At 50.8% G+C, this 541,063-nt stretch overlaps 39 protein-coding genes and 2 long non-coding RNA genes across 82 annotated transcripts in view; 28 read left to right on the forward strand and 13 right to left on the reverse strand.

The window, feature by feature from the left end:
* Window positions 1-10,582: 10,582 nt before the first annotated feature.
* CCDC174 (coiled-coil domain containing 174) lies at window positions 10,583-24,605 on the forward strand. Of its 2 annotated transcripts, XM_048957666.1 has the most exons (11): window positions 10,583-10,702; window positions 11,193-11,297; window positions 12,109-12,209; window positions 13,750-13,808; window positions 15,014-15,194; window positions 16,449-16,544; window positions 17,766-17,902; window positions 18,244-18,338; window positions 18,540-18,687; window positions 20,012-20,149; window positions 20,452-24,605. In XM_048957666.1, exons 1-11 carry the CDS (start codon window positions 10,661-10,663, stop codon window positions 21,321-21,323), a joined length of 1,974 nt encoding a protein of 657 aa, XP_048813623.1. In that variant the 5' UTR covers window positions 10,583-10,660; the 3' UTR covers window positions 21,324-24,605. The 2 variants fall into 2 exon arrangements, with proteins under 2 accessions (XP_048813623.1, XP_048813624.1); XM_048957667.1 differs by lacking the exons at window positions 10,583-10,702; window positions 11,193-11,297; window positions 12,109-12,209 and adding an exon at window positions 13,090-13,221 and having other exon boundaries at window positions 20,452-24,603.
* A 1,218-nt stretch (window positions 24,606-25,823) lies between these two features.
* Window positions 25,824-29,436, reverse strand: LOC125698823 (uncharacterized). Its single transcript, XR_007379346.1, has 4 exons — window positions 29,329-29,436; window positions 29,199-29,254; window positions 27,848-27,935; window positions 25,824-25,994 (listed from the first exon to the last, which is right to left on the reverse strand). It is a non-coding gene; the product is annotated as an uncharacterized LOC125698823 (long non-coding RNA).
* Window positions 29,417-34,101, forward strand: CCDC51 (coiled-coil domain containing 51). The gene is made up of 5 exons (XM_048957635.1): window positions 29,417-29,529; window positions 30,462-30,703; window positions 30,827-31,173; window positions 31,500-31,664; window positions 33,229-34,101. Exons 3-5 carry the CDS (start codon window positions 30,856-30,858, stop codon window positions 34,003-34,005), a joined length of 1,260 nt encoding a protein of 419 aa, XP_048813592.1. The 5' UTR covers window positions 29,417-29,529; window positions 30,462-30,703; window positions 30,827-30,855; the 3' UTR covers window positions 34,006-34,101.
* An 11,121-nt stretch (window positions 34,102-45,222) lies between these two features.
* On the forward strand, window positions 45,223-107,449 carry PLXNB1 (plexin B1). The gene is made up of 37 exons (XM_048957034.1): window positions 45,223-45,365; window positions 72,111-73,254; window positions 76,945-77,127; window positions 77,291-77,419; window positions 78,720-78,820; window positions 79,495-79,627; window positions 80,292-80,448; window positions 83,168-83,276; window positions 83,365-83,473; window positions 83,614-84,471; window positions 84,861-84,986; window positions 85,762-85,884; window positions 86,735-86,828; window positions 87,088-87,254; window positions 88,282-88,433; window positions 90,296-90,401; window positions 91,902-92,038; window positions 92,259-92,435; window positions 92,637-92,805; window positions 93,844-94,086; window positions 94,550-94,726; window positions 95,027-95,175; window positions 95,299-95,399; window positions 96,199-96,416; window positions 96,613-96,791; window positions 97,520-97,586; window positions 98,154-98,300; window positions 98,770-98,947; window positions 99,488-99,591; window positions 100,180-100,264; window positions 100,462-100,628; window positions 101,565-101,725; window positions 101,977-102,124; window positions 102,800-102,864; window positions 102,947-103,022; window positions 103,377-103,451; window positions 103,786-107,449. The coding sequence occupies exons 1-37, from the start codon at window positions 45,238-45,240 to the stop codon at window positions 103,888-103,890; spliced, it is 6,747 nt and encodes a 2,248-aa protein (XP_048812991.1). The 5' UTR covers window positions 45,223-45,237; the 3' UTR covers window positions 103,891-107,449.
* Window positions 107,450-108,925: 1,476 nt separating this feature from the next.
* On the forward strand, window positions 108,926-120,893 carry LOC125698570 (SRSF protein kinase 3-like). Of its 2 annotated transcripts, XM_048957036.1 has the most exons (12): window positions 108,926-109,020; window positions 111,372-111,436; window positions 111,586-111,694; window positions 111,813-111,900; window positions 113,973-114,059; window positions 114,307-114,414; window positions 116,397-116,559; window positions 117,650-117,735; window positions 118,160-118,267; window positions 118,724-118,793; window positions 118,879-118,971; window positions 120,223-120,893. In XM_048957036.1, the coding sequence occupies exons 2-12, from the start codon at window positions 111,391-111,393 to the stop codon at window positions 120,408-120,410; spliced, it is 1,146 nt and encodes a 381-aa protein (XP_048812993.1). In that variant the 5' UTR covers window positions 108,926-109,020; window positions 111,372-111,390; the 3' UTR covers window positions 120,411-120,893. The 2 variants fall into 2 exon arrangements, with proteins under 2 accessions (XP_048812993.1, XP_048812992.1); XM_048957035.1 differs by lacking the exon at window positions 108,926-109,020 and having other exon boundaries at window positions 109,350-111,436.
* An 846-nt stretch (window positions 120,894-121,739) lies between these two features.
* Window positions 121,740-183,256, forward strand: SETD5 (SET domain containing 5). 3 transcript variants are annotated; one of them, XM_048957081.1, is made up of 24 exons: window positions 121,740-121,890; window positions 143,342-143,516; window positions 147,078-147,183; window positions 148,003-148,214; window positions 148,536-148,594; window positions 148,966-149,153; window positions 150,135-150,173; window positions 151,696-151,938; window positions 156,599-156,747; window positions 157,034-157,151; window positions 157,575-157,684; window positions 157,971-158,217; window positions 158,421-158,501; window positions 161,473-161,742; window positions 162,502-162,822; window positions 164,224-164,466; window positions 167,702-167,831; window positions 168,889-169,142; window positions 170,776-170,832; window positions 172,314-172,760; window positions 174,396-174,682; window positions 177,691-177,824; window positions 180,716-180,789; window positions 180,967-183,256. In XM_048957081.1, exons 2-24 carry the CDS (start codon window positions 143,446-143,448, stop codon window positions 181,564-181,566), a joined length of 4,440 nt encoding a protein of 1,479 aa, XP_048813038.1. In that variant the 5' UTR covers window positions 121,740-121,890; window positions 143,342-143,445; the 3' UTR covers window positions 181,567-183,256. The 3 variants fall into 3 exon arrangements, with proteins under 3 accessions (XP_048813038.1, XP_048813039.1, XP_048813040.1); XM_048957082.1 differs by lacking the exon at window positions 147,078-147,183 and having other exon boundaries at window positions 180,967-183,255; XM_048957083.1 differs by lacking the exons at window positions 121,740-121,890; window positions 143,342-143,516 and adding an exon at window positions 145,947-146,060 and having other exon boundaries at window positions 180,967-183,255.
* A 634-nt stretch (window positions 183,257-183,890) lies between these two features.
* LHFPL4 (LHFPL tetraspan subfamily member 4) lies at window positions 183,891-190,962 on the reverse strand. The gene is made up of 4 exons (XM_048957212.1): window positions 190,404-190,962; window positions 185,827-186,063; window positions 185,597-185,613; window positions 183,891-185,399 (listed from the first exon to the last, which is right to left on the reverse strand). Exons 1-4 carry the CDS (start codon window positions 190,807-190,809, stop codon window positions 185,391-185,393), a joined length of 669 nt encoding a protein of 222 aa, XP_048813169.1. The 5' UTR covers window positions 190,810-190,962; the 3' UTR covers window positions 183,891-185,390.
* Window positions 190,963-191,545: 583 nt separating this feature from the next.
* MTMR14 (myotubularin related protein 14) lies at window positions 191,546-221,632 on the forward strand. 4 transcript variants are annotated; one of them, XM_048957102.1, is made up of 19 exons: window positions 191,546-191,708; window positions 191,789-191,934; window positions 196,251-196,359; window positions 197,390-197,465; window positions 198,174-198,234; window positions 198,677-198,799; window positions 199,400-199,437; window positions 201,781-201,851; window positions 201,961-202,035; window positions 204,320-204,386; window positions 205,396-205,481; window positions 205,901-205,977; window positions 206,079-206,115; window positions 206,729-206,799; window positions 207,396-207,445; window positions 207,666-207,804; window positions 210,285-210,461; window positions 218,249-218,404; window positions 220,976-221,632. In XM_048957102.1, exons 1-19 carry the CDS (start codon window positions 191,586-191,588, stop codon window positions 221,151-221,153), a joined length of 1,860 nt encoding a protein of 619 aa, XP_048813059.1. In that variant the 5' UTR covers window positions 191,546-191,585; the 3' UTR covers window positions 221,154-221,632. The 4 variants fall into 4 exon arrangements, with proteins under 4 accessions (XP_048813059.1, XP_048813058.1, XP_048813060.1 ...); XM_048957101.1 differs by lacking the exon at window positions 199,400-199,437 and adding an exon at window positions 199,326-199,399 and having other exon boundaries at window positions 220,976-221,630; XM_048957103.1 differs by lacking the exons at window positions 199,400-199,437; window positions 218,249-218,404 and adding an exon at window positions 199,326-199,399 and having other exon boundaries at window positions 220,976-221,629.
* Window positions 221,633-221,721: 89 nt separating this feature from the next.
* CPNE9 (copine family member 9) lies at window positions 221,722-227,618 on the forward strand. Of its 2 annotated transcripts, XM_048957100.1 has the most exons (20): window positions 221,722-221,835; window positions 222,753-222,793; window positions 222,867-222,913; window positions 223,121-223,224; window positions 223,430-223,469; window positions 223,995-224,071; window positions 224,274-224,337; window positions 224,411-224,514; window positions 224,583-224,687; window positions 225,137-225,178; window positions 225,259-225,334; window positions 225,410-225,463; window positions 225,537-225,598; window positions 225,782-225,828; window positions 225,897-226,078; window positions 226,205-226,332; window positions 226,426-226,528; window positions 226,624-226,681; window positions 226,756-226,829; window positions 226,945-227,190. In XM_048957100.1, the coding sequence occupies exons 1-20, from the start codon at window positions 221,759-221,761 to the stop codon at window positions 227,095-227,097; spliced, it is 1,638 nt and encodes a 545-aa protein (XP_048813057.1). In that variant the 5' UTR covers window positions 221,722-221,758; the 3' UTR covers window positions 227,098-227,190. The 2 variants fall into 2 exon arrangements, with proteins under 2 accessions (XP_048813057.1, XP_048813056.1); XM_048957099.1 differs by having other exon boundaries at window positions 226,756-227,618.
* On the forward strand, window positions 227,486-238,328 carry BRPF1 (bromodomain and PHD finger containing 1). 2 transcript variants are annotated; one of them, XM_048957097.1, is made up of 13 exons: window positions 227,486-228,190; window positions 229,348-230,307; window positions 231,959-232,115; window positions 233,213-233,344; window positions 233,724-233,870; window positions 234,701-235,013; window positions 235,566-235,880; window positions 236,464-236,751; window positions 236,837-236,984; window positions 237,350-237,486; window positions 237,579-237,697; window positions 237,873-238,027; window positions 238,135-238,328. In XM_048957097.1, the coding sequence occupies exons 1-13, from the start codon at window positions 227,571-227,573 to the stop codon at window positions 238,316-238,318; spliced, it is 3,675 nt and encodes a 1,224-aa protein (XP_048813054.1). In that variant the 5' UTR covers window positions 227,486-227,570; the 3' UTR covers window positions 238,319-238,328. The 2 variants fall into 2 exon arrangements, with proteins under 2 accessions (XP_048813054.1, XP_048813055.1); XM_048957098.1 differs by having other exon boundaries at window positions 233,724-233,852.
* Window positions 238,329-238,620: 292 nt separating this feature from the next.
* OGG1 (8-oxoguanine DNA glycosylase) lies at window positions 238,621-240,504 on the forward strand. Of its 5 annotated transcripts, none has more exons than XM_048957108.1 (8): window positions 238,621-238,685; window positions 238,885-239,090; window positions 239,171-239,403; window positions 239,471-239,650; window positions 239,718-239,896; window positions 239,960-240,101; window positions 240,179-240,228; window positions 240,311-240,498. In XM_048957108.1, the coding sequence occupies exons 2-8, from the start codon at window positions 238,981-238,983 to the stop codon at window positions 240,404-240,406; spliced, it is 990 nt and encodes a 329-aa protein (XP_048813065.1). In that variant the 5' UTR covers window positions 238,621-238,685; window positions 238,885-238,980; the 3' UTR covers window positions 240,407-240,498. The 5 variants fall into 5 exon arrangements, with proteins under 5 accessions (XP_048813065.1, XP_048813067.1, XP_048813066.1 ...); XM_048957110.1 differs by having other exon boundaries at window positions 238,638-238,685; window positions 238,921-239,090; XM_048957109.1 differs by having other exon boundaries at window positions 238,667-238,721.
* A 72-nt stretch (window positions 240,505-240,576) lies between these two features.
* Window positions 240,577-243,790, reverse strand: CAMK1 (calcium/calmodulin dependent protein kinase I). 2 transcript variants are annotated; one of them, XM_048957106.1, is made up of 12 exons: window positions 243,720-243,790; window positions 243,250-243,361; window positions 242,536-242,667; window positions 242,270-242,344; window positions 242,051-242,189; window positions 241,853-241,979; window positions 241,694-241,769; window positions 241,501-241,613; window positions 241,347-241,425; window positions 241,180-241,267; window positions 240,975-241,107; window positions 240,577-240,881 (listed from the first exon to the last, which is right to left on the reverse strand). In XM_048957106.1, exons 2-12 carry the CDS (start codon window positions 243,333-243,335, stop codon window positions 240,826-240,828), a joined length of 1,104 nt encoding a protein of 367 aa, XP_048813063.1. In that variant the 5' UTR covers window positions 243,336-243,361; window positions 243,720-243,790; the 3' UTR covers window positions 240,577-240,825. The 2 variants fall into 2 exon arrangements, with proteins under 2 accessions (XP_048813063.1, XP_048813064.1); XM_048957107.1 differs by lacking the exon at window positions 242,536-242,667.
* Window positions 243,791-244,131: 341 nt separating this feature from the next.
* On the reverse strand, window positions 244,132-246,743 carry TADA3 (transcriptional adaptor 3). The gene is made up of 8 exons (XM_048957288.1): window positions 246,441-246,743; window positions 246,109-246,359; window positions 245,875-245,980; window positions 245,544-245,685; window positions 245,316-245,419; window positions 245,116-245,225; window positions 244,819-245,004; window positions 244,132-244,750 (listed from the first exon to the last, which is right to left on the reverse strand). Exons 1-8 carry the CDS (start codon window positions 246,645-246,647, stop codon window positions 244,558-244,560), a joined length of 1,299 nt encoding a protein of 432 aa, XP_048813245.1. The 5' UTR covers window positions 246,648-246,743; the 3' UTR covers window positions 244,132-244,557.
* Window positions 246,744-247,013: 270 nt separating this feature from the next.
* On the forward strand, window positions 247,014-248,970 carry ARPC4 (actin related protein 2/3 complex subunit 4). The gene is made up of 6 exons (XM_048957434.1): window positions 247,014-247,248; window positions 247,499-247,617; window positions 247,914-248,025; window positions 248,113-248,208; window positions 248,330-248,500; window positions 248,755-248,970. Exons 1-6 carry the CDS (start codon window positions 247,246-247,248, stop codon window positions 248,758-248,760), a joined length of 507 nt encoding a protein of 168 aa, XP_048813391.1. The 5' UTR covers window positions 247,014-247,245; the 3' UTR covers window positions 248,761-248,970.
* Window positions 248,971-249,142: 172 nt separating this feature from the next.
* TTLL3 (tubulin tyrosine ligase like 3) lies at window positions 249,143-252,789 on the forward strand. Its single transcript, XM_048957428.1, has 11 exons — window positions 249,143-249,520; window positions 249,626-249,696; window positions 249,798-250,064; window positions 250,174-250,302; window positions 250,373-250,487; window positions 250,577-250,684; window positions 250,755-250,917; window positions 250,982-251,130; window positions 251,198-251,432; window positions 251,679-252,114; window positions 252,198-252,789. Exons 1-11 carry the CDS (start codon window positions 249,454-249,456, stop codon window positions 252,549-252,551), a joined length of 2,094 nt encoding a protein of 697 aa, XP_048813385.1. The 5' UTR covers window positions 249,143-249,453; the 3' UTR covers window positions 252,552-252,789.
* Window positions 252,790-252,804: 15 nt separating this feature from the next.
* Window positions 252,805-254,735, reverse strand: RPUSD3 (RNA pseudouridine synthase D3). The gene is made up of 9 exons (XM_048957430.1): window positions 254,531-254,735; window positions 254,111-254,178; window positions 253,986-254,030; window positions 253,823-253,919; window positions 253,646-253,753; window positions 253,492-253,576; window positions 253,291-253,417; window positions 253,072-253,214; window positions 252,805-253,002 (listed from the first exon to the last, which is right to left on the reverse strand). Exons 1-9 carry the CDS (start codon window positions 254,593-254,595, stop codon window positions 252,823-252,825), a joined length of 918 nt encoding a protein of 305 aa, XP_048813387.1. The 5' UTR covers window positions 254,596-254,735; the 3' UTR covers window positions 252,805-252,822.
* JAGN1 (jagunal homolog 1) lies at window positions 254,646-255,843 on the forward strand. 3 transcript variants are annotated; one of them, XM_048957432.1, is made up of 3 exons: window positions 254,646-254,759; window positions 254,951-255,045; window positions 255,250-255,843. In XM_048957432.1, the coding sequence occupies exons 2-3, from the start codon at window positions 254,957-254,959 to the stop codon at window positions 255,710-255,712; spliced, it is 552 nt and encodes a 183-aa protein (XP_048813389.1). In that variant the 5' UTR covers window positions 254,646-254,759; window positions 254,951-254,956; the 3' UTR covers window positions 255,713-255,843. The 3 variants fall into 3 exon arrangements, with proteins under 3 accessions (XP_048813389.1, XP_048813388.1, XP_048813390.1); XM_048957431.1 differs by having other exon boundaries at window positions 254,664-254,767; XM_048957433.1 differs by having other exon boundaries at window positions 254,757-254,801.
* Window positions 255,844-255,929: 86 nt separating this feature from the next.
* On the forward strand, window positions 255,930-259,640 carry IL17RE (interleukin 17 receptor E). Its single transcript, XM_048957426.1, is given in 17 exon segments — window positions 255,930-256,002; window positions 256,004-256,118; window positions 256,210-256,225; window positions 256,500-256,655; window positions 256,747-256,844; window positions 256,914-257,037; window positions 257,104-257,243; window positions 257,318-257,386; window positions 257,477-257,543; window positions 257,614-257,795; window positions 257,898-257,945; window positions 258,021-258,066; window positions 258,147-258,295; window positions 258,367-258,435; window positions 258,527-258,578; window positions 258,651-258,752; window positions 258,901-259,640. Coding segments are annotated over 17 exon segments (2,127 nt in total). The 5' UTR covers window positions 255,930-255,937; the 3' UTR covers window positions 259,530-259,640.
* IL17RC (interleukin 17 receptor C) lies at window positions 259,533-263,499 on the forward strand (the record flags this gene model as incomplete). The annotated part of the gene is given in 20 exon segments (XM_048957427.1): window positions 259,533-259,761; window positions 259,764-259,892; window positions 259,895-259,987; window positions 259,990-260,228; window positions 260,297-260,318; window positions 260,394-260,689; window positions 260,769-260,880; window positions 260,949-260,993; window positions 261,097-261,236; window positions 261,363-261,422; window positions 261,555-261,609; window positions 261,691-261,875; window positions 261,947-261,997; window positions 262,074-262,244; window positions 262,309-262,392; window positions 262,470-262,527; window positions 262,596-262,691; window positions 262,764-262,802; window positions 262,894-263,024; window positions 263,026-263,499. Coding segments are annotated over 20 exon segments (2,691 nt in total), but the record flags the coding sequence as incomplete, so codon positions are not given.
* A 158-nt stretch (window positions 263,500-263,657) lies between these two features.
* Window positions 263,658-266,596, forward strand: CRELD1 (cysteine rich with EGF like domains 1). The gene is made up of 10 exons (XM_048957429.1): window positions 263,658-263,870; window positions 264,377-264,459; window positions 264,527-264,637; window positions 264,713-264,804; window positions 264,882-265,058; window positions 265,150-265,245; window positions 265,328-265,411; window positions 265,516-265,611; window positions 265,689-265,832; window positions 265,899-266,596. The coding sequence occupies exons 1-10, from the start codon at window positions 263,673-263,675 to the stop codon at window positions 266,117-266,119; spliced, it is 1,302 nt and encodes a 433-aa protein (XP_048813386.1). The 5' UTR covers window positions 263,658-263,672; the 3' UTR covers window positions 266,120-266,596.
* A 153-nt stretch (window positions 266,597-266,749) lies between these two features.
* On the reverse strand, window positions 266,750-270,898 carry PRRT3 (proline rich transmembrane protein 3). Of its 4 annotated transcripts, none has more exons than XM_048957423.1 (4): window positions 270,805-270,898; window positions 268,951-269,883; window positions 268,737-268,877; window positions 266,750-268,450 (listed from the first exon to the last, which is right to left on the reverse strand). In XM_048957423.1, exons 2-4 carry the CDS (start codon window positions 269,861-269,863, stop codon window positions 266,769-266,771), a joined length of 2,736 nt encoding a protein of 911 aa, XP_048813380.1. In that variant the 5' UTR covers window positions 269,864-269,883; window positions 270,805-270,898; the 3' UTR covers window positions 266,750-266,768. The 4 variants fall into 4 exon arrangements, with proteins under 4 accessions (XP_048813380.1, XP_048813381.1, XP_048813379.1 ...); XM_048957424.1 differs by lacking the exon at window positions 270,805-270,898 and adding an exon at window positions 270,597-270,699; XM_048957422.1 differs by lacking the exon at window positions 270,805-270,898 and adding an exon at window positions 270,321-270,393.
* A 586-nt stretch (window positions 270,899-271,484) lies between these two features.
* IHO1 (interactor of HORMAD1 1) lies at window positions 271,485-291,527 on the reverse strand. 3 transcript variants are annotated; one of them, XM_048957622.1, is made up of 7 exons: window positions 290,161-291,527; window positions 283,405-283,561; window positions 282,009-282,166; window positions 280,226-280,274; window positions 279,497-279,584; window positions 274,286-274,389; window positions 271,485-273,784 (listed from the first exon to the last, which is right to left on the reverse strand). In XM_048957622.1, the coding sequence occupies exons 1-7, from the start codon at window positions 290,214-290,216 to the stop codon at window positions 272,543-272,545; spliced, it is 1,854 nt and encodes a 617-aa protein (XP_048813579.1). In that variant the 5' UTR covers window positions 290,217-291,527; the 3' UTR covers window positions 271,485-272,542. The 3 variants fall into 3 exon arrangements, with proteins under 3 accessions (XP_048813579.1, XP_048813576.1, XP_048813575.1); XM_048957619.1 differs by lacking the exon at window positions 283,405-283,561 and having other exon boundaries at window positions 286,527-291,527; XM_048957618.1 differs by lacking the exons at window positions 283,405-283,561; window positions 290,161-291,527 and having other exon boundaries at window positions 280,226-282,123.
* A 167-nt stretch (window positions 291,528-291,694) lies between these two features.
* KLHDC8B (kelch domain containing 8B) lies at window positions 291,695-301,223 on the reverse strand. 2 transcript variants are annotated; one of them, XM_048957623.1, is made up of 6 exons: window positions 296,553-297,413; window positions 295,629-296,106; window positions 295,104-295,268; window positions 294,732-294,956; window positions 294,555-294,656; window positions 291,695-294,176 (listed from the first exon to the last, which is right to left on the reverse strand). In XM_048957623.1, exons 2-6 carry the CDS (start codon window positions 296,002-296,004, stop codon window positions 293,980-293,982), a joined length of 1,065 nt encoding a protein of 354 aa, XP_048813580.1. In that variant the 5' UTR covers window positions 296,005-296,106; window positions 296,553-297,413; the 3' UTR covers window positions 291,695-293,979. The 2 variants fall into 2 exon arrangements, 1 of the variants encoding a protein (XP_048813580.1); XR_007379339.1 differs by lacking the exons at window positions 291,695-294,176; window positions 294,555-294,656; window positions 294,732-294,956; window positions 295,104-295,268 and adding exons at window positions 299,205-299,337; window positions 299,749-299,909; window positions 300,405-300,790; window positions 300,953-301,223 and having other exon boundaries at window positions 295,997-296,106; window positions 296,553-297,628.
* Window positions 301,224-301,304: 81 nt separating this feature from the next.
* On the forward strand, window positions 301,305-309,159 carry CCDC71 (coiled-coil domain containing 71). 2 transcript variants are annotated; one of them, XM_048957138.1, is made up of 2 exons: window positions 301,305-301,401; window positions 303,790-309,159. In XM_048957138.1, exon 2 carries the CDS (start codon window positions 303,842-303,844, stop codon window positions 305,036-305,038), a length of 1,197 nt encoding a protein of 398 aa, XP_048813095.1. In that variant the 5' UTR covers window positions 301,305-301,401; window positions 303,790-303,841; the 3' UTR covers window positions 305,039-309,159. The 2 variants fall into 2 exon arrangements, with proteins under 2 accessions (XP_048813095.1, XP_048813096.1); XM_048957139.1 differs by having other exon boundaries at window positions 301,311-301,401; window positions 303,798-309,159.
* A 94-nt stretch (window positions 309,160-309,253) lies between these two features.
* LOC125698605 (laminin subunit beta-2-like) lies at window positions 309,254-325,044 on the forward strand. 6 transcript variants are annotated; one of them, XM_048957141.1, is made up of 37 exons: window positions 309,254-310,686; window positions 310,871-310,963; window positions 311,742-311,831; window positions 313,452-313,501; window positions 313,984-314,159; window positions 314,239-314,362; window positions 314,438-314,511; window positions 314,600-314,788; window positions 314,859-314,922; window positions 315,000-315,202; window positions 315,271-315,391; window positions 315,508-315,696; window positions 315,776-315,955; window positions 316,833-316,945; window positions 317,062-317,141; window positions 317,373-317,529; window positions 317,675-317,827; window positions 317,905-318,063; window positions 318,133-318,254; window positions 318,822-318,942; window positions 319,223-319,415; window positions 319,594-319,737; window positions 319,878-320,109; window positions 320,447-320,610; window positions 320,692-320,916; window positions 321,007-321,221; window positions 321,297-321,393; window positions 321,868-322,243; window positions 322,315-322,499; window positions 322,811-323,040; window positions 323,169-323,372; window positions 323,520-323,664; window positions 323,748-323,955; window positions 324,029-324,170; window positions 324,339-324,515; window positions 324,587-324,743; window positions 324,818-325,044. In XM_048957141.1, exons 4-37 carry the CDS (start codon window positions 313,471-313,473, stop codon window positions 324,949-324,951), a joined length of 5,484 nt encoding a protein of 1,827 aa, XP_048813098.1. In that variant the 5' UTR covers window positions 309,254-310,686; window positions 310,871-310,963; window positions 311,742-311,831; window positions 313,452-313,470; the 3' UTR covers window positions 324,952-325,044. The 6 variants fall into 6 exon arrangements, with proteins under 6 accessions (XP_048813098.1, XP_048813101.1, XP_048813099.1 ...); XM_048957144.1 differs by lacking the exons at window positions 309,254-310,686; window positions 310,871-310,963 and adding an exon at window positions 312,096-312,256 and having other exon boundaries at window positions 311,493-311,831; XM_048957142.1 differs by lacking the exons at window positions 309,254-310,686; window positions 310,871-310,963 and having other exon boundaries at window positions 311,493-312,256.
* A 156-nt stretch (window positions 325,045-325,200) lies between these two features.
* Window positions 325,201-334,277, forward strand: LOC125698606 (laminin subunit beta-2-like). The gene is made up of 32 exons (XM_048957147.1): window positions 325,201-325,388; window positions 325,549-325,724; window positions 325,796-325,931; window positions 326,050-326,123; window positions 326,224-326,412; window positions 326,486-326,549; window positions 327,053-327,255; window positions 327,350-327,470; window positions 327,587-327,775; window positions 327,872-328,051; window positions 328,119-328,231; window positions 328,307-328,386; window positions 328,464-328,599; window positions 328,769-328,924; window positions 329,012-329,139; window positions 329,216-329,333; window positions 329,417-329,609; window positions 329,677-329,820; window positions 329,910-330,141; window positions 330,220-330,383; window positions 330,458-330,682; window positions 331,115-331,329; window positions 331,410-331,506; window positions 331,572-331,944; window positions 332,022-332,206; window positions 332,283-332,524; window positions 332,589-332,792; window positions 332,863-333,007; window positions 333,093-333,300; window positions 333,373-333,514; window positions 333,601-333,937; window positions 334,019-334,277. Exons 1-32 carry the CDS (start codon window positions 325,316-325,318, stop codon window positions 334,153-334,155), a joined length of 5,379 nt encoding a protein of 1,792 aa, XP_048813104.1. The 5' UTR covers window positions 325,201-325,315; the 3' UTR covers window positions 334,156-334,277.
* A 381-nt stretch (window positions 334,278-334,658) lies between these two features.
* USP19 (ubiquitin specific peptidase 19) lies at window positions 334,659-354,039 on the forward strand. Of its 10 annotated transcripts, none has more exons than XM_048957472.1 (27): window positions 334,659-334,853; window positions 337,583-337,827; window positions 339,438-339,494; window positions 340,602-340,730; window positions 341,294-341,427; window positions 341,883-342,290; window positions 342,372-342,654; window positions 342,768-342,924; window positions 343,027-343,098; window positions 343,572-343,687; window positions 344,012-344,190; window positions 344,484-344,685; window positions 344,766-344,899; window positions 345,051-345,209; window positions 345,310-345,420; window positions 345,588-345,698; window positions 345,848-345,949; window positions 346,285-346,425; window positions 346,688-346,806; window positions 347,043-347,180; window positions 347,292-347,656; window positions 348,329-348,439; window positions 348,928-349,144; window positions 349,433-349,585; window positions 349,672-349,835; window positions 349,908-350,086; window positions 351,643-353,829. In XM_048957472.1, exons 2-27 carry the CDS (start codon window positions 337,719-337,721, stop codon window positions 351,874-351,876), a joined length of 4,284 nt encoding a protein of 1,427 aa, XP_048813429.1. In that variant the 5' UTR covers window positions 334,659-334,853; window positions 337,583-337,718; the 3' UTR covers window positions 351,877-353,829. The 10 variants fall into 10 exon arrangements, with proteins under 10 accessions (XP_048813429.1, XP_048813431.1, XP_048813433.1 ...); XM_048957474.1 differs by lacking the exon at window positions 351,643-353,829 and adding an exon at window positions 353,854-354,039 and having other exon boundaries at window positions 334,660-334,853; window positions 343,976-344,190; XM_048957476.1 differs by lacking the exon at window positions 351,643-353,829 and adding an exon at window positions 353,854-354,039 and having other exon boundaries at window positions 334,660-334,853; window positions 343,982-344,190.
* A 948-nt stretch (window positions 354,040-354,987) lies between these two features.
* On the forward strand, window positions 354,988-359,849 carry SLC6A8 (solute carrier family 6 member 8). The gene is made up of 14 exons (XM_048957670.1): window positions 354,988-355,050; window positions 355,398-355,598; window positions 355,825-355,956; window positions 356,250-356,523; window positions 356,596-356,728; window positions 356,879-357,013; window positions 357,094-357,197; window positions 357,277-357,401; window positions 357,473-357,585; window positions 357,653-357,790; window positions 358,209-358,311; window positions 358,385-358,485; window positions 358,689-358,859; window positions 359,325-359,849. The coding sequence occupies exons 2-14, from the start codon at window positions 355,511-355,513 to the stop codon at window positions 359,454-359,456; spliced, it is 1,749 nt and encodes a 582-aa protein (XP_048813627.1). The 5' UTR covers window positions 354,988-355,050; window positions 355,398-355,510; the 3' UTR covers window positions 359,457-359,849.
* Window positions 359,850-360,791: 942 nt separating this feature from the next.
* On the forward strand, window positions 360,792-361,907 carry LOC125698923 (epidermal differentiation-specific protein-like). The gene has a single exon (XM_048957847.1). It carries the CDS (start codon window positions 360,792-360,794, stop codon window positions 361,905-361,907), a length of 1,116 nt encoding a protein of 371 aa, XP_048813804.1.
* A 691-nt stretch (window positions 361,908-362,598) lies between these two features.
* On the forward strand, window positions 362,599-367,221 carry QARS1 (glutaminyl-tRNA synthetase 1). The gene is made up of 23 exons (XM_048957189.1): window positions 362,599-362,894; window positions 363,007-363,116; window positions 363,203-363,278; window positions 363,365-363,429; window positions 363,518-363,571; window positions 363,711-363,768; window positions 363,911-363,982; window positions 364,070-364,155; window positions 364,277-364,363; window positions 364,453-364,552; window positions 364,665-364,743; window positions 364,834-364,942; window positions 365,013-365,143; window positions 365,263-365,355; window positions 365,429-365,566; window positions 365,639-365,726; window positions 365,803-365,946; window positions 366,016-366,120; window positions 366,245-366,337; window positions 366,409-366,536; window positions 366,637-366,703; window positions 366,806-366,931; window positions 367,008-367,221. Exons 1-23 carry the CDS (start codon window positions 362,615-362,617, stop codon window positions 367,056-367,058), a joined length of 2,340 nt encoding a protein of 779 aa, XP_048813146.1. The 5' UTR covers window positions 362,599-362,614; the 3' UTR covers window positions 367,059-367,221.
* A 773-nt stretch (window positions 367,222-367,994) lies between these two features.
* On the forward strand, window positions 367,995-389,811 carry QRICH1 (glutamine rich 1). 2 transcript variants are annotated; one of them, XM_048957331.1, is made up of 11 exons: window positions 367,995-368,109; window positions 368,821-368,881; window positions 372,324-372,653; window positions 379,958-380,977; window positions 383,682-383,859; window positions 384,482-384,636; window positions 385,422-385,536; window positions 386,804-386,912; window positions 387,236-387,387; window positions 388,024-388,114; window positions 388,886-389,811. In XM_048957331.1, exons 3-11 carry the CDS (start codon window positions 372,345-372,347, stop codon window positions 389,076-389,078), a joined length of 2,322 nt encoding a protein of 773 aa, XP_048813288.1. In that variant the 5' UTR covers window positions 367,995-368,109; window positions 368,821-368,881; window positions 372,324-372,344; the 3' UTR covers window positions 389,079-389,811. The 2 variants fall into 2 exon arrangements, with proteins under 2 accessions (XP_048813288.1, XP_048813287.1); XM_048957330.1 differs by lacking the exon at window positions 368,821-368,881 and having other exon boundaries at window positions 368,007-368,109.
* Window positions 389,812-394,806: 4,995 nt separating this feature from the next.
* IMPDH2 (inosine monophosphate dehydrogenase 2) lies at window positions 394,807-406,293 on the forward strand. 2 transcript variants are annotated; one of them, XM_048957581.1, is made up of 15 exons: window positions 394,807-394,950; window positions 395,033-395,081; window positions 395,152-395,253; window positions 395,604-395,678; window positions 396,152-396,358; window positions 398,310-398,397; window positions 399,314-399,513; window positions 400,210-400,300; window positions 401,120-401,215; window positions 402,559-402,630; window positions 404,789-404,932; window positions 405,132-405,276; window positions 405,359-405,502; window positions 405,850-405,933; window positions 406,033-406,293. In XM_048957581.1, the coding sequence occupies exons 1-15, from the start codon at window positions 394,853-394,855 to the stop codon at window positions 406,052-406,054; spliced, it is 1,617 nt and encodes a 538-aa protein (XP_048813538.1). In that variant the 5' UTR covers window positions 394,807-394,852; the 3' UTR covers window positions 406,055-406,293. The 2 variants fall into 2 exon arrangements, with proteins under 2 accessions (XP_048813538.1, XP_048813539.1); XM_048957582.1 differs by lacking the exon at window positions 402,559-402,630.
* Window positions 406,294-406,498: 205 nt separating this feature from the next.
* Window positions 406,499-408,809, reverse strand: NDUFAF3 (NADH:ubiquinone oxidoreductase complex assembly factor 3). Its single transcript, XM_048957583.1, has 5 exons — window positions 408,682-408,809; window positions 408,405-408,597; window positions 408,267-408,333; window positions 408,050-408,150; window positions 406,499-407,972 (listed from the first exon to the last, which is right to left on the reverse strand). Exons 1-5 carry the CDS (start codon window positions 408,735-408,737, stop codon window positions 407,853-407,855), a joined length of 537 nt encoding a protein of 178 aa, XP_048813540.1. The 5' UTR covers window positions 408,738-408,809; the 3' UTR covers window positions 406,499-407,852.
* A 2,625-nt stretch (window positions 408,810-411,434) lies between these two features.
* On the forward strand, window positions 411,435-416,238 carry DALRD3 (DALR anticodon binding domain containing 3). Its single transcript, XM_048957637.1, has 13 exons — window positions 411,435-411,729; window positions 411,804-412,093; window positions 412,166-412,440; window positions 412,659-412,717; window positions 412,797-412,919; window positions 413,278-413,348; window positions 413,652-413,710; window positions 413,881-413,963; window positions 414,341-414,464; window positions 414,568-414,626; window positions 414,725-414,838; window positions 415,027-415,095; window positions 415,242-416,238. The coding sequence occupies exons 1-13, from the start codon at window positions 411,559-411,561 to the stop codon at window positions 415,359-415,361; spliced, it is 1,617 nt and encodes a 538-aa protein (XP_048813594.1). The 5' UTR covers window positions 411,435-411,558; the 3' UTR covers window positions 415,362-416,238.
* A 16-nt stretch (window positions 416,239-416,254) lies between these two features.
* Window positions 416,255-420,148, reverse strand: WDR6 (WD repeat domain 6). The gene is made up of 6 exons (XM_048957848.1): window positions 420,082-420,148; window positions 417,638-419,993; window positions 417,365-417,460; window positions 417,129-417,245; window positions 416,837-416,955; window positions 416,255-416,760 (listed from the first exon to the last, which is right to left on the reverse strand). The coding sequence occupies exons 1-6, from the start codon at window positions 420,146-420,148 to the stop codon at window positions 416,261-416,263; spliced, it is 3,255 nt and encodes a 1,084-aa protein (XP_048813805.1). The 3' UTR covers window positions 416,255-416,260.
* Window positions 420,148-433,538, reverse strand: P4HTM (prolyl 4-hydroxylase, transmembrane). The gene is made up of 9 exons (XM_048957849.1): window positions 433,272-433,538; window positions 433,120-433,201; window positions 426,325-426,515; window positions 425,739-425,835; window positions 424,105-424,267; window positions 422,369-422,554; window positions 422,101-422,191; window positions 421,580-421,703; window positions 420,148-420,488 (listed from the first exon to the last, which is right to left on the reverse strand). The coding sequence occupies exons 1-9, from the start codon at window positions 433,536-433,538 to the stop codon at window positions 420,271-420,273; spliced, it is 1,419 nt and encodes a 472-aa protein (XP_048813806.1). The 3' UTR covers window positions 420,148-420,270.
* LOC125698829 (secreted frizzled-related protein 5-like) lies at window positions 428,327-431,749 on the forward strand. The gene is made up of 4 exons (XM_048957641.1): window positions 428,327-428,655; window positions 428,879-429,051; window positions 429,650-429,739; window positions 430,156-431,749. Exons 1-4 carry the CDS (start codon window positions 428,327-428,329, stop codon window positions 430,488-430,490), a joined length of 927 nt encoding a protein of 308 aa, XP_048813598.1. The 3' UTR covers window positions 430,491-431,749.
* A 396-nt stretch (window positions 433,539-433,934) lies between the features above and the next one.
* Window positions 433,935-465,089, reverse strand: ARIH2 (ariadne RBR E3 ubiquitin protein ligase 2). 3 transcript variants are annotated; one of them, XM_048957914.1, is made up of 15 exons: window positions 464,836-464,949; window positions 460,862-461,208; window positions 449,683-449,750; window positions 448,267-448,330; window positions 446,099-446,246; window positions 445,291-445,412; window positions 444,285-444,394; window positions 443,422-443,539; window positions 442,027-442,077; window positions 441,911-441,932; window positions 440,259-440,410; window positions 439,031-439,174; window positions 438,761-438,829; window positions 437,735-437,818; window positions 433,935-437,270 (listed from the first exon to the last, which is right to left on the reverse strand). In XM_048957914.1, the coding sequence occupies exons 2-15, from the start codon at window positions 461,108-461,110 to the stop codon at window positions 437,199-437,201; spliced, it is 1,473 nt and encodes a 490-aa protein (XP_048813871.1). In that variant the 5' UTR covers window positions 461,111-461,208; window positions 464,836-464,949; the 3' UTR covers window positions 433,935-437,198. The 3 variants fall into 3 exon arrangements, with proteins under 3 accessions (XP_048813871.1, XP_048813870.1, XP_048813872.1); XM_048957913.1 differs by lacking the exon at window positions 464,836-464,949 and adding an exon at window positions 462,520-464,429; XM_048957915.1 differs by lacking the exon at window positions 460,862-461,208 and having other exon boundaries at window positions 464,836-465,089.
* Window positions 465,090-465,166: 77 nt separating this feature from the next.
* SLC25A20 (solute carrier family 25 member 20) lies at window positions 465,167-475,973 on the forward strand. The gene is made up of 9 exons (XM_048957919.1): window positions 465,167-465,384; window positions 465,895-465,987; window positions 467,873-468,000; window positions 470,190-470,280; window positions 470,909-471,026; window positions 472,148-472,220; window positions 472,735-472,844; window positions 474,251-474,375; window positions 474,800-475,973. Exons 1-9 carry the CDS (start codon window positions 465,280-465,282, stop codon window positions 474,860-474,862), a joined length of 906 nt encoding a protein of 301 aa, XP_048813876.1. The 5' UTR covers window positions 465,167-465,279; the 3' UTR covers window positions 474,863-475,973.
* Window positions 475,855-498,768, reverse strand: LOC125698963 (uncharacterized). The gene is made up of 2 exons (XR_007379391.1): window positions 498,655-498,768; window positions 475,855-481,904 (listed from the first exon to the last, which is right to left on the reverse strand). It is a non-coding gene; the product is annotated as an uncharacterized LOC125698963 (long non-coding RNA).
* PRKAR2A (protein kinase cAMP-dependent type II regulatory subunit alpha) overlaps window positions 498,436-541,063 on the forward strand; it is a 53,633-nt gene continuing 11,005 nt past the window's right edge. Inside the window, exons 1-6 of the mRNA XM_048957916.1 lie at window positions 498,436-498,878; window positions 517,761-517,796; window positions 530,621-530,673; window positions 532,141-532,224; window positions 535,300-535,406; window positions 539,052-539,205. Coding sequence (XP_048813873.1) covers window positions 498,626-498,878; window positions 517,761-517,796; window positions 530,621-530,673; window positions 532,141-532,224; window positions 535,300-535,406; window positions 539,052-539,205 — 687 coding nt within the window. The 5' untranslated portion in view covers window positions 498,436-498,625. The remainder of the gene's footprint in view (window positions 498,879-517,760; window positions 517,797-530,620; window positions 530,674-532,140; window positions 532,225-535,299; window positions 535,407-539,051; window positions 539,206-541,063) is intronic.

Here is a 541,063-nt window from a genome sequence, read left to right on the forward strand (position 1 = left end):
TTTAATTCCCATTGCAGCTGTAGGAGGGAAAGATGAAAGCACAAAGTTTTTCAATCTCAGGAGCTGGCTGTTGAGCAAAGGCTTGGGTCTGTTGCCAAGTGTGCAAACCAGGCTTTTCAGATCAGATCTGTTTATTGTCACTCTGTTGCACGCTGTGTGTGCAGAACAGTGAGCAGACACTGATATCACACCTTTTGTGAAAGGAGGTTTCAGATATAAAGCAAATCCCATTTTCCTGAGAGGGTTAAGGAAGGACATCCAGGCTTTTTTGCCTTGACCCGTTTGTCTCTAGGCTTCTCCAGCAAATTCTCCTGGCACATGCTCCCTTATCTTGCAGGTCACAGACTTTGTCAGCCCACAGTGACAATAAATTGACTTCCTGCAGCCAGGAAAGTTAGGGAAAACCAGACAGCTTTTGCTACCAGCCCCAAAGCAGTGATTTTAGAGGGCTCCTTTACCATTTCTGAGCCAGTGAGGAAGTAGCACTTGGGAGACCCTCAGGAGCAGCATTGCTGTCCACTCCCACCAGCAGCTTGGGCAAAGATGTACTGCCACTGAGGAGCATCCTCCAAGGTCACACTGCTTTACCACGGACGTGGCATCATGAAACACTCTGGGAAAATGGGAAGTACACCTCGATGCAGCTGGGGTTTCTGCTGTTGCAAATCTACCACCTTAAGCTATGGGCTTTGCCTCCTGTATTGATTTACAGCTACTGCCTGGCAAAATTCAATATTAAGATCAAGCTAGAAATTACTTTGACCTCTGCAATCCTACAAAAACAAGATCTACTTAGGTATCTAAACTCATCTTCTCATTTCTCTCTCCCTCTTCAGCGCTTACTTTGTTAAGTAAGAGAGAAGTTCCCTTTCTCTGTCAAGGTTGGGCTGCTGTGAGTGCTGATGCAGTGCACCCTGTATCCCTGCAGCTCTGCATGGGACAGGCAGGGGACAACGGGCAGCCTATTTCCATCCCACAGTGACAGGTAAGTGGCACACAGCTACTTTAACAAAGTCTATTTTCACCTCCCAGGCACATAAAGTGGGGCTGGAGACAGAAGGATAAGTATGTCACAACACCATCAAGAGGGATTTGTTTCACTCATGGATGCTACCTATATGCAGCAGTGTCCTGTAGCCCACAGAAGCAGTGAACAGGATTGAGATCATGGAATTTAGAAGTAATCCTGTCATGCTGGAAGGTTAAAGGCAGTTTTAAAATGGATTATTTTTGTTGCTTCCACCAAAGGTTGATCAATAGCAAATTCACCTATTAATCCCACTTGGTTCTGTTTTGCCTCCAACACAGACAGTACAAACAGTTTGAGTTTGATGTCTGCTTCTTGTTAGGAACTTCAAGGCACACTTTCATACTACAGATTTCTACAGAACTACTCACGTCAAATTAGGTTTGAAGGCTGAAAGCAGGCTGTCATTCCAACTTTCCTGGGTGATTCTCATGCCTCTGAAAAGCTGAGCATCTTTCAGAGAAGCAGAGCATGTCTGTGGAATTCATTCACCCAAGAATAGACCCCATTTGTAAGCACCATGAGCGTGTGGTTACCACTGTGCTCTGTCCCTGCTGGAAGGAAACTCAGAAGGGCTTCTTGTTTCTGCCCCAGAGATGTGCTCAGAGATGAGCTCTGAAGCTGGTTCCTCGCATCTTTCCTTGCAAGTCACAGCACAAACACAAAGGAGCTCAGACCAGCCCTGCACCACTTTGCAGTCAGCCTCACTGCTCTGTCAGAAACATCAGCACTGAAACAAGACCGAGCTCTGTCCCTCCCTTAGAGGGATGCTCAGGGCCATGCAGCACTCAGCTCCACCACAGCTGCTGCACATTGATTTCCTGCCTGCTGAGGCAGGTTTCAGAAATTCAGGACCATGTTGCATGTTACTCTGCAGAGCTCCCAGCAGTTGGCACAGGGCCTGAAGTACTGCAGCTGATACAGTTCTTAACAGTATCAGTATTTGCTTGCCAATGTACAGTGTAAAGCAACAGCCATTCTGACCGCGTCTAAAGCCTGGTTTGGTTGGGCAGCTGACAGCTTCATCTGGGTTAGAGTGAAGATGCCATGAGATCTGGACTGCTCTTTAGGTGGACCGCCTGAACTCAGTCACAGCAGTGTAAGAGCCACCTTTTAAATCTGATTGAAGATGCTGCTCTTGGAAACACATTCCTTTCCCTTCCAGAACTGCCTGCAGGTTTCCCTCCTTCCCTTTTTTTGCCTCTGTTAATTTCTGCTTTGTGCATACCATCTTTTCCCCCTAAACACACACATTCAATACTGCCTCAAAGTCTTTGATTCCAGGCAGCCAGATCACAATTTGCCTCTGGCTGCACAAGGTTTCACCTGTTCCCCACTGCAGAGGTGCCTCAGGAAGGATTCACCCAGATAAACTAGAGGATCTGGATGATCTTTGAGATCCATTCCAATCCAAGCCATTCTATGATTCAATCACTTCAGAAGGAAACCAGAAGCCGTTTAAATGAGTTTGAGGTGAGCTTCAGTTGTGCTTCAGTGGCAGATGTTTTGGCACATGAGAACAGGCTCAGGCCCACCATTCATTCCTGCAACAATCTCAGGCTCCCTCCTGAGTCTTCCTTAAATCAGAACTGGCATCACACTCTCATCTATTCCATTAAAGATGCTTCAAGCTACTGCCTTTGGTACTAAACAGGGAAACACCACCTATCCATCTCTCAATCAGGACCATCCACACCGGCATTTCACAAAGACTAATATCAATGTTATCACAAGATTCAGTACTTCCCTTTTTTTCTGGTCAGTGAACAGAAGTAGTTAGAGAAGTGAACAGGAAGCAGAAAGGAATGCTACAGCTCCATTAAGGTATGTTAATAATCCTTACTGGGCCTGTGTTGCTTCCTTGTCCTTCTCATGGCAAGCCAGCCCCAGCTGTCAGTAACACATTAATGACCTCAGTGCATTGCAGGTCAGGAAAGGAGGAGAAAGACAGTTATAAATCATTGCAATTGACCTGTTAATCTTAATGGAATCACTTCATGTACCTGCAAATACATGCAGAGGGGATAGGAAAGAGGTAACGGTCACTACAGTGTTTTGCCATACGCTTTCAGAAAACAGAGCAGCTATTGGATATTCTGGCTCACCAGGTCAGGCTTAGGTGAGGTTGATAGATTTGATGATCTCAAAGGTCTTTTCCAACCTAAATGACTATGATTTCTCCCACACTAGCTAGCAAGAAAGTTAGTGCTTTGGGCAAGAAGTGGGGGGAAAAAAAGGAAAGCTGCCTTTACCTTCAAGGAGTGTAGGCCCCCTCCTCTGCTGTTTTATGAAGTACTGGCATTGCACACTTTGTACAGCTCCCTGCTGTAGATGAGGAGTTGCATGGCACTCATCAAGGCTTTAATAAAGCAATCACTGGACTTGTGCCTGATGTAATTACTCATTTTGAAATATTATTCCACTTCCCATTCCACTTGTCTATATTTGACTAATGGCAGCAGTGCCACACACATTTCTATGTTCTCTATGTGCAGACACTCAGTATTTCTTTTCCCAATTATTTCTAAAATAACATCCATAATCACTGAGCTTTCTTTTGCAATCCATACAGCAACTCGTCAGTGCCTTCTGGGCTTCTATTTTAAGTAATCTTTGTATCAGGAGCTCCAGTCTGGGGACTGGAATCTGTTTAACAACAGGACAGGAACCACTGAGGAAAAAGAAATGTGTTCCCCTTAGGAGTGAAAAGGTGTCTTAGTGTTCCTCCAAGAAGCAGCCTTTTTGGAGAATTCCTTACCTAAACAGCCTCATACTTGCAAGGGCACTGCCAGCTGTGAGTTTGACAGAGTGACAGCTGCTACACTCAAGCCACTTGCCATATAAGCACTCGTCCAATTTTTATTTCACAGAGCTGGGTAAAGCATAAGCCAAAACCCAAGGCCCACTGAGCCATGCACACTTTGAACTCACGACCTTTGAGAATCCAAAGGGAGTCCTCTTGAAATTCTGGGTTCTCCACTTGTGAAAAGTAGTGTGAGGAAACAGGACAAGTGAGACTGAAAGAATGGGGAGAGGCTGATGATTTGTTCCTCAAATGCTGGAGAGATGACAGAACTGCAGGGGGGAGACGGTCATTTATGGCAGGCTACCTCTGCAGAGTGCTCACAGTACCACAGAGAAATGAGCTATATGGCTGCAACAATAGTCTTGCACTGCCCTCTGCTGCACTGAGATCCAGCTGCCAGCAATTCACCTCTGGGACTTGCTGCTGAGAGTGAGCCATCCACAGCTCTCTTTCTTCCTTAGACACAGGTTCCTTGTACTAGGAGGATTTTGCTATATCGCCTTCTGAGCATTTCTTCAGACATACACAACCAGAAAGACAACGTGCCTCTTCCACCCTGTGTTCTGGGGGCAACTCGGGGTGACAGATGGTGAAAGAGTACTTCATTCAGATAAATTGAAGCGATAAAATGAAGAGGAATTTGAACTAGAATGAATCAAAGTCTTCAGCCGCAGCGAAAAATGCAATCCTATGATTTTAGGACATCCAGCAGCAGCTTGCCACCACCAGAATAGTAGAGAAGGAATACAGAGTAGCTTTGTTTTTTCAAAACAAACAGCCATCGCTGCCACTCAGCCACCTAGACAGGCATGTGGTTGATAACTGCCAGGTAACCAAGGCCCATAGGCTGGAAAAGAACCATGCTCAATTATGCTGATTTACATCTCTCCAGTGCATCAAGGTAGAAGTGACTGTATGCCATCTTAAGTTCAAGTGTGCAGATTTAATCATTCCCATGCATTAGGGAATCACAAGCAGAGCTACAGTCTGCTCAATTACACCAGCCTGCCTCCTGCGCAGTGCCAGGAATCAGGCCCTCCATAACCACAAAGGGTTCTGTAGGGGTGCTAGGCCCTGTAGCACGTATTCCTGCCACCATGCCAAGTTAGGATACCAGAATTTGCTGCCACGAAACCTGTTGGTTTAAAATAATTCAACTTAAACCATGGGATATAAACAGAATCATTTCACAGGCAGTGAAGGCGACATAAATATGGGTTACACTATCACCCTGACACTAAATGAACATAAATAACAGGGTTTCAACTAAGAGCTAGAAAGCAGCCTCTGCAGAAAGTTACAGCCACAGTGTACATGTGTCTGTCTACCTGCCACGATCAATAACCAGAGATTTCTTTAAGAAAAACAGAGCATGAAGCAGGTATGTGATCTCCTAAGACTCCAAGTGTTATGCTCTCATAGCGACCTTTTAACAGACACACAGCCTCAGCACTGTACAAAGCTACATCTGCTGGGCCGAGCTCAGAGTACAGGCAGGGCTGTAAGCAGAGCATGAATTACTGGCAGCATCTTCACAGAGATCTGGAACAGGGCTTTCAAAGAGAAATAGATTGTAAGGAGAAAAATCTTAAAGAAAAGGGCAGAATTATGCTCTTGGGTCTTTTTGTTTGCTTCAAATAGCTGGCCAAATGTTTTGGGGTTTCCAGCAACATCAGTGGGAAGCATTGAGCCTAATTCCTTCCTGTGAGCATCCTAGATCACAGCCTCCCCCATCACTGTCGTATTCCCCTCTTGCCTTACCTCCATCCTGCATTTTCTGCAGACAAAGAGCAAGGCTCTTCCTCCAGCTCGGCATCCCAGACCCAGCAAGAAAGAAATAAGTCCGTAGCCTCCTGAAAGGGCTTGCAGATGTGCAGCTAGAATAGAAAGCCCAGCTTCTTTATAGTGCTGTGCCTTGATAGGGCAGCAAGCTCATCTGTGCTTGCAAAGACAGGAAAACTTCAAATGAAAGCCTGATTGCAAACCATCCAGGCTGCATCTTGCTGCAGGGATGAAGCAACTTCACATGACCACAGCAAAAGAAGCAGATGGCAAGAGAAGAGTGGACAGATGAATGGGTAAAGCTCAAGGAACTGAGCAGTTCCTTAAAGGGCAAGTTTGTCTTCTATGCCAGCTGCATAGAAACTACAAATAACAAAACATTCACCACACGATTGCATTCCAATAGGTTCAGGCACCTTTTCAGGGAGTGAGCCTATCACCCTGCCCACTACCAAGTGCCTTTGGAGCTTCCTTGCTTTGTACACCACTAGTTCAGACAATTTGTATCTCTTGGTATAGGAAAGAAGAGAAACATGTTCGCCTCCTGAGCTGGCACTCAAAGTTTTTCTTATTTTTCAGATTTAAGAGCATTTACACATTCCCTGAAGAAGGAATCATCATTATGTCCATTCTCAAAGCTTGCTAAAATGTATATAAATCACCAGTCAGTAACAGCTTTCTAAATTCATTTCACTTGCAATAACTATGGCCCTCCCACATGTGCTGTAGAAAAATGGCATTAAGCCCATTTCCAATCTAAGTTGTTATCTGCTTTCAGGGAATCCCTTTTTTCTGGCTGCATCAGAAGAATTACAGTCTGTTCCCAAGTACTCAACTCCCTTTCTCGTAATACTTGAGAAGAAAAGATGTTGTTGACACTAAACACAAATGAGCACCTTATTCTATGGAACTGGCATTTTATACGAGGCTACTTTAGACATGATTTCAGTTTCTCATCATCCAGCCAGAATTGTATTCTATACCTATTTTGTAGCTTGCAAGAGAAATAAGCTAGCACAAAAGCAGGCTGCACTGCAGCTTATGACACAAGCAGCAAAGAGCAGTAGAGCTGTGTACCAGGGAGACATTACAAGCACTACTATCACCATTTCTGTCTTTGATTTTTCTGCCCAGGATCACACAAACACTTCAAGCATTTAATCAGTGCATTAAAATATTTCTCCTAACCCACAGCGCACATCTAGACTTATGAGCAGCAAAGTTTGGGTTTGTTTCATGTTCCCTCCACCTGTTCCTTTTCGCTGCACCAACTCAGCATTTCTATAACTACAGTGCTAGCATACAAAAACTTAGGTTATTATTCAGGTTTCTTGTTCCTCGTGTTCCTTGAGTTATGTTCCTTGTGTCAAGTGGCCATGAAAATGCATGAAGACGGTGTGCTAGCACCAACACATCACAAATATCCAACTGTTATTGGCCCACAACTTTATTTCATCTTAAAGCCGAGATGCAGAAAGTCAGTCAGGTTTCATCCTACCCCAGGGCCTTGATGTGCTTAGTATCTATGATAAGTAAATTTCTCCTCAGAAAAGCAAATTCCGCAGACATCAACATAATTTAGTTTTAGATTGTGGCAACCAGGCACAGACTCAGATGTGAATGATCCAAAATGTTTATTACAGGTTCTCACATCACTTCATATATTCACAAGTTTTCTTTTTTATGAAGGCAGATGGGAAAGCTAACTTTCCCATCAACAAAGTACCCACAAACACTTCCTAAGGCGTTTATCCAAGCAGATCCATGAACCGTTCCTTCTGCTTTTCTCCTCTTCTAGAGATAACACTGGTTCTCAGCCTTTCACAAGCTGTTTGTCTTGCTCCACAGTGCCTGTTCTGAATAGTCTCTCGTATTCCCACATTGGATTCCTATTTAAACCCTTTTTTTTTGTATGGAGGAGACAGCCAAAATTTCCAAGTAATTTGTTTTGAGTTTGTGCAACATCTCTCACTAATCTTGCAAGTTGCTGAGATGCCACTGTTTCATGCAAAATCGCCTTCAAACAAACTGCTGTGACCCCCCATCTTTCTCAACAACAATAAACAAGCTTTTTGTGTTGATGCAGCTTTGTGGAAGTGAACACAATTAAGCCTCGTGCTAAAATGAGCAGCATACCAATAAGAGCTGAATCAATTATTCCCCAGGAATTCAAGGCTATCAGCAGATTTAGATCAGACACAGCAGCTTACACAGCATTCACTGATTCCCTGTAAGCATCACACAACTACACTGAATCTGTATTATACACACAGTTACCCTGCTTCCTCACCTCCTTTCTTTAGGTTAAGCTGGTTTTGCTTCCCACCCTTCTCATTCCAGCTCCCCCACTCTCATTCATATTTTATTAATGCCTGTAGGCTGGATTAAAAAGAATCCCCAGATCAGCCTTCCACAAATTAGAGCCAACACCGAGCCCTTCTGAGGGAGCTATAGATGCAAAAACTTGTCAGGAAGCACAGGACTACTGAACCACCGCTCAGGAAGCGCTCTGAACGCCACCTGCCTGGATGCACACTGAGTGCCAAGTCCCACACACAGGCAAGCACAGCAGCACACAGAGCAGCCCCACGTTTCTAGCAGGCAGGTGGGAGAGCCACACTGCATGTGTCTCTGTTCCTGCCTGCTGGCCTTGCTGATGTCAACTGGGGAAGAATGGAAGGTACAGCTCCTCATCGCTTGAGCTCATCTTTTGTACAAAGCATCAGTGGCACTGATTGACTCATTCTGAGTCAGGCATGTCCAGGTAGAGCTTTACTACCCACAGAATCACTTGTTTCTTGCAAGCACAGAATCACCAGCTCTGTGTCTCATTCTACATGTGCTGCCCTTCATCTTTTAAGAGCAATTCTTTTTTCACATCCAGTCACCTAACCATTCAGTAGCACAGATTTTCCTTGCAATCCTGGCCATGCCATGAACAGAAAGGATCAGTTTTAGACAGATGCAGTCACCTCCAGAGCCCTTCTATCTTTGCATGTTCACTAAACCATCTGCATAATACCTGTGACATAGAGAGCTGCTGAAATACTGCTTAGCCATTTTGTGCAACACTCAAAGCAGGAAGAATGCTGTTCCAATGCAGCATCTAGACAGGTAAACACAAATAGCGTCAAGGAAGGAAGAAATACATCAAAGATGTTTTCCTTTTCCAAGTTTGCAAACTCACATTTTTAGCACTCGAAACAGATGGTTTTCTTGTAAGAATTGAAAAATCAGAATGGTGCAACAAGCAATGAAAAGATATGGGCAGGTCATAGAGGAAAAAAGAAGCAGCAAAGAAAGAAGGCAGCAAGGAGCTGCCTTAGAGGAGCCACAGGCTGTGCCAAGCAATAAGGGATCCCACAAGGTCTGATTCCAGACTTAAGAACAGGACAGATGACAGCGAGGTAGGAGTGGCTGCCAGAGTAGTGGCCTGAGTCAGCATTTGAATCATCTTTCCTTTCAGTCAGAAAAGACAAAGAAGCACTGAAGCACCTACAAGCTATTCAATATGACATTTCTAAAACCATTCATGTAAGATCCTAGAGCCTCAGACACTAAGCTTAGGAGGCAGTCACAGCACCCTACAAGTCAAGTTTTCAAGAAGTCAAGATGTCTTAGAATGTTTTTGCATCTGCAGTTACATGGGGAGATACAGGTCCAAGTCTGACTATCAGCTCTTCAGTTACACTTCACATTATGAGACTCCCAGGATAAAGAGGCTCTTGAGCTCCTGAAAGTACTTAACACCTACAGCATTAGCAGTCCAGAGGGATGAGCAAGCAAGTCCTATCACTGTAACATGGAGCATGAGCAACATGGAGAAGAATCCATGAACTTCAAGGGGGAAAAGATAAAAGTCAAAAATTACTAAATCAGAATCAAGCCTAGGTTGGGTTTGGGCTGTTTTTAATTCTCAGTATCGTCAGTAGGTGAGGTTTGGAAAGGCACTTCACACCTTTTGTTGGAGTGATATTTAACTAGAACAGCACAGATGTTTTCATTCCTTTGTTCTATTTATCAGCAGTGCTCATGTCTCTTCTTACACTGCAAATTAAAACAGGAATTCTTGTTGCTCTCCAGAGAAGGGTAGCTCATGTTAGATGTTGTCTCCCATCATTTCCCCTTATTTTAAGAAACCAAAAGGAATTCAACTTCACTAAAGCCACAGACAGCTTTTCTGAACTACCTCTTTAATACTCATGGGCGTACAGGTGTAACTGCTTTAGCTACCGAGTATCTGTGTCAGTAATCTGCAATTCTGTGCCAATGAACTACCCAAGCATGGGCTGGATCCGGCTTTCCAAACACAAAAGCAGCACATTTCAAAAAGCCAAAGAACTGCATGAGACATTTCTATCAGCTGTCACATTGCCAAGCAACAACATCAGCACCGTATATTTTACCACTTTATTGAAGACAAGTGAAAGGCAGCTTCCCCTTGTAACTCTGGATAATTATGATCTGAATCACTCCAAAATTAAAACATATCAGCCAATCCTTTTATCTCACAGAGAGAATAAAGCAGATAACGAGCTACCCAGGGAAAGCACAGCAGCGACTCTCCGAGACCAGCCTCCACTCATCTGAGGCTCCAGCACGCGCAGGGGGGTTTGTATTGGGGCGTTATGGACAGGGCTCAGTCCTCATCAGCTCACATCCCTCAGCACTGCCCCGCGAGAGCCAACGACAACGACCGCAATTCTGCTCAGCACAGCCTCAAGCAAGGCAGCGGTTACAAGGCTAAATCCACATCCAAGCAGCACTTCTCTCTAGCAGTCATTCACCAACTAAACCAGAACTGAAGTCACTTTTGCTATGTAACCCCCCCACAATCCTTCCTTGCGCAGCCCCATACTCAGCACCTATGCCACGGAGACTCCATCCTCCGCTTCGCCCAGCAAAGCGGCAGGGAAGTACCCATCAGCCCATACCAGCGCTGCCGTAACAGCGCCGCACTTTACGACCTCGCCGCACTTTACGGCATCGCCGCAAAGCGGGGACGGAAGCGGCCGGCGGGAGGTTGCCGGGGAGCTCGGGCCGCCATGGACCGGAGGAAGAAGCCGCTGGACGTGGCCGCCTCCTCCGTAAGCGAGCAAGCTCTGCCGCGGCTGGGAAGCAGAGAAAGGGAGCGGTAGCATCCGCAGCAGCGCCTGCGGCTCGGCTTACAAGCGGGACTCGGCGGTGCGAGGCCCGGCCGGGCAGCGCTGTGCTGGGCTCCTTGCTGGGCCCGGCGCCCGCGGTGCGCTGAGCCACGGCCGGTTAAAGGGCCCGGAGTCTCATCGTGTCGGGGTGCGCTGTGAAGTGAGGGCGCGGGAGGGAAGCGTCTGTTTGTGTGCCGGCCTGCTGCCCGCCGCTCTGCCGTGGGAAGTGAAGCCCGCGCAGCTCGGCTTACCGTGAGTGCTGCAAGCTTAGCAGTGACCTTCTCGATCAGATCGCTGCTTTTAGGGTCCACGTCTAACTGCAATTAAATGCTCGCATAGATGTTAGTAGTCGGTTATTTTACTATATAGAGGAATAATTATCTCCAGTAACTGATGGTTGGCAACGTGTTTGTTCCTTTTGCTGATAATGCAGTTGGTAGATCTCAAAGCAGAGCTCTTCCGCAAACAAGAAGAATTCAAGAAAGAAAAGCTACTGAAAGATGCAGGCATCTTTGCAAAGCCCAAACCTTCCAATAAGGTAGAAACGGTTTTCTGTTCTTATCCTTTCTCCTTAAATTAAGGCAGTTTGTACACCTTTAAATCTCAGTAAAAAAAAAAAAGTTCTATTGCCATTTGAGTTTTCACCATGAGGAAGTTTTGATTTCTGTCAGTACATTTTCAGATGTGATTTCTGTGCACAGCAGCAAACTGCTGCCCATGCCTATCAAAGTTACCTCTGAAGTTTCATTCTCTCAGGAGCCAAAGCTTTTTTTATCTACAGAGCAACATGCTGCTGCTTCACTTCAGGTTCCCTGAAGGGGGGAAGATAGTAAACTCATCCAGAACCACTGAGCTTTCTGATAAATGCTGTACTGGGTGCTCCTCTCTGTCACAGTGCATCACAGCAAACAGACAATTCTCACTCATTTTACTCACTTTACTCTTTACTGTATGTTTTCTATCTGTGCTGTGACTTCTTAGTACTAGAGTTACCGTACTTGAAGGTTGTGTTGCACTGTAAACTGAAAAGCTGTATTTTTAATCTGAAATGGATGTAGGAGAGAATATGAGCAGTTCATAACTTTGTTATTTAGTTATTCATCACTTTTTCCATAAAAACTTTGCTAGAATAGATTTTGCCTCATATGTATTTCCTTTTACTTCTCACCCTGACCTTCATTATCACACAGTACAGCATGTGTCATTTTAGGTCATACTTGCTGTGTTCTACAGCACAGCAGGTAGAATCTCAAGTCAAATGCATTTACGAGGCCGTTTAAAAACCTTACTTGATTGAGTGATGTTTATCATTTCATGATTGTTTGTTGTTACAAAATCATATCCTGCAGAAACCAAGCATCTGGACTAAACAAAACACAGGAGTCGCAAAACGAGCTGAGAAAGACATTGAGCAGAAGGCAGAAGAGGATCAAACCTTAGATCAATCAAGGTAATTCTTAAGCTCTATAAGAAAGGAACGTTTTGTAGAATTTGTTTTTCAGCAGTTAGAAAAGTACATTGAAAGTTATGTGCATTCTAGATAAGCAGCTCTCATGGGCCAAAAGGTGAGACCAGCATCAGTCCCATGCCCTATGGGAGCAGTGTATGGGCTGTAGTAAAATGCCCTTATGCTCTAGAGACATCTGCCCTTACATCATCACAACTATCTAGATGTATAAGACTGCTCAGATTTGAGTATCATTTTTAGAGGCAAAATCCAGGGCAGTGATGCTTCAAAACCAATCTCAAACCATTTCTTAGACTTAACAAAAGATGGCTCTATAAATTTGGTTTGTTTCCTAAATAGCTTGGCTGTACAATAAAGCATATGATGGAAAATACAGCAGTAGCAGTAAGGTAGCACAAGCCTAAACTGTAACAAATGAGAACAAACCCCAGTATAGTAGCAGATACTGGAAAAAACTGCTTACCTTTAGAAGGCTTTCAGTATGCAAGGATTTCCAGAGAAACAGCCTTAGCTCCACTGCCAACCCTTAAATGAGGGCTGGGAAGGGCTGGATCCTGGCTTCACCCCTTCCAGTCACTCAAGGCCATTGCATGCACCTGAGCTCCCCTGGGTTGGCCCTGCCTTCCCCCAGGTGCTCAATCAGTGCTGCAGGTCCATTACAGATGAAAACACCATTTATAATCAATGTGCTGTTTTTCTGTAAGTGGATTCTAGCTCGTCAAAATTGGTTTCTGCTGTTCCAGAAATCAGCTAAAGTTTTCAATTTAAATTTAAAAAAACATGTTTGTATGATAACTGCTGAGTCACAGCCTGAACCACTGATTGAGCACCTGGGAGAACAGGTGAAGGCAATTCAGCTGCATGACAGGAAGGGGTGGAGCCTGGCTGCACCTCTCTGAGACCTCACTGAAGGGCCCCTGTGGGGAAAGGATTTCTGGTTGGAGAGCTCTCTTTTGTAGAGTCCTTCTTGTAAGCCTGGAGTTTTAGAGATGAGGTATCTTTTCTTTTCTTTTGGAATACCCTTCTCTCTGTGGTAGTCCCTTTGCTGTTGCACTCTTGTATCACCCTTTTACTGCATTAATATTTCTGGCTGTGACACTGTTGTATTTTTCTTTTTTTTTTTTTTTTTTTTTTCCTATATCTCACACCTGTAAGTAGTCTTCTAGAATTTATCTGACCAACCATAATAGTTGTGCAGAGGTAGAATATTAGTGACTTCATGCCCATGCCTTCTCAGTATGTTACACTGAAGACTGACTCTGTAACTTCAGCTATGATTTCAATTTATTTTTCAGTATAAGCTCTGGAACAGGATATCTGTGTTTCTTCAGAAACATCGTTTAAAATTTAAAACAAAAAAGAACAACAGATATTACTCTGCTTCTAGTAGATATTTCAAGCATTCTTAGCATTACTTTCCTCATTTACCTAAACATAAATGGTTCATAAATGGTTCCAAATGGTTCCAAATGGTGTTTGGAATTGGTGAAGTTACAGGTTGGTTGGTTTGTTTGTTTCTCAGGAAGAAACTTGAAGAGAAAGCGAAGCTGTATGAGAAGATGACAAAAGGCGATTTCCCAGGTGAACAAAGCTTACCTAAAATAAGTAGTTGTGTGTGCACTGACATACAAGATAAACTTAAATAATTGCTTTTTTTGTTTTAATTTAAATTTGAATTATTTTTTATAGTGTTTCCTATTAATCAATGTAGTATATCTAAGGATAGAGATGTGAACTTGTTTCCAAAATTCACCCTAACGATTGGCCTATCATTATCTAGTGGCTTGCAGCAGTATAAATTCACTGCTCGTCTTCTTACTTAAAAGTGTTTTTTTTGGAGCTGTTATGCAAAATGATTGGCATGGGTTATTTTGCTATCAAAGAGAGAAAATCATGTAAGTACTGGAAAATGTGGAATTACTTTTTGAAGGACAGTCTGTCCTAGTAAATCACCATGAGCTTGTTTCATTCAGTCAGTCATTAAGTGGGTGGAATGTATTCTGTTTTTTCAATATAGAATCTTAGAGAAAAAAATAACGTGTTCTCCATTATGCAGTCTTAGCACTTGATTGCTATTTTTCTGTCCTGCAATCTAACTCTTGGGATTTATGAAGAGAAGAGCAGATAACAGAGCTAAAGAATCCTGATCTGGCCCTTTCTTTTTTCACGTATTCAGTCACTTGCAAGAAATACTTATTAGACCAGAATCCAGATGTCTTTGCAATTAATATCTAATGTTTCCCTTATTAGTGTCCAACTTTGCCACATGTGCCATCATCACTGTTTTCCACTTTTCAAAGAAGCACTCTAGAGCCTGGTTTCTGCTAACATAGGAAATGCTAAGCATCAAATAAGTGATGATTTAGTTTAGTGAGTGCTGTTGGTGATGGTTGGGCTGGGTGATCCTGTGGGTCTTTTCCAGCCTTAGAGATTCTATGATTCTAAGTATTTGTACTGTTGTGTAACAAACCTTAGAGCTTTGAAATAGTTAATGAGCATAGAATACTTCAATGTGGAGAGGAATATCTTTTCTGTATTTCACACATAAATAATTGCTTTTAAAAAGCATAAAAGCTGTGTTCACAAATGGAGGCTACCATTGTGGAGCCAGCTCACAGCTCCAGGTTTGTTTGACCCGAGGTGAGATGAAGGTATTCCCCAGTGGTTTGGTCAGGGGCATTGCTGGCAGCTGCGGAGGTGACTGTGCCCGTGATGTACCTATTGATTTTTGTGTTGAGTTCTGTTCTCCTTGTGGTTCTTCCCTACGAATTGATTTTCTGCCTCAGATGAAGAAACTGAAGATTTGTACCTAGTGGATTTCACTCAGAAGATCATAGACAAACAGCGAGAAGTACAGGAACTGTATCAGAACGAAGCTGCTAGAAAGACTTTAGAAAAAGAGACAGATGATGAGGAAATTGAACCAGAAATGGAAATACCACCGCCAGAGGACCCAGATGAAGAATGGTTGGTACTGCTGAGTGGGCTGCTGAGGCTTGGCAATTGCATGAGAAAAGAATTCCATTCCACAGAATGTGCAGTGACAGTTATTGGGTTTTTGTTGCTTTGGTTTTGGTTAATACTACACATAGAGAAGAGGTGGTTCTTCCTATTTCCTGTCTTAAGAGACAATACTTTGTGTTCTCACAAAGGCAACACCACAATAGAATCTACCTCCGGGATTTTGAGGAACACCAGTGAGGGAAATATACTACAAGTGAGATGTGTTGCAGTAGCTTCTCTTCTTCATAGTTCATGGAAGTTACAAAACTGGTCTGACTAAATGTTTTCTTTATCAACAAGTGAAGAATGGTTATGGAACAAAGATTTTAATTGTGATAATCAGTTAAAACAGCAATAAGCAGTATGAAAAAGAGCACTGTGCCTTTTTTAAACCACAGTAAGATTTGCAGTATAATTTTCCAGAATAAACTGCTAGGCTGGAAGGGCAGATAATGCAGAGTGCTAGTGGTGTCATACTGAGATTTGAGATGGAACCGTCAGTGATCCAACAATGAACTTAATAAAAGTACAGATCCCTTAAAGTTTGGTTTGGGGAAACTAGGTTGTCAATCCTATGCTTTCAGCTGTAATGTTAATTCTCTAATTTGGGATAATAGAAGCTGCATGATGCCAGGCAGCTTTTAGCAGCACTGAACAGTAAGTATAGCTCTTTATCAGCTTTAGTGACAACTGTAAATTAAGTGCCTGGTGCTATGAAGAGCTGCTGAGAAGCATGGTGTGTGCTTCAGAGGAACGCTTTGCTTGCATTTTACTCAGCCTTTGTTGGGCATGTTGAATGAATGCTATCAAGCTCTTCTGAATGGGCTTTAGGTTGATAACTGAAGTGTATTGTAGCATTTTCATATCTGTAAGAAGTCAATGCTGTGCTGTTATTTTCACCATAGGAAGCAAGTATTAGAACTAGTTTTATTTAGTGTAAAACTAGATGATGTTTTAACTTCTGAACGTCTCTTTACACCACCTTGTTATCAGAGCGAACAGAAGGCTCAAAGGGAGACTGAGTAAATGTCTCTGGTAAGACTGTCACGTGGCCTTTCAGAATGGGACCTTGGGAGTCTGACAGTTTCTTCTACCTTTCAGTTAAGGTGTATATAGAGAGTCTGAGAGGTGTCAGATGCTTTTTGGAAAATGTCACTGCTGCTGTTGTTTGTAAGCCTGCAAGCAATCTGTGTGAAATGTCCTTTGCTTTCATTACAGGGTTGATTATGTTGATTCCTTGGGCCGATCCAGACGCTGTATGAAGAAGGACTTGCCAAGTATACTTAAAATGGATCAGGAACTTCAAGGGAAAAGGTACTGCCCTTTCTCAATGCAGTTGTTTAATCTACTGCTTTCTCGAGGTTTGCTCTAGGCCAGCTTCTGCTGGTTTCTGCATTGTGCCTTAAGAAACAGCCAGAGAAGCAACACAGAAATTGTACATGAAAATAGTTTTATCAATGTTTCCTATTATAAATTCAGGCTGAGTTTCTATTATAAACTATGCCAAGAATTCCTTGGCAGCTGACCGTTTGAATGATGTGGCTGGTGTAGTATTTTTAAATTGCAAGAGAATAGAGGCCGTATGAAATAAAAGCGCAAGTGAAATTTGTAATAAACTGAATGAAATTCTTAATAACCTTGTTATGTAGTTTGTAGAGGAGAGTTCTAATAAGCAGATTCAGCAATCTCTCAGATACCTGATGCTTCTTTTAAAACTGTGGTCCGTGTAAGCTAATTGTGGTTTATTAGAGCTTCCAGAAAATGCCAGAGAAGTGATTCCTGGTTCCAAACAACCTGAAAACTGTTCGTAGTCATTCAGCAAATCCAACTTTGTTAGATCTCCACTGCTTTTGCTTTTGTTAACAGCACTTTAACTGGTTGTTTTTTCCTATTAAAATTATTATGGCAGCACAGAGTTGTTTTCAGAATGTAATCTAAGGGTACCTCAGCAGAGCTGCTGATGTAGATACTTTCACAGCAGCAACTTACTAGTGTTCAACATAAAAAGAGGAGTGTTCTGAAATTACAGTCTCTGGATTGATATGGATGAGCATCTATCAGCAAAGCTTGCTTTAGCTAGATGAAAAGGGAAATGCTGCTGCTTCCCTTGAGAAAACAAATATTTCCATGCTGAGTACTAATTGACTTATAGGGTAACTGACTGGCTTTGTGCTATTTCAAATGGCTTTCATCTTCTCACATCGATCTGAGATACTTCTATGTGTGGTTGCTAACATCCAAACAGATGACAGTAAGAGCGAACATGTAACACTTCATCAGCCATTCTGTCTTTGATTAGGATTTGATAAGGCCTCTGAGAAAGGATAGAACTTTAAGTGTTTTAATAACATGTTCTACCATACCTTGCCATACTCATCATTGTTTTATCTCTAAGTGGTGCCTCCTGTGATATTCTGTAGAAAATGCAGGAGTGGGTTAGACCCAATCATAACTGAATGTCACTGTTTGTTACCATGGAACCAGCAACTTTGTTCTCCCTAATTCCCCCCCACTTCTTTGTGTTTTTTTAATTAGACTGGACCCTGATGGGAACACGCTGTTATCTGAAGATATGAAAAGAGAACTTCAGAGGCAGCAGTGGGAAAAAGAAGAAGAAGAAGCCCTCCGAAAACCCATGGGGCCCATTCATTATGAGGACATTCGAGAAAACGGTATGCCTCATGCTTTGTGTACTCAGCTTCACACAGATTAACTTTGGAGAAAGCAAGGGAAAGGTGTTCTTGTTGCCCATATGGCAAACTTCACATACATGTGAACCACGTTTGTATTAACTGTTCAAATTGCTGGGACATTCTTCTAGCTCTGTTTTTCAGTAAACTATGTTTTTTTTCTCTCCTTGAGGAGGCTTCACTTCCTACATCATCTAACTAAGCCTATTTTACACATTTGAAAAAAAATAGAGAGGTGTATGTGGTCATTCAGTGCCTATATGCTGCCAGTAAACTGCATCCTCAGTAAACTGAGGATAACTTTATTGACTTTTTCTTCTCAGAGGCCAGACAGCTTGGTGTTGGTTACTTTGCCTTTTCTCGTGACCAGGATCTTAGGCATAAACAACGGGCGACACTGGATATGCTAAGAGAGCAGGTATGGGAGCATCCTGACTTGGTTGTTTGGGGTTTTTTTGTCTTATGATCAGTGATGCCTGCATTTGACTGAAAATTGTCTCCTTTTCCCTGTTGAAACGTAGTACCTGATAATATTGCTTTCAGTCCTTCAGCAGAGGAAGATACGTAGTTGATTATAGCAACACAGGAATATTAATTCATGTTTTCCTTTACTGTTAAGACACTGGATCAAAGAACTAAACGAGAACAGTTAAAAGAAAAAAGGAAGGCAGCTCTAGAATCAAGGCTGTCTAAACTTCGAGCACGGAAGGTGAAGAAGTTAAGGGAAGAAGGATTAGAAGAAGAGGCAGAAAAACTGGAGAATGGAGGTATGAATAGATGTCTTTTCAAGACCAACAGTTGCTGTTCCATCTTGTACCTGACCAATGGGTGGGCACACAACTGGTAGGCTTGGAGATTTAAGATATAGATATTATATACTCAGTATAAGCAATATAAATTAGAATATGAGAGTTCATATAACTGTGAATTACAGTCAATGCGTGTGCAGTCAGTGCGTGTACAGAGGTAAGGCTTAGTAAGATTATTATGGTGGAAAGATAAAATAAATGGCAATGCTCACCAGTGTCATAGGCTTGCAGCAACTCCACAAGGAGCGATCTCCAGAAAGAGATCCTTCCTCAGTGGCAGGCAGCCCTTAAATGGGATCTAGGAGAGGTGGGGCCAGGATCCACCCCTTCTGGTAACAGAAGTGATTTCACCTTCACTCCTGCAGCTGACTCATTGCTTGCCTAGGTGGTCAGTCAGAGGTTTGGGCTGTGATCAGCAGTTCCCATGCAGTGAAGATATAAAACTGTTCCAGAAATAGCTTCATAATGCAGGAAGAAGTGTGGGATGTCATGCATGGACTGATTCTTTTTGAAGTCATGCCTGACAGCAGGAGTTGTGCAGGTTAATGAAGCGTGGGGAAGCTGCTGAGGTTGTACTGGTTGGCTTTTAAGATAAGTGAGAATAATATTAGCAAGTTGATTTCAATATCATATACTGACTCAGAGTTTCAGTCCTGTCTGTAAGCAGAGTGTACCTCTAGCTTTCAGGATTTGAGGTGATGAATTTGAGTTCTAATCCCATCTCTGCCTTGTTCCCCTTATAACACTACTAGTCACTTGTCCTGTCTTCCACTGTAGCTAATATTTAACTTGTCAGAAGTCTAGCCAAGCCATTAACTGTGAAGCGTTCTGGAAATGATGAACAGTAGTGTGCTGCTGCAACTTCTGTTGTTCAGAAGAAAAAGAATGGAAGTGTTCCTCTCTAGGATTGCTGAAGTGGAGATACATGCTCATGTTCTTCTTTTTAACAATTTTCTAGTGTCAGTATAACACTCAGCACATTGCTTTTTGGGCTATTAGGCAACTGATTTTTTTCACCAGTCTTTTGATATGGATAGAAAACTCATGAAGTACACAGCCTCACTACCTGGCTTACCCATTAAATTCTCTGAACTAATGTGAATGAATTAAAAAATAAACTAGGGTTCATTTCATTGTTAGAATGAAATTAGCTACTGTAAGCTTTCTATACGCTAATCTAACTTGTCTCTGTATAGCATTGCTTCCTGTTCTGCCTGTGAAATTCATTTAGGAGGTTGTATCCTATCAGTAACAAAAAATGTTCTCTCCTTCTGCGAAGTAGAGGTGAAAGACACCACCAGCCCGGTACAAGCTGAGCCTGAAGTTCCAAGACCAAGCAGAAAGGTAGAGGTTGTCATCCAGGAGAGAAGAGATACGAAACCTGGTGTGCCTTATGTCCGTGAGTGGGATAAAGGCAAAGGTAAGGAAAAAAAGGGTGAACAAAATTCCTTGCTCTCTTGATGCTTTTCTCCTGACTATTTCATATTTTTTTATATTTTTTGGAGCAATGGGAGTTCTGCTCTGTTTTCCTACATTGGACAAATATGTAGTCTTACTGTATTAAAATCTTCTAATTCAGTTCTTACTGAAGTCATGTTAGCCAGCGATGTACTAGGTGAAAGTAACTTCTGGTGGCTTTAAGAACTACATCTTCTGTTTCTTTGTTTCCTCTCTTCTCGCTGAAATCAATATTTAAGCTACTGTTTTCCCTCGTTCTAACAGAGTTGATGTTTGGACAATGGTCGAAGAAGCAGGAAGAACTCAGAGATGAGCGAGATCCTGAATTTGCACCACCTTCCGATTACTTTATGGGACAAAAGAAGGACGATAGTTACAGCAGCCAGAAATTGAACAGTCCTGAAACCTCTCCTGGAAAAACAGAACCAGAAATATCAGAGGACCAAAAGAAGTTATCAGTGCAGGCCAGTACCCACAGAGCTGAAGTCGTGCCGCCATCTGTACAAGCATACAGCAACAGTGTTCAAGGTGGGCCAGGACCAGCTGAGGCCTCTGGCAGTGATGCTGAAGATGGATCAACATCGGCAGAGACTGACAGCAGTGATGAGCAGGATGGGCTGCCGTCAGCACACCCCTACATCTGTGGTGCTCAGAACATGCTGCCATCAATGCCAGCTTATGGCTACGGTGCTCATCATGTGCTGCCACCAATGCAGCCTTTTGGCTACGGCGCTCCGCATATGATGCCACCAATGCAGCCTTACGGCTATGGCACTCCACATATGATGCCACCAATGCAGCCTTATGGCTACGGCACTCCAAATGTGCCATTTTCAATGCACGCGTATGGCTATGGAACCCAGGATGCAGCTCAACCAGTGCAGGCCTGTGGCTGCAGCGCCCAGGATGCAGCTCAACCAGTGCAGGCCTGTGGTTGCAGCACTCAGGATGCAGCTCAACCAGTGCAGGCCTGTGGTTGCAGCACTCAGGATGCAGCACAACCAGTGCAGGCCTGTGACTGCAGCACCCAGGATGCACCTCCTCCAGGGCAGACATACAGTGGTGACAAACAAAATCAGGAGCCACTTTACCAAAGTTTAGATGATATGCTGTCTTATTACAGACAAGTGACTTGAACTGAGTAAAACAATAAACAAGAACTGTGATTTAAAGATCTGGAGTAGAATTACCTTCTGAGCAAGAATGTTATCTTCCTATGTCTGGGAAAAATAAGGTTCTGTAAGTAGATGAAAATTTCCTGTTCAACTAAGCTACCTTACATCACAGCTGTACTTCTACCCTGCCTGTTTTTTTTTTCCTCTTTATTAAAACTATGTACTTTTTTGTCACTGCTTAACTAGCTTAGTATGCGTTCTTATTCTTTACCACTTATGCCTGTACTTTCGGGTATAGCTTCTGCTTTGAAGCTACTACAGGTTCAGTAATATCTATAGAAACAGTATTGAAATGGCAGACCTGCTGTTGCTAAGTACAAAAAGGTTTTAAGAAATGTTACCCACTTTATTACCCAACTTCAGGGACAGAGTGCAGCATATTAGCTAGCAAGCAGGTGTGGGGAGTGCTGTCTATGGTCATAATGCCTTCTGAGTTCCTGAAGTCTGTGTCTAACTTGTAATTCTGTGAAGCAGATCAGAGTTGGAGGAGGGCACTACGGAAAATGATAAATGATGATAAGACTAAGCATAAATGCTCCACTGAATTAGAAGCCTTGACACCTGAAATTACTGTCTTGCTGGTTTAGAAAATGCTTTCTTCGTTGATCAAGAACATTCCTGCATCATTCTATTATATTTAAGGCTTTATTAATACTTGTTTCCGAAATCTGTGTATTGCAGTGATATATAAAGCAGGCTAACCCACACCAAATAAACTTACTGCAGTCTCAGTAAATGACAGTTGTATTTAGTAACCGTTTGGAACATTTGGAATTGTGAAGGCAACTTAGGTACCTCTCATTTGTATTTTAATTGCTCACAAAAAGAAAAACAAGAAAAGTTGGTTAGAACAGGCAGTTGTGTACTTTCTGTAAAGTTGAAGGGCAGCGATGCTGAAGCGGTGAAAGGACAGGGATGTTGTGCTGCTCTGGGCTGCTCCTGTGGGACCTCGGACTGTTCTGACCTGAGCAGAACGCAGTCGCTGTCCGTCAACGTTTTTAACCTCAGCTATTAAGTACTTCTATTTCTCCTTTTTCTGCCATTGCTGACATGAGGAATACCACCCCATGCAAGCACCACTGGTAGCAGTTTATAGGCACAGAATTCTACAGTCTTGTATTATTATCAGATGGCTGTGGGACTGGAGATTTACAATAAGGTGGGGCTTCTGTTTCTCTGAACAGACCTAGAGTTTAAGGAGAGCAACGCAATGCCAGCATCCACCCGAAAGGTGCAAAAAGCATAGCTGCTGCTGTCCTGAACTTAGCTGGGCAGCGTGGCGCTAGAGTTTATACTTCTTCCTTTCCTTGAAACACTTCAGGATGAATAAAGAACCTGAAAACAAATAATGACTGTATACTAATGACTAAAAGGAAGAAGCTATGAATCTGTCTTTTTGCAAATGTAATGGTACGACGCTGTTTTCTTTCCTCTTTAGTTGGGTACAGTCTCAGGTTGTCAATATCCATGCTCTAATCTTACACATTTGCTCTGAGAAATCCTGCCAGTATGTATGAATTTACTGCTAGGGTTTTGTAGTAGTGCTGCAGATCTGATGATTCTGATCCTAGAGCAATTTTTCAAATGCTGTGTCACCTCACATTGAATTCTAAGTTTGAAATAGTTGCCCTATGCTTTAGGAGCTTCTGTAAAGATAAGTTCTCATAACACAATTTCAAGCAGAAAATGGGCTTAAATTTTTTGTGCATTAATTAAGACAACAGTAGTGGAAGTTTGATGCTTGTAAGTCATTGTCTATGCAGTTCTGTTAGATGTGCACACAATTGTGGGATTGCTTGTCAGAATTAACTGCATTTGAATAGAAGTGAAGCATTTTAGGATGTTAGAGAAGTTTCATGTTGAAGACCTCACATAAATCAGTTAAGAGAGTATGACTCAGAGTAGGGTGTGATGTTCTTAGAACTGAAGTAACTCCGAAGAGTGAGCAAAACACTTTAAATTATTAGAGCAGGACTGGAGTTCATTATAGCAATCACATCCTTTAGTAGACGGCCATATAAACAACATTTCCATCTATTCTGGTACTATTTTAATCATTTGCACTCATTTCCTTCTGCCCTCTGGGCTCTGTTTTCTCTCTGCCCTTCAGACTGGGGGTAATTTTATGTACATGTGTGATTTAAGAGCTATACAGTCTTCGCATTAGTTTAACACTGAGCTGCAGCTGTGCTAAGGAATGAATGTCATTCATAAAGTAGCATTATGTAGAAACATACAATCAAAGTGCTCCTTTGTCAGCTTTATTTCCATAGCCTGATGTTAAACACAGGAGGACTCTTGGCCAGAAAGGCAGTTCAATGCCTATGTTAAACTAAAGCCTGCTGAGAACAGCTCTCACACAGCAGCGCTCTGTCACTTTGCCATTTGGTTTCCTCCCCTCTTGCCCTGGTTTCTGGGTGAAAACACTTGTGTATTCTCTCATGCTGTGAAGCATGTGTTTCTGTTCACTCTTTATTTCACTCTGGACCACCTCAGTAAATTTACCCTGATCAGCAACCTAATTCATTTCATTTAGTAATTCTTGGGTCAAACTACTGCTTACTTGATATACTATCAAGGCCCAATTCCTCTTCCCAATCTTGATGATGTCTCCCATTCCCTTTTCCTGCTCGTTTTAACCATCTCGCAGGATACCTACTTTGATGCTGAGGGAAAGCAGGTGTGCACTTGGGCTGTTTGTAAGGATCTGCTACCATACTTCAACCTATGACTGATGTAAATAACCTACCTAACCAGCTATCCTGCATAAAAAAGAATTCCACTTGTCATTTCAACCTTCTTTTCACCTAGCTCTGCTCAGAGTCATTTAGCATATTTTAGAGGTTTATGCTATCGGTACAACTGTGACTCCCCCTGGTAAGCATCTTCCTCAGTCTTGCCCCAGTTTACTGCTTCTCTCTCAAACACTTGTACCCACAACTTCACCTCCTTTTCTGCATTGTTTGTGTGCACCTCAGGTTTGCTTATCAGCAAGAGCAAACATTATGTGGTTCAAAATAAACAGATAGGTAAAATAATGTAGCCTCGTGTGAAGTAGGCTGCTAATATATAAGTTGTTTCCCAAAGCTCTTCCTCACTTTCAGAGGCATTTACAAACCCATTTTCAATTGTTTGGTGTTAACTGTGCTAGCCTTCACACTCAGAACTCATGATTTCCAGTGTTTTTGGTTCTCATGTGTCCTTTTTAGGTACAGCTAAAATAAAAAGGCTTACCTACCAGAGAGAGGGAAAGCTGTCAGCACAGAAACCAAGCAGCCCAGGGAAGGTCGTTTCCCTCATAAGCACCCAGCTTCACTTCTGTTCTTGTGCAGCAAATGTGAAGCTTCAGGGAAGCGTTCATTTCCTACAAGAGCCATTTTCACTTGTACTGGACTGAGGAATGGGAATAATAATGAAAATGGTGAAAATGATGATGTTGGTGTTGGGTTTGGACCAGCTTGTCCGTATCTTAGTGCAGGAGCAAGCGTGCTTTTGGAGCTTTGAACGTGGTACACACTGAGGGCAACCTGGATCCTCCTGCGATGCTGTGTGAGGTTACTGTGAGCTTTACAGCCTTGCTGTGCTTTCAGCTCAGGGCTGTCTGAACTAAATCCCATCTAAGTAGATAACAGACATCTCTGGCAGTGTGAAGAAGTCTCAGAACAGATGGGAATTACGCAAATACGAAATGCTTTCTCATGCTTGCACTGAGAGTTTGCAACCATATTTTCTTCATGTGTTGCAGGAAATTTTGAGCACCTTCAAACAAAATCTGAAGCAAGTTTGCTATCCTGCTAGCAGCTCTGTGCTTGCTCAGCCTTCCTGTTGCTTTGAATTTGCAGGATAGTTCATCTGTGCTTCCCAGCCTCCAACTGCACGGGATGGATTTTCATTGCCCAGCCATCAGCGTTTTGCTGCCGTGGAAGCTACTCCTGAGGTGGGCGCTGCTCTGAGGAGCCACCACGCAGCGCCCAACGGTCACCTCAGGGCGAGGCGGGAGCCGACCGGGCGGGAAAAGCCGCTACCAGCCAGCGCATGCGCAGCGCGGCACTCACGCTCAGCCCGCAGTGGTGCAGACAGCAGCCCCCTAAGGCGAGAGGAGCATTGCGCATGCGTCAGCCACCCTTCTGCAGTTGGAGGAGCCGCGCGGACGTAACCAACGCGAAGCCTCGCGCGGCGGCCGGCAGGAGGGCACCACGCATGCGCAGCATAGCGCCAAGCGAGGGTCGGTGACCGCACGATGGCGCCATCGCACCGCCAAGGCGCGCGGCTCCTGAGAGAGCTGCTGCTCCTGCAGCGCGGCTGGGCGGCGCGTAGGAACGGGCAGCGTACCGCGAGCTTTTGTTCTGGTACCTGCAGTGCCTGTTTGTCGGTATAACCCCATCTTGGACAGCTGCAACTAAACCCGAGCATCCAGATTAACCTTGTGAAAAACAAAAGCTACAGTAAAGAGAGAAAATATCAGCTCTTAACAAAAAAGTTTTATTCTGACTAAACAAAATGTACAATGCTTCCCAAGTGCTACGGGTTCTCTTCGTCTTCTGAAGGCTGCAGATCCATTGAGGAAGTGGAAGGTGTCTTATCCTGCAGCTCAGAACTACTTTTTGCCGGACTTCTTTATCCCACCGCTCGCTGCCAAAAGAAACCAAACCACCACGGCTCAGAGATCGCAGGTGACACAGCTGTGACAGCTGTGACAGCCCCACCAGGCTGCCTGTACAACCCACACCCCACTGCTGAACGGCTTCTGCATGTGGTACTGCTTGGATCTTACATGCTTTAACTTCATGTTGAAAACCACAGCCCCTCTTGGAACTAAACACACCCCCTAATTTACAAGGGCACAAAGTACTTCAGCAGTTCTTTGCTCCTCCATCAATTACTTCTTATACAACAGTCTGGTCAAATCAAATGGAAGGCTGAAGGAATAAAAGCATCAGTATTTCTACAGCAACCAGAGCCCCATTTGGGGCTGAAGCCCCAATGAAGCAAGCACTGGAATTACCAAAGCATCTGTTGTTTGCAGCCCCTATTTCTGACGACACTGAAGCAATGTGAAAGAGCACAACATATTAACGTGGCACTGAGTGCAGCACATTTTGTAAATGCTGTTTGGTATTGTTTTACAGCACGTCTCATAGCTGATCTGTGGAAAGCACAAAATGACAATAAGGGCTGATAGTCAACAGCAGACTTTGCACCGTGATAAAATGATTCTAACAGCGTTGCCTTGCTGAGGCTCTCGGACGTAGTCTACCTTCTTCAACAATGTAATCTCTGTCAGCTCTGGCAAGCACTGGACTAGAACCAGATAACTGAAATTTAACCAAATAAGAGGAAGAGCAGTAATGGCAGGACAGAGCTATCCAGATGTGCAGAGCTACTGAAGTGCCTGATAAAGTTCAAAATAGCTGGGACAGAAGGAAAGCTCGGGGAATTTTTTTGCATGTCTGTAATGCCAAAGACATTCTGTAAGTCCCACACCCAGCACATTTTTTGTAAGCAGATAAATCAGAGCAGCTAGATCCATTTGAGATAAACAGACAAGAAATACCCCAAGTCAGTGGGACTGGGTTGTACTCTGCCCCAAGAGCACAAACTCACATATGAAGTTGCAAAACGGCTGGCTAAGATTTGTAATTTATCAATACAGCCACTGTGTCAGAGGACTTTACTGTATCTTATTCTTCTATTCTGGTGATCTGCCAGCTACACTGCCAGCATAACTCCCAGGTGCAGAAAGAGCTCTGGGGTGAAACTAGAGAACCTGAGAGTCTAACTTTGATCTCTGGCAAGATAACAGTCTTAATAAAGGCAAAAATGGATAAATGTAGTCTTGTGAAAGTTAGTAAGACTTCTGTAAATGATAGGGTTGAGTGGACAGACAGTATTAACAGTATTTCCTACTACCATCATTTGAAATATAGAGCAGGCTGGGTGAACCATCACAATGCAGCCTGCAAAATTTCTTCTTTCACTTAGCATACTTTAGATTCACTTAAGCAAGTGAAACCAATCACAGGTTTTTTTGGTGAGGTTTTTTTCCCCCCCCTTCTGTCGTGAATCTCCTGCTCTTGAATTTCATCCTCTAAGATACCAAGTAATGGATTTGTTAAAATTTCACAATTGTGGCAAAGCCTGTGTTTCTCAATACACCTGGAAAGCAAAGGATGGTATGCTAAAATAAGAGCAGAAATCTCTCTGCACCATCCCACTAGAACAGCTTATCACACCTGGCATGCAGTTACACCTCCTGAAACAGAAATCACATCAGTAATTTGGATGTTAAATTGCACAGTAAAAATAATAATAATTAAAAAAATAGCCTCTCTTTGTTACTTATCATCTACAGCTGCCATCAGCCTCCCGGTGTGTGCTGAGTAACTTAAAGTTACAGATCTTTTTATGTTCGTCAAGCAAAAACATTAAACTTTTGAAGCCAGCAAGCCACTCAATTGTTCCTATCAGTATGGCACCTCACTTACTGAGGGGCCCTTTTCCAGCAGCCTTTGCTTTCATCTCCTCAAGTTTCTTTTGCTCCTCCTTCTGCTTTTGTTTAAATGCCAGATCTGTCTAAAGAAAAGAACAACAGTGTGTTAACATCTCCTGCCCCGGAAAAGTTGGAAAACAGCTGAAAGCAATGAGAAAAAAACATTATCAAAGAATCATAGAATCACAGAATCATTGAATCATAGAATGGGCTGGGTTGAAAAGGCCCACAGTGCTCATCTCGTTCCAAGCCCCTGTTATGTGCAAGTCGCCAACCAGCAGACCAGGCTGCCCAGAGCCACATCCAGCCTGGCCTTGAATGCCTACAGGGATGGGGCATCCACAGCCTCCTTGGGCAACCTGTTCCAGTGCATCACCGCCCTGTGTGAAAAACTTCCTCCTAATATTTAACGTAAACCTCCTCTGTCTCAGTTTAAAACCATTCCCCCTCGTCTATCACTATCCACCCTTGTAAACAGCCGTTCCCCCTCCTATTTATATGCTCCCTTCAAATACTGGAATTATGTTCCAACAGCAATCAAAACCTAACAGACTAAACGGATGCAAGATGGCTCAGTGCTAGTAAATAAGCAAAACTTTCCAGAACAATGACAAACAGTATTGTTTGGGGCTTTATTTATGCTGCACCACAACACAGAGATGGACCAAACTTTTACTTTGTGTGTTTGATTTTTCCAAAATTAAGAAAGTATCACCTCCTGTAGCATCATCTCACTCTGCCCTCTGAATGATGTTTGCATCAAAACCATTAATCTCCACTGCTACTGTGAATCTAGTGCAAAAACACAATAAATCTTGGACTAATTAGGACACAAGAAACAAACGTTGCTTTTACCTAAAAAAGCATAACTTAAAAATCTTTCCATACATGTCACTACTATTCATTTTAATGCATTCGTATTAATTCTGAGAAATACAATAAGACTGCTGGCAAACTGCACAGGCAAAGCAGCACTGCACATCCCTGCCAGAACATCCTCTGGAATTCAAGAGAGCTCAGAACTCTGTCTCTTACATATGTACTCTTCATAGGCAGCACCGCTAAAGGGATTATAGGAGTTTTCCTCGGCACTCAGGATTTTGACATTGCTCACCAATCCAATTCACGTTTCTCTTTTTCAATCACCGGTGCTTCACACAGCCTCTACGTTTCCCAGAACTAACAGCTTACACCTCCACTCCGAGCCCTCACGCCCGGGGATCCGCAGCAGGAGCCTCAGGTCCATCCCCAGCCCGCGATTTCCGTGCCCGCATCGCACGCACTCCGAGGTGCTGCGGGAGCTCGCTCTGAGGAAAGATGCTCGCCTCGCCCCCCCGCCGCCCTACCTCATCCAGGTCCTTCGTCTGTTTCTTCGGCTGCTTCAGCGGTTTCTTCTTGCCGCCTAAAAAGAGAGGGGGCGGTGAGAAGAGAGAAGGCGGCACAACCGACGCCTGCAGCCCCCGGGCCCGGCCTTACCCTCTCGGCCCGACATGATGCCAGCACCGTTCCGCTCCGCTCCACACCGTTTCCGTCTGACCCCACACGGCCGCCGTAGCAATTCCGCAGTAGCACTTCCGCCGCTGCCACTTCCGCTTCCGGCGCCGCTCCTCGACCCTGCGGGCAGGCACGGGGGAGGGCGTTGTGTGAGGGGTTGCCCAGAGGCTGCTGCCACGTCAGGTAGGGCCCTGCTGCCGGGCTCGTCCGCCCCAGCGGTAGTGGGGAGCGAACGTCCCGCCGTAGCGCTGTCCTTGGGGTGGGGAAGCGCGCTTTCCTCGCGCTGGCGATGTCGGGGCGCGGCGCGGTTGCGCTGCCGAGAGAATAGCGCGGCTCCGTCAGTGTGAGCGCGATGAGTCGCGTCGCCTTGGCGCGCGGTGAGGCCGTCGCGGAGCTGATGGCTGCTGTTGCTCCGTGCTGCGTATGTTTCACCGGATATAAGTGGGCCTTCAGGGTGAGGAGCCAAGTTAAAAAAGACCTCATTGCAGATGTCTTCCACTGGGGAAGCCGTTTGTGTTTGCACGCGTGTTGCCCCCAGCCGGCTAAAGTTAGCACAGGTAACCGTTGCCAAATAAAGCAGAACAACTGCAGTAGTGCTCGAGGTTTCGTGAATGCTGTGGGTTTATAATATTGTTCTGGTCAAATTCTGACCTAGCCTTACCCAAACTGTATAAAAATTCATTGAGGCTTCATCAAGCTTCAGTGAGATTTTGCCTGTTTATGCAGTTTTCAGAGGAATGTGCTAAGCAGAAAATAAAAGTTTTCCTTACACGTCACTGCTGGTGTTAAGCAGCAGCCAGTGTTGTTTCTGCAGGGTAAGCAAGGATTTTAAAATTCATTTTAAAACACAGCCATAAAGATGTATTCACTGCCTGATGTCTGTATGAACACTTGGCTCCTCCTCGTAGCTCAGTTTTGCAGGAAGGTTCCCAGAAAAACCCATGTTCAGTTTAGCACTGCTGTGTTTTCTCTCTGCCCATTATATATTTGTCTTTCTACTCTTCAGTGCTTTGGTTGTCTGTAGAGTGTGAGGTACAGGGAATGATGAAAGCCCATTTCTTTCCCTTTTCAAGGTTCTTTTTTAATGCCTCTTTCTCATTTCTTTTCTTTTCCAGAATTGTTAGCACCTGTGATATTAAATGCCAAACTCAAATGTGAAAGCTCAAAGCAAGCTGTCATATGGCGATCACACCTGTGCCGAAGCATTACATTACTCTGCAGCTACTCCTGCTGGTATCTGTGCACAGTCACTATGCAGTGAGTTAATCAAGAAGTATGGCAGAAGTACTTAATTACAGCAGAAAAGCAGGGATCTGTGGCACAGCTGTCCTTTGATGAAAACTGGAAAGTTCCCTGTGTAAGTAATGGTGTAAAACTAGCGATGGTTTATCCATCTAATTGTGTTGGTATTTTTGGCATGTGTGTTTAATTTTAAGAGGCATTTACCAACCTTAGTTTAATAACTTTTTTCTTTTTGCAGCACTTTTCTTTGGTGACTGAGTACAAGACATGGGGCCAATGAAGTATAAATCAAGTGTGTCATCAGTGTCCTGTGGGTTGCAGTATCACCATTCTTTGATAAAGCAGAGTCAGAAAATGAATGTACACTTAGTGAGGACCTACTGTGCCTCCGGACCGAAGAGGCCCGAAGCCAAATCAGCCATAGAAACTGCTGTGGGTGTTCTGAACCGGATGGCAGAAGCTGGGGCTGCTGTGGGGAAAAACTCCTTACAGAAAATATCTGCAACTGGCAGGAACTGGTGGGACAAATACGAAGAGTTCGTTGGGCTCAATGAAGTTCGGGAGGCTCAGGGAAAAGTGACGGAGGTAAATGTGGAGATAATGTAAAAAAATAAAATTGAAAATTATGATTATGCCATTAGGAGAACTGGCTGTGAGGCTGAAGAGAGCCTCCAAGGAGAACAGTGTCTTTTTTTCTGCTTTAACTGGCTGTGCAGGTACTGTGACAGAGCCCTAGCCTAGTAAGCTCAGCACACGTAGCGTATCCCCTGTGCTGTGATGAGTTGTCCCCTATATTGTGTTGAATTGTGTTACTTTTATTTTCCTCCCTGAAATCGTATGACTAACAGTTTACATCTATCTGTTAATAAATCTGTTAATAAGTCTCTAAAACAAGTAATCTCTCTTCCCAGGCTGAAAATGTCTTTATGATAGCTCGAGGGATTGTACGACAGGCTCGTGAAAATGTGGAAGCCCAGCAGGTAAAGCTGAAGGAAGTTCGGGACCGCTTGGACAGAGTCTCTCGGGATGACACCCAGTATTTAGAACTGGCTACGCTGGAACACAGATTGCTGCAGGTAATTTCCTGGTATCTGAATGCTGGCAAACACGAATTAAAAATACGTGCTTTGTTTCTGTCACCAGTGACTGGTTCTGCAGATATGCATTAGTATATAAGTCCAGTAATCTGAGTTAATTTTTGTGATAGTTGTTTTAATTGAAGCAATGTGGGGGACTTGATCTGATGTGGAAATCATGTTCATCTTACAACAGGGTAGTGCATTTGGAGACAAAAGCTGAAAAACCTAGAACGTTGTTTGAATGGTGACAGGTGCATGGAAAAAAAAATATATATACATATATATATATGGGATTCAACCAGTTAGTTTCCATATCATGAGAGAAGTGCATTTCCAGTTGTTAAGCCATCAAAGCCATTCCCGTTCACCTGGCTGCAGCCCCCACACAGTTTACTAAGGCTTTTGTCAGAGAGCAGTAAGAGCAAGGCTGCTCCATGAAGGAGAACAAGCAAGAAGATGAGGGGGACCTCAGCACAGGCAGGGGCAGTGTCCTGCACCAACAGAGTGCAGTCCTCATGCACCTTGTCAGAAGGAGCCAAGCAGGCTGGCAGTAGCAGCACAGTCATTCATAGTCCATCAGTCACAGATGAAAGCATGATAGCAGCTAAACTCCAGAAATCTGAGTGAAGCTGCAGGAAACAGGCTGGAAACTGGCACATCTATGGCAAAGCTTGGGCAAGTAATAAGTTAATAGCTATGCCTGAGCTTAAATGGATCTTCTGAATCAATAAGCAGAGCAACAGCAAAGAACTAAAAAGAGCTGTCCAAAAAACAGATCAGGTCTGTGTAGATGAGATTTCAAGAACAGAGCTCTGCATCAGTGTGGAGAAAGATAGAACTAAAGTCATCACTGTATGGTGGTACTGCTGCCTTACAAAAGAAATACATGCTCAAAAGACAGATAGTTTGGGGAATGCAGTCAATTGACAGACAGGTTCACTATCAAAAACAGTTTTTCCTTTGCTAAAAATTTTACTGCAGGAAAATAGCCATAAAGTTTCCACTGTTTTGCTGAGGTAAACTGGCCTACAGCAGGAACTGCCACACCAAAGCCAGGAGGGGCAGAAAAGGAAAACATATGTCTTTGAACAGGGGAAGAAAGAGAAGGCAGAGGAGTGAAAAGTGTATGTGATCATGAGATGAGCCTTTCCAGGACATCCTTTCCAGGACTATTTTCAGTTCCTGTTTTAAGGGAATTACAACTGAGATGGAGAAGTGGGGTGGAGGTGGTGTTTGGAGAAGTATGCAGAGCCAGAGAAAGCTTTCTTTATGGGGAGGGAAAAGCTGCCCATTTGTAGCACTTTTCTATCATCACCATGTGACAGATTATGCTTTAGACAGTCTTCAAATGTAATTCTTGATGATCTTTTCCATGTCTTAGCTTTGACTTAAAATGATGCCTCACCAATTTAAGTGGGATTAATAAAGAAAATCATACGTTTAAAAGAAAAATCTATGAAACAATTTCTGAAACAACTGATGGATGCACTTTTTTCTTTCTTTATAATCTGAAGTTACAAAATGGTGAAGTTATAAAATCAAAGTGCTGTGTTTCTTGCAGGAGGAGAAGAGGTACCGAGCTGCCTACTTAAATGCAGAAGAATCTGAGCGAGAAAAATTTTCTCTCTTCTCCGCTGCTGTAAGGGAGAGCCATGAGAAAGAGAGGACAAGAGCTGAAAAAACAAAGAACTGGTCTATTATTGGTTCTGTGCTGGGAGCTGTTATAGGTGTTCTTGGTTCCACCTATGTTAATCGAGTAAGGCTGCAGGAACTGAAAGTCTTGGTGCTTGAAGCACAGAAGGGCCCAATAAATCTGCAAGAAGCCATCAAAGAGCAGGCATCCACCTATGACTTGCAGCAGAAGGATCTCAGCGATGTCATAGCAGACCTGAAAAACATTCTGCAAACAAGGACGTCGCAGGGAATAAAAGAAGGTGTTTTATTGGCAAGAGAAGACAGGAGTGACTCCATAAAAATAGATTCTCTTTTAATTCCTCTAAAAGAACAGCTTAACTACACTAAACAAGTCAGTTCATGTCTCGGGAGTTTACAGCAGCAGTTTACCCGTCTGCAGGAAAGCATAGCACAAATCATTGCTGAGGTGCAGAGCGTTAAACTTGCGCTTCATTCTAGACCTATGGAAAGAGTAGCAGCCAGGTCATCCGGGGAGAGTAAGGGCCAGGCTGCTGCTGTGAGAGATGTGATTTTAGAGCTGTGTGATACAGAGCGGAGACTGGAATCGCAGATCAAGAGGAATTCTATGTACAGCACTGCACTGACATGTACTGTGTTTGCTGTTAGCCTGCCGGTACTCTATGTTTTACTGAAAGGGAACTGATCTCTAATAAATTGCCATCATTTACTAGATTAATCAAAGTAAACTTGCACTGTGCTTAGACTGTAACTCCAAATAAATCTGTGCTAGCATTTCTCATGCCTTCTGCTGTGTGCTTGGGAAGCTTGTCAGGGCTGGCCATCTACTGCTGTAGGCTCCGTGTTAACTCTGTGCTAAGGCTTTGAGTGGCTGTGTGGCTTTTAACTCAAGTGAAAGAGAGTCCACTGTTTCATCTGTTGATTTAATTTGCTGATTGGCTCTTCCATTGTTTAATCTCATGTATTATGCCAGCCGGTGAGCTTCATCTGGAGCTTTATTTGTGGTTTTCAGTTCAAATGATTCTTTCAATCTGTCTGATCTGTTGATCAAAGTACTTCATGTGTAATCCTTTATAATTTCATTCCTGATTTAATAATTTTGCAGTTTGTCTGTACACAAAACATGAGAAGTCATTTTACCAATCAGGTAGAGATATTTTCTCCAATGTTTTTAGGGTTGGGGTTACTTATTTTGGGTTTTTTTTTTGTTGTTGTTGGTTTTTTTTTTACTCTAGGTGCAATAGTTTTCTATGTAACAAACAGCAGGAGTGAAACAGGCAAGGAGGACTGAAGCTATTGTGGTGTAACATACAGCTTCATGTGTCTGTACAGTCAGGTGGTTCCTTTAAAATATGTTTAAATCATATGTGATTACTTTCTGGTTACAAAGCTTCCAAAAGCATTTCTGGAACTGTAGCCACGTTACTGGCAAGAGCAGAGATGTGTTAAGTGCAGTGATTAAGTTAAGTTTATTCTGCAGGTACGAGTCAACTGTCCTTTCTCCACAGGCTCCTTGACCCATCGTTCCCTAGCTGCTTTGTGCTTGCAGTAAGCAGCTTTGGGAATCACTCTCTTTATCCCCAGTAGCTTGGAGTTGTTTTTAGTCATGTCCTGTCTGGAAATGCTGCTCTACAGCAGTATTTCTATGGTGGTATTTTATGGTAACGGTGCTGTGCAAACTACTCCAAAACAGCAACTGGAAATAAGTGAGTTCCAGCTGTTTTTCTTGGAAGGGATGAAGAATGGCTGGCTGAGGAAAGACGCTGTCTAAACAGCTAACCATGAGTGTCTGCACAGCCTGACACAGTCGTTGGTATTTGTCGGTATCATTTTCTCCCTGTGATGGTAGCAGATAAACAAACCAAACTTGGAGCTCAGGTTCTTCCAGGCTTCACTTCTGTGAAACCTTAGCAAAGCACTGACAACCTGACTTTGTGCTCAAATGCCTTTGTGTGAGCATTTCAGAATGACTAAGCTGTGTTTAGTACACAGTGATATGTGAAGCCTTTTCCAGTAACCATGGGAAAAGAGCTGGAGGTTTTGATTGTAAGCTTTCAAGGCTGAAAGTTGTTTGGGACAGCGGCATCTGCTCTGAGGCACCAACATCGTTTGGTAGCAATGGGTGCTATTATGACTGAATAAACAATGTTAGGAAAGGTCTGTGCTGATTCAGTACTTAGAAGATGAAATATGCAAAGGGTGGTTTTGGGAAGGATTTCTGCTGATTCCACTTGGAGTGTAGAGTTTGTTGGGGAAGCTGTTTGATCCGAGGGCTTGAGAGCTGGGATAAAAATTCCCATTCAGCTGCATATACAGTACATATAGAAGTACGTATACAGATCAGTGCAACTTTTCAAATCTGTAATATTTCATTTTCTCATTTCACAAAGATTTCTACAGGTTATATTTCTTGCAGAAGCGCAACGAAAATCAGAGACAAGTGTGCAATGAAAGAAGAAGCGATAGCACAGCAGTTCTGTTTGTGTCTGAAATTTGAGCAGAGCTGCATGAGGCGATATGAATCAAGGTGAAAATAATGATCTCATCCTCTGTGGGGAGTTCAGAGATTCAGGAGTAGGTTGTGTGCATTACGTAAAGTGACAGCAGAATCATTACAATGAGGAGAACAGCAACTTGTAACAGCACTTGGGAGGACAGATGTGTGCTCCCTGCCTGAATCATCACTCTGTTGTGGCAACGGTGTGCAGCTCGGTGCTCTGCCACACGTGCAGCCCAGAGGCAGAAGGTGTGACTGTGCACAGCTGTACCTGGAGCTGAGGGCAGTATCCAGGACGACAGCGGAGCACGGGCTGCACACCTCGTCTGGTCGCTCCTTCGTGCTAGTTCTCCTCATGGCAGCACAGCAGTAAATACACAAGTCTGAACAAAAGCAGCCCAGCTATATGCTGAAGTATTTATTGGAGTGCTCCCACCAGTGAGGTGTGTTTGCAGTACTGGCAGTGACTTACACTGCATACAGTGACATCTCCTTGCATTTCTCCTGGTGGTTCAGGCACAGCCAGGTGAGTGGTTTGTTGCTTGTGTTCTTCTGGGCTGTTCTAGCAAAAAATAACACAAACCAAATAGCAGTGCTCTGTTCATACCTGTGGATTATTAACAGTTTACATTAGTTTTGCTTTTGGGAATGGGGTCTCTCAGCTGCAGCTTTCTTTGTGCAAGAGAATTCTGCCTGCTAAGCCCTTCAAGACTGACATTCTTGCACTCTGTGAGAGAAGTTCTCTCTGGGTAGGATGGCTCAGACAGCCGTGTTTCCCAGGTGCTCACCAGCTGAGATGGTGGTTGCAGTCCTTTTTGCAGGTGTTAATGAGGCCAAGGGCTGACCTGTGTGTCTGTAAGTCAGAGAAAGCCAGTGCAGTTTCATGTTATTTCTGCTGCTAACCAAGACAGAGAAGAGGGAACAAGTAACAGCAACAGGAAGCCTGTGAGTGGACAATGACTATAGAAAAATAAATGGCAGTTGTCTGAACTTGGCTCCTGCCAAGCTATTTTGAGTTCTTGCTGCTCCATGAGAAGCCATTCTTAAGTGCAGAGCAAACAGCCTAGCTAGTGGCTATGGAAAATACAAGGAATGAGATCACTGCTGCCTTCTAACAGTAGGTGCATTCTGAAGAGAACTTGCCATTTCTTCCACAGAGGAAAGGAATATCAAACATCACTTATGAATACATAACAAAGGCGACTATATGTGGTATCACAATCAGTGTGTGTCTGTTTATTAGTACTTATGGTTTGGATGTTCAGACATCCTGACAATCCTGGTTGGAAGCTGCAGGTGTTCCTGTTGATCTGATTGTAACTATGTTTGGCAAAGACAGTTTCTTGCATAGAATACCTTCTAAAAACAAATACTTCCTTCTGTGTGGTGCTGAGGACACAGTTATAGAGCAGTTCTGCTTACTTCAGGAGAGGACTGAGATGTGCAGTAGGAGGGAGGATTGTGTACACACGTGTGGAATCGAATAAGACCCTAAAAGTATCACATTCACAACTATTTTTCAGAGTCAAATTTGTGCGGTGCCTTCCCAACCAGTTTTGAAATCCTACACAAGGTTAATTTTTAAGGCTGCTTTGCCCACTTCTGCTATAAACCTTTAATTTTCAATGGCTGCAGCCTACGGTGGCCTTTCTGTGAGTGCCTGAAGCAGGCTGCCCATTAAAGTCTATTTGATTTGAGTTTGGGAGCAGGCCCTTCAACACGGCTGTTGCAAAGGCAGAGGTGCTTAGGTGCAGGGAATGAGGACCATAGTGCTCTTTCTGAATGTCCTGACAAACTGAAACCTTGAAAGCTGCAGGGCAGATGCAGCCAATGTTCTGCTGGTCCCTGAATTGCTGCTGGAGATGCAGTTCATGGCCAGGAGCTAGAGACAGGACTCACTCGTGATTTCCAAACCAGTTTCATCCCCTGCTCAGAGAGGAGGAAGAGCAAGAGAATCAAAAGGGGTATAAGCAGCTGCTGGTCTTGTGATTACCACAACGGTTACGTAAGAAACTCAGCTAACCTGCTTAGAAGCAGCAGCGAGCAGGGGCTTCCAGAGGGGGAGGATCCTGTGTGGATTTGAGTATATAAAAAGCCTTCTGAATAAATGGGAATCAGAAGCTGCTGAACGAACAAATTAGTGCCATGTTAGCTCTTTGTGCCGTGCCGTTCATAGCCCGACAACCGGCTTTTATGGTTGTTCTGGGAGCAGGATCGCCGTGCAGAGCGACGGGAGCTCCTTCCTGCAGAGGGAGCGCGTTCCGCTGCACCGCCTGGGATGCACCGTGGCTGCGGGGGGCCCCGAGAGGCGGAGGGCTGCAGCCCTCCAGCACGGCTCTCCGCGCCTCTTTTCCAGCGTGTTCTCCCGGCTGCGGGATGGGTTGGGTTGATGTGCTGCTTTTTAAATAAAGCTTTCCAGTGCGTGTGTTAGGGGGTGGTTTTCTTTTTTTTAGACAGACTGGAGGGGCTGCAGGTCGGGACTGGCTCTGGAGGAAAGGTAGGCAGGGGATTAGTGTCTTGAATCAGGAATGGGTTGGGGCAAAGGGAAAAAAAATAGTTTATTTTTACACTCTTAGTCACCAAAGCTGGATTTTGGTGGAAGCAGTGCAGGTTCAGCTAAAATGTCTGATTCTAAGATGATGATAAGTTGGGTGAACAAGCCCTAACCCCAACAGTGATGCAGAGCTGGGAGGGTGGCAATAGGATGGATTCCTTGGCCTGGGCGAGGAGCAGTAATGCTGTGTCCCCAGGGTGTCCCTGTGTGCAGTGAGCAGCTGGGCCTCCCTACAACCAGTCCTTCCTCTGCGGGACCGCACTCATGGACGTCATTTCTCCCTCAGAAAGCAGCAGTTTGTTGGATGGGAGTTAGAGATGGACAACACAGCGTAACAAAGAGAGTGGATGTTCAGCGACGGGACGTGGGACTGTACCAACAGCGATCCTCTGAAATGTCAGCAATGCACGTGGGAGGGAAGCCGGCCCCGGCCCTTCAGAAAACAGCTTTGTGCCTTCAGTAGCTCTGTAGCTTCTCCCCCAGCAGAGAAGCGGGAGCGATGGGGACACGAAGCGCTGAGCACGCGGCTCGTTCTGTGCCCATTTCCTCCTCCCGTGAGCTTGCTGCGTCCTCCGTGCCGCGCTCAGGGCTGGGTGCTGCCGGCACGGCCCGTCCTTTGTGTGGCCTTTCCGCACATCTGCCCGTGGCTGCAGCAGACGCGTGGCCGTCGGCCTTTGTCACCGCTCTCGGTCCACCTGCAGCGCAGCGTGCCACAGCCAGCCGTTGTGTGGGGACGAGGGCAGGCAGCGCGGCACGGCCGGCACGCCTGGGAGCACAGAGGTCGCAGTGTAAGCCAGAAAAATGGGCGCATTAACGGCGAGTCCGTGCGGAGCCGTTACCGACGGAGGGCTTTGTGCCGCCCGGCCGTTCCAGCGGGGCGACGCGTGGGGCCCGCGGTCGAAGCGTGCCACGTTTCGTTTCCGCGCCGCCATCACCACCGGCTCCGGGCCGCTCTGGGGCTGCAGGTAACGGCGCTTTTGTTACGATCCCGGCTCCCTGCGCAGCGCTTCCCAAATACCGCGCGGGGCCGTGCGGCACCCCGGCCACCTGCCGCTGCTGCGGGCCGGCTCCTCCGGGCAGCGCTGCGTGCGGTGCCGCGCGGCTCCGTGCCGCGAGAGCCGGCACAAAGGTGACGCGGCCGACGGCGGCTCCGCCGCGCGCCCCTCGCTCGGGACGACCCGCGGCCCCTCCGCACCGCTCCTCGCTCGTCTCCACCGGCTCCCGGCCCGGCCCCCTCCCGTCGGCAGCCAATGGCGGTTCGGGGCCTCCCGAGGGCTCGGCGCCGCCGGCGGGGAGGTCCCGGCCTGCGCTCGGACCCCGCGGGACGGGAGAGGGGCGCGGCCTCGGCGGGCGGCGGGCTGCGATTGGGTGGGGGCGGGGCCGGCGCTGCGCGGCTCGGTGCGGGCGGCGCGGCTCGGCGGGGAGCGGCGCGGAGCGGGGCGGCAGGTGAGGGGCGGCGCAGCCGGTGGGGGTCGCGGTGGGGGGGTGCGTCACCGGTACGGCCGTGTCCGGGCCGGGGGCGGCGCTGACGACGCGGGGCCGGGGGCGGTGGGTGGCGGCAGGTGCGGCCCGGGGGCAGCGCTTTGTCTCCGCGTGGGGGATGGGCGCGGCCCCGCGGGGACCGGATTGCGGTGGGGCCGCATGGGGACGTCCTCCGGGCGATGAAGCCCACCCCGGGTCGAGCCCGGCGCGCGGCGGCGAACCGTGGTCCTGGTGCGGTGGGAGAAGGGGCGGGGGGGACTCCGGTAGCGGACTCCCGCGGAGGGGGGCGGTAGCGGGGCGGCCCCAGAGGGAAAGGTGGGAGCGGGGCCGGGCCGGGTCGGGTCCTGGGCCGGGAGTTCCGCCCGTGTGCGGGGTGCCGGGAGCTTCCCAGCCCCGCTGGGCTATGTAGCTCGGAGGGCCAAAGCCGGCATCGCAGCTGCTGGAAGGACTCGAAGGGGCGCGGGTGACCCGGGCCCAGCAGATGCGGCGGCGGCTGGAGCGCTGAAGTCTCCGGCACCGCTCCTGGTACCGCCGTCCCGGCTCCGCCGTTAGACCCGTTTTGCTGACTTAGAGCCGCCTGAATCGCGAGCTGGGGGAGCTGAGCCGTCCGCCCCAAATCCCGCACAGCGCTTCTCCGGCACCGGTGGCACGCGGCAGGAGGCGGCTCTGTCACGGGCACCTCCGGTACGGGAAGTGTCGTGCCGTGCTGATGCTATTGGAGCTCTTCCCGTCGGAACTTTCTGCGCTCGGTGATGCCCGGCACGGCGCTGATCGCGGTGCGGTCGGTTCGGGAGTCGCCGTTTGAACGGAGGCGGCCGTGTGCTTTGTGTGTGAAATACGGGAATCGGTGAGTGCTGCGTTAATGGGGGGCGTGTGGGTGCGTGTGTGAGGTGGGCAGCCGAGCTGGGGCTGGAGGTGTTGTTGTGGGTCAGGAGAAGGTCGGAGCACTGTCCTGTGTTCTGTGAGGAATGGGTGCTTCCAGTAATGCAAACAGCACGGAGTCGTGCAAGTAGTAATGGGTCATTTTGGAGGCAGGGGTGTCTGGCAGAGCTGGGATCTGCAGGGCTGGGGCTGGGCTTGGGTGGCTGTGGGGCCAGAAAGCTCACAGATCGCAGGGCTACCTATGGAATTTTCTCTTGAAATATCTTCCAACATGTGAAAAGAGTTAGGTTAGTAATACGATTAACGATATTTAATCAGATTAAAATTACCAGCATAACTCTCTCAAGAAAGGTGAGCATGGACTGTCAGTGGCTGAGCTGTGCCCTCTGCTTGGTGCCGGGTTGAGGAGGGTCCTCCGAGTACTGTGCTGGTGGGACCCAACACACCCGCAGAAGGTCTGTGCTGTAGGATGCGGCTGCCTGCCCAGGGCTGCTGCCCAGCTCTGTGCAACAGAAAAGAACTGAAGCTGCACACTTCCCGGAGCGATGCTGGGTATGGGCACAGCATGCTTCATGCTGCAGGGTCACCTGCTGAGGGGACGTTCAGGTGGAGGTGAGGCAGCCCCAGTGCTTCCCGCTTCTCAAGCAAACCACAAGGACTACAGCTTCTCTTCCTCCCTCGTGCACCTGGACACAATAGGAGCAGAAGTGGAGCCTTCCTGTTGCTCTTTGGTGAAGGCCCGTGTTTGATGCTCATCTGTCTGTGGCTCCTTCATTACCTATTGCAGAATTACTGAATAGATTCATCTTTGGCTGCTCATCAAAGCCGTGGGGGAGCTGCTTCTACCTCGGCGGGAGCATGGCAGCTGGCTCTCGTTGTGCTGGTATTGTTTTCCTCATCCTGACATCTCAGTCATCTCTGACCTGGTGGCTGTGGTGATGTCTTTGCAGGAGGTTTGCATTGCTCTTTATCTGAGCATTGTCTCGTTTGCCCTCAGTGCTGGCAGGGAATCCTTAGAGAGCACAAGTACGTGCTTTTCGGGCTCTCCCCAGAGCCATACGGGCTTGGTGTTGGTGCTGTGCAGCCATCCCCCCCCACAGCCTGGGCTGCAGGCACCTGGCACTGCAGCATTGCTGAGGATGCACCGACCTGTGCCGACACGTGCTGTGCCACTGCCAGGAGAAGCACAGGGGTTTGCTGTGATCTCTGGATGTGCTGCTGAAGTAAGGACTTGTTTTCACTGCTAATAATTTAGATATTTTTTTAGCCAAGATTAACTAAGAGATCAGAGTGATTTTTGAGGTTACAGGAAGCAATTTAGGTCTCCATCTCGTTAACTACAAGCCGGCACTGCCTCCCGATGCTTGTGGAAAAAAGTGAAAGGAGCAGATGGTGTCAGCTTAGGTGGATTTTATTTTTGTCTTCCATTTGGCAGAAGTTAAACTCATTTTGATTCTGAATCGCTTTTAAAGTGACGATACAAGTTTCTAACCCCTTATGTCACCTCCTCAAAAAAGAAAAGGAGGAGAGAATGAAGCACAGCAGAGCTTTGTGTTGGCGTGATCTGATAGGAAGGTCTTCGAAGTCAGTCGAAAATAGGAGGTGAATCTTCAAATGGTTCAGATCTGAAGGAAATTCCCAGATACCAGACTTTAATTGCACATGAACTTTACTTGTTTGCTCACAGTATAAACACCGCGAGCGCTGCAAAGAGCGCTTCTCCTGTGCCTGGCAAGTGGGTGAGTCTCACATTGCTTTTGGCTTTGAAGTTTAACTTTGGAACGGCGCGGAGTGGGTGGGCTGAGCTCCTGCAGCCTCTGCTCTGCACCAGGGCTTCTGCTTTCAAAACCCCTTCTGCCCCATAGCAAGCCTCTGTTAGAAAATAGTGCTTGTTTCCTGAAGTGGATGGTATCGTTTTATCTTGCTGCTGCTGTCTGTTCCCATTCATCTCATGTCTGAGGTCTTTTGTCTGTGCCGGGGGCTGTAGGTGTCACGACTCAGGGTGAAGCTGTTGCAGCAGGACGCTGCTTGCTGGGTTCTGTGCTTCAGGGAGGCAGAGGAAGGCTGTGCCTGGCACTGCGGAGGGGGCTGGTTGTGTTCAGGCATCTGTGCTGCTGGAACGAGCTTTCTGGCCAAATTGCATTTAGCTCTATAAATAGAGTGGGTGTATTTGACGTCTTTCCCCACTGTAATCTTTCTGAAAATTACAGCGTTAGCAGAAGTGTGTTCAGCTTAAGGTTTCTACACATGCGTGCATCCAAAATGATTTTTGTTTTGAACACTTCCCATAGCTCTCCTGTCTTGAGCCGTATTGCACTTTGTGTAGGTGACATTGCTGCTCTGTGTTGGGTCATGCAAAGAGCCAGAGGGCACAGGTCTGTGCTCTGCTCCTGGAGAAGTGTGCTCTTGGTATCAGAATCATTTGAGTCAGAAGAGATCCTTCAAGGCTGTCTGCTTCAACCCCCCTGTAATGAACAGGGACACCACAGCTCCATCAGGTGCTCATCCAGTCTGACAGTGGGTATCTGCAAGGACGGGGCACCCACCACTCTGCACAGCCTTGTCAGTGTCTCTGTGATCCTGCTACTGCTTCCCAGTGGCTGCCCCATACCCTGCATGGCACTGCGAGGAGTCCTGGGCTGCAGTCCCCATGTGGTGCCAGCCTCTGCGAACAGCTGGCTGAGCAAGCACAGGAGGAAGCTCCCAATAGTGCTCCCGAGTGCTCTGCCCAGATGTGCATCCTTGGCACAGGAATTTGAGATGCAGAAAGGAGCTGGGATGTCAGAGATGCACTTGTATGTAGTGGCCCAGACCTCATCAGAAGTCATGTTAGCACTGAAGGTGTAGTGTTTTAGATAGCTTGGGCTTAACAGCCTTGAAGCTACTTGTTAACACTTCCAGCTTTGATTTGAGCCTTACTGTATTGCATGTGCCCCCCTGGAAGTGCTGGAGAAAGCAGATCTGTGGATTACCGTGCAGGAAGTTTTCATGTGAGGGGGTTTGGTATCTTTTGGCATTGCCCCTCTGCTGCCTTCCCCACCCCAGAGCCCTGGGCTCCTCTCACCCATAGCCAACAGATGGCCGGAGTGCCGGAGAACTGAAGCACAGAAGCAGCTCTGGGCTTCTGAATGCCACTGTCAATGTTCTGATCTCCATTTGCATGCTGTTCGGCTTCCCGCATGCAGATCGCAGCCCATTACTGATTGATTCTGCCCAACAGAATGGTAAAACGGGCGTGCGGCGGAATTAATTGTATGGGAGCGATGCGTGCCGCTGCGGGGAACAGAAGTAGGAACTGGAGGCTCTGTTTATTTGCCAGCTCTTGTTTGCTGATTACCATTCCAAGAGAAGTTGCTGAGATGAACTGTGGAAATGTTGAATACAGGGGGAGACTAATTGTGAGCTTCTATTCTGACCCATAGCTGGGATGCATCCTGGCTTGCATTTCGTATCAACCTGCAACTGTTAAGAGAGATTCAAAGCAAAGACCATGAGGACTTCTGGCTTTTGTCCTCCGCATGGGTGCAGCTTTCTTGTGGCTCCAGCTGAGTTGTGTTTTCATTGCTGGGCTTCCCAGCTGAGCTGAAGTCTCTGAATTAAGGCTTTAAAGAGTAGAAAGCATAAGCAAACTGGTAGCCACATTGCAAGCCCATGTTGTTGCAGAGCCGACCACTGAAAAGCACCCACAGCATCCTGCAGCATGGGCCACCTATAGCCCCAGCTCTTGCGGTAGATTAATGAATGCCAAACTCGTTAGCTACAGACAAATAACATCTAAATAGAGGTTACCTTTTTGAGTTTCCTGCAGGGGGGTTGCGTGGGCTGTTAATGTACAGTTTGGTACTGATGATTTTTACCACCTATTGACCTATAGGCAGATCTGTCTTCTGTTCCTCTCCAAGCTGGTCTTCTGCGTGTGAGAGATGTTGTCCCTTTGGCGTATTTTGGGCAGGAGGTTTGGAAGCTCAGGTGGGGGAAGGAGCATTGACCTTCTGACAGCTGTGAGGAAAAAAAAAGCACTACAGAACTTGCTTTCTGAGAGAGCAACACGGTTTCTTTGAAATGAAAACTCATTGTGTATGTGAGTTAATTCCCTTTGTTTTTTGTGGGATGGAAAGGTCACTTTGTATCTAAACTATGACAAAATCAATAGTCTAATCAATTTCTAAAGTAGATTTAGTGTAATGACTTCTGTTGTGTGCTGTGAGCTTTGATGTGTGAACGTGTCCCAAAAAGCCACTAGAACAGTCAATGCAGAGCATCACGGCAAATAACCTCACAGAATTTGCAGGAGAGTTTTCAGTCCCATTCACTGTGTCCACAGGGCTTTTTTTCCCCTGCCCAGTCCCAGCACGGCTTCCTCCTGCTGTTCCCACTGAAAGAATGGATCCCTGAGAGCAACAAAAGCAGTCACGCAGTTCACTTGAGCAGTCATGCATAAAGATGGGCAGACTTTTCTGCTGTGAAAACCAAAGGGCAGCCTCCCCTGCCACCAGTTTTCCATGGGTTCTGAGGAGGATGCTGAGGATCTTGCACAGGAGGACGGTGTCCCTAGCATGCACCGGGTGCTGCTGTTCCCCTGGGGCTGTCACAGCAGTGACACTAAGTGTATTGCTCTGCAAATAAAAAGGTAAGGTGCAATGATAGCCGTGCCTCGTCCCACGCAGTCAGCTCAGAGTTGCTTTATCTTGAGAGGTGTGAAGGGTTTGATACACGCATCTGTTTTCTAGTGGAACAGCAGCAGCAAGAGCTCTAGTCCTCATGGCATGGGGTGCATGGCCGATGTGCACAAAAAGCATTAATCCTTTGTGCACTTATCTTGAGTAACTGATCTCTGGTTTATGAGGGATAGTAATTGTTTTAAATGTACGCTGAGGGTTCAGTTCATTGTCGGAGCGACTGGAAAGAGCCAGGTTGGAGCACGGCAGCAGGTGGCTGCATCCATGTGATGTGCTTCTTCAGGAGTTTGGCTTGGAGCTGTGCAGCAGTGTAAATAATTCATCTGTGCCAACATCAACAGCATGCCTCGTGATTATTTAAAAAAAAAAAAGGCTGATGCCTCTGAAATGGTGGGTTCCAGGGGATGTGTCAGAAAGTGAAATATTTCTAGTGCTTGTCCTCCGTGTCAGCGCTGCGCTCTGTATTGTTCAGGACTTGTCAGGCTTCCAGAAATTAAAGTAACTGCTAGCATTGGTTCAGCAGACAGTGTGATGGCAAGTCCAAAACCATGGCTGGATGTGACAGGTCTGTTGGGATTTTCTTGCTTGAAATCCTGAATAGTATGTACGTCTTGGGCAGAATGGGAATGGGGTAGATGAGTAGTAAAGGTTTCCTTAGAGCTACTGTAGAGATGCTTCAGTGGAGTCTGAGAAAGCTCCTTGCACTCCGATAACTGACTATTAGCTGGCTGATTTAATCTTTGCAGTCTGTGATTTCTGCAGTTCCCTCCGTTATTCTGCAAAACGGGTTCAGTGAAGGAAAGGACATTTGATGCAGGCGAGACACACAGGTGTCTGTGTGCCAGAGATGCTGATTGCTGCCCAGCTGGGTTCCACCAAAGCAGTGGCTCTGGTGGTGATGTGGGTTTGGGGAAATGGCAATAAAATTGGTATGTAGGGAAGAAAGAAGTCCAAAGGTATTTGGGAGCCAAAGAAAGGTGCCTCGTGGCAGCTGACCTGACGAGACTGACCTGTTGATTGTCAAACCTATGCAGAGGTGACTTGGTTAAAGCACGCACATAATTGACTCTGAGGAACTTCTCTGCTGGATTAAAGAGAAAAAATTAATGGCTCAAGGCAGAAGGCGAATAAGAAATTAGACTGGCCTTATTGCCAGAAAGAATGATGGAGCCATCGGAGTAAACTGTTAGGATGTACACTTCTGTTTTGGCCTCCAAACAGCTCTCACCTAGTTGCACAGAACTGCTCAGAGGGTTTTGTGGCAGCGTAAGCAGAACTGTGCATTGGTGTATGTGCTCTCTGCAGAGGTTAGAGTGGTCTCACATTGAATTACGTAGCTCAGACTGGTCCTATTGCAATTGGTTTCAGTTGTTCTATGCTTTAGAAGTAACCTCAAGCCTAATGCAGCTGTTGTTCCTCACCCCTCTTTCTGAACTCCCAAGCTTTGTTTGTGTCCAAATGTTTTATGTGGTGGGACTGGTGCACCCTAGGTGGGAAGAATCTTCTTCATGACAGGAACATTAACTCCTTTATTTACATCCTCTTGATGCTTCTCGTGGTATTTCTTATGCTGTTACTGCTCTCTTTATCTTACTATTGTTGCTTTACTTAAACTTTCTACAAAAGTAGAGTTTTTATTAAGCATGTGGTATATAAACCACTGTCTAAAATGAGGAGTGGTGTTAAATTCCAACTGCTTTTAAGGAATTTCAGACCGTTTCATTAATTTCCTGTATTCAGTGCTGAAAATCCCATAGAAGAAAATGTGATAAACTTCATAGTTTAACCCATGATTGTCTCAGAATAACTAGTGATCGTTTGCAGGCCAATGGCTAATGTTCAGTTCTGTAAAGCTGGTTAAATCATTGAGGTCACGCAGCCTGAATGTTTGGGTGATGCAGGGTGGTGGATTTCCCTCAGTTTATGCCAACCATCTGTGCTGAGACTGGCTGTTAGGAGTTGTGTGTGATAGGTGTTCTGGGAATGTGGTGGGCATGGGTCGATAGTTGGAGCGGATGATCCCTTCTCCAACCTTAATGATTCTATGATAGAGGACTTGCCATGCCGAGTGTGTTCTAAGACACCTCCAAGAAAAGTAGGTTGGAAAACAGACCTGAAGTCCGTCAGTCCAATTGGCAAATCATTAACTTTGTTCTCAATAGGTTAAGTAATGTGGTACTCGTTCTGTTTGGCTTCTGATTGACTGCGTAATGGCCAACATCAGCAGTCTCTGTTGTGCACTGGACTGCAAAGTCTGCTAATTAACGCACTGGCAACATGAAGCCAGTGTTTGCACTGAAGAAATTTGCTTCTTGGGGCCATATGGTGGGTGGGAATGTCAGGATTGTGTTGTGACTCTGTGGTCGTTCATGTGTGATGCCTGGAGCTCTGGTGTTCCCTCAGACATGTAGCCAGGCTTGGGGCCGTGTGTGCTGCTTCACAGAACCTGGTAAGGCCAAAAGCAGCGCAAGGCCCAGAGCAGCAGATGGGCTCGCTTTCTCTTGACCCACTACGATAGCTTAGTTTCAGTAAATGAGATTTATTTGTAAGATATGATAGGTTTTTGCCAGTTTAAGAGCATTTGGTGCAGTCAGCTCTTTGCTTTTCTTCTGCTGTCTCAGCCCTGCCTTGGCTACTCCTTTCCTTTACTCGCCAAAAGCAACAGAAAAAGAGGTATTCAAGCAGCCCATCTAGTTGTTCGCATGCAATCTAGCAACTCTGAGTGCTGGAAGTTGGCCTGCTGTATGTCCGGTAACACTAGCCTCTGTTGTTTCCTTGTGCTTTTGAAAAATACTCTGTTTTGGTTTCTCGGTGAGAGAGATGGTTGGCGGTCAGTGTGTGCCAACCCACCTCGTTACTCTTTTTGAAAATCCTTCATCGGATCTTTTCTGTTACATGCTTTAAAAGGGGAGGAAAAAACTCGATTCCCTTCCCCCTGGAAACAGCAGTGTCCTTGTTCTGCTGAGCTGACTGCTGGCCTCACCAATCCGTGCCGTTTCCTTTGTCTTCGTTTACTTCAGAGTTCAGCTATAAGTTGTTTCAGGCTGGGCTATTTCTGTTCTGTATCTTTTGTATGATCTGTTACGTGAATATCCTAAATGCTGAAGGAACTGCTCTTCAACAGAAACAGCCTGGTCTTAAACTACCGAGCATGGCAGGAGCAAGATGGTTGTTGCCCTCCGAGTGAAGCTCTGTGTTTTTGCTCTCGTAAAACACTTTGGCAAGAACATCCCCATGCAAAAGAATTTGTAGGTCAGGGCCAGAACCAGGGCCATCTTCTGCCTCCAAGCTGGCATTTGTCAGCCACGTGCCTTCTGCTCTCCACCTTTCCCCGTTCCTCCTCAGCCCTGAACTCCCCAGCAGTTCTGCAGCCCTGTTTGCTTTAACTGGGAGGTGTTCGCCTTCCCTGCAGAACCTCCACTGCCAGCTAAACCCGGAGCAGCCATGTGGATTTATGAAGGCATGGCATGCCTCAGGAGTGCCCTTCTGAAGGAGCTGGGAGTGATGGAAGAGATCCTGCCTGATGTGGCATGTAGCATTCTCTTCATTTCTCTTCACAGAGACGCAAAGCAGGAATTCCCCGAAGCAAGGTAAGAAAAACAGCTCGCTCAGCTGACTCAGAATGCGACTCCAGTTAGGCTGCCTGGCATGGAATCAAGGAGGTGGGTGATAGACAGAATTACAAGAGTGCAATTTGAAGTGAGTTTTTGGTGGGAGATGACATTAAATTGCAGGAGCAGAGGGTTGTGTGCTTTTGGTTAGTGCTAAGAGCTGGCATTCCTGAGTTACTGACTGGGGCTCTTTTCTGCGCCTTGGCTGTGGGCCATTCGAGCGCTTTGCACTTGAAAGAAGAAAAGTTTCAATCTCTTTGGGTTTGCAGACTTCTTAGCGTTTTCAAATAGAGATATGCCAATGGATTTGTTTTTCTAATTACCTTTAATTACGTTTGTAGACAACTAAAGCTGACGAACTACAAATTAAAAAAAATCACCAACACAAGTGGCGAGCTCCGTGGAATACCTTCACCTCTCTGTGATCCCTTCCAGCCATCTGAGCACAGCCTGCATTTTCCTTTCTTGTCTGGCGCGCACACAGGCGTGTCTGAACTTTTTCTTTGATTTCTTGCAGATCTGAAACCAATCCCTCAGAAACTGCTGGGTGTTTGCACAGGGCAGGGTGGGTGGCTGGGCACTGGGGCTGACCAAATGCTGGGTAGGTGCAGAGCGGGCTGCGTTTATGGGGCATTGGTGCTGGGAAGGAATTTCCTTTCCTGGCTTAGGTAGAAAGACTGCCCAACGTACAGCTTTCTTCCTTTGCTTTAGCATTCTTTGAGGTTGTTTCCTATTTTACGAATGCATCTTTTGAGAACTGCCAGGAAAATGTCTCCCTCAAATGGAAATGGAAATTTCTGAGCTCAGAGGGATGAAAACCTTTGGGTCTGAGCTCACCGAGTGAAAAGAGGATTACCAACCAGCCATTCTTTGGCGTGCAAAGCAGTGGAGCAAAGTCTGCAGAGCCTCTCCGAAAGTTATTGGCTTTCCTCAGGAAGGGAACTTGTGAACAGAATTAAATGAGCTCAATCCCATCCCATTCCCCACTGCAAGTGGAGAGAGCAGTGCAACTTTTAATTTGGTAGGTGCTCAAACAAAATGGGGAACTTTTCAAAGCAGATATCTTGGAAACTCGTGTAGAGCCAGTGTTTCTGGAGATAAGAGAATTCATGGTTTTGTGGCTGTGTCTTGACCTGACAGAACACAGGGTAAGGGAGGCAGTGCTGTTTTCCCGGAGCTATTAGAAGAGTTCTGAAAGGAGGATGGGCTGCTGGAGCAGATGCAGATGGCACGTTTTCTTTGCATGGTGTAAAGTATGCCAACGTGTAAACTGCATCTAAACAGAAAGACACGAGACAAGGCCTGCACATCTCTTTCCTCCTAATTACTGCAGCTCAGCTGCTGCTGTCTCTTACATATCTGAAAGGTGATAATGATACTGTCTTGAATGGCAGAGCAATAGTAGGGAGACTCCCTTTTTTTTTTTCTAAGCTGTACTCTGGAACAAAGAAGTTATTCAAGAATATCCTGGGTTGTCCTAGGACATGTTTTCAAGAAGCTGGAAGGCTTCTCCTCAGTGTTCTATGAGAAATGGTGCCTGAGATTATTGGCAGTGGTTCCTTTGGGTGCAAATCCAGAAACAAGGCTTTTAGACTTCATCAGTAGCAGCACCTAAAGAGGGAAAAGATGGTCAGTTTGGAGTATCCTGGAGAAACAGGGACTTCAGGGGGGTGAGGATAATGCTGTGGTTGTGATTGCATTGCAGTGGTGAAGAAAGCTTGGAGGCAACCACAGCTCCCAGAGGGTCCCTCGAGGACAGTTCTGGATTGGGTGTCTGTCTCTGAAATCTCATCTAGCTGTGGTCTCTGGCAGTTCTGCTGGTTAGCTATTAACTTGTTCAATATCCCCTCAGCCCTGGCCCTGCCCTGTTTCACTGTATTCCTGTAAAGCTGGTTTAAGAAACAGCTTTGTCAAAGTTTCTCTTTCTGCCTCTCCTCGTGCTCTGTCAGTCTCAGGAGAACTTGCTGGCACTGGTGCCTTTGCAGTCTGGATTCTTTTGCCCTTTTGGCTCTGTCCCTTCCCCTCTGAGCAGCCCCTGGGGAGCCCCATCTTGGGGCAGGATGTGGGGTGGCTCTGCTCGGAAGCCGAGTAGCAGGGGAAAGGCAAAGCTGTGCTGAATAGCCCTGCTTTTTTTAGCTGAAGGGAGAATGTCCTTCTTCATACGCAGGCTCTTCCTGCTCATGCCCATGCATAGCCCCTTCCTGCTCACCGCATGCTGCTTTCTCTCGCTGCCTCGGGGCGGCATTCAGGTTGGAGCAGATCAGAAAGAGCAAATGGCATTAAGAGCGCTTTCTACAGTGGTGTTTGCCCTCTTTTTGCAGAGGACTCTGCTTTTTACCTGCTCAGCTACCTATTTCTGTTTCCTCTTGTAGGATGTTTCTTAGCATGCATCTTGTAACTGTGTTGGGCCATACAGCTCTTCCATTCCCTCCTGCAGCAGCCAGCTCCCTTGGCATTTTCACAAGCAGGGAATAAAAGTGGAAGCAGTGGGATGCCCGTCCATTTGTATCAGCCTGGGAAATGGTAGATTTCTCTCCAGAACCCTTTGCCTCAGGCACGTTGCCAGAAGGCATCTAGATGCTGTTCTTCAAACACGTGCAGTTCTGAAGCCAATGTGCAGGAAGCTCATGAACTGCCATCAGCTGAAGACCGGACAGTGTGACCTGCTGCCTCCTGAAAATTGGTGAACTGAAGAGCTGTGACTCCTGGATGCTCAGGAGATGTGAGCAGGCTGCAGCCCTGGCTGCACTGCAGGAGGGTCTGCTCAGAGGTGGATCTCATCTGTATTTGTAGATGTGGTGCTTAAGGATGAGGTTTATTGGGCAGTGTTGGTGGTAGGTGGATGGTTGGGCTAGATGAACATAGAAGTTTTTTTTCCAACCATAATGATTTTATGATTCTACTGTAGGAATTTATCCAAAACCTGAGTCAGAAGAATTAGAATTTGCCTAAATGTTTTGGCAAGGAAGTGATTGCCTTCTTTGCAGACCTCGTGCGCAGGTTTTCTTTCTTCAGAGCATGAGGAATGTAAGGCAAATTTGAGTTTGGAGCTGAAAGGCATGTATTTAGCAGAGGCATTGGGATGGGCTCCAGCCCTTTGGTGCTCCCAAACAACAGCGGCGATGGGCTCTCGGAGCCAGCAGCCCAGTCCCAGCTCTGGTTCGGCCTTCCACAAGTGACCTCTGTCCCTGGATGGGAGCATAAAGAGCCTCAGTGAGCTCAGGCTGAGCTGGGCTTCTGCCTGTCTGCTCTGGGGAGAGAGTAACCTCAGTGTTCCCAGCCCCTGGCTGCTCTGAGACTGCTCGCTTGGTTTAGCTGCCAAAAAAAGACATCTGAAAAGCATACATTGCTCTCCTGTGTCCTGGCTTCTGTAAAATACAGGTTACAGTTGGCTCCCGTGGACGGTGCTGGGTAACTTTGCAGAAGGGAGAACAGCACTGCTGCGGCTATCTGCACAGGGCAGTGAGGTCTTGGTTGTGCCCGGGCTCCGGAGTGCTATTCTGGGCGTTATTAACTGGATTACATTACACGTAGGGCTCTAATGGCACAGAGCTGCTCTCAGGATGTTAACTGTTTCTATTAAGCTTTGTGTTTAGAGCTGTGTGTGGCAGAGGGTGATACTGGCCGAGCGTTCCCACAGCTCAATGGTCTGTGTGTCTGTAGGGCTCAGGGAGGTTTGCGTTTGGCTTGCACACTTGCTGTTTTGTGGGTGCTGTGTGCGTTCATTGCTTTGGTGTAGCAGTTGTGTAGCTGCAGGTGCTGTAGCAGAGAGGTTTTGCATACAGAAGTGCAACAGAAACCGGTAGTGTGTCACAAGGGATAAAGCCATATGTAGTGTGTTGTTGGACAGAGTGCCTGGTAAGACGCTGTCGAATATGAGTTCTTGTGATTCCTGATAGCCCCTGAATGAGCACTGCTGAGATTTGGTTCTGTCTGGGGTGAAAGCAGCTGTGCAGATAGCAAAGGGCCTTCCTGGAGCTGTGTGGTTTTTGTTGTTTTGCTTGTGTGCTTTCAAGAGGGAAGACGGATATCCCGGCTTTTGTGGAAACAAAACCAAAACCCAAACAATCACAAAGGAAACCCTCTGATAGGTTTGGTGACCCAAGCAAACTTGGTGCCTAATTAGTGAGAAACCTAATGGTTTTCCTGGTGGGATCCATGCATCTGTGCACCATCAGAAGTGCAGAGAGAGGTCAGAGGTGGTGTGCAGCCTGGCCCTGGCAGCAGCACTCTGCCAGCAGTGCTGTACTGAGCCTGGGGCACAGGTGGTCGTGCAGCAGAGCTGTGAGCTGTGGCACTGAGACTGGGGTTGTGGTTGTGCCAGTGGGAGAACACTGCTGGCCCCGAGGTGTGGGCATGTTTACTTGTGCTGCTTTGTGTTAAAAATGGGGGTGCGCTCTGACACAGGGAGGCTGTTTGCACGGTCGAAGCCATTAAAACAGGAGGGAGTGCTGGGGGGGGTGGAGGAGGTAGAGTCAGATGGGGCTGTGAAGGGGCAGCAGTGGGAATCGGTACCAAAAATGAATTTTGCATGAGTGGGGCATGAAAGAGCAAATAGTCCTTCAGATCAGGTTCTGCTCCTGAGCCCTTCTCCACAATTTCCTACATTGCAAACAGCAGATCTCCAAGTGTGACAGTGCTGGGGGTGAGCTCCCACCCAGACACTGGGCTCCTACTGGGGAGCCGCTGTGTTGGGAGACCCGTCGGCCCCCAGTGCGGCTCTTGGAAGGCAGCAGGGCTGGGGTCCTGGGGCAGAAGGTAGGAGGAGGGCTGGGCCTGCTCTGCTCCCCCTGCCCCCCGGTGCCAGGGAGTGACAGCTTGTGGGCAGGCAGCCAAGCTGGGAAAGGAGGAGTGTGTGAGGCCTTCGGCTTTCTCATGCTTTATCAGGCTGCAAAGAATAGCTCGATATTCAGCCGGCGTTGGTGCGGGTCAGGAGAATGGAAATGCGAACTTAACTCCTGACACGCCGGGGGAAGGCCCGACTGCCAGAGCGAGGGCTGCTTCCCAGGCTTTCTGTGCACCGAGAGCCTTTGTGAGCTGTGCCACAGCTGAGCTGTGACCCGTGTCACAGGGGACACCCCCAGCAGGGGCACGTTGGCTGGGGGCAGCGGGCCAGGGACGGTCCCGGCACTGATGGAGCTGGCAGAGCGCTGCACGTCGGCACACAGGGAGTTAAGTGCTGCCAGTGGCTGAGGGTGAGCCCACCTCGGGGTGCCGAGCTCCATTCCCACGGCTGAGGCCACGGCTGGGGGAGGGCCCCTGGGGGCTGGGAAACATCACCAGGCTCCTGCGGGCCTTTGTGGGGCTGGGAGAGGGCTGAGCCGCCAGGCAGGGACTGCTGCGTTGTCACCGCTCGGCCGTGTCCCCTGGGTGAGACCCGCCTGCGGGCAGGTGGAGGTGGCCTGTGGGCACACACCCTGCCAAGGTGTCTGAGAGAAGGGAGAGCAGGGTCAGAGCACCCATCCGGCCCCTGGAAATGCTCTGAAGCCCGAGGCAGTCTGTGTGAGTGGAACCCAGCGGCAGCGTCAAGCCAAGCCCTGGGCTCAGGGTTTGATTCTGCTGGGCTGTGCTCGTGGTGTGGCCGGAGGTTGGGGTTTAGTCTGTGCCAGGCTGACTGGCCTTGCTCCCACCCTGGATCGTCTCTGGAGAAGATGAATTGCTGTAGTCCTCATACAGGCTGTGCTGGCACCAGTATCTGGAGGGCAGAAGCTCTAGGAAGTGTCTATAAGATGAAAGCTTGATTTAAAAAAAAAATAATAATTTTTTTGTGCATGGCCACAGGAGTCAGCAGCTAGCAATGAGACAATAAATACGCTGTGAACACCAAAACGTGTAGAGATTCTCTGTCTGAATCTCACTGATGGTTAACACCAGCACCCTACCAATGCTGTTAGGCAGCAGTCCTCATCCAGCTGCCTGCACACAGCCGAGCTTTGCTTGGCAGCATGCTGCAGCTCTGCGCTCTGTCCTTTCCCCCCAGCAGCAGGGATGTGGCTGACGCATGCTCTTGGTGCAGGGAAGCACAAAGAGCGGCTTGGGACCCAGGTGCAGTGAGAATGCACCAGCTCCTGCGGGGGACGGAGGGTGTGTTCCTATTGTGCGTGCTCCTGTTGGTTCTGTCAAGCTTCCCCTCATTATTCCTGCCTTGAGCTGTCTCAGCCCCAAGGCAAAGCGTCCAGAAGGCTCTGTAGGCTTTGCCCTTGAGAGACGTACGGTCCTTGGAGAATGGCTGTTCAAGAGAAGCACGGCAGTGGGCTGAATTGAGGCTGTTTCAGGCTGCACAGCTCTGAGCTAATCTCCCAGAGGCAGAGACATTACTCACCAATCAGGAATGTGTCTGTATTTTTCCTAATGAGAACAAAACATTTTATCCCTGTTCATTAGCGAGAAGTTAGGGTGTACTGTTGCCATGCCAACAGACTCCTCTCCCCTGCAGACACACTGGGGGTGTCTTCCATGCCGTGGTTGGAAGGGTGAACGGGAAGGCTCGTTCTGGCGAGAAAAAGATCCCATTGTTTTCCCAGGGCCGCCTGGACTTTGTGCAGCTGGCCAGCCCTTGCCTCCTCAGGGGGAAGGGAGCCACTGCAGGAGTCAAGTGCAACAGAGGTTCAATTTATTAGAAAAAGAGTCTTTACACTTCATGTTATGTTGTTTTTTCCAGCTTGAAGCATACTCTTCAATAAGAGAAATGAAGGTGTCTCAACGTTCCCAAGAGTCCAGATGGTAAGCAAAACGCGCCGGGGGTCAGCACTGGGACACCCAGGGACTGCTGCAGCACGCTGGGCTCCTCTGTGTTCCTCATTGGTCCTTTGTGCAGCCACTGTCGTGCCAGGCGGCTCCTTGCTGCTGCTGTGTAATGAATAAGTTCACCTGATGGGCATCACCACCTGTGGTTAGCAGGCAAGTGGGTTTACTGGGCATGTGGTCCCCTGGAGAGAGCGAGTGGCAGCATGTGAGAATGCACGCTTGTTCCTTTTATGCAAGGAGCTCCTGCCAAGGACAGAGGATGTCTCAGAAGATGTGATCTGTAGGGCTCTGGTGTAAAGACAGTTATTAACTCCAACAGTTGCCTGCCCATTTTCTTATCTTTGTCTTGGTTCTGCATCCCTCCCCATGAGCCCCTGTCCCAAGGGACTGTTGGGATGTGTGGACTGCAGCAGTGTGTGCACAGGGCTGCTGTACACCTCTGCTAGTTCTCTGCAGCTCTGGTGCTACAGTTCCACCCCTACTGCAATGTAAAGTAACTTGCAAATTAGAATTCTCTGTACAAGGTAATGAGCTTAATCTGCAGAAAGAAACAAACAACTGTGCCACTTTCTGAAGATGATCTGTGGCCAGAAGTGGGCTGGTGAGTGTGACTAAACCTGAAGACAGTCTGCTAGAGCAGGGTGATGTGCATATCTGGCTGTCAGTCACTTTGCAGCATGGTGAGGTGTTTTGTGCTGGCTGAGCTCGGTGGTGTTGACAGCTGCAGACCTTGAAGAAATGTCTCCTGAAACTGGAGTTCTCCGTTCAGACTGCATGCTGTTCAACTGCCTAGCTGTGACTCCTATTCCCATTCACCTGGCAGAGCACTCTGAGTGAAAGTGTGGAATTTGAATACTGGAATTTGAATATCACATGGAGGGTGGTACAGCAGAGGTCCAGACTGAATGAGCTGCTGGAGATCTGCAGATCTGCATGAACTTCTGGTTGGGGAGGGAAACCCTGGCACCTGGACACTAGCTGCTGGCTTAGATGAGTCACTGACTATTGCACTGAAGAGATTAGTATCACTTGAGAGCACGGGAGCCCTTCATCAGAAAGTATTTTGCTTGTTGGACTTGCAGCTGGAGCAGCAGGAGGGTTCCATAAAAACAAAAGCAGTGAACAAAGCCAGAAAGCATCCCCTAGCCCAGGCTTCTGTGTGTTTGCAGCTTGTTTGATTCCAGTTTGGTAGTGGAACTAGATTAAAGTCTTGAATGTTAAAGAGCAGGCTTTATGAAAACCTTTTTTGATCTGGAGACTCTGTGAATAAATCTCGAGTGCATACAGCACATGTGCAGGGATTGGTGAGTTGAGTTTCCTTGGCTTTTTGCTGGCTCTGGGTGGTTCAAGTAAAACCACTAAATCACAGCTGTTTGAAATATGGAAGGAGTAGTAAGTACTTGAGATGATTTGAATTCAGTCTTTTCTGAGTCTGTGCTTTTAGGGTGCATAAAATTAAAAGACCATAGAGAGGACTGCATGCTGCATATATGCGATTGTATTCTTTGAGATAGCCAGCTGATTCTGTCCAGACCCTACTGAAACAGTGCCCCAGCACAACTGCACTGGAAGAAATGGTTTTTAGTCCATTTAAGTGCAAAAGATCATGGCTGAACAAACTAACTTCTGGAATGTGAGTTACGGTTATTATCCAAGTCGCGCTCTGCCTCATTCTTGTGCAGCACGAGTAGCAGCTCGGTGTTACCTAGGAGAGCGCTGTTTGTTCCCTCCTCTGCTCTCCTTCTTTGTAAACAGCATAGGGGGTGATTTCTGCCCTACTTTGTGTCCCACCTTTTTTTTTTTTCCCTTTAGAGTAAGGATAAACATACAACTGATGTGCTGTGGGCAGAGCTAGAGCCAAGAACCTTTGCTTGTGGGGCAGGGGGCATCTTTCTCCCCGTGAGGAAACTGATGTTGCATTTCAGCTGTAGACATTCCTTTCTCATTGCTTCCCGTGCCTGGCAAGCAGTTGTGTATGCAGTGCTCTGCAGAGTGCTCAGAATAGTGATATTTTGGGTATTGGGTATTTCTAGGACACATACTTCATCTGTGGTGTCAAGCCTCTGTATAACTACCTCAGACTCCTTGTTCAGTTCAGTGAAAGACAGATCCAGATAGTTTGATCGTCTTGCATCTTGTCTCATAGTTCTGTTTCTGAGATGTCCACTGCATGCTGAGCTGCTCTTCACAGGATACACATGCTCTGTTCATTTGATTATTAATCCTTGTAATAACAAGGTTTTTGTTTCAAAAGTGTTGAGCTTCTCTGAGCATAAAAATAATGCGGGTGTACACATACACAAGTGGGATGAAGGACAAAATTCCAAACATGTTCCTACATTTTGCTTCTAAAAGCAGGTGATATCTGCACCATGTCTGTGTGAGAATAAACACTGTTGTTATGTTTCAGTGCAATTTTTGTGTAACTGCAGGGCTGGAATGGTTTGATGTCACTGAAGATGCAGGCAGCACTCCCATACTGTGTTCTAGAAGCTCAGCTCGAAGGGGAGCCATGTGCTTCACCCATCGGGTGCAGCAGAAGGGATGAGAATGGTTGGATTCTGCTTTGTTAGAGGAGCATTTGAGCTCTGTGTGCTGTTTGGTACCCACCACCTTGGCAGGAGGGTTCTCCCCTTTGGTTGGAACCAGTTGTGGGTTCTTTGGGAAGTGAACTGGTCCTTCTAGCCCCTAGTAGCCTTAAATTGTGAGGTAGGCTTATATAAAAAAAAAAATGTTGTCAGCACTAAGCACTGTAATGTTAAATAATTCATTGGCTGTCTTTTGAATTGTTTGGTTTTAATGACCTCACCTATATTTCTCTAATTCTAGAGACACTTCTACATTCCTGTAACTTAAAAAGGCTTGTTTGACTCCTAATACTGAAACTGGTGAAGGGCAGAAAAGCCAGATGTTTCAGCCTGACAGGAAAGTTTGCTTGGTAGGAGACAAGTATATGGAGAATGAGTCTTGTATCTGATAATCAAGAATGTAGGAAGCAATTAGGATGGATTGCTGCATTTGTAGAAAAAATCACAAAGGATTTTTCAGGAGTTGTGATTTAAAAACGGTGTCCAAACCCAGACAGGTTAGTGTGATTGTAGAAGAACAAGGTCCAGTAAGGATACTGTAATTTTATGTAGCATCAGGAAATCACTAAATACTGTGCCTGCAGTCAAGGGGAAAAAATAATGGATTGAAATATTCATAAAGAAGATGTAATAGAATAAAGATAGCAAACAACCTCTAGTACAAGGGATAGCCTTCGTTAGGGTAGGTGAGATGAAGAATAAGGTTGTCGTTTGTACTTCCAAAGTACTAATGCAGAGAGAATTTTTGACAAATGCACGCTGTTCTGGAGGAAGGACATCATGGAATCATAGAATGGCCTGGGTTGAAAAGGACCACAATGATCATCTAGTTTCAACCCCACTGCTGTGTGCAGGGTCGCCAACCACCAGACCAGGCTGCCCAGAGCCACATCCAGCCTGGCCTGGAATGCCAGGAGATGCAGTTGAATGCTGCATTAGAGGAGCAGCAGCTATTTTTTGCCTCTTCTGGGAGTGTTGGAGAAGCATAAGCATTGAATGGTGTAGTAGGCTGAAAAACAAATAAAGACTCAGTCCTTGATGTGTGCGGGTAGCCTGGGAAGCTCCCTGCCACAGGATGTTGTGAATGCCAAACATCTGTGTGTATTTGAGGGCACAGGGCAGTTCCACAGAAGAAGGAGCTATTGAAGATTCCTAAATGCACGGAACCCACCTCTGTCCCAAGTTCCTGAGCTGCACATCACTGCAACCAAGGAGAGTGTTCAGGGAGGCAGAGAGCTGCTGTGTGCTTACTCCATTCTTACGGCTTCAGGCCATCGCCAGAGCTGGAACAACTGCAATCTGGTTTGTCAGAACTGGGAAGGGGGAGAGAAATAAAAATAAAACTTGTAAAAACAGAAACCAGCGCAGCTTGTGGCTCGAGTTTCTGCTGCGCTGGTGGCGATGTGCCGTGTGCACCTCTGCCTTGCTGGAGGCATTGCCTGTGAGATATTACAGCCTGCAGACTGTTGACTTGGGTTTGGAGAGTATATACTGGGAAACTTGCAGCTGGGGAGAGTGGTGTGAAGGTGTGCATTCTAAGCAGGGAAGCTGACATTTTCCCTTCCCCTTTGCTGTGTGCTGTTCCTTGCTGCCCTAAGATACTGTATGTTTTCCTGAGTTACAGAGACTGTCTTACTGCTGATAGCCTGAATCTTCTTGGTGTGGATTTCCCCTCTTTAAACAGTGTTTCTTGCTTGGTAGTGTGCTGTAACTTAATTTGAACTAAAATGAGTGATGTGCAGACCTTTAAACAATTCAATCTCTTTTCCAAATGTTTTCAAACTCACATAGGCCATGGTGAGTGTAGGTTCAGACTTTTTAGAAGTTCTCAAAAAACTGATCTTATTTTAGGACTTGTCTAAACATTTAAAAATGACAGAGCTCAATTCTAGTTGCTTCACCTTTGCAAGCCTGGCCTTGCACTTGGTTTTAAATGCTTACCCAAATCTGCAGAGAATGCAGTGCAGGATGAGGTGTTTCTTTGAAGGTTTCCTTTTGCTTTCAGTAGGATGAGAGCTATGCCAACCTGACTGTCCTTTTGTCCGTAGGCTCTCTACTGTTGGATATTGTCCCATTTTTCTCTTCTTTGCTGAGTATCTTTGCTCTTGTGATCCTTGGGGAACAGCTATGGAAGGCTGGCTGGTAGCAGAATATACAGTTTAGATCTTTGGAGGCTCTTAAGACTCAAAGCTCAGCTCATGTATTTGGTGAGATTGGAGGCTGTTTGCAAAGATGCAGAAACCAACGTGCCTAAGTCCCATGTCCTGTAGCAGAAGTCACTCCATGGGCTGGCAGAGAAGCCGTGTGCTCAGATCTCCATTGTGTGTTAGAAATATGCTTTAACTTGTGGTTGGCCCTGAGGTGGTCAGGCAGTTGGACTTGATGTCCTTTGTTGGTCCCTTCCAACTGAACTATTCAATAATGCAATTTCCAGTTCATAATGATGCACATGTTAAAGAGAGCAACTTCATCTTAGATCTTTTTAATTCTTTGTTTCTTTTTGTTCTTTAACAAAAAATTGTTTGCATTTATTTGCAAATATTTTTCACTTTCTTGATGTGTCCTTTGCTGGACTACATTAAGTTTTGTTCCCTTTTGGTAGACTATTACATCATGACCATGACATGTTGCATCTAAACTCTCTGCTGTTCCTAACAAACTACTGTAAATCTGGTTTTCCTGTTTTCTGGGTGCTTTAGCCCAGGGGACATCCTGGCAAGATAGAACTCTTGAAATACCGACAGTCAGCCAGTTATACTGGCTGCAGTGCCTGCTCGTAGGAGCTTGCATTTCCAGACTAGTGTTGCAGTTTATGCAACAGACTTGTTAGTGCATCTCTGTGTCCCTAGGGTGAAGATCTGGGTTTCCCTGAAAGGCAGAGGGAAGAGCCAGTCAGTCCTGTCCAGCTAGTGGGTGTCAGACTGCGCAGGTAGGTGGATTGCAAACCAGATGGAGAACAGTCTCAACCAAAAAGTCTTTAAAATTCATGGCTGCCTTGAAGAGGTAACCGGTTCTGAACCACAGAGCTCCTAGGACAGCACCAAAAAACCTTTTTCAGCTCTGAACAGGACTGCTTACGAGAGAAAGTTAGGATGTCCTCGATTTGAATGCAGATAAGAACAGAAGCTCACATTACAAAGCCATGGTGGGTGAATTTTGTCTTGTAATTAAAATTCCTTATTCTGGATAAGGTGTGAGGACCCGTCTGCGTGACTACATGTTAACAAAGTGACTGCAGAACTCTTGCTCCAGACAGCTTATTTCTCCACCTACCAAATCCTGCAGCATCCTGGCCTTCTGCTTCTTTTGCCACTCAATTTTCTTACTGCACGCTTTCACCCCTCTAGCCTATCGACCCATAGAAGTATGAAGGAAAAGCATTGACTGATGGCCCATGGGCTGCAGTAGTCCGACCTCTATATGCAGTCTGGTGCTCTGAATTTTATTGCTGAAACGAGAGCTTCCACATCTGGACAATGGCTGGGGTGTAGGGCTGTGATGGTAGGGCAGAAGAGCACATTGCATCACTGCTGCTAGCCTTTAGCCTTCTGGTTCCTTGACCACAGACACCTTGAGAGCTCTTCAGTTCATGTACCAATGCTCTGTCTTGGGCTAAATTAGGAAATGCTGGATAGCAGAGGTCTCAGTCTGTGTAGGAAGGTGGTTGCTCGGGGCTGTTGAGACTGTGTGAAGTTGATCCTGGCTTTCAAGTCTGCATCTTGTTCACTCTTCTGCAGTGGAAGCCTGGGAACTCCTGTGTTTTCTATGTGTTATGAGCAACTTGGGAAGTTGCTCAGGCTTTTTGAACTGCTTGGTGCTCTGCTTTCTGATTTTGGCCTTACAGAAGCTTTGGTATTGAGTTGTGGAGATGGCAGAAAACATCCAGCTCAGATTGTTATCTAGCAGACCTGTGTAACCTAATTACCAGAATATTGAGCCGAATAGTTCATAGCTGACTGCTGATAGTCTCCCAGGCTTAAGTACTAATTTATGGAAGATTAATTGATTAAAGCTTCATTTCTGATAAAATGAGTTGAGTAATACGAGATAGAATGTAACCAGCTTGGTTTGAAGGCAAACCACAAGCAGATTGTGGTGGTGGTGTGGAATTCTGTTGATTTTGCTGTCTCTTCTGGGTGGGAGGAGATAAATGCGACTCGTGTGGTTGCATTGCATTAAATTTATTTGCATATTACTGACTGTATTCATGGCTGTAGCCAGAACTGCTGACGGTGTTGGAGTGATGGGGGAAGATGGTCAAACTGCTGTCGGGCTGTGTGCTCTCTGGAGAGTTACTGGAGAAGGCAGAAGAATGAATCTTATTTGAAATGAAGGAAAACTCCATGGAGAAGAATTAATCCCTCCCTGCCTCGAGTGCATTAATTCTTCATAGAGCTGTCGTGGTGCTAAACAATTTGAAGACTCCTGAGGTGCTGAGCTATGCTGCTCTGTGTTTTCAGAGTGAAAAGGTTAATTTGAAGCAGGCTGTGTTATGTAAGGACTCTGATTTGCTTCTTGACAAGGGGATGGTGGACTTCAGGATGCAGTCCTTGTGTGCTTGCTTGTGGGCTGTAATGCTGCTAGCAGGAGCTCCTTGTGCAATAGGGCCCTCTGGTCTCTCTTCCATCCTGCAGTCTTGCAGGGCTGCTGCTGGCACAGAGACCGTGGTTTTCTCTTGTGGTGTAAGTGTGGAGCCAGCATCATTTCACAGAGATGAAATCAAGGCAAGATGCTGTGTGAAATGTAATGAAGAACAGTGAAGCCTACCTGTGTTGGGTATTTGAGCTACCTGCCAGCCCAGTAAGGCAGAGGACAGGGAAAACTCTCTTAGTTGTCTGTTCCCAATTTCTCCAGAGTTCTAGAGCTGGAGTAGACTGGGAGCTGCCACTGCTTATGCAGGAAGCACCAGGAACGTGCTGGAGAGCTGCTACACGTTATCACTGTGGGTTGTCCTTCTGGAGATGGTTACCATTGGCTCTACTGAAGGCACCACAGATCCCCCACAGGAAGGAAGCAGGTTTGAAGGGCATTGAAGTTCCTTTCCTCCCTTGCAAGGTTGTCTCAAGATAAGAACCCTGGCTGTACGCAGGACAGTGTGGCTCTCGCCATGGGGTGTGGGGGGTCCCGGTGTTGGCCCCTGGGAGGCACGTGCTGTGTGGAGGTCTTGTGAATTCAGTGATGCAGCTAATGCAGGACTCCAGCTTCCCTAGCAGCACTGTGGAGCCAAAGCTGAGAGCAGGATGGATTTTGTCTGGGGCTGGGAGAGGTGCCCCTAATGACAGGGCAGGCGGTGCAGTGGGAAGGCGTGCCTTCCTGGAGGTGGAGGCCGGTAACACATGAATCACGCCTGTTTGAAGTAGTGATGAAATCCCCGGCAAAGGATTTCTGTAATACCTAGCCAAACAGTCTGGTGTGCTTCAGTTTCCTTTCTCTCTGGGCAGAACGGATGCTCCTGACCTACTTTTCCCAATAGCAGCTCTGTTAAACACTACCCAGCACTATACGTACAGCATTTGTGTTCTCTGTGTTGTTCACTCGGCTGCTGAGCAAGGAGCTTCCATCAGGCGTGTAGCAAACAGGGGAGAGCTGGTCTGGGATGGGGCTGCTTGTGCTTTAAACCCACAGCTGTGCCACTGCTGTGCAGCACAGCTCGGACCTCTGCTTGGGGCTCCCAGGCTGCAGAGGGGGATGCTCTGCTCTGCTGCTGTGCTGTGCGTTAGCTTTGTGCGGCGCTGCCGGGATTCAGCTAGATGGTATCTAAATGCTAATAGGACAGATAATGCCTCGAGAAATAGTCGATGAGGTTAGGCTTCCAGCTTCCTATTATGCGATTAAGAAGGGCTAAAGTTACATTCCTAATATTTAAAAGTAAATAAAATCTATAAATGTACCATTAAAATAGGAAGTTTAAATATAACTGTCCTCCTGAGGCAAATTGCAGAGCGCTGTCTAGCTCAGTATCCTGCCTTTGACAATAGCCAGAAGCAGATGCTTAATGAGTACTGTAAGAGATGGGGCATGTGCGATGTGATTTATTTATTTTCTCTTCTCCTCCTCTCCATTTGATGCTCCCAGCTTATGGCTGTCACCAGTTTAGGGCCCTCCTTGGCTTGGAGCTGAATCTGATTATCAGATCCTGACTACATTCATTTTTATAACCCCTTTTAACTTGTTTTTGTTTCTGGTCTCCATGGCATCCCACAGCGGTGAGCTCTACAATTTAATTGTGCACTTAAAACGTTATATAAAATATTTTTACATCCAGTGAAAATTACCCTTGAACTGACTTAGAAAAGTTTACCTTGTCAGTGCTCTGTTTTTCTGCACTGATACAAGTGGTCATCAGTTATTCCACATTTCACATCCCAGTTCTATTTGTTGTGTCTCAGATCTCTCCCGTTTTCCCTATCTTGTCCTGATTGCCTCTTTGTCCATCTGAAGTCCTGCTTTGCTCAGTCTCTCCTTATATGGAAGCTGTCCCATGCTTTTGATCATCTTTGTTGTCCTTTTTGTCATTCAGTCTCCTTTTTCAGATGTGGGAAGCAGAACCAGAACTGCCTGCAGCATTCAACAACAAAATGGTGATGTGTTTCCTTTCCTGATCACCCCGAAGGCTGTATTTCCCTTTTTTGCTTGATGCTAAATGCTGATCTGACATACCAAGTTTCCAAAGTTTTCATGAGTGATAACAGCTAATTTGGGTCCTCGTATGCTTACGTAATTAGGATATTTTGTGTTACTCTTGGTATTAATTGACATGCAAGGTACTGTGTAGTTACTTAGGAGTGCATGAGTTTGGTAACTTTTTGCAGTCTCCTCTGTATTTAATTGTGCTGAATAATTTTATTCTCAGTAAGCTCTGCCAGTTTCAGGCCTATTCCACTTTGTAGATCGTCTTATGAATATACTGAACAGCACAGGTTGCAGAATGAATTCTTGGCAGATCTCTCTGATAACCTTCCTCCCTTGGGAAACTCTTCCACTTATGATTTCCTGTCTTTTAACTACTTATTAAATCATGATAGGGACTGTAATTCCACAAAAGCTTATCTTTTTTTTTTCCAAGAGCCTTAGCTGACAGTTCTTTCAAAGTCAGTTTAATTCACATTAAACAGATTAAAAAGCTGTCTCTTGGATCTCAATTAACTGGAAATTGGAAATGTGCTCTTGGAATTTCCTGGGCACTACAAGACTTTCTCTCTGCTCCCGTATTACCCTGTATTTCAATGATTCTCTGCCTGAAGTTCTGTAAATGAGCTTACTTCTGCAGGATGATGGATTTAGATTTGCCTGGATTTGTATAGAAATGGTAGGTTTGCTCAGCAGGCTGGATCAGATGGGTAACTTTAAGTGAGCTCTGCTCTCCCAGAAGGATTCTGTCACAGCTAAATTAAGCTTATCTGGGTTTCCTGGAACTCCTCTACACATTGGGACCTAGAGAACTGGAGACTTTTTTTTTTTTAATTTAATTGCCTGGAAGAGTGTTTGAGGCTCAGCTGGTATTTGGGTGGACCCGGTGTTGGCATCTGATGTGACAGCTGGGTGGGAGAGCAAGAGGTTCTTGGGTAGGTAAATGAGCTGGGGGTTAAAGACAACATTTGCTCTGTGATAGCATGTCTGGGTCAGGCTGTGAATCTGAGTCAGGTACGTTGTTTCACTTTTTCTTCAGAAAGGCTGGAAGTGCTACAAGAGAAATTCTGTCTGAAGAAGTTCAGATCATCTACTGTATCCATCCTGAAGGCCTGAAGCTGGAATGATTGCCTGGTGCTTGTCTGCCTTCACACTTCTCCTTAGGCATTTCTTGTTGCCTGTTGCTGGAGACAGGATTTCTGTGTAGGTGGACTTCTGTCTGACTTAGAATAGCTGTCCTTATCTTCTTGCCCAAGGAGGATTAAGAAGGATTAGTTTTGGAACTGTTCATGCAAAAAGTGACTGGAAGCTTCTTTGACTGAAAGTACTGAGATGAGCAAAGTTAAATGAAATGACAAGGCAACTTACTGGGGTTAAATACCCTTGGGGAAGTGCCTGTAGGGTTAAGGTGGTAGTTTCTTTAACTTAGGAGCCCTAGGAAGAAATCCTGCTTTCACTGGGATACGTTGGTTTAGTCAGGAGCTCGGAGGCTGAGGGGAGGAATTGCTTGCTGGTGTTCTTTGGCTCGATCGCACAGCAAGCTGGAGCTGATCCTAAAGGATTCAAATCTTCAAATGCATAATGTGGGCAGAAAATTAGCCTTTTGTTGTGCTGAAATAACAGGAAGCTAATAGCTGACTTGATTTTCCGCTTTTTAAAATGCATATAGAATGTGATACTTGAGTTCTCTTTTTGTCGGTGTTTGGAAATTGGGCTCAGTGAAAAGCTTAAAATTATGCAGTGGCTATGGAGAAAACTGAACTGCAAGCAGCTTGTGATGCTTTCTGTTCCTTGTAAATGTTTATGTAGTTCAATTCACGATTTAGCTGTGTTAAACATTAACTCTTCATTAGCCACTGGTACTGGAAGTTTAAACTGTTGGCTGTAGCATATCTTAGTATGCTCAAGAGGAAAAATTGGATGTGCTTGAGGTGTTAGAGGAAATGCCTGTCCGCTCCCATCAATTAATTCTGGTATAGCTAAAATTAATACTTGGTACAGCCTACAGGGAGTAGAAGCTCTTACTCAGTTTTTCCAAGGAAACCTAACAAAAGTATCACTAAAATGTTAGTGGTATCAAAAAGTAGAGAAGATGCTGGATTGGCGCTGGCTCAGGTTGCACGGAGGTGGTGGTGCCCCATGCATGCAGACAGCCAGGGTCAGGCTGGATGGGCTCTGAGCACCTGATGGAGCTGTGGGGGTCCCTGTTCACTGCAGGGGGGTTGGAGCAGATGGTCTGTAAGTCTCATAGGACTTAATTCTGTGATACAGTGTGTGCGTAACATTGTTTTTGTACAACATCTTCCAGCCTGAGAAGTACCCATGTTCCAAGAGACAGCAGTAATTATCAAGGGTTTAGAAAACATCATTTGCTCAAGTGTTTATCTACTAATGCTGTTAATTCTGTAGCCTGGAAGTGTGCTGCCTTCTCCTGCCACTTCACATTTTCTGTTTTGTCTTTGGAGTTTGCTGGTTATTTTAACCTCAGCTTTGGTGTTGCTCACAGCTGGCCTAACAGAGCTGCCTTGTCTGCATCAGCCCTGCTCTGATGGGATGTGCTGGACAGGGGATTCTCCTCAGTGTTGATTTTATTTGGAAAACAGAGGTTTGTGTTCATCTCTGCAAGTGTTCTTAAACAGAGCAGCAGGGAACTGGCCTGGTTGTAGTAAATAAGACTCCAGAAGAGATGTATTTATTTAATGGGAATGTCATCCTCCATGGTGGAAAACAGCAGGTCTCTGTTGAGCATATGAAACTTAGAAGGGGGGCTGCAAGTCAGGGCTTTTGTGCAGAAAACACAGCGCTGGTGTTGTTGCTGACACTGCCTGACTCAGACGTGCTGGAGCCCAGGGGTCGTTGTGCAGCTCGAAGAATTATGCTTTTAATTTTTGTGTCTTGTGGGGCCTCCCCATGGGTGGATCTGTGAACAGTGCATGGGAGTTGCAGATGCAAATATCAGGGGCCCAATTTTTCCAATTCTGCTGGGATTGGTAACCAGTATGAAAGACAACTCAGAGGCTGCAGCACTGTCTGACCTCCCCTCTTTGGGAGGAGTTAGGATATCAGAGAGATAATTTGCAAGGATAGAAATAATCTTTACATATTGATATGCTGAAAAGTGCCCAAGAGAGCTCTTGTTTCTTTAATGAATGAGTCAAGTCTTTGAGAGGGATATGTGAGGTCAGAGGTAAAAATAGTGCTACAGAAGATGCTGTCTTACTCCGATTTCCAAGTAATAAAATAGTGCTGTCGCTCCCACGTTACTGTGGTTGTTCTGTGGATGCCATGTAAGTGTTCTGTGGCAGAACTGACTAATCCTGCAGTCCTTCTGTTGTGATCCAGATTAAATAAATGAAACCCAGAAGTGTAATTTGGATATTAATATTTTTCAGTGCGTTAAAGCCAATGTTCAGAGCATTGTCTGGTACATTTTCCTATGTTAGGGGAATTCATCAAAAAAAATTGAATATTTAAAAAGAATCCCTAAGCCGTGGCAGTTGCCTTCAGAATTAATTAAAGGCTACACACTTTTAGTGCAATCTGTCTGTAACAGCTGTGTTGTGCGCTAACAGCAAGCACAGGAAGCTGAACGCTTCAGTAAATCCATAAAGAGCTCAGTAGTGTAGGCTGTCATGAAACTATCAGATTTAAATGTAGGTTATCCTCCCTCTTCCTGTCCTCCCGTATCGTGATGGGCTGCACCCAAGAGCGAGAAACAGAGGCAGCGATGCTTGTGCTTGAGAAATAATTGGGAAAATTGAATCAAAAGGCACTGCTGGCCTTTTTCCTCTCCATTTTCAGGTAGGATGGGAATGCTTCTAACCACCGGTAGCCACGCACTCGGGTTTGTTTCTAATGTATATGTTTGTTCACTGAGCGGTAAATGCGAGTTCATCCGCTAATGGCTGTGCAGCAGAGAACAAAGAGCGCTGTGTTGGGCCTTCACCCATCGCGCGGTGAGGAGGGCTGGCTCACAGAGCGCACCTTATCACCCTTCCTGATGTTTGCATCTTCCCGAGCCATCAAGGCTGGATACTGGCTTTTTACCTGGAGACCTGTGGTAGGAATAGCTCTTACTAAAGCTACTTCTAGAGGGATATTGGCAAGTGAAATAATGGCTTCAGGACAGAGCTCTGACCGCAGCAGGATCTGCTTTTGCTTGTGGTCTGCTGGAACGTAGGGTGAGTTGGCTTTCCATCTCTCCTCCAGGACAGGTGCTGCAGTGTGTAAAATGCTTCCTGTGGAATGCTGGCGGTGGGTTCAGCTACAGATCAGAGCTTGGGGAGAGGCTGTGTGCTGCAGTGGTGTCATGCACTGAGCTTCAAATTCAGCTGCTGGTGGTATGGATGTTAGTTCTGTCCCAGCAGTTGTCAGCGATGATAAGTGGTGAGCAGAAGTCTTGTAACTCATAGGCATGACCTGTAGCCAGGAAACCAGCATTTCAGAATTCATGAATTCCAAAGACACATACTGGATGTACTGTATAATTGCTGGCTGGCATAGGAAGGTTGCTTTAGCTAGAAAGAAGATTACAGATTCTTGTAAGTGGTGCAGTGTGATGTCTTTGATCTGGAGGCAGCTGAGAATCACAAGACTCTCTTCTCCATGTTGGTGTGGCTCTGTTGCAATGTAGTCAAGCTCCTGCTGGTGGATGGCCATCAGTGTATTGTTTTGTTTCCAGGCATATAAAGCTTTGAAACTGAGGCAGAGATGTGCAGCCATCGTGACAGCTGCATGATGGCCGTGCAGGGGGTACCAAGCAGTCATGTGGTTCAGGAGTTCCTTGAATAAAGTATTCTCCAATAAAAACAGCGAAAGGGCATAAAAACAATTCGTGTTGCATCTTGGGTGAAATGTTAATGTGAACTGGAGGTGATCCAGTTAAGTTAGAGATCTGTCCTTCAGTCTGTATATCTGCTGGCTGAGCTTGCAGAGATCCCTCATCACTTCACAGATACAATCTCTGCTGTAATGAGGACCTCTGTCAAGCCCCAGGACTCTCTCAGCACCCTGGCAAGAGACTGCATGGCTGGCTGTGAGTGAAGCAGAGTGCATCAGCTGCACTGAAGCAGAAAGCACTAAGCATTCATTGTTGGCGTGAACTGAAGCTCCAGTGTGCACGTAGGCTAAATGTCCTGTTGGTGTGGTGTGAGTTGGTGACTGTGTGCTTGGGGAAATTGCCAGCCTGGTGCCAGAATTCCCACGTGTGGGTATTTCCTGACAGCACTGCCTGCTTACCTACAATAACCGTGTGAAGTGGAGCCTATCCAGAGCTTCACAAAGCCTATATTTAATAACGTATTGTGTTTATAATACCTTCCATCCGCTGGATTTCCCAAATAGACTAATCCTCTCAGCTGGTCTTTTGGTAGAGCAAAGATGCCTGTTTAACTGACAAAGGAGCTGGAAAGCAGATTTTCGTGGTGTTTTTTTTCCTGCAAAAGCAGTGAAACAAGATGGAACCAGCGTCTTACAGCTACTGTTTTCACCATTGTTGTTGTGTTTTCTGCATGCCATGTGCTGAAAGTTGTACAGAACTAGTGAAAGGCAGTTTGTATGGTGAGCAGTTTGTGACCTAAATCGGATAAGTCACCAAGTCCTGCTGTATGTGCTTGAAGTGCTGCAGATCTTCTACACCTCTGTGCTTTTAAGCACTTCTGAGTTAGAACTTGGAGCTTACCCTGAAGATCCCCAAGGGCTGAGGCTGTAGGAGGGAAGGGATGGGTTTTCTTAGCTTTAACTCTAGAATTAACATCACTCCTGAAGAGCTGAGTTGCCAAAATGAGCACGGCAGCCTATGGGGCAGTTCTGGAGGAGGCTGTGCACGCCTTGGCTCTGCACCCTGCAGCCCAGCTTTGTGTAGCTTTGATGCCTTGCCTTGGAGAGGGAGGTGGGGGCAGGGAGTAGATTCAGAGCTATATCACAGCCTGCTTCAAATCCTACTTCTTGTAGGTTCTGAGTATTTGATGCTGTTGTCCTTTCTTTGTGCCCAATTGGTAATCTTCACGTTGCAGGTACTTATTACTGCATTCTCTCCTTGCCGTGGAGAACAGTTGTTCCCAGCTGTGATATAGCTTGGGTGGGTTGTGGTGGGTGTTTAGAGGGATTGAATCAAGGGTACTGTGAAGAGAAACACTTCCCCAGGTCTGTGCAGTGCCCACATTGCATGGGTGACTGGGAGCTGCTGCAGGTGCTGCTCTGGAGGCCTCATCCTGGCACTGGGACAGAGCAGGCCTGCTTGTGTGGGCCGTGCTCAACAACGGCATGGGAAGGTCCCTTATGAAACATTGATGATACAGTGGTAGACCCAAAGGAGGCTGTTGATGGCCATGTGATGGAAAGAAAGAGGAAGGATTGTGGCGATTTTTTTGAAATACAAACTTCACTTTATATCAAATACAGAACAAAAGGGTTGTTAAGTTTCCTCTGAGTTGGATCCTAGCTACAGCTTATTTAAACAATGGTCCTGCAGGTTTTGTTTGTCTTGGATGGTGGTTTGTTTTACTGCGGTGTTGCTCATTAGCAACGTATGTGATGTACTGGATGTTGTTGGAATGTGGTCCTGTCCTGGAGAGCTTCCAACATAGCATCATTGGAAAGAGTTGTTCAGGAGTCTGGTTAAACGAGTCTCCTGCTTTCTGGTATTACAAGAATAGTGATTTAAGTTCAGTATTTGAAATGTATTTTGTTGCAGCGTAGGTAGGATCTTCCTCTCTGGGTTACATCCCTGAACTGATGACAGCTTTGTACTGCTCACTCAGTACGTTCAGCACCAGTCCTGGGCTTTTGAAGGGAACTCTCCCAGTACACCCCAGCAGGCTCTGGGAGAGACTTGTAGAGCATTATTCACAGTAATCCAGCTTCTCCTGAAGATGCTGTGCCTCTCATCTTGATGATCAAATAGATTCTATCGTACAGCGTCTTTCTGGATTTTGTTTGTTTGCAAGTTCTTTTCTTCTCCACAAACGCCCCATGTTGACTGTGTGTCTAGTTCTGTCCCTTCTGGTTATCCCTGTCCTCTTTGCCCACCTTTCCTAAGAGTGTTGTTGGAGGATTTTGATGTGTATTAGTCTTCATTTCTGGCTTCAGGGTGGTGATAACACCTTTTCCTCTCTTGCAGAGTGTTTACCATGCCTCTGGGAACGTTCCTCCTTCCTGTTCTCTGTTTCTTGGGAGTGGCAATTCCAAGGGGACTGCAGTATGTCACGTTCTCACGCAACGCTACAAAATTCCTCCACCTGTCCATGGACTTAGAATCAGGGACCATTTACCTGGGGGCTACCAACTTTCTCTTTCAGCTGACATCCGACCTGCTGATGGAGAACATGGTTCAAACTGGACCAGTTTTGGACAGCAAAGATTGTCTGCCCCCAGTCTCAAAGCTGGAGTGCCCTCAAGCACACCATACTGACAATCACAACAAGCTGCTTCTGGTGAACTCGGTGCAGAAGGAGCTGATTGTGTGTGGCAGCGTGCACCAGGGCATCTGTGAGAAGAGGAGCCTCACCTCCATTGACCATGTTCTCTTCCGACCAGAGAGCCCCGGTGACACTCAGTATGTTGCTGCCAATGACCCCAATATCACCACCGTGGGACTCGTAGCCTACTCGAAGGATGAGGTCCCCTTGCTGTTTGTGGGACGGGGATACACTAGCCGAGGAGTTGGAGGAGGGATTCCTCCCATTACAACCCGAAATCTCAGGGCCCACGGCAGCGATGTTCAAGCAACGGACTCTCACTCTATTTTCTCCTACGAAGAAACAGCCAAGCTGGCAGTGGGGCGGCTCTCTGAGTACAACCACCACTTCATTAAGTCCTTCACTTACCGCTCGAGCGTCTATTTCCTCTTCTACCGCCGAGACCTCAAGTCTCAGTCACGCGAGTACAAGACCTACATCTCGCGAATCTGCTTGGATGACTCTCATTATTACTCGTATGTGGAGTTACCTCTGCTCTGCCAGAGCAAAACCAATACCTACAGCCTCCTGCAAGCGGCCTACGTCACCCAGCCGGGGAAGGACCTGGCCCAGGGGCAGCTGGACACTGATGGGGAGGTGCTGTTTGCAGCCTTCTCTGCCTGGCAGGCTTCTTCAGGCAAACTGAGTGAGGAGTCTGCGCTCTGCATCTATGCCATGGAGGAGGTGGACCGCTTGACCAACTGGACGAGGGATGTGTGCTACATGAGAGATGGGAAGTCAGAAGACGGGACAGAAGTGGCGTACATTGAGTATGATGTCAGCTCCAACTGTGTCCAGCTGCCAGCAGTAAGTGGCTTTGCACCTTTGCCAGGGTAAAGAGAAATGTGCAGTACACTCTTGTGTTGCTTTGTGCTCCTGGAGTGAGCCTGTTTCCCACAGCTGTGTGATGAAATCTGCTTGGGCTAAAAGCCTCTGGGCTCACTGTTTCATTGCTACCGCAGCAAGGCAATGCTCTTGCATTCCAGCTCAGGTCTGCCTTGTTCCTGCTGCAGTGCTCTGCTTTGCATAGACAGGTTTGTGCAGTGTGTGGCAATGGGAAAGGCATCTGGTGTGACCTGGACCTGGTGCTTGTTTTGTGGCATTACCAGGCAAGCGCACTGAAGCTGCAGTTCAGGTTGCTCTTAATATCTTCACATCCTCATCTAAAGGGGTGTTCTGGGTCCTTGTTGCTTAGGTTGAGGTGTGTCTCACAACAGCTTCCAAGAAAGGGCACCCAGCAACCAAAAAAAATCGAATGCAAGAGTTAGCAAAATCCTGTCCTACTGAAGACTGCATTAGTCCTGCAGAATTTTGTACACCAGGAAGACTTTTTCCTGACCTGGCTCTTCTCCAGAGCAATAAGGAGTAAGCACACAAAACTTGAATTCTGTGGCAAAGGTATGATGGGATATTGCAGGATATAAATGTAAAGTGGAAGTTGGCTGTGACCCTGAATCCCTTTCAGTTTGTCAGCCATGCTGGCTGGTGCTGTGATAGCAGGGACAGTGACACAAACATAGAGCAGCAGCGTTCTCCTGGGGCAGGATGCAGCGTCCTGGCATGAGGTTCCATGGCTGTAAGTAACCTGTTTTCACCGAGGGCATTGCTGGTCCATAACAGAGCACAATGTCTTCTTGTCCTTCTGCAGAACGGTAACTTAGGGTAACTTCCTCTTCCCAACCTCCTGCACAGCTGTACCACAGAGCTTTGGGAATATCTGCAACTGGATGTGTGGTCCAAAACCAGTTTTGAAATTATAGTTTGTGATTTGGCAGCTGAGGCAGACTGTAGAATAGCTATGGGACAACCAAGGGGTAAAGAGCAGGCTGGGAGCAGGACAAACGTAAGGTCAGGAAGAATACACTGACTGGGCTGTGATGTCCTGCTTTCACTGACCCTTAGCTCTGTCCTGCACGTCCCCCGCAGGCCAGCATGGAAGGGATCATCATGAGTTCAGAGCAGTTTGGGGGATTTCCAGTCAGTCTGGTACGAGCAGCTTTTCTGAGCAGCACGGAGAGTCCCCTTGTCCTGTTTAGTGCAGCAGTGAAGTGGGTGCACAGGGTGGGAGCAGAAGCCAGGCTGTGCTGTGTGATTCCTGGCACGTGATCCCAGGCCCCAGCTGCGTGCTTTGGCACTGGTGGGCTGGCTGAACTGTAGCATCTTATTAACAAGTGTGTCCAATGCTATGTGAGCGTCCTAACAAACTTTATCCCTCACCATTCAGCCCGTGGTAGCGGTTGTCGTTAAGATTGCATCTAACAACACGCGGGGGGCTGTGCCAGCTCCAGCCTGCTCCATTCAGCACTAAGTGGAAGCGGCTGTCAATGAGCATTTTATGCATTTTATCAGTTTCAATGGTGGCAGCTTGTGCTTTATATGGGAATAATGCTAATTAATTTCACGTTTTTCTGCCTCCAAACCAGCACAAGGTATGCTCTTTTCCTCAGCGCTGTCTCCTTGTTTTTAGAGCAGAGGGGGAGGCCAGCATTGAGTTGTACAGCTCAGTGCCATCTCTTCTGCTGGAACAAACACTTGTTTTTTTATAAAGACTTCAGAACTAGCTCTGGTTTGCTGGAGATCTGAAAGTGTATCCACTTTCCTATTTGTCTCCAGATGCAGGAGATGGTAGATGCTGTCAGTGCCTTGATAATTGGACCTGTGAAGCAGGTTCCTGTGAGGCCGCATGTCTTCCCAGGGTGTAGTTTTCAAGATACACAGCTTTTCTTTTTGCATCAAGCTTTCCATCCTTATCATGAATCAGTACAGGTTTGCCCCGTTGTTGCTTCTCACGTGTGAAAGGTAGGAAGCAAACACCAGAATTCAGCTTTGGTCTGGGCACTCCAAACTTGCTCTGTGGCAGTACGATGCTGGGTGATTCCTGTGGAGTATTTGCTACTGCGTTGCCAAGATGCTATTCACCAAAAACAATTCACACAGCTTCTATGTAAGTTTACAAAGTGCTTATATACAATTATCATGGTCTTAATCCCATGGCACAGAACGTGTTTCAGCTCTTGCCTGTGATTAACTTGCACTGCTGACAGTCCCAGGGAGGCGATGGGCAGGCTGTGCCAGCGCTGGGAGAGCTCACACGGTCACGTTGTTCTGTAGCAGCCGACCCTCAGTGTGCAGTGAATTCCAGCATCACGTGTGGGCAGCAGCAGCGCTGGGCACAGATGGGATATACAACCATTTCTGTCTTGTATCCATTTTATTAAAGCAAACTTTGAAAAATCAGCCTCTAGTAATGAGATATTTTTGGTTCCAGCGTTTGTCTAAATTGATATAAAGCTTGCAAAAAATATCTAGAATCCCATTCTAAACAAAGGCTTCATGCCTTTGAGTGTGGACGTCTGGCAGTGGCTCACTTCCTATTAAATCTTACAGGAACTGGGGCTGTATAAATCCAGCCTTGCTGCCTGGAGCAAGGGGAACTGGGTTGGTGGGAGCTGCCCAGTAATACCTCAGTGAAAATATAGAGCTATGGAGGAGGAGGAAGATATTATCCGTGGTGATCCCATGGTGAAAATCAGCTTTTATACACTAGCATTGTTTGAAGACAAGCCTCTAATTGATTAAAAATGGTATCAAAGGATACTCTGATGTTAAACTAGGCACCAAGCGACGTGTCAAGAAGCAACAGAGAAACTGTCCTACACAGATTGTGCCATTATTTAGGGAAAAAAAATGAAGCATCTCCTTTCTACACGTACGAATAGCAAATAAGTTGGCAGCTTTTATTCTTTCCTTTAGAATTCAGCAAGTGACGCTTTGGTGGGTACTGGGAGGGATCTGGCTGGAACAGAGGGATGACTGTTTTTGCACAGTGCTGTGGAGCTAATTTTCAGAAGTCTGACAGAGCTGGGAAGAATTGCAGCAGTGTGCAGAGAGGATTTGTTTGTATTTTGTGGGTCTCCGGCTGCACGCACTGCACAGGTTTTGTGTGTAGCTCTTTGGAGCAGGCTGTGTTCCACCCTGCGTTCATGTCTGTCCTGGTTCTGGGGGCTCCACCTCAGACCTGGAATTCGTGAGTGATACAACAGAACTGTGCTAACTGTTGGACGTAATGCTGGTGACGTGGGCAGCTGATTCCATTTTGCACCAGAAGCTGGCATTTTCATCTTGGTTGTTGGTGGTTGTTTTCTGAAAAATGCATCAAGTCTTCCCCAGAGCTGTGCCATGGCAGTGTTCAGCAGGAACGCTTTTTGGAGTTGGCTCTTAAGCAGAATTTAGGTGCATTTCATTAGCAATACATCTGTTACGCTGAATAAACTCAGGTGGAATATCTGCAGGATTCTGTTAGGCTACAAACAACCGATGTACCTTAACTAATTATTAGAAGCTGTTTGCTACTCTCATCAAAAAGCCTGGAGATGCACAACTAAATTCACCTCTGTGAGAGACAGAAGAGAGGATGGGAGGTGTGGAAGGCGATGATGTTCTTTGTATCCTTTTGGTTTGGGTACTGATTTCCCTGTCCTTTTCACTCCCCCAAAGGACACCCTGTATGCGTACCCCTGTGGCTCTGACCACACTCCCAGCCCCATGGCCAGCCGGGTCCCCTTGGAAGCAGCCCCTCTCCTGGAGACAACAGAGTCCCGACTGACAGCTGTGGCAGTGAATGTGGAAGATGGCCACACCATTGCTTTTCTAGGAGACAGCAGGGGGAGACTGCATAAGGTACGGTCTGGATGCAACAAAGAGGGTAAAACTAATCAAGGACGCTCAGGTGGGGGGTGGCAGGAAAAGCAATGTCAGTTCTTCTGTAATTCCTTGGCTAGGACAGATGTCTCCCACTCCTATTCTGATACTTTGCCTGTATACTGCTGTGACTGTCTTGCAGGTGTATTTGGGAGCAATGGGAGATGCACACATCTATGCTTCTTTAGCTATCCAGTTGAACAGCATGGTGAGTGGAGACCTGCTGTTCGACCAGTTGCAGGAGCACCTCTTCGTCATGACCCAGTCAATGGTAAGAGCAATTAAATCCCTTCCACAGAAGAGCTGACGGGATTTGAGTTCCAGACAAACTGCTGAAGGGAGTGGAGGAGTCTTGAGAAATGTGGCAGAGGTTTTACCCATTCTGGTAACATTCTGGTTTTAATCCATGGCACATGTGTTTTCACAAGTTGGTCAGGCTGCCTTGTTTCAGCAGTGATCGTATGATGAGTTTTACAGATAAAAGCAAGCTGTGTAAGGAACCATGCAAGGCACCTTTCGTCTTCTTCTTCAGCCTTCTCTAATTCCTTTTGTGTCCGGTGGCAGCAGGAGAAGCAGCACTGTGATTGCTGGGGCTGCTGGGTGGAAAACTGAGCTGTGGGTATTTTATTTGAGAGGATTTGCTGAATGCTCAGATCAGCTTCTTGAGCTAGAAAGAAAAGGATCCTCCTAGCAAAATGAAAGCAACCCCTGTGTTACTCTGTCTGAAAGAAAGGGCAAACTGAAAATGAGAATGTGCTTGAAAACCACTGCTTCCCTTCATTCAAACCCTCATGTGCAGTTTGAGATGCTCAAATTTTGTAATACTTCAAAGGAGGAGCTGAAATCTGTGAGTGGAAGATGATTAGGGGAAATCTGAAGTACATCCCTATGAGTAATTGTTCTGTCAATTAAAAAAAAAATGCAAAATTCATGATATACTTAGCAAAAGTAATAGGTTGAGGATTAGAAGATGATAGTTTAAAGTGACTGACAGCACAGTAGCTGAAGTGTAGCAGCTGATTTAAAGAAAGGCGAAAGGCAGAAATCAGCAAGGATGGTCAGTTAAGGCAGGCACGTGCTGCAAGTCAGACTTACCCCAAATGCTGCAGGGTTGTGCTCCGCTTTGCTGAGAGCCGACTGCTCTACTTTCACACCAAGTGGCAGCTCTGCCAGATAGAGCTGGGCAGTGGGGCAGGTGCTTTCAGAGCCCTCCGCTGGAGCTACCACATCCAGCTTCAGCATGGTGGGCTGTCAGTACACAGCCTCTGATGACACAGTCCAGAAAAGCAAAAGAGCAAATGGCACTGTTTGTTATTTATCACTAAATAAAGTGTTCTTGCAGCTTGAAGTTAGTGTCCTTCCTTAGTATGTAAAATAGGCATCAGGCAGGCTTTGGGAATGTCTTCCTTTTTCTTCAGTTCTGTGCAGTACTAGGAATTAGCCTGAAATTTCAGTGGCATGCTACTGTTAGGTCCCATGTTAGTGGGACCTAACTAGCTAGGCAGAAGTAGCTGTAGTTCTGGGGCCTGCTTTGTGTGTGCTCTGATTTCAAAGATCTCTTTTCCTGACAGGTGCTAAAAGTTCCCATACTGGAGTGCTCCCTGCACTCAGACTGCGAGTCCTGTCTGGCGCTGGAGGATCCTTACTGTGGCTGGTGTGTCCTTCAGGGACGGTAAGATGAATCCTGCTTGGGTTTTGGAGGAATAATGCTTAGGAATTATCCCCATTTACTCTCCTCCACTGTCAGTGTCTCCATATATATGTCTAGTGTCTGGGTTTATTTTTAGCTCCTTCGTGGGATATATTTGGCCTACAAATTCATTCTGATTTACCGTTCTTCTGTCTGCACTTCTGAAGCACCTCTATAAGTCACAGTTGCACAGTATTGTCTTTCAGTTGCTTTCTGGATCTTTGGTCACTCAGTGTTCCTGTCCAGAGGACTTCAGCCAGGTTTTAGGCTGACTGCAGCTCAAACTGCCCCTCTACAAATTTCGTCACTTCTTCTGGTGTCTCTGTTGTACTTGGTGCTTTTTTACTTCTTGCTCCCCTTCTGATATTGCTTCACAAGAAATGGTTTGTCCCAGCATGTCTATCTGCTTGCTGGCTGTCTCCATGTGAAATGCCCTGGGACCTGGTTTATGGCCCTTGAAGCCGTAACTGGCAGCTGGTTACGGTTCATCCTTTGCTATGGATGGTGGTGAGAGGATGGGGCTTCATGGCTCGTTTAGCAGCTTCTCTGAGAATCTAGCAAGGGTTTCAGACAGCCAGCATGGGTCTGGGGGTTGGATGTGTGCCCTGCTAGGGCTGTGCAGATCTCTGCTAGGGCTTTCTGCTGTTTCTCTGCAGGTGCAGCCGTCGCTCGGAGTGCTTGAGGTCTGGATTGAGTGAGCAGTGGCTCTGGAGCTTCAACTCTACACAGCAGTGTCTCTCTGTCCAGTCACTAACTCCAGCCAATATCAGCCGAGAGGAAAAGAGAAATGTGAGCAATGATGATTCTCTCTGATAATCTTCAAGCATGTAGAAAGAGTCCCCTGCAAAATTGTAAGGGCCCACAAGTCTTTCTGGTGCTTTCAAGCATGTCTGCCTCACATGAGGAATTTAAGTTGGCAGTCCCAGGAAATATAATTGTTTTTCCTATAAATCTGAATGTCCTTGTCTCTTAAAGTTACTAGGTATTCTGGAGTATTTGATGGCTGCTTGAGTGAGGATCTTCCTTGGCTTGATATCTGTTATGTGCTTCTGTCTGTGAGTTCAGAGTGTTTCTGACTCTTCTGATATTCTCTAGGAAGATCTAAAAGGAGCTACCCAAATATAGGGCTTCAATCTGGCACCAGAGACCTGGCAGAAAAGCTGAAGTATGGCAGTGTTTTAAAGTCTGTTAGGGCATGACTAGAATCTGTCTTCTGCTAAAGACTTGAGCAAAGGGGGGAAATTGCCCTTTCCTTGGTGGGTGCCAAGTTCAGTGGGCGAATGGCAGGAGATGATGGGTGAAGCAGCCAGCCCAAAAAGATAGAAAAATGGATGTGTGTGTAGATAACTGCCTTATGGGGCTCTTGCTCTGAAAAAGTAGAACCAGAATATTAGATGAACTAGAAGAATGTTTTGGAGAACGGAGTATTTACTGTATGCTATTGAATTGGCAGATATTCCTGGCTATCTCAGACTTACCTTCTCTGCATGAGGAAGAATTTTACTCATGTTACTTTCAAGATTATGAAAGCTCAGCAGTTCTGACAGAGTCAGGAATCATGTGTCCTTCACCAGATCCCAACCAAACACCAGCCTTGCCAGCAGGAGCAGGTCAGTGAAATGCTTTAAATGGGGCATGATAAGCTCAGATAGCATTGTCAAGAGAAAGTACATTTTGGGTCCGAGTGCCAGGATTCGCAGCGATGGATGTGCATGGTCTGTCAGCAGGTGTTCATTTCATTCTGTCATAATGTCTGTTTGCTTGCTACTTGTGTGTCACGCACATCCTGTGCTGTTCTGGGCTGTTGCCAGATTCCAGTGCCAAATTCTGGGGGTTGGAAAGGAGCTCCCCCTTGAAGGGTTTTGTGACAATCTGAATATGATCTGAAATGCAGTCTGGTAGCTGGTTTGGCAGCATTTGTCATAAATCTGGAGAGAGCTGACTTGAACGCTGCTGCTTTTTCTTTCTTTTTCTTAGCAAGCAAAGTTTGATTATAAAATTATTAAAAAAAAAAAAAAAAAAAAAGTAAACCTTTTCAAAATCCACACATGGATGGAAGAAGAAAATACCTGTAAGAAAAGTGAAGAAGGGACCCACGGCCATTAAAAAAGATTAGAAATGAATCTGCAATGCAGCAAAACCTCAGAAAATACAGTCAGGCTGTTACTATAAACAACAATCTCTAAGTATTGCTAATTGGCCACTCCAAAGCACCTAGAAGGCTCTCTGCCTATGGCCTGTGTATTGGATGTTCCCCAGCCTGTTGGTGTGAGCTCTGATGAGCTGCTCTCTTCAGAGAACTTGTTCAGCTGAAGTAAATAAAGCAGGTGCTGGCTGGGAAGCAGTCCACACAAATCACCTAACTGCCATGTACCTGCACAGCTGTCTGGTAGGTCTGAAACCATCTCTGTGGTTGTAACATGACAGCAGAACCAAGCCAGCTCTGTTGTTCAGACACCTTGATTTTTTGGTATTTGTCTGCTGGCTTTCGTGCTGCGTGGAATAAACCAACCAGGTGTCCTTTTGAGTCAGGCACAAAGAGAGGCTTCATGCCCTGTTACTGCAGGCAAAGTGAACGGGATTGGTTTTGCCATTTAGATAGCAAACATTGACCTGAATTTAAACTGTGAAGGTCATAAAGGTAAATCCACAGTCTAGTTTTCACTGTTCTACACTTCAGATCCTTTTAGCAGCTCCTTTATAAGCCAATCTTGCTTTTACTTCAACAATTAAGTGTTTTACCTACATTATTTTCATCTTGCTTCTCTGAAGCAGCCTGCTTCTATTTTCTAACCTGAGCTTATCCGACAAGAACCATCCAGGAATCTTATCTGTGTTGTCCTTCTGCTTCTGTAGGAGCTCTTTCAGTCAATGAATTATGGCCAAGTGCTCCTAGAAGGGTTTTGCTGTGTTAACTGTGCCAACCTTCTCTTCGTATTTGTTGTTACTTAGGTTTTCTCTCTTCTTCACTGTATTTGCAGCCCTTCTTTGTGCTATTTTTATACTCTGCTAAGAGTAATTTGAAGTTGGTAATCAGAACTATACAATTTTCTAAATGAGATGTCATTAGAGCCTCGTACACTGGTATTTTCCTATTCTTACTAAAAAGCTTTTCCCAGCTTGCTGAAATATTTTCCTCTTTTCAGCTTTACTGTAGAGGTTGCATACGGCTCATCTGTCACTGCCGACGAGTTACACGTAGGTAGCAAGATCTCTTAATTTGCAAGGGCTTCCTTCCAGCACTGCCAGATGCAGTCACCTTTCTAACAGCGATAGGAGCTGGCAGCACTGCGGTGACTCCTGCCTTCAGCAGCATGTGATACCATATTTTTTCTTACTGCTGGCTTTTCGTGACACCTCATTGCCTGTTTTACTGGCATCGTGTCTCTCTTGTCACCCTGTTAGGAATCCAGTTCAAGCCTGAGGGATCCTCTGTCAGACAGGACAGCTACTTCGTTGTCTTCCAGGCTTTTGCAAATGAGTGTATTTTTATATGCAAAAACAAGTCTGAACTCTCTTAGAGGAAGGATAGGCAACCTTCTTGTTACTTATTTTTGTAACAAATTATCTTGGACAAATGGCAGCTCCTGGAGTTGGGCAGAGCATGCAATATGTTTCCATTAGTTAGAAATCTAATGTTCAGTTCTAAGGTTGAGGGCATTTGTTTGAAATGAGGTTAATTGGCATTTTTGTAACTGCCATATGCAAAACATCTCCCTCAGGTTCATGCTCTCAGAGATAGTTAGCTATGACCATTCCTGCAGTCATTTGATCTATTACAAAGCAATGATAATTCTTTTCCCAAAGAGAATCTGGCTGTCCTGAAGCTTGTAGTTAACATGAGACATAGGTTTAAAACAGATGAGTCTTTGGTCATTGCAGGTGAGTTTACAGGTCTTGTGAAGTCACTGACTCACCTCTCAGTCTGGTCATAAAAACAAAGATCTCGAGGTGATAACTGCATGTGAAGCACATGTTGGTTCCAAGGGTTGGGTTTTCCTTTGGATCACAAATGACGACAATCATCTTTGAGCCTGGAATGTCACCTCTTCACGTCACACAGAGGTGACAGTGGAGTTACAGCAAATCTAGAGCGATCTTCAGTCATCTTCCTTCCAAGGGTTGGCAAGAGCTGTCATAAACTACCCCGATAAACTTGTCCAACCTGTTCTTAGTGTCCATAGGGTAATCTAGTGATGGAGATGCTGGCAGCATGGAAGGGAATCTGTCTCCAGGTTTGACAAGTGTCTTCTGTAGAGCATGCTGTGTCTTTTAACAGTGGCACTCTGAGTGGCACCATCTCTAAGAAATTTTTATTTTCACTTTCAGATCATGTCACCATAAAGCTTGTAGTGCGTTTCCATGACATCTTCATTGCTTCTGTGGACTTCTCTTTCTATGATTGTGCTGCAGTGGCCCTGCTATGGAAATCAGCACCGTGAGCACCTGCTTTTTCTTGTCTGTGGTTCTAGGGAGGGTGGCTGCCCTGGATCAGCATAGAAACTACTTTTCTATCACTGTTCCAGGTGCCAGAAGTGTGTGAGCAGTCCCTGGGGATGCAACTGGTGCGTCCAGCAGCACCTCTGCACCCACAAAGCAGCTTGTGAAGAAGGAACCATTATCTACAATGAAAGGGTGCGTCTCCTACTCAGTCCTTTAGTGGTGAAGCTTCCTCTTCTGCACATAGCTGTGGGGACTGTATGGAGTGGTTTTGTGCTTGGGTTTTATTCTGTGTTATTACTTTTCTCTTACCCTGCCATATTGTTTTTCTTTAGGCCCAGATCCCAACTTCAAGTGTGTTCCCTTCTTCAGCAGCTCCCCTCACTAAGTCCTCTACCGTAGCCCCAACGGTGGCCGTAAAACCCATCACTCCCCCTGTGCATGCAGTATCAAGCACTGTGCCCCCCACAGAGCCCAACCACATCACATTCTCTGCTGCCTCCAATTCAATGACTGAGTCTACAGAAATCATTAGCAACCCGTACTCAACACTTTCAGCTGAAGCAGCATCTCTCCAGGCCATCACAGAACATCCCCTGCCACCACCAGCAGACAAACCTGCTGTCACTCTGCCAGGCACAGCTTCTCCTGCTGCATCTATTTTCACCAGCCCAGGCAAAAATGTGGATCATGCAGCCTTGCCAACCATAGGGCCCTCCACTGCCCAGGAGCCGTGGCACACAGAGCCACCTACCACTGTAGCAGCTTCTCCTCTGTTCACATCTTCTCCAGCAGTGACACCTTCCCCTCATGTCACCAGTTTCAGGTGGCCTCTGAGTTCTTTTCCTACCACGGAGGCCCTGACATCTGCCATCCCATCTCCCCAAACCCCTGGCCAGATGCTAGAGGACCCTTCTGCCTCTAATGACTCTCCTGCCATGCTGGGAACTGAAATACCTGCATCAGATCCTCCACCATCAGCTCCCCAAGATTCGCTGCTGGGGGAGGACACGGAGCTCCAGGACACAGAGGATTGGATGGATTTGCTGCAGGCTGAAAACGACACATCTCCCTTCTCTGCTTCTACTCTTTTATCGGGTGATGGTGATTCTTCAGAGAGGGATGTCCCTGACTTACCCAGGATCCTCCACCCTGACCTTGACTATCAGTATGATGCCCCTGGATTTTGGGAGGTAAGCTGCAGAATCTGCTTTTACAGTTTAAGCTGTACTTACTGGAAAGTTTGATGGGATTTGCTGGTCTGATGTTTCAGCATGTAGAAGTTGTGCTTTCTGAGAAAGTAGGTGACCACTGTAATGTGTGGGATGAGAAGTGGCAATCTGAAGTTCCCAGGCCTTGTAGAAATGCTGCTGATCTGAAGGTGGCAGCTGCTGTGATGTCCAGGATATTCACAGCTTTCTGCTATTCACTACTTCAGGCTTGTGCATCGCTTTCTTGTAACTCCCACAGATGTTTCTTTGTCCAGACAGGCTTTGCTTCTCTGTTGGCCTATTGTTTCTTTGATTTCCTGTATGAGAGGTGTGGAAATCTCTTTCTCTAAAGATGCTGTGTTTATTTCCAGAATGAAGAGCTTAGTTGGGGTCCTGGTGCCTGTCCCTGTGTGCAAGGAATCCAGGGATCTTCACTGTTTCCAGTCAATGTGGCGAGGAAGATAACCCTGCTTGGAAAGAACTTCCACCTTTACCAGGTAGTTAGCTGCTATTTCACATTAGCATTGAGAAACCATATCAGTGCAGAGCACTGTTTGGGCAACCAATCCACTGGACTGCTAAAAATAATTGTCGAAGAAAGTTGTGGCTCTGCTGAGGTTTTTCCTGTGTTCTAGCAAAAAAACAGCTAGAGGAGTGCCTGACTACTGTGAATAAGCAATTTTGTACTTGGGTTTCTTCCCAGGTAGGAGGGCAAGCAGAAAAAGGGAGACCACAGGTGTGCACCAACCTGCTGGGGGTCTGAAAGTATTTGCATTAAGTTGCACCTGTACTGCAGTGCAGATGGCAGTTCTTGGAATAACTTTCTGCTGAATCTCTGCTAGCTGTTTCTGTCTCCATACACAAAATACAGATCATCTGTTCTCCTTCCTTTCTGGACTGGTAATGCTGATGTGGCTATTCCTGTTGTACCTGAAGCTTCCATGGTGGGGAAAACCGGCCCTGGAAAGCTTCATTCCCAGGGTGTGCCTCTGATTAAGGGGGGGAAAAAAAAAGTTTGCTTCTTAAGATGGAATACGGCTTTGGCAGCCCTTTACAAACATGTGCTTCAGAACACAGCCCACAGACTAATTGTTGGTTTGTATGTTAAACTTGACTTCACCACTCAGAGGAGCTGAGCTAGTTGCAGATACTTATCCTCCTTTTTTTGACAAGGCATGCATAAGCAATTTGAGGAAAGGCTTATGGGAGAGAGAAGAATACACTTGGTATTTCCAAGATGCACTAATCTGTGTGCTCTGCCTTTGTTTCCAGGACCAGCAGTGGGACTATGAGTGTGTCCTGAATTTGGAAGGGAAGATGATGATGATGGATGCTTATGTGGAAGGGGATGAAGCAAACCAGTCCCTGTGTTACATCACCTGCCAGCTGAACCAGGTGAGGGACTTGTGATGGCATTTCACACTGGTACTGATTTTATTCACCTTGTTCATCCAACTGGCTGGGAGGTGAGGTTTCTGAGGAGAAAAGCACGTTTTGCTAAAATATTTGTGGAGTGTTTAACGCCATAGAGATCTTGTCTGGGGTGCTGCGTCCTGGTGGCACCGGCATTTCAGGCTGCAGAAGCATTGTGTGGTCTGAGCCACGAGATCTGTTGCTGCGTTTGACGTGGCACAGAACGGTGCTGTGTCAGTCGCTGCTCATTGCAACCTGCTGCTTCTGCTATAGCTGGAACTGCTGCTTAGCACAGTTTGCAGATCATGACTGCTGTGGCAATGGTTCTTTTGTGTGGGTTTGATGTAGGGCAAGGTTTACAGGCAGAGGTGATCTTCTTACTTTGCAACCTTGCATAGTCAAAAGAAAAGGAACAACATTAGCTTTTGAGCACACAGGCCCTGCAGACCAATTGTAATCCTACATCCCAAAATTGCAGAAGTGCCAGCTTGAACAATTTCCCGAGCAGGTGGCTTGTAATTAGAAATCAGACATTTAAGGATGCAGTTAGGAAGTTAGACAAGTATTGCCATGAGCACACGCTTGTTTGCAGTGTTCTTCCTGGTGAACCAACGTCTGTTTCTCTTTTTAGAGCTAAGTGGTGACTGAGTGAGCCAGTAAGGACGAGCCCATGCTGCCATTGCCCGAGCTAATGCTCCTTTGGCTGCATTCATAGAAGCTCCTTATAGGCTGTGCATGATGAATGCTACTTTTTTTGTTTTTTCCAACCTGTTCAGCTAGTGTGTTTGTGCCTCCATGAGGTCCTTTACCTTGATGGTTTCTGTCTTTGCAGTACAGCTACACAGCACCTCAACTGGAATTCAATGCTGTGGTGTTTGTGCAGAGGCGGCAGCACCTTCGAGTGGACAGTGCTGCAGATCTTCACGGTAGGAATGCAACACTTCTCCAAGGGGCAGCATAAGGAATGGAAGGGGAATCGAGAAATCCTCAGCTTTTTTATATGTGTAGATATTTGGAATCTGTAGTGATCCCATCTCAGGGCAACTGAAGAAAACATACAGCCTGATTTTCATCAGTTTTCACAGAGTGGAGAGGTGGAGGGGGTGCTGTGTAGGACACCAAATTGCTGAGTTATTCTATGCCTTAGGGGCTGTTTTCACATGCTTCTGGATGTTTCTCTTCCAGTGACTTTCTACAACTGCTCTGTGGGACACACTGACTGTAGCCGCTGCCAAACAGCCGACTCAAAGTACAACTGTGTGTGGTGTGGTGGTGACAAGCCCAGCTGTATCTTCAGGGGCTCCTGCAAGGAAGAGATAGAAGACTCGTGTCCAGCACCTCTCATTCACTCTGTGAGTAACCACCTACTCACTAGTATGTGGCATTGTCCAGTTGAAACCGGAAGTCTGTGAGCTCAGAGTGCAAGCAGTGTAGTTCAGTTGTATGTTGGCACATTGGAGAGTACGTTGATCCTATTCCACTGTAATTCCTTGGTGATGTGAGGATGCTAGACTTGTGCTGAGCTTTTGTTGTACTGATAGAGAACATTGGGGAATGATGTATTTGTATCTCATGTGAGCTGAAACTGATGTTCCAAAAGAAGCATAACCATTTAAAAGCTCGGAAAGGATCTGCAGATTGGATCCTCCAACTGTTCTGAGCCAGACTCTGAAACAGATTGGCCCAACTGAGCCTGGGGTAAAGGAGGGCAAACACTAATGATAGTGGCACAGTGAGGATGTGAAAGGTGAGACAGGTTACTGGGATTAATTATTTTTGTTTGTTTATTTTAAGTGTTTCTTGCTAACTGCCACATGACAGGTGTCTGTAGCCATGTGTCCCTTTGCTTGTCAGCTTGTCCTCCCTCCAGTGGCACACAACGTCCATGTGCTGCATCTTGTCTTAGTTCATCTTGGATGCTGCTCAGGGACAGAGCTTTGAAGTTTGTGCAGCATGTGATTCATTGTCTTACTGATGCTGAGGGGGTAATGGTGCTTGCTGCTTCAATACAAGTAACACGTACCAGCTTGTGCATTCCCATTCTTCAGTAGAGATGCTCTACAGAGTGGTCAGCATGTTGTTGAGGTCAGGCAGAGTAGTCCTTGCCTATAGAAGTCCACAGTGGATTAATACCCTCTGGGGAATGCTGGCAATGGTGAGGAATAGAAAAGAAGGCTCTGACCATGATACTCTTTATGATCTCTCTTCTGAGGATGCGGCCTGGTACTAGTCCTGGTTACCAGAGTGAATCCATAGCGGTGACTGGAGCAGGCAGTTGGTACTGGGGCAGTCGTGCAGGGCTCTGTGCTGTAGATCAGGTGCCAGACTGAGGAGGTCTGAGATAATGTGACATTTACACGTGCGCGGGTGTCTTTGCAGGTGTACCCCCTGTCTGGACCAGTGGAAGGTGGCACTAGAATCACCATCACTGGCTCAAACCTCGGGCAGAAACATCAAGACATTGCAGACACTGTCACTGTTGCAGGAATTCCCTGTGCCGTAGATGCTCAAGAGTATGAGATCTCTAGCAGGTAGAGTATCTGCAAACCTCCTCCCAGAGACAGGCGTTGGCTTTTCCCTTGGCTGCCGACACCAGGCTGAGATTTTGTTGCCTTTTCTGTAGCAAGTATGGAGCCTTGCCCATTCCCTAGGGAGTGCCTCTGAGTGCAGTTGCCTTCTGATTAGTTTCTCCCCAGGCAGTGACCTTGGAGCGATAACTTGGTGTACAAGGCAATGACCAAACAGTGCTGCCATGTACCCAGCACACTGCTGGGGCCTTGTGGGTTAGCATGCTCAGGGAGTCTCAGGCTCAGAGCCACTCAGTTTCATGCGTGTGTTCCTAGTCACAGCTTTATTTCAATAAAGCAAAGGATGTGGCTTTTGTAAGTGTCACTGCTAGGGAAATTTCATATTAACACATGGCAAGGATAAGAATGTGTGACTGGAGGTACAGCACAACTTGTTGCCCTCTGCTTGAGTGAGCATGTCCTTAGACTGTTATTTTTCACTTGCTGGCTAATCAACCTGCCAAAAACAAATGCAGGGAAAGGATCCTCTTAGCCTGGGACTGACAGGGGAGTCTTGTGGGCACTGTGCCACACTTCTGGTTAGCAGTGCCTAGCAGTTACACAGAACCTGTGAAAGTACTGGCTAGGAGGAGGCTGAGAAGGGGAAAGAGATGTGCTGAATCCAGCTTATGTCAGTAATAAAGGTAACTGAGTAGCTGGTGTGCCTGGTCAAGGAAGGGCTGTATAACAGGAAAATATAGTCAGGTTTGAGAGATGTGACTGAGGCAATTAGGAAACAGGGAGAAGGAGAGAAGAATATTTTCAGGGCAGGTAAGTGGGAGCCTTGGACAAGGGAGGGAAAGGAGCCAAGCAACCAGCAGGAGATGAGGAGAGAAGAGCAGAGCAATTGTGAGTAACCTCTCATCAGAGCTATCACAAGCCCATTTTTCCATCTCGTGGTATCTGTAGCACCCTTCCCCCAGGGAGTCAGGTAAGTTCCTGCTGGGAAGTGGCCTGCTATGTTGAGCAGTGTTGTCTGTGCTCTTTGTTTGTCTGGATCCATCTGCTTTCTGTTTTCATCCTAGAATTAGAGCATAATCTTCCTGGGGTAGCACTGTCTTTGTTCTGTCTGTCACCTGGCATCACAGGTGGTTGGCTTGAAACTGACTCCCTGCACTGCCTAGCTTCAAATTCCTGAGCCTTTTTGGTTGGGGGCATATAGCTGTGTATATGGAACTCACTCCTGAGCAAGGCACCGACAAAATTAATGTGTAAGGAAGCTGGCAAAAGTCTGCTGCAGAACTGAGTTTTTCTGTAGGTAAATCGGTGCCATAACATGGGACTCCTTGCTACTCTCTTTGAAGTATGACCTGATTTTTCACCATATCAGTTTCTCCCATGCCAAATTACAATGGAGGGACTGGAAAGAATGAAGGGGTGCATATCAAGGGAGCTGGCAGGTGCTAGAGGCTGCTGGCTGAAGAGCAGTGCCAGCTGGACCTCTTGTCTTGACTTTTGTTCTGCATCAGGCACAGTGCTGATGTGTGGATTGACCACTGCTAGCCCAGCGTCACTCCGGAACTCACTGTTTGGATCAGCTCTGGTCTGTAGTGGAGTTCTTTGCCTCTCTGTGCAACTGCTACAGTGAGCTTCATCCCTTCTGTCCCACTGTCAGATAGAGTGGCTCATCTGAATGGCCACCTGCTTTACCTGCCACCCCTGAACCAGCTCGTAAAGGAGTTTCTCCATGTGCAGTTGTGTGTTCTGAGCTCGTGATAAGGCTGCAAGAGAAGGGAGCTGAGGTTGCCAGGTGGTTTTAGAACATGGCACAGTGGGTACAGCTCATCTTTCCCATGCTGTGACACTGTTCTTGGATTGTCCTGCAGCATCGTGTGCGTCACCGGTGGGAGCTGGACAGAGAGATTTGGGCACATTGTGGTGGAAGTGCCTGGAGGAGGACGTGGAGTCTCCGAGCATATTTTCACCTATCAGGTAATACAGCTATCACTTCTTTGATGCCTCTCTCTGTTCTTTCAGTACTTCTGCTGTACAGGAGCGTAAGACACCCTCAGAAACTTGGTGCTGGTGTTCTTTTTTCTGATTCGCCATTTGTATTCTGGGGGGTGTTTTTTTTCCCTATTGCTAAGATGATAAGAACAGCTCTGGTGCATTGTACTGAGCTATCTTTCTGATTTGCAGATTTTTGTTTGTGACTTTGTTAGGACCTTGTTAGGGCTTGTGACTTTTTCTTAATCTGAAAACTAAGATCTTGAACAGCCTTTGCTTCTGACCTTCAGCAGCTGGCAGTGAGTCTGGAATCACTGTGCATTGCATGGATAGGTTTCCTTTATTTTTAAACACCTTTCTGATAAGTTGTTGATATCTTAAACCCAGCAACTATGGAATATTTAAGTAAGATACAATGCTCACTTTTCAACCTTGCTGTACAACTATGAATTAATTGTATGTGACTGGTTGCATGTCTCCATTACCCTTGGGAGGAGGAAAAAGAGATGCCTGAAAAGTCTTGGGCTGTTACACTTTTGGCCATATGCTTTGTGTATTGGATTATATTTGTTGTTGTTCTTCGGTTTCCTGATGACCATTTTTAGGCAAGGTGATGGGAGCTGCGTTCTGTATTGAAGATATGAGTGCAACAGCTATTTGTACTGTGTCATAAAGATTCCCTTATTATATTCAATCCATTTCCCAGGAATTGATAATGCTCGATGTGTTTTTTATTGAGATCTGTGCTTTGCAGGCAATGGAATTCTTATAGGCACTTCTTATGGGCATTAGCTATTTGAAAGCTCACACCTGGGCTGCTTTACTGTTGCTGTCTCCCAGCTCCATCTCGTTTAGTCTATCTCACTTTTCATTTATTAGTAGTGAACTACTTGTCCCAGTCTGTTGCCAGGCCCCCTGAATGTCTGTGCACCATGTCTGTGGGACTGAGTTTTTGTTGCTGTGAATAATTTTATCAAATTTCCTTTCTCCTTCCCAGGTGACCCAACAACATGTTTAACTGCACAGGTCTTAACACAGATTCTTAGGGCTCCCTGCTGGTAATCTCCTCATCTGCTAGACAAACAGACAGTTTATTTGCTACCTTATGTTTCCTATCTTGAGTTCTTAATCCAGTTACTGATCTGAACAATCCCTTTGAACTGTTGATCCTAGGGTTTGTGTGTGAGGCTTATGGCTTTGCTATTTGCAGCACTGATCTGCCTTTTGCATTTTGTGGAAAAATAAGTCCCTAGCTCACGTTTCTTGCTGGTGTGGTTGGTCCCCTCCCTCTGCTGCTACCACTCCACAGTAAAAGGAGGTGCAGGACGCTAGGCTGTGATTAGGAATCTATAGCTTGTATTTTCTGAGTGCTGGAGATCCCTGTTGCTTTCTTTCCTTGCCGTATTTTGTGAGGTCCTTGTCATTCAAGCACTCAAGTTCTCTCTTTTATTCATTTATTTTTTTTCTTTCCCTTTTTCCTTCCAGAACCCAGAGCTGAAATCCATAGTTCCAACTCAGGGCCCCAAAGCAGGAGGAACCTGCCTTACACTGCTGGGCTCAAAGCTGCTAACTGGACATCCTAATGAGATCAGTGTCCTGCTCGGAGACCTCCCTTGCCACATGTAAGATCAGACCTGCCAACGTGCTGGCTGTGCGCTGCCCCAACTTTGCCCTAGAGCCCTGCAGGGCTGTCAGCATTAGACTTAGAACCTTTCATCATTAAACTTAGGAAGATGGGGGAAGAGGTTCACAGGCTGTCGGTAAGGAGCAAGGCACTGTATTATAAAACCTGTCACTTCAGTGGCTCTATGAATCCCTTGTTCTCTTTTTTATCTCTCCAAGCCTCTCGGAGATGACAGAGGATCAGTTGGCATGCCAGACAAGTCCCAGCAATGTGTCTACAGAACTCCCAGTCACTATCAAATACGGAGACCAGGAGCGGAGGCTGGAAGGTTCCCTCTTCAGATATACTCTAGATCCCAATATCACTTTTGCAGAGCCACCCAAAAGCTTTCTCAGGTACAGAGACAGTGCTTGCACTTTCCCCAGGGCTCTGTGCTGTGGTAGGCAGGTACTGCAGCACTGCTGGCATGTTTGTTGTGTGGCACGCTGGAGTGATGCCAGGCCTGTAGGAGTGGGCATAAGCAGAGGAGTGGGAACATGGGCAAGACAGAGCTAGCAGTTAATAGGTGTGTGAGATGAGCTGCTTTTCTCTTCCAGTGGGGGGAGAGTACTCAGAGTTCATGGATACAACTTGGATGTTGTACAGAGCCCCAAGATTCGAGTTACAGTTTCTCCCTCTGAACGCCGGCGCCGAGGCCTGGGGAGATGGCGCAGAATCATCGCAGACACCGAGTGCCCCAAGGATGCTGTGTGCAGCATCCAGCAGGTAACAGGCAGAGGGATCGGTGGGGCTGTGGGTGTGTGAGGGCTGGTGTGCTGCATTGCAGGGGTGGATTTCTGTCACTGGGGCATCTGGACCCGTTGCTCTGCTTGTGTCCTACCGACTAAGTCTTGGCCAAAGCAATGTCTGCCAGGTTAAGAGCTTTCACAAACACTGACATGAATTGGATCTACTTTTGCTTAGGGATGTTCAACATTTTTCTGCTCTCCAGCTGCCTGTCTTGAGATTGTAACTGTGGAGGTATTGATCTGACCATCAAGACAGCACATCTTGCAGCAGAATTGAGAATATTTGGTAGCCAAAGTACAAGCGTTTGTATTCATAGTGCAAACAATAGAGGGCTTCCTGTACATAAACTTGGAAGTCTTGCTGAGGTATAATCATCTGACATTTCATCTGGCACTCCAAGATACATGGTGAGGATGATGCTTTTCATGTTCTTACATGTACATGAAAGCTTCTCAAACCATGAAGGATGCTTTTTTTCCATACTAATCCCTTTTGGGTTTTTATTGCACAGATCTGGAGCTCAACGTGTGCCCAGTGGACATGCACTAGTAAAAGCTGTTTCTCCAGTATTTTTTGTGACTCTGAATTCCTATGGGGGAAGGGAAAAAAAATGACTCTAGTGCTTTCACCACATGTTGAAAATGTATGTAACCCAACACAGGACACTTCTTTCACAGAAACATTCAGGTTATTAAGTCTGCCTTGTGTTGGGAGATCTTTGATCTAAAGCTGATGCTACTCCAGAATTTACTGCTGGGGGAATGGCAGAGCTAATTTCCACTGTTAAGAATTTGGTACTTGCAGCAAAACCAGTGCTCAGAAAACTGTCTTCAGAGGAACCAGGGAATTCCTCAGATCTTGTATTTTCCTCTCTACAATTAGCAGTTTCTCTGGCATTGCTCCAGATAAAAGGAGCACAGATTGGCCCCAGATTGCTCAGGGCTGGGAGGTATGGCAGAGCTGCAGGAGAAGTGTTAGTGGTTTCCCCACTGACATTTTTATCTTTGCTTTTAGTTTGAAGAACCATGTCTTGTTAACTCCTCCTACCTGATCCTGTGCAAAACTCCAGCCATTAACCTGCTACTGCGGAGTGTCCACATCAAGCTGGAATTTATTCTGGATAATCTGAGCTTTGATTTCAACTCATTGCATCCCATGCCCTTCTCTTACGAAGTCAACCCCATCCTCAAGCCGCTGAATGCTGAAGATCCTGCCAAGCCCTATCGTCACAAGCCTGGAAGTGTGATTTCTGTGGAGGTAACACAAGAAATAACATATGCTGTACAAAATTGTTGATAACCTTAGACTGTTGTAAATTGGTGTCGTGCAGCATCCAGTGTTTTAAAGCATTTGACAGGCTTGCAGCCCGTAGCAGCACATCTATTTCAGCCCCTGAGAAATGCCACCTAATAAGAAGGGAAAAGGACTGCACCAAAAAAATCCTCTTGAGCCCGTATGGATTCGTAGGGCTCATAGAAAGTTCCATACTCTTATTTTCAGTCTCAATGTAAAGTAACACTATTCATGTATGAGATACTGGTATGAAAAAAAGCCTACACCTGCCAAACCCAAAGCTGCCAACCTTTTCATGTCACCTTAGCAGTGAAAAGAAAGGGCTCCTGTCATCCTGCGGTGCTGGTCTCCATCGTCGTCTCTGGAACCACAGATAATGGAGATGGTTTTTAGTCCCATCTGATGTTCTGTTCTATTTCTGTTCCAGGGGGAAAATCTAGATCTGGCCATTTCCAAGGATGAAGTTATGGCCATGATTGGGGAAGGAATCTGTGTGGTGAAGACATTAACGAGGAACCATCTGTACTGTGAGCCTCCCTCTGAGCAGCCGGCTCCACGGCACCGCACAAAGCGGGAGGGCACTGATCTGCTCCCAGAGTTCACGGTAGGGAATCAGCAAGAAGGCACGTTTGTAGTAGATGCACAAGCAGGATGTGGTGCTAGGAGCAGTGGGACAGGGAGAAGAAAGGCAGAAGCCCTCGTGGCAAGGAGCCGTTCTTGTTCTTAACTCCACCTGTAAGTGCCAAACACTGCCTGAAAATACATGGAGCAGAATTCAGAAGTTGTGCTGTGGGACGTAGCCTTACAGGAGAGCTTTAGACCACCTGTAATCATGATGGAGAAGCCATTTCTTTGCTTTTCAGTGCTGTACCGAGCTTATATCACAGCTGTGCTTTCTTTACAGGTGCAGATGGGAAACCTGAACTTCCTCCTGGGCAGAGTGCAGTACGACACAGAAAGCCAGCTCACCTTTCCGCTGGAGGCACAGATTGGTCTGGGTGTTGGTGCATCCTTCGTGGCACTGATTGTTCTGGTCATTGTCTTCATATACAGGTGAGAGGCTGTGCACTGTATGGGAGCTCCAGTTGCCCTGGAGTCCTTGGCAGCAACACGACAGCTGGTAAAGGACAGTCCCTGGGCTAAGATCACTGGGAACCATTCTGCTGCTTATTACAGGAGGAAGAGTAAACAGGCTCTGAGGGATTACAAGAAAGTTCAAATCCAGCTGGAAAATCTAGAAACAAGTGTTCGGGACAGATGCAAAAAGGAATTCACAGGTCAGTCACAGAGCTCCTGTGTTTCTGCAGATTTGGGGAAGTTTGAAGAATCACACTGAGCCCTACTGCTTTTTTGTGGCTGCATATTTGTTTGGGTAACTCAGGACAGGCTATAGCTTACATCCTATGCCAGTGCATTGAAACGTGGCCAAATGTCTTATTTAATGTTTCTTTTTAATTCAGAGCACAGTGATCTGTAAAGACCCCTATGATTCTCCAGTTCATCCTCCAGACTCAGATGAGGAGCTAAAGGTCAGGACAGCGCACTTGGAGGGATCTGAAGGGCAGCTGGTCCAGTCTGTGTGTAGAGCAGGTTAAATTACACCCCCATACGTATCCTGAGTCTGCAAACCTTGAACTTCAGCTGCTTTCAGCTGTGAGCCCTTGTGTGGGGCATCTACAGCTCTAGAACTGTGCAGGCAGCTCAGACTGTAATCTGCAACTAATGTGGGAAGGCAGGGAGGTGCAGGAAAGTTCTAGTACTTTGTATATAGTTAATGCCTATGACCACAGATCAGTGCCAAACTGTGGCTTCCTCTTCATAAAACAGCAAACCAGCCCCTACCTGTAAAAGCGAATAATCACCAAATTCACTTTCTGGTTCCTCATGCAGTTCTCCCAGTGCCTAGTCTAGTGATAGATGTTCTAGTAATGGGACCCTAGTGTGACTCTTCTGATAGGAAACGTGCTTCATCTTCCCAGCACTCATCCTGCTGGCTCTAATTCCTGCCTAGACTCACTCTGTACTGTCACTTGTGTGATAATGGGGATAAAATCACAGGCGTTTCCTTTCTCCCAGACCTGATGACTGAGATGATGGACCTCACAAGTGACCTTGTGGGCACAGGCATCCCCTTCCTGGACTACAAGTCCTATGCAGAGCGCATTTTCTTTCCGGGCCACCGTGAGTCACCACTGCAAAGGGACCTGGACATCCCTGAGTGCCGTCGGCAAACTGTGGAGCAGGGCTTGGTCCAGCTCTCCAACCTGCTCAACAGCAAACTCTTCCTCACCAAGGTAACGTGCCTCTCTGTGCTGCAGCATGCTGTGGGATCGGGGTCGTGTTGCTGTTAACTGGTGGCAGGAAGCAGGCAGCGCTCAGTGAAGTTCATTCCTGTGCAGTCCCCTGTGCAGCACCCCTGCTTTCAAGAGCCAGTCGTTGTGGCTGCCTTGTTTGCAGTGGATTCACACACTGGTTTGTCTCTCCCACCAGTTCATCCACACTCTGGAAATCCAGCGCACTTTCTCCCCAAGAGACCGGGCCTATGTGGCATCACTGCTTACTGTGTCACTGCATGGGAAGCTGGAATACTTCACTGACATCCTCAAAACACTCCTGAATGACCTTGTGGAGCAGTACGTGGCCAAGAACCCAAAGCTGATGTTGCGGAGGTGAGCCAGGCAGATGTGAGATGTGGCCCCACCTGAGGGGACAGAGCTTTTCTGTCCAGATAGCAGACTTTGAAACTGCTGTGGGTAAGATAACATTATGGTACGAGCTGCAGTTGTAGAACCAATATGTGTCCAGGCAACACATGACAGAAATGATGGTACCCCTCACCCCAGCCAGCAGCTGGCAGGGAGGAAAAAAGATGAGAGAAGAAGCTGGCATTGCCCACCCCAGGTTCCTGTTCTTTTGCAGATGCTGCACGTTAGTTCTCTTCTTGAGTTCAAGTACTGGGACTGCCAAGTCTGCCAGTATCACTTGCTGTGTAGAGGTCCCTAGACTCACAATCGTGCCATGTTTGGAAACTAAATTGAAATATCTCCTGTGTTCAGATCCCCATTAGCCTCCTGTCCAGTGCATCCTTCTGATCTGAACAAATTTATTTTGTTTGAGACCTGCTGGAGGCTGTCCTCTCTCCCCTCCTTGTCTGTCTCACTTCAATTCTGTCATTTGGTGCCTCCTTCAGGCTGAAAAGTGCCTCAAATAAGAACTGGGATCAAAAGGATTTAACCTGAATGGTCCCTAAAGTAATTTATTCTTTCTCCCTCTTTTTTTGATCATTTATCATTGTTTAGCATTCTCTTTTCTCAGAAGGGGTGATCTTTATCTCCAGTTCCGTCCTTGCTGTGCAGTATATTCATGTGACCAACCCCATGCTCTCTGTCTTTTTCAGGACAGAAACAGTGGTAGAGAAGCTGTTAACCAACTGGATGTCCATCTGCCTGTATGCATTTGTGAGGGTGAGTTTTTTGTGCCTTTCTGGAGTAAAAGGGCTGAGAGATGAGAGACGGTCACAGCTTTGCTCTTCTCTCACTACTAGCTGAAATAATGCCAGAGACATCCTGTGTTTCAGAAGTTACTGGGGAAGACAGATGCATTAATGCCACTCCACATTTCAGGATGCCTTGTTAGATCGTGGCGAGAGCTCAGTGTAGCTCCTGTATCATCACAATGTAAGGCACACTGGCCATAGGCTGCTCTGTGTGTGGGGAGGATGCCCCTGATTTAATTACTCTCCTGGGAGAGAGTGGCGAGGAGTGTCCTTCTGATTAGCAGCATGGAGACAGAGCCGTGCCTTGGTCTTACGTGTCCAGCTGGTCCTTAGCCCCTACGTGTTCCCTGTGCTTGGAGTGGGAGCTGTTGGCAGAGACTTTCTTTGCCTGCAGTGGTAGCTGCTGTATCTCCTGGTATCCTCTGATCCACTGCTCTTCTCTCTACTTGAGAATCTGTGATTCCAGGCTGTTGGGTTCTGCTGGGGGAAACAAGGTGAATTCCTGACAGGTGAAACTCCGTCCCTTCTGTGCCAGGACTCTGTAGGGGAGCCACTTTACATGCTGTTTCGAGGAATCAAGCACCAGGTGGACAAGGGGCCTGTCGACTGGGTGACAGGGAAAGCCAAATACACCCTGAATGACAACCGCCTTCTGAGGGAGGACCTGGAGTATCGCACTCTGGTAAGCACCAAATCTTTTGTTCCCTGTGGGCCTCTGGGGTGACAAGGCTCAGAGTCTCTCCTCATCAAGACAGAAGTACGGTATCCTGCCGCTGTCTCCTGGCAGCCAGGTTTCTCCCAGCAGCATAGTGTTGTAGCTGAGTGAGAGCTCTCCTAAATGGGGCACTTTTACCCTAGCTGATAGGAGTTCCCATCTCAGTAATGTGGTGTATGAGCCACTCTCTGTGTCCGGAAATAAGGGGATAAAATCGCTGATGGCAATGGTGGAAGCCTCTCCCCAGCACAGTTAAACTGGCTTCCAGCTCTCAGAGCAAGGCCAGGAACATGGCTTTCAGTGATATGTGCCATTTTCATTTCTGAAACTTCTTCAGTGGAAGGAATAGACGTTAACTTGCTTTAATGGCAGAAGTCAAAAGTGTAGATGTGTCAGATGTGTCTGAATAGCTGTGACCTTTTCTTTTGTTCCACAGACTTTAAATGCTTTAACACAAGCAGGAGTTGCTACAGGAGGGGCAGAGGACTCCCAGGGGATTTCTGCTAAAGTGCTAGACTGTGACACCATAACACAAGTGAAGGAGAAAATCCTAGATCAGATTTATAAAGGGATGCCGTACTGTCATCGACCAGACCCAGACACCCTGGATCTTGGTGAGCAGAACTCCTTGGTGCCAAAACTTAATGAGGACATTAAAAAGTGGTTGTTTCTGCACAGCACCCACATCTGCATGAAGTTTGTCACTCTCTGCTGAGCTTGCAGAGTTCCTGACCGGTGGCCTTGTACTTTTGCTGGACCCAGCATGGCATGTCATAGGAAAGGCTATAAATGTAAGAGGCAGGGGTGGGAAAGAAGCAACTGAAGTCCAGCCCCTTCCATTTTGTGATGCTTGGGTTCTTTCCCAGATCTGGACCATGGCAGTGGCTTGAGAAAGAGGATATGGGGGGCAGGGGATGGACAGAGGATGTGTATGGGATGAGAAGACTTTTGAATGTAAAGATGCTGTAGTCCTAAGCCAGCTCTTGCTGCCAGTGGAGTCAGTGGTAACGTTTAAATAATGTCTGTCAGAGAGGATTTTCTCTTTTCTGTCTTCAAGTTCCACTAGTTCAGGCTGGAGTGCCGTAGACTTTCAGAGATGCCTCAGCTTAACTGTTGTTTTTTTCCTTCCATGTCCTGTGTTTTAATGGCTGTAGAGTGGAGATCAGGGCTGGCAGGTCATCTGATACTGTCTGATGAGGACGTGACATCTGTTGTTCAAGGAACTTGGAAACGCCTGAACACTCTTCAGCACTACAAGGTCAGAACTGACTCTACTATTGCTTCATCTGCCCTTTCCTCTTTTACACACTGTTGTACCCCATTTATGACTGTGACTGTACTGTAAAAGTAGTACAGCTTTCGTTGCAGTGGCATATTCAGATGGAGTCAGTACTGTGTCCTGAACTGTAACTTCTCAACCAGCATAGTCCTCTCCCTAGCCTGCACTGGAGACCTGGACAGGTCTGGAGCTTGAGGGCAGTGCTGCTAAGTTCATTAATGTTCCAGTCCAAGTCAGTTAGGAGTTGATAATGCACTGGTCTGTGATGTAGCTTCTAGGACTGGAAAGATGATTTTTTTTACCTACTTTGCACCAATGTGTCACACTTGTTCTAAATGTGAATGATGTTGATCCCTGAGCACTGCCATTTTCTCTGTATGTCAGTTACTCAGACTGCACAAACTAGATTCTCCCTCCATCAGGACAGACAGTGGCGATGCCCCAATATCCCTGCTCCTATTAACACTACAGTGTGTTCAGAGTTTATTTTGCTCTACAAGCACTTGCCTGTTGTGCTGATGGGAAACATGCTGTTTGTTCTGAATGTTGACATTTGCGTGTGTACAGGTGCCTGATGGAGCAACAGTAGCTCTGGTGCCACGGCTGACCAAGCATATCCATAGAGAGAATCAAGATTACATCCCAGGAGAGAGTGAGTTTGATGTCTTATTCTTATAAAATAATTTTGTAGTACCTTGGTGGGACAAGAGTTGCCATAGCCCTACCTTTATGCTGCTGTAGAAGGCCGATGGGCAATTTGAACCCTTATAAGACTGTCGAGAAATTGGAATTTTGAGCAGACAAGGTGAGAACAGTACAGAAACTGTCTTTAAATAACTGCCTGTTTAGAAACACCTATGCTGGAGGATGCAGATGAAGGTGGGATAAAACTTTGGCACCTGGTAAAACCAACAGAAGAGCCAGAGCTTCCCAAGCATCGTCGTGGAAGCTTGAGAGATCGGGAGCGAGCCAAGGCAATCCCAGAGATCTACCTGACACGTCTGCTCTCTATGAAGGTGAGAAGAGGCACAGATGGTGTTGCACTTAGGATCTTACCTTCTTTCATAGCCCCCTGAAGGACTGCAGGGACATGAGGGTATGAGGATAAGAGCCTAGCACTGCAATACCAAACTTTCATTCCTACTAATGCATTAAGTTTTGCAGAGCCTCTAGGAGAGTGAAATGTGTTTATCATCTCTGGGTCCCACAGATAAAGGTAGGTGCTTAATGCTTGGCAGTGGAGTTTTTGGTAGCATTGGCAACAGGGTTCGTAGGTCTGCTTGATTTCCACTTCATCAGTGGCCCAAAAGGTAGCATTGACCTGATTACTTCCTACAGCAAGATGATGCTAACTCCACATCAGCCATGCACAGACTCAGCTGCAATCATAAATCAGGCATAGCACCTGTTCACATTCTCCTTTTTGCTTTATTCCAGTATCACTGTTGAAAATTGACCCAGGAACTTGTGCCTTAGTCTCTGTTCTTGAGAAAGGATCAGCTTTCCACTTTCCTGCTTGCAGAAGTGCAATTCCTCAAGGGAAAGCTGAGACACTTTGCCAGGCAGTGCCTCTGTTCTGCCCACTAACTTTTTTTCTAGCTGCTGAGCAAACAAGCCTTTTCTCTTCATTCCTGTCTGGCTCAACACAGCAGCTCGGCAGTCCCCCTCCACTGCTCAGTCTCTACACTGCAGTGCCAACCCGTGGTGTTGCAGGCTCTCTCTCCTGTAGTAACTCCCCAAACTGGCTGTGAGTGGGTCTGATTGCCTTCTATGTTTTGGTTGTTCACAAACTTTAGCCTGGGGCCTCATTTCTCCACTGCTGCTTCCTGCAGTGGATGTGAGGTTGTCTCAGGATCACTGAAAGAACATTGCTGAGCAAAAAAGGGTAACCTGGCCTGGGCTCTTCACTTTCCTCTACCTGTGATGACCATGTCCTGCTTGGTTCTCCACAGGGCACTCTGCAGAAGTTTGTGGATGACTTGTTCCAGGTGATCCTCAGTACTAGCCGCCCTGTTCCTCTGGCAGTCAAATACTTCTTTGATCTGTTGGACGAGCAAGCTTTACATTATGGGATTGCAGACCCTGAGACCATCCATATCTGGAAGACAAACAGGTATGGTCTTCCTGTGGGCCGTGACAGAGGTGTTGCTGACCTTTTTGGAGCTACCTGCTTGCAAAGAGACAGCCACCTCTGCCTACTGAGGAGAAGCATAATGAGAGTGCAGGGCAGTAAAGCACAGTGTGAAAAGCTGGTTTTGCTGTGAGGGCTAATTTGGGGTATGAACAGCAGTATGTGCAGAATATCTTCAGCACAACAGCCACTTTCTGTACTGATAAGCTGTCATGCTTCCATCTTCCCTGCAGCCTCCCACTGCGGTTTTGGATCAACATCATCAAGAATCCCCAGTTTGTTTTTGATGTGCAGACATCAGATAATGTAGATGCTGTGCTCCTGGTCATTGCACAGACCTTCATGGACTCCTGTACCATTGCTGACCATAAGCTAGGGCGGGTAAGTATGGAGGTAGCAGCATATGGCTGGCACAGGCTGTGTGAGCAGTGCTGGCTCAAGAAGGCAGCAGCTCCATGTAGTCCTCCGAGAACAGCCTGCCAGGCCTGCACCTTGCTCTCATGTGCCACTAGAGCACTGGAGAGTAGCTCAGTGCAGACACCTGTGTTGAGGAGGAAAGAGTTTTGTTTAGAGCACAAGTTATCCTGGGGTGCTCTGTATTTGCAGCTTGCATCTGCTCAGGGTACAGAGCATGCGTGCTGTGCAGCAGACAGTGTGTGTCACACAATGCATCTTGAGAGTCAGGCTGGCCATTGGAAAATACTTATTTGCCACCACTGTTCTCCCTGTGCCAAGAGTAGAAAGGGCCACCAGAGATGAGCTGGATCTCTGGAGGATTTCAGATTTAGTCTGTGTGAAGCCTTGACCAATGTGATACCATGCTGGTCCACAGTACGGTAGAAGGCAGGCTGGAGATCCCCGAGGTCCTTTCACCTTCATGGTTCCTCAGTCTGTGTTACCAGAAGGGAGGCCAGTATTTGAAGTGCCTCTGCACGAAGGGCCAATGTTCCAGATCCCGGACAAATGACAGACAGCAGAATGGTGTCACCTGCTCAGGTTTGTGCACTGCGTGGCGTAGGAGCTATTTGTAACCAGTTCTTGTTTTGGATGTTCAAGGACTCTCCGATCAATAAGCTGCTCTATGCCCGGGACATTCCTCGCTACAAGCAGATGGTGGAAAGGTGAGCAGTGGGTGTGGGGAGTATAGTTTAAGAAGGATGCTAGGAGGAACGTGATGGTAATTGCCTCTGTACCACCGTGCAGGTATTATGCAGACATTCGCCAGACCATCTCTGCCAGTGACCAGGAGATGAACTCTGCCCTGGCTGAGCTGTCGCGGGTAAATAAACGTGTTTGTTTCAGAAATCATGCTAGCCATTCGTCTGTGCATCTCATAGGAAGTAGGTAATGCAAAGATGAGATATTCCAGCTGTGTGCTGTTCTACTCAGAACTACTAGTTGTTCCCAGTGGTTGCTTTGCTTCGTGGTACCACTGGGGAGAGAACACCATAGGCTTCCAGGCAAGGAGTATGTTTATTTTTTTCCTTCCCTAGGAACTGCTGGTGAATTCTCTTTCCCATTGCTTTGTGCTGGGAGTGACTCCAGTACATTTCCTTATTAGTTATGAGGACACAGAATTTGCAAGAACAATTGTTAGATGTCACAGCTTTATCTAACTTCCTCTCTTATTCAGAATTACTCAGGTGACCTCAATTCCCTGGTGGCTCTGCATGAATTGTACAAATACATCAACAAGTACTATGACCAGGTGAGTGTGTTCCCAACAGGTATGGACACAACCTTCTCCTTCTACCATCCAGTTAAAAAACAAAACAAAACAAAAACCTAAATTAATTATTAAGAGCAGCCAGATTATTACAGTGCTGCGTATTGTTTCACTGACATACATAACTTCCGTGTCATAAGTTTAATTTATTCTTGTCAATGAGGGAGGGAGGACATCATGCAAACAAGGGACCTGGCTCTAACCCAGGGGGCTGTTAGCATTTCACTGCATTTAATATTATTATGTTTAATATTATCTCCAGCCAGCAGTGCTGCATGCTGGAGAAAGGCAGCCAGTGAGCTCTGTCTTGTTGCAGATCATTACTGCTTTGGAAGAAGACCCAACAGCACAGAAGATGCAGCTTGGATATAGGCTACAACAGATTGCAGCAGCTGTGGAGAATAAAGTCACAGATTTGTGACAGGTGCAGACAGACTGTTCTCCCCTGGCTGGACAGGGACAGTGCTCGTCCTAGCTGTGTGCAGGGTGTCCTGCTGTCATTGGAACCAGACTCTCCAAGGAGCCAGCAAGTGACATGAACGGGGTTGGCCAAGGCAGTACCAAGTACAAGCGTCCTTGCATCTCAGAGAATATTTTTTTAAAGTTGTTTTTTTTTTTTTTCTTTTCAAAAAGCGAAACAAATGAATTTCAGTTTTCCTCTGACAGTCTCAGGGGACCAAGCAGCTCCTTCCTACAGTTATCAGGAGAATGTGCCAACCTTCTAAATGCTGCTGTTGAAGAACCAGGTGGCAGCACCAAGCACCGTGTCTGTGGAGCCCTTGGCCTTGCGTGAGTGCCCTTGCCCAGTGCTGGGAGGCTCCCCTACTGGCTGCTCATTTTGATGGGGATACAGGAAGCTTTCCCCTGGTCTTACAGCTGCACTGACCTTCATCTCCATCTGTATGAGTGAGCGCTCCTGCTCTGTTCCACCTGAGAAGCTTCTTTGCAGCAATGTTTTCACTGGTTCTGGATGTTGGATGTAAGAAGGAGAGGGACCAATGGCAAAGGTCCCTTGCTCCCAGTGTTCTGGTCTTACTACTTGGGTGCAACGTCTGTTTGGATGAGATACGTTCACCAGCACGCAGGCTTGCCCAGGAGCCCACTGTAAATGGGCCACCCCCCACCCTTCCCCTCAGGACAAATGTAGTGTGTGAGGAGTCAGCTGTCTGGCTGGTCCCAATCTCCACTGACCCAGCTCTGGATCTGTCAGAAGTTCAGGGGTTGTCCTGCTCTTTGGAAAAGCACAACAATGCCTTGTGCCACTTCCCCTTTCCTCTGGTATCTGGTTGTTCTGCTGCTCTGAACTGGACTTGTAAATACCCTCAGAAGGATAATGTATTTAAATGCTAAAGGAGAATGTTTAACTTTGTGGCTTTGAGACAAAGCTTTTCTTGGAGAAGCATCTCTGTGCACTTCTACTGACAAACGTCTGTCAGCACTGGAGCAAAGTTTTCTCCACTGCTTTGTCTGCAGGGATAACTTGTGGATGTCTGCATTGTAACAGCAGCTTGTTTTTCCCCACAGCTCAGTTTGATGTTTAGCTGTGTGTTTCTGTTAGACTTGCCTTACACCTCAGTTTTGCCTCCCAAACTCTCCTGTTGTGGCACACAGAAGGGTGATTTGGTGAGCTGTGAACTCAAGGGAGCCATGAAGCACAACCACGTTCCTGAAGAGCATCTGGTGTCCTGCAAACAGCAGTGACTGATGCGAGGAAAGCAAGGCCAGAGCAGGTGTGCCATTAGCCTTCAGCTGTAGCTGGGCAGCACCTCTGCTCCCTCCTGGAGAGCCGTCAGGAAGCCTCACAGCACTCTGCCCATAGTGATTGAATTCCAGTTTTAAGGGTATCCTTCACTTTCTTTTCCCCCTTTGAGTCCAAGCTGATGTCCTTCGTCTCTGAGGCAGATCAGGTCTGACTCCTCTGACACTGCTGATGGTGGTTGTGCAGGCCTTGAAGGACTAGAGCTAGATCAGGGCAGGATCACATGCCTGCCTCTCTGCGTTGCACATAGCTGCATTTCCAGGCCTGTGAATCAGCCGTGTGGCTTTGTGTGAGCACTGTGCAGTTGCAGGATGTTTTCCTGAGCAATATAACCAGCTAATGTTGGCATCTCTTCCTGCAAAGCCAATGCTTTCCCATGAGCTCTCCTCCCAGCAGAATTCCCAGGTACTTTGTGTGCTCAGAGTGCTGCTGTCCTGCTGTGCAGAGCAGCTGCTGAGCAGGCCCTGTCAAGAGCTCAGTGTCTGCCAGCCTCCTTTCCCAGAGAGCACCAGTTTGTGTGTGTCTCTCGCCTGACCGCCCCATTCCATGGAACTTGTGGGAACTTAGCTTCTCTGAAACCTCTGTCTCAACAGAACGTGGTAAAATTAGTCCCCAAAAAGCCGGGTGGAAGAAAGGACTTGGCAGTGTCTGCCAGGAGCTGTGTGCTGTAGGCTGCTGCTGTTTTGTGGGATTTCCCTCTGCTTTCCCTGAACGAGGTGGTGCAGGACTTGATTCTGGATTCCCCTCGAACAAGTAAGGGAGGCAGACTCAGGAGCTCTCCTAGGGATCCAGGTCTCTCCTGCTCTGCACTGGCAGCTCTGTGTTCTGTTGTGTCTCTTCTGCTGTTACTTGCTGCGGTCAGATGAGTTCTGTCCACACAGCCTGGCTCAGGCTGCCAGGGAAGCAGGCTCCACATCCTCTTTACTTCTCAGTAGTGCTTCTGGATGTTGGAGATTATTTACTTTCTCTGAGAATATCTGTGAAAGTTGGCTTTTATCAAAGCAATAATCAAGGCATAAGAGCAGAGCTAAACATAAGTGATTTCTTTAACATCTCAAGTTTGTCCCTATGTGGCTGACCAGGAGGCACTGCCCAGTGCAGGGGCAGTGAGTGGTGCCCAGCTCTCCCCACTGCTTGCCTTTGGAGTTGTAGGTAACAGTGTCCTGCTCACTGGGGGCATGTGCTGCAGCTCCTTGCTGGGTGCTTAGGCTTGGCCCTGTTTCTCTCCGTCCAAACCACGCTCCTGTGGTAAAAAGCATTACTACAACAGGGTTCTGTTGCATTGAAATTTGCACAAAACAGCTTTTATTATAAAATTCCCTAGTGCAGGGAAGACTTTATTTATTATTTCTCATAATTCACGTTTCTTCCAGTCTCTGCCTGGTTTCTCAGCTTGCTGGGTGCGCTGGGGATGGAAAGAGCCCCTCTGATGCTCCTGCAGGCAGCAGAATGGAGCAGTGGAGAATGTAAGTGCTGTGAGGGGATGTCACCATGTCAATCGTGTCCTCAGAAAGATGATGTTGAATGGCAGGTTTGGGGTCTGCTTTGTACTGCGGTCAGAGAAATACATTTGATTTCACCGTGGTCTGCATGAAACGCTGATAACTGATCAGTATTAAGCATCATGAGTGAGTTTGAGTGTCTCCTGTCAGTAAGGCTAGGAGTAGCCAGCACCCACACGATGGAGGTGTGAGAGTGCTTGCTTTCATCTGTTTGGTGGCAAACTGTAGGCTGTATCTGGAAGCTTTTTTCTTTAGTAGAAAAGATGGGTAATTTCTTTTTAAAGAAAACAAGAGGGCTTTTAGATCCTGCTGCCTTGGTGGAATGCCATTTCTTTTTCAGGGTATGCCCCAGTTGCAGCAAGATGCTGCTTTTTTGGTGCCTTTCTTGTCAGAATGATTGTTTTGGTTTCCAGAATACCTAGCTTGTTCCTGTAGCCCTTCCTCCTGGTCTTGTCCAGGTATTTGCCCTTTCCCAGCCAGGCAACTTGGTGTCTCTGTTACAGCACGATCTGATCTGCTTTTGTGCCCTGCCACACCTTGAGTTCTGCTCAGAGCACCTGAGGTACTGTCTTTCTCAAATTGGAATTAATAATTAATATAAAAAGCTTGAAAAAAAATCTGAATTTTGTTACATAGTGTAATAACTGTTTGTAGATACTGTTCTGAGATGTAGGAATCTTTTGGTGATATAAGAGGTTTTGTCTGTAAATAATCAGTTTAGAGTTCAAATGATTTTAATAAAGAGAATTCTTACACAATAATTCAATAAATTTTAATATACAATCTGTGTGTCACACTTGTGTTGAACAGTAATGTGATGGCCCACGCTGTGTTCACCTTCTGGGATGTGAGTGGGGACAAATCTGGTCCAGGGCAGCTACAGCTCCGGCTGTTTTTGCAGGAGTGGTGAGCGTGATGCAGACCGAGGCTTCATGCTCCATTGCTGGTGTCCACCAGGGTGAGGCAGAAAGCAGAATTTCTCTAACAACTCCTAATTCTTAAACTAATTGCAGCAGGCTCCTTTTCTTTACTAGCAGTTATAGGCGGTTTGCTTTATCGTGTGTGTGTGCACATGTGTGCGCCTACACACATAAAACACCACTGTGCTTAAGTCCTGCCTTCACCTATGTGTGTGTTCTTCCTGGCCTTTTATGGGTTACAGAGCTCTCCTCCTGTGAAGCTGAGCTCTCCCCCTTGCTGCTGCCCTGCTCCTGGCTCCTTCTCAGCCCCCTCCTACGATATTTTTAGTGCTGAAGGGGGCAGGTGAGAGGAGAGGGGCACAGGCAGGGGGGAGAAGTGAGGCCCTGGCCTGGGTTTGGCAGCAGGGCAGGATTAACCCCTTGCTCCAGGGCTGGGTCTCTGCAGGCTCTGCAAGGAAACCTGAGCTGCGCAACGCCAGGGCCCCCGGCCAGGGGAAGGCTGAGGCTGCCAAGCGCTGCTGCACGTGGGCGCTGGGGGAACGCACGGAGTGCTTTCGCTGCGTGTGGTCCCGCGCTCCGTAGCGGTGCAAAGCACTCGGTGCCGAGGCTCAGTGAGCCTGCACTCCTTTCCCATTCCTTCTGCGGGGGTGGGGGGGCACAGCTGTTAGTGCACTAAAACCTGCAAGCAGCCGAGTGAAAGTGCTGCCAGCGCATCTGTGCAGAACTGTGCTGCCTTGTCCCCGAGTCCGGAGAGCCCGTGTGACTCACGGGGTGCTGAGGCAGAGGTGCCTTGAGCGCAGGCAGTGGGGCTGTAGGGGTGTGCGAGCGTTTCCCCTCCGCCGAGCGCAGGCTGGTGAGCGCTGTGCCGTGCAGAGACGGGAGGTGGTGCCACTGCTACGAGGCTGGGCCGTGCAGCCTGCTGCCGTGCTCCGGGGAGCAGTGGGAAGCACTGCAGAGGGGAAAGGCTTTCCTATTTCCATCTCAGCAGAGTGGTGAATTTTCCTCTATAAATAGTTGCTCGGGAGACCGTGGAGCTCCAGCAGGGTGACAGACCTGCTGCCAGGGCAGCTGAGGCGGGGGACTGCACAGACAGGTGCAGTGAACGGCAGTAAAGGAAACTCATCGCAGCTGTCCTGGGTCTCCTGCTGCCCTGCAGCCAAGGTTGTTCCCAGAAACGGTGCTGAGATCTGATACCCTGCGCCCTGACACATCTACCCAGTGATGCAGAAAAGTTTGGCTGGCCCAAGGACAACCCTCCCAAGCAGTGCAGACTAAAAGGAGAGCAACACCAGCTGGTATCTCACTTTTGGGAGCTCCAGCACAAGCCAGATGATGAGAGGGGTGCCATCCCCTGCCTCCTGAGCTGCATGGTAAGTGTGCAGGGCCACAGGGGCTGAGCCCCACGTGCCTGCTTTTATGCCGTGTGTTGTGACTTGCAGGGATGCTACACTCAGCCAGGACTTACCACATCTGTGCTGGATGAAGGCACATATCACTCTGCTAAATACTCCAACTCGGGTTCAGGAGCTGGGGTGCATGGCGAGTGGTGGGCTGGCTCCTTGCACCCTTCTGTGCAGGTGAGGTGAAGCATCGCTGCTCCCTGCTTAGCTAACTGGTACCAGCATATTTTTGGGCTGAAGTTCTCTGACCTGGTCCAGGCCTGCAGCAAGTCAGTGGGTTCTGTGTGATGTAGCTTTTAATGAAAAAAAAAAAAAAAGTTTTTAATATATCAACTGACAAATAACTACAAGCATTGTTGGGTTTTTGTTGTGCTTTTTGTTTGTTATCACAAAGCTTAGAAAAGTGTGTTTCCGTCTTCTGTACCAAAGTGCAAAGCAATGCTCTTTACCTTGTACTGGATTATCCACGTCAGTGCAGTGGGCAGGAGGTGAATTCTCACACACCTCAGGAAGGACAGCAGGGCACTGTGAGCTCAAAAACTCCATCAGCCCAAGTGCTAGGGTGTGCCTGACGCTCATGGAGTCTGACTTTGGATCCTAAGCAGTAGGTCACCGTTCTTTCCCACCAAAGACTCTTATTATCACAGAAATCCGTCTAGGGAAGATGCTGAACCCTCATCTCCCATTTTTCCTTTGGTAGTGACTTAAGAAACAAAATCTTCAGGGCTTCTGCCCAGCTCTTAGAGATCAACTCCTTGTTCTAATTATGTGACAGAACCTTAGAAGACGTGACTGAAGAGGTATCTATCAGGTGGTGCAGGAGCTTGCAAGGTTATTGATGGGCTATGTCTGTGCACAAATAAGGACAATCCTGATTTCACCTCCATATCATAGCTAGGACTCCAGTAAATATTCGCTGCAGGGAGTGGCCATATGGACATGTAGCACCCTGTAGGTTCAAGCCTAAAAGAGACTGAGGTTTAAGCCCAAAAGAGTGTGTATAATTGCTGAGATTTGAGGTGCAAAGGAGAGAGATTCTGAGCTCCTTGCACGCTGCTCCATGGGGTAGGGAGAACAAAGAAACGTAAGCTCTGGCAGTTCTGCGTATCCCTGACTACACAGCCATTCCAAGCCTATTCTGAGCCTAAATTAGAATTGAGAGTTCACCTGGTGCCCAAAGACAGGCTGCAGCTGTGCTGCTGTGCTGGGATAGGAAAAGATTTTTGAGGAAGCTGTGCTTTTTCAGCACCTGTAAGATGTCACTGTCCCTGAGCAGCTCCCAGTCATGTGGCTGCTATGGGGCGTGTGACACAACATGCACCAACGCTGCCAGCACGTTACGACTATTTTTGAAAGTTCTGCACTGCGGACCAGCTCTCAGCTTTGGCAACCTGACTCTGAAGGATTTAAAGGTTGATATTTCTACTCGTGCTAATGGCCTGCTTGGGTTATTATCACCTGTCACAAACTCTGGCAACAGTTGTTCATATGAAGCTTTGGCCATTACAGCAAGTGACATTTCTGAATTACGAAATGCTGGGTTGCAGCACCCAAACTGAGGCAGCGTAAATCTGTATTTCCATTAGCAGTGTGAGGACTGGGGGCTCTATTTCAGGTGACTCGCGCTTGAGCCAACTCCACAACAGTGCTGTGGAGTAGGGGGAACAGCAGTTGGATCCGTCTGTCTGCAGTGCCTCTGTGTTTGTACCTTTTGCTGTCATAGAAACATGCTGGGGAGCAGCCTTTCCCCTCCCTCGTGGCCTCTCTGTAGGGGATCATGGGACTCTTGGTGACAAATCCCTGCTTTGGCCCCATGCTGCAGACAGATGTAGCTTCTAATCTGCACACTCCACTTAGCACCAGCCTGAGATGTGAATCTTCTGCTGCCAGTGAAAGCCCTAAGTTAGGGTACAGTGTGCCTTCTGCCCAGCCCAGTGTCACAGCCACTGGAGGGGACCCTGCAGTCTTCACCGAGCCATTGGAAGCCTGCCCAAGGCACAGGGAAACCTGAGATTTCCACCTGAGAGCCAGGAGCCCTGCCCAGCCTGCCAGCTTTCCTCTTGTGAACTTCTAAAATAATCCTTACTTCTCTGAAGTGCCAAAAACATTCCTATGTTCCTAACAGCTCAGTTCCAGGTTTGGACAAAGCGGGTGGAAAGGAACAGGGTGAGGGAGAACAGAGCTAGAAGAACAAATGGGAGCTGTGCACATCAGTGTGTGCAGCTGTTGTGCAGCTGTCTCTCTTTATGGAGTAAAATGCTGGAGATTGCACTGCACATAGTGCACAGCCTGGTTCTCCACTGCTTCTGTCCTCTCACCAGGACCTGCTGGGACACTGCCATGGAAGAGCAGGTGCAGGAGGATGTGCCAGAAGTGCAGCACCCAGGTCAGTCCTCGGACCAGAGGTGAGATCATACCAGGCTCTTCCCATGCCAGAGGAGGTCACGGGGACCCATCTGGCCGTTCCTCTGGGAGAGCTGTCCTCAGCGGTTCCTGCAGGGTAGCAGTAATGCTTCTTGGTGATGGTCCCCACAGGAGGCCACCACCCAGTGCAGGAAGGAGAGGTGTTCAACGCGCGATACCAGGCGGTGCGCGAGCTGGGCTGCGGGGCCTTTGCTACTGTCTGGCTGTGCCAGGACATGAGGTGAGGGGCTGATGCCATATGGGGCAGCAGGGAAGGATGGCCAATCTCCTGGGCAGGACTTGCCCCCTTTGTAGGCCAACCAGCATGCATCGACTTCTAGCTGTGGTTCCTTTTGTAGGAAGAAGAAGAATGTAGCTGTGAAGGTCCTGAAGAGCAGAGAAGGCTTTGCTGAGGCTGCCCAGGATGAGCTCTCTCTCCTCAAATGTGTACGTATCTTCCCAGGCTCTGTGCTTTTCTCTGTGGAGGTGGCCACTGAATTCAGGCTGAGGTATCAGTTTCATTGTCCCTTCTCCTTCCAGGTCTGTCTGAGGAGCAAGGTTGGGGAATGGAAAACGATGTCAGATAATTCATTGTCACCTTTGCTTGGCCATGACCCCTAAAAGAGGCACTTTCTCCTTCCTCCTGTAATGCTAGGACAGGTGGCTGTGTCTCACTTGTCCTGTTGGCCCATTTTTTTTCAGCTGAGACTGAATAAGTGAATCAGAGGAACTTGCAGAAACGCAGGGTGGGAAACCACCAGAACCAACAAGAAAATGTGGCAATGTTGTTCTTAACCACAGTTGGGAATGTTTTCACTATATTTGTGTACTTCCTAGCTCGGAGATCATTGCTCTATCACAGCTAAATACTGAAGCAAAAGGAAGCATCTTAAAAAAAAAATGCAGGACAAAGCAAATGTGATGTATAACCTCTCAACTCAGAAAGCTTCCTTCTGCTTTTGCTAATGGATGCAGTAATTAGGCATGTGGATCTGAGTCTCAACTAGTTGCCTTTGAAAATGGCTTGACCTGCTAGTTCTAGAAAGCTCATGGTTGTAATTCTTAGAGTTTACCTAAATGTGAAATTACATCAGCTGTATGTGAATAAAAGTCATTAAATTCTGCCTTTCAAATTACTCTGAGGCCTTTCTCCAACAGGTTTGGGAAAGGCCTGGTTCGCATCTGCACCTCTGCAGGCCGTATCCAAAGGGATATGAGCCAGACTCAGTGATGCAAGAGGAAGTAAAAAGTAAATGTAATCAAAGGGTGCTTTTCTATGCATCAGCACAATTCTACATGTAGACCAAGCCTTACCCTTAATTTATTACTAATTCTCTCAGAAAGACACGCCTTCCATTCAACAGAATAGAGCTGGTTCCCAGGGTCATTTCCATCAGCACAGTGGTCCATGCCCACAGTTCTGCCAGAGGAGGCAGTTGGGACCTCCCTGGTTCCACAGCTGCTCACTTTTGTGAGAACAAACCTCCTGGTGCTGGCACAGACAGATCTGGCAGCTGCACAAAAAGCAAACCAAAATCACCCATAATTACAGCCACGTCAGAAAGAAAAAAACAAATACATATACAATAAATACAAATATAAATATATATTTATATATTAAAAGTTGTAGGTACAGTAGCCATTGCTTTAGGTGAACCGGTGCTCTGTGGGAGCAAACTCATGGTACAGTTTGCCATGAAAATGTGTGGTGGTGGTGCAAGAGCTGGGGATACCAACAGCACCTGCGCTGGGGCAGAGGGGTGTTGCCCAGCCAGGCACCCCGTACCAGCAGCAGACATCCATGTGGGCAAGAAGACAAGCTAAGCACGAGGTGCTGCTCCCACTGAACGCCACCCTGCCTGGCCAAGAACAGTTTACAGATCAAGATTTCTTGGGCCAAGGGCGACGTGCTGAGCAGTAATTCTTAGTGGATTTATTTTCAGGAGTCCTGCCCTGCTTTCCTGCAAGCCGATGTGAGCTTCAGCACCTGAAGCACTCTGTGACAAAAACTGCTACCAATCATCCATGCACTGGGTGAAGAACCACCTTCTCTGGTTTCTTTCTGACCCTCCCAAGTACTAGGTTTATTGATGTCTCCTGATTCTTGTATGAAAGATCTGCATTCATTTCTTCCCCCACTGCTCGGTATCAGAGATCTCTGTTGCACCAAAGCCAACCCGTTTTCCCTCGACTGCTCCAGGTGCAGAACCAGCTCTGCACCCTGGTAGAACAGGCAGCCTTCAGTTGACTGCAGACAACCACAGTTGTCTGAGTTATTCAGATGCTATGAAGGTGATGCTGTCACATGGTCAGAGGAAGACAGCACACAGAAATTAACTCCATAGTAACACAGTTTGCTTGTGTTCTGGGAGTCTGGTTTGCTTGATATTGTTCTCATGAGATTTGTTATAAAATGCCAATCCTGGAAGAGAGTCTGCAGAACAGGATAAAATGGGTGCAAGATGTTCTTGTGCACATATATGTCTCTAATTGCAGTTTTCTTGGAATCTCCCCCTCAGGTAAGCAGTATGAAGAAGAAGGATCGGGCAGGAGAAAACGTCATCTGTTTATTAGATGACTTCAGAATGATTGGAGAGAACGGCTTCCATATCCTTCTGCTAATAGAACTGCAGCTCTCAATCAGCAAAGGTTGTGCTGGGGAGTCACAGGATGACACAGATCCAACTGCTGTGCTCAGACGAGGAGGATGAGCAGGGCAATAGCTAGAGCAGAGAACGTGAAGGTGGCTGGAGGAGGGGAGGCTGGCTAATGAAATGTTTGGCTGCTCTGGTGAAGGGCAAGAAGCTGGTAGCAGCACATGCTCTCTGTTGGTGAATCCATGACTCTTCCCCACATACGTGCTTGGTGTTTGAGGCGCTGGGTCCTTCTCTGCAATTTCTGATGGGTAACTATGCAGCCCAGGGATTGCCTTTGCCTTTTGTGAAAAAATCTTTACAGCAGGTGAGAGAACTGAGTTCTGCTTGGGTGAGGGCACTGTGGGAGTGCTGGCTGGGGAACTCACCATAGTCTTCATCCTGGGGTCACCTGCCGTGAATTTCTGTATGACTGCATCTGCAAAGAAAGAGACAACAGAATCAGTGCCAAAGACATACAATTTGAAGGAAAACAGTAGCTATTTATTTTGGGTGGGAGGAGAAAAAATGTCAAATGGAACCCAGAATGGGAGGTTAACATAGTCACAATAATACAGGGGCAGTGTGTGTTACTGCCTATGCCTATTAGTCTCAGAGGATTTGGAAAGGGGTCAGGACCGCTGATGTAAAGAGTCAGGGAGCTGCAGATCTGCACCAGGGGACTCAGAGTTGGCACTTACGTTTGTATCTCATTCACACCTCAGCAAATTATTGAATTTTCCAGCAGTTCAGCTGTTCACAAGATGAACAGACTGCCATAGATATGTTTCTTGTTGGAAAAAAAACAACAACACATGTATTTCTCTGTCCTGCTGCTATCATCAGAAGTTTCCTATGGTAGTGATGCCAGACTGCTAGCATTTGCCCCAGTGAGTTCAGCAGGGCTCAGGGCTGGCTTCAGCTGTTTGCCCAGTAATTCCAAGGCTGCTGAAGATCTGCCCCACAGCTGATTCCTTCCCCGAGCTTTTAAATTGCTGGTTAGGTTGGCTGGTCCTCCACCCATATTGAGGTTTTCCTGCTCAGAGCCAACACTTCCTTCATCCCCTGTAAGGATGTGGCATGCTGATCAAACAGTCTGTGAAAGCTGAGTTTCTTATGCATTGTCTGTGAACAGCGAAGGAGTAGGAAACCTGAGTCTAAGAATAATTAATATTACATTTTGCTGCCAGTGCCAAGGCTTATCAGAAGTGAATTATCAAAATGAAGATTTGCTACCTTGATTCCTATGCCCTTCTAGGGACACAGAAAGAAAACCATTTCCTCTTCCATCCTTTTCTTGGAATATCTTCTTCCTCGAAAGCAGCTCCACTAACACCTGAATAAGTTAGATGAAAACGTAGTGGCATTAATTGATACGCTCTGTTTCACACCCAAGCCCTTTGTTTGATCTCTTATCTGTGTAACTGTAATTTTATTTTTTTTTTCCTCTTTGGATCAGCATTGGGACAGCATTTACTTCTGACTTGTTCCAGTTTAGCTATTTAAATCTTTCCTTGTGTTTCACAGTTACCATTTAAGGTTGGTATTTTCCCAGGGCTGGTGTTCATCCCAGAATAGATTTTGATAATACAGAGAATATTTGCCAGTCTTTACGGCTGACCAGTGTTTTAAAAGAGCAACTTAACCTCCTAGTAGCCTTTTCACTGTTACTGATCTCTGATAGAGCGTTTCTCTTGCACGCATTGTTTATCTCTCCCCTGTGACAGCCAGGCTCTCCCTGCTCCGCCGTGAGCTGTTCTTTCCCTACATGGCTCTCCTGCAGTACCCTTAATTCCTCTCTGCATGTACTCACTCATCATCCCTGCCTCCTCCTGGCTGTGTTATGATTCACCCCTTCTCTTCGCGTGCATGATGGGACTCCCTCCTGTGCCACGTCAAACACCCTATAACTGACTCCCAACTTCCATTCCAGTGATAATGCTGGATTAACAGATAGGCTTGGTGGGCTGAAGACGTGCCAGCCACGTGAACAAAAGCTGCTTTTCAGGAGAAAATTCTGCTTTGTGATTGCAGCGCCTCTTCGTATCTCGTCCTATTTCCAACTCTCCAGGCCTGCCCATCTGTGCTGGCACCTGGGCACTCTGTGCTGTGTCCTCTGCCAGATCTCCACGCTCCGTCACTGGCTGTGCCGAGTCTGTGGGCTACGGCGCTGGCCATTCTCAGGGTGAAACCACTTGTGCCTGCTTCTACAGGAGCTCTCAGCCAACACTACTGCTCTTCAGGGTGCAACTGCTACCCCCATACGGTATCTGCCACGTTGCTAACCTCAGTGCTGTTTGGCTCACACAGGTGCTAGCAGGCCTGCACTTCCTGCATGGGCGCTGCCGGATTATCCACGCAGACATCAAACCAGAGAACGTGCTGCTGTACATTCACGACAAAAACCTCCAGAGGTTTCTGCTTGATGCTGCTGACTGTGGCCAGAGAACAGATTTGAGGCTAAAGGCACCAGGTGAGCACTGCGGGTTTTACTGCAACAACAGAGACTTAGGAGGTTACTGCCAGAAATGAAACGGCGCAGTAGGTGCAGATAGCTTTAGAGTTCACATCTCCCACAGCACTGGTACAAAACAACACAGCCAGCTCACGCTGCTGACACCTCTCCTGTCTGTTTCTACAAACCCCACATCGAGCGGCTCCAAGTTACTCAGGGCACCAACAGAAAAGTGGCCTTGCACAAAGGCGTGCGTGCAGAACAATGCAAAATCAGAGGCACGTGTCAATAAGCTGAGCACAACCTCAGAGCTAATTCTTACAGCTTTCAGGACAGGATGCTTCCCTCACTGCTTCTTTCAGCTACGGAATAGGATACATACCGACTGATTTGATCCAAAATCTGTATGACACATCTACTCTTTTATTTCCCGTATTCCTGAGGTTTGTGGGAGACTTGTATGTACTCTTTGAGGCCTTTTGAGACGTGATTTATTTTCAGAGAATGATGTGAATACATGATAAGCCATAGGGCTGGGGAGTTTCTCAAGGGATTTAGTCTCCCAGCAATGAGACTCTTCGCATTTTCTCCCATAATATTCTCCCACAAGCATTTCTCCCATGATGTTGCTGTTTTGTCCCTCAAACCCTGGGGTAAAAGACAAATGCTAAATTACTGGCAGAGTCTTTTGTTGGGAACAAAAAGGCATTATACCAGACATAAATTGACAGTTACAAAGCAGTAGAACAAAAATTACCCTTTTCCAGGGTCTGTATGTGAAAATGCTACCTTGACAGTCCTTGACAACTCTTGCCAGGCAGGCACCTTTCAGCAGGAGGTGTGTGTGGTCACACCACTCCACTGCAAGCTGCAGTTTTCCATAACATTCTCTTAGACTGACTCGTTAGCAGCCCTTCCTTTGCATTCCCTCAAAAATGAGAAGTGGTATTTTATTGGTGATGAAAAGAATCACCTGTCTAAAGCATTTTTGGATTGCTAGGTTGAAAAACTTCAAAGGCAGGTAGGTCTACAAGTACCTTCTGTGGTAAGTGATGCATACCTGTTGGTTTGGAGAAAGACCTGATTTCTCTCCCTCCTTTCCATCTAGGAGGTGACCCTGGCAATCAACTGGAAGATTCTGATTTAATGAGCATAGAAGTGAAAATTGCTGATCTGGGCAGTGCGTGCTGGACAGTGAGTCGGCTGCAAGTCTTGGTCCTGTGACTGTGTGATGCTTTGCACTTCCTTCACAGCTGGGGTGTCAGTCCTTCTACAGCTGGGCAGTTATTCTGGAGTGTGCTAAAGCAGAACGGATTCATCATTCCCAGCTTAGAGTTGGGCAGTACACTCCAGAGATATGTCAGCTTTGGATCCTTCTTCCGCTTGCAGTTAGTCTGTAAACCAGAAATTTGTGAACAAGTTCACTGTGAAATGTTGGGAGGTAAATTTAGCGTGGCGCCAGTAGGGCTGAGAATGGGTCTGATGTCTCCTGCACGCATTTACTACAAGCCTTCAGTTCTTCCTCGTGATTGCATGGACAGCTTGTGGCCACAAGCATCACTGTTGCTCATTTATTTGTTACTCGAAGCTAACCAAAGGGTGTTTGTTTCTGTTACAGTATAAGCCTTTTTCTAAGGAGATACAGACCCAGCCATACCGCGCCCTAGAAGTGCTGCTTGGATTGGACTATGGCACTCCTGCAGACATCTGGAGCACAGGCTGCCTGGTAGGGCTGGAGACAGTGCTGAGCATGCACAGAAGGTGACTGACACTGGCAGGTCCAGGGCAGCAGTCCTCAGCACCCACCTGCACACTGCATGTGGAGCACAACCTCCTTGCCATTGCTGAGTCAGAGAAGGAAAAGCAGGCTGTCTGCACTCCTTCACTTTGGACTGAAAGTATGCTGCAGATATATTCATTGTAATTAGTTTATGCTTAAGGCAGTTCACACTGCAAGTATGCTGCTAGCTCATGTATTTGACTGAAGCAGGCACACACTGGTTTCCATCCTGATGGAACTAAAGGTGCTGATTCACAGTGGTGCATCAAAGCAACGTGAATCTTTCCATGTTTCATTATCAGTTCTGTGTGATAGTACCTGTGCCAGTTCCCCTTCCCATCAGAGTTCATGAGGAAGAAAAACGCCCAGTTGGTCAGTGAATTAACGCTACTCCATTTCTAGGCATTTGAAATGGCAACGGGGGAGCGTCTGTTTAATCCTCAACCTGGGAAATATTTCTCCAGAGATGATGGTAGGACTCCATCAGTTGTATTCATTTCACTGACAGAAGCATCACTGCCTCTGTATCTAGACATGTTTTCTCTTCCTCTGTCCAGATCATGTTGCTCGCATTATTGAACTCCTGGGAAGAATCCCTCCCCAGATTGCTTTCTCCTGGAACAAGTCAACAAAGTTTTTCAGAAGGCCAGGTAAGAATTAGCCAAGGGAAGTTTACCCTGAAAATCACTGTGGATCTCTGATACACTCCTCAGCTACTACTGAAAGACATCAAAAGTAATGTTATACAGTGCAGGCTACAAGCAGGGACAGAACAGAGGTGGAGATTTCGTAAAGCGCAGTAACGCTTCCCACATGGCCACCTTTGGAATCCAGGAGCATTCCAGCAATAAATGCAAATACAGAAACCTCAAAAAGGGTCATAGTAAATATCGAGCAAGGAAAAGATTTCTATCCTTTCTCCTTTGGAGCTGGAGAGAATGGAAATAAGGACAGGAAACAGCTACATGGCAGGAAAGCTGCGAGTGTGCAACTGGCTGGATTTCACCCATTCACTAGCAGAGAACAATGATGAAGAGGAATGGGACACTCATATCCTCTCATCCTTCCACCATGGCTGCTATATTTAGTCTTCTGACCCAGCTGTAATGTCTTTCTGTTTTAATCTCCCAATTCCTTTGGCTCATTAAGCTTGAAATAGTTATATTTGACTTCAAGGCATTACATAACTCCATCATTCTGCAATTCAGTCCATCCTCCTCCTCCTCACTCATGTTAACCAGCCACACAGCCTGTCTAGGTACAATTCCTCTCATGTTGCACACTAATGCAGTGCTGTAGATCAGCAAGCACCTCCCTGCTCATTTTCAGCTCTTTGTTCATTTATTCCTTCTATGGTGCTCAAAAGATGAGTCAAAAACAGTCCTTGTTGTATATTTATTCTCCGTGAGAACCAAACTGGCCCAACCACACATGCCTAAGCTGAATCACTGCATTTACACCACTAACTCCGAGGGACGAGGCTCACTTCCTGGTCAGCAGTGTCACCCTTAATCTCATAGAGTGAGCAGGCACAAAGCAAATTAAACATGAATGGCTCGTGTCTGTTGCAACAATGCACTCTGGGTTGTGCACAGGTAGGCAGAGAGACCACAGGAATGACTTTGGTGCTGCCATCCTGGGAACACTTCATCTGTGCTTGATGTGTTCACATCTAATAAGTGCTCACCAACGAAGAGGCCCCACATGCTAACTTGTAACGGTGATTTTTGAAACACCAGAGAGCGAAGTTTAGAAGTGGGAGTGCGCATGAAGCGTAGACACGAAGATGCACACAGACCGATCTTTCAGGAGGATTTGGATGAGTTGTGTGAGGGGAGGAGCAACAGCCTATCGCTCTCGAGGGCGTAATTAACATACTGTGCTTACGCGCTCTCCAACAGGTGCTCTTCTGCGGATCTCCAGGCTCATTCCCCGCAGCCTCCACGCCATCCTGGCGGACAGACTTAAGTGGAGAAAACACGAGGTGCCTCCATTCACCAGTTTCCTGATGTCGGCGCTGCGCTACGCCCCCGAGAAGCGCGCCACGGCCGCGCAGTGCCTGCAGCACGCGTGGCTCAGCACCCCGTGACCGGGCACGCGCATCCCCGCGGGCGGAGCCCCGCAGCGGCTCGCTACGACCGGTCGGCGCCGGTCCGGTCCCGCTCTCGGGGCCGCCTCCCCACCGTCAGCGCTTTTCGCGGCCGCTCCGGCGGCCGCGGGAGTTGAGCACAAGATGGCGGCGCTGCGGGTTCACCCCCTGCGGCCATTTCCCGCCCGGGGGCGGCGGCGGGGGGACCGGCGCGACGAAAAGGGCCGGGCGGACCGCCGGCGGCTTGCACTCAGTTCGGTTCCGCAGGAGCTGGGCGCGGTGCCTCGCGAGGCTGCGCGGCCGTCATCCGCCGCGGCGGGCATTAAACAGAACGGACGATCGGTCACGAGATCCCTGCTTCTTTTCCCCCCTCACGTCGTTTCACAGGCCGCGCCGCTCCCAGGCAGACCGGCCGACCGAGGCCCCCCCGGCACTCGAGGTCCCGCCTCGGGCCCGCAGAACGGCTCCCCACCCCGCCCTCCCTCTCCCTCGGCCGCCGGGCCGCCCCTCCTCCCCCGCGGGCAGCGCCCTTTGTGTCGGGCGCGGAGCTCACTCCCCTCAGGCGACAGAGGGCCCGGTGCACCCCCCTTCCCCTCACCTCAGGAGGGCCCCAAGGGGGAGGGACGCGGCCGCCCGAGGAGAGCAGCACCACCGCCCCGCGACGCCGAGGGCCGCCCGCACCGCCCCCGGGCGGACCCCCGCACGCCCCCGCCCCTCCGCAGCGCGGACGTGCCGAGCGGCAGGCCCCGCACCCGGAGCACCGCGCGTGCGCGACGCGCCTCCCGCCTTCACCCCCCCCCCCCGCGCTCTACTCACTCCCAACCCGCGCACGCGCGGCGCCGCGCGGCTGCCGCCCAGGAATCCCGGCCGCCCGCGCCGCCCCTTCTTTCTGCCACGTGTCCCGACGCGGGACTTACCCCGCGGAGAGCTGCACCTCGGGGAGGGAGGAGCCCGGCGCGGCCGGCGCCGCCCCTCAGCACGTAGCGCGCCTCGGCCGGCAGGCACCGTCGCGGCCCGCCCGGCCGCACCGCGTCGGCGCTGGCGACGTCCCGCCCTCCCCCGCCGATTGGCGGCCCGGCGAGCCGATGGAGCGCCGCGTCCGTGAGGCGAGCGGCGGGGTGGGCGGGCGGCTTCCAATGAGAAAAGAACGCGGGAGGGGCCGGGCGTAGAGCCCGCCGATAGGAAGCAAGGGGAGGCGGGGCGATATCGGTGGCGGGCGGCCCGGCGGGGCGCGGCGCGGCGCCGTGGCAGCCAACGGGGAACGCGAGTAGGCGTGGCCGGGGCGCCCCTGGCGCCGGCGCCGGGGATCCCCGTGCGCGCAGTGCCGTTTCCGCCCGGCCTGGGGAGCAGCCGTCGTACCGCTGCCAGGGGGAGGGGCTGGCGCTGCCGCCGCGGGCTCGCTGCCGCCGGCCGCCCAGGAAACGCCGTGGCGCTCAGCCGGGCCTAGTGCCGCGCGGGGCCCGGGGAACGGGCCGGCCAGGTAGGCGTGGGCCCGCGGCGGGCGGGAGGGAGGAAGGGAGCGCACGGACGGGCGCGCGGCACCGGCAGCCCCTGGAGCGGGCCCTCGGCGGCGGTGCGGAGCTACGGGGCCGCTGCCGAAGGAGGCCCGGTGCGGCGGCGCGGCGGCGCGGACCGTCTTGGCGTGCTCGGTGCTGCGGAGCCGGCCGGCCGGGCCGCGGGGCTTCGTGGGCGGTAGCAAGCGCTGGGCCTGCCGCGCTCTCCGTCCGGCGGTTCGTCCCTCGGCTCGGGGCCGCCCGCTCGGGCGGTGCGGCGTTTTCTGCTTTCTCACGGTGCCAGCGCTCACCCTGCCGGGGCCGCGGCCGCGCGGGGGGCCCGGCGCTCGCAAGGTCACCGTCGGGCCGCCCTTGGGTGTCGCCGGGCTGCGCGGCCCCGCCGTCCTCCGCCGCCGTCGGGGGAACCGCATCCCCTCCATGGAGCGACCCCTGGGCGGACCTTTTCCCGCCTCTCGAGGGGTTCCCATCTCCGTGCCCCCGGAAAGGGCCCCGGCCCGGCCCCCGGCCATTATGTAACGGGGAGCAGCTCTGAGCCTCGCCTTTGTGCGAGATGCGGCCCCGGAGCTCGGGGCCGCCGTGTTCCAGACGGCCCCCCCCCCGCCGCGAGGCATTCTGGAACGGCTGTGCCTTAAGGCCCGAACTCAGCGAACCAATTTCCTTTTCCTTCCTTAGAAAGAGGAGATTTCCCTTTTCGCTCGTATAGGAAGCCCTGGGATTTTATTTTCCTTTCTTGATGCGGTTGACCCAGGCCGTTCCCAGCCCCGGGGTGACAGCAGCGCTCTGGGTGCCGGCTGGGAGCTGGGCAGGGCTGGTGCTCCCCAGTCCCCCATTAGCGCAGCGCCAGGGCAGGGGAGGCCTCGGGTTCTTCAGGCCTGTTCCCAGAGCCCCGAGCAGGAGCAGGAATGACAAACCCTTCGAGGTGTCTTTCGTCGTCATCCCACGTTGGGTGAAATTGCAGAATATGGGCTGTGAACCCTGGGTTACCCTCTGCAGATATTCTGATCTGTGTGAAAAGTAGGGCAGCGAGGATTGATAGGATCTTCCTGTGAACTGCGGGCTGCAGCCGCCTCGCCTCTGAACTCCGGCCTCCTTCCAGCCAGTCGCAGAGCCAGATGCTTGCCTTATTGTTTGTGTGTCTCCTTCCTCCCCTTCCACCGGCTGGGCCCCACTCGCCTTATTGACTGGAATTTCTGCTGTGCGCGGTGGGTGTGTGCGGCAGACAGCAGCCTGCGAGTGCTGAGAAGGGATTTTCCATTCACAGAGTGGGGAACAGTCAAACTAATGGCCCGGCTCAACTTTGGGGCTGGGAGTAGGCTGCAGGCAGAGGAGTTTCCCCCTGCTGCTCCCTGCAGAACACCATTTATATGCTGCTGCTTGCAGGGCTGTATGGCACAACGTGCAGCAAGCTGCCGTGCCGCGGTGAGACGTCCTCTGGTAATGGAAGGATTCCTCTCCTTGCTCGGCTTGAGTGCTTGGTGAGGGAACAGTTTGCAGGAGGCCATTTTTGACGTGACTGTATTGTGGAATCTGCCAGCTCCCATCTACACACTGTCTGCTTGAATGTAATAGCTTTTTTTTTTTTCTTTTTTTTTTTTGTTAAGGAAGAATGAGTACCTTTCTTATCTGATTAACTAACCATTTGGCACTGGCTGCTGTCTGGGAGGTGATGTGCTGCTGGGATGAAGCTCAGTATCCCAGTGCATTTGTTAAAGGTGGAGCTGCTGGTTGAGGCGTGCAGGATGTGACATGGGAACACGTTAGCGTCAGTGCCATCTTTGGGAACCACACCTCACAGGGAGCCCTGCTCCATGTCAGGTCCTGGCCTCGCTTATCAAACCCATAACGCTGTTTTCTGAAAGCAGAAATTCCAGGAGCAGAATAGTGTGAGAGAGATTGAAACGCTCTGAAATCCTCTTGGCTGACTGCAGCCATGGTGAGGGTGTGGAGCTCCAAGCAGCCCTCACACATAGAGCACCAGCTGGTCTGCAATCATGGTTCTGTGATTCCACGAATGGCATCCAGCACTGGGGCAGAGCACAGTGGGACAGCCACAGCAGGTTGGGATTTCCTGGTGGTACCAAAACCGTTTCCTTCATGGACTAAAACACAGCAAGCCATCTCCGTTGCCCCTTAGTCTTTGTTCACTGTCTCCCTGTGCGTTATAATGGGGAATTATCTGGTGCCTTGCATCCTGTTGAATAAGTGACACTGCTTTAGCAAGGCTCTGGCCTGCTTTTTACTGTCATATCCCAAGTGACTCAAAAGCAGTATTTCTGCTGGTGTTGTCTGAGATTGTATGGCCTATAGTAGCGTGGTGAAATCCCAGATATGTTTAATCCCCTTATAGAAAGAGTTCTCTGTGGTAGTCAGATCTTATTTTGAGAAGTTATAGGTCACAGTTGAGAAATCCCATCGCAAAGAGGCAGCATTGAATGAGCATCTTGGAGCTCGTGAAAAACCTTGTGCACTGCTTCTGGGCAAAAAGCATAATCCAAAGGAACGGTTCATTTAAATTTTCTAAATGCTTTGTGAAGTTTTGTGTGTTTTTTTTAAAGATTAATTCCAACATTGAGGTGCAAGGCATTCAACAGAGACCTGAGTGCACAGTGCCCAGCCGTGTGGTTCATCACCCCACTGCCTGTCCGTCCTTTCCCTCTGGGCACCCAGGCTTTTTCCAGCTAGTCTTGGATGATGTGATGAGTTAAAAATGTTTCTATCTACTTTGGCAATAGTAAACCAAACGTAATGGGCACGCAGAGTTTTGAACACTCACAGATCATTGTTCTCGTGGCAGTGTTGCCGCATTACAAATGCACATTTGTGTTCTTGCTCCGGTGCTGCTTTTGTGTGTAGTTGAGGACCCGACCAGCGAGATCTCGTGTTACGCTGCCTGCATAAAGGTTGCAGTCCGTGCTGTTTTTTATGCAAGACGTAGGAACTGTACTTTTGTCGAGAGTATTGGATGTATGCTTAAATCTATAGTGGGTGTTAAATCTCAGGTGACGCGAACCTAAGGCCGTTTGACTGAAAAATTTTGTATTTTGCAGCATCATCTTGTGCTGTTTATTTTTTACTCTGTCAAAATTAAATAAAGCCCTGCAAAACTATGCGTGTTAAAGCTGTTAGCGATTGAAGGCAGCCTTTGGCTTACGTGACTGCTAGAGGCAAGGGTTAGCACACAGCAAGTTTGCACTTACATTCTTAAATTAGAGACAGTTTTGTATAAATCTGGCTTAACCTAAACCTTTTGCTGATTTTGATCATGGAAAGAGCCTCAGACTGTAACGCAGCAAGAGTTCCACCTCTTGGAATTCTGGGAGCTGAGGTTTTTTCACTTCTGAACTCTTGGTGAAGTTCTTGGGGGCTTTTGATGGTTGTTCTTTTTTTCCCCCGAGATTTGCTGTTTTGGTGGCAGTTTCCCAGTACTGCTGCAGCCCCTGTCCCTGCTGAGCGGGCAGAGCGTGGGCTGCTCCTGGGCTCCCCACGGTGCTCTGGGGGTGGGACTTGCTGAGCTGCTGGCAGTGCAGCCCATGGCCCCCAGCGCGCCCAGAAACACCGCAGCAACTGCTCCTGCTTTAATTTTTTGCTGTAATTAGTAAAGATGCTCTTTGTCTTGGAGGATGATCCGCACGGCAAATCAGGAGGTTCTTGTTCATCAACCCCTTCCCCCGCCCAAGCTGGTGGTGAAGTATTATTTTCCTGCAACAAAAATAGCTGAAGGGATTTTTCCCTTGCTTTGACTGATGAGTCTAAACTTGAAGAGCTGGAGCCCAGAAGAAAACTGTGCAGTGGATCCCAGCCTAAACCCAGGTTTTGTTGACAAACCCTATAGGAGTGTCAGTATTGTTTAAATTGTAAATGTGACTTCTTGATCCGTGCATCTGATTGGAATGCTTAAACAGTGAAACAAACGTAAAATAATTTGGGGAAGAGACATTTTCTCAAAAGTGAGTTTTTTGTTCTCCTCCTACCCAACACACGCAAATACTTCATTGAGCAGTATGGGAGGTAATCTGCAAAGCGTAGTGATGTGCTCAGACTTCAAGGTGGAAAAATGCTGGAGGACTTGTCCCCTCTTGGAGTGGGAGCTGTGGGGAGCAGCGGGAGCGATTTCTTTTGTGGTCAGGAATCTGATAGTCCCACACTCACCCAACCTTAAGAAAAAGGGGGAATGAAGAGGGAGGGATGCAGAACAGTGGCATTGAGAAATAGTCAGGAATTTGGCTTTTAGAGTGAAGTGTAGAAGGGAACTGTTGTTTATGCTAAAGTTTAATCCGTATAAACTTGATAACATAGACAGGTCTTGCATTCCTCCCCGAGGGTCATGGAAGGGCTAAGTTTAGCGAAGGGGAGGTATCCAAAGCAGGCGGATCCGTGCAGTTTTTAAGACTGACTGTTTTTCTTATTCATCCCATTCTAAATGAGTTTTTTTCCTACTCGCAATAGGTCTTTTGAGACACAATGTGAGTTAGTTTTGAAAACAATGCTTAAGCCCTCGAAAATTTCCAAGTAATTTTAGAGTAAAAAGGTCACAGTGCTTCTGATGTGTTCATATTTAGAGAGCGATTGCGATCACAATCATATACATTGACAATGAGACACTGTCTTCTTTTGGTAGCTGCTCATTTGCTGACTCAGGCGTGTTCCTGCCGTCCTTATGGAGCCCGTGGTGCGGGGCTGGGCTTTCCTCTGCAGCCTTACTCATTTACAGGGCCTAGCTTCTCGAGTGCTGCACTGCTGGCAGAGAAGGCAGTGTGAGGTTCTGATACAGGGGATCCTCTCGTCTTGGAAGCGAGCAGTTTGAAATGCAAGCCTTTGATAGGGAAGGAGTAGGAAGGAGATCTCTTCATCAGACTTTGTAGCAGAACACATCCGTTGGTGATGATGATTCAGTAAAAAAAAAAAAATGTCGAGCTGCAGCTCAGTGTTTCAGTTAGTCAGTGTCAGATAATGCAGTCTCATGGTTGTGCATAGACTTTGTGTCATGGAAATAAGTGGCTGGTATTTTGGAGGATTGAGTTGCATGGAAATATTTGGATAAGGAAGCCATGCACGCCGGTGGTGCTCAGCCTGGAGGAGGGGAAGGAGCTTCCCTGGGAGCGAGGAATGGAGCTGCAGGGTGGTGCTGCTGGGAGGTGGGAGCAGAAGGCACGGCATCCCAGTGTGGCTCTGGCCCCGTTGCGCAGGAGCAGAATGGTGCTTCTCAGCATGGCCCTTTTTCCCTGCTCTGCCTCTGCCTGAATTGGACCTAAAATGAAGCTGCTCCTTGGAAGCTCTCCTCAGCTCATTTGTTAGGGGAAAATGGGGAAATGAATGTGTTTCTGTTTACAGGCAAGGTGGAATACACTGGGAAAAGTTTGAGAACCACGTGGGAAACTGAAGTGTGCTGGGGGGTCAGCATGGAGCCCTTAAAACGTCAGCAGATCTCACCCTGACTTGCATTGCCAATGTATAGGCACTTTTCTGTTAAAGTGAATTGAATAATATAGGAACCTTCTGAATTTGTTTTGAACTTCAAGCTTTTGGCTAAAGGCACCAAACCAAATGATTTCCTGTGTTTTAGTGGCATCAGGTTGAAATAACTTGCAATCATGCTGAAGGAATGTTCTCAGTAACGAGGCTGTAGATTAACTTTCGCCACAGCAAAGATCTGGAAGCTTCTGCACCTACAGCCCCAGTGAACTTGTGAAGAGGAGGTGACTGATCTCCTTAAGTAGGATCTGCCTGGCTGCAGAGGAGGCCTGTGTTTGGATTCAGTTCCTTTTGTGCCTTCATGAACATCAAGGACATTGGGGATCAAGGCTGCCTGGAGGTTAACAGGGAACAAGGACACATGGGGTAAGGTCAGGTTCTGAGCTCCACAGTTTCTTTCCAGCTGTGGCATGTGTCCGTCCCACAGCAGGCTGTGCAGGCAGGTACCTGGCAGCACCTCCCTCCTGGAAGTGCCTTCCTGCTGGCTGCTGCCTGAGCTGCTTGCTGGCAGGGCCAGGCCGGCATCGGTGCAGCAGGGATGTGGAGGCCGCCTGACGCTGTGTCAGCTGAAGTCAGCTCCAAACTATGGCAGCGCTGCGCCCTGCGGGGTTACTTGGGGTGAGGCTGCGTGACACAGCCCAGCACATCCAGCCTGCTCCTCCTGCAGTTCTGCCTTTGTCTGCAAGCTCTAGTGCTCCTCAAGTCCCTCTTCTGAACTCACCCTGCAGAAAGCTGCTTTAGCATTTGTTTTTGTTTTTTGTTTTTGTTTTTTTTTCAAATTTTGTTTTTTGCTGTATTCTTCTTCTTTTGCCAAGATAGTGAATTGAATTGGCTCAGAATAAGTTTGACAAGCTTCCAGAGCCCTCACAAAATAAACAGGGGAAAGCATCTCGGTGTAAGTACAGAGGTTGTAGTGAGGAGCAACAGAGGGGAGCAGCACTGGCTCCAGTGGCTTCCCTCTGCTACCCAAGGCAGGTGAGCCATGGGTTGGCATGGTTGGGCCCTTGGTGGCTGTGCATGCAGCTCTTGGGATAAACCTTTGGTTCCCTGGATGGAAATTGGCAGTTTGGTCTTCTATGCCATTTCTTGAGAAGCTGTTGTGCCAGAAGTTCTGATGTAGGCTGGAGCGATGATGGTGGAGTGCTGGCATCACCCCATAGTGCTGCTTAGTAGCAAACTTCTGTAGGTATATTTTTGCAGAAAATAAGCACAGCAGAGAGCTAGAGAGAGGTCTCTTCTTGTAAAATGACAAAATATCAATTAGTATACAAGTACTGCAAACATGTATAAATGTACTGGCCATGCTCCTTACTGTGGTAGCGAGTCTGTATTTTGTATTGACTTGTGGGTCATTATGACTTGTGAGAAATTGAGGTATGCACCAAAACATGAATTAGGGAGGATACGTTGTCAATCAGATGTTTTAAAAAATTATGTATGCCAAGTATTCCATGTGGCTGTGTTGAGAAGAATGTGTAGAAATGTGTATGAGGAGAACACAGCAAAATGTGAATTCAGCCAAGGCTGCGTGCAGTGGGAACTTCAATGCCATCTCTTTTAATATGGAGGACTTGGTTGGAGCGGCATCTTCTTGATGTAAAGCAATTGGCCGTGTGCTGCACATCCCAGTGTGAGCTGCTGCTTAGTCCTTATATGGTGGGACTGGGGGGGGCTAGTGCAACTCAAGGCAGCATCAAGGCAGTTGGAATAAAGTGATTTAAATGTTAACGTGTTGTGGCACCTCTGAGTGCATACTGCAGTGCAAAAATTCATGTTGGGCGTGAGTAGTATATCTCGTGGGCAAGAATTCTCATCTGTTACAAGGGCTATTGTTACAAGAGTTACCCTTTATTTCACGAAGACCTGTGCAAGTAACCCCAAATCAAACAGTGTATGGTAAGAGAAGGAGGTGGGGAGTTTCATCAAGCAGCAGACTGTTATATTTGAGGGCGCAGCGTTCCCAAACCTGCCCCTTTTTGTAGAGTCTTGTCAGCAGGAGGGGCTGTGCGGAAATCAGAGCGGCCCTGGTGTAGGTCAGACACGCAGGAGATGCCGTGTCCTCCCAGTGGGGCTCTGTGCAGGGAGGCTGCTCTGCGGTGAGACGTCGTCGGGCCGGAATCCCAAGCTGGCAGCAGCCCTTGCGCACACCGATTTTTGTCTGTGCTGTCAGAAGAGCAGTGCCTGCTGCTTGTCTGGCTTAGCTGCCAAGAGACGGAGCACAGCCTGGGTCGAAGGGTGATAGGGTGGGTGCAGAGAGCTCACGTGTAGTGACACAAGTCTGTCACTTAGCAGGGTCTCTTCAGCCACTGCAGGTTCAGAATGCCCTTTGTGAAAATCTCCTAGGAGAGTATGCATTGAAATCTGCTGTCACCGGTTCGCTATTTCTTTGGTGGAGATTGGGACTGTTAGCTTGAAACTGGTCAGCAGAAATTCAGCGAATTGCAGGTGGGGAGAAGGGTACCTGGCAGGAGTGGGAGGAATGGGATGGCTGGGCCAGGTGTTGGCACTGCTCCTCTGGTTCTCACAGAGCTGCATGGAAATGCAACAATGACCCTTTTGGTGAAGTACTGGGACTGAGCATCCCTTTTCTGCAGTATTGCCCGGAGGAGATGGAAGGGGTGATTTCGGAGCAAACAGCTGTGAGCAAAATTTGTAGCTTTTTGTTGTGCTTGTAGTGTCAGAGTTTAAGGCTTCCCTACTTTCAGTGAGTGATAGCAAAGCAGGCTGCTCCCACGAGAGTCACTGTGTTGGGGCAACATTTTGATGGAATTCTGATGCTTTCAGTTTTACTTGCCAAGGAGTTTTGTGAGGGAGGAAATAAACGGCCTTGACATATATTTGAAACATGATGGAAACTTTTCTGTGTTCTGTAAAACAAAATTACCTGGGTTGTTAGGAAAGATGGTTTTACTGAAATAGCTTGTGGGTTTAAAAAGTAAAAATTGGTCTCTTGAACAATGGGAATTGCTCTGGAGTTGTCTTAGTGTTCAGAAGTATAATTCAGCTTAGGTTAAAATCTCTGCAGTTCAACTGCTGATCTCTGCTTGTTGGGATGGTGCCTGTTCTCCTGGATGCTCATCAGCCTGCAGGGGCTGAGAGCGAACAAGCGAGGCGGCCATGGCAGCGGGGCACTTGTCTCACCCATGCCGTGTCATAGAATCAAAGAACAGCTTAGCTTCTGAGAGGGGGACCCGAAAGATCATGGAGCTCCAACCCTGTGCTGTGGGCAGGGCTGCCAGCCTCGAGCTCAGGCTGCCCAGGGCCCCATGCAGCCTGGCCTCCATCACCTCCGGGTGGGTGCTCTGCAGGGCCTGCCCGTGCCTTCTGTGTCTTTCAGCAGTGCAGCAGAGCAATGCTGATGTTAATGGCTGTGGTGGGAGTGCATTGTGTAGTGGACACAGGTGAGACAATTATCTGAATTGTTGCTGGGGAAGCCTTGTAATATGAGCCATGGCATTTTTTCCTGTTTGTTTTCACCGGCATTGTAATGCTACAAGATAGTTCAACTTAAGAACAATGTTGGTAATGATTTGTGTCTGTCAGGATTGATAAACTATGCCAAGGGGGCATCAGAGTGTCTTTGACAAGCTGGTTTTGGATGCTTCTGCATTATTTGAGCAGATAACTTTGTGCAGTGTTCCTCCTGTGCTGAGCTCATTCTCCTGTCCAACCGTTACCCAGCTGAGGACTTGACAGTTCTCAGTTTTTCCATAATGACAAATTAAATTAGCCCCAAGATGACTGCTGCATGTGAAATTCCTCTTGGTTAAAGCTTGCTGGCCTGAATTCTCTGGTTGGTTTTTTTTTTTTTGCTTTTTTTTTTTTTTTCCTTGGGTATATTCACATCTTGTGCTTGAAAAGGAACAGAGAAAAGATGCAGATGAGAAGATGCTGGTGTTGAAGGTACAGGAAAGAGAACACAGCTTTCTTCTAGAAGAGAATCTGTCCAGCTGTGAGTTACTCATCTTCAATCTTGTACAGAATGCGTCCAATCTAAATAGCTGAGCATCTCCCTCCTGAATGCGGCAAACCAGCATCTTTTACGCTTCTGTGAAGCTGTACCAGGAGCAGCCCATCTTAGGAGCGCCTTCATACTCATGAACCCGCAGCATCCATCATTCTGTCAAGCCTCATTTACTCACGTGATGGGATTTTTTTTTTTGGCTTCTGTTCCACAGTTTTCCAGGTTTAAAGAGGTTCCTTGCTATTGGCAGAGAGTGCGGCACTGAGAATCCCAGACAGGAGTGTGAGCAGAGAACAAAATGCAAGAACAGGAGTGACTCCTGAGTGAGACATAAGGTTTTGTTCCTCCTGGTCAGGGCCAAAAATTGGTGCTTGGGGAAGAAATGTAAGGTGAGAAGATTGCAGGATCTTGGCTAAGATCTCTAATTTCAGTGTAGTAGTTCATGCTGTTTTGTTAAACACAGCCCTGATTGTAGTTGCTTTAATTTCATGTTGCTGTTCTTTAATGGGAACAACTTGACCGTTGTGACTTACTTTTGGTTTGGTGTTTTTTTTTCATAAGTATGTATGTCTACATTAATCCTTTGTATGTAACTGTGGTTTTTGGAGGGAGAGGTAGATTCTCATTAGTGACTGAGGCAGGAATGGGTGAGCTTTGTATTAACTGCCCTGTGGGAGCTGGAAGGTATTCTGTGCTGGTGAAAGGCTGATAGACATCCTTGTCTGAGCGCTCAAGAAAACAGATGCTGCAAGTGTGTTGGTAAATAAAAGTACTGATAAAGATAGGTGCTGGTAAGTCTTAGCACTGTGAAGGGAAAGAGAACAATTAAAATTACGTCAGTGCATTGGCTGTTATACATGTTTTATGAAGCTGTGGGGAAGCTAACACCTTCGGCCAACATCTATTTACGCCAGGCAGAAGCAGGCTCCTTCAGAGGGGCAGTTAGAGCTGGAGCTGCACTGGGGTTGTTTGAAGCATTCTCCAAAGGCTTCTGAGAATATGTTCAATGTAGTTTTAGTTCAAAAAAGGTTTCACACTTTTTTCTGCCCCTAAAAAAGCTACACATGTACTGTGCATGCTGTGAAGACTTAATGTCTTGGGTTGATGCTGCCTTGGGATCTCTAGGCTGTGTGCAGCCTGTTCATGGTTTTAAGCTTCCCCCAAAGAATTGTGGTAAATCCATGTGCTATTTTTCAGGCCGTGTTCCACAAACACAGTCTTGTTCATTTGTAAGCTGCGACGCCAAGTATAAAAGCGACTAGGTGAGATTTTCCAGTCTTTGTTAGGTGGAAACTCAGATTGTCAGAAGGTTATTTTTGGCCTTAAAAATGCATATTTTTGACCTTAAAATGTACACTAGTGGCCCTGAAGAAGAAACGGGCAAAGGTCTGAGCAGCTTGATCCAAATTGGCTCTGCTTTTGGGAGAGAAGGGGGTTTCAGGCAGCTCATCTCCAGTGGTCCCTTCCAGCCGTTGTTGTGAGGCAGGGGGAAGCTGGGCAGAGACGTGGCTGCTGTGAGGGGGGAGGCGGGGTGCACTGCGATGGGATGGGGTTGTGCTGGAGAAACTGCGTGGAGATCTGAAATACCTGGGATTGTAGCTTTGAGAGGACACACCTAGCTTTAGAGAAGGTTGTGAGATGAAATCAGCTTTTAATTTACTGCTCTTTAGTATCTTTTTATCTGCACAGAATAAAATATTTGATAAAGCTTGCGTAAGTCACACGGGTAGGATAATGAAGTATCATTAGGGAGCTCTCAATTGTTTCTGCCACCTTTCAACAAAATGCCTGAACCCACCCAGGTGCAAGGTGGTGCATTTGTTAGCAAAACTGGAAAGCCAGCCATGCGTTATGAGATGGTGTTTTGGAAAGCTGCAGCTCCAACGGCCTTAAGGTCACCTCAGCTAACTGCCCCTACGTGCTGCTTGGGTCAGTGTTTGGTTTGAAGGGTTAATGCGATTCTTGGGCACATAAAAAAATAAAAAATTAAATAAAACCAAAACAACGAAGAGAGGAATGTCAAGGAAAAATAAATAAGTAATCTTACAAACAGTAACGTTTAGACTGATATGATAGAATTGAATTTTGGTTTCCATGCTTCAAGAAGAATGCCAGTGTGTTTGGAGAGAATTCAAAGGACAGCTGCAGAAATGATCCAGGGACTGGAAAATAAGCCTCATGATGTGAGGCTTAAAGGAGCTCAACTTACTCAGCTCATTGAAAAGACAATTGGGAGAGGACTTGATCTTTCTCTAAAAGGACTTGTGAGATTTGCTGCCAAGAGCATAGCAATATCAATGGAGATTGGACAAATTCAGTCTTGAAATACAGTTTCTCAGCTATGACCGTAATTAAACATTGGCACAGTTCACAGGGAAGGGAAAGGAGCAAACGTTCATTTTAGCCGTTTAAAATAGGTCCAGCTTGTTTCTTTCTGGAGGAAATATACTGTGTGCTTAAGAAAAGAACAACAAAATATTAACTCTCCTTTCCTGACACTGGTGTTCAAGATCTTTGAAGTTGGAGCAAGTTCAGACGTTCAGTCAACAACAAGGTCATGAAGTAAAGATTAATTTAGAGGAGAAATAGTTAACCTGGTGCTAGCATACTGCCTTGCATAAGACGCACAACATGTGAAGGGAGCTCTGAAACTTAATGCTTTGTGGCTTGCATCTTTGGAACTCGGTTCTTTCCCATACTGCGTTGCTTCAGATGTTTAAGATATGATTAAGGCTTTCTGAAATCCTCTACAGAGGAGCACTGATGTAACTGTGTGCACTCACTGTATTCAGATGAACGTTTCTGAGTTCCAGTTGACCACAGCAGAAGTCTGAATCTTTTTCATCCTTTTTTAGAAGCAACGTTTAAAAAAAAACAAATCGCACAACGATAATATGATGACAGCTCCTCTGAAAGGCACCGTGAGCAAGCTGTCTTTGTGGGTTCGTTCTTAATGGAGGATATTCTCTGTCTCAGGTTGGCTGGATGCAGTCTGGAGGTTTATTAGTGTTTGAAACAATATTAAATAATCATTAAAAGCAGTATTCTAATGGCACTTGTTTGCTGTTTTTTTGTGCCATTCGAATGAGATGAGGTGCAATCCTGCACCTCCCTCGCTTTGTACATTCACCTGGGAAATGGGTGACTCAGTTGGGTGATGGCTCTGCATTGCACTTGTGCTTTTTATGTGTTTGTCCATTCCACCACTCCCTTGACAGCTGAGTTTCTATGTTTTCATAGATTACCTTGCCCCGGGTGCCTTTGCAGATGTTCAGGGCTTTAAAATCCCCTTGCAGGTCCTTCCCAGCTCTTCAAACCTGCTGTGTGATGCAGACTGAGCTCTCCCAGCCAGCTTGACATGCAGAGGCGGTGCAGGGCTCTCTCCTCTCTGGCATGGCTGCATTCCTGCCTCTCCTCTGCTCCAGGTCCTGCCCAGGAGCTGCTCAGCCTCCTTCCTCTCTGCTGCTGTGCACTCAGAGCAGGAAGCACTCCCGTGTCCTGGGGAAGAAGGCAGCTCAAAACCCTGTAGCTTCTTTTACGTTGAGCCTATCGATTTGTCATAGAAATGGAGCTGTTTTGTAGCTGGGAAGGAGGTTGTCTAGCAACTGCGAGTTCTCTTGCTTAAGGCTAAAGAGATAGCAAACTGCAGGAACGTGTTGGGGCACTGCGCAGTGCAAAGCAAAGGCCTCCAGCTCCGCAATCCAGCACGGCAGCCCCTGCTGCTTACCTTGTCCAGACAGCCCTGTCTGTCCCAACCTGCTGAAGCTTCTCACAGAAAGTGCCCTGCACAAAGGATTGTAAAGGATTGGCAGTGAAGAAATCTCTCCTTCCCCCATCTTCCTGCTGTGTCATCGGCCCTTTTCCCCGTCACTGGGAGGCTGACGGAGGCACTGCGTCCCTTTGCCTGCAGAAGGGCTCTGGGCCTCTCCTCTGGTGTGAGCAACTCTCATGTTTCACCACGTGGCTGCACATACTTAAGTGCAGTTGTAATTGCAAAAGTCATTAAGATGTTCTCGTTATGCTTCTCATAATCCAGCATTCAAAAAATCCAGTGGTTGTGGTGGCAGGTAGAGTTTTATTATGGATGTGTTACAGAGCCATTTCCTCACCATCACTTCTACATGAGCCCTACAAGTAGCACTTTGGCAGCTGTTTGATTTGAGCCCTCCTGTGTTACCACCTACCTGTACTTCATGTGGTGGGTTGCAGTGCTGTGTGCTCAGAAGCTCCTTTCAGAGGAAGAAATTACTAATTTTTCAGCAAGCCACCAAAACCGAAACTTCTAAGTAGCTTTTGTCTTTATTTAGTCACAAGTTGCAGGTTGTGTCTGCTGATTTCTGGACGTGTGCATTTAGCTTGAAGATGCGTTCAACTCGATTATCCGCTGCTCATCCCGTTAACAGAAAATGGGCAAGTTGAGGAAGTGACCATGACTGGAGGCACGCTACTGCTGAGCTTTGCATTTCTGGCCGGTGCTTTGGAACGGGTGTTGGGAGCTTTGTCAATAACAATCACACTTTCATCTCTGCAGTTCTGAGCAGGTTCAGCTTGGATGTTCAGACAAAAATTCTTAAAGAGAGCAGTGAGGCACTGGCACAGGCAGCCCAGGGAGGTGGTGGGGTGACCGTTCCTGGAGGTGTTCAAGAAATGTGGAGGTCTGGCACTGAGGGATGTGACTTAGTGGTCACGGACTGGATGGTCTCAGTGATCTTTTCTAACTTTAATATTTCCGTAACTCTGTGACCGGCTCTGTCTGCTCACCAGAACGTCCTCGGCTGTGTGAAGTCGTCCTGCAGGAAATGTGTGAGATTTGCAGGGGCAGCGGGGGAGGCAGAAGCTCCTGGCAGATCCTGGAATGCCTCTGGGCTCCAGGCCTGGAAGGGCAGCAGTCAGGTTTCCTACTGAGACCTCCCTGACAGAGGCATGATGTGGGCCCCAGCACTGGAAGATTGTGGAAATCTCTCCTGAGCTCTTTACTGTGTGAAATTCACTGGGTTTTAGTGCGTCTCAGTGATTACGTAGCTTAATTACCAACTGGATTTGACCGTCTCTTTGTGTGTAGTGCAGGCTGCCAATCTTCCCGTGGCCGAGTTTCCCACTCAAAGCACGTTAGACAAATTGCTGTTTGTTAGAGCGCGGCAAACGAGCGTTACATAAGCCTCGAATAACTTCCTTCCAGTTCAGGGAAAAACGTATTTGCATGATCTCAGGGCCAGGTGCAATGCTGCAGGTCTGGAGGAGGGCCACAGAGCTGCTCTGAGTGCTGGAGCTCCTGCTCTGAAGGCAGGCTGAGGGAGCTGGGCTTCTGCAGCTGGGAGAAGAGAAGGCTTGCAGGGAGACCTCATTGTGCCTTCCAGCACCTGAAGGGAGCTTACAAGCGGGAGGGGGACCGGCTTCTTACAGGGCACAGAGTGACAGGACAGTGGGGAATGGCTTTAAAATAGAAGAGGGGAGATTCAGGTTAGCTGTTAGGGAGAAATTCTGTATCAGAGGGCGGTGAGGCAGTGACCCAGAGCTGTGGGTGCCCATCCCTGGAGGTGCTCAAGGCCATGGGGCCCTGGGCAGCCTGAGCTGGTGGTGAGGGCAGCCAGCCCATGGCACGGGGTGGGAGCTCTGTGGTAAAGACCCATGAAGGTCCCCTCCAATGTAACCATTCTATGATTTGAATGAAACTCTGGTGGTTGTGGAGAGGAGCTGGGAGGGTGCTTGGTGATGGGGGCGGGAGGGAGAAGGCTCAGATCTGGACTTATAATGGAGAGTGGGGTTGACCAGGACTGTGCAGGAGCTGCATGGGGCCTGTGTGATGCAGCTGTGGTGCTGTGCTTGTCTGCTGAGACTGGGAGTTCAGCTTCTCCTCCAGTTTGTAGAACAAACTGATTTTCCACGCTCTTAAAACACCTTCTGCACCTTTCTGGATATTGTAGTGTCCTATTTCCTGCCTGAAACCACCACAGGAGCGCGAGGTGACGCTGCGAAATGGAGGATTCCTGGGGAGTGCAGGCAGGCTGAGGCTCAGCGCTGGGATCCTCAGGCTACGCTGCCATCTGCCTTGCTGTGAATAGTTTGCTCTGGCGCAGCCCCTGTTCCTCAGTGTTGCATCATCTCTGGGAGAAAGGCCAGGCCCGGAGCCCCAGCACAAAGGCTTTCTGAAGGCGATGAAGCTTGTTCTGTGTGCGAAGTGCCGCGCTCCTTCCTGTCGTCCTTTCCACGGCATTCCTGAAGCGGCCCGGCTCTGGGAACCCCGCAGTAAATCGTCGCTTTATCCCCCAGCTTCCTGCACACCTGGCTGATGCAACGTCTGCGCCGAGCCCGGCTGCGGGCTGCTCTGGAGCCGTTTTGTTCAGCCTGGCAGGGAGTGGCCGGGCAGGCAGCCGGCATCACGTGGCGGCCTTAAATAGATGTATAAAGGACGTACAGCCAGACTCGCGAAGCAGAGAGCATTTAGTGGGATTACGGGGGAATCTTTTCCAATTCTAGGACGGGAGGCTGCAATCCTACTCCTTGGCAACTCGTTTGTGGTCAGCCCGCCACTGGTTGCAGCTTCTGGCCTCCGCTGCCTGCCAGTAAATTCTGCTGATCCTCCTCCTATATTCGGCGACTTCCCGTGGCTGCGGGGACCGGCCGGATTCTCGTGGGAACTGTAATTCCCTCAGCTTGGACTCGATCCTAGTTATTGCTCTTTATTGCTCTCTTTCCCTCTGACCTTGCATGTGGTATAGGATTTTCTCTCAAATCCCTTCATAACACAATTTCAAGGTCTACAGCTCTTTATCTGCAGGGGGGTCCGACAGCCTTTTTAATTTAGGCTGTTTGTCTACTTATACCACTGAATCATTCACGTGCTTGCTATTATATTCTCAAGCAACAAAATCTAGAACTAAGAAACCTTCTGGCCTGCTACAGCTAAACCAATGTCACTGATATTATTTAAATGAACCTTATTTTAGCCACAGCCATTTTCTGGCTCGTAAGTTCACTCTTAAGGAGTAGGACTTGTATGGACAAGGTGTGGCAGGCAGCTGTGGGGCTTTCCGTATTACCATTCCTTGTTGCCTGCTCTGCACTGTTGCAGGAATTTATTGCCCTTATAACCATATTTTACCTGCTTCTGCTCCTACTCCCCTTGGGGGAGTTCTTGGCGCCAGTGGTGCTCAATGAGACATGGCAGCATTTCCTTCCTGCCAGCCGTTTTGGCGGATTCTTAGAGGAGGCAGTCACAGTAGTCACTGCCACAGCTGGATTCACTGGAGGTTACTTGTCAAGCCTTCCATGCAAAATATCAATTCTGATCCGTTCTGTTTGCAGTTTGTTATTTTTCTGTGACATACAGACGTTCGCCTGTTCTGCTTTACGCCGTGGGAAGAGAGAGCACAACCTCAGACTGTGGAAGCAGCACAGCAATTAGGCCGTGTTCCTCTTGTTGTAGTGCTCTTCCCCTGATGCTGGCCCAAATCAGATATTTGTAGAACTGAAAGAGATTATTTTTCTCCTGTTTTCTGTATAATTTCTGTGGTGTTTCATGTATAACACACTTCCTTTTCATCGTGTATTGCTGTTATCTTTAAGGAAAGAATAGAAAATAAAAGCATTTTCAGGGGTTCATCTCGAATTCAATTTTGAAAACGCTTCAGTGTTTGAAGAGTTTGTCATCTTCAGCGATGACTTGGTGTGTCATGGGGTGCAGGCAGTGTTATTCGCTGTTTTAATCACAGAAATGGCCATGAGATATTTCTTCTGCCTCTTGAGGTTTTTTTAACTTCTCTGCTATTTCCATACAATATTTTTTTTTTCAGTTTTGTTTTCATTATTAACATTTTTGAGGTTCTAGCATTTCATGGAGGCTGCTAGATTTCCAGTGCATCATCTGGTGAAGTTTTCTTAAAACAAAAGATTGATTCATTTTACAGCCCAGTCACGAGGACTTTGCTATCACGTTCTCTGCTGCGATGGCCCTTCCTCCCCTGCGTCGAGGTTGTTCCTCCAGAACATCGCCTCTGTGCAAAGGCAGCCAGGTCTGTGCCCACCAGTGTGGGGCACAGGGAGGTGCCTGGTGTTTGCCTGCCATCTCATTGTGCAAATCCACCTTCACATTGTTTGGCCTACCGCAGGTTGCTGCTGCTCTGTAATTTGCTTCCCCCTTTCAGAATTGGTACACATTTGTTAATAGAATTATCCTTCTGTGTGACTCTTTGACCACTTTCAAATCAATACAAATTAAACTTTCTAGAGAGGTTTTACGATGGCAGGGAGATGTTCTATGAAAGCCCAAACAAACGCAGTCTGACACCTCCACCTCAGTGCACTGGGCTGTAAGGAACGCAGTTGGCTTGTCATGCAGAAGGTATTTCTGAAAGCAAAGTCTTGCTTACCAGTAAGTTCCTTTACCTCTTATTACATTTTTCTTCTATTTCTTATCAAATAACTTGAAGCCATCGATGATTCCAAAAGAAAAGCACAAACTATTTTTTTCTTTGTCTTCAGAACAAAGAGGTTTTGCATAACTTCTTGACTGCTGCTTCAGCAACAAAGTTTGAGGTTATTCCTTCTGCTTTCCTGAGGAATCTCCCCGGCCCCAGGTCAGCTGCTGAGAGCACTTGACTATGCATTTTGTAATTTCTTTGATGGTTTAATTTCTTTCAGTTGCTCACTGTCATCATCAGCAGTCCCTTAGGGTGTAGATTGCAGATGAGGTTAACTAAAACCGATGTTTTGTGAGCCAGATAAACTGATGGAATCCCGTGGATGGATGAAAATTGCCATACAGTATCTTAAACCTGGTTTAAATGAGTTAAATAAAAATATTTTTAGTTTCCAGCTTCTTACTGAGTTTTATCAAAATCAGTTTAGCTTGCTTGTACCTCAGCTTTAAATGTGGCTGACGTGACCTGAGCCGAACTGCTTTATCACACTGACTTTAGCTAAGTAGGTGTATTTGTAGACACGTGTTGAGATACCTGACGGAAGCACTGGAAGCTGCTTTGCGTATGATGGGAATTCTCAGTACGATTTCCTATCTTCTGTGGAACAGCCTGACTGATGCATTAGCCTGTGGATTCTAAATGCTGTTGGGAATCACCTGTGAGCTAAAGGCAGCGGTCTCACCTTTCCCCTTGACTCCAGGTCTTCTGCAGCACAGCAAGAAGGCTCTGGGCTCCCTGGGCTGCTGCATTTTGGCACATCCAACAATTGTTAAGTGTTTGGTGCACACTGATCCTTCCTTATGATTCTCCAAATCCCAGAGAATAGGTTGAACTCTGAAACAAACTTATGCATAGGAGCATTTGTTTTTGCACATGGGTAGCAAAATATAAAAGGTGAGAGTCTTAAGAAAATAACGATAAATCTTTAACCAGTGTACTGAATTTGCCAGTAATCTGATTATCCTGGTGCATATATACATAACTAGTGATGGATACTGGTGTTGCCCATTACTTTGATTATTACACGCAAGGACTGAGTCCTGTCAAACCCTGCAGGATAGATGGGTTGCAGCCTCCCTCTGTCAGGCAGCTCTCAGGTGATGCACGGTACTCCAGTATCAGTAAATGCTCCTGACAGTGCTTTTGCTTTTATTTGAAGCTGGCATCGTCTTCCCTCCCTGCTTAGTGAACCCAGCTAGTGCTCAGAGCAGAGCTAAGCATTTGCTTTGGTAGACTGAGACAAAGTTCAGGTAAAGCAGAACAAATAGGAGTTAAATGACTGACAGATTTGTTCTGCCTCTGTGTAGGTGTCTTCATGGAACAGCATGTCTGAACTTCTGGGAATCTGATGCATTTTTTTGAGCTAAATGTCTTAAACTGGCAGAAAGCCTTGATCTGATTCTGTTTGCACTGAAGGTGCTTGCCCTTCTGTATCTGCCCCTGACATGAGGTTTGTAGGTGTGCTGGGAAGAGCAGGCAGTGCTTGCTGGGATTCAGGCGGACTGCTCTCGTACTTGGGCGTCCCCAGGTGACGTGATGTTTGGAAGGAAGACCTTCTCAACATGGTAACTGAATCACTTAGCCTTCGTGTTAGATGACCATAGATTTTTCAACAACAGCCTTTCCGTAGTGCCAGTAATGAGAAAAGTTTCCAGCAGTAAATTTTCTGTGTCTGTTTGATTTGTAACATGGAGGGCAGTGCTTGTGGAAGTGAGCCAATGCGATGCTTCTGCTGTTGCATCCTAAACAGTTTCGGAAATTAAATTTACTGTTAGAGCAGGTGTTACCTAACCTTCGCTTGGCCAGCTCAGATTTATTGCAGTCCTTTCTGTCGATACAGAATGTTACCTGAAATAATGGAGTAGCATATATTTACATTTAGCCAAGGCAGTTGTTTGTGATTTTGGCACGAAGATGGTGAGTCCTTTAGAGTGTGACCTGTTCCAAGTGGAAATCTGGGACCGCGGAGCTGTGGCAGTGGTGCAGGTGAATGCCCATCTCAGCTGTTGTGATGGCACTGGGGAGGACCGGTGTCCTTATACTGGTATGACTGGTTAAGGAGGTAGAAGGGTAGCCTAGGAAAAATATACCTTTAATGTGTTTTCTAAACCAGCTAAGTGCTATATACCTATTAAGCCATCAAAATTGCTGTTTCCATTTGATTTTGAGAAGCGTTGTATCCCACAGGAGATAGGTCTGTGCTGTGATCTGAAGTTCACCACATTTACATTAAGATATGGAGCTTTAGGAAGACTTTCAGTGGTGCTGTGGGGAACATACCACATTTTTTTTCTCCTCACTGTGTGTTTTAGGGGGGAGAGGTTGGGAGGAGTTTGATGTTGCATGTACAGGAAACCAACCAGTGCGGTGGGTGAATGTTTTGATCTCAGCCCCTGTTTTCTGTGCAGACTGATGTTTTGGGTGTTGCCAGACCAAGTTTCATGAAGACCACACTGTAATCTAGCCTGAAGGTGGTGTGGTCTTGGACAGCACTTGAGATTTGTCTCAGCAATTCATTTTGAATGTTATACTGTCAGAGTTGAAAGTACACAGAAAGCTGCAGCAGCAAACAGCAAGATCTGAGTGCTGGTGCTTGTTGGGCAAGTACTGCTGGGTCAACACAAAAGCAATTGAACTGGAATTTGCCTCATCTAACCTTTTTGTTCGGTATTTCGTGTTTCTCCAATCCTCTTTTTCCCAAAAGTGGGAGTTACTGTTGCACAGAAACTGCAGGCTGTTTGTTGGAGGGAGGGTTTCCAATGCAATGCGACCCAGAACTCATCCTTTACCTCTGGAGTGGCACAGTGTCCTGTGAATCTCGAGTCCAGAGGCCACACCTGAAACCCTTCAGTCCTGCTGAGTCACAAGTAGGCATGGGCTGGAATTTGTCCTGGTTACATCTTGTGCTGCCAGCTGGGGATGGTCATGGCAAAGGTTGAGGGATCAATAGGGTAAAGAAACCTGTGCAAGTACTAAAAAAGAACTTTTTAAAGGAGGTTCTGTGTCCTGTAAAAGGGAAGAGTACTGCAGCACTGTGAAACTTGCAGCTTTTTCTTAACTTCTAGTCAGTTTTATGTGACTCTGGATTGAAGCAGGCATTAGGCATTTCAGCAGCGGTTTCTTCTCTGTTGTCAGTGCAGAAATCACAGTTCAGTCACAAGCACAAGAAAGGATGAGGCACTCCTGAAAGGGCCTTTTTGTCCTTTTCTTCCTGAAGACTCAAGGACACCCGTCTGTCCCAGGTTTGAGCTGCCTCTGAGCTGTCCTGCTCTGTTTGTTCATCTCCTCACCTCCGTGGGAGGTCATCGCTTTGGGGCATAACAGGGAATTGCCACTTAGATATTGTTACACGCTGTGTCTGAAGCTCGCCGCATGCCTGTCATGATATCAGGAAGAGATTTCTCCTAGGAACGTGTGTGAAAAAGGAAAATGTAACCCAGTGATGAGAGAAGCGGCTTGCCTTTGAAGACAGAAGGGAAAGGCAATAGAACGCGGCATCTCCTCTTGCGGGGTGACCTGGTGCCTGTAATGGAGGTGCAATGCTTTGTTTCTCCCCATTAGGTTTCCCCATGTCCGTGACGTGTTGGCCGAGGCTCTGCGGCTCCTCTCCGCCCTCGGAGCGGCCAGTCGCTGCCCTCTGGACTCCGTGATCCCCGACGGGCGTCATGAGCATTGCAATCCCTCTGGGAGTCACCACACCAGATACGTCCTACTCCGACATGGCTGCAGGATCGGAGTGAGTGTTACCGCGGAGGAGCAGGGGAGGGTGACTGCGGGCTGCGTGAGAGCTGAATGCGGAGATGGACTCTGAATGTCTAACACGGATGGTACTGCGGAAATGGCGGCGTTTGCCCCATGACGTGGGCGTAAGGGGACTTGCGAGAGCATGAGGCACTCGTCCCTGCTTTTTGTATCTGTTTGGCTGGTCTTTGTGCAAGAACAGGCAGTAGTGCATTTGCTGTACCTATGCTTGATGTTGGCAACGTATAGGCCAGCTGCTTTTCAAAAGTTGTTTTTATGAGAGGTCAGTATGTTGGATTCTGCTAGCTTAGGTGCAGCACCAGTGCTTACATGACTGATTTCTGAAGCAGCGTGGAGCTTGGCTGGAGATGTGCAACAGCATCAGCCTTGGTGAACACCTTCATGTATGTTGTTTCTATCGCTGAGCACATTCCAAGAAGTGCAGCTTAGTGGTTAGTCCTTGAGGGTTCCCGTCACAGGACTCTGCCTTAATGGAAGTCAGGAAAGTTTCAAATCCTGAAAATACTTTACTGTGATCTTTTCTTAAAGCCCTTGTCATAGAACGCTGTCAACTCATATGAGCACTGTTTTTGCTGGGGAGAAGAGGAAGGGCCCATGTTATTTCTGTGTGCTTCTACCTCCTGTTTTCCTGCATCTTTCTTTGAAGTATGGACTGTACCATCTATTTTTCTATGGCGTTTTTTTAAAGGCTTTTTGAAGATCTATCTCTCCCATGCATTAATTGCAGGTACCTGCTGTGCAAATACCTGCATGTCAGATTGATCACTGTAGAGCAGAATGCTCCTGTTTTTATTAGTTTTGAGCTGTAAGAGCAGTTTTAACCACATGGAGTCTGACTACACAGTGGCACTCACTGTAGTGCACCTTCTCATCTGTCCTGGCTCTGGCCTCACTAGGCATTCTTTGTGATCCTGCATTCTACCATAAAGTCTGTATTTTTGCAGACTGTTCCAAATGAGGAGTTGAGCACGTAGTAAGTTGTTCATCTGGAGTTGATGTCCAGTCCTTCACTTTTCAAGACTTAATGTTCAGTGCTGCTTGTCACCATGCATCTCCCACACCACTTTAAAAACTCAGCATCTAGGAATTTTAAAGAAGGAGAGAATGCTGAATAGTTCACTGGTGTGCTATGTGCTTGCTTTCAGAACTGAGTGGGATATATCTATGTGTGTCCCTCATCATATTTAAATATTAAAAAGGCTGTCTATAAACCTTCTGCAAAACATTTTTCCCACTGGTTGTAAAGAATTTGTAGGGCCAACTTTGGGCCAGGCTGGAGTGCTCTGAAAAAGCCTTTTCAAGATTTCTGAGTTGACTTCTTTCTCTGTTTTCTAAAAACTGGCAATGTCAGGACTTTATTCTTCTGGCTTTGCATTCACTGCTGCTTTACTGCTGAGGTGTCCCTTGCTGAGTCTGCTCAAAGCTAAGGCTGTCTTCCACTTCTTTGAAATTCCACAAATTCAGTGCATGATATCTGTGCTAACCGAGCTTCTTGCCTCTTACAAGGAGTTTCACAGATGTGCGCTATGAAGTAAATGAGGAGGCAAAAGGAAAAGCTAGCTGGTCCTCTCTTAAGGCTGAGCTTTAGCATCCCCCTCTGGCCTCTGATGCAGAGGGGAGGTGAAAGTGCTGAAAGATGTTTGTGTTCAGTGATCTCAGAGCGTGATAAGGCTGTGGAGTACTTTTGCATATTGGAAGTTGTTGAAGCTCTTTGGAGGGTTGCTGACGAGGGAGCAAGGGCCTCAGCATTGTTGCCCCTGGACACCGTTGCACCAACAATCACGAAGTTTTATTGCTAACGATTGTGGCAGCGCTGTTGGTATTCCAGGCTGGCTGCAGTTAGCAGTATGAGTGACTTGGGCAGAGGGCAGACCTGCTGTTTGGGCTCTTTTCCTTCGAATATTTCAGCTGAAAGTGTAATGAAGTCATGAATGGTCTGAAATGCATAACAGTCTGGAAATCCTGACCGTTGTTGTGAAGATGCAGCAAGGCTAGATGATGTGCCAAGTTCTACCTTTTATTCAGAGGTCTCTCTCCTTGGAGATATCACCACCTGTATCTTCAGCTTTTGACTATGTAGCTGAGAGTAGCCATGTTAAAAACCAGCCCAGTTTATGGTGTCGTGCATCTAAATCCTGAGCTACAGAAGCAGGGTTTACGTAGGCAAAAGGCCTTCTTGTTTCTGCAGTTCAATAAATCATTGTTCCTTACTACTGAAAAGACAGATCCACCTGACTCCAGAATGAGCCAGAAGCCCAGGAAGTCAGAGTGCAGTGCAGGAGTGCATTAGAGCGTGTACCGGGTTTAGTGGCAGGGTGGGGCAGCCTCGGTGCTGCAGAGATTTCGAGAGCCAGTAGGAAGTCCAAAGGGCACAGGGTTAGTGTTCTTGGGTGGTGCCTAAACGCTCCCCCACGCGTGGCCACTGGCCATTAGTGTCTGAGCACTGCCTGATTCACACTGACAGCATAAGAGCCACTGAGAATCCTGCGAGATCTCACCAGAGCGGCAGAAGTCCAAGGTAAAGTTTTCCTTTCCTGCATTTTTCTTTCCTGCTTGCTCAGCTCCCTGCTGTATTTTTTGAGAGGATTTCTGCTGCAGATACGATTCGGTAATGTGCTGCTGTATTCTGCTGCTTCTGATCTGTGCAGAGGTTAGCTGATATCCATCTCCTGCTTGGGGGAAGCTCCTATGAAGCAGTGCATTGCCTTGCTGGTATTCTGTCCGTAGCCTCATTATCTAATATTCCCTGCATTGAATTGCAGCTGTCCCTTCTCTTAGCAGGGTTTCTGCAGCTTTCTGCAAAGGATATACCTTTCATTTTGAGCAGTTTTTTTCACCACCATGTGGTGGAATAGTGCATTGTACCTCAGCAGCAAATTTCTTATTCAGCACGTTGCACACCGTTTTGCTGTATGGAAAGAGCAGGGAGTATCTGATTGGAGTGTTGTGGCTGCTGTCTGTCCAGGTCATGAATTTAGTTGCCCCTTTGTAGCAGCAATCTTCAGCTCCCAGTGGATGCTGTCAGGACAGCTGCAGGTTTCATGCAGACATTACTGTGGGACATTGGACTCTGCTAACAGTTAGTATCCGAGAGAAACAAGTGCAGATGCAGGAAAGCTGCTTAGCTGCTGTTTGAAGTAAGCTGTTACGGAGATAACATGGCAATACTATTCAGTGCCTTTGAGATTAAACTGGCTGAGTTCAGACGTGGATGCTGAACTATACCCAACTTCCTCAACTATAAGGAAATAGAGCTTACGAGTTTCTTAATTGTTACCATTTTTTGAACTTCTCAGACTGAGGCAGGTTTTATGTAAGACGAGTTATCCAGGGTGGCCCTTACTGAGCTGCTTCCCTCTGTTGAAAGCAGGTTCATCCTGTACAACTTCGGCACGCATAGTGCCTGGTGAAGCGCATAATACACCTTTATTTCATGAAGTTTCTTCATTCATGTGGTGAATAGAAAAGAGCTGTGAATAACTGGCGCTCAAAATGATGTTCTATTGATGGGTTTTACTTCTGGCCCTTTCTGCAGCCCAGAGTCTGTGGAAGCTAGTCCAGCTGTCAGTGAGAAGAATGTGTACTCCAGCCACGGCTATGGGGCCACCCAGAAACACAGCTATCGCGGGCTGCCTTACGCAGTGAGTACTCTCTCTGCAGTGAACCAGCTCTTTACTGTCTGCTTCGCTCTTTTTTCCTTGTTGCATAGCTTTGCCTGTTCAGCCTTAGAAGTTTTGGCTTACTTTGTGAGGGAACACTGAGTTACAGCTGAGTTGTGCCATACATTTTGCATTTGTGTGTTTATTATTTGTGAAGACTTGCGTACATTATAGCAAGTTTTATTAGCATTCTAGGTGACGTTTTTTTAAAACTGAATGAAGTGTGACTGTATATGAATATGAAGTATTTTCCTGGCAGTAATTCTGTGCCCTCTTTGGTTCATTGTACATTTTGTGTGCTTGTTTAAACTACACAGATTTATTGATAATTTATGAGAAATAAGGAGCAGTAAGAAGGAGTGGGAACATGGTTTGAACGTGGATTGAACAGGATGTCATAGCATCCTTGAGGTTGAAAGGGATCTTTTGAGATCACGTAGCCTAACCCCCCCTCGCTCAGGCAGAGCATATTGCCCAGAACTGTGTCCAGTGGAGTTTGAGCATCTCAACTAACAGACCTCACGACATCTCTGGGCAACATGTTCCAGTGTTTGACCACAGATGTCATCTCAGATTGACAGTTAATGATGAAATAGTTTAGTTGCTTGTATAGATTCTGAATTTCATTCGCTGATGAATGTAATTCATGAGGAAAACCATTCACCTCTTTCAGAGCTTTACCTCCTTGGTAGATTGAGGAATCAGATTACTTAACAACTGGTGTAAAACAATAATAACCTGGGAAGTTTCCAGACATCATATCTTCACATTAAAAGTAGTACTGCCAATACTCATTTTCAGGATCATAATTATGGAGCCCCTCCTCCTCCAACGCCACCAGCCTCTCCTCCTGTCCAGACCATTATACCTCGTGCAGAACTGAACGGCTTGCACTCACCTGATGAGGAGAACTCCGGGGACAGTGAGAGCTCCTCAGAAGGAGAATCAATTCCCACTTGGTGCCACTGCAGTGTTTCTCAAGATGGTTTCCTCCTCAAGTGTGAGAAGTGCAGGTAAGCTTCGGTGCAGTGCAGATCTTGACTGCTCTTTGTGCTGACTTCTCAAGCCAAACTCTTTTCTGGTTTGGGCTTTGGGACGGACTTCCTTTTGCTAACTGGAGCATTCTTTCCAGTGCTTTACCTAGTATTGACCCTCCTCCTTTGCGTTGTCAGCCTGACAAGTGTTGGTGGCACCAGGAGTGGAGATGAGGATGTTAAATCGATGTTCTTATCATCCTGGGCCCCACTGAGGGCACGCATCTTGTGACATCCTGTTGAATTTCAAGTGACTTTACTCCTACAAACCAGCTTCAATTGTGCATTCTCGTTTGGCAGAGGAATGAGCAGGGGGAAGGTGATCAGACTCCGCCGCCGGAAGCAGGACAACGTGTCAGGTAAGTGAGTTTGTAATTCTGACAACAGTGACTTTTGCTTTCCCTCCAAAGACCTTTGTCTTTTGGCTGATGTAATCATCTAATTGTGATCGACACCTGCTAACGTTCTTTTCCTACCAACCGCTGGGATTTTCTTCACCTGGGTTAGATAATCTTGGGGCAGATTATTTTACAAACTAAAATGTATGTTCATCAGTGCTATTCTGTATCAGAAATCCCATTCTCAACTCAGGGAAAACTGGAGTGGTATAGTTTTCATGGGGAAGAACTGTGTAGAGCTACTGAGTCATCGTGATGGAAGTAGTCGTAAGGTTGAGCTGCTCTCTGTGGGATGAATTATAAGGTTGCTAATGAAGCACTCCTCTCTGTAGGTGGGGACAGCAGTGCAACTGAGAGCTGGGATGAAGAACTATCTCCCTCTACAGTGCTGTACACAGCTACGCAGCACACCCCTACAAGCATCACGCTGACTGTCAACCGCGTCCGCAGAACCAAACCGAAGAAGAGGAAGAGGAGCACAGAGAAAGCTCGCACTGCTCCAAAGGCCAAAAAGATCAAGGTATGTGGAATGAGACGAGCTTGCTCTAGTTCCTATCAAATGCTACGTGGAATATTTTTGAGAGCAGATTGTGAGCAATAAACAAGCTGTTGTCCTCTCAGGAATTGCTCTTTCTGTTGTAATAATATGACTCCTTTTATTTGTGACCTGCTAGAGTGGCTGTTAGTTTAGAATTACCTTACTCCAGCTCCACCCTCATTTCCCAACACTGTCCATTCATGTTCAGAGATATGAACTCTCATATTTTCCCTTCTGCTCTATTAGGATCTGGGGAAATAGCTCTTGGAGTCTGTCTTATGCCAAAAAAGCAGTCTATGAATGGAATGAAAAATGAAGTGAATGTGGCCTTTTTTAGCAGATTACGTTACACTGGGCTGCAGTGCTTCTTGGCACTGTTCTTCAGAGACAGAGATGGCGAGTGTGTGGAGAACTATGTAGGTAGCAACGAAGATTTACTGAGGTTTGACTTTACTGACATCTGTGAGGGTTTGGTGACTGAAAAAATTGGAATGGAAATATGTGTTCTCTCTGATCATCTACTGGTGTTACCTGATTTTCCTCAAGGTTAGGGTTGCCTCGAAATTGTTCTGGTAGGCACTGATTAAATAAAAGAATGGGAGCAGGAGTCATGTGAAGTGTTTGAGTTTGTTGTGAACTGGTTTGATTCTGTTGGCCCTTTCTTCTGTCAGAGCAAATGGATTCAATCAGGACAGTATGGCTTTTGATCCTGAGATTTTATACTAAGCATGAAGCAGGACTTTTCAGATCAGAAGTCTTGGCTGACAAGACTTCCGCTGGATTTGCATTGCAGAATCTCCTTATGAATGTCCATTGCTTCTTCTGTAGGTCTTTCTGTATTTCTTGCCATCTGTTGTTAAGAGTTGATCTGTTGTGTAAAATCTGCCATTCTGAAGCACTAATTCTGAGGAAAGGTTATAAAATACTTCTTTCTTCTCTTCTCTCTCCTCGTTCCGGGGGCAGGCTTTTCGAGAGGGCTCACGAAAGTCATTGAGAATGAAGGTGAGTGGAACTGAGAAGCATCTGTGATAACACTCTTGTTGTTGTTGTTTGGTTGGTTTTTTTACCCTCTAATTTTGTGCCTCTCATTGTTTGTCTGGGGAATTTTGGACTGTGGTATCTATGTCAAAATAATCCCAAGCCTTTCCATGCACTACAAGCAGGCCTGCTCAAAAGGGTATCCCATGAATCACCCCTTGAACCTTGCTTTTGCTCCAGATGGCTCATCACTTCTGTAAGTTAGTATCATCCTGTTCCAAGAGATAAGACTGATTCATGACACCTTAGAGTGAGGTGTCTAAGATGCAGAACTGGTTGTGGCTGCTCTCTTGTGAGGTCACTTATCATTTGATTGCATCAAGTTAAGTGTTGGTGTCCCTTTTTTCTCTCCACATCCTCTTACTTGGGGTGGATGGAATGGTGTATTTATCTCTTTTTTTGGCAATACTAATAGGTTTGGTTATACGATATAAAGCTTACTTGACCAAAAAAAAAAAAAAAGGTACAGAAAGGGAACTTGTGCTTAGAACTATCCCTGCATACACAGAAGTTACCTTGAAGTCCCTCAGATTCCATCTGACCCCAATACTGTAACTGGGGCTGACTCCCAGCAGTTGACTCGGAGGAAATGGGGGGATTCTGTGGTGTCTGTCTAGGTGCATACTTGTCTCCATAGCACTCGAGTGCCTGGAGAGGGTAAAAAGATGTGCAATTTTTGTGCTGTTAGTATGTATGATGAAAATTATCATTTTTCAGTGGTTCTGGTTACTGATACTTCAGTATGTCATACATCTTGGTCCTAAAAGCCAATTAAGTTTTTTACCTCTGGAATATTATTCGTTGATTATTTCAATTATTGTCAAGTAAAGAATGAAGCTCAATTTTTTTTCTGCCAGCTTCTTTTCATCTCCTCCCTTATCATCTCCCTTAGATGATATAAAACCTGATTTTGCCTTTTCTTCCTTACACTGCTTAGGACTTGCAGCTTTAACCTTTCGGGTATTATCTTGTGCAGTACATTCAGTTTCTTGAAACCTTGGTGACAATTTAGCCAGAAGGTTTTTTGGAAGTATTTTGGGATCAGTCAATGCAAAGATTGAGATACGATCAGCATCATTTTGCATTATGGTGGCTGTGAGTGGGTTGACTATAAGAAAAGCTTGCATGAGATTTACTTGCATTTGTGTGTTCTGTTCCTTAGCTTTTTTAATCTGCATAATTATTTTTTCCAAAGTGACTTAAAAAGAATTCTGGCCAAATGCTGGCTTAATTTTCTTGTGTGTAACAGTGCCAAATACCCATTCTCAAGAGGCCTTAGTCTGACACACAGTTCTTTATAGATTCCTGAGTGCACTGTTGAACAATATTTTTGAAGAATGGAGATTCTGAAAAAGGTGTCATCATAACCAATGCTTTCTTAAGTTGGAGTGTCTGTGCCTTTTTGTAGTCTATTGGTAGCTCAGAGCACTGTGGGTAGGCTTGTCCCATTGTTTGCTAGTCGTTCACCCGTTGCTCTTTGGTGCAGAATTCGCCTTCTGAAGCACACGCCTTGGATGAAAACACAGCTGAAGGGTGGGAGAATCGAATACGACTCTGGACAGATCAGTATGAAGAAGCCTTTACTAACCAGTACAGCGCTGACGTGCAAAACCTGCTGGAGCGTCATCTGAACTCTAATAAAGAATACGTGGGCAAAACCGCTATGCTAGACACAATCAACAAAACAGAGTTGGCCTGCAATAACACCGTTATTGGGTCCCAGATGCAGGTAAGAACTAATGTGACAGAAGAAGTGGGGTGGGTGAGATCCTCTGGGTGTGGGTGCTGGGGGAGCAGGAATGTAGCTGGTCACAGGCGGGACATGGCACCTTCTTTGAGTGTAGGTTTGAGAACACTTGTATTCAGCATTATGAAGTTGGGCTCTTCTGTACAGCTCTGCAGTAGGATTCATGGTATTTTAGTCTAAGTACTTCTGGTGACCAAACGACCGAATCAGGCGGAACCAGATCTCTCGCTTCCTGGAAATAGGAAGCTTCCTGCTTTCTAGCTGAGATTTCATGGTGGTTTTTTTCTGATTCATACTGTGTGTGAAACTATTTTAAAGAAGCCTTTCAACGTGACTTCAGTCTTTTTGAATGATTACTTGGACTCTGATAACTTTTAAATACGGCGTGATTACAGTTGATTTTAGGGAACTGTCTGTACCTAATTCTGTCCCTTCTGAGGTATGCTCTGGTTAGTGTCTTGCCAGCTTTGTGGAATGCATGTAGACAAGGAGAAACGGTGAAAGGATGTTTGTGTTGTGTCTGTTTACTCCCTCACTGTTCTGAGCTGATGTTTCATCTGGTCCATGAGTTGTTGAGTGGAGAGGAGCATTCCCACTCAGTTCAGGTGTTGTTGGCTTTCTGTGTTTGGAGAAATTGAAGATAGGTGGAACTGAAAAACAGATGTGGGGCACCTCTCCTTTAGAAGGGGAGCACAGTCAGAAACCTGAATGTCAGGTATATGTTTGTGCTTGAATCATTCTTATTTATATCAGGTGACTCACCTCTCTGTGAAGTCCGTGTGTTCCCTCCCAACTTTTCCTCTGCTTCCAGGTAGGTGAAGCACACCAGGCAGAGCACAGATATTGCCAGTAAGAGAGAGTGCAACACAGGGACTTTAGACTCCTTCCTTCCATTCTTGCCTCTAGATCTACAGTAATAAAACATAGGAGGAGGAGGGAATAACCTTTCTGTATGACTGTGTGAGTGGCCTTTGTAAGTGAAACAACTGTGAAAAAATACAGGCAGGGAAATGTTCTGCTTTTCTTGGAGTCTTACATGTAGTTTTCTAACTCATTCACATTAATTTTAGGAGAAGACCTGAAATAAATAGTAAAGCATATGCTGTTTTCTTTCTGTCACCTTCACAGTGTGTAGCAGGACAGATGGTTATAAAAGAGCACCGTACGTAAGAGTGCTTGTTCTTGCCATGCTTTCTTGCAATTTCTTTCCCCTGTACAGTTGTAGGTTTTCCCACAGGGAAAAGTGACCTGCATTCCAAATCAGAAGGTTCCAGTGGAATCTGTCACAAAGAGACAAAAAGATTAAGTTGCAAATCTTCATAGTGAGCTGCGGTTACTCTAAACAAGCTGCAAGTAGGTAGCTTTCATTCCAAATGCTGGCAAAGTGCAAAGTGAATTGATATCTGTGGTATCTCTTGGATACTGAGGAAGGCTGTCCTGGGCTGCCACTTGTCAGCCCTTCTGTCCTTGTTTTCCCTGCTTAGCAGATGGCTGCAAAGTGTTGTGAGGATGCTAGCTGGCACTGGTGTGGAGTGACCAGCCAGGAATATGAGGTCTCTCATCCTGTGCTTTATGTCTTTTATCAACTTATTTGTCTCATCTCCGTTAGGTAAACTGAGAAGGTTTCTCAGTTTGCATCACCTGCCATTTCACTGAATATCATTACTGGACAGGAAAATAGCTTTTCTGGATGATGAGAAAATAGGTACTTCAAAATGGGTAAAAATATGCAAATACTGCTCTACTTGGCCATGAAGACTCTCAAGCATGTAGAAAGGAATAAAAATAAAATGTCATATATGTCCTGTGTGCTCTTACAGTTGATTAGCTTGGGTAAACAGTGATGAGAGTGTAGTCTGTGTATTCTTCCAAGAGGGGAAAAAACGGGGGGGAGGGGGGAGGGGAGGGAAATGGTGACCTAAAAGCTCCTCCAAACTAGGATGAGTAGGAAGAGGTGGGCTAAGAAGTTTCACCTGGGATATGAGATTTGATCATTGGGATGGTGTGAATAAGCCAGTTCTCAACCATCCAAATGATGCAAAGGAAAGCTTCTGAAAACCTGAGGCTGCTTGGTACCAGGAATAAAAACAACTAGATGGCCAGATGCCTGACAATTTGAAAGCAATGAAGCGCTTTTCTGCCTTCTATTGCCAGAGCAAACCCAGGGTCATTATTTGCCCTTTGTTGCCTCTGATAATTGCTGACTTGAGCTCAAACCCCTGATTGATTTCACATGCTAAAGTGAAGAGCCTTTATAAAATAAAGCCACCGAGTATTATGCAGATGTTGCTGTGCAAAAATATCGGAAGGGTTCTGTCTGATTACCAGTCAGCAATCCCTGGCCTATGACGTACGTAAAATCATTTGTTCTTTTCACACATGAAAGCATGGCAGCTAATCCTCTTCATATTTCTAAATTCAGGGAATGAAAAACAAGCTGAGCCAGGATCTTACAGAAATGCTGAGATCATTCCTGTTGTACCAAACTGCGATAATTGAAGCTTTACAGATGCACTGATACTCTCTCCTCCATGGGTTTTCTTTTCCTTCCACCACCTCACTTCATCCTACTGGTGTTCCACAAGCTGTTTTTTCAAAAATGAGGTGAAGAGTAATGCAAAGCAGTCATGGACCAAAGGTGGGAATGAAGGCCACCAGATAGTAATTCACATTTCTGAAAGATACAAAGAAAAAGCTATAGAACTGTGGAATAATTAAGGTTGGAAGGAAACACAGGAGCTCAGCTGGTCTATTCCTCCTCCATACAGAGCCTGTTTAGATAAGGAGCTGACTGTAACAGAACATAAGTGAATGTGACCACAGAATACTACTGTTCTCAGGAAAGGAAGGCATCTTATCTTAGACTTGACTCATGTTATGGGGTTGCTGATCGGAAATCGGGGCTAGCAGTGTGACTTCTTGCTCCTAAAATATTTCTTCTATGCCAGTTTAAAGGGTTTCTCTGGAATTGGGAAATGGTCTGTGCACTCTAGGCAGGATTCAGGATGTGACACTGCAAGGCTTTTCATAGTCTCTCTAATACATACATTCAGGTTTTTCCAATTGTCTGCAGATATATTGGTATGAAAATGTGTGCAAGAGTTGTGCCCTGTGGGCATGATAAACATAGCACTGGATACATCTCTACAAGATCTGGAATAGCAAGGCCATTATTCCCATCTGCATAGATTTCAAATGAATATTTTTATAAAGCTATTTTTATCCTGGAGACCTGAGTGAGAGAAGTCGACTAATAGATATATTAATATTTGATTGGCTGATCCAAGATTTGTAGTGTAATGTCATATTAAAACAATGAAAGCCTCCTTCTCCCCAAAGAGATTTATTCAAAACACATGGTAAGATGGCTTAAAAAAAAAGAGAGAGAGAAAAGTCTGTGATTCAGAGCTCTCAACATGGTCAGTATGGAGGGCTTCATTTGCTTCCCAGTGCTGAGTGCTGCCTTAGGGCGTAAACTTTTGTTTTCCTGAGGTTAGATGTCATCATTCTCCTGTTCTTCAGATTGAGCCCTTTCTTAAGCTAATGCTTTTTATTCAGATGAGCAGACTGCACGGTAGCTGTTTCTAACGAGCTTCATCAGGAGAAGTTGGGAGCTTTCCTTCAACGGCTTCATGTGGTTTACTTCTAATTTAGATAGATGGATGTTACTATTGCTGAAGCAAGAACACTTATGTCTCAGTTCAGCCTGGAGAAGTATCAAGAAGCAGTCCTTATGAACAATGCATTACACACTTAGGAAGGAGCGCACACAGTTCTTTTGTGGTGAGGCAGCCAGCCATCTTCACATAATTCTGCAGAATTTCCCAAATGTTATGTGCAGAGAGATGCTAAGCAAGGAAAGTTTTCGGGTTTTGCTTTTTTTTTTTAATAAAATAAATCTTTTCTATGTCCTAGTGTTTATAGTATCCTCCTGTTATGCCATAAAACATGTCGGTTTTGGATGTTTGTGCTTAAAGACCGCTGTGCTTTCATACTGTCAAGACATGTTGTGAAAATTCATTGTAATAGAAAATAGACTTGAACATGAAGGAGATTCACTAAACTGTCAGCACCTGCTTAAAAATGTGTTTCTTCACGTTTCAACAGCAACAACAAAAAAAGCGTGATAAAATCCTCAGCACTGGTTGATCAGGAAGATGAAGAAGATTCTGGATTGAGATGGAAATTGACAGCTTAAGTCTTTGGCTTGTTAGCTAGAATTACCATCCTCTGCAGAAGGAAAAGCTTCTGTTTTTCCTCTGAATGTGTGACAACCCACAATTTAGGGAAGATTTGAGTTATTCTGTCTGTGAAAGTGGCCATAATTGCAGAGCAGTTCCCTATTAGCAGCATCTGACAGGTCTGGTTATGCCTCCTAGCTGCAAGACTAAAACCCTCCATCTGATAGATTTGTGAATCTGTTGAAGGAAAGAAATATTTTGTTTTTGATAAATATTATCAAGGTCATTGGTTATCACTAAACTGTTACAGAATAACAGGATAAACAATATATTGACTGGATGTATGTGCAGTTTTTGACTTTTCTGCCAGATTAATTTTTCTTTTCTCAGTAAGCACTGTGCTCTCCATGAATTGCAGGCCTTCGGTTTAAGCACTTGTATTTCACTCTGTTTTGTTACAGCTGCAGCTGGGACGGGTGACTCGGGTTCAGAAGCACCGGAAGATCCTGAGGGCAGCAAGAGACTTGGCACTAGATACCCTTATAATTGAGTATCGAGGGAAGGTTATGTTACGACAGCAATTCGAGGTCAATGGGCATTTCTTCAAAAAGTAAGAGTACTACAAAGTGAACAGTTTGAGAGCATCATGGCACAGAGAAGGCTAATGCAGACTTGCAGGGCCCTTGCCATCTGTGCCATCCACAGAAATGTGAAATCAAATATATAGCCTCAGCTTGATGCTCTGCTTATGAACCCACTGAAGTAAATCTGTTCCATCTTGCTCATGGAAATACATAGGCCTCCAGAGCAGTAGTACTGATTGAAACACTGCTTCCTGTTTTAACTGCCGTGGGAATTGAGTATTTGGGGATTGAGACATTCTGTTACTTCTCCAGGCCATACCCATTTGTGCTGTTCTACTCCAAGTTCAATGGCGTTGAAATGTGTGTTGATGCCCGCACCTTTGGTAACGATGCCAGGTTCATCAGGCGCTCCTGCACTCCAAATGCAGAGGTAAATTCTCTTCACCATCACCAAAATTGCAGATAAATTTTACATAACTCTGATGCATTGACTTTTTACGAATATTCAAACTTAGAATGCAGTAAACAGGGTGAATTCTCTGCATCTCTTGCTCATTTGATGGTTTATATTTGAAATAAGAGATCAGCAGAAGGTTGGGAAAGTGAGTATTTTCTTGAAGGGAAATGTTTCTGTTAAAGCTCTCATCTGGCTGGAGAATGATAGGATAAGCAGGTGTGAGTGGAAAAGCATAGGATGAGACAGAGCAGTGAAACAGGCTTTTCCCTTTAGCAATTTTTGGATAATTATTCGTGTAATATTTGAGAGCTACTTTACTGTGAAGGAGTCTTCCCTCTCGGAAATAAGAAGTGCAACTTGTAGAGATGTTAGTTTCTCTCTGCTTTGTTTAACAAGGTTCGTCATGTGATTGCTGATGGGATGATCCACCTGTGTATCTATGCTGTTGCCACCATTGCCAAGGACACAGAGGTTACCATCGCCTTTGACTATGAGTACAACATCTGGTGAGTCCTTCACCTCGCCCAGGAGCTCTCCACTGCCCTCCTGGACTGGACATCCTTCCTCCAGCCCTTTCCTCGCATTCTACATTTTGCTCCGTTTTCTACTGAATTGCATTTTCCGGCTATTCTGTCCAGTTCTGCTGGCATATTCTACAGTAGAGGCCATAAGGTAGCCTGCTGTCCTTGCTTTGGCACGTGGTGAGATGTTTAGTAGGAGATGCATTGAATGTCTCTGTGCAAGGGTTGAGAAATGAAGAGTGACACGAATTATGTTTGTGTTTTGGAGCAGCAACTATAAAGTGGACTGTGCGTGTCACAAGGGGAACCGGAATTGCCCTGTGCAGAAACGTAGCCCAAATGCTGCAGAACACCTACCTCCACCTGTTTTAGGCACACTGATTGGGGCAGAAACACGCCGACGAAAAGCCCGTCGAAAGGAACTAGAAATGGAACAGCAGAGCGTTGTATTGGATGAGAACATCAGTCAGCAAACAGAAGAAGTTCCAGAGGGACCTGTGGCAGTCAGTGACAATGAGGTAGAACTCCTGACACTTTGTCAAATACCTTTGTTCTGAATGTTTTTATTGGTGGAGTGGAATCTCATTGGGGACAGTACTGTGTCTTCAGAACAGAAACTGCCTGAGGCCTTTCTTAAACCTTAGATTTCTATGAGAATCTTGAAAACTTTAAAATGCTGCCAGATTTTGTTTGCTGTGCTAAGTCTTGACTTCTCTTTTAGGTTGCAGATAAGGAAGAGAAACAAGAAGAGGAGAAAGAGGAGTCTGTAGATGAACAAGGAACCTTGGTCCACAGCAGACGGGCAAGTACCTTTCTGTTTATCGTTCAGAGGAATGATAAGGACTGGCTTCATGTAGTGACCAACAGGTCCTGTTGGTTATTTCATTTGTTTCAACACAAATTCCAGCTGCTGGTGGTCATCAGTTGACTCCACACAGTAGGATTTATATTAGGGCACTGCAGTTTCGAAGGTAGAGACAGCTTTATTTCCTGGTTGAAAGGTTTGACTGTTAGTTTCAGGGCTATTTTATTGTCAAACTCGTACCACTAAAAAGACAGTGCTAGGTTCAAAAAAGGTAATTGCACCCTTTTTATGTTCTTGCAGTGCCTCTCATTTTGCCAGCCCAAGAATTTATGGAGCCATATGATGAGCCAGAACCTTGACCCTTTTTGATGAGTTAGGTCTGTTAACCTGCATCTGCTCCATGCATGAGTTGACAAACAGTTGTGCAGATAAGTTGCCATGAGGGAAGGGGATAGGATAAAGTGGCAAACCTTTTCAAGAGGGATAGGCTACCAACAGTATTTCTGGCACAAATCAGCAAAAGTTGCTATATTGTTAAGTGGGGAATCTTTTTGTGCACCCATATTACTATCTTGATCAAAATTTTTCTTAGTGCTTTTGGTTCTAAGTCTCTTCTCAACTTTCTTACATTGTTATTTTTATTTGTTGGTTTAAAAAAGTCAGTGAAGAAAAGGGACTTCCATCCTTCTTCCAGGCAACAAATGTGTCAGAGTTAGGAGTTTCTTGTTTTCTTTGTTCACTAAATACCCTGTCCCCCAGGGGTCGGTACTGGGGCCCATCCTGTTTAATATCTTCTTTGATGACCTAGATGAGGGGATTGAGTGCACCCTTGGTAGGTTTGCAGATGACACCAAGTTGGGAGGTGGTGTCGATCTGCCTGAGGGTAGGGAGGCCCTTCAGAGGGATCTGTATAAGCTGGATCGCTGGGCCTAGGTGAATGGGATGAGGTTCAACAAGGCCAAGTGTTGGGTCCTGCACTTTGGCCACAACAAACCCATGCAGCACTATGGGCCTGGGGACGAGTGGCTGGATGAGTGTGAAGAGGAAAGGGACCTGGGGGTGTTGGTTGGTGCTTGGCTGAACATGAGCCCACAGTGTGCCCAGGTGGCCAAGAGGGCCAACAGCATCCTGGCCTGCATTAGAAATGGTGTGGCCAGCAGGAACAGGGAGGTGAGCATCCCCTGTACTCAGCACTGGTGAGGCCGCACCTCGAGGGCTGTGTTCAGTTTTGGGCCCCTCACTACAAGAAAGACATTGAGGCCCTGGAGCGTGTCCAGAGAAGGGCAACGAAATGGTGAGGGGTGTGGAGCACAAGTCTTATGAGGAGCGGCTGAGGGAGCTGGGATTGTTCAGTGTGGAGAAGAGGAGGCTCAGGGGAGACCTCATTGCACTCTATAACCTTCTGAAGGGAGTCTGTGGTGCAAAAGGGTCTGGCCTCTTCTCCCAGGCAATGAGCAGGACACGGCGTCATGGCTACAAGTTGTATCAGAGGAGGTTTAGGTTGGACATGAGGAAAAACTTCTCTCAGAGTGGTCAGGCACTGGAATGGCTGCCCAGGGAGGTGGTGCAGTTGCCGTCCCTGGCAGTGTTCAAGAGGCGTCTGGATGAGGAGCTGCGTGATGTGGTTTAGTGCTTGTGGTGGCAGTGGAAATGAGAAGACTGTTGGACTGGATGATCTTGTAGGTCGTTTCCAACCTTGTGATTCTATGATTCACCATGCTTTTCTCTAATCAGAGAGATCAATCTTCCGTGTGGAAATTTCCCGAGAGTGCTTTAATCGTTAAGATGGTACAGTAAATTGCAGATCCTTGGGTTATCCCGTGGGTTTTCTAGAAGGGGCAAGATAAAGCAGTTAGTTTCTGCTCGAGTTTGAATAAAAGCAGTCTCCCGTCAGACTGGCCATAAGCTTAGGGGGAAGATTCTATTTTTATTGCAAGGAAACTGATATCTTTCTGAGACAGTATAGTTCAAGAAATGTATCCAAGTGAGGTGTTAGTTTCCCGTGAGCTTGTAAGCCCTATTCCTGTGCGTGTTTTGCCAGTTAATCTCCTGTAATGAGATTCAGTTTTCTATGCTTGGCACCAGTTAAATACCTGTATCTGCAATTTTCTCAATCTTAAAAATTTATTTTTGTGAACTCAATATTTTTGAAACGTAACAGCACAGTGGCAGGCTTGATGTGTGTTAGTAGTGCTGTGTACTTTAAGACACTTCCTCCCCCATGGCAGTTCCTAGAAGGCACCTGATCTCACCTGATTCTTCTTGAAATTCACTTGGCTTGTCTGCCAGGCTCTGCAGCATTATTGTACTGGGTCTTTTGCATATGGAATTCACAATTATTTCTGACACAGCTAGGTGATAAGATTTCCTGTTGTTTGTTTACCTAATAAATATCTCCTTGCCTCTCTGCTCTTTTATGTTCTGTTTTTCTTACTCGCTGTGTAAGCTGCTTGGACATAAGCTTTTATTTTGAGCTGGATGATCTCCTGACAATTTGTGGGGTAGTTTTGTGCTTGCTGAAAATTACTGATTCTCTTACTTCTGTTGCCTCTGGCTTATGTTTGCTTCTAATGTTTTTCATTAGCAAGCAGATCCATTTGTTTCCAGGTCATCTTTTCACTCCGTTCTTTCTCCCAGTTCTTAGTTCTTAAATCGTGTTTCCTTTTGGCTATTTTATAAATGTAACTCAGTAGTATTTAAGTGATCCTATTTAAGAACAAAATCTAGTTCTTATTACTCTAGGAATGCATAATTACTCTGTCAGTATTCTGGGAAATTTGCTGTGTTAAAAAACATGAATGCTTGAAGGAAAAAAGAAAATAAAGCCTCATCTTTTCCCTATCTTGTTCTTGGTTCACTGCTGTTCAGCAGTTGTTCTCTCAGCTGCTCTGCATCCCTTATCTGATCTTGCATTCTCCTGTGTGCATGATTTGCAGTGCTAACTTCAATTTACTTTTTTGTGTTGTAGTCCCGGGAAGATAGGAAGGTAGAAGCCATCATGCACATGTTTGAGAACTTGGAAAAGAGAAAGAGGAGACGAGAGCAGCCATCAGACCGGAACAGCACTGATGCTGAAGTCAGCGTCAATTCTGAGACTCCTGAGCTGGAGGAAATAAAAACAGAAACTCCTGAAACTGAGGATGCGAGCTCAACACTGAGTGCCGCTGCTGCTTCAAGTGTCTCTAACAGTAACAGCAGTACTGGGGTGAACACAAGGCGGTCTTCACAAGTAGTAGCGGTAAGATGAAGATGTGTTAGAGCCTGCATGCCAAACCCGTAAGCAGCTTGTCTCATCAGGACTGGGAGAAACTTCAGAGGCTCTCTAGCCTGTTCTCACCCAGACAGGGCTGGCTTTGAGGTCAGACCATGCAGCCCTGTGTTTTACCCCGTCTTGTCTTTAACACTTCCAAGGATGGAGATTGCATGTCCTTTGGATCCGGTCATCCAGTTCTCGTGCTGAAGAACTTTTGCCTTTTATCTAGTCTGCATATACATCTGTATGTTATCTCATCTTCCCACCGTGTGCTGCTGCAAAGAGCCTGCATTTTCTTGTGCCCTCAGTTTGAATGTAGGAAGACTTTTCTTAGGTGGTACTTTTCTTTGGGTGGATTAAGCCTAGCTCCTTCACTCAGTGGGCACCGTATATTAGGAGGTGTTTTCCTTTTTCTTTGTGTTTGTTTTTTGGGGGGGGTTTTGCTTGCTTTATTTTTTTTCCTGTCTACTTTCAGTGCGTGTGTTCCCATTATACAGCAGATATTTTGCCTAGGTATTTTCACAGATACTTGCCTAGAATGATGCTTGCCAGCTCAGATTAGAGGTGAGCATAGTTGCCTTAAGACAAATAGCAAGTTGAATAATGCTGCTGTCTTACTGAAGCGCAGTATACTAGCTGACCTCTTAAGAACACAGCAAAGAAAACAGTAGTGTGTGTCAGTCTTTTGGAAGAGAAATAGAAGGCTCCTAATGGTGCTTGGACTAATGGCGATTTATTTTGTAGGATGCTGTCCCAGAAAAAACAGTTACTAAGCCTGCTCCAGCAAAACCCTCCAGGCCCCGACCAAAAAGTCGATTCTCTCGATACCGGACCAGTTCAGCACAAAGACTGAGAAGACAGAAACAAGCCAATTCCCAGCAAGCTGAACTTGTACAGACTGTCTCAGAGGAGGGAAGCACTGCCAACTTGGTAACCACGACAGATGTCACCAGTGTAGAAGGTCCAGGAGAAGGCAGACAGTTGATGGGATCTGACCCAACTGTTATCCTGGCTGCAGGTTCTCAGTCTAATCGGACTGCAGTGAAGTACCCCAAAACTAAAAAGGTAAATATGATCAAATGCTTAAACTGGACGGGGAAAAAGTAGGTGTTTTGTGGTCTTTAGGAAAAAGTTGGCTCAGGGGAAACTCTTTTTCAGAACACTCAGAATGATCTGATTTTACGTTGGCTTTATTTTTTCTCTTGTAGTGTCTAAGAGCCCTCATCATGAGTCAGATGGCTGCTCAGTGCTGTACAAAGACCAAGAAACGATTAGCAGATCAATGCAGTTAGTCTACATAGAACTTAGGTACCAGCAGGCTGAATGAGGTGCAGTAGGAATGGTTTCACTGTTGGGTACAGCAAAGAGCCTAGAAAGAGACAAATCGCACAGCTTTATCTTTGTGGGGAGGTGACCACTTCCAGCTTGAGGGCTCCTGACAAAAGGGTTGTAGGGGGATTGTCATTATGAGGAATTGGGTGGTGGAGGGTGAGCCCTGGTTGAGAGAGCAAAAAGTGATGTCTGTGGTAAGGAAGAGAGCTAGGCTGAAGAAAAGAGTATGCTCTTTGTGGGCACATTAAGCTTGAGGTATTACCCAGTCATCTGTGAGATGCTAGGCAATTCTCAGAGAAAAGAATCCAGGAACTGCATGCATACAGTCTTGAGAAGTTTTCTCCATGCTTTCAGTGTATTGGAAGCAAGGAGGAAAAGGCTGTCAACCAAAAATTTTACATTAAATCAAACAGCACAGAGGTGAAGTGAGACTTACTTTAAAAAAAAACCAAAATAAAGCCACCAGAATTAACTATAGGTTACTGCATCCTGCAAAAGGTAGTAGAGATTCTCTTGTGTATGCTGTCAAGAGGATGAAGAGAGAAAAGTTGAGCCATTATGTAGTAAGAGTTAGGCAGAATATAAGTTAAGAATAGCATAGCAGTGTATTGGGTATGGAGATCAGTGGCAGCATCTTTTATGGATGGGGGGATGGCAGGATGGGGGATATTTGTTTAGAACAAAATGGAATAGGTTAGCTTTCAGCTTGGCAGAACTGAAGACTGAGAGGAAAATGTGCAGACTAAAATGTGCAAGCTGGGAGAAGTTTTTCAGGGAAATGAGAGTTTGCAGAAGGTAGAATGTACTGGGAACAAATAAATAGCTATGAATACAGTTAGGCTTGCAGCTAGAAACTGGCTTAGAACAAGGCAGTCAAATTCTAGGCAAACCTTCTAATAACATTAATTAAGGTAAAATTGAGCTACTCCTATAAAACAGGATTAATGCTGTGCCTGCAGTAGATAAGAATTGTAACTGATGCAGCAAAGTTGTGGCTGTGTTCTTTCCTGTTGAGGAATATAAGGAGGTTTTAGCATACGAGCTGACCCCAAGATTGCTTTCCTGTGTGCCTTTGTGCCATATCACCTTTCCTTTCTCTGTGCTAGTTGCATTGACGTGTGTTTTCTCCTTCAGTATCTTGTTACGGAATGGCTGAATGACAAGGCAGAAAAGCAGGAGTGCCCTATTGAATGCCCTCTGCGCATTACTACAGACCCAACAGTTTTGGCAACAACTCTAAATATGTTGCCAGGTCTCATCCACTCCCCGCTAATTTGTACCACACCTAAACACTACATTCGTTTTGGATCACCTTTCAACCCTGAGAGGCGTCGAAGGCCCTTTCTGTTGGATGGAATTTACAGCTCCTGTAAAAAGGTATGTTTGCTCATGTCTTACTCTGGGGGCTGTATACTCATCATGCTATTGCTGGCACAATTGTAAATCTGCCCTGTTCTCTTTGAGCCTGTTTCCATGTATTCCTGCTGAGCTGGCCTTGTCTGGTGTCTTGAGGCAGTCTGTAAGTGGTGACTGCTGACCCTCTCCTGCCCAGGGTTCAAGTCTTCATCCTTGCTTTCTACTGTAGCAGAAGTGTTCTGTGATCCCCTTTGAAACATTTATTTTTGCATTTATAGTGGCTGTTTATTATCTAGCATACGTAATTTGAGGGGTTTAATTGTTGCCTTTAGAATGCATTTCCTCACTTCTTTCACAGTCAGAAGATGATTGGTGCTGTGGGGACAGGACAGTGTTCCAGAGCACCTTGGGAATACAGTGCTTCAGTCAGGTTCTGTTCTCTTTGGAGAGCCTGTGTTATTTAGCAGAGCCTTTTCACAAGAGCAAGCCCATGGCTTTCTTTTTGGGATCACAAAATAGCTGTCTGTTTGTGGCCCTGTAGGAAACCTAAGCTGAGCCCAGCTGAGTACTTTGTTTCTCCAGAGGTGGTATGTGGCCAGCAAATGCTAGCATTTACCCATCTGCAGGGAAACAGTAGTTCAGTCACATTTCTTTCTGAATCCATCTTGCCTGTCACCTGTCAGCTTTGCTCAGAGGCTTTTCCAGTTCCTGTATCACTAATTACCTGAGAGCAGCTTTATGGAAATCCTCTCTGATCTTGCAGTCTTGGTAGCTCTCAAACACGTCCTAGTTTCCTTGCCCTCTTTTGAGGGAGTTATTCCAAAGAGCAGTTTTGGACTTCACTATTCTCACCTCCTGCTAGTTTGTTGCCTTACTCTAACACATGCTTAGGGAAAAAAAAAAAGTCTCATTATTTCCTTCATAGATATAGCTCTGATGGTTCATATATACTCATGGGAACAAAGTCCTGTTTGCTTCTGTGGGCAATCTTCCCATGCATCTTTTGTTACCTTTGGCTATTTTCTAGTCATACAGTAGTTGTGACTGCTTGGGAGAGAATGGAATAGTCTCACTATGGACTTCTTTCATTTGCTCCACGTCTTTTTGAAGTCAGTGAACGTTGTTTTGCAGCTCAGGCATTCTCAGTGCTGAATAAAGCAGAAAGCTACTTTGTGTCATGTAGCCTATACCTATTTGTGTTTCCCAGTATGACAACTGAATTTTCTTTTGATGGGTTGATTTAGACCTGTTCAGTCTGTGATTTACCACGTTTGTTAGAAAAAATCTATATTTTTTTTCAGGGCCATAATTTTGGAAGTGATTGTTTCTGGCTTTGTATGGTATTTTCTTCTAGTCTGTATTGAGCTGTGTCCTTTTTTTTCCCATCCATTTCCCAGTTTGCTAAGAAATTGTTGAATGCTGTCTTCTAGCATGTTCTTGTTCCTCCTAGGCTGGCATCATCTGAAAACTTAAGCACACTGCCTGTTCTGTTACCTAAATAATTAGTGAAACATTGCAGGATTCAGTGTCCAGAGCCTATGTTGCAGATTTTTTAATAGATTTCTACTTTCTGAAATAAAATAATTTATAACTGCTCTAATAAGGATTTTCATCTCCTTTATAGGAGTTCCCCAGTTTTTCCACAGAAAAGACTGCTTACTAGCAGTTGGTGTTTTTATCACTGCTACTGACAGCCTGGAGATGTAGGAAATAGTCTGCTTCTCGTGCTCAGGAATGTTCAGAAAGCTCTCACAAGGAAGACCTCCTTTTCAGCTAGCTAAGGTTTAGAAATGCTCCAGAACTTGATGATGATATTACTCTCCCATGATCTGATCTTTGTTGTTGCTTCTTGATTATTCAGTCAGGAATGATGATTTGTAAAGGTTGCTCAAATAGATCACGTGTATTTTCTTGGATTGTCTGTAGGCTTCTTCTTTAATCTACAGAGAACTGTGCCAAAAAACTAAGCTGATCTCAGCTTGTGTCCGAAGCATGCCAATGTCTGTACCTTCCCTGTACCAGGGAAACTGAACTGTGTAGCATGTTCACATTCATCACACGTACAGTGACTTGGCTGGCAGATCAGACGCCACATTTGAGGTAGCAGAGCTCCACAATGACTGGCTGGCACTCCACACTCCTTGTGGTGGCTGCAGTGTAATTCACTGAGATAGATTTGAACAAAGGAAGTGTCTGCTGCACGGCAATGAAGGCCATCAGAATAGATCCTGTTACCTGCTCTTCACCTCTGCTTTAAAGTTGTTTCACTTGGAGGGTTGTGACCACGGAGTTTCTGACACGCTTCCACGATAGCTTGAGGAACCATGCACTGTGTGTGTGTAACTGATAAGACACATTGCTGATGCACAGAAGAACTAACTGGGTTACTGGAAAGCAAAGTTATGGTCTTAAACCTTTCTCTGAGCATAAAAGACTTGTGAAGTGAATCTCTCAGGTAATTTGGCTCCTGTCATTTGGCTGAATTAGCTTTTTGTTTTCCATTTTGTATTTATTTTTTATAATAAAGTAACTGAAGATTTCCTGCCTGCCATCAGGAGTTGGTTTGGATCAAGACATGCAGTTAGCACAGCCACTGTAACAGCTCATTTGATGAGTCTTCAAGTTCACATCCATGTTCTGAAGACCACTGTGATTTTTATCTCTTTTATTAGTAGCTGAAGAAAAGATGCCTTTTTCTTTTTTTTATTTTGTTCCAACCCCCTTGAAAACTGCTGCTTGTGTTTTATCAGATGTTTTTGTTCTTTTTCTCTGCCTGGAAGCAAGCACAGTCCTGGAAGAACTATGTGACTAAGCTCAGCCATTTCTCAGAGGAATTGTTAGAGCAGAATCTATTAGGCTCTAATGTGCCTTAGTGAGGCAGTGTGCTCATGCTCCTTAGCAGGAAACAAGTTTTCTGCAAAAAACAAGGTTTTAAGATACCTTAACAGACAACTCATTTTTATTAATGAAGCTTGTTTCTAATAGATCTTGGCTGCCAGCTATTTTAATTTTATTTATAATTTGTTTTTTTGTTTTTTACTTTTGTTATTATTGAAGACTTGTCCCTAGTATACATTTCATCAGAAGCACGTAGTCAGATCCATCGCAGTAGCTGTTAGTATGTGTGAAGAAGGTAATCTCATGTTGTGAGCAGTGTGCCCCACTGCACACAGTGTAGGAGTTGAAGTACATCCTGCAGGATTGCACAGAAGGCACTGGAGGGGTTGCACGTTTATGTAGTCTCGTTCTGTTTCAGCGCTGGATCAAACAAGCCCTGGAAGAGGGGATGACTCAGACCTCACCAGCTCCACAAGAGAACAGAACCCAATGTCTGTACCAAAGTAACGAGAACAGCAGTTCTTCCAGCATCTGCAAAGATGACACAGGTGAGTACTGAGCACCATGAGGGCACTTGAGTGAAGCGGGGGAAGCTGCCGAATAACAAAGGCAGTTATACAGGTTGGCATCTTAATGTGTGCTGCTGCTTCATGGTGCATCTTTCTGACAGGTGAGAATGTTCCTTTGCCATTCATTCAGGTTTCTGTAGACACATTCTAGCTTTGAGCATCGCGTGTTAAATTTCTCACTATTTTCCTATGAAAGGACAATCACTTTATCTTGCGTCATTGACCCCAGTGTCATGTAATCATTTGTCCAGTGGTAGGAGGGGAAGTACAATTTAATCTCTTTTCAGCAGGATGCTGTTAGGTGGACAAAATATCTGCTGACTACAGAAAGATGTAGCAAAGTCTGAGAGGCGTGTATGTAATGAACAAATCAATCTCAAAGATGGAGGAGCTCAAATCTGTGAGAAAAGCAGCAGGATGGTTAAGTATTTTGCCTGAATCTTTCTGCAGTGAAAGAAGTTGAGAAGATCCACCTGATCAGTGATAAGTTTTCCAAGAATGACAGGCAGGAAGCTAGATAGCATGCAGATAATAAGAAAGGGATTATTGAAAAGTTAAATTACTGAGAAATGACCAGAGCACCAAAACCATTAAAAGCACATCCCTGAGCAGTACCTGAGGAAGCAAACAACTGAGCTGCAAGATTTACTTAATTGTTGGGGTTTTGTTGGGTTTTTTTAACTGCACATCAAAAAGGATATTACAGAAAGGGATTAATCTTTTGTGGGAGTAAAATATGTTTGAACTGTATTGATGTTGCATATAGGGTTGAACTTGAGCTATTGGGTTCAAGTAATGAAAACTGTTCCCTGTGATTTGTTCATAGCAGTGACACTGACATTTCCTTCTGACTCTCCTGGCTCCTGTGCCCCCAGCTCCCTCCTGGGCTTCTTTTCTACTAATTGAAATATTTTCTTTCATGACAGTGTTGGAGATTCATGGGCTCCGTTTGGGTTGGGAGCAAGGGAAAGGAGATGGTGTGTGATTTGCAGTTGGTCGTGGGCCAGTCTTATCCTCAGTTCACTCTGCTTTTCAGACTTGCTGAGTCCCCTGAAGAAATGGAAGTCTCGCTACTTGATGGAGCAGAACGTTAAGAAGCTGCTGAGGCCTCTGTCTCCTGTCACCCCTCCACCTCCCATCCCTTCAGTTCCTGGCTCAGTGAGCCCACAGCTGGCTACGCCCTGCTCATCTGTGCCAGGAGAGGAGGAAAGTCGCAATGGTTATGGTGTGATGTTCTCACCAATTCCTTCTCTGGCTGCTAGTCGCTGCAATACTCCACTACAGTTTGAGGTAAATCCAACTGGAGGCTCGAAATGCCAAAAAGAGAGGAACTGGAAGATATGCCACAGAGGTAGCACTAGACACACCTTCCTTTTTGAGTATGCAGCTATCTTCCTGAGCAGCATTATGGTGGCACACTGCTGCCTATTTCCTCTACTCCACTTCTGTCTGTAGCAAATTTCTTTCTCCATTAAATTTCAAACCTTGTAGCAGCCCAGCCTCCCCTCACGTCCCATCATTAACATTAGATTGGTTCTTTTCTTCATTTCTATGGCTCTATATTTTGCAGGCTCTTCAGTGTTCTTCAGTCATCTTCCCTCCTTCATCTCTCATTGCCCATATGGTTCCCAGTCCTCCATGTCTCTTCCAAAGAATGTAACAGTGCTCCAGTTTCCATAGGCTGTCTGACACATCCTCAGCTTCTTTTTCCCTCGACAGATTTTAATCATCCAAAATATGGTAGAAATATTTTACATCACTTTCCCCTGCGTTCTTCATTTCTCCTTTTTCTTGCTGGTGTAGCAAGTCAATACTCTGTGCCTTTGATTTCATGACAGCTTCCTTATGTGCAGAAGTACTGAGCAGGCTGTTTAGGTGGATTTCCTTGCTCTCAGCTCTGAGTGAGAGATATCTGCCAGGACTTTCCACTTCCATTTTGTGTTGCATTTCTTTATGTGAATAGGAATTGTGCTGTTTGTAGTTTATTTTTAGCTTATAGTATTGCATATTTTCATTTAAAAAAATTGAACAAAAAAAAAAAAGTCTGCTGCTCAGACTCTGCATTTAAAACTATTAAAAATAATTCTGTGCAGTGACGGACTGCTCTATATTGGAGACTCTTTTGCTCCCTCATCTGCTTTGCAAAAAGTCCTTTGTGGTATTTTTAGCTTAGTGTGCTTCTGATTATTTTCTTTGAGAACTCTTTTTTGTAAGATGTCTGAAAGGCATATCTGTGGAGGTCAGCAGGGAAGATTGTGGAGCGCTGAGGAGAGATGAAAGGCTGTTTCAGGCACAGAGCTGGACTGTAAATTGTCCTTACTTCTGCTGTGGTTGAGGTGGCAGATCAGAGCAATACTGCTGTGTGCCTCCACAGTCTAATCACTGATTTTCAGTCTCACCTTAGCATGTTGGTTGCACTGTTAGAAGCCTGTATTGCACTGTGTTTCTGTGTGCTTGCCCCATTTACCTTCTTTCCCTCTAGACCATAGGCAGCTTTGTTCGAATTTCCGCATTTCTCTAAATGCAGCTCTCTCATAACAAGTCTATTGTAATGTCACGTCTGTTTCATTCTGTTCTTCATTCTAACTTGAGAGAGTATGTCTCACAAAATAAACTCATCCAAAGGTTTGTACTTTAGTCCTGTGGCTGTATAGCATGGTGGGAAGGAAACAACAGTGATTCTTTTATTGGTTTACAAGCCTCCTCGAGTGAGCAGGTGATGATCTACTGCTGGCTTGCTGGGAAATCATAGAACCACAGAAACCACTGAACTTGACAGAGTTAGCATTAAATGTGGGCCAGTTCCTGGATAGCCTTTGCTTAGAGTAGCCACTGTTAACCTCTGTGCTTGTTTTTAATTGACTTCATTTTGCTTCTGGACTGCTTAGCTATGTGAATAACAAGATGCTTTCCCTCCCTTCAGAACGTATCCTCCCCTGAGAGTTCCCCTGCGCATAGACCCGAGTCCATGTCACCTGAGGTGGGTATCACTGCCTCGGTTGTGTTTGAGATGAAGAGCGTGTGTGCTGGTGTTTATTTGAGGCTTCAGTGAGATGGGAGGGATGAGAAGTTTGGGCTGCTGGGGACAAGGGTGGAGCGTTAGTTGCGATAAGACTGAGCAGGTTTTTCAGGATTATCGCAAGAGAGAAAACAAAGCAAAATGAAATTAACTGAAGACTGGAATTTATTATTCGTTTGTTGGCGTTGGTAGGAAACAGATCATGTAAAGACCCGGTATACCTCAGTTCTGAGATGTAGGCAAGAGGTGTGAGGTTGGAAATAGCATCAGCCCCAGCCCAGGAAACAAGTGCTGTGTGATACTTACTAAGCAGCAGCAAAAGGACACCTGGGGAAGAAATAGGGAAGTGTTGGCTGGTTATTTAGACTAGCCTGTGGAGGCAGGGTAGGGGCACCTGACCTGCCCTTTTCAGCCTTGATTTACGTCTTGTTCACTTGCAGTCTTAAAACATTGAGGAAGCATGAGATACTAGTACTTTATTTAGCTGCTGGCCTGTTGTGAAACATGAGGTGAAATAGTCTGAAACTGTGTGGAAAATATGCATTCATCTCTAATGTGGCAGCTTACTGGGGCTGTAATACAAGGGGAAAAATACTTCAGCAGCTGCAGTGGGGCAGATCTGGTGCCTGGTGCTGCTGTGTTTTGGCTAAGCACTGTAGTCCTGCAAAGAGCATGAAGACGTGTCAGTTATGTTCATTGTCTGAGATCCCGACAACACGGTGAAGGAGAGCATCATTTATTCCTTTGCCTGGGAGGTTTTTTGGCACTTAAAGTAGTACAATGGATATACCATTGTGTCAGCCCCTAGTGTTCAGAAACTGTGACAGTGCAAAGATGACGCCGTTACGCCTTTGTTAGAGAATGTAAAATGTGGAAACGCAGTATAAATTTAATGAATGGACTATTGTTAGAGATTGCTGAGAAAGAGATGTGAAAACAAATGCTTTGGGGATTCTGGGCATCATATTGTTAGGGAGTCGGTGGTGGTTGACTTAGGGCATTCAAGAACTTGGCCAATAAAACAGCAGATGGACACCAAATCTCTTCTGTTTTTCCTGAGAGCGAACCTAGCTAGCATGAACTGTTAATGTCAGCTTTGGGACATTTCGGGTGATCAAAGATGCTTTTTTTCCCTTCATTGACTGGACAGGGGATAATGCTGAGTCTTGCCCTCTGCTGCATTAAGACTTTTAAAGGGAGAAAGGGCATCTTGGACTAGGCAGCTAAACTGTGTTACTGTTTAGTGCCGGTCATTCCCTTCTAGAACAAACAGAACAGTGCAGCACAGTGTCAAGAGGGTGATTAAAAACAAAAAGCTGGAAAGCAGGAAGTTCGCATAGTACAGAATGTTTTCTGACTGACGTTTCTCTCCCCATCCCTGCCTGATCCTGATCCTTTTCCTGACTTCCCACCCCATCCTGTGGCCTTCCTGGATTTTGTAGCTCTGCCTCCGATCTGACGTGGATTCCAGTGCAAACACCTGCCCGGAACGGCCGTCGCTGCTCAGCTTTGGATCCTCTGATCTGGCTCCACAACCTTCCATAAACTCTACTTCAGAGACAAACTTCCCAGGAAAAAGTGGGGAAGCACAGATGCTGCTACGAAGCTCTGATCAGGCTTTTCGGACAGAGTTTAATTTAATGTATGCCTTTTCCCCATTGAACGCTATGCCACGTGTGGATGGCTTGTTGCGGGGATCTGCGTGTCTGGGAGACAGGAAGCCAGTGAATTCGGAAGCAGGATGCTGCAGCTCTCCTTCTGAAGGATATTTCAGCAGACATGAGTCAGGACTGCTTAAAGAGGCAGCGCATGGATCCATGTCTCCCTGCGGTGAGAGGGCTTGTGAAGGCGTCCGATCTGCTCCCCAGAACCCACCACAAAGGAAGAAGGCGAGTATTCTTGTAGGAGAGATGCTGGGACTGCAGAAATTCTTTCACTGTGGGGAAGGCATGCAGGGAAAAATGAAGCTTTTTTTTTTTTTTCTTCTTTTTTTTAATGGAATATAACTAAAATAAACTTGGCAAGTAATCCAGGTGTCCAGTGCCTGGGCAGAATCAGTAAAGTCGTTAAAAGAGAGGGAGCGACCATTTAGGCAAGATCCTGGTGTGAGAGTTGATGTGACCAACTCACATCAGAAATACCTTTTTGGGGAGCACAGAAAGGGAAATGTGGTGCTGGTAGCCTTCATAAACAGTTGTTAAAGAGAGGCAAGAGTCAGAGTAATAACAAAGAGCAACTTGTTTCATTGGTGGAGGCATTACTTGGAAGGAGAGCCCAACATTTAGAAAGAAAATATGGGCTGTTTGCTGGGAAGGCTTAATAATATGGGAAGGTAGCAGCATCGCAGGAAAAGTAAGTGAAGATTCTTAATAAATTTTAGCACTTTGAAACTAGAAGCATGGGAGTATTGTTTAATACAAAGTGAGTGAGCACTGGTTTCTAGTAGTAAGCCAGTGATCCACAGGGGGCTAAAACTGAGTAGAAGTGATAATCAGGCATTGCTGTGATAAAAACAGATGCTGATAGGACAGATAAACGTACACTTGTGCAGATATTTATCAGTGTCTTACCCTGTGCTCAGACTTTGCTGGCAAGTATGGCAAGTTGGGTCAAGTGTCCAGGTGTCTGGAAGGTCTTTTTTATGGTTGGTTGGTTTTTCGGTTACGCTTATCTTAAAAACTTCATCCATTGAGTTACTTCTGGAAATACCCTGTTCAGCAGTTTAACATCGTAAAGACTTGTATGCAGACATTGAACTGTAGTTGTTAAATTCTTCAGCAGTTTCCTTCTGCAAGCCTTTCATGAGGCACTGTGCCTCATCATAAGGGGAGGCATGCAGAAAGATAAGCGCTCAGCTGGAAATACTTGTGTGGTTTTGGTCTTGCTGTCCTGTGTTGCAAGACAGCATCATGGGATACTTTAGTCTGTGCCTTTTACAAATCTGGGACTGATTTGCACAAAATATAAACCATCTCTATTAGAGGAATATAATTTACTTAAGTGATAATGTTGGAAGTGTGCAACACTGAGTGGTGAACCACCATAGTGTGAACTGCTCTAAGCAGGCTGGAATTCTGTACTGAGCTCTGCCAATCACAGGTCCCCCACACTGTTCAGTGTGGCTGAAATGGTGAACAGAACTCTCTGAAAATCAGTTCAGTGAAGAAGGCTCTTATTCTCAGGTTTCTGAGATGTACAGGTGTACAGATCTGCATTGTGTTATGTCACGAACCGTGGAGTGGTGAAGGAGGTGAGAAGCAGTGTGAAATTTCAGAAGCAAACCAGCCATATATTTCTTGTGAAGTACCAGTTGTAAATGTGGGTAAGTGGGGCAGTGGTCCAAATTTGCATCATTTAGCTCTTTCTCCAGATTGCCTGCAGATTCAGGAAGATTTATAGTCCCAATGTAACTTGTAAAGTTTCATCTGCAAAGAGAAACAATTCTTGAAATGATGTGTAGGCGTGTTCTTTCCCCTCACCTTGTCCCTTGCTTTCCCTGACTCATAGCTGTACTTTCCTTGCAGGTATCTCTGCTGGAATACCGCAAGAGGAAGCAGGAAGCCAAGGAGGGAGGCGATTCAGTGCGCTGCGCAGGGACTCCTACCCGGCAGGGCAGCAGCGGTTCTGGGACTGACACAGATGCCAGCAGCCTGCCAGGCTCTGTAGTACGAACCCCGTCCTCCCCACAAAGTGGCTTCTCCCCTTCTCATCCTTCCCTGCCTCACGTAGAGGACATCAGCCCACCAGACTCAAGGGGGACTGGTTCCTCAACATCACTCTGCAAATCCCAGGAGAACATCAGCAGCAGGTGGTGAGTGTTATCCCTCCAAGCAAGGCTCAGACTGCTCTGCAGAGATGAACCAGACTCGGGGGGGAGGGAGCAGGGCATTTCTGTTGTCCTGTAACTGCAGTGGGACGGATTCTGTTGGGTGTCTTGGCATAGTTCTCTTTCTTAATTGTTATACTGAAGAATACCAGCAGTGTTCTCAGCATGCCCTTTGGTTCCTAGTTTAGATATCAAAAATCTGCCTTGAAAGATGAAGTCAAACAGTTCTCTCTTCCACCAGTTTCCTTTTAAGGGCCTAAGTTTGAAGGACTTAACTTGTAATGAGAATTTAATCTGGGTCTAGGTTAAAAGGTCTTTTGTTGTTGAATTTCCACTCTTTTAGATGTACGTGATACAAGGTTGTTTTTTTCAGAAGGGGAAAGCTGGTGGAGCCCTCCACAGCCTCGCGTTGGTGTGAGAAGCAGGGACAGTGGAACAGCCTCAGCTTTCCTGTGCCTTGCACAAATAGCTTTGAAGTGCAGTTACCAGGCTGCAGTTAGTTTGCCCAAAGTGTAAAAAAACCTCCCTGCTGTGTTACTGTGTGAAGATCTAACATGGGGAAATGCTAGTTTTCAAAGACTTTTAATAGTAATGCCTGATCACTAAAATGAAGCAGTGCTGTGCTGAAATGCAGAGTATTGAGTTGTAGTCTGTGCACATGGTCTGTATACATGGTGATGGTTGGGATTTAGAGTGTTCTGCTCGCTGGAGTGATGCAGTACAGTGGCTTTGCTGCCTTTTCTTCATGGTCTGTCGGTGGAGAGTGCAGGTGTAAAGGCAGGCCATGGGTAGCACTCACATGGCACAGGTGAACCTGTGTCACTGTGTGTGCCATGGCAGGGGCTGAGAAGGGAGAAGAGGCTGAGCAGTGCTGAAGACTGCAGGAAGCGTGAGGTTGATAGTATCTGAGAAACACTGGTTTGGATGACTTTACAGGAATCATGAGATGTGCTTTCTTCCTTTTTACAGACCTTCCCCACCCCAAATATCCAGACTCTTCCAGTGAAAATTTCAGAGAAATAACTGATCTTGTGATAGCAGTCTGTGTGCCTTCTGCCAGGTGTCGGACTGACAGCAGCTGGGACAGTCAGCCGATGATTAGTTCATGATTACTTTGTGCAAGTGCTGTTATCACCTGCCCTTTTCCTCCCATGCCACTTCTTTCTGCCAGCAAAAAGAAAAATCCAGCTGAATGAGAAAAAAATCTTAGTTGGAGATGAAGTGCCTGTGGTGACCTTGCCCCAGTGTGGGGCTTTCTGTTCTGTTTGCTTCATCGGCTCCTCCTCAGCAGATGCTCTGGCTTCAGTTTATCACACGATTTCAGGAGTTGTGGGATTCAATATGGTATTGTCATAGGACTCTGAGTGTAAAAGTTGAAGCCGTGCTGATGTGTTTTGAAATAGGATTAAGCACCTGTGCTGCCTTTTTTTTTTTATCCCTGTTCTTCTGTCTTCTAGTGGGCAAGGCCCCTTAGGGCCTTATGGTCCCCTTCCACTTCAAAAAGAAACAGGTATTAGAAGCTGCGTGTTACAGAGTTAAACTTGAGATCCAGTCTCACCTTCAGCTCAGGGCACTTACATTTCTGATACATTTCCAGACATTCACACTAGTGTAATACAAGGGACAGAAGAAAATGGTGGGATCTAAAACTTCATGCCTTGATTTTCATTTGTCCAGATTTTTGCTGAATTCTGCACTATTTACCAACAGCTTTCATTTAAAAAAAATTAAGTTTCTGTCTCTTTCAGTTGCCAAGACACAGCCATCACAATGTAAACAGATGTGCTGCTGCCCAGTAAACCCAGCCTTGCAGAAAACTGTCTCCAGCAAAACAATAGCAGCAACGAAGGTGTGAATTCACCCCCTCACCCCATTCACCTCCATGAGGTGTGAACTGTGGCCCCTTCTCCCTTCTGCTTCAGTGAGGGGTGAACTTCAATAGCTGGGCTATTAAATAAATTTTTAAAAGCTAATGTAAAGCACAGTCTTCAATATATCTTTACAAATATGAAATACAGGACATACATTCTTAGACTGCATATTTGCATGATATGCAGTGTGTTTGGTGTGTAATGTTTGAAGATAATTATATAACATTGGGGCATTTTTAAGGCACACATTTTTCAGTGTCTGGGATAAGGCATCATGAATCCCTGATGGAAGTGCTACTATTTTACAGGTTAAAACACATGCCTTTAGAGAGGTTTGGATGGTCCAGTGCATGGTAGGTGCGTGGCAGGGATCCGGGCTGTGTCAGTGGCTCCGCTTCTGTAGATTGGCTCTAGGAAAGCCACTTCACCTCTGTTTTCCAGCTTTAGACCAAATGCTTGTAACAAATGATGAAATGAGGTCTAGCACCAATGTTGAGACACAAAATGAATGGGACAAAGTAGCAATAATGGACAGAATGACCACGGTAGCTCTGCTCCAGGAACAGCGCATGATCTGACTACTATGCTGACATTTTATTATCATAAGATACTGGCTTTCCTTCTTTTTAGTTTGAATGTAATTAATCTATGTAAAATAACTACACATAATTTTAAGACAACAACAGGTTTTCAGAATGCTGTTGAATCTTGAAACAACTTTCTGGGACAGAGTGTCCTGTAATCAGGTGATCTACTGAGCTGAATGTTTACAGCATCCTTCTGATCAAAGATCTTCTTTTTCTCAGGGCAGCACTATCATAGTAGACAGTGATGAACAGTCTAAAATTCCACAGGAGCTTATTTGTGTTGCAAAAGCAGAGCAGACTTTTATTATTCCTCCTCTGTCTTAGAGAGCTGGTATTCTCTGATCCCTCCATTCCACGGTATAGGTTTGCAGCTGCAATAACTTCACATCAGTAAATTTCAGTAGAAATCTTTGAGACTTCAAAGACAAATCTGTCTTGCAATTACACCCAGAGCCCCCAGCCCCTTGTGCGTTGGTCACATTGATCTCAACTGTGTAATAGCAGTCCTCAGCTGTTACTGCTTTGTTTGTTGCAGGATGGTCCCAACGTCAGTGGAGAGGCTTCGAGAGGGCCGAGGTATTCTGGAGAAGGTGCTACGAAGTGGAGCAAAGGTGTCCCAGAGAAATGAATCCTCACCTACCTGTGACAGCGCTGTTGAGAGAGATGCAGGTAGGAGGAGCTTCTGAGTTCCTTGTTGGTGGGGAAATAATGGGCTCAGCTTTGTAAACTTGCCTATGAAGTCGTTTGTACCTCCATCTCCAGCATCACCAGTGCCTGATAAAGGCCTTGTGCAAACCGTACTTTGTTGTTGGATGATATTGCCTGAGCCTGTAAAGCTCTCCTGTTAGACCTGGAAGGTATCCAGTTCTATCCAGAGTTTGGATTCAAGATCACCTGTATTTTGGCTCTGGCAGTGATGGCTTCTTTGCCCTTGGATAGAGGAGTTAACTGGCGCTGCCTCAATTGCACCTGTGTGCTGGGAATATGAGGGTATCGTGGTACCCTGGTACCTTAACAATTCTAGTTGGCTGAACATTTAGATAAATGTACTGTTACTAAAATGCATGTTTGCTTCAGGCAGGGGTAAGAGCTAATGTAGCTTCCATAGCTTACTTCATCTCTGTTTTGAAGTTACTTGATTCCTTGAGTTGTGATGCTTGTCAGTTCTGTGAGACACACTTATTCACTGAGATGAACCCAGTTCTGCCTTGCTGTTCCTTCCTTCTGTGACTAATGGGTTGTTCTCACTGGGCAGCACACAGGGTCAGTGAGTGCGTGTGACTTGAGCTGAGCTTACACCCCTCTGTTATCCACTTGAGATTAAAGGTCAGTTGTGACTTCCTGTAAGGTGGGCAGATCACTTCATCATTGCCTGATTTCTTAGCTGTGATATGGAGTTATTTGTCTTCTATTTATTTCACACTCCCCGTTGAATACGACTGCTGTTTTTCCTAACAGGTAGTGCCCAGTGTGTAACCCTGCTCTCCCTAGTGATTTATGATGATGGATCATCATGTTTAAATAACCTAGTCTGTATTGCTTTTGATCTCTGCTTCTTCACTGTTGAGAACTATTAAGGGCTCCCTCACTGGCTTGGTTACAGCTTGCTGATGATCTGTGGTAGGGATCTGGATCTCTCTGGAGGATCTCCTTTCAATGCATTTTCTTCATGTAGTCTTAAGAGACTTTCCTGGGACTTGTCAAAAATTCCACTGATTTAATGGGACCCAAATGTAATTCTCTTTTGTGTCTTTCTCATTTCAATGGAAGTGGAAAAGAAGCACTCCTACTTTGTATCCTTCTTCCTTGTGCAGGTATTAAGAAATTGTAGAGGGAAGCGTTGGCTTCGTCTTGTTAAGATTGCATAAAGCAAATTCAGGAAAGTTCACAGGTATTCACCTTTTGTAATTCAGACTCTCCAGGTAGCCTTCACTCCCCAAGGATTATTTTGTGTATGAACACTGCGTCTGGTACCTGCAGCACTGTTTGTGTAATTGGCCTTTTAAGAAACAATTTCTTCTGAAATCTTTAGATTTCTTCTGATTCAACTTCTGATCTCCTGGCTTGAATAGTTAGTCTCTTCTGTGCAACACTGCTTAACAAAACATGCCTTGACTGCAGTCTTTGCCTTTCTGCAGTGCGGTACTCAGAATGCCACCCGCAGCAAAGAGCTGCTTGGTGCTTTGGATGTGGTTGCAGGAAATGGAAGGTGGCACAGGATATGTGGTGGAAGCTTCTTGTGTTGGCCTCTGTGCAGGTCTTGTGCCCAGAGGAGAGATGCCTGAGCCTCAGCAGCACAGAAGACAATTCCATCCAGGTTCTGTTCGGCTGTGCCAGCAGCCATGATGTAGCACAGGACGACCACAACACAGCCATGGGCACTGCTGGCACTGCTGCTCATGCCAGTGCGTCTGGCAGACAGACAGAGCAGGCTGATGCAGCGTGTCCTGTTTCAGGAGTGAGAGACATCTGTCACGTAAATTTGATACCAACACCAGCACTGTTTCAGCAAGGCATTTCAAACGCTGCTGCTGAGATGCTGCGGACAAACAGCTCCATCTCATCAGGCTGCAACATCAGAAATCTGGTGTGAAATCTTACGGTCCCACTGGTTTCCCTCGCTCCAAAACAAAGCACGATCACCTGCTAAATCCCATGGTTATAGTAGTGGCAACAGAACACACAGGTCAGAGTGACTGGGTCACTTGCTGAACGTATTTCTTGTCTGTCTCATTTGAGGTTCAGTTATTTGCTGGGACAAAAAAACTCGCCTGCCCTCTAGGATCAGGGTGTTGGAAGGGCTTGCTCTGCTAAGAAAAAGCGTATTCCTTTTTCTCTCTCACGTAGCAGTGATGCATCAGTGTGTACTGTGCTGCTGTTACCCCCCTTCAGTCACACCTTTTCACCATCTTGGGCAGCATTTTCTGAGATTTAAGGGTAAGCTGGTTTGGAGCAGCCCGCTGGCTTGTGAAGCATGTTCCCCAGCATGGCAGCAGAGGTGCAGTCAGCCTTGGCAGCGTGGGACTTCAGTCTTGGGCAGTGCCTGGATCTGCCTTTGAGGAGAGCCAGTGGCAGGAGCCTGCTGACAGCCCATCTAAGAAGGGGTGGTTTTATTTCTTCAGCTGTAACTAGCCAGTGAGGATTCCTATGGCCAGAACCGAGTGGAGAGCTGCTGAGTCCTTAGAAACTGTCTTCTGCCTCTTGTGTCCTTCTGGAAAGCCCCAGGAGCACATGCAGCCTGCGTGCTGTCACTGATGCAGCCATTCAGATAAGCTGGGTCAAGAGAAGTAAGCCTTGCACTAAACCAGAGCCGGTGTAAGGGGAGCAGCAGTGCCTACTGTGTGTGGCTGGCTGCTGTGAGTCACATGAATGTTTACAACTGCCTTCTGTTAGGGTTCTTCAGCTTCCAAAAGGCCAATGACGGAGGAGCCACTCTGGTCTCAGCTGTAGCTGGAGGCAGAACAAGACAGCTGCAGCTGGCAGGTGTCACTTGAGAGGGAGCTGTGGTGACCTCAGTCCAGGGGTGAAGTGTAACACGTTGCCTGTGCTGTGCATTGCAGATACAGCAGGAGGAGACACTCCAGAAGCCCACAAAGGACCAGCAGTTTACAGTCCTTCTCGATACAGCTACCAGGTAAATTCTGCCATTTGTTATCTGCCCATTCAGAAGTAAAGCTTCAGACAGCATTAGCAGGCAGGAAGCTGTCAGTTATTGCCAGTCCTGATATACCAAGCAGCTAGAGTATGATGAGGTAGGACATAGGGAATTGTGTCTGATGTCTTTTCCTTTTTCTCCCACCAACATGTTCAGCTCCTGCAGTCTGACAGTCCGCAGGCAGAGTCGCAGACCCTTCTCCAGCAGAGCTCCTCCCCCTACAGAGGACACCTGACTCCTTCTCCTGGCTACAGCTACCGAGCGGCAGCACAGAGGACAGGACACAGCCTCTCCCACAGTTCCTCAGAAACGTCCCTCTCCTCTTCCTCGTACTCCAGCCCTGCCCACTTGGTCTCCACAGACTCCTCTGCCCTGTTTGCAGGGAATTCGGGGTATTACAGCAGCCAGCAGCACTCCGGCAGTGCCAGCAGCAGCCTCCTGAAGAAGAGCTGCCCAGCTGCTGCCAGCCCAGCACAGCAAATGGCTGTGGACTCTCTTTCCTCAGAGTCTGGCTCTCAGCCCTGCACAGGAGCGTCCAGCTCCACCTCAGCCCCCCAAAGCTCCAGGTCACTACAGTCAGACTTGCGGACTATCAGCCTTCCGAGCTCTGGGCAGTCAGTTCTCTACCAGGGCTCCCGGGGGGCGGTGATTTCCAGTGCACAACACTACCCACACCGAGGGGGCAGCAGCGTCCATCAGTACAGACTGCAGCAGATTCAAGGTTCTGGAGTAAAGACTCAAACAGGACTTTCCTAGGGCTGCTTGGACTCCAGGAGGAACAAAACTGCCCACAGCTCCTTCCAGTTACCGCTGGAAGTGGCTCCTGGGCCGGTGTTGGGAGGTCGCACCCGAGGCTGGGTGCCGGGGGTCAGAGGCTGAGGTCTGAATGCACGGGTGAGATTTGTGAGCAGTATTGGCCTCTGGCCTTGCATGAGAAAGCAGATTTCTCTGAGGCAGAGACTGTAGCAAAGCTGTTCCCTGATGTGTGAGTACATTGCAAAAGGAAAAAAAAAGAAAAAAAAAAAAGAAAACAAAAAAAAGCAAATGGTTCAAGTGCAATGACTGTGGTGCAGCCTCTGTCCCTTGTCCGTGCCCATGGCCATAGTCACTCATGCAGTACGGACGTCTTTTTTGATACAAATGCAGTTTAAAGAAATCATTGGGTAAGTTTAACTCCAATCCCAAAGCTCTCTTTGTAGGTCAGGTTCTCAGTGCGTTCTGGGGAGGGCTTTAATCCGTTACGATCATTCCAGTCACAAGCAGATGAGTGCACACTGCTGCCTTGGGCCGGGCGACGGCTGCTGCAGTCAGAGCATTTCCAGGACGAGTCTCCACCAATGTGAACGAGCAGCAGGGAGCGGGAGCAGGGAGTGGGGGAGCGTTGTGCCCATTGCTGCAGGGGAGCTGGGGCGCAGCGCTGCGAGGGGTGGAGGGGTCTGAGCGGTGCTGCAGACACGCAGGGGTCAGGGGCCCCGCCGAGCCACGCAGTGGCGATGCTGTGGTGTGCTGGGGGCTAGCAGAGGGCTGAGCAGCTGCCAGGAGGGTCACGGTGCTGGGCCGGGGCTGCGACGTGCCGGGGGGACCTCAGTGTGCGGGTGGCGCGTGGATGGACGTCCCTCAACCTGTCTGCCGAGCGGGGGGAGCCAGCCCGAGCACAGTGCGCTGTCTGCTCGATTCCATAAGATTGCCAGCTTCTTTCTCACTTGTTTACTGTAATATCGGGCGTGTTTTTATTTATCTAATTTTATATTCAGTTATAACCATAGTAGGTTAGCTAATATACGACAGGTGTCATCCCTGGTGCTGCAGTGGAACTTCTCCTTTCTCTTGGATAACATGATGCTGTGAGTCTGTCTCCCCTGTCTTTTCAGATGCACAGTCTTCTTTTTTTTTTTGTTTCGTTTTGTTTTGTTTCTTTTTTAGGACTGTTACAGGTTTCTCTAATTCACAATTGAAATCAGGTGTTTGTTCAACCTAGGGGAGACTTTTAAAATATTGAATCAAAGAGTTCACTTTCTCACACTGTCTGGCTGTGAGCATGTTGGGATGGAACTTGTCACCCTGCAGTTGGGTGTCTGTATACTGTATAAAATTAGGTGTAAACTTCGCTCGGCTTAGCCCTGGGTGTGCAGCCTCCCCTTCCTTGCTACGAGCAGCACGGGGCAGGCAGGCTCTGCCCTGCAGGGCGGCAGGAGGGGGCCGGGGGAGCTCCGTGCCCAGGCATCGGCGCCTCTGGTCACAGCGGGGCAGGAGGGAGGGACCCTGGAAAGCTCTTGGAAAGGTGGGGGCTGTAGCTTCTTACTCTAGTGGAGTTTTTACACCGTGCTGTAACATTTGAACTTTCACAAGAGATGTAATAATTTTGATAATAAAAATACTTAACTCGAAAACCCAGCGTTTCTGAAATTCCCTGCTTTTCCCACCGCCCTGAATGCTGTGCAGGTGTCTGTCGGCGCTCCCACCTGCCTGCCGCAGGGCGGCTGTGCGATGCGGCTCCTTCCCAACCCCGTGCTCTCCCCTGTGCCCGTATTTCAACCAAAGCCAGGTGCTGTGCTGCTCTGGGAAGCCCCAGTTGTTGAGGAGAGGGCGGTTCCCAGAGGTTCCTGGCTGTGAAAAGCGTTCTGTGCTGAGCTCGGTAAGAGGACAAAAGCCGCGTTTGGGGAGGAGGCCATCGGTGGAGGATTGTGCCAGCATTACCTCCTTCAGAGCCCGTTTTGGGGCGTTAGTTCGGTGCTTTTCACCAGCGGTTTTCTGGTGCGCTGACGCCCAGTTTTACCGTGGCTTGCCTTTTCCTTAGGAAGCCTGAGCTGGGCCTGGAGTGAAGCCACACCTCGGCTGGGAAGCGCGAGGTGCCCAACACCTCCAGCGCAGAAACAGTTCTTCGTCACCTGGCGGCACCGCAGGCAGCAGGCAGGTCCTTCAGCCGAGCCCGACCTCTGCACAGCTGGGCAGCAGCAAACCCTGCTTCTCGCCCTGGTGCCGACCCCGACCCCCAGCCCGGTGGGAAAGGCAGACCTTTCCCCGCCCCCCCCGCGTTGTTGCAGCCGGCGCAGGTCCCGCTCCGCACCACACCACGGGGCTCAGAGCTCGTCTGGTTTGAATTATATTTTTCAATAAGGTTTTGTGAAACACCGTATCAAACTTTGTACTAAAATACAGATATATTACAGCTACTGTATTCCTTTCTCCACTGATTTTCTCGGTTTTCCAATTCAGCGATGGGCCGCGGGGCGATGGCGGGCGGCGGCTGCCGGCAAGGAAGCGCCGATCCCCGCCGCATCCTGGGGTCCCCGGGCTGCCGCTCGGTGTCCCGGCACGGCTCGGTCCCTCACTGCCACCCCGCGGGGCCTCAGGGCGCGACTTACCGGCTCCGCCAGCCCCGGCAGCGGGTCCCGCACGGCCCTTCATCGCCTCATCCCCACAGCGATCGCCCACCTCCGCGTTCCCACCGGCGGCCCCGTTCCCGTCCTCGCCCTCCCGGAGCCCCACCCGCAGCCGGGTGCCCCTGCCAACGGCCCCCGGCTACCGGCACTGAGACGCGGCCGCTGCTGAGGACTTTATTGCATCGTGAGGGCTGCGGCGGGCGCCCGGGGAAGCCCACGAGCCGGTCTGGCCAGCAGAGCCGCGGCCGGGCTTCGGCTGCCCGTGCCCGAGTCCTTCGGCTGCCCCGTGCCGGTGAGCCGCAGCCGGGCACGCGGCCGGGACGGCGGTGCGAGCCGAGCCACGGGTGGGAGCCGCGTGGCGGGGAGAGCCTCGCTGTCACCAGTGGAGATAAAGCACCGTATGGGGATGGGGAGGTTTGGCAGCGGCTGGGGCTGGACGAGGGGGTTTCTTCCTGCACCCGCTCGGAGGGGTTTTGTATTTCCGGCTGCTCCCACTTACCGGGGCTTTACATTCAGCGGTGGTGCGGATCGGGCGGCGCGGCAGCCGGCGGCAGCGAGGCCCTTGCGGTCCCCACGCTCGGGATGGAGCGAGCGGCAGCCTGCGGCCCCGGCAGCACTGGAAAGCACGCGGTCCTGGGGCTGCGCTGCCGGGCGGGGGGGGGCGGGGGCGAGAGGGCTCGAGTCACTTTACCCTGTTTAGAGAATATTAATTTACATGTAAAAGTACGGGCGGGCCCCATCCCAGCCACAGGGCTCCCCGGCCATGGAGACAGGATCACGAAGCTGTACAAAATGGGAGCGGGGAGGGTGCTGGGGCCCGGAGCAGCCAGCGCAGGGCGTCACGGGGCGCGCTGGGGTGGGAGGTGGCGGGTCCGGAGTCCCGGGGATGTAGAAATCTGTTTAAAAACTTGGAGACTGTTTTTTGTTTTTTTTTTCCCTCGAAACAAAACTGCCGCTCTCAGATGAAGCAGGTTTGGGGCATCCTCCCTCGACGGCGGCGGAGGTGCGGGGCCGGTGGGGTGCGTGGGATGGCGGTGTCAGTGTGGACGTGGGCACGGCAGGCGGCCGGCACGGCCCCGGTGCGGGCGGTGGGGCCCGGAGCGCCGCGTGGCCGCCGGCAGCAGATGAAAGGCAGGACGGGGAGGGAGCGCCCAGGCTGCCGGCCGCGGGATGAGGTCCTGCTGCGGGTGCTCGGCCTTATATCCTCTGCAGGGAGAGCACAGCGCGTTGGGTACGGGCGCCCGAGGGCGGTACGGGTGGCCGCAGTCATTTGTGCCATGCACGTGCATGCCTCAAACCTGCCGCCCCCACTTATTTCCCATCCACATGGGGCCACCCAGCGCGGTCGCACCCAGACACGCCACGCAGGAGTAGGGGACGGGATGCTGAAACTCAGCACTTACCGCGGTGCCGACAAAATCTGTCAAAACATAAAGAGAAAGCGTCAGCGGTGCAGTGCCACTGCGGAGGGGCTCGGCTGCCCGCACCCTCCTGCCCCAGCCCGGTCACTGCTTGGGCTTGCCCTGTGTTTCGATGGCCCCAGAGGCTCAGTGGGACCCTCCTACGGCCATGCTGCAGCACGGGGTCCCCATCACCACCCCGTGGCATTCCCACCCTGCAGCACAGCGCCCACCTTTGCTCTCTGTCTTGAGCTCCTCGTGCAGCAGGTCGTTCTGCCGGTTGCCGAGGACGAAGGCCAGGAAGGAGAGGATGAGGGCATTGAGGATGCCGATGATGGCCAGGATGTAAGCCCAGCGCACGGAGCAGTCGCCCAGGGAATACTTCCCTGTCTTCTCCCCGCACATGTCCCGGATGGTCTCTGCATCCCAGCCGTCGGGGAAGATCATGCAGCCCAGCACCAGGCAGAGAGCTGTGAGGGAGCGAGCAAAGGGTGATGTGAGGGGGGAAGGGAACACCAAGACAGGGCTCTGTGTCCCAGGACCTCACAGGGTGAGCAAGAGACACCGTGGGATGCAGGGCACATCCGGCATCCCGCTGTGCCAAGAGCTCACTGGGAAAAGGCAGGGTGCAGCAACCATCTTGCATGCTCCCAGCAGCACGTCACATCCCCTGTCACAAGCAATTCCCTCTCCCCGCTTGTCCCCAGCCCACCCTGTGTCCCTGAAGAACCTCTGCACACGCTGTCAGCCCGACCTTTCCCAAACGCCGGCAGCAATGTGCTGGGAAATGCAAACAGAGGGGGGTGATGAGGGGGTTCTGCTGCCCACCCTGCACACACAGGTGCTCAGAGACCTGCTGGAAATTCTCATTTTTCACTTAAAACAGCCTCTTGTCCCCCCTCTCCCCACCAGCCCCAGCTGTCTGCAGGGCATGCGTGCTCAGGGGATGCTCTGGACCGGGGGAACTGGTGATGCTCAGCCTTTTTTGCAGCTACAGCGTGGTTTTGTACTCAATTGTGCTCCCTTATCAGGGTCCTGTCAAATTCAACGGGCTTCGATATCTCGGCAAAATGAATGAATTGAAGGGAATTCAGCTCTGTGACTCAGGCCGCAGGCACAGAATGGCCGTGGGCAGGAGAACACCGCGGGAGGCACGCTCAGCATGTTTGGACATCACAGGCTGTCCCCAGAGTCGGCACAAAGCAGAGGATTCCCCTGCACCCACCTTCACAGATGAGCACCGAGAGACTGAGAAGTGGAAAGTGGAAGGTAACGGTGGGAGCAACAGCAGTGGGCTGGGCCCCAGGGGCTCCTAAACCCAGCATGGGCTCCGCACCACCCCTCCCCAGGTTCAGCTGCTGCCCATCATGTGCACCCACGCTCGGGGACTCCCTGCAGCTACAAATAACACTGCCTCCAGCACACAGCAGCCAGGGCAGCACCTCCCAGAACAGCCCCGTGGCCTCACCACCACACCGGGGAGCCCCAGCAAGGGCAGTGTGGGGGCTGGGATGGCTGCTTCTCACCAGGGATGAATAGCAGAAGGAGAGTGAGTGCACAGCCCTGCCCTAAAAATAGCAATCCCACAGAAATCAATGGAAATGAGCGGTGGCACAGGCAGGAGTGCCTCACGGCGCTGCGCTCCACGGGCTGAGCCACAGAGCAGCAGGCTCAAGAATAGGGCTACGCATCGGCACGAAGCAGAGCTGACAGCTGCTTTGTCTGGGAGCACAGCAAAGGGCTGCGGGGCGAGAGCGGTGCCCAGGTGCCTGGCACTGCCCACGGGGGGGTTGGAGCCCGGGGCTGCGCAGAGCGAGGGCTGCTCCATCCCTGCTGCAGGATAGGATTGGGGGAGAAGGGAGAGGGGACGCCTCGGGGGAACCGTTTGGGGGGCAGAGGCTTCTCAGTCCCATGCGCCGCTGTGGGTGACAGCTCTGTGCCCTCCCCTGGCACCCGAGTGTGTGGCACGTGGGGACACCATGGGCTCCTTGGGGACACACGGTGCTCCTTGTGTGCCCGTCCCACCAGGACACCGGTGACGTCCCCACGTTCAATCACGTTCTGGGTTTTGTAACAGAAGGATTTAGCAAAATCTCCAGTTTTGCGCTGCTGGGATTTTGAACAGGGCAGATGGCTGCGTTTCTATTTGCGTTAAAGCAGTCTTTCCTCTTAATTAGATTCGGTTTACTCCTAGGGGGGCAGAGGCTTTTGAGCTGGGGCTTTCTACGAGGCTCTAATTAAACCTTTCCCTGATTGCTGTCCACTAATTGGACACTGAAGATTTAAACACTTTTTTTCTGGACGAGATGCTGAACTCCAGCCCCCCTCCCTGTTGTCCCATCTCAGAGGAGCCACACACCCCTGCAGCAGCCCCGTGCCAGCGCTCGGCCATCCCAACCCCTCCTTTACATGTTTGTTGTGAAACCTGGGGCCTCGCTGCTGCTTCTGCATCCCCCTGCCCTCATCCCAGACTGCCTTCAGGGTTGTGCCCATCGCCGCACAGCAGCTGGGTGCGCAGAACCCCTTGATTAAACTGCTGCTGATCGGCAGGATTTGGGCTCTGAGCTTGCCTTAAACCAGTAAATCTTCGGGACAGGGAAAATTAAAGATGAAGGAATTTCCCAGTAAGCCAAGGCAGCTCTGGGCCGAGATGCACTGGGGGATGAGAGGTCAGGATCTCCACAAGTCGGGCCAGCTGTGAGCTCCCAGTATGAGGACAGACCCCACAGGACCCTCTCTGGAGGGGGTCACACTGGGGGCCTTCTGTTGGTAATGCAGACAGAACCAGGTCCTGCTGGTGCAAGCTCTGAGTCTGGACGTGCTCACTTAGTATGCAGCAGGCAGCATGGTTATGGTGTTCCAGATGTGGGAAAAGTGGAGAGAGAAAGAAGTGCAGACTCAGCATCACTTCTCATGGTCTGTCCTTAGAGGAGTGAGCCTGAGGAGGAGAGCCTGGGGGATCCTTGTCAATGGCCTGTCTCATTCTGGGAAAAGTTTGGGTTCTGTGCGTGGGGGGGGGGGGGGGGAGGGGTTGAGCTTCATCTGTGGTGTCTGAAGTTCCTTTTTTTGTGGAGGGAGCTAAGGCAGACCTTAGAACAGGGCCATTTCTAGGGAGAATCTTAGAATGCTTTGAGGAAGGTACCCTTAAAGGCCATCTGCTCCAACCCCCCTGCAATGAACAGGGACACCCACAGCTCCATCAGGTGCTCAGAGCCCATCCAGCCTGACCTTGGCTGTCTGCAGGGATGGGGCACCACCACCTCTCTGGGCAGCCTGTGCCACTGCCTCGCCACACTTACTGTAAAAAACATTTTCCTTACATCCAGTCTGAATCAAAGTAAATGCAATATCCCACTGTGTGTAGAGCTGTTCTCCAAGTCTTTTTACAGAAAGGGAAAAGTCAGCATTTCTGACCACTTCATGACGCTGAGGCAAGGGACTGGACAGCACCTTTTATAATGCCTTCACCCCCACACATGGTGCTGGTGTCCCTTGCAGCCCCGCACACCCAAAGCCACCACCCAGCACCTGCGCCACTGCCTGCATCCCATGCCCAGTGCTGGGGTGCTGAGAAGCTCTGCCTGCTACTTCCCAGTGTCCCAGGGAGCCCCTTGGGTGAGGGCATCCAGGGGAGCCCCCAGTGTCCAAGTCAGTCCCTGGCTCTAGCATCTGGTAGAAACCCTGGTGCTGACAGCTTGAGAGCTCCCAGTGCCAGCACCCTGGGTTCAGAGGAGCCCCCAGCTCTGGTGCCAGTGCCCTGAACACCAGCTCCCAGTGCCAGGGAAGTCCTAGCACCCATACCCAAAATATTCCAAACATGAGCACCCAGTGTATGCAGAAGCCCCAGCACCTAAAGCAGCTCTGGCATCCAGCATGCACCACACGAAGTAATGCTCAGTGCCAGACCTCAGCATTCGGGGCAGCATCCAACGCTGTGCACTGATAATCCTCAATGCTAGCACCCACTATCCACAGAACCCTCACCACCAGCACCCAGTACCTAGGGGACAGGCTACCTTCGGTGTCAGCACCCTGATAACCCCTAACACCAGCACCCAATGCTAAGAGAAACCCTAGCATCCAGTACCAAGTACCCAAAGCACTCCAAATACCAGCACTCAATGAATGGAGAACTCCAGCACCTAGAATTCAAAGAAGCCCTAGCACAGGCATGCACCACACAGGGCAGTCTTGAAAGCCATCTCCGTAGCATTTAGAGAAGCTCCTAGCACTGGTGTCAGTACAATGGTGAACCTCAACACCAGCATCTGGTATCCAAAGCAATTCCAACACCCACTGCCTGCAGAAGTCCCAGCACTCGGTATCCAAAGAAACCCAAGCACCAGTGCCAAGGGGACCGCCTAGCTTTGATGCCAGTGCCTTGGCCACCCCTCACACCAGCATGCAGTGCATAGAGAAGCCCCTAACACGGGTGTCAATGCCCTGACCCCTCCCAGCCCCATCACCCACCACATGGAGAACCTCCAGCAGCCAGTACCCAAAACACTCCAAACCCCAGCACTCAGTATCCAAAGAATCCCCAAAACCAGCATGCATATGGGGCAGTGTCCAACACTGGTGCCAGTGCTTCGGGAAGCCCCCCCACCGGCACCTTCGTAGCTTGTGTTACGAAGCACAAGCACCAGCACCCAGCGTCTAGGAGACCCTCAAACTCTAGTGCCAGTGTCCCGACAACCCCTACACCGGCACCCAGTGCCTCACTCAAGCTCTGCAACCGGTGCCTGGACGACCCCTTAGCTCTGCTGCCAGCGCCCCGACACCTCCCCACCCCCGAGCCCCCGCCCCCCACCTGCCAGCAGCTGCATCCAGGCGCAGATCTTGTAGACGGTGGCGGTGTTGCAGAAGAAGAAGAGCGCGAAGCAGGTGATGCAGCCCAGCGTCAGCACCATGGACAGCAGCACGAAGAAGGCCGCCGCCTGGAAGGCGCCCGAGGGGATGGTGCTGAAGTCGGTGAAGGAGCCGCGGCACGCCAGCTCGCGGCCCGCCAGCCCGCTGCCCACGCAGTAGTGGAACAGCCCGAAGTAGCCGGGTTTGGGCGTGTTGACGCTGTCTCCCACCCAGTAGGGCTGGATGAACACCACCACGTTGATGATGGCGAAGCAGATGGTGAAGATGGCCCACAGCACGCCGATGGCCCGCGAGTTCCGCACGTAGTTGTCATGGTACAGCTTGGAGGCCTCCTGCGACGGCAGCATCCTGGCTGATCGGGCCGCCCCGCCCGGCGCCGGCCACCACCTGCGGCCTAAGGGAGCCCGAGGGCCGCCGGCCCCTGCGCCACCCGCGCCGCCATCTTGGCTGCCGCCTCTGCGCCCCGCGCGCGCGCTCCCGACGCCGCCGCGTGCGCGCGCCCCGCCACTGCGGAGCCCGGCCCAGCCCGACCCGCCGCGCGCCCCCGGCAGCGGGACGCCGAGACGAGCTTCGGCTCCGCCCGCCCCGGCTTCGGCCGCGCTCGGAAAGGCGTTCGGCCACGCCACGCCCCCGCCCGGCGCGGCTCGGAACTGTTCGGAGCGGTTCGGGAAGGTTCGGAATGGATCGGCCACGATCGGCGGGGCTGAAGAGCCCGAGTAAGGCGCGGCTCGACCGCGCAGCGCAGGAGGGGTTCCCGCGCAGCCCCTATCCCGATGTGCGCGTGCCTGACTGGGGCCACGGGGGAGGACTTGGGGCGGCTGCGGGACTGCGGCGGTCCGGCTACCGGCAGGGCCGTTCAGCGCCCGAACAACGGGTACGGAGCCACCGAAAGGCTCCCCGCGCCCCTGCCTATGCAGGAGCTTCACGTTAGCCACGGGCTCCGCCCCCCCATAGCGCAGCTCCCATCGCCCCCGCCCGTGTCGCGCGGCGATGACGACGGCGCCGCGCCGGAAGAGGCGTGGCACTGTGCCCGCGCCGATTGGCTGGCTCGCAGCGCGGGGCGGGCGGAAGCGTCGGCGGGCGGAAGCGGCGCCATGGGGTGGCGGCGGTGAGCGGCGCGGGCATGGCGGTGGCCCGCGGCTGCCCCCCGGCGGGCTCCGGGGACCGCGGCCTGGCCGAGCTGCTGCTGGAGTTCTCCCGCGCTCAGTACCGCGCTAAGGATGGCGGGGGCGCCGCCGCCGCCAAGGTGAGGGGCGCCGGGGGGCGGCGCGGGGGGCTCGGCGCCCGGTGCCTGAGCGGCGGGCGCTGAGCGGTGGCTGCGCGCAGGTGGAGCGGATCGAGCGACGCTGCTTGGAGCTCTTCGGCCGCGACTACCGCTACAGCGTGATCTCCAACGCCCACGGCGAGGTCTGCGCGCACTACCCGCGGCACATCGTCCTGCTGGAGCGCGACAACGCCGCCGGCCGCGACCCGTAAGGCCCCGACCTCTGCCCCGCTTCGCTCCGTGCCCCGAGGAGCACCCCGGGCCGCCTCCCGGCCTCTTCGGGGCTGCGGCTAATTATAGCCGCCCCGTCAGTCGCTTCTTGTGCCTCGCCGCTCTCCGTGCTCTCTGCCTCCCTCAGGGAGCCTTGGCCCTGCGGCTCTGAGCGCTCCGCTCGCTCCCGCTGCTGGTGGCGTTTCCCTTTTCCCAGAGGTGTGAGGAGCTCGCGCTCAGCAGCGCGGCTGCGGGGTGCTTGCTGCGTCTTCTTGGAGGGCTGAAGTTAGAGGAATCACAGTCTGAAAAGCACCTCGGGTGAGAACCCCCCATAGGGGCAGGGCAGAGCGAGGCAGTGTCAGCAGGTGGGTGCCCACAGCACGGATGTGAGGGCGTTCTTGTTCAGTAACCTGATGGGAGACGCTCCCAGCTTAGCGCAGTCTGAGTTGCTGGTGTGTTTCTGGACTTTGACCCGCAAGCTCAGAAGTGCTTCCATTCCAGGCTGAGCAATATCTGCTCCCTGTGGCTGTAATGACAGCCTCTTGTTTTATATTTTAATCTCTTCCCACAGAACATAACGCAGTTTTGCAGCCTTAACTCTGATCAGGACAAGATGTGTTCGGGAGGGCAGTGGTAGTGATGTGCTTTGTGCTGTGTTGACTGCTGAACAAAACCAGTAGGTGCTGGACGGGGGGCTTGGAAACAGCCACTGCTGATGTCATCTGGGAGTTTCTGTTTAAAGGTTGGACCAGATTGGAAAAGATTAAACCCCTTGATGTAGGCTGCAGAGAAGAGGGAAACTGAAATCTGAAGCTATGGACATAACTAGCAGCATCTTCAGGGGAGAGAAAGCAGCTGCTTCTGTTTTTTCTGTCTTTGGCAATGAAGGATATTGAATTTTTCTGTCGGTTTTTCAAAATGAAAGTGTTTTCCTATTTTCTTCTGTGCTTTTGCAAGTCATGAGTGGCCCCTATCACTTAAAATACTGATTACTTTCAAGAGGTCATGGGAATAGACTGCCCATCATCACACCTTTCCTTCTGGGTAACCTCTGTAAAAGCTTCTAAATAACTTTTCCACAAATTCTGGTTTTAGTTGCACCATTATATTCTGCGGAACGATGATGAAATACTGAACAGATGTTAACAATATAGAGAATGTTGCACTTCTTGTGTTACAGAACGCAAGAAACCTCTTCCAGTGAATGGAACAATCCCTCTAGGACCTAGTGTCTGGGGCTGCCTTTCACCTTTGTAATGTTCTTGTTCAGCTGGTAAGATCTCCTTGAAGTGTGCAAGACACTTCACACCTCTGAGAATGCCACATTTTTTGGAAGCAATTCTAGGCTGTGCAAACTCTGCTGCCCCGTGAGTTGTGCTGGTGCAGCTGTTTCTGTAGCCATGTGAGGAACTAGCAGAAAAGGGCTGTTTTAAACCCAGACCAGTTTCTGATCCTGTTCAGGCAGCTGGGGGATGAAAGGGTCTTGCTTGGCTAACCAAGCTGAGATCCGGGCTGAGCTGGTGGAGGAGGTAGTGAAAGTGTGGGAGGAATATGGCTTGTTTTCTGCTACCAACCACCACAGTGGTGTGCCCTTTGTTGTGGTGCTGCTCAGTCAGCTGCAGGAAGGTAGCAGAGGGTGTCTGACAGCCAGGAGCACCTTGCTCTGTGCTCAGGGACCTCTAATGCCCCCCCCAGCAGGAGTGGGCAGCACTGCAAAGGCTTGGAAAACATTGAGATCTGCTCAGTTTTTTGTTTCCTGTCCTGTTCTTTGTGCCTGTGCTTACGCGACAACTTCCAGAGATCAGACACAGGCTGCATCTTTGGCTTCCCTGCAGGTTCGTGTGCATGTCTGCACTCCAAACAATAGCTCTAACACTGTGATGAAACACTTAAGTTCCAATGCTACTGTTGCTAGCCACTGAGAAACTGCTCTACTTTGGGCTTGTATAGATATACTGTTAGCAAAACAGTTGCTTAGGCATAGAAAATGCTTCCTCTGCATTTAAAAAAGGAACTCAGGCTTGGAGGTCTGATTTGGAGGGCGAGAATTAACACAGAGGTAACACAGAGAAAAGGCTGCCCACTAGTATGCTCTAGAAAACCAACTTCTGAGGAAGCAATACCTGAAAATCCCAGGAGTTATGAGTTAAGATGCGTTGCATTCCTTTCACCCTTTTCTTCACTTGGCCCCGGGAAGCCGTGATGATGTTCTTTCACACGGCTGTTGAAGTCAGTTGTGATTTCCAAAGCAGACGTTACTCCTACCTGTGCACCTTTGTGCCCCTTGTCCCTGTAAGAGCATTGCAGCTGTTCATCAGGGCAGATCTTTCCCCTCCCTGTGGCGTCCCCACTGCTGACCCGGTGTCCCTGTCCTGCTGGCACTCGTTCCTTGCTGCTGTTCTGCCTCTCCTGGGAGATGCAGTGAGTGTGCAGAGAGCGGAAGCTTCTTGGCCTGTCTGAGCTCCCAGCATTGGATTTTTGCTGAATCCCATCTTCTTAGATTTAGAAGCTGTGCTATAGAGCTGTTCACACTGTTTTCTGCATTCTGCTTTCCCTCTGTATTTCCTTTTTACCGAGGAAACAAAGACAGCTGGAGCAGAATGCAAGATGCCTTTTAGTTGTGTTCATTCACTTAAAAACAACCCCAAAACGCAGGTCTGTACATCAGAACCTCTTAAAGGTTCAAAACAGGGATGGTGAAAGACGCATGAAGCCACGCCGAGCTGCTGGCCGCCTGTTGCTGTGTGTAACTCCGTGCTCTCGGAGGAGGGCGCCCTGGGAGGGGAGCAGCTCCTGGCTGCCAGCAGCGAGCAGTTCGGGCTGTGCTAATTGGGCTCGTGCTCGTGCTGCCTGCACACAAGCACTCGTACTGTGTGTGCAGGGTGCTGCGCTGGCATTTAGCGCTCTCCTGTCCGTGCTGTTTACAGATTAGCTTGGCTTCACACTCTTTGCATTCCAGTAAATGTTAACGCTTGTCGGAGCTGGAAGAAGCCCTTGTATGTAGGGAAACACGTGAGAAATCCTCAGCTTCCACTGTGAGTTCTGGGAATTACATTCTTATAAAACTGTAGGACTGGAAGGTTTTGCTTGCTGCCTCCTTGCTTCCCCCAACAGTACTTTGTGTGGTCTCCTATAAATTGATTGATTTCCATGCTAGTAGTGATTTATTTTTTTCTAATCCTTGCCTGAATGCCTGCTGCAGGTAGATTGCTTTACACTCATGCTGATTCCAAAGCCTGGAAACTTTATTTTAATTTCTAGAGTATGGTATTAATTTTTTCTTTATTTTAATAGTCACCCTTTGGTTCTTCTCCTTCTCTGTTGCTGCTCTTTCACTCACCCAGATGCACATATTGCTGTGCCCTCTCTTAATCTCCATTTGCTCAGTCACTCGGTTTTGTTACAACGTTGTCCCTGGCCATCCCTGTGAGTTTGCTGTGCCTCGCTGCACACGCGTGCACCTCGTGGCTGCAGATGGCTGGAGTCAGATGCTCACCTCACCCAACATCTGCTCTGCACAGCAGTGCTGATACTTCTCCATCCCACAGAGAGTTTCCCACGGTTGTTGTTGTCCCTTTGGTAAGACTTGCTATATTGATAACTTAAAGGCATCCCCAGGTCAGTGAGTTCATGTGCTGAGCTCTGCTGCTGGACAGGGATAACTGGAAATTCTTGTTCCTCTTCTCTGAGTGCATGATCACGCAGTTCTGTGTCACTGGACTTCATCTGGTTTCTGTAATGTCAGTCTGGGTGCTTCTCCAATTCCTTGTGGAAACTCCAGTTCCCCCTGTGTTGACCTCAGCTCTGGAAGGTCTGCGTCATTCAAAGGGCAGCTTGAATTCCTATCAAATTTAGGCTGATACTTGGAAAAATTATCACAATTTAAACTTGCTTCCAAAATATGTCTCCAACTCAGAACACATTTCTGTTTTACTTTAACCAGAAAAAAAACAAATAGATTTTAGTGGTTCCGTTGCAGCTGACATTAATCTAACTGCCCTACGCATCCTGCTGGCCGATGTGCAGCCCGTTGTCTAATCACCCAGCAGTGCACGTGCTCAGCTGACTACAACTACTGCAGTTCACTGAGTGTTCAAACGTTGATTCTCCGTTTTATTTATTTTTGCTTGCAAAATTCAGTCGTGTTGCCCAGCAGAGCAAACCGTTCTTAGAGAAACAACCTCCTGCTTGCTGAGTTCAGAGCTGCCTTTTAAGCCCAAGGGATGGGGATCACCACCACGGGGTCTGCAGCTGCTTCACTGAAGGATCAGTGGGGAGGTGCTCCGTGTGCTGAACTGCATCTCTGTCCGACAGGTTTGAGAGCACCGTGCAGGTGGGCAAACTGCAGGACCTCATCAACCGAAGTAAGATGGCGAGGTGTAGAGGACGATTTGTCTGCCCAGTCATTCTGTACAAGGGAAAGGTAAAGCTTCGTGGGTTACCTGTCTTAACTTAGAAAATGACCTTTCTCTGTGCCATTTGAACTGTGCAGCCACGTCTTCAGTCAGTTGTCACCTTTCCTAACGCTGTAAAAATCTAATCTTAGCTACAGGCAGGCAGCCTGTAGTGGTAAGTAATATTTGCTGTCTAGGCTGCATAAATCATAAGTGAGGACTTGAGGCTGTCATGCTCCACCCTGTCATAAACACTGCACCAAGGATCTAATGTTTTTCTATATATGTGCTCCTTCTGAAGGACCAAAGTTATTTGGCCTTTGAGAGGGGAAGGACAGCTGTAGTCACTTCCTGCCCCTTCCTCTTTCCAGCAGCGAGCTCCCTTTGAATAACTTTTATCCCTGAAGAGAAGTTCCCCTTTAATGTTCCCTGGGGAGGCAAGATTGCATAAACGGTCTTATGAATGTGTGGGCTTTGCCTGCAAGGGGATCTGTAAGGAAGTGAAATCAGATTTGTTTTCATGTGGATTATTTAAACTGTTCTGAAGCTCTGTAGGAGTAGTCTTGTTTAGAATTTAAGTAGTTTAATTCAATTTTCTCAGTTAAGTTTAGAAACTCTGTATGAATAGCAAAACCATACCTGTGGCAACATTAATCTGGCTTTGCTGAAGCCTCTGTGGGCTGAACCTGCTGACCTTTTCCAGCAGAAGCAAACTGCCCAGGGTTGTAGTGGGACCAGCTGCAATTTTATCAACAGGAGCGTGGAAGGTGAAGTTCAAGGAGCATTAACAGAGCATAGGTGTTGCTGATTTTAGCAGGAATTAGTGCATTGAAAAGTGGAGATGGAAAAAGCAGCAGAAAAGCAAGCTACAGATAAAGACAATTTGGGAGTCTTACGTGTTTGGGGAGCTTGATCTGGATCAGGGCTGCGGGGGAGACTGCTGAGAGGCAGATCTGTGGGTACCAGCCGTGTCTGTGGAACGTGGCAGCACATGGGCCAGGGACTGGGTGTGGGGAAACTCTTGGGGTGCACGTGGTTAACAGTGACATCTTCCTCCAGCATATTTGCAGATCAGCGACACTGGCTGGCTGGGGAGAGCTCTACGGGCGCACCGGTTACAACTACATCTTCTCAGGTCAGTGAGGAGCCGTGTGTCACTGGCTGCTGATTAGGCTTCTCAGTGCTGGGAAAAAGGGTATGAGGCCAGTCTGGTTGGGAGAACAGGTGCAGAACTCTGTCATGGACCAGCTTGTGGCAGGCCTGAACTGTTAGGGCAAACTCTGAAATCTGGTATCTGTTTCCAAACACCACAGCACAGGACAGAGTGCTGTACTCACAGTGCAAGAGGAAGTAGCTGAAGAACTTGAAGCTGAAGAGTGCATTGCAGGAACAGCAGCAGAGTAGGCAAGTGAGGCAACCCAAAGCATTCAGGGTACTGATTCCTGAGTGCTGATTCCCAGGTGCTGAGAGTGGGAACAAATAAGACTTTGCTATTGCTAGATAGTCATTGGGAATCAAATCCTCCTACTGGGTGCTATGGAGAACTCCTCAGGAGAGTGTTGGGTGTCTGTAGTATAGGCTCTGGAGCTTGGCTTGGCAAAGATCTGTGTAGCACCATCAGGGTGTCCTTCTAGCTGTCAGTCATGTGTTTGACTTGCTTAGGTCTTTTGCAAGGATAAGGGAAGGATGGGCTACATTACAGAACATGCCCTTCAGGAGGGAGAAATGGGCAGAATTGTTGAGAGAAACATGGAGAGATGGTGCCAATTCATAACACCGTATGCCTGTAGAACTGGAGATTGTTAGTTTACACAAGTCTCATTTCTTAATGCCTTCCTTGCAGGGGGTTCTGACGATGCTTGGGCAGACGCAGAGGACATTTCAGAGGAAGATTCTGCACTGAGGTTTGTATGCATCACTGACATGAGTTCATTCCTTGCTTTTGAAAAAACCTTGAATGCTAGTGGCTGGCTGAATCCATATGACTGGTGCTTGCTAATCTACTGCCAGAGGAGGAGTCAGAGACAGAAAGATACAGGGCCATTTAAAAGAAGTTTGAATTACACAGGATTTTTACTTCACAATAAAAATTAGATCTCCAAGGTGAAGAAAATATTCTGCATCTTACTTGCTTGTTGCAGAACAAAGCAAGATATGAGGAAGGAGACCCTAAGCACTAACTTTGCAGTATCAGCTCAGTGCACAATCTGACTCTCACCTGTGGAGACAAGGCTTTTCCTGTGGGCCTTTTTGACTAGAAGCAGTTCAGGAAAGAACTACAGCAGTATCACACAGGCAGTGGTCAGTCTTCCTTGCTGATCTCACTTTGCCTTGTTCTGTTCACAGAAATGCAGACTCCCAGCTGTTTGACAAGGTCAGAGGACATGACATCAAGCTGCTTCGGTACCTCTCTGTCCGATATATCTGTGACCTGATGGTGGAAAACAAGAAGGTGAAGTTTGGCTTGAAGTGAGTCTGGATTCATTTGTTTTCCTACAGGCTTTGAGTTGCAGCTAGCAGCCCTTGGGGCATTGTTACGGGGCACGCACTCAGCAGCCTAGGAGCAGTCACCAGAAGGGCAGTGCAGGAGGATCTGTTGGCCAGTGCTGTAGAGAGAAGCCCAAGGTTTTATTCCAGAGAGGGCTGTATCAGTGAGCAAAATAACTCCTTTCACCCATCCTCTGCAGTCTGAATAGGCTTTCTCTGCAAAGCTTGAGGTAATTTTACAACTGCTTCTCAGAAAGGGGAGAGTTAAAGGAGCGCTCTGCTTGTGTGTAAGAGTAGGTAGAGATGTTTTGCCTGGTGTTTCCCTTAAAAGAAAGCTGTGATGTTTTGGGGCTGCACCTGTTGATCTGAACGTGTTGCATAAGTTCTGCCCCTGACGGCTCCTGAGCTGAGTCATTGTGTGGGGTGGTGCAACAGGTACCTTCAGGATGCTGCAGCTCCTCAGCAAATACAGTACAAATGCCTGCTGTTTTCCTCTCGTCCTGTGCAGTGTGACGTCTTCTGAGAAGGTGGACAAAGCTCAACGTTACGCTGATTTCACGCTTCTCTCCATCCCATATCCAGGTACAGGACTGATGTCCAGAGGGACTCCCAAGGGACAGGTGACAATCTGCTTCTGGGGACTGGGAACTACCTGTGTGTGTGGTGGGATGACTGAGGCTTGCTTAATGTTTCCTTTGTTCGCTGTGGAGAGGATCTCTTTTAAACAGAATGGTACGTTGAATCCGGGTGGTGTGGAAGTGTCAGTCTGGGGTGGCAAAAGAATTTCTTAGTGTTTCTAATGAATTGAAGCACAGAGAAAAGTCTGAATGGTAGAGCTGAGGTTAAGATGGCCTTTGACTCCAACCTGCTACATGATGCAAAACATGGCACAAAGCAAGCTATATATAAAAACAACAATTCTTAGGAATTTTTCCTAGCTTTAGTGCTTCCAGAGAGCCTCTGTAATATGTTCTCAATGCTAGGCATAGCAGTTAACCTGAGCCTGTAGTCTGTGATTAGGATGTGAACCACTCCAGTCCATCTCCCTGGCTAGATCAGTCCCTGTGCCTAGCAACCACTGCTGGGTCACTTGCTGCACTCTTCAAGATGAGCTGAATATTGCTGGCTGGCTGCTGCTCCCAGGCTCAGTAATGTGATTGGATATGAGGTTGCTGTGTTTGAAGTCTGTCTGTGAGATAGAATTTTTCTTCCTCACGCACAAAGGAGGAGAAGGGGGGTGAAAAAAGGAAAGTGGTTATGCATGATCCGAACCCACGCCTTTCCTATATGAATTGTTGTTGCTCTTCAACACCCAGGAGGTACATGGAAAGAGGTGTATTTTTTTAATATAGAAATTAGTGACAACTGGAGAAGCTGCCTTAAGATTTCTGTTGAAGTTTCCTTACGGATGGCAGAGGTGTACAGAAATGAGTATTTCTGATTTCTGTAGCACATGCTGTAGGTGAGAATCACTGCCATTTGTCTTGCTAAATGCAGATCACAGGAGAGACAGTGAGCACTGATTCTTTGCATTTGTAAGGAATGAGGAGACAGTAATTCCATAAAAATAAGCTGTGGAATTTTTACTGTGTGGGGATCTGCTTAGTGCACTCTTCTGGGACAGCCGCTGTCCCTTAGTGGCTCTTCAGTGCTGCACTAGAGATAAACCTTATTGAACTGGAAACTCCCTGCTGGTGTTGCCTGATTTTAGCAGTGCTTTTCCAGGGGAGAATACTGTCATTCTGTTAAATCTGAGTCATACACGTCTACAGATCAGGAACCCCTCTGGTACCTGGCAAAATGCAGTGGTATCACACGGTGGTATGTTCTTGCTAATGTTTCCAGGTTTGCATTGGAAAAGATTATCTCTGAGATTGTGAGATTCTCTTATTGTAGATGAATAAACAAGTGTGCAAACGTAAGCTAGGGTGAAAGATTTAGGTTAAAACAGGGTATCTGTGGAAGCTTATGTGCTCTCCAGTGCAAAAGCCCTCCTTTCCATCTGACTGGTAGTTGGCACTTGTGGGTGCCAACGCTTACTGCTATAATCCCTCGTTCTTTGCTTTAAGCCTGTGTTTAATTGGAGTTAAATCTCAACTGACAGCTTGACTGGCTGTGTGGTCTCTAAAACTAGTCTTGTCCTTCCACATACCTGCTTTTCACCACTGAAGTTACTTATGACTTGCAGACTAGGAATTGTTGCTTGTGCATGCACAGGGCTATCTTGGTGATGTGGGAACTGTGAAGCTTACATTGCATACACAGTATCTCAGGAGAGGAGTTTTGTGTAGCCTGCAGGCATCCGCAGTGCTAATAGTGTTGCTCAGCTGTGACTAAGTGACTGCAGTTTGCAGCAGCGACTTCAAATAGTTGTTTGAGAAAAACAGGAGACAGAGGGCAGAAACTTCAGGAGGAGAGGGCTTGGAAGTCGTTGTTTAGCTATGCTTCCTTCATATACAGCAATTCTGGTGTTTGAAAGGGGAGGCTTAAATGTGACAGAAGCCACGGCTTCCTCTGACAGAGCCCTTTCTTGTTACTTGCAGCAGATGTTGTGTGAAGCTTGGCTTTCCCCAGGCCCTGCCAGCACATCTTTTGTTGATTGTTTCTCACCTGGGGTGCCGGGCTGATGCCTCAGATCTGCACAAGAGTCAGTGGCCCTGGGAAGCGTGGGTCCTGGATGAAACCTGTTGTTTGAGAAACAATAAACCAGTCCCTCAGACTCCACATTGCTGTGCCTTTGGAGTTTGCTCTTTGCTGTGTGAGTGTGCTTACTGCTGAGTGCTCTGAGCTGTTGCTGCTGGGAGGCCATGCTGCACACTGTACTGATTACTGCTCTTCACTTCCCACAGGCAACACTTTTGATTGGTTCTGTGCTCTGGAGCCCAGGGCTGCCAGCACTTCCAGTCCCACAGGGCCCAGATATCAGTTAGCTGAACAGTTGCTCGTTATCTCTTGTCTTGCAGGTTGTGAATTTTTTAAGGAGTACAAAGACCGGGATTATACAGCTGAAGGTCTCATATTTAACTGGAAACAGGTACAAAATGGAGAGCTGTGGGCTTTACTGACCTCTCAAGCCTTGGTTGTTCTTTTTTTTTCAAATCCTGTTGTGTTTTTTTTTCTCTCTAATTATTTATTTGTTCTAGGATTATGTAGATGCTCCATTAAGTATCCCAGCGTCTGTGACCCAATCTCTCAGTATTGACTGGAGTGAGTACCAGGTGAGGAAAGTAGGCATCTCTGTGGGAGGTCAGAGATTTAATCAGGAAGGATCATTAAAGATCTGAAGTCTGTCTTGTTGCCGTCTCAGTAATCTGGTTTATTCCATATCATCCCAGTGGGAGTGAGGCTGCAGACTTGATTGTTCAGAATAGCAGTGGAAATCCTCTCCGCAAAAGCTCTGTGGCTTGGCATGTCCCAAGGCAGTTAACACTAACATCAAATCTGTTTCTGTAGCTTGTGTAAGCTAGCAGTCCATTAGGGAGATAAGGCAAGGAATGTGCCAGGAAATTAAAAGCAGTATTGCTTCTTAGCAATCTTAGCACATGCCTGCAATAGGCAGGCTTTCTTGGCTATGGAGCCACTGAAGAAAGGTCGACTTTCCCTTATGTGAGTAGTAGCCACAATAACTAGGCACCTTCTTAGTGAATATGCTATGTGTTTGTCCTCATACAGCCAAGGAGAGAATTGTAACTGAGCACAGTGTGTCTCCATCACTTATTGCTGCCACAGCATCACTGCTGGCAATTAACTCTTATGTTTGTCCTGGTTCCCACAAGGGAACATCACCTTGTATCGATCGGTGCGTGCCATTTCACACAGCAGTGGGCCTGCCAGTCCCCCAGCTTTTGAGACAACAGGCCGTGTGCTGCTCTGCAGCTGGGAGCACCACAGGATCAGCAGAACTCCAAGTGCTGGGGCACTGTTTGTCTGTCAGCATGAAAATAATTTGTGAGTGCCAGCATAAGCAGAATCACACAGAAGTAGCTTGCAGTGTTGAAGCAGAACTAATGGGACCTCAGCTTGTTTATGACTAGAAAGTTGTTCAATAAAATACTGAGCAGCCAGTATTTTAGAAAGGATATTAATAATTGAAGAGGGCGTAAGAAATAGATGCAGAAATGAAATGATCTGAGGATTGGAGGTGCTTCACTTAAGGCTAAAGTTCTTGGTCGGTTCAGCTAATCACAAGGGTGATGGGGATTGACTTGATTAATGTGTAAGTACATTTACAGGAAGAAAATACACATTCTAAAGCAACCTTCAATCTAGGGAAGAAAAGCTGTAGAAGACGCAAAATCTCAAGTCTGAAATCAGTCATACAATTGAGGAAGAGCAGTCTGAATGTTATTTGTGAAGATTTCTGTCAGAACAGGGTGCTCAAGGTGTGATGAACTGCGATCCCCAGACAAGGTGTTTGTTGGGCAGTGCTGCTGCTGAGCACAAACTTCAGGTTGTGTATGGAGTAGATGAAAACAAGTTTCTGGCTTGCAGTGTAGAAGGATGAAAGAGATAAAGGAGTGATTCCTTCAGGCAAAAGCTCAAGGTTGGGTCCAATTGGGCAGATAAGACCTTAGAAGGATGTGTTTTCTGCTCTGGGTTTCGTGTGTGTCCCATTTCCCTACTGTTCTTGTTGCATAGGATTTAGAGCAGGGTAGTATGTTCTTCCTAGCAGGAGTTACAGGTGTAGTTGCACAACATGCGTGCACACAGCAAGGTGTTCTGTTGCTGGGGGTCGACATCTCTTACCCCAGTAACACTGTCCTAATGAAACATTTGTCCCTCTCCTTGTCTTTTTCTTGCTCATGCCATCCCATGTTCCTTGATTGAGTTCTGGCTTTGATCAGACTGCTAAAATTCCCTGCGTCTTCTCACAGCAGTGCTTGCGGGTGGCATGCTTGAGCATCTTCTTATGTGCTCCACCTTTTTTTCTTGTAGTGCTGGAGGTCTTTGAGTTCAGAGCCCCTCTGTGATGTTGCTGCCACTTGGATGTTTCTGCAGAAGCCCAGTGCCTGCCTGGAGCAGCCTGCAGCAGTCAGTCAGAGAATTCGGGATGAAGTGCTCAGGTTGTGGGGCTGGGCTGCTGATCTTGTTCTGCTCACCCTGTCTTTCTCCCTGCATTGCACACACAGCTGTAACATGGCTGCCAAAGCATTTTGTTAAGTGCACACGTGTGGGGGCAGAACTGGGTCAGCACTCCGTGGGTGTTTACCGGCTCGCTTCAGTCTGAGCACGGTCTGCTTGGAGCTTTGGGGCTGCAGGCAAACAGGCTATGTGCCAGTCACACAGACAGTAATGATAGCTTTTAATTGTTTTAATTTTTTATATTCCTGCCAGACCAGAGCACCTTTTACAGAGCTTGGGTGGGAGTGGTTAGAGAACCAAGGGGAAACTCGTCACTCCAGCAAATGGAGTTATTTCTCTGGTAGACAAACAAGGAGTATGGCAAGCTCTAAACCACAGAACAACCTCCTGCTTATCTTCAACGTTTCTTTTCCTGCACAGAGCTGGGACCTCGTACAACAGACGCAGAACTACCTGAAGCTGCTGATCTCTATCATCAATAGTGATGGTAAGGCAAACTCCTTTCTCCCAGCAGTCCAGCTGGAGCAGTTGCTTTCTCCAGAAGATCAGCTGATAGTGCAGCTGTGGGTCAGTTCCCAGTACCAAAGAGTCCCTTCATGGAAAGCTTCACTTCTCTCTCTTCAAAAGAGGGTGATGGTCCTCACACCTCAGCACTCCAGCTTTCTTCTTAAAGAGATGTTTGCTCATCTCATGAAGATTCCACAGAGCAGGAAGGATGTCTCAAAACTAAAGTTTTTACTGATTTAAAGCTGAATAGAAAGAAAAATGGCTGCTCCTTTCCTTGTTGCTTCTTAGTTGTTATTTTTTGGACCACCTGTGTTTTATCCCCCCAGTCTGAAGTCTCATGAGGCAGCTATTCTGGAGTTCCTTTCATCTTTTGTCACTGCAGTCACCCCAGCCTTTTGAAGGGGATGTATTGCCATAAGTTGCTGTGCCATTCCCTGTGAACATACAGTGACTTTATAAAGTCAGCACTGTTGGTCAGATAGAGCCATGGCTGTTCTGCCTGCCCAGCCCAATGCAGACTCTCCTGCAGATTGGGACACACTGCTGGGACTTTCTCTCTGGAGAGCAGTGGAGTGGTGCCCAGTGTTTGCCTCTGCTCAGTTTGTATCAGTCAGAAAGGCCGATAAGACTGTTCAGTTGGAGCAGTATCTCTGATATGGGGATAGATTGTGATAGTGGTTTGTAATTGGGTGAGTATATACTCTGGGCAGCAAAATGATGTTCATACCTAGTGACTTCATGTCCTGAGCAGCTGTCAGAAACAGGACAATCCGTCAGCCAGGGTTGCTGACAACCCAGGAAGCTCTGTTCAGGTTTGTTGGCTGCCCTGTTCAAGACAAAATGTTCTGACTTGGTGACAGCTCTGTTTTTGAGCTCAGGTTGTGGGGACGGAGAGTAGCTTGTCACTACAGATCTGCCATAAAGAAAAGTAATTACTCTTGTTATAACATCCATTTGTTTCCTCTCCTTTCTGCTCCCACCTGGACCAGATGACAGCGGGCTCCTGGTGCACTGTATATCCGGCTGGGATCGAACTCCTCTCTTCATCTCCTTACTGCGCCTCTCCTTATGGGCTGTGAGTACCCAGCTGATCTTGTAGGCCTGATTATTTGGAGGGTGGGTGGCAGTGTCACACAGAAAAAGCTGGTGGGAGCTGCTAAGGTTCCTTTTAGTTATCTTGGCTTCAGAGAGTGTGTGGACTGGCTTTGATGTGGAGTCCCACACACAGTCCTGCCATCAGACTCAGTATCACAGGCAGGTAGAACAAGGTATTTGCAGCTGTGCTCAGGGGATTCTTTGTCCTGAAGACTGCCAAGATTGTCAGGGTTTGGAACCCTGTGTGCAGTAACCAGGAGGGTGTCTGTCTCGTTCTGCAGGAAGAACAGAGCAGGCTGGGCTTCTTGTTTTGCCACAAGAGTTTTCTGTAGATCATACACACTCAAATCCCAGTCTCCAGAATTGCTGCTTGAAGACTGCCTCTCATTTGCTTCACAGGATGGACTGATCCACGTGTCCCTGGAGCCATCTGAGATTCTCTACCTGACGGTGGCCTATGACTGGTTTCTCTTCGGGTAGGCACACTAAGGATGACATCCACAAGCAAACTTGTGCTCCTCTGCTAATCCTGGTTTCTGGGTGTGTGAGTGACCTCTCATCTTTGTTCTCCCTCCAGGCACATGTTAGTCGATCGACTCAATAAGGGAGAAGAGGTGAGTGTCTCATCTGGAACAGTACCTGAACTTTCTGTTTTGAGGGTACTTGTTTATGATAGCAGTGTTCGTTGCCTGCTTCCTGCTAACATCAGTAGTTTGATTGGGCTTCAAAAGGACTTTTGAGGTGCTGGAGATGAGAGGTCAGAGCCTTGCCTGTACTTCTGGATGCATAAGCTGTGAGAATGTGTCTTTAGGACCACAGTTTGGTTGGTTGGTGTCAGTCCTCCTGGTTCCACACTTCAGCTGTTGGTGTTTAGGCTCCTGGTAAAGGAGTGCCAGGACTTGCTCAGCAACAAGAAGGGAGTCCTAAGACTCCTGGAAGTTTGTAGTCTTGTGTGTTAGTCCTGAATGCCTGCCCTCCTGCCTGGGTGCTGCTCATGGCATATGTGCCATCACAGATGCATGGAGTTGCTTGTGCTGGTTCTAGGATGTGTATCTGAAGTTGCTCAGGTGTACGAGAAGGCCAGGATGGAATGTTGGCAGCCCTTTGCAGTTTGGTAGCTCCAGATTCCTTGCTATCTCCCTCCTGCCAGCATCTCCTCACCAAGATAAGAGGCTGCATGGAGCCTAGGCTCATTTCTGAACTGCTCTTCTCTCTCTCTTTGCTTAGATTTTCTTTTTCTGCTTCAATTTTCTGAAGCACATCACCTCTGAGGAGTTCTCTGGTGTGAAGTCACAGAGGTAAGGAGCCTGTGCTTGATGCTGCACGGGCTGCAGAGCCAAGGAGCTCGTTAATGCTGTTCCTTTGGGGAGATGGAAGCCCTGGTGTCCTGGCCCAGTTTTCCTTAATTTATTCAGCACTCTGAAGGCTGCAAAATGGGGCCGAGGCTTGTGAGGTGCCACGTTGTGCTCTGAAAAACTGCCCATGCTGAAATGTGCTTCTACTTAATGACTATGTGGCTGCTTTAGCACGGATGGACCAAAAGATGTGCACACTGTCCAGCACTGCTGGGGGGAGTGGGGTGGCTGGTTTTTAAGAGGCTGCTAAGCATTAACCTCTTCCTAGTTCAGGAGAGGCAAGAAGAAGCAAGCTGTGCCCTGCAGAAGTCTGCTGGCTCTGAATTAGCACGTGACTGCCTGCAGCCTGTTGCCAGCCTGTCAAAGCACGGGGTGTGTGGGCTGGGACTGCTAGGAAGTGCTGCACACCAGCCCCTCTCCTTTGCCCCTGTGCAGCTGATGTCCCACTGCTGTGTGCAGCAGAGATGGGCTGTGGCTATGGCCAGCCTCCACACAGCACTGAAACATGGCTGAAGTAACCCTGACTTTTTCTTCCCCAGAAGGAAGAGTTTGCCACCTGGCTTCACCTTGGAAGAGATCTGCATGCTCAGTGAGTGCTTCTGCTGAGCATCAGTGCCCTGTGGTGCTGGTAATGGTTGATCACTTGGGGGCTTGGGTTGCCAGCAACAGGGTGACTACAGATGGGTATGCTTCCCTTGGGCCTTGCTAGCATTAGGCCCTCAGGGCAAACAGAAAGAGTATTGCTTTAGGGGAGGGAGAGTAAGTGACACCAGGCTGGTTTTCAGGTAGTTCTGTTTGCTTTTTCCTAGAGCAGAGAGACCGAGGCAGCACCACGAGTCTGAGCAGCGACTTCTCCCTGGGGATGGAAAGCTCCCCTGGAGCAGCAGGGAGCTTCACATATGAAGCAGTGGAGCTGATGCCAGCGGGAGCACAGGCCCAAGCAACATGGTGAGGAAATAACCACTCAGTGGGATGCAGAACAAAAAGATCAGGCACTGAGCACTGTAGAAAAATGCTCTGAAATCCCTCACTATCCAGGTCTGCTCTCTGTGGCAGATACCCAACAATGGGGAGAGGAATTCAGTAATCAGAGGCTTTGCCACTTGGAGAACACCCCACACCCATGTCAGGGTGTCCCCAGTGAGATACAGCAGCTTTTGTTCATTTTCAATAGCTTTGCTGTTCAACATTGTCCAGAAAGCATTTCATCACTTCTCAAAGATCATTCTGAACTACATGAAAAATGACATTTGGCAACAGCCTCCCCAGGGATCAGCAGAGAGACAGAAAGCTTCCTTGTCCTAAAATGAAATTTAATCTGTTGATACAAGAATTCATACAGGAGATGGTGCAGTTAGTGGTAGGTAGACTATGGGGCCAAGAATCCCCTCAAAACTTAAATCCCTCTGCCTACAAAGTGTGTGAGATGGAAACAGGTTGCTTCTTCAGGATACTTCTGGGAGAGGCTATGAAATGATGGGAGTTCCCTGCTGGTAGAGGGTCCTGTAGGAGTCTGCTGAGTATATCAGTGACTGTCTGGAAGCAGGGGCTGGGGAAAGTGTCTGATGGCTGCTCTGGCACGGGTGTGGTGCTTGTGGAGTTTCTGGTGCTGTTTGGGGATTTCAGAACCTTTCTGTAGAGTTGCCCCTCTCAGTTTAATTTTTCTCTCCTCTCCCTCAGCACATATGAAGATGCTATTTTATATTGCAATTATTTTAAATTAAATCTGGGTTGTGCTGGAGGCAGCTGGAAATCCTCTGGGACTGAGCCTACAGCCATGCTAGTGGCAGCAGCCTTTCTAAGGCACTTTGTGAGTCAATTTATAAAACGCTGAAGCAGGGAAGAGAAAATCTTCCTGCAGAATCACAGGACAGCAATATTGCCCTCCTTCCACCCAAACCATATTTGCCAATTTTTAATTACAGAGTCGTCTTTAACACAAAGAGCCTACCTATCCACAGCAAAAATTCTGCAGCAAGTAGAGAAGAGTTTTCCATTTGCATGTCTACAGAGTAAGAAACTAGAAGTTTACATTGCTCTGAGCTATGCTGTGGGATGCTCAGGACACGTGGACTGGATCATGCAGCCCAAAGCACATGTGTGATCTTGAAAAGATGTGGCAGTGGCTAGAGCACACTGCAGGACATCCCATCTTACTTGTATGTATCAGGGCTTGATTTTGTGATGCATTGTGAGCCCTGCACAAGTGCTAGTGAGGGAGCTAGGCATGGATGTCTTGCTGCAGCCTGTTGGGGCTGGGTAATCTGGAGAGCAAGCAGAACTTATACAAACACTGTCATTGGTAGGGAGTTGGGCTGTGCATAGCTAGGAGGGGTGTACATCTTTGTACTGTCCTGAAAAAAGTGGGCTCAAGGCCTGCTTGCACAGAGAGGCATTTGTTTTTTAGCTTTACAAACCTGACTGCCGGCTGTGCTTGGAGATGTTGGCAGCTATGATAACGTGAGATGAATAATGCTTGAGAGAGTCTGTGGTGTGATGTTTGAGGGTGGACACACTTCAAGAAGTGAAGGGAGGATATCATGCTTCCCACTGTATGATGAGCCTGTCTTTAGCTGCACTTGCTGACAGTTCTTGATCTCAGTGAAAGCTCGGGGGCCCTTTTCAGGAAGAACTGTATCTTCCCTTTGTGTTAATTTGCCTTAGTTTTTTCCTATTTACTTGTGTACATAGCAATATCTTTGCCCATTTCACTGTGCTGTTGAAAGGGGAAACGTTCCTGGGACTTCTCCAGGAAAAAAAAACTAATGTAAAAAAGAGAACCTCCTGAATGTGGAGCAGCAGTGATGTGAATTAGTTTCAAATCCGTGTGTTTGTTTAGCGTGTAGCTGGACAGTAATGTGAGCTAAGATCTGATGCAGCAGTGAACAGCAAATTGTGCACAAGAGCAAATGCGTTGGCTGGAAGAGAAAACAAAATTGTGGGCTGTTCTCACCCAGAGGGAGAAAACTGAAATGTACCTGTGTCTGGAGAGGAAAATAACACTGGTGTAGCGTCCCTGCAACCCTCATCAGTAGGCAACAACACCCACCTGGGCTGGGCTCCTCGGCTGGTACACTTTGTAGAGTTCAGAACAGAATGAAATGGTCTTTCCCTGCTGGGAGGCCCCTTGTTTGAGGTGTTTTTACAGCTAGACTAAACAAAGTGCTCACAGTATGTGTGTGGGCTGATGTATTCTCCTGTCTCTGAATTGCAGGTCACGTGGATGGTGATCTGTAAAAGAACAGGTTAAAAGGGTTGAGCTCACTGTACCCCAGTCACTGTGCAACCTGTGACTCCTTGAGAGGAGGCAGGTTTGGGGGAAACATGGGTTTGTAGCTGCTGGTTGAAATGTGGCCTGTTGTGGAAAGGATTCCTACTTGAAAAATGTGAGAAAGCCAGCTTTCTCAACCACATCTTCTGTCCTGCAGGAGGAAGAGCAGTGCGTCATCACCTCAGGCCGTGCTCTGGAGCAGGGCACAGCAGTCTGAAGACAGGCTGCCTTCTGCAGGGATGGTTGAAGTCAAGTCCTCCAGCTCCTCCTCATCAACCCATTCAGATAACTTTCTGAGGATTGGAAGCAGCCCACTGGAGGTGCCCAGATCCAGGTGAGATGGGATGAAGCAGAGCATTTCTCGGCAAAACAAAAGCTGGGTAAAGAGTGCTCGACTGCCTGCATACAGTTCTGAGAACCATGGAGCAGATGGGTTTGTATATACAAACAGGCTTCAGGAGGCCTGTTCTTGGTGAGCTTGAACTTGTGGGAAGTGCTTGCCACCTAATACCAAGCCCTGCCTCAGCCCATCTAGAGGAGTGAGGAACTGTGCCAATAACAACTGGGTGTTTGTTCTGCCTGTCCTTACACCTGCCTCAATTCCACAAGGTCTGGCTTCTCTGCATTCTGCATGCTCTCATAGCACTCCTTCTGTCAAATGCATTTACAGGGATATGCAGTGGTGGCGTTTTGGGGGGAGGAAACATTTCAAGCCAAGCAGAGCGTACTCTGCAGCTATCCAGGCCCCTTTTCCATTCAGCAATGTTTCTGATACTGCAGGGTGAAAAACTCTGGCTGCTGGTGGTGAGCAGGGACGCAAGCTGTGAGTGCTGGGACAGCCCTGAGGGTCTCCTGAAAGGCTGTGTTCTGTGGTGCAGCTGGGAGATGGGGACTGGACCTGGGGTGGGGTTGGGATAGATGATCTCTAGAGATCCCTTCCAAACCCCACAGTTCTGTGATTCTGGGTCTAATCTCATGCCATAACAAAGGATATCTGGCACCCTTCTGAAGTCTGCTGCTGCAGTAGGGCAAGGTAAGAGTGGTGAGCTAAGCTAGGGAAGAAAGAACAGAGCCTGTGGAGCAAACACCACGCATTTAGGCCGACAGGGGATAAAGAGTCTCTTAGATAAGAGGTTGCTGTTAACAGCATCAAACGCTTGTGTTGTCTCTGCAGGTTTTCTGAAGAGTCTTTTTCGAGTGAATTCCCTTCATAATAGCCAGCAGCCACATTTTAGTACATTCTCATCACGTGGAAAATAGTGACAAACAAGTAGAGCATTGAAAATTTATATGACTGTTTACCAAGGTTCTTGATTCCAGAGCAAAATCACTGACAGTTGTCATACATGACGCTAACTGTTCTCCCCAGGGAAAGAGATCAATAGGATGTTTTTCAGTTGTTGCTGGAGCCCACCTCTGCATTCTCTGTCAGATGAAACAAGTCTTCCGAGAAGAAAGCATAATACTGGAGAGAAAGCAGCTTGTCTTGTGGTCTGCTCTTGCTCGTAACAGCAATGCCTCTGCTGCTGCTTGCAGTCTCATGCCATTCCCAAGACATAGGTGGCTGCTCAGTACTGGGCTCATAAACTGCCTGGTAGTGAGCTTGCAGCAGTGCTTTGGAAGCTGTTTATAATGCTTCAGTTGGCCTCTGCTCTGTGGGAGCGAAGGAGGGAAATAGAGTAGGCAGAACAGCACCACAGGAAGGGGCTGATCGCAGTCCCTGGGGTTTGTGTTCCTGGGGCTCAGAGCTAGTAAAGCCAGTAATTAGCTTTCCTCTGGCTGTGTCTGGTTGAGGAGTTGATAAGCTTTTGGATGTTCAGTGCCCGTGGCTGTCAGGTGTTTAGAACTGGCATCCCCAGGGCTTGAGGCAGTAGGCAAGCATAGTGCAGAAGCTTGTTACTTCCCAGGCCAGTCTCTGGGGATGACTTTTCACTCTCCCAGTGAATAACTCTGAGAAGTTGCAGTATTCCCGTTATAAGAGGTAAATGTTTTCTGGATTCTGCTCTAAGCATTCCTTTATGACCTTTGTACTAGTTTCTGTTGCAACATAAAGTTTTTATAACCATTCAACACAGCAAAGGTGTATCAGCCCATCCATGGTCCCTGTTGACCTTTGTGAACAAGGCAGCGTGAAGGGCTGAGCAGGGGAAAAATGTGCATAGGGTGAAACAGAGGATAAGAGGGAACCTCCTTACACCAAGAGAGCAGAAAAATCCATTGTGAGGCCAAAATGGTGAAGTCAGCTGATGCAAAGGTGGTAACCTGCTGGCCTCATGCTGGCTGGAGATGGTGTATATTTGTATGCTTTCATCTCTGGTGTCACCTGGGTTTCCTCTACTCCTCTCCATGCAGGCTAGAGGATCACAGAATCACAAGGTTGGAAATGACCTGCAAGATCATCTAGTCCAACCACCCTCCCATTAAATGAGCCTGGAGACCCTGCTGAGAGTGGGTGGAATTGTCAAGGCAACAGCTGAACTGAGCTTCTCTTTGAAGCCAAGTCTTCTGGCACCACTGTGCTCCTTTGCCTTGTAGTCCCTTGCCAGATCAGCCCGACTCTGGTCTCTGCCCTGCCTGCCTCCTCAGGATACATAACATTGATGCAGCTTTGCTAGCTGAGGACTCAAGCAGTGCATTGCCTTGTTGAATGATGACGTGCCTTACATCTGTGTGGCCTGAGCATGGTAGGGCTTGTCTCCAAAGAGAGATCTCGCTCAGTTTGGCTGTGTCAGTCTGAATTTGCCCAGTGAACTTCATGCAGGTAACGGTTATCACAGTATCTTCAGCCACCATTTTTCATCTTGAAGGAAAACTAGAGTCCTTTTTTGTGAAGAGAAAGGGTATGTCTGTGATGGAAGGAAGAGTTAACTTCTCTCGCTCCCTGAACAATGCCAGGACTGGGATGGAAGGGCTGTAGCACAAAGACTAATCGTGATGCCAAAAATACCTTTATCTCTGCAATACTGCTGCAGGTTAGCACCCTAGCCTCTTAAGATGAAGAAACTACTGTACTTGACTTCCTAATCCTCTGGTTGTGTGGCCATAGCAACAAAACACTTAACCACTGCAGCAGCAGTAGAGGAAAAGTGGTTGCTTGTAAAATGCCAGCAGGCACCCTCCAGGCAGTTTGCATAAACAGCCCAGTCCATGTGCTGGCAGGCAGGGAGCTCAACAGGGAATGAGAAGGGGAAGCAAGCTGGCCGAGAGATGAGCAGCATGTGAGCAAGCTGCTGGGCAAGGAGCTGGGGTGTCCAAAAGGAAGGAGCTGCACGTGCCAGGTGAGCCAGCAGGAGCCGAGCCCCTCTCTTAGCTGGGGTGTGACAGCAGCCTCCTTGTCATCCCATCCTTTGAGTCCTGCTTTTCATCCAGATGTCCTGGGTGCCCGTATGTCCCTGGGTGATTCTCGTTAGGCAAAGCAGTACAAAGGCAGATTTGAAAGGCAGGCTCTCACTAGGCAGCCTTTCTAGCTTATCCCAGTGGTAAGATCAATCTGGTGAGGGCAAACGTGCGTGAAGATGCAGCACAGATGATTTACAGTGTAGGACAAGGTGCATCTTGTTCTACAAACTGAGAGCTCTGAGTACAGCAGAGAGTGTGTATCGACTCAAAGACCTTGCCTGTGAATGGGCACTGTTAGATGCAAACACAGGACATCTTTTACAAGCCGCTAATAATCTAAGCATCCCATGACACTGCAGAAAAACCCTGTATCTGTGTCAGGGATTTGGTGTGTGTGCACATACTGCTAACGTGGATTAGCAGATGGATAATCTTTGGTTGAATGTGCTTTTGCTAAGTCAATTAAACAAAAGCTGTAGTACTGTAGTCTGAAGAGTTAAGCTGTGGAGGAGCTGCTTTGATCAACAGTCATAGAGAGCTCCCTTGTCGAAGGGCAGGAGGTGCTTTGATCTGGAGAGGGTGCAGTGAACACAGGGAGGGGCAGGGAAGCTGCTGTTCCTTAGCTTTGGGTCTTTGGTAGTGGTGAGACTGCACGTGCACTGTGTCTTTTGCTCCCTACACCCACCTGCCCTCGGAGCTGTGTCTGCGATGCGACAGCAGTGAGACTCAGGACGGCAACCGCAGCAGGACAGGAACTGCTTACAAGAACGTTTTCTGGATCTGCTGCAAGATGATGCCACCAAAGCAGCTTGCCAGGACACTGGCTGGCACGTGACTGTGCTCCAGCATGGTTGTGCTCGTGTTGCTCGGGCTGCTGCAGCACCAACAGCCTGCAGATAGCCGACTGGGATCCAGGCAGGGCCATCAGCGTGGCTCCCTGCCAACCGTTCCCACGCACAGGTGGGAAGGGCTGCCCTTGACTCCAGGTTGCCACAGTCTGCCCGCACACACGGTACCTACTTCACACTTGCATTTGAGGCACAGAGCATATGCTGGCAAATGAGCTGCTTCCTAAACAGCTCTAGGTATGTGGAAACGTGGCAGGTGAGCGGGGGCAGAACGGGGCAGGATGAGAGCCTGGCTGTTGGGTGCTTGGCACTCATCTCACTTACGTATTAAGGAATGGAAGGATTCCTGGTTGCTGCTCTGCCTCCGGTATTGGCTCTTCTCTGGCAAACGGGTGTCCATGTGCTCTGAAATACTCTATTTTGTGCAGCATGTTGCATGGGAAGCGCTGACCTAATTAAAAGGAATCGTTTCAGGCTAGGAATTGCCAGTTTGTGGACTGCTGAAGGTCCTTCCTTCTGTGAAAGAACAGCTTGCAGCTCATCTCTGTTTTGCTAATCTAATTTTGTTAATTTTGCACTTTTGAGGGAGTTTCTTCCCACTCGTGGACCTGAGGAGGTGGGTGTGTGAAGCTCACTTTCATTCTCTTTCTGTCTGCCATTGGATGTCTGTGGCAGATACAGCAACTTGAAGCCTTGCAGTATCTCCTCTTTGCTAACCGTGTCAGCTTTGCTGTAGCTGTCCGGCTGCTTCCCAAGCCCCTCTGTGCTATCCTTAAAGCTAGCCATCCTCTGGCAGGGCTGTCATATGTTGCAAACCTGTTGTTCTTACAGGTTTGGGGCCCAGGCCTTTTATCCCAGTATCAGCAGCTTGCACTGAGGCACCAGTGAAGCCCTTTTTGTGTCTGCAACAAACCTTTGCAAGGAGCCTTCAGGGGTACGAACACCAGGAAGATTTTCACCTCTGGCATTAACTAGATTGCACTGGTTAGCCTACAGATCTGGTCTTGGTCTCAAGCTCAGCTTTTAAAAAGCTCCACCACCACTGCAGCAAGCACAAGGTTTCTCATTTTGTCTCCCCATCCTTTCTCTCCCAGCCTTCGCCCCTGCTGTTTCAAGGCTGTTTAAGGTGATTGTTGGTTGTGATGCTGCCTCAGGAGCCTCACTTGAGAAGAAGGTGGCAATAGAAGAAAAGTGTATAATGGTGTCACAGCTCTGCTGGCTGCACTCAGATATTTAAGCAAGGAGGAGTGACCTACACTCAATGCAGAGTTGATCACTGACAGTTTATTCACTTAATCAGGTGTTTATTCTGCTGTCTGGAACAGAGAAACCAAATCAGCTGACTTGAACTCCTAGATTCCTGTGCTGTTAGGTTAGATGCAGCTTTCTAAATGCTAGCTACCTGGAGCAGAACAGAGAAGCAGCTCATGCTGTCTGACAGTTTGGTACTGGGGGACTCCATTTCTGAAGTCTGCTTTGGGATAGGGTTCCCTTTTCCCCTGCAGATGGGTGAGTGCTGGGAGTGTGGGAGCACACTGCTCTTCAGGAAGGTGTCATGCATCCAAACCAGCCCCTCTCTGCTGTGTGGCCAGCACTGAGAAGGAGCAAATGTGTTTGGGTGGTGTTTGAGCACTGCCACTTTGCACAGCTGCTTGACAGGGCCAGGGATGCTAGGAGGGGTTGGAGGGCTGCAGAGCCACCAGCCAGTCTTGTGGGAGGTATTCGATGCTTTCATCAGCCTGTCAAAGATGAGTCTGAAGAGGTGACTTGGTTCACCTCCAGGAAGTGGTGTAAGATTGGTCTGCTTCCAGCCAACAGCCATGGAAGACGGTCCAGCAGCTGCGAGCCAAGGCTAAATACCCAAAGCAGAAAGCAGTTGTTCATCCTCTTTATCAGAGATGTACGTGACCCATGTCAATGATACTGGACAGACACGTCCCTGGTGCCTTGGATCACATTTTGCTCTTTTGCTTGCCACGTGGGCAGAGGCACCTCCTGGTACCACACTCTCCCTTTGCAAAAAATGCAGATTTCCATTCAATTCCCTTCATCTGTATATGAAGATCCCATCCCAAGCCCATCTCCACCTGCTCTGCTGTTCAGGCTCTCCACCTTCAAAACCCTTCTTTCTGCCTGGACCCAAGCCTGTCCTCTGGGCAACTTTGTACATTTCTGATGGTAACACTGTCCTTGTCTCCTTTCCTGTACTTAAGTCTATTGCTTATTCATCTCTTCACTGCTTTAGCTCAAATTCTTGTCACTCCACATGTAGCTAAGTTGCTCCTATTTTTCCTGTCCGTCCTGCACTTAAAGCAGCAATAGTCTCTTCTTTCCACATTGAAGCAGTGTTCCTCCAGTCCTGGTGTGCTTCTCTCTGGCTTCCTGCACTGTGCTTCCAGCACTGCACTGTGCTCTGCCTGGTCTCCTCTGTTTTGTCTCCCAGAGGCAGGAAGAGGGACAGATGTCAGTAAAAAGCTGCTCCGTTTGCTTTATGAATTCCTCGTATCCCAGGGAGGGTTATCCCTGTCTCATCTCTACCAGTATGTGCTGTAGCTCCAGATCCAAGGTAGGAGATGCCCTTGTTCCTACTGCAGTGTTACGTGCTCTAGAAAAAACATCTTTTTGGAAGAAAGCATTTTCTCAGTGCTAGGCACACAACTGCTCTCTGAACTCACTTGGTTCACCTCACAGCCTGAGGACAAGTGTTGCACAAGGCAGTCAGTGCTCTGTTCTTCCCATTTCTTCCTGTGCTGCCCTTCTGCCTGGACCTGAAAGAAGAGGCATTACTCAGCCTGCAGCTGCAGGATCACCAGCACTGCCAGGGGAAGCTTGTGTGCAGCTCGGGGCTGTATTTCTCAAGCTTGGATATATTGATCAGACTCGCTAAATGCCAGGCTTAGATCTGGATCACAGATGGACTTTACCCTGTGTTTCCCCGTTCTCACCGAGGCCCTCCATGCTGTAGCAGATCCTGTGGCTCTGGCTGCTCTTCTGGCCTCTCGGGGAGCAGCTGCACTGCGCCACAGCTATTCTTAGCTGTGAAGACAGCATGCGAGTACCTGGCCCAGCAGAGCTGGAGCTCTTGCACTGCTCTGTGCTCGGCACATCTCAGATAAATTATCCACAAGATCTTGGTGGTGTGTAATTGAGTAGCTCTGCCACAGGCTGTGCTTCCAGCAGTGTGCGTGCTGCTGTGCAGCAGGGCACAGTAATGGCTTGCTCCCAGAAAGCTGAGACTTCGGGGTTCCACTCAGGTGATTTTGCCCGCTGCTTGGATTTTGGAGGGACTCCTCAGGCTCGCTTCTCAGCTTTCTTGTTCCCTGCTTTCCTGGTGGAAGGTTACATCCTGCAAGCCTTCTCTTAATTATGTTTCACATTCTAAAGTTGCACCTCCCCAGCACAGCCCACCCTCCTAATCCGGGGATGGAGCTGCAGGGCGGTGGGTGCCCCAAAGCACAGGGACAGTCCTGCTCAGCGCTGGTGGTACTGCAGACCGTGGGTCTCTAAATCTTCCTCACCAGCAAGCCAGTCACAGCCACAGCTCTCCATCAGGCTTTGCCGTTGCCCTGGGATGCGCTCACAGCTGAAATGAGCTACAGGTGGATGCTCCACATCTGTGTGGGATTTGGGGCTGCTGCATCTCGCTAAAGGGTCTCACTGTTCTGCATGGCCATCTGCTTCTCGCTAGCTTTGATCTGCCTGGCTCCTGAGGCACCTGTGCCGCTCGGTTGCCTCACCAGCTTGGCTCTCCTCACGCAATCAGAGGAAAGGCCTGGCCCGGGGCCGAGCCAGCGCTGCATGCTGCCCTGCTGCCAGAGTGCCAGCACTGCTGGCACCGGCGCTGCTGGCGGCCGTCCCCCTGGCAGCGGCGCAGCGGGAGGCGTGTGGCTGATGACCTGACTGATGGCCCCGTCTCCCTCTCTCTCTGCCCCAGATCGGCGGACCATTCTCTGCCCGGATCTTCCGTTTCCACAGACTTTGGCAGCTGGCAGATGGTGACAGGGTGTGGCAGTATTCGGGAGCAGGCAACCCTGAGCGCAGACGCCTCTCTCCCTTGCAGCTTCCCGGATGAGTTCCCTAACACTTGCCTGTAAGTGTCTACAATGCAGCGTCTCCCCAGGCTCTCCCAGCTGGCTGCAGGCGCTGGAACGTTCCCACCTGGTGCTCTGGAAGAAGTCTGGCAGCCTGTAACAAGCTGTCCCATCTTCACTGCCTTGGTGCTTTCCGTCTGCACGTTCTCTCACTGAGCTCTGAAGGAAACCCACATCTCTTCCATCCAGCGATGGGGGGCACGATGCTTTCTGTAGGAGAAGGCTTTTCTTGCTCTTCTTTGAAGACAGTGAATTTGGGCATCCGTGGAAGTGAGCTTGACAGGACAGGACTGCTTACCCTTGCTTCTGGATCTTGCTCATCTCCATCTCCCTGCTGGGTTCAGGTCCTTGCTGCAGCAGGAGAGGGGCTTTAATTCTATCACCCTGCTTTGCCTGGTGGTGTTTGCAGGTGCTGCATAAGGCTGGGGCAGAGCAGCAGCCCCTACGTCGTGCAGACGGTGGGGAAGCACGCAGCCCTCCCTGCATAGAAAGTCACCTCTGCAGAAACTTGAAAGGCAGGAGCTGTGCTTTAATTGCTGTTAGAGCAGAGCCTTGGTGTGTGCCTTCAGGCTGCAAGCTCTCAATCAAGCAGCTGAAATGGCAGCTCAGGGGCTGCCACTGGCTGGCTGCACTGGCGGCGTGCCGCTGAAGCTCACAGTCCCGTAATGGAGATCAGAGTATATACTTTGGAGGTAGAGCAACATGAAAACAAATGTGTGCTGTGAGACACTGCCTGGTTTGGCTCCTCTGGGAGCTGCCTGCTATCTTGAGTAGATCCAAGCAGCTGCCCCGTGCAGGGCGAGATTCACAGGGAGTGTGGGACACTCCTGCCACCAGGTTCCCTTTCTGCCTTGGCAGGGACACACTGTGCTGCTCCTGTAGCATCTGGGCAGTGCTGGGGGAGGGGAGCAGGAGGGAAGCAGAAGGGACCAAGGAGCAGATGTGTGATGCAGTGACTGCTCTGTGTCCCCCAAGCCCAGCGGTGCTGCCTGGCTGCTGAGCAGCAGCCAGGAGGTAACGTCAGAATGGGGAATGTGGCAGGGAGAAGCTAGGCGCAGAAGCTACCTGGAGGCTCTTGCTGCTTGCAGTTTGGCGACTTGGGAGGTTCAAAGGGTGGGGAACAGCAGTGCTGCCTCTCCCTTGGGAGTGCAGCTGAGGCCATGAACGCCTTGCCCCATTCAGCTCTTTGCTTGGGGTGCTGGGGGTTGCGGGTCCAGGCCCAGGCTGCTATTGAGAAGGGAGTGCGAAGATGCAGCACTGAGCCTGCCCCAGCACCGCCTCCTGCTCCTGTGCTGCTCAGGAGCCTGCTGTGGCTTTATCCTGAGTGTTTGCAGCCCAGCATAATGTGAGTTTGGGGAAATTAAATTCCAATTAAGCTTCTGCTTTGCATCACAGGGCAGGGTGAGGATGTGGCACTGAGGGACACGGGCTGTCGGTGGCCCTGCACCTCTGCTCATACCACTCCATAAAACTGTCTGCGTGTTAAGCTGTCCCATAAAAGATGTGAGAGCCCAAAGCTGCAGGACCTGACTGCTGCACACCCTCCCTTACCTCCGCAGTTGCCATCTGAGATCACTGAACATGGGATATAAGCATGCCCTGCTTTCATCCAGCTTCTTTTTCATGCTGGCAGCTTTGCGAGTTCCCCATCCTAATGAGGTTGCCAACGAGCATCTTTTCATGTGTTCAGAAACGTCGCCTTTTTTACTTCGCCCTCTGGCTTCTCTTCATTACCAGACCCTGCACAGCGGCCGGGCGGGCTGTCGCAGCAGTGCTCACTGTTTACGGGCCTCCCACCATATCCTCTCGCTGCCATTTCCAGACTGAAGCTGTTGGCTGTGGGTGGTGAACGCTTCCATTCAAATGAGCTGTGCCAGTTTCGAGGCGGCCCAGGCGCTGGGGAGATGAAAGAGAATTTCTGATGGGGAGTTTTGAGCTGTGCCCTTGGGGCGACCTCTGAGGAATGCCTTCCTCTCGCTGGGAGCCGCAGCGAGGACAGGTTTGAGCCACGGCACGTGGAGCTGCTGGCTCTGAATGGCCGCACTGCTTTTTGCCGCTTCCCTCGTTGGGAACCTTAAGTCCTCGCCCTGCTGCACTCTGAGCCGGGGGCTGGGCTGAGCTGAGCTGGAGAGGAAAGTGGGATCCGGGGAAGGCACTGAGGGCTGCGTCCTGCCTGTGCACGGCTGCCTCCTGTCCCTGCTCCTTGCCAAAGCTGCTCCCTGATATGTGCGTGAAGGGGCAGCGATGGCTGCCCGCAGCTGAGGTGGAAGTGGCTGTCCAAGCACGGCACAGGTGGCCGGGCTCCGTCTGGAAACAAGGACAGAGCCGGCACGGGGGCTGATGTCAGCCAGCAACGACCGCGATATCTATGCATCTAGGGTAGGGGGAGAAGCCAGGGGGCGGTGGAGAAGGAGAGCCGGGGGAAGCTGCTGGGATGCTGCAGGGGCTGAGCAGGGAGGCAGCAGCGCTGGTGCCACAGCCGGGGCGTTTCAGGGCTGGCGCTGCCTCCCTGCGAGCCCCACAAGGCCGTGGGACAGCCGCAGCGCTGACCTCCCGATTGTGTCTCCTAGGCTGGTGTCAGCGAGCGACCGCGAGTCCCGGCTGGAAGAAGTGCGTTCCGCCTTCCTGGCCAGCTACAGCCGGACCATCGGCCTGAAGGCCGTGCCCCCCAGCCCCTCGGGGGCCATCGGCGGCCTCCTCGAGCAGTTCGTGCGGGGCGTGGGACTGAGAGGCAGCAGCACGCTCTGAGAGCCGCCACGTTCCAGGACGGATGGATGGAGAACCGGGGACCCCTGGCCGAGCCGGGACCCCCGTCCTCGGGGGCACGCGGGCACAGCACCGAGCACCCGCTTGTGATTACCCTGCTCGGGGCCGGGGAGCGGCGGGGGCTCCGAGGCGGCCCCGCAGTAAAGACCTCCATGTGCCGACCCCTGGGCTGCGTGGTGCCTGGGCTGCGGGAGGCGGGCGAGCTGGGAAGAGCCGGGGGGCGGCGGCGCGGAGGAGCCGGGAGCGGCTCCGGCGGGGGAGCCGCCCGCTATAAATAGCGCGGCCCACGCTCCGGGAGCGGCGGCACCGAAATAGCAGCGCGCCGGGGCCGAGAGCTCCTCCGGGCGGGAGTCCCGACGGGACGGGAGCCGGCATCGAGGGGTCAGCGGGGCACAGCCCGCCCGCCCGGCGGGAACCGAGCCGGACGGCATCCCCCCGGCCCCGCGCGCCGGTACCCTGGTCTAAGCGTTCCCGTTCCCGGGGCGGTGCCGCCGCCGGGGCCGCCGTGCCCGTGCCCGCCCCCGGGCGCGCCCGCTTCGGCGGTGCGGGAGGAGGCGGCGCGGAGCAGCGGCGGCGCCCGCGCGGGGATGGCGGCTCCGGGAGCGCTGGAAGCGGCGGCCGGCAGCGTGCCGGGCACCAAGGTGGAGCTCACTGTGTCCTGCCGGTGAGTCGGGGCGCGGGGGGATGCGGAACGCGTGGGGAGATGCGCGGGGAGTCCCTTGCCCGCTCCGCGAACCCCCACTCGCCACTTCGGGCGCCCCCGTGCCCGGTGCCGGCACTGCCCCGCTCCGAGGCCGGCTCGGTGCCCGCGGGACGGGAGCGCACCGGCGGTGCCGCTCGATGCCCCCGGCCCAGAGCGGCGGCCGTAGGGGGCCGAGCGCAGCCCTGCGAGGGATCGCCCCGGAGACCCCCGGACCGGCGGGCAGGTGGGGGCGAATCACCCGTCCTGCGGGGTTGTCACCAAACTCCCGCCCTGCGGCTGTGGGGCATAGCTGGGCCGAAGGCTGCGTTCTCCCCTCGCCGTCTCCCAGCCCCGCAGAGCAGCAGGTGGAAGGGCTGCGGAGCCGTGGGTACCCGCGCCTTTGGGCAGGGACCGGGGCGCGCTGCGGGACGTGGCCGAGCCTCTTGCTTTGCAGCCCCTCCAGGGCTCAGCCGCGCCCAGGGGCTGCTCTCCGCACTCGGGCCGGGGGAGCGGAGCCCCGCGCTGCGGGACGAGCCCGGCGGAGCCGCTGTCAACGCGCTTCCCTCTGTCCGACCGCCGCGGCGGCCGCGGGGCGATGCGCGGTGCCCCCCCGCTAAGTGTCCGCTTTCTCCTCGCTCCTGCGCTCTCCATTAGCCGCTGCCGGCGGCACCGGGGAAGGTTTCGTGCTGTAAATGGGTTCTCTGTCACGTTCAATCACTGTCAGCGCCGGAGACGCTGCTCCTCTCCGTCCCACCGTGCCGCCCCTGCCCGGCCGCCCGCCTGCCCCACGGCTGTGTGCGGCTCTCCCGCGCGGTGCCATCCCCCGACAGTCCACGCACGGGGGACACGTGACGGGTTGGGCGCACACAATCGCTCACTCGCAGCTCGGTCCCCCCCAGGAACCTGCTGGACATGGACACCTTCTCCAAGTCCGACCCAGGTGGGTGGCAGCGGTAGCACTTCTGGGTGCGGGCACGGCGCAGCGTGGCACGGCTCTGTCCCTCTCTCCACAGTGGTCATCCTCTTCGTGCAGGGCACGGGGAGCAGCGAGTGGAAAGAAGTGAGTGCTGCATCTCTCCCCGTTCCCCGCCGTCCCCAGTGCCCCGGCTCCTGGCTAATCCCCGGCTCGGTTAAATGGGCCCATATGGCCGCCCGTTTCCACCCTAATGATCCCTCCCTGCCGCTAATCGGGGATTAGTGCCGGGGCAGCTGCGCTGGGGAGGGATGTGGGGATGATGGGGTTGCCCTCACGGAACCATCCCCGCAGTTCGGGCGCACCGAGGTGATCGACAACACCCTGAACCCCGACTTCGTCCGCAAGTTTGTCCTCGATTACTACTTTGAGGAGAAGCAAAACCTTCGCTTTGACGTGTGAGTGCCTCGGCAGCAATGGGGAGCACGAGGCTGGGGGTGCCGAGCCCGTGGGTAACCCATGGGAGACCACAGCAGTACAGAGCATTGCAGCACGGATGGGCAGAGGGGTCAGAAACGGGGCGAGCAGGGGTCCCAAAGCTCTGAGTGAAGACATGGGGACGTGCCCTGATGCCAGCTCACAGCTCTGCTTTGCTACTGCCAGCTACAACGTGGACTCTAAGAGCTGCTCCATCTACAAGCAGGTGAGTGCTCCAGACACCCCAAAGCCAAGTCCTGTCCGTGCTTCTGGATAGGATGGGCACCCCTGGCCTCAGGGGGCTCACCCTGCTCTTTGTCTCTCCATGCCACACTGGGTCTGGCAGAAGGTAGGCATCTGCCATGCTGGGGAACTGGTGCCTGCTGTGGGTGTGCAGGAGGGCTCCAGGATACACGGGGTGCCTCTGGAGGAATGTGACCAGGACACATTCTGGGGGATACAAGATGAGTCCAGGGTTGTGGGCTGGCCCAGGGCATACAGGACGGGGCCAGGACACAGGGTGGGTGCACAGGTTGGCTGTAGGGCTGCAGGATGAGCTCAGGGATACAGGGTGGCCTTGGGGGTGCAGGAGGGGTTGTGGGCTATGGACATGGGCTCTTACAGAGCACAGGGTGAGCTCAGGTCATCTGGGATCCTGTGGGAAATAAGGCTGCAGGCTGGGGATGATGAGAAGGTGAGGGGGCTGCAAACAACAGCCCCCAAGGATTGAGCATGCTGTTCCTGGGTGCAGGACTTCCTGGGGCAGGCGTTCGTGGCATTGGGAGAGGTGATCGGGTCCCAGCGGGGCCGTCTGGAAAGAGCCCTCACGTGAGTCACATCCTGTGGCAGGGCTGGAGGTCCCACACTGTGCCCCTGGCCGCCCACCCCGCTTCAGGACACCCTGGTGGCCATGCTGCCCAGTGTCCCTGTGCATGGCTGGGGACACACCTGCAGCATCGGGCCTTGCGGAGCGCCCCGCATCCTGCCCCTGTGCTGTCCCCACTGTCCCCACGCTGGGCTGTTGTCACAGGGGGGTCCCAGGGAAGCGGTGTGGGACCATCCTGCTGCTGGCCGAGGAGCTGAGCAACTGCAGGGTGAGTGCTGCATCTGCACGCTACCCGAGCGTGGGGAGAGGAGCAGGCTGGTGGTAACAGTCCCCATCCCCAGGACATCGTCACCATGCAGCTGTGTGCCAACAAGCTGGACAAGAAGGACTTCTTTGGGAAATCCGACCCCTTCCTTGTCTTCTACCGCAGCAACGAGGACGGCACGTGAGCGTGGGGATGTGGGGTGCAGGTGTCCCTGCACAGCATGCCCTGACCCTGCCCCGTCCCCGCAGCTTCACCATCTGCCACAAGACGGAGGTGGTGAAGAACACACTTAACCCAGTGTGGCAGCCCTTCACCATACCCGTGCGTGCCCTCTGCAACGGTGACTACGACCGGTGAGGATGGTTCTGTGGGGCAGCCTTGACCCACCCCACGCTTTGGCCCCGTCTTGCAACCCCTTGTCCAGCCCTGGATACATCTCACATCCCCCAAAATGTGTCCTGGACACATTCCTCCAGAGCTGCCCCATATATTGTGAACCCGTTCTGCACCACAGGGCCGCTGCTGTGGTGTGTGCAATGGGGCAGCAGTAGGACAGGACACAGCATTTCCCCACAGCCAGCATGCAACTCCAACCTGGGTTCTTAGTGGTGTTCTTTTTTTTTTTTTTCCTTTTCCTTTTGCAACCCAAATTACAGAAAAGCTTCCCCCTCCCCAGAGCTCCACCGTGACCCAAATATCCTGTTCCCCTCCCTGGGCATGTGGTGCCACTCTGATGGCACGCTGAGCCCTGGGCACTGTGGGCCATGCCAGCAGCTCCCCCTCAGCCCCATTTTACTTCCAGCACAGTGAAGATTGATGTGTACGACTGGGACCGGGATGGGAGGTGAGGCTGTGCCCCAAAGGGAGAGGCATCAGGGTGTTCCTCATCCCACGACACACTCAGACCTTGTGCTCCTCCTGCAGCCACGACTTCATCGGGGAGTTTGCCACCAGCTACCGGGAGCTGTCCCGTGCACAGAGCCAGTTCACAGTGTATGAGGTAGGGCAGGGGCCACAGTGGGGCAGCTTTGGGGGCATGGGGAGCCCCGTAGCAGGACCTGCCTGGTGCCCGCAGGTGCTGAACCCCAGGAAGAAGTGCAAGAAGAAGAAATATGTCAACTCTGGCACCGTGAGTGGGGCTGGGGTGCTCCTGCAGCTCGCACCCATTGCAGGGTGCCAGCTCTGATGCCCCATGCCCACAGGTGACTCTGCTCTCCTTCTCCGTCGAGTCTGAGTTCACCTTCGTTGACTACATACGGGGCGGGTGAGTGGGGCCAGGTGCCCCCAAGCTCCTGAGGGACAGGGATGGGAAGGCAGTGATGGTGACACTGCAGCCTGGGGGTGCCGAAACGGTGGCTGCAGTTGTGGGGTGGGCAGTGGGTCTGGGGGAGTGGGCAGAGGTCACGCCGTGCCTGGGGCTGGCAGCCTCCTTCGCTCTCCCTCTAAGGACACAGCTGAATTTCACCGTCGCCATTGACTTCACGGCCTCCAACGGTGAGCACAGTGGTGGGAGGGACCTGGGCAGTGGCACTGGGTGGGTGCTGATGGGTGCTGTGCTGCAGGGCTGCCATCGCAGCCCACGTCGCTGCACTACGCCAGCCCCTACCAGCTGAGCGCCTACGCCTTGGCACTCAAGGCCGTCGGGGAGATCATCCAGGACTACGACAGTGACAAGCTCTTCCCTGCCTACGGCTTTGGTGCCAAGCTGCCACCCGATGGCAAGATCTCCCACCAGTTCCCCCTGGTGCGTCCTGGTGCAAGGCTGGGGTTAACCTGTTGTTGCCAGGTGTGGGGCAGCCCATGGGGCTGGGGAGCAGCCAGCCTGGCCACATCCTACCCAGCACCATGGGAGCACCCTTCCTGTCCCCAGAACAACAACGTGGACAACCCCAGCTGTGCTGGCATCGAGGGCGTGCTCGAGTCCTACCTGCAGAGCCTGCGCACCGTGCAGCTCTACGGGCCCACCAACTTCGCCCCCGTCATCAACCAGGTGGCCGGGTGAGCACTGTAGGGCCATCCCTGTCCCATGGCCATGCCGTGGGGGATGAGGTGGGGAGGCTGCTGGAGGGATCCCACGCCGTGTCCCCACAGCACGGCTGCCCAGGTGACTGACGGCTCTCAGTACCACGTCCTGCTCATCATCACCGACGGTGTCATCTCTGACATGATGCAGACCAAGGAGGCCATCGTTACCGTGAGTGGCCATACGCCACCGGCCCAGGCACCGGTCACAGCCTTAGTGCTGCTGGGCCGCTCCGAACCTACGGCTGCTGCCCTTCCGCCCCACAGGCCTCTGCGCTGCCCATGTCCATCATCATCGTGGGAGTGGGGCCGGCTGAGTTCGAGGGTGAGCGGGATGGGCCGGGGACAGGGAGGGGCCCGGGGGGCGCCCGCACGTAGGGTCTGAGCGGTGCCCCCCAGCCATGGAGGAGCTGGACGGGGATGAGGTGCGCGTGTCGTCGCGGGGACGCTACGCCGAGAGGGACATCGTGCAGGTGAGGCTGCGGGGCTGGGCGCGGGGCAGCACCAGGCCCTGCGCTTCCGCTCGGGGCCGCCGTGCGGCCGTGGCCGTGGGGCAGAGCTCGGGGCCGGGCCCCCCGCTGCCCCCAGTTCGTGCCGTTCCGGGACTACGTGGACGAGGCGGGCAGCCAGGTGCGGAGCATGGCGCGCCTGGCCAAGGACGTGCTGGCCGAGATCCCCGAGCAGCTGCTGTCCTACATGCGGGGCCGCGGCATCGAGCCCCGCCGCAACGCCGCGCAGTGACGGAAGCGGCGCGGCCGCGTCACCGCCGGGTCCGGTCGCGGAGCGCCGTGCGCGGGGCTGCGCCGCCGTCACCGACCGCAATAAAACGCTCCAACCGCACCGGGCCGCTGCGGCGCGGGTCCTCGTCCTTGAGATTCGCGTCGGCAGATTCGCCGCTCGCCGCGCGGCACCGCGTCCCCTCCTCTTCGGGAAGCGCGCTCCGTTCTCCTCGCTCCGATCTCCTCGCTCTGCTCTCCGCCGCTCCGCCCACCCCTCTCCGCCCGCCCACGGCCCGTCCCGCCCGCTCCGCCGGCGCGGTGGCGAAAGTGCGGTTGCTAAGGCCGCCGCGCGCTTTACCCAGCGGCGCCCCGCGCTCCTCCATTGTTGCGGGCCGGGCCATGGCGCGGGCGCGGGGCCGCTGAGCGCGGCAGGAGGCGGCAGCAGGGCCGGGCCTCGGCGCCCCAGCGCCGCCCGCACGAGGCCGAGGCCGCGCCATGGGGGTCGACTTCGACGTGAAGACGTTCTGCCACAACCTGCGGGCCACCAAGCCGCCCTACGAGTGCCCGGTGGGCAGCTGCCGTAAGATCTACAAGAGCTACAGCGGCATCGAGTACCACCTGTACCACTATGACCACGACAACCCGCCGCCGCCGCAGCAGCCGCCGCTCCGCAAGCACAAGAAGAAGGGCCGCCAGGGCCGCGCCGGCGCCGCCGACAAGCAGTCCCCGAACCCCTCGGAGGCGTCGCAATCTCCGGGCCGCGAGGTGATGACCTACGCGCAGGCCCAGCGCATGGTGGAGGTGGACCTGCACGGCCGCGTGCACCGCATCAGCATCTTCGACAACCTGGACGTGGTGTCGGAGGACGAGGAGGCCGCCGAGGAGGCGCCGGAGAACGGCGGCAGCAAGGAGAACGGGGAGAGCCAAGCGGCCGCTGCCGCCGCCGCCGCGCCCAAGTCGGCCAAGCAGAAGAGCAAGGAGAAGCGCAAGGACTCCAACCACCACCACCACCACAACGCCTCGGCCGGCGCGGCCCCCAAGCTGCCCGAGGTGGTGTACCGGGAGCTGGAGCAGGACACGCCCGACGCGCCGCCGCGCCCCACCTCCTACTACAGGTAGCGGAGTGTTCTCGGCCGCCCGGTGCCGCCCCGCGGGATGGGGGCCTCGTGGCCACGCGGCTTTCGGGTGCCGCCTGGGGGCTTGCCTGCGGTCTGGTGTCGGTGTGGTTATAAGGGCTGAAGGGGAGCTCGTGGCAAACGTGGGGAGCGACTTCTTGCGGTCTTCTAGTGGTAGGGTGAGGAGGAATGGGTTTAAACTATTTGGTTAGATGCTGGGGGAAAACTCCCTACTCAGAGGGCACCGAGCCACCCAGAGCTGTGGGTGCCCTGTCCACAGAGGTGCCCATGGCCAGGCTACTGTGTGGCAGCCAGGCCGCGACAGGGATTGAGCTGGGTGGGCTTTAAGGGCCCTCCCAAGCCAACCATTCCATGGAAGACAGAGAGAGTTCTTCTGCCTTCCCCACTGCACTTTGGAGACGCTCTAGGATAAGTCAGGAGCCCTCCAGCACCAAAGCTTAGCTGTAAGCTGTGTGTGTTTCCAGGCTTAATGTGTTCTTGTGGCCCTATGGGTTTTCCATACGTGGTTTATTAATTGGGCAAAATAAGCAGAGCCAATACTGAGCATTGAAGCGATGCTCTCACAGCCACCTCTGCCCTCTTAGCCACCATGCTGCCTGAGAGGCTGGCACCAAGCTGCAGGCACAGAAGAATAATGTGGGCTTGCGTCACGCTGCAGGAGAAGAGAACTCCCCATAAGGTCTCTGCATAGTGCTCGATGTGGTGCTGCACTGTGACTGCTGGTCATTTATGGATGGAGCAGGACAGATGGAGCAGGGTGCAGGGGCTTCTGGCTTTTCCCCACAGTTCAGCTTGCCTCACCCACAGGTGGCAGCAGGTAGAATTACCAAAACATGGCACTGTCTGCACTCCATTTGCAGCAGGGCCAATGCTCGTGTGTCTGGGGAACAAGGTTGCTGCCTCTAGAGCACCAGGTGCCCACTTGCTGGCTTGTGCAAGTTCCTGTCTTGTGTTGACAAGTCTCCAATGTCTGCAACTTGTTATTTTGTGTGAACACCCAGCTGTGTTGTACTGGTACCCCGAGCAGTGCAGCAGCACCTCCAGCTTCTGAGCGCGGCTGCTTCTTTCCTGTTTGTTGGGGTTTCTTTTGGCTGTAATATGCAGAACTCTGACCCTCCCGTGCTTTCCCCTTCCAGGTACATTGAGAAGTCAGCGGAGGAGCTGGATGAGGAGGTGGAGTACGATATGGACGAGGAAGATTACATCTGGCTGGATATCATGAACGAGCGGCGGAAGACTGAGGGCGTCAGTCCCATTCCCCAGGAGATCTTTGAGTACCTGATGGACAGGCTGGAGAAGGAGTCGTATTTTGAGAGCCACAACAAGGGAGACCCCAACGCCTTGGTTGACGAGGATGCCGTGTGCTGCATCTGCAATGACGGGGAATGCCAGAACAGCAACGTCATCCTTTTCTGTGATATGTGCAACCTGGCCGTGCACCAGGAGTGCTACGGGGTGCCCTACATCCCCGAGGGACAGTGGCTCTGCAGGAGGTGCCTGCAGTCACCCTCGCGAGCCGTGGACTGCGCCCTGTGCCCCAACAAGGGCGGCGCGTTCAAGCAGACGGACGATGGGCGCTGGGCACACGTGGTCTGTGCCCTCTGGATCCCGGAGGTGTGCTTTGCCAACACGGTCTTCCTGGAGCCCATAGACAGCATTGAGCACATCCCACCCGCGCGGTGGAAGCTGACCTGCTATATTTGCAAGCAGCGTGGCTCTGGGGCTTGCATCCAGTGTCACAAGGCAAACTGTTACACCGCTTTCCACGTCACCTGTGCCCAGCAGGCTGGACTCTACATGAAGATGGAGCCCGTCCGTGAGACGGGAGCAAACGGGACCTCGTTCAGCGTGCGCAAAACCGCCTACTGTGACATCCACACACCTCCAGGCTCTGTGCGCAGGCTTCCCGCGCTTTCCCACAGCGAGGGGGAAGAGGAGGATGAGGAGGAGGAGGAGGAAGGAAAGAGCTGGAGCTCCGAGAAGGTGAAAAAGGCAAAGGCCAAGTCTAGAATCAAAATGAAGAAGGCGCGGAAGATCCTGGCAGAAAAACGAGCTGCAGCGCCTGTGGTTTCTGTTCCCTGCATCCCCCCTCACAGGTACAACTCGTTGCCTCTCCCTTTCTCACCGTCTCGTGTCTCGCTTTGTATGCAGGCGTTATCTTTTTGCACAAATGCTTTTCACATTGCTCTTCCCCAGGGCTGTTTGTGGTTTCCTCTGGCTTTCCCGCAGAGAGGAGTAAAATGTGCAGCCCCACGAGTTGCCTGTACAGGAAATAGATGCCGCTGGCTTCATGACAGCAACCGAGCTTGGCCAGAGGTGGCAGGAAGCAGCTGGGGGCTCCCAGAGCTCTTCTCCTGTGTGTTGGAGCAGGCTGCAGGAAGAAAGCAGAGGCCACCTTCCTTTTGCCACAGCTGGCCCCACACAGCCCCGCTGCTTCGCAGCCTTGCGGTGTGCCTGTGGTGCACAGCTGGAGCCGGGCAGGGCAGCATTTGCCTTCGTGGCCATGAGTCACCAGCCGGGTGCTCCTCATTGCAGCTGGGACACCACGCTGGAGCTGCACTCGCTGGCCCTCAGGTCCCAGAGTCACAGCTGTCATAGCACGGGGCCACTGCCTCCTGGCAGGGCTCCTTCACGGCTCCTGTGGAGTGGGAGGGGGTATGCAGGCACTGGGGTTTGCTCTGTGGGCAGTTTGGGTACTTGTGTGGGCAGGTCTGTGCTGCAGGATTGATGGCTTCACGCCATGGTGTTGGTGTGCTAACCGTATGGTACGGCTCGCTCGCTCAGGGTGCGTTCCATAACCCGAGCCTCTCTGTTCCCACGTGTGGATGCACTGGCAAGCTGTTTGTAGGCTTTTTCTGCTACCCTCGGGCTCACAGTGAAACCCACACTGAGATAGAAGCTGTTAACCTCACCCCAGGCCTTCCTGTTGGGATTAATTATTCTTCAAGGGCTGTTGCCAGAATGCCAAATGTCTTCCTGTAGAAGCTGTGCGCAGCCAATGACAGCAGATGATGATGCTGTCTGCCTTCAGCTGAGGCTGATGCAGGTCAGATCACCCTGTGTGAAGAGCTGGCCCTGCAGGACATGGAGATATGGGGTCCACACTTCAGTCCCACCTAGCAGGGCACCTCTTAAGTGCACTGGTGTAAGAGGCTGTCTCAGTTGCTTCAGGCTTTGCCATTGTAAAGAGGAGGAAAACCCCTTTTGTTTTGTTTGGGGCTGTTCAGGGTAGTCCTTCCTTAGCTCTGACAGCAAGCTCTGTTCTGCTAGCGTCTGCCCACCCCTCCTCACGCTTTCCCAGATTTGTTCATGCTACAAACTGCTCGGGGCTGCCGAGCTGTCTGGTAATGTTTGAATAGGGCCTTTGTCGTCTTGGGTGGCCCCTCATTGCCAGCATAATAAGCCGGGTGAATCACAGCTTTGGGACAGCCGTGCCGTGGTCTCGGGGCCACAGGGAGCTGTGAAAGGCCCAGCTGCCAGTGCCCCTGCCTTGCACCCCAACCTGGAACAGTCAAGAGGAAAGGAAAGAAAGGAAAAGGCCTTTCAGAGAGACAAGGCTGGAAGTTTTTCGGTGTAACTGTCGGTGGTGTGCTGCCTCATTCCTTGGCCTTTCAGGGATTTCTGCTAAACAAATGTGTGTGCGCTCAGTCTGAGGAGCTCATGGGTGGCCTCGCTGCTACACTGGGGCTTCTACTATGGCCAGGTTTGCTTTGCTGATTGGGTTTGTGGTTCCTCTCCCTTCTTCAGGCTCAGCAAGATTACCAATCGTCTAACTATCCAGAGGAAGAGTCAGTTCATGCAGAGGCTGCACAGCTACTGGACTCTGAAGAGGCAATCCCGCAACGGTGTCCCTCTGCTGCGCCGCCTTCAGACACACCTGCAGTCCCAGAGGAACTGTGATCAGGTACATGCTGCTTTTTGGGGTGCTGAGGGGCATCCTGGGTGTCTGCGTGTGCTTCCTGCGCCTTTGCAGCTGTAGGCTCAAAGCGTTTGCTGCATGTGGTGGTGCCTGTGGGCTCAGAAGGGGGCTGGAGAAAAGAGCTCCACCTCCCGATGAGGAAAGGGCAGCCCCAACTGCCTGCTTTTGCTGCTTTACCTTCTCCTCCACTCTCAGCATTCAGAGATTTGCCAGACGGATCCGCCTTTGGCAGCCTGCCATGGGAAGGGAAGCCTGCCCCGTTGTGTGCAGGAGTTAGCTCATTCCTCTTGCTGACATGGGGCCAGCAGCTGTGACAAAGCTGGCAGAAGTGGCTCTAACCTGAGGCCACTTGTGTCAGCGGGCATTGAGAGGGGTGGCTAGGGATCCCCAGACATGGAAGAAACCAAGGCCTCACAGATTCTGAAATAGTTGTGGGAACGTTCCCTGTGGGTGGTGCTCTCAGCCTGCTGTTTGCCTCAGCCTTCAGTCAGTGCTTCACAGATGTGAGGTTTCTCGTGCCAGAGGAAGATCTTTCCTCTGATTCCCTGTATAAGCCTTCCTGAGCCCTTTGAAGACTGTGATCAGGCAGCGGTTTCTCCCGCTTTTGCCTCCTCTCATTTTTATTTGCTGGAGAAGATTTGAAACTACTTCTGCTCATCTTTGGCTACAGTAGCAGAATAAAAGTCAGCATGGTTTTTGATTCTCCAAAAGTGAAAGTAACCAGAGCTGTCTTCCCATTTTGCCCTGTTGCCCTTCACTAGAGCTCTGGGCAGCTGCCTGGACCCTGTTATTGCTGCTCTGTGGTCCCGGGCAGCTTCCTGCTTGTGGTCATGTCAGGCAGAGTATTTCCAGAGTTTGCTTTCTCGCATCCTCGGGGCTGGGTGACCATGGAGCAGGTACTGAGCTGTAGACAGCATTTGGGCTGTCTCTGTGTCACCCACACGACAGGGGAGCTGGGATGCTCACTGAGGCAGCGGGTCAGGCGCGCTGGTTCCCTGTACCAGGGAAGAGCCCTCACACGCAGTCAGGAAGGAGGAGATGGGAACACTTCTGTCAGCTCACAGTCTCTGATGTTCCTGCAGAGAGACACTGAGGATAAGAACTGGGCCCTGAAGGAGCAGCTGAAATCATGGCAGCGCCTCCGCCATGACCTAGAGCGCGCGCGCTTGCTGGTGGAGCTGATACGCAAGCGGGAGAAGCTCAAGAGAGAGACGGTAACGATTGTTTGCCCCTCCTTGGGGAGCTGCTGGGGTGGGCGTGAGCACGGGCTCTCCTGAGTGCTGGTCAATTGCCCTGTGAGCTGCACGGTGGGCACAGGGTCCCCTCGGTTGCGCTGTGCCCTGCCCCGGCAGCTCTGCATGAAGGTGGCTGCTGTGCAAGGCTGATGTGGGAAACACGGGTGCTGGGGCCTGTGCCTCACCTCTGCTCTCTAGAGGTGATGTTGAGGTGCAGCGCGTGCCCCGTGCAGCCCCTATTGAGGAATGGCCCCACTGCAGCAGGGAGAGGTGGCACTGTCCTGTGGGTCTGCTAAGCTGCTCCTGGAGGCCGTCTCTAGGGCAGGATGCTCAGTTGCGCTCCGTTCTTCTGTTTCAGATCAAAGTGCAGCAGGTGGCACTGGAAATGCAGCTGACCCCCTTCCTCATCCTCCTCCGCAAGACGCTCGAGCACCTGCAGGAGAAAGACACGGGCAACATCTTCAGTGAGCCGGTCCCTCTGTCTGAGGTAACAGAAATCTACGAAGTAAGAACCCCCTCCCCCAGATTTCTACTTCACTCACACTTGTCCCTTGCTCACGCTGAGGGCTGCCCATGGGGGTTTCTGCTCCAGAAGCCCTCTGGGCAGCCTGCTGATGGTTCCCAGTCCCAACACCACACACTCAACGGGGATGTGTGCAGCACTGCCTGTCCTGGGAGAGCCAAATGCACAGCAGAAGGGGTGGTGCTGGCAGCTGCTGGTGGCCAGGAACGCAGCACTCAGCTCCTCTGCTTGTGTTACTGGTGATTTCCCACTGTCTGTGACAGGTTAGGGGCTTCTGCCTGGGAAAGGCAGAATGCCTGCACTCATCCTTAGGCAGGTGGCATGCTCTTACATGTCCTCCTGCAAAACCCTTTGCTTGGTAACAGGCTGAGCACAGCACAGAAATGTCACTTCTGGGGGCAAAGGAGGTGATTTCTGAGAACATCAGTGGTGATTCCCTGCCTGGGGAGATGGGAGAGGGAGTGCTAGTGTTGTGCAGATCTGGCAGCAGGTGGGCTTGGAGGTGTCCTGGCTGTGTGGTCCCACCCAGAGCAGTCTGTTCTACGTGTGTGTACTTACCCTCACCCCTGAGAAGCTGCACAAAAACGTTTCAAAGCATGTGTCGGCTCTAATAGATTGAGTACAGCACATGGACTCTAGTCCAGAGGCATTCCACAGCTCCTCTAGCTGCAAAGGCAGGCAGCTTTCCAGATGTGTGTTTGGACAGGGCACTGGGGAGCAATACCTGATTCCTCTAACAACTGTTTTCTTGGAGCAGGTGGTACTAACGGGGGTCTCCAGGCTCTTTAGCACGGGCTCTTTTCTCAATACAGGTCCCAGACTACCTGGATCACATCAAGAAGCCGATGGATTTTCAGACAATGAAGCAAAACCTGGAAGCGTACCGTTACCTGAATTTTGATGACTTTGAGGAAGATTTCAACCTGATTATCAACAACTGTTTGAAGTACAATGCCAAAGACACTATCTTCTACCGGGCAGCCGTCCGTCTGCGGGAGCAGGGAGGCGTGGTTCTGCGGCAGGCTCGCCGGCAGGCGGAGAAGATGGGCATTGACTTTGAGACAGGCATGCATTTCCCACACTGCGTGACTGTAGAAGAGGCTCAGGTCCAGGACATCGAGGATGGTGGGTGTTTGTCCCCTGTCCTCGTGTAGGAGAGCTGCTCGGAGCTTAAGTCCCAACAGTTGGGCAACTTAAGGCTGTTCTTGCTGTCTCCTGCTGGGCAGTGGGGGATGCCACCAGGAGTAACTTGCCTGAGAAGGGTCCTTTTGGGGTCCTGCTCTCCCTGTTTGAGCATGTGAAGGGCTGAAGGTGCAGTAGAAGGGTTCAGGCAGTAGAACTTCCCTACACTTGAATGCGTCAGGGTCACTTCAGCTCATGTATGTCTGCTGTATCCTTCCTGTTACTAACCCCTTTCTTTTTTATTGCTGTATCTTGCCTCAGCTGATGGGAATCCTTAGCATTCCCTGTGCTGCAGATTAGCCTGCCTTCCCCAGCAGTCCCAACTAGCTTGCTTTCCACAGGGCTCTTTCTCAGACTGTCTTTTGGTAACATTCTGTGCTCATGGGTGTTTGGTACTGTGTAAGTTATTTTCCTCCTGAGGGGAAGTCCCATGCCCTCCTGTGTAAAGGGTCTCCAAAAAGTTTCTGATTCCTTTCATCCTCTTTGTGCCCTCAGAAGACATGCGGCTGCTGCTCTCGGAAAATCAGAAGCACCTGCCCTTGGAGGAGCAGCTGAAGATCTTGCTGGAGCGGCTGGACGAGGTCAATGCTGGCAAGCAGAGCATAGGACGATCCCGCCGGGCCAAGATGATCAAGAAGGAGATCACAGTCCTGCGGCGGAAGCTGGCACACCCCCGGGACCTGGGCCGAGATGGGCTGGAGCGGCACAGCTCCTCTGCCAGGGGGGTCCTGCAGTCGCACAACCCCTGTGAGAAGGACCTTCAGACAGACAGTGCTGCTGAGGAGAGCAGCAGCCAGGAGACCGGCAAAGGTACTGCTCCAAAATGCTGCTGTTTGCTGGGGAATGGCAGGGAACCACACCTGGACAGGCTGTGTAGTAGAGCTAAGGCAGGGGGGCCATGCACACAAGCCTCACCCATAGCAACTCCTTAGGATCAAGGCAGGTGGTCTGTCTGGAGGATTCCCTCATCTCCCACCACTTTCCTTGCTGCTCGCTTTCCCCGGGCTGACTGCTTACTTGCAGCAGGGATGGCCACGCTCCAAATGCCCTGCAGGGGCTGGGAGTGAAGTACGTGCCCGCTGCAAGCTGCCTGGTGCTGGGAGCTGATGGGAGCAGGTGCTGAGCCATGCTCCTCGGAAAGCACAGCTCAGTTGCCACCTTGCAGAGTCCCTAGGTAGAGCTGGCAGGTGTCACTGAGGTTTGTCACCTTGGCACCCTGTTCCCCTAAGACCTGAAAAAGCAGGCTCTCATGCAAGCAGAGAGCATTTAGGATCATTGGTTTTCGAGGTTGCAGTGGAGCTCTGAGAGATGAAACTCTTCCTTTCTGCCACTGCCATCCCTTCCCTGACAGGTCCTGCAGGCTGTGGCTGATGCCTTTTCATCCCTCCTCCAGGTCTAGGTCCCAATTCTTCTTCCACTCCAGCACACGAAGTGGGCAGGAGGACCTCAGTGCTCTTCTCCAAGAAGAACCCTAAAACTGCAGGACCTCCGAAACGTCCAGGACGTCCCCCCAAGAATCGAGACAGCCAGATAGCTCCTGGGCATGGGAACAGTCCCATAGGCCCCCCGCAGCTCCCCATTATGGGGTCCTCCCAGCGGCAGAGGAAGCGGGGGCGAAGCCCACGGCCCAGCTCCAGCTCCGATAGCGACAGCGACAAATCCACCGAAGACGCTCCCATGGGTGAGTGCAGCAGCCACAGCCCTGCAGGAAACACAGCAAGGGCACCGTGCCCTCCTAATGCTCCTCTGTTGTTTGTTATCTGCAGACCTGCCGGCCAATGGCTTTAGCAGTGGGAACCAGCCAGTGAAGAAGAGCTTCCTGGTGTACCGCAACGACTGTAACCTTCCACGCAGCAGCTCCGATTCCGAGTCCAGCAGCAGCAGCAGCAGCAGTGCTGCCTCAGACCGTACCAGGTACGTACCACCTGCCTCTGGTTGTGCCACTGCTACGGGCATCTGCTGGGTGAGGTGTGTTACTGTGCCTCTCCCTTTCACTCTCCTGTTGGCCTAACTCCTGTTGGTGCTGCTAACCCAGTGCTAGAGGGCTGCAGGCCTGGCTGTAGGATTTGTGCTTTTTTGTGCTCTGTAGCATGCTTGGGTGAGCGTACACTTGCAGGTGAGGCAGGGCTAAGGGTTCCGGGCAGAAACACCATCTGGTCGGCCTTTTGTATGCCTGCTGAGTACCTGGTGCTGGGTGGGCTCAGAAAGCTTACAGATGACACTCAGAAAGCAGTTTCTGGAAGTGTGACTGCTGCTCACAGCTCTGCTCCCTCTCTCAGCACAACACCCTCAAAGCAGGGCAGGGGGAAGCCCTCCTTCTCCCGCGTGAACTTCCCTGAGGACAGCAGTGAGGACACATCAGGAACAGAGAACGAATCCTACTCTGTGGGTGCCGGGCGAGGCGTGGGGCACAGCAGTAAGTGTCACAACCTTCCAGCTGCACACCTGCCTGTTCTATCAGCCACAAGGGCCATGTCTGAGTCCTCTCTCCCCCTTGTCTTGATGCAGTGGTGCGGAAGGGCATTGGCCGTGGTGCAGGGTGGCTCTCTGAGGATGAGGATTCTTCCCTGGACGCTTTGGATCTGGTGTGGGCCAAGTGCCGGGGCTACCCCTCCTACCCGGCACTGGTGAGTTTGGCCACCTATGTGCATCTCCCAGAATCCCATCCCAGTGCCAGGGATGGTCTTGGTGCCGTCAGCGGGGTGAGAGGCGGGCTCACAGTTCCTGGTACTGGAGGAACGGGGCTGTGGCCGGGTTGTGGTTTTGTCCCCTGCCTCAGCATCGGCCCCTCCTCCCCGGCAGATCATCGACCCCAAGATGCCGCGAGAGGGCATGTTCCACCACGGCGTCCCCATCCCTGTGCCGCCGCTGGAGGTGCTGAAGCTGGGCGAGCAGATGACTCAGGAAGCGCGCGAGCACCTCTACCTCGTCCTCTTCTTTGACAACAAGCGCACTTGGTGAGGCCTGGGGGGGTCGGGGAGGAGCTGGGAAACCGGCGGTGCCGCTGGGGGGAGCGCGCAGCCGCCCGTAACCCTCAAACGAGGTGGCTCCCCGCTCCCCGCAGGCAGTGGCTGCCCCGCACCAAGCTGGTGCCGCTGGGCGTCAACCAGGACCTGGACAAGGAGAAGATGCTGGAGGGCCGCAAGTCCAACATCCGCAAGTCGGTGCAGATCGCCTACCACCGCGCCATGCAGCACCGCAACAAGGTGCAGGGCGAGCAGAGCAGCGACTCCAGCGAGAGCGACTGACGCACCGCGGCACCGGGCCCGCTGCAGCTGGCCTGCGGCCTGGGGGGGCTCCCCCCGCCTTCCCGGTGCCCCCAGAGCTGTAAATACTGTACAGCCCTGCCCTTTAAATTATTCCCCCCGGGAGGGGGGGGGGCGGCCCCGGGAACGGAACGGGGGCGGCGGCCCCGCGCTCGGACGTGTTTGTATTTATTTTGGAGGAAAAAAAAAAAAATCTATTCGTTCGTACGCAGCCGCCCTCCCCGCCACCGCCGTAACGGGAGTCGGGCGGAGGGAGGGACGAGGGTACTTCCGGGGTTGGGCCAGCGAGAGGCCGGAAGTGGGCCAGAGCGGCGCCAAAAGAGCGGGAAGCGGCGCTCTGCGTGCCTGGGTGGGGGGAGCTCTATGGTGGCGGCGGTGGCTGGGGGTACTGGACGGGGCGGGGAGCGGGCTTTGGGGCGGCGTGGGGATGGGAGGGGGGAGAGGATATGGGGGGGTACGTGGGGTGTGCGATGGGGGCGGGGATGGATGGGACTGGGGGTGCAGAGCAGGGTGCTGCGGAGCATTGTGAGACAAGTGGGCACCCGCAGGAGTCCTCACCTGAGCTGAGCGTGCCGTGGGTGCAGGTGGGTGTCATGGTGTGAGAGTGCAGCCTGAGCCTATTGCCTCTGCGGGGCCGCAGCCCCATGGCACTGCGGGATGCCCCCTCGGCCTGCCCAGCCCTGTGGCGGTGGCTGCGCTGCCCTTCAGCTGAGCTGCGCCTGGATCTGGTGCTGGCGTCAGGGCAGGCCTTCCGGTGAGACAGCAGGGCCTTCCTGTCAGACGGCGAGGCCGTATGAGGCCATTCAGAGTAGCCTGATGCCCGGTGCCTGGCAGGTGGCGGGAGAGCAGCCCTGGTGCATGGACAGGAGTGCTGGGTGACCGCGTGTGGACGCTGCGCCAGGAGCGGGACCGCCTGTGGTACACGGTGTATGGCAAGGAGACGCCTGGCCCTGAAACTGACCGGATCCTGAGGGATTACTTCCAGCTGGACGTGGGGCTGGCGGCCCTGTACCGCACCTGGGGGGCAGCCGACCCCCTCTTCTGCCAGACAGCCACTGCCTTCCCAGGTGGGGCAGCCCCATGGGGTGATGGCAGCACCCACCTGCTGGGCCCCACTGACCCGTGGTGCTGCAGGGGTGCGGGTGTTGCGGCAGGACCCTGTGGAATGCCTACTGTCCTTCATCTGCACCTCCAACAACCATGTGGCCCGCATCACCACCATGATCGAGCGCCTCTGCCAGGCCTTTGGCCAACAGCTCTGCTCGCTGAATGAGAAGCCTTTCCACGCCTTCCCCTCCCTGGCAGCGCTGGCAGGTTGGCAGCCATCCTTTTGTCCCCACGTCTGTCCCCACGTCCCCATTCCACGGCTGTCCTCCCACAGGCCCTGAAGCGGAGGCCAAGTTGCGGACGCTGGGCTTTGGCTATCGGGCCCGCTTTGTCAGCGGCACAGCACGCGCCATCGCCGAGGGAATGGGTGCCGAGGGGCTGTGCCAGCTGCGGGCCGTGCCCTATGCTGAGGCCAGGAGGGTGCTGTGTGCCCTGCCGGGAGTGGGGGCAAAGGTGGGTGATGGCATGGGGATGGGGACAGGGTGATGGCAGGGCTGATTGTGCATCATGTGGCAGGTGGCTGACTGTGTGTGCCTGATGGCCCTGGACAAGGCAGAGGCAGTGCCAGTAGACACCCATGTGTGGAACATTGCCCGGCAGCGCTATGGGGCAGCGCTGGGTGCCCGCTCCCTGACTGCCCGTGTGCACCAGGAGATCGGTGAGGGCACGAGCTGACACCCACAGCTTGGTGGTGCAAGGGCTGAGCCCCCATTGCTGGCTCTGATCTCTCCACAGGTGACTTCTTCCGTGAACTGTGGGGCCCCTATGCGGGCTGGGCGCAGGCGGTGAGTACCAACCTCCCCCACACACACACCTGGTTGTCCCTCCCAGTTGTGCTCACCCAGCACCTCTCATTCCCCCCCACAGGTCCTCTTCTGCGCTGACCTCCGCAAGGACCGGGACAGTCGAAGCCGGGCCAGGAGGGGCCACAGCCAGGCAAGCCATGGGGCTGGGTGCTCCTAGGGAAGGGGGCACAGGGGGATCTGAGAGCAGAGTTTGTCTGTCTCCTGCCCACTGCGTGCTGGCCCCTGGGGGGACGAGCCAAGCCAGACACTGTTTGTCTATTTCCTTTATTACAAGGAATAAAATAGAAATGTCCATTTGGAAAATTCTCTTTGAACATGCTAGGGGGCAGATGGAGGGAGGAGGGAGGAGGGAGCTGGGCTGTAGCCCCCATTGGCTGGTATGGGGGGGCTCCTGGGGGCTTCCCACACAGACTCCACAGCCATGGGGCTCACTCCAGGAGATGGTGAGAAGCGGGGCAGGTTGCCCTCCCTTACTACTGCTCCCCCCCCCCCCAAAGGGAGCAGATGGGGAGGCAGCAGGACCCCCATGGACCCACCCCATACCCTGTGTTGTGCCCAGGGGATCTCAAGACCCCCTCAGTCAGAGGGCAGGCGGGGGGTTCTGTTTGCTGGCACCCGCTCACAGTCCAACCCTGCTTTGTAGGGAGGAATGTGGGGTGAGAGCCTGGCAGCACCCCTGGACCCATGAGGGTGCAGAATGGCACAGAGCGGGGATCAGGGCTCACCGCTGTTGGAGCCCCCCCCCAACCACTGGCCATGGCAGGGGCTGCTCGGTGTCATCTGCCCGGGGCCCTCCTGGCTCGTTCCCAGCTGCAGCTTCCGCATGTGTCGCACCACAGCCGTGGCATTGAAGGCTTGCTGGCAGGCACACTGCCTTGTCACTGCGCTGCCCCCAGCACTGCCGTGGCCCACCCAAAGCCCTGTGCTCACCTTCCACTTGCTCTTAGCAAAGTTCTTCTTGATCTGCTCACTCACTGACTGGTGGATGTTCTTGTCCAGGGCTGTGTCCCCAGCGATCCTAGAATGAGGGAATCAATTTAGGGGGGCAACCCTTTCCCATTTATTTGCCTCCCAGGAGGAGTGCCCCCATCCCTTACCAGGGATGCTGTAGAGCCTGCTCGCACGTGAAGCGCTTGTCAGGGTCCTTTTCCATCAGATGTCTGATGAAGTCTTTGGCTGAGAGAAGAGGGCAGCTGTGAGCCCCTATCCTGTGAGGACCCTCCCCCAAAACAGCTGACCCCTGGGGTTCACCTGACTCCGAGATGTCGTCCCAGTAGGGTGAGTCGAACTCGTACTCAGCCCGCAGGATCTGCTCAAAAAGCTTGGCATCGTTCTCATCATAGAAGGGGGGGTACCCACAGAGCCTGGTAGGTGTGGAGGACAGCGTGGAGGTCACTCACAGTGTCCCCTGTGCAGCCACAGCGTGTGGAAGGGGAATACTTACAGGATGTAGGCGATGACCCCGATGGACCAGCAATCCACTGCCTTGCTGTAGGGCTTCTGTGCCAGTACCTCAGGGGCTGGAGGGACAGCACAGTGAGGGGGACCTAGTGCTGTACCACGGGGAGAACTGCCCACAGGCCAACAGGCCCCCCAGGCTCACCCACGTAGCCAGGTGTCCCACAGGCGGTGGACATAACACTGCCACAGCCCTCGATCTTGGAGAGCCCAAAGTCGCTGATCATGATCTTGGAGTCCTCCTCCAGGCTGTAGTACAGCAGGTTCTCGGGCTGCAGGAGGGCTGATGTCAGAGAACCCCCAGTTTTGATCTCCGTGCCCCCCCCTTCCCCGCACTGCTCACCTTCAGGTCGCGGTGCACGATGCCCATGTCGTGCAGGTAGCGCACAGCATCCAGGATCTGCCGGATCAGCGTGCTGGCATCGCGCTCGGTGTAGAAACCCTTCTCTACGATGCGGTCAAAGAGTTCCCCTCCCGACACCCTTCAAGGGCCACACAACGCTATCAGCCCTTCCTCACAGGGGCGGCCCCTATCCAGCAGCCCCCCCAACGTGTCACTCACAGCTGCATGATGAGGTAGAGGTGGCTGCTGCTCTCGTAGATGTCATCCAAGGCCACAATGTTGGGGTGCTTGATCCTGCATGGTGGGGTGAGAAGGGCCGGGATCAGCCCCCCCAGCTGGCAGCAGGGCAGAGAGCAGCAGCACCATGTGCTGGGCTATTTAGGGCCGTGCTGATAACACCCGGTGCTGGGTGCTGGCAGTGGGGCCATGCTAGGGTGGGAGCATCACAGGACCCCCCTGCCCCCATCCCAGAGCAGCCCCCCTACTTGTGCAGGACGGCAATCTCATTCTCAATGCCGGCCTCCTTCCCCTCCAGCGCCTTCTTGGCGATGCACTTGATGGCCACCAGCTTCTGGGTTGCCCTCTCCTCTGCCAGCACCACCTCAGAGAAAGCCCCCCTGGAAGAGGGGGAGCAGTGTGAACCAGGGGGGCACTGCTATGCCACTATTGCTATGGTGATAAGCGGAAAGTTGGGCTATTTATAGGGGAATGGTGAGCGGGAGGGGACGGCGGGGCCGCGGGACACAGGCAGTGCCACTGCTGGGGGGCACGCAGTTCACCCCAGGGACACGTGGCTCTGTGGGGCGGCAGCGCCCAGGTGGGGCAGGTGGAGAACAGCCCGGTCCTAAGCCCTGCTGTAATTAACCCGGTAATCCGCCCTAAGAGCCTTACGGCGCTTCAGCAGCACCGGGCCCCGCCACGCGGTGCCACCGGGTCCCACCGGGACCACTGCGGACAACGCGGCGCGGGCAGTGCCACGTCCCTGCGCGTCCCCGCGCCCCGCGTGTGCCCGATCCCCCGCGAGTCCCGACGTCCCCGGCCTATCTGTGTGCGTGCCGCCCCGCAGGGCCCCCGCCCTGGGCCAATATTTGAGCTGGCCCAGTTCCACGCAGCGCCGTTGGCCAGAAGATGCCACGGGGATGGCAGCCATCCCGCAGCCGGTGCCGCCCGTCCCGTGTCCGGTGCCACCTGCGACTCACGTGCCCAGGACCTCTCGGAAGTCGTAGATGCGGCGAATGTCCTCGGTCCTCTTCTTCCAGCCGGGCGCGGGGTGTCCCAGCGGCATGGTGGTCCTGCGGCCGCGGGCTGCGCCTTGAGGGGGACAGGGACGGGGCGTCAGCGCGGCAGCGGAATGCCGCATCCGTGGGGCCACGGGCGGGGGACGGCGAGGCGACGGGATGGGGCTGTCGGGATGTCGCCCCGGCTGACGGAGGGGACGGGTGGCGGGGACGCGGGGACGCCGTGCTGCGGGGATACCGGGCCGCCGCAGCCCCCCCGTGCCCACCCCACGCGTGACACAGCCCCGCCGCGGGCACGGCCCGCGTAGCTCTGGCAGCGGGGAGCCCCGCACATGGCACCGAGCCGCGGGGTCGCGCACCCTACGACCGCGAGTGGGCGCGGCCGTTACCCCCGCGTGGGCCCCGCCCCGCCGCGCCCCGCCCGCTCTTACCGACGGTTGCGGCGGCCCCGGCCCCGCGCGGAGCAGCGGCGACTCCTCCTGGCGCGGCACCGCCGGACAGCGCTGACGTCACGGCGGGGGGCGGGACCTGCCCGCCGCTCAGCCAATGGGGGGCGCGGGCGGCGAGTGCCCACGCGTGACCGCGGGCCGCGGAGGGGCAGTGAACGACGGGGGCGCGCGAGGGGCAGCCCGCGGGGAAGGCGCACAGCGCGTGGCGGAGCGGCGACATCCCGCAGAGGGGACGGCCGCACACGGGGGTAGGATGCCCCCCTCCCCTGCGTCCCCGCAGCCCCCAGCAGCGCACGACTCCACAGCACGCCGCCAGTGCCAATTCTCCTTTATTGCCCTCTCAGCCACAGAACCCGCGGCTACATCCCGAGCCCGCCCTGCCCCCTCCCGCCCCACTCCTCCCCCGACACCGGTGTCCCTGGCTGTCCCCAGAGCCAGCGAGGCACGGGACAGCTCCCAGCCCAGGCCTGGCAGAGGTCCGGTGCCCAGAATAACCGCGGGAGCGGAAACCAGAGGGTGGCTATTCCCAGGAACGCTGTCACCGGGTCCCCGTGCTCCAGCTGCGGTTTGGTGGCAGTGGGCAGGAGCTGTGCCCTTGGGCCAGGAGCAGGACTCAGCCTCCCAGTGAAACGTCGCAGCGCTGGGTCACAGCACAGGACCGTGCACCCGCTGTCCCCAACCCGCAGCGATCCCAGGCAGAGCACAGGCGTGCCAGGAACCTGCGGGGGACAGGGGCACCTCCTCCTCCTCACGGTGCCTCCACTCCAGTCTGTGAAATAAGGGGACGGCAGCAACGTGCAGCCCTGTCCTGAGCACCCTGCTACCCATCCAGCAGCTTGAGGATGCTCTCCCGCTCCTTCAGCGTCTTCCACGCCTGATCCTTCTCCTTCTTGGTGGGAGTGCGCTTCTTCTGCCGGGCAGCCATGATCTTGCGGAAGGCGTCCATCACCTCGTTGTCGGCCATGCGGACACGCTGCCGCAGCTCTTGCCGGTGCAGCTCCTCCTTGGCCAACCTGGGGACAGAGGACATCATTTCATGCCGCCGGCACTGCACCTGGCCCCGTGCCCTGCCCACACTCACCGCAGCAGCTCGTGCTTCTTGGCGCGGTTGTGGGCGCTGAGTGCCTTCAGCTCTGCCTGCCTCTTACGCAACTCGGCCAGGACCTCATCCTCTGAGTCCTCGGCAGGACGGTCCTCTGACTCCAGCAGGCCCTGGGCCACCAGCTCCTCCTTGATCCGCCCCTCCAGCGACTTGGTGTGGGGCACGCTGAGAGGGGCGGAGTGGATGCTTTCTGAAGCGCCCACGTTCTGCCCCAATTTGGGCAGAGGAAGTGCCAATTTGGGCAGCACCGAGCTTCGTGGCACCACAGCAGCTCACCTGAAGGGCTTGTTCTGGCTGCGGGGAGAAGTGCCAGCACCGTCGGCTCCTGAGTCCTTGCCAGCAATCTCAGGAATGGGCGAATCCTCCACAGGGGAGATGATGTTTTCCTGGCAAGCAGAGCATGTGGGAAAGGTTCACCTCGCCCTGATGCAGTGACACTGCCTCACAGGGCCATTGCACAGACCTGCCCCCCTCACCTCCACCAGGGCCTGCAGGAGACGCTGTGTCAGGGGCCCAAAGGGACACCCATCCTCAGGCTGCTCATGCTGGGCCTCTGATTTCTTCAGCAAGGCATCGACATCTGGGGGGATGCGGGAGGGAGAAAGTTGTGAGTAGCCCTGGTTCTGTGGGAACTGGATGCCAGCCCCCTGAGCTCACCCCACAGCTTCAGTGCAGTCCATTACTGCTAGGGAATGGGACAACACCTTTGGTGTCCAGCTCAGTCAGTGGCCCCAGAACACCCTTCTTTTTGTCAGCTGCAGCTGCTGCCCGGGCACCATCCTTCTGCTCCTCTAGCAGGTCCTCCTGAGCCCAGCGCTGTGAGTAGTGCTTCCCCAGTGGTGGGATCTGCAGCACAGGATGGGCCAGGGGCTCAGCACGGGACTGGGGTTGCACTTAGTTGCACCACCCCAGAGGCCATGTGCAATGTTCACAGAGAGGTGTGACCACTCAGCTTGCCCAATAGCTGAGGGGTGGACAGTGCAAGGTAGGGTATGGGGTGAGGGAGCATGGGTGGGGGGCTATGCAGTTTGTCACCTTGTAGTGCTCAGCCTCATCCTCTGGTGGCTTGAGCAGCTCCTCCAGGACCCTGACCTCCTCGTTGGTGAGATCGGCGCAGTACGGCTCCACTGACGCCCAGAACCTGCGAGGCCAGAGCAGGGGAATAAATGGTGAGGGGGGATGTGGGGGGCACTATGGGAGCAGCTCATGCCCTCCCGCACTGCAAGGAAGGAAACAGCCAATCCCAGTGCCCCCCAACTCCCCATGCACCTGTTCGGAGCATCGTTTTTAGGAATCCGTGGCACATCAATGGGATCATCCTGGAACTCGTACTCCTGGATCTTGGGCTGCAGGTTTTTGGACTTAGGTCTACCAGGCCCAGGCCCCGTCCCGTGGCCCCCTTTGCCCTCCAGCTTCTGCTTCTTGGGCTTGCCGTGCTTGACAGAGGTGCCCACGTCGTGGTCCTTGCTCAGCTTCAGGAAACGCCGGTCGCCCTTCTTGTCCTGCCAGTCCGTCAGGATCTGGAAAAGAGCAACAGTGTGTCGGGGCACGTGTGCAGGACGGTGACAGGGACGTGGGGGTCGCGGACACGGGCAACACACCTGTGTCTCGGCCTCCAGGACACGGAGGCGGCGGCTGGCGGAGGAGAGCAGCGTCTCCAGCTCCAGCTGCAGCGTGTCCAGCTCCTCGATGCCGATGCCATCGTCCTCGGAGCGGGCCAGCACGGCCGTGTACCGCGGGCACACCTTCACGTGGTCCACCGACTTGAAGTCGTGGAACTGCAACGGGCAGTCCTTCAGCTCGCTCATGGCGGCACCGGGGGGAAACCGGAGAGCGAAGGGAGCGGGGCCCGGGGGCTCAGGGGGCGGGCCGGAGGGCTCGGCGGGCCGTGCGGCGCGGCGGGGGGCGGGCGGGGCCCGGCGGGGGGCAGGCCCGGGGCGCGGCGCCGGGGGGGGGCCGAGCTCCACATACGGCCGCTCGCCAACTTCCGGCCCCCGCAGGCCGCGCGCCGCTTCGCCCCGCCCCGCGCCCCCCATTGGCTCAGCCCCGCCCGGCGCACGCCGCCCATTGGCTCGGCCGGCTCTCCTTCTTCCTTTCCTAATATGGAAGCGCTGACAGGAGCGCACCAAGACCGGCGAGATCACGGGGGGGGCCTCGTGGGACTACGCTGCCTCCGCGAGGCGCCGCCTCCGCGCTCCTTGACGGGATGCACTGCCGTGCGCCGCGTAGCGTCAAGAGCGTTCGGTGCGGCGCGGAGGGGCCTTGAGGCGGCCGAGCGGGAGCGGGGAGCGGAGCGGGAACCTCCCGCCTCCTCCCACCTGCCGGGTTGGGGATTCCCGCGCATCCCGGAAGAGAGGACCGGCCACTTCCGGTTCCGCTTCCCCGGACCGGACCGGAGCCGTCACCATGGTGGGGCGCGGGCGGGAATGGGCTGGGAATGGGCTGAGGGAAGCGGGCAGGTCTGGGCTGGGAGAGAAGGAGCTGGGCGGGAGTGGGGATGGGCATGAGGGTAGGGATGGGGATTGGGAGTAGGGATGTGGGGATGGGAGTAGGGATGTGGGGATGGGCATGGTTACAGGGGTAGGGGTGGGGGTAGAAGTAGGGATGGGGGTGGATATGGGGATGGGCCCAGGCGCTGACGCTGTGCTGTGCCCCACAGACCGCCACGCTGCGCCCGTACCTGAACGCGGTGCGTGCCACGCTGCAGGCCGCCCTGTGCCTGGAGAACTTCTCCTCGCAGGTAGTGGAGCGCCACAACAAACCCGAGGTGGAGGTCAGGTAGGGTTCCTGCCAGCCCCTCCCCAGCCGCATCCACAGACCCAGTGGTGGAGGAGTGTTCCCTGCCCCAGCTCCCTGCCCCGGAGCTGCCCTGCAGTCCCCATCCTTCACCCCGTGCACTGCAGCCACTGCTGCCTGCCAGGTGCTGGGGGAGCTGCAGAGCAGGAGGGGGATCCTGATGTGGGAGTGAAGGAAACGCTCTGCATCTCCGGGATCCTTGCAGTGCTCATGCCAGCGAGCACTGAGCCGTGAGTGCTTCCCTGCTGATCAGTTGTGACCTTTTTTTGCTCCCACAGGAGCAGCAAGGAGCTCCTGTTGCAGCCAGTGATCATTAGCAGGAACGAGAAGGAGAAGGTGCTCATTGAGGGCTCCATCAACTCCGTGCGTGTCAGCATCGCTGTCAAACAGGTGTGGGGCCGAAGTGGCTGGGGAGGGGTGGTGGGCTGGCAGCTTGCGCTCCTGTGGGGAAGCCTAATTTCCCTTTCCTCTCTGCAGGCCGATGAGATCGAGAAGATCCTGTGCCACAAATTCATGCGCTTCATGATGATGAGGGCTGAGAACTTCTTCATCCTTCGCAGGAAGCCCGTGGAGGTGAGGGGGTGGCAGCAGAGCAGCTCCCAGCTCTGCTTCCTTGGGCCTGCACTGCAGATCTGGGCTGCGCTGTCACTGTGCTGTGCTCTCATAGCTGTCATACTGCTCCTCTCTTCCTCAGGGCTACGACATCAGCTTCCTAATCACTAACTTCCACACGGAGCAGATGTACAAGCACAAGCTTGTGGATTTCGTGATCCATTTCATGGAAGAGATCGACAAGGAGATCAGTGAGATGAAGCTCTCTGTCAATGCCAGGGCCCGCATCGTGGCAGAGGAATTCCTGAAGAACGTAAGGCTCTGTGAATGTTCCTTCTCTTAGCAGTGGAGCACGGCCCTCAGAGACAGAAGCCTCCCCCACATGGTTGGGGGGTGGCAGCGCTTTGGTGCAGTTTGTACCCATCCTGGGACATGTGGGGGAGTGCCTGTAAGCATTTTCCACTGGTGTTGAGACCCTTCAAGTGGGCTGAGGGTGAGCAGAGCCGGGAGATGTAGCGTGGGACGTTCCAGTGCTGATGGGCACCTGCCCTCTCTCTTGCCTTGCAGTTCTAGGCCGTGCCGTGACTCCGTGGCTTCCCGGTGCCTGTGCAGAGCCGCATGCCGGGGCTCTCCTGCTCTGGAGAAGGAAAGCTGGGCCCCTGGCTGCAAACCCGTCTCCTCGCTGGCCGGGGCGGAGGCGGACCGGGCTTGTGCGCACGCGGGGCCAGGCGGCCCCGCTCCCTGTCCTGTCGCATTGTGTTTTATAAAGAGTTACTTGCTGTACGCCCCGGCTCCCTGCTGTATTGCTGGGGGAGGGAAGGGGAGGGAATGCCGGGGGGCGGGGATCTAGGGCAGAAGGGGGCGGGGCCCGGAGCGGCACCACGGCAACAGTAAACAGTGGGGGCAGCCCTGCCGGTGCTGGAAGGAGTGGGTGTGGGCCGGGTGGGTGCTGGGCAGGATGGAGCACAGAGCGGCCTGAGGGAAGCGATTGGGGGTGGCACAGGTTCAGGTGATGGGGGAGTAGCTGGTGTGGGACCACAGGAGAGGATGTAGGGCTTAGGGCTGCTGGAAGCCCCCTGCATCCCCGTTGGGTGAGGACACAGTGCAGGAGGATCCCCTGCGCTGCATAGAGAGAGGCAGAGCTGCTAGCAGCCTCCCTCACCCCCAGGTTGCCCCATATTCACCCACTCGAGAGCAGGACCGTGGGCACACGCAGCCTGGTGAGGGGAGTTCCTGGGGGGAACGCTGCGAGGCTGTGGTGCTGGCATGAAGATTGAAAAGGCGGCAAATGCTGCGGCAGGGGCACCTGGCAAGGTGCAGAGAGTGCGGGCAGGTGGGTGCCTGCTCCCTGCCCTTCAGGAACAAGGGAACATGAGGGTATATGCTGTCTGAAAGGAGCTCATCTGAGGCTGTCCCACGGGCCTCTGGACTCTTGCAGACTGCAGCCGCCCCTGGCTCTGCCCCAAGCAGCTGAAGCTGGCCAAGCTGCAGGTGGAGAGGGCTATCAAGGTGAGGGCCTGCTCCTTCTCCAGAGCGTCACCCATTTTCAACTGGCACAAAGGCTGAGCTCCCCGGGGTGGGCAGCTTAGCCACGGCATCTCCCCACCCAGGAGAAGAAGATCTTCATGGTGCAGGGCCGCTACCCTGTGATCCGCCGCCTGCTGCGCGCACGGGGCTGGGTGGAGAGAAAGGCACCCCGCAGGGTGCAGCAGCAGGAGGCAGATGGCGGCAACGCCGAGCTCAGCACAGAACAGCGTGGGGTGCAGCTACCTCTGGAGTCCTCGTGCTCCATGTGGCTGCCCAACGAGGAGGAGGAGGAGGAGGAGAAGGAAGAGCAGACGGACAAGGACAACCCTGATGGCATCCATGAGCTCATGGTAGCAAGGAAGGCTGCAGACCCCAACATGATGCAGGGGGATCCCTCAGTGGGGTAGGGGTGACGATGTGGGGTGGGGTCCCACCTCACTCAGGCCCTTGCCCCCCCAGTCCCGCCTGGTGCAGGACCAGGTGCCCTACTTCATCTGGAGCAGCCGCTGCAGTGCTGCAGAGAGGTGCATCCTGCGGCCCGACCAGGTGGTGAACCACTATGCCCGAGGGGGCTGCCTTACCACCAAGGTGGGGGCACGGGGACCTTCCCTGGGGGGGCACAGGGTGCACGCCGGGGCTGCCATCCTTCTCCACACAGGAGGGGCTGTGCCTCACCCTGCGCAACCTGCCCTGGTTCGACCAAGCCGACCCCGATACCTTCTTCCCTCGCTGCTACCGGCTGGGTGCTGCGGACGAGTGCCAGGCCTTCATTGGTGAGCTTGGGGCCGATGTGGGATGGGCTCACAGTTCCTACATCCCTAGCGTGGCTTTGGGCTGGGCAATGCCTCTTCTCTTACTGCAGAGGATTTCCACCTCACTGCTGCGCGCTGCCTGCTCAAAGTGGCCCTGGGAAGGGCTGAGGGTGAGCATACAGTGCTGGAGCCATCCCCAAAACCCAGTGATGCTCCAGGTGAGGAGCCGAGCCCCGCACCCCAGGCATGGTGCAGTGCTCCATCCCTCACTCTGTGCTACCCCCCTAGCAGAGGGGCCGGCCCTGCCATTGCCCCCACAGCTGATAGAGGAGGCGCTGCAGGTGTGCAGGGGGCACCTGGACAGCATGGCCCACCAGGACATCGACGGGGACACACAGCCCCACAGCCCCAACTGGGACAGCTTCCTGCAGGGCTACTACCGCGTGGTGCAGTGAGTGCTGGCAGAGGGGTGGGGAAGGGTGGAAAGGCAGTGGCTGAGCCACCCCATATCTCAGCGAGGGGGCCGTGCTGCAGCTGAGCATGGCACAGCAGGAACAGGGCCGCAGCCTGCTACAGGGCCTGGCGAAGCAGCTGCCCCAACTGCACATGGAGGGCGAGCGCAACGTCTGGATCCTCAAACCCGGGGCTGCGTCCCGGGGCAGAGGTAGGACCAGGGGTGGTCCGGGGGTCCCCATGCGCCACAGGGTCCCTACGTGCTGCCACATCCGCAGGCATCGTGTGCGTGGCACGGCTGGACCAGTTGCTGCGGCTGGCGGGCAGCACGGGGCGGGAGGGCCGCTGGGTGGTGCAGAAATACGTGGAGCGGCCGCTGCTCATCTTCGGCACCAAGTTTGACGTGCGGCAGTGGTTCCTGGTGACCGACTGGAACCCGCTGACCATCTGGTTCTACCGCGAGTGCTACCTGCGCTTCTGCTCACAGCCATTCTCCCTGCAGTGCTTGGATGCGTGAGTGCAGTTCCGTGCTCTGTATGTCCCTCCCTCCCCCCGCTCTCTCACAGACGTCAATTCCCACCCAGCCCACCGCCGTGCCCATAGCCACGTCTCTCAGTGCCACACATAAGCAATCCTTGATCACCTCCAAGGATGACGACCCACCGCCCCCTGGGCATCCTGTACCATTGCCTCACTGCTCATTCTGCCACAAAATTTTTCCTAATACCCAACTGAAGGCTGCTTTCTCTCCCCCCTCAGGGCCGTCCACCTCTGCAACCAAGCAGTGCAGCGGCACTGCCGCCTGGGGCTGTCCCGACACCCGCAGCTGCCAGCAGACAACACGTGGTCGTGCCGCCAGCTGCAGGCGTACCTGGCACAGCGGGGCCAAGCCGGTGCCTGGGCCGAGGTGATGGTGCCGGGTATGAAGGCGGCGGTGGTGCGGGCGGTGCAGTGCTCGCAGGGTTTGGTGCGGGGCCGTAAGGGCAGCTTTGAGCTCTATGGGGCTGATTTCATTTTTGGTGAGGATTTCCGACCCTGGCTGCTGGAGATCAACGCCAGCCCCACTATGGAGGCCAGCACAGCGGTGACGAGCCGGCTGTGTGCCGGGGTGCAGCGTGACACACTGAGAGTTGTCATCGACCGCCGGGACGACCCCGAGTGCCCCACAGGAGCCTTTGAGCTCATCTACAAGCAGGTGGGGCGGGGAGCTGAGGGGGGGGTAGGGGGCTGTGGGGAGGACGGCACAGCCCTGTGCTCCTCACATCCCCCCCCCTACAGGCAGCCGTGCCCACCGTGCACTACGTGGGACTGAAGCTGGAGGTGGAAGGCAGCTCCCTGCGCAGACCACACCGCCCTCGCTGCTCCCTGGCTGCAGCAGAGGACAGGGCCCCCCCGTATGCTGCGGAGATGCGGCCAAGGCAGCCCCCAGGGGGTCTGCCCCGACTCAGAGGGCTGAGGATCCGTTCCCGTGTGCCCATCACACCCCACCAGGGAGCTCTCCCCCACCTCAGCCCCCTGCCCCTGCTGCGGAGCACTCGGCCCCATGGCGCGGAGGAGGGACGGAGGGCTCAGAGGGGAGCAAAGAGGAGTGGTGATGGCCCAGTATGCCCCCACCCCTTTTGGCAGAAATAAATCTGTGAGTGGGAGTGAGCTGTGAGCCTTCACACTGGGAAAGCTTTGGGAGGGACATGTTGTCAGCCCCCCCCCCCGCCTGAAACGACAGGGCTGTGGGCAGGAGCTGGGGCCACCAGAGACTCCCCCAACATCCACTCCAGATGGGAACTGGGTCGCGGGGAAGGAGAAGGCTGTGGTTACCAGTGCTGACTCAACCCCCGGGGAGATTACACAGGAAAGATGGGGGGAGCGCAAATGGGATAGATAAATGTTGTCGTCATGCTGAGATTTAATGGGGAGGGAGAGGCGGGGAGGGCAGCCCCAGCAGGCGTAGGGTGCACAGGAAGTGGGGAGGAGGGGGAGCACTCAGCACTGTGTGGGGCAGCACCAGCTGCTGCAGGTGGAGGTGCAGGGGCAGGCGGTGGTGTGGGGACAGCTGCAGCTGGGACATCAGCTCTGCATCCAGCACCTGTGGGGGATAATTTTTTTTAGGAAAGCGCAGCATAGGGCAGCAGTTCCCCTCCATCGCACTGCTTACCTGTGTGCGGGGTGTGGGGGTCTCCTGGGGGGGCAGCAGGAAAGGCTGCCCCAGCACTGTTCCCACACGGGATGCGTACTTGTGGTCACCCAGTGCCGGGCACAGCAGCAGCGTCAGGTGCACCTGGAGCTGCTCGGGGAAAGCTGCAGGGAGGGAAGGACGTGGGGTGGGTGGCGCTGTGGGGTGGTGGTACCGGGGCAGTGTAGGGGGGGCACTCACCTGTACGAGGCTGCAGCTGGAGCAAAGCGCAGCCCCCTGCTGCTCCCAGCAGGCGGTAGCGGGTCAGGGTGCTCTTCACCTCTTTGCGGGTCACGCTGCGGCGTCCTGGAGATGGCACTGCCACCACCTAGGGGGGGATGCACAGCTTCAGCACCACCCTCTACCCCCCACTCCTCCCAGATTCCCCCATGTGCCCCTTACCACAGCTGTGTCCCCTTTCTGCTGCCAGCACAGCCCCACACGGATCTCACCTTCTGCCTCTGCTGGGACCCCCACAGTGACAGCGCTGAAGGGACACAATAAGAGGGAAGAGCCTCACACTTTTGGGGAGGGAGATTCATGGGGAGGCACTCACCTGTAGGTGGCTGGGAACTGCCCCCTGCGTCGGGCAGCAGTGAAGGAGTGCTGCAGCTGCTCAGTGACACGGTGGCAGGTGGACAGCAGCACAAGGCCGGAGCATTCTCTATTGGACACGGTATCAATGAGCCCCCCTGGCACCTCCCCATTCCAAATCCCAGACCCATCCCAATACCTGGCAGGTGCTTTCACCACATGCAGCTCTGCAGGCAGCCCCAGGCGTCGGCGTAGTGCAGGCAGCAGCGCGGTCAGGCTCAGCTCCCCAGGGTGCCCTGGAGGTATGGGGGTCAGCACCAGATGTGCCTCCTCTTGGAGAAATCAGCCCCCCCAGCACTCACCCAGCACAGGCAGATCAGTGGGCTTGCTTAGAGCCAGCAGGGCTCCTGTGGGGTGGCAGAAGGGTCAGACCCCACTCTTGATCACCCGACACCCACTCGTGTCCAGCCTCCCTCTCCTCCCTTACCTTCCCGATATACAACTGAGGCCTCCAGTAGCCCCAGCACGGCCTCAGGGCCCAGTGGTCGCCCCTTCCTGCGGGGAGAATGAGATGGGGCACACGTGAGACTCCCCCGCCTCCTCCCACGCTCCATGTCCCCACGCGTGTGAAACTCCACGTGTCCCCCATGCCTCCGAACCTGTTCCCAAGCAGCCCATGACTCCCGTGCACCTACATCAGCACACCCACTCGTGTCACACCGTGTCACCTCCGCAGCCCCGTGCACACACAGCAGTGCACACACTGCAATGCACACACACAGCAATGCACGCACACAGCAGTGCACACACTGCAATGCACACACACAGCAATGCACGCACACAGCAGTGCACACACAGCAGTGCACACGCACAGAACTCCACGCTCGCCCTCCCCCCCCCAGCTCACCTCGCGGCGCGCGCCCCCTGCCCCATGCGCGCCGCCACGCGCGCGGTACCTCCGCAACCCGCCATGGCCGCACTGCGCCTGCGCGGCGGGCGGACCGCAGGGCGTAGCGTCCCGCTTTGACCATAGAGCCGGGCCTCCGGGCGTATAGACCGGCCGCCCTCCTGAGGCCGTTTGGGCTTGAAGCGGTGGTCACAGAGAACCGGAAGTGCGGGTAGAGCGTCTCAGCCCGGTGAGCAGGTGGGGTGCGGCGGGGCGCGGTGCCTGCGGCGAGGTGCGGAGGGCGGGCCCGGGGGCAGTGGCAGGCCGGGGGGTACCGCGCCCTGCGGTGTCCCTGCGGCTGTCGTGGGTGGGTGGTCACGGGAAGGTGGGATGGAGGCCATGGGGTCCTCCCTGGGGTCCCCTCACTCTGTGTCCCTGCAGGCAGCTATGGCGTCTCGAGGTGGGCCCCGTGCTGCCGGCACTGATGGCAGCGACTACCGGCACCGGGAGCGCGTGGCTTCGCACTACCAGATGAGGTGGGTGTCACGGAGCCTCTGCTCCCCATACTGCGGGGCTGTGCCCTCATCGGGGCCGTGACAGGGTGATGCACCTCCGGGCCACGTGCCCATCACGTCCTTGACAAATCCGTGTCGATGCTGGGCCGTGATGGGGCTGTGCCCCCACCAGGCTGTGACAGAGCCGTGTCCCAGCTGTGCTGTGACCATGCTGTGTCCCCACAGCGTGGCCCTGAAGTCAGAGATCAAGAAACTGACCTACGTGCACGTGGGGCTGTGGCTGCTGCTGCTGGCACAGATGTGTGTGGGGCACCTCAAGCTGCTGCCCCACGATCGTGTGGCGATGCCCTACCAGTGGGAGTACCCCTACCTGCTCAGCATCCTGCCCTCACTGCTGGGTCTGCTCTCCTTCCCCCGCAACAACATCAGCTACCTGGTGCTGTCCATGATCAGTGCCGGGCTTTTCTCTGTGGCGCCGCTCATCTACGGGGCCATGGAGATGTTCCCTATGGCTCAGCAGCTCTATCGGCACGGCAAGGCGTACCGCTTCATCTTCGGCTTCTCTGCCGTCTCCGTCATGTACCTGGTGGTGGTGGTGGCCGCCCAGGTGCACGGCTGGCAGCTCTACTACAGCAAGAAGCTGCTGGACTCGTGGTTCACCAGCACGCAGGAGAAGAAGAAGAAATGAGGGGGGTTGGGTAGAGGCTCTGTGTGCCACGCGTGGAGCGTTTGGGGGCTGCTGGTGGTGCTGCAGGGCGGCTGCTGCGGGTGCGGAGGTCTTCGGGGCTGAGCCCGGAGCTGGGACTGCGATCGCGTGTCACCGTACGGAAATAAAGCCCCTCCCGTGCTTTCCCACTCGTGTCTGCGCCGCCGCAATCAGGTCGCGGGCGGGGCCGCACGTGTTGCCGGAGGAATGCGGCGGGGCCGGCCCGGGGCGGGGAGCCGACACCGGAGGTGGGAACGGAGCTCGGCTACGGCACTCGGCCATGGGCTGCCCGGTGCGCTCCGTCGCTCTCCTCGCCGCCGCCGCGTTGTTGCTGCTGCCGCCGCCCGCCCGTCCTGCCGTGCCCCGCCCGCGGGTTTCCGCCAACTTCGTGAGCGCCGGGGCAATGGGAACGGGGAAAAGGGAACAGGGAGTGGGGGTGGCGGACGGGGCCGCGCTCATCCCCGTCTCTTTGCTTGCAGGACTGCCGGGCCAACGGTGAGTGGGGCCGCGGGGCTGTGCTCCCGGTGTGCGGGGCGGCGGCGGCGGGGCGGGCCAGGGTGGGGGCTCTCCGGTGAGGCCGAGATCGGAGCCGGACTTGGAGCAGAGCGATGCGGGGCGGTTCCCGGTGCGCGGGGTTCCCCCTCGTAAGGGATCTCTGTGTGTGGGGATCTCCCTCGCCGGGCCATTCCGGTGCGCGGGGATCCCCTTCGCGAGGACTCTCCCGGTGCAAGGCATGGCCCCGTGCACGGCTCCTCTCCTCTCCCGGCAGCCGACAGCACGCTGACCCGGCCCCGTTGCCGCCGGGGAGACCCCACCGGGCCACCGCTGACCCCGCCCGCCCTGGCGCTGAGCACGGCGCGGCTGTGCCAGCCCTCGCTGCCCTGCCAGCCCTGCCTGCGGGTGCGTCTGGCCGTCCCGGCCGCAGGTACGGGCTGTTCTCAGGGATGGGCCCCCCTTGTCCGCTGGGGGAACCCTGGCAGGGGACACCCCGACCAACAACCGTTGGCATCCTGCAGGAATCCACGGGCTGCAGCTTGACTTCCTGGAGCTGGGCTCTAACCGGGTTGGGTGGCTGCAGGTGTGGCAGCGGCACCAGGCACCAGGCGATGTGCCGGTGAGTGTGGGGCACGCCGCAGGGATGGGGATGGGCGGTGGGGCCGCTCTCACCCCCTGCTCCCCATAGTGGCAGGTTCAGTTCGACTGCTTCCCTGCGGAAAGTGGGCGGCGGGTCCTGGTGACCCTGCATACCATCCCTGACAGAGGCCTGGCCATCAGCCGCAGCCATGTGGTTGCCATTGAGCTGCAGGGTAAGGCTGGAAGGGAATGGGGTGCTTGTAAGGGTTGGCATTGACTGACCCTCCCTGTGCTCCCAGGGCCCGTCTTCACCCACACCTGGCTCCCTGAAGTGCGGGCCATCGAGGTGGCTGTGCCCGAGGGCCCTGCGCTGGTGGTGCGGCTGTGCCATCAGCTGGCCTTGGAGTGTGAGGAACTGCCACAGCCCTTCCACCGCCAGGTAGCAGCCAGCAGGATGCGGTCCCCGGGGGTCCCTGCACTCCCAGCATCCTCACATTCCCTCTGTGCCTGCAGCTCCTGGTGCCAGGCGGCCACCACGTCTCACTGCCGTATGAATTCCTGGTGCCCTGCCTTTGTGTTGAGGTGTGATCCCCATTGCACCCCTGTGCGCGCTGATCCGCACAGCGATGGGACGTGGGTGGCAGACACATGGTGCTGTGCTCTGCTCCCCAGGCCTCCTATCCACACCGTGACAGCCTGCGCAGCAAGCGCTGCCCCTTCCGTGAGCGGCCGGATGCCTGTGAGTGCCTGAAGGGACGCTGGGGAGGACACTCTGTCTCCTGGCCACCCTACTGATCTTATCCCCACAGATGGCCCTGACCTATGGTCCTCAGTGCACTTCCATGACTACAGCAGCAAGGACCAGATGGCCATGGTGCTGAGTGCCAGCTGTCCCCTGCATCCCCGGGCCACCCTGTGCTGGAGGGAGGCGGCAGCTGAAGCTGCACCGTGCCACAGTGTCCCCAACTCCACGGCAAGTGAGGAGGATCAGGTGAGGGGACATGGCTGCAGGGCACCCACTGGACCCCAGGATGTCCAAGGGTGCAGTGCATCCCTGGGGACAGATAGTGACACTCTCACTGTCCCTTGCCAGGCGTACACACTGGACAGTGTGGATGTGCACCCCCTGCTGTGCTTCAGGGTAAGCCCCCGGGGCGGGTACCGGCTGGGAAGGTGCCAGACAGGGTGCACAGGTGACCCCATGTCCCCTCCTCAGTTCTCCTATGGGAACAGCAGCCACGTGGAGTGCCCCCACCGCACAGGTGAGCCCATGGGTTTGGGATGTTGTCTCTTCCCCCTCAGGCACCCCATCGTGCTACAATGTGTGTTCTCTCTTTACCAGACACTGCTTGGAACGTGTCCCTGAGTGCCAGGGGACTGCAGCTCCGCCTGTGCCTCACCTCCCGTGTCCCCGCGTCCTTCAGCGCAGCGCTGTGCCAGCGCCGGGGCGGGCGCTGTGAGCCTGAGGCTCCCGTCTACACCGTCACGCGGGTGAGTGATGTAGGACAGGGGAGCTCAGGGGGGCAAGCTTTGCCACGGTGACCCTGCCTCGTGTTTTGCAGCCAGAGAGCTCTGCTCCAGGGGAGCTGGCGCTGCTGCTGCCGGTGCAGATCCTGGGCAGCTGCGTGTTGGTAAGGTGACTCCCAGCCCCGCTGTGCTGCCTGCATCAGGGTGGGGGGCCAAACCCCAAATCCTGCCCCCCTCATCCATCTCCCCACCCAGGTCTGGCGCTCAGATGTGCGCTTCGCCCGCAAGCAGCTACTCTGTCCTGATGGTGAGCGGAGCCCCAGGGCTGGTGGGGATTGGGCAGTGTGTCATGGCTGCCTGCTCACTGTGCCTCTCCCAGTCTCACACAGGCACTTCGGGCTGCTGGGGCTGGTGCTGGCCCTGGGGCTGGTGGTGACTGTGCTGCTCCTGAACTGCCGCAGCACCTGGAGGATGCCTAACGGTGAGAGGCAGCGGTTTGGGCAAGGGCCGGGGCACCCCGAGGGCTGGGACGCTCCGGGCATGGGGAAGGTCCCGGGGCGGTGGAACGCTGCAGTTCCACTGAGGTTGCTCAGAGCAGGGCTGTCACTGCTGTCCCCTCTGTCCTGCAGGTGAGGCTGCACGTGGCCGCCCGGTGCTGCTGCTGTACTCTCCTGATTCGGAGGAGCACCTGGCACTGGTGTGCGCCCTGGCCGAGCTGCTGCGCGTGGGGCTGGGCTGCGAGGTGCGCCTGGACCTGTGGGAAGCAGGCGGTGTGGGGCAGGCGGGGGCCCTGCCCTGGCTCTATGCTCAGCGCAGCCACGTGGGCCGCGAGCGGGGCACCGTCCTGCTGCTCTGGAGCCGGGGCAGCTCTCGGCTCTTCCGTTTATGGCGAGGGGGTGAAGGCGGTGGGGAGCCCCGCGACGCACACGATGTCTTCGGGGCGGCCATGGCGTGCTTGCAGGGCGAGCTGGGGGCGGCGGGGCGAGGCCGGGGCTGGGTGCTGGTGTACTTCAGCCGGCTCTGCAGCCCCCGCGACGTGCCGCGGCCCCTGCGGCCCCTGCCCACCTACCGCCTGCCCCAGGAGCTGCCCGGCCTGCTGGGCGCGCTGCGGGGCGGCTCCCCGCCCTCCTGCCGGCACCTCCGCGGCCGGGCCGAGGGGCTGCTGCTCCGGCTGCTGGAGGCTGAGGCCGGCAAGGGGGCGGCGGGAGGCGGCTCCGGGGGGCGGGCGGGTTCCCCGCTTCAGCCTGCCGGTACCTGAGCGTCTGCAGCGGGGCTGAGCTCGGGCAGAGCGTGGGCCGGGGGCCACACGGAGGACGGAGGCACTCGATGCGGCCGGGCTGAACGAGCGGCTGCAGGAGAGCGGCCCGGAACGGAACGGAGCGGGGCTGGAGTACGGGCACAGCCCTGGGACTGGGCAGCCGGGCTTCCGGCAGGGCCTGCTACGGAGGAGAGAGCGGGCCTCGCACGGGGCGGCCACGGCTGGGAGAGGCGGCTGGGCAGCTCCTGTCACTGCGGGGTGCCCGGCACGGCCCAGACGGGCTCCTCGCGCCTGGTCGTGGCTGCGTCGAATGGAATAAAAGCGCTGTTTACGTTTCCCCGTGTCGCTTGCCCTGGTGCTTTGGGGCGGCGGGCCCCGGCAGCGCCGCAACCCCGCGCCCGTCGGGGGCAAACCGGGCCGCGCCTCTCCACGCGACCGCAGGAGCCCGGTCTGCGGGATCCGTGCGGGGCAGAGCGGGGCAGGCCCCACCCCGGGGCGGTCCCGGGAGCTCGGGAGCGGAGCAGGAAGCGGGAGTCAGCGGTGGTGGCGGCGGCGGGGACCGTGGGCTGGGAGCGGGGCCGTGGGGCCGGGGCCATGGGGTGCCCCGGCCCCACCGGGCGCGCCCCGGGGCTGCTGCTGCTGCTGCTCCTGGCGGCGGGCGTGCGCGGGGCTCCCCGCGACGCCGTGATCTGCTCGCAGGTGTGTCGGCGTGGCGGGGGCAGCGGGGCCGCGGGGCCGGGCCGCGTCCTCACGCCTCCTGCCCGCAGGGCCTCGCCTGCCGCCTGCTCGGTAAGTGCCCGCGCCGCGGCCCCGCTGCCGGGCGGAGGGGAGCGGCGCTGACTCGGTCCCGCTCTGCTACCGCAGACGCCGACGTGCTGTGCGGGACGGAGCCCGCGGCGCCGGGCCCGGGGCTGGCGCTGCTGGGTCTGCGGCTGGAGCCGGCGCTGCGCTGCGCGGAGCCGGGCGGCTGCTCGCCGTGTCTGCGGGCCCGGCTGCGCCTGGGCCTCGAGCCCGAGGACGGTGCCGGTGACGCGGGGACGGCCGCCTCGCCCCGGCGCGACGTCGCGGCGCTGCTGCTGCTCTCCGCTCACGGGTTCGCCTCGTCCCGCTGCGTGGCCGTGGAGGTCCGCGCATCCTCCGCTCTGCCCGGCCGGCCCCTGGTACGTCTGCGCCGCGGGGGGGCGGGCCGGGGCCGTGGCACGTGGGATGTGGGCACGGCGCTGTGGTTTTCCTGCGCAGGGCTCGGTGCGGTTCCGCTGCTTCGAGGCACCGCTGGGCTCGGAGCTGCACGTCGCCGCCTACGGCAGCACACGCGGCCTCCGCCGGCTGAGCCAGAGGAGGCGGCTGCCAGGTGAGCCCCGGCCCTGCTGCGCCGCCCCACGCCTCCTCGCCCTCTCACCCTATTTACTATTCCTGTAGACTGCTCGTGGCCCGCTGCCCGGGCTGCCATCCCGCAGTGCCAAGGTAGGTGCCCGTGGCTCCGTGCTGGGCTCCCAGCTGGCCGTGCCGCTGGTGTGGGAGGCATTGGGGCACCTGGCACAGGGTGCCCTGAGCCGCCCGCATGCAGTGCCCAGGCTGCAGGTGTCGCCGGGGTTGACGGCGGTGCTGGTGGAGGTGCAGGTGGCCACAGTGGAGCTCAACTATACCCTGCGGCTCTACCACAACCACAGCCACGGTGCCAGCGGGTCGGGACACGTAGTGACGGCAGTGAGTGCCTGCCCCTTCCTATCCCAACACTGCTGCTGTCACCCCGCTGTGGGGTGGTGTGCTGTGGGGTGGTGTGCTGTGGGGTGGTGTGCTGTGGGGTGACCCACGTCTCACTCTTGGTCACAGAGTGGGCCCATGAACTATAGCGTGCCACTGGAGGAGGTGCTGCCCTGCCTCTGCCTGCAGGTAGGAGCCGGGCTGGGCGCTGCAGGGACACAGCGGGAGGTGGGAAGGTGTCACCATCCCAGGGGGGCCAGCTGGGTGTGAACAACATGGGCACCCTAAATCGTTTTTCTGCTCTCTCTTCTCCATCCACAGGTCTGGCCGGAGATCCAGGACCCGCTGCGTGCCACCCTGTGCCCTTTCTCCCATGGTACCAACACTGGGGTGGGACATCCATAGGGATACTGGGACATGGGCAGACGCCCACACACAGACCCCTCTCCCCATGCAGATGCACCAGCGTGGGAGCGACTGTGGGTGCAGACCCAACTGGTGCTGCATGATGTGGGGCAAACATTCACCTGCTTTGTCTCCGCACCCTGCGACCTCCCAGCTGAGCTGGTGCCCTGCTGGAGCCCGGCACCTGCCGCGCCGTGCCAAGCCCTGCCCGGCTTGCAGCAGCCTGTCACCGGGCAGGTGAGCATCCTCGTGGAGCCAGGACATGCCAAAGGGATGCATGGCACTGATGGGCTGCCCTCTGCCTGCAGGGACCACAGGAGTTCCAAGCGCTGCAGCCACACCCCAATCTCTGTGTGCAGGTAGCAGGCATCCTCGCCCCGTGGCTGCCCCACAGCTACTCCACGGCCATCTTATACAATTAGTTCTCTCCTGCAGGTGAGGAGCAGCGGGAGGGTCCGGCTGACACAGTGCCTGCGGGACCGTGAGCACCCTGGAGTGCTGCCTGGCCATGCAGACGACATCCTGGTGATGGAGCCTGGAGGGAACACATCACTCTGCGCCCTGCAGCGGGGCAACTGCATACCGCTCGCCAGCTTCGCTGCCGTGGTAAGGGTCAAGGGTCCCCCTGGTCCCTGTGGCTGAGGGTACTGCCACCTTGACTCTGGCTCAGCTGTACCCCCTGCAGGAAGCCGGCCGCCCGGGGCTGCTGGAGCAACAGCTGCAGGAGGACGTGGCATCGGGGCAGTGTATGCAGGTCAGTGCATGGGCAGCGTCTGGCGGGCACTGATGGGCTGGCACATGATGTTGTGTGATGTGTCCTTGTGCCTACAGCTCTGGCGTCCTGAAAACGGCAGTGGGGTCACACTGTGGGCTTGTCCCATGCACAAGTGTGAGTAAAAGGAAGGGATGCTGCAGGTGCGAGGGGCATGGGATAGGTGGTGATGCTGTGCCCCACAGACATGCGTGCCCGCTGGGCGCTGGCCTGGCTGGGGGTGCTGGTGTGTGCCGCCTGCATCCTGCTGCTGCTGCTGCTGAAGAAGGAGGACATGAAGGGTGAGCGCAGTGGGGCTGCACGTGGCCAAAATTGCATGCTCAGCACTGTGTCACCCTCTCTGTTCCCTGCAGTTTGGCTCAAGTCCCTGCGCACTGGGCATGGTTCCAAGGGTGAGTAGCGGGGATCACTCTGTGGGGCTGGGTCCCCTATGGGGCCACCCCCGTGGGGTTCTTGGGGGACACCACTGATGCTGTCCCACAGCCCCGTTGCGGGGACGCCGCGCACTCCTCCTGCATGCGGCAGAGCCGGTGGCAGAGCGTGCAGCCTGCGCGCTGGCAGCAGCCCTGCGCCCGATGGGGATGGCGGTGGTGGCTGCTCCAGGTGGTGGCAGTGGGGGTGGCGGCTTGGGGGCCGCTGCCGTGGCTGCATGCACTGCACCAGAAGGCGCTGCGGGGTGGGGACACCGTCGTCCTCCTCCTGTCCCCGGCGGCTGAGGCTGCTGCCAGGCGGTGGGAGGATGCCGCCGGGGGTGTGTCAAGGGCTGGGGATGCTTCTAGCGGCCCCAGTCCCCCGCTCGACCCCGGCAATGAGGTGGAACCATGCGAAGCCTTCGCCGCAGCTCTGTCCTGTGCCATCCCAGTGCTGTCTGCGGGCGCTGGGCGCTACGTGGTGGCCTGTTTGGAGCCCACAGTGACATCAGTGCCCCAAGTGCTGCGGGCAGCCCCAGCCTTTGTGTTGCCCAGCGAGGCCGTGGGCTTTCTGCAGGCACTGGCGGGGCGGCGTGGCTGCCGGCTGGAGCCCCACGGGGCCGCGGTGGCTGAGAGGCTGCGGAGGGCACTGGGTGAATAAAGAGCGATGTGGCCCGAAGTCCTTGGTGTGGCTGTGAAAAAAGGGCGGTGGCGCCTTTAAGGCGGCTCCCGGAGGGCTGTACGGATTGGCTGCGGGATGAGGGGCGGGGCGTGACGCGGGGCGCCGATTGGCGGAGGGAGGTGGGAGCTGAGTCAGCGGGCGCGGCGCACGCCGAGGGGCGGGGCTGGAGGATGGGGCCGCGGCGGCGCCTGGCGGCCGCGCTGCTGCCGCTGCCGGGCGGACGCGGGGGGGCCCGGCTCGGGGCCGCGCTGCTGGGGGCCGCGCTCCTCGGGGGGGTCCTCCTAGGAGCAGCGGGCAGTGAGACCCCCCCGGGGGACGGGGCCGAGCCCTGCCGAGCCTGCCGCGGCCTCGCCGAGAGCTTCAGCAGGGTGCGGAGCTGGGGCGGGGGGGGGGAAAGGGTGGGGGAGGACAGCATGGCGGTGAGATGGGGAGGGGGAGCACGGGGGTGGTGGGATGGGGTGTATGGAGATGATGAGAGACGTGGTGATGGATAGGCCACGTTGGTGATATCTTGGGGAGGAGGTTGACAACCTGAGCTGGGATCTTACATGGAGATAACATGGGGATTATGTAGGCGGTGCTGGGAGGGGAAGAACGGGGTGATGGCGTGCAGGGCACAGGGGGTGGCATGGTTTGGTGGAGGGGGACGAGGAGTGACATGGTTTGGGAGGGGATGGGTGATGTGGCTGGGAGAACGCAAGAGGTGATATGGCTCTTGGGGGGAGGCAGGGGGATGGCCTGGGAATGACAGAGTGCAGGGGAGGACAGTCCTGGGGAAGTGGGCTGAGTAACCCTGTGTGGGGGCTGTATCCATGGTGGGAGGGCTCAGCTGTGGGGTCCTACGGTGTCTGGGCCATCCCCCCTGCATGCCCAGGGAATGGAACGAACGGAGCACGAAGGCTTCGGTGGGGGCAACACGGCCTGGGAGGAGGAGAAGCTGGCCAAGTACAAGCACAGGTGAGCTGGTGCACATTGTGGGGACAGCCTTCGGAGATCCTCCATAACCATCAGCATGACCCCACAGTGAGACACGGCTGCTGGAGGTGCTGGAGAGCGTGTGCCCCCCCCAGGACTTTGCCTGCCACCAGCTGCTGGAGCGCAGTGAGGAGCACGTGGAGCAATGGTGGTTCCACGAGTGAGTGGGGGACATGGGGCTGAGGGAGGGCGTACAGGGGGGCACAGGGCTTGAGTACTGTGTGTGTGTCCCCAGGCGACAGCAGCACCCCGACTTCTTCCAGTGGCTGTGCATGGAGCGCCTGGCGCTGTGCTGCCCGCCCGGCACCTACGGCCCCGACTGCCTGCGTAAGTCCTGCAGGGAGCATAGGGGAATGGGAAGGGAGGTGCCCCATGTCCTCACCTTCCCCCCCATGTCCTCACAGCCTGTGCCGGTGGCCCCCAGCAACCCTGCAGTGGCAACGGGCGCTGTGATGGAGAAGGGACACGGAGTGGCACCGGGCTGTGCGTCTGCAGCCCCGGCTATGGAGGTCCTTTCTGTGCCGAGTGCGGAGATGGCTACTATGAGGCATCACGCAACCAGAGCCAGCTGCTGTGTGCAGGTAAGCACCGTGCTGTGCTGTACTGAGGGCTTTCTGCCCACCACCTTGTGCCCACCACCTTGTGCTCACCACCATGTGCCCACCCTTGCAGAGTGCTACCCGGCCTGCGGGCGCTGCACAGGGCCAGAGGACTCCAGCTGCCTGCGCTGCAAGAGGGGCTGGGTGCTGCACGAGCACCGCTGCATCGGTTGGTGCACAGAGATGTGGGGCTGGATATTGGGGTGGGGATCCCGGGAGAGCGCCGTGGGTTCATTCCCTCTGATCCACAGATATTGATGAATGCGGCACGGAGATGGCACACTGCAGGGCCAACCAGTTTTGTGTCAACACTGAGGGCTCCTACGAGTGCCGAGGTGCGAGGGCAGCGGGGTAGCAATGAGGTGGCAATATGGGATGGTCCCCTTCAGCTGTGGCAGCCCCCCATCTTCCTGTCTGTTCCCTCCTCAATACACTGCAGATTGCTCTACTGCCTGCATCGGCTGCATGGGCGCAGGGCCGGCGCGTTGCAAGAAGTGCAACAAGGGCTACCGGCGGGATGGGGCCAAGTGCCTGGGTGAGTGCTCTTGGCACACCTGTAGGGGGGATGTGGTGCCCAGTGCCCCCATGCCACTACCTGGGTGCTCCCTGCAGACGTGGATGAGTGCACCAGCAGCGAGGAGCCCATCTGCACGGGGCTGCAGGAGGTGTGCGAGAACACGGAGGGCGGCTATCGCTGCATCTGCGCCCCGGGCCACGTGCGCAGGGATGGGCAGTGTGTGGAAGACAAACCCCCCGGTATGGCACGGGTTTGGGGAGGGGGGCACGGAGGGATGCCCTCACCCACCATTGTCATCCCTGCAGATGCCCCAGAGAAGGGATTCTTTGATGATGTGACGGATGATGAGGTGGTGGTGCTGCAGCAGATGTTTTTCGGGGTGATGATCTGCGCCCTGGCCACGCTGGCTGCCAAGGGTGACATGGTGTTCACCGCCATCTTCATCGGTGCCGTGGCTGCCATGGCCGGCTATTGGCTGTCCGATCGCAGCGACCGCGTCCTGGATGGCTTCATGAAGGGCAGATAGCTGTGGGCGGGGGGTTGTGCGTGGGGCCCTGCATGTACCCCCCCACTGGTAAGAGTAGGGACCTCGTCCTCCCCGCCTTGTCCTATGCAGAAGTGGGGTCCTGCAGGTGCAGCGCTGCTGAGGGGGCACAGCATGCTGCCCCCCACCTCTCGCGTGTTGGGGCACTCTGCCGTAGGGATTGTGGTCCCCCCTCCCAGCACAGCACGGAGGATAGGGAGAGGAGAAGGGGGGGCAGGGTCCCCCCACCCCAAGCTCAGCTCCCCATCCCTAAATCCTCTTCCTTGTGTTCCCAGGGCAGAGCCCTTGTGCTTCCCCTCCCCAGCCCCTGTGTCCCCAGACAGGGCGAGTGTGGCTGGGGAGGTTGGGGGGTGGCAGTGGCCCTCAGCTCAACGCTGGTCCTGGGGGGGCCTCTCTGGATGCATGCACGTGGCAGTCGCATTCGTCCGTGGTCTGTCCGTCCGTCGAGGTGTGCTCATATCTGTGTGTGTATCTCAGGAATTAAAGCTCTGCACACCCACCATGGCTGCTGGGGGGCACAGGGCGCGGGGGCCTCCTGGTTGGGTCATAAACTTTATTTCTCTTTTTTTGGCACAAACAGAGCTGGCTGAGGGTCACAGCAGGAGGGGATGTGGCTGTGCGAGGTGACACCTCAGAGCTCAATGGTGTCGCTGGAGAGGCTGCGGGCGTCCACCTGCCTGCTGAGCGCCAGGAAGCTGCGCCGCGCCTCGGGCTCGGAGCTGGGGGGCTGCAGGGCCGGGGGGGTCTCCTGGTGGGCCAGCAGCTGCGCCCGGCTTGGCGCCTCCTCCAACGGCAAGCTGTCGGGCGAGGACAGGCCGTGCCGCCACGGGTTCCAGCTGATCTTCAGCGAGAAGCTCTCCATGGAGCTGACGGACACGTCGGCCTCTCCGCGGGGCAGCTCGGTCAGGGAGCTGCAGCGCACCATGCTGGTTTGGGGCTCAAAGGTGCGGATGGAGGCCCCGGAGCCGCGGCGCGGCCGCCCAAACAGCCCCTCGCGCAGCAGGTGCCGGCGGCACAGCGCCTGGTCGATGCTGCGCCGCAGGTCGATGGGGGATGGCGGGCGGAAGACCAGTTCGCCCAGCGAGGCCGAGGAGCCGTGCTCGCGGATGGCTGCCACCGCCACGTTGGGGCACTTGGGGCTGAGGCCTGGCGTCCCCGCAGCCACGGCCGCGTTGCTGTCCTTCAGCGCCCTCAGCGGGAGCTGCTCGGCCGGGTTGCGGATGAGGCTCTTGGAGATGTCTCCGGTGGGCGCGTGCTCATAGCAGTTGTTGGGATATTCGGGTGCTTGGGCCTTGCGCCCGGCGCAGAAGTACCGCACGGCTTTGGCCCAGCACGAGTGCCCCGCAGCCTCCTCCCTCCGTCCCCGCCACAGCGGCTCGGCCGCCCCCAGCAGCACCGCCAGCCCTACGCCCGCCTCTCCCACCCGCATCCATCCCATGGCCGCCCAGCAGGGCCACCCACAGCGCCCAGCCGGGCCCACGCCACCCCGCAGCCACGCGGCGCTGAGCAGCTGCAGCACGCAGCACGGCACCCCCAGCAGCCCCGCTGCCAGCAGCGCCCGCGCCCCGCATCGCAGCCCCTCGCGACGGGACCCCCGCCAGCCGCCCCGCAGCCCCCCCAGGAGCAGCAGTGTGGCGAACACGCAGCCCACCCCGTGCAGCGCTAACCCTGCGCCTAAACCCCATCGTGGCCACAGCAGATCGGCCGCCACAGGGGCGAGGCACTGCAGCACGGCCGTGACCCCCAGCGCGGGCAGCCCCCCCAAGGAGGGGGGCAGCAGGCAGAGCTGTGCCATGCGCTGCAGGCGGCCCAGCAGCAGAGCGAAGGCTCCCAGCAGCAGCGTGAAGGGCACGGAGCAGAGCAGCAGCGTGCAGCGGGGTGGCAGCCGGCCCCGCGCCCCATACGGATCCAGCAGCAGGAAGGTGCCCCGCAGCAGGCTGGCGGCCAGCAGCAGCCCCATGGTGCCCAGCAGTAGGGCGCAGTGGGGTGGCCGCTGCAGGATGGTCCCCCCCAGCCCCGCTGTGCAGCCCAGTGCCAGCAGCAGGCACAGCGCGGCCCCCACATAGGCGTGCACGGCCCAGGCGATGCGAAGGGGACGGCGTAGTTCAGCCCAGCCCGCTGCTGTCGTGTTGGAGCTCCCAGCAGTGCATGAAGCCCCCGTACAGATGCTGGGCTCTGAGGGGGGCTCGCTGGGCTCCGGCTTCATGGGACGCCATGGGGCGCGCTGCGTTGTCACCCATACCACTCCCTGCCGCCATGTGGCTGAGGGGACTGCGGTGCTGCTGGCAGCAGGGGGCTGCGTCCCTGTGGCATCTGCAGGTAGAGAGAGGGCTGTTCGTTAGTGGGGTGCCCCATATGTGGATCTATTGCGATGGCCAATGCTCCAGCTGAGTGCACTGTCTCTGACCCCACAGGGAAGCCCCCTCCTGCCTGGCTCTAACCGCGATAATCCCTATAGGCAGTAGATTAGGGCCATCGCTGGGCACAATCCTGATTGAAGGTGGCACCTCAGCCCAAGATAGCTGCCATCCCCTCGCCCAGCTGGTGGTCACCCCCCAGACCCCATGCTGGGACGGTGCTTGTCCACACTGCAGCTCACCTGAGCGCCTGGTGCTGGATGGTGTCCCTGCTGTGGGGCGCACTGTGGGCACGGTCACCTCGGTGGCATTAGGGATGCTGCCATGCCCCACAGCGCCCCGGACTCGCTGCGGGGAGCCGACGTCTTGCTCAGGGAGCAGCCCTGTGAGAGAGAGGACAGGTGGCACCCAGGGCTCAGTCACTGTGAGGTGTCTGTGCATCTTGCCAGCTCCTACCTGTATGAGTGCCAGGGGGGGACGTGCTGGAGATGGGTGGCGGTGTGATGCTGGTGCTGAGGGTGGGCTGGGGGTCCCGCAGTCTTGTTGACCTGGCAGGTGCCACATCCCCGGTGGTGGCATTGCTGAGTGGGGCTCTGCGTGTGCTTCTCTGATGCGCAGGCAGCAGCCAAGTCCAGGTCTCAGCCCTCACCTCCTGTGCCATCTTGGGTGACAGCCCACGGGATGGGGCTCTGTGCTCCCCCAGGGTGGAGGCAGGAGCAGTGCTGAGGTGACCCCATAGTCCCTGTTTGCTGCTGCCCGCAGCTGCTGGCTGTCCCCAGGTGTGTGTGGCTGCTGTCACCGCTCGGGTCCCCACTGCTGGCTCTGGGGTCAGGGCAATAGTGGACATGGTTGGCTGAGGGCTGGGAGTGCTGCCTGGCAGGGATGCACTCTGCTCAGATGGGAGTGTCCCCTGACCTGCCCAGGGTGGCCCTGTGTCTATGGGCACCTGGGGGGATGCCATCACTGGTGTGGAGCTGTGAGGTAGCTCTGTCTTCCCCCTGGAGCTGTCCTGGCCTTCGGCCTCACGTCCTTGCCAGGTGAAGGACTCCTCTACCACAGCCAGGGTTGTGTCACCTGCCAGGCTTGCCCCTGTCACCCGAGGTGTCCTAGTGACAGTGCCCAGCTGTGGCATTTGAGACCAGTGCACAGGACTGCCACCTCTCCAGCGCTCACTCTCGATGTTCCCAGCACCACTCAGCTCCCCCGATGCATCCCAGGCTGGAGGTGTCCCCAGGTGTCCCCAGGATGGGATGTGCAGGGGTACCCTGCCCTGCTGTGATGTCTCCTCTGGGGACAGTGTCTCCTGGGCCGTGGTGGAGACCCTGTCAGCCAGGAGCAGCGTCCAGGTGATAAGCCACACTGCAGCCATGGTGAGCCTTCACCTTCACCCTGCGGGGACAGGGGGTTGGTGAATGGGAGTGACGCTGCCTGGGGGTGGGGACTGTCCCTGTTTCCCTGCACTGGGGCCCGTGCCCAGCTGCGCCCCATCCCGGATGGTTCCTGGCTGCATCCCAGCTGGGCCTATTCCCGGTGTCCCCGGTGCCAGTAGCCCGCATTCCCAACGCTCCCATTTGCAGCGGCCCTGGTGCCGGCAGTCCCCATCCCCAGCGTCCCCATCCCCGGTGCGGATGCTCCATGGTGCCTGTGCTGCCCGCACACAGCATCCCCGGCGTCCCCGCTCCCGGTGTCCCCATCCCCCGTGTTCCCGGTACCGACAGCCCCTCTCCGCCGCGCTCCGTTCACCTTGCCGCGTCCCCGGCTGCCTCCCGCCGCCCGCCGCAGCCCGGGGAGGCCCCGAAGCCCGTACCGCCGCAGCCCCCGCTGACCTGCCGCTGCCGCTGCCGGTGCGGGCCGGGCTCTGCGGCGGAGCGGGAGGCGGCGGCAGGCGGTCACGCGCCGCTCCGAGCCGCGGGCACCCGCACCGGGAACCCGCCCGGCACTGGGGCGGGAGGGGCGGTGCGGTGCGGTACGGCGGGGCAGGGACGGGTTTCCATAGGGGATGCTAAAGCGGGGCAGGCAGCGAAGGCAGCCTTTGTGCCGGTGACACCCAAATCCGGGGGTGACTCTGCGTCCCGGCCACCCGCACCCGAGGTCTGCGTTACCGTGCAGGGCGCCGTTCCGAAAAGGTGCCCCCAAGAGGCGAGGGGCGGCACCGGCACCCCCTGCCCGCTGCTACTGCAGCACCGCTGCGCCGAGCTCAGGGCCGGGGAATTTGGGCAATGCCGGCCCCACAAAGGCAGCAGGCAGGCGGCTGATCCCGGGATTAGCGGCGGGGAGGCTGCGGGGCGAGCGGGGCAGTGCCGGCCTCACCCTGCGCACGGGCGGGCTGCGCCCTCCGCCCCCGGTATCTCAGCCGCCGCCGTTCCTCCGGCTCCGCACAGCTCCCGCATCCCCGTGCCGCCGGCGCTCTCTCGCTCTGCCCGGTGACTCAGGGCCATCTCCGCAGTGCGTGTGCGTGTCTGTGCCCCGCGCCACCTGGGTGCCACCGCACCCCTGCGCATCACCCCCACGTCTCCACGGAGGCCAGCGCGGGGGGGGGAGCACCGCTCACTGCTCTGCATCCCGAAACGCTGCTCACGACCCCTCCGTGCCCGTGGGATCCCCAGCACGACCCCGCTGCACTTAGGCCTGGGGCTGTGCCGTCCTTGGGGCTCGCAGCAGAGGTCCCTCCAAGCTCAGCAGTGTGCTGCCGGGCTGGCAGCAGTGCAGAATGGAGAGCACCAAGCCCTCCTATCCCCAAAACGCAGTGAGAACCTCAGCCCCCCGCAGCGGGTTTCACCCATCTTAAATTGCTGCACTCTGGGGAGAGCAGCTGCAGAGGGGAAATGTAAAAGGAAGAAGGGCTGTGGGCAGCTGTCACGCTGTCTGTTCACCTGCTGAAATGGGATATCACCTGCCCTGAAAAAAAAACCAACCAGTACAGAGAAATGAGACATTTGCAAAGAAACAACGTGTTTATTAAAGCCAGGTGAACGATCCCAGCCCTCCCCTGCAGGATGAGAGCGCTGCGCCATGTGGGTTCGTGGCAACAGACTGCTCTGTCAATATTGAAACGCTTCTTCCACCAGCAGCAGCTCAGACCAAAGATCAAAAGGGCAAAAACATTTGAAGCTGTGGAAACAGATCCACGGCTGGTGACCCAGCAAGATCTGCTCTGTTTGCTCCTGGGGTTGCCGAGGGCTCGAGCTGCCATTTATCCCAGGCTGGTGGTGAGGTGGTCCCTTCTCACTCAACATCTGCACAGCTGGGATGACCCTGAGCCAAAGAACTACATCTAAAAGATGAGAAATATCCATCAGTTACTGAAGGTGTTGAATTTCGACTTTGCTTCTTTGGGCTTCTGTCCAAAGCCGTCCTTGAAAAGTTTAAGATGGACACGTCCTTTATTCATAGGAGAGACATGAGGCTACTGTGATAGAAACTAAACAACATCCTGAATTTCCTGAAACAAAGTTCGGCCTCAAGGGAGAAGCAGCACAGTAGTCCATGCACCGGGTTGCTGGGACTTTGCTTTCCTCAGCTGAGCCCTTATCCACCAAAGCTCAGAAACACCTCTTGGAGCAAATCTTAACCTTACCAAAAACAGTCAGAAAAACACCCCTACTTTCTAGAGAGCCAAAAGTCAGAACTTGCAGACATGCAAACCAAAACAGAGACTACGAGTAAGAGAGGAGTGAAAGCCTCCAGCTACAAAGATGTTATTAGAGGCATAGGGCTGAAAGTCTCAGCGGAGTGCAGGCACTTCTCTGCTGTGTGAACACAACAGTAAGCAGAGCCCGGGGCACTTCTGGTGGGGGTAAAACAACGCAGACCCACGCAGCTTCCCAAGCCTCAGATCCTAAGCTGTCTCTGAAGATGGATGTGAGCAGGCAGTGACATGCTTGGGGCCAGGCAGGAGCCCTGCCTGTTTTCAAGGGGCTGTGCTCACACTCGGCCCTTCTCAGCCGTCCCAACAGGAGCTCCCAGCATCAGCTGTAGGAGACTGAACAGGAGTAAACAGCAACACAGACAGCCATGTCTGCACTGGAGGCTCTGAAAACAAAATCCCTCAATCTGAATAATCACTATCAAAAACTAAGGAGCGACATTCTGTGCCCTGCACTTTGCCAGGACACGGGTTGGTGGAGCCTGTGGAGCAGCTCGCCTGCTTTTCACCTGCTCTGCGCAGGGAGAACAGACTCTCCTGGGGAGAGGAGTCCCAGAAATCCCTTCTCACGCTGGCAGCTATGGCTCTTTTTCTGTTTTCCAAACTTCTCTTTCTTTGGTCTGCAAGTTGGAGCATGCTTTTATTGGAGCACGACACTGGGAGGAAACTCTTTGTAAGCCTGGGCTGAGCACTGCTGAGCATCTGTTGATGGGGAGCTGCAGGAATTGGGTTAGAGCTTGCTAAACCAAGAGCAACTGTGTATCTGGGAAAGCAATTTTTTCTTGTGCTTCCCAACCCGATAATCCTGTTTGCTCTTACTTGCTTCAGCCCACCATCAGCACACCTGGCGAGCTCCCCTTTTCTCTTGCCGGGGTGTGTTTTCTTCCTCTCCATTACTTTATTCCAGGGGATCCTTCCCAGCTTCAGCTTTGCCTTGTTCCCTACGGCTATGTTCTCCAGCTCCTGGTCTGTGGACGAGCTCCCATCTCTCTGCCCAGACACGTTGCTTTGCACAAGGAGATGGCACGCTTGAGGCTGCCTCTGCTGTGATGGTGTCACGGGTTTAAATCCACTGGTACCTCTGCGGACTGCCTTCCTCAGAGGAGTGACTGGGGATATCTCCTGCAGTACAGGAATGGGCTTTTTCCGACCGTCCCCCCGAAACTGGCTGTTAGCACTGCACGCACACGGATGGTGAGAGCAGCTCTGTGCTACCAAAGCAGATTCCACCTCCCCGCCATACGCAGCTGTAGCAACGGGGCTGACTTTGCTTTCACAAGGTGTATTGAGGCCACCCCGAGGCGTCACGTCCCCGCTGACTCTGTGCTGCTTCCCCGCAGCAGACAGACCCAAGGAACTGCAGCCCCCTGTACCATGGCAGCACGGCCAGTGTGCTTTCTGCTGGCGTGGGGCACGGTCCTGGCACGTGCCAGGCGAGGTCTGGGAGGAGTTATCCACCATCCTGGGGGGGACTTTGGCACTGGTCATGAAGGTCTGCAGCTCAGCTAAGGCACTGGGGAGCTTCAGGGAGCGTAATTCTTCACATAGCTTCAGGTGGTGGTCGCTGAGCTGAGCTGGCAGTGACTCCAGACCCTCCTTCAGCTGCAGGACACTGGATTTCACATCCGAAATATCCACATCTTTCTGGGGGAGCAGTGAGCAGAAGCAGTAAACAATGCATTACAAAGTACAATAATAGGATTCAAAGAGGAAACTTTGGTACCACGCATCAGTGAGACACTTTAAGACCCAATCTTAGCGATTTGTATCACTCTGTGTAAAATGTATTTATTGTGACCCAAAGGTGGGCATGCACTGCACCACCTCCTCCAGCAAAGGCATGTGACAGAGCAAGAAAGCAGTGCTTCACCGTGTGCCTGCCACCACAGGGCACTGTTGGGCTCCCTTCTCTCTGACCACGATTCCATCAGTGCTGACAGCACTGTGTATGGGCTCCTGGGTAAGCATCAGCCAGTATGTGGTCCAGAATTTGCATTTTAATATGCTTTCCCCATTCAATACAATAGAAACGGTCTAGTTTGTAATCCTCTGTCTGAAGACAATTTAATATTCAGTTAATATTTTGAAGAAATTGGAGAAATTCGGAATGAAGATTCAGAATAAAAGATTAATTTCCCCACTTACAGCCGCCAGTCTCCTCTCCATCTCCAGCAGCGCCTGCTCCATTTGGCTTTTATCTTCCAGGGCTTTCAGCACCACGTCACTGTGACTTTGAAGAGCATCTTGCACTAAACAGGCAAATCAATAAAAGACACATTTGGTCTTTCATTTGTAAATGTGAATAAAGCACTATCAATACTATCGCTGCTTCCGCCACGGCCTGGCATGAAATACTTCACTGTGCTATGCAACCACAGCTGAGCTCTCCCCAAGCACCAAACAATGGACAGTGGGGTACATGCTTAATGCAGAGCATTTGGAATTTATAAGATGCTGAGTGCAGGCCAAATCTCATTTACTGTGCTCTATTAATATGGCAGCTGGAGATGAAAGGCTGCGTGAAGCTGGAACACTTGGTTAGCTCAGCGCAAGGAGGGCTGAGGTGAACAAAGATTGCACTGGGAGAGGGACCACAATGTGCCTGGTTTACAGCTTACGTGGAGGGGGGAAGATCCTTAGCAATCTTACAGAATCATAGAATCATTCAGGTTGGAAAAGACCTCTGTGATCACCCAGTCCAACCGCCCACCCGTCACCAACGCTGCCTGCTAACCATGTCCTTAAGTAACAATCTCCCCTTTCCTTGAACCCCTCCAGGGACAGTGACTTCACCACTCCCTGTGCACCCTGTGCCAGTGCATCTTTGTGGGAAGAAATTCTTCCTAATATCCAACCTGAAGTCTTCCTTTAGAACCATAAATGATGAAACAGAGGAAGAGATGCTCTCTAGCCATGTCTGCTCTTCCCTTTGAACAGCATAGGGAGGTGTGGATGTGTGGCTGGGGCAGAGCCTTTGGTTCTCCCAAAACAGGATTCAGGGCCCTCCTAAAACAAAGTGTTCCCAAGCCAGCTGGGTGGGATAACCAAAACTCAGGAATGCTGCTGTGTGCCCAAGAGAAACATCAGTGTAGAGCAATGTTCCAACAAGTGGCTGCAAGAGCTCTGCAGTCAATTAATCCTCTTTTCCTGCAGATCCAATATGTTTGATTGACTGTGGTGTCTGCAGAGCTGAGAGCCCTGCTGAAGAGCTTCCTGCACGTGGTGTATTTATCTCAGCTCCTCAGGGCAGCTCCTCTCACCCCAGGGATGCTGCTCCCCTGCTGCAGCACTGCATGGTTCTCGGCATCACTTCTCCTGCTCTGCTATTTTCATTAAGCTCGCGGGGACTTAATTATCTTGGTGGCTCTGCCCTTCTGTCAAACTCGTGATGGAATTGGCCAGAGTTAAAAACTATTAAGGAGAGACAGGCAGAAGGGATCGCACACGTTTGGGTTCCGTGAAAAAACAGAGACTTTTGAAAAGGTACATTTGGAAGGGAGAAAAGAATGAGATGTGAGCAATTATGGGCCGGCGGGTTTGTTCTCGTGCTGCCCAAGGTTTTAACTAGACCTTAAAGGAAAGAGCAGTCAAAGATACAGAGGAAAATGGAACAGAACAGAACAAGACTTCATGAAAGGCAGATTGTGCCTGACTAATGCAATACCTGATGATAAGAGAGGTGAGCAGTTAGACAAAGGCAGTGCAGTGGCCTTTGTGTGGATTCAAACAAAGCTTTTCACTGGAAATCATGTCATGTGAAAAAAGCTGAGAAAAACCGTGAGGTGCATAAAGGCTCTGGAGAGTGGTGGCAGGAGGGGACCTGGGTGCAGGCGAGGCAATGGGCAGCCAGCCTGTGACACAAGGCTGTGTGCTGGGGCACAGAGCAGCGAGGTACGGCTTGTGGAATAGGTTTGTAATGATGGAAGAGGTGTTTCAGCGGCTCCTTTCAGAGTCTGCATCTCCCTGGTTAGACCCAAGTGCTACTTGCACTGTTTCTGAGAGGCTGCTGGCCCCCTGCAGGCCTGCAGCCCCACCGAGGAGAGGAAGGCAGCAGCAACTGAGCGAGGAAAGCCCCTCACGTCACTCCATCCCATTCCAGCTGTACACAACGAGGGCTTACCTCGGCTTGCTGCTCTTCCCCATGTGCTTTCTTTTGATTCTGAATTATTTTTAAGGCTTTCTGATTCCCCCGTCTATCTGTTCCTCAACATGGATCCTCGCTTTATAAATAGCTCTGCATCCTCGGGGCTTGTGATCTGCACATACGTTTGACTCAGCACAGCGTGCTGCGGGCAGGCTCCCAGCAGCCTGTGGAACGTGCTCCATTTGGACATGTGGGAGTGCTCTGCAGAAAAACCTCAGTACAGAGGAGGGGCACTTTCCTCCCTCGCTGCCTTCCGCACCAAGGAGCGTTCAGACTTGTCAAACATTATTAAACACAGCAGAAATGGGTGTTGATCTACGCCGAGAAAAAACGGCATTGAGATGGCTGAGGTGTATCAGATCAAGGATCCTGCTAGTCAGACCTCTTGGCTTTGAAAATGATCAAGAACAGCTGCCTCAGAGAAAGTCTTCTTCAAATAAACCCTGCAGTGGATGGTTATTGAGTAACTCAATCACAGAGGAAAAACCTTTACTCGGTTAATGAGTGGATTATGCACGGGCTTGTGCCTCTCTTCAGGTATTTCACTCCAAGCCAAGCAGCTTTTTCCAACCTGGAATGTTGCTACGGTTGGGTTTGCTGTACCATTGTCTTTGAATGCTGCTGGTTTCCATTAATAACATAAGGAATGTGAAATCCATCAGGAGAGAGAATGCTGCAGGTCCTCAGGGCCGGCGGTAGGTGAGCTCATCCAGTAAGGCCACCCTGCTGCCCAGTGCTGGGTTCTGTCAGAGATTTGCACTGGCTCGTCCTCTCTAAGGGAAGTATTGCCCATCATTCACCATCTTTGCTGGCAGGAGGGGCAGACTGTCAGCAGTGCGCTCACCGGGAAGATGCTAAGAAGTGTTGCAGAGGATAGGGCTGCTGTGAGTTGTCACAGCTGGAACTGCCAGATACCAGAAAAGCAAGGCAGTTCAGAGAGGGCAGAGCTGTGAATATGAGGATTTATATATATATATGTAAGAAAGCTTTGATATAAATGTGAGTATATAAATGAAAATGAGGAAAATAGAAAAAGAAATGAGTTACAGCGGCTGAGACCAGAAAGAGCGAGCAAATGTAAGGCAGCAAGTCAACCAGAGGAACTCTGAGAACACAGCTCTGCTTCCTTCTTTACATCCCAGTGCACAGCACACTGAGATGTGTTCAAGGAACAGAGCAGCTGTGCTTCTGTGAAAGCTGCTCAGGCAAATGCTATCTCTCTGATGGTGCCAGACGCAGCTCTGTTCACTGTGTGTGCACATATGAACAAATGCACACAAGAGAACAGTTTTTATCTCACTGCAAGGAGCGTGCTAGCACAGCAGCATTTGCAAGGATATTTTGAAAAATATTTTCTGTTTTCTTCTCACACTGTGGCTGTGCAGACTGCCGAAGGTCCGTGCTGCTCACTGCTGTAAACGAGGCCTGTGACACTCCTGAAACGCTTCTAATGAGAATGGACTTAATTTCAAGTGATTTCTTTACTTTGCAGCATTGTTTGAATGCCCTGTTGTACAACCTGTGTCTCTGAAGAGAGCCTCATCATCTCCTGCATTCAGCTCCTCACGTCAAACCCTCCGCCACCACTGGCTTAACACCTCTACCATGTCACCATGTCACCACATCCCACGGTGCTGTATCATCAACCACTGCCATTCAGGGCTTCCTTGGCTCTGAATTTGGTTCTTTGTCAGCTGAGTTTAGGAATTTTAGATGGCCTTTTTGAAGGAATTACCTCAGCTGGGATCTTTTCAAGGCACAAGTGTGGGCATTTATGTGGTGGGAACTTAATTATCCATCACTGTGACACCAGTCAAATGGCAGTGTTTATCAGCAATTAACCAGTGACAGATGAACCTCCCAGAAATATAAAAAGAACAACATTGTGGAGTGATGATTTTCATTATGTATTCAACATTCTGCAGCATGATACATTACAGAAAGTGCCAATTTCTCTTTTCAATTGCTTTGAAAATCTAGCAGCAGGCACCTCTGGGAGGTTTCTCATTTCATTCAAGGCACAGTTATTTAAAATGGTTACTGAGAAAAAACAGGGCAGATGAGCAAATGGCAGAGAAGGACGAGGGGGACTCATGAACAATAGATTTAATTTTCAGTGCCATGACAACAATTTCTGTGCTAGAGGTGTATGAAATTAGGCAAAGTCCTGCCTCAGAGTGGACAAGCTGACACTGAAGCAACTAGGGGATGGGCAAATGCAAATAGGAAGCTTGCTGTGCTGGCCAAAGCAGACAGATACTTGCTTGCATTGAGGACCCACAAAGAGCACTTGCCAAGCAAGGGAGTGCTCTTGGTACACCATTGATATTTGGAACACACGTGCTACCACAGCCTTGTGAAGAATGCATCAGACTTCACTGCTCTTGCCTGAGAGGGCTGTGTTGATTTAAAGGGCAACTGTCAAAGCTGCGTGTCTCAGAAGCCACGTTTTGCTGCACAGATAAGATTTGACTGCTCTTGTGAGGGTCTTTTCCATTGAAGTCAGGAGGAATATCACACATTCTGCACGTGTTTTGAAGCTGGTTCCTTGTTCTTGCACAGAGCACAGTCCTGACACAGTGCTGATACAAAATAATGACACAATTGAAAACCACTGCACTCTCAAAAGCTCAGATCCAAGTCAAATTAGCAACAACTTCAGCAGTCCCCCTCAATAAAGACTGCTGTGACGAGCTACTTGCTGTTCACAAGAGTTTTACATTATTGGCTCTTCTGGGAGATCGTCCTTTCATCACAGTACAAGTGCACCTCATGACCTGCTTTTTACCTAAGAAGAACAGTACCAGAGATAGAAAACTGCAAACTACAGTGAAAACTTGAGAAATCCTTAAAATCTGGATGTGGAAACATACGATGTAAGTATCAACAGTATTTTTAGTGAGTACTTCAGTAGTGTATCAGATACAGCCTAAAAATGAGTGAGAGCACAAAGCATAGAGGTGCCTTTATCTATACACATACAGTGTCTGACCATACAGCACCTAAATTCTTTGGCAAAGGAGAGCAGAGAAAAGGTAAGTATAACAAGAATGGGAAAACCAAACCCCTGCTGTGACTAAGCCTTCCTTGGCTCTTCACCCTTACAAGGAGCAGCTGTGAATGGCATGAGTCGCCTATTTCAGCCCAGCTTGGAGACATTCAGTAGTTTGACTGTGCCCTCTGCTGTTAGCAGAAGCACAGAAAGGACTCACGTGTCTTGGAAATGGTCTCCAGGTGAACAGAAATTGATTTGTTTCTTGAATTGAACTCTTTTTCAATGTTGTCCAAGCATGCTTGCAGCTGCAAGAGCGAAGGTAAGTGAGAAAATTAAATGCTGTCTTTCATTTCTTTGCAAAAACATAGCCTTAAAAGCTACAGAATAATGGGTAACTTCAAACAGTTTGTCCATCCATTGGTTGCAACCCCAAAAGAGACCTGGAGTGGCTCAAAAGACAACTGAAGGATTGCAGAAGTCTTGAATTATTTTATGATAGAGATATTAATCTGTTTAAAAAACAAAACAAACACTAAGGATAGCAGTTAAATTATTTATAAAAAGTAGGGGGGAGAAGAGACTTTCACCTTCAGACTGTGAGACTATGCTGGATTACTTGTTCCTGAGAGAAAGGTACTGTCTTCAGGTAGAAGGAAAGAAGCCTTTGTATTTGCAGACAGCCATTACAACCTATTCTTGCTCCCAAGCCCCAGAGAAATTCCATTGCTGACTCTGAGACAAGGCCCTAAGGCCTGTAACCCTAAGGATTGGCCACAAAGAGCATGCTATGTGTAAAAAGCATTGACATTTGTTGGTCTGAGCATTTGTGTGCTCACAGCAAACAGTAAGCTAAGTCAAATATCAGTGAAGAAAGTGAGAGAAGATGAATGTTGAGTAGCATTTCTAATTCTTCCTTCTCCTGAGCTCTGAATTTGAATTAACTTACCCCTTGAAGCCTGTTGTTGATGCTGGAAATAAAGGTGCTTAACACTTCTCTAAAATGAAAGCAAAAACAGAACAGTTTATACTTGCTGTGTTTCTGGCTTTTAAGACAGACGTGGAAGATACTGAAGTGGTCAGAAATTGAAAATATCACAGTAAAAAAAGTTGTATATGTACATATATATACACACATATACATCACACACATGAATATATATATATATATAGTGTGTGTGTGTGTGTGATTCTCCTGATCCTGGCCCAGCATTTCTGCCTCCCATGGAAGTTCCAGGCATGTTGGCTGCTGGGTGCTGCTGCTGTGCTGTTGGTCCAGAAGGACCCAGTCTGGGTGGAGGTGATGTGCCAGTTGCTGAGGTACATGTACAAATACATATTGTATTTGGGCAAAAATAGCTGTGGGGGGGAATAGGGAAAAGCTGCAGCACCAACAAAGGAAGAACATACAGCACAAGTCCTTTTCTCCTGAGATGAAGCCTGTGGTTTCTGTTATCCGTCCTTTGGAGCGGAGTGAAGAAAGGAATCAAGAACCAGGCTATATTCATGATTAACCTATCAAGCCAAAATGCACGGACTGTTGCTAAGCACAGTGCTAGCCTATTTCCTCTCTGGAGTTTTGGGTCATTTTAAATTGATCATTTAGTCATCCGAATTACAGCAATCAGAAAGGTGGAGGCCAGGTGGAGTGTAGCAGTGAGAAGTAGGCAGGGCTGCTGGAATTCTTTTCAGCTTTATGAAAAGAATAAGTTCATTTTGATCATCAAACATGCAGGAGATACAAATGGATAAAGGGTATATATATATTTAGAGATAATACAGTTACTTCTATAAGCATGCTTCAAATCTGAGAATGCATCTGTAGTATGGAAAGAAGCATGATTGATTTAAAGAAGAGCTAGAGGATAATTAAGAGTTGTGTCTAAACATTTAAAAATGTATGTTAATTCCTCACAATTTGGTCACAAATACAAAAATCCTCCACTTTTCCAATAAGCACCAGGGCATCGCATTTCTGCAGTATCAGAATCACTGGTACTGTTGTAGTGCCTGTTGCAGGAGAGGAAGTGCAGTCTGATCTGGTTAAAGGCTTTTAACAAAGATGTGTTTCACTTTGAATGTTACTTTACAAAATGTACAGAATGAAGAATTATTTATGGGTGCACTGGGAAGGTTGCCATCGTTCATTTCTGAGATTGAAAATACTGGCCTAATCCTGAAGTCCTAGAGGTCTGACAGCTACATGTAATTCTTAATGCTTGACAGAGGGCTCATCATCAAACTGCACGTCCTATAAAAAACACAGAAAAATCCTGTACATAAGTAAAATTATAGGGATTTGTGTGGGTTTATGTTACAATCATCACATCTTCCTCTGCACACAAGTGTGCTTGGCATTCTCCTCACCTGTCTCAAAGGTAAATGTCACACCAGGAGTCCCTTTGATCAGTCCCAATACAGTCTATCAATTTTTTAGAACCACAGGCTTTCACAGAGAATCAACACAGGAGAGAAAAACCAACAAACCCCTGCTGACTAGAGAAAGAAGACAAAGGTAAATTCAGGTTATGGTTTTGTTGTTCCTTGTGGCTTATGGCTGGAAGCGTTACACAACTCTCACTGCAAATAAACCCTATTCTCTTATCCTGCCACTCTTTGCAGTGAGAGATTATCTGAAACCTGAAATGTGCAGCTATGCCATGTCTAACTTTTAAAGAGGAGCTGCAGGGAGCGATAACAGACTTCACAGGAAGTTTGCAGTGTGTACATACCGATCGTATTTGTCCTTTATTTTGTTGTTATTTGCTTTAAAGTTTTCCAGGACTCTCTTCCCTTGTGCTGCACCAAAATTAAGCAACCCTTTTTCTCTTGTATCTTCATCGAATAGCTGTGGTTTTGCTTGGTATTTGGTAAAAATACTGGGCTCGCTCTGTTGCACAAAGGAAAGAAAAAATGTTGAGGTATAAAAATAATCAATGTTAATTAGCAAAAACCATTTTGCATAGCAAGCACTTTTTAGAGGCATGGTTCACAGCGATTGGATGTTACACATTGGATGAGGATGTTGAAGTATCATGAGGTTATTGCTCACTGAGTGTGTCCTGTTAGATGGGCTCAATGGGTTGATGGTTGGACTGGATGATCTTAGTGGTCTTTTCCAACCCTAATGATTTTAGCATTGTTTGGCTCCCAGTGGATCTGAAACCCAGCCTGAATTTCTTCAGATTTGGGCTTTTTCCTCATCCTGACTCCTTTCAGTTGATTGCAGTCATCGGGTGCATTGATATTTTTCCCTTATGTTTAACACACAGACTATAAAACGATTTCAGGGAGCTCCCTGTACATTAATCTACAGAAAATCCTATTGAATTTCCTGTAGGTGACAGCCTCTGCTGCCTAGCATCATCAGACTGTAGCTCAGTTTTTCACACGTTTCAATGCTCTTTCATCTTGAAGAGTGAATTTTCTTTCCTGCGTCTGATGAAAAGCTACACAGTTAAAGGACAAGCTCTTCAGCAAAGTGCAGGGGACGGTGGATGGGATCTGGGACTGAATGGCTGCCCAGGGCTATGGAGCTGCCATGACTATTTTTTCCTAATCTTTGCTCCCAGGTGTCTTTATTTGGATCTGGCACTATCTGCTAGTGATGCAAGAGTTATTTTAGTGAGGCTGGTAACATCAGAAGCCACGTGCTACAGGAAGAACATTTTGAGCATAGAAGCTTTTCATCCACAAGCATTCAGAGATCTGCTGCAACAACAGTACTGAAAGGTAACTTTCTGTCAGTGGAACTGAACACCTCTGAATACCTCTGTTGCTCCTGTGGAAAGCTAATCATGATAACACAGAACGGTTGAAAGAACAGATGACTTATTCTACCTTACCTAGGGAGTCTAAAGACTTTAGCTTGAGACTAACTTCCCGTTATGTTGGTAATCAAAAAGAATCAAAGCAAATAATGCTTATCTCAATAGTGATCATTGATTAGAAATGGTAGTTTTTTTTTAGCTAGCCGGGCTGCTGCCTGGTAGCTGTAAATATCTACTCTTCTTACAGTATCAGGAGGTAACTGGGCTTGGCAAACGTTAGCGCCTATTTCAGTATTGCCGCTAATTTGGGATGGTGGCTGTGTGCCTGGGCAGGGCTGAAGGGGGGAGCAAAACTCACGTCCTGGGAGTTGTGCTGGCCCAGCTGCATTCCCAGCTCCAGCGGTGCTGCTGACTGCGCGTTCTCTGGGCAGAACTGGGAGCCGAAGAGCACCTGGGAGTCGCTCAGACTCGAGTAGTCGCTCAGCGCGCCGCTGCGGGCAAAGAGCTTGTTCGGCCTGAGATGGAGGAGAGGGGCTTGTGAGTGAACAGCAAGTAAGCAGGCAGTGTGTGGCTGGACACGTTGATCTGACTGTTGGAAATACTGCACATGTAATGACGCTACTCAAAAGATGTGTTGGTGCTGTTTCTCCCTAGCAGTAGATGAAATCTGTTCTTCCACTCCTTCCAACTGTGTCACTGTGCAAAGACCCCAGCCTGCCCATAAGAACAAAAATCTCACCATGTAACATCCCTAAAATGGGTCAAGGACAAACTGAAATGGGTCAAGGACAAACAAACTGAATTAGTTCAAAGCAAAATGCTCATAAATCACAAAGGCTTTCTTCTGATCAAGCCTGGCAAAACAAGGATAAACGAACTGAGAATTACAGATCAAAATTAATGATGTAGGCTCTTAGGCAGGGTTTTCCTTCTATATCAAATTGTATAACCTCAGGAAAAAAAAGAACAGGAGACTAAATTTTGTTTCTAACAAAAGATCATCACCCCAGCACTTATTAGCAGTGACGTCTTCAGTTAATCTCCACTTTTGGAAGGATCCCAAACACCATACATACAACAGAAAGAGCCTTTACTGGGAGTCTGCTCAGCCTCCTCCATATAGCAGTGTTAGTGGCAATATTATCTTAATGCCTTTGGCTTTGAGCTCGCTGTGTACTCTGAGCTGCAGGACTTTGGCTGGCAGTGTAAGTATCACATCTCCTGCACTGTTTTTCTAAACATCCATCTTTTAGCCGAAAAAGCTCCTCCTTAGTTTGAGGAAGGGTTTTTATGCTCTTTATATATTGACAGTAAAGCACTTAGTTCCATAATCCCCTTTCAAAGTGTCTGGTACAACTGGAGCATGTCACATCCTGTAACCTGCTCCTCTGCTCAGTCCCTTTGCATTACCTAACATCTGAATTACAAGATTCCAATACAAAGAGTTCTACTGCTGACATTCTGAGGAAGCTCAGAGGACTTTATGAGCCATGTAACTCCCCAGGCTCACTCTGTGCTGATGCTATGACCAAAGAAGGCTATTGGCAGCCATGAAGCTTCATTTTTCCGTTTTTAGTCTGCTCTCTTGGTGGTCAGTTTAGGAACGATGACACTTTTTGCAAACTATGGGGGGAGATGAAACAGATGCCTCTTGGAGCACACTCACCCCCCTGAGCAGCGGAGTTCTTTCTCCCCTGCTTAGCACTGCTGGCAATGAATTTACTAACGAGGCCATCTGGACAAGGCATCAGCCTGGCCACACGTGGCCCAGAACTCTCTGTGATGGTAAAATCAGACAGCCACCTGACTGTTTCCTTCAGGATGCCTGAGCTTCATGGATGCATGATCTGCTCTAAATATAAACCCTTCCTTGCAAACAGCAAGAAAACATCCCAGCCATTTAATCCTGGTTAGCAGTCCCTCTTAGGTGATGCAGTAGTTAATCCAGAGAACTTTCAGCCTTCTGCTAAAACGAGCCATTCCTGTGTTGTTCAAGCATTTGTGCCAGGAGCTCTCCTAAAGCACTACTGCATGCATTCAAAGGAAGAAGAGATTTAGATGTGTAAGATAGGCACCATCACAAGCTCCTGTCAGCTCCAAAATTGCTCAGTCATACTCTGTTGACCCATGGAATGGTTTCTTCTTCCCACCTAACTTTACACGAGGTCCTGTGATATTGGCAACCCCAGCATTTACTGTAATATGAGCATGACCTAAAAAATCTGCAGCCCTCTGCATAGCTGGGGAGTCAGCTGGTCCTCTGCTGTCTCACTTTCATTGCCACCTATGGGAATTCCTCCTCCCTGTCCCTCAAGATAAGTTGGATCTTTTTGGACCTTCTTGCTTGTTCCCAAGTTGCAGTTAGCACATCCAGATACTTCAGCATGGCCACACACAAACATATCACCTTTCATTTAAAGGTTCTGCCTTGCCCCAAAATAGCTGTCAGATGCAACACACAGAGACATGTAGCGTGCAGTAAATCTTCTCTTCTTGTGTTCTCAAGGTGTTTCTAGAATCACCGTGCCAAATCTTATAAATTGTCCTAGGCCTTATTGGTCTGTGAAAGCAATTCTGTTATTGGGTCCAACACCAAATGCTAAGAGTCAGCTGGAAAAGCAGAGTCTTCTACAGTTTCCAAAACAACATTTATTTGTGGTGCTGCTGGGATTGTATTTAGCCCCATCATCCACGCCAAACCTGAGCCAATGTCCCTCCTCTTCCACAGCTCTGTGGGTGAAGCTCACTTATGCCTTCCTGACATATTTGAAGTGCAGTGCTTTCCTGAAGAGATCTTTCTCTCCTGGTAGTAATCTCGAGTAGTATCAGTGCAGTACTGTTCCTTTCCTCCTGTTTTCTATCCAAAAACCTCCCTGCCCCTTCTGCTCCCTCTCATTTAGCAGCTAGGACTGCATCACAACAAATCCAGCTGAAGAGCTGCGAGCTGCTTTTCACCTGCCCTTCCTCATAGCTTTAGTCTGCATCTGTAGGAACTGTCTCTTCCTCTGCCGTGCTGCTCTTGTCGTTACTTTTTGCTGCCTGCCAAAGTGTTCATCAAACAAGCAAAGATCAGCGTTTGCTTTGGGTGCAGAGGAGGGACTTCAGCATCCAGGGGGCTTGGAGGAGCTTAAATCAAGGAGGTTTAGCTGCTGTTTCTGCTCCCAGCCATTTACCGTCTCTGTTGGAGACTGCCAAAGCATAACATTATTTTCCTGTTCTCTATCCTTTGGAACTCAGTGACCTGCTTGCTGCAAATCATTTGTTTCATTTCTGCATTCATATCCTAAAAGGAATTTCTACAAAGAGATTTTGGCAGTGGCCCCAACCACAACAGGATCCCTTACAGCTGCCTCCAGTTTCCAGGTATCAGGCTGAAAGTCTTTCTGCTCTTGCTTTAATTCTTCAAGGTCATTTTTACTTTCTATGAGCGACTCCATTATTCATTCCAACGCGATTCAATACCACCCAAACATTCCTCACCTTGGAAACCGTGTCGGCTCTTTTGTCCTGAGCGAGGAGCCAGCAGGCGGAGATCGCTGCGGCACAGCCGCGTTTACTCACACATTTATCCTTGGCCATATTAGGAATTAGACCTCTGGAGACAGAAACTGTCCCCCGCTCTGAAGCCGTCTTCCAGGCTGCAGAGTCCTGTAGGCTCAGGATTTGATTTGAGCCGCTCTCTCAGTCACTGTCTTGTCTCTCTCTGTCACTTTCTGCTAATTCTTGGACCTTGGATTCTTAAAGCATAAGGAATTTGTGGTTCTGCTATATGGAATGAAATAACAGGTTGAATGAGGCTGTTAAACTCAAGTCTTTTCTCAAAGCAGAAATACGCCACGGAGAATAAGTGGTACAAGTAGACTTCATGTTACAGCATCTTGTTTTAATTTAATACTTCTCTTCAGTATTTTCGTCATGTATTGGCCTTACCCACCCTCTGGCAGGCTTTCTGCTCCTGATGGCTTTTGAAATTGGTTTATTAGTAGTTATTATGCCTTTAGCAAGTTACTGCCTTTCACGTGGAACAAGAAAATTATGGTAACTTCAATTCAAAATTGTAATACTTTGCTTCCCATCTTTACATTTTTAATGCTCTTTAATTTCTTAAAGGGTGCCCTCTTGTTTTCTTTACCATGCTGTTTAACTGTGTCAGTCTGGTACTGGTCCTGCTCACTCTGCTCTGATGGCTGCTCTGCATTTGTTCTGTGTTTCAGCTCAAGGTCTAAATAATCTCTATTCCTCAGGCGAACCTACAGCCCTTCCTGCCACCCCTTTGAATTCCTTTCTAACAAGCTTCTTTATTTCTACGTAAATGTCTTTTTGGAAATTAAACATCTCTGTAGTGGATTTTTGGCTCCCATTTCTCCGCAGAGATGCTGACTCCAGTTCATTACTGTCACTTCTATGGCAGTGCAACAAGAATAATGCAGTAATGCTCCAAACGAGGGCCTTGTGCCCAACCCAGGACCAAAGCAAGATGCCATTCTTCCCTGGGAGTTCTCTCGCTGAGCAGGTCTTACTGGTGCTGAAAATCTGGTTTCAGCACTGTGAGTTGACAGAAGGCTAATTGAAGCATCGCTGCTTTTGTGACCGCTGTGCTCAGGTGCCCTGTGATCTTCCTCTGTGTGCCCTTCTGGCCGGGCAGGCAGCAGCACAGCTCTAATGCGACACATTCCCTAATTGTGTCTGGCATTTCAATCCCCCAAAATCGTGTTGTTTGTTGGTACACTTAAATTGACTCTTAGCTTTCTCCACAGCATAGCTGTCACTTTATCAGCATGACCTCTTCTTACCTTCTCAAATAATTGGCAGCCTGATATTACAGTGTCCAACTAGATAATCTTCTTTCTGATGAGTCTGTATGATCTCTGCTATGCCAATATTCATATATAAGAACAGGTGAAGTGGGGACTTTGGCTCCCCCATCCTATTTCTCAGGCAGCCAGCAGTTGCAGATGAGAACACACATGCTTGATGGATTATGACCCCAAGCCCCCGCTCTGTTCTGAGGTGCAGGTGGAAAGGAAGCACAAGAGGTAACGGAGCAGGGCAACGTTGGGCTTCTCTGTTGTGGCCTTATTACATCACTGGAGTCCTGCATTGCTCATGGACCTGGCGGCAGCTGCTCTCAGAAGTAACACCTTTCCTCAAATGTGCAAAGAACGAACACACTGAGGCATACCTGTCAATATTATGTGCTGATTTTGTTTCATCTTGGAAGCTTTCTGAAAGGCAGCACTGTGCAGTCTGTGTATCATATCCTGCTGTAGTGAGAAAAGGATCTAGTAACAGGAGAAGTGAGCTGGGCGAAGTTATTAACAGCTTTTCTCATATCTCAGTTTTGTGCACACACTCCTAACTTTTTTTTCCTTTAAAAGAAGTTAATTTGCCTTCTGAGTTCTCCTTTTAACTCCTCTAAAAGCTCAGCTTCATTCTCAGTATTGTTTCATGCCCTACTTGACCCTCTCAACTCATTTGCCAAAAAAGTGGAATGCTGAGGAGCAGGTGATAAAATCTCACCTGTGTTTCAATCGTGTGTTATTAGATTAGTTAAGAGGCAAGGCTTTAATAAAAGCAGAGAAAAAAAAATCAAGACAATAGAATGATGCAATGCATATTTATGAAGGCTAAATCGTGACAGGTATAAACATACTTTTCTCTGAATTGGGTCCTCTTTGACCCCTGCATCTGTGCAAAACTCAATTAATTCATACCTATGCGACAAGTACTTTTATAATGGGGAAGGAACCTGCTATTATATTTTCATTATCATCCATCATCATTGTAACATCAGGCCACATCGGAGACACTATGACTAAAACTGTGAATTTGAACAGTTAGTTATGTAAGTGGTTGTTTAACTACCAGAGGATCAGAGGACAAAAGTAATCAATTAGCTTCTCCAGAGTTAAATGAGGGATAAATCTGGCACTGTTTTTAAGCCAAGTGATGCAAAGGTTGATACTCTGCTGTTCATTTAAAAAGAAAAAAAGGAAAAAAAAGGCATTTTATGCATTTGTTCTCTAGATGTTCAATACAAATAATATTTGTTATTTCATTATATATTGTAGATGTGGGGAGTTATAGCTGCTCTTTGACTTCTACTGGGGAAAGAAATCATCCATGTGTATAAATGCAGTATATGGAATAACTTCAGAGTTACATAACGTGTAATGATATTGCAAATCGTGATTCATTCCATCTATCTTCTACGCAAGGCAAGAAGGGAGCATTTAACTTATCTAATTAGACATGTTGCATAAGATAGGCCATAGGACTCCTGAATAAATTCCTGCTCAAAGCACAGAATAGCTTTCAGCAGAGCTGCCAGTGTTGATTTTAAAATTCCCTACAATGGTAAATCTATCACAGTACTTAGTAGGCTGAGAGTAATGTAGACAGAAACAGAATCACAGAGTAGGTTAATTAGCCATAATTCAACAGACCATGATTAACCGCAGAGTAATTTTAGACATATTTCTTGTCATTCCTGCAGTCATTCCCTGCTTTGGCAGTACAGTGACCATGTAATTATGGCAGTTTCTCCAACAATTTCCAAAAGTAGGGAGCCATAACAAAAAAAATGGTGGTGCCTCCTGTTCCAGGTGACCCTGCTGGATCACCTCCTAGCTTATATCCCTATCGTGCAGCTTATAACCTTATACAGGCAAAGTTCCTGCCTGTTCCTATCCTAGGCCAAGCCAAGAGAACAGTCTGAAAGCCACCCAAAAGCTGGGCATAGGGCAGGCACAGCAGATTTTCCTCTTTCCATATTTCACTCTATTACACCACATTTACAGGAGTATTCACTCAGGTAATATAACCTGCTGCTCACCACAATCCCTCTGCTTATACGTCTTGAATTCAATAAGTGGACCACTAAAATGTTTTTGGGTAAATGCTCAGAAAACACTCAGAATGTTGCCAGTTCTAGGAATGCTGTATGTTAGCAGTGCAAGACCTCCCAACTATTTGGTACTCTAACCAACCACACATCAGGAAGGAGCTTTTTGAATTTATAACATCCTCATCATCTCAATTCCTGAGAGAGGCTGTTGCACTTAAAGGCTCTGAGGGCTGCAGTGTGACGGGTGTAACAACACACGGCACTTACCCAGAGGCTGTGGGAGTGCTGAGCATCTCCTTGATATTCCAGACGTTGAAATTCATTTTTTTTTTCCCCTCAAGATTAACTGTTAGAAAGGAAAAATACGAGAGCTACTGATCCTGCATGCAGCCACCTGTGGGGCTGCTGGCTGCACTGCAATGGCAGCAGCCAACCTGCAGCCTGGTCACCCTGCAGCCACTGTGTTTTTGGGGCTGGGGTGAGGAACGCTTCTGCCGGGCTCTGTCCCCAGGAAACTCATGTACTGCCTGAGCCGGGGGCAGTTTGTGAACGATGCAGAGTTAAGGCTCCCTTGGGACACAGCACAGCTGCTGCAAGGGGAGCACGGCCCAGCGTGGGGCCTGGTGAGGCCTGGCCAACATGGCTGCCACGGCCAACATGGCTGCCACGGCCAACATGGCTGCCACGGCCAACATGGCTGCCACGGCCAACATGGCTGCCACGGCCAGTGTGGCTGCTGGAGCTGGGCTTGCAGGCTCCTCACGGAGCTGGGTTCTCTCAGGCTGTCCCCACACAGGCAGGACCAACCCCAGTGCTGCATGAAGGAGGTGCTTGAGCCTGGGGACCCTTGGCGGTCTATGCAGCACACTGGGGTGCTTTGTGCCCAAGGGCTGTGCAGTCTCCAGCGTCAACAACACTCTTGGAAATGCAGAACGGCTTAATTTTACTTGCTAGTCTGACAGAAATAACCCATGATCTAAACGTGCCCTGCAGAAATACTCTCAAATATGGTTTCTCTGGAATTTTTATGCTCCTCATCTTCAGGAATGGAAAATGGGCACGCTTGCTTGCCTATTTTTTCCCCCTTTAACTCAAGGCAATTTTAATGCCTGTTAAGCTGTTTGTTTGCAAGTTCTGAAGGTGCTCTGTAAGCAACAAACTGCTGCAGAAATAAAGCTGCTTTTAATTTGAAGATAGATTAGAGGGGTTCATCACATCCCCTTCAAGCCCCTCTTGCCTGGAGGGAAGTTTTAGCATTAATACAGCCTGGAGCTCTGAGGTGTCAAAACAATAACTATGCTGTGTTTCCTTAACAAATCTTGAAGAACTGAAGGCTTGACCTAAAGAATTACGGACTTTTACCCTTCACAAACAATTTGGAGCAGCTCTGCTGCATTGTTTTTGCTTGTAACAACAAAGCTATGTCTGTATAAATAACTCAATTTTATCTCCATGACTTCTTAACTCTTGCCTGTGCAATGATTTGGTGGTAGGAAGCTTTGCTAGGACTGAAGCAGAGGCTGTGCTCCCACAGATGATAGTAGTATGATAGTCAGCCCCCTAAGGATGGAAGCCCAGCCGTCCTCCAGAGAGCACTGCTGCAGGGATATCCATGGTTATGGCACCATTTGAGTAAAGGAAGGCTTTGGTCTGCTGCTGTGCTCTGTACAGCTTGGGTGTGCAGGCCAATGCCCAGTGCTGCTATTGCTGTATTGAGGTCCAATGTGGTCCTACATCACAAACAGTGTTTTTCCATCCTTTTATTGGAAAATCTAGAACTCCATTCATAGGAGCCCACAGGGCCTTCTACCCATTACAGCACTGTTATTTGGAAAGGATTTCCTGGCACTTTGTGCGTGAGCTATAGGATTCAGGGCGTTATTTTAAGTTATTATGCAGAACTATTCATGTTTCTGATGTGGCTGGAGCTTTCTGGTTTGAATGTCTACTGAATTTGTGGAATATGATAAATGAGATTTTGTATTTCTTCTCTCCTGACAACAGAAAGAAATTCTATAAGAAAACACATTTTTTTAATTATGGGTTTGACAGCTAGCTCCAGTCCCAGTCTCCCTCATCCATAACGCAGCTCTGTGGAGATCAGAAGTGTTGCCAGGTGCTGGCTTGTAGAATTCCTTCTATCTGGAGTAACAGACTGTGCTTCTAGCATTAGGCAGTCCAGCCAGACACTTGAAGCCTTTCATTTAGTAAAAATTAGAAGAACATACCAGGAGATAGACAGCAATATATCTTGCACGACCCTCAACTGTTTTTCTTCAATTTGTTAGCATTTAATTAGTAACTCATATGAGCTCTTAAATGAATAATGTGTCAGTCTTATGTGTCAGTCTTAAGCACCGTCAGGGTCATCATTTATTTTGCCCTTTTGCCTGAAGATTCCTCCATCCATCCCAAGACATTCTTGGCTCTTGTCTTTGAGGCTTTCTTCCCCTCATTTGGTTGGGATCCTGCTCCAATGCCCAAAAGTGGAGAGAGAAAAGAATGAGCAATCCAGACTTCTAGGAAAGGTCACAGATTCTCAATTGAAACAGTCAAGTGGTGCTGCAGTCAGTGGATGCACCCCAGGTTTCCAGTCACATGCAGGAGACTTGGGTGCTAATGAAAGACACAAGCTGACTGTAGGCAACAAAGAGGCAACAGCTGTAGAGCTGTTGGAAATGTCGCCGCAGTGGGGACACACGACAGCAAGGTGCTGAGGTGCAGCTGGCATGGCCTTGCGTTTGGAAAGGGCAGTTCCAAGCACCAGCACCCACTCTGCAGCCCGCCATGCTGGAAGGGAATGTTGCAGAGGAGTGTCAGCCTGCCGGTGACTCAGTGCCTGATTTATTCTGTCCGTGCCATGCTGCCATGGGATGAGTTCGTTAATCAGGTCTGCGTTTCCAGTGCAACTCTGTGATTTAGGGTTGCGCACGACAAAAGCTGTGGTGAGTTCTTAGGAGCCTCGGTGGCTTCTGGAAAGGGCTGGCAGGCTGTAGAGGGGTACCATACGTGTCCCACCAAGGCATTTCAGGGGAGCATTGTGAAAGTGCAGTTTGCTGCAATATTCACAGCAGTGTGCCAGAGCCCTACGTGTGCTGTGCTTGGAGCATAGGATCCCTCTTTCCAGCCCCCTGACCTCTCAGCACAGCACAAGTCACTAATGTCCTGCTGATGGCGAGTCCCTCCAGCTGCTTCACCTCAATTCCCAGTTTGGGGCCCCATGTTGATGCTGGCTCCAGCACAGGAGTGTTTCTATGGCAACTCCAGAGGTGAATGCAAGGATGCTTCAAGCAACAGAGGTACCGCCAGCCCAAGGATCCCAGAATATTCCTCCCAAAATGCAGCAAGTGGCTCTTCTCTGAACCATGCCCAACTTTTTCCATGCAGTGCCCTGGCATGTGCAAAGCCTGATGCAGCAGCAGCACACTGGCCACCCTCTCTGAAAGGTCAGATGCTCACGTTTGATATTTACCCCGGCCCATGAGATTTTTTCTAATGTCATCTTATTAAAAGACTGAATCTCTCACCTGCATCTGTTCCGACCTGTCTGTGCTTTAAAGTGTGTGACTTTGCATGAAGCTAAAACCAATAAGGTTCAAGCAAGTGCTAAGCAAGCTGGGGCAACCCTTGTCCCCCCCACAGCAGGATGACATGACTGCAGTAAGCTAAAACTTCACATTTCATTTATTTGAGGTGCTACATCACCTCCTAGGCACTGAGCTACAGGGCACCTCTGCGCTACATGAGACATCGACTGGGTCTACAACGACACAGCACTCACTGCTACACACACGGCACGGACACGGGGCTGGATGGGGCAGCATGGCCAGCGACAGCCCTACCTCCATGGCTCCCCATGCCAGCAGCCTCGTCCTACCCTGGGCACCAGGTTTTGCCCCTGGACTCCGCTGCTGTGGGAGCCTGGAGGGGTTTCTGGTGCGTTGCAAGAAACCGTGGCTGCTGCAGTACGCTGCTGCAGTACTTGGTATCACGGGATGGCAGCTTCTTGGAGCCCTGCACACCCTGTCCCCGTCTTCAGGCACTTGATGCTCTGCTGGGGCTGCTCCCCAGGCTGAAGAGCCATTGTCAGGGTGCATCACGCAGGCAGAGAGCCTCAACAGCTCCACTGGGGCCCTGGGCCACTCCACCGATGACGAAGAGCAGGTCAGGGGCTGGGCAGCTGGAGCAGGAGCAGCGGCCAGTGGGCATGGGGGGCAGCAGCTCCCACCTCTTCCGTGTGAGGCTGAACCCTTCCACTGAGTCCAGCGGGCACGACTGGTTCCCTGCAAGAGATGGCATGGCCTCAGCCCTCTCCATGCACCCTGGGTTCTGCTGTACTGAAGTAACGATGCAGGGGTTCAGCAGGATTAACAGCATCCCCTGGGAGAGGGCTGCTGGCAACAATGCTGCACCATGGTGCTGCCCCTGGCTGGCACTCTGGCATCTCAAGTGTGGCCAGAGCCCACGAGGCTGGGGTGCTGCAGCTGCCCTGGGAGCCCTCTCCACAGTTTTCCTGTTGCTGAGCAGCAGTGCTGACCTTTCCCCAGCTCTCCTGGGAGCAGGTTGCAATGCTGCAGCTCTGTGCAGATGGAGCCCAGGAAGGACAGGTTTTCATGCACTGAGCGCCCATTCCCCACCACAGCCACAGCAGTCAGCATTACCAAGGCCACCCATGGCGACCACGTATCTTCCCAGACAGCCAGCAACGAAGTCAGCTCTCTTCTCCCTCATGCGGATGGCACGGCTGGGCTTGCTCCACGCACCTGCCAGGAAGAGACTGTCAGCATCACCATGGACCTCACAACACAGGCAGCACTCCTTCCCCATCTGGGTCTCACCCTGCGCGGGGTCGAACATCTCCACGGTGTTAACGAAATGTGGTCGGGAGTAGAAGTTGTGTGGCCCTGGCTGCTGCAGCCCCCCTAGGCTGAAGAAGACGCTGTCAGCCATGGCGCAGGAGGCGAAGGCGCGGCGGCTGGGCACACTGGGGTAGCGCGTCCAGCTCTTTGTCTCCAGGTCAAAAGCCTCAAAGGCGGTGACGGGCAGCTTGCCCTGCCGGCCCCCTGTGTGTGGATGAGATGCAAGGGCTGGTGGCACCTGAGAGGCAGCCGGTACCACCAGTGATGCCCAGCAGAAGGGTCCTCATGAAGCAACCCTGGGCCTTGAAGCAATGCACCCATCGGGGCAGGCTTCTGGGCTCGCCTACCTACCCAAGACGAAGATCTTGTTGCCCTGCAGGAAGGCAGAGGCCCCATAGCATGGTGTGGGCATGGAGGGCAGCGGCTGCCAGTGGTCCTTCGCCGGCTCATAGACGCGAACCAGCGCCTGCGGAGAGGTATCTGCTCCCATTCCCCCCAGAACATAGACGGCACCATCTGTGGAACCAGCAGGGGTGAGGGGAAGACAGCTAGCACAGCTGGGCAGTGCCCTGACCCCGCTTGGACCCTCGCCCGCCCCATCCACCCTGTGTGGAGCAGAGCACCAGGGCCATCGGCTCTAATTATTCCCGGCAGCACCATCTCCCTGGAGACACCATGGCAACGCTGCCATGCTGCCAAATCCTGCTCCGCTGCCGGCACCCCTGCCTGCGCCCGTCACAGCCCCACCGGCTTCTGCCCCAGGGTGATGCCACTGCATCCGCAGCCCAGAGCAAACGCGCGCATCCTCCGTGGGACTCCCACACAAAGGCTGTGCTGAGGCTCGGAGGCAAAGTTTGGGCAGGACGTGTCACCTACCTCTCTGCACGGCCGCGATGCCCATGGAGGGCTGTGCCAGCGCTGCTGCCTTCTCCCACCTGCCCTCATCCACATGGTAGATCTCGACAGAGGCGAGGGGGCTCTGCGAGGCATCCACACCGCCCACTGCCAGGATCTGTTTGCCCACAGCCAGGGTGGCAGCACCAGCCCGTGGCGTGGGCAGCGGAGGGAGCGCGGTCCAGCGCTGGGCCTGGAGGTCAAGCACCTCGGCTGCTCCCAGGGCTCTCCCGCTGCCTCCACAGCCACCCAGCACGAAGAGCTGCCCGTCGTGGTGCGCCGCGCTGCAGTACACGCGCCGCGTGGGCATGGAGGGGAAGGAGACCCACGCAAAGGCACCCGCACTTGATGCCGCCATGGGATGGCTCAGCCACCCTGGGGGTCCCCGGGCCCAAGCCCCACCGTGCCACCCATCCGGCCCACGGCAGTGGTGGGACTTGACTCGGCTGCCGCCCAGCTCCTGCAAAGAGAGCAGTAGGGTCAGCACTGGGCACCAACTGCTGCTTTGGTCCCTGCGAGCCACAGCCTCCGGTTCGGCGTGACAGCATGCTGCTGTGCTCCCAATGCACCATCTGCATCCACCGGGGCTCCCACAGCTGGAGGATCCCAGCGGTCATCCCGCACACCCAGCCATCTCACGCCCCTGGGCTCCAGTGCCCAGCCCATCTCCGCAGGGCACCCGCTCCCCGTGGCTCTGCTCGTCCCGTGGGGCATCCGCTCCAGGCTCATCTCCCGCACTCTCTGATGCTCTCGCTCCCCAGGGCTCCCGGTGCACATCTCGGACTCCCAGTGCTCCCTCTCCGCACCCTCCCCTGGCTCCCCGTCCGCATCCCGCACTCCCGGAGCTGTTCCGCCCCGTACCGGTCCCGCCGCCCGGGAGCGGGACAGGCACCGCACCGCGCTCACCTCGCCGCCCGTTCCGCCGCTCTCCGCTCAGCGCCGCCGCTTCGCTCCGCGCGGGGCCCGCCCGCTGCCGGTGGAGGCGGTGCCGCGCCCGCCCGGCCCCCCCGGATCTGTTCCCGGGCCCCGATTCCCGATGCCCCCGACGTCCTGCGCGGATCACCAGGTGGAGGCACGAGAGCGCAGGGCGTGGAGCCCACCCTGAGCACCGGGGTTCGCCCGCAGGAGACCCGGGGCCGGTGTCGCTCGGCGGCGGCAGGTGCCTGCCGATGCCACGCTGCTCATCCCTTTGCTCCTCGCTTTGCCAAACTCTGAGCAAGTGAACGCGGAGGGCAAGGCACTTCCCCCATGCTTGCACAGCCCGAGTGAGGGCAGAAAGGGAACTCGCACCGGAAACAAGGTAGAAAGATTTGCTTTAAAACCAGGCGGAAGTGGCATGGAACCAACTCTGCTAGGGAGCACACCGTACCCATGGTGCCAGCTCTAGGCCGGCTGCCTCTGTGGGATGTGGGAGTGGGAATGGAGACAAACACTGGCATGGCTGCATGTAGCTGCAGGATCAGAGGGCACAGAGAGCCCCAGCCCCATAGCAGGAGCAGGCACAAGGCACAGCTCTGCCTGCTGAGGGGCTCCAGCTCCCTACACTGCTGCTGAGGAAGGGAAAGCAATTTCCTTAAGGGATGCCATCACACAAGCTCCCAGGACAGTTGTGTTTGGGCCTGGCGGCTCTCAGTGGGACAGGGTGGGCACATCGCATGCTGGAGAGGTGACAGCTCAGAGCAAAACCCACTCGGGACTTTTTGTGCAGCAGGAAGGAAGCATTGGGGTATCCTCGTTCTGAGCTCCTTGGCCCCAGCCCAGCCTGCCCAGTGGTATCACTGTCCATCACTCTGCTGGCTCAGGGAGCCGCTCTCCATGCGGGCCAGGTAACCATCATAGTTCTCTTCACACCTCCTCACGCAGCGGAGGAAATAGTCCTCATTGGCGATGGCCTCCAGGAGGTCGGTCTGCACCAGGCAAACATCATACAGCTCCGAGGTAGGAGCACACCTGGGGCTGCTGCTGCCTCGCTCCGAAAACACCTGTGGGAGAAAGCAGAGTATGGAAGCATTCATCCCCTGTGCACAACAGTGCCAGGGCTGTGCCCAGCCCAAGTGCAAAGCCTGGCAGCAGTGCATGCATCCCAGTGTGCATCACAATGCCTCCCTCAGCCAGGTGCTGACAGCTAACTGAGCATCTCCTGCTGAGCGAGCTGATGGCAGCAGGAAAGGGCTCCCATTTTCACTCTAGCGGTAGAAGATTAAGTTTCTCCAGATTTCCCTCCCCTCCCAGATGGCCCCTTTGGATCAGAACCAGCTTGTCACAGCGTGTGGCTGGGGCTCCCCTAAGGAAAGGGCCACACTGGGCTGCTGGAAGAAGAACTGTGCTGCGATCAGCCAACCCCAGGAAAACTTCTGCCGCCAGCTCTGCCGTTGCTGCCCCAGCCTGCTGCCAGAACTGGTGCAGCCACACGGCACAGGAAGGGTCAACAGCTTCACCATGCTTTTGCCTAAGGCTGCCTGATAACCTGCTTCCTTCTCAGCACAGCCGTGCAGCACTCTGTCACTGTCACTGACACAGGGGATGGCCCTGCAGAGCTAGTGACACAAAAGAGGAAGATGGTGTCTAAGTGACCTATCCAGGCTACAGAGCGAGGCCAGACAGCAGCACTGAGCCCTGCTGGAAAACTGCTCAGCTGCCATCCAAACCCCTACTGGGTCTGCTGCCAAGATAACTCGATCCCACCTGTCTGATCTGGTGCCAGGGGAACCTTGAGGTTATCTTCACAGCTGTCCCAAGACAAGCTGAGCAGCCCAACTGACCCAGCTGTGCTGGCTACAGATGGTGACAGGCTGAGCTCCTTGATCAGGGAAACAGCCCAGGGCTGAAATGCAGCAAGTGGAGCTGCATGAGTCGTGCTCTGGCTGCTCTAGACATGCAGGGAGCAGCTGCTGCAGAGAAACGTTGGGCTCTCAGCAGAGCCTTCTGCATTCATTCTCTTCAATCAGCCCAGGCACAGAGCAAGCCTTTCCTGTAACAGGTCTGCTCTGTGCAGTGACAACTCCTGTCACCAGCTACAAATCTGAGAGTGCTTGTGTAGAAGTGAATATCTTTGCTATGCTCCAGGTGCCCTGCACACCACTGCAGGCTTCTTCGTGTGCTGACTCCTCCTGGATGGAACCCAGCCAGGGCTAAGACTCATCTGTGGAGCTGCAGCTCTTGTTTGATCACTGATAGTTTGTCCAGTTGCTGAGTGCATTTCGGTCTGCATCAGTGTTCCCAGGCTCCACCACAAATGCTGCCCTTTAAATACAGTGCCACAGGACGCTGCAGCCGCACAGTGAGGCTGGCTGGCTGCCGTGCTGGCAGGGAGCAGGGATGACTCACCCCAGTGGAGCACAGGAGCTTGGCAGCCTGCACAGGCATTGAACGCCTGCTGTTCTGTGCTGACAGCCAATTCCAGCCTCCCCACCGACAGCCCCAGTCACCTGGGGACCAGCGACACCAGGACAAAGCCTTGGTCCCTCTCTGCACACTCATGCTGACACAAAGGGAACAGAACATGTCTGCCTAAGCAGGGACACCCCAGCTAGCAGTAGGGGATGTTCGGCCACCTACCTGAGGGTGGACAATGGTGTCTGCATCATCCAGCCGGATGTTGTCGTCAATGAAGATGTGGTGAATGCTGGGATCATGGGGGTCTATCCACAGGGGCTTCCCACCCTGGGAAGAGAATTGATTTCTGGCCCACCTGAAACAAAAGGTGGTGCAATGCATTGTCAGAGAAAGGACAGGGCGATGGCTTGCATGTAAGGGCTGTCGAGTCAGCACCAAATTACTACTAAGAGCCAGGGAAATGGAACAGTAGGCAGAGAGAGTCCTGTCTCTCTGCTTAATATTGCCTCCTATGAAAGAGAAACACTTTGCAGCCAGGAGACAAATTAGAGGGTGTTTAGAAAAAAGCAAGAATTACAGCAGGGGATGGAGATGCAACAGAAAATGCAAGAGTACCATCAGCCTGCCTACAAGCAAAATGGTGAGCACAGAAGTTATTGGAGCCGCAACAATGTAAAGGCATCAAAACTAGGAGCTATCTCAAACCAGGAGAATCACAGAGGAGGGTAAAATGCCCAATCTGCTTTCTCAGTGCCCTAGTTCTCACCAGTCAAAGTGGTCTTGGAAGCCTCCAATTCCCTCCAAAGAGCTGAAGTAATCGTACAGCTTTCTTCCATCCTCCCTGGTGGTGAGTCGTTCTGATCCTCGTTTCAGCACAACCTCTCGCTTACTGCAGCGTATTTGGCCAGGAGTGAGGACCACAGGGAGCTGCAGTATTATTGAAAGCAGGAGATGAGAGGTTTCCAAAGCAAGCAGATTGTTTACTGCATTGTAACAGACAACAAACAGCAGGGTGGTAACCTTTCATGACAGTGTGGGAGGACAGCACTAGGGAAAACAAGATGTGAAAGCACTAGGGAAAACGAGATGTGAAACCCACACAACCCAAAAAGCTTTCTGTCTGCTGGGGAATGGAAATAGAGACCATCTAGCTGCACCTTTCCATCCTTTCAGTGCCCAGTTGTTGTCAGCTCACTGAGAAACAATTGAAGTGACTTCTGATGGTTGGACTAGATAATCTTAATGGTCATTTCCAACCTCAGTGATTCTGTGATTCTATGACACTTGCTACTAGTGCTCCTGCCCTGCCTCCTGGTGGGGCCAGCTTTGGGTAAAGGTCCTGTTGTGCTGTAGAGGCCACTCCATGCCCAGCTCAGCCACCCTGCCCGCAGATCCCCCACCAGCACATGGGGACACACTCACCGCCAGGTCCCGCAGGGCAGGGAACTGGGGGTGCTGCCCAGCCAGGGCCGAGCGCAGGGCCAACAGTGTGCGGGGCAAGTCGGTACCAAAGGTCCTAAAGATAATTGTGAAATCCCTGCCATCCCGGTGCAGAGCATCCAGCAGGCGGAAGAAGGAGGGCAGGATGAAGTGGTAGTGCTTGCCGTGCCCATCCTGCACGGAGAGCTCCTGGTGGGGCTCACCCGGCCACTCCAGCAGCCGCAGGTGCTGTGCGTGGAGGCTGCTGAAGCACTGGCCGGGGCCGGATTCGGTGAAGGCCTGGTCACGGCCATAGCGACAGTAGTAGCTGACGGCTCCGGGGCAGGGGGCTCGCAGCGAGGGGCGGTCACTCACCCACTGCCATTCACCTGCAAGAGAGAAAGCCGCTCACTGGCTGCCCACCGACCCCGCGCAGGCACGGCCCGGATTCCCCGGCTCCTGTCCGGCCCCGGCTCCCCGATCCCGGCCCCAGCTCCAGCCCCGACCCCTCAGTCCCGTCCCTGCCCCCGGCCCTCGAGCCCGGCGCTCACCGTCAGCCCCCTCCCGGCCCCAGGTGGCGGTGCTGAGGAAGATGTTCAGCGCCTCCCGCGGGCCCAGCCCCGACACCGCATCCGCCGCCACCACCGTGTTGTTCAGGTCCACGTGCAACACCAACCGCCGCCGCCCCGCCCGCCCGCTCATGGTCCCGCTGTCGGCACCGGAACCGGCGACACGGAGCCCGTTGCCTGGAAACGGCGCCGCTTCCGCCCTCCGCAGCCGCCCCGGCGGCGCCCCCTGCCGAGCCCTCCCGGGGCCGCGGTTGCCGCGCTCAAGGGTCGGGAGGGGCGTGGCCGATAGGGGGGGGGCGGGGGCGGCTCGATGTAGTGGGCGTGGCCAAGAAGCCGGAAGCGGAACTGGGCGGTATTTCCGGCGCTCTGCGGGCGGCCATGTTGGAGCGGAGAGTGCGGCGCAGAGGCGGGTGCGGGTCTGGCGGCGGCCGGTAGGTTGGGGCCGGCGGTGCCCGAGTCCCGCGCTCCCGGGCGGGGGCACTGCCGAGCCGCCCCGGCGGGGAGCGCCTTCCGGGTGCTGGAGGCGGAGCCGCAGCTCTGCGGGCCCCGCCCCGGTCTCCGCCCCCTCCGGGTGCCGGGAGCCGGCGCGGGGCCGCACCCGCTGTCTGCACCAATCACCTCCCCGCAGCCCCCCCGGGGAGAGCACCGAGACCCGGCGGGGCTGTCCGCACCGGGCTCCTCCGGCCGGTGGGGCCGAAAGCGCACGGTCCCGGGTCCCGCCAGGCCGAGGGAGGATGTGAGGAAGCGAGGGTCGGGCCCGGGGAAGGGGCATCGTCTCGCTACCGAAGGGAGGCGGCGCCGTGAGCCTGCCCGCCCTATGAACGTTCCCTGGTCGGCCCTGCAGAACTCCTGGGGCGCAGCCTGGCCTGGTCTTGTCCTACTGACAGCCGCCCCCGGGCTCCTCGAGCCCTCTGGCTTTGCTACCGATCTGCTCCTGGGATAGCAGAGCACCTTGCTTGCAGGGCGGCCACACCAGCAGCTGTGGCCATCGGGCACTTTTGCTAGGACTTGTTCCTGAGTAGGGCACCAGTTGAACAGCCTTGCTTTTGGGTGGGCCTTTGTGCACACTGCAAGTTGCACTGCATGAAGCAAGGCTGTGTGTCTGGATGCTGGGATGTCCTGTCCATGTGGCAATGAACACTGGACCACACACTGCTGTTGGACACCAAAATACCTGCCCAGGTGTCCTGGCTGCCTCTGGGCTCTGTGCAGCCTGAAATTCTCAGTGGAAGATTATGAATTTTGCAACCTACTAAGAGTGTGTTGTTAGTTGTGCTTCTCTGCTGGCTTCTCACTCTCTACCACATCAGGATTAAGCTCTCTGTGCTTGCTGGCTTCACAGTGCCCGCTGCTGCTCGATCATTATGGAGATGGCAAACCTGGCTGCTGGGCACGGGCACCAGCCTCAGTCCTGTCCAAGCGCTTCCCTCCTCACCCGTGGGAGGTACCCTGGGTGTTGCAAAGCGACTGCATGATCCTCCTTCAAATCCCTCTTCTGCTCTGACGTCTGCAGAACACTTGACATGGATTAGTCTGTCATGTGGCAGCTCTTAGCCCCTCGCTGACCTGTGCTTCCCCTCTGTCTACTTTTGGCTGATATTAAACTGTGGGCTTGTGTATTTTCCCTGTCTGCGGGAGCTGCCCAGCCCTGCGGTGCAGCTGCACTTTGGGAGGAATCCAGGCTATGAGCAGTTCCTCTCTCTGCCGCCTCAAGTGCTCATTTTTCCAGCTCTCTTATCTGCATACTGCCCACTCCTCTGGTGCCTGCCACACCTTCAGCATGTCCCTGAAAAGATTGTTCTTTTGATTCCTCTTCGCTATTTTGAGAACGGTGCTACAGATTTTTGCTTCCAGCTGAGGTGTTGGCTGGGCAGCCAAATCAGCGTGAGAGTTTGAGTTCTCCCAGTCGCACCATGAAATCCCACCCTGCTCTTTGGTATCTTTTTGTTTTTGTTTTGTGAGCCAAAATTGGTGCTCTTGTTGCAGCTGCTTTGTGCCACTGAGTGAGATCTGAGTGTTGTACTTCTAACCATTGTGCACATGGCCTGCTGATGCCCATTTCCTGCCTGCCACTCCACTTGAACTTCTCACTTCCTCGCTTGGCAGCGAACGTCCTTGGATCGACAGCAGTTTGCTGGAACAGCAAGTTGTAGACTGTGGCTGAAACACGGGGACAGCAAGGAGTGGCGTTGTGTTGCCCTGATGTTCAGCATCACTGGAGCATGGCTGAAATAGCCTCCAGTTCTGCTGTCAGTGTTTCAGAAGGATGCTGCAGATTTGGAAAGGACTCGGAATCCTTTTTTGAGCAGAATCAATTCAAAGCTGAAAAAATTGAATGTGACACGGGAGTAGAATTGAGCTGCTTGAGCTGCTTAGTTCATCAGTGAGAGTGCTGACATGGTGTGATCATGTTGTCCTCAGTATGTGCACAGGGAAAGGCTTAAAGGAAATGTTGCTTTGCAAAGGCAAAATGAGATCTGGGTTCCAGATGCTGGGGCCTATCAAACTCAAACCGGAACAAAGGTGTGGATGTCACTAAGTTAACGACTGGAACTGTTCATCCTGGGATGGGTTGGATGGGATTATCTGAAATCTTTGTTTAGGTCTGAGTGTATTTCTGTGAGGTATGTTTTAGTTTTGCTGCAGAGATAAATCAGTGATGGAGTGTTTGTTTTTTGCTGCTAGCTGGAGTTGTGCACAGATTCCAACCTGATGCCTGTGAGTAGCAAAAGTCTAGGCTTAATGGTTTCAGGTCCCCGCTTAAAAATGTGAGATTATTTCAGTTGCTGTAAGCTAACTATCTTCTCTCTCCCTTTGAGGTGCCTAGGGTTGTTTTTCCAGTAATTTTGAAGCACCCGATTGCCTAATGCCATGAATATTGCAGTGAACAATGTGGAAGAAAAAGCTGTCCATTCCTGGTCGAGAATTTACTCTGCAGGACAAAAAGTGCTGGAGGAAGCCCTCCGAGTCTTCAATCCCATGTCGAAGGACCTTTCAGACACAGAAACCCAGCTGGTGGCCTTCATTCAGGGCCTCAAGGAAGAGGGCTTCCAGCCCACAATTCTGAGGAGCAAAGATGTGTATGGGTACAGCTCGTGCACAGCAGACACACCTAGCCAGGCAAAAGGGAGCACGCCGCACAGCTGTGCTGCTGCCACCACCTCCAGCCCCCCTAAGACTCCAGCTAGAAGCACTGCAGCCATGGCGAGGGCATCTGCTTCCCCCACCAGCATTTCTGTGAACTCTTCGAGAGTCTCTCCGCCAGTCTCTAAAGGTGATTCCACAAATCTGCTGCTGAACTCCTTTAAGCAGACCAGGTCGGGGAAGTCCAAGGCCCCAGCAGTGGGCTTTCCTGCAAGCATGTATCCTGATGTGTATCCGGCAGTGAGGCTCTCTGTGGTTCTGGAAGCTCTGGTGCCACTGAAAACCCCCACATCCTGTTTGAAATCCAAGTACGGACGTGGGCCTCTTGGGGTATCACCCTCGGACCTTAAACTCCTTAAGGTTTCAAGCCAGACAAGGCAATTTTCTTCAGGCAAGACCACTAAAATAAGAGAAGGCAAGCGATGTAAGCGTGTGGGAAAGAAAGCACCGGATTCTGCCACCCTCGCTTTAAATCTTCTGAAGGGACTAAAGGGTGGAGTGCTGCAGGAGAGCAATGCTTGCAAAGCCTCAGGAGTCCTGAACGGAAGAATTGCAGGCAGCTCCTCCCAAGGCTGCACCACAGCACCGCAGTCCAAGGCCTTGAAAATCAAAGCTAAGGAAGCTCCGGTGGGGAAAGCGGAGTGGAAAGATAGCAGCACTTACCAGGAGACTGTTGGGAAGAAGAGGAAAAGAGTTGCAGAGGCGAGAGATGCGCCGCAGAGAAAAAAATCAAAATCCATTCCTGTCCAAAATAAGACTCGACGAGCTCGGAGCACTTTGAACCTGCTGAAATTTTGGGCCATCAAGGTGGGCAACTCTTCTTCCGACGACGAAGTGAGAAGAAGAGCACAGAAGATTCTTAGAGTCAACCTGTCCCCTGTGATCCGAATTCAGCCCTTGTCCCACTCTCACAGCGTCCCCTGAGTTTCTTCACTTGGTCACTTTTTGTAAGTAAATACGATCCTGGCACCGGAGCGTGGTGAAGTTTGAGAGCAACTTTGGATTTCTGGTGTCTGGTGACTGTACATCGACTAACCTGCAGACGGAGCAGCCTGCTCTTGTGCTGCTTCTGGCTGTCCACCACCACCACTGTGCAGAACTGGCTGCACGAGTACAGAACCGTGTTTAGGAATGCGGGATGGTGCCTTTGGCCCACCGTGAGCCGAGCAGGTCAGAGCGCCCGCCTTCTCTGGTCTCTCTTCTAAATGTGGCAGGCTGTGCTCTCACTGCAGGGTCAGAACACATGACTTTCTCATGACATGGATGCACTGTGATATTGCTCTTTTTCAAGCTGTACATTTACTGGTTTTATTTTGATCAAATTTTATAACTTTATATATCCATATATGTGCATATAGCCCAGGAACTGTGGGAAGATGCACTTCCTCCATCCCTCTGGGATTGGGTTCGATAGCTTTTGTTCCCCCTTCCCGTCAGCCAGTCTTTTGTTGAAGGTGCTGGGATTTCGTTGTGTTTCAGTGTTGTGGCAGTCTGATCTGGGTGCTCTTGGAACAGCTCAGAAGCAGGCAGAGTTATAACCACTTGAAAATGCCAAGCAGTCTGGAGAATTACCAGCTGGTAGTTGGTACTATCATGCCTTTTTTATCCTCGAGATCATACTTTTGGTATTACCTCTGCCTGAAAGTGGGGGAGTGCTACTGCGCTGTCGCTTGCAATTTTGCTGGATGTTTCTGGGTGCTTCCTCTATTAATTGTAACAGGAGCTCTGAACTCATCTAGGGGGTTTGCCTCCAAAGAGCAATCCTACTGGAGCCCAGTGTTGTTCCCCCCTCTCGTACCTCTGTTGCAAAGGTAGAAAATGAGCCGTGACTGTTACAGCCTTAGGGCTGGAGTTGCTGATCGGAGTTGCTTGAAGTGCCCTGCCCATGATGTAGCTGCTGTTGCTGGACACGTCAGGAGCAGGTTCTAGGTGTTGGTAGAGAAGATGCCCGCTGAGTCTGAATGTATTAGATAAAGCTCACCTGTCTCAGAGTTCAGTGGCATCTGTGAGCCTGAATCACTGAAGAGATGGATTATTGAAAGGTATATACCAGCACTTACGTGTGGAGAGTTCGTGGGGATGTCTGTCAGTTTGTGGGGATGAAGCAATAGGAGGGGAGAATCACTGCATAATGATGGATAGCAGCTTTGCCAACCTCTGGGATGCTGGGAGAAGGTATGAGGCAGGCGTGACAGCTCAGCAAAGGCTCTGCTGGTCCCCAGGAGCACCACATGCCACTGCAGCGGGCTGTGCTGCTGCCTGTGCCTGGGCAGGCTCGGGTCGAAGCTGAGTGAGCAGCACACAGCAGCTGTAGGGACGGCACACAGGCATGTACACATGGCTGTGATGGGGTGTCAGTGGGGTATGGCAGTCTGGCAGCCTGGGGAGAGCGAGTAGTGCCTGGCTGTTTGCCGTGCTGCGTTCAGGTCTCTGCAGCAGCGGGCTGGTAATCCACTCATTCTCTCACCAGCTCAAAATACTGATTGTCTGACCTAGTAATCTCTGGGGACATTGGGGGAAGGGATGAGCTCTCCAGGGAAGCCACAGCTTCTTACGTGTCAGCTCTTCTCTAGCACCAGTCTGGATTTCAGTGCTTAATAAAAGGGGTTGGTGTCTGATGGCCAGCTCAGAGAGCAAAACTGAGGTGGGGAGAAGAGAAAGGAGTTTCACTAGGGAGTGAGAGGGCAGAGGAGCTGGTGTTCTGGGGCACAGCTCGGGCTCAGCTCTCACCCTCGGGAGATAATGGCTGGCCCTGCATCACACGCTCTGCTTCTGGGCAGTTTGACTGTGTGCAGCTGACCTGCTGTCAGACATCATAACTTGCAGTGTTCAGGACTGACCTGTGAATGCCGCTGGTTGGCTGCAGAGCAGGAGGAATGTTTTCTTCTCCTGTGTTTTAAAATGCCCTGGCAGAGAATCCCCTTTCCTGACATGTTCTGGATGAACAAGAACCCTCCATCACTGCTAACTGGCCAGAAATTACTTTGTCCCTTTTGTTCCCACCCCTTCAGACCTTTCTCATTCCCACGCTCTCAAATGCCAGGTCTCAAAGTCCTGTGCTGGAGTTTCTCTTTCTGGCAGTGTCCCAGGGAGGGCTCTGTGGTATCGCTGCTCTCGTGGCTCCTCCGTTCCCAGCCCCATATAAGGGCACCAAGAGCTGTCCTGGAGCTTCTTTGTGCAGCACGAGACCTCCCAGCAGTGTGCCTGGGTTCCACTGGGAAAAGCAGTTGCTCATCCACAGGGCTGAATTTAGGGTGACATTGTTTTTCCTCCAGCGTGAGCAGGAAGCTGAGCACCTGAAGCCAGCTGTCTGTTGCATCCCTCGCTTTCCTTCTGTTTCTTTGCTGCACTGCTCTCTGCTTCCCTGCTCTTCTGTCACCTCTTATTTCATGCTTTGACTCTGTGCCAGCTGAGGACTTGCCTTGTGCTGTGTTGCACATTGTGCAGAGCACAGTGCCTCAGCTCCACCTTTCCAGGCACTGTGCTGGATAGAGATGTTATCTTGCCCAGCATCCTTCCCCGGCCACCAGTGCGAGCTCTGCTCTGCTAGAAATGCTTTGTGCTATGGCTGCATCACAGAATCCTGCAGGAACGGGAGCACCCTGTAATGCTGTGCTCAGGGACCTGCAGGTGGTCAGTCCTGCCTCTGTCAGCATTTCTGTGGCACAGAGCAGCAGGCCTTGAGCCTGCAGGGCCGTGCTGGAGCTCTCAGGCTTGCTTTGCGTTTGCTGAATTCACATTGTTAACACTGGGTCTCTGCCATCCTGACGTCTCCTTTTCCCCATCACAGATGAGTTTGGAACCTGGCTGGAAGAATGGCAGCTCATTTTTCACGGAGGGGCTTTGTGGCCTCTGGTGCCAGTGTCAGCCAGTGCAGCCTCGCTGTGACGCCCTGGCAGAGGCGGCGTTGCCTGCAGGCTCTCCACAGCCCGTCTGTGCTTGGTTCTGCCATCCTTTGTCTCACGCTGTTCTCACGGCTGCCTGGAGCTCCGGGAAGGTCGGGGGATATCAAACCCCTTGGCCCTACCAGAGATCTCCTGAGGTCACTTCCACCCTGTTTGTTCAGTGACAGTGTTGGATCGTATGCCTTCCAGGGACTTGCAGCAGCGCTGGCTGCGCAGCGTGTGGAAAACACATTGCCTGCAGTGTCCTGGTCTCTCCTGACATGCCGTATGCAGGTTGCTCAGACCTGCTTCTGTATTAGTCTCTTTGAATTCATCCAAGTGCCTAACCTGGCCTGTGCTGTTCCTGGGCACCGTGACAGCCAAGGGCTGTGGAGACTCTCTAAGGAATGCTTTTACTGTGTGGATTTCTGCCACTGTCACTTCTAGTAACAATTCAGGCAGCGGTCAAAGGGCTGTTCTTCAGACTGAGTTTGTGGAAATCATTTTTCTTTTATTCGGCTGCCAAGAAGCAAGAGTTTATGCTTCGCTTCCACCAGACGAGGTCTGTGAGCTTCCTGCATGCTTCAGATGTCTGTCAGTGAGGTCCTTGGGGAGAGCGGCTTGTACAGCGGGGAGCACACATCAGACACCAGGCTGAAATCACGGTGTTAATTGGTAGAAATGTTTTAAAGCTCGTGTGCGCTGTGATCAGATTTCACCTTCTGCTGCTGCTTTCAACTGGAGAAGTTTCTCCTTGGCCTTTCTCCTGCAAGCCATGTAGCGTGGCGCTGCTGCTTCCAAACTGTTTGCTTTCCCCCCAAGTGCCAGCTGCAGTAGTGTCCTTGTACAGAATTTTGTAAGCACTTTTCTGTGAGATAAGGGATTATTATTATTACAGAACTCCTGTTTTGTAGCCCACTGGTGGTGTTTTAGCATGGAGAGCTGTGCTTGGGAGTCCTTAGAGCTGCACTGGGTTGCATGGGGATGGCCCTTTGCCTTGTCAGCTGTGCAGGCTGGGACCATCTGAGGACAGAGCTCCTGGGCTGTGTGTGCGGCAGTGCTGATGGCTGTCAGCCATGGCTGAGCATCTGTGGATGTGACGTTCTTGCGCTGTGCTGCCTGCAGAGCAGTAGTGCTGAGGTTGGACCCCTCAACTTGCCTGGGAATCCCTTAGGCAGAAGCAGAAGCTGGGATTTGGGGAAAACGAAGATCCAGCAGTGCCTGGCCAGCCAGCTTCTGCTGCCGGAAGAGATCTTCAGGGCAAGGGAGCCGCGCGTGCAGCGTCCCCAAAGCAGAGCTTCCACTTACCAGCCAGTAGCATGATGCTGGGCACAGGAGCTGCGGTTCTGCAGGACCTTGTGGGGGTGAAACCAGCACTCATCCTTGTCCTCCATGAGCTGCTGAGCTGTGGGGCCACAAGGAAGGCACAAGTTCCCCTGGCGCCTATTGCCTGCCGCCCTCTGGAAGAACTGGGGGGGGAGAGTGAGCATCTGAAATGACTTCCCCCCGTGGGGATGATTAGGCCTTGCCCCCGGGGAGTCCCTTAAAGGCCTTATTATCCTCTGGGACTCCCTCCTTGTCTTAATTAGCCCTTCTGGTTCCTGTTGCTAACGGCAGCCCCTGTGCGAGTTTGGTGATTCCCACGGACAGTGAGGCACGTGGTGCTGCTGTAAAAGTGGGTGCTGCAGAGCTACTGCCAAAACCTGTCATTCCCAGGGCACAGCCTGCAAAGCAGGGCATTGGGAGCGTGCCCCCATCCCCATCAAGGCCTGGGACGGGATGCAGTCAGGGAAGGCACGCTGTGTGGTGTGTAGTGACATTCCCTCCTTGCGGTTCCCAGTGCAGCATTGCTGGGAAACATTGCTCCTGGAGCAGGGCACGGCAGGGATACGGGGGTCTGTCTCAGCGCAGCCTGGCTGCAGCAGCTCCTTCTCCAGCCATCACCTCTGAGAGAACCACCTCCACAGCTCAGCACGACCACCCTGCCCTGGCCAGGACTGGTGCCACCAGCGCAGCCACCAACGGTCCCCAACATTTGGGAACCCCAAGTGACACTGGGAGCAGCAATGTGCCGTGCCCAGGCTGCTGGTGCTGCTGCCTCGTTCCCATGGCTGGGCACACAACAAACTTTTGTATGGTGAATTCACAACAACTGACCATCTTGTTCTCGAGTGAACCTTATACTGTTTCATTTGTTTGTGTAGAATGTTTCTGAAGGTATATTTAATGTTTAATATGAGGCTGGGCTGTTCCACACTCAGTGTTGTATATTTTGGAATGGCATTGTTTAGTGAAAAGACAGCGTTAGTATTATTCCACTCTTAGGAGGGAACAGGACAAAAAACAGACTGTCTTTTTTCTTAAATGAAATGAACTTTTGTTATGAAGTCCTAGCAGTTGTCCAGCCCTTCAGTAAATGGTGCTCAGAACCACTCAGCGTGTCCGGCTCTTCTTTAGTCCCTGCCAGACGGTGCTGCAGCTCCGAGCCCGTGGGGATGCTGCAGGGGGACTGTGCTGTGCCTGCAGTGTGCCACCACTGCTCTGTTCCACTCAGGCACACCCGTGCACCCCAGTGAGCTGTGGGGTCGCCCAGCTGCTATGAAGGAATGCCTGGCTCAGGATGGGAGATGCTCCAGACGAGCAGCACTGGTGCCATGCTGGTACAACTGGCACCAATCTGCATTCCAGGTTAGTTCCCGGGTCGGTGCTGCGCTGTTGGCGCTCCGCCAGGCCCCGCTTGCCTGCCCCCCTCCCTCTTCCCTCGGGATCCCTTTCTGCTGGCTAATTCAACAGCAATGCCATTGTTTGCTGCTGTGTGATCTGGCTCCGTTTGTCCTGCTGGGCCATCGGTGCACTGACCTGGCACTAACAGTGGTGGGACTGCGGCCCCAGCCGAGCGCCTGCTCCTCCCGGTGCACCAGGAACAGCTGGGAACTGCCCCAGAGCGTCGAGCTGCAGCACCCTGGTGAGTCAGCCCCTGTGGCATGCAGGGTGCCTGAGCAAAGTCCTCAGGCAGGAAAGAGGTTAAGCAGCTCTGCTTGCTGAGGATGTTCAGGGAAGCGTCAGCCGCCCGCTGGGCGCACTGAAGTTGGTCCAGCAGGGCTGGCCAGGCGTGGGAGGCTGCTCTGCACACCAGCTGCGTGCTGCGGGAGTGGAGCTGAGCCCACTGCCCCCACCTGTGTCATCCGCCAGGCTCAAGCTGCTCTGGGTGGGAAGCCATCAGCCTTTGGGAGGCAGGGGATGTGGCCTAGGAGCACTGCTGGCTGCTCAGATCCTCAGAAGGATCTGAGGATTCCTCCCTCTTGCTTTTCCAAGGCCGGAGATCCTATTACAGCCACCTTTATCGGGCCACTGGCGATCTCCCCAGAGCAAATAAGATGTGCTTGGCAAGATCCTGTCAGACTTGCTGGCCCGTGCTAATGGCTCTTTATCAGCTCATCTCCTCCCAGCTCTCCCATTACCTCACCAGAGCCAAGGTCGGTGCCCGGTCACTGCCGTGGGAGCCTTGCTGAGCATGGCCCTTCCCTTCCTCTGGGCTTCCCCTGCACAGTGTCTGGCCACTGAGCTGCACATCCACCCTGCTCTGAGCCCTGGCATCCCTCGCCCAGGGGATGAGCAGCACTGGGACACGCTGAGTGCTGCCAGGCCCTGGGGGCTGCATTACCTTCCTGCCTCCCTGCTCTGCGGCATGCAGCCAGAGCACGGCCTTGGTGCAAGCACGCGGGTCCTCTTCCTTCCTTCAGCCTTGGCTAATAAAAGGCACCATGTGACAGCGAGGACTTTGTTGGGCTCCAGCATTCTCGGGGATCCCAGGCAGCGCCGGCAGGCACGGGGTGAGTGAGGCCTCTTAGGGCACGGCAGCACCTGCGGAGCAGGGTTTGTGGTGCAGGGAGGCGTGGGGAAGCGTGCCGCCCCAGGGCGCGCGTTGTGCTCCTGGAGACGTGCCCTGTGTAGGCATGGGGTGCCCACGAGCCGCACGGCGACTCGCAGCCATGGCGTGCGCTGACGGTGCCGTGCAACCGGCCATGGCTGTGCCGTGCGGGGCAACCACCGCCTGGCACCCGGCCTGCGCCTCACCTTGCTGCACCTCGGCGCAGGCAGGGCCCTCCCTCCCTGGCACAGTGCACGGAGGAGGAGACAGCCGCTGGCCGCCCTCCTCCAGGAACAAGCGGCCGAGCGCAGCGGGGCCGTGCCGGCTCAGCTCGTGGCCCCCAGAGGGCACGGCCACCTGCCCGGCCCGCCGGCCCCACGTGCACAGGTAGGAGCGGCTGCAGGGCCCCGGGGCACAGCGTGGCCTTATGGCTGGGCGCGGGCAGCCATCACGGCACAGCGTTTGAGGAACGGGACCGGGGTCCTCGTGAGGAGGGGCTGCATCCTCCCACGGCTACCGGGTGCTCCCCAGGGTGGGTGCGGGTCGGACTTTGCCCGGCGAGCCCCATGTGTGCCTGGAGGGCCGCATGCCTGCCGACACCCAGCACAGCCCCAGTGCTGAGCCCGGGCGGTGCCGCGCGGCATCCCCAGGCGGGGAGGTCATGGGGCCTTGGCTTGGCCCCATGGAGGATGAGCCAGCGGCCTCTCGAGGCGTCTTTGTTGGCACCGGGGCGTGCCTGGGCTGCCGACGCCTGGCTGGGCCGCACTGCCAGGCCTGGCCCCACAGCCCCACGGGCGGGCGGCGAGGGCCTCCAGGCAGAAGGAATCGGCAGTGACATTCCCGTAGCCTGGAGACCGCCGTCCCATTCAGTGGGCAGCGCATTTGAATAAGAATCGTGTGTGTCTGTGTGTGTGCGGGGGGGCCAGACGGCCGCCCGCTTTCCCATCGCCTCCCATCGCCCCGCTCAGTTCTGCACGCCTGGACTGGGGCGGTGGGCCCTCACCTCCGGCCTCACACATCGCTGCACTACCCAGGTACTGCCGGGCCGGGGTCGGGGCTAGGGAAGCGCTCGGTGTTGCCTCTCCAGCCCATTGGCACTGCGCTGAGCGGGACCGGCGCCGGGCAGAGCGCGGGTGTCCGGCTGGGATGGGCCTGTGGCGTCCTCCAGCCCCGGGTGGCTGCATGCGGGGACAGGAAGGCTGTGCTGGGGCGGCGTGGAGTCAGGCTTTGATCCGGTGATTGCAAGGTTGGAAGGAGGCGGTGACGGCTGAGAAGAGAGCGCAACAGGAGCCTAAATTTAACAGCAGGACCCCGGCCAGCTGCAGGACGTCCTTGCCTGGCCTGCTCCAGCCCTGCTGACTCTTGTCCCCAGGTGTCCTGGTCCAGTGCTTGGACCCAATGGACACTAGTACCAGTGCTGGGCACGGAGGCAGGGATGGGTGCTCTCTGACTGCAGGATGGGGTGTGGGGATGCAGCCATGGGGCTGGGGACATGGTTGAGAGACGGGTGATGCGTGTGTGGGGCTGCGAGAGGCCCAGGCAGTGCTGCCCCATACTGCAGCCCCATCTCTGTGCCCCACAGGTAGGGCCCGTGGCTGCCCATGGATGTCCTGGTCCTCGCTCTCCTCCTGGGTAAGTGCTGCTCCCACAGTTCCCGGGGCTGCAGTGGCCCCAGGACCACTGCCCTGTGCAGGAGCTGTGGGTCGCAGGGCCATATTAATGCGGTGAGGGCCTGGGTACTGCAAATCCCAGCGAGGAATCTGGGCTGCATTGAGCCCTGCAGGATTAGCAAGCACCTGACCTGGCTCCCAGCTCCCCCTGGCACCACTCTATGAGCCGAGTGCTTGCAACACCCACACTCTCCCCCTCCCCATCCCTTCCTGCCAGCAGCCCGCAGCCCAGCGTCCCACTTGCTGGTGCTGCCCTCCCGGCCCTCACCCTTCCCCCCGGTCATGAGGCCACAGCCACACTGCCAGCATCTTTCCGGGTCATGGAGCTTTGTGCTGCATCAGTGGGTCAGGATGTGGGGATGGGGCAGGATGGGGGTAGGGTAGCACAGGGCTATGGGCTGTGGGTTTGTGGCGCAGCCCTCCCAACCCCTGCGCTCTGTGCAGCGGGGGTGCCAGCAGCAGGGGGCTGGGAGGAGCCAGATCCATCCCAGGGCTGTGCCCGTGGCAGCTGCTACCCGGCCACCGGCAACCTGCTGGTGGGGAGAGCTCGGCAGCTCAGCGCCTCGTCCACCTGCGGGCTGCAGGGGCCCCAGGAGTACTGCATCGTCAGCCATCTCCAGGTGAGCCTATGGCACAGCACAGCACAGCATGGCAAAGTGTGCCGGTGCAGCCCCAGAGTGATTGATGCTCCCCGTGCAGGACTCTGAGAAATGCTTCACCTGTGACTCACGAAACCCAGCCCTGCGTGAGAGCCACCGCATCGAGAACGTCATCTACCTGCACGGCCCGCACAGCGAGAGGAGCTGGTGGCAGTCGGAGAATGGTGAGAGCATGGCCACGCCATGCGTGTGTCCCCACGTGGGCTGCGTGCCTCAGCCAAGACCATCCGTCCCTGCAGGTGTGGAGCACGTCAGCATCCAGCTGGACCTGGAAGGCGAGTTCCACTTCACACACCTCATCATGAAGTTCAAGGTGGATGCACGGGGCACAGTGGGATGGTCCCCATGACCCGCCCGTCCCTATCCCACCGTGTGCCCCCATCTGACTGTGTGCCCCGCAGACCTTCCGCCCCGCAGCCATGCTGGTGGAGCGCTCGGCCGACTTTGGCCGCAGCTGGAAGACGTACCGCTACTTCGCCTACAACTGCTCCAAGCTCTTCCCCCGCATCCCCACACATTCCTCGGGGCACATAGGCGAGGTGCTGTGTGAGCAGCGCTACTCTGAGATCGAGCCCTCCAGCCACGGCGAGGTGCGTACGGCTGGGTGGTGTGCGGAGATGGGGCTGGGGAATGCGCTGACATGCTGCATCCCACCTCCAGGTCATCTTCAAGGTGCTGGATCCCTCCATCCCAGTGGTGGACCCATACAGTCCCAGCATCCAGGGTGAGTGTCCATAGGGACGGGATGCGGTGCTCTGGGGCAGCGCAGTGAGCACTGACGATGCCACCTGTGCTACCCAGAGCTTCTGCGTGTCACCAACCTGCGGGTGAACCTCACCAAGCTGCACACACTGGGGGACAACCTGCTCGACTCACGGCAGGAAGTGCTGCACAAATACTACTATGCTGTGGATGAGCTGGTGATGCGTGGGAGCTGCTTCTGCCACGGCCACGCTGCTGAGTGTGCCCCTGCACCTGGTGCTCCACCATCTGTCCCTGGCATGGTGAGATGCAGCGCGGAACGGCGTGGCGCAGGGTGACCGCCTGGGCTGATCCAGATGCTCTCCCCCAGATCCACGGGCGCTGTGTCTGCAAGCACCACACGCAGGGGCTGAACTGTGAGCGCTGCGAGGACTTCTACCACGAGCTGCCCTGGCGCCCGGCTGAGGGCTCCAGCACCAACGCCTGCCGCCGTGAGTGCCACGCGCCCGCAGCCGGCGCGGTGTGGGGCCATGGGGTCCTGCAGCACATGCTGGGGTTTGGGGTCCTGCATGTGGCGGGTCGGGTACCAGGGGTGCCGTCCCTGCAGGGTGCGACTGCAACGAGCACTCACGGCGCTGCCACTTCGACATGGCCGTGTTCCTGGCCACCGGGAACACCAGCGGGGCCGTGTGCGATGGCTGCCAGCACAACACCATGGGGCGCCACTGCCATCTCTGCAAGCCCTTCTACTACCGGCACCCACGCTCCGATATCCGCGCTCCCACTGCCTGCATCCGTGAGTGCCCCCAGCTCTGTTGCCCCCAACCCCGTGTCCCCCACTGCCACCTGCCCCAGCTGCCACGATGTCCCCACAGCGTGTGACTGCGACCCTGCGGGATCGCTGGATGGCGGCGCCTGTGATGCACACACGGACGTGGCGCTGGGCATGATCGCGGGGCAGTGCCGCTGCAAGGAGAACGTGGCCGGGCCACGCTGCGACCGCTGCCGGCACGGAGCCTATGGCCTCAGCCAGGGAGACCCTCAGGGCTGCCAGCGTGAGCTGGGGCTGGGGTGGGCATGGGCTGTGGGGATGGAGGGTTTGTGTGGGGATGGAAAGGGAGGAACGTGGGTGAAGGAGTGGGGATGAAAAGATGGGATGAAGGAATGGGGATGGGGGTGGAGGAATGGGGATGGAAGGATGGGGATGAAGGAATGAGAATACGGAAAGAGGGATGGGGATGGAGGGATAAAAATGAAGGGATAGGTTTGGGAAAGGAGATGGAGGGCAGAGCTGAATGAGTGAGTGATGAAGCAGTAAGGATGGAGGGATGGGGATGAAGGAATGGAAAAGATGGGGATGGGGATGGAGATGGAGGAATGGGAATGGAGATACAGGGATAGGGAGGGGAGTAGAGGAGTGTGAATGAGAATAGAAGAGTGGGGATGGGGAATGAAGGAAGGGGTATAGAAGGCCTGAGTTGGAGGGTTGAGGCCAGAGATGGAAGTGTGGAGATGGATGGGTTAGGGATGAAGCAATGTAGGAGGAGTGGGGATTGAAGAAGAATGGAAATGAACAGATGAGGTGGGAAGATATGGATGAAGGGACAAGGGATGCAGGGATGGGGATGGAAGGATTAGGCTGGAGGGCAGGGATGGAAGGGTGGAGCTGGATGAGTAGGTGATGAAGCAATGGGAGGGGATGATGGAGATGGAAGTAGGATTGGCATGGAGGGTTGGAGATGGAAAGAGGGAGGGAGGGAGGGAGGGTAAGGGAAGGTGGGATGAGCAATAGTGCATGGGGCATTCAGGGCTGTGGGGCAAGGAGGGAGGGCTGTGGAGCTGCTGTTTGAACATCACAGGGTGCACTGGGGGCTGTGGTGGGTGGCAGTGCTGTGTGGCAGCCCACCATGTGTGTGTTTGTGCGCGGGGCAGCGTGCCGGTGTGACCCACGGGGCACGGTGGCGGGCAGCTCCCCCTGTGACCCCATCAGCGGGGACTGCTACTGCAAGCGCTTTGTGGCCGGGCGCTCCTGCAGCCAGTGCGTGGTGAGTGCCCCAGCTCCACACCGTGCTCCATTGCCTTGGCTCTCCCCAGCCCCATGGCATTCCCCAGGGCTGGGCTGGCCCCACACCTACTCCCTATCTCTCCCATCTTACTGCAGCCTGAGTTCTGGGGCCTGAGCTATGATGTAGGGGGCTGCCGGCCCTGCTCCTGTGACTTCGGGGGAGCTTACAGCAACCGGTGAGGCCCCACGGTACTGCCCAGCCGGGCACGGGGACACAGGGATGGGTGTGGGGACAGGGTGGAATGGAAGTGGTGGGACCACTGCTGGAGGGATGGGGACAGGGCTTCACAGTGGAGACAGAGTGGTGTGGAAGGAGGGATCTCTGTGCCTGGAGGTGGAGGGCTGGGGACAGGAGGGGATGGGTGAGGCACAGTCGGACAGAAAGATGGACGAGGGCCATTCCCCAGGTGCTCCATGGAGGACGGGGCCTGTCCCTGCCGCCCCCACCTCATGGGCCGGCAGTGTGACCAGGTGCAGCCCGGCTTCTTCTGTGCACCCCTTGACCACTACACCTACGAGGCTGAGCAAGCCGTGGGCCACGGGCCCAGCCATCCCCAGCTCCCAGTGAGTGTCCCCATCTGGGCTTCCACAGTGCCCCATACCTTGTGTATGGCCGTCCCCGTGCTCCATGCATGGCTATCTCCACGCATGGCCATCCCCATGCTCCATGCGTCACCATCCCCACGCATGGCCATCCCCATCCCTGCAGGGCGCCGTGCGGGCAGAGGTGCCCCAGGACTGCCCCCAGCACCGCAGTGGGGACGCAGCGGGGCGGAAGGCACGTGCTCGGCCCCAGCGCAGCCCTCCCCGCTCCCCCCAGCCCCGCGCAGCCCCACGCCACAGCCTCCAGCAGCCCCCCAAGGTGAGCCCTGGGTTGAGGAGAGGGCACGGTGGGGCACAGCCTTGGGCTGGGGCTGAGCCATGCGGTGCCATGCCCAGCCCGACGTGGAGCCGGTGCTGCGAGATGGGGACGGGCGCATGGTGACGTGGACTGGACTGGGGTTTGCCCGTGTGCGGGATGGAGCCGGGCTGACATTCCATGTAGACAACGTGCCCTACCCCATGGAGTACGAGCTGCTGCTGCGTTACGAGCCTGAGGTGAGTGGCTGCAGGATGGTGTGCACCGTGTGGCACCGCCGGTGCTGATGGCCTCGCATCCCATTGCAGTCAGCCGAGGACTGGGAGGCTGTGGTGAGCATCAGCTCCAAGGTGCTGCCCACCGGACCACGCTGTGGGAACCTGCTGCCCTCAGAGCAGATGTACCACGAAGGCCTGCCCCACAGCCAGAGGTGGGATGGGGTGGGGGTGGATTGGATAAGGATGGAGATGGAGACAGGGAAAGGGTGGGATGGGATGAGAGGGAATGGGATAGGTATGAAAAGAAGATGGAGATGGGGATGGGGTAGGATGGGTAGAGGGAGCAGGCTGAGGATATGGATGGGGATGGGAATGAGGACAGGGATGGGGGTGTAGACAGATTGGGCTTGAGAATGGGCATGAGTTTGGGGATAGAGATGGGAATGAGACTGACATAGAGATGAGAATGGGAATGCAGACAGGATAAAGGTGGAAATGTGCATGAGAGGATGTGGTGGGATGAAATAAAGAGAGAGAATGAAGATGGAACTGGGAATGGGGTGGGATAGGATAGGGATGAGGATGAAGGTAGGATCAGGACAGGGAGATAGACAACACTACCACACTTCTAGAATTGAGGGATGGGCATAGGATGTGGCTGGTATGGGAAGGGGGATAGTCCTACCACACAGGTAGGGGAATCAGGGTGATGAATGTGGCCAGGTCCTGTTACATTCTTCTGGCCATCTCTCTGTGACCCGACGCCTTCCTTTCTGCAGGTATGTGCTGCTGTCCCGGCCCTTCTGCTTCGAGCCCAGTACCCCATACGAGGTAACTGTGCGGCTGCAGAGAGCCAGCGTCACCCAGCGCCACCCCAGTGCCTTCATCCTCATCGACTCAGTAAGGGGATCCCAACACACCCCGGTGGGGAGATGGGCAGGGGTGGGCAAACCACACATAAAGTGTTGGACAGAGATGGGACAGGGTGGAGAGGGAGATGAAAGGGGTATAGATGGAGGCGGCAATGGGACTGGTGTTGCAGCTGGGTCTGGAGCAGAGAATGAGGATGGAGATGTCGATGGGATGGGGCCACGCATGGGGACAACGGTGGGGCTGGGGACGTTGATGGAGTTGGGATTGGTCCCGGGGACAGCCCCACCACCTCCCCGCTGCCCCACAGCTGGTGCTGCTGCCACGTGTGCCGGAGCTGCCGGGATTCCACGGGGCAGCAGTGGAAGCGGTGCAGCGGCTGGAGGAGCTGGAGCGCTACCGATGCCTGGAGGCTTTCCATATGGCCCCACCGCACACCCTGGCTGAAGCCTGCGCCCGCCTCATCTGCAGCGTCTCAGCTGTGCTGCACGATGGAGCTCTGCGTGAGTCGGGGGCCGCAGGGATGAGGGGCCATGAGTGGGTGGGTGGGTGAGTGGGCTATGATAGAGCCATGCTCAGCACAGCAAGGCCGGATAGTAGCTGGTGTGGGAGAGGCCAGGGGTTGGTGGCAGTGTGTGGCATGGCATTCCCATCCCCAGCTACAACCCTGCTGCCCCACAGCCTGCCAGTGTGACCCACAAGGCTCCCGCAGCAGCGTGTGCCAGGTGCTGTCAGGGCAGTGTGAGTGCAAGCCCCACGTCCTCGGCCGACGCTGTGACCGCTGCGCACCCGGCAGCTACGGCTTTGGACCCCTGGGGTGCAGCCGTGAGTAACAGAGTCTGCTGGTGTGTCAGGCATGCCAGGATGGGACCCCCCTGTCTGTGTGTCTGTCTGTCTGTCCATCCCACTGGGATGATTATTCTCTGGCTTGAGGTCACCCTGACGTGAGCTGTGCCATTCCACAGCCTGCGCCTGCTCCCCGGAGGGCTCTGTGTCGCAGCTGTGTGATGCGGGCAGTGGGCAGTGCCGCTGCCAGCCGGGCGTTATGGGCCGGCAATGCGACCGCTGCCAGCCGGGACACTGGGGCTTCCCCATCTGCCGGCCCTGCCAGTGCAACGGGCACACTGAGGAGTGCGACCTGCGGACGGGCAGCTGCCTGCGCTGCCGAGACCACACCGCCGGCCGGCACTGCGAGAGGTGAGCGTGCTTGGGTGAGACGGTTCAGCACGGCATGGCACGGCATAGCATGATACTTATAGCACTGATGAGGTGGGGTAGGACGGGATGAATGGGATTGAACAGGTTTAGATTGTATGAGATGGGATGGGATGAGATAAGATGAGATGAGATGGTGTAGGGTACAGTAGGGTAGCTTGGGATGGGATAGGATGAGGATGGGATAAGAAAAGACGGGATGAGATGGAATAAAACGGGATGGTGGAACTGGATGGGACAGGTTAGGATTAATGGGATGGGATGGGATTTGATGAAATGGATGGGATGGACACCTGAGACCTCACTCCTGCCCTTGCAGATGCCAAGACGGTTATTATGGAGACCCGGTGCTGGGCTCAGGGCAGCAGTGCCGCCCTTGTCCCTGCCCTGGCTACCCCGGCACACGGCACTACCATGGGAGTGCCTGCCATGCCGACGAGGAGACCCACCACATCGTGTGCCTCTGCGCGCCCGGATACACCGGTGAGGGGCAGACGGGCACCATGCTGCAGGACCCCAGCAAGAGGGCTGAGATTCCATCAGCCACACCGCACGTCCCCACAGGGCCCCGCTGCGACCGCTGCTCCCCGGGCTACTTTGGGACGCCGGAGATGGAGGGAGGAGTGTGCCGGCCCTGCCAGTGCAACAACAACATCGACACCAGCGACCCGGGGGCCTGTGACCCACACACAGGGCACTGCCGCCGCTGCCTGTACCACACTGCCGGGCCCCGCTGTGCCCAGTGCCAGCCCGGCTATTTCGGCAATGCCCTGCAGCGCAGCTGTCGCCGTGAGTTGGGCCGGGGGCTGTGGGCCTGCGAGGTCTTGGGGTGGCGTGAGGCTGAGCCCCCTGCCCCACATGGCTGCCCACCACCCGTAGGCTGCAGCTGTGACCCACGGGGAACGCTGTCTGCCCACTGCACCGCTGGCACCTGCAGCTGTGACCGCGCTACGGGAGCCTGCGCCTGCAGAGCCAATGTGGTGGGCAGGAGCTGCGACCGCTGTGCACCCAACTTCTGGAACCTGGGGGGGACGGAGGGCTGCCAGCCTTGTGGATGCCATGCCATGCACGCCACGCACCCCGCTTGCGACGAGGTGAGCATCCCAGTATGGGTCCTGCGTCCTCCGGGGGTGAGAATGAGTGGGCTGAGCACCCTGCTCTCGCTGCAGGTCACAGGGCAGTGCCGCTGCCACCTCGGCTTTGGTGGCCGTGTCTGTTCCCAGTGCCAGGAGAATCACTGGGGAGACCCCGAGCTGCAGTGCCGAGGTGAGAGCTTTACCCACGGACTGGCAGTGGGGTGTATGGGGACATGGGAACCCTGAGAAAAGAGGGGTCTTGGGGATACAGGGTGCCGTTGGGACAAAGGCTGTGCTTTGGGGTACATGGGGGCTCCTGGGAATATGGGAACCTTGGGGAAGGGGGAGTCTTGGGGACACAGGGGGTCCTGGGGACATAGGATGAGATTTTGGCTACCTGGGGATTCCTGGGAACATGGAGAGAATCCTGTGGATGTGAAGGACCTCGGGGACATAACGAGCTCCTGAGGATGTGGTGGGACCCTGGTGATAGGGATGAACCATGTGCCACAGCATGATGCTGGGGACATGGGATAGGGACACAGTGAGTCTCCAGGTATGTGATGGGACCCTGGAACCACGGGTGACCCAGGAGACACAGTGCCACTCTGAGGACACAGAGGCCTCTGGAGAGTTCAGGCAGTGACAGTGCCCATCTCCACAGCCTGCGAGTGTGAGCCACTGGGCGCTGAGAGCCCGCAGTGCGACCGAGCCAGTGGGCAGTGCCAGTGCCGGCCAGGCTTTGGGGGGCTGCGCTGCGACCGCTGCCAGCGGGGCTACCAGGCCGCCTTCCCTCGCTGCTCTCCATGCCACCCCTGCTTTGGGCACTGGGATGCAGTGCTGGGCAGCCTGCAGGATGGGCTGCAGCACCTTGGGGCACGGGTACGGGCGCTGCGTGAAGGAGGGTCTGCAGCCCCACTCAGCCCCCGCCTGCGAGCACTGGAGGAGGCCCTGAAGCATGCAGAGCGGCTGCTGGGTGAGGGGAGCAGCCCCAGTAGCCCCCTCCTGCAGGAGCTGGCCGGGCAGCTGGATGGCAGCAGGCAAGTGCACACGGTGGGCTGGGGGGGGGCTTTAGGCATCCAGAGGTATTTGAGAGCTCTCTGCCCCATAGGACGGAGCTGGACAACTTCTGGAAGAGGCTTCAAGAGCTGGAGCAACACGTGGATCAGCTGGAGCAGGCTGATGTGCTGCACCACAGCCGGCTGGCCAGGCTGAGCCATGAGTTGGGTGGTCTCAACCAAACCACCTCCCACCTGCAAGCTGTCCTCGGCACCGTGACAGCAGCAGGATTCAGGGGTAAGGGCATCCAGTGAGGGTGTCTGGGGGTATGGGGGCTGGGAGAGCCGTGCCCCAGTGCTGGATATGTAGCTGGGACTGGGAGAACTGTGCCCTAATTCTGAGTGCGTGGTAGGACTCTGGGGTTGTGGGGGGGGGGGGTCCTAGGAACAGAGGGACCTTGGGAAAGTGGTGGGACTTCGAATATGGAGAGACAGTGGATACTTAGGAGATCCTGGGACATGGAGAGACACAAGGGATATGGCTGATCCTGGAGCCATAACAGGATGCTGGGGACATGGTGGGACTCGAGGGACACTCTGTACTCGCAGAGTCATACCAGAGCATCGTGATGGCAGCACGGGACTCACGGCAGGCAGAGGTGGTGGCCAATGGCACGGCAGGTGAGCTGAGAGCAGCACAGGCCATGCAGTGGGCAGCTGAGCAGGCCCTGCAGCAGCGGGGTGATGCGTTCCGCCGGAGCATGGCTGCACAGCGGAAATCCCTGCGGGAGACACAGAAACGGGTGTCAGGGCTCAGCGTGGCCGGGATCAATGAGAAGGTGAGAGTGGGACGGGGGAAAAAGGGCTCGGGGTGATCATATCACAGGTGGCACGCGGGTTGCTTGGCTCTTGTGCCAATTGGGATGAGGGTCTGCCCATTCAAACTCCACCTTTTGGATCCCTGCAGATTTGTGGGGCTCCTGGAGACCGGAGCTGTGCAGAATCACTGTGTGGAGGAGCTCTGTGCCGGGACAGCGTGGGGATGAGGCACTGCGGGGGTGTGGGGTGCACAGGGGCCCTGCCCGTGTCAGCTCAAGCCCTGAGCAGTGCCCGCAATGCCTCACAGCAGCTGGAGGTGGCCCTGGGACAGCTGAGTGCCGTGGCACAGAAGGTAGGGATGGCGTCCCCATGTGCTGGGTTCTCATGCGAGGCCCTTCGTGCCCACTTGAACATCACACCTGTGCCCACTTCTGGGTCAGTGCCGGCCCCTTGCACATCCCAACTGTAAGCCCCTTGGTGCCCCTTGGTTACACCCCAGATGCAGGAGGTTCAGGACCTGGCACGGGGTGCCCGCAGCCGTGCAGAGGAGGCATTGGAACGCTCACAGGCTGCCCGCAGCCGCACAGAGAAGGCGACAGCACAGTTGCGGGACTTCATCCGCCGCATCAAAGCCTTCCTGTCGGGTAGGGCCAGCAGTGTGTGGGCACCAGGCATGGTGCGGGGCATGGAGCCCACCCTGAGCCCACCCCGCTCCGATGTCCTGCAGAGGAGGGTGCAGATCCAGGCAGCATCGAGCTGGTGGCGCGGCATGTGCTGAACATCTCCCTGCCCAGCAGCCCTGCACACATCCAGGAGCTGCTGCGGGAGATGCAGGAGAGCATCAGCCAGCTGGATGGGGTGGACGCGGTGCTCAACGGCACGGCACAGGGGCTGGAGGCTGCACAGGGGCTGCTGGCACAGGGACAGGATGCCAGGTGAGTGGCGACAAGCTGGATGGGGAGGGCGACAGAGCCCTGAGCAGAGCTGGAGGTGTCTGCATCGCCACAGGGAGCGAGCAGAGGGCATGAGGGACGAGCTGGCGGGGACGCAGCTCGCACTGCAGGTGGCACGGGCACAGGTGATGGCGGCTGGGAGCACCCTGCGGAGAGCCAAGGATGGCATCCGGGCTGCTGAGGGCAAAGCCAGGGAGGTGAGAGGTGATATTGGGGATGGGGACTCTGGCACACCCCTGGGCCCTGTGGGTAATGGAGTGGGCACACATGGGGAGCAAAGCCGATGCTATGGTGCGGTGTGGGCACGCCACGGGTACCCGATGGGCACACGGTGCCCACCCACCGTCTGTGTCCTATGCACCCAGGCGGAGCGCAGGCTGCAGGCGCTGCAGGGGAAGGAGTCACGGCTGCAGCGGCGGCTGCGGGAGCTGGCACAGCGCGTCACCGCCCTGCAGCAGCGCGGACAGGACGCCCGGCGCCTGGCACAGGATGCCAAGGATGGGGCACAACGTGCCACCGCCGCCTCGAGGACGCTCAGCCAGGTGAGCCCCGGCCTCGCAGCAGGCGGGGGGCGATGCGGGGAGCTCGGCCTCACCGTGCCGTGTGCCCCCAGGACCTGGCGCAGGTGACTCGGCGCTACGTGGTGCTCAAGGACCGGGTGAGCGGGATGGCAGGGATGGCCGGCGGGGCCCTGCAGCGCGTGACGCGGCTGACGGCCGAGGCCAGGGACCTGCTGGATAAAGCCAACAGCAGCAAGAAGCGGCTGGAAGGTAAGAGGCGGCGTGGGACAGGGGCCGCCCGCTCGGTGCCCGCAGCCCACCCTGCACCCCGTGCCTTCCCGCAGAGCTGGAGCAGCACTTCGGGGCCAACGAGCAGGCGATGGCGGCCAAGGCGACGCGGCTGCAGGCGCTGGAGCGGCAGGTGTCGGGGCTGCTGCAGGAGATCCGCGAGCGGGCCAACGCGTACGCCACCTGCTAGGGAGTCCGACCCGCTCGGGACGCGGCCCCGCGCGGCGAGGAAGAAACCCGCGGGGTGTCTGTAGCGCCTGCAAATAAAGCGCTGAGCAGCGGCTGCCCGTGTCCGGCCTCTCACTGTCACGCGTGGCCGAGTCCCGCGCGTCCCCCCGCGGTACCCCCGGCCTCCGGCGGGGCGGTGCTGGCCCTTCCCGGCCCGGCGTGGGCCGCCGTGCGAAGGGACCGCCCCGCGAGTTCCGCGCAGCCCCGAGCGCCGCCACAACTTTGCGGAGGGGCGGCGAGAGGGAACCCCCCCCTCGGCAACGCGCGTCTACCCACGCGAGACCGGACCCCACGCGGCGGCACCCCGAGTCCCGCGCGCCGCCGCGATGCGCGGCCCCGCAGCCTTCCTCCCCCCGCTTCTCCTCCTCCTCCTCTCCCTCCTCGTCCCGCTGCCGTCCGGTGAGTGCGCGGCCCCCGCTCGCGGAACACTCTCGGGTTGGGGTCCGGACCCGCGGGGCATTTCCGGGCGGATCGCGGAAGGGCCCCCGCTTCGGGGCCGTGCGGGACGGGGACGGAGCTCCGCGTGGGGTCCGGCCTCATCCACCCGCTGCCCACGCAGGGCCGGGAGGGGCCGCGTGGGCCGTTTCTTCTCCCGACGCCCCCCATGGCTGCGCCCGCGGCAGCTGCTACCCGGCCACCGGGGACCTGCTGGTGGGGAGAGCCTCGCGGCTCAGCGCCTCGTCCACCTGCGGGCTGCGGCGGCCCCAACCCTACTGCATCGTCAGCCACCTCCAGGTGAGACGGGGGATGAGGGACGGGGACGGGGACGTGGTGGGGTGGGGTGACCGTTGAGCCCCCGCCTGCAGGAGGAGAAGAAATGCTTCGTCTGTGACTCGCGGAGACCCTACGATGCCCGCAGCAATACCGACAGCCACCGCATCGAAAATGTGCTGACCACCTTTGCCCCCCGCCCCAAGAAGGCCTGGTGGCAGGCGGAGAACGGTGAGCAATAGAGTGTCCCTGGGGGGCTGCTCTTCCCATCCTCCCACACTAAGGAAGCCGTGACTCAGCCCTGTGCTGCTGTGGCCAAGGCTGGAGTCACACGGGTGTCCCCCCCCAGGCGTGGAGCACGTCAGCATCCAGCTGGACTTGGAGGCTGAGTTCCACTTCACCCACCTCATCATGACCTTCAAGGTGAGCGCAGCAGGATGGCACAGACCCCATCATCCCGACTGCCATCCTGCCGTGTGTCCCAACCCTGCCGTGTGCCCCCACCCCTCCATGTGCCCCGCAGACCTTCCGCCCCGCAGCCATGCTGGTGGAGCGCTCGGCCGACTTTGGCCGCAGCTGGAAGACGTACCGCTACTTTGCCTATGACTGTGCTGCGTCCTTCCCCCACGTCCCCCGTGGGCCCCCGCGCCGCATTGACGATGTGATCTGTGAGTCGCGCTACTCCGACATCGAGCCCTCCACCGAGGGGGAGGTGAGGCTCCGACAGCACCGAGGGACACTTGGAGGATCCCGCTGTCCCCTCACCGCTCTCCTCCTTCCTGCAGGTGATCTACCGTGTGCTGGACCCCGCCATCCCCATCCGCGACCCCTACAGCCCCGCTATCCAGGGTGAGTCGCCCGCCTGTCTGCCGCTCTGCGGCTCTATTTTGGGTGCCACTATTTTGGCTGCTGTGTCCTCATACTGAGCCCCACTGTGGGGCTGGATCCAGGAGTTTCCAGACCCATACAGCGGGGTGTGGATGAATGTGGGGCAGCATAGGATGCCAAGCAATGGGAGATGGGACCATGCCAGTGCCTGGTGCAGGGACTGTAACCCCGCAGCATGGAGCTGGTGGTGGGCAGATGAACGGTACAGGATGCAGCGGGTTAACAGCTGAGGCTAAATTTAGGCTGAGAGCAGGAGGGGAGGAATCTGCGGGGCCCGGCGGCTGCTGCTTGGAAGCTGCTGTCCCTGGAGAGCCGTCCTGCTGGCCCCATGTGCCATGCAGCACCACGAGCACGGAGCAGTACATCCCCAGCCATGGCACACCATGTGCAATGCGCTGCAGCTGGGCACAGCCGTGTTCAGCAGGTACAGGTGAGCAGAGCCAAGCTGCCAACTTCCTATGCAGAGCTGCTGCGTGTCACCAACCTGCGGGTGAACCTCACCAAGCTGCACACGCTGGGGGACAACCTGCTGGACTCACGGCGGGAGATCCGCGAGAAGTACTACTATGCACTGTATGAGATGGTGCTGCGTGGAAACTGCTTCTGCTACGGGCACGCCTCGGAGTGTGCGCCGCTCAGCGGGGCCACAGCCACTGTGAATGGCATGGTAGGTCCAGCCATAGCACAGACCCCTGTGCTGTACTGCATTGGGGTGACCGCAGCACCCAGTCCCACAGCTCCTCACCATGGCATCCCGGCAGGTGCACGGGCGCTGCGTCTGCAAGCACCACACGCAGGGGCTGAACTGTGAGCGCTGCGAGGACTTCTACCACGAGCTGCCCTGGCGCCCGGCTGAGGGCTCCAGCACCAACGCCTGCCGCCGTGAGTGCCACGCGCCCGCAGCCAGCGCGGTGTGGGGCCATGGGGTCCTGCAGCACATGCTGGGGTTTGGGGTCCTGCATGTGGCGGGTCGGGTATCAGGGGTGCCGTCCTTGCAGGGTGCGACTGCAACGAGCACTCACGGCGCTGCCACTTCGACATGGCCGTGTTCCTGGCCACCGGGAACACCAGCGGGGCCGTGTGTGATGGCTGCCAGCACAACACCATGGGGCGCCGCTGCCATCTCTGCAAGCCCTTCTACTACAAGGACCCCAGCAAGGACCTGCGGGACCCTGCCGTGTGCCAAGGTCAGTGCTGGGACATGGGGTGGCACAGGGCTGCATCCGGCCCCGGTGTTGTGGGGCTGGCACGAGGGCTTTGGTGCTGACCCTGCCTGTCCCCAGCCTGCAACTGCGACCCCGAGGGCACCGTGGATGGAGGGCTGTGTGACGGTGCCGATGACCCGGAGCGGGGGCTGATCGCGGGGCAGTGCCGCTGCAAGGAGCATGTGCAGGGCCCTCGCTGCGACCGCTGCAAAGCCGGCTTCTTTGGGCTCAGTGCTGCCAACCCGCAGGGCTGCCAGCGTACGTACTGGGGCACGGGGTCACCCAGTGGTGTTGGGCACCACCACAGACCGCTGTCTGTGTGCAGGGTGTCGGTGTGACCCCCGTGGCACGGTGGCCGATGGCAGCCAGTGTGACCCTATCAGCGGTGACTGCCTCTGCAAGCGGCTGGTGACCGGGCGCAGCTGTGACCAGTGCCTGGTGAGTGGGACGTGCACGGTGCTCAGGGCTGTGGCACCACGGCTGGCCGCTCGCTGACCCCATTGCTCTCCACAGCCCGAGCACTGGGCTCTCAGCCATGATCTCCCTGGCTGCCGGCCTTGTGAGTGTGATGTGGGAGGTGCCCGCAACAACCGGTGAGTTTTGTGACGGCTCAGGGTGGAAGGGGCAATCCTTTAGCCCCGGGGGGCTGACGATGTGGTTGGGGTGCCAGATGTGCTGCAGAAACGGGGCAGTGCCAGTGCCGCAGCCACATCGTGGGACGGCAATGTGAGCAGGTGGAGCCCGGCTTCTACCGCATCAACTTGGACCACTACACCTACGAGGCTGAGGATGCCCGGCTGCACAAGGTGAGGGACAGAGGTGTCCCTGGTGGGGCATGGGCTGAGCAGAGCACCGGGAGGGACGTTTGCAGGGTCTCCAAGCCAGCTGGCACCAAGTGAGAGCAGTGAGGCTGAGATGCATGCTGACTGAGGCCCCTTTTGGGGTCCTCCTGCTCACCTCTGCCCCTTTCCCCAGGGCTCGGTGGTGGACCGTGAGCCTCACGCAGGTCACCCGGCCTCCTGGACAGGGTCAGGCTTTGCCCGCATGCAGGAGGGCGGCTGGGTAGAGTTCCACGTGAGCGACGTGCCCTTCTCCATGGAATACGATGTCATCATCCGCTATGAGCCCCAGGTGAGCCCCCTGATTGGGGTGTTGCACCTCCAGAAGTGGCATGCAGGACTTTTGGTCCAGTGATTTCTGCCTGTTCTTTGCATGCAGCACCCAGAGCCCTGGAAGGAGGTGAGGGTGCAGGTGCTGCGCCCCAGCCCTGTGTCTGCCAGCAGCCCATGTGGGAACACCATTCCGGCCGATGACCAGCTTTCCACCAGCCTCCTGTCTGGCGCCCGGTGAGTGTCCCAGCAGGGCTCAGCTGCACAGGGCTGGCAGGAGGCATCCACTTCCCCTTGCTCCGCTCTGTCCCAGGTATGTGGTGCTGCCCCATCCCATCTGCCTGGAGCGGGGCGTCTCCTACACCATCCGCCTGGAGCTGGGCTGTGCCACAGGGCAGCAGGACCCCACCACCAGCGTGCTCATCGATTCGGTGAGGGGTCTGGGATGGGGCTGCATGCGTCAGGGGGCACAAAGGATGTGGAATTAAGATGACATCCTGCTGACCCCCCACAGCTGGTGCTCCTTCCACGTTACTCCTCCATGGAAATGTTCATTGCGGGTGACCCTGCTGCCATGGGACGTCGGGAGACCTTCGAGCGGTACCGCTGCGCTCAGCATTTCCACACTGTGGTGATGTCACCGGTGGCAGAGCCCTGCTCCCGACTCCTGCACAGCCTCTCAGCCATCCTGCACGACGGGGCACTGCGTGAGTATGGCCTTGCACACCCCACACCCCATGCTGATGACCAGTGCTCACTGTGTCCTGCCCGCAGCCTGCCTCTGCGACCCACAGGGCTCGCTCAGCGCTGAGTGCCAACCCCAGGGTGGGCAGTGCCGCTGCAAGCCCAACGTCGTGGGACGGCGCTGTCACCGCTGCTCCCCAGGCACCTTCGGCTTCGGGCCCGGCGGATGCCGACGTGAGTGCCTATCCAGAGCAGTGGATGCAGGGAGAGGTGCTCCCTGTTTGCCAGGGACTTCACCACATGGATTCTTTGATGCCTTGCAGCCTGCCAGTGCAGTGGTGAGGGGTCGCTGAGTGACGTCTGCGACACCGTCACAGGGCAGTGCCCCTGCCGCCAGGGTGCCCACGGCTCACGCTGCGACCGCTGCCAGCCGGGCCACTGGGGCTTCCCGACCTGCCAGCCCTGCCAGTGCAACGGGCACACTGAGGAGTGCGACCCACAGACGGGCAGCTGCCTGCGCTGCCGCGACCACACGGACGGCGAGAGGTGCCAGCGGTAGGCAGGGTGCTCACTCGCCTGGAACGTGGCAGAGTGCCGCGGTCAGCCCTAACCCCGCTGACTGCCCACCCCCAGGTGTGCCGTCGGGCACTTTGGGAACCCGGCGCTGGGCTCCGGCCAGCACTGCCGGCCCTGCCCCTGCCCTGATGGACCTGGCGGCCCCCGGCACTTCGCTGCCTCCTGCTACCAGGATGGGCGCTCCCGGCAGGTTGTCTGCCACTGCAGCCCCGGGTACACAGGTGAGTGCTTGCTGTGGCTTGCTCAGTGTCCGCAGCCCTGTCCCCAGGCACTGCTCAGTACTTTGTGCCAACAGGTCCCCGCTGTGACGAGTGTGCGCCTGGGTACTACGGAGACCCTCTGCAACCCGGCGGGCGCTGCCTGCCCTGCCAGTGCCACAATAACATTGACATGACAGATCCAGAGGCGTGTGACCGGCGCACGGGGCAGTGCCTGCGCTGCCTCTACAACACAGCAGGGCCACACTGTGCCGAGTGCCAGCCTGGGTACTATGGGGATGCTATGCAACACAGCTGCAGGCGTGAGTATACACAGATGTGCTAGACGTGCCTCCTGCCATGCACTTCCAGGGCCCATGTGCACACCACTGTGGGGTCCTGTCCTGCTGTGGCTGCCTCCTTTGCCCAGCCCCAGCACTGCTGCCCTGTCCTGTCCCATCTACATCCTCATCTTGTGCCCATTCCTATCCTCTACCACTCATTCCCACCCTCACAGCCTCCTTGATTCTGTCTTTGACCTGTTCTTACTCCATCTATATCTTGTCTCCATCCTATCCCTGTCCAGCCTATGTCTCCATTTTGCCCCATCCCATCCCTACCTGTACTCCTAGCCCACCTAACTGTAACCCTTACCCCATCCTGATTCTGATCTTCTCCCTATGCTATCCCTGTCTGCATTTTAACCCCATTTTTTCTGAAGCCTCCATCCCCACTCAGCTTTCCTCTGCTTCCAGGTTGCTCCTGCAATGCACTGGGCACTGACCCCAGCACCTGTGGGCCGCAGCAGTGCCACTGTGACCAGCGCAGTGGGCAGTGCCACTGCCTGCCCCATGTGGAGGGACAGAGCTGCGACCGCTGCAGCCCGAACTTCTGGAACCTGGGCAGTGGGCAGGGCTGCGAGCCCTGCGCCTGCCACCCCCAGCACTCCTTGTCACCTGCGTGCAACCAGGTGAGATGCCCCAGGGATGGGGAGGCTGAGGGAATGGCGTGAGGACGGGGTGCCAGCTTTGGCTGCACTGTGTCTTTCAGTTCACAGGGCAGTGCTCGTGCCGGCCGGGCTTTGGGGGCCGCACCTGTGCCGACTGCCAGGAGCAGCATTGGGGTGATCCACGGCTGCAGTGCCGAGGTGAGAGCTGGGTGGGCAGGAGCTGTGCCGTGCCCTGAGGCACCCTAACTGCTTTCTCCCCACAGCCTGCGACTGTGACCCCCGTGGCATCGCCAGCGCCCAGTGCCATCGTGGCAGTGGGCACTGTGACTGCCGGCCTGGTGTCTCGGGCGTCCGCTGTGACCAATGCGCCCGGGGCTTTTCTGGCACCTTCCCATCCTGCCAGCCTTGCCACCCCTGCTTTGGGGACTGGGACCGCGTGGTGCAGGACCTGGCCTCCCGCACCCGGGCTCTGGCGCAGAGGGCCAGCCTCCTGCATCACACCGGGGCTGCTGGTGCCTTTGAGGGCACCTTCCGACGGCTGGAGGAGAGCCTGGCCACTGTGCGTGATGCAGTGGCCGCCCGCAATGCCACCATCACCACCGCCACTTTCCTGACACGTGCCACAGAGGGGTTGCGGTGAGCACAGGGCGTGGGGCACAGCTCTGGGGGCATGGGGCAGAGCTCTGTGAGCATGGCACCTCCTTGCTTTGCAGGCAGCAGATTGGGGAAGCCACTGAGAAACTGACACAGCTGGAGAGCAAGCTGACAGCGGCACAGGATGCCAATTTCAATGCGAGCCACGTGCTGGGCATGGTGGACCGCGGAGCCCGCGCCCTCAACCACAGCCTGCAAGAGCTGGGGCAGCGGCTGCATGCCCTTAAGACCTCAAATTTTCTTGGTAGGCATCACTGGGGTTCCCACAGCAGTGTTCCATAGTGGCAGACAGGGGTCTCATGTGGCTCCACTGCCTCCAGGTGCCTTCGACAGCATTCGCCAGTCCCACTGGGAATCACAGGATGCTGAGCGCCGAGCGGATTCCTCCACCCGTGTCACACCCAGCCCCGTCAGCGCTTCATCAGCCACACGGCACCACACCGAGCAGCTCCTGGCCAGCAGGAGGGATGCCTTCAACCGGCAGAACGCAGCCAGCCGGCGGGCGCTGACAGAGCTGGCAGCCAGGGCGCAGGAGCTGAGCCTGCACACAGTCAACAAGAAGGTGGGATATGGGATGGGAATGGGGCATGACAACTGGGGATGGCTCAACTCCACCGGCCTTGCAGGTGTGTGGCGCTGCTGGGGATGTGCCCTGCGCTGAGAGCCCCTGCGGAGGAGCCGGCTGCCGGGATGAGGATGGGACACGACGCTGCGGGGGGCTGAGCTGTGGTGGGGCCGTCTCCACGGCTGACAGTGCGCTGGACCGTGCACAGCACGCACAGGAGGAGCTGCGGCGGGCGGCTGGCGAAGTGGCCCAGCTCTCCCATAGGGTGCGTGATGCAAGTGGAAGTGGGCAGCGTGGCCATGCGTGCTGGTACTGAGGGTCTCTGTTCTTCTCAGGTGGCTGAGGCCAAGGGGAAGGCGGACGAGGCTCGGCTGCAGGCACAAGCAGCCCTGGACAAGGCTAACCAGACCAGGGCCCGCGTGGAACACTCCAACAAGGAGCTGCGGGAGCTCATCAGCCACGTGAAGGCCTTCCTGAGCCGTGAGTACAGCATGCTGGAGGATCTACCCCCGCCGCCCCCTCTGCCCCAAGGCACAGGGGAGATGCTGATGGCTTCCACCTGCAGAGGAGGGGGCTGATCCCGAGAGCATTGAGGTGGTGGCCAGCCGTGTGCTGGAGCTGTCTCTGCCTGCCTCACCGGCCCAGATCCACCGCCTGGCCGAGGAGATCAAGGCACGGGTGCGCAGCCTGGCCAGTGTGGACGCCATCCTGGAGCAGACAGCTGGTGACGTGCGCCAGGCTGGGCAGCTGCTGCAGGATGCCCAGCGGGCCAAGTGAGTCTGGGGACATGGGGACACAGCCTTGCTGCAGTCTGAGGTACTGAGGCCATGCTGATTTGGCTGCAGGGCGCGGGCAGAGGGCGTGCGGGGCACAGCTGAATCAGTGCAGCAGGCATTGGAGGAGGCGCGGCAGGCACAGGGCACGGCCGGGCAGGCACTGCACAGCACTGCTGCTGACATCCAGCACAGTGAGCGCACCATCGGCACGGTAAGGGCACCCTGTGCTGCCATTGCACCCGGCAGCCCTGTTGCTTGTCCCCACCACGGAGACACCCCATCGCCGCCTGTCTCCAGATGCGGATGCAGACGCTGGGTGCGGAGCAGCAGTTGGCTGCTGCCATGGAGCGGCTCGGTCTCCTGGAAGGACAGATGGACGCCTTGAAAGTGAAACGTGCCAACAACAGCCTGGCGGCAACACGTGCTCACGAGGCAGCTGGCATCGCGCGGGACCGTGCCAGTGAAGCCAAGCAGGTGCTGGAGGGGCCGCTGAGGGACCGGTACCGGGCCGCCCAGGAGCTGGTGCAGCACTGGGCACAGGGAGCGCAGCAGGCAGGCGGCCGGGCCCAGCAGCTGCGCGAGGAGGCTGCTGGGCTGCTGCAGGATGCCCAGGGCAAGCTGCAGAAGCTGCAAGGTGAGGCCAGGAAGGGTGCCAGGTTCGGGGGACGTGGTGTGGGGCTGTCCTCACCCACTCCTCCCATCTTCCTCCCTGTAGCACTGGAGGAGGAGTATGAGCGGAACGAGCGGGTGCTGGATGCCAAGGTGGCCCAGCTGGATGGGCTGGAGGCCAGGATGAGGGAGGTGCTGGCCACCATCAACCAGCAGGTCCAGATCTACAACACTTGCCAGTGATGGCCGCCCTGCTGCCCACAGCCCCTGCTGCCCACCTTGCCTCTGCCGGCCCTGGGGGCGGCAGGGGCTCAGAGAGCCCTTGCGATGGGCACCCCGCGTGTGAATAAAACTACCCAGCAAGATTCGTGTCTCCATATTATGGCTTCCATCCCCACCCTGCTGGTCTCGGGCGGGCTATAGGGCTGGGTCGCCACGCTGGGCCGCCATGGGCGGTGACGGGGGCTCGGCCGACATGCTGCAGATGCGTGTGGTGGCCGGCCGGGAGCACAGGCGGAAAGACGGAGCGGTGCAGGCCGAGGGCTGGCCGACAAGGCGGGGCGGGGACGGAGCGGAGCTCGGGACGCTGCGGACACACGGAAGGGCCGGGAACACAGCCGGACGAGACAGGCCCGGCCCGTCGCCACGGAGACGCCCCGCCCGGGGCGCGCCCTTGCCCGCCCTCGGGGGCGGATCGGCGCCGCGGTGACGTCCCGCCGGGCGTCGTTGCCATGGGGACGCCCCGAGCCGAGCGCGGAGAAGAGCGGGGGCCGAACCGGCGGCCGGGCCCGGCTCGCGTCACGTGACCCAACCACGCTCCCGCGTCACGTGGGCCCGTTCGCCGGCTTCCGGAAGTGCGTCACGGGCTCGGGCCTGTCTCCGGAGTGGGCCCGCTCGGAACTTCGGCTCGGACCGGGGCAGCGCGGAGCGGCGGCTGGGCCGTGAGTGCGGGCGGGCGGCGGCCGGGGCCGGGCCGGGCCGGGCTCGGCCCCGGGGGCGCGGGGCGGGCGGCGCCATCTCCCCGCCGCGAGCCGGTCCGAACCGTGGGGCCGCCGGGCACGGCCGGAGGCTGCCGCCGGCACCGCGAGGGGCTGCGCTCCGCTCCGCCTCCTCCTCCCGAGGGCCCTCAGGCGGTGCTCGGCGGGGGAGCGCCGTGCGCGGGGCCGGGGCCGTACGGAGCGGCTCCGGACTCGCCCTGCGGTTGGAGCGCGGGCCGGGCCCGAGCCTAGAGGCTCTGAGCCCGCGGGGATGAGAGCGGCGATACCGAGAGCGTCCGTTCGCACGAGGGGAAACGTTGCTGCCGGCTGGGCTCGGGGCGTGTTGGCGGGGGAGGAAGGAAAGAGATGATGGAGGCGGGCAGCCCCCTCCTCACTGCTCCGTTAAAGGCTTCCGAGGGGCGGGTGCCGGGGGCTGGAGGCAGGGGGTGTTTCCCTGCCGAGTGCTGAATGCAGCTCCGGCACCTGGGGCAACCCGCGTCCCGTTGTGCACCTCCTGCTGTCGCTGCCCGAACGCTTACTGGCCCTGTGATGAGATGAGGTGGCCGTGCTGCCCAACTGCTTGCTGCTATTTCTGTATTCACACCTTACTGGGGTTGCTACAAAGCGTTTGTGCAGCCTAAGGATGAGCTGGACTGTGGAGCTGATTTGGGTTGAAGTAAATTCAGCCATCCGGACTTCAGTCTGTGTGGCTTCTTGGTCTGATGCACCCTGCAGCACGTGGGTGCTCACACTGACACAACACATGAGAGAAGGAGAAGCACCTACTCTTATAACCACACTCTCCGTACTTGAAGCGCTTTGAATTGTGGCTCACGCACCCATCAGGTGCCTCCCAAAGGTTCAGCCCTGGTATTACCTCCCTCAGTATTGATCCCCTGGGAGCAGCAGCACCCAAAATGCTGTGCTCTGGACAGCTGGCTGCTGCCCCATTGCTGCACATTTCCTGCTTGTGGAGAGGGGAAGAGTCCAGGATTAGGATAAATCAGTGAGAGTAACTCGTGTTTATCTTATAGTTGGCTCAAACCTTGAGGCACCCACAATGGCCTGAGGCTGTGATCAGGATTCCAGCAGCCAAAGTCAGGCGGAGTCCCAGCCCTGCTCAGTTCCTGCCAGCTGTTAGGTGTAACCGGTGGCTGCAGACCCACAAAAGCCAAGCCCCAGCAGGCAGGGGAGTGCCCAGCTTCCTTGACAAAGCAGCTGCAAGCATGCCTGCCCTCCTTATTCTGTAGGACTTTACTCAGGGCTCCCTGTCTCCTTTTTCTTGGTGTTGCCCCTTTGGATGCAATGTGGCCTGGCTTGGCCATGCAGTAGAGCAGTATCTGCTTTTAATTTCCTGCTCCTCTGGAGTTTTCCCACTGGAGACAAAAGTAATTCAGCAAGCACAGCTTGCCTACATTGGCCAAGCTTTGCAGCAATGCCCAGTACAGTACATTCAGCAGCTCAGGGCTGGAGCTGCTGTTCCTCCACATCTGCTCTCTTTCCTTTCTGGGAGCTTACTACAGGGTCCTGCTCAGTATTCCCTTCCTGGGTTGGCTGGGGCCTTCCTGGTGTGAGTTCTGAGGGTTCCCGTGCTGGGCAGTCAGAGGCACTTGAGCTTTCCACTCTGTTCTGTTGGTTCTTGGTGACTGAGGCAGGTCAGCCTGATGAGAAGTGGTTTCAGTGTGGGCTTTGCCGTCGGGCTGGGCCTGCTGCTGCTGCACAAAGGGTGCCAGCACTTTTGATATGAGGTCTGCTGCAGTTTGTGGTCATTGGTTGCCATGTGCATTCCTGGAACACAGACGTGCTGGCACTGCTCAGCCCGGACTGGCGCTTTACCTGAAGTTGTCCTGCCCCTGACTGTGTCTGGGCAGAATGTTGGGTCTATGCTGGTGCAAGGGTGACGGGGTGATGTGTGGCTCCTGCTGCTGGAGAGCCAGGCACAGCTGTGAGGGCTGCGGGGCCAAGATGCCGTTGAGCTCAAGGAAGCCGTTTTCAGCAGGTTGCGCCAGTTGTTCTCTGTTCTGAACATCTCAGGGCAAAACTGAGACCAGCTGCAGCCCTTGGGCCGGTGGCTCCTGGCGCTGGCCTGGGTGGCAGTGGGAGGCCATGCCCAGCCTCCCCAGCACTCGGAGCAGGGGTGTCTTGTTTCCAGCCCGGCCCTGCTGGCGCTGTCTGTAAATCAGCGGGAGATGAATATGCAAGGTGCCGCTGTTCTGGTGGGTGGAGGGAGGAGCTTCCCTCGTGCCAGGGAGCTCTGCTGTTTCTGCTGTCACGGGAACCTCTCCCAGGCCTTCTCCTTCTCCTGCTGCTTCCTTCTTAGGGTGTTTCTCTCTTCCATTCCCACCCTCTTACATGGAGTGCTGTTTTGACCTGCCCCGTGCCCTGTGCTGTGGGGCCAGCTTGCGTGGGACAGGGACATCACTTTGCCCCCCTTTGCTCTGCCATTGGATTCCATTAGAGCCAGCAGTGGTTCTGGGTGACGCAGTGGGCGCCATGAGCATGAGAATTGCTTTCCAGGTTTGTGTGTTTTGGGAGCCCATGCTTTTGGTTGTTGTAAGGGCTCTGAGGGTTTCCTATAAAGGCTGCAGAGGAGGACATGTGAGGGCATTGGGAGCCTCGGGGCGGTAGCTCCTGATGCTGTTGGACCTTCTCCATCTACTCCTCCTGCCATGCTTGCTCTCTCCTCTCTTTAGGCCACTAGTTCCTTGCCAGAGAGTTTGAGCACAGAGAGTCGCCAAGATAGCTGGGCCAGGAAGAAAACGTCGCACCCCTGACCCAGACTCCATTACCGACCCTGGTGGGCCGTTTGTGTCGTCCAAACGGCTGAAAATGTCCAGCAGCACCAATGCCCCCGGCCAGAGGAGAGTGTCTCGGGGCTTGGATGATACCACCAACAAGAAGAAGCAGAAGGATCGAGCCAACCAGGAGAGCAAGGAAGGTGAGAGCCCCCAGGCAGTGCCGCACGGAGCAGGCCCAGCAGGATGGTTTCTTGGCTCTGCGGGTGGGAGCCTTGCAGCCATCTGTTGCAGGATAAGCAGATTTAACTAATCGCTTCCTGTGACTGATTGTAAACCATGCAGTGGGATCTTCTTTGGCACAGTGTCCTCCCTGGACCTGTAACCTCCTTTCTTTTGTGCTGCCTCGCCTCAGGGATATGAGGAAGGTCGGGTCCATTCCCTTGTTAGTTTAAGCCTGGTGCTGCTCACAGTGCCTGTTCACTGCTTTCATCTGGGCTGAGCTGCCTCACCCAGGGGGAGTAGGATCAAAGCCTGCAGGTGCTTTTGCACCTGGACTCACTTCTGCCTTTCGGCCTGTGTGCTGCAGGCTGGTACTGGAGGTGCTGACAGCACCCACGGGGTGCAGGGCCTGTGGATGGGGCTGTTGCTTCACGTCTCATAGCAGGGCGAGGCACGGCTCGAGTGACACATTGCTCTGTGGTAATTCTCTCTGTGCCGCTGTGTATCTGGTGACAAAAATATTGCTTCAGGTGTGGGCTGCTGTGCTGGGCAGGGAGTACCTGCAGGCAGGAGGCAAACACAACTTCCTGCTTCTGCAGTGCAGTGTCCCTGGCAAATTGCTTGATTTCTGTGCCGGCTCTGTGCTGACTGTTGTAACCTCAAAATAACACAGCCTTTTGTAGGCCAAGGTGAAATAGCATTTACTGATGTCTGCACTTGAACCATAGGCTGCAACCCCCAATGCAAAACACCAAGGCGCAGAGAGTGTGGGTTTGCTGCACCGTTACGCCTGTGACTGCAACACTCAACAGAGATTCCCTGCTGTTCTGTGGCCTGTTGAGGAGGGCTGTCCTGTAAGCTCTCTAGAGTGGAGATCACAGCTCCTTTTACCACTGGTTCTTTGCTTCTGGACAAGGTGCTGTTGCACTGACCCCTTTGCCTAGCACAGCACATCTCCCTGTGGGGGTGGAGCTGACCCTGAAATGTTTCTGGCTCTTGGAGGTAATCCTGCAAGGAGCAGGGATTAGGTGTCAGGTCAGTTTGGTCCCCTGGTCTGATCTGGGAGGAAGTTTTATCTCTGGCAGGTTGCACAGTGCTGGGAATGTTAAAGTGCAGCTGGGCTGCCTGGTTCTCTTGTTACAGCAGAATTGGTTTGAGCACAACCTAACATCATTTTCTCAGTGTAAGATCAAAACAGAGCCTCTCCTATGTGGGTGGAGGCTGGGAGCTAGCAGAGACTTGGCATACTCAGTGGGGCACACAGCCCAGTTACCACAAGCTCCACAGTGATTCAGGCCTTGAAGCAGCACTGTCTTTCTGGTGTATCAGTGTTATTTTCCTTTCACTGCTGAACTGGGGTGAGGAGTACACAGCACCCATCCTGGATTCTGGCTAGTTCTGCTGCTGTGGAAAAGCTCAAGGCAGCAAGGGAGGTGGGAGGAAGCTTGAGGGAAATGAGCAGCTCGTACAAATGAAAAGGCTGGACAGAAATTTGGTTTGACGTATAAAATTTTGGGTGTTGGAGCACCAGTCGGTGCTCCGAAGTGACTGAATGAGAGACCCACCTGTGCTCTGCTTCTCTGCCCACCAGTGTCTCGCCCTGAGCTCGAGCAGGCTGAGACCTCCCAGGAGAGGGACTTGGAGGAGGGTAAGTTGAGGTGTGCGCTAGCTGCCAGTGCATGGCCACCAAGCGCCCTCGCAAAGGATTTGAAGCTCTCGCCTTGTCATCCTGTGCTCTGGCAATCAGCGGAACTAACCCGAGCGCTCCCTTGCCCTTGTGCTCCTCTTAACAGGGTGCAGCCTTCCCAGAGAATGTTACACCTCGTGGGGAACTACCCTGTGCAAGGGAGAGGTTTGAGGCACACGGCAGACTGCTTCTGGCCCAGGTGCACAGTGCCTATGAGCACAGCCCTGGGATATCTTGCCGCTGGCATCCTCCTGCTTGTTTCTTAGCAGGAAACCTGCCAGGCTGGGAAGATCCCAGGCCATGTCACCCATCAGGTGCTGGTTGGTTTCTGCCTTGGCTCCAGGTCCTCATTTTGAGAACAGATAGACAAAAATCCTGACAGCCGAGAAAGTAGAACTAAACCAACTGGAAATTAAGGAAACATCAAGTTTTTTCTGTAGGGATTTTAGGATGCTGCGCAGGCAGACCTAGAGCCTGGTGGACACCTGATGGGGTTCTGTCTGCCGTGGCTTGACACTGCTGCTGTGTTTTTTCCCTGGGTGAGATGTTCATGCCAGGCTGGCTGGCCCACCTGTTTTTCAGCTGTGTTAACTGTGCTTACCTATCAGGAATACAGTGCTCTTCGTGACTGTAGCTGAGCTATTTATTTTGCATATGCAAAGGGGAAGTGGCAATTTCTGGTTGTGTTCAGAGTCCACTTGTATCCCCCAGAGTAATTCTGTGGCTTCCTTGTTCGCTGGGAAAGCAGCAATTGCTTTGTAGCTGGCAGGAGCCGCCCCTTCTTTCCAGCCCTGCTGCTGCACGTGACTGGGCCAAGCCTTTCTGCCTCATGATCTCTCTGGTTCCCACTGGGATTCACCTGACCTGCTGCAGCCTGCTGCTCGGGTCCTTGTCTGTGACCTGATAAGAGTAGATTATAATTGTTTCTCATTCACTGTCATGAGCTGTGTGCTCTGCCCTGATGTCCTCAACCAAATGCGCGTTTGGGCTCACGCTCCCCAGCTTGGGCGTGGGCACTGTGGCTGTGCACCCTGGGCAAATGGCTGACGCTTCCCTTCCTCTTCCTAGAGTTGCTGCTGGACTGGAAGCAGAATGCTGATGAGATCATTGTCAAGTTGAACTTGGGAAGTGGATCTCTGAAGGTGGAGGACGTGGATACTTTCTTCACTGATACTGACTGTGTGATCAAACTACCAGGTACAGGGAATGGAGTGACTGCTGCAAATGTTTCTCCAGCAGGGCTTGGCACGTCTCTGGACTAGAAGTGAGCTGATCCAGACGAGCATAAAACCTTTCCTTCAGAGGCAATGCCCCGCTGTCAGCTGGCACAGCTTCAGCCAGCAGGCCAGGCTGATATGAGAGCAGTGTAAAAGAAGAAGGGTGTAGGGTTGGAGAGGACGGGAGCCGGGCTTCTCTCTGCCAAGTGAACAGGTGCCCACTGCTGTGCTGGATGCATCTCTGCCCTGCCCTCTGGGATGATTGAGTTGGTGCTGGGTATCCCTTGAAAAAGTGTCCATGCCCCTGAGGGCAGGGAGACCCGGTGCCTTCCCTCTGGGAAGGAGGCCAGCCAGATGTACAAAGCAAACCCAATAAAGCTGGTGTCATCCTGGAGGCTCGTGGGATGTGGTGGCAGCCTGCCTGCAGCCTCTGGCTCTCAGACAAGAGCTTTCCTAGCCCCTGAGGCAGGTGAGGGAGGGCTATGGGTAGAGTAGATTGCTGCCTGCTGCACAGCCTGAGGTCTCATCCCTCTTTTCTTGCAGATGGACGCCAGTGGAGCTGTCAGTTCTATGAGGAGATTGAGGGCTCCTGCAGCAAGATACAGTGCAAGAAGGGAAACTTTCTGCAGCTTGTGCTTCAGAAGAAGATCCCGCTCCACACCTGGTCTTCGCTTCTGGTGAGGGCAAGGGGACCTCTGCCTTTCAGGGGACTGTATGGAGCTTGACAGAGCTGGGTGAGGGTTTCACTCCCTGCTCTTGAGCTGCCCTGATCCAGGGAGCATCTTAGGACACATCCTACATCCCCATGCTGCATGGGGGCTGTTGAGCCAACCACCTCTGTCCAAGGGAGGGCATGTTGTTATGTCCCTGTCCTGCCTGCCACAGCCTCTGGGTTCTGGAATAGAACCCAGTCTCTGGACTCTGGACGTCTCTGGACTAGATGTGAGCTGATCCAGACGAGCAGAAAACCTTTCCTTCAGAGGCAATGCCCTGCTGTCAGCTGGCACAGCTTCAGCCAGCAGAAGGGGGAGTTAAGGGGAAGAAGGGGGAGTTAAGGGTGAGGGGCTGGCAGGAAGCAAGACAGGTACTGCTGCCTGGCTGTCTTCCCACTGTGCTGCGCTACTTTTCACAGAAGAGAAAGAAAGACGGATCCAAAGAGCTGGGCAAGGGGGCCACGTGCTGGGAGAACGGGAAGGAGAAGGCTTCTTCTGCAGAACTGGCCCCTGAAGAGCCACGGACTGAAAGCACCGAGCTGCCAAGAAGCCGCCGAGAGCCCTCCAACCCCAAGCGCGCTCAGGGAAGAAGTGAGACCCTGGGAGGGAAAAGCCCAGCCAGCCCAGGGACGCAGAGTGGCCCCAGCGCCAAGCGGGCAGTATACCTCAAGGTGGCTCCTGCTGAAGAGGAGCCGAATGCCAGAGTCACCGGGAGCGTGGAGCCCAGCAAAGGGCATGGCGGGAGGTCAGGCAGCCGTCGCAATGGCAGAGCCAGCCAGGGCGATGCGCCTACAGCCCTAACTGACCTCGCACCGCCGCTAGAGAAGGTACGTTGCGATGGGGTGTTGCTGAAGAGGTGGCGCGGGGGGTCAAGTTATCTCTTTTTCACTGTCATTCTGTCTTGAAAGGCTGTGATTATGGCCAAGGAGACTGTTCCTGTGGAGGTGCCACCACTTGCTGCTACCACAGAGATGTTCCCCCACCGTGTTGCCACTTGTGTGGAGAAAAGAGTCCTGCAGCCAGGCAGCCCTGTTGAAGCCTCACGGGGCCGGGAGAGTGCACCTGTCCTGGGAGAGAGCTCTAAGACCATCCCATCAGCCACGCGTCCCCTAGGCAGAGACGGAGAGAAGAGGGACTGGTCCAAGGACGATGTGGCTCTGGAAGCAGCAGCTGACAGTGAGTGGCCCAGGGGTCAGTGGACTGGTTGGGAAAGACCCTCTGCTCAGGACCTCTCCTGGGCCAACCTGCAGCACTGCCTTGGAGTGCAATAAAGATGATTTCTTTTCATGTCTTTTCCTGTTCAGAACCAGAGCCTTTTGTGAGCCTGACCTTTGTCAAGAATGACTCATATGAGAAGGGCAATGACCTGGTGGTGGTGCATGTATATGTGAAGGAGATTCATAAGGAGACTTCCAAGGTTTTCTTCCGGGAGCAGGACTTTACACTGGTGTTCCAGACAAGGTATAAATGCATTTTTGGATGGCATCAAACTGATGTGGAGCTTTTGGCTGCTGCCAGGCTACTTTGTTCATCTGTTCTCACTTGTTCTATATTTTTTTGCAGTGATATAAACTTCCTTCGCCTCCATCCTGGCTGTGGGCCCCACACAGTGTTCCGGTGGCAGGTGAAGCTCAGGTATGACTCCCATCCTGCCTGCTTACACTGAGATGAGGGAGCTGAGAGCAGGAGCCAGTCCCAGCTGGCTGGTTTGTGCAGGACATACTCATATCTGCACCTGAGTGTCTCTATCACGCCATACTGCACTAACACCACGATCCTGGGATAATTGCAGAGAAGAAAACTTCATTATCTGCAATCTTCGCCCAACCTGATCTAGAGCTCTTGGGGACAGAGCCAGACCAGGCTGCGTGTGCTTTAGCTGAGACATCCCACTAGTGTGGGTATGTGAAGCCAGGCAGAATGGATCCCTCAGAAGGCAGGTCTCCTGTGTGCTCAGTGTGGCTAAGCTTGGGGGTGTCTGTTCTGCTCTGTGGAGTCCCCCTCAGGGTTGATGCTAACTGGGAGACTGTGGCCTGCCCTGCAGAATTCAGCATGTCTGAGGCTGCTGGGGGGACTGGGACAATCCTCACTTTCTGTGTGTTTTGCAGGAACCTTATTGAACCAGACCAGTGCACATACACCTTCACAGCGTCTCGCATTGATGTCTGCTTGAAGAAACGCCATAGCCAACGCTGGGGAGGGCTGGAGGCTCCAGCCACACGAGGTCTGCACCCTGCCTTCTTTCTGTGTTGACTGCCTGCCTGTACCTAGTGCTTTCCTTGCCACCTGCAGTGGCTGGAAGGAATAGTTCTTCTGGCATGGGATCTTGGGGAAGGAGGGGTGTGGGGCCGGCGATCTGCGCACTTGGGGAAAGGCACTGCTGCTCTCCTTCCTGCACTGGAAGGTGGGAGTAGGCAAGAGGCTGTGTGTGAGCATGGGCCGAGCAGTTCAGCCCCCCTGTGGGCAGTGCACGGTGCTGCTAACCACAGGCCCACCCTTCCCCCTTTTTAAGGTGCAGTGGGTGGTGCAAAGGTTGCCATGCCTACAGGCCCTACCCCTCTGGATAAGACCCCTCCAGGCAGTAACCAGCACCCCCTGTCCAGCAAAGAGGAGGCCCGAACCAGTGAGAAAGAGAAGCCACGTGTCGAGGATGGGAGTCTGGATGGCGTGGCAGCCCGTACAACCCAAGAGCATGTGGCAGTGAAGCAAGAGCCACACATCCCCTCAGTGAGTAGAGCTATATTGTGTTTGACCTGGCTGGGGGGAGGTGGGCGTCCACTTGTCCCTCTGGTTGGACTCCATCTCCTTGGTGCTGCTCTGGGGTCTGGCAGACTCTTCCTGGAGAAGGAGTCGGCAACGCTCCTCAGGCATAGCTGGCAGAACTGGGGCAGCAGTTGTCCTGGTGGATAATGGCTCCAGCCCAGTCCCATGTGAAGTGTGCCTTGGATAGTTGGGTTCCTCTGATGTTTCCAGAGACCCCCTAGTGCACAGCATCATCACATCTCGTTCTGCTTTGGCAGCCCAAACCAACCTGCATGGTGCCACCGATGACACACAGCCCAGTGAGTGCTGAGAGTGTGGAAGATGATGAGGATGAAGATGAGAAAAAGAAGGTGTGCTTGCCTGGCTTCACAGGCCTGGTGAATCTGGGCAATACCTGCTTCATGAACAGCGTCATCCAGTCATTGTCCAACACCCGGGAGCTGCGTGACTACTTCCATGGTGAGCACATGCCTGGAGCTCAGCAGAGCTCTGCCACTCTGTGCAGCCAGCAGCCACCCTCACTCTCTCTTATCTTACAGATCGGTCCTTCGAGTCTGAAATCAACTACAACAACCCCCTAGGGACAGGGGGACGCCTGGCCATCGGCTTTGCCATGCTATTGCGAGCGCTGTGGAAAGGCACGCACCATGCCTTTCAGCCCTCTAAACTGAAGGTGGGTGCCAGTGTTCTGTGGGAGCTGTTCCACTGTCCTCAGCCGTGGGTCTCAGCATTTCTTTGTGCTGCTCTGCTGCTTTGGGTGCAGCCAGGCTTTGGCCATGGGGCAAACAGTGTTGCCGGTGGGCTGATGACTGTGCTCCCCACAGGCAATTGTGGCCAGCAAGGCCAGCCAGTTCACTGGCTATGCCCAGCATGATGCTCAAGAGTTTATGGCCTTTCTGCTTGATGGCCTGCATGAAGATCTCAACCGCATCCAGAACAAACCCTACACAGAAACTGTTGACTCAGACGGGAGGCCTGATGAGGTGAGGATGTCTGTCTCCAAGGCTATTGTGAGCACTGGCTGCTAAAGAGCAGCCCTGGCCTGTGTGATTTAGTGTAGTGCTGAGCCCTTTCTCTCCACAGGTAGTAGCTGAGGAAGCCTGGCAGCGACACAAGATGAGGAATGACTCCTTCATTGTGGACCTATTCCAGGGCCAGTACAAATCCAAGTTGGTGTGCCCAGTCTGTTCCAAGGTAGAGCAGCCCTGGAGGCTGTGCCCCTGTGCTTCTTGTTCCGCAGGCTCCAGCCCCTAGAGCACAACACACAGGATGTGGCTGGATCTCCAGTCTCACGAGACTGTTGTCTTGCTGATCTCGGACCCAAACAATTCCCAATACTGAGTGGGCTCTCTTGTCTGCAGGTATCCATCACCTTTGACCCCTTCCTGTATCTCCCTGTTCCACTCCCACAAAAGCAGAAGGTGCTTACTGTATACTACTTTGCAAAGGAGCCGCACAAGAAACCCATCAAGGTAAAGGACATTAATTACTCTGGGGAGGTAGCCTGAGAGGGCTCTTGGAGGTGCCCCAGGCAGCTGGTCCTGTGCAAGTGGGCTTGTGTTAAGCCAGGGCCTGCGTGTCTTGATGTGGCATTACTAATGTGGCACTTACATTGTGGCAGTTCCTTGTGAGTATCAGCAAGGAGAACTCCAGCGCCATGGAGGTACTCGACTCGGTGGCCCACAGTGTGCATGTGAAACCAGACAACCTGCGCCTAGCAGAGGTGAGAATGCTAAAACTGACCACCAAGCTGTGGGTTGCTGATATGGATGCCCCTGGCTCCCCACGTTGCCAGCAGCAGCCACTTGTCCATGGATGGTAGTGTCATGCACGAGGGGCTGCACGGCAGAACCCTGCTCAAGTGGGCTGAGCCTCTGCAGCGGGGCAGGCGGTGCTATCCTGGCAGGATGGCGGGCAGAGCACACAGTCTCTGTGATGCTACTGCTGCCACAGCTCACCATGGGGCTCGTGTGGCTTCCTCAGGAGAGAAAGAGTTGGACAGCCCTCTGAGCACGAGGCAGCCCCTCACACAGTCTTGTTCCACTGCTTTTCTGGCAGGTAATTAAGAATCGCTTCCAACGCATGTTCTTGCCGTCCCAGTCTCTGGACACAGTCTCTCCCACAGACCTGCTGCTCTGCTTCGAGGTGCTGTCCCCAGAGCTGGCCAAGGAGCGGGTAGTGGAGCTGCAGGTCCAGCAGGTAAGTAGCGGGGATTGAGACTGCTAGGAGGCTGAACGAGATGAGGAGAGCAGTGCTAGAGCTTGCACAGAAGGGTAACACAAGGCTGGCATACTGGCTGATGTGTGCCCAGCGTATGGCCCTGGCAGCCCTCTGCCTGCAGGAAAGGGCTGCCCATCCTGGTGAGTGACTCCTACCAGCTGCAGCAAGCACAAGGGCTTGACAAGGCTACCTTATCTTGCTCAGGTGCCTTGCCATGCCCAATGGGTTCTTTCTCTTGCAGCGCCCCCAGGTACCTAGTGTCCCTGTCGCCAAGTGTGCAGCCTGCCAGAAGAAGCAGCTGTCAGAGGAAGAGAAGCTTAGGCGCTGCACAAGGTGCTATCGAGTCGGTTATTGCAACGTGTGAGTTGGCTTGGTGCCTCACAGGGAGGGAGGGTCTCCAGCTGTGGAGGGTTGAGTGGGAGCGCTCAGCCCGTTAGCAGGAGGTGGGATGGGCTTGGCCTTTGGGAGGGAGCCAGTTTGGCTTGCAGCACTCCTCTTGTTCCAAACACACCCCTTGAGCCCCACCAAACTCCTGCTGAGGTCCTGCCTGTTTGTGAACCCAGGCACTGGGTTCACTGGGGCTCTGTGTGTTACAGGACATGTCAGAAGACACACTGGCCAGACCACAAGGCTTTGTGCCGCCCTGAGAACATCGGTTTCCCCTTCCTCATCAGTGTGCCGGAATCCCGCCTCACTTACGCCCGCCTGGCCCAGCTGCTGGAGGGCTACGCAAGGTGAGGGTGCAGGGAAGGGGGGTGCTTCTGTTGCAGCAGCAAGCGCAGCCAGGAGCTGAGCTGAGCCCAGCCCTGTGCCTGGCCTGCTGTGACTGACAACTCCTTGCCCAGGTACTCGGTCAGCGTGTTCCAGCCTCCTTTCCAGCTGGGACGGATGTCACCTGAGCAGGGGCTGCAGCCTCTTCTCCTAGACAAACTGGAGCCCCTGGCCAAAGGCAGCTGTGCCGCTGCCACCCCTGCTCCTGAGCTGGGGGATGGGGACAGGGCTTCTGGCCTCCTGCAGGAGCCTCCCCTCTCACCAGCTGTGCCTGAGCTGCACCCAGAGATGAGCGACACTGGCACTGTTCGGAGCAAGGTTCTGGCTGCCAGGAGTTCCCTGCTGAGCTTGGATTCGGGCTTCTCTGAGCACATGGATTCACAGGGCGACAGCTGTTGTGAGAAAGAGCCGTCCTATGAGAGAGCCCTCAAACCAGAAGGTAGGAGGTGCTGCGGTGCTAACCCTGTCTGTGCCAGGAACCCAGGCAGCCCCCAGGCAAGGCAGGGAGCAGTTTTCCCTCCTTGGCATCGCCTCTCACCACAGTATCTGTTTTCCCCGTGCGGCTTGATCTGGAGACCCCATTGGATATACGGGAAGCTCTGGGAGCCGTGTTTCAGAGGTGCAGCTCCACCTGAAATGCCTAACAGCCCACGCTCTGCCCTGCCCTGGCAGGGCCTGTGCAGCAGAGCAAAGACCTGACTTGGAAAGAGTTTGGGTTGTTGGAGGGTGGGGAGACAGGGTTGGCAGAAGCCTTGAGTCCCGTGGGAGGGCAGAGCCCAGCACGGAGCCCCTCGGGGCTGTGAGCGCAATGTTTCCCTCACTCTGACTCAGCTGCACGGGAGCAGCCTCTTGCGCTCGGCCGCCCAGCTGTCACGTTTCCAGACACTTGTCTCAGGATGGCAGCAATGTGCAGTGAAGGGGCAATGCAGGCAGAGGAGCGTGGCTTGCCAGGGGCAGGCATCTGCTAAAAATAGTCAAGGACACTGGGCACGTGGTTGTGTCCCTGCAAGGCCGTAGCATGTGAGATGGGGGTGGGGGCACTGCAAATTCTTGGCCCCTACGCAGGGCAAACAGGCAGTGCCACCGAAGATATGTCCCTGCCTGTCCACAGCTGCCATCCCTGGGTACCAGCACACTCCAGACTCGCTGAGCGCCCGTGCCACACAGTTCTACATCAACAAGATCGATGCTGCCAACAAAGAGTATAAGCTGGAAGATAAAGGTGAGCCTGGAGCCCTGGGGAGATCACTTTCATCCCTCGCGGCCTCTAGCAGAGAGTGGATCTACGTGGTCAGGGTGTAAGAGGCTCCTAGGGCCAGAGCAAGCCCAGGTATGCCATTGGCACCAGGCAGAGCAGCAGAAGCTGTGTCTGGCGTGGGAGGGCAGGGCTGCACCATGCAGAGCTTGTGCCTGCTCCCTGGAAGCTCTTCTCAAGCTCCTAATCCCCTGAGCAAATAAACTGGTTCCTTTCAACCTCCCACACTCCTAGAGGAACGGAGATCTGTGTGGCTGGATCACCTCATATCTGAATAGATGCTGATTTTATTCCCCCCTGGGGCGGAGAACCTAGCTTCAGCAGTGAGGGTGCATGGCGGGACCACTTGCATCCTCTTGGCCGTGCTGTGTTAAAACTGGGCTTGGCAAGACTGCTCCTAGTCCAGTAAGGGTGGACTTGGGGGCCAGCTGCCTGAGGTGTGTGCCCCTTTGCAGGTGACACCCCCTTGGAGCTGACAGATGACTGTTCCCTTGCCCTGGTGTGGAAGAACAATGAGCGCCTCAAGGAATTTGTATTGGTGGAGTCCAAGGAGCTGGAGTGTGTGGAGGATCCAAGTTCAGCCAGTGAAGCAGCCCGAGCTGGCCACTTCACCCTGGAGCAGTGCCTCAATCTCTTCACCAAGCCCGAAGTCCTGGCCCCAGAGGAGGCATGGTGAGGAAGGCGACGTGGCGGGTTCCAGCCTGCGGGCGCAGGCAGCAGTGGGGGTTTCCCAGGAGCTGCCTGGTCCTGCCTGACATTTCTCCTGGCAGCCAGGAGCGCTGGGGAAGGAGGCCAGATGCCAGCAGGGAGCAATGCCAGCGCTCTGCGGGGCTGTGCTGTCCTGCCTCTGGCAGGGAGGCTGAGACCTCCTGTCTCTTCTGGCACATCCACACACTGGGATGCTTAGGGCTGGGCTCAGAAACTCGGGGCTCTCTGATAATGAACACATACTTTCCCCAGGTACTGCCCCAAGTGCAAACAGCACCGTGAGGCCTCCAAGCAGTTGATGCTGTGGCGCCTGCCCAACGTCCTCATCATCCAGCTCAAGCGCTTCTCCTTCCGCAGCTTTATTTGGAGGGACAAGATCAACGATATGGTTGACTTCCCTGTCCGGTGAGAGCTCAGGGGATGGAGTGCTGAGGATAGTACTGCTTGTGCTGCCTTGGCCGTTCCCTGACCATCCCTGTGTCTGTACTCAGGAGCCTGGACCTAAGCAAATTCTGCATCGGCCGGAAGGGTGAGCAGCAGCTGCCCGTGTATGACCTGTACGCTGTAATCAATCACTATGGAGGCATGATTGGCGGGCACTACACGGCATACGCCCGCCTGCCCAACGACAAGAACAGCCAGCGCAGTGACGTGGGTGAGGATCCGCCGCCCTCCCCTCCCCTGCAGCTGTGGACAGTCTCCTTGCTTAACCCTTCTCTCCTCTCAGGCTGGCGGCTCTTCGATGACAGCACAGTCACCACCGTGGACGAGAGCCAGGTGGTAACCAGATACGCGTATGTCCTCTTCTACCGCCGGAGGAACTCTCCTGTGGAGAGACCCCTGCCAGGGCACCCCCCAGACCACCGAGCCGAGCGCACCCCCTCTGCCGAAGCTGCTGCCAGTCAGGTGAGAGCTTGTGTCCCTTCCAGCGTCAGAGCCACGGAGCTTTGAAACATGCGTGTGCCCACCTGCTGGACCCCACGGAGCCCAGCACCGCTGCGGGGCTGTGCCGCCTCTCTTTGAGACTAAGGAGCTGGGCTTTGGGGTCTGCCTTGCCTTGTTCTGGCTGTGAGCTTGGAACAGTCCTGTCCCTAAGATGGTGGTGGAAGAGCTGGTTCCAGCCACTGGGCTGGGAGTGCTGGTGGGAGGGCGCAGAGCTGCTCTGGGGCGCAGGAATGGGCAGCAGGGGGCTGTGCCCTGCTAGGCTCTGTACTGAGGACAATGGAATGGGAGCTGGCTGTGCCAGGAGGTATGGCCTCCTGGGGATAGGGTGGGGATGTTTTCTGCTGTGGCCCAGTATGCAGAAAAGGTGAATGCAAGTACTGAGCCCGTGAGCTTCTGCGGGATGCTGATGGGAAGCTCCACCAGAGCACGTTGTGCTGCAGGAAAGGCGAGGAGGGTGTGCTGGCAGGAAGAGTACTTTCAGCACTCATCAGTAGGGCATGGTTGGACTGATCTTTGCAGAAATATCAGAAAAAAAGGCCTGGGCTGGTGTTGTAGCAAGTCACCTGCCTGCCAGGCTCCCCTGAGCCCCTCTGTGCTGGCCTGGTTGGATCTGAGGACAGTGTTTGGCTGCGGCATAGTTGAACACGTGTGCCCCACAGGGACTTTGTGGTTGGCCATACAAGCTGGCCTGGCTCACGTGGGCTGGGCGTCTTGGCTCTGTCTTCTCTGCTGGGAATTGGGGCTGCTCCCATCACAAGGGTGTGTGTGTTAGAGCAGCCACAGCAAGGCTGCTCCGTTTGTCCTGCTCTGGATGTGGGATCCCTGCTGTGCTGGAGATCACTGTTTGCCCTGCAGCACCTGGCCTCACTGGATCCCCTGGGGCTCATCACGACCTCAGCAGCAATGTGTCCCACATGGTGATGGGATGTATTGGATGCCACTGGGGCGGAGTGGTAGCCAAGTGCCAGGAATCACCTGCATCCTCCAGAGATCCCGCATCCTGATTGGCTGCCCTGCGTGATCACCGGCACAGGGAAAGGCTGGGCTGTGACTGGTGCCTGCAGATAATCCTCTTGGAAGCTGGGCTGTGATTGGCTCTCAAAGGATCCCAACCCACCAAAGGAGAGCTGGGACTGGTTGTGCTGCGACCGTGCCTCCTGCCATGCAAGCTGCTTCTGAATTGGCCGTCATCTGAACAGTCGCATTGGGATCACCAAACTTGAGCTGTCTTTGGCTTACTACCTGCCCTCTCACCTGCGTGGATCCGTCAGTGCCACAGAATCGACTCCAGAGGGATCCAGCCGCTGGCTCCTGCAAAGACACTGCTCTCCTGTTGCATCGCCTGAGCCCACCAGAGCAGCCCCAGGAGCTGTGGGGGCGGGCGCGACCGTGCTGCATGGGGAGGCGGGCTGGTGGGGCACGGGACTGGGCTCGCAGGCAGCCGCCTGCCCCGGGGGATGGCGAGGGGTGTTGCCAGTTGTGTTCTCCAAGTGCTGACGCAGGTTTCCACATCGCAGGCTTCTCTGATCTGGCAGGAACTGGAGGCTGAAGAACAAGAGCTGCAGCTCGAGGCTCCCCAAAGGCCTGTGAGAAACTCCTGGAGGCCCCGTGGCCAGAAGAGGAGTCCGGGTACCCCCCAACACCCAGATGAAGGCTGCGTCAAATACTTCATCCTGGCCACCACGGCCGCAATTGTGGCTCTCTTCCTGAACGTGTTCTACCCGCTCATCTACCAAACCCGCTGGAGATAGGTGTGGGCACACAGCCAGCTGCAGAGCAGGGCTGCCGGGGCACGCGCTGTGCCAGAATGCTGCATGGTGAAGACGTCAGGGCTGCCAGGTGGCCAGACAGCACCCTCTGGGCAGCAGGACAGAACCCTGTGGGAAGGACGCACCTGCTGTGGGCACCAATGCTCTCCAAGGGAAGCATGAGGCCGTCGGCTCCTGTCTGTCTGCTCTGGCATCTCCTATGCCAGCTGGCAGGGCTGCGTGGCCGGCCCCCAGCGTTGCCAAGGCACAGCCCAGAACCAGCATCCCCTCAGCCCGCCCTCGCCCTGGCTGCCTTCTTGCATCGGGGCTGGCCCCACTGGTACATGCTGCTCGGCAAAGGACAGTGCCACTGCCACTGGGAACATCCTGGGAACAAGCAGAGCTCTGCTCAGAGGCTTTTGTGAGAACAGGATGCCCTGACATGATCGTTGGTCCCGCTGCCTCTCCCTGCTTCAGGAGCCTCACATTCTTCAGAGCTGGCACAAGCTGTATCCCTCCAGGCCAGCATCATCTCCTGTGCTGGGGCTGAATGACTTGTCATAGAGTGCTTTGTGCTTCCTTGCTCAGTCAGAGGGCTTGGCCACAGCGCTGCTCCTTGCCCCAGGGGGCACCCATAGCGCTCACAGAACTGCGTGGGCTGCCCCTGCCTGTCTGGGGTTCCCAGTTTGCAATGTGTGCAGCTGCCTGGGATGGCTCTGGGGGAGCACGGGGCAGCACCTCTTTGGGGGACTGGCGTGGGCTTGGGGAGCGGCAGGCAGGAGCGAGGCTGCAGGAGGCCAGCGGGAGGCTGTGCTGGGAGTGTGACTTTCCAGCACATTGTGGGGTGTGCTAATAAAGGCAGGTTTTCCAAAGAGCTGCTGCACCTTCTCCTGTGTGACAGGACGGTGGCAGCAGTCAGGGGCTCTGTACCCGAGGCTGCTCCAGGACAGGAGGCAGCTGGATGGAGTGTCCCTCTCCTGCCACCTGAACTGGTCCTACGGGCACAGCCGACACAGGCACTGCCCTGCGCTCAGCTGGGTGCAGCAGGCTTCTCTGCCTGCCTGTGCCGTGGGGCCCCAGCTGTGGGGCAGCAGTTGTGGCACGTGCTGGGTGCCTGGAGGGCCTGGTAGCACGCAGTCCTGCCGGGCTGGGGCAAGGGCTGTAGCGGCAGCGGTGTGTGACATTGAGACGTGTTGCCCTTGGCAGAGCGAGGCTCAGGCTGCTCGGGAGTGTTTGGGTTTGAGAGGTGACTTCAGAGTCCTGTGATTTCCTTTTCCGTCTCCGATGCCGTCCTGCCGGCAGTGCCCTTGGCTGTCTGAGGAAGGATGCTCAGTGGGAATGGCCGGGGCTCTGGCAGCGCTGAGGGGCTTCAGAGAGGAAACGCAACCCCTGGAGCCCCCCGCCCCCGTCGTGCAGCTGTACGGGCGTCCCCTTGTCCCTGCACACGGGTCCCAGCCCGGTGCTTCCCGCCGTCGGGACGTGCCTGTCCTGGAACAGTCGCCTCATTGTCTGCGGTCTGGGGCCCCCACGCGCCCACGGCGCTGCCCTCGTGGGGCTGAGTCAGCGCCCGGCGCCTGCGGGGTGACCTCTGCTCCGCCTGGCGCTGCAGCCCTGGGCGCGGGGCCACGCACCGCTCCCTGCACCTGCCTGCCCTGCAGGTGGGGGTTCCGTTCCCGGAACCTCCCTTCCTCTCCTGTGCTGCTGCTGCCCACCCTGCGGCCCCGCAGCCGTGCCGGTCGCCGTCCCGATCACGGCGGCGCGGGGCAGCGGTGCCGGACGGGGCGAAGCGGCAGCTCCGGGGCTGTGCCGAGCGTGCCGCAGCCTGGCTGCAGCGCTCGGGCAGGTCGGGGCCGTCTGCGGGGCTGCTCTGGGCTCGTTGCCTTCCACCCGCCCCGCTTCTGGGGCCTTTGCCGGGAGCGGAGTGGGAGTTGAGAGGTATGCAGCATCGTGCAGTGTCTCACGGCCGCCTTCTGCTTGCAGGGACTGACTCCGGTGCCGTTTGGATCCGGCCTGGCCCCCGAAGGAACCCCGCCGCTGGCCGCGGAAGGCCTCCCCGAGCGCTTCGCCAGCCCCGCCGAGCGTCCGGCCCCCTCCTACAGCAGCATGGAAGAAGTCGATTAGGGCAGCGCGGGCACCCGCCCTGGGGGTGCGGGCCGGGCTGGGCACCGGGAGGGTGGGGGGCGGGCAGGGGTCGGGGTTTGTCCTGCTCTCATTAAACTCGCTGAACTCCACTCGCCTCCGCTACCTGCCGGCTGCCCCGGGCCTCTCGCTGCCCCCGAGCCGGGTGCGCTCTGACTGCTGTGTGCCCACTGCGCTGCCTCTGCTCCGGGTCCCCGGTGCTCCTTGCAGTCCTCGGTGCCGGGCGTGCCTCGTGTCACGCAGCGTCCCGGCGCTGTCATCCGCCGTCTCGGTGCCTCGTGGCAGTGCTGTCGGGAAACACCCGATGTGCTCTCGTGCCCCGCAGTGCCCCGTGTCCTCGGGTGCACCCAGGTGTCCTCCGCTGTGCCCTATGGCCCCGAGCACCGCGGCGGATGTGGCATTTGGGGACGGGGCTCGATAGGCGCGGTGGGAGTGGGCTGAAGTTGAACTGGAATCGGAATCACATTAGGTGATCTCAGAGGTCTTTTCCGACCTGAATTTCGTACCGGCCAACATTCACCGGTGTGCCCGGGGCGTCCCGCGTTCCCCGGTGCGCCCTCCTGCACCGAACACCCCATGTTCACCCCGCGTTCTCCCCCGTCACCCGCTGCGTCCCGTTGCCCGGTGCCCGCGTCCCGGTGCCCGTGGGGCGGACTGCAAGTCCCGGCAAGCCGCGGGCGGGCGGCGCGGCCAATGGCTCTCGAGGGGCGGTGCGGCCCGGCTCTGCCTCCGCCGCCGCCCGGTGCCGCGGCGCAGAGAGCCCCGGAGCGGCCGCGCGGCGCCGGCCCCGCAGCCCGGCTCTGAGCCGCCCGCCCGGCCCGGCCCGCCCCGCCGCGCCCCGCCGCCCTCAATGAGGTTCTTCCGACTCACCTTCAAGTGCTTCGTGGATTGCTTCTGAGCTCCCCCCGGGCACGGAGCCGCCCCCGAGCCGCCCCCGGTCCCCGGCCCCCCGCGCCATGCCCCCCGTCCCCGCCGACACGGCCGCCCCGCAGCCGCCCGCCGCCCCGAGCCGCGACGCCGCCGCCCCGACGGGCTCCGGTAAGCGCGGGGCTGAAGCGGGCCGGGGAGGGATGCGGTGCGTGGGGGGGGGGGGGAACCGGGGGGGGTCGGGGTGGCGGCCCACGGCCACGCGCGACCGCGGCGCGCCCCCTCCCGTCCCGCCGCGGGGTGAGTCACCGCTCTGCATTGTGACGTCACGCGCCGGGCTGACATCTGACGTCACGCCCCCACGCGCGGAGCGAGGGCCGCGGGGTGCGGGGGGATCGCGCGAGGAAACCCCCCCCCCCCCCAACCCCCGCGCGCTCCCCCTTTCTCCCCACCCGGGGCGGAACCCGTGTGCGCTGGTGACGGCGGCGCGGCCCCCCCCCCCGTCCCTGTCCCGGCAGAGGGCACCGAGCCCCCCGCGGCGGGCGAGGAGCGGACGGTGACTGCGCCGCTGGTGGGGGCCCCCGGCCCCCCAAAAACGGCCGCCCCAGAGCGGGAGACGTGGACCCGGCAGATGGACTTCATCATGTCCTGCGTGGGCTTCGCCGTGGGGCTGGGCAACGTGTGGCGCTTCCCCTATCTGTGCTACAAGAACGGCGGAGGTGAGCACCGGCGCGGGGTCGGGGGGACGCCCCCTGGGGCTGCCCTTGTGGCTCGCGGGGTGGGGGTCCGCCACCTGCCCGCCCTGACCTACATCGGCGCGCGGCGAGGGGGAGTGCGCGGAGTGCCGCTCGCCATTCGCTGCGCCCAGCGGGCGGCGCGGGGGGGACCGGCGAGGGGGGGACGGCACGGCTGAGCCGTACCCTGAATGTCTGCGTCCCCCCCCAGGCGTCTTCCTCATCCCCTATCTGCTCATCGTCTTCGTGGGCGGCATCCCTGTCTTCTTCCTGGAGGTGGCCCTGGGGCAGTTCATGAAGCAGGGGGGCATCGCCGCATGGAATATCGCTCCGCTCTTCAAAGGTATTCACCGTTTCCCCCCCCCCCCTTGGTGCCCTGCGCAGGGCCCCTGCAGCTTCCTGCCCACACCCCGTGTCCCGCAGCCAAGGATGGCAGCTCCCTGCCCTGCCCTGCAGCTCCCCGTTTCCGTCCCCGAGAGCCACGAGTCGTCACCGTGCCCATGGCTGACCCCGTGCCATCCCCCCACCCACTGTCCCACTTCTACACATCCCATCCCCGCCGTCATCCCACATCCTGCCCCCCGGCTCACCGTGGGTGTGCGGAGCCCCGTGCCAACCCCGCTGCCGTTGTTCCAGGTCTGGGCTTGGCCTCCATGGTGATCGTCTTCTTCTGTAACTCCTACTACATCATGATCCTGGTGTGGGGGCTCTTCTACCTGGTGCACTCGCTGACCGACACGCTGCCCTGGGCCACCTGCGGCCACGCGTGGAACACAGAGCGGTGCACGGAGTTCTTCCACCTGGAACTGTGCCGCAACGCCAGTGCCAACGCCAGCGCCGCCGTCACCGCCCTCAACGTCAGCTGCATCGACATGGCCGACAAGCGCTCACCTGTCATCGAGTTCTGGGAGTGAGTGCGGGGACGGCGTGGGGGCAGAGGGGACGGGGATGTGCGGGTGCTCAGTGCCACCCCGCCGTGCAGGAACAAAGTGCTGCGGCTGTCGGGGGACCTGAGCGAGCCGGGGGAGATGAACTGGCAGATGATCCTGTGCCTGGTCACCACCTGGATCATCGTTTACTTCTGCATCTGGAAGGGCGTCAAGTCAACCGGGAAGGTAACGTGGTCCCCCATCTGTACGGGACGTTGCCACCCGTGCTTGGAGTCATCCAAGAACCCGGCCCTGATGGGGACACGTGTGGCACGGGGCGTCCTGTCCCATAGCACCCCCTGCCCCACGGGGGTCTGACCAGCTCCCCATCTGCAGATCGTCTACTTCACGGCGCTGTTCCCCTACGTGGTCCTCATCCTGCTGCTGGTGCACGGCGTGACGCTGCCCGGCGCGCTGGGCGGCATCGTCTACTACCTGAAGCCCGATTGGTCCAAGCTGGCCGAGGCACAGGTGAGGGCAGGGGGGGCAGTGAGGCCACGGGGAGGGACACACGGTGCCCCTAAAATCCCAGCGCCATCCCCGTGCCCCAGGTCTGGATCGACGCCGGCACTCAGATCTTCTTCTCTTACGCCATTGGGTTGGGCGCGCTGACGGCGCTGGGCAGCTACAACCGCTTCCACAACAACTGCTACAGGTAGGGCTGCGCCGCCGCTGGGACCCCGCAGAGCCCCCGCAGAGCCCCCGCAGCAGCCCATAACCCGCTGTGCCCGCAGGGACGCCTACATCCTGGCCGTCATCAACAGCTCCACCAGCTTCTTTGCCGGCTTCGTCGTCTTCTCCGTGCTGGGCTTCATGGCTTCGGAGCAGGGCGTGGATATCTCCAAAGTGGCCGAATCGGGTGAGTGGTGCGTGCTGTGGGCCCTGTGTATCCTGCAGGGGGTGGCACCTCTCACCCTACTGTCCCCACAGGCCCTGGGTTGGCCTTCATCGCCTACCCCAAAGCCGTGACTCTGATGCCCCTGTCCCCGCTGTGGGCCACACTCTTCTTCTTCATGCTCCTGGTGCTGGGGCTGGACAGCCAGGTACGGCGATGGGGATGGGGACGGGGACAGGATGCCGTGCCTCTGCTGACCCCGCTGTGTGCCACAGTTTGTCGGTGTGGAGGGTTTCATCACGGGCATCCTGGACCTGTTCCCCCAGCCGGGGGCCGGCTCACTGCGCCGCGAGCTCACCGCCGCGCTCTGCTGCCTCGTCTGCTGCCTCATCGACCTCTCCATGGTGACACAGGTGGGGACGCGCAGGGACACGGGCCGGGGCCGGGTTGTGCCTTTCCATGGCGTGGGCTGCCTGTGCCATCTGGGGGGGGTGTGGCATTGGAGTGCCCTTGGCGTTGGGGATGTCTGTGGCATTTGAGGTGTCCGTGCTGTGTGGGGTGTCTGTGCCATTTGGGATGTCTGCGCCATTGGAGTGCCCGTGGCATTGTGCTGTCCGTGCCATTTCGAGAATCCACACAGTTTGGGGTGTTGTCTGTGCCATTTGGGATGTTTGTGCCATTGTAAGTGTCCACGGCACTGCGGGGGTCTACGTGCCATTTGGAATGCCAGTGCCATCTGTGGTCTCTGTGCTTGAGGTCCCTGTGCCATTCGGGTGCCCGTGCAGCAGGGACACACAGCACAGCCCGGTGACATGCTGTGCTGTCCCGCAGGGCGGCATGTACGTGTTCCAGCTGTTTGACAACTACTCGGCCAGCGGGATCACGCTGCTGTGGCAGGCCTTCTGGGAGTGCGTGGTCATCGCCTGGGTGTACGGTGAGGCCGTGGGATGGGGAGGGATGCGGGGACGGGCGCCTGTGGGACCCCGCTGACAACCCCATCCCCGCAGGCGCTGACCGCTTCATGGACGACGTGGCCCGCATGATCGGCTACCGGCCGCTGCCCCTCATGAAGTGGTGCTGGGCCGTGGTGACGCCGCTGGTCTGCGTGGTGAGCGGGGACGCGGTTGCGCGTGGGTCTGGGCCACTCGGGCGCCCTCTCGTGGCCGCGTGCGCGATGCCCCGGGCGGCGCTCCGCGGGCTCCGGGCTCCCCCCGGCGGCGGCTGCGGGCACGGCGGTGTGGTGAGGGTGGGAGGCTCGAGCGGGGAACACGCTTGGGGACGGCCGTGGGAGCTCGCTGCCGCTCCGCACAGGGCATCTTCTTGTTCCACGTGGTGAACTACAAACCGCTGACGTACAACAAGACCTACGTGTATCCGTGGTGGGGCGATGCCATCGGCTGGGTCCTGGCGCTCTCCTCCATGCTCTGCATCCCCTGCACTGTCATCTACAAGCTCCTGCGCTGCAAAGGCTCCTTGCGCGAGGTGGGACAGCACTGGCGACCCTTGTCCCTGTCCCCATCCGGATCTGAATCCATTCCCTGTCCTCTCTGGCATCTCCATCTCATCGCCTCACCTTGCTGTCTCAGTCCAATCCTGAGCTGAATCCCATCCTCATCCCCATTGCCTTCTCCCCATCTCATCCCTGTCCCCATTGCCATCTCACACAAAGCCCACCTCATCCGAATCTCATCCCTGCTCTATGGTTTTCTCTGTTCAAATCCCATCCTTGCCCCCATCCTTCTCTCTCTCTCAGCAACATCTCAGACCCCATCCCCACCCTGTGCCCCGCTACCGTGTCCCTCCCTCTGTCCCATCTCAATCCCTTCCCCAGCCCAATCCAAATTCTATTCCTACCCTATGCCCATCCAAACTCCATCCGTGTCCCCATCCTCACCCACGTGCCATGTCCCGTGCCACGTCCCCGCTGCTGACCCCATGTCCCTGCAGCGCTGGCAGCTGCTGACCACGCCGATCTGGGGCCACCACCACCTGGAGTACCTGACGCCCGAGGCCGAAGCCAAACTGCTGGCCCCGGAGCCCCCCAAGGAGAAGACGACGCTCTTCGAGACTGTGATCTGAGCGTGGGGAGGGTCGCGCTGCTCCCGCCCGCCATAGCAATAATGCCAGCACCGCCTCCCACCCACGCAGCCCTGCCCCCGGGCCCCCCCTGCCGCGCTGCCCCAGCCTCGATGCAGGGAGCAGGGGGTGGTGGGAACCGCTCGGGGACACGGGGACGGGGCGGCCATGGGGGTCCCCAGCGCTGGGAGGGGGGTGTGGGACATGGGCAGTGGGTGGTGGGAGGGGGGGAAGCGAGTAGGACAGCCCCTCCCCGGCCTCCGTCCCTGTGCCCCGCTGTCCCCCCCCAGCCCGGCCGGCCCGGCCAGTGGCACCTCGCTCACTAACCGCTTCTGTAGCGTTTGTCTGGTGTAACCCCAACCGCCCCGACATCTGGCAATAAACTGGGAGACCCTGGCACACCCCGGCTTGGGATTGCAGCACCTGGTTGGGAGGAGCTGGATGGGTGTGGTGGCACTGAGGGGCTGCGGAGAACCTCTCACTGCAGGGTTATAGGGGCAGCTGCTGCCCTGAGCCCAGCTGGCTGTGGGAGGGTTGTGGGGCTGAGAGTTGCCCAAACCCATGTCTGATGTGTGGCTGGGGGTGTCAGCGGTGTATGCTGCCCCAGGAGGTCTGTGGGCATCCTGCTCTGCAGTGAAGTTAGGGATGTCCTCACCGTGAGGGACAAGGAGGGAACAGTGGCACTGTCTACCCAAGCCATCCCTGCGTCATGCCTTGTCACACCACCACACCGTGTCATATGGCTCTGTTGTAACACCCTGTGCAGTGCCATGGTGGGTGATATGCCATGCCATCCAGGTGGCCGTGCCGTGCCAGGTGGCCGTGCTGTGCCAGGTGGCCGTGCTGTGCCAAGTGGCTGTGCTGTGCCAAGTGGCTGTGCTGTGCCAGGGGCTGCGCTGAACTCCAGTGGGACTGTAGTGCAGTGGGGTCTCAGCCTGGGACACTGGTTGGTGCCACCGCTGCACCCTGTCACCCCACCACGGTGATCCAGCCATTCCGGCCCCACCGCCGTCTCACACCATAATTAGTGCAGGCAGGGCGGAAGCACCCCTGCTAATTGCCGGTGACTCGTTAGCGCTGGAGCGCCATGTGCTTGGGGTGCGGCAGGACTATCCGGCAGGGCTGGTCTGCGGGCATCCCGCTGCGCCGTGCGGGTCTGCGGGGCCGTGGCAGGGCCCTCGTGTCACGGCATGTCACAGCCCTGCGATAAAAGCGACGGCTGCGGGGCGGCGTTGGGGCACGGCGGCAGAGACGGTGAGAGCAGAGGCAGCGGGACGGGGCAGGGAAGGGAACGGAACCGGGGAGAGGAGGAGCCGGGGCTCTTGGCCACACAGCACCATGAACAAGATCACAGTGTACGAACGTGCTGACTTCGAGGGGTTGAGTCGTGAGTTCACCTGCGACGTGCCCGACCTGCATGAACTGGATTTCGGCGACTGCATTGCCTCGCTGAAGGTGGTGGGGCAGCCCTGGATCGCTTACACTCAGCCCAAGTACGAGGGCGAGCCGCATGTCTTCGAGGAGGGTGAGTACACGGCTGTGGAGCGGCCCAACAGCTTCTCGGCGCTGCGCCTGGTGCACCACGACCTGCTGGACCCACAGATCACCCTCTACGAGCGGCCCCACCTGCAGGGCGCCTGCAAGGTGGTCAGCGAGGAGACCAACTTGGCGTACGGGTACTTCAATGACCGCGTGGCCTCGCACGTGGTGCAGCGCGGGGTCTGGCTGCTCTACCAGCACCCCAACCGCGGTGGCTGGCACTGCTTGGCGTGGCCCGGGGAGCGCGTGGACGACTATGGGGCGCAGCTGCACTTCCAGGCCCGGCTGTCCCATCTGCGCCCGCTGCGGCCCGGCCGCCCCACGGTCACCGCGCAGCTCCTGTGGGACCAGAAACGCATAGAAGCAGAGCGGGAGGTGCTGGTGGATGAGATCGTGGGGGTGAATGAGACCGAATCGGAGCAGGCGCTGGCGGCCGGCAGCACGCGGGAGTACAGCACGACGCTGTGGCAGAGCTTCCACTTCAGCAACGCCACCAGCCTGCGGGCCGGGCTCTCCTTCACGCTGGCCGTGGAGGCCAGCAACGTCTTCACAGTGCAGAAGGGCCGCAGCGAGTCGTGCACGCGGAGGGAGCGCAGCGAGGTGGCCCTGCCCGCCAAGGTCCCCCCGCGCACGCAGCTCACCGTCCACGTGCTGCGCAAGGAGGTGACGCTGTCGGTGCCCGTGCTGCTCACCATCACACAGAACGAGGCGGTGCGCACCGAGATGGGGGAGTATCGCAGCGTGTCGGGCACCAACGTCTGTGCACGGTTCAGCATGAGGCCACTGCCCACCGCGGGCACCAGTAAGGAGGAGCAGTCGGGGGCTGCGGCGGGCACTGAGCAGGGGATGGGGCGGGTGGCGGCCATAGGGACAGAGCCAGGGGATGACGTGGAGCAGGTACCCACCAGGTGCTGAGAGTGGCCGTGCCAATAAAGCCCTTTCTGAATTGCAGTGTTGGCAGCAGTGTTGAGGATGGGAGTGGGTATCCTGGGGTGCCACAGCCTGAGCACGGTGCTGTGGGGCACCTACAGTGGATGGGTGTGGGCATAGAGGTCAGCTGGATGGCGCTGGGGTGCGGGAGCTGATGTGGAAAGGGATGCGGGTGGCTGTGGGAACACAATGAGGGGGGACATGGGTGGCTGTGAGGGCATAAGACGGGTGCAAAGAAGAGAGAAGCGGTTGCGGGGACACAATGTAGAGGTCACAGGGGGCAGGGGTGTACGTGGGGACACAATCTGGGGATGAAGGGAGAAGACGGGTGGCCGTCTGAGGCATAAGGTGGACATGCGGGGCCACAATATGCGTGCCCGCCGACGACAAAAGAGACCGAGCGCCGTCCTCAGGGGTCCGCCCGCCACCGCCCCCCGCATCCCCGGGGCCGGCCCTGCCAGCCCCCGGCCCCGCCCCGGGCCTGCCCCCCACGTGTCATCCGCGGGCAGCGGTCCCTTTAAATGATGCAACCGTCCTTCCGCCTGGCCACGCCCCCCTGCTCTCCGATTCGCGAAGCTTGCAAGGAGTTTCCTCACTCCATTGGCCGAAGGGAGGGACACTCTACACTGATTGGCTCGTAGGGGAGAGCGGAGCGGCGCGAGGCCCCGCCCCCGCAGGTGGGCAGCGGCAGCATGGCGGCGATGGCGGCGGAGGAGACGGAGGTGCTGAATTTGTTCACCGGCATCGGGCTGACCGAGGCCAAGGCCCGCGAGACGCTGCGCAACGCCGCGCTGAGCGCGCAGCTCCGCCAGGCCGTGCTGCAGGCCCGCGCCGCGCTGGGCTCAGGCCTGGATAAAGCCACCGGTGCTCTGCTGTACAATGCGGCCGCCCGGCTCCGCGACCCTGACCGCTTGGCCTTCGTGGTGGGGTACATCGGGCGGAGGGAGATCCGCACCGACCAGCAGTTGGGCGGTACGGAACGGCTTGGGGGGGGAGGGCGGGGGGAGGGGAGAGGAGGGGAGGGGATGGGAGGGGAAGTGGGGCAAGGTGCCGGGGGCCGGTGCTGAGCGCGCTGTGGCCGCAGCCGCCCTGCAGTACCTCCGCAGTCACCCGCTGGATCCCCTGGAAGCGGCCGACTTCGAGCGGGCCTGCGGCGTGGGGGTGCGGGTCAGCCCCGAGCAGATCGAGGAGGCGGTGAGTGGGGCCGTGGGGGGCGCGGAGCGGGACTGGAGGAACTGCGGGCTCGGGCTGTGCTCCCCGCTCAGCTCCCGGGTCCGCAGGTGGAGGCCGTGGTCAGCCGGCACCGGGAGGAGCTCCTGGCGGAGCGGTACCGCTTCAACACGGGGCTGCTGATGGGTGAGTGTGGGGCAGGGGGATGGAGTCGGGCCTGGGGGTCTTCTTGAAGCCCCCTGGGCTGCGCCCCATGCTGTGTGCCCCAACAGCGGAGGCGCGAAGCCGGCTGCAGTGGGCAGATGGGAAGAGCATCAAGAACGAGGTGGATCTGCAGGTGGGTGCTGGGCTCTGCGGCACAACGTGCGTGCCCTGGGCTGCCCCGGGCACGGGACACCCTGTCAGACCGCCTTCATTCCACTCAGGTGCTGCATTTGCTGGGACCAAAGACAGAAGCTGATCTGGAAAAGAAACCAAAGGTGATGCGGAAGGGCTGCGTGGTGATTCCTGAGTGGCTGCAGCTGCCATCACAGGACAGCGCTATTGCTGGGGGGTGGGCAGGGCTGGAGAGAGGTGTGTGCACAGTGGGTGCTCAGGCTGCTGTGCTCATCCCCATAGGCTGCCAAGGCCCGGCCAGCCCCAGTGGAGAAGCAGAAGGTGCTGGTGATGGAGAATGGTGAGCAGCGCCGTGGGAGCTTCCCCAGCCCTTTGGGCCCAGCAACCCCGGGCTGTGATTGGGCATCACCGCAATCAGTGCGAGTGCAGGCTGTCCTCTGTCCCACTGGGCAGTGCTGGCTCAGCGCTGTCTTTCCCCATAGGTGAGGTGGGCACAGAGACGAAGTCGCTGCTGGAGCAGCTGCGAGGAGAAGCTCTGAAATTCCACAAGCCGGGTGAGGGCAAGCAGGCACTGCCTGCAGGCTGCCAAGCTGTGCCAGGCTTGGAACACTGCTGCAGCACTGACCACACCGTCCTCACAGGAGAGAACTACAAGACGGAAGGCTATGTGGTGACACCAAACACCATGGCTCTGCTGAAGCAGCACCTGGCAGTCACGGGTGGGCAGGTGAGGTCGGGTCTCTGAGCACAGTGACTCCCTTGTGGGTAACATCGTTGTGTAAGGCTGCAGTGGGCGCTGGGGAGGCACAAGGTATGAGGGTTGTGACAGTGCCTTCTCTTTTCCCCAGGTGCGGACACGGTTCCCTCCTGAGCCCAATGGCATCCTGCACATTGGCCATGCCAAGGCCATCAACTTCAACTTTGGTTACGCCAAGGTGGGCGCAGCCTGCTCCCATCTCTCCGCATCCTCTGGTTGTGTCCAGGCCCTGTGAGGAGCAGCTGCTTACTCTCCTTACCTTCCCAGGCGAATGGGGGAATCTGCTTTCTGCGCTATGACGACACCAACCCTGAGAAGGAGGAGGAGAAGTACTTTACAGCCATCCGAGAGATGGTGGAGTGGCTTGGTAGGGCTTGTACTGGGGAGAGCGGGATGGGGCTGGGTTGCTGATGGGAACATTCCTGCATGTAGCTCCTGCTGCCAAGCCCTAGTGCTGGCTCAAACCTGTCTACCCCCAGGCTACCAGCCCTATGCTGTGACCCATGCCTCAGACTACTTTGACCAGCTCTACACCTGGGCTCTGGAGCTCATCCGCAGGTGAGTGTGCTGCAGTGGTGCCCAGAGATGGCTGCCCTTTGTCCGGGGGTGGGCTGCTTATGTCCACTTGGCCATGTGTCCTCTCTGCAGGGGACAGGCCTACGTCTGCCATCAGAAGGTTGAAGAGATCAAGGGCCACAACCCACCACCATCACCATGGCGGGACCGGCCTGTGGAGGAGTCACTAGTGCTCTTTGAGGTACTCTCAGCCAGGGACTGTGTGCCTATGGGGTGCAGGGCCCAGCTGATGGCCTTTGCCTGCCCTGCAGGACATGCGAAAGGGGAAGTTTGGGGAGGGGGAGGCCACGCTGCGAATGAAGCTGGTGATGGAGGATGGGAAGATGGACCCCGTTGCCTACCGTGTCAAGTTCACTCCGCACCACCGCACTGGGGACAAGTGGTATGGAGAGCTCACAGCGTCCCACAAGATGTGTCAGGGACGGGTCTGTGTGTGCTTGGAGCAGGGGGGGTCTTGGGAGAGGAATGGAGAGGCTAGGGCAAAGTTCACATGCCCTGTAGGTGCATCTACCCGACGTATGACTACACACATTGCCTCTGCGACTCCATCGAGCACATCACGCACTCCCTCTGCACCAAGGAGTTCCAGGCCAGGTGAGCACCATGCACAGCCCTGAGCAGGGGTCACCATGTCCTTGTGGCTGAGCTGGGCTGTGCTTCTTCGCAGGCGCTCCTCCTACTTCTGGCTGTGCAATGCGCTGGACGTGTATTGCCCTGTGCAGTGGGAATACGGCCGTCTCAACCTGCTCTACACCGTTGTCTCCAAGAGGAAGATCATCCGCCTGGTGGAGACTGGGGCTGTGCGGTAGGGGTGGGCCAGCAGACAGAGTGGCTGTCGCTCAGGGCATGCTCGATTGTCACAGCAGTGTCTTCTCAGGGACTGGGATGACCCGCGGCTCTTCACACTGACTGCCCTGCGCCGGCGAGGCTTCCCTCCTGAGGCCATCAATAACTTCTGTGCACGGGTAGGCACTACAGGATGTGGCATGTGGAAGTGTCCCCCTAGCCAGCAGGGTGGCAGCAGTGCATTCCATCCCACAGGTTGGTGTGACAGTGGCCCAGGCGACGATGGAACCGCACTTGCTGGAGGCGTGCGTGAGGGATGTGCTGAATGAGCAGGCCCCCCGCGCCATGGCTGTGCTGGAGCCCCTCAAGGTCACCATCACCAACTTCCCGGCCCCCCAGGTGAGGCTGCTGTGGTCTGGGCTGGGTGCAGCAGTCCTGGGGCAGCGTTCACCCTCTCTTGTCCCCCAGACAATCGACGTCCTCGTGCCCAACTTTCCTGCTGATGAGAGCCGGGGCTTCCACAAAGTGCCCTTCCAGTCTGTTGTCTACATCGAGGAGAGCGACTTCAAGGAGGTGAGTTGGGCACAGTGCCACTGAGCACAGCAGCAGAACGGGGAAGGGGACACAGTCATGGGGACTGAGCTGGAGGGGGGGATATGTGCTGCACCCCCTCCTGCAGCAGTGCATCCTCTTACAGGAGGCAGACAGGGGCTACAAGCGCCTGGCCCTCGGGCAGCCCGTGGGGCTGAGGCACACCGGCTACGTCATCGCTGTGCAGAACGTCATCAAGGTGCGTGGCCCTGAGCAGGGGGGCTGTGGGCTGGAGCTGCCCCCTGATGGCTCCTCTCCCCCCCACCCCAGGATGCCCATGGGCGTGTCATTGAGCTGGAGGTGACCTGCACCAAGTCGGATGCAGCGGAGAAGCCCAAAGCCTTCATCCATTGGGTGTCAGAGCCGCGGGTGTGCGAAGTGCGGCTGTATGAGCGGCTGTGAGTACCAGGGCAGCACGGCAGTGGTGTCACCTGGCCACTGTCACCCCACCATGGGGTGCTGCTGCCCCACAGCTCCTTTGGCTGAGTCTCATTACAGGTTTTTGCACAAAAATCCTGAGGACCCTTTGGAGGTGCCGGGTGGATTCCTGAGTGACCTCAACCCAGTGAGTGCCAACGGTGATTTGTTGCAGCCCTCATGTCCTCAGCGTTGGCACAGAGAGGGGCTGAGGTGCTGACAGTGCTGTTCCCTCACCCACCCCGCCCAGGACTCCCTCCACGTGGTGGACAATGCCCTGGTTGACAGCTCTGTCCTCGGGGCCCAGCCCTTTGATAAGTTCCAGTTCGAGCGCCTGGGCTACTTCTCAGTGGATCCTGACAGCACTGACAGCAAGGTGAGCCCTGGGGCAGGGGACAGCACACCAGGCCCCCTTGGGAGGCTGCAGTGCTCTGAGCTTTGCCTGTCTCCAGCTGGTGTTCAATCGGACTGTGACGCTGAAGGAGGACCCCGGCAAAGCCTGAGCCCTGCTGCCACGCTGCTGCCTGTGTGCCCTCAGCCAGGGGAAGGCTCCTGGGGGGGGCAGGATGGAGCCCAGCCCCACGCCCTCTCACCAAGAGCCGCAGCTGCCTTAGCACAGCCCCGCGGGGACGTGCCGGTGTCACCTCAATAAAGTGGAGCATCGCAGCCTGGTCCCTGTGTTCAGCCCTGGGGTCAATGGCAGTGGGGGAGGGGGGGACACCTATCCCGTGGGCCGGCTGGTGTTGCGGCACGGTGTGTCGCTGCGTGGGGATACGGACTGCAGCGCCGACGGGAGGTGCGCGCTGGGGATGTGTACAAACAGCAGCCGCCGTCCCGCATTAAGGTGGACTCGAGTGGGGCGAGCTCTGCCCGGCCCTGGGCTAGAGGTCCCCGGGGAGCCCCCGCGGTCTCGGTTCGTCCCTTCGCGGCTCTGCATCCCCAGCCCCCTCGGGGCTGGCCGTACGGTGTGGGAGTCTCTGCCCGTCCCCGTGGGCCACCTTAAGCAGCCGTGGGGCCGCACCGCGCACACGGACGCCTTAAAGCAGCCTCAGGCCGCGTTCTCCTCCCGATCCCGGCGCGGAAACAGCGGGGCTGGGACAGCCGCACGGCCCGCGGCCGGCACCGACACCCGCCCGTGGGCGCCCCGTGGGTTGGAGCCTGCCTGCAGCCTCGCGGGCCGGCCCGCAGCCCCGTGGTCTGACCCGGCCAGACAGCAGGCGCCGCATCCCCAGCCCAGCAATGCCGCCAGCCGCGGTGCCGGAGCCGTCCCGGCCGCAACCCACGCGCGTCCCGGCTCCGAGCGCGCCCCTCCCGCCGCGCAGCGCGCCCCCCGCCGGCCGCCCCCACCTCGGGAGCGCGGCCCCTTTAAGGCGAGGGGCGGGCCCGAGCGCCGAGTTCTCGCGGGAGTTGGGGGCCGCGCTCTCGCGAGGCCGAGGTAGCGCGCTGATTGGCTGCGGGGGGTTGAATGTAAGATGGCGCCCAGGGAGCTGTGAGGGGAAAAGACTCGGGGCCGAGGCGGCGGCGGCGCGAGTCGGCGGCGGCAGCGGGGCCGGGGTGAGGCGGGGCCGGGCCGCGGCGCGGCGCAGCGGGGCCGTCGGGCCGGGGAGAGCGGGGGGGGGCGACGCGAGGCGGGAGACGGCGGGGCCGGGCGGGGCCTACCGTCGTGCGCAGGGGGGGAGGCGGCGGCGGCGGTTCCGGGGGCGGCGCGGGCCCGGCGGGGAGGGGGAAGGGAGGGGCGGCCCCGCCCGGCGGGAGCGCGCGCGGCTTCACCGTGCCCGCGCGGGGCGCGCCCCCCTCCGCGCCCCCCCTTCCCTCCGCCTCGCTCGGGCGGCGGCAGCGCGCACCGGAAGGCTGCGGCCTCCGCCTTCCCACCGAGCCCAAACGTGGCTCCTGCGGCGGGGCGGCGGCGGGGGCTGCCCGGGGCCCGCGGGGAACAAAGGAGGGCCCCGGCGCCCCGCCGCAGGTGGAGGGAGGCCGGGCCGGGCCGGCGGTGGGGCCGGGCGCGGTGACGGGGCGGTTTGTGCCGGGGGACCTCTGGGCTCCGTCAGCGCTGTTGCCGCTGCTGCCTTGTGCTGCTGCCTTGTTCTCAGCTCTGCCTTCCCACCGTGACGGGTGCGGAGGGAGGGGTCCCATCGCCGCCTTCCCCGGAGCCCGGCGATCTCTTCCCGTTCATATTGAGGCAAAGCCTATTGAACGTAAAATGGTTTTAATAAAGAAAAAAAGGAACCGGGGATGGAAAGGGCTTCTTTGTTCTGTCTTCTCCAGAACGTTACAAGTCTAAGAGCTCAGGACAAGAGCAGCAGAAATACATGCACCATGGTGACTGGTGAGTCCGGATCGTCCACATGCTGCGAGTCGTGTGTGTGTTCTCAGTAACCTCGGGCTGAGTTTACGAACTAACTGTGTGTGCTTGAGGTCCTCAGAGGGTTTTGTGCCCTCATTTCCTGGAAGACGGGGTCGTACTGAGCAGGGAGGGCTTACATCCACTTAGCGAAGGAAGCGTTCTGCCTGGGTGCTCTTTTGGCTTAAAAATGTGCTGCTGAGGCCTAAGAAGGAGTTTGCTGTTTCTAACATGTGTCTAATGGTTCAAGGGATCATATCTTGGTGAAAGTGGCAGCTGCAGCAGTGAGCTGTGTGCTGCAGAACCTCGGCCTGTTGAATGCACTGAAAGGTTTCTCTCTGTTCAGAAACGTGGGTGAGTTTAGTTGTAACAGCTGTGGTTTCTGTGGTTACAGTGTTACTTTCCTGAATCTTCGCCTAACTCTGGTACCTGTGCTGCTGTGTGTAGCTGTGAAGCACAGCCTGAGCCGTTCAGTGCTCTTAAATATATTTAACCAAGCAGCCTTCAGGTAGATGGGAACGATCTGATTCTGAGAGATCCCAAGCTGTTGTGTTACCTGTGGTGCCTTCGGCTCTTTTCTTTTGGCTGGAGTTTAAAGGAAGGTCCTGTTGTTGTCTGGGAGAAGGAACGATGCTCTCAGTACCATGTGGCACAGCGGGGTTCTGCTCCATGCTTGGGACTTCACATGTTGCAGGGGCTCACAGAAGCAGCTTGGTGCTTTATGTGTTAGTGACTCTTGCTGTAGTAATTTTATGCCAATAACTACAAGGGTTTTTCTGTGCTAGGTGAGATGTTCCTTGTGGCAGGGGAAGATTCACAAGACCAGAATGGTAGGCTGACTGTGGTGCTGATTAGGATGGAGCAGCTGAGCAGGGTCAAGAATCTGTATGTAAGAAATTCATGTTATTTGTTCTGCTTTCTGGTGGTCAGAAGAGGTAATGGTGATTTGGTGGTGGATCTCCTGCTGATCTTTGAGCCTGTTGCTTCTGTAACTGGGTTTCTGTAGCTTCTGGCCTCTGCTGTGGAGGAGCATGATGTGTGTATGAGCAGCTCTTAGGAGAAGGGTTGGAGTTCCAAAAGCAATGTATGAGCCCTAATGGGGTGCAGTTCCATGACGTAACTTTATCTGTTTGGGGTAATGGATAACTACTGACATCCCTCGACAAAATTAACAGAAAGTAAATAATGTAAGACACAATTGATTCCCTGAGCCCTTTCAGCATAACAAGTGCCAGTGCAGCAGTAAGGAAGGTCTTTGCCAGGGGCTGAGCCGTCCCAGCTCTGCGACAGCTGGCTGTCACATCAACAGCACTAAAGTCAAAGAGCAGCTGTTAGTGTTTGCTGCTGGGCTCCTGGCGTGGCATCCTTGAGGCTTCCTTCCCAGAAGTCTCCCCTCTGCAGGCTGTGTCTGCTAATGCACCTCCAGGTGGCTGTGCACTGTGATTGTGCTGATCTAAAAGCTTCACCATGGTACTTAAGTAGAAAATGTGCAAGTTCTAAATAGAAACTTGAGACAAGCATCTACCAGAGCTTCTTACAGTTAGGTGCAAGATGAGTTGTGTGTTGAGTGTAGGTCCTGTCCAAGTCCCTGAAGATGCATTAGTAACTTTAATCTCCCATTGGTGTCACCTTGGACATTCAGGTGTCCAATGACTGCGATAGGGTTGATGGGGGGGGAAAAAAAGGAGCAAAGTATCAGCTGAGCCTCTTCAGTGGGAAAAGCTGAGCATCAAGCTTAGATGTGTGCTTAGCTTTTCCTTGAGTGGCTCCTGGAGGAAACCTTGCTGAGTCAGCAACTGAGTGAGTAGTTTTATTGGCTCTGTCATGCAGACCTGAGAACTTGTCAGAGCAGAGTCACTGACAGGTAGGAGAACTGTCTCTCTGTCCAGCTCTGCGCTCTGTGGGAGCTTCTGTTTGCTGATTTCTACAGAATTGTTGTATTTAGCAAGTGGGCACTGTTCTGCTTTGTATTGCTGAAGACTGATGCGTGTTTTAAGTAGTAATTCCAGAAACTGTACATTCAGCAAGTTGCCTCGTGTTCCCTTACCTGTGATGTTCGTTCTTGCTCACGTGGGCCTGGTCAAACGTGCTAGCTGTGAACCTCCTCCATGTAAACAACCCTGTGTGCTTAGAGCGCTGTCACGTAACGGTGAAGAGCGGTTAGAGATCACCGTAGGGCTTGCTGGTATTGGTGGGAGCTGGGCTTGGACTTGGCAATGCGGTTACGCCACTGACAGCCTTGAACTTGCTCCCATCTTCACACGGTTGTTGTGGTCTTCTGTTCACTCAGAAGCCTCTGTCCTGGTTCTGCTTGGTTAAAGCACTGTGAAATGTTGCAGAGCTCTGCTTTTTGTTCTTCTGTTAAGGACTGCAGTCAGTATGTGCATACAGTGATGTTGTCCCTTTTTCTACTTCTCCACCAGTAATCCCAGATCTCCTCTTCTAGTCTGAATGCTGTGCTGTTTCATGTCTTTTCGCAGCCATCTCAGCAGCTGGTGGTGTTAGAGCTCAGATCTATTTACCCTTTATTGGGACTAATGAGTACCTTAGAAACAAGCAGTATGCTCGCTGCTGAAACAATTTGTGGGCTCAAACAAGTTAAGTCAATAAGAGAAGAACGCTGCCAATGTGTATCCTAGAGCTTTCTAATGTTCTCAGGTGTAGTCATCTTTTGTTTTTTTTCCTCCTTGCGCTCGCTTTCCCAAATCATCTGACTGCTTCTGTCTCTCTTCTGTCTTCACACATTTCTCGTTAACCTCTTCCTGTATTGAAAAGATATCAGGAACCAGTGCTGCTGTTGGCTGCTTAATTTCCAGAGCCCTGCTTCTCTGTGTTGTAGTTCTGTTTGAGGAATCTCCTGATTCCAACGCTCTCCTTTCACTTGCTGTGTTCAAATCGATAGGGCTGTGCTAGTCCTAATAGCAGAGGGATGAATGCTGCGTCTGCTGCTCTTCTGTTCTGCTTCCTGGAGTAGAGCTGCATGGCCTGACAGAGCACACTGCTCAGTTCTCCCACCTCCATGCCTGTGAAGCAGGGCCATGTGTATTGATTTCTGAGCTTCTCTTGCTAGCGTTGCATGCTGCAAAAGAATGAGATCTGTGATTTGATTTATTCTGTGATGAGATTTGCTTGGTGTGGGTGAAGTATAATTCTGGAAGGTGTTACATGGCAGTGAGCTCTTTGAAATAGGTGTCATGGTTGTACCTGGTGTCGTTCAGACTGCCCTGAATTGCTGAGGGTTAGTTTGAAAGGAGTGTAGCACTGCAAGGTGCCTCAAAGCTGAAGCATCTGTCTCAGGGCATCTGGCCCTGCATGTTTGCTCGATTTCACATGGTGCTCAGTATGAGAAACTAATTACTGGAGTTGGGAATATCCTTGCACCAGAGGAGCACTGTAGTTAAGAGTTTTCACTTTCTCTTTCCTTAAGGAACCCTCAGGACCTTACAATATGAATAATTCTCTGGAGAACACCATTTCCTTTGAAGAATACATCCGTGTGAAGGCACGAACGATCCCCCAGCACAGGATGAAGGAGTTCCTGGACTCCCTGGCTTCCAAGGGGCCAGAAGCTCTGCAGGAGTTTCAGCAGACGGCCACCACCACGATGGTGTACCAGCAGGGTGGCAACTGCATTTACACGGACAGCACAGAGGTGGCCGGGTCTTTGCTTGAACTTGCTTGCCCTGTGACAACCAGTGTCCAGCAACAAACTCAGCAAGAGCAGCAGATACAGGTTCAGCAACCCCAGCAAGTCCAGGTAAGCATCTGAAATCATCTTTGAAGGTACATATGACTTGTTAACCCACAGAATAGTGTTCAGAGCCAGCTACTGGCTAACCTGAAACCAGAGGCAAACGTTAAAGAAGCAGGGCCAATCAACTTCATATAGAACAGCATTTCCCTCTTGTTTAAGGAATTTGGTAGTAAATTTGTCTTGCTCTGCCTCCATTGAGCCCTGCTGTAGGAGGAGTAACATACATAGCAATGTAGTGGTGTAACCTATTTGAGAAATGGTTGACAGTTTTGGCATGTACACAGCTCCCTGAAGCCTTGCACTCTGTGAGGCAGCTATAAATACCCTTCCTCCTCTGCTGGTCTTGCTTTTTCTCGTTGTTTAGAGTGGCAGTGGGATCTAACTCCTGTTGCTTTAATTTTATTTTTTTTTAAAGGAAATCAGTACTCTTCAAATTTTACTTGAACTAAAGTTCTAGAAGTTTTAGTTCTTGAACTGGCTTTTAAAGCTGGAGAGAAATGCACAGAAGTTGACGTAAGTTGTAAACCAGGGTAAGATGCTTTTCATGACAAGGTGTTCTGAGAGGTGCCCGTGTGCCGAGGAAGCTGGCTCCTTTGCACAGTGGTAGGAGTCTTCTGCAGCTCTTTTAACAGATATTAAAATAATTTGTATTAAGTATTAAATGAGAAAAATCCAGCATCAAGAAAAAATATGTAACTTTGAGGACCACCAACTGCCTCGGTCCTCAGACACTTCTTACAGAGCTCATATGGCAGGGTGTTACCAAGGTTCTCTTACAGTGCATCTCCCAGCAGCTGAACTCTGGCTGTGGCTGTGATCTTGATATGCTTCAGATGGAAAAGTTGCTTCTTTTGCTACAGATGAGGTAGCATTGCTGCAGTGCAGACTTGTGCCAACATCTCACTTGTGTGCTCTTATCCTATAGTAAAGACAAACTTTCCTCTTTCGTTGGGTAACTTGTCTCCAATCCCTCTTCCTACTGAGTAACTGAATGTTCAGCTAGGACTGCTGTAACCTGTTGCCCCACAGTAACCTGTGACACGAGGCTTTTGAAGAATAAAAGCCTCTATTCTCACAGAGAGATGCATTAGATCTCTGCATGAGTCTATTAGAAGTGGTCAGGGGTGGCTTTGGTTCTGCCAGCTAGCACGTTCTGGGAGAGAAGTTTTGCTTTTCAGTTCAGCAGAAGAACTATTAGAAGGATTAGGGCTTTTTCAGTGCCTCAGCCTTGAAGATGTTAAAGGCCCTGTACCAATCTTAAAACCGACCAGGACTACGTATGTATGCGTGTGCTTCTGACTGCTGCCTCCCTTTGGAACTCCTCAAAGTTCAGGCTTGACCCTTGCAAGCCTCCTAGTAACAGAGACAGGGAGGGAGGTCAAATATCATACACTCCAGAGAAAAATAAGCTCCTGACCTTCTTGAAAATAACCATTGAGTTGCTGCCAGAGTTATGTTCCTATTTTGTAAACTAAATGGCTTGCATATTATGGAGAATGAAAAAAATCTGACAAAAGTCGAGCTCTCAAAAAGCTTTCCTAAAAAGCATTGTGTACTCTTCTCCTTTGTTTTTGATGCAACTCTGCTTTAGAATACCTGCTTTCACATCTGTCAGTACACACAGCAGTGCTTGTATTGCCTCCTGTGTGGCTCTCTTCAGCCTGTTACCACCTCCCAGCACAGTTTGGTGGCACATCTTGTACCTGATGTGGCTGCAGCTTTTGTGCACCAGCAGTGCCACTGATTTGTCCATATTTGAGCATCTGGCTCAGAACTGTCTTTGAATTACCCTTATTTTTTTTCTCAGAAATTAGGTGGAGGAATGTCTTTACCCATCTGTGAGAGTTCTTCAGTGTTCTTTCAAGATTTCTTGTCAAGATGCAGTTAAGGTTAAACCTGTGATGTAGTCTGCAGACATTTCATGACTGTCTTTGTGGCAGCACTGGCAAAGCCTGGTGGCTTCGTGTCAACAAACCCCCAGATTGTGCTGGGGCTCAGTGTTCCACCAGAGCAGTGTCTGATTCCTCTGCCTCATTTTGCTGTTCTACAGTAATTTTTGGTCATCCTCTGAGATTTTAATCAAACTTAAATCATCCCAGTTCTTGACTCGATAATCCTTCTAATTCTCGCTAATCCAATTGCAAGTCAGTGAAGACCCTCTGAATGGCTGCACTTCTATCTGGCAGTGCAGCAGCGTTGCTGAAGGTGACTAATAATATCACAGGTCAGATGACCTGATGGCTGCAAGTGCTGATGGCAGCCCTATGATCATAAAGATAGGCAGTGCTCAGGTTTCATCCTCTGTCTTCATTGCTGAAGACAAAGACAGTGCGTGACTGCTGCTGCTTTTATTTGTTCTGGCAAAGCATGCTTCCTGTTTTGAAGGAAAAGTTGCCACCTTAGGGTTTTCTTGCCTAAAAGATTCAACAAACTGTTGCCTAACGCTTATTTCAAAGTAGATGCAACTGTTCAGTTAGGTTATGTAGTAGTTGGTGCTCCAGTGCAAGTGTCCTGGAGCTCCTTCCATGCTCAGTGTCACAGCGATGACGTTATATCTTAATAAGGTTTAGCATGTCAAGCTGTCAGATCATGTGCAGTGTTGGGCTGGCTGAGAAAGGCTGTGTTTTGCTCCAGTCAAGTAAGAGTTTTATCAACTTGGTCTCTGAGATTCTGCTAGCTGGTTTTGGCCATTGAGGGCACAGAACTGATGACACCAGCAAGAAGAGGTGTTAACACTGACTTCCTTAGTGAACACTACTTGTGCAGTAGTGAAACCCTTCCTCCTTTCATTTCTCATATTCACCTGCAAGATGTAGCTGGAAGGATATCAGTGAAGAGTCAGTATCTGTGCAGGGAAGTTCATCTGTTCTCACCTTTCTTAGGACAGTCTGATGGCAAGGTTGTAGGAGCTCCTTGGGCTGGGGATGAGGTGAAGATGGTACAGGTGAGCTAGATTGCTGAACTATATAGGGAATGGTTAAATGACTGCATAAACTGTGAAGGCTTCTGTCCTTCTAATTCCCCAGTTCCTTGGGAACGTGAAATGTGTTCACTTCTTACTGCTTAGGCTTCCTCTGATCTGTTCTCTGACTTCAGACCAGTGTAGGTGTTGTTTGTAACATAAAGCAGGAAAAGGTGAGCTTCAGTAGCTCAGAAGATCTTATCCTTGGCTCTGCAGGGAATGGACCTTTCCTTCACTTCAGATGGAGATGGCTGTCCCCTTGTCTCTGTCTTGGTTCTGGGTTCAGCCTGTTCTTCTAACATGAGCTAGAGCTCCTGTTTGCTTATCATTGAAAAACATTCTAATAAGAGATATCAGTGTAGCAGCTAGTATTAATTAACATTTGCTAGGGTGGACTGTGCCACTTCAAAGAACGGCTGTAATAGAGAGTGGTGTTTTAAAGATGGCTCCTTCTTGTATTTGGAAGTAGGCACCTCTGCAGGAAAGGGAAGCTGTTTGTTTTCTTTGCTTCGTGTGTTCTGATTTAGATCTAAATCCTGCCTCAGAGTGCAGCTTGACAACATAATCTTGATATGGTAACTGTTGAAACATGCAAAATACCTCTGTGGTCTGTGGCATTGTCTCAGTGATGATGAATGAGCAGAGGAAAAAACCTGGACTGAGTGTCTGGTAGTCATTCTGAAAAGTTGACTTGTATGTTCCCTGTAGACGTTGTTTACTTTGATAGGTAGCAAAGGACTTCCTGTAAGGCAGTTGAATAACAAGTTCACCACTTCCTGCTACTTCAGTGATCAGCCTTTTCACCTGTTTTGTACTTGTCTGTATGCTGTAGGTACCTTCTGACCTAATGTTAAAGGAGCCCTTCATTACCGAGTTGGTTCTAAGTGCTGGAGTCACTGGTTTTGAGGGAAGTGCATTTTAAGCCTTAAATGGGGCTAAGAATAGTTAGGAAACTGCAATTCTGCTTGTCAGTGTTTTTGACCAGGTGGTCTATTTCCATTAGTTTGCTCAGGTGTGGAAGTTAGGGTGCACCTGCATTGCTCTTGCTGGGTTTTGGAGTATACTTCTGCAGCGTGTTTGCTGCTTGTCCCCTCTCGCCTGTCCTGGGCTTTGAGCCTCATTTTTGGAATCACCTTCAGATGAAACTAAGGCGTAAGCTGTAGTCTTGTTTTGGCTCAGTGTTACTGAGTGGCTACTGATCTTGTCTTTGTACGTGCTCAGTACTGACAAAATGTGTGTGCCTTTTTTATTTGTCCTTAAAATGGCACAAGGTTCCCCCTTCACGGGATTTAAGCTTGGTTTTACCCTGCTATTACAAGACAGGGCAGGCATCTAATGCTTTTGCTTCTCTAGTCTGTGAGTATTTGGCCCAACTTCTAGCTATTTTATGGTAAAAATGCATTTCTCTCTAATTGCAGCCTGCTGGGAAGTGATTATTTTCATGCTGTTGCATCCAAACTTATGACAATATGCAGCCTTCTGGTATTGTGACTTGGTGTGTTATTCTATTGCACCAGTGCAATCCAGGCATTCCCAGCATAACATTCTTCCTTCACCTTGGTGCGGCACATTGCTGTCTGTGTTGGTCTTTGCACGTTTAAAACACTTCTTTCTGTACAGAGTATTTTAGAAAGTCAACCACTGATGCTGTTTAATTCTTTATCCTTTTGTCTCAAACGAGTTAAGTCTTTAATTCTGAAGTGTAGGCTTGTAGCACTCCTGGGTGCAAGCTACTTGAAAATGGAGAGGGAGTTGCTGCAAAATATGGTTGATAAAAATAGATATGTAGTTCACAAGGGATGTGTAATGTGTAGTAGGTAGGGCTTCAATATTCCTTTAAATAGGAGCAACCTCTACTCAGGAATGTGATGTCAACAGTTGGTGGTATGAAGAACTTGCAGTGGTTCTGGAGTCTGACTTTTGCAACATATTTGGGTCTGGGCTTATTCTCTAGATGTTTAAAAATAATAATAATAAAAAAAAAAAACCATAAAACTCACCTCTGAAAGGGAAGCTGCCCATGGCTTTTAGAGATGTGAGCTTAGGCTGTAAAAGCAGAGAGAGGGAAGTACTGATCTTAGGCTGTGCCTCTTGGTTAAACCCATTTCACAGCCTAACTGCACTTAACACTGTGAAATTGTCTCCTTGCAGGAGTAAGCTTTCAAGTCTTTCCACTAGTAACAGAAATGCTGATTTCATACATACAAAGAGAAGAGGGTGACAAACTCTAATGTAAAATTGTGTATATAGTGAAGGTGGGGGAACTTGTGGGGTATTCTCAGTCAACGTGTGCATGTTCTTAAAATGCACTGCAGAAGTACAGCATCAATGACACACTTCTTCCAGACATGATTCTAAATGCCAGGAGACAAAGCGAGTGTTTCTCACATTAAACTGAAAATCTATGGTGTGATAATGCATTTTAGATTGACCCATCTTGTGCCTCTTCTTACAGGTAGTGTTTTGAACAAGGGCTTGTATTGGTATTAAAGACTACATTAATGATTACTATTAGTAGTGATTAGTGTTATTTTGGGGAATAATTGCCTTAGAGGTATAATTGCAGTCGACTTTCTCAAACTGAAGTCAGGATAGGGACCTGTGCTTGGGCCTGCTTGCTGGCCACTGCTGGTAGTGTGGGGCAGCATGGTCTGAGTATCAGGTGGAACTGAAGAGCTGTCCTGTAGGTGACTTCATCTTTTTCAATTAACTCCTGAGCAAATCACTTGCTGATGCAGTTTCTTAAGCTGCCATGCTGGTGCAAGGTCGTATGTGTCTTGTTACCTTGCAGGAAATTATATAAAGTCCACATCGTTTGGATCACAGTATACTGCATACAGCTGTCAGCAGGAGCCTCTAAAATTCACTGTTCTTCCCAGGAACAGAATGAGTTGCTAACAGGAGGTGGCTTAAACAATTGGTTTGCAGATGGTGTATTTTGAAACCCCATTACTACTTAGCAATTCTTAATTGGCTGCAAATGAGTCCTTAGTGTTGGGGTTGTTGTGTTGTTTGTTTTTTTTTTTAAGACATTTAGAGGTGACTGTAGGAAGTGGGGTGGAGATTTTGTGTAACTGCAGCATAAACCTGAGTGTAGAGTCTGTTTGGATGTTACATTTACTTGTCTGGCGTTGATAAGTGAGACGGAAAAGGCTGAGGGAATGTGAGCAGGGAGACACAGTTTTATGGCTAAATAAATCAGTGCTGGGTTCAAACATTACGTGGCTCTTGTAGGTGCCGCTAAAGCTCTTGTATTTGCAAGGAAAAGCTGAGTGATTAATGCCCCCTTCAAGATCAAGCTTTAAGGAAGCCTGGAGAAGCTGGTGATGGTGGAAGGCTGGGATGCTACTTCTGAGAACAGGGCAAATGCAGCAAATTGTTTGGGGAGGAGAGCAGACATCTCTTAGTGTCCTGGGAGTGAGGGCATCAGCTGGGCTGGGCATTTATTTCCCTTGGAGTTCAAACAATTTGTTTTAGTTTAAGTACTAATTTTGTCCATGGTGTTCAGCATTGAGTTAAATGCATGAGATAGAAAATACGGCTGAATGGCTTGGGCAATAAATGGAATTAAATGGAATAAGTAAATAATAAAAAGCTAACTGGTTTTAATTATCCTTGCCAAATAAATACTTGTAACGTTGAGAAGAGCAAATGCTGTAGTGGTGTCCTTTAGCTCAAGACACAGATTTAGCTGAAAATTGCACCGTTTCCTGTGTTAACACCTGGTTATGTAGTGCTACAATTAACAGTTGGTTTCAAAGTAATAATTCTCTGCCCTGTTTGGAAGGAGCCAAGTGCTGTTTTCAGCTTCCCCTCATTTCCTGCTGCCTGTCCCAGGCTCCTGCAGCCATTTAGGGGCTGGCAGTGGGATCAGTAAAATTGGTCTTTAGGGCATAGTAAGAATGAGGCAAAAACCTGTGCATCTTGTGGTAAGATGCGCAAATTACAATTCTGATGTTGAGTTTGACCTAAAAATCTCTCTAGCCTGTGCTGAAATAACACTTTGCAATGGAAGTAGCTCTGAAGACCAAAGTGCTGCAATCTGTTGGCTTGAGCCAGCAGCACTTTGAGGATGGAGATGCAGCTCACGTGTTGTTCTGTCTGCTCACGCAATGCCATGTAAGCACAGCACCTGCCCTGCTTCTGTCAGCCAGGCACTTCTGCAGTAGCTCTGGTTTAATTTTCCTGAGATCTTTAGTAGCAGTTCATAACTCCGTGTATTAAAACTGAATGTAAAAGACGTGGAGCGCAGCCAGACCTGCAGTGACGCGCCGTCTCTGCCGGCGGCCCTGCTGCTGGCTGCTGCTGCTCAGCATCACTAACGGCCCACTTGGTGTCCTTGCAGGTTCAGGTCCAGGTCCAGCAGTCACCGCAGCAGGTCTCCGCCCAGCAGCTCTCTCCGCAGCTCACTGTCCATCAAGCTTCCGAGCAGCCCATACAGGTCCAGGTGCAGATCCAAGGCCAGGGGCAGCAGCAGGCGTCCCAGACAATACAGAGTCAGTGTCTTCAGAGCCCCAGCCCGTCTCAGCTGCAGGCAGCTCAAATCCAAGTGCAGCACGTGCAGACCGCCCAGCAGATCCAGGCCGCGGAGATACAGGAGGAGCACATACAGCACCAGCAGATCCAGGCACAGCTTGTGGCAGGACAGGCCATTACTGGTGGTCAGCAGATCCAGATCCAGACAGTGGGGGCGTTGTCACCTCCACCTTCTCAGCAAGGCTCCCCACGAGAGGGAGAGAGGAGGATCAGCACCGCCAGCGTCCTTCAGCCCGTGAAGAAACGCAAGGTGGATATGCCTATTACTGTGTCGTATGCTATTTCAGGGCAGCCAGTTGCCACAGTGTTGGCCATTCCTCAGGGCCAGCAGCAAAGTTATGTCTCTCTAAGGCCAGACTTGCTAACAGTGGACAGTGCCCACCTGTACAGTGCCACTGGGACCATTACTAGCCCCACGGGAGAGACTTGGACCATCCCTGTTTACTCTGCTCAGCCACGTGGTGACCTTCAGCAGCAAAACATAACCCACATCGCCATCCCTCAGGAGGCCTACAATGCTGTCCATGTCAGTGGCTCCCCAACGACACTGACCACAGTGAAGCTGGAAGATGACAAGGATAAGATGGTGGGAAGTACTTCAGTAGTGAAGAACTCTCATGAGGAAGTGGTGCAGACTCTTGCTAATTCACTCTTTCCAGCGCAGTTTATGAATGGCAACATCCACATTCCAGTGGCAGTGCAGGCTGTGGCCGGGACGTACCAGAACACAGCACAGACAGTGCACATATGGGACCCGCAGCAGCAACAGCAGCAGCCCACACCCCAAGAGCAGGGGCAGCAGCAGCAGCAACTACAAGTCACTTGCTCAGTAAGTTTAACTTGCTTGGGTCTTGATCCTCAATTAACAGCTTGCAAATGTTCTGGGGAGAGGGAATGTGAGCAGACAGCTTGTATCAAGGAAGCAGAGTTGCCTCTCTTCCTCTGGTCTGGGTGTGACATACAGCATTTGTCTCCTGATGTAGGACTGCCACATGTTAATAATGGTACATAGAGTACAGAATTTCCCAAAAGAAAGTTCTGCATTAATCTCTGTAACAGAAATGAATAAATAAGTGCATATTGCTGGCTTCCCCATAGCAGTTATTACAGGATCTGTAGTCTTTTCCTGAACAGTTCAAAGAAAAGACTGGGACAACAACAACAACGAAGTCAGCCCCAGCAATGCTCTAGTGGCCTAGTGGTGGCTCCTTTGCATTGTGTAGCATTTGGAGTTCCAGCAGATCCAGTGTCCAGGTAAAATGTCAAAATCTGGCCAGTTGTCAGAGCAGACTTTGTGGATCAGGTGTGCCCATCTGTAGCACCAACCTATTTCCAGTAAATGCCTGGTGTGCAAGAACACCACGGTGACCAATGGCAAGTAACTATCTCTTTGTCCTGACAAACATAGCAGCCAAATTGCTGATCTTTTTTAAAAGGGTTTTAATTGGGTTTTAGAGCTTAAATGAATAGGGCAATTAATGACCTGTCTTACATCTGCAAATGAATGTAGTTTTGTGGTTTTGTTTTTGTTTTTGTTTTTTTTTTTTAATCAGAATGCATAGAGATTGATCTGTGTCAGAGCCCGTTCTTGCTGAATGGAATGAGAGCAAAAATACCCACGTCTGCTAGCACAAGTGTTGTTACAAATTCCTTCCAGTTTATAAATAACACTTTTGGCTTTATAAAGACACATGTGCCCTCTACTTCATCAGTAAGCAGTGGGACAAGGAGGATTGCTTTTTGGTTGTCATATCTGTGCTTCTGAATCGAGTCATAACCCTGGTGGGCTGCAGCACGTCTTCAATGAAAAGGGTTCCCTACATCTGGATGAAGTGTCAGTTGCTGGGTGCACTCTTCTATAAGCTCTACTTTAACCTACAGCCTGTAGGTCATGTAATACATCCCATTGTTTTCTTTTGTTGTTGTCTGTTTGTTATGTTGATTTTTAAAGAGCTTTCAGTATCTTACTTTTTCCCCTGTATTGGTATATTAGAGATAACTTTATTCCTTCCAATTACTCAAAATAAGATGACTGAACTTCTTGCCTTTCTGCTGAACAGTTTTTTTCTTGGGGTGTGGGAGGGAGGGCTTATTTCAAGGGTCTTTTGAGAGTACATTCACAGAATCCTCTCCAAAGTATAAACTCCATAATGTCTCTAATGATTTCTTGTAAAGCTTCTACCAATGCCTTGTATTCCTGTATGTAGTGGTCCACAGTACTTGCATATCAAGACAGTATTCCTATTAAAAGTCTTTGGAGCTCTGGGTACTGCATAACCCCCTAAACATGGAGGCAGTCCTGGAAGGTATGTGCTGTTCCTCTGGGAAGGATGATAAAGCTGCTGTAGATGAGCATCTCACTTTTGGGTGTTGTCTGTCTCACAGCTGTGAGACTGTGGTACTCCCTGTCAGTCTCAACTTAGCTGGGGCAAGCCACAGCTATTTTGTTCTGTTTTTGAAAGAATGTCATTTAAAAAGCAACTTCCAGTGACTCTGGCCTGTGTGTTGCCTTCACACCAGATGAGACAGCTGTGAGGTCAGGGCAGCAGATCCCCCCATCTGGCTGGGGCTGGCAGAGGTGGCTGCCTCTGAGGGCTCTCTGTTGCTGATGGGGCAGCACCCTGGGGGGGGAGTGGGGGCAAAATCCTGGCTCCTAAGGAGATGGGAGTGTCAGTTCTCACCCTTGGGCTCCTGTTCTCTTTACAACAGAGGTTTGATTGACAGCTTCAACTTTATTGCCATCTGCCTCCATAAAAGCTGAGGCCTTTCAGTGATAGTCTCCCTCTGCAGCTGTGGTGATGGAGGGGCTGATACAGAAACAGTTGTGAGCTGATGCAAAAACAAACAAAGCAGCAACAGAAGCACAACAAATCAGAGGTAGACAGTCTGAGAGCTCCAGTCTGAGGCTCTTGCAGGCATCGCCTGTCTTGTGGTGGTGGCTTTATTTTTTTGGTGTTTTGTTTTTGGTTACATTAAATTACAGGTATTGCTGACATCTACAGTGTTTTCATCATGGACTCTAATAGTGCTGGAGCAATTGGGCATGTCTTGCTGTAGTGAGGTGGTGGTCTTTTGTGGTGGCTCAGTGTGGCAAGTTGAGTAAAGTCGAGAAAATCAGTAGTTCATTTTGCTGTTGGAGAAGAGGCCAGAAGTCAGTTTTTGAGGGGATTTCAGCTGTGTGAAGTTTCTTGTCAGTGATCTAGCTTCTTTGTGACGCTGCCACAAGAACTGCTCATGGCTGCTAGGTCTCCTATGATGTTCTGCAGGACTTTTGAATGCATCAATCAGCAAGTAGTGTGGATTTGCTGAAGGGATTTTAGATATGTCCATTAAAAAAACAAACAAACTTGGAGAGGCAAATGTTCTTTCATGAGCAGTAAGTTAGACAGCAAAGATTACGTGCCTTGGACTAAACCAGAGTGGGTGTTGCAAAAGACTGATGTCCTGGGGCTAGAGGTGGCACTGCAGTTAATTGTTTTGTGTGTGACTATTGTATTTAAAAGTATCTACAACTGAAATATTTTCTTTCATAGGCTCAAACTGTTCAGGTTGCTGAAGTAGAACAGCAGCAGCAGCCACAGACTTCACCTGAACTTCTACTTCCAAACTCTCTGAAGCCAGAAGAAGGGCTTGAAGTGTGGAAAAGCTGGGCACAGACCAAGAATGCAGAGCTGGAGAAAGAAGCCCAAAATAGGCTAGCACCTATTGGAAGTATGTGTCGTGACAAGAGCTTTCTTTTCTTTCGGTCATTGCCTAATCTCTACTTGAAATAGGAACCGTTTGCCATTCCTCTTGGAAAGCACCTTTTTGTCAGTGCTTATTTTTAAGTTTAAACAATTATTTACTTAGCGCAGTGCTAATTACTGCATGATCCAAATGCCGAAGGACGTGTTCCAAGGGAAATATTACAGGTCTGTGCTGAGCTGACTTGAGCAGCTAGTCTAGTGGCTGTAGAAAAGGATGTTGTATGACTGTGATGTGTGGCCGAACAAAATGGCTGCGTGTGCCAGCCAGTCTGGTGGAGCAGTCGTGGAGCTGCTGTTTTCCTGTTGCTGCAGGGCAGCGTTTCATTGTACATGGTAAAAGAAGGCAGTCATCATGCAGTTGGCAGGGCACAGTTTTCCTCTTGGATTCCTGCCCACTTATCTTTTTGGTAGATCTGACAGCTTAGAGTCTTGATTTATTTTGGTTTTCTTTATTGTACTGGGAGAATGTGGTACTACTAGGACTGCCAGATAGACAGCAGAGCTGGAGATGTGGGAAATCATTCCTGAAAGGTCAGAAATAATATGGCTTTATGACTTCAATAATACGGCTTTGTTTTGTTTTCCAGGACGTCAGCTGCTGAGGTTCCAGGAAGATCTCATATCTTCAGCTGTGGCTGAGCTGAATTATGGTCTATGTTTAATGACACGAGAAGCGCGGAATGGTGATGGGGAACCGTATGATCCAGATGTGCTCTACTATATCTTCCTGTGTATTCAGAAGGTAGGGGGAGGACGGTTCTGTGTGCAGCAGAGCTGTGTGTGTTTTCAGAATATATAGGGAGGATTCTCCTTTATAGAAAGGGAGACTTGCTTCTAATGAGCTTCCCAAAGATTTCATAGGAAAAAAGTCTTTGCTTCTTCAGTGTAAGAAGGAAAAAAAGATGCACTGACTAAATGTAATTGATAAGCAGCAATGTGTTTCTTTTTTTCCCTGAAGTGATTTATGAAGAATTGTTAGTATGCATTTGGTGTCACGATGAGCGTAAGAAATCCTTTTAAGTTTGTCTTTTGGGGGGAGGGAGGAGCAGAGGGATGATGTTTGTGAGATCTATGAAGACTTGATCTAACTAAAGCTTTAGCAGGCAAAAATTTAGCTTTTTATGGTGTGGGAAGTTAAACTGGTAATGTCAGTGCGCTTCCTGGAAGAGCTGCAGGAACAGAACTAAACTGATAGGAGAACTGGCATCTCCCTCCTTACCTGAAAGAGCCCAGAGTTCACAGGACAGTCGTGTGAATTAATTTCTGATGGTCACATCTAAAAGAAGAGGTGAAATCCAACCAACTTTGCTGGCTGTCTCTCCTTCCTGTCTTTGTATTTCCCTTGATAGTAACTGAGATTATTTGTTCTCGGTGCAACGGTCCTCGCTTCCCTAGGTGGTATCTATTAGTCTTCAGTGCTATGCTGTGAAGTGTTTGAGTAACCAGGTGTGTGGGCTCTTAGGATAACATCTTGTTTGAGAGGAACGTGCTATCACTGTACTGGACTGTGTTGTGAATCTTTTGCAGTATCTCTTTGAAAATGGGCGAGTAGATGACATCTTCTCGGATCTCTACTATATTCGCTTCACTGAATGGCTGCATGAGGTTCTCAAGGATGTACAGCCTCGTGTTTCCCCGCTTGGTAAAAACTTTTAAGAACTTAAAAACTTTCTGGAGTTTGGAATGTTTAACTGAAAGCTACAGCAGGAGTGTAGTGTGAATAGAAAACCTTTCAAAAGAAATAAGTGTCTAAGACAGATCATGCTGATCAGGTAAAAGACTGTTCCATCTATAGGCTGTAGGCCCGGTTGAGGACTGCTTGCCTATTCCTTGTCACCCATCAGAAAGCAGGTAGTGGAGACTTTGTGATTTTTATGAGGTTGGCTTACTTGGAGATCCTTGATCCCAGTTGAGTTTCCTCAGCTGAAGTGCTAATGCATCTTGCTTTGTTGCTTTTTGAGATGATGCAACACTATCATGTTGCCATATAGTCAGATGGATATGGTCTTTCCATATCCAAACCCACTAAGTGTAGGGTTTGTTGGTTTTTTCTTTTTAAATAAAAGCACAGATAGAGCCTCTGCTGCTCCAATCAAAAGCAGCTCATCTCCACGCTGTGTTTAGAAGATGATGGTGATAGGGGTGAGGGGACACTTTGAGATAAGGCAGGTTTTGTGTACAAAAACTAGAATAAGCATTATGTTTTTACAGCACAGAAATGTTTTATGGTGACTTCACTGCCTTTGATCTGGTTAGAAGTCAGTGAAGAAGCTATTGCTTGTGTTCAGATAGGCAGCTGATGGTACAGGCTAGGTGGCTACGTAGCAGTGCGAGTTTTGGAATCCTTTTGTTTTCGCTCAGGCTGTTTGATCTGTGCTTTGTCATTCCACAAGCCCTGGAGTTTATAGAGCTGTCTGTTTTTCTGTGTATTTGGAGTATAGTATTTCCTCTTCTACACAAAGGGGAAAAAATCTGAGAATCAAAGGATTACTCATGTGTCCAAATACATCACTTGGCGCTGTGTACTGACTGAGGCTGTGCACAGGGCCAAGAGCTGACTTGTTACACTGGCCTGCCTGCTCTCACATATTATTGGATTAGGAGCATCTGCATTGGAGTTGGGCCATTAATTAGAAGCTGTTTAAGCACGTATTTACTTCTGTCTGACTGGAATATCTAGACATATTGCAGGAGTATATTCTCTGCAATTTGAGGTTGATGTGTATATATACAACTGTTTTCCTAACTGTGCCTATTAAAGTTATTTCTGTGTAATTAATCTTGACATCATTAAGAATGTCCTCCTTCCCTTAGAGAACACAAATCTTTGTACTTATGGGCCAGAAAATGCTGCCTTTGTTCCTGCTGGAACTGTCTCGTGGCATGATGCTGATTTTTGATTGTTACAGGTTATGTCCTCTCCAGTCATGTAACGGAAGAGATGCTGTGGGAGTGTAAGCAGCTGGGAGCTCACTCCCCTTCCACCTTGCTCACTACACTGATGTTTTTTAATACAAAGTAAGTACTTGTGCCTGCGAGACTTCTGCAGCATAAAAACTTCACTGTCAGGGTTGTTGGGAAGCTGCTGTGCTGGATGAAGGCACAGTTGTGAATTTTAAATGGTTGCAGACAGGGCCTTCCTGCTACTCCATCAGGAGAAGAAGATGCAGTGCAACAAGGAAGGAGCTAGCAGAGGGGAAACTAAACTTCTGCATGCTTTGCTGGAATAGTCTTTATCTCAGTGTTGATTTGAGCTTCGACTGGCTCATGATGAATGGAGATACCTGTGTTGCTGTAGAGGCTGTATCCTCTGAGTGTCCCGTATTCTCTTTTCTGATCAGATACTTCCTGTTGAAGACAGTAGACCAGCACATGAAGCTGGCCTTCTCCAAGGTATTGAGGCAGACCAAGAAGAACCCTTCCAATCCCAAGGATAAAAGCACGAGTATCCGCTATCTGAAGGCTCACGGTGCACACCAGACAGGCCAGAAAGGTAGTGTCTAGAATTTTCTTTGGAAACAGTTTACTTTTGGGGCTTGAAGAGACATGGCGATATCTGCAGATGGGACTGTGAGAACCCCAGGTTCTATCAATTATTATCAGCCTAAGAGAATGAAATGTGTGCTCCCTCTGACACAGATAGTACCTTTTATAATAAGTATGTTCTGGAGGCAAACCTAACCTGAGGCGGTCAGGAGCTGAGGATTACTTGCTTGTTCTGTTTTTGTGGACGAGGGGGCAACTGTTAGTGTTTAAGAGCAGGGGGAGAAACTTCTTTGGAAAGGCTTCTGTTTTTCAGAGAAAACTGTGTAGAATTACTACATGATTGTGGTCTGGCGCCTTAAAAGCGTGATCCTGGAATTTGGCTCAGACATGGTCTGTCTATCTGGTGCAGATAGGAGTGGAGAAATGGTTATGGGCTGGTGGTATTGTTCAGTATGTCTGGGTTAAAGCAAGCTCTCCATGTGATACTTTGAGTACTTGAAACCAGGCAGCTTTGTCCTGGAACAGCCCTGTCTCTGACTGCTGCCTGGTGACCAAATGCTTCAGACGCTCTGTGGCACTGCTCAGTTTGTTGTTGTGCTTCTCATGCAGAGTATCTGACTGACTTCTTGGGGTTGGTTTCTAGTTACAGATGACATGTATGCAGAGCAGACTGAGAATCCGGAGAACCCCCTGAGGTGTCCGATAAAGCTGTATGACTTCTACCTCTTCAAATGGTGAGAGCCTCCATTCCATGCCTAGCACTGCTTGTCTTCACTGACTGGGTTGCACAGCATTTTGTAGCTGGCCTAGGTTTCGGGGCAGCATTTTACTCCTGGCACAGATTCTGCATTTACATAAATTTACATAGATGGGGAAGGGTATTGATTATGGGAGGGTGGGATTTTGCTATATGGTCACCTAACTTAACATGGAACTTTTTATGGTATTTAAAGAGACAAACTGTAATTTGTGAACTGGCTGCTTTTAATCTCATACTTGCTCCAAAGGTTTGTTGCACTGGCATGAGCTCATTGTTCTGCCTGTGACTTACAAGCAAGTGAACTGGAAGCATCTGCTGCTTGAGATTAGGGCCCTATTCAGATTGGCTTCTGAACAAAAATGAGGACTAAAAATTGGAGGGAGCATCAAAGGACTCGCCTCTAAATTATTACGATTCTGATAACTAAAGTATGTGTTCCTCTTAATGATATCCTAATTTTGCTTCACTTTCATCTTTAAGGCAAGCGTTTGTTACGCTTACCAGTGGGAAATAAAAATTACTTACTGGCAGTTGCAGCCATGGCTTTTTAACCTTGGCATGGCTTAAACATTTGGGACCACCGTTGTCCCTAAGAGTAACTCCATACCTACAGAACAAGAGCCTTCGTGTCTCCTCAGCCAGATGTTCACTGTCAGGATTTGTGAGGCCTGGGATGAGGACGGGGGAGGTCTCTCCCTCCTAGCACATTCCGTTAGTCTGGTTATTTCTGATCTTCCTCATGCAGCCCCCAGAGTGTGAAAGGCCGGAATGACACGTTTTACTTGACTCCGGAGCCAGTGGTGGCCCCCAACAGCCCTATCTGGTATTCCATCCAGCCGATCAGCAGAGAGCAGATGGAGCAGATGCTCACCCGGATCCTGGTGATACGAGAGATTCAGGAAGCTATTGCCGTAGCTAATGCCAGCACCATGCACTAAGGCATCCTTCTTGGCTCAGAAGGGGTGGGGTGGGGTGACGGGGGAGGGACAAGCAAAGAATTGTACAGACTTTTACACTAAAGGAGATGCCTAAGTTTTTGGTTTTTTATTGGTGTAGCTATGAAGCCCTTTTAGGCTTCTTCTCTTTAAAAGAATCTAAAGGAAACCTACCCATTGTGTATCCTACCCAACACACCAAACTGTTGGAATCATTGGAGGCTGCATATCCCCTGCAAGCTGGGAGCTGTGGAAAGCTGCTGGTTGACTCTGATTTTTTTTATGATGTAGAAAATATGAACTACAGGATTGGCCTGGATGACTGGGGCCTCTGTCTCCTTGGAGCACGTGCAGCCTAGAGGGCACAGAATGATGGATGGACCTGCTCAGCCAGTGGAAGAGAGGCAGGCATCTTCTTTTCTTGTGCTTGGACATTAATTTGCTGTTATCTTGGAAGGAAGAGGAGAGAGTGAACTACAATTGTCATTTATACAAAGAAAAAAAAAACAATGATTTCTATTCAGACCTTTAAGTGACATTTTTAGATGTTAAAAGTACAAACTTTACCACACTCTTCTTTTTTGGCCTAATACTGAGGCCTTAAACCTTGAGGCTCCTGTGCCTGATGGAATTCTTGTAACATACACTTGTGTATCATATAAAGATACCACCCTGTTTCTCTTATGTATTCTTACTCTAGTTGTTTATTAAGAATGATGAGCACGTCTTTTCAACATGCCATTGAACAATGTGTCTTTATTTGGGGAAGAGTGAGCTGTGAGGGTGGGGGGGTCGTTAAACAAAGATCAGTATGCAAACTGGTTGTTTTCATCCCTGTTTGTGCTTTCCAGCTTGAGTCTGCTGGACTTCTTTCACCCTGACAAATGAGGAAGGTAGAAGGGGATTACATTCTGTTAAAGAACCTGGCTATCTGCTTGCTGATGGAAGCTTGGTGTCAGGCTAGGAACGTGGATCTGTGAGACCAGATCAGGCTGTCAGTCTGTCCTAAATGTTCTGTGGCCAGCCTGTGAGGCTTCACTCCTAGGCAAATCCCCCTCTCCCCTTTACAAACACACCATACCAACTGTGTCGGAGGGAAAAGGGCCTTCCAGGGCATTCTGGGAGCAGCTTGTGGCTTACTCCTGCCATGTAACAGCTTTTTCAGAGTTTAACACAGCTGTGTAGCTTCTGGCATCATTCATGATCATACCCCAACCATGTAGCCTTGCCTTCCTGCATCTTAAATAGTCGCTGTATTCTGTATTATTAACAAATAGTCTGCTCTTTTGAAGCCAGTGGATAGCCAACTGTGCTTGAAATGGGAGATCACTCTAGCCAGGCTCGTGATTTGTGCCACCAGCTTCTTGGATGCAGAGAGGTGACTCTGTTTCTTGAACTTGTCTTCCCTGCTTTTCCATCTCATGTCCCTTCCCTGTTCCAAGATACATAGATAGATATATACTTATATATATATTACAATAAAAGAACTTGTTTACAGGCAAGCAACTTTTTTGAAGCTTCTGTTGGCCAACACTTGTCTGTACTGAGAAGGAAGATTTGCCGTCTCCGTTGGTTGCGCACAGTGTAAATCTGCACATAGGACGAGAATAGGAATAATGTTGTCTGCTTCTGTGCTCTTGATCCTTGTAGAGGTGCGTGGGCCTAGCAAGACTTCAAGCCTCTGATGCTTCATGTTGACAGTGTTCAGAGAAAGCAGATGTGCTTGGATTGGTGGCATGATTAGTTTGTTCCCTGTATAGGACTCTGTGCTTAAGTAAGCGCAGAGAGGTGAGGTAGCAACTCACTGTTATTACTGATACCTGCACTCTAACATAGACTTATAGCTTAGTTTCCCACCTCAGAGTTATGCAAGGGGAAAATAACATTGGGTTGGTGTCCACATCCCGGTGGGTAAGTTGAGAAGATGGTGTCTGGGTGGTGTGCCATGTTGACAGCTACACCTTCAGTGGAATTCAGCCCTTGGGAGCCAGCAGCTGCCTCCTGGCAGGGCAGCTGTCAGGACTTCTAGTGCCATTTCAGCCGTCAGAAGCCTATAATCCCTTTACCATACCGTTGTGACTGGCCCTAACTTAAGCATTTAAGGATGTGGTGAGGGACCAGCTCCCACTGTTTCAAACAGTTGGGTGTGGTGGTTGTTCAGGATGCTGCACAGGCTTGCACAGAGCAGACTTCCCATTCTTCTGGGCAGCTTGCCTTATGGTCAGAAGAGAGACACAGTGATGTGAGAGAACTGCAGACTGACTGCTTGTGCTCGAGTCCCAGTGTGTGCTCTGCAATACTGCATGTGAAACTAGCTCCAGCATGCCTGCACTCATGTGAGCCTGCTGCTTTCTCCATCTCCATCAGAAATGCAGTGGGTATTCAAGTCATCTGCCAGGTGCTAAGTGTACAAGCCACTCCATTAAGTGGCTTTGGAAGTCACCTTACTCTAAAAATTGCCAGAAGCTGGAATAACTTAAAAGAGTATTAGGGCAATTTCAAGTTAGGGCTGAACAAATAATTCAGCTGAAGTTTCAGGAGAAACAAAATTCCACATTACCTAAAAAATCCAGACAGCGTGTTCTCCTTACTGCCCTTCACAGGATGGTGATGTAAAGTCTTTGTAAGAGAAGAGTTCTCCTTGGTCTTGGACTATACAGCCTAAGAGTGGAGGAACTTGGCCTATACTTAGCTCTGCAGATCTCCTCGTGATTGGCTGTGTTCTGACAGACTGAAGTGTTTCCATTACCTTCTCATTGTTTGGACATACATGAGATGAACTTGCTGACTGGGAAGTGGGCTGCTGTACTGTTCTGTCCCATCTCATCAGAATGTCCACCGTGTTAATTCATTCCCTATTTTTAGAGACAATCGATATACTGTGACTTAAGGATTATTTTTCTGGGCCTGGCTTCTAGTCTGGCTCTCTGGAGCTAGTTTAAAAGGTACAGTATTTCTAGAATATAAATACTACGTTCTTTGATAGTAAAGAACAGGATCTGCTCCCTTTTAGGGGCTCATAGGAAGACGTGCACAGAGTAGCACGGGAGAGTGCTGTGGCTTGGGGTTGCTATCCGAGTTCTGGGAGATGTTCCCAGTCAAACGTGTAAAATAGCTTTTTAACACTTTCCTATAACCAGCTTGTTTGCTGCTTCAAGGGCATTCCACCTAGGCTCTGAGAGTGCCAAATTGCTAGCTCTTGTATGCGTGTATATATTAAATGAGAACTCTCCATGCCCTATGCCTTGTTTGAGACAGGCTGAAAATGCATCGATCTTTAAATAACTAAAGCTGAGGAAGTCAAGCTAGAAGACCCTGCCTTGTTGGTTTTGAATCATGCCCATCTTGTCTCTCTGATATGAAAGGAACTGTAGAAGGCAGAGTATGACTGACTATTGTAAGGCACCTCACACTGACATTAGACTCGTGTATTGTCCTACCTCTTGACACTAATAGCGTTGCTTTCTTACAGAACACTGTAGCCTCTCTTACACACTTGTCTGTGGCAGCATTAGATTTTCATTTACTTTCAAGACTTCAAGTATTTCGTTTAAGTGGTAATGGCTGAAACGGCAGAGAGCAGACTAGAGAGAGATTCTTTGCCTCAAGTGGTGAGTGAAAGGGACGGTCTAAGAGTGGCCTAAAATGGCACTTGGCTGATGGCTGCTTCAGAGATCTCCTTAGTTTCCAACACCAGGGAAGGTCTGAAGTAGATCCTGCTTTGGGCCAATGAAAAAGACTTAATCTGATCCCTAAGTAAGAATCCACTTCTGCACTGTTGCTCTTAGGGCAGAAATGAAGTGTTTTTCTCTGCTGCATCAGGGCTACTTAGGCCATCTTCAGGCCTCCCACACAGTGATAAGAACAGCTTCAGAAATGGCAGAAATGAGCTCTCTGAGCACAGGTGGAGTGGAGGCCTTCCTGATATTGCAGTTGTTCATCTTCTTGCTGGTCTGAGTGCTGCTAGATGCTAATGGACTCTGCACAGTCTAACCAAATTGCATTGTCATCCAGTTTTAATAGTGACTTACTTGCAATTAGCGTTTGGGCTCTTAAATCACTGTTAAAGAGGGATATAAACTGTCTTCCACCCTACATGGGACTTTTCTTCCCATCTTCTTGCTGGAGCTGCTCCTCTCAAGTACTACAGGGAACGGACCTTATCCAGCTGTTTCAGCCTGTTCCGTCTCACTCGTGCCAATGCATAGGAAACAACCCTCCTCAACTGCTGGCAGTGCTAAGTTGAGCATCTTCCTACCCTAACAAGCATCTTAAATTTTCTTCCAGAAGTTTCACAGACATGCTGCCTCCAATCTGTGCAGCGATTGCTGTGTTCCCTGTCGCTCCCCTTCTGTTGTGTGGCTGAAGCTCAGCTCTCAGCACTGCGGCCACTTTATGCCCTCTATAACCTCGTGCATGGCAGCGAGTTTGCCTGCTTCTCTGTTCTTGTTTGAGCTCATCGGGATGGGGAGGCAGACTGAATCCACTTACAGCAGCAATAAACTGTGTCTAGATCTCAAGAGGGAGCTGCAGGAGAGAACAAGGTGGAGAGGATGTCTCGGAAAGGCAGGGTCCAGTTGCAGCCCAGAGCCTTGCTTGATAATGAGTGTGCAGCCTATATGCAAAATACGTCTTGTCTGTCCCTCCCATGTTGACCCTGATCTAAACAGCACATGTGATTGGCATCCTGCAAAGTGACCTTCAGAACTCTCCAGTAGCTTTGCCCCGTGAGTAACTCACACTACAAATCATTTTAAAGAGATGCACTCAACTATTTTTTTAATTTAATTTTACTCTTATATTCTCTGCTCTTTGTAATCTGCTTGGAAATAAAATGTTTTTCCCTGCAGCCTTTGTCGTAGTCTCTTTGAGAACCGTTCATCTTTGCCTGGCATTTCTTTTGGAACATGAGGCTGACTTAACCTACTTACGGCTGTGCCTGTGCTGCAGTGGAGCACTTGAGATCAGCGGGTGCCTCCTAGGTAGGCTTAGTAAACCTTTGCTAGCACCATCCTTTATTTAAAATCAGAATCACAGAATGGCTCAGGTTGGAGGGGCTCTAAAGACCACAGAGCTCCCACCCCGTGCCATGGGCTGGCTGCCCTCACCACCAGCTCAGGCTGCCCAGGGCCCCATGGCCTTGAGCACCTCCAGGGATGGGCACCCACAGCTCTGGGTCACTGCCTCACCGCCCTCTGATACAGAATTTCTCCCTAACAGCTAACCTGAATCTCCCCTCTTCTATTTTAAAGCCATTCCCCACTGTCCTGTCACTCTGTGTCCTGTACGAATCCGGTCCCCCTCCCGCTTGTAAGCTCCCTTCGGGTGCTGGAAGGCCACAATGAGGTCTCCCTGCAAGCCTTCTCCCGGCTGCAGAAGCCCAGCTCCCTCAGCCTGCCTTCAGAGCAGAGGAGCTCCAGCGCTCCGAGCAGCTCCGAGCCCTCCTCTAACGGACGGTACACAAGCCGCTCTGCCTCTGGCCCGGCGCCTGCGGTTACGGGACCAGCAGAGCAGATAACGCCGTGCCCCTGGGAGCAGCGCTGCGGGCTCGGCGGACTCCCGTCGGTGCTCAGCGGTGACCGCATCAGGCGGGGCGAGCCGGGCCGCTCGGCTTCCCGCGCCGCGTTACGTCACGGCACGCGGCGTTACGTCACATGACGTGACGTCACGCCGGGCAGGCCGCGCTCTCGCTGCGGTGGGGGCGGCGCCGCGCGATCCCCGCCGGCCGCCGTAGGGCCGCGTGTGCGGGCGGGGCGGAGCGGGCGGCGCGGGGCGGCATGGCGGACTACCTCATCAGCGGCGGCACCGGCTACGTGCCCGACGACGGGCTGACGGCGCAGCAGCTCTTCAGCTGCGGGGATGGGCTCACCTACAAGTGAGGGAGCGGGGCCGCGAGGCGGGGGGCGCGGGGCGGGCGTCGGGCCCGGAGCTGAGGCCTCTCCTTTTCGTTCCCGCAGCGATTTTCTCATCCTGCCCGGGTACATCGACTTCACGGCGGACCAGGTGGTGAGTGCCGGGGGGCGGGATGGGGGCCGGGGGGGCCCGCGCCGCTCACCGCCGCTCTCCCGGCACGCAGGACCTGACCTCGGCGCTGACCAAGCGGATCACCCTGAAGACTCCGCTCGTCTCCTCGCCCATGGACACGGTGACCGAGGCCGGCATGGCCATCGCTATGGCGGTGAGTGCCCGCCCTGCCCGCACTGCGCCGCGCCGCCGCCCCGGGGGATGCTGGGGGCAGCATGGCGTGGGCCTCTCGGGCACCTGGAGAGCCCTCTGGAGCTCCTGCGAGCAATCTGCTTCGCCCCGTCGCCCTCTAGAGCAGCGGGGAGGGGCCGATCCTGTGCTCATTCCCAGGCTGCTGTGCCCCAGGCAGCGCTGCGCATCCTCCTGTCGGTCCCATAGGGAAGGGCCTCTCTGCATCCATCTGTCAGTCCCCTAGGGAGGGTCCTCTCTGCATCCACCCGTCGGTCCCCTAGGGAAGGGCCATGCCCCTTCACCCGCAGCTCTCATCTGCCCCTGTGTCTTCAGCTCACAGGGGGAATCGGCTTCATCCACCATAACTGCACCCCTGAGTTCCAGGCCAACGAGGTGCGGAAGGTGAAGGTGAGCAGCAGCAGGGTGTTTGGGGCGGGTGGTGGAGCAAGGGTTGCCCCGACGCATTGCAGCACCTTGCACGTGGCCATACAGACCTGCAGGATGGTTTAGGTCTGGAGCCCTTCCAGCCTGCTGGAGAGCTGGGAGAGGAGCTGCAGCTGCAAGATGAGATTGCAGTGTGTGCTGGATCTTTTCAGAGGGGTGGTGTTGGTGTGGTTGCCTGCACAAACCTCCTGCTTTTGTTGTACATTATGTCGAGCTCAGTGGGGGTTTTAAAATGTGGGTGGGGATGTTGCCCTTAATTTCAACCAGGAGGTCGGGCTGGGAACTCCTTCAAATCTAATGTGATGTAAGTGAGCTTTAGTGCTGTTTTGCATCCTGGTGATGAGCATCTGGCCAGGCTGGGAGGCTGCAGACCTTTGTGCCTGGACACTGTCTGCCAGGTGTTGCTCAGCCTATCTGCTGAGCCTCTCTCTTTTCAGAAATACGAGCAAGGATTCATCACAGACCCTGTAGTGCTGAGCCCCAACGACAGAGTGCGAGATGTGTTTGAAGCCAAAGCTCGTCATGGATTCTGTGGGATTCCCATTACAGACAACGGGAAGATGGGGGGCAAGCTGGTTGGCATCATCTCATCTCGAGACATCGACTTCCTAAAGGAGTCAGAGCACGACTTGCCCCTGGGCGAGGTGAGCACCTGCTAGATGTGTTATGCTAGGAAGCCCTTGTGCAAAGGGGAGGGATCAGAGCTTGGCTGTGAGAGGCTGTGTCAGAAGGAGGTAGCAGGCTCTGTGTTAGTTCTGCCAAGTCAGTCTTGTCTAGGGCTGAGCATCTCCTCCATTTACTTCCTCTGTATTGTGGAAACCATCCTCTCTGCAGCTGGTGCTTTCCGTTGGTGCAGGAGTTCCCAGTGTTCTTGCTTGCTGCTGCTGTCCCATTCTGGTGTGGGCTGGGGTTGCAACAACTGTGCCCAGCAAGCCTGCCAGCCTTCCTTTCCTGGCCTGCCTTTCTCTTCACGCCTCATCTTGACTACTCACTTTTTTAGAATAACACTCTGAGCATGAAGATGAATAAGTTGCCTTTTATAACGCTGCACTCTCAGACTCCCTTCTTGCAGGAACACATTCTCTGCAATGCTGGTGTTGATTCCTGTTAGGTTGGCTGTTTGTGTCACTTGAGCTGTGTAACTGTACACCACGGTGGGTTACACCAGCGGTGCCTCGGGGCCATCCGCTGCTCTTGGCTCAGGACTATTATTAGCTCTTGGTGAACAAACTTGTTGTCACATGCTCATCCTTGTTAGCTTTTAAATCTCCTATAAATACCCGTAACAAGAGTCCTGCAACAGGAGCAGGCTCTAAAAGCGTGCCTGGCCCTTTGATGCAATGCTGACCCATTCAGAAGAACCTGAAGAGAACCTCTGCTTATGCTTTGTGTGGCTCATTGAGCACTGTGCAGTTGGAAGCTCACTGCTGTTGGTGAAGGCAATGAATGATCTCCTAGATCTTGCCATGTTTGCGGCCCAGCAGTGGTCTTGCCAGCCCATTTGTTGCTATCAGATAAACACAGTGGTCTCTTGTGGGTCCCACAGGATGCTTCTGTGATGTTTCGGGCTTTTTCTGAGAGGTGGATTTTGTCAGAGACAGGATTTTAGGTGAATGTAGGCAGGGTGAATATCCTCCCTGATGCAAAATGTCTGTTCTTATGGTATGAATAGCTAAAGTATTTTATCATTTCTTTCGCATGCAACTAATTGACCTTCCTCGAGGTTCAGTCTTCCTTTTCAGCTTTATCTGGCCTTCCCAAATAACCTTTTGTGAGAACATCACATGTGAACTTTGGGATCACTGGGGTGGGAAGGGGCCGGGTGGTCTCCCCAGCCCTCTGCTTGTCGTTCAGCTGCTGCAGGTTGCTCGGGGCTGTCTGTCTCCAAGGGACGGAAGTCTGACTGCTTCTCAGCTGCTCTTCTGGTGTTTGGCCACAGTCACGGTGAAAGCTGTTTTCCATGTCCCACATCAAATATGCCTGCGTTCCAGCTGTGCCCGTTGCCCCTTGCTTTTCTGCTGCTGTGTTTTGATGTTTGTTTGTCATAGTGAGTGTGGGTGAACGTGTTTGTTTGGATTCGAGTGACTCCTTTGCCCCAGTGACCTTCCCAGCAGCTCGCTATTCTGAGCAGAGCCCTCGCAGAGCTGTGTGCTGGGGCTGCTGGCTGCACGCAGGGCTGGACACAGCATTTCTGCCAGAGCAGCAAGCAGTTCTGGAAGCATCTCCAGCCCTTATTTGCCTGTGCCCTTAAAGAGGAGGCTGTTGGTTTGGGTGACATCTTATTGAGGGTCACCTGAGAGTTGTTGCTTGCAGGTGCTCTCCCTTGGCTTGCTGAGGCCCTCTGCCAACTCTTGTATTCACTGCACCGATGGGTTTGGGGGCTGAGTGACAGATCCCATCTGGCTGCTGCTCACATGGGGAGCATTGGAGGCTGTTCCTGGGTGTTGCTGGAGGTGTGTTGCTGTGCTGTGGGATCCTTTGTCTGCAGAGCACTCCCACTGCGCTGTGGAGCATTTAACGTGGGCAGAAGGGCTCAGTATTTTCAGATCCATGCGAAGGAGTTCTGATGACTTTCTGTCTTCTCCCTCCCACCAGATCATGACAAAGCGGGAGGATCTGGTCGTGGCCCCAGATGGTGTCATGTTGAAAGAAGCAAATGAAATTCTGCAAAGAAGTAAAAAAGGTACATGTGAATGTCTGTGATGCAACAGAGCGGTGGGAGCACAGGTCTGGGAGGAGCAGGGGGGGAATGTGAGCAGATCATCTGTGAGTGGGTGGACCATGGAAAGGCCACGTGCCACAAGGGGAGGACAGCAGGGAGAGTGCCCTGAGCCCTGTGCCAGGGGTGGAGTTCATGTGTGTTCATCCCAGATCTGTTTGAAGCTGGGGGATTCTTGGCAACCAGGAGAGTGCCTGGCTGTCCTGCCACACCTCTTCTGTTTTGTATCCTGGCCTTTGTGTTTTGGCAACCAGTTCAGCTCCTTTAGGGTTTGATAGTTTGACTTGAACTCCTAGAATTCTCTGTTACACAGATTTTTCATCGTTTGGGCCCTCTGCAGATCAGGTCAAGTTCAGTAGTTGTAATCCATACTCTGTACTTAAAAGAACATGAGCCACTCGCTCCTCTGAGGAAGCAGCTGATGGTGGAAAGTGTCCCTGGCCCCGGGGAAGGAAATAGTGGGGTTTGCCATCCAGCTGCTGTTCTGGCCCACTTAGGGCGTGCTGCTGCTTGATTTTATAGATGTGATCCCAGTGCCACTGTGGGTATCAGTGCATCCTGTCAGCCCAGCAGCTGGGCTTTGATAATGCTGATGGCCATGATCACCCTGTTAATGGGTGTTCCTGCACCCGGGCACCAGAGAGGAGGAGGAAGGAGGGAAGTTGATACTGAGCAGCCTGCTTACATACTCTGGATGTTTGCCTTATCATTGGTTGTGCTAGCCACATTGCCAGGAAGCAGGGGGTATCTGTTGTAAGCCAAGACAGGTTTGATAATGCAGCTCTGGGTCAGCACCTTGTAGCAGGGCCTTCTGCTGCTGCCCTGCCACGTGGCTCCAGGCTGCTGTCTGTCTGCAGGAATGTTCTCTGTTTCTCTCAAGGCAAGCTGCCAATTGTTAACGAGGATGACGAGCTGGTGGCAATAATTGCCCGCACCGATCTCAAGAAGAACCGCGACTACCCTCTGGCTTCTAAGGACTCCAAGAAGCAGCTGCTGTGTGGTGCTGCTATCGGGACACACGAAGACGACAAGTACCGGCTGGACCTCCTTGTGCAGGCTGGAGTGGATGCAGTTGTGCTGGTGAGCTGCTGCAGGCTGGAGGGCCTGGGGTGGGTGAGATCTGATCTGAAGATCCCCTGGCAGTGGAACAGCAGCACGGCAGATTCTGCCAAGGTGCTCCACCTCTGCTCTTACAGCTTTCAGGCACAATGGTCAGTGCTGGTGTTTCCAGGTTTTTTTCTCATCGATTGTTAGCCTGCAGGTCTGCTGTGCTCTGAGGGCATGGCTGAGCTGTGCTGCAGCTGGAAATGTTTAACCAGCACTGCCAGGTGCCTGGGTCACTGACGGTCAGCATGGCCTGATCGTGAGGTGGTTGACATCTGGTATTTGGGCTGTTCTGCTGCATAATAGAGAGAGATGCATGCCTCCTGCCTTTCTGTTTCACCTGCAGTCTGAGACAAGGCAAACCGTGTCCTGTTTGTAGAGCAGCTGGTTCTTATGTGCAGCCAGATGTGCTGCTTGCTGCCTACTGGTGATGAGTAGGGGAGCTGTGGGATTGTAGTGGGAAGGATATTACTGATGTCTTTATGATAAACTACCTTGCATAGGGAGGTACGTTACTGCTCTGGTTCTGTGCACAGTTTGGGTGTTATTCTGCCTACTTAGCAAGTTCTCAGAGATCTCTGTTAGCAGAGCGAAGATCTGAGTTTCTTCCAGAGCTGTACTTACAATCTTTTACAGAAATTCCAGTTGAAATTGTTTTTCTTCTTGTTGCAGGATTCCTCTCAGGGGAACTCCATCTTCCAGATCAATATGATTAAATATATTAAGGAGAAATACCCCAGCCTACAAGTTATTGGAGGAAATGGTAGGCATGTATTGAAGAGTTCTTGTTTCTAAAGTATGTTTGCTCCCTTAGACATAGAGGGAGCTGCAAGGATGTGAATGAAATCATGGAATCATAGAATAGCCTGAGTTAGAAGGGACCTGCAAGGATCATCAGATCCAACTCCTGGCCCTACACAGGACTAGCCAATATTTAAATCCCATGTCTCAGAGCAATGTGAAGTGAACCTGTTGGTAAATGTTTGAACTTAATGGTTTCCTCTGACTTGTGGAACAGAGCAGCAGCACTCTGCAGGTGCTGAGCAGTATCCTGCTGCTGCCACTGTTGCAGGTATTTCTGAAACCTTTGTTCTGCAGCGCAGTGCACTGCAGTACTTGGTAGCTCATTACACATTATTCTCTTTTGCACACAAATTTTTGGTTAATAACAATGAATATTGCTTTATGTGACAGTCCAGTGGGGACTTTGTCTGCCTTTTGACTGCAAAGTACAGCAGTCCCTGTCGTTACCTGGTTAGAGTGTTACTGGTGCTGCTCTTAACCTGTGCTCTGCCCTCACTGCTCGGTGTGGCCCAGAGGGTGTTTGGCATTACGTAGTGTCCTCTGCTACCTTGGCCCTTGGGTATGAGGACCTGGTGAACCAGTGTCATCTCATCTGAGCATGGCTGGGACCCTTAACTCCTGCTTTTGCAGGTAGCAGTGGGCGGGTGGCTCTGGCACAAGTGCCCACCTGGAGCTCTGGGTAGGGGAAGTGTGCAGCCACAGGGGCAAGCACCAGGGCAGAGCAGCATCATGCACAAATCTGCTTCTCTCTTTTCAAACCAGTTTCTGCTCCCCACAGTTGTGACCGCTGCTCAGGCCAAGAACCTCATTGACGCAGGGGTCGATGCCCTGAGAGTCGGGATGGGCAGTGGCTCCATCTGCATCACGCAGGAAGGTGAGAGAGATCAGCTGTCTCCCAAATAGACTGAAGACATCTGGTCAGTAGAGGTACTCTGCTAAAAGCAGTGCAGCCGGGACAAACTTCTCCCATCGTAACAGCTGTGTCTCACAGCAAGCAGTCTTCCACCTCCTTTGCCCAGGACATCTCATCACTGGGGTCAAACCTTTGAGGTTGCAGCAGCAGCAAAGGCATTTCCCAGTACTGACTGAGACTGAGTAGAGCAGGTGTGGCACGCGCGGCTTTGCCCAAGGGAGCCACTGGTGTGGGGCAGGGTGGGCTTGGCAGGCAGCCCTGCGGCAAGAGGGGCTTCCCTGCTCTTTGTTCCGTGCTGACAGAAGCAGCAGTGACAGTGGGTTGATGCACCAGGCTGCCCGTGCTCCCTTTCCCTCTGGCACTAGTGTGCGTGGCGGTTGAGTTTTGGTCTGCTGGGCTCCGTGCCTTTCTGCAATTTCCAGGCTGAAGAAGGGTTTCTGGCTGTTGTCTCTGCAGTTAGAGGGAGCTTGTGCTGGGCAGAGGCAGTGTCTCCCTTAGCTAAGAGGCGCAGAGGGAGCATCCCTAACGCCTGCTTTGTGGCCAGGCTCAGTCCTCATGTTCTGATTCTGACAGACAAGGTGTAGAGGGGGCGGTGCGGCACTGTGGCACTGCAGCCTGCGAGCACAGCCTCTCTGCTCTGCTCCTCAGTCCTTGCCGTGCGAGATGGCAGACAGATGGAGATGTTGTGTTAGTGCTCTGCCAGTTCCAGTGTGGAACATCTGAGCTGCCCTGGACCTGGACTGTCTTTGCTTTGCCTGCTGGGGAGCTGTGGCTGTGGGGATTCTGTGCCTCACAGCCAGCATTGGGCTGATGCTCCCACAGCAGGAGCGGAACTGAGATGTGTGTGTCCTGCTCTGCCCCAAGGCAGAGAACTGAGCAAGGCACGCTTTGCTCTGCAGCGTGGTGAACGTCTCTGGGGGTGCTGCAGGAGGTCGGGTCGGGTGCTGGCTTGGGGGAAGGAGCAGAGCAGAGCTAGAACATGCCACTTTGTGCAGCAGACAGGGTTGCTGAGCTCTTTAAGCACAGCTCCCCAGGCTTTTGGCCCTGTTATGGCAAGAACTATGGTTCTGGGGATTGATGGGTTTACCTTCCTGGATGACTGCTGGGGTAGGGTGAGCACGCACTGTGCACAGCCAGCCTGGCTGGCTTGGAACTGGCTTGTGGCTTGGCTCAGAGTAGGCAGGATTTGCAAGGTCAGCTCTGTCCCACACCGTATGCTCTGCCTAGTAGCAGGTCACTGCTGGGGTCCTTTGTTCTGCTGCTGTTCTTCTGTCTCTAAAATATATGTGTTTGTTTTTGTTTAGCTGCTCCAAAGATCCCTCCAGACCTAAAGTCCCACAGCCCCAAATGCCCTTCTACTGTCACGGGCACCTATAGTAAGTCACTTGCCCTGTTCCCAACCCTAATTATGTGTCTTGAAGCAGGACCCTTATTTGGCTGCACATGGCCCTACTGCTTGTTTGAGAATAATTTAGCTGTAGATGCACTTGGGGTTTTGTGGCTTTGGATACTGGTTTTGAATCTGAAATTGAAGCGGAGAAGCCTTTCTGAATTCCTAAAGCAGGGTCTGAACTGTCAAAACAAGGGGCATTCAGGCCAAAAGCCAGTTCAGGAGCCTGGCTGAGCCTCCTGGCTGGATCCCTAGCCAGGCAAGCACCTGGTAGTCCAACCCTGGGAGATGATCCCTGAGCAGTCCTCAGTCCTGCTCCAAATCTGAGCCCGGCTGTGGGGAAGTTATGCACTGGCTGAGCTTGACTTGAAGCTGACTCCCCCAGGGTTACCAAGGGACATAACAGCATGTTACAGCTGTGTACCAGAAGCACGTCTCTCCCCATGAATGCCTGATTCTTGTGGGGAGAGAAGGGGCTCACTCCTGCCCAGCACAGGGTGCAGCTTGGCTCTGTACTTCTCTGATACTACTGGATTGAGCAGACAGCCATGGTAACCCTTGGTTTTTGCCCTTTCTGTTTTGAAACACCTTGATGGGAAAGAGGTTTCTGTTGAAGATCCTGGAAGGTTTTCTCTAGCGGTTGATCTTTTAGGGCCACCTTTTGCAGAAACACTAAAAAGACAAACCCTCACCCTGACTACTTGGTGTGTGTGTGCTCTGAACCCTGCTTTGGAAGCCTTACACTTGGAATCTGTGGTGCTGGGCTCTGGGACATTGGGAACGGCGTGATGCTCCCAGGAGCCCCGAGCCAAGTGGTTCCTTAAAGGGCTGGTCTCTGGTTGCTGGTGGGAAGTTTTTGCAGGGCTCTTTTTCCTGGCACGATCCTGTAGGTGTCAGGCTTTAGGCCCTCCCAAGTGACTTGCTTCTCTCCATTGAGCTCTTTCCTTGCAGCCTCAACGTGGCCTTTAGCGGCGTGCTACCAAGTGAGACCATCTCTTTAAGACTAACGGCGTTCATGTTGGACCTGGCAGACCTCCCTGGCTGGCTGAGCCCTAGCTTAATGCAGAGTTTTGTTCCGTTCAAATCAGTTCTTTCATGACCTCTACCTGGCTTCCCTCTCTCAGCAGCTGCTGCTGAGCCCTGGGAACAGAGCGATCACAGCCTCTCGGCCTTGGCACATCTGCCAGGGAGGTGTGCTGCCAGTGCTGCTGCCAGCAGGCTAAACCACACCTGGAGTTTGCACTCTGAAGTACTAATCCTGCATGTCCATAATCTTATCTGCTGTATCAGACTAACTGTGATTGGCGAAAAGGCTTCCGGTTAATTGTGGGGAAGTCTTGGTGAAAGAAGCTTATTGGCATACTTGCATGCCTGACAAATGTGTTACAAGACATGCCCTGTGCTGATCTTCCCTCAAGCCTTCCAAGCTCAGTGGGAAGCCTCTAACTGCTAGCAACTGGGAAGTGCAGGTAAATCTGGAGCTAATAACTTCCCTCCTGTGGGGCAGCTAAAAGTGACAGAATTCTGGCTGCATTGCAGGGCAGGAACAGACATTATTTCCTGTGAGCCATCTGATCATCCTGCCCACTTCCTTTTCCACTGCTGCATGTTTGTGTGTGTGTGTGTGTGCGTGCAGGCGTGTGTATATCTAACAATATATCTATACATAGCTACACGTATTGACTGTCTCCCAGCCAGCTGCCTCTGCATGCAGGAGGCACAGTGGGCAGCTGCTGGGTATACAGAGAAGGGGTCTGGCACTGCTAGAAAGGGGCGAGTGGTGGGACATGGCCCATGCTAGGGATGCTCAAGAGAGGAGCATTTGCAGTCCACTCCGCTTCCTTCCCAAGCTCCCTGTCCATCCTCTATGAGCCTCGAGCATTGGCTCAGCCCAGGCGTTCCATCAAAGGGCCCAGTCCCAAGATCATCCCCAGCCTGCAGAGCTGAGGGCCACGAGGATGTCCCAGCAGGTATCTCCCAGACGTGTGCTCCTTTGAAACTCGGAACAGGGAAGGAGCCCCCAGGGATTTGTGGGTTCCTGAGTACTGGGGCATGTGTGTGCTGGAAGCCTACAGGGCCTGCTGGGGTGGGGAAGCGGTGCTGTGTGGGAGCTGACTCTCTTCCTGCTCTCTCCCCACCTGTAGTGCTGGCATGCGGCCGCCCCCAGGCCACGGCTGTGTACAAGGTGTCCGAATATGCCAGGAGGTTTGGCGTCCCGGTGATTGCAGACGGAGGGATTCAGACAGTTGGACACATCGCCAAGGCCCTCGCACTCGGTGCTTCCACAGGTGAGCAGAGCACAGAGCAGCTGAGTTGTGCACGGGGTGCCACGGGAGGCTCCATATGGCGTCAGACTTGGCACAAGAGCAGGAGGCTGTGAGCACAAGGGACCAGCACAGTTTAAGAGCTGCGTGCTGTCACTGAGGATTTTGGCAGCCGCAGCCTTCCTGCTGCTGACCTGCTGCCCTTGGTGATCTCTTGCACTAGTGATGATGGGCTCTCTCCTGGCTGCCACCACGGAGGCCCCAGGCGAGTACTTCTTCTCGGATGGAATTAGGCTGAAGAAATACCGTGGCATGGGCTCACTAGATGCCATGGACAAGAACTTGGGTAGCCAGAACCGGTATTTCAGGTAAGAGATGGTGCTTTGGGGCAGCAGATCAAGTTCTTGGGATCTCTGATTCACAGATTTTCTTGTTTCTGCTCCCATGCAGCGAGACAGACAAAATCAAGGTGGCCCAGGGGGTCTCTGGCGCAGTGCAGGACAAAGGCTCTATCCACAAGTTCATTCCATACCTGATTGCTGGGATCCAGCATTCCTGTCAGGATATTGGTGCCAAGAGCCTGACCCAAGTCCGGTGAGTGCTCACCTGCACCTGTGCTTGGGTTAGGCCACGGTGCTGCTCTTTGGGGTCTCTGGGCAGGCTGTGCCCAAACTGCTGCCTTGCTGTAGCCCTTGTCTCCATTAGGCACTGGGTGGTACATCTGCCAGCTCCAGAGGTGCAGGAGCGTGGCTTCTCGTGAACTTGTTGGCTGGGCCTGAAGCATCGTGGGGTTACCTGGCTCTGAGCAGCGCAGCTGAAGTCACTGTGACCGCAGCTGGAGGAATCGCTGCCTGCTTCATCCCAGCTGCTCTGGCTGAACTCGTCAGAGCACTCTGCCCTGGGCTCTGGCTGGCATGTGACTTCCTGTCCTTCCTCCTCAGAGCCATGATGTACTCGGGAGAGCTGAAGTTTGAGAAGAGGACAACATCTGCCCAGGTGGAAGGAGGGGTTCATGGCCTCCATTCGTAAGTGCTCCTGGCTGGCAGCTGCTCCTAGCTGCTTTGTGGCCCCTTTCCGTGGTCAGATGCGTCAGTAAAAGGGCCGTTTTCCTTTTGTCCTCGCAGGTATGAGAAACGTCTCTTCTGAAAGAGGCCCCTCTGTGTCTGTCGTTGTGCCACTTGGCCTCACGCTACCCCCGATGGGAGCTGCTCTTGCTGCAGAAGTGCCATTTCTCTGTGGGCTGCCTGGAGCTCCCTGTATCTGTTGGCTGCTTTATCCCCACCTTCGAGGGTCCACGAGCCACCCAGGAACCGTGCTCCTGGGCTGGTGCCTGAAGCCTCGTATGTGTTGGCTGTGTTTTACAATAAAAGAGGAAAAGATGTGTAGTTGGTGTGTCCAGTCAGCCCTTCCCTCTGTCCTGCCCTCTTATTCTCATCTTTTGCTGCTGTCCTCTGCCTGCATGTTTTCAAGAGTGCAGGAACGGGGGCTGAGCAGAAGAGGTGAAGACAGAGGAAGGGAGCAGAGTGCAGAAATGTTTTGTTTTGCCTTTTTTTTTTTTTTTTTTTTTAATTAAAAAAATAGTGTTTGGAAGTCCTGGGGCCTATCACAGCTCCAGGAGAGTTTTACTGAGGTGCTGGATCTTACACCATGTTACACAGCCGCCAGGGGAGCTGTGATGGCCCCAAAAGGGCCGGTGTGTCGGGGAAAATGGGGAAGGGACAGCCCCTTCAGTGAGTGCTTTATGGCTGAGGTAGCTCGTGTGAGCAAACCAACCTGGCTCGAGCAGAAAATGAGTGGCCCCTGGGCAGGAAAAACAAATGTGTATCACCATCGGCCACTGTGAGGAGCTGCCAGAGCTAGCAGCCAGGCAGCAGTTTGCTGGTGCAGCGACAAACATGTAGGTGCTCGTGCACGTGTATGCAGACAGGCATGCACCTGAGCAAGCACATTGAGCTGCCCTGTGTTTGCATCCTTGGTGTTCTCCACAACACAGTATTTCTCCTCTCTGTTGCCTCCCCTAAACATCCCAGAACACCTCCCACCTGCAGGCACTCTGCCTGCACCCCAAGCAGCAGCCCAGGCTGGAGGCTGCCATGGGAGCCTGCGGCACTGGAGTGCTTACAGGGGCATAACGAGCCACTTGTTTCCTGGAAGGCACGTGGACAATGAACTCAAACACGGGCTCACAATCAAACAACAGCTTGTGGGCTTATGAATGCTGCAGAAGTTTGCTTTTCTGCATGACTGCCCACAGAAACAACCCTTGCCTGGTCAGGATAGCTTGCAGCACAGCACTGGGTGCTGGAGGTATTTTACACCTAGATCAACACCCTGCCCCCAGCTAAAGATGAGCACTGCTCCTGCATATAGGTGTGTAGTGAACAACAGTGCTTCTGTTGCTAACGCTGCCTGAAAGCACACCTCTGTAGCACGGTCATGTCGAATTAGATTTGCATATGCTAACACCAGAACCTGGAATTACATGGCAGCCAAGCACCCATTCACCTGCAGGGAGGAGGGCAAGCACCACAGCATCCTGCAGCAGCTCAGGGCTCAGCAGGGAGCCACAAACCCCAGAGCAGAGCCCGGGGCAGGTGAGGTGCTGCTGCCAGGAGGCAGCCCTGACACCTCACACCTAACCCAAGGAGCTGCTGCCCTCGATCCACAGCCCCTGGCCAGCTCTGCAGGGTGGTGAGCGCACCAAGCCTAATAGCTCATCACAGCCCACCTTTGCTGAGCGTTAACCACTCCGTAATTGCTTTGTACTTCTGATTTATGTGTATTCTCCTGGTGCAGCCCCCAAGCACGGCCGTACAGTGCTCCACAGCCGAGAGGCAGCACTCAGCCAGCAGCTGGGCTCCGACTGCCCATCCTGCAGCGTCTCTCCGCCCGGCGCTCGGTGTGGGGCAGCCCCGGCGCTGCGGGTGGGAGAGGACAGAGGCACTCAGTCCGTGGCAAAGGGCAGCGCCGGGAGCTCCGTGTTGGTGCCCCGCGGGGGGATGAGGCCGGCGGCTGTCAGGCGCTTCTCGCTTGTCAGGAAGTTGAAGGTGGCACACGCGTTGGGCTGCGAAAGGAGAGGGACGGTGCAACGGGTCACTGCGTGGAGAGGGACGGCGGCCACGGGGCGGGACCCCTCCTCACCGTGTCCTGCACCTCCACGGCGATCCCGCACAGCCGCATCTGCCTCAGCACGGCGGGATGGAGCTGCTCTACTCTGTCCCCCGTGCCCAGCACCAGGATCTCTGCAACGAGGCGCAGAGGTGGCACAGAGGCAGGCAGGCTCCTGCGCTGCCGCGGTGCTCGGAGGGAGCCCCGAGCGGGGGTCCCATCCCCATCTCCGCCCCGTGTCGTGCCGTACCTATCCGCGGCTCCAGCAGGCGGAACAGCGACAGGCTCTGCAGCGAGATGTCTCGGTGTGATCCGACCTGCAAGCACAGCGCGGCGCTCAGCGGGGCGGCCCGGTCCCCAACCCATCCCTGCCCGCTCCCGCACTCACGTTCCACTGGAGGATGGCGCGGGGCAGCACGGCACAGGGGCCGACCACCACGGTGCCGCTGATGCTGAACCCGCGGCTGCTGTAGCCCTCGATGAAGGCGGTGTTGGGGCTCTCGGGCTGCAGCACCGTCACCCGCGTCCGCTGGTACATCTCGTCGTCCGACGGCGTCAGGCGGTGCCCACGGCGCGGCGCCCTACGGGACCGGCGGCTCAGCCCGGTGTGCCCGTGCCGGGACCCCCCCCGCCCACGGAGCCCCACGGCCCGCACCACCCCGCACCCTGTGATGACCCGCGGAACCGCACGGCCCAACCGCCGCAGCGCCACCGCCGCCATGGCTCCGCCGCTCCCGGAAGCGTCGCGCAGCCCTGCAGGGCGCCCCCTCGCGGCCGCCGCCGATGCTGCCGACGCACCCCGGCTCCACGCGCGGGTTCGGGGCCGCGGGGAGCTCGCGGAGGCGGCGCGAGGGCGGCGGGACCGTGCCCCGCTCCATCCTATGTGACCGGCACCTGCGGGGCGCGCTCGGTGCGCACCGAGCAGGGGGGGAGGGACGCGGAGGGCGCACGCGGAGGGCTCGGCGGGCGGCGCGGCCCCGCACCGCGGCGTGGGTCGGGGTCCCGCGGGGTCTGCCCCGCGCCGGGCTACGGGGGGTTCCCAGAGCGGCGGGAGGCTCCGCCGGTGCTGGGTCCGCCCGGGGCGGGCTTTGGCCCCGGCTGCGGAGCAAAAGCGAAACCGGCAGCGTCGGGAAGGGGAAGCGGGCGGCACCGCCGCGAAGGGGTGGACGCGGAGTCCCGCTCCGTCCGGGGGTCCCCGAGCCCCGCGCCGCCGGGGACACCACGGAGCGGCCGCGCCGGAGCTGCGGGTGCCGCCGTGCGGAGGTGAGCGGCGTCGGGGCGGCCCCGCGGTGGTCCCTCGTGGGCGGCCGAAAATCCGCGGCGCTTCGCCACGGGGCCGCGGGATCGCAGGAACGGGGCAGTGCCGCCGGGCTGCAGCCGTGCGAGCAGAGCCGTGCCCACGCGTGGGCTGGGGGAACCCCGCATCGCCCCCGCGGCGCTGACCGAGCACTGCCGCGGGCTCCACGGTTCCCCCCTCTGTTTGGGCTGAGCGGGGGACGGGGGCATTGGGTGACTCGGAGGGACACCCACACTGTGCCAGCCCCGGGCAGGTGCCACGAGCTGTGCCGCTGTCGGTCACCGAGCCGCTCTGCCGCGGGGCCTCACGCACCCCGGGTGGGATTCCCCGGGCGCTCTGCGCTGAGCGGTGACACAGAGCGGGCAGCAGCGGGGGCTGCGACGTGCCCATCTCCGGCACCCCCAGCGCAGGTGTCCTCCCTCGGGGCCAGCTCGGGTTTCCGGGGCTGCTCCGGTGGCACCACACGCCATAGCCCCACCGGGGCTTTGCTGGGAGCCATTTCCTCACGGCCCTCCCCACGGCACCCGGGTAAGTCGCCCTCTCTCCCTCGTCCTGTAGGTGGGCAGCAACGGCCCCTGCGTCCGTCCCTCTGCAGCGCCGGCACGGGCAACGGAATCCCAAAAGCAGCTGTCCCCGCTGCGCCCAGCTGCCCTGGGATTTCGTTACCCGCGCCTCCGCCTCAGCCGCCGCTGCCGTGCACTGGAACGGAGCCGCTCCGGGCCCTGCGCGATGGAGCACAGCAGGCAGCATCGTGGCTCAGCCCCACGCACCACAGCCGGGGGTTCCCCATGTTCTCATGCTCCTAAAGACAGCAGCTTGCTTCCTGGGGATGAGCTGCCTGTCTGCGGGGCCCTGGCTAGCTGTGGGGATTTGGCTGCCCGCATTGGGCCACAGAATGCTGCACCAGCTGTGTGCCACCACCCGCCCATGCAGCCCAGTGCTGATGGGCAGCGGGAGAGCAGGATCTGGCCCTTGGAGAGAGACAGCTTTGGAATGACACGATCACTCCCGCTGAGCACGCAGCCAGAGAGCCATCGGGGATGTCGTGTCTGTCCTAAGCTCTTTCTGCACTTCCGAGTCCCCCTGGGCTGTTCCAGGAGCCCTCTGCCCCTGCTTCAAGGAGCCAGGCAGGGACAGTGCAACCAAGTGCTGGGCCACAGTGAGGGAGCCAGCCCCAACCCAGCTTTGCCAGCCCCAGCAAATGGCTCTGAGGGCTGCAACCCCCCGGGCAGGGGTCCCCGGTGGCTCCTGCCCTGCGGACAGTCAGCAGTTGGTCTGTGTGAGCAGCAGTTCTCAGATCACCTCTTGGCTGTGGGTGGTGCACGGAGCACCCCACCTTGGGGACTGCCTGGGGCTCCATCCATACAGCGCTCTGGCTCTCAGCCCCCTGGAAAGCAATGAGGAGCCGCCAGGTCCCCGAGGGCGCCCGCAACGAGGGAAACAGAAGAATGTGAGCCCTGGAGGAACCGGTTTGGGCCTGCGGGCAGAACGGCCCCCCCGCAGGGAGGGAAGGAGGGGGGACACGCGCCGCCAAGGGGTTTGGGTGCTTCCTGGATACCAGCAAAACAGCCCTGTGGACCCTGCGGGGTGGCACGCGGCCCCGGCGGGAGGGAAGTGAGACTGAGCCCGGAGCAGCGCCGCGGGACACCGCGATCCAACGGCCGCCATCGCCCTGCGCCACGGGGCCCGGCCACAGCCGCTCACGAGGCGCGGCTTCCCCCGTGCAGCCACGTGCGCCGCGCCCCCGTCCCCTCCCGGCCCCGCCATCCCCGCCGTGCCGCAGCAGTGGGGCGGCGCTGCCGGGCCGCGCTTTGCCCTCGCGTCGCCCCGCGGCTCGGGCTGAGCGTCGGGCACGGTGCGGCCCCGGGATGCGCTGCCGTGTTTCCCTGCGGGCACAGCACGGCTCTGGGCCGAGGGCGGCCCAGGGTACGACGACATCGACACGACGCTCCGCCGTGACGGCGCAGCGGTGACACCGGCTCGGTGACGCGGCACGGAGCGCCTCGCGGAGCGCGGCTGTAGCCGGCACGTGCGCCCACCCCCGGCTCAGACACGGGCGGCCCCTCGCTTGCCACACCCAGCATGGCGGCTCCTCCAAGATGGCCGCCCGCGCCCAAGATGGCGGCCCGGGGGCGCCGCGCGCCGCGCTCAACATGGCGGCTGCGCTCCTCCGGCCGCACCCACGTGGGCGACGCGTCGGTTACGTCACCTCTTCCCTCTCACCGGAAGCGGCGGCCGGGCTGCTATGGAGACGGGCGAGGAGCGGCCGGGGCTGGCGCCGACGCTCCGGGCGCTGAACGTGGCGCTGGGGCGGCCCGCGTCTCTCTGGGTGAAGGAGAGCAGCGCCCGCAACCTGCGGCACCGCGACTTCCTGGCGCCGCGGGCTGCGCTCGGGGCCGCCTTCGCCGGGGGGCAGGTCGGTAGGCCGGCAGCAGGCCGCGGCGGGGGGGCGGGGCCAGGCGGTGTGCTGACCACCGCTCCAACTCGTAGGTGCCCTCCGATGTCGTCGCGGCCGTGACGGCGCTGGGCGGCCCGGGGGTGCTGGCGGTGCGTGGCTGCCGGCAGACGGCGGCGGGGCTGGAGGTGCGGCTGCAGCGCTGCGAGGCCTTCCGGCGCTTGCTGGACCCCCAGCCCGGCCCTGGCCCCGCCCCCCTACCCGGCCCGCAGGCGGCGGTGGTGCTGCACTGTCCGGCCCTGCGGTGCCCCGGAGGCCTGACGCCTCGCCGCCTGCGCCCCGTGCTGCTCGCTGACCACTTGGCCCAGCTGCTGCGTGCCCAAGGGTGAGCGCCCTGCCCTCGCCTCCTGCCCGGCCCGCGCTCCCCGGCCCGTGCCCACATCTCACACTCCCGCAGGCTCAGCACGTTCCTGGTGCCTGCTGTCACCGACAAGCGGAGCCAGGAGGTCCTGCAGCAGCTCCGTGTGGAATGGCCTTCCAGCAGCACAGCCAGCCCTGAGACTCTGTCAGCCTTGAAGCAATCTCTCAGCCAGTGCCACTATGCCACACATTCTGAAAGGAGGTCAGGTGTGGCCTCGCCGCCTGAGGACATCATTTGTAAAGTACACCTGAAAAGCTATGTGGAGCAGCAGGGCCTGGAAGGCTATGACCCCAACCTGGGAGTCCTCCTTGGTGAGTCACACATGGAGTATTGCTGATGATAGCAGGGGAGAAAGGCTGCAAGTGGGCCGGGTTCTTTGTTCCCCGTTGTTTTTACGGAGAGTAAGGGACAGAAGCAAATTGCTTCCTCCTTCTCCTCTGGTTTGAGCCATAAATGGAGGCAGCCTGGGACAGATCCATATGGTATGGAATAAGCCCCTTGTCCCACTGAGTGCCCTCCCTTCTTTCAGTGACAGAGGAGAAGCTGCGGTCCCTGGCTGAACTCCAGCAAGCTGTGCTGCAGGGCATGGTGAGTGACCCCCTGGTGCCGCCTGCTGCTTTTTCTCTCTCCTGTCAGTGTTTGAACTTGTTGCTGTGCTGTGCTGCAGGCAGGGTGCCAGGGGAGCTGCTGCAGTGTGGTGCACATAGTGAGCTGCGAGGAGGAATTCCAGCAGCAGCAAATGGATCTGTTATGGAGGATTTTGGATCCAGGAGCCAGCATGGATTTGCAGGTGAGGAACTCCTACACTCTGCACTGTGGTTCATGCGTCAGCCCATCTTTAGTGCCTGTAGTGAATGCTGATGCCCAGCCTTGTGCCTTTATGAGTCTTCCCTTCCCTTTGGCATCCAATTTCCTTGGGATTTTAGCATTAAAGAAGGAGGGATAGGAGAAAACTGCAGGACACAGCTAGAAAATGACAGTCTTTAACTAATGCAGTGCTGTTTTAGCAGCCTTTAACTCTGGGTTCCTCTTTTCCTGTGGTACCCATTCCCAGGATGTGAACAGTTTCCTGGTAGCTCTGTAGGCACAGTTCTTCCTGTACTACATTACAAAGGAGCTTCTTTCACCTAGCACTTCCTCTCTTTCAGAAGCACCTTGTCTGTGGACCAGTGAAGGTGACAAACCCCTTATCCCCCATCAGTGCAGACCATTACTTTCAGTAAGTTGGTACTGAGCAAGGAGCCTGTCTTGCCCTGCCATGCTGCATGTCTGCATGTCTTGCCTGTGCTCTGTTTGGCCCTACAGGCAGCAGTCCTAGTGTGTCTCTCTCTTCTGCTTCTCTAAACCTTGGGGCTTTTTCTGGAGGACTTCAACAATGCTTCTTCATTACTGCCAGCAGCAGTGTTGCTGTCTCTGTCTTGCTCCAGGCAGGATTTGTGTGCCCTTGGTTGGCCAGCTTTCTGTTGTAGAAGGAATGATGCCCCATGCAGCCTGCTTAGCAGTGACTGTGTGTTCCTCCCAGGCTCAGGAAACGCCAGATGTATGAAGCCTCTGTCATGAAATATGGGGAGCTTGCACAAGGTGAGGGTTTGCTCTGCAGGCTGTGGAGGGGGGAGGTCGGGGCTGGGGAGGTGCCCATACACCAGCTTCAGCAGAGCCCCCTCACTGCAGTGGGTTTTCCTACCTGGGGCTTTGGAAATGGCAGGCACACGGTACCACACAGCTTCCTCCATCCTGTGTTCTCTCTGCAGACGAGGCCTGGACTGAGGTTATTGATATCCTGACGGTGGCTGCCATCAGGTTTGAGATGCTGAGCACTGCCCACCGGAGCCAGGTAGAACAGCCCAGAGCTGCAGCGTAGTGGGAGGCAGGCAAGCAGTACTGCTCAGGGAGTTGTGGATCATGGCACAGTTGGGAGATTGGTGGGAGCAGAGGGACAAGTAGCACTGGATGTGAGGAGGCACTGCATGGACTTTGGCCACCCCAAGCTCAGTCTGGGAGTGTTTTTTCTCAGGGTAAATCACATACAATGTCTGGGCTGATATCCTGGTAGGCTGTGCCTGTCAGCCCCAGCAGGGCACGGTGCTCAGCACGCTGGTGGCCACACTTCACCTGATGGGAAGGTACTGCTCCCCCAGCAGGAGACACAGGGATGCACCAGGAATGGCCCTGGGCCAAGCAGCCTGGACTGCAGGTTGTCTCTGCCCTCAGATCACCCTGGACCTGGAGGACAGCAGCATTTCTACAAAGGGAACCAAGAGTGGTGCCTTTGTGATGTACAACTGTGCCCGGCTGGCCACGCTCTTTGACACATACCAGCGGGCTGTAGAGCGAGGTGAGCACTGGCCCTGCTTGTCTTCCACCTCTAACAGCTGTTCCTCATACCTGCAGTCACAAAGGCTTCCCTGGCTGCAGCCACAGTCTCACCACTTTTGCAGGCACATACCCACCTCTGCCACCAGCATCAGAACTGAACTTCTCCTGCCTCCGGGAAGAAGTGAGTGCTGAGGGACAGGGTCTGTGGAAAGCAGTGTGCCCTTGGCTCTGGGGGATGGATGCTTCTGGCCCTCTCTGACAAGCATAATCCTTTCACAGGGTGAATGGCTCCTCCTCTTCAACTACCTCTTGCCCTTCCCAGAAGTCTTGCAGCAAGCAGCACAGCTGCCCCCACCCAGCAAGGGGCTCCGGGTCACAGCCAACACAGAGGCAGTAAGTGCTGTGTGCCAAAGCACCTGTAGCACCAACAGTGCTAGCCCAGAGCAGGGCTGCTCTTCTGCAGAGTGCTGAGGGGCGTTCCTGGGAAGAGATGGTAATGCCCTCGCTGCTATTCCTGCTGTGCAGGATGGCCCCAGACTGGCCAGACCATGCAGCATCAGCCCAAGCTGTCTGTGTTGCAGGTGTGCAAGTTCCTGATCCAGCTCAGCATGGATTTCAGCTCCTACTACAACCGGGTTCACATTCTCGGGGTGAGTCAAATGTTCCAGGCCATTTATTGGGGGGCTGCTCCTGGATGCTGGTAAGATGCCAGCTTTGCAGCAACAGGATATGAAGGAGGGCAGAAACAACAAGGTCAAGAAATAGAACCGCCACCTCACCGCCTTTCTCCTTGCAGGAGCCATTCCCTCACCTCTTTGACCAGATGTTTGCACGCCTCCAGCTGCTGGGAGCAGTGAGGGACATGTTCCATAGTGCCCTGGCAACTCTGCACCTCCCTCCTCTCAGCCAGATCTGAGCCACCACTGAGGACTGTTGCCACGGAGTGACAAACAGCAGTGCTACAAGGGGCAGAACAGGGTACTTCCTCCCAGGCCAGGCACTGGGCTGCTTCTTGGTCAGAGACTGGGAGTTGGGGTCCATCTGAATCTCACTGTGGGGCTCCTCCTCCTCGGTGCCCACAAAGGAAGGAAGCACAAGGGACTGAGGCACCCATAAAGCCAGGCACCAATCTGTTCCCTCAAAGCTGTTTATTGAAGGGGAGCTCTGTGCTGGCAGAGAGCTCCTGAGCCTCAAGGGCTGCTGTCCTGCCTCGTGCCAAGTCCTAACATTAGGGCTGAATACATTTATTGCTGGACAAATGCTGTGTCTGACCTAGCAGTGATAACTGAGGAGGGGGAGGGAAAGATGGGTAGAAGAAAGGTCTGTGCTGTGCACAGGAGTGGGAGTACCTTGCTGCAGGAGCAAGGTTAAGCAGTGCTTGCAAGCAGCCCCATGTTCCAATAGCACAGTCCAGCCTTTCTGGCCGAAGGCTGTGTACAGCTTCTTATCCTTCCTGTGCCTTGGCTGCCTGCAGGTCTGCTGCTGCACAGGAACAACCCTGCCAGCCTGAGGAAGGCACTGAAGGACTGCTCTTATAGGGCTGGCCTGGCGGGGCACAACAAACAAACAGTGTGCTGCAGCCCTCTGTTCCCCAGCAGCTCTGTACCTTTCTTGGCCTCCTGCTGCCCTCAATCCTCCCAGCATGTGGAGAGCTCTGGCTCTCCCTGTGGGACAGAGGGATGTCCATCCTCCTCGAGGAGGACAGCACAGCTGCATCACTGCACACACACAGGGCACCTGGAGCAGTGTGCTGGGACGTTCCTTTGCTCTCATTGTCCCCATGCAGATGGGGAGCAGGGATTTTACTACACCCCTTTACTGGACAGCACCCTGTGACTGGAGCTTGCAGTGGGTGTCCAGGGCAGCACAGCGCAGGAGCTCCAGGCCCTGCCCACAGAGCACGCAATACCAGCACCGCTCCCCACCTGCCTCTGCCACCTCCCAGCAGTCCAGCTCTGCCAGGTCGGGCACGTAGAAGAAGGTGGTGCTCAGCTCCTCCAGGCTGTCCCAGCTCAGCCGCCACAGTGTCAGCCGCTGGTCCACGGAGGCAGAGAGCACCAGGTCCGGCCGCAGCACTCTGATCCCCGTCACGTGAGCAGCATGGCTGCACGGCCTCGCCACGCGCTCCAGGATGCGCAAGCAGGTCTCTGGTTCGGCCTCATCACCGTCCTGTGTCACCTCCAGCAGGCAGACGTGGATGGAGCCATCATCACTGCCACTGGCCACCAGGAACTGTCCCTTGGGCAGCTCCTGGATGTGCAGGCTGTTCACCCCGCAGCTGTGAGCCACGACAGTGAGCAGCGGGGTGGCCAGGGCTGGAAGGAGAGGCTCGGTCAGGACAGCAGTGCATAGAGCTGCTGGCACAGCCTCCCTGCCCATGGCTGTACCCACCCAATGGCTTCATCTCTCCCTCTGAGTGCTGCAGGGCATCTGTTGCATCTGCGATGGTACTGGTGATGTCCCAGAAGGCAACGCTGCCGTCAGTGGCCGCACTACACAGGAAGTGCTTCCTGGAAGGAAGATGTTGGGCAGCCTCCAGCCCCATGCTGATACCCAGGGCAAGCAGAAAGGATGGCCCCAATTTCCTCCCTCCCTTCACCAGCTCCACTGCCATCACCCTTTCTTGTTGCGCAGGCATCACAAGGATGAATGCTTCCCTCCCAGTACCCTGCCCAGGGCTCACCTCTCCTCCTCTGCCCACGTGTGCAGGAATGCCTCCACTTTCAGCACACAGCGCTGGTGGTGGAACGACTCTGCCACGAGCAGCAGCTTCTGGGCAGCCTCCAGCAGCACAAAGAGCCTGGGCAGAGGGAGATGCAACTGATCCTGGGAGAAAGAGGTGCCTTACTGCAAGGTACCACCCTACTCCTGCTCAGAGCTGGCACCTCTAGGCAGCTAAGCCCCATGCTGACTGCTCACCGGACTGATCCATCACTGCATGCAGCTACCAGGAACGTACAGGGCACGGGCAGCTGCTTGCTGTTGGTTCCGCATACGACTGAGAGGGACATGTACCTGGGCAAACATAGAATGCTTGCTGCATGCCCCCCCGGCACCTGCTGTCATGTAGGAGGACAGGGGGGGCAGCAGCATGAACTCAGCACAGGACACAGCTCTGAACACTCTGGGGGTTCTGAGAGGAAGGACTGAGTCAAAATCCCCTCAAAGGCTCAGGCAGCCATCGAGCATCACCTCGTCTCCGGGTCCATCTTGACAAGCTTGTGCCTGTTCTTCATGCGGTCCCAGTGCTCATCCAGCCGGTGGGAGGCCACGTGAGTGACCTGGCAGCTCACCATGCCCTCAGCCTCCAGATCCGCAGCGCACTGCAGCCGATAGCACTCAATCTGTGCGCGGCCGCCGGCTGAGAACAGCAAGGAGCAGAGCTGGGTGCCGTTAGGCAGTGCAGTGCCGGCCAAGGCCAGCGCCCTGACACTGGAGATGTGGTCGCTGAGCCTGGTGAGGGGCACCGCTGCACGCGTCAGCTCACTGAGTGTCAGCACGCACGCCGTGGTGTCCTCGCTGCCGGTGATGAAGACATCAATGGGGCGGCATCCGGGCGCCCGCACGGCCCCCAGGTGCCGCACGCAGGTGATCTCGCGGCCATGCAGGGACGCCAGCAGCACCCGCTGCTCGCAGGGCTCGGCCTCACTGTGGTACAGCATCACGTCCCCACGCTTGATGAAAGCGAAGGCATCGGCCTCAGGGCTGCTGTGGTAGCTCCAGGAGCGGTGCCCTCCGCCGCAGGGCACGCAGTGCAGGTTCACCCCGCTCCTTGTGCTCCACACCACAAAGTTGTCGGCGTGGAAGCCCAGCACCAGCAGGTCCCCGCTGGGCGTGAAACGCAGCTCCTCAATCCACTGCAGCCCTTTGCGGGGCCGGTGCTTCTGCAGCACCTCCAGCTGCTGGTCCCGCAGGCAGAGCTGCCGGTAGCAGCCGTCCCGGCCTGTGCTATAGATGTAGTCCCCACGGCAGGTCACTGAGGTGACCCCTGTCTTGCCATGAAGCCCAAAGAGCACGGACAGAGGGTTCTCGATGGGCACAGCCTCGCTGTGTAACAAGCAGGAGGGCTCCGACTGGCTCGCAGTGCCCTTGCTGCCCAGGGTACCTGTGTCGGTGCCATCAGAGCTGCTGCTGCCACAGGGGAAGAGGAGCAGGGAGCCGCGGCGGTCCCCACACAGCAGCAGCCCTCCCTGGGGCAGGAAGGCGGCACAGGTGTGCCAGCGCTGCTTGCAGGGTGGCAGCCGGTAGCGCCCCATGAGCCGCACCGCAGGCACCTGCCCGGGGCTGCAGGTAACATCCATCCAGAGCACGGTCCCGCCGGGGCCGGAGACCACGAGGGCAGCGGGGCCGAGGGACGGCCCGGGCCGGGCGGCCCAGCTGAGCCCCAGCACGGGTCCCTCGAACGGCCTCAGCCTGGCGGGGCGCTCGGGGCCGCTCAGGGTGAACACGAGCAGCCGCCCGTCGCCGCCGCCCAGCGCGCAGAGCGGCTCCGCCCCGCCGGGCATCGGGGCGGCCGCCAGCAGCCCGCGGGGCCCGCAGGAGGCGGCGGGGCCGAGCAGCGGCACCCAGCGCCCCGCCGCCGCCTCGTAGGCCGCCAGCCCGCCCGCCTCACCCAGCGCCAGCACCCGCCGCGGCCCCACCAGCAGCACCGCCCGCGGCCGCTCCGGGGCCCCCAGCGTCTCCGCTTCCGCCGGAGCCTCCTTCCGCGGCCGCCACAGCCGCGCTCCCCCGTCGGACCCGCCGGTAGCGAGGCAGCCGCCGGCGGGCCGCAGAGCCAGGGCGCGCAACGCCCCGCGGTGCCCGCGCCGGACGCTCCGCACGCCGCCGCCGCCGTCCCACTCTAGGCAGGCTCCGTCCTCCCCGGCGCTGACCGGACGCGGCCCGCGCAGCCCCACGGCGGCCACGCGCGAGCCGTGCCCGTAGCACACCAGCAGACAGACGGCCTCGCCGCCGCCCCCTAGTTCGCCCACGGCCCAGAGCCGCACGGCGCGGTCCTCGGAGGCGGAAGCCAACAGCCCCCGCGGCTCCGCGTAGCTCAGCGCCAGCACCGCGCCCCGGTGCCCCGGCAGGGTCCTCCGCGGCGTCTCCGCCTGCGCCGCCCTCCACACCGCCACGGTCCCCGCCGCCGTGCCCGCCGCCAGCGCCAGCCGCTCCCAGCCCGCCCCCGCCAGCACGGCGCAGCGCAGCGCCCCGGCCCCGCCGCACCGCGCGCTCCGCAGCCAGCTGCCGCCGGCGCGCCACTCGTACAGCGCCACGGTCCCGCCGCCCAGCGCCAGCGCCAGCCGCCCCCCCGCCGCCCAGCGCGCCTCCCACACCCGCGCCCCCAGCCGCCGCGCCGCCCCCCCGCCGCACGCCGCCAGCCGCGGTCCCCCGCCGCCCGGCCCGCCTCGCCTCACGGCCAGCACCGCCAGCCAGCCGCCGCCGAACGCCGCCACGCGCCCGCCCGGCTCGGCCCGCAGTCCCCGCACGGTGGCCTCACGCAGCGCTCTCCGCCTGCCCGCCGCCGCGCCGCCGCTCAGCAGGAACGCCGCCACCTCCGGGCCCGTGCCTGCCGGTGCCGGACAGCGCGTCAGCCGCCGTCCCCGCCGTGTCCCTCGGCCGCCCCGCGCCCGCCCCCTCCCCGGCCCGCCGCTCACCCGCCAGCAGCACGTCCCCCGCGAACTCCAACGCCGTTACCGGCGCCACCAACGCTACCGACTCCATCTCGATGCGGAGCGCCGCCCCGCCCCGCACGCTTTATTGGCGCGCCGCGTGGCCCCGCCCCCTCCAGCGCGGGAAAAGGCCACGTGCGCCCGCGAGGTTCCGCGGCACCCCCGGAGCGCGGCCTACAGCTCCACGTGCACCCCGCTGTACGTTTTGTCCACGGTCCATTCACCCGGGGCTCCGGCCCCGCTCCCCGCGTAACGCTCCATCTCCTGCTGGAAGCGCTGCTGCCGCCAGCGATTGGGGTCCACGTTGATCCAGTTGTTGGCGATCCACTTGGTGCCCTGGGTGACCAGGCAGCCCCCGTGCAGGGCGAAGTCATCCAGCTCCCCCACCCAGCCTGCGGGAGCAAAGCACGGCTTGCTGCAGGCTGCTGGACACAGCCCGGGCAGCACCGCTGAATGTTGACACCCAATTTTAGCTTGGGGGCTTCTCCCGACGGTCCCTCCTGACATCCCCCCTCACCCCACCCTGTCTACACACAGGGGGTTCCCTGGTTGCAGAACAGGCACTGCCTCTGTGCCTCAGCATTTCACATCACAGCTGCCCTTTTCCTCAACTTTTCCCCAAAGGAGAGGATGGAAGCCAGAGGTTTGAGGCCATACCATACATTATGCGTCACCAGTTCCAACCCTTTATAGAGATCTCAGCTTTTCTGTGACAGATTTCAGCAGCTTTTTTCCATTTGGGAAGAATTTGGCCATAAAAATTCAACAAGGCTCCTCTGACAGGACAGCAATGGCCCTGATATTATCATCCCACAGCCCAAGCAGAGGCCTCGTAACCTCCTCTGTAGCTTTTCTCGAGATGGAAACTCTTGGGCTACTCTCAGGAGACCTGGGACACTACATAACTTCATCAGCAGCCGGGAAGGCTGAAGTTAATGCCCCAGCCTGGCTGCCAGGGAAAACCACACAGCACTCTGAGAAGTGCAGCCCGAGGACATCTGTCACAGAGCTGCAGTTGCCCCATAGTGCGGCCTCGGCCCCACGTGGGGCACAGCGCAGCGCAGGGCAGGGAGGACCGCGCCTCCCCACACCGCAGAGCTTGCAGCCATGCTTTTGTCTGCCTCCCCTTTCCATCCCTGTGGGCAACGCCACATCAGTGAAGCATTTTGAATTGCGGCCCAAGCTCCAGCAGAACTTTCAGCTCACACAGCAGGGTGGAAGGCAGCTGGCGATGGCTCAGTGCAGCCAAGGGCTTTGTTTGCTGGCTAGTTCTGTCCCCCAAAGACACCAGGAGCCACTGACCCACTGCCTGAGAACAAAGGCCTCCGAGAGCCAGGAAGCTCCTGCTCAGCTGGTGACAGGGAGGCTCTGCACATCCCACTAGCAGGCAGCTACCCCCTTAAGGTCTCTTCTGAGCCACAGAACCCCTGGAAGATGGTTGTCACCTTCTGCAATGCTAGCAAGACTCAGCCTGGAGCCGTACCTTCTCCGTCCGACAGGTAGTTGTACCAGAAGACAGCGGTGCCTTGCTGAGGTTTCACTCGCAAATTGCCCTTGTCACAGTTTTTCCGAGTATCTCGCAGATCAACATCATTCTGGATCAAAGACTAACCAAAATCAACAACAACAACACAGAAGGTGTCATAAAGGGCCTGGAACAAAGCACAGGGGTGCTGTGCTGTGCGTCCTTTTGCCCTGTGCTGAGTCCCTTAATGCATCACCAGACAGCATGCCTACAGTTATCTTAGTCTGAAGAAAAGTGCCCAGATTAAAGCAAGCACAGCCTGTGTCAAGGCAGCAAGGTCCAAAGGCTGCCCCTCACGCATTGGAGTGGGGAACTGCCAAAGCCCTGCACCTCCTCCCTTGGCCTCTGAGTGAAATCACTCTGTGAAGCTCAGCCTTCCCACACGCCAGCTCAGAAGGCTCACATCTCCAAACCCCCCTTCTACAGTGAATACAGTCACAGTGGGACCCAGAACCCCCGAGAAGGACAGAGCCACTCACCATCTCTTCGTACGTCCTGTTATCAGCTATAGGAAAGACAGTTTCTCCTCCACCCGTGACATTGTTCAGGTAGAACAGCACTGTCACATACCTGCAGGACAGGACAGAGCAGCTGTCAGGGGACACAGCTGGAGCAGGAGGAGCTGCATGGGGCTGCCCATCCCCTGCTGTATGTACAGCACTCCTCCAGGACACCATGAGACACGCAGTTTACCTTGGTTTTTTTTTTTCCAAAGGCAACAGAGAGTTGCACCAAAGCAGCCCTTACCGGCATGAGGTCTCAAAGGGAGCGCTTTCGTTGGCAACCAGCTTGGTGTGGCTGCAGGCAGTCTCAGGGAAGACGGGGCCGCTGTCCATGTGGGCATGGTAGTGCCCCCCCTGGTCATAGCGCACGACCTGCAGGGGCTCACTGTGCTCCACAATCTCTGGGGGCAAGCGAGTCAGGCGCATTACCCTGGGGAGACAGCACTGCAGGTGAGGGGAAGACACATGCACCAGGACAGCTGCTACTCCCAAGCACAGAATACATCCAGAGAAAGAGAACCCCCTTCCCCAAAAGACCGGAGAGACGGATGGGCTGCAGCAAGCATGCCAAGAGATAACTAGGTTCCTTACAGATCTGTCAGACCATCAGCTCAGAAACTCCTCCTCAAGGTTAATAAAAAAACAAAAACGAAGGGCGCATCTCCAGCAGGACTGCTCTCATGAAGACCTTGCTTGCTCAGAAAGATCCCTCCTGTGTGTGTCCCTGGAGCCTTCATGTGCCATCTCAGCGCTTCTCTGGACTCCTGCACACCAGCTACAGACCTCGGGGACAGTTAGCAAAGCACAGGGCCCCTGCTGAGAGTGAACGAGAGACTAGCTCTAGGGATATTCTCATCACCTAACTCACCTTTCCCTGTTGCCTTGAACAGCCTCCCCCCGGCGCAGAGGGCCACGGAGGGCTCTGGGTTTTTTCCACTGCTACATCTGAGCTCATCCCCAAGGCAAGCAGGTACCTCTCAAGACCTGCCAAAGAACACTCAGTGCTCTGGCAATTCTGAGCTGTGAAGCCCTAGGGGAATGTGGCACCAAGGCAGGGTGGCCGAGCTCCTCCAGGCCCCCCAAGATCCCACTGGGGATCGCAGCCTCCTTCAGCACCACGCCTCCAGGTCTGCAGGGGCTTTCTAACGCTGGCAAACTGAAGAGCATAAATGCGATGTGCCGATGCCTGCGTGCGCCAGAGAGCTGGCACAGAGAAAGTGGCAGCCACAGTCTGCTCTAATTAAGGCAATATGCGACCCCATTCTCCCTCTGGAATGTGCTGAAGAAAAGGAGTGGCCAGCAGCCGTTCTGCAGCCTCGGGACAGAATTTCCCCACCCATGTCCTGGGTGAGGACCAGCACCACAAGAACGAGGAGTCTCCAGCCAATTATCTGAAACTCACCACGGCTAAGCCATTTGGCCTGCGAGCTGGGTTAACTCTTCCCAGAACCAAAACCAAGGTGAAGGGAAAGACAGGAGGTTCTCCCATCTGCTGGGACAGGCCCCGTGGTCATGCGCTCCGATGACTGAACTACCTCGGTGTGCTTGAGATAAAGTCGTGCTTATTATGAAGTTAGCTCTGAACAGCTACGACAGATCTCAGTGAAATGCATGAGTAACTCAAGCAATTGACAGTAACTACTGGCACCCAGACAGCGTTGGAAATGGGCAGTTTCTCCCAGTAAGCTCATTTACTAATTAGAATGAATTATTTCACATAATGCCAAGTCTTCTTGGTTTTATAGGGCCGTTCCCAAAAGTGAATGGCTACGCTGAAAGGTTTGATTTTTCTTTTTCCTTTTCCAGGGGACAATACAAATCCTTGCTCTAACGAAAACCTCCTCTTCCCATTTCACGACTGTGCTCATTGCTCTTCATACTCCACACTTCCACACAATTAGGAAGTGTGAATATTAGCATGTCTGCATCTGCATCTCCCAGCACAGGTGGCCCACATGCCCACACCCCCTGAGCCCTCACCTCTGCCGTATGGCTCTCATGACCTGGTGTGCGCCCTCGCCCTGGTACAGCCACGTGTGCTGGCTGTTGCGCACCGCGTCACTCGTCTTCACTTTCTGGCTCCCTATGTACTTGTGGAAGTCACGGATGTTCAGCCTCTTGAACTCCTCCAAACTCAGCACGCCTGTGGAAGAGAGCAGGAGCAGGCTGACCTGGGCACCCCACGTGCACGAGGTGATAGAGAACCATCAGTTGCAGCTCAAGGTCAGAACCAGAACAGGCAAAACACAATCAACTTGATACTTACATGTTTAAATGCAGCAGAGGGGGACACCTCAGGCCACCTTCCTACAAGACCTTGCAGGGCAATTTAAAAAAAACAAGCCCCAAACAACAAGCAGTACATTCTTCTGCTTTTGCTGCTTTTGTGCAATTTCAAAACATGAAAGAGATACACAACACAGTACAATCCGATGTAAATAGAAGACAGAAAAACAAAAGGTAAAAGGTTTCTACTAGAACAGATATTTCTTGTTTGCACTCAGCTGAGCTTGGCAAGGGATGGATTTTTGCCTCTGTTAGCTTCAGAGAAATCCTTACCGTTTGTTGTGTTCCCTTTCTGGAGAAGCAGGGAAGCAGCACATGCCAGGGACAGAGAGAGGAGCTCAGGGAGGCAGCAAACACACTGCTGTTTGCGGCCAGGGGGAAAGGCCCAGCCACCAGGGTCAGCCCAGGGCAGCTCCCCAGGTGCTGGTTGTTGTCAGCAAATCACCCACGTCACTGTTTCTCATGCCCCGCTCACATCTCCCAGTCCCCACTTCCCCTTATTTGATAACACAGTGCCACATCCAGGTCGTGACCTGGTCCCTCAGCGGCACGCACCGACGTGACAATGGAGGAAAGCAGCACTCTGGAAGCAAGGTCCTGCCAAAAGCACTTTAACAGGACTTTTCATTCGTAAACATCCGGAACGGTGGAAAAGCCATTGGCAACTCAGTCATACGCTCCTACCCCTGCCAAAAATGTCACCAGCGTGGGTGCTCGGGGTGCCCTCCGGATAGTTAGGCATTCACATGGGTACTGTGCCTACTTCATCTCCAAAGCAGCTCCTCTATGGCACTCTCAATGCCAGGTCACTGGAAGAGAGCATGCACAGCCTGTGCATTCACTTAATTTGATTAGGAAATGGAGAGTTGCTTAATTGAGGACACTCTAATTAGAGCAGCAAGGGTTAGAGTGCACGTCCAGGCCAGAGGGAGACCAGGGTAAGGGGAGTAACACAGAGAACAGAGCAGTGGCAGAGATGGAATCAGCACTAAAAGCTGACCAAGACCACCCTGAGTCCACCGATGCTGCACCCCTCTGCCAGTGAAGCAGCTCTCTCAGACAGCTGTAAAAGTCCCTTTGAAAGCAGGGGGGAACACCTTAAGAGCTGCAGCCCACACGATGAGAGCTACATGGTCAGAGCCAGAGCAGCTTCTGAGAGGTCTACACCAATTTTACTTTCTGCTAAGTCTCTAAAGCAGTGTTATTTTCCTTGGAAGACCATCTGGTACAACAGGCCTGGGCAGGGACACGGTATTTGCTTCTCCCTGCATGGCTGTGTGCGGCGTCCCCTGCTGAGGACATGGGGATTCCTGAGGAGCTGCTCTTACCATTCCCATCAGGATCAGCCTTGACTGCAGTGTACATCTCTCGGATGTTTTCAGGGGTCATCCACCTGCCGTTCCCAAGGCGGGTGTGAGTCAGCACCTGAAATTCAGAAGCAGATTAACACTGGGCACTGGTTTCCAGTACTAATGCAACCCTCACAGTTTCCTGCTTGAGGCCTGGCCAGCTCTCCTCTGCAGTGCATCAGTCAGCCAGGCGTCAGCACATCTCTGCACACAGACTTGAATGGAGATCATCGGGCAGCCACGCTGTGTGGCTGATCTGCATTTTCATTTCCAGTTTAGGTGGTGGCAAATGACTGCTGAAGCTCAGTTAACCAATCCTTAGGCGGATGTGGTACAGCTCTCAGCAAGCTGTGAACTTCAGAAGCGACATCCTTCTACCTACTCCAATGCATGCTGCCTTGCAGGACAAGGCTGCTGAAGAGCTGTGGACAAGGTGCTCCTTATTCCCCTCCCAGGTTTGTTACTGTGGATGATTCTGAAGCCCCATCAGCTGCAGGAGGGCACAGCCAGCTCTGCTGCACAAACTCAGCGTGCTGGGACACACACAAGAAGAAATGCACCCTACCTCTTTGAGCTGCAGCTGCCCATCCTGATTGTGGTCCAGCAGATTGAAGAAATCCATCTGGCTGATTTCTATCATTTCCATGGCTTCCTCGTAGTCATCCGTTGGTAGGATCTGGCTCTTCTGCAGCCCCTTCAGCTGTGCCAGATGGATGATGAGTTTGCACTCCTCCTCTGTCAGGAAGTCTGGAATTTCTGCAGGAAAATGCGAGCAGTAACAGAGTCTGAGGAACTGTTACATTAGGACAAATACTAACAGCAGGCCACTGAAAAGAGAGGAAAATAGGAAAATTTAGAAACTTCCTACCAAGCCAGGGGGGTAGGACAGTCAAATATATATATCTTTCTACCCGAAGAGCTCTACAACAGCACACATCTCACACCTGAGCTCCAGGAGATGGGTATTTTTACAGCAGCCATTCCTCAATGTTTGGATCCCGAGGTCAAGCCCCTTATTTTCTTGCAAATCACCACAATGGACAAAGGAGTGAACAAACACAGGCATATCACTGCGTTTTATCACTTCAAAGGTTACATGTGGATCACAGTCTAGAACTGCTGTTTTACAGGAAGGGAGGCCAGAAGTCCTTACAGGGGAAGCGAGGATGGCTAGGGTTTCATGCTCCTTTGCTCGGCAGCAGAGCAGGCAGCACCTCCCAAACAACCAAACTCCTTCTGGGGGTACCTAGCACATTGCTCTACTGGGAAACTCAAACAACTTCCTGACTTATTCTCATTCATTCCCTTAAATGAAGGGGGAGGAAGTACAGCCATCGGAGCAGGACAGGCTTAAGTGAATATGGCTGAGACGGGCTGGATTAGGTGACTTTAAAAGTATTTTCCAGTCTTAATGATTCTGTAAGTGCTTGCAGACACAAAGTCCTGCTCTCTAAACTGCAGCCCTGCAGGTGTGTGCTGAGGACACATCACATCCCAGCTGCAGCAGCAATCCTCAAAGGGGGAAAGAAAAAATAAAAGTTAATTACTTCCACGACCTTAAATCAACCCTATCAGCTCCGACTGTCAGTAAGCAGTTGGCCTCTTAAGTGCATACCAGAACTGGCCCTGTAGAAAATGCGATGCTCCTGGGAAGCCCCGGGGACACAATGCAGCTGTATCCCTCTGAGGACACAATTTCTGCCACCAGCAAAACAATGTCCTTGTAACAGAGGGGGCTTTGGGGCCACAGCTTCCGCTGTCCCGAGCGTCACGGCCTCACATCAGGTCAGAGCCAACCATACCCACTGGCAAGCAACAGTCCCAGGATCTCCAGTTCCTCAAACCGGGCTCAAATAATGACAGCTTCTGGAATCTTAATTACATGCTGGAGGAAGGACAATCCCTCTCTTCAGTGGTGGTAATGGGATTTTGTAACGAGGTAGAAATTGCATTAGCAGGAAGCGCTTTCTGCCAGGCAGGTTGCAAGGTGAGGGGCTTTCCAGCTAAGAGCTGGCAATCCGCAGTGCAAACAGTCTTCCTTCCCAGCTGCAAATTGGTTCCTGTGCCCACTGCTCTCCCAAACAGTTAACTTTGGCTGTGAGACCATCCTATCTCTCATCCCGCTCAACAATGGGTCCAGCTAAACAAATGCCTTCTAATTGACTTTGAGCAACACTTGATTGCTTTCAGAAGAAAAAAAAAAAAAAACAAAAGAGAGGAAAACATTGGGGTTTATGAAATAATGACTAATCCTGGAGCAAGAGAAAGGGGCTGGGTTGGAGCACTGGTGTCAAACAGAGAGCCCCAAGACACAGGGCCAAGGCATTCACTCCTCCCCAGCTGCCCTCATTTCCACACCTGCTGATCTAAGCCAAACCCCTGCTAAAATCCAAACAATCGGGGCCGCTGGCAAACGAAAATTGGAGCATTGTCTTCCCCAAGAGGGCTCTGAAAGGGCCGCACTTAATGAGGATGGATTGCCACGGAGGTGGCTCGCAGGCTATAAAAGGCGTTCTGCGGGCTGGAGCAGCTCAGTCTGGGTGTGCTGCGAGCCCACTCCGAGCACCATGAGGGCTGTGAGCACAGAGAAGGCGTCCCGCAGGCGGGGAGCCCCGTGGCTGCCAGGCCTGCTGCTGCGCCTGCTGCTGTGGGGCAGCCCGGGGGGGCGGGCCAGCTACCTGCGCAGGTCCTCCAGCTGCACCGCCATCCCGCGCAGCATGGCCCTGTGCTACGACATCGGCTACTCGGAGATGAGGATCCCCAACCTGCTGGAGCACGAGACCATGCCGGAGGTGATCCAGCAGTCCTCCAGCTGGCTGCCCTTGCTGGCCAGGGAGTGCCATCCCGACGCCAGGATTTTCCTCTGCTCCCTCTTCGCGCCCATCTGCTTGGACAGGTAAGGCATTTGCATGAGCTTGTTCCGCATCGCTCCCCAGCAGCGATGGCATTTGCCTCCTGAGAGAAAAGACGTGCAATCTGATCACAGCCACTTTCAGGCAGCACAGTGAGGGGACATGGGATTACCCAGCAGGGACTCTCCCCCCTTCTGAGGGAGAACAGAACTCCCGTCCAATTTCCAGAACAGCCTTTTGTTGCTTGCTTCCCTGCTCCCCCCCCAGGCTCATCTACCCATGCCGCAGCCTGTGCGAGGCCGTCAAGAGGAGCTGTGCACCCGTCATGGCTTGTTATGGCTACCCCTGGCCTGAAATCCTCAACTGCAACAAGTTCCCTGCAGACCACGAGCTGTGCATCGCTGCCGTCTCCACGGATGAAAGTTCCTCCAGCAGGAGAAGTAAGGGCTTTTTTTCTCATATGTTTTCCCATGTGTAATGCTGAATACTCACAGGGATGAGCCTATGCCTTGCCTGTGTTCATAGAATGGCTTGGGTTGGAAGGGACCTCAAGGATCATAAAGTTCCAGCCTAGTTCCTAGAGCTTCTGGCTTTAAGCTATATTTAAAAAGAAAAGTGGAAATTCTAGTTTTTCCTCTATGGGAACTGCACTGTAACTAGAAAAGGAGTGTGACATTGGCTGAAGCTTGTTCCCTCAGCTCTGCTCATCACTACCTGGGTGCCCTCAGACAGTGGTGCTTGGGGCAGGGGAGAAGTCTAAAAGACATGGGAGCTCACAGTGCGCCTGTCCAGGAGGTGAAAAGCAGCAGACATTCACTAAGCAACGTCACGGCAACATGCAGCAATGAACACAGCCTCCACAAAGCACAGCGAGCAGTGCCTGTCCCACCGTGAGACTGGGAGCTTAACATTCCTATCCTGGGGCTGGCTAGCTCAGGAGGAAGCACCATTTCAAAACTACAAGCCACCACTCGCAGATGTCAAAACCGTATGATGCCTTTTCCAGCAACGGGCGTTCTAACCAGCTTTCTGTTGCAGCAGTGCCTCGAGCCAGTTGCAAGGACTGCGAGCTGGAAGAGGCCAGCACCACCAGGGAGATCCTGGACAGCCTCTGTGCCAACGATTTCAGTGAGTACACCCACCTGCCCTCCCTGCAGCCAGCACAGCCTCCAGCAGTGAAGCTGTGACACACACAAGAATGGCTTGGCCATAAGAACTGACTTGGAGGAATCACGTCTTTTATAAGCAGGTTGCAGAGATGATCAGTTCTCAGCATACCTGTTAAGTAACAGGACTTGCTGCTCGTGGTATTGCTCCTTGGAGGCACTCTGCCCGTGCCACAGTGCTGCTATGCCTTCTGCGCTCATGAGAAAAGCAGGGTGGAAAGAACAGTGCTCAGTGCTGGAAGCGCTCAGCTCAGCTGAGAACTTTTCCACAATCACTGCAATTGCACGGGTTTGGGAGGACGTGTCACCACGTTAGAGGAGCAGCACAAAAGCTATGATGTGTAAACAGAACTAACAGCTCTTTTTCCCCCACTCCAGCAGTGAAAATCCGAATCCTCAGGAAGAACACGACCACAACCGTCTCCGACTTCGACCTGGACCCCTCCAGGGTGGAGGTGCTGAAGCACGGCCCGCTCCTCAGAACTGAAATCCCAGGCAGGCTGCAGCAGTGGCTGGACATCGATGCTACCTGCGCCCACAACATCATGAGAGGCACTCACGCGGGGGTCTTTGTCATCAGCGGAGAAGTGCAGAGTGACAAAGTGGTGGTGAACAAGGCCTACGCTTGGCAGAAGAAGAACAGGAACCTGCACCAGGCCGTGCGGAGATGGAAACATCACCGCTGCCCCGAGCAGGCCGGCAGGAAGGTCTGAGATCTTGATCCCAATGCTAAGAAATGGCTCCCTTCCCCACAGCTAGAAAACTCCTTCCCCGGGCAGCTGGTGTTTTGGAGACGTACAGTCAGTATTTTTAGGTGAATCAAAGCAGTCATAGTCAGCAGGTAGGGCCTCACTACAGATCCCTGAGATAACTAAAACCCTTCTCCAGAGGCAGAGCTTAGAGATGCAGACTTAACATATTCCTACGGCAAGGTCCTGCCAATCCAGGACTTACAATGGATGGCTTTGTGCAGCATCAGTGCCTTGAAATCTGCAGGCGAGCAGACTAGAAGACACCTTCGATAACATGGGCATTTGCACAGGTGAAAGGAAACAACCCCTCCTGAGCACACAGCAGACAGCTGAGGATTTCTGCATAACTGGGAATGACCGCTTTTTGACTTCAGGCATTCAGTTTGGGTCAGAACGTTCTGGTAACCGTGGAGCTACTGAAGATACCCGCAGAGCCTTGAGAGAGGTGGCAACAACACTGGGAATCGCTCTCACCAGTGAATACAGCCACAGCTCAACATGAGCAGAAAGCAGAAAACTGCAAATCCCCGAGTGAGAAAATGAGTTGGATTTCTACTGTCTAACAAAGCACTGCCCATGGAAAGTTTTCTACACTGGATTAAACTTGAGAATGAAATAAAAATGACAGAAAAAATAAAAAAACCACACAGCTCTGGGGATAAATACGTTCTTCCCTGTGCTCAAAGCCTGCAGCCTCAGTTGTGGAGAGAACCGCCAGCTTTGATGGAGACACATTGCCTCCCTGTGCTCGTAAAGCACAGCAACAACCCAGCCAAGACTGTCTCTTCAGATTTAACATGGGCTGAGATTAGCACTCACGGCACTCGCACTGCAATTCAGCCGCGCTCTGACATTTGTGTAGCAATTACTTCTTTTTCCCTGAGGCTCAGAAGAAAAACAGAGAGATTTCCTATTTTTATTCCTCCCCGCTGCCTCGTCTCGCAAACTGCCGCCCGACCCGCAGGGCCTGCTGCCAGGTGGTCCCTGTGATGGCAGCATCCTCTGAACAGACTGCGTTTTGAAAACACAACAAGTAAAAGCTCTGAAGGTTGAAAAAGGCTTTGTCTGATATTTGTTTTCCATTAATGGGATTATTTGATTACTGGTGTTTCCCAACTAAGCAGCGCACAGATGGTCTGACTTACAAGCTTAGAAATGATGTCTCATAACCAGAGGGGGGGAGGGGATGGGGAAACAGGGCAGGGACTTTTTGAGAGCTCCATGAAATACGCTTGGGTTCAATGCAGATGACTTACCCACATTTAAAACAGCAAACTGTGCGCTCCCTGTGGTGCCCAGCCCCAAAGCGCAGAGCTCCCATTAGGCCATCAGCCAGCTGCCCACAGCCCCACAACACCCTGCTTTGCTGAAAGCAAAGATCACAGCGCAGCCACTTCTCCCTACAGTGGCTCTCGTTCAGCAAAATCCCCTTCAGGACTTCAAGAGCTCTGCCAGCGACTTCTGGCTTTGTCTAACACCACCCCATTAAATACACACCTCTGCCAATTTAAACAACAGAGACGTAATAATTGGATTTTAAAACACTTAATTTAGGTCGGTGCTGTTTGCATAGATAGAGAGGTCTCTGGAATTCTTTTTAAGTCACAGCTGGCTCCTGGCAGGTCTATCTGGGAGATAAGAGCTGTCTTACGAGTCAAGGTTTCTAAATTAGGGCTTCCCTATCAGAGGATAAAGGAGAGCAGTCTGGGTGGAATCTGAAATGCTGCCTACCCAGGGCTGTCCCCAGAGCCAGCATCAGAAGGCACAGCCTGCCCCAGAAGCTGACAGAGGTGCCTGAGTCATATCAGGGGCTGTGGGATCACTGCTGCCTGTGGGTGCCCTCCTGGAGGCCAGCATCAGTCCAGCAGAGCAGCACTGGCGGGGCACAGAAGGTTGCAACTGGAGCAGGAAAAACCACTGCCCAGCCTGTGTCATGGGTCTCACAACCAGTACGTGCTCCAGGGCTGAGTTCAATGAATGTCTGATGGAGAACCTGCTAGAAATGAGCCATGAACACTGCATATGTAGAAATGACAAAACAAATCTGTATATTTCTTGCAGGTACTTACGGCACTAAAGGAATTTAGTAAGAAAATGCTCTGACCTGTGGCCAGGTTTTCAGTTTGTATAATCGATTCCAAATCAGAGAAAAGCTCAGGTACTGGCAAAGCATCTCAAGGCCCCCAGCATCATCAGCTCAGAGCCAACAGGTCTGCTCTGCCTTTGCAGTAATACGAGCTCCATCACCAAATTAACCGGTGCATTCCCAGCGGACTTCCGCAGAACGGGGTGCGGGGCTGGGGCTGCAGGGGCTGCAGGGGCTGCGCTCACCCTAGGGAGCGTCGCAGCGACGCGGGGAAGGCTGCAAACCATCAAGAGGGAAACGCGGTGCGGCCGCGCTGCAGAGCAAAGCCAGAGGAGGGCACAAAGCCGGCGGGCACCGGGCACCGACGCCGCCCCGCTTTACCACCGCTTAACGCCCCGCGCTCCCGTCCCACCCTCGCGCCCCGCGGTCTCCCCGGGGTCCTCGGCCGCCCGTCCCGCTCTTGGCACGCGGCAGGGACGCGGGCTCCGATCCGCGGGCACTCACCGAAGAGCGGCGGCTTGAGGCTGAGGGTGCGCACGGCGCGGGTCCGGCCGGGCCCCAGCTCCACCCGCTGCGTGTGGCCCACCTGCGGGGAGAGCGGCGGTGAGCCGGGGCCCGCCCCGCCCCGAGCCCCGCGCCCGGCCCCGCGGCCTTGCCTTGATGCCCTCGAGGCGCGGCAGGGCGCGGGCGGGCGGCGGCGGAGGCGGCGGAGAAGCGGCGGCGGAGGCGGGGGGGCCGCCGCCGGCGTCGCCGGCGCTGAGGTGGACGAAGAGCAGCAGCCCCAGCACGTTGAGGACGTAGAGGTGAGCGAAGACCATGAGCACGAGGAAGTAGGGCCGCGAGCACACGGGCCGCGGGCGGCCCCCCGGCGGGCCGGGCAGCGGGGGACTCTCCGCCCGCGCCGCCGCCGCCGCAGCCGCCATCGCGCCCCGGCCCGCCAGGCCCCGCGCGTCACCACGGCAACCGCGCGGCGCGTTACGTCATCGCGGCGGGGGCGTGGCCGGCGCGCGCGCGGCGGGAAAGAGACACGTGCGGCGCGAGGGGGGGCGGCGCGTCTCCAAGGCCAAGGAAGAGCCGGGACGCGTCCGAAGTGAAAAAGTCACAATTTATTGCAAATAAACCGAGGGAGCGCGTCTGGCAACCGGCTCCCGGGCGGTTTCCGCCGCCCCCGCCCCCATCCGGTGCCCGCAAAGAGAAGAGAGGAGGAAAGAGATTCGCAGCCCTCCTGCGGCGTGTGCGGCTACGCGGCAGCCTCCTCCGGCACTGTCCCGCGACCTCAACCGGAGCGGGGCGAGTAAACGAACTCCCAGAACCAGTGCCTCATTTAAAAATAAAGTTCTATTTTTCACCTGCTTAAAAAGTCTAAAATGTAGAGTGCGAGGCTATAATACAGAAACCTCCTGCTGCCCCCGGCCCTACGCGAGGACAGAGCAGCAGTCATGCAGTTTATGTTATCAGTAAAAAAGTTTTTGTTACAGTCTGGGAAGCCTGAGGACCATCAGAGGTGAGGCAGCCAAAGCGAAACACGAGCAAAGCTGAAACAAAGAGCGCCGGATGCACGGATGGAGAGATGGCAGGCGGGCAGGGGGAGACAAACGCAGAAAGGAAAAGAGCAAACATTCCACATCTGTAGCAGTAATGCATCAAAGGGAATTTTATGCCTCTGAATGAATGGCTCCTGAGCCACTGAGCACCTATGGTCACATAGCCCTGCTGACTCGAATAGGGCTGTGTACCCGTTAGAAGGGAAAAAAACTTAGCCTTGTCTGTCGGTACTGCAACTCCTTCCTGTTGTTGCCTTTCAAGCAGTGCCACTTTACACAAAGAGCCAATGCTCCCTGTGCTCTGCAGGTTCTGTCCTGGAGTTTGTAACTCTGCATGACATCGATACAGCAGTCACCCTGCCTGGGCTGCAACAGCAACAAAGTGCTGTTGTTTTCCCAGAGAGCATGGAAATGGGATTTGTGTCTGCAAACCAGGACAACCACCACCCTAAGAAAGGGTGTGATTTGTTTGAAAGCAAACAGCACTGCTGGCTAAAGCTTCAGAAATTCTGAAAGAATTAAGGGGCACTCAGTGCAACATGTAGCACTGTTCCTCAGCCAACATCTCAGCAGTCTGTTCAGCACATTTGGCCACTGCTACATAGTCCAGTTTTTCTACAAACAAGGATTCATGGCAAAGCATTTTGTGGGGGCAATGGAGAGAGGCAAAGAGGAGGTGGAGAGAGACAAAACCCCATTCTAGTATAGCTCAAAGCCTGGCAATTATGTAAGAGAGTGAGAGCTCTTTGGGATTAGGAAACACCAAGTATCTGTTCTGCAGAGACCGGGCATTATGCTAGTTACATTTAAACAACAAGAACACCAGCTTTTATCCAGATTATTTGCAGGCTAAAATCTTCAAAGAACAGTTTAAATGTTAGCTCAACACACTGCAAACTGCTGGGTCTCAGCAAGCTCTCCCCTGAGCTACTTCTTGCTCTGTGTCCCAAATTTTGACAAGCATTTAGGAGGAGGAGAGAAAGGTACATTTGACCAATCTCTGGAATATATGCTGAGCAGGGCACCAAGATGCTGCTGCTGGGAGCAGAGGAGGGAATGAAGAATTCAGGAGGCAGTAGCTGGAGCAAGGACATACCTACCCCATGGCTTCAGCCCAGATGGGAGCCAAAACAGCCCAGAGCAGAAACATAAGAGACCTTGTACAGGTGCTGCTTCTGTTCCTATCCCTGCTCCACTGCCAGCAGCGCTTTGGCGGCACGTTCCTGAGGAGACATCCGACAGCAGGGAGGGGAGATGGAAAGAGCAAGGCCTCTCAGATGGAAATTTTCCACCACGAACAAGCATGGCCACAGGATTAGCTTTGGTGGCAGCTATTTTCTTAAACCAAGCATCTCTTGTTCAAATCCATCTGCCCAATTACACATGCTGCAAAAACTTGGCTCACACATCTCAGGTACATGAGAAAGGCTCCAACAGCAGTTAGCTTATTTGGACATGCACAAATTTGGTACTTTTTCCCCTTCAGTTTAACCTTTGTCAAGTGAAATTGTATAACAACAACACAAAGGGATGCATCAAAGGTTACGCTTCCACATACAGCATGGAAGAGAACCCCACAAGTCCCCCACAGAAGTGATTTCCTCAAAGCAGTCACTCCAGCTTCACCTTCACTGGCTGTGTACAGCGTGCTCCTGGTGCAGGTGACATACATGCTTGTGAAATCTTAACACGTGGCCTGCTTCCTATAGCAAAGAGGCAAGCATCAGCATTTAATGAACCTTTTTCATGTTAACCTCTACTAAGATGAACTAGGCTTTCATAATTTTATTTTACTGTATATTTTACATTAGAAAAAAGAATGTTAATAAAAAAGCTCCACATGCTCCTAGCAATCATTTTTCTGCTAAGTTCCCACCAGTATTGATACTAATATACAAATAAATTAATTTTGCAAGTTAATTGTCTGCCTGGCTTGGTGCAGACTCTGCACAACCAGTGCATCTGTATTTTAGTGCCTGTCCAACACGTGCCAGGGAGTTGTACATAATATTTGCTCCTCATAAAGTAGCGGAGTTCAGTTTCATATCAATTAATGGGATCAAATTTTTCTCAACCATGTCACCCAGCAGGCACAAATATTCTTTACCAGATTGCATGGCACTGTTATGACATGGATTGTTTCACTCTGCAAAAGCCCCAAGCCTTGATAACATCTGTACGCTACTATTCCCTCATCACTCACTTTGGCAATACAACACCCTCCCCACAAAAACAAGTAAAGCAAAAAATCTATATGGAAGACCTAAAATTTATCAAATGCAGAATCTGACCTGGCTTAGCAATAACCTGCTCTCCCCCCTGCAATTCCTCTGCTTGTTTTCGTTTGTGTAGCAAGATTTTGCACAGCTGATATTCAAGAAGAGACGTCACATTAATCAGACTAAGTCACAGACACTGCTGGTACTGCCAGATCAGACACAGCAGCAGCCATTCTTAGCACCAGCCACTCTCCTCATGCAATGCCAATGCTACAATGTCCTGGCTAAAGGAGCATCAGGAAATCTACGTGAGTTATTTTGTAACCTCCTTCAGCGCCTAGGAGGATTTTTGGTTCAAAGGAAGGAAGGAGGAGAGAGGGAAAAGCCCATTAAATTTACAAGCAGATTAAGGAAAAACACTCCACTGCCAATTTATTTTTAAAAAGGGTTGTGTGTTATTCTAAGGTTTGTCTGTATAATTGTACAACCGTTGAAAATTACATAAATTGTATTGATCTAATACTATTAACAGCCATTCAGAGAAAAACTCCCTTCCCTTCTGAAACCATTCAGCGCAGGAGGGAAATGTCCCAGGAAATACGCCAATCTGAGCTCTGGCCTCTAGCATGGCAGAAACAAACAGAAAGATAAGAGAACAAACTGGACTAAGATGTGATGTTTGCATGTGTCTGACTCGCAAGGGGAGGGGTGGCTCTGTCCTTGGCCGTGTTCTCCCAGAGGCAGTGCCTGCTTATCCCGGTGAAGCTGCCATCACTTCACTTGCTGCTCTCACCCCTGCACTTCGTCATTTTCGCCTGTTTTATGTGTCATGGAAGTCTTTCAGCAGGGTCCTCCGTCTCTGCTCTGCTATGTGCATCTGATTCTCTAAGTCCTGGTAGAACAGAAGGCAGAAATAGTTAGCGTGAGATCCCCAGAGATGAGTTAATTTTTTTGCTCAGGGATTCAAATAATCTGACAATCACCAACCTTCATACTTCACATATGCTCTGAATCACAAGACTGCAGACCTCATTCCTTTTAACATGGGCTCACTCTGCAGTTATCTGGCTCTTGCTTTATCTAAAAAGCTACACACTTCAGGAACCCATACTTAACCAGAGGTCTATTCTGGGCAGCTTCCTCCAAAGCTTTGTTGGTTCTGTTTCCGGCCCTGCTTCCTCTCCCAAGAAGCAGTGAGCACTCCACTTCCACAACATCCACCAGCAAGAGGAAGAAAAGTGAGATTCTGGATCTAGTATGTCAGCACTCTCACTTAACCGCCTTAGCTCTCCCACAGAGGTGCTAAGCCTGATATTAACAAAATCTGGCCAGCTGGCTCAAGCAAGCTGAACTCACCCCTCTGTCATAGCTGTCTGCTCGCTCCACCTTCCATGAGAGATTTTCAATTTCAGCCTCCAGCTGGGCCTGCTGGTATTCAAACTGCAAGCAGCAAAATTAGAGTTAGCATCAAGAAACTAGCTTAGTGGAACAGCTTCGTTCAACCTGCTACGCTTGAGGAGCAAACAAACGAGTTCTGCTGACAGCAATGCAGGAAGAGCAGGTTTGTGCCTCCTCCCTATCCATCTTCAGCTACACATGCCTTGCAGGAGGTTCCTGGAGTGAATACTCCCCAATCTGCATCACTCAAAGTTAATCATATCAGTTCAGAAACACTCACAGTGACAGATATCTGCTAACTCAGCTCACTTTGCCAATAAGCAGGTCAGGAAATGCTCTTGTGAGCAGCTCTGCAGGCAGAATGGAGGGACTACTAACCACTGCTGGGAGCAGTAGCTTGTTCTACCAGCACAGTCAGACAGAAAATAAAATGTGGTCAAAGCCTGAGAGAATACACATGCTATGGGAAGAGATTGGAGAACAAGCTTTACTTGACTACTGAGTCAAAGAATCAACACATTCAATGAATTCAAGAATATTCTGGGACATATCCAGCCTGTAGAAAGTTCCAGCTTGCCAAGAACTTGCAGTGGGAATCAAGGGCAGGGCTACACACCAATTCCAGGCTGGAAAACCTATGCTCCAGCAGCAATTTGTGGGAAATACAGTCCACAGCCCTGTGATAGTCCCACCAAAGAACAAACATTTTCCAGCTTCAAAATTTTTTGGATAAAGTGCTTATTAGTTAAAATGCAGTGTTGCCAAAGGAAAATACCAATTGAGCAGCAGATCAATTTGAAGCAAAGAAGAAAGGTGCAAAAGCACACAGTCTTGTCCTGCGCTTTCCTCAAACTCAGTACTTGTATTTCAGATGCACAAGCTCTGGAATTAAATGTGGATGCTTGGCTATTCATTCAGCCCAGCATGCTGCCAGCTAAACACCCCCAGACAAACAGTAAGTGAAAAAAGTGCAAAACACCTTACCAGTTTCTTCCTGGGACCAGACTCCATGTAGTAGGCATATGGATATGTGTACTGCAGAGTGTAACGACACTGTTGGGGTCCAGGGAAAAGAGAGAGAAAACAAGAAGAGTCTCAGATTCCAGGTGATTTTTGCCTAGTTCACAGCCTAGACTTGAGGTACAGTTTCACATACCCATAACCCCCAAGTTCCCTTCCTCTCACTATGCACTGTGAAATTAGCATTCATGTGCATGGATTCTCTTCTCTGCTAAACAAGCCACAGCTACCCACCTTTGCAAGTAGCTTTGCAGCATTTTGTAGGTATTGCCAGTCTATCCACGTTCCCAAGTTGTTCATAACTCTTTCCTGAATTTTCTCCTGGATTCGTTGGTATGTCTGTGCCTCCAGCTGCAAACTTTTATTGTGATTCTCCCACTGCATAGGGTGGGAAGAAGGGAAAAGAAAAAATGGTATGAGACCAGAATACTTTGCTATAAAAGCATAAGCTCTAGCAAGCGGAAACTGAAGTGGGGCAGGAGTCCAGCAAGGCAAGACATGCTGTGGGAAAGAACAGCAAGGCAGCAGCTCCAATAGCAAGGAGTGGAAGCTGTATAGAACAGATTGACAGCAGGAAAGAGCAAGAGGCAAACCCAGCTCCTCAGAGTAGGAATGCTCTCTGCACAAAGACTATGTGTACAACAAGATAGATAGTAATGGTGATTCCTCTACTTATACAATTTCTATAGAAAGGGCAAGAGTTGAAATTAACACTTAAATGCGGGTTCAGTGAACTCCAACATCCACATGCACACTGTGAACATGACCACATCCCAAAGCCTGTTTGGTCTAGTGAGCCAAGAATGAACTCGTTTATTTTAACACAGGAGTTGGCTCACAGAATGAAAAAGAATAAATTCATTTTAATGGGGAAACAAGTGCACTGACAGGCAGCAGCACTGTACCTCTATCACATTCTCCTGCACAGATGCTGTTCTAGAAATACATTGTATGTCCAGGTGCTTTGAAACATCTGTGTGCATACAGATCATGTAATCACACTTTTTAAAAGTTGCACCCAGCACTCTGGGTCCTTTAGGAAAATTTTGCTATAGCCAAAGGAATTTGAACATAACAGTTTGTTTATTCTTTGTCTCAGTGAAAATATGCTGCAAGTAACAAAAGTTCTGCAGTCCTGAAAGGAAATGATTGGAGTAATATTAATCTACTGCAGGCACTCAGCCTGCAGGAAAACAGTATAGTGGCACACAGATAATACCAATTTTCTCTAGCACGAGGAAACACAAGAGTACACACAAGTATAATTTGCTTTAGGGATGACACTACTGGTTTGAACAGGACCCACAGGGCAGGACATAGAGTAAGAAAGAACGGGGCCTGAAAATTCAGCACAGATTCTCTTTGGGCAGTTTCTTGCATGGAGATTGCTGGCAGTGACCTTTGCACCAGGCAGGGAGCATTAAAAAGCTACAGCAGCTCTGGCCAAAGAGATGTCTCCTACCCTCTCAAAATAGAACAAGTACTTCTTAAGGGCCTCCCTGGCCTGTGCTTGCTGACTCTGGTTTACAATATCAGGATTCTCTTTGTACCGACTGCATTCGTAGTACTCGCTGCCGTGAGTCTTCCAGTCTCCCAGACACATCCAGCAGAAGTCTGCAGAAAACAGTGAAATTCCACTATGATGCACAGAATAAAAAAAACCATAAGGCTGAGAAAGAAAAGATTCAGGAGACATAGCTCATCTGTTCTCATTATTTCTGCTAAGCCAAGAAACATACATTTTGTATCATCTTGCAAAACAGAACACAACAGTGAGCCAAAAATACCAGCCTGTCTGGAAGATTTTCGTTGTACAGCCTCCTGTGCAACTACACAAAGTAAACCTTGAAGTGCTGTATTGTGTACATCAAGACCAATGTACAGAACTTGTGCTCTGCACAGGCTGTCACTCCAGGTTAAAGAAGAGGCAGGCTGTTGTCTTATTTGTGAATTGCATCCACCCCATTCTGGCGTACGGCACCATGAGAATCTCTGGTTGAATAAAATATGAACAATCAAATACAAGAGTGAATTAATTCATGCAAATAAAATCTGCCTTCAGCTCTCTCCAAGAGAAAACTACCTGCATGACTTCAGATATCAGTGGTCAATGACACTTGAAGTTAGGAGCCACTGAACTGGGAAGAAAGTGGAAGAAAGAGAACAATAGCAAAACCCACATAACAGTTTCCTGGTTTCAGAGCGAGGCTGTGAGTGTTTTGCTGGAAAGGAAAAAAGATGGAGATTAAGTTGCTAAAATAATAATCACTTTGTGTCGCTCATTTTAAGGGACTGAAATTGGCATTTCCAGAGTTCACCAGCCTTCTTGAATGCTAGTCACCATGGTACCTTGGCACTTGCTTGCTCACTCTTGTCACAGAGCTCCATCAAATCACATCCAGTGCTGCTGAGGACCCCAAAGCAAAGGAAATGAGAGAGGACAGCAGTCTTTAATCATCATCCAAATAAGGTTCTGATAATATAATATTTCCTAGCAGCACACTTAATATAGAGGGCCTGAACACAAACTATTTTGCTCCAAGGCAACAGGGATTATTTCTGCCATGAAAAGATCTACAAAAGAACAGGCTGTTGTTTTAGAGGAGCACACAATGGTCCACAGACATCTGTCTGCTCAATGCACAGCGGTGGACTAAGCAGTCCAATAGAGAATGTTATGCAGAACAATTCACAGCTCCTGCAGTTTCATCTGGGTTGGGTCTCATTATTTCCATCAGAGACCAGAAGGACCTAAGCTGATCTGAGAAGATAGCCAGTATCTTCAACTGATAATCAGTAGATTTACAGGGAAAGCATTTCATGTTCTCCTCTGGGATGTTTTCCACTCTTGGTATTACGGCAGAGACAGAGATCTTCCTATACAATGGATGTCAGGGAGAAGGAGTTAAACTAGCACTGAATCAGAAGCTAATCAAAATTACAGCCAGTGAGGGGGGAAAAAAGGCTATCACAAGTCTGTAATTTAGTGCCTTGTCCACATTTTATGAGGGGAAAAATATTGCAGTCAGCGTTCACAATTCATCTTCATTACACACAAAAAGAGAACATCTCTGAAACACAGTGCTGGGAAAACTGTTTCCAAATTCTACTTACCATGCTTGCATTTGGAGCATTGCTGAAAGAGAAGACAGGAGGCACTGGTTAGTGGAAAGTGGAAAAAAATTCTGCTTAGAGAAAGAAAGATCTGGTGTGTTCAGGGAACTGCTCACCATGTGATTGCAGCCTCCATTCTTTTCAATACAGATATTGCACTTCGGACACTGGGGAAACATAAGCATTTGTTAGACCCAACTTTGTCTCCAGCAGACCTTCTGAGAATGACAATGTTTGCATGACAATTCTACCTGTGTTCTTTATTTTATTTTTGTATGCATGTATGAAAAGATTTAGAAAGGGGGCAGAAAGCCAGGGATGTTACACAGCAGCACCAGACTGCTTGCTCAAGAGAACAGGTTTGCTGCTGTTACATCTCGTAAAACTAAAAATCTCACCGTGTTACCAATTAGCAGCTGATGAGGCACAGAGACATAAATGAGATCACATTTGACAGTAGCTTCCACAGCTATTTAAACTACAAGATAACTAGCTCTGTATCCTGACACTATCAGATGACAACAAGCAGAGGAGAATCGGTAGGACCACAGTGAGAGCTGCACACTTATTTGCTGCAGCAGTGGTTCTCTGATACTCTTGAGTGTTGAGTTCAGAGCATTGTTTTGATTGCACAAGTACAAAGAAAGAAGTGAGTTTTGTTGCTTCTTACAAATTTCAACAACAGGTAAAATGCATGCTGAATATAAAAGAGCCTTATATTTCCAAAGATGCATAGCAGAAAGACTGCCATCACATGCTAACACCTCTCTAAAGAAAAAATGGTATTTAGGATCTCTAGACAAAGTACTCACTTTCCTAGCACAACTGAAGCTGGTGCCTAATGAGCACTGTCACTATTATTACCATTTATAGTAAAAACAAATGCCAGTCAACTAAGAACTGACACAAAATCCTCCAAACGACATTAAAAACCCCAGTCTGCAAACAGCTAATCTAAAAGAAATACATCTGTGACCTTTAAAGATATTTCCAAGATAGAGTACACAGTATGTAACAGTTTCTCTTTCTCAGGTTTAAATCTACCAGAAGTACTTCAGAATACAATTTATCCATTTCATCCACCCCCTTCTGTTGTTATTGCCAAATCAGGACCTTATCTCCCTCACCTTCCCCCACACAGACGTTGAGACTAGAGCACCACTAGAGTTCACTAACTGCATTTACTACACCCTCTCCCCCCATTTGAAATACACCTTCGCTGTGTATTCCAAGCAGTCACAATTCTGCCTTTTGCCCGTGGGAGGGCAGCACAGCTGGCTTCCAAAGACATTCACACAAGACCTGGAATAGGAACCAAGACCACCATCCTGTCCTTAGTGCAGGAGGTCAGCTGGACTGTCTGCATTCCCAGTGCATTCAGTTTGTAGTAACACAGTCCCCAGAGAGCCGTGAGAATTTAGAGCCTGTGAAAATGCTACATATATGAAGAATTGTAGGATTCCCAGGTAGGACTAGAGGACGTGAAAAGACACGCCAGTACTTGTTCTTACATCTTTAGTGTGAGCACTGATGTAGTTGGCTGTTTCGGAGTCATCTGCACATTTGGTGAGCCATTTCCGGATGGTAGCACAGTCTGTGGGTGCGTGGTACATCTGCCGACACTTAAAGCTTAACAGGAGACAAAAAACAAGGCATGACATATCCATTTCCACAGAAATGACTCAAGAACTGAGGTATTCCTGATGACCAAAGTCTGTGAAGCAGAGCAAGGGGAAGGGATGCCAATGTATTCACAGTGTATTAGCAGAATGCAGAAATAAAGGCTGAGGGCTGCATAGTGAGAGCTCTAATAAACCACCACTCTGATGTGCAGAAACCAGCATCAGGATGAATGAAGAGGCCTTCTCTGACATAAACGTGACCAAGGACACTTCAAAGCCAACAGGGAACATTAATGTTCCTATTTAGTAAAAATTTATTCTCACTCTAGCCTCAAAACACACCAGATACTCCGGTAATCAAATGCTTGTAAAAAGCCTAAAACCACCAGACCAGCAGATAACGTACAGATCTCTACATCCATTACCAGAATCTCTATCATTCACTCTGGCCTTACCCGAATTTGTAACCTAGCCAACAAAGGACAAAAGATTTTTAACTCCTTCATTACTCAAGATCAGTGTTGCCTGACTGTTGTAACACCCAGCTCCCAAGGAGTTTGGGGAGCAAGGGGAAGGCTGACCACCTGCAGAAGTCAGACACTACGTGTCCAGTTACTCAAGTTAACTCAGGTTACAAACAACTTTAGCAAAGCATTTGAGATGCTTTCACACACTGAACCTATTGGCAAGCAAACGGAGTAGCTCTGAGGACAGCAATTTCCCTGTGATCTTTAACCTTTTCTGTTTCTTACCAGAAGACCTCATTGCAACGATTGCACTGCACTCGCCGGGCTTTTGGCTCCTGTACCTGTATGACCATAGGGCAATCTGCACCAGGACACAGCTGCAGCTGGTAATGGCTCTGTGAACACACCAATGTGGTAAAATCAGCAAAGGGTGCAGAAGAGCATTTATCTGTTCAAGTCTAATTACTCCTATCCATAAAAACACACAAGACAAATGTGTTTTCTTACTGGAAAAGATATTGAAAACTGTTACCAGATCTTCCCTAACAGAGCAGCTGAACCTTTCCCACATTAGGAAAGGTGATGTTAGCTACTTATCACAACAGGGAGTTCAAATGGAGGACTATAGACCAAGTAAGCACAGCAACACATGTGGCTGTGAGCACACGAAGCTACTGAACACTTTTACTCTATTTGAGCTCTTTTCCCATGCTTATTTTATAACCTAAATTGTACTCAGCTGCTTTTTTGTGGTGGCTGTTTCCTTCTACATATTGAAGAGAGGTGACACTATTCTTTCATACTGTTCCCATTTCTTTGAGCTCTCAGTCACCAGAATACTTTCTACAAATTTCATCTTATATGTCTGCCTTAATTTCAATAAATCTCTAATGAAATGTTATTAAGCAAACCAATCCAGTTGGGCTTCACTGCAGTATGAGACTTATTTGCCAGAACCTAAAATATCTACATAAAAGTAAGGAGGAGACCAAAACTGAGATGGAAGCTTGAGATTCTCAGTTGAAACATTCTGAGAATTCTACTTCAGGAAAAGAGTCCAGCACCAGCCAACAAGTTCCTGGGTGACCTTAGAGAAGAATTTACTTTGGCAACCTGCTAGAGCATTTCGCCAGTGAGGCCGCCCTACAGAAGCAGCCACATCATGCTTATGAAGGACGACTCCACTGTAGTCACTGCATCTCTAATCAGAGATGCAAGACACTTCAAACAAGATTTCTGCAAGTCATTGGTGAATTGATCCAGGGTATTTTAACTGTGAAAAAGACAGTACCTCCACATAGTCCCTGAAGAGGTAGCGCCTGTATTTGTCTTTCAGCTCTTCACTAGGCAGCAATGGAAAAACAAAGTCTTCTGGTGTCCGAAGTAGGCAGTCCTGAGCCATGCAGGAGACCCCTGAGAAAAGAAGGCAACATTTCAGCACAGTGCAACGTGTACTAAATAGCAGAGACACAGAGACAGCATTCAACAGTTTCCTAGGTGCCATCTGTTGTTGTAGCAAGAGGGACACAACTGTGAAACAGATCAATTGAATGCATCAGGGCCGTTGAAAAGCTGAAGCCCAACTGTCTTCACTGAAAGATGATAGGGCACAAATGTATTCAGGAGCAGTAAGTGTTTCAACCAGGATTCAACTGCATGTTACTGTCATATCAGCAAGAATAACAGGCCAGGAGAAGTCCAAACCAAGCCCAGCAACTACTGGCTTCTGCTCAACACAAATGGAACAGGTGTTTGTATCCACAAGAACTTCCAGGGCAACAAAACAACGCATCACAGAGATGCAATCTCAAAATACAGCAGATTTCTGACTTCTCATTTGCTCTTGAGATCAGAAGGGGGAGAAGAGCAGCAAATGGATCTGTAGAATTGCAGGTTTTGTTAGGCAGGAGTAGGGCTTTCCAGGCAGTATGCCAACACCAACGAGGGATTCGGGTAAAACAGCTTGTTAAAGTGAAATTTATCACAAATATCCATTCCATGCTCCATTTTCTCATTACTGAGAAACAATTCAGACCGCTGCCTGCAGAGCAACCAAGATGTCAAACACAGATCCACTGCCAAATCCGCCTTGAACTTACCAACTCCAACACCATCCTTGACAAGCACTGTACAATGCTGCTCCCAGCAGCTGCGACAGAACTGGTGCTGACAAGCCAGAGAAAGCAAGTTCTCCTTCCGGACAAACTGCATGCACACAGCGCAGTGATGGGAGGAATGTACCATTGCCTGGGAGAGACAAACCAGCATCACAGTGAAATCAACTGCAGCTCTGAGTATCTCACCTCATCCACAGATACCTGCAGCACTTTCCTTGCGACAGCAGTCTCGGATGAGCTCCAAGCCAGAACAGGCTCCTAAGTGACCGGCGTGCTGCCCTGCCCCCACTATCAGCCCTTTTCATGAACCTCGTCAAGCTCACGGAGCGCAGCGGATGAACAGCCGCTGAATAGCTCCTGTCTTTCATCTAGTGCTACCCAAAGTTCACCTTTGTTTTTCTAGCTCTATCATCTTCTTTGTTTGAAAAATGAGTAAATACATCACTGTGTATGTCCTTTTTGTTCAGTTCTTCCCTGAATTTACTGGGATTTGTTGTTAGCTGGGTTGGACTCAATAGCTGTTCCACAGGCCTGGGAGAGCAGCTCTGGCTGGAAGCAGGCTTAGCAGTGTCTTTTTACTTGATTGTAATTTTAGGTATCATATTGGACACACAAACGAAGGTATTGCATGCCAAATGTTTATAAAGAGAAAAGACTGTTTATGGACCATCAGAAAGTTCAGGGACTTTCTTGCATCACTTCTGCCTATACTACATTTGGCAGAATAGCTTCATCTCTTAAGCTGTGAGGGTTTGTTTCAAGTCAGACACAGTTCTGCTACTCTTTCACTGGGAAGCTGTCTGGTCTCCCTGTGGGTAGTGCAGAACTAACCCCCAGAAAACAGATAGAGCCTCTCACACATTTTGGCTCACCCTTGGGACCTGAAAGACTGTCTAGCACAGTATCAACAAAAGTGAGGTTCTACAATGCTGTTAGCAGGAGCTTGAGCTCCTATTTCCCCTTTCACAGAGAAGTCACCTAATCACTTTTCATCTACTTAAACGTGTGTTACTCTCTGAGAAGCTAGCGAGACAGCAGTGAGCTTCCATGAGCTCTCTGTGCCAGGGATGCAGCAGCATCAGCACCCACCCAGCCACATGACCAGCAGAGCTTGTTTTGTAGCATGACCACATGAAAAAGAAATAGAGCGACTTTGTTCTAAGCAGACCAAAACAAGATTCATTAAGTTGGCAATCGTGTTGATGGCCAGATCAACTGCTCAACTTGAATAGCAAGCACACTACCTCAAAACTTTGGAAGCTGTCTCTCTGAGCTTACCATGATAGTTTCTCTCTACAAGGCCAGATGCTCCATAGTATGAGCATACACAAAGAACTCCCCAGAAATATCAGTATTTTGCATTAGGAGCTGAACCACAGAGCAACTTGCCATAGCACATACAAATAGATCTCAGTGTATTGCATATCAAACCAAGTTTGCCAAACTTAAATTAACCTCTGAACTGTAACTTCATTCCTCCAAAAATGAAATCACCATTGCAATGAAGGGTACTTAAATGACAAATTATTCAGACAAATCTCAAAATACACGTACTCCTTTTAGGTATGTCAAATAACAAAGATTTTTTTCTGGACTCTAGACAGATAATTTGAGTCCATGAAGCTTACTGCTGCCAGCTGCATTAGTGTTTGACTCTATGTCAGCTACAAGTCAGCTCAGATGCCAAAGCAGGCTTTCAGGTCCTTAAAAATCCCTCTTTCCCACAGCCTAAACTGCGTTTTTCAGATGTAACATTTTATCACTCAAAATGTAACACATTGCAATGTGTTCCTGGAGTACTGGACCACACTCTGGGAACAACTTCTGTAAACAAGTAACAGAGCATTTCTATTTAAAGGAGAAAAAAAAAGCATCTAAGGACCCCACAGCCCCAGCTGCAAAAGGCAAGCATTTGTTTCAAGTATTGCTACTGCTGGCCCAAGCCAGAACACCACTGGGAGATTGGCTTAAGCATTGCTAGGCAGAGCAGCACCCTTTAAAAAGTCAACCCCGAGCAGATTTAGGGTGTAGGACCTTGAGTTTGCAAAGAGTTAACATGGGACAGGCCCATCAGTAATGCAGGCCTCCAATGAGGTGGGTCAGAGGTTTCTCTGCCAAGGGGAACAGACCCAAACAGTGAGCATACTTACATGTTTGGATGAGGTGGGCTGAACTCGTGCTTCTACTAGCAATTGGGCAGCATTTGACTTGTGCCTGAAAAGACAATTAAACAAATGATCAAATCCACTTCTGAATATATTTTGCATTGTTCCATCACCATGATAACATGCTCTGCTGAGGCTCCTGCCTGTCTCCTATTCCTCTGCAAAATCAAGCTATCCTGTGTAGGTCTTGCTTTGGCTCCAGTCTGCTATACAGCTAAATATTTACTTTATGACAGATTATCACCTTTTAGGTATATGAAGCTGTCTGTCAGCAGCCTTTGAGGTAAACACATCTTGCTGTTAGTGATTGCTATCATAGAGCAATCTCCAGTGAAAAAAAACCACCAGTGAATTCAAGGATACAAAGCTGCACTGGGGGTATGATCAGGCTGTAATTTGATAATGCTGCTTCATAACAAGACAGAAGTTTGAGGACCAGATCAACAGGAGAACAACTTGCAAAGTCACTGTTGCAGAATTAAGCCCTTCCCTGTGCTTTCTCCTGACTAAATCCTGTTAGTCAACCTGCACAATCACCCTGCCTGCTGTGCAGGAATCTCACCCTCCACACTCCCCAGAGAAAAGCTCTCACAGGATGCATAGCAACAGACAAGTCAGTTACCAGAGATGCTGCAACAGTACCCATACATGAGGTGCATTTCCCATATGTTCTCTGGATGAAGTTGGTGGCTAATGGGGCCAAAAATGGCACAGCAGAATGAGTCAGCCTGATGTGCTCTCTATTTTCAGACAATGCTCAGCTCTGAGCCAGTACTTTCAGGAGGGGCTGCCAGACAGCAGTGCCTCCTGACACACTTCCCATGTATATCTGGGCAGAGTCTGAACTCTCCTTTTGAAATCAGCTGGAGGACTTCACTGCAGTGTGATGCTGCCCAAGCAACAGAGGGGCTGCACTCAGCAGTTCTCTCACAGCATCTGCTCTTGCTCTCCAAACGCTATTCAGCTTGGAAAAAAACATCACTTATGTTCAGAAGGAACAAAAACCTCAAAGCAAATGTATTAATAAATTGTACATTCAGCGCTGCTTTATGATTTACAGATCATATGTTCAAAACAGACCATATGTTATCTCTATGCGTTATAAATAAATATAGCAGCACCCTCGGTCCTGTTGTTTAAGCTCAGCATATCAGCGCAGTTTCCAGCATGTCAATAATTCCTTGGACTGAAAGACATTTGCTGACACTGCCATCTCCTTATTCACAAATTCTTTGCAGGCAGCACAGCCTCAGCAAACAGCATTCCTCCTCTGCTCCCTGACATGCCGTGCGTCCTGCTTTCAGGTTCAAAGGCACTTGTCAAAATACACTACAGGACACCCTAAGCGTTCTTGCAGAGAGAGGGAAAAGCATGAAGCACAGAATAAATAAGGTTACTTACCTTTCCAAAATCTCTGAGATTTGCCAGTGGAAACTAACTAACACAAGCTTTGCAACAGCATGCGATACCTAGGAGAAAAAAACAAAAAGTGAAGCATATTTTGAGGACAAACTTTTGCTTAAGGCCACAATTTTCTTGTAAGACTAATAAACTGTGCAGACAGCAAAACAGTAATACTCAATTCCCATTAAATTACTAGACATAATTTTTACAGCCAGTGTACCTGTGGTGTACAAGTTGGAATGAAGCACAGATGTACCTAAAGTAACTCACACACTTAGCCACAGCAGCACCAGAAGAAAGGAATCAAGGAAAGGCAGGATGAACTGAACAGCTGCCCTGGTTGCAGCCACCCCTCGCTAGGACCAGGCCAGCTGGGCTCAGGTCCTCGCTCAGCACAGCGCAGCTGACACCACTCACAGGGCTGGGGAAGCAGCAGCAAGCTGCAGGCACACATGTGCTGTGATAGCGATGGGTAGGGGAAAAAGTTCTCTCTCTCTCCACAATCTTTTTTTCCCCAAACTTTCATTGTAGAAAAAGTCGTTATACACCAGAACAGAGCAGGAAGATGGAAACGTCCTCTGGTAGGGACTATTGCCACGCAGACTGGCTTACATCATACGGGCTCCTGGTAAGCGTTAGCACAGACCGTGCCAGCCAGAAGCACCTGAGCATCCTGAAATACTGCAGCACAACACGAGAAGTCATGTTACAAGGGTACAAGTGAACAAGTTCTACTTTGGTTCTATCTATTAGCTTATTTCAGAAGAAAATTGGTCTTTGGACCCTTTGTGCCTCAATGACCCTCCTGGAGCTCTGCCTCTCCTGCTCCAAGAAAAGCTGTCACCACAGCATCCATCTGCTGCACATACAGAAAACACCTCTTCTTCTGACCCAGCTGCAGGAAGAGATTATTTTAATTTCTATTTTTTGACAAGCTGTCAGTCCCAATCACCAGCTGAGAAGCCATAAGCCATCTCGAATCCCACTTCAGGTGAATCATGGAATCTGACACGTTGGTAACACAGCCACAAATGATCCTGCACAGCCCCGGAAGGAAAACACTCCTATCACTCCTATAAAACAGGCTCTGCTCACTACTGCAACATATCCATTACCCTTTTAAAAGCAGCCCTTCGAAGAGGTGCAGCACAACACAACTGACCTATTGCTGCCATCAGATATGGCCCCGACCCTGCACTGCCATCTGTCAATGTCAGAAGGTTGGAGGGGGAGCGTCCTGAGGAGGCAGCTGGGTGCTGCTGTGAGGAGAGTGGGGCAGCTAGGCACCTTTCTGCAGCCAGCAGGCTAGCTCTGCTCAGTGGAAAGTATCAGCAACGTGGTCTCTACAAGACAGGCTTCCTGCAAATGCAAACCACATGCTAAGAATCACTCCCTAATAGTAACTAAATTATTTCCCAGTAGCAGTAAGAAAACCACCCTGACAAAAGCAAACAAACAAACAAGAGCACCAGACTTAAATGGGAAGTTCATCTGTAACACATGAAAATGAGTATTCTTCAGTTGCATTTTCACAGCCTGAGGTGCATCATCACAGCTCCATGAACAAGGGGCAGAGCTGTCTGTTCCCAGAAGACGTGGTAATTAACAAGTTCTTCTGAGAATGAGAAATTATAAATACAGACACTAGCATTCACTCCTTACATCTAACAAAGTAGCCTAACAGTGAAATGGTTTTGAATCAAATCGTTTAGCAAGACACAGAATTAATGCTCTAGAAGGATGCCAGGTTAACAGATCCAGAGGCAGTCTATCTCTGAAGAAACTTGAAATCAAGAGCAAGGATTCTGCAGAGCTATTTCTTTTTGTTCTAGAACATGTTTCAGAGAAATCCTATCACAAAGAAATTCCCTTTTGGCCCTGCCTGTGAACCCAACTCCTCCCAGCAGCCAAAGTCCGCTCCCCAGCCATGCATCCATTTGTTCGTGGTAGCAGACAAAGAATAAAGCTCCTGTGACCATTCCGAATTTGCTCTGCCTACAAGCCCTGATGGGACCAGCTGTAATGCTCATTTTATTGCTTGTATCATAAAAGCACTCAAGAGTAAAAGTCATGTTTGTGATGCGAGTCCAGTTTCACAAAAGCCCCAACACACAGGATTTTGGTACTTTCCCTCTGAAGCACATGAGGTCTTGCAAACAGTAAGTCCCAGAGCCAGTCTGTTTGACATGGAAGGATTTGTTCTTACACACTACAGACAGAGGGAACAGGAACAGGTAACATAAGAGGCTGGGCTCTGCCTGTTGATTACAAGAGGTGGAGTCTCACCACAAGACAGCCCACGTCCTGCTCACCAACAAGGCTGGTAATTCAGGCTGCAGATGTGGAAACCACTGGGGGCCAACACTACTGGAGATACTGAAGAAAACAAGCATAAGACAAGTAGGTTTTCAACAGCAAAGCATTTTCTGGACAGTCAGAAGTTTTATACATTGAAAGACCTCAAACCTATGAAATATTTCAGAAAGAGCTGTGATCCCCTATTAGCAGCTGGGTGGCACAAGAGTTTTACATTATCCAAGAACAGTAATGCCTCATCTCAGGCACAAAACAAACTGAAAAAGTTATCTTTGAAAAACTCCACTTTGTTTACACTTCTCTACTCTCTTTTCAGAAGACACAAAGAAGCTGTGGGATGGCCCACTCAATGTGCTGCTGGCAGCAGGCCATTACAGAAAAGCACTTCTGTGGACCACGGTGTAGAAAGCAATGCATTCGAGATGCTGCACTTCTATTTTAGCTTTTGTCGGTGATAGCAAAACCGTGCCAACGCTTCTACTTCAGTACTCCAGAACATTTTGAAATCAGACAACAATAATCATGCTGTTGTTATTTAGAATCATGTAATCATATAATCTTTTACATTTGCAAAGATCTTCAGGATCACCAAGCCCCATCGCTGCCCCACACCCCCTAGTGCCACATGCACACAGCTATTAAGCACCTCCTGCCATGAGGACTCCACCACTTCCCCGGGCAGCACGTCCCAATGCTTGACCACAATCTCCACAAAGAGAAATTATCCTCCCATCATTCAGCATTCCCCCATTTTCTCACTATTACAGATAGCAAGCTGATCACAGATCAGCTCAGACAAAAGCTGAACTTGGAGAAAATTCAAGACCAGGCTTCTTTCTCTGCATCCAGGGTGGGCAGAAATTTGAAACTGAGACTGGCTGGGACCAGTTTCACTTTCCAAGAGGAACGTGGTCATTTCAGAAGCCTCTTGCATCAGCTTAACTCTGTCATCCTAGTGACAGAGGATTGCAGGTTGTCAGAAATGGGCCAACCGTGACCAATGCTCATGTTTAGTGCTGCAATGGAAAAGCAGCACAGTGTTAATAATGATAGCAAGAGTGCCAAGAGGAAACTGCTCTGCCTTAAGAGGAAATCTTCCAGAGTTATAAAAGAAGAATTTACCTTGTGCTGGATAAAATTAGATTCTGAAGGTAGGACAAAGAAGAGACATCATCACATTAAACACGTCCATTTGTTTTTTTTGAAGTAGAGAATAGTGATTTGTCTGTCTCAAGGATAACCTCCTGGGGTCTCACTCTCCAAGATAAGCAAAATTCACACTTCAGAAGTATGAGAAACAGCACAGCACTCTTGGACAAGACAACATCAAAAGGATTTGCAAAGGAGCTCTGCAGGTACCTTGCTGGGACTGGAAAGCACAAAGACAACTACGCCTCAACCTGCTTCCCTGATAAGCTATGTTATTTGAAGAGCTGAAGTTTCATCTCTCTACAGAAGAAAAGCTTTTCAAACACGCCACTTTGACAGTCACTCATTCAGACAGAAATGTTTCCTAAACGCTAAAAAAACACCATCTTTTGTAGAGCTTATATTCTACAGAAATCGCTCATGCATATTGATGTAGCATGCATATCTTAGGAGCTCATTTCAATTTTCTCTAAGGAACAGCCCGTTTTTTTAGGTTTTTTTTTTTGGAGGTCTGTTTCAATCCACACTTCTGCAGAGATCTGGTATCAGGAACTTTGAAACAAAAAAAATCCTCACATGATTCTCATAGAGTCGTGTCAGAACGAGTTGGTGTACGAAGAGCTGCTGGAGCTGACACCCCCTGGCTTTGCATTGAGCTGACAGTTCGTGTTAAACCAGGGCTGCACTGAAATGCCTGGCCATGATGAACACTACCTTGGCATAAAGAAATTTCTATTTCTCATGTTTCCCCTTGCCAAAGGTTTTTATACAAATACAGCTAAGCAAATAGGATTAATCTCGAGAGGCTTTTCTTCTAATCCAGAAATAGTTTTCTGTTAGGTCTACAAGAAAAGGAAGAAATTATGAAAATATTGGTTTGTGTGTCAGAACTTCTAAAAGCACACCCGAGTCCACAGAAAAGTGAGAACAGAGCAAGAGCTTCTGAAATTGTTGCTTTTGGTGAGCAGTGATGGGAAAAATAGAGGAAACTCAACTGAGCAGACAGGGAGGAGAACAGTAACACCTCAGAAAGAAACTGTACTTTGAATGGAATATTGTGGAGAAAAAAAATACCTTCACACTTAATGATACTGAAGCAAAAAAAGCGACCCACAAAATGGAAAAAGTACTATTTGATACTCATTCCTTGTGTGGAAAGGAGATCTGACTCCCTTCATGCTGAGCTGGAAAAAACTGTTTGACTGCCCTGTTTTTATTGGAGGATTTCTCAGAAAATTGCAGAACTATTAGGAATCAAGAAGAAACAAAAAGGGCCAACCAAAGAGCTTTCTTTTAGAGCCCATTTTCATCCTTGCTTTATCTAATGCTCTTTTAAGCAGGCTTCCAACACGCAATCCTGGTAGGAAAGTCCCACGGCTGCAGGGCTTGGGCTGCCACAGCCACCAGCTGCTGTAAGCACTCGTTGTGTTCAAAGGCTTGTAGCAAAGTCCCTCCTAACCGTCACAGGTTTCTGGCATTAGAAGCTGCTTTCAAAACAGAACTCGAATTAGTACACAGGAAAAAAGACAAAGTCACAACAAAACAATCGTATACCCTGCCCAAAGATTTGTGCGTTCAGTCATGGTCAAAAAACAAGAGAAAAAGTCATTTCTCTTTAAATGTCACTCACAGCATTGCTTAGAATTTGTCTGACACTTCAGTCCCTTTGCTGACCGCAGATGGCAGGCTGCACTGGTGGAAGAGATGCAATTTGGAGATCCTGGCAGCACGGTACCACAGGGCGGCCCTGATGCACAGCAACACACCAGCCCTGCTTACTGCAGGTCTGAGTCTGCACCATCACTCACCCTCAGGCATACAGAGGCATTGTGCTGTGACCACTGGAGTCACGTTTAGGAGGCAGAGAGCAGTTTTGGAAAAGAGAAATGCCACCAGTGTTACTGCATAAGGTTCATGACGCTGTCGGTGCACGACGTACTGAAGAGAGGAGATCTCAGGTTAAACTCCACGTCCTGCTCCACAGTAACACATGGCTCTAATCCATCTGTTCTCCTACGGAGGACAGCGAGAATTTCAGCTGCCAGCAAGTGGGATCAGCAGGACTCAGTGAGGAAATCTCTACATACGTATTTCTCAAGCTGTTAGGCTATTCTTCCTGAGGAGATTCAGAAGTAAATTAAAGAAAAGATTTAAGCAAGACAGCATGCCAGAAGGCATTATTACAAAATAGCTACGAGATTTCTTTGAAAGATTTAGAGTGAAGGAAATGTAGCAAGAAAGCTGTAGGACAGCCCACGCGGTTCAGACTGACACGAGACTCCCAGCTGCTCTTTCCAGGCAAAGCCCCAGTGATGCACCACACCATGCACCACCTCAGCCCTTCTCTGGGGGCTTTCCAACAAAATACAGGAGGAGTGGAAAATCCTTTCTGGCCACACAGAGATCACACAAGCAATAAATAACCTGAATCCATGCGAGCTTGAGCAGTGGCTGAGGGTATGGCCCTGGGGCAGCTAACTCAAGCTGTAGTGTGCTGGTGTGCACGGACACAGCAGCACACACATGGTGAGAACACGGAGGAGTAACTGGAGTAAGCCTGGTTGGCCTCCAAGTAAGACAGCCCTCTATGGACTAATCCTAGCTTCCAAGGGCACTTCTTTTCTTTTGCTATAAGACGAAGAAGAGGAACATCTGCTTTGTGAAACTGTTTCACGGTACATAAACTGGCTCATTTCTGCTGTGCCATCTGTAATAGCCACAGCACACAGATTTGGCAGTGAACCGAGCTGCTTTGTGCCACTCCCTGCAATCACGTTGTCCAGCTGAATGATTGCAACATGAAGTAGTTACTGAAAGGTTGTTTGGACATACTTAGTGACTCTACCTCCCACCAGGATCAGACTCACTAGCAGCTATGTGGAGCTTTCCTGCTCCCTGCAGCGCCATGCAGGCTGTAAGACACTCTTTACATGTGAATCACAAAGAAACATGAGGGCTATAATCACCCTCCACGTTTTCAGCTCATTTTTCCAATCAAGTTGAGAATTTTAGCACATCTAAGCAACAGGGAACAAAACTAATTTCTCTCCTCAAAGGACTGCATGAAGTTGTGACAGCTCCAGGCCCTCAGCCCTCCTTATCTTGCCAACCAGAAGGAAACTTACTGTGCTTTTAGAAAAACTGCTTGGGAGTAAAAACAAAGTACACACTGAGGACAGTTACCAACATCTTCACATCCTCTTGATGTTTACTACATGACCAAAACATGGGCATTGTGAAACTGACAGCTAATAACACAGCTTTTGTACAGCAGAACTTCCAGGATCTTTCTGAGAACAGAAAGCAGTACAGAAGACAGAAACACTTCTCAGCCACGTGTTCCTCAGGGTTAACACCCCACACAACACTCTCTCAATATCAAAACACAGAATATAGTACAGGCAGAAACCCAGCTAATCTAGGCCTTACCAGTACTCAGCGCGTTATCATTGCCACACACCACCCCACGGCTTTGGTGGAGAAGTCACATTTGCCCGTCTGGATCTACCACTGATAATATTTAAATATTGACCAACTTTTCTATTTGTATATATTAATATTTATCAATTTTGGTCAACCCCACATCTCCTTAGGTCTTAAGGGCATTAACCAAAGGTGTATGTTCTGCTCCTACGAGCATACATTTGAATATCTCAGCTTTAATACATCTCATGTACTTAGGCAGGGCTTAGTCTCTAGCGATTGCCATTTTTCATTGCCTATTAAGTGCCATTAAGTCATTATGGCGTCAAAACGACAACCCCACAACATCGCAGGCTGTCAGCTGAGCACCCTGCACAGCACACACAGCTCTGGTTCGCACCGTGACACGGGGAGGCAGAAATTACTCATCTGGCATCTTGCTCTTCGCAGACTTTTCGCAATCACATCACACAGGCGTTCGGAGAGCGCCAGCTCCTCTGGGTAGAGCTGCTCGTACCGGCTGCCAGTCTGCGCGCACATGACTCTGGCTCTGCTAAAGATGGTATTTGAGAGGGATGGCTGCCAGCATTCACCAAGCAGCTCCACAAACTAACTGCTCGGTGTCAGCACAATCTGACTGCGTGGAAGAGTTTGAAAGGACTGTGTTTTTATGAGCAAATGCTAGTTTGGTTGTATTAAAAAAGTACAGCGTCAATAAGGTGAGCAAGAACATGCGGAAAGGCAAGTTTAATGCTGAAAGATCAGCAGTGATAACGCAGATCAGTAGATCCAGTGCTGTGTCATGACATGGAATACTTTTTTCTATCTGTCAGTTTTATTCTTTAGAGGACAGGGTTCAGACAAATGCCTCACAAGTGTTTATTTTGAGAATCCAGGGAAATAAACGTTTTGCTGCCTGATAAATATGAACAGATTACCCACATTAATTAACTGAAAATGTTAAGTTCCTCAGTTTTACAATTCCTTCACTTTTAATGGAAAGACAACATCAGTATCAACTGCCTGTAAAACAACATTACTGGCTTTCAGTCTGCAAAGTTCTCTTAGCCTTGTGACTGACAACCAGCTTCTCAAAGCTCCTGAAGTAACATTTCTTTGATAGACTGTAATACCACTGTGTTACCTGGTGGTTTCAATGACCACTGTGAAGAAGCTGGTAGAAAAAAAAAAACAAACAACAGAAAGATTCATTTCATCACCAAAACAGAAAAACTACCACCGGTTATTTGGAACATCACAGAAATTCCAGGCTTGTACAAAGACTCTCAGCAGCACCAGGGGGTGTCACTCACCAACAAAAACAATATGACATCATCACACACTTATCTGCTTGCCAGTGATGGTGTCAGCTTTGTTTGTACAACAGTTGAGTACCGTATCATTCGTGTGCATCTTCTGCCACTCTAGAACCCATAATCACTTCATGTGGATGCGACAGAGTGTCCTGAAAACAAGATCACTACTATCCAATGTTACGTTTTATTTTTTGAAAGACACTGGATTTTATAAATACACCTACTTCCTAAAAAGGACTGCTACGATTCCTTTGCTGGTCTGCAGGCAGTAGATGCTGCTCTGCTTTCAAACGCACTGTCCTTAACAGGAGCTGATGGTTGGATTAACTGACCTTGTGGGGAACTGACGCAGGCCTTCCTGCTTTCACTCACGGGCTTTTGGTCAGAGAACCAGTTTTGGATAATATTACTTGGAGATTTCTTCAAGCATGGCTCAGCAAATACTCTATTCTAATTTACTCCGGTTATTAATTGAATTCCCCACAGCAGATCTGATTCAACAGCACTCCCCGAAGAGAAAACATTTTCTCTCCTTTCCTCAGAAAACAAGGATCTGCTGATAGCTTTCCCTAAAACAAACCTAAGAAGAAATTTTTAAACATATGCTGAGTATTCCCAACTGACCTGCCAACGCTGGGGTTAGCTTCATTAGCAGCAAGAACAAGTTCTGCTGTAACACACAAGCAGTGAAAAAAGAGTAGTCCAGAAGGTTTCCAAGGAAAAACACCCTTTAGCTCTATGCTTTAAGAAAATGAGTTGACAGAGCCAACTTATAACTGCTGAACAAAGGAATTAAAAAAAAAAAACCTGAGTTTAATGAGCAGAGTAAATGAAATACTTCTCAGATAGTTATTAGCTAATAACAGCAGAGATTGCATGTGTGAGGGTGTAAAGCTCTGAATACCTGGTTTTGGTCTTAGAGCGTAGACAAAATGCCATGGAAGAAACACACAAGTCCCTCCAGTTTAAGCTTCAGAGCATGAATCATCTAATGGCAGTGTATAGCAGAACATTCAAGCACGGCTCTGAGCTCATTCGTGGTATTCATTTGTTCCTTTGCTTTAGGGAATTGTATTAGTCTAAACGTTTCTTGGGATAACAAGTTGCCCAAATTCCATGAAACAAATTGCCTTTAACACTGTTCCTCCAGAAAAGTCTTAAATTTAGCTTTTTCTTTCCCTGTCAGGGCTGAGCACTCTGTCATAAGTATAAGCTAATGCTGAAAAGCAGTACGTAACCACTAGACACAGTGTACAACCCTGGAAACATAAGGAGGCAAAATCATCACAGTGAAGTACGGTGCTCCAGAAGAACAATCACAAATACACAAAAAATCCCCAATCATTATGATTGGTATTATGAATGATTGCATTCAAAAAGAAAAAAAAGTTTTTATTGCTCAAGAAAATTAGAGGAAAAAAGTTAATACAGTTCTGACAAGAAAATAAAAAATCAGCCCCTATTTATGCTTTGCCATTAAGAAAATGATGATTACAAATAGGTCCCATTCCATCCAATTTCCTTAGCCTCTATCCTTGCTAATGTAACCCAAATTCTTCCCCCTCCTGCTTATTTAAGGAAAGTAACAAAATCACAGGTTTCCCTAGGAAAGAGGGGGGAAGGAAGAAACGGTTGCTCAAGTATTGTAAGAAAGGATGTCAGGAAACCAGAAGCACACGCTACCCATGCACAGCACATTTCCAAGTTGAGGAGCGTGCAATTCTTGCACCACCACTGCCAGAAAACGGTGTGAACGTGGCACTTGTAGAGCTAAAGTAGCTTACAACATCAGTTTTCCAGGTTCCCACTCAGATTTAATTTTATCTTCTCATGCAGAAACCAAAATGCATAGCACTTCATTTTTAAGGAAATATACAGGCATACTCTTGATGTAAAATGAATCTAAAATGGGCCCAGAAGAGACAGGTTTGGGACCAGAATCTATCTAGCAGGTTAGTATTATCTGGTAAACTACAGTCTTTGCTGTTGTAACAGAAATGACACCTTCAGAATCCTTGGGGGAGGGAAAAGAAAGAAAAAAAAGACTTTAACTTCAAAAGCCTGATTTTACTAAGTATTGCTTTTGTTAATTTAATTCACAAGAACAAGATGGCAGGCATCGTCCTTCTGAAGGGTGCTTCACCTGAAGGCAAACAGTAAGGAGGAGAAAAGCATTTCTAAATCATTACTTAATTGCTGGGAGCCAAGAGCAACTGGCAGCTGGCTGAGAAGTACTGACCAGCTACTCTCATCTGCTCTTTTATTTTGCCTCCCAACCTGCAGGAAACAGCCAGCATTCAGAACCTGAAATGCACATTCTGAAGAAACCAGTCAAGAATTTGACAGCTAAGAAAGAGTAAAACATCTCACTTTATAGACAGACTAAAGGCTTTAGTTCTCAGGCCTCATGTTTACACTGTTTCTGTAAGAATCTGGTGTGCAATTAAGAATCAAGATCTCTCTGATCAACGTAGGTTCAGATCTAATTTATGGAAATCAAAACTCATCCCACGTGGTTTTCATGTGCTGTTGTTACCTCTGTCCTGCTTTCAGGAGCTGCTCCAGAGAACAATCACTCCTAGACCTGCTACAAGGTCAGCACATCACTCATTTCAGCCAAGTGCCACCATCTTGCAGCTTAGGAAACTCAGCTTTCCCCTGAGCAGCGCTGGGACCAAAGCACCCTGACAAGGCAGAAAGGGAACTGCCTCCTATTACTGATGTACACTAGAGTCATCACTTGCACAAAGAGATACAACACACAGTATGAGAGATTTTCAGGCCCAAGCATCAGTGTGCAGCAACTGTAAACCTTTGAGTCAGTTTTGAACAAGCGATCTGCAGTAACATCCACCAAGCTCCCCAAAACAGTAACATAGCCACAGCTTTTATTCCAAACCGTGTGTTTGGCATTTGCCTTTTCAATCCCAGACTTACTTCGCCACTGTGTGAATGTGGAAGCCTTTCCTCACCTTTAACGTGGCAGCCAAGCTGGCCATGTGTTCATTCAGAGTGCTCTCCGACTCCTTGTAAGTCAGGCAGGTGAACTGATATTCCTCTGGATCAAAGGCATCTGCTCCCTGCTGCTCCACGTCGTTAGCTACCCCATCATAATAATCCTCAATATCCCCCGGATCCTCATCCTCTTCCTCCTCCTCGCAATTAGGGTCATAATCCTCTTCATTGCTGTCAGAGCCCTGGCTGTTCATGTCCACGGACATCTTAATGCCCTGCCAAACTGCAGACCAGGAAAGCAATTGCAGCGTCTTGTTCTCCTCCACACTTTATCGTTCTTTTGATTTCATCTGAGCTCTGTCTCCTAAGGAGGGAAAAACAATTTTTTTCTTTTGCCTAAGAAATGGTAAGAGGCCACGTCAACATCACACAGGTGACCCAACAGACAGGAAAAGAGCAACCCAAGACCAAAGGTGGTGCTGCACAGGTCCCTGGTTTGGATCTGCTGCAACAACTCACACACTTGCAAGGCCAAGGCTGCTCTGACAGGCGATGTCTAAGACCTCAGAGAGGCGTTTACTACATGGCTGCATCACCATCCATGAGGGTCCCAGGATTTCATCATTTGGAAAGGGGCTCCATAACCTTCATCACATCTCTTTTCAGAAATACATCTCGTTTTACAACATTATCTTTTTAGCAACAACCTGCAGCAATGCAGGAAAACAGAAAAAACCAAACCTCTTAGCTATGATCACTGGAGCGAGGAAGGCAACTTGTGCAACCTGTGGTGCCCTGTACAAGTCCATATTGCTTCAGAAACACGGAATTCAGTGGGACTTTGGAAAACACAACAGGCAAATATACTTATCTTATGCACCCAATTTAACAGTCTCTAATACCATCTCAAAGAAACAGTGAAATTAGTTAATCCCCTTAACGAGGTTTTGCTTGTCGTGATGCGCCTTGGGCCTTACATCTGAGTGGGGGAGTAAAATAAGTGCTCTCACCTTATTACCTTACACATGTACTTACACGTCACCTTCTGAATATAAAAACTGATATGCTCAAGTGGTGGCAGCTACTGCTCGAGAGGAATAGGAACCACCAAGCTCACTGTTACAGTGCTCACCAGTACTGGAAAATTCACACATTTGACTTTACTTATCTGAACTCCACCAGCAGAAGATTTGTAACTAAAACAGCAAGAATGGAGTTCTGAGAGCGTCAGCAGGTAGAGCACTTATCAGCCTTAGACTGTGGTCATCTCACATTTAGTCACAAATTTCCACTTTACCAATTGATTTAATTTCTATAGAGAATATATTAAATAAATAAAGACAATTAAAACACAATGCTACAATTTTTTATGTACAAAAATTCATATATGAAAGTTGTGTTTTCTACAGGCAGCATATGTTCAGTTTCTTTTATATATATATGTACATGGCATTTCACATCATTACGTTGTTAACTCCGATCCTTGCACACATACACCCACAGTTTCACAATTTGTAGCTGCCAGGGAAACCATAATGAAGCTCTGACACTCCTGACTTTCGAGCACAGGAAATCTCTACCATCAGTTTCCACTACTTTCCCTCAACTCATTTGTTTTCTGGTTGCACTAAACTGAGCAAGCAGCACAAATACACCATGAAGAGATGTGATGTACCTTCCAGCTGAGAAGCTGCAGCGACTTCAGCAGACAGAAACCTCCTCCACTGAGTGAGGCTGAAAGCCAGGAGCTAATTATATTATCCCAAGAATTCTGGTTTCTAATTCCTTTGCCTCTTGATTTCTGAGCTCACAACAGAACATACAGATAATTTATATCACTGCCTCCTGCAGAAGTCCAAAGGAGCAGAAGCACCGTGTCTCCATGTTGGAAGGCTCCAGATGTGAAATCTGATTTTGCAGACACAAGGCAAACCGGTACTGTCCCTCTGTCCATCCCGCTAGGATTCACAGTTCAGCTCTGGGTTTAACCTGCATCAACACAGACCTCTTGCATAAAAGATGCAATGGATCTTTGCTGTTAAATCCAATGTTAAAGGAGTTACTCACGTGAGAACCTAAAGCCACTCTATGGAGGTAACAGTAGCTAAACGTGTGACAGTTCTGCTCAGCAAACCTCAAAGCATCACAAAGTCCAAGCTTGTTTCTCCAGTCAGAAAAGTTAAACTTGATCAGATCATCCCACACTTCACAGACAGAAGAAAACCACCACATTTAAACCACAGCCCTCAGTATACAGCAATACATCTCAGAGCAACAAGGTGCCCTGGCAAGACAAGGGGCACGCAAGCACCTGAGCAGTTACACACCAGCCCCAATGGAGGCACAAGCAGAGTCCTTTCTCTGTGCCACATTTACTTGAACAAACGGAGGAACTGTTTGCATGGGCAAATCAGACACGTCATGCAGAAAACAGCCTGCAGGCTGGACGTCTTTTGTGAGCCCTGTCACAACATTCTGGGAAAGAGTTCACTTCCAACATAACTTACTGACAGACGGATGCGTGTGAATGACAGAAGACGACTAAAGCTTCTGAGGAGAAAACAAAGGAAAGAAAACAAGCAGCGTAACTCGCCCCACTCAGCCTAACGCCCTCAGATCCAAATATAAGCTCTCTGAATACAAACTAGACAAGACATAGCTAATACTGATAGCACTAGCTGAAGAAAGTAAAAACGATAAACTCAAAAGAGAGGGTCAAAAGAACAAAGAGAATTTGGAGTAATTTAATTAATATCATAATCGTGAAGATCAGGTTATAAAATTTTAAACAGTATTTGGGTTACTTTTCTATGCAGAACATGAGGTCTTAATGTCACCTCCATCCAAAGCACTTCTCACCCTCTTTAACACCGATGTAATCACCCAACCTCCCCTTGCCTTGCTCCAGGGGCACCCACAGCCCCAGCTCAGCACCGATCAGCCCCCACAGGATGCCCCATGCTGAGCTCCGATTTGAAACGTGCTTCTTCTTTAGCAAGATCTCTAGAAATAAACACTTTCGGCTGTGCTACCAGCAGTCTCTAACCTCTCCACTAATGGGCAGCGAATTACCACATCCCACTGTGCATCTCACCTCACTGAATCACTCTTCTCTGATTTACACCCTCTATATCCACCCTTACGGGATTCCTCTAACAAGTCCTTTGGAAGATGCTTCTTTTTCGACAGCTATTTCACAAGATCCACATATTTCTGCGGATATTTCTTCTCTCATTTCCTCAATAATCATTCTGAAGCAAAGAGCTACCCTGGCCTGCCTCCCGCACCACCTCTCTGTGTAACTTCACCTTCTTTCTTCCAAACTCCAGCACAGCCCCAGCTGCCTTTTCGATGTTAATCACATCCCTGTCTGTGTCACCCCAGCCCGTAATCCCGGGATCATCTTCAGCCGCTTCCTCGCACACACGGCGGGCACAGCTCTCTGCTTCCTTCCCCGCCGAGATTTCCGACGGGATTTTTTCATCCCAAGAGTGAGAAGGCAGGACGGCAGCCCCCAGTTTCCTTGTACAGCAGACAGCAGGGATCCGCAGCCACACCGCATCCCCGGGAATCCGCCCGCCCCCCAAACGCCCCAGGCTTTGTTCGTTCCCCCGTGCCGGCCCTAACGCGAGGGCTTCCCTCCTTCCCGGCCTACTATCCCTCGTACCAAGTTACCTCACGCGTGCCCACACGAGCCTGCCTCCCTCCCCCCGCTCGCAGCGCCCTATGAGGGAGCAGAGCGCAGTTTAAGCCTCCCCAGCCCCTCGCCGCGGGTGCAGGAATGGCCCCGCACGCCGCCGTCGGGACGTCGCGGCCACCCCACCGTCACCCCCCGCCCGGGGCAGCGCCGAGGCGACAGCGGCCCTCCGCCCAGCTCGGTCCCGCCCGGCTGGGGCAGCCGCTCCCCGCTCACCACCCCCCGCCGGTCCCGCGGGCCGGGCGGCACGCTGCGGGCGCTCCGCTCCCCGCGGCTCGGCGGCCCCGCACTTACCGGCGGCGCGGCGGGCGGGGGAGGCAGGGAGCGGCACCCCGGGCTCCTCCTGCCGGGCCGCCGCCGCCTGCGCGCCGGAAGCTCCGACCTCCACTCTCCGTCACTTCCGCCGGGCGGGGCCGCGGTCTCCGGGCTGCACCACTGCCGCGGGCCGCGGGAGGTGGGGACGGCGGAACCGCCGGGGCGGGGAAGCGGGAGCGAGACGGGGGGCTTCCGCTCGGCGCCCTCGCGAGCCGGTGACGCGCGGCGGCCGCGTCGGTGCCGGCGCCGGATGGGACGCCCGCCCCGCGCCCGCCTCGCTCCCGCCCGCCCCGCGTCCCCCCCGCGTCCCAGCGTGCCGCGCGGCCCGGCACTGGGGTAAAGGTCGCGGCGCGGAGGGGCGGCGCTCTCTCGGTGGGGACGCTGCTCTCCGGTTCTGTTTCGCGCCCCTCGTCGACTGTCGCCATGGCGGAACAGCCGCAGCCCATCAGCCCCGTGAAGAACTTCTTCGCCGGCGGCTTCGGGGGCGTGTGCCTGGTGTTCGTGGGACACCCGCTGGACACCATCAAGGTGAGGGACGGCGCGGAGTCGCCGGCCGTGCGGCGGGAGCGGGCGGGGAAGTGGCAGGAGGAACTACATTTCCCGGCGGGCACCGCGCCGGGCGGCAGCACGGTGGCTCGGGAGAACTACGCTTCCCGACGGGAGCTGCGGGGCCGCCGAGGACCACGACTCCCGGCGTGCCTCGCGGAGGGGCCGTGCGGGCCTTGAGCGCCCCCTGCCGACATGGAGGCCCCGCAGTCGGCGCTCAGCGAGCGTTACCGAAGCGCGGCGTTAATTCCGGAGCGTTCGCGTGAGGTTGTTACCTGATCTCGTCTCAGCAGTTAATTAGCTGAATACATTAGCTATTAAAGAAGTTAACTCTCGTTCTCTTAACTCCTGTAGAGAATAAATGATGCTAATGCTCTGCAGGCAAAACAAAGTCAGCTTGTGCTGCCCAGCAGTCGCAGTGAAGCGCTCTCCCAGTCAAAGGTGGGGCAGCGATACTCAATAAAGCAATGCCTTCTTGTTCCCTGCCGGCAGGTCAGACTGCAGACCCAGCCCGTGCCGCAGCCCGGCCAGCCGCCGCTCTATTCTGGGACCTTTGACTGCTTCAGGAAGACTCTGACTGGAGAGGTACCGCCACACTAATGTGCCATTTGCACCCCTGCCAAAAGCGTCAGTTGTTCTGTACGTCACAGGAATGGAATGGTGTGGGAGTGCCCCCTGGAGACTGTCAAAGTCCCGGGTTATCGGTTGGGTTGACTCTAATAAAAATTTTCATCAGTTTACGCAGCTTGAAGGGAGATCTCGTTATATCCACTCGTCCCACATCTCTCTTGTGGTTCAAAGTAGCACAGTGTTAATGTCTGTGGAGTTCAGGACTAGACTTAATATTAGCTTTGTTGTAGGCAGTGGGCTCGTGCTGTCTTTGGTATTTGGAGTTGGCAGTGGAAGTTCTAAAATAGGCAGTGACTTCTGTTGGTTCAAGCAGTGCTTTTACTTTCTTCTGCAATGTGTTATGCCATGTGTGAGAAGGCAGAGGAGTGTTCATTTGAGTTAATAGATACGTGTATGTATATTTTTAGTGGAGCATTTACAGTAGTTTTGTTTAGCCTTCCAAAGGTAAACAATGGCTTTCAGTCCTGAATCAGTTGAATCATGTGATTGAACCGCAGTCTATTTTGTTTTTAGAAAGGCACGCAGCCCTGGTTTAAAGACATAAAGTGACATGGAGTCCATTTAACTGCTTCCTAAGATTTTCCAGCAGCTATTTACCATTGGGAAATAATGACCTTAAAGCCCCTGGTGTTCCCTTACTTGTGTTAAGTCTGATTTCTGACCACTCGATCTTGCTAGGTAACTCTCCATGAAATGAACAATCTGTCTCCTATCTGAAATCTTCTTTTGTGGCGGTATTTCACAGGTTGTTATATAACCAAAACAAGCCTTACTTCCGTAGTCTCTCCCACAAAGCAGAGATGCTTTGCTAGCTCTGAGTTCCACGCAGTTTTTAACACCCCTGCTGAAGCACGGACGTCAGAGCTGAGCTGTAATAATAGCCTTCTGATGTCGAGTTCAGTCGAGTAAAGCTGCCTCTACTCCTACTCAGTGCTCATCTGTTTCTGCATGGAAGACTGCTGAACCTCTGTGCCTTTTGTTTCCAGTTGTTCATGGGAAGACTGAGCAGAAGAATCTGATCTTCATCAGCCAGGCTGGATTTCATTGCAGTCGGCTGTGTCTCTACACATACAAACACCCATTGGAACATACTGACTGATTCTGGGGAGGGGAGAGGATAAATGGAACTAGCAAATATTTAACTTGTGCATGTAGCTTTTATCTAGAAAGATAAGTCCTTTTTATAAGAAAAATATTCAGTTCAAAGGTAAGATGAAGTAAATACTGCTGCTGGGATCTGCATTGGAATTTTTCTGTACGTGTAGCGTGGTGAAGAGAAACATCAAGGATGTAAAGATTATGGTGAAAAATTTTCAACTTACGGAAGGAAAAGAAAAAGGTTGCTCTTGAACTCATTCTAAATTGAATTATTGTGGGGAGTGAAGTAGTTCACATCAATGTCCCTGGCTCTTCCCTTGCCATGGATTTGATCCATCACTCTCAGACTCAGCAATTCACTGAGTTCACACTACTGCATTTGATGTCTTACTGATAAAATACATCTATATTTTTTGTATGTATCTGAAAGGGAGGACTTTCAACACAAACCAATGGGGCTGTCATTGAGGTGGCTTTTAACTTAACTTCCTTGTACTTGAGATGGAACTACAGGATGAGTAGCATTGGAACAGGAAGGTGTTGAAGATTACAGTGTTTCCTGGGAAGGATAGCTTTCCTCTGACACAGTTAAACAGGTATAATCATAAATGAGCAATAGATCCTGTTATTGTGATTAGTATGACTGACTTGCTGATACTATCCTATACTGTAGCATTTTGCTTGGAAATGTGCACAAAGCTTATGCAAAAGCAAGTAATTCTTGCAATAATGTTTCCTGCAGGGAGTCCGAGGCTTGTACAAAGGAATGGCAGCCCCTATTATCGGGGTGACACCCATGTTTGCTGTGTGCTTCTTTGGATTTGGCTTGGGAAAAAGACTCCAACAGAAAAAACCTGACGACATTTTGACGTGAGTTCCTCAGTTAAGCAGACAGTTGGGAAAGGCACCGCAAGGCTCCTACAGCTTCCTGCATCGCCGTGCTTTGAATTGTGGTGTAAACTTGTCTTTTCTCCTAGGCTATAAATATAGTTCTAAAAAATAAAACACTCGTGTGTTTTAGTGCTTCTGGAAGCGTGGGACTGATGGCATGGGCTAAAAACAGACACCAAGTAGGCAGGTGCCACGCAGTTCCCCTTCTACGCAAGAAAGAGCCATTAAGGAACAATTTTAGATGAGTACAGTGTGAGTTATATAACAGTTGCTTTTGAACACTCACTGTTAATGAAAACTGTAGAATAAATAAATTCATGGCCAGGCAGTCTTGACAAAATTGACATTCCTGAATCCCATTCCTTTTCCCTGCTGGTTTTGACTTTTGCTGCTTTAGTTTATGGTAAAACAGTAGCCATAGAAATGCTTTGTTATTAATTTCTGAAAAGCAGTGTTTATGAGCAGCCCTCCTCTTAGGCACATCTGAGAGAAGGGAAGCAGAGAAAACTTCATATTGCTCTCTCCAGGTGAACTTAGGCTTGAGGAAAGCCCTCACCCATAAAGTCCTTCCTTAACTCCTTTGCTGTATTGTGATTTATAGCTGTCCAGAGTAGGACTGTAGCTTAGCAACGTTTTATTCTATTATTTGACAATACATGGGAGCCCTGTGAGAACACAGGAGTTCAGTGTGTTGAGCCAAGCGTGGCAGGATGGGGAGGAATGGTTTGTGTTGGAGCCTTGGCAGGGCAGGGCTGTTGCTGAGTGCACCTGGCGCTGCAGCTCGGCTGCTGTGATGGCCAGGAGCGAGCTGCCTCGGCCTGCATCACCCTGAGGAGGCAGGGCAGGGGCGCTTGGTGCTGCTTGCTCTCCTTGCTGTCAGGTTTACCAATTTAGCAGACAAGGCTGAAGGGTAAAACCAGGAGTGTGGGTAAGGAACTGAGAATACAGGGAAACAAAGGGGCTGTGGGCTTACTGCCAGCAGCCCAGCCATCTCTAGAGCTTTGTGTTTTGTACACATTGTATCAAAGGGAAGTTCTAATGGAGAAGGTGAAGTGCAGCGTAGTCTTTGGACTGTTCATGTAGAGCTCTTCCCAGGCAGAGCAGCAGGAGAGAGAAAACAAAGGTCAACAGATAAGAGGTGGATCTGTCATTGTGTACAACTGTGCTGCACCTTGGTGCTGCCTTTGCGCAGGGAGATACTGCATGCCAAGGATGGCCAGGCCAAACAAAAGTCATGCTCTTAGCACTGTGGTTGTGGTTCTGAGGCAGGCAGGATGGCAATATTGATTTTGAAGGGAGGTTTCGGAAGGAAGGAGATTGAAAAAACCTGATGAGCCTGTTCTGTCTTTTCAGGGGCTGAATAATCTCAAGGTGAGTAAGAAAACTCAAAGCTCAGTCTAAATAAGAGATGCGTGTAGTGTGCAGGTGAAGTTCTGAAAGGTCTGGAAGATGGGAATGGAGAAAATGTAATGGGAATTTAGGAGTAAAGAAAGGTGTGAGGATTGGAAAGCCTGAACAGAATGCCATCTCTTGGGCAAATGGAGGGAAGCAAAAGGTGTGGAATTTAAGATGTTAGATCTTTTTACTAGGGAAGAAAACAGGAGATTGGATGTCAAAATAGAGACAAAAGGAGAAAATCAGCCTCTGTAAGGGATTTCTATAACAAACTTATGAAAGTAAATGCAGTGTGTGTGGGGATGATGGCTGGTTGGTAGGGTAGACTTGACTGCAGCACAGGCTGAAGGACTGAGGTTATGGAAGTGAGGCTGCTGGCTGTACAAGCAGGGATAAATGTGGAAGCTGAGATAATTAAGCAGAATGTGGGAGACTGCAAGAAGAAGAGAGTATTGAGAATAAAAACCAGTGCAGAATGCTGTAGCAAAAAATGCAAGTGCAAGGAATATTAGCAAATACGATAGATGTGCAGACCTGAATTAATGGTTGCTGTGGGAACCAGGGCTTTGAATCCCAGAGACCTTACATGTTTAGGTCTAATTATGCATTGATGAGGTACTTCTGTGCTGATCAAAAGCAGAAGACGCATATCTATCTAGTTCCACTACCAGCCTTCTATAAAGAGAATAACTTTGTGATTCAGGGGTCTTTCTGCCCTTCGTTCCCTATGTACTGTGTTGTGTTAGTGTCTCACTTCTGTTTTTTCTGCACAGATATCCTCAGCTGTTTGCAGCCGGCATGTTGTCAGGAGTGTTCACAACAGCAATCATGGCTCCGGGAGAGAGAATCAAGTGCCTTTTACAGGTAAGGCATTGGATATGGTGACAAGAATTTAATTTTAGTGGTCTTTCCTGAGGAAAGTATTTCAGGATCCATGGAACGGGTTTCTAATGTTTGGGTGACTGCTGGCTGTACGGCTCCTGAAGGATTTTTAAAGCATTAGAGGAAAACGTAAACCTGAACAAATGAAAACACTGTCTTCAGCAGAGATGAGAAGGTTTGCTTATGTCAGGCTCTCTTGAACTCCATTAGCATGGTGATGGGCGTTCACATTAGTTCTGACAGATGTGATATTATCATGAAAGTTTTATACATAGAAAATTGTTTGAACTTTACTAAATTATTTAGAGGCTGCTTTTTGTCTGTGTGAGTGAAAGATTACCTAACTGTCTTCAGTTGCTTTAAACTTAGAGTGGTGAAAAATAAGGAAGAATCTAGCTACTGCATGGAACAGTAAACATATCCTCAGCTTGAATGAGAGAGTGCTTTTTGAGGAAATGATGCAGAGGCTTCGTATGTAGGAGTGCCTGAAGAATGAGTATGTGCTCTTTCCTCTCTGGAAACATGCACGTGGCTTTCTAATTATTAGCTGAATGATTGTTCACCAGCCAGAAACCTTCACAAGCCAGAAACTGTCACTTTAATCCTTCAGATCCAGGCAGCTACAGGTGAAACTAAATACAGTGGCTCTTTGGACTGTGCAAAACAGCTGTACCGCGAGGCTGGGATTCGCGGCGTGTACAAGGGGACAGTGCTCACCCTCATGAGAGGTAACTGATGGAAACGTTCTGATGGTGTTTCAGCTTGGGGTACTTGAAGATAAGAAGCCTGACGTAGGTCTTGCTGTCACTTCAGCCAGTTGGAGATGCTTTCTGTCACTCTTTTATCCTTTTCTGCAGTCTGCAGTTACTCCAGTGCCTCAAAGGGACTGAGAAATAAACATGAGATTTTCAGTGAGCGAGGAAGAGATTAGATGACAAAGATCAGAGGGATGTAGGAAGTAATTAAGACCTGAGAAGCCAAGAGGAATTAAAGCCCTCAGGAGCTGAGAACAAAAATAAAAATGCAGAAGTGAGCTTATTTTTCCTTTCTTGGAAGAAGAACTGTGACTTTTGTCTGTGACTGCTCTAAGAGCTGATTGGTTTAAAAGACATGATGGTAGTGATTTCCTTTCTAACCTCTTGAGTATGGATTAGACTTTTAGACTAGGATGTCGTGACCCCTCTCACAAAAACAGCCACAAAGTAGCTATGCCAGACAGGGAATCTTCGGGCACTTACTCCTGTTGAAGGAGGTTAGACTGTTCCCTGTATTGGGTCAGCGCTTTCCAAGTACAAGGTGAAATTTCTGTGTTCTCATATCTCAGTTGAGGAACTGTCATCTGCTTTTCACGGTATTAGGAAAGCTAGCAGCTCTGTCAGAGTCCATACCTGAGACTAATTGCCCCGTTTAGGTACAAGCTCAGAATGGACTATGGAAGTATCTGAAATAAAGCAATATCAAACCCACCAAGAACAGAAACATCTGGCTTCATCAGAACAAATAATGTGCTAAACTGCTAAGGTTTCTGAACTGATCTAGTCTGCTGTGGAGCAGTTAAGAAAGCTTGGAGCTCATGGATTAATGGCTAAGTTACAATCTTATTTGAAGGGCTGCTGACAGAAATGCTCAAAAACAGGTATTTTCCCAGTTCTTGCCTTTTAGCACCTGCTCTCTTTGGGAAAGTTCGGGTTCCTCTGTCTAAAATGACAGAATTGTTTTGGTTTTAGAGAATGCTCAGAAGAGCAATCTGGATTTATTCAGCGTTGATGTTGAGCTGGCATGGGGCTCCTGTGTCTCCAGGCTTCATTTTGTTTTCCACCACTCACAGATTTTGTTGTTTACCCTCTAGATGTCCCAGCCAGTGGAATGTACTTCATGACATATGAATGGCTGAAGAACATTCTGACCCCTGAGGGGAAGAGGTTAGTGAAATCCTAAAGTCAGTGTTTCCTGGACTTGCTATTTAATTTCCCTAGTTAAGAAGAGATTTAGAGCAGCACCAATAAAAGAAAGAAAATTTAGTCACCCTGTGTGATTAAAGCTGTTTTGGCCTGGAGTTAAGAGACAGAACGATATTCTGAGTTTTGTGCAGAATTTTAGCCCTGGATTTTATTAGCTGAGTAAAGAATACTTGCAGTAGGTCTGTTTGCTCTTCCACCCCTCTGTGTGTGCAGAAGTCTATTCTGTTTTTTGTTCTGTGTTCCTGTCCCTGTCTTCACCACCACTGCAGAGCATTTTGTTCGTGCTGCTGAATGAAAGGATTCAAACTTCTGGGCTGGAGTTAGCACATTTTGCACAGAGTGCTCTAATTCTTGGTCATCTTGTTCTTATTACTGCATCTTGTCTGTCTGCAGCGTTGTACAGCCTTCTGGCTATCAGCCAGGTTTGTTGGTTGTCACATTAGTCAAAATATGCATTGTTTTTTCCTTTCCACAGTGTGAGTGACCTCAGTGTGCCGAGAATTCTCTTTGCTGGGGGCTTGGCTGGAATCTTCAACTGGGCAGTTGCCATTCCACCAGATGTGCTGAAATCGCGTTTCCAGACCGGTGAGTAGCATGCCAGATTGTCATGGCCACACTCAGCACAGTGCCCCTGGGAGTGGGGTGGGCAGTGATGGAAGATGCCACTCGAGCATCTTCTCTGCTGGGATGTAGTGTGTGCTAAGTGCTGCTTGAGACAAATACACAAAAAAACAGAGCGTGTTTCTAGCTTTTTAGTTGGTTTCCTTGCAAACTGTTGTCAAATCTGGCTCTAATTCTTTCTCTCTGCACCCCTACTAATATAATGATCCCCATTTTAGATACCTGTTTTGAAACGTAAGCATGGAAATCATCATAATAGAACCAAGTGTTTTATTACAAATGTAAGTCTTTGAAGGACTTTGCTATTTCACTTCAGACATGGTTGTGTAAATCCTAGTCTGTGCTGTGTAAAATTTACAGTAACTGTGTCTGCCTTGCTGAGAGTATTGCTTTTGGACTAACAGATCTGCTCTTATGCATCTGTGGCTCAGTTATAGCAAGGATGGCCCCAGCAGTTTAACAATTTTTTTGCTGATTTCTCTGTGTTTTTCAGTGCATACTTTTACTAAAGCTCTCCCATAGTCTCTGTCTGCAGGCCTAGCTCTTGGCAAGACATCTCTTGTGAATTACAGATCATGGTGATCCAGTGCACAAATTATTTTTTTTTTTTTCTGTGAATAATGGCTGTGGTCATTGGCTATCATGGAAGGCTGTGTGTGAAATACGTCTCAGCGTTAGGTACTTGTTCCACAGAGCTCATCTACAGTGCTGCTTTACAGATGGTGTGCTTTATGGTGGTTCTGTGTGACTGAGTTGCTTAGTGGAGTACTTGTTCAGAGGGCTGGTAGAGGGAGCGCTTTCCAGAGAAGTGCAAGGTGAAGGAAGAACCAGTTCCCTGAATGGATTTTTTGTTTTTTTAAACACCTTAGCACATCTGTATGACATCAACATTAAAATACCCAGTGGTTTGTTGTGCTTCTTGGCTGGGGCATGAGATAAGATCATTTTCTGTTTCTTATAAACTAGCTTCATCCATTTTTGCTGATGACCTTCCTATCTCTCCTAATTGTGGCTTTGTGAGAGGTGTCCTCAACAGGAACAGCTCCCAGATCCAATCCTGACAAAATTTGTTCTTCCTTTGATTCTTCTCCTCCTCCATCCAAGATGTCTTCATTATGTAGATTTCTTTTGTGTTGATGGTGAGCACTTAGCTTCTTTTACTGAGCTGGTGGTTTGGTTTATTTGCTTTTGACTGAAAAAGGTCATTTTCCCAAGCAGATGTTTTCACAACATAGCTTCAAGCAGTGCTTGGATTCAGATGTTGTTTAGATCATCTAGCAGTATGAACCCGATGAAAATCCTCGGCTATCACTTATGCCTTAAGTTATTTCTGATTGCTGCATATCTAATGTGTTTCGTATCGTTTGCAGCTCCTCCAGGAAAATACCCAAATGGCTTTAGAGATGTGCTGAGAGAACTTATCAGAGAGGAAGGAGTTGCATCTCTCTATAAGGGCTTCACAGCTGTCATGATCAGGGCATTTCCTGCTAATGCAGTAAGTAAACTGCACTTCCAGATGGATTTTGGGGACATGGCCACCCATAATGAATGTTTGTAGTTTGCAGAGGAGATGCCAAGCTTATTATTTTACCATCTCAGTGAGATTCTCATATCTAGGTGCTTTGGGCTGTTCTAAAACGGACCTTAATCTAGGGGGAGCACCAACTGAATCTTCCTTCTAAGCTGTGCATTAAAGCACAGTATTTCTGTCTGCTGGTATGTCCACCAGTGGAATACAGAAATGCATGGCTAAATGTGGTCTGGCTTCTCCTTCAATAAGTAATGAACCTAAAGGATTAGATGTTCTATCTATGTATGAGGAGATATAGACGCCAAGTGTTTTATACTGCTGCATTATAAAGCCTTGTATGTAATAGGTTAGGAGAATCCTTATTTGTTCTGTCCGTTCTCTTTTCCAGGCATGTTTTCTTGGTTTTGAAGTTGCTATGAAGTTTCTTAATTGGATTGTACCAGGTCTATGAAGATTACGAAGCCTCTGGAAATTAGAGAGGAGAGGGAAGAGAGTGCAAGTCTGCCTCAAAGGAATAAATGAATGATCACTTGAAGTTTCAGGAATGATTGCTTGCCTAATACCTTTTTGCCTTCCTCACATTCTTTAGGTGGTGCTATGTGCCATTCAGAAATATAAGGCATGACTCTGAAATAGAGTTGATGAAGAGCTAGAGGTGATACACCTATATTCTGAGCCAGTGTACCACAGCAGTAATGCTGCTAACACACACTACACCTTGAGTACTTCCTTATGGAAGAAGGGGAGACTTCCAAAACAAATTCTTTGTTTACTGAAGAGACATGTAGCTATTAATGCTAAGTTGCTTGAAATAATTGTTAGCAGTGTGTGCTTTACTCGCAGTGCCTAAGTTAGCAGCTGCACATACTGGTATCTACAAGCAGTGTCAAGTAGTGTTCTCATCTTATGCAGTGTTTTCAGTTGTGGATGTTTGCATGATGACAGCCATTTTAATGTTATGTGCACATGATGCAGCAAATAAGGAACAAAGCAGGTGAGATTAGAGTTATGTTTTGGTGGGTTGATAGGAGTTACAGATACTTAACAAGGTACTTACTACACACTGATCTTCTCTATAGAACTAGGGAAAAAGGAATTACTCTCAGACACTTATTATAAACTTGACTAAGGTAGCCAGTGGAGAAATGTTTGACTCACCTGAGCTTTTCTCTGAAAAACCCCTTTGTAACTTTCCACTAAACATATCCCAAATGTAGGTTCACAAGTACAGCATGATTCACAGCAGCCCATGGTGTGCCTGATTCATCAAATGCTGCATCCTGGAGGTTCGATCCCTCACCTAAGAAATTTTATCAGAACTTCTAGGAACTCAATTACTCTGACACTAGGGGGAAATATGAAGGTGACACTGGCTCTGCAATCTTGTCTAACGTTATTCTAACTTCTGTTCCTCCGTTTTCTTGTAATATTATTGAACATTATCACATTTTAATTTGAGAAATTACTAATGCTAAGAGGCAAAAAAAAAGCACCTTTATTTTCTCCTGATTTTGTTGCAGTGTTACCAGAAGTCAATAAAGCTGGCTCCTGCTTGGCTTGAATGTGTGCTTTGGTTTATTTTTGTCTGGTCGTGCATGGTTAGTTTGGCAAAAATTTTCCAATTCTTAATTCTTAGATGTCAGTGGGAAATAGGCTGTGCCTTACTGCTTTTTATCTGCTTGCCTTTTAGCTTTCGGGTTTTTTGTTCTTTAAGTGATACTGGAAAATGAATGTTCTGCACTTAGCAGGACTCGAAAGGCAAACATGAGGTGCTGTAATAGCTGAAGCTCTTTAACTTCAAAGCCAGATGCTAAATAAAACCTCTTGTCTGTGGAAAGGATTTGATGTTTTTCAGGAAAAGGCCTGGACATGGATGTGGGGCTGCTTAGGGAAAGAATCTGTACTGTTGCCACACAGAAAGGGCAGCTGAGAGGTTGTTCTTGATTTGCTGTGACCTGTTTGTCTATGCTGTAAAGAAACAATCTCACCTTGGCTTTCGACAAATGAGTTGTTCCTGAATACACCCCACCCAGTGCTGCTTTGGAAGCCCTGAATCGTGTTCTCCTTCCCAGTTCTTTGGAAGAGAGTCTGCCTTCCCCAGAGCCCACCTTCGTGATTTACAGGGAAAAGGTGGGAGGTGTGAAAGCAGTGAGGAAGCCCCTCGTATGGGAAAAGCCAGTTGCTTGGAGCTGCCCCAAATTCTCCCTGCTTTGTTAGCAGTGGCAGACCCTCCCCGTTCCTTGCTGCCTAGGAACCTGCTGCTGCTCCTGCTTCTCAAAGTCGCTGCTGTGGATGAATGAATTATGTAACGCTGAGTTAATGCTAGTTCAGAGAAAAAGTAATTAAAGGATGTTAATCTGTGGAACTGTTTTAAACACAGCTCTCTAGGTTTGTTGAGGCTAAATTCAAACTAATGTCAAGAGGACTAAGTCTGCTTTTATGGATGTATGTTTCCTAACCACCAAATGCTCTCCTTGGCTTTGATTCTCTAGTAATTCTGATCGCCTCTCTGACCTCTGTGTGGGAGCTGTGATGCCTCGAAGCGATTTGTCTCAGCTTTACGAAGTGTCATCAAGCTTCAATGTTTTATTCCTCTTTACTGAAGTGTTACAGAAATAGCGACGTTCCTTGGGAGGGACAGAAGTGTGCAAACCCTGCATCTCCTTTCAAAATTCCAAATACTGATCTTTAACACTGTTTGTTCCACCTGTCCTGTCAACTAATGAATGCTTTGTGTTCAGCTTCTGATCTCATAGAAAGAACTAGAAAGAACTGAACTATAGTCTTGGCTGTAAGTGCTGTTCTAGATTGTTTGGGGTTTTTTTATGCAATTGCCCAGCAGATGGCTGTCTGGGGCTGTCAGCAAGATGGACAAAGCAGATCTAAAGGCAAGGTCAGAGGCAAGTTAGCAAGAGCACGGGCTGGTGCCTGGTGTTTCCACTCGTGGCAGCTTTCTGTGTCAGGCTTCAGAGGCATTATGTAGCAGGGCAGACAGGCAGCTGGAAGGTAGGAGCCTCTTCTGCCCATCTACCCTTATGAGGAAGACTGTCATTCTTTCGTCTTGTGGTGAGGGGGAACAGGAGACTTTTGTGAGCTGGGCTCTGTGAAGCCTTCTCTTAACCTGCAGTTGGCCTGCAGTTGAACCTTGGCTGTGCTGGCACCAGCTCAGTCTCACCTGCCTATAGCCTGAAGCAGGACTTGTTCTGAAAGACTGAGAGACTTCCCGCATTCTCTAATACTTCAGCTGCTACTAGTAACTATAAACTATCTCCCTTCTACCAAGCCATCCCTTTCTTTAATACCTACCTTTTAAATGTAACTTCATGTTTTTTAAGAACTTCAGATTCTTTTTCCAATTTCAGTTATCCTAATTGTATTATCCCCACCCTGATGATTTTACAGAGCTTTGTATTTTGCATGAAGAAATATTGTTTGTTTAATATGATCGACTCCATTTGGTGCTTCTAGTGAAGTTCAATACAGAAGAAAGAGAACAAGAATGAAGGGTTGCTTTGCAACAACAGCTGTGGGAGGAGAAATGTTTAAAGTAGGCTGATCAGACACATCTGCTTGTTTGTTCAAAAGCTCGAGAACTACTGAAAACTGATACGGCTATCCATCACTTCTTGCACAAGAAATTCCTGAGTTGCAGGTTGTTAAGAACTGGGAGTGTTCTACTAGGGAAGTCACACAGAGTGCTTTACTTCTTGTGTTCTTTCCAGAAGTATCTGCTGTTGGCCACTGTCAGGTGCTTGTTCGGAAAGAATAGACAGACCTCAGATGCGACTGCTGAAAGTTGGGCTGGGTCCAACCCTCCCAAACTAGGGAGGATTGCTCAGGACTGCCTCTGGTTGGCTTATGAATATACCCAAGGACAGTGGCTGTGCACCTCTCTGGACAACCTGCTTCAGTGTTAATCACCTTCACAGCAAAATACATTTCTCGTACATAAAGACAGAATTTCCCATTGCTGCTAGGAAAAGTCTGCCTCTGTCATCCACCGAGTCAGTCATTTCATCAACAAAAGCTGCTAGGCTGAGCAGGCTTGAAATCCCCACATCCAGATCCATGCCGACAGTTCTCTCACTCACCTTCTTGGCCTTCCAAGGAAATAACTTCCTGGAGGATCTGCTCCATTGCTTTCCCATGGATTGAGGTAGGGTTTACCAGGCTGTACTTCCCCAGATTGTTCTTGCTTTTCTTGAAGATTAGGCTCACATGTACTTTCTTCCAGTCCTCAGAAACCTTCCCTGATTACTGCAACTTTTCAAAGACACCAAGAGTGACCTTGCAGTGACATCAGCCAATTCACTCAGTAGTTGTGAATGTATCCCATGGGGTCTTGTGCACTTGTGTATACTACATTATTATGTTTTTAATGTTACCTAACTCAATCCCTTGTGTCATGAAAGAATAAGTCCACGTTACTCCTGACTTTCACACTGGTCTCAGGGACTTGGGTTTGCAGAGGACATTCTTGCCATCAGCTGTGGAACAACAACCAGAATAAACTGGTAGCTGGTATTTTGGGACTGGTCCTAGAGCAAGTAATCTTTTACCATGGCCAAAATAGTCTCTTCCGGTGCTTCACAGCCACTGGGCAGGAATGTACCACATTTGTGCTGTGTGAGAAGGTTCTTCTCATGACACCTGGGTTCCAGCCATAATGCTGCTTCCTTTTACAGACCGCAAACAAAAAAGCCTGCTGGCTCAACAGCAAGAGGCTGCTGCTGCCATTGGATACGCTCTGCACTGAAGAACTTCAACAATGTTGCGCAATTGCTCCCATTTGAAAATAGGCCCAGCTCCCTCTGCAGCTGCTTCACAGGGACTTTTGCTTCTGACATAGAGAGCTGCTAGGAGCTACTTCCCTCACAGTGTGAGCTCCCCCCATAGGCTGGGAAGCAAAGCTGTAAGGATCCCAGCCTCAGCCCCGGTCCCTGGGACACAGTACTGGTAGTCCTATCTGTGCAGACGGGCTGACTGCCTGCTCAAAGGCCTTGTAAGTGATTCTGGCTGAACCTTTTTGATGTCCTGGTTTTATGCCACGCTTTGTCTTTCTGTCCAGTAGACTCTTGATTAATCCTTGATTAAGCAGCCCAGTGAAGGAATGGGCTGCAGGGCAGAACACACTGCCTAACACTGCAGTCTTAAAAAAAAAAACAAAAACATTTCTAGGGCAGAAACTTTTGTGCATAACTGAGGACATTTTGCTCTGTCTCAGCGTGTTAGAACAATATAATTTGGCAATTACATCTCCAAACCTGGTGAAAATGTAAACCTTTATTAGTGGACAGACAGTGCTTTTACTAACGTCTCCACATCTAGTTTAGTTTAAGCAGTCTATAATTCATAGCTTCTCTTACTGGAAGAATGGCTATAAAGATCAGTATCAAAGTTACTGCAAAAGGCTACAGATAAGCTTTACTTCCCTTTGTAGATAACAGTTTGAATGTAAATTTGCTGAAGTACATGATGCTATTGCTAACTGTAGGTATTACTGACCGGAAAGCTGAAATGTTCTGTTCTGTAATGACTGCTTCTCTGTCAGAGTGCTGAGTGCTGGCTTCTCTTATAGTGCTGCTGCTGCTCTGCATTTGAGAGAATTTGCGCACAAGCTGTTGATATCTAAATAAATGTTGAGCTGCCTGGCTATGGATACTCCAATGCTGAAAGCAGATCCTAGCAGCAGCATTTCTTTATAGCAGTATTTCCTAATGCAGTTTCCTAACAGTTATTTATTACTGGCAGGTGTTTGCTCCTTCCTCTCCATTTTGTATAGTCCAAAAAATTCTAAAATTTCATTTAGCCTTGAGCACTTTTTTTCTGTCCTGGCTGAAGGTAGGAAAATCAATTTTCTTTCCCTTCTCATCTTTAACCTCCATATAGATTTCAGGAGAACCAGCTGAAATGCTGAAAAGGTATAACATTACAATGAGTCCTTCTCCTCAAGTTTAAGCTGATGTGATGGAGAAAAGCCCCCAACTGCCTGCACAGACAAATGCTAAGCAAAAATACATCTCTCTGAAACACAACCCTCCCCGCTCGTTCTTCCCCACTCACCCTTGACTTTGTATCAATCGCTGCCAGGCAATTATCTCCTTTGCTGACTGCCTCCCGAGCCAAAGTTCAGGAACTGGCAACTGGTGGGAGATCACTCCAAAGAAGGGAACTGGCTGTTCTCAGAGTCCCTTCCCTCACTTCCCAGCAGCTGCAGGCACATTTAGTTGCAAGACACCCCAGGCTTTTGTAATGCAGCTCAATTCAGGCTGTAACAGCAGAGGTTTCTCTTAGAAAGGAGGCTGAAGCTGCCCCAGGAAGTAGGTAGGAAAGAAGGGACCTGGTTCTACTCCTGCTTTGTCAGTGGCAGCACCCCAGAGAAATGGGCTGGCTACTGCTGCTGCTGAGATGGGAAAGGCGTGAAGACAGAAACTACTGTGCAGCTTTCCTAGCAGCAAGTCTCTGTATTTACCCACCAGGCCCTAGCAAACATAGGCACCAAAGGAAGAACGTTCCAAGTCTTTTTCCCAGGTACACAATGTTTCCATTCAGCAAAAGCTGTGTTGGGTCTGCAAGATTGAGTTTCATCTGTAAGGAGCTGGAGGTGGCTCTGCTTCTTCAGGAAATGTCATGGGTGAGGCACAGCATAACAGTACCAATGCAAAACCTGCGTGCCTCTTTTGAGAGGAGCAATACCTTGCGGTACAGACAAATTGCTTCCTGTGTTGATGAAAAATTTCTTTTTCCCCCCCTCCATTTTCCTACTTATCAGGATGGCTGTAGGAATGAACCACTACCATGTCACAAGTACTGCTTGTTCCAAAAGCAGAGTCACTGCTGGTATTTCATTCAGCAACAATCACAAAATGAACTAACATGTTCCATTTTCTATCAGTACTGTGTCTATGCAGTTAAGGACACTGATGGAATGGAGGGTATCTGCATTTTTCACCGTCATGGGAATTGCAGCAGCAATTGCTAAAGCAGCACAACAAACACAGATCCAAGGTGAACCGTTCCTGGAAAGGTCAGAGCCAAAGGTTTCCTCCTCCTGGGAGGCAGCGCTGATGTTGATGGGGCAAATGAGGGGATTTCTCACCAGGTCTCCTGCAGTTCAGCAGTTGCGCACTGGTGGTGCAGTCCTGTGTAGAAGTCACTGCGTGCGCAAGCAGCTGTCAGTTGCCAGTAAACATTTTGTCTTATGATTTAGAAGCAAGAGTTCGTAGAGATGTGGGGGGGGGAAAGTCCTGGAGAGAGTTAGATCACAAAGCCTGGCTCATTCACCACTCCATGAAAGAGCAGCTCAGGCGCAAGCAAAACAGGCAGGGGGCAGAGCCATTCGATGGACTGAGCAACTATCTTCAGGACATGTTGAATCACTTGAGGAAAGTGAGGCCACAGTGCCTCTTTTCCGTATCAAAGTATGTTTTTCCTGCATAATCTATCTACATTTTCCAACGGTATGGTCTGAAGACATTCTTTTCTTGAGAAATCTGCAAACAAAAGGAAAATTTGTCTTTTTAGTTTTGTTTCCTAGTGAACTAGAATTTATTATGGCTAATGTTACTCTTTCTGGAAAATATAAAAGCGTATTGTGTCACTGGAACTGCCTTACTTAATCAGACCAGAGATCTCTTGGCCCAAAGTGCAGCCTGCAGTCAGCTAGAGGAGGAGCAGGAGAGCAGTGCGCAGCCTGCACCTCCACTTCTGCCAAGCCACGTCCACGTGGAGGGATGTACTGAGCTAGACACTGCAGCTGTGCCTTTTCATTCTGGTACTCCAGGCCTCATGTCCAGCTTAACCACCTTCTGGGCACCTTTCTGCTTTTGGTCTCTACAGTATCCAATAACAGCGAGTTGTGTGTTTAATTGTGTGCTGCTTTTGGATTGGCTGAATGCTGGTTTCACTGATGTCCCATAAATCTTGTATCATAAGAAATAATAACATGTTTTTCCTTCACCTTTTCTGAAATAGTTTGTGATTTTCTGGGCCTTTCTCCTCAGGGCTTTCTTTCCAAACCAACAACTTCTTTAACTTCTCCTTGCACAAAGCCACGATCTTCCCCTCTCTCTCTTTCTTTTTTTTTGTATTTCTTGTGCAAGGTGTATTCCAGATCACAGTTTCTATACAGCCATGTTGACATTTTCTATTTTGTTCTGTAATATTTTCCCTTGGGAAGTGACCAAGTTGATTAATTAAAATTGGTATTGATTTTTAAATATGCTTTAAAAGATTTCTGATTGAGTACTTGGCCAACATTCTGTCTTCTACAAGTTCTTCTATAATGAAAACCTCCTGGTCCATCATTTCTGATAAATTTAAATTATCTGGTAAGAAGTACTCTTACTAAATGGACGGAGTATTCTTTGCTGAAGGTAACCTAGCAACATTTACACCATCAATAAACAACTGGTGTTTTTCTGAGCAAAAGAATGCCCCACACATTGTTCTTTATTCTGACTCCATTGGTAGTAATGGCAATATTTACAATGCCCAGCCCACTGTGTTTAGAGACTTTTTCTTAATTCACATTCCTTTGAATCACTCTTCAGCTCACCCGCTAAAGCTTTATGCAGAATAATTATAAGATTTTGAAGTAAGATACCCATGGAAAATACTCACCTTGATTTTTCAGTTTAGTTTCCCTTTTTGTAGTTAAAGGTGCGGCTCACCACATGTCGTATGGCTGCTCCAGATTCCCTGACATTCAACTGCTAGGAAACGTGAGATCTGCTAACTGTTTGATCATGAGTATTTTCTGATGGAAGTACTGTGGTAACCATGGAACTTTTGAAATTTGCCAAAATTTACTTTGAAAAGAGGATGTTTTCAAAATCAACGGTTTCCTGTGATGTTTAAGAAAACGTGAGGGTTAACTGCAGTACAAACCCCACCTCGATGAGCATGGAGATAAAAACAGGAAATCCATTTCCATTAGGTACGTAGATGCTTTCAAGTTGTCACAGGTAGTGAGCTCATAGACTCACAGATGGCTTTCCGTGGCCCCAGGACAGCTTTGTCTGAGCTTTGTTTATACCATTTAATCATTGAAAGGACAGAGCAGAAAGGTTCACCTGGGAGAGGACTTTGTACAGGAAGTTCTGTTCCAGTCCTTTACAGACTTTTCTGTGTCAAATGATAAGAGAAACCTTTCTCTGTGATCTGGCACCATGAACGACTGCAAGTACTTTATGGGCATTACCTGGCATCTGCCAAGCCTCAACGAATTCAATTTGATCTCTGTTTAAACCCAGTTAAAAGATTACAGCTCTGGATATAGTGTGGACAGAAAGAAATACAAACATCTCAGGATTCAGCAGTGGGATCTGGCTCTGCCAGAGTATGAGACTATCTAAGATGCCACAGAGGGGAACGGGAGAGCAGAGCAAAGTACCTCCATTTCACATGGCAGCACACTGCACACAGGATGAGAACACAACTACCTCTCAAAGGATTTTAAATACTCGTAATACTCGTGAGAATGCAGCTAGAAAGCCGTAATCCCTTGTGGTCACTAGATCTTACATTTGTAAACCACAACACATTAACATCTACTGCTCTTGTTTTACTTATTCCTTATGAGCTTTTTTTCCCAAGACCTTCTTTGCACTCAGTATTGTTTAAATGATGTCTTTTTGTAAATACAGAATCTACAACAAAATTTCCATTTTTGCTGGAAGCACTGAGCAATCTTCATCAATTTCTGTGACTTTTTCCAGCAGCCAAAGTATTAATTTTCAAGAGAGTGCTCTTGAGACTTCTAGCTATCCAATGCTGCTCCTAAGGTTCAGTCATCATTTTCCTCCTGTTCTAGTAGCTCTTCCCAAATTTATTTCAACACAAATTTAGAGAAATCTGTTATTCAATATATATGATAAGGGTGCAAGCAAAATGGAACTTCATTTCTCTGAGGACAGTTCTCAGTAGCCTGAAAATCTGAATTGCCAATACAGAGGGTGCTTGTTTTCTTATCCATTTTACCTTATTTGTTGGGCCTTTTCCTGTAAAAATACAGACAGTTGAAGATGCCATTAAGATTTCTACCATACCTGAGGTACCAGAATATTTTAAAATATATTTAACAGTTAATTTACATTTAACTATTTGCTTTTGGTTGTGAGAAGAAGCCAAGCACTGTGATATGAATAACTCAGCAAGCTACTGTGTCCTTTAAAACAAAAACCCTTCGCTTCTTCGTATATTCAGCTTCAGTCTGAAAAGATGCATATTTAATGAAGGCTGCACTGCTCCCCCTTTGCTTTAGGTGAAGAAAATAGGTGCTAAAACAGGCCTTTCATGTTTAGCACTTGATCCCTTGCTTTCTTGAAGTGAAATAACAGAGGTGGATTGTTTTTATTTTTGTCATTTCTGCCTTTCGTTGTTTAGTTCTTTGATCTTCAAATGTCTCCATTTAGAGGAAATGAATAATTATTTTGTTTCTCAAAAGGCTGCAGATGTGTTACTTGTGCTGCTGGCGGTGCCAGGCCCTGTGCAGAGGGGCTGCCCTTTCCCCAGGGCTGCAGGGATCTCCTCAGTTGTGGCAGCCTGGGCTCTGGTCTCAGCTCCTCGTCCCCCAAGCAGCAGCAGCTGTCCTCTGGTCCTGGAAACGTTTCTCATTGCACGGACTCGGCTCATTCCTGAGAGCTTTGTGAGGCTCAGTTATTCCTCCTTACCTTTCCTGCCAGCTTATCTTCTCCGTATCTCTTCTCCATTCTTTTAAATAAACAGAAAACAACCACTGTGGAAATAAGCGTTTTCCAACTGAACCAAGCTTCACGCAGCTTTCTTTCTAAGCACCAACACTGCCACTGTGCAGTGATTCATACTTGCTAGCTCCCAAGAAGACCTCAATCTCATGCAACCTTTTGGGTTGTTCCTCACATATTCAAATCATCTACTTTGGCTGTACTTCTACTAATGCAATTACATTTTCCAGTCTTTTGTCCTTTTCTTCCCCTCCACTTTTCACTTTGCCATGCTTTCTTTTTTTCATCAGCTAATTGTTGGCTTCTCTATCTGGACCATTCTTTGGTACGTCTGAGACTTTTGGATTTTGATCCCAATCAGCCAGAAAACATTTTTCCCTTGCTTAAATTCTCTAACTAGGTAAAACAAATTCTGAAAATTGAAAGATAATTTTCAACACTGTTCTCTCTGTAGAAGATTCCTCCCTTCCTGAGAATCACTTTGTTTCCACTGTGTTTCTTTTAAAGTTAAGCAGCAAGGTCTTGAGGAAACAGCAGCGCATTCTTTTGAGATAAACTCTTCTCTCTTTTTTTTACAATTTCATATCCCCATCACTAGGTGGAAAATTTCACAGTCTGTCTTTGTGTCTGTTATGCAGCCCAGGAAGTAGCAATAACAGCCTACACTGCCAGTTCCTAGGACAACTCACATTAAACAACTTCGCAATTAAAGAGTTGATATACTACAATGCCTTTCCTCCCTGCTTAATTTGAGCAATTTCATCAATGAACTGTTTTCTCATTGATTTGTGTTTCTGTACCTTCCTAGCACTGCCCTGCAGTTCAGGCTCACTAAGATTGCTCCTTGCTCTGCTCTAACAGCTCAGTGATACTTTGGAGTTGCCTCCAAAAGGCCCAGCTCAAGCCTTCTTCCTCAGTGTCAGGCAGCTCAACTGATCCTTTTTTGCATATTCCACTCCTTCTTGCCTTTGCTCTTTCTTATGCCCTCATTTTAGTCTCCAGCCAACCAAATGGTGAGCTTGAAACACTCTTTCTATAAAATGCTTTCAGTTTTCAGAAATCTTTGGCAGCAAATCTCATGTAACCCTGTGCTGTGCGTTAAAACGGGATGAGAGTAGAAGTGAAGTGAGTTCACTTTGCTGTACAAAGCTGAACAGAAAACAAATAGCTAAATAGAAATAGCTGTTCTCTGAGCCAAACCTCATTTTAACATCGCATCCTTAAGTCTAGTAGCATGCTTAAGAGTGATTTCAGACAAGGAGAAATTAGGCAGCTGTTCATGGGAAAAAGTGAAGCTAGCACTATCTGACTGGGCTGTCAAGGACACAAAGAAAACAAACAGAAAACACTGTGCTTCTAACATTGATAATGTTTCAGTACTCAAAACACTGTTGGTGATGGCCACGATCCTCTACATGAAAGATGGCTCAGCAGGAAGCTGTTGTTGGATGGAAACTGCACAGTGCTGAATGATCTGGGCAGAATCACTCCTCATCTGCCTCGGGGATGCTCTCAACCACCAGAAAAAGCTGCATTATCACTTGCTTTTAATTCAAAGAGCTCAAATACTTAGAGATAGGGAAGAGATCGAGATTGATAATTACATTCTTGTTTCTCATACCATTAAATACGAACACGGAACAATTACAATGCATATCCCTTGCACTCAGATTCTCCTGTAAACACAAACGAGCTGAATTTTGCCTCTGATTTTGCTGTTTCGTTAACAAATCAGTGCTCTGTACTTTGAAGATGGCTGTGGGCAGCAAGGGAAATGAACTCTACAAAATCTGAAGAAGGACTTGACCCACAGGGTGCTTATTTTAAGAACACACACCAATAGTGCAAACACCAAACAATCTCTTAGGTTTCTCTAAGCCACAGGATAGGTTTAGGCTGTATCTTTTTCAGATGGTTTACATTAGCTGTGACTCAGAAAAGTCACCTTTAAAAGGGTGTGAAGAAAGATAAGAAACAGCCTTTTTTGTCTGCATGTTGCCTCTAGTTTCTTGCTGACTGCAAATTAAAGAGCAGGGAACGACATCACTGCAGTGCGTTTGAAAGGGAACTCCTTTGCTAACAGTGATAAAGTGGAGGAACATCAGTTGGGGACAAAGCAGCTTTGAGGTGACATCAGAATCACAAATGCATACATTTGGGATGCACTGCTAGCAGTGCAGTTTAGGGAGCTGTCATTTTTCAGTGCCCTGAGAAGAACAAAAGATAAGACTCCTTTCGGAGGCTTTCTAAGTTTAGGAATACGGCACAAGAAAGATGAATACCCCAGACAGGTGGGAGCACACAGTCAGTGAGGCATGTCGGCCTCTGAAGGTGCTTCAGGAGAGCACTGACCAGCTGTGATGGGGAGAAATGGCTGTTTGGAATGGTGATGGTGGAGGACTCTGGATAAACCACTACTGACAGACTGCAAACGATCAGCTGAACAGGAAGGATTTTGATATGAAATGTGTTTGATGCAGAGAGAGAAGAGAGAAGACAGAGAAAATCAGTGCAAAGTACGTGAAATGATGAGCCAGAAAAATGAACTTTGTGGCAGAGTTTATTTTGGACAAGAGTGAAATAAGTTTGCATTCACAGGACCTAAAAGCTGGTATGGCTGAGCCAGAGAAGGCTCGCAAAAGAGGGGACTATGTGATTCAGCTGGGAGGGGGTAAGTAAAGGTTGGATCTTTCCTGTATGTGAAAGGAAAATGTGAATCCCAAAACTACTGATGCAATTACCAGAGTCACTGAGAAAAAAACAGCAAGAGGTCAGGGAAAACTGCACCCTTTCAAGGCTAAATGATGCAAAACCACACTCACTGAGAAACACTTCTCACAGTTCAGGAAGCCTTTGTAAACACAATTAAGCATAGTTTTCATTGTGAGAATAAAGGCAGCTAATGTATTGCAGAGAATGTACAAAGAGGGGTGCAGAGGTTAGAGCTAAATATCAGAAATACAAGGCTACATCAAGCAGGAAGGCTACAGTGATAAATACAGAAAGTGTTTACTTTTAAACATGTAAGTTAATACAGCTGAGACATTATGCTACAGCATATAGTGATGTTTCTAGAAGCTAAAAGAAACACTAGACCCCTTAAAGAAAGCTATGCTCTTCTGAAAGAATCAGTGCAAGCATTAAAAGAACAACCAATCAAACAAATCAAACCCTAATTATAGCTAACACACAAAAACAGGACACAGAGGCTTGTGTTCAAAATATGCTGTTTATTCAAGAGCTAATTACAGTAGGCAAAAGGCTTCTCAAACCAACAGCGTGAAGGGAGAAAAGATTCCTACAAGAAAAGTGATAAGGAAATTACTTGTCTTTCTGTGCAAATTCTTCTGTCCTTTACCATCTTCTTGTTTTTCAAATTGCTCTTCAAATGCCATGGATAACTGATGTCTGTCTATGCATCAGACTTCAAACCCTTTTCTCTTATTAGCAGTTACACAGGTGGCTCCAGTGAAATCCATAGAATGAATTCTGGTGCTGATCACAGCTGTGATAAAGGACCTCTGGGCTCTTGGAAACCCGTCACCATTTTTCTACCAGTTGGCTCTGACTGCTGCACTGCCTACAGTCACCTGGGTGGGAGGTTTTATGTCTAACAATCTTAACAGAGGTATTTGCCTTTGTAAATCGATATTTAATCCTCTGCCTACAAGACACTTTGCAATGTTTATCCACCGTAATGCAATGCTTGACTATTCTAGAATGAATGTACGTGATTACCTCCATTCATAGATGCATCGTGTAACAAGAGACATTGCTCTCCAATTATTATTGATGTTGCATTACATTAGCAGGTCCTGACCATATAAACCAAGAACGATGGCCTCAGCACTTGCTCCCTTTGGCTAATTCCCTCCTGCTGACATTGTCCTTCCTGCTGTCTTATCTTAACACATTAAACAGTAAGCTCCTTTTGGCAGTAGCCCTGTGTCACCATCTGCAAGGAAATGCACACCGCTCAGACTCCTCATCCAAAACCAGGCTGTGAACAGTTGCACAGAGGGGCACCCATCCCTGCTCACTGACCCTTCTCCCCTAAAGGCCAAGGCTGCCCTACTTTTGGGGGGTAGCTGCCTTGAGACAATTTGCTCTGGCAGCATCTGCCCACCTGGTGTCACCGAGGCAACGTGGTCCCTGGGGGGGTGATGTGTTGCTGCAGCAACGCGATGCTTCCAGCTGCAGCCACCGATGTCTTCCACAGCCAGCATGGAGCCAGGATCTGGCCTTGCTGGCAGGGCTAAGAAGGTAGGGTGGCTGATGGATTGTAACAAGGACAGATACAGACGTGTATTTGTAATTCTCACTATAAAGCAGCTTCAGATTAAAGCCTTTGTCAGTACCCACAGCTCTGAATGAAATCACTGTCACATTCCTTTACTGCTCCTGATCACATAAAGGTAAATTATGAGTAACCTAAGTAGGATATATTTTAATAATGCTGTCAGTCTTCCTCTGGACCTATTGATTCAGCAGGTAATTTTAGTACAGATTCTCCGATAATTGGGCCAACGTAACAAGTAATTAACTTAATACAACACTGAAAGGAAGAAGAGAGTAAATATTTGACACTGATCCACAGAAACTGATAAAAAGTACTTTTCCAGAAAGCGTGGGAAATATTTTATCACCCTCCTCTGCCCTTCACAGAAAAGGTTAAAGGCTGTTCCAGCTCTGTTTCAGCAGAAGTTTCCCATTTCTGCAAGGCAAACTTCATTATTTGTACATCAGAAATGTCTTGTTGTGCCAGGGCATATCACCAAAAACAAGAGAGAGCTCTTCTGAAGTTTAAGAGATACTGAGGCAAGGCTGGCCAGAGGGTTAAACACAAAACCAGCCAAGAAACAATGGAGCCCACAAGTCCTTTAGAGCCACCCAGTCAATCTTAGCCAGGAGCTGCTCCCAGTGCACACCTTGGACTCATCCTGCTTTTCTCCTGAAGCTCCAACACTACAAGAAGAGGTTTCATCCTTTTTAGTTAACTGAAATTTTCAGATCACTTTCCTAACAAATCATTTCTTTCCAAATCCAGCTGGCTCTAATAAGGCTGCTGCACTATTCTTAATGATTTGGAAGCAGTGTTAATGGCTGTCACCTGCTATGCTTCAGACTGTCAATAAAGACAAATTAACCACCAAATTTTGTTGGTTGAAAGACTGGAGAACTTTCCTATCACAGCCTGTCAGGGTACTGCAGCTACTAGAGGGCTTGCTGCTGAGAAACAGAAAGCATTTCCCTGCTCAGAGGGTGAGATCTGTGCTGTAAGCTGGTCTTGGAGGGAGAACGATGGTGTTGTAACTTTTTCGTTTACAAAACCAACAAAATACAAATATGTATAAGAAATCCTACCCACCAACTCGCTCTGGTATCATTATAAAATGGCAGAGCAAGTCCAAGGCTCTTGCAGATTTCAGCCCTCCGCTGCTCTGAAAGTAAAAATCAATGATCCACCATACGAGTTTGCTAATTAAATCTGCAGCTGGTGCCTATACATAAATGTTACAAATTCTGAAAGCAAGTTCTTAATAGGATGGATTTTCTTCACTTGATTGAAGAGATAATGTATGAAATGTTACTTTTTAAGCTTTGTAAAGTAATATATTTCAAATAACTTTTTTTGAAAATGGACCCTGATGATAGAAATGCTTAAAATACGAACCTGCAGGGAGTTTTCAGAATTGGAAATGGCTTTTCCACATTGGCCTAGGGTCTGGCACAGTGGATCTAGGATTCCAGTGTAACTGTTGTGTGTGCTATCCCAGTGCAAGCACCTAATGCTGACTGAAAGAGCAGGAAGTACTGTGAAGCTGGAGTTCCTTTTGAAGCAAAGTGTACAGCAGCAGCACAACTAATTGCTTGCTGCTACTGTTCAACATTTTTCATAAGCAAATTCTTTTGTAGCAGCTTTGAAGTTTTACCACGTTCTGGATAAACAGCAAAATAACTTGTTATCACTGTGACGATAAGAGTAGATAAGGAGAGTTCTTGGTTAAACAGCTCTTAGGGATACGATGGAGTTTAATGAAGACAGGGCCTAACAGAGCCTCTATCACTGAAAGAAACTCTTGCTTAATGAAAGAAAGAGTAATATCTGATTGCAGAACTACAACACCTCATACAATCTGTACTGAATACTGATTCACAATTGCTGCATGCTCTGAGAGAAGATAACAGACTAAAACTATTTTGCAGATGTTCACAAGATATCTTTGAAAAGGATTGTATTTTTATGGGTTTGTGGAGAACTTTGGAACACAGAAGTGTATGGATGTCACTGCGTAACACAATGTGAAGTGTAGGAGGATTCTTGTTTTCCCCAGTGGTATCACTTCCTGGCTGACCTGGTATTAAGACTTATTATTAACAACAGCTACATGGAGAAACCTTAACAAGTTTAGAGATAAATATTGCCAATATGGCTGTGAGTAATCTAAAGATCTTTCTGCATGGAAGCTAGATGTCAATGCAGAGACACGTCAAACCAGATTTAATAAAGCACTGTCTTGTTGCATTCCCTGAAACCACATTCTTCTCTTCATCTTTTTCAAACACAACTCTTTTGGGCTGAAAACTTAGGGATGAAAATCAGAAAAAGATGCAGGAGAAGCATTCTACAAGTAACACCCATCAAATTAGCTTCTGCTACAGGCAGGATTTGACTCCAATTGTTGAAGCAGCAAGCATTTTCAGGTCTAAAACCCCATCAGTTTTTTACTGAGACTCACAAAAAGGGGCTTAACATGGTGGGGCAGCTTTACAGTCCTGTGGCTTGGAAGCTGAGGTTACCTGCTCCTTTAATGCAGACACTGAAAATGCAGTCAAACATCAAACACGTTTTTAAAACTCAGAAATCTAAACTAAACTGGAAAAAAAACCCAACAACCTAGAAGAGATGTTTCACATTGCCATTATCTTCCCTGGAGATGTATAATCCTCTGTTACCATTTTTACAATGTATGCTCACGCACAGCGTGTGAAGGACGACAGATAAACGCGATTGGAAGTGCTTCCTAACTTACTCTAAAACTGAATGCAGCTCTGGAGCACTGGTTAACTAACCTGCATGCTGTGCTATCAGTTTAATTAAAATAAGTGCTATCGTGTAATAGGGTTCGTAAAAGGATTTTCAGAGTAAATATAAAATGCTGGGGATCTGATGGATAAAGGCTCATTTATTACTGTTGTAACTTACATTTAATACAGCAGTTTTAATACCTGGAATTAGTAAATATGCTGTACTGAGCTGGAAGGGCTGACAAAATGCACCCTTCACATACTGTGCAACATAGTACTATACCATCTTCATGTACTGCAGTTGTATGCATGGTGCGGATCTGGGGGCACAAAACAGAAGGAACAGTGAAATTTGTTAATTGCTTTCCTCTTGCAGACAACATAAAATGAGGCTAAAGAGCAGAGGTGTTGAGACTCCTAACTGAAGAAGGGGGAAAGAGCCCCAGGCTCATCCTGAATGAAGGCTCAACCTGCCACGTAGGAGCAGCTGAGCAGAAGGGGCAAGAGATGGGCTATGTATTTGGGGCCTACCTGGCAGATGAGGTTTTAGAAATGGCAACTGGCAAGAAAGTAGTGTAGAAAGATGATGAATAGGAAAATGCAAAGGTATCTGTGTAGCAGAGAAATGGTTAATCATGTTTAATGGACAAAAGTGACAATGGATAGTATGAGAATAGCAACAGTGACAGACAGAAACCTGTCTGAAGTACCATGCTGTTTATGGAAGTGCTGGTAAAGTGCACTGTGCAAGGTAGAAATGTGAGAAGATGAGGGATGGGACAAGAATGGGCATAAAGACAATTTCAGGTTGGTAAGCAAAGGCTCAAGGATGAAACAAATTGTAAAGCTCTTTTGTAGGGACACACTCCTGTATCCCAACAAAACTGTTTGAGGAGGGTTTGCTGACAAACGCTGATAGAAGCCAATACTTCAGATTCAGTTTTTGAATGAAATACAGGCCAGCTAATTAGCTGTCTTCTCTTAAAACAATCTACAAATCTTTTACCTCTATTCAGTAGCAATGTCTGTGTATGCTAACACTGCAGAACCGTTGCAGCAGGGTCAGGGCTACCTTGTGACTGACTGCTATTTCCACTCTGCACAGAATTTATACCAACTTCACTGGAGAGTTCTGCATGTAATGTTTTCATTGCTAGGAACAGGAACTAAAGTACAACCAAAGTGGGTGCAGTTTTCACTTTGTATTCAGGAGAACCAAATGATAAGCTAAGTTCTTTCTTACATGTTTGCTGTTTGCAGATCGGAGTACAGTTGCTCACAACTTCTCTCATATGGAAATCACCCACTTTACAACTGCTAAGTAGTGTTGTTCAAAGTACTTCAAACAACGAGGTTGTCTCCCTGTCTTCTGTCCCAGAGTACTTTTATCTCGACCCATGCATCTGGCATTTCTATCTTATGTATGACAGATCGATATTCAGAGGCATTTCTTTCTACATCAAGGTAATGTCAGGGAGAAATGTTTTACAAAATCAGGTATTCTGAAACTGCTTTTTTCTACTACCTGAATTGTTACCACCAGAATCAGTGTTACCAGTGCACAGAAACCAAATTTTGTCAGTGAAAATCCAGAAACTTCTACAGGTGCTTCTCCTACCTTTGAGATCCTTTGAGAACGACCAATGAATGCAGCAAATTGTCTTCCCAAGAATGATCCAAAACGTGTTTGTTTGATTAAAGATAGTAGCAAAGTAATATATTTTAGCTGAAACAAATGTTTATATACACTTATTCCAACGGCTGAGTTTTTCTCTCCTGCCGTGGTACTAGTGATAGACAGTTTTGTCTCATTGATTTGACTACACAGCACTCATTCTACTCACTTTAGAAGCCAACAAGAAAAAATGTGCACTGAATCTCGCTTCCTGCCACAAACTGGCTCATTAGAGTATCAGAGCTCTGCTTTCTGAGCTTTAGTACTTTCCTCAGAACAAAACCAAACAGACGCAGGAGAAGCTGGTTTTTCTTGTGTGTTGTTTTGAAGGATCTCTGCATCCTGGTAGCTAAGCCCAGAATTGCTCTTCTGTTTGCATTAGATCCTGTGCTAAGATGACAGCTCAGTATTGTGTACATTATGCACAATTAATGTATACTCACATTTACAGTGACAGCAGAAAGCAGTGGGTAGAGCACTTTAAAAAAACAACCAACCAAAGCTTGAATATTAAACGTACAGAATATAAAAGGGAAACCCACTTGTACATTTTGAAAAAATAGGTTGACAAACCACTTGAGAAACACACCGAAGTAAGAGGGAATTTTATTTTTTTATGCCTAAAATTAGGGATACCTTCAATCTATTACGATGTAACAGCCTCCCCCTCCCCTCCCCCCCAAAAAAACCCACCCCAAACAATAAAAACAATAAAATGTATTAGAGAGGATAAAAAAGACACCATTTTTCTGCTATGAAAAGCATTGGTGAGTCCAGATTTTGAGATGTGAAAACCAGAGTGTGAGCATGAAAAGCACAGTAAAATTTGAGCAGATATAGAGAAAAAGCATTTAATGTGATCACGGGGATGAAGCAGGCTGGCTTTGGAGGAGAGACCAGCAAGACTTCAATGCCTTAATTTGGAAAAGACTGAAGAAAGATAAACTCAAGGCTTACAAAATCAATGAGTAGCCAATAAAACAGAGAAGCATTACTCAGGAAATCTTGCAATGCTTGTACTAATGGGCATCTGGTAAATCTGGGAAGAGTGATTTAAAACTTATTAAAGAGAGATGATGACGTGCACCAGCCAGTTACTTCTTCTAGGACTTGCTAATGAATAGCAGTGGTGTAGGACAGAGCACTAAAATGGCACCTGTGGTACTAAGATGCTCTGAACTCTGACTGGAGTAATTCATGGAGCTCAAAGTGGGTCAGACCAAAGGTACTGCAGTCCTAATAACCTGCCCCAATAATGGTTAGTCAGAGATGACTGGAAAGACACTGCGAGGTAACTATGGATGATCCTTCCTTCCACCTAAAACTAATAGATAGTTGGAAATCAAACCAACCACTGAATTGCAAAGCCAGTGCTGACCCTATTCCTCATCACTTTTTCTGTCAAAAGCATCCCATGACAATGAACTCCACAATTCAGCAGGCCAAGGACAGGACTTCACTTTGTAAAAGACTCTAAACCTTTTGCTTAGGACTGCTTTGGACCATAGTCAGTCTGAAAGAACTTCCTAGTGTGTCACCTGCAAAAGCTATGCTCATGGTAATAAATCCTAGAGAATACATTTTCTAATGTCAACCATCAGAATATTCAGTGTGTTCTTGCATTATCCTTGTGCTGAATTACTTGTAGGGGAATTTGAAGGCATGTATAATTAATCCAAGATGTACATATGTTTATGTAGTGTCTGAGTTCTGCTTGGTGTTGAAAGGTTTGCGAGAAGTAAATCATTACTTGTCATAAAGAGATTTATTTTACTTTTCAAGAGCCAGTCTGGAGGGTTAATTTGATCATTTCTCCAGTGCAGAAATACAGACTATTTTGTTTTCACACTCTCAACTTCGCTGCTCCTGCTGGTATGACAAGCACTGAAGCTCCACCATAGTATCACTGCATGCATCAAAGCCACGTAAGACCAGGTAGGACAGGTAGACTGCAAGGAAGAGACCTCAAAATTTAGCAGTGTTGATACAGTATAAATATGGGAATAGAGTCACAGAATCAGAATATCCTGAGTTGGCTTGTTCTCAGACACTAACAAAGCAGCAGTATTAAATATTATTCCAAATATACACATATTTTTGTTATGAATACTGCGGGGATCAGCTCCATCAATTACAGAATTCTTTCTCATTCCATACCAAGAGCTGAATAAACTACAAAGCCAGAGGAAAGGAATTGCACTGGTCATGCTACCCGAATTAAAGATGTTATTTTAAAGAGGATCATACTACAATTGCAAAATATTTCCTAATTTATTTTCTAGCATTCTTTTTATGCAGATGCTTATTACAGTAAAGATTAAAACGAGGAATGCAAATTTAGGATGAAAGCAAGCTTAATGTGAACTATATGTATGCACAGCAGGCAGCACGACAATTAACTTGTTCACAAACAAATCTCTTGCCTGCAAGTGCCATCAGTTCAGATCCTCACCAAAAGAAAAAAAAAATACATGAAGGAATAGGATAAACTATGGCATAAATAGCTTGAAACTGCTTCAGGTGACCTTGATGCTTTTTATTTTGTCCACTGACCTTCAGAAGGAGGCTAACAGACATCCACTGTTTACGTTCCACTGAAGCTGATTAGTTGTATGTGGACATATAAATATCAGAAGGCTAACACAATGTAGCTCTTCAGGGACATAACAATATTTACTGGCAGCACATTTTTTCATGTAAATAACCAGATTTATACACACAGGCACAAATGAGAGAAAATTATCAACAAATGTTAGAAGCTAATACAGCAGCTGACTAATGCCAAAAGCAGGGAACTGCCATGTGACTGGCTTTTGTGAATAGAGGGGAAGGAAAAATGATTGTATTCCCTTAGAATTACACGTTCTTTCTTCATTACTCACCAATATTTTTTATTTCCTACAGCATCCATTCATTTTTTACAGTATTTTTTAGATTTCCTACACACTGAGCAGTTGAAATGTGCTGCTGCATTGTTTGAGACTGTCATAGAAATAATATGGTAGCAGTGACAAATGAAAAGAAAGAATTAATTGTTTTTCTTGAAAAGGGACATAACTGCTGTGGCTGCTGTAAAAAACCACAATAGATATTAGGAGAAGCAGCTTCATACTAAACCTCCAGATAAGCCAGTGTGACAAATCCACCTCCTGTGCTCGTTTTTAACTCATTCATTTTATACTGATACATGAAGTAATTTTTCTGGCATAAAAGCCCAGAAGACATATTACAAAGAAAACCTTTTAACAGAGGCTGGGTGCTGTAATAAGAGCCACAAGATTTCCACCTGGCCTTCCTCACTGAAAATCAAGTCAGAAGAAGCACTGAATTGTGGTGGTCTTGGATCCTCGGTTGTGCCCTTTGTGCAACAGTGATGAAGAGAAAATCTTTGTGTGGGATTGTGGTAAAACCATCTGGATAAGCAGGGGAACCTTTTGGCAAATGCAAACAATGCAAATGCAAACAAAACCAAATCACAATAAATAGCCTCAGACAATTTTGGGCTTCTAAGTGAAATTTTGCATACAAGTCAATTCCTGCCCTTTTATTGTTGAAACAAAGGAAGAACAAAATAAAAACATTTACACTGACAACATGCAGTGGCGTCACTGAACCAGCATCCCTATCATCCCCCTCATGTTTGCACAGGCTTATTTTCTTCCAGGACCAGCTTTCCAATAATATCAGATTCTGAGGGCTCCACGCCACACACCCAGTCGCCTTCCTCTGGGCACATCAGCAAACAGCAGCACCACATGGCAGGTTTTGTACAAACAAGAGAAAATCAGAATAAAACACATTGAGCAGCAATGCAGGAATAGGCATCTCCAAAGCTCACGTGCAGAAGGGATTAAGGAGGTGTTTCACCTTTCCAAAACCCTGCACCTTTAACGCTCTCAGGCGCTCTGTGCTCAGCAGGTGATGATGTTACCGGCTGTACCAAAGGGTACAAAGACTCGCTCGCTTCCCTGGACCTTACTGGTTGTACGAGTGCCTTAATTCTGCTGGGAAACCAAGGTGTGGCAACAGCCCACAGCACGGGGCTGGAAGCTGGGATCTTTAAGGTCCCTTCCTACCCCATGTGTTCTGCGTTTCCATGAAAGCCTCCTTTTCCCCTCCTGCTGCACCCTGTCATCGCAGACCTGCAGGTCAGCAGGAGATGCGATTGGTGCCTGGGGTCACTGACCTGCAGGAAGCGGTGACCAACTGCCCTCCTGCTACACACCGCCGTGTGCCCGGCGTCCTGGGCGACAGGCAGCAGGAGTTCCCAGAGTTCCACAGTTTACGCTTACTCTTTTACCACACAAAAGGAGTCAGTTTGTTCTAAAGGTAATTTAAAGATCAGATTTGCAAGCGTATCACAAAAGCACTTTGGCCCTCCACACTCCAGGCTGCTGTTTAACCTTTCAGCCTTGATGCACGACGAGCGGCCGCGGGCTCGGCCGCCTCACCGAGCACACAGAGCCGGACCGCGCGGGAACGTCCCGCCTCGCCCTCAGCTCCCGCGCGCCCCCGTTCCCGCTCCCGCGCGGGCCGCGCCTCAGGGTGACGCACGCGCCGTTCCCGCTCGGCGCGTGCGCGGCGGTTGGCTCGGCGCCCGCTCCCGCGCCTGCGCGGTCGGGCAGCACCCGTCCCGTCCTCCCCCCCTTCCCCACCTCGCTCGGCGCGGCTCGCGCGAGCGGAGCGGCGGGAGTCAGTCAGCGCCTGCGGAGGGAGGCCCGAGCCCGCCACCGCTACAGCCGCCCGCGGGGCGGGGAGGAGGAGAGGAGGCGGCGGCGGCCTCCTCCTCGGTCCCGCCGGCACCATGAGCATCGAGATCCCGCCGGGCCTCACCGAGCTGCTGCAGGGCTACACGGTGGAGGTGCTGCGGCACCGGCCGGCCGACCTGGTGGGCTTCGCCGCCGAGTATTTCACCCGGCTGCGGGATGCCCGCGAGCGGGAGGCGACCGGCGACGGCCGGAGGGTGGTCAGCTTCGACGGGGAGCCCATGCAGACCGAGTCCAACGGCGAGGAGGAGCCCGAGCGCGGCGACGAGGACTCCGACTCCGACTTCGAGCGTGAGTAGCGCCGGGGGGATCTGGCCCTGAGGGGGGGCGGGACGCGGCGCCCCGCGGTGTCCGGCGGCACTGCGCCTGCGGCTGAATGAGCGCGCTGCCAAGCATGTGATGGGCGAGATCATGTGTTGCGGTGCGGTATCCTCTGCGCTCATCCTGGCGTTTCTGTCCGAAACCGGGGACGGGCCGGGTGGGCGACTTCTCCAGGCGCCGCTAATAATGGGAACAGAAACCGCTCCTTTTGCACTGCGGCTCTCTGAGGCGCTTCCCGGTGTGTGCAGTGAAACGCCTCCTGTGCCGCTCTGCCACCGCCTCGTGCGGCACACAGCGCTTAGACGTGGGGCTCTGCTTGAGCTTCAGCGCGAAAAGTTGCTTTAGATTTTCATGAACGGCACCTGTAGGCACACGTATGGTTTTGGACCCGTGATTAGTGAAAACTCGGAATATTCTCTTTGTTAGAGAACGTCGACAAAGGGGGGAGGGACAGGTGAGAAAGGCGTGCATTCCCCCAGCTGTCAGTCCTCTCATTGCAGGTCTTATACCCGTGGCTTATAATGTGAGTAAGGGTTTCCTTCTTGCTAATGATTTTCTTAATGCCGCTGAATGCGGCTCTGTTTCTTGATCAGCTTGTTTCATTGCAGGGTTTGAGCTATCTCTTGAGAATTAAGTGTGGAGTTTTCCTGGTGAATGCTGACAGCTGCACTCCAGGAAGTTCTCTTAAGTTAAATGTGTTCAGATGAGAAGCCATGTGCCACCACAAATTTTACAGTTGTTCAAGCGTAGCTTGATGTGGCGAGGCTTTCTAGTAGAAAAGTGGTTCCTCTGCTTCAGGTTTCTGCTCATCCCCTTTCTGTCCCAGAGGGAAAAATGAGCAAGACCGCTCAGTGTCACTTGTGCTGGTCAGAGCTCTGCAGGCAGGCAGTACTGTCACTGCTGCTGTCTTACTTCTTATCTGAAAAAACGCTCTGTTCCTTGCTCACAGCTTCAGTGACCCAGGGGAGGAATAGTCCCGTGTTGTACTTGGTCCCTGTGCAGTCAGGGAAACGATTCTTGCATTGTTTAACATTGTGTGGGGCAGTCAACCGTGGCTGTGTGTTTTTCAGGTTTCTGTTATGAATGTTGCCATAGAAGATTTTATTAACTGGAAAACGTTGGAAGTTAAGGGTTCTGGTATCTCTGTCCTACAGGATAGGAAAATACTTCTACATTACTCGGGGAGATCTGTGTACGTATTGACTGCTCCACATCCAACAGATAATCTCTAAAGATAGAGAAAACACATAACTGGAGGAAGTCTCTGATAATCCTGCTGGACAGGCTCTAATGCTGTGCATTTTTTCGTCTTGGACGAGTTAGGGCAGATTGTAATTAATTTCACTTTGTTTTCCTAGGTCAGCTCTCTATATGTACCACTAAGTTGCAAAGATAAGTCAAACAGATATTATAAATGTGCTTCCATGGGTATTTTTAAATATAACAACAAAATCAGTGTCTGTGAAGTATGTTGAGGAAATTTAAACCTTGTTTGAATGACTGATCTAGCTGTATTTGCTGAGTGTATGAAAGAGGTCTGCACAAATAACGTGGTTTTCTTGTTTCTGCTTCTGGCCTCATGAAATCTGTGCATCTTACTGTTTTTGTGTGCTTAGAGAATGTAGCAGGTAAGTTACATTTTTGCCCCAGGTGTTTTGAGTGCAGATGGTAAAAACAGAAAGAATAAAATCAGAGTAAGCTTTGGGCTCAGTCTGTAAACCACGTGGCAACTGTTTTTGTGTAGCTGTAGGGATATCAGTGGTTCTGTTCCGTTTTTGACATCATGGTATTCCATCAGTGGAGCCAGTGACACTAAAGAGGAGACCTCCGTTGTCTTAGAGCACTTAAGCATAAATGTGGAGGTGATTTCTTATTCTCCCTGCCTCTTAGAAGTTTCATCTTTGATTTGAGTCCTTGAATATGTGAATAAGAGGATGTTAGGATGTGGTTGTTAAGCACAGTGGAGCGTAAGGAATGTGTGGAAAAATAGTGATAGTGGAGAAAAAAAAAAATCCACCAGAAGTATTTGTGAGGCTGTGGCAGAGTTGATGCATACAAAGCTTTCCTGAGAGCCTTTGTGTTTGGTATGACTGCAGAACTGAAAAGTTGATAGAAACGGGAGAAGATGCGAAGTGGCAGCTCCAGAAATCAGGCCGAGGACATTGCCAAGGATTCTCAGAAAGTGTCATTGACCGTGGTGCTTGCAACAGGCAGTCTCTGAATGGCTGTCCTAAGGCTGTGAAATGAAGGCCACAGAAGTGTTCTTTCTGTTGTTGGAAGCTTAACTGTGGCTTTGCAAATACTTCTGTTGTAAGAAACCTGAGGGAGGTGAGGCGGCTCTCCTTCCTGATGGCTGAGGGAAGGTGTTGCCCCAGTAACCTTCCATTTTGTCTGCTTGTTTTTCTTGATTTGTTTTAATTAACTACACAAACATACATATTTATTCCTGGAGATCTTAGGCAAAATTAACAGTGGAACTAAAATATTGATCAGCAAGCCTTGGAGAGTCCCTTCCAACTCAAGATATTCTGTGACTGTAACTTGAACAACACAGATGTTATAATTAATTGCAGTTATTTTAGTGCAAGTTCCTTTTTCCATCCACATGTATCACCATAACGTTGGAGTGTGCTTTTCAGCTGCTTGCTTAGCAAAAGGTAACACTCATAACACTCACATGTATACATATGTGTATGTACGTATGAAGTAAAACAGTCACTTTGTTGTATGCTCTGTTGTTATGTAGAAAAATGGTGCATATGACTCTGAACGAAGAGGTCAGAAGATACTGATGAATCCTGCACTGGACTTCTCAAATAATACTAAAGAATTTGCTGAATGTCACGTTTAAAACATCGGTAGGATATGTGAGCAGAAGGGAATCAGGAGGCATGGGAGTGGCTCTTTTGTATCATCGGATCTTGGAAGTGATGCTGAATGAGAGTTCAGTCCATCTTGGAAATGTTTATTTTTTGAATTGCCAACACAAATGCCTGATGTTAATTTTAAACAGTTTTGGATTACTTCTCTTCTTATTGGTGAGCACAGTTTGCTTTCTTGTAATGATCTTGGCTGATGTGTCCTGTGGAATTCCTAGGGAATTACTGTATTACATACATTCTTTGTGATCTTGCACCTATGTGAGTTATCAGTTACCCATAACATGCTATTCTGCTCCCTCCCCTCCCCCCCCCCCCCCCCCCCCCCAAAAAAAAAAAAAAAACACCCAAAAGCCCCAAACAAGGAAATAGATTGAATGGGAAATCAAAAGGATTGAATATGGGCAATAGTGGCACTTCTGAAGAGCAGTGTTCAAATTTCCAGACCTCATTCATTTTGCTGGGTCATTGCAGGTGTTCCCATGAGATGGGATCACTTGTACAGTGGAAAGGCTTTTGGTTTTTCACAGTATTTCCACTCCTTCCTCTGTAACTGTTAATTTACTGAGCATAAAGCGCAGTAGTGTTGTCCTCACTCTGAGTTCTTTGTCCTTAACATTACAAGAGCCTTCCTTTGCAGAACATCTTACGGTGTTACGGTGTTGTATGATGCAAACTGCCTCCAAGAATAGCTTCTCTATTAAAAGTCCAGGGAATTCAGGGGACGCTTTGGTAATTACCAGCACTGCATCCTCCCTTCTTCCCTTGAAGTGTGACCAACTCTTGTGTTGATGCAGTTGTGTCTGTAATCAGCTATTCCAGAACTTCAAAGAGGTGGGAGGAAGGTTTTGATTGTGATCTAACTGTTAAGCCATTGAGTTTAATATACAAATAAACGCATGTTCTTTCTTCATAATATGTTTAAAAAGTGTGTGTATGTAAGCAAGCCTCGCAGTCTGAGGGTGTAGAAGTAACCTTGCAGTTCTATTTATTCTTTGGTCTCCATCAATAACATCAAATCAAATATAAAGCAAAGCATTAGCAATGAATTCCTGTTGACAGTGTTTCAAAAGAAAGGTTTGTGCATTAAATGCTGTAATTTTTGTTAGGCCCTGGCAGCCCAGTGTCTGGGACTTGTTGAACAGAAAATACCAAGTGAAAGACTGCCATTGTGCAGCTGCTGCCCTTGGACGTGGCTTTGCTTTTGCAGAGCCAGTTCTAACTGACTTAAATCTGTGGGATTACATAGAGCAACTACTGTTAGTACTAATGGAACTTCACTCCCTCTATTTGTCATGTTCACAAAGAGCAACTTCGAAGATAAACTAAGTATTAAAGAGTTCTCATTCCAGTTTTCTTTAGTAACTTCATCGAAGCTTTATGGATTTTCTTCATTTTGATTGTTAGCTTATTACAGAAGACTTGCTTTTCAGTGTTTGTTCCTAGATCGTACTTATTCTATTACAAGATCAGGCTTCTTTTTTTACCCAGGTGATGTAGTTCTAAGAAAGTCACCATTAGTATCTCAGAAGCCCCATAGATAATCTTCAGTATAGATAGAAAATTAATTACAAGATAAATGCAGTATGTCTTTTTTACCTGAGAAAGTGAGAGAGCTGCAGGTACAAAGTGAAAGGATTCAGTTTGCTCACTGAGAAACAGAGCTTTAAAGATGAGATGCACGAAATTTGCAGTCGTGGCTGCATACTGCTGAATGTGTGCTAATTTCCATTCGTAAGGAGGAGCTTGTACTTTGGTTTTAAAAGAGAAGTTCCTTGCAATGCTAGTGATGTACACGTGTTACATGTACAGTTCTGACATCACCACTATTATTCCTGTATCGTCTCTTGGAAAGCTGTTAGAATCTATTGAGAAAGATCTCCTCTTATCCTAGCTTGCTCTGAGTGCCTCGATGTACTGATGGTGCTTTCCTGAGTGATGTTTGCTTTCTAAAATGTGAGGAATGAGGGTAAGCAGTGCTTTTTTTCTTTCCCCTTGGTACTTCCTGAAAGAACTCCTGATACTTCCTATGGCTGCGCAGGGGAATAGAATTCTAGGTTCAGTTTCTGCTCTTGTATCCTGCTGTTACCTTGGACAAATAGGAACTGCATTACTCTGTGTGCTCACCTCTGAAAAGAGCATGACTAAATACGAAGTGAGTGGATGGCTGGTTGCTGTAAGTAATTGCTGGATTCTTAGAAGCTTCAGTTTCCTTGTTTAGGAAGTTTTCTATAAAGAAAATTATATGAAAGTTGTAAAATTTGATTCTTGTAACAGGTTCTAAAATTAGGCTCCGGAATGGAGTGTATTGCAGTGCTAGGTGTCATGCTTTGTATGTCGTACTTTATAGTAACCTGTTAACTGTGCTGGTTTTTTTCTCATTTAAAAAAGCCATGTTAGGGTGATGAGACAATTCTGTCAGTGTTGCAGAGCCCAGTCTTCCCTCCTACTAACACAGAAATTTAGCTGTACCCTTTTACATGAAATAGTACAGTGGGGATTGTGGGGAAGAGAAGGCAACAGAGAACAATCTCACTTCAAATTATTCACAAACCACTCATTAAAAGACATTAATGTTTAACAAAGAGCAGTTACTCATTATTCAAATGAAGGCTGGAACCATAGCCAAGATAATCTGTGAATGTTTCTCACTAGCTTCAGTAATGTGTTCAAATTCATGAATGGTTGTAATTATTTTTTTTATGAAAAAAGGAGGAGACAGTAGCAAATAGAGCCCTAGCAACCTTGTTTGTTCCTCATTCAGTTCCTTATTGTGTCTCTAACATTTCTCTGGTTCTTGTAGCTGCCTTTGCATGCAGTACTGCACTTGCATCCTTGTGGCCCATGGCTGGCTGTGTATTGCTGCTCACAGCACAGAGCAGTTGTGTGGTGCTTCTGGCACTGCAGGGTTCTTTGAACTGCACAGGTTTAGGTTTCATTTCTTTCTGAGGAGCCATCAGTTCCACGTTAAATGCGTTGGCACTGTGCTCGTAGTGCACTCAGGTGCTGGGTAGGCTTCTGGTTATTTATACATCACTGTGACATGAAACAGTAAATCATAGCAAGTGTGGCTAAAAAAGTAATGGGGAGTTTGAGAAATCTGACTGTGGGTGAAAGTCCAGTTTATAAAGGATTCTTGCACCAAAGTGTTGATTCTTATGCTTGTGAGATGTTTTTAATGCACTTTTTCTTTTTAAAGACCTGAAAAAGACTTTAAGAAGAACCTCCAGAAATCTATCGCACAGCTAATCAGCTGCTTTGGGCTCATCTCTTTTTTTGTTGGTGAGGTTGTAGAAATTTTGGTGATCATGTTTTCTGTGTGCTTCAGCAGACAGAACACTTGGAGGAGATGTAGAGAAAAGTCTGTCTTGCAGTTCTCATACTTGTGGGATTTGGTCTGTATTTGATAAATATACATCAGCTGTCATATAATGAAGCCCAGCATTCTATTAGTAGCAGTTTTACTTCAAGTCTTTTCCATACTGGAGCATTTCTTTTCTGTGTGGAGCTTGCAGACAGCAAATAGTGGGAATACAGCTCTGCATGTTGACTTAGAAATTCCCCCCAGGAGGGAAGGCAGCTCTGGAAACAGCTTGCTTTGATGGCATGTGGGAGGGACTGCAGGTATCCATTCTGTAGTGCTGCTTTTAAGATAAACATAAATCTTTATTTTTGTTTCAATTTGCTAAAAAAATTTCAAGCTACTGCTGCTTTCATTTCCTGTGAACTTCCTGAGGGTGGCTTGAAGACCAGCTTTCCTTCTCTGACATGGTGCAGAGCCTGCAGGAACTCAGCTGCCAAGGGGTGCAGCAGCAGGTTCTGTGGTTCTGAGGTGGTGTTGCAGAGCCTGCAGCCCAGCACTCTGCTCTGGGCGCTGCTGCGTGAGCACAGTTGAGCAGTTTGTCTCAGAGATTCTTTCTAAACTGCTTTGTAAGGAAGGGTTGGGGTTTCAAGTTGGAGGTAAGAAGGTAGTTTTGGTAAAATGATGATGTTCCGTTGGTAACTTTCTGTAGTGTGGATCCGAGTGGTATGCAGTGAAGAATTGCAAACATTAAGGTACCGTTTCCCTTGCAGAACATTCTAAAAACATGTATGGAGTTTGTATGGAGAGGTGGACAGTCTGTTTTTTTTGGATGATGATTGTAAGACTTCCTATTCCTTTGGATTTTTGGCTAAATTGTAGTGCTGAGATCCTTGTTCATGGTGATTGTATATTAGCAGTGTTATAAAGCAGGATGTCACCGTGGCCCTTCATTTCCATTTTGACTCTTCCTCCCTTGGGGTAGCATATTGTTTTCTGCTTCCTTTTGAGAAAACTATATTCCAAAGAAGAGATCTTAAAAGGAAGGCAAACATTTGATGGTGGTGGCTTTTTTGTTGTTTGTTTTTTTGTTTTTCACCCTTTTGGGGATCCAGGAAACACTGCCGTTTCTGTGGCAACACTCACTATTCCTGCTCAGTGAGGAAGAATTGCACCTGCAAGGACATGCTGTGGTGTATGGATCTGGTCAGTGCCAGGTTGTCATGGGTGTGGAGAGCATCTCTGTATGAACGGTGTCTCTAGGATAGCTCAGGAATGAGCAGCTAAGGCTGATGGAATTGCTTTTTTGCTTCTGAATGGAATTTGTCCTGAAACAGTTTATCATCTGATGTCAATGTATCTGATTAAAATTCATAAGTACTTGTAGAACCGAGAGACTTTGCAGTGATAAGTTATGAAGGATGGCTCGTTAACATAGATTAACATTCACTGCTTTTGGGGGAAGGGTGGCAGCAGATTCCACAAGTATTCTTGTTTTAAAATACTGCTACTTAATGAAACTAAGAGTGATAATATTAATTCCATCTCTCAAGCATCTGAAATTAAACATCACCAGCTGTAGTTCATAATGATTTCAGTTCTAGTCCTTGACTTTGTGTAACTATGATATGTTTGTATGGACTTCAGTTTTTCTTGCACTCTGTGTGAGCATCTCATATCCTTGCAAAGCCATTTTAAGCTCTTTGATTATTAAGCGTTGTGTCATGTATCTTTCCATAGCTCTCTTGTGGAGACATTGTTAAGTGTTCATAGCTCAGAGATCTGCAACGTGCAGGATTTGTTTTGAAGCAATCTGTAGCAGTGACTGTGGGGAGCTTTATGCTTTGTGCCAGAGGTTCTGCCACTAAAAGCAAGTTCATCTGCTGCAGCTCGCTTTGGGCTTCTGTATTGTTACTGGCAAACTAAAGATGGGGTAGGTGCTAAATCATGCCCTTCTGCAGCCACTACAAGTGTTCTGGAGCATAAAGAGGATTTTTCTTGGGCTGGGCAGAACACAGGGATTTTTACTTTTTTTAGGACAAAGCCATCTTCACTCTTCCTCTTTTCTTCAGAGTCATCTTCCTGTGAACACACACAGGGTGCAGTTATTGGAAGTGTGTTTTGTTGTTGGCTTTTTTTTTAATAATGGTTTCAATCTGAGATTGTCTATCGAGGCAGTTCCTTATGCGGAGACTTTTTACAGCTGGGCTGTGTTTTAGGTAAGCTTTGTTCACTGTTCATGTGATATCATTAGAAACAGAAGTGCGAAATAAAAAAGGGTGCAAAATACATCGTTCTGAGGCAAGTTACAGAAGTTACTTTTGTGTAATGCAAAATTATATCACAATTAGAGCATTGTCAGCTAGAATATTTTTCAGTGGTGGTTATGTTTGCAGGATGGAGGCCTAAATCCTAGAGAACAGTGACTTGGAAGGATCCACAGGCTGTCACAGGTCATCAGTAGATGCGTTTTCTGACATTGGCTAAGAGGGCAGATAATACATTGAGCTTAGTCCAGAATGTGGACGATCATTAACTTTTTAAAAGAGGATTTTATGTATTTTGCTGCCTCTGAGCATTGCCGGTAGCAGAGATGCTCCAGTCTCTCATCATCTTTGTGGCCCTTTTTCAAGCTGTCTCCGGTTCCTTTGTGTCCTTGTCTGTTGTGCTGTGAGTGCTGCTACTCCTCCAGATGTGGCTGGGCAGAGGAACCATCACTTCCCTCAACCTGCTGGCAGTACTCTCCTAGTGCAGGGCAGCATAGCATTAAGTTAGCATTTCTGTGCCTAGCGTATACAAGTTGTCTTGTGCCCTGATCTAAACACGGATGTGTGAGATTAAGCTCTGAATCAGCCTGAAGTCACACTTGATGTTGGTGTTACTAATTGAAATTCCTCTTGCTCTTTTATGCAGATCAGATCTGATGACTGTACAATTCACTCCAGCTTTGTCTTATGTAAAAACATGCTATATTTATCACTCAAATCAGTAATGGCAGTAGGAATTGGTAATGAAATTAGAAGTGACCCAACCAAAGAGCCATGAGCTTTTACATGCCTTCTTTTTTTAGCTATAGGATGCTGTTCTTAAATCCTACTACCTATGGAGCTATAATTACCCGATCCTGAGCTCTGGTTGACCTGACAAGTACAGCTGTGTAACGGCTGTGCTAGGCATACAAAACACTGTGCCCTGTCTCTGTTGCTGGTTGTTTCTGCTTAGATTCACATCTTCTCTCTACCATATTTTTCTTTGAGTTGCTTCTTTAGAAGTTTGTTGTTTTTTCACAGTTGCTTCACATGGCATGCAGTACCTGACTGGGAGCGACCCCGATCTGCTTTTTATGAGATGGTAAATAGTGAAGAGGCAAAAGGAAAAGCTTTTATGATGCCTCTCATCTGTGATTGCCCACACTGATTCTTCTTTTCTGTTCAAGTGCAAAGATGAGCAGACCACTGAAGAAATGCTAAATCTAATGATTTTTTTCCTTTGCACTGGAACAGTTTTGAAGCGCTGATGCTGCTGATGTGTGCTCAGGTTTGGGGCTGCACTCAGGGGCAGCTCTGTTGTCTGACTGTGATTGTTGCACTTCTGTATAACGTGCTCTGCAATGGTGGTGGATGTGCACAGTGTGCCAGTGTGAGTGTGGGCTCGAGCCTGGCTGTGCAAGTGTGTCCTGAGCACAAATAAGTGCCCTTCTGCTGCCGTAGGTCATGTATTTGTGCTGGGAGCTGTGGTAAAGCAGTCGTTAAGCAGTATCCCTTAAGCCAATTAAGCTGCCAGAGAAGGGCATCAGGGTTGGAGCTGTGGGATCACAGTTCCCTGTTCTTAGGTTGCCTGTATTTGTATAATTGTTTTTGTGGTGACACATCTATATCCTAACAAGTGATGATCTTGAGATTATCATGGTGTCATAATAAACATTTTTTGGCAAATCTATGGCAAAGACGATAAGAGAAATTCCCATAACAATGTATATTGCATAAAAAGCAAATGTTACTTTTCTTAGCATTCCTACTTCCCATTTACCTACTGGTAAGATTGGTTTGCCAGCAGATCAGCTAGTTGCTGATATTGGGCAGGTGTGTGTGTCTGCATGTAAATGTTTTTCTCTATAGGTGGCTGGTTGCTGCCCCGTTTGTTAGAACCTGTAGCAGAAGAGTACAAGCTGAAAGTATGTAGGTGATAGTGAAAATGTGATCTTACAGTACTGTGACTTGGCAAGGGTTTGAAGCAAGTGAAGTTGCTATTAACTTCCTGTTGAAAAAGTAATTATATTGTTCATTCCAGAATAATTTGTCTGCCATTATAAGAAAGTGTCTTAAATCACTGAGCGTAGTTGTTAATTGCATTTAGGTGCTCCTACATGCTTAGCAGTGCTAGAGTGTTAGATTATGTAAGTGCTTCTAGCTTGACCACACAAGTGAAGTTGGGTTTTCTTTGTCCTATAGGTACAGATGAGATGTGCTCAATTACTGTTGTAACAGACAGGTTGAAGAACTTGTATCAGTTTGTTGGCTTTTTGAAACTTGACTCTAAAAGACATTTTGTTCACAAGTGGTTTGAGGTGCCTGTAAGCTATGCTAGGTATGGATGGTGTTGTAAAACTGTATCACAGTAGTAAATGTTTGATTTTTCTAGATAGCTTTTTATGCCCCAATACCACGTTATTTAAAGACTGTCAGTCTCAGTAGGACTTCATAATAAGGCTGCCAAGCGGCTGCCTAGTGCAGATATCCAACATTTATATTCTGTGTTGTGTGATGGTAGCTGTGACATGATTCCAATTAAAAGCTTGGTCTGCACATTGCAGATGTCTTCTGAATATTAATATGTGCTACAGACAGAGCAGATGGAATCTCTTTTAAAATACAATGCACTGAATGTAAAATTAAGGCTGGCTTTCTAATGAAAACAAGCAATCAAACATCCCCCTCTCCCCCCCCTTTCCCTGGTAAATTGCAAAGATATCTGTGTATCATCATCATCTTTCTTTACATAGAAGACAGAATGAATTCTTCCTGATAGACCCAAATAAAAATACAGCATTATGTGTAACTGAAGTTGTCTTAAATACTAAATGCACCTAGAAAAGTATTAGGAATGAATGCAACATTCGCTCTGTCTTAAAATATACCAATGTCTGAAAGACAGATATGAGGCAATGGATAATAGTTGAAATGTGGAGTGTTATTTTGGGGAGTTTTGTTGACAGAGACTGTATAGAAGTTTGTGGGTGTGTTTAATTGGGGTTTGAAGATGTCACCTGAGGTGTATGAGGAAAGATTGATCTTGATGGGGATGGCCAGCAGGGACAGGGAGGTGATTGTCCCCCTCTGCTCTTGTGAGGCCCATTTGGAGTATTGTGTCCAGGTCTGGAGCCCCCAATATAAGAAAGACAAAGAGCTGTTGGAGAGGGTCCAGAGAAGGCCACAAAGATGATCAGGGGGCTGGAGGTCCTGCCCTACAAAGACAGGTGAGGGAGCTGGGCTTGTTCAGCCTGGAGAAAAGAAGGCTGCAGGGTGAGCTCAGTGCAGCCTTTCAGTACCTACAGGGAGCCTACAAACAGGAGGGGAATCAACTCTTTGAAAGGGTTGATAACTGCAGGACAAGGGGAAATGGTTTCAAGTTGAAGGAGGGAAGATTTAGGTTGGATGTCAGGGGGAAGTTCTTTACAGAGAGAGTGGTGAGGTGCTGGAACAGCTGCCCAGAGAGGCTGTGGATGCCCCGTCCATCCCTGGAGGTGTTCAAGGCCAGGTTGGATGGGGCCCTGGGCAGCCTGGTCTAAAACAGGGAGGTTGGTGGCCCTGCATGTGTCAGGGGGTTGGAGATTCACGATCCTGGCCATTCTGTGAATGGGAGGGATAGTGTATGACCTGGAACAAAAGAGTGCCAAGAACATCATCAGCATTGTAATCTGTTACAAAACCAAAGTTAGCTTTCAGGAAACAGCAATCCAGCTGTGAATGTGCGTGGGCTCATTATTTACTACTATTCCAAGACGGACCTTGAAATATGAAGTAAAATGTTGGTAGCAGGAATACGTTAAAAGTCTAGGAAACAGCAGCCTAAGGTGTGGGTTTTGAAACAGAGCAGAAGGGTTTTTGTGCGAGTGGGAGCCACAGCTTTCCTCCTCGTGGTGCCTTTCATCTCCCAGGCAGAATGCGGGAGCACAAGGACGAAGACGGTGTGGTGGCTGTGCAGAGGGGGGAAGGGAAAGGCAGTGCTGTGCTGAGGGCTGAGTTCAGTGCCTCAACTCGCTGGTGGTACTAACGGAGTTGTGACAGGCCTGTCTCCTGCTCCCCTCAAATGTAATTTCAAAGCAGCTTTTACCTGCGGCTGCATGAACACTAAAGCTCATAGCAGCGATAGCATTTTCTTCCTTAGCTGTACTATTTCAATGCAGGTTTTTCCCCAGGTATGGCTTTGCCCCGTGTTGGGCTGTGGCAGTTACTGCCTGGCTGGTGTTTCCCGCAGCCATTGGCCTGCCTTTATGAGGAGGCTTCCAGCCTCAGCAGGGTGTCCTTGCTGCAGCTTTGTGTGCCTGCCTTGGCCACGGTGCTCTGAAATGGAGAGGCCTTCAGTGTGCCCTTGCTGTTGTTGCGGTTTCCATAATCATATAATGTGTTCAGGATAATGGTGGAACTTTTAATTAGGTTTCTGAAAATGCAAAACCAAATGATCACAGCTGAGTTTGGCATTATTCACACTGTGTTATTATTACATATCTTTTCTACCATTTCTGACGAGTGAGAGTGTTAAGTAGAGAGGTGAAGCCTAAAGCAGGGCTGGCAGGGTAACAGAGCTCTGAGAGCTGGGAAGGGAAGAGGTGGCCCTTCCTTTGGCACTGCCCCGAGGCACTGCTGTGTGCTGCTGGGTTTCTTACAGAGGGAAGTGTTGCGAGGTACCAGAGCTGATAAGATTCAGGTATCTTGTCCTGTCTGAGGCATGTCTTTTGAGGAGGCTTGCATTTCTCATTGCTATGGTTGTGTTGAGTATGTATGTATGGTATGGTTGTGTATGGTTGTGTTGCTCTGTAGTCTCAATTCATCTTTAACCCTTTCTAGTTTTTTCTAGAAGAATCTTTATACAACTTGCCTCCAAACTGTTTTCAGTTTTTACTTCTCATCATAAGGTTAATGCTTGCTTTGTAATTCTAGCAGCATTCTGCCTCTTAGTTTTTTCTTAATACTGTTAATATGGCTCCTTTTATTTTCATATTTCTGAAATGCTTTTCTCTTTACTTGGGCTTTAGCAGCAGGATTAAACTTCCTCTTTTCACTCGGCAGTAACCTGACCGCCTTGCTGTGCCTTCCAGGGCCTTGTCTTCTGGCAACACTTGGGAGAGCTGACACATCTGCTTGTATCTCCTCCTTCTTTGCAGCAGCGTCCTTCTTTTCTGTGCAGTATGGAACTGTATTATCTAAAAAACAAAACAAACAACAACAACAACAAAACCCCCAGCCTTTCATTTCATACCTTGGCAGTTCTGTTACAGTATTGACATACTGTTATATCTCTGATCACTGCGAAATGCATCCTTTCACTTGAGATCTCGCCTTAGCACTGGGAATTTGTCTAACCCCTTTTCTGTAAAGCAAATGCACACATCCTTGCGACCTGTTTGATCTTTGTAATGTAGATGACGCTCATAAAAATCAACTCCAGAAGCAAGGAAGTGTGATGTTTGCCTGGATCTGAACACGTCAGCAGGAAATAGAAGAGGGCTGTGTGGGTCAGCCATTGCAGTGTCAGATAACACCGAGTGCTGCTCGATAGCTGTTCGTTCCCCTGTAGTTGGGCTTCAGTTAGGCTGTTAACTCCTGAACTGTGAGTGCGGGGTTCACTGCATAGCAGGAGCGTGGTCCTTCTTGGTACTGAATTGATATCTGCTGATGAACATAACCAAAATCATAGCATGCACCCTAGTGCATTCAGTCATGAAATGAGAACGCTGAAATAGTGGTGTATTTTTTTCTAAAGTGTCTTTAATATAAAAAGACAAAAATCTTTTAGTAGTGGTTCTTAAGTTGTTGTAACCAGAGGTTTCCCCTGATTTCTTCCATCAAGATTTATGGCTTTCCTGAATGTATCAGCTATTTCAAGTCTGCCCATCCCAGAGCACGTCACATTTTTTCTTCCTCCTTAAATAAAACAGCCGACTGAGAATAGCAGAGCAGCTCTAAAATCCTTGTGAAACATCTTTTTTTTTAACTGACAAAGCTGCCTTGCTTGTTCATTCATCTTTTCCCTTTAGAAGTAGCCAATTAATACTTCCATTTTGTGTCAGTAATTTTAAAATATAAATTAAAAAAAAAAATCAATTAAATTGGAGACCACGGTGTGGTGCTGCTTTGGTTTTATGCTTTATCTCCTGCTGAGCTCTATTTTTAAACACTGACTGAAAAAGAATTAATGCCCACGTTTTATTGAAATGTTTAATAGTAATGTAATTTTGTGATTGTTTTCCAACTTAATACATATAAAAGCATCTTACAGAAAGGCCAAGTGTATGTGTGTGGATACTTTGTGTTTTTCTTATTAGTACTAATCACAGAGAACTGCCTTGAACTACTTAGTTGTTGAAAAACTTGTTTCGATTAGCATTTATTGCAGTCTGATTGCATGGTGAAAGTCTTGATTCCTTTATAGCACACTGATTCAATTACTAGATAGCCTTAAATGTTGGTGCTTGAGTCTTGAACTTTTCTCACAGCAGTGATGGCTCGTATTCATGTGAGTCCATTAACATCTTGGTGAGTAGGAAAAGTCTGACAGCTGCAGCCTGGCACTTCCTTATCGTAAGTCGATACAGCATTCCGCACAGACAGTCACACCTCGATTTGTGCTGTGCTCTCCTTCTGGTATTTAAGCTCTCATAGTTCCTAGTGGCAGCTCTCATTTTGTTGGATGATCTTCAGTGGTTTGTTCCATAAGAGCAGTTTGCATTCAGTTTCTCTTTGTTCGCACAGGATGATTTTGCCCCGTCATTTGATGGGACAGTGCTCTAAAGTGACTGTTGTTTTGTACTGCTGTTAGAACATAAGGAGCTCCTCTGCTGAATTCATGCGACCCTTCATAAACTTTGCTCCATCTTTCATGAGAGAACTTTCAACAAGTAGTTGAATTGGTCAGGTTGTTGCCTGGAAGATCTATGGTAAAGGAAATCAATTTTCTGGGCACACAAGAACTTTACTTAGTCTGTCTCTATAAATTATAACCACTATCAGAAGCAATCAGTGTGCATTTTCCCCAGTTGTAATTAGGGAAGCATTCACAGATCCTGGTAAAAAGCAAAGTCCTGTTGGAATAGGAGCAGTGTTTTCACTGAAGGTGTCACAGTGCTAACCTCGTACTCTGCATGCCTGGAATGCCAGTTCTTCCTTTGTCCCTGAGTTTTTTTCCTGTGACCCTGGGCGAGTCTTTGTAGGAATGTAATGTTCTTAGTATGTGAAGGAAGAGGATAGCAGCTGGGGATGGCTGTTGTCATTTGTCTGTACTCTCAAGCTTTAGTGCTTTCTGTAACCTCACAAAGTTTGTAAATAGTGCAAACAAATGTCTCGCACTGTTACTGTGGTAATGCAGCTTGGAAGAAGCTTGCTGCTATTCTTTGCCAGTCACTTTTCAGTGCACCGGCAAGGGTGGGATCCCACACGTGGTGGGGTTGGTTAATTCTCTTGTATCTGGTTTGTGAAGTTGAAGAACAATTTTATTGTCAATTTCTTATCCGAATTCTGTAATTGTTGCTTTCGTTTTTGGAGCAAGAATAAAAGCAGGTAATATCTGTGTACTTTTTCACATATGGGGCTGAGTGTTCACACCTGCCTTCAGCAGTGGTCACAGCTCATGTAGCTCGGGCATGGCTAACCAGGCTTCACTGTTAGGAGACAAAAAGGAAGTCTCAGCGCCGAGCAAACTGAAGAATGCTGCAGAATTCCCTGTTGTTTTTTTTTTTTTCACTTTCCAAAAATATTGGAAAAGAAAAAAAGTTGACCAAACCCCACACAGCTACTGCAGTGCTTCCAGCAATACTGAATGCCAGTGAATGTCTGAGGTTTTATATCCCAAACTTTTGAATAAGAGATGGAGCCACTAAGAAGCAGAATTGCAGCTGTGTGGCAATAGGGCTTTTTGCTATTGATGTAAGTCATGTTTGTACAGAACTTTTGATATTGATTTGATGCAAATGATTCATCTCAATTTACTAAATAAATGGAGGGATGCACCTTTCAGGAAGAAAAATTGCAGTCTTTTATTAGCAAATGTGTGTTGCTAATTTTTCAGAATTGACTGAAGGTAGCTCATCAGTTTCAAAAGCATTTCTCACTGAGTGACTTCATAGCATTATTTCTTCCTTGTGCGTGTACATATATGATGTCCCTGTATGTGAATGAACACTCACTACTTATGTTTTCCTTAGTGCAGGAAGAGGAGAATGTGAGTCAGGTTAAGTGATACGGTATAAAGTTGATAAACATTTATTAAATACTTGATTTTAGCTGGAGAACTGAGTGGTTTGAGAAATTAAATCCATAATAAAAAGAATCCCACAGCCAGAAACCTGGAATCTGCTCCATCAGAGAAACCGCCCTGAAGCGTTGCTGTGCTTAATGAAGTCCGTGCTTCAGGTCGGTCTGAGGAACATGTATGTGTTCAGCAGAGGTTTCTGACTCTCCTCCAACAGCTGGGGGGTGTTGGTGGCTGAAGTCCTTTCTGGCAGAAGCGTAGGATGCGAGCACACAGCTTGGAGCCTTTCTGCTGTTGATGTCACTGGCCATCGGTTGCCAGGGAGGAAATGGGGCTGTTCTGGTTTCTTCTGGTGCAACGGTTTGATTTGCCACAGTTTTTGTTGCCTTTCCCCAGTTAGTCTTGGCTGCCACGGCACAAACAGAAATGAGCCCTGTGCTAAGATAGGAGATGTGTGGTGATTCTGTGATGCTGAGCTTTAATGCTGCTGCATGGGGTTTGGACCTAGAGAGAGTTATAATACAATCCTCATAGCAACCTTTTTATTACTGTTCTGATTCCTTCAATTAACGTGTAACTGACCTGAGCACAGCCCTGGCGTGCTGTTGGGTATTCTAAATGTGGATACAAATAGGATGAATTGTTTTTTTGTTTTTGAAGTAGCGTTTGCTTGTTTTTGTTGTAGGCAGGGGCTTTGCTGAGGGCTGGTGCCTTGGATTCTGTGTCAGAGTGTAGGAAGATGCCTGCTCTGCAGGCTGCCTTGGTACCAGAGGTTACAGTTGTAACCTATCAGTGTGCTTTAACCTAATGAGCTATGCTTTAAATTAGATGCCCTTTTATGTTTTGTGTGGGAACTATTTCCATGTAGGCTGGGCTGTGATGTGTTGGTCCCTGCTGCCCCATCTAATTCAGTGGCATCTGCTTGCAGCCCAGCGTTGCTGCGGTGGGACCATCGTGAGCCGTGCTCTCAGCAGCCCTCAGTGCAGGCAGATTGCTCCATGGGAGCGGCCATGTGCTGTCTGTGCAACACTGGGAGTAGTCATAGACAGAGCTTTTCCCTGGTAAGCCAGAATAAAAGAAAAGGTAATCTTCAGAAGTAGGAAATGTCATGTTTTAGCTCCTTAGCATAGGAATAGGCATCGTCTGACAACGTATAAAAGTGATCCCGAAAGTTTATACGTGTTAAAACTGCCACAAGTGTGAGGAGAAGCAAACTATCGATTTAATCTTAAGTGCTTTGTGGAGGCAGAATAATAGCACTCCTTACTGTCCTTAAAAGGTGATGTTTTTTTGCTCGTTTTCAACACAGTGGAGCACTTGGTGCTGTGTGGATGGCACTAATCCCTGCTGTGAGATAAAATAACCAGTGTTCTGAAAGAAGCTGCAGTCTCTGGAAAGTGCTTTTCTGTGGAACCCAAAGTATGTCAGAGCTTTCTGTAACTGTCGTTCTTTGCAGTGTTACATGCTCTTAGACGTGAGTAAGAAGTGTGTGGTCAAAGGGTGGAAAAGAAAGACACTTGTGCCTGAATCAGTCGGGGCTAACAAATCTCGTTCCAGGGATTTAATCAACAGTCAGGAAACTCATTTATATGTTACAGCTTCTGAAGGCAATTAGATTCTGTTTTATATGAGATGTAATTTGGTTTTGTTTTTGCTAGTCAGCAGGGATAAATTGTACCTTACATGCTTCCATAAGCTTAGGCCTCAACAGATGTTTATTCATGATCTTAGTTTTTGCATTGCTGCAATAAAATGTCGTGGTGCATTTCATGTCAGATTGGTCATTACTTGTGGCAAACTGAATTTGAGTGGAAAACTTTGGGCTAAAAGTATTCACATCAGGAGGTGAGACTCGTTAATCACTTAACTGGAATGATTATGACCTAGATGAGGTGTTTTTACCATGAATATGATATCTTGTTTTGGAGTTAGTATTTCTCTTGTCTTAGAACCATGGATGGGTTGGGTTGGAAGAGAACTTAAAGATGGTCTAGCTCCATCAGTGATTGCCTTCTCGAAGGTATTTCAGCTAAATGTGTACTTGTTGGCAAGTAGGTGGACGAAAGCTTTACATTAAAGCATTTTTATTTGTTTTTAAGAAATATTTGTATGGGATTTCTGTAGTAAAAATGTACTATGATTTTTCAAGATGATGACTTTGAATTCTTAAATAGCATTTGTAATTTTGTTTTGCTTATTTTGCAGCTCCAGTCATTAACCGATACAACAGAAGAGTATCAGGTATGGTTTCTTATTAAGAATTTTATGTCTCTGACAAAGTTCTGAAATGTTTATTTGACTGAAAGAAAGATATTTAAAGCGATCTTTTATCTTTATTGCTGTTTTATTTACATGCTGCTTGTGGTATTTTTATTTCACATAAAATATCTTCAACATGTATGCAGTAGTTACAGATTCTCTTTTAGACTACTTTGTTTGAAATTGGGAGTGATTAACACTAGACAGCTACGATTAGCTGCCTAAAGATAACCAAATGCCTGTGGTTACCTGGGCTACTAATGCAGATTCCAAGGATATGTAAAACTGTGGAAGATGGACTTATTTATTCCTGTTGCCCAAACTGGAAACAGCTGTGGAAATACAGATAAGGAATTATGCTTGTAGTTTTGTGCTTTGATACATGTAGCAGAGCTTTAAAGCCAGCTTGTATTGATTTTCAAACTGCAGAGAAGCTTCAGTAAGGAAAAAACCTTGCTAATTAGTGAATTTTCACTTAGGTGTTTAGTTTTTAATGATCTAAACCAGGAGTTCTTCAGGTGCTTGACTGGCACCACTGGCAAATGGTGCTTTAATTATTGTAAACACATAGCTGTCATTCTTGAAGACTTAAAATACAAATTCTGCTTTGCACACGGGTGGGATTTGGTCAGGAGGTTTATTAGTGCTTGTTTTGAACACTTTGAGTAGATGAGTTTACTCAATTCTGGCTTATGCAGTACTTCAGTAAAATGCTTCTAGAATGTCAGTGTTAATAAAACTGCTTGAGAAAGGATAAGCTATTTGGAAGGTCAGGCAAACCTTTTACACTTAAAAATTACTGTGACTTTTCTCCAAAAGAACAGTGAATTTTATTTCTCTGTATCTTTTTAAATCATTAACCAAAAGTGATGATATTGCTTTCGTATCCCATATATGATAAATCAGTTGCACGTGCTGTTGTTTCTTTCCCGTCCTGTAGTGCTGAGACCATGCAGATTGATTGATGGAAATGGTTCTGCTTACTTGCACTCATTGCTTCTGCTATTGTTGCTAGTTATGTATCGCCTAGGCCAGTGTGGAGGGAGAGAGTGGTAACTTGCTTGGCATTAAACTCTTCCAGGTGCTTTGGCAGCTGAAAAGGCTCTGCAGGGAATCCCAGTTGCTTCTTGACCAAAGAAGAGCAGCTCTGTGTGCTGGCCAGAGGCACAACCTGCAGAGCAGGTGGCCCTGGCTGGGGGATGAAAAAACTCCATGGGCTGTGCAGGAGGGTCACGCTGGGAAAAGGGAGCTTATCTAATCACGTTGGTGCAATTCAGAGATGTGCAGTGGTAAAGCAGTGCTGCTCTGCAGAGAAACAGCCTTTCCAGGAAGTGCTAGGAGGGAGAAAGAAATGAGAGCTCAATGTTCTCCCAGAGCTGATATAACAGCTTTGTTACTTGTGTATAGCGTGTTTGGCCACATGACATTGAGGTGCTGTGGCAGGCACTCAGACCACAAGCAGTGTGTCTGCAGTACTAATTTGGATACAAGCTAGTTGACTGACTTGATTAAAACAATCCTCTATTTAGAAAATAATAGTCAGTGCCTTTGTAGAAATTAAAAAACAAAGCAACAACCAACCATCGCCACCATCCCTAATTTTAAGATCTGTGGGTTGCAAAAGGCTGTGGTGCTAATTACCCACTATAACACTCGCTGCTGCTGTAAGTGAATTAGCCAAGTCTCAGCCTTTTGCTGGTATGAGTAACTCATATTGCTCTACTTGTCCACTGACTCAGTCTGCCTGGGCTTGGTTTGGTCAGCCTGAGAGCCATACCAATTCCTGCTGCTAAGAGCTGGATTGTGTTGAAATTCATTCTTGCATGATTACGTTTCTTGATCTTTTTCCAAGCATAGGAAGGGTGCCTCTCATTTTTTTTTTTGTTAGTGAGGTCCCAGTCTGTGGTGAAGGAGGCTGCAGAGGATGCTGGTGTGTAGCCTGGCCTTTGGTTAGTGACTGCAAGCTGGGTGGAGAGACACCAGTGATCCCTCCTTTCACAAGGGGTAATTGAAGGGAAGAGAGAGCACTGTGATTAGTCCTACTCTATGTTATGTATGATAGTAGTCCTACTGATTGATACGTGAAATTGAGGAGAATTTGCTGCTAACAATATATGAATGAAAGTTAGCTGTGTTTTGAAAGGAAGAGAGAATCACGCCTACTTCAGTCTCAGTTGGGCAGTTTCTCCTCCTCTTTTAGTTTTAACATTTTTCAAAAAGGTAAACTATTTTGCTAGATTTGTGTATTGCCATTTCTGGACACCTTAGAGCCATTCCACAAAACACCCGCTCTCCAGCAGGCTTGCTGACTTCCTCACAGGATATATAAAAAAAAAAATCTGACAAAATGACACCCATACTATAGACCTGTGACAGATTTTTCATCTGTTTTCTCTGATTTCATTCTATCCAAGTGACCTGCTGTAGTTTGTTTCTATTGCATATGCATGTATTCCCTCCTCAATCTACTTCCAGTCTGCATGGGATTGGGATGAGATTGTAGTTTTCACATTCAAGAATTATGTAGAATAATTAAGTTGTATAATCTAGGGGATCTGGTTCTTTCCCTGGTCTTGTGCCAACAAAACAAAGTGACTGTCAGGATCTGTAACTATCTTCATGTTAATATAAAATGTAATAGAAATGGCCAGGAGTTGCTTTGGCTGGTGCTTCAGCAGGGGCGGCAGAGTCTCAGGGAAGTGGGGAGGATCAAATTTGCTGTCTGTGGAATTGTGTGCTAAGCCCTTTGTGAAGATAAAACTGCTGTATAAATGTTTATGTTTAGGAAGGATAATTCTGTTTAAGAGTTACTGAGTCCTGTTTTACTGTGTATGGCCAATAAAAAATCGGAGATTTGTGAAGCCAAGTTAGGAAATTCATGGTTTACTTTAAAAAAAAAATAAAGTGCAGTGTTTCTCCTAAGGAGGAGTGCCTGCTTTTAAGGTTCTGAATGTTTCGTGCTGAAGAGCAATGACAGAATTTCATCTGTGCCCTTCTAATAAGTGTCATATCTTAGCATCTTACTGTTTCAAGCTCCTCCAGGCTCAGGAGAGGTCCTTCCTGATGTGCAGCTTCAGAAAGCATTGGGAGGCTTTGCGTGGGTGAACAAGCAGCAGGCTTCCCATGCAGATTGTGGAGTTCCCATCCTTGGAGATGCTCGGAAGCCACGTGGGTCCAGTCCTGAGCTACCTTTTTAGTGGACCCTAGTTTGAGTGGCAAGATTGGACTGGACCATCTTCATTCTCTTGGGATTCAATGGAACAGGAGAGAGTTATGTTTTCTTAGGTTATACTAGTTTTTCAATATTAAAAAAAAAAAAAGTTGACAAAATTTTTGGGAAAATTCGCCATCTTTCATGCTGAGGAAAAGTTTTGAATGGGGCTGTTACTGTTTCACAGAATTAGGTTGAAAGGGAGCTCTAGAGGTCACCTGGTCCAGCAAGCCTCTGCTGGAGCAAGGTCACTCAGAACAGGCTGCCCAGGGCCGTGTCCAGGTGGCTTTTGAAGATCTCTGAGCAGATGTTGTTTCTTGGTGCTGTGCCCAGGCTCCCTTCATCTTCCTGCTCTTATCTGTGTACTTGCTGCCTTTTAAAGAGAGAAATAAGTTGAGAAACACTGAGCATGGGAACAGTCTGCACTAAGCAGAGAAGGCTGTTCAGTCCTCATGAGCATGTGCTTAGCCTCTTTAAGGGAGGAAAGTACCTGCTTCTGCTCTGTGGTCAGTCCAAAAACCTGCAGCTTTCAGTTTGCGCTGTTTGTAGAATTCCTCTAACACAGCTTCAGCTCAAAAATTTTCTAATTTCAAATAGATTTTGTGATTTTAAGTCTGCGTTTGGTGTTCATGAAGCATGTTTAAATTCCTTTTTGGTATGTTTTTTTGTTTTTATTTCTATGAGGTTTGCTAGAAACTGAAATTTGCCTCTTTCTCATTGAAACATCCCTTTTGATTTACATGGCAGTATTTCAGAGTGAGCTGGGGTTTTAACAGAAGGGCACAGCAGCATTGGTCTTTTCTTGAGCAAAGCTCAGGTTGTGCTGCTGTCTCAAGGTCACAGCTTGTCACTGTGTGATTGCAGGGCATTCTGACTCTGCAACTTGGCCCACTCCAACTGCTTTCACAATAAAGAAATGATGAAATAGAATCTTAGTTCTGCTTTTAATCAGTGTGAAGTCTTTTTTTCAGCTTCATCTTCTTTTTATGAGCAGTCAGAGCACGTTTCAGCAAGTACAAGTGTGTATGTATATGTGCATTACTGTTTCTTTCGTTTCCCTGTGCAGAGATATCTAAATTCCATTCCCTTTCATTTGAAAAAATCAGCGCTGCCTGATGCAGTTCCTGGATTCAAGTGCCTTTATTGGTCTTACTGTGAAGGAAACAGGATTATTGCTGAGAACCATAGCAAAGTGCTTAGAAATGAATAAAGATTTTCTGTGTTGAACACTTGGAATTACTGCACTTTGTGATAGAAATTATCTACATTAATTCTTGTATAAATATCTTTATCAGTGTGATAATTGTATAAGCAGCTGTTGCTCAATATTAGTTATTAATATTCACAGAATCTGGCTGTGACCTTAGGGTTGCCCCGTATCCCCACCAAGTATTGCATTTGGAATGAGTATTTGAAATTTCTCTTTTGCTTCTTTCTAGCAACATGAGACGATGGTAGGGATTTTTTATCTTCATGTAACATTTTGACATGGTGTTTTCACAGGGTGTAGGTTAAGAATTTTATCTGTCAGTTGTGGGAATTGATGCCCTGTGACAGTTTTGACTTCTGTTCCTCACAAGGTGAACTTTCCTAAGAGACCTACATGCTGCTGATGCTTCAATCTCATCATTTCTTCTCCATTTTGACAATGGGAGACTTCCTTCGATTCTCTTCATTTTCAGTCTGCTACAAAAGCTGAGCAGTCATCTCGTGCAGTAGATACCTTATTCAAGTCTGCTATCTCTCTGGGCTTTGCAATGAGGTACAGCATTGCCTTCACACCCTGGCAAGCTGAGATGTCAGGATATGATAATATTATGCATAGTAAAATGTTCTGAGTAACTTTTATCCTTTTAAAATGACAGCTCTAAAAACCATTTTCTAGGAAAGCTCTTATATTAATTATTGCCATGCATTATGTTAGTATTCAATTAAAACAAAACAAAGCAGTTTAGGGATCCTGTTTAAAAAACAAACAGAAAACCCCACAAAAACAACAGCAAACAACAAGAATGTCTAAATAGCAGCAGTGAAGCAAGAAAACAAGAGGAAACACCTTTTATTTTATTTACTGTATTTTTTCTTGTAGGATGCTGTCTCCTACGTCAGTGGTAAAATCTCACCACCTCATATCATCAAGGGAGGATGCAAGTGTGGCTGACTTTCTCTTTGCTTTCTGCTTCCTGACTACTCGTTATCAGAGCATGATTTGAAAATCACGTTCTGGTTCAAATTCCTGTATTGCCTTTTCACCATATTACAAACTGAATAGCATAATGATTTCTGCTGAAAGGTTTTGAGGCAGGTGATGAATTTTTCAACTCAGAAGTCTTTCAGTTTGCTTTTTCTTTTCTTTTTTTTGCAAATGCCATGGACAGCTTTCCTGCTTTGACAGCCTGATACCTGTTTCATGGTTTGTTTTTTTTTTGTTAGCCCTAATGGTTGCAGAACTGGTATCATAACTAGAGTGAAAATAATTCATTTTGAAAAATGTTGATATGAGCAAAAGCCAAGTGTGTGGGATGACAGATGAAAGTGGTGATAAATTGTGTGGGTGCTCTCATGTAAGAAAGTGCTTGAATCATTAGTTGTTCCACATTAAAAAAAAAAAGCCTGTTTTCTGTTTGCAATATTGGGACTTGTTTAAAAATTCTTGGCATGTAATTGGCATTGAGTGAGTAATGAGAAGCTTATTTTTGGAAATTAGCAGTTGTGACTTCACAATTGCTTGGATCTCACACTGCTGTGAATAACTTTGGTTGTGGTTTTCTAGATATTTTTTAATGACACAAAGGAATGCAACACCTAATGAGCTTCCATATTTAAGGTCTAAGTGCAGTATCTGGTTGCACCTGATCTCACCCGATCTCCACAATTCAGGTATAAGTGAGTAAGCAGTGCTGCAACAGAGTGGATTCCATTCAGTTTTTTTTGTTAAATCCTTCTAAATAACTGTTCATTCTCAGAGTGTTACGTAGTGATTTTTGTTGGTCTTGGTCCTTCTGAAGCCATATATTTTAACTCAAATTAGTCCTTTTTATTAGTCCAGAGATTTTCATAACTATGCACATTTAATAAGCAGTTTAATTAACCAAGGATTCATTTCTCAGAAGTATTCAGGTGGCAAAAAGTGTAGATGAAGAATTCTGTTACATTAAATGTCATTAAGCACATATGTAAATCCTATTCTGTATCTTTCCGTGAAAGGTTACTTAAATGCTAGTCTGTATACTGAAATATAGAAGTACTTCTGAAAATCTCAGCCTTCAGCTGAATTCTGTGTGACTCCATTGTCACTCTTTTGATGGGTTGTAATAGAGATCATGTGGAGATTCTATAGAGGTTGCTTTTCTTTTCTGTAGAACACAGAAGTTGTGTTTTATCATTTGATTTAAAGCCCAAATTGAAGTATTCCCACGTAGTCTTGTTGTGCACAGTAAAAGGGAAGCAGAATGCTGGAGAAAATGTCAAAATGCATGTCACACAAAGGGAGTTTTATTCCTAGTGCAAAACATGATGCTGTGATGTGTATATTTGGGGTGGCCTCAGGAGTTCAATGTGATTCTCATTCTTGTTAATAAATCAAACAGCACTGTATCTGACAGAAATCTGAAAGAGCATTCTCTGTGTTTTCAGAAGCCTCTCTGTCATTTTTTAGCTCCAGAAGACCTCAGTGAGACTGAACGTACTCGAAATAATGCAGAGCTTCAGAGATGAGCGCGCTGAAAACCACAGGGAATATGCTGTGCTTAAAGCCAGTCCCAGTTTGGAAGTCCCATGACAGCTTTTGTAGCGGTTTCATGTAAAGAGAGTCTTAAGAAATGGAGACATGACTGTGGGAGATTGCTTACGCGTAGGTATTTGGCTGCCTGAAGCACGTAGCTAATTCAGATCAGAGTTGGTGTTGGTGTGGATGTTTCCCATACCTCTGGATTTTGGGTACAGAATGGAGTTAAATCTTTACTAATCTGTGTTGTAAAAAGACAGAACTAATTGCTTATAAATGAAGTGTGCAGCTTTTAACTGCCTTCCTTTAGCCTTCTGCCAGAGTAGCTCAACTGTGGATTTCCTGTAAATGAAATCCATTTGTTCAGCGAGCTGCTAAGGTTGGGAGTTGGCTCATCCTAAAGGGAATTGCATCACATCACATAGCTGTGCATTCCCAATTACTAGCAATCGCAAGAGCTGCTCCATGGTGACAGTAGCTGCTGTTCTGTAGGTTTTGGTGTGGGTTTTTTTTTTCCCTTCAGTGGGTTGAACGGTTGATTCTCTGCTTTGCATGCTTACTTGGACAGGGTGCGGACACCACAAAGCACGGAGACCTGGGAGCTTCCCCATCATAACTGCACATGGTTCTTTTGTGTCAAACCGTGTGCATTTTAGGTTGTTTGCATCTTTACAGGTGAGCAAGGCCATCCTTATTCCTTTAAGGGTAATGGGATTTTCATCTATTTGGACGTTGTCTGCAAATCCTTAAAAATCATTTTGAAGTTGCTAAGCCATTCATTTCTGAAATGCCTTCTGACACTGACATCATTTCTCTGTCACAACAGGTGCTGAAAGATGGGAGTAATTTTCACTGCTGAATATCTGCTCTCCTCTAACATGCAGCACTTCAGTGCACTTTACCTAAGATCCTGGTGTTTCTTTTAAAATATTAAGTGCCTCATTGCAGACTTAGCAGTTCATGTATCAGGACTGCAAGTATAAAACCAGAAAAGGGCCTTGGTCTGGGAGTTGAAAGGGAAGTTCTTATTTCTAGAATGGAAAAGCACTTCTGTTCTATTCCTCGGCTAAATTCTCTCCTATCTACTCCTTGCAACTGAAGGCCTGTATGATGCACATTTAATTGTTTTTGAGGGATGTACTCGAGCTGTTTCTTAGAACTTGTAGTGTTTTAATGTAATCTAAATGTAAAATGAATGATCTCCATGTTCAGTTTTTAACTGAAATATGAAGTATTGTAGCGTCTATTGGGCCCATAGGCATTTATGGTGTTTAGCTTCTTGTTTTCCCTGCATCAAGTAAAGCACTCAGAAATGAGGTAAGATATGTGTAACTGGCTGAAACAGGGAAGATCATGAAAGCAGAAGGCTTACTTGCACAATTGTGAAGCTGGGTGCTCTGAAATAGTAGTAGCATCATGTTTTCCAGGAGGCCTTTTTTATGGGTGACTATCTCATCGGTAAGGCTCTTAGAAGGCCTGAACGAGGTCAGCAGAGTGTTTATCCATTTCAGCCTTCTGATTTCTTAACTTGCAAGAATGAAGTGTGCTGCTTTTGAGATTCTTGCGCTGCACCACACACAGTGCTGAAGTCTGAAATGCTCTGCTGCCCTTCTGGGATTTTGTTCAAATGTATTAAAGGAAACAGAAGTAACAATTTCGCTGTTTAGGATCTAAGGAGTAATGTTTTGGGTTGGATTGTTCCTGTGTCAGAGCTATGAGCTCCTTTGATGCTGCCACATGAAAAACTTTCTTCTTTTTCCATCGTTGCAGTGATGGAAGGCTTTTTTTGCTGTTTTTCATGCAGACTCACTTGTTTGCTGTCAGGTCCGAAGCAGATCAGTGTCTGATCTGATGATAAAGCCTTGTAGATAAGAAGTTAAAAACAGATGTTTATTGATCCAGATGAATTTAGGAGAAATATTTGAAAATCTCATTCAGAATATGTAGAACAAATGTGTATATGAAATAGATGTTTTCATTTGAAAGAGCTTATTACACTGCCTGCACTTAGCATCTTGGGAGGAAAGGTATATGTGAATGTGGAGTTGGATTTCCTATGAAGGAGAAAAGAAATAAACAAAACCCACACATTAAATGTCCGTAGTGGGAATGGGTATTTTCAAGTTGGATTATGGAATTAAGCAATGTTTTGGTGGAGCCAGATAAACATTTTTACCTTCTTTTCCCTTAGATTAACTGTATTTTGTGTCTTGAAAGAAATAGAATTCTTCCTGTGAAGAACTGAGTAGATTTTATTTTACTTTTATAATTGTACAGTAAGATCTCTCCAGAACTGAAAAATGATTTTTTTTTCCTTTGCTATCTAAATTATTTCTAAATATCCCTCAAATAAAATGTTTTGCATTTCATTTGACATACATGGTCATGCAGATAGTGCTGTGTTTGGATAGTTTGTGTCGGGATCTGACACATCTGAGGGGGAGTTGGCTCTTCACATCCCAGGCACTCCAAGTTGTGTCTTGGCTTTGGCTCCTGGAGCATTCGGGATGGATCTGTAGTTGTCTGTGACATGGTGAGATCTGTAACTCGGGAATTAAAGTGTGATTTCTGAACCAAAAAATTCTGATCTATACAGAAACAAAAGCGAGGGGGAACTTTTAATTTGTTTCCCTAAGTACAGCAAATTGTACTGAGTGCTGTTGAAGACCCTTGTGCAGGTGCTGTGTAAGCTTCTGTAGTTCATCTCTGCTACGTCATTTTGGAAGTGTCTGCTTTAGCAGCTCAGCTGTGAAGGAGCAGTGAGAAGCCCTGGAAGTGGTCATCTCTCCAGCTGTGTGTCCTCACAGGAGGGGTTGTACATCAGCCCCTGGGGGACAGAAATGAAGAGCTTTGCCAGGCTCTGTAGCAAAGAACACAGCCTGAAACATCGTGTGAGATTACTGATCTCAGTGAGTAGCTGGAAAAGTTGCTCTGTGTGTGCTGCTCTGGGTGGGTTTTTAGTGATGGATCTTGTCAGACTGACTGGAAGTAATGCATACTAAGGTTGGTGGCCCTGCCTGTGGCCAGGGGGGGTTGGAACTTGATGATCCTTGGGGTCCCTTCCAACCCAAGCCATTCTATGATTTAATAAGTACAAAGGAGTAACAGTGATGCCCCAGCTGTGAGGGCGGCATGCATTTCACACAAACACTTTGCTTATGAGAGCTGAAGTATTCTGAAATTTGCATGGAGTGTAAGGACTTTGATCTTGACAAAACATCCTTTGCAGAATGGTATCTTGGGATTGATTCATGCTTGCATGAGCAAAGTGTTTCTACTGGCAACCTTCTCTCGCAACTTTTAATTCTCTCTCTGCCTCTTGTTTCCCCCCACCTCTGCCATTCACAGCTAACATCGCTGCTGCAGCCAGAAAGATCGTTCTTGCTTTCAGATGCTGTCACCTGCATAACAGAATATAGATCTGAGCCTTCAGCAGTGTTAACAGATGTGCCTTCTTGAAAGCCAAAGAAGGTGCTGTATGAGGAGAAAGCTAAACTAGCTGTAGAAGCTGCACAAGCAAAGAGAGAAAAAAATGTAAATGTTAGGATAAAAGCTTGATTTAAAAAAAAAAATATATATATATATATATATCTTTAATGCTTCTGAAAATTGAAAACTTTTATTCTGTTTCAAAGCTGTTAGAATTCTGTGGGTAGTTTTGGGAAGATACTTGTCTGCATGAAGTGCATATGTGCTGATGCAGTTGTGCTGTTGGAATCACATTCATACTTAGCATTTGCTCAAGGGCAGAGCTGTGCTGAAAAGTCTTATAGGAAAGGTGTGAGTTCAGACCTCACTTATTTCAAGATATTTGTGAGAATTAGGTTGCACACTAAGAAAAGCTTTTTGCCTGGGAGAGCGTTGCTGTGCTGCAACACGGAAGCCAGTGAGCTGTGGGATTTGTAGCCGGGAGGTTCCCAGGTCAGCCCTGGTCTGGCATTGGAGGTAGCTCCCCTGTAGGGCTGGTTTGGGCTGGGTGACCTTCAGAAAGAGGTCCTTCCAGTAGGTGCCTTGGTGAGTCTGAGAAGATACTACTGCTTCTAATGCTTTGAGCTTGTCTTTGAGCACCTGTTTCACTGGGATACTGCAGTAGTTAAAGTGTTAATTCAGACACATGCAGATAATGATAGAGCAAGTATATTTTTGCTCTGCCGAGGTAGAAGATCAAATAGCTTTCCACCTAGGCTGTCTGCTGCCATTTGCAAACTGCTCACTTTTGGGAGCCCTGAAATTAACTTCCATGGGATAGTTACAGGAGTTCTTTACAATCAGAAGGACAGAGAAACGGGGCTGTTTGAGCACAGAAAATGGGTTTATTGTATGAACATAAGTGCTCTTAACATAGCTAATGATTACATAATTGGGGTTTTACATTGTGGTGCAATAAATGCAGTGCTTGTATTGTATTCCAGTCTGTTTGTATCCAGGAAAAAGACAGGAATCAAAATGTAATTTGCTAGAAAATACTTGCTTTTTTTTTTTTTTTTTTTTTAATTTTGCTGCCTAAAAGGTACAGGTCTTTTCTAGCAAATTATGCTAACCTTGCAGCCTTTTTTTTAAAGCATGATGATGAGGTCAGTAGTTTCGTATAGGCTTTCAAATTATTTGCAAGTTGCTGAATTTGAAGCCTTTTTTTCTTTTCAAGTTGACTTATCTTTGTGCTTTCTAAGTCCATCCAGTTGTTTCATGTCACTGCAGTGAGCTCCGGGGCATTCTGCCAGGAGTTCGGTCTTGTCGGGATGCTGGGTACAGCAAAAAGAAAAATGCTGTCGGTGTTTCCTTGTAAAATTTTACGAGCGCTGTGTGGCCTCAGAAGTGAGGCTGTCCTTATTAGAGCAAGAGCAGGATGGATGAGAAAGAAGACTCTCGCTTTATCTCTGCAGGTACTAAGAGTGGAGGGTTCACCTTGACGCCTAAGAACAGCAAATGCCCATGAGTTAAGGACAAAATCTGGACTCAGCTTTTGTTGGCCAAAGGAGAATGTGTTTGATATTGTAGAACTGTGTAACAACTGTGAAGATGAGCCTTTTCTGAAGTACCAGAAATGGACAAAATTAATTAGACATTTTAGAAGCTCGTCATTATCACTGCATCTCCCACAGTGGCTGGTGTTACACAGTGGGTAGTTCCTACTGCACTTACAGTGGCTGGTTTGCAAGAGCCTTGTTCCTAAGCACTGGGATTTACACAAATTTCTCAGCCTTTAAAAAAGAAAAATCACTGTATTTTTCATTGTCCTTTTCCTATCAATTTGATATTCTGTTGAATCAAACATGGTAAGATACAGGATCATATGGGAGGAGTGAACTAACCTCTATTTTTCATAGTCATAGAATATACTATAGTCAAGCTGCAGTCATTTACCAGATTAATTTGTGTAAATATGATTTTTCTGCATTAAAAAAGAGCAGATCATTGCAAATTGACTTGAGGTAGAGTGCTACATGCCTCCTTGCACTTCTTTTTGTCTGTTTTGGTATCTGCTTTGTTCTGCAGAGCATGGGGCAATGTAGCTGCAGTGCTTTTCACCCTGCTTTTTTGATGAGTATGTCTATAAATTAATCTGAATAGTGATTATTTTTTTTATGCTTCAGTAAGGGTGGAAAGGAAACTTGTGTGCATGTATTGCAGTACTCAGCAGGCAGTGTTGTCTTCTAGGGCAAGTTACTGACCTCTAATGTGAGAATTTGAGAACAGCCATGGTGTGCCTGCTCTGAGAACAGATAGGATTTAAGTCTCTGACACTACTACAGCATAAGAAAAAAGTGGATCTTTTTCCTGTGGGAAAATGCAGATAATAAATCTGGGGGAAATTAATTTCAACTTGATTTGTCTGATATTCTTTCACTGCTTTGCACCTTTTTCCAGTCTGTGCTGAAGCTTTCAATCCAGATGAAGAGGAAGAAGACACGGAGCAGAGGGTAAGAATGAATGAATTGCATCATGGCCCTCTCTGCGGTTTGACAGGCAGATGTCTGTGAGTCACATTTCTCCTCACCACTTGTGCATTTCTTTCAGAGAGGCTGTGAGCTCTGCTGTCTCTGAGGAAGTGGTGTTGCTCTGAAACTCAGTGCCACTTTGTCCCATGCAGTTACTTAGTCATCGTTGCTTTAATATGATTTTATTTCAGAGGACATGAGAGCTCTGCTTATGTCTACCATCTCTGAAAGTTTTGGCCTTTTCCTTTCTTTGTTATTCTGAATATTTGTTGAGGCAATTCCTAAAGCACCAGTGCTGTTGTGGGGAATTAGTTAAGCCCAAGGACAGCTGTTCTTTTGTGGCTGCTTAAAATTCCACACATGCTTTGCACTGCCTTTCTTGTCAGAGCAGTTCACCCTGGGTAGAAGAAATACTTTGTTGAAATGTTTTGAGATGCTGGCCACCTGTTGTTCTGTTAGATTTGGAAGTTGGGAATTTCTAGGAATTTCAGGCCCAGATACTGTTATTGTATTGCTTCAGAGATGTTTTATGTGAGGAAATCCTGTAGCCTGGCTGGTGAGGGTCAGGGTTTTTCTCTAGAGACTGCTGGTGCATTTCCAGATTTCAACTCAGAGATGCTTACAATTCTGCTATGAAAATCTAGGTCTAATCTAATTTCTCCTACAAAGAAATGTAATTGATACATGAGATTCTGCAAGAAGAAAAAATAACAACAATAGGGTGTATCTGGCCATCCAGTTATTTTTTTAAAATGAGGCTACATTTATTCCATCCTGTACAAACAAGTTTTCTTTCTTTCTTTCTTTTAAAAAAAAAAAGTACAGCTCCAATTTGGACAAGGGGCTTTTAGAAAAGCCTGCTGTCATTGCTGTTTTTCAGAACCCTTTGTCATAATTCCACCAAAAGCACATAAACCTGATGAAGGAATTGTAACTGAGAAGAAGTGTCAATAAATCTCTTTCGTGAGATACGTTTTTTGGTGGAGAAAAATGTTTCTTAGATATATTCTGTTATTAGGGGGTCAGAGAGACTTGTCTCATATGTTTCATAAGTTCTCTGAATTGCCAACAATGAGGGTATTGGAACTAATATAGGCAGAGTTTAGAAAGAAAACTTGGCTTTTTCATTTAGGTTCCCAAGCTGTGACTGTATCTGTGGCTGGGTTAGAAGGGAAGGAAAAGGAAAGGCATCTTTTTCTTGTCTTCCTTATTTTGCATGTGCTAATTGTCAGCATAATATATCTCTTATGGGTTTTACTTTAATTTTCTTTCACCTTGCCTTGCATTATATATTTGTATGTAAATACTGCTTGTGCAGACAACAAAAAGGAACTGTATACAATGACACCTGAAATTGTCTTTGTGTTTTCATTCTGAAGTGAAGATTTAATTTGTAATTATATTTCTTTGCTGTTGTGACAGTTCATTTATTTTTACTTTGTTTTAAAGATAGTTCATCCAAAAACAGATGAACAGCGATGCAGACTGCAGGAGGCATGCAAAGATATCCTGCTCTTCAAAAATCTGGATCAGGTAATATTAGTTTAAGGAAATCTGAACATGAATTGCTGTTTTGTAGTTTAATCTAACAGTCCAGGCACTGTTTTTGCATTGTGATCGTTCATGAATTTTTAATTACATGCAGACTGCCCTGGGACGTGTTTAGAGATTGCCTTAATGAGGAATACAAATAAGCAGGTCAGGCTGCCAGTTGCCATCACTGTCGACATTTGCTCGATTTCAGATTGCTGCGCTCTTTTATTATTTGCAATGTGTCAGTAACGTTTCTGTAAGTGAATCTAAAAGTAATGTTCTCAGACTGTCTGTGTTCCTGCTCATCTTACAGACTTATTGCTGAAGTTCCTTGCTCTTTGCTTCAGTGTTAAGTTTTAGTGATGAATATCTCTTGCTGGCACTGAGAAATCTTAATTGGCTTTCATAGGATAGTTCAGGATATGTTAGGATATAGGATACGATAGAATATGTTGGACAGTTCAGGAAAGGACCTTTGGGGTTCATCACATCCAGCCTCCAAAAGACCACAGAATAAGTGCTTCTTATATCTGGCTTTGTTTCCGTCCTTATGGAGCTGATGTCTCCTCTACAGGTCGAATCTCTATTCTGGCATCATAAAATTCAAGAGAAATAATGAAAGCTGTAACACCAGCAATGGTACCTGCAGCTTCATGGTTAGAATCAGAGCCTTTCCTGAGGTATGGAAGTGTGTACTTCATGGCTGCAGAACTACTGCTCAGCTTTCCTTGAAAATTAGGAATTTCTCCCAATTCTTGGTTGCTGTAAAAAATGAAACATTTGAAAACATTCAGCTCAAGGAGTATGTACAAAATGTGATCACCATTCAGACTGCTGGGAGTAGAATGACCCAGAAGCAGTAATTAATAGCCAGTTCACATTCAAAGATAACTTCAAAAAAACAAGTTTGAGCCTAGAAAATGGGATTAGAAAAATACTGCTTTCTGAGAAAGGCTTTCTAAGCAACTGTGAAGAGAAGCAACGGAAATAATCTTAACTGCAGCTGTTAAAGACTCAAGCTTTGAGATAGCATGTGGTGAAAAGATGACTGCATTGCGTACATTAATTACAGTATGACAAAGGGCACTTAGCAGAGAGGGAAGAGTTTTTCTAGTATTGAGTACAAATGGGGTAGGAGACTTGCCCCTCATCCTGATAATTTCTTTTAAACATCCTCCATGTAGCTGTAAGACATGATTCCTTTGCAAGGTTGGCCACACAGAATCTACTGAATAGTGAAACATGTGGTGGCTGCTTTTGCTCACTGTGTAACATCCTTTAATAATTGTGAGGAATGCTTCCAAACTGGGGCCCCAAATCTGTTCTTTTGCTTCAGAGCTTCCAAGGAGTGTGATGTAAAACTTCTTAATAAACAAAACAACAAAAAAACCAACAAAACCTGTAAAACCCCTCTTGGATTAAATGTGTTGATGTGACTTGAATGTCTTGGCCAAATTCATCCCTTTTGTGCTGGTTGCGTTTAGGTGAACTGTGTTAAATTTAGGTCCAGAGACTCAACTACCCTTAATGTTAAATGCCCCCCCCTTGCATGAGTAGCTGTTGTAATACTTGATATTAAATACAAAGGAGCCAGTGTCCAGTGGATAATTTCTAGCAAGATTCATGTTGAGTTTTGGACTAATATCAGGATTTAACTCTGTGATAATATAGATAGAAGTTTTGGTCATTCCCAATGATACACCTGATTTATGTTTCAACCTAAAGTGCAGGGGGTGTAGAAAATAGGCTGTTAAAAGCTCTGAATGAAATAGCATGTGTTTGCTCCACAGCATCTTATACAAGTTTGTGGAATTTGAGTTGTGACTGAATTTCTTACTGATGAGAATAACTATTGTTGTTCTTACCAGGAACGCCCCTGAGCATCCTTAGTACTTGTCTTTAAACCAACAAAGCCTTACAGTTCAGGAATCTGACAGCTTAGTCCCTTATTAACAGAAGGGCTCACTGTTTCATTTCCTTGATACAAGTCTTTGCCTGTTTATCCTCCGAATAAAACACGGCTGAGTTCCTGTGTGTTTTTTTTTTTTTTTTTTTTTTTGGAAAGTTTTTTAGGGTTTATAATTTATAGGTTTATAGGTATATAATCGTTACAACAAACTGCTTTCAGGCAATAATTCTGGTTTAGTTTAAGTATCAGGGGAGTTTTTAAAAATGTGATGATAAAATTCCATGAAAAACAGCAATGTATTTGGTATAGAGCCAAAGCCATCCAGAGCCAAGCCTAGATGGCCTGTGTTTGCAGGAGTGCTAGAAGCAGTATCATGTATGGTTGGTGCTGTCTGTCTGTGGGCTTTGACTTTCACAACTTCCTTGGCTGTGCTGCCTACAAAAGTTCAGTCATGGCTCAGCAGAGAAACTCAGTTTGCATGGTCTTTAGGCATACATGTAATGAAATGTGTACTGCTGGTAGAAATCAGCAAGCAGACATTGCAGCAAAGGTGTGAGAGGTTAGAAAGGAGACAAAGCCTTTACCAGGATCTGTTGTGTCATGACAAGGGGAAATGGTTTCAAACTAAAAGAGGGGATGTAGATTGGCTATAAGGAAAAAGTTCTTTATGCTAAGGGCAGTGAGGCTCTCATTGCCCAGAGAGGTGGTGGTGCCCCATCCCTGGAGGCAGCCAAGGTCAGGCTGGAGGGCTCTGAGCACCTGATGGAGCTGTGGGTGTCCCTGTTCATTGCAGGGGGGTTGGACCAGATGGCCTTTAAGGGTCCTTTCCAACTCAAATGATTCTGTGGTTCTATGATTATCCCAGGTGAGATCTCGCTATACATGTGTGCTTTTGCACTGCCATAGTGTGCATTAAGCAATTTGAATATGCATTTGAGATGATAGCCCTTCTGTAGTGGAAGTATCATTTTGTATTCATTACTGAACTTACACTGATAAGCTTTAAACAAAGTGAGGTACTTAAAGGTAAAAATCAAAAATTGTTATTGAAATTACTTTCATTTGTGTACAGTAAAAATAGTGCAGTGCAATGCGTGTTGCAGTTCACTATCCAGATCAAGTCAAGTGAATTTGCCTTTTGTTTTTCTTACTCATTTGTTTTATAGGAGCAGCTTTCTCAAGTCCTTGATGCCATGTTTGAGAGGAAGGTGAAACCTCATGAACATGTGATTGATCAAGGGGATGATGGAGACAACTTCTATGTCATTGAGCAGTAAGCAGCTGTGCCTTTGAGATACAAAATATGTTTCTTTTAGTTTCTGAGAAACGGCAGGGCTGGAAAGAAGCGTATTGCTTGCAATCATTGCTGCTTCCTTTTGTCTTTCAATTTTCTTTCCCCTTTAGGTCCCCGCTGACTTTTGGATCTTTTGCCAGGGATAATCAGATTTCACAGAGGTGCACCTTGCAAACTTGGCAGATTTTAACACATTCTTTGTCACTGTATAAAAACTCAAATATCACTTTCCCTGAGGGAAGGGATGCAGCATTAACTTTCGTGTAATCTGTTCGGTTTAACTTTCGTGCCAATCAGCATGTGCATGGATTAAAACCAGCCACGTTATATGCTGTCTCTAAACTAAGTTGTTCTTTTTTTCCTGAAGAAAGAAGGCAGCAAAAGGAAGAAAAAACATGTGATGAGGGAGGGGTAGAGGAAAGGTCTTCCATGAGCACATAAATTGGTGGCTACCGTGGAATAACTTACCATCCCTTCAATTAGTTTTGGTGATTGACTTGAGAGATGTTTGTGGTTCTTTGCTTCTATTGGTCATTTGCTTTGTATTTGCAGTTTAGGTACCATTTTGCAATATGTTGCACTGAGTACATACATTTGATAGTTTTGTAGATCACAGATATGCACAAAAAAGTGCACTGTGTGTGTGTATGTGTACATATGTGCATCACAGCTTTGAGTGTCTTTCTCCCCAACAGGAGCTTTAGGGAGAAATTCTGTCTTACATTACTTCTAATCACCGTATTTGGAGTAGAGTTAAGGACATGCATTTATTTCCTTCTGTTAAAGTGTAACATTAGCCACAGTATTATGGATGAATGTTAAATATTGGAATAGACCTACCTGCTTTCTTTTTGAGTCAGTGTGTCATCATCCTTATCACTGAATAAGACCATTAATATTATATTGTTTTAAAGCAGTTATTTAAGACAGTGTGATGATGTGCATACAGAACAGGGCTTCCTAATCCTGAGGAAATTTATGCTCATGTTTGGGAGCCTCTTAACGTGTTAGATACCAGAGGCCACTTGGATCCATGTTAATTTGTTTCTGTAAGGCTCTTAACCTGTTGCTTACTAAAATGTTCCTCCCGTTATGAGTTTTAACATTAAAAAAAAGTAAAATGTAACCTTAATTTGATATTAGGTGTTTACAGTCTTTTCTACAGATATAATGCTATTCCAAAATGCTTTCTTTTGAAACAGTTGAGTTGGAAGATTTCAATCTTCTAGGTTTGTTGTCTTTAAGGTATAATATACCACAAATGTAAATATGTTGCCAAAAGTATGTGGAAAAAATGGCTGTAAATGAGGGAAGTTAAACTTGTTGGTGTTTAGCAATAAACTGTACTGGCCTTTGCTGTCAAATACCAACTCAGCTGCAACTCTTACACTGGCTGTTCTGTTATTACAAAGAATTCAAAGGTTATCAGCTCTCTGTCCTCCTCCCTTCCAGTCCTGCTTCTCTACCCCCAGCTCCTCATTTTTTCCTGCGAAATAATAGAGAGATGCTGGTGCTTATTGAAAGCTGTGGTATTCCCACTTGTCTTCAAGTGCAAATTCAGAGGACTTTGGCTCTTTCAAGGCATCAGTAGGCACATGTTATTATTCTAAGATAAGCCATTAATGCCTAAATATCCCTGAGGATTTTTCTTTCTGTGTGAGTGAACCGTTACTTTCTGTTGCGGATGTAACTCCGTAGCTTCTTCTCTGCATAGAGAAATAGGCCTCTTGGTGTGGGCTGTTCTTCCAAAGTCTTCTGTTTCTAACCCAGCTGTACCAGTCTGCTTTTTCCTGAGCCTCTTTCAACACTGGCGGATTGGTCAACGTGAGGATCCAGCAGCCATTCAGTGCATTCTGCAGGGAATCACAGAGTTATAGGGGTTGGAAGGGACCTCTAGAGATCATCGAGACCAGGGGGAGTTAGGAGAAGTACCTTGTGCTGGTGTCCTCTGCTGCAGAGGAGACACCTGATGAGTCTCTGCTGGCCAGGCAGTCATCAGTCAGGAGAAGGCAGCATTGGCCTCTGCCTCTCGGTTGTGCCAGGTTGCCCTTTCCTGTTTTTATTTTTTTTTCTTGCAGGAGTTTTATATTTTTTCATGTGGGTATTTTTTTTGTGAGTCCTTGAGCTGCAAATGATTACCATCTCAACAATGTTGCTTTGGCCTGTGTTGTCATTCTTATCTTGCAGGGTTTTAGTTCACTATCTCATAGCTCAGCAACAGTTTTCTCAGTAAGGCTGAACCAAGGTCACTCAGTGGTGCCTCACCCCTTTGGTCCCTGGGCTGCAGGCAGCTGAATGCTAGGATAAAGGTTACATGGCCATAGTTATTTAGAAATAAATGGCACTGCTAAGTGACATTCAGACTGGAAGGATGGGAAAAAGTTGTTGCATTTCGCTGGAAGTTTTCCAAATGGCTCGTCTAGGTCAAAAGTACCTCTGAAGGCTCTTGTTCTTTATGCCTCTCTGAAAATGACTAAATGAATACTGAATCTATTACAAGAATTAGTGGAGCTTTCCAGGAATGGTAGTCCATATTTCAGTAGTTTCTTATTAGTAATGCTGCTGGTTGTTTCCCTGTCTGCTAGGTGTGATTAAGCAGTAGAGTGTGTACAAAGCATCTGCTGCTAGGCAGTCTTCATGTGCACAGCTTCTTTCTTCAGCTTTCTGGGTGACAAATAGGGACCTTCTTGGATCTTCTAATAAGTCCGAATCTGGCTCAGCTAGTATTGATCCAAGAGCTTCCTTGTTTTGATGCTTTCTAATTGCATGGCTGATGGAATTAATGTCTGCTCTGTGGAATCTCCTACAAGTGGGACTGTCATAAAGCTTCCCGTAGAACTTCTTCTTTTCTTCTGAATGCGGTATTCAGAGAAGAAATAAACCCAGGGTTGTCCATCAGTAATACTGAATGCCCTTCTGCTGTTAATGTGATGTAGATCTCACTAGAGTGACTGTTCCCATGCTTGTTTACTATGAAAAGTTTCACCTGCTGCCATTCCCATTGATTTTTTTTTTCTTTCTTAGGTGCCTAATGATGTTCTGGGAGATAAAACCATTCCTTCCAACAGAGGTGTCACTTTCTGGGGAAAGTTACATGTACACTCAGCTGCTTGAAGTGTTCTTTACCAGCCTCTTACCAGGATATAATATATTTTGTAAAGCTTATAGTTTGTTGTCTAATACTTGAGTGATCTTAGGTGCCATAGGCCAGAGTTAACTGAGCCTGGTTGAGCTATTTTTAAAGTTTTTTTTTAAGCCCTGGAGGCAAGACTGACCTGAGGGTGTTAAAGGCACCTGTGTGGCATCTTAAGGGCTACCTCTACACAGCCTGTGTCTTTGTATACAGTTGTGGTACAGTTAGAGCCACATTCATGCCTTGAGCTTGTACCTCCATCTTCATTAGATTAGTCTTGATTCTGAGTAAATTTTGGGCTACTTATTCCTTTAACTTTATTATAAGTTGGAAGCGTTGCCTCTTAGAGAACAGGGTGAGGAGACCTTTCCAGCCCAGCAGCTTTCATTTAAAGCTAGTGCGAATAGACTATTTCTGTAACAGCAAAAATTGTTTCATCACCTGTACTGGAATGTTGTGTAATGAAAAGCACCTATTCCATTGTTTTCCAGGGGACTGTATGATATTGTTGTAGCAAAAGACAACCAGGCGCGCTGTGTGGGCCGCTATGATAACCACGGCAGTTTTGGGGAACTGGCGTTGATGTACAATACTCCTAGAGCTGCCACCATTGTTGCCACAACAGAAGGAGCCCTCTGGGGACTGGTAAGGAAAGGAAGTTGCTCTCATTTGCCTACTGTTTGAAATACTAACTCACCGTGTCCAGGTGCTTCTCTCCATGTGACTCCTTGCACTAATAGCATTTTTTTATCATGGTTTCTTATCTTACCTTGTAGCATAGAAGGATCCATTGTGCACCGTTGGCCTCTTCTCTAGAATAACTTGTCTGTAAATATTGTATTGCTAGTTTTATCTGTCTCTTGTTTTGCATTTTTGTAATCAGAGCTTTTGTTAAGGAAAAAACAACCAAAGAATGGTGGAGGTATTAATGCATATATTTTGTAGAGGTGGGAAGGAGGTAATATACAAACAATATCCAAATAACATTATTTTCAGCTCAACCTCCTACCCTTCTGTCTGCTTTTATATGGATATGAACAGTGTTAAATATCTTCTTGAGCATGCCAGTAATATGAAGAGTAGGAAAACTGCCCAAAGCTTTGTTTTCACTCAGAATAAATGGTTATGATGTTCCTGGTCTCTGTGTTACCCTGGAAGAGGTTCTCAGGTCAAATGAAATACCAAGCTAAGTGGTGGTGCTGCTTTGTCTCCAGTCCAGCGGTGTTGAATGTGAAGCTGTAACATTAGTTTCCTATTTTAGTTCTTTTCACTGTGCCATTTGGATAAGGTTATTTTTCATAGTGCTCTCTTACTCATCTGTGAGGCTCACGTAATGAGCAGATTGTGTGATTGGAGAAGCCTTTGAAACCAGAAGTGTTGTGTTCTCTGTGTATCTCTGGGCTCCTCGGCAACTATCACTGGGGTTGGTGTGTGTTGGGACCTTGATTACACAACTGATGAGCTGCTACACACAGCAATCTGTGCTTGCTGAAAGAACTGAGTTTTGACTTCTTTGTGAGGTGAAGGAAAAGATGTTGGTCGCTAACCAGAAATCTGCGAGGATCTAATTTCTTGAACGTAACAGCTGTGTACCAAGTCCACTCATAAAAAGAAGGAAAGGAGGAGATATTCTTTGTTCTGCACAAATGGAGTTCTTTCATTTTTCTGATTATGTTCACGTAATTAATGAGATGTATTTGAAAGGGGACCTTGGTAGTGATCTAGCCCCATGGATATTTTGTGAACTAATGTTGCATTTTCATGCCTAAAACTGGTTACATTTCTGCTTGCTCTGTTGTTGACGTATTTAATTGTAATATTTTGTGCACAATGTAATTTAAACATTTTTATTAGTCTGTAAAAGTCACTGTTAAACTTACGGGTAATCTGCCAGTCAGCAAGTGCAGGTTACTCCTCCTGCAGTGCAGGCTTAGGCCAAGAGGAGCCTGGAAGGCGCAGGCACAAAGCAATCAAACGTGGGTCTCGTATGGAGCACAAAAGTGTCCCCTCACCATTTGCTGCTGCCTGTATCGGGGGAAAACCTCACAATCGTGTACTTTTCCATCACTGCTCTGTGCCTCCAAACAAAGGAATTCCAATTTTTTTTCTTATGCTTTTCCAATCCCCATGGTCGCTTCTGCACCTCTCTCCTCTTCCACGTGTGTGCTTTTGAAGAGACTTCTAGCACTGAAAAATTTCTTCAGAATGGAAACAAAACAAAACCCACCCATTCCTTCTGGCTTTATCCTCTTCTGGTTCTTTTGCTTAACAGTAATGCTATTCTTCCTTTCATCTGCCACTTCAACTTATTTATTCCACTGTATCACCAGTGTCGGTCGTTGTTTTCTTTCCAAGTAAGTGTAGCCTGCATTCCCTAAAACCCTTCTCTTACCTGAACACACCTCTTCACCTCACAACCTCTCTGCCTCAAGTAGCAGTTGATGTTTTCAGACAATGAGATCCAGAGCAGTGGCTCTCAGGGACTTCAGTTATTGCTGCTCAC

Source organism: Lagopus muta, chromosome 11 (genome assembly GCF_023343835.1).
Source record: "Lagopus muta isolate bLagMut1 chromosome 11, bLagMut1 primary, whole genome shotgun sequence".
NCBI lineage: Eukaryota > Metazoa > Chordata > Aves > Galliformes > Phasianidae > Lagopus > Lagopus muta.

Bases quoted from the DNA above. Each gene is read 5' to 3' on its own strand.
- ARIH2 (XM_048957914.1), bottom strand. From the start codon at position 461,110: ATGTCCGTGGACATGAACAGCCAGGGCTCTGACAGCAATGAAGAGGAT. The intron at 448,331-449,682 runs GTAAGTAACCTT...TTGTCTTTTCAG, and splicing joins ATCTCAGAGATTTTGGAAAG to GCACAAGTCAAATGCTGCCC. The intron at 444,395-445,290 runs GTACTGTCTTTT...GTGTGTTCACAG, and splicing joins TCTTCAGGGACTATGTGGAG to AGCCATTACCAGCTGCAGCT.
- JAGN1 (XM_048957432.1), top strand. From the start codon at position 254,957: ATGGCGTCTCGAGGTGGGCCCCGTGCTGCCGGCACTGATGGCAGCGAC. The intron at 255,046-255,249 runs GTGGGTGTCACG...GTGTCCCCACAG, and splicing joins GCTTCGCACTACCAGATGAG to CGTGGCCCTGAAGTCAGAGA.
- NDUFAF3 (XM_048957583.1), bottom strand. From the start codon at position 408,737: ATGGCGGCGGTGGCGCTGCGGCGGTTGGGCCGTGCGGTTCCGCGGGTC. The intron at 408,151-408,266 runs GTACGGCACGAC...GCCTCGTTGCAG, and splicing joins CCTGCTGGAGCCGCGGATAG to AGATCCTGGTGCTGGGCACG. The intron at 407,973-408,049 runs GTGAGGAGGGGT...CTCCTTTCGCAG, and splicing joins CCGTGGAGGTGCAGGACACG to CCCAACGCGTGTGCCACCTT.
- SETD5 (XM_048957081.1), top strand. From the start codon at position 143,446: ATGAGCATTGCAATCCCTCTGGGAGTCACCACACCAGATACGTCCTAC. The intron at 143,517-147,077 runs GTGAGTGTTACC...CCCTTTCTGCAG, and splicing joins GACATGGCTGCAGGATCGGA to CCCAGAGTCTGTGGAAGCTA. The intron at 161,743-162,501 runs GTAAGATGAAGA...TTTATTTTGTAG, and splicing joins GGTCTTCACAAGTAGTAGCG to GATGCTGTCCCAGAAAAAAC.
- USP19 (XM_048957468.1), top strand. From the start codon at position 337,719: ATGTCCAGCAGCACCAATGCCCCCGGCCAGAGGAGAGTGTCTCGGGGC. The intron at 343,099-343,571 runs GTATGACTCCCA...TGTGTTTTGCAG, and splicing joins CGGTGGCAGGTGAAGCTCAG to GAACCTTATTGAACCAGACC. The intron at 343,688-343,975 runs GTCTGCACCCTG...CCCCTTTTTAAG, and splicing joins GGAGGCTCCAGCCACACGAG to GTGCAGTGGGTGGTGCAAAG.
- BRPF1 (XM_048957097.1), top strand. From the start codon at position 227,571: ATGGGGGTCGACTTCGACGTGAAGACGTTCTGCCACAACCTGCGGGCC. The intron at 235,881-236,463 runs GTACTGCTCCAA...TCCCTCCTCCAG, and splicing joins CAGCCAGGAGACCGGCAAAG to GTCTAGGTCCCAATTCTTCT. The intron at 236,752-236,836 runs GTGAGTGCAGCA...TGTTATCTGCAG, and splicing joins CACCGAAGACGCTCCCATGG to ACCTGCCGGCCAATGGCTTT.
- CCDC174 (XM_048957666.1), top strand. From the start codon at position 10,661: ATGGACCGGAGGAAGAAGCCGCTGGACGTGGCCGCCTCCTCC. The intron at 11,298-12,108 runs GTAGAAACGGTT...CATATCCTGCAG, and splicing joins AGCCCAAACCTTCCAATAAG to AAACCAAGCATCTGGACTAA. The intron at 16,545-17,765 runs GTACTGCCCTTT...TTTTTTAATTAG, and splicing joins CAGGAACTTCAAGGGAAAAG to ACTGGACCCTGATGGGAACA.
- MTMR14 (XM_048957101.1), top strand. From the start codon at position 191,586: ATGGCGGTGGCCCGCGGCTGCCCCCCGGCGGGCTCCGGGGACCGCGGC. The intron at 198,800-199,325 runs GTGAGTCTGGAT...CGTCCTGTGCAG, and splicing joins AAGGTGAAGTTTGGCTTGAA to TGTGACGTCTTCTGAGAAGG. The intron at 206,800-207,395 runs GTAAGGAGCCTG...TTTCTTCCCCAG, and splicing joins TCTGGTGTGAAGTCACAGAG to AAGGAAGAGTTTGCCACCTG.
- OGG1 (XM_048957108.1), top strand. From the start codon at position 238,981: ATGGCACTGCGGGATGCCCCCTCGGCCTGCCCAGCCCTGTGGCGGTGG. The intron at 239,091-239,170 runs GTGAGACAGCAG...GGTGCCTGGCAG, and splicing joins GCGTCAGGGCAGGCCTTCCG to GTGGCGGGAGAGCAGCCCTG. The intron at 240,229-240,310 runs GTGAGTACCAAC...TCCCCCCCACAG, and splicing joins ATGCGGGCTGGGCGCAGGCG to GTCCTCTTCTGCGCTGACCT.
- KLHDC8B (XM_048957623.1), bottom strand. From the start codon at position 296,004: ATGGCGGCATCAAGTGCGGGTGCCTTTGCGTGGGTCTCCTTCCCCTCC. The intron at 294,957-295,103 runs GTAGGTAGGCGA...ATCCACACACAG, and splicing joins CAACAAGATCTTCGTCTTGG to GGGGCCGGCAGGGCAAGCTG. The intron at 294,177-294,554 runs GTAATGCTGACT...CATCTCTTGCAG, and splicing joins GGTCGCCATGGGTGGCCTTG to GGAACCAGTCGTGCCCGCTG.
- QARS1 (XM_048957189.1), top strand. From the start codon at position 362,615: ATGGCGGCGATGGCGGCGGAGGAGACGGAGGTGCTGAATTTGTTCACC. The intron at 364,943-365,012 runs GTACTCTCAGCC...CCTGCCCTGCAG, and splicing joins AGTCACTAGTGCTCTTTGAG to GACATGCGAAAGGGGAAGTT. The intron at 365,567-365,638 runs GTAGGGGTGGGC...GTGTCTTCTCAG, and splicing joins GTGGAGACTGGGGCTGTGCG to GGACTGGGATGACCCGCGGC.
- SLC6A8 (XM_048957670.1), top strand. From the start codon at position 355,511: ATGGACTTCATCATGTCCTGCGTGGGCTTCGCCGTGGGGCTGGGCAAC. The intron at 356,729-356,878 runs GTAACGTGGTCC...CCCCATCTGCAG, and splicing joins GCGTCAAGTCAACCGGGAAG to ATCGTCTACTTCACGGCGCT. The intron at 357,586-357,652 runs GTACGGCGATGG...TGTGTGCCACAG, and splicing joins TGCTGGGGCTGGACAGCCAG to TTTGTCGGTGTGGAGGGTTT.
- TTLL3 (XM_048957428.1), top strand. From the start codon at position 249,454: ATGAAGATTGAAAAGGCGGCAAATGCTGCGGCAGGGGCACCTGGCAAG. The intron at 249,697-249,797 runs GTGAGGGCCTGC...CTCCCCACCCAG, and splicing joins AGGTGGAGAGGGCTATCAAG to GAGAAGAAGATCTTCATGGT. The intron at 250,918-250,981 runs GTGAGTGCTGGC...CCCATATCTCAG, and splicing joins GGCTACTACCGCGTGGTGCA to CGAGGGGGCCGTGCTGCAGC.
- QRICH1 (XM_048957331.1), top strand. From the start codon at position 372,345: ATGAATAATTCTCTGGAGAACACCATTTCCTTTGAAGAATACATCCGT. The intron at 384,637-385,421 runs GTAGGGGGAGGA...AATCTTTTGCAG, and splicing joins TCTTCCTGTGTATTCAGAAG to TATCTCTTTGAAAATGGGCG. The intron at 388,115-388,885 runs GTGAGAGCCTCC...TTCCTCATGCAG, and splicing joins GACTTCTACCTCTTCAAATG to CCCCCAGAGTGTGAAAGGCC.
- PLXNB1 (XM_048957034.1), top strand. From the start codon at position 45,238: ATGGGTTCTGAGGAGGATGCTGAGGATCTTGCACAGGAGGACGGTGTC. The intron at 79,628-80,291 runs GTGAGCAATGAT...TTGAATTGGCAG, and splicing joins GCCGAGAGGAAAAGAGAAAT to ATATTCCTGGCTATCTCAGA. The intron at 92,436-92,636 runs GTACAGAGACAG...TTTCTCTTCCAG, and splicing joins CCACCCAAAAGCTTTCTCAG to TGGGGGGAGAGTACTCAGAG.
- CAMK1 (XM_048957106.1), bottom strand. From the start codon at position 243,335: ATGCCGCTGGGACACCCCGCGCCCGGCTGGAAGAAGAGGACCGAGGAC. The intron at 242,668-243,249 runs GTGAGTCGCAGG...CCCCTCTTCCAG, and splicing joins TTCCGAGAGGTCCTGGGCAC to GGGGGCTTTCTCTGAGGTGG. The intron at 241,770-241,852 runs GTGAGCCTGGGG...CTGTCCCTCCAG, and splicing joins TGGGACACCTGGCTACGTGG to CCCCTGAGGTACTGGCACAG.
- CCDC51 (XM_048957635.1), top strand. From the start codon at position 30,856: ATGGGGCCAATGAAGTATAAATCAAGTGTGTCATCAGTGTCCTGTGGG. The intron at 31,174-31,499 runs GTAAATGTGGAG...CTCTCTTCCCAG, and splicing joins CTCAGGGAAAAGTGACGGAG to GCTGAAAATGTCTTTATGAT. The intron at 31,665-33,228 runs GTAATTTCCTGG...TGTTTCTTGCAG, and splicing joins TGGAACACAGATTGCTGCAG to GAGGAGAAGAGGTACCGAGC.
- CPNE9 (XM_048957099.1), top strand. From the start codon at position 221,759: ATGGCGGCTCCGGGAGCGCTGGAAGCGGCGGCCGGCAGCGTGCCGGGC. The intron at 223,470-223,994 runs GTGAGTGCTCCA...TCCTGGGTGCAG, and splicing joins GCTGCTCCATCTACAAGCAG to GACTTCCTGGGGCAGGCGTT. The intron at 226,079-226,204 runs GTGCGTCCTGGT...TCCTGTCCCCAG, and splicing joins TCTCCCACCAGTTCCCCCTG to AACAACAACGTGGACAACCC.
- IMPDH2 (XM_048957581.1), top strand. From the start codon at position 394,853: ATGGCGGACTACCTCATCAGCGGCGGCACCGGCTACGTGCCCGACGAC. The intron at 398,398-399,313 runs GTACATGTGAAT...GTTTCTCTCAAG, and splicing joins TCTGCAAAGAAGTAAAAAAG to GCAAGCTGCCAATTGTTAAC. The intron at 404,933-405,131 runs GTGAGCAGAGCA...CTCTTGCACTAG, and splicing joins CGCACTCGGTGCTTCCACAG to TGATGATGGGCTCTCTCCTG.
- LHFPL4 (XM_048957212.1), bottom strand. From the start codon at position 190,809: ATGCTGCCGTCGCAGGAGGCCTCCAAGCTGTACCATGACAACTACGTG. The intron at 186,064-190,403 runs GTGGGGGGCGGG...GCTCCCTCACAG, and splicing joins CTGGATGCAGCTGCTGGCAG to CTCTCTGCCTGGTGCTGGGC.
- LOC125698606 (XM_048957147.1), top strand. From the start codon at position 325,316: ATGCGCGGCCCCGCAGCCTTCCTCCCCCCGCTTCTCCTCCTCCTCCTC. The intron at 326,550-327,052 runs GTGAGTCGCCCG...CTTCCTATGCAG, and splicing joins CTACAGCCCCGCTATCCAGG to AGCTGCTGCGTGTCACCAAC. The intron at 329,334-329,416 runs GTGAGGGGTCTG...GACCCCCCACAG, and splicing joins CCAGCGTGCTCATCGATTCG to CTGGTGCTCCTTCCACGTTA.
- SLC25A20 (XM_048957919.1), top strand. From the start codon at position 465,280: ATGGCGGAACAGCCGCAGCCCATCAGCCCCGTGAAGAACTTCTTCGCC. The intron at 465,988-467,872 runs GTACCGCCACAC...TGTTTCCTGCAG, and splicing joins GGAAGACTCTGACTGGAGAG to GGAGTCCGAGGCTTGTACAA. The intron at 474,376-474,799 runs GTAAGTAAACTG...TCTCTTTTCCAG, and splicing joins GGGCATTTCCTGCTAATGCA to GCATGTTTTCTTGGTTTTGA.
- LOC125698605 (XM_048957141.1), top strand. From the start codon at position 313,471: ATGGATGTCCTGGTCCTCGCTCTCCTCCTGG. The intron at 314,160-314,238 runs GTGAGCCTATGG...CTCCCCGTGCAG, and splicing joins GCATCGTCAGCCATCTCCAG to GACTCTGAGAAATGCTTCAC. The intron at 318,255-318,821 runs GTGGGATGGGGT...TCCTTTCTGCAG, and splicing joins GGCCTGCCCCACAGCCAGAG to GTATGTGCTGCTGTCCCGGC.
- LOC125698829 (XM_048957641.1), top strand. From the start codon at position 428,327: ATGAGGGCTGTGAGCACAGAGAAGGCGTCCCGCAGGCGGGGAGCCCCG. The intron at 428,656-428,878 runs GTAAGGCATTTG...CTCCCCCCCCAG, and splicing joins GCGCCCATCTGCTTGGACAG to GCTCATCTACCCATGCCGCA. The intron at 429,740-430,155 runs GTGAGTACACCC...CCCCCACTCCAG, and splicing joins CCTCTGTGCCAACGATTTCA to CAGTGAAAATCCGAATCCTC.
- P4HTM (XM_048957849.1), bottom strand. From the start codon at position 433,538: ATGGCGGCTGCGGCGGCGGCGGCGCGGGCGGAGAGTCCCCCGCTGCCC. The intron at 424,268-425,738 runs GTAAGAGCAGCT...TCTCTTCCACAG, and splicing joins GGCTGATCCTGATGGGAATG to GCGTGCTGAGTTTGGAGGAG. The intron at 420,489-421,579 runs GTACGGCTCCAG...TTGCTCCCGCAG, and splicing joins CTACCTGTCGGACGGAGAAG to GCTGGGTGGGGGAGCTGGAT.
- ARPC4 (XM_048957434.1), top strand. The intron at 247,618-247,913 runs GTAGGGTTCCTG...TTGCTCCCACAG, and splicing joins AAACCCGAGGTGGAGGTCAG to GAGCAGCAAGGAGCTCCTGT. The intron at 248,209-248,329 runs GTGAGGGGGTGG...TCTCTTCCTCAG, and splicing joins TTCGCAGGAAGCCCGTGGAG to GGCTACGACATCAGCTTCCT.
- CCDC71 (XM_048957138.1), top strand. From the start codon at position 303,842: ATGAATATTGCAGTGAACAATGTGGAAGAAAAAGCTGTCCATTCCTGG.
- LOC125698923 (XM_048957847.1), top strand. From the start codon at position 360,792: ATGAACAAGATCACAGTGTACGAACGTGCTGACTTCGAGGGGTTGAGT.
- IHO1 (XM_048957618.1), bottom strand. From the start codon at position 280,684: ATGTTCTTCCTTTGTTGGTGCTGCAGCTTTTCCCTATTCCCCCCCACA. The intron at 279,585-280,225 runs GTAAGTTAATTC...TCGCTCTTGCAG, and splicing joins TCAACAACAGGCTTCAAGGG to CTGCAAGCATGCTTGGACAA. The intron at 274,390-279,496 runs GTGAGTCCTTTC...TTGCCTGTTTAG, and splicing joins GGAGACCATTTCCAAGACAC to TGCAAGATGCTCTTCAAAGT.
- RPUSD3 (XM_048957430.1), bottom strand. From the start codon at position 254,595: ATGGCGGGTTGCGGAGGTACCGCGCGCGTGGCGGCGCGCATGGGGCAG. The intron at 253,577-253,645 runs GTGAGTGCCTCC...GTGTCCCTTCAG, and splicing joins CAGTTCCCAGCCACCTACAG to CGCTGTCACTGTGGGGGTCC. The intron at 253,003-253,071 runs GTAAGCAGTGCG...TATCCCCCACAG, and splicing joins CCCCCACACCCCGCACACAG to GTGCTGGATGCAGAGCTGAT.
- DALRD3 (XM_048957637.1), top strand. From the start codon at position 411,559: ATGGAGACGGGCGAGGAGCGGCCGGGGCTGGCGCCGACGCTCCGGGCG. The intron at 413,349-413,651 runs GTAAGTTGGTAC...TGTTCCTCCCAG, and splicing joins AGTGCAGACCATTACTTTCA to GCTCAGGAAACGCCAGATGT. The intron at 413,711-413,880 runs GTGAGGGTTTGC...TTCTCTCTGCAG, and splicing joins ATATGGGGAGCTTGCACAAG to ACGAGGCCTGGACTGAGGTT.
- LOC125698570 (XM_048957035.1), top strand. From the start codon at position 111,163: ATGTTCCTAACAGCTCAGTTCCAGGTTTGGACAAAGCGGGTGGAAAGG. The intron at 111,437-111,585 runs GTCAGTCCTCGG...TGGTCCCCACAG, and splicing joins GCCAGAAGTGCAGCACCCAG to GAGGCCACCACCCAGTGCAG. The intron at 114,060-114,306 runs CATATCCTTCTG...GACTCTTCCCCA, and splicing joins TGATTGGAGAGAACGGCTTC to CATACGTGCTTGGTGTTTGA.
- TADA3 (XM_048957288.1), bottom strand. From the start codon at position 246,647: ATGAGCGAGCTGAAGGACTGCCCGTTGCAGTTCCACGACTTCAAGTCG. The intron at 245,420-245,543 runs GTGTTGTCCCAT...GCATCCCCCCAG, and splicing joins GACTGAGCTGGACACCAAAG to ATGTCGATGCCTTGCTGAAG. The intron at 245,005-245,115 runs GTGAGCTGCTGT...CGCCCCTCTCAG, and splicing joins AGCCAGAACAAGCCCTTCAG to CGTGCCCCACACCAAGTCGC.
- PRRT3 (XM_048957423.1), bottom strand. From the start codon at position 269,863: ATGGCTGCAGTGTGGCTTATCACCTGGACGCTGCTCCTGGCTGACAGG. The intron at 268,878-268,950 runs GTAGGAGCTGGC...TCTCTCTCACAG, and splicing joins CCCCCCTGGCACTCATACAG to GGCTGCTCCCTGAGCAAGAC. The intron at 268,451-268,736 runs GTGAGCTGCAGT...CTCTACCTGCAG, and splicing joins ATCCAGCACCAGGCGCTCAG to ATGCCACAGGGACGCAGCCC.
- CRELD1 (XM_048957429.1), top strand. From the start codon at position 263,673: ATGGGGCCGCGGCGGCGCCTGGCGGCCGCGCTGCTGCCGCTGCCGGGC. The intron at 265,059-265,149 runs GTAAGCACCGTG...CCACCCTTGCAG, and splicing joins GAGCCAGCTGCTGTGTGCAG to AGTGCTACCCGGCCTGCGGG. The intron at 265,412-265,515 runs GTGCGAGGGCAG...AATACACTGCAG, and splicing joins GGGCTCCTACGAGTGCCGAG to ATTGCTCTACTGCCTGCATC.
- WDR6 (XM_048957848.1), bottom strand. From the start codon at position 420,148: ATGGAGTCGGTAGCGTTGGTGGCGCCGGTAACGGCGTTGGAGTTCGCG. The intron at 419,994-420,081 runs GTGAGCGGCGGG...CGGCACCGGCAG, and splicing joins GGGGGACGTGCTGCTGGCGG to GCACGGGCCCGGAGGTGGCG. The intron at 417,246-417,364 runs GTGAGCAGTCAG...CCCTCTGCCCAG, and splicing joins TGCAGTGATGGATCAGTCCG to GCTCTTTGTGCTGCTGGAGG.